Here is a 576716-nt window from a genome sequence, read left to right on the forward strand (position 1 = left end):
TGTAACAAAATATGGAGAAGCTGCTTCAACAGACATATTAGTTGTCAAATATGACAGTCCGTGTGTAGAAAAGCTATATTCCGGGGCGCCTGGGTGGCTCAGGCGGTTAAGCATCTGACTTCAGCTCAGATCCTGATCTCATGGTTCATGAGTTCAAGCCCCACATCAGGCTCTGTGCTGACAGCTCAGAGCCTGGAGCCTGCTTCAGATTCTGTCTCCGTCTCTCTCTGCCCCTTCCCCACTCATGCTCTGTCTTTTTCTCTCTCAAATATAAATAAAACATTAAAAAAAAAGAAAAGCTATATTCCAACACAAAGCAGAGGGAAAAAAACTTAAAATATAGAATGAAAATTAGATACAAGAGGAAATCTTTGGCAGGGAATACCAACTATACAACCTACATACTTGTGTCAGTAAACATATACTGGCACACAACATTTTCGTTTGTTTCCTTTCAGTACTGAAATTATTTGAAGTCTGTAATGGAATATGTATATAATAATATACTATATAATTTATGAAGTGATATTGAAATTGGTATTCTATATTTAAATAACGTCTTTCCCTTTTCCACATCTCAGCAATATATACAAATTGGAAAATCTGTTGTATCTGACTTTGAAACTACAGTAAATCCTTACTCTTGTATTATTTACTAATATGTAATTTTTGGTGATTAAGCAAGTTTACTTTGGGATTCTCCTTAGACAATGAATACTTGACAAGAAAATTTTCAGGTTTAACAAAATTTCAAACTACTTCTAAGACTTAAACTCTTTATACATTTTAAAGTTCTAAGACTTACTCTTTATACATTACTATATATATATGTATATAGTAATTACATATAGAATCCCACTTACATCTCAAGTTTAATCTGCTGTATTATATTGGTCTTTTATTTTTGATAATTAATTGCACAGAACTATAATAATTATGCCTTTTTTGTGAATTAGGTACATTTTTATGATCGAATGTGTAGAACAGAACTTTATCCCCAAATATTAAATCTTGGTTATGTTGTCATGAAGTGTCTAGGATTTTACTCTCAGTGTAAGATAACAAGTCAACTTATCTTCTAAGGTTGATTGCTCTATAAACATCCTTGGAAATCTAGTCTGTAATAAAAGCTGTTGGTGCCTCTGCTTACAAGATGTGCGAAAATACTAGATCCATGGAGGATTATCTCCCAACACAGAACTTTTATTTTTACACACTAACATTTAATCCATTTTTGAATTTAGAACATTTGGACTAGTTATTTGTATCAATCATTTATTGCTGCAGTGATATAGAGTAGCAATGATTTTAAACTTAATTTCTTAAAATATCAAGTGTTTACTACTTGGTTCTGTGTTTACAAGGCAACTGCTGCACTTTGGCCGATCTAGGCTGGCTTGGTTTCAGGCTCTTTTTGTTGGGTTAAGCACGTGCCTCTGTCTGAGTCACGGACTGAGTAACAGCAATTGCCTGGAGGATGTTTTAGAAAACAAAAACTGGCCAAATCATTGGAACGCACTTTGATCCTTTGTTCACATTATTTCTCCCTCATACTGTCATCCAAAGTAACTCACATGACCAACCCTAGAGTCCTTTGGACAGAAAACATGTCTTTCTCCAAAACAGAGGGAAAGTTGAGAGGTTATTTGTTGAATATTCCAATTAACCCCAACATTATTTAAAGTTGTTTCTCATTCTCAATGAATATGGGTTGACTTTTCATCTGCTAATTATGGCAAAAATAGAAATAAATATTCAAAGTTTTATAACACTTGTTGACAGCTTGAGTTAAGAGCCAGTCATGTTTATAAAAAGACTGGCTGATAATATTTCAGTCTCTCTGTGTTTATAAAGAAGTAATATGTTCCAAAAGCCAGTACAAATAACATGTTTATAATTACTCCACAATATCTTGAAGGGCATAATATATATGTTATCACTATCCAGAACAGAAGACAAATAATAAGAACAGAAACTAACAGTGTACATGATTTTACAGTTTTTCTATGCATGAAATTTCTTGGACTGCCCCAAAGAACAATGGAGACGGAAGAAATGAAATTGTTAGTCCTCATTTTTCTAACTAGGATATTAAGGTTTGAGAGGTAATTTACTATGGCCATACCATACAAACTTGGGCTCAAGCTCTCATCTTTAGAACTACGCTGAGTAATTCACCTTAAAAAATTTAGCAGCATGTCATTAATTAACTTTTTTCTTATATTAAAACAATATGTTCAGCTAGAAGACATTTTGTTAATCGGGTTTGTTAAGTGTAGAATTAGTATTCTTTCATAAAAAAAATCTGTAATTCAGAATATATCATAGTTTTTTATTGACCTTAAACTGATTTATTAATGTTTTAAATATGTCCAATGACTTTAGGGTGTTTTTTAACCTTAACTTAGTTTTCACTGTCACTCTTCCTTATATTTATTTATTTATTTAAAATGTGGCATTAAATATCTTTGTGAATTAAATCTAACAGAGATGCTTTCACAAAGAGAGATTGCATGAAAATCTGAACTTCAGAAAAGCCCGTGCAATTGAATTTTAAACTCTGTGATGATGTCAGTTGCCTTTAGCTTACCTTACCTTCTACAAATATCTTGGAATCCCTAAAACCCACCATGCATAAACATTTTAGACTTCAACCCTCATTTTGGTCCTACCACATCACAAATCAGTAATTTATTCTGTGTAGTTTTGTGCAATAAAGTTTCTTTTTTAATTTAATATTTATTTTTGAGAGAGAGACAGAGAGTAAGGAGATGAGGGGCAGAGAGAGAGAGAAAGGGAGACACAGATCCAAAGCAGGCTCCAGGCTCTGAGCTGTCAGCACAGATCCTGAGGCAGGGCTCGAACTCATGAACCAAGAGATCATGAACTGAGCCGAAGTCGGATGCTTAACCGATTAAGCCAACCAGGCGCCCCTGCAGTAAAGCTTTTAATGTATTCAGAATTATGAAATACAACAGAAATGTATATCTATTTATCTGTGTATATATAATTCAGATTATATTACAAAATAGCCTTTTCCCAACTAACGGGAGAAACACAACATACTTTGTCAAGTAAACTTTACTATTATCTAAATATTCATTGTGATAGATTTATGCCCTGTCCACATCCTGGTCCCCAGAATTTTTTTTTCTTTTGGTCTGCAGCTGTTGTCCAATCTTTTTTGTCCTTTGTTTTGCATTTTAAAGTGCTTCATTCAGTTTAAAGTTTCTTTCATTAAGTTTTATTAAGCTCATTAAGCGGAGAGAGTAAGTGGCAGTTGACACACGCAAAAAGAACAAGCGACACAGAAATATTTCACCAAGAGACTAAAAAACTTACTATCGTTACTGTCCATGCAATAATTCTAGGTTTTTCTATAGTGAAACTAATTAAAATCACACAAGAAGAGACTAAATAATTTACCTATTTGACTACATAATTTTTCAAAATGTTTTATTTGATCAAATTGGCCAAGCGTATTACTTGCTTCTTTTGTATATTCTTTCTTAGTTTATGTTTTAATGTTTATTATTTATTTTTGAGGGGTAGGGAGGAAGGGGCAGAGAGAGGGAGGCAGAGAATCCGAAGCAGGCTCTATGCTGTCAGCACGGAGCCTAATGCGGGGCTCAAACTCATGAGCTGCAAGATCACGACCTGAGCCAAAGTCAAGAATCAAGAATTAACCCATGGAGGCACCCAGGTGCCCCTGTTATTCTTTTTAAAAATTATATCTTGTTAGTACCAGATAGGTAACTTGAACCTGGACAACCAGAAGTGGTGTTTGCACAGTTCAGTGTCGTTTGGACACTTTGTGCCATTTGAATGGAATTCTGACTCATAGCTCGTTTCACTCATCCATTGAAGCTCATAAATACCATGTGTTCTCCTTATCGTGTCCACTTTTTTCAATATTGCCTCTGAATTCAGGAATGTTGCATTTCCTATTTTTTTCTAATTAATATTATGACATATTTCTACGAATTATGATCAGTACTAACTCCTTACTTATTTCTGGAATTTCATTTTCCTATAAAAGCTAGCCTCCTTTTGCATGTCTCAAATCTTTTTATTTCAAACAGTGGTATTTACAAATCATCTGTACAGCTTATGCTTTAATTTCAGGGGAGATAAAAGTATACAAGAGGTCAGAAAAAGACCAGATTAAATATTTTAATGACCATCTTATTCCAATAACGTGACATGGATGGATTGCTTGGCTAATTTAGATCCGGAGGACCCATTTTATTATGAGCTAGAGAATTCTGGATGTTCTCTTTTGTTTCTGGATCATCAGACTTTGAAGTGCCTCTGGGATAATGCCCTAAATCTGAGCTCAAACAGATTTGACATAACAGCAGAGTCTGGGGAAATACAATTGTTTCTGGAAAGAGCACTCCTTTGTGTGTGTCGGGGTGGGTGGCGGGGGGAATACACACGCACACACACACACACACACACACACACACACACTGTAATTGGAAAACCTTAAACTAAGTTGAGTCTTAAACTTTTGTCTTCAAAATGGTTATTACAAAACACTCAGGAGCTAGCTGATATCAAAACCAGAAGCAGAATGACATTGCTTTACTAGTTATAAATCTTTTAAAACATTGTCACAATGTGACATATATTTATCTTAACTTAAATGTTTAATAAGTTTTAGAATACATAAATTTAGAATGCAGCTTCTACCTAAATTACTGTAATTTATCTTACCTTTAAATTCTCAAAACTTTTGGAGCTTATATTAACTGTTTCAAAAAAGTAGGATACAACTTATTACCCACTCCATATCCATATGTTTTCAAAGACCTGAACTCATGAAAAAAAAAAAAAAGATTGGGATGCCTGGGCAGCACAGTCAGTTAAACCTCCACTCTTTTTTTTTTTTAATATATGAAATTTATTGTCAAATTGGTTTCCATACAACACCCAGTGCTCATCCCAAAAGGTGCCCTCCTCAATACCCATCACCCATCCTCCCCTCCCTCACACCCCCATCAACCCTCAGTTCTCAGTTTTTAAGAGTCTCGTATGCTTTGGCTCTCTTCCACTCTAACCTCTTTTTTTTTCCTTCCCCTCCCCCATGGGTTTCTGTTAAGTTTCTCAGGATCCACATAAGAGTGAAACCATATGGTATCTGTCTTTCTCTGTATGACTTATCTCACTTAGCATAACACTCTCCCGTTCCATCCACGTTGCTACAAAGGGCCATATTTCATTCTTTCTCATTGCCATGTAGTACTCCATTGTGTATATAAACCACAATTTCTTCATCCATTCATCAGTTGATGGACATTTAGGCTTTTTCCACAATTTGGCTATTGTTGAGAGTGCTGCTATAAACATTGGGGTACAAGTGCCCCTATGCATCAGTACTCCTGTATCCCTTGGGTAAATTCCTAGCAGTGCTACTGCTGGGTCATAGGGTAGGTCTATTTTTAATTTTTTGTGGAACCTCCACATAAACCTCCACTCTTGATTTCAGCTCAGGTCATGATCTCATGGTTCCTGAGACTGAGCTCCATGGGTAAGGCTCAGTGCTGGTGGAGCCTGCTTGGGATTCTTTCTCTCCCTTTCTGTCCTCCCCCCGCCCTCTCTTTCAAAATAAAAAAAAAAGCAGATTAATTTCCTTTGTTTATATCACCTACGTTTTTAAAGGAATATTATGTAGAAAACTTTTTTTCTTTTAGTGTTATTTATTTTGAGAGAAAGAGAAAGAGAGAATGAGTGGGGGAGGGCAAAAAGGAAGGGAGAGAGACAACACAAAGCAGGCTTCGAGCTGTCAACACAGAGCCTGACATAGAGCTCGATTTCACGAACCGCGAGGTCATGAACTGAGCTGAAATCAAGAGTCAGATGCTTAGCTGACTGAGGCACCCAGCAGCCCCAGAAAATTTTTAATTGGTGAATAAATGTTAAAACATAACCAAAAATATTTTCATTATGTATCTCATATAAATAAATTATTTGAATTGCAATAAAGTATAACAACAATTTAATGGTCATACCTAAATAATTTTTAAAAGAAACTAAACTGTGGCTTATGCACTGGATACATATGGTGATATGTCATATCTATCTATAGATTGTTAATAAAGAATTTCTGGGCAAGTTAGCTGAACAAACACAGGAAGTTCCACCTCACTCTCCACATATTTAGAAATGCAAGATACAATCAATAAATATACTTTTGGAAGATCTAAGGCAAGAAAGAAATTTTCTGGATATCAAAAATTAATAGCTGTACCACAGCATTGTTATCAGAAGTTACCACATTTTATCCGGTAGCAACAAAGATCAGATATACTCTTTGATGGCTATGATGGCCATCATGCAAACTGCAGTCTAGGCCACAGTTGAGCTGAGGCCAAGCATTTGAGTAAGAGCCAGAAAAGATCTATTATACCTGTAAAAGGGAACTTGAAATAGCTTTCCATACTCCTAACATTATTGCTGGATGTTAGTCTGTGGGTAGAAAAGGATTTCTCTGTGAGAGATTACAACCCCAAACTGTGTCTCAAAGAGTTGAGGGACATGAGAAAATTAATATCATCACAAGGTACAGAAGGACAAAAGAAAAATGGCAATCAAGGACAAAAAAAGAGATAATGAAGTAAAATAAAAGATGCAAGCAGTGCTTATATTTAAAATGTTCCATCAAGTTTAAAATATAAATTGATAAAAAGTAAGAAAATCAAAATATAGAATTGGCAATATAGAATTGGTGAATATTTGAATGATCAAACTAAAATAGAAAATAAAATATTTTGAAATTTGAAAAATATTGTGAAAACTTTAGGAAAGGTAGGTAACTGAAGGAGTAAAAATTTGTATAAACATCAAAATCTTTAGCTTTATTTAAACTATTATTTAATTTATATTCATTCATGTATTAATTCATTATTGGTTTATTCTTCTATACATACAATATATACAGTTATTAATAGCTGTGGCTAGCATTAATAAAATACGTGTTTCTTCTGATTTAAATGTAAAACCTTTAAAATTATGGTGTAAAATGCAATATATAATATGCTTATATTTTAATATTTTTTCCAAAACTCTTTTTTTCTTATGTTTAAATATATTAACAATATAAATGATATAATTTTATATAATGTAAGGAAAATTTCAACTTTATTTCAGGTGGACAGCTAATTATTTTTTAAAGCAAGCATAGTTTTAGGGGAGCTACTAGGTGGCTCAGTCAGTAAAGATTGGGCTCAGGTCATGATCTTACGGTCATAAGACTTAGCCCTTCGCTGAGTGTGAAGTCTGCTTAAAACTCTCTCTCTCCCACTCTCTGTTCTCCTTCACCTTCCCCCCAAAATAATAAAATAAAACAAATATAATTTTCTTACTGAATTATATAAAAAACTTTTGTTATACACTAAACTTACAAACATACTCAGAAACCTATGATTGGTAGTATAAGGAAACAAGAAAATTCAGTTAAAGGAGAATAGAGAATCTATTTTTAAGCATTACATAGAAATGAAAATAAAGAAATCAAAATGATTGAAAACTATAAAACATATATTAAAGAGTTTTTCTACAATATATAGAAACTACTTCTATCAGTTGTTAAGAAAAGACAATAATGCCAAAAGAAAAGTGAACTAATGAGATTTGACAAGGCAATTCACAAAACAAACATGGCAAAAACACATTTAAAAATGCTCTCAACATCTCCGGTTGTCAGAAACTTTCAATGTATATTAAAATTAGGAGTTTACATATACAAAAGCCAAACAATTTTAATTCTGGAGCTGTATATCAAAAAATGAATTACACCATTAGCATAATTCAAGGATGATACATATTAGATTTAGGCAAAGTTCAATTACCTCATTAACATGAATGGGACAGGTTTTTGTCCAGTAAATGGTAAATATTTTCATGTGACATTGTGTATTGAGGAGGAAATTAAGTTCTATATGGGATGATTCAATATTTGTAAAGTCAAAAGGAAACAATCCTTTATTTGTGTGTGCATGCGTGTGTGTGTACGTGTGTGTGTGTGTGTGTGTGTGTGTGAGAGAGAGAAGGGCATCACTACTTGGAGTGATAGAAGACAGAAAGGAAGGAAGTTGGCAAGGAAAACAAAAAACAGATTGCAGCAAATGTGAGAGCAAAACTAGATTAATTCTAACTGAAGATAATATCAAAATATTTTTAGGAAATACATAAACATTGAATATACACATTGGCAAGAATTACAAGTTGAAATTGATAAAAATGTTTGCTGAGATAACCAGAAACATATGATGCAGTCCTGTGAGTGTAGTCTTGGACTTTCATCATCTTACTGCAGTGTTTACAAGTAACCTATTATTTTCACTTAAAAAAGAGTCACATAATTTCTCATTCATACAGCCCATACTCAAACATCTTGTTAAATAATTATATCTATTAAATATAGCCAGAAAAGTTATCTAACAGAGTTTATTAACCTTTCAAGGTCAGCCCAATTCCAATAATTAGTCACTTTGGGAAAAAATATTCTATTGTTTTTTCATCCTGATAAAGATGTTCATTCAAGTTGTCAGCTAAGATAGATACAATAAGAAATCAATTTTAGCTGTGAAAATACAGTTTTATCTTGGCAGTGGTCTAGGATATCACTCGCTTCATTTGTAATTCTAAGATATCTACAAGATATCACTTGATATTTGAAATGCAATATATATCAAGGAAAAAATCTAGATCAGATATGACTGTATTCTAACATATAACTACTGATTGCAATGAACTGGTTTTGAACTGAGTCATTAACTAAATGATGTCATCACATTAAATTATTAAGTAGCTTCTAACTCTATACAGTTATGCTTACTTTAACATTTATGCTTTTATTGAATTCATTTTTTCAATTACAAAATAAATAATATTGTAAAATTTTTGTGTAAATTTCACTGAGTCTGAAAAATAAATTTTTATTGTATTTCTTGAAGACAATTTTTCCATGTATCTTATGTGATTAATATATTCATGACTTGTTTTCAAGTTTTTCCATTTCTAGAAATGTATTCTAAGGAAATAATTAGAAATATGAAGGAAGTTTGCCAACAAGAATTTTTACAACACGTTATATACTATAATACAAAAGGAGAAATTAATACAATGCATTTAATTGAGTATTTCATGCAGCCATTCTATAGGATGTTCTTAGGTGTGGAAATATAGAATAAACTTTTGTTCAAAAACTATGCTAGTTAAGGGGTGCCTGGGTGGCTCAGTTGATTTAAGTGTCCAACTCTTGGTATTAGCTCAGGTCTTGATCTCAAGGTCATATGTTCAAGCCTTCATTGGGCTCCACGTTTAGGTGTGGAGCCTACTTCAAAAAAAGAGGAGGGGGTGCCTGAGTGGTGCAGTTAGTTGAGTGTCCAACTCTTGGTTTTGGCTCAGGTCATAATCTCATGGTCATGGGATTGAGCCCCACATGGAGACTGCTTGAGATTCTCTCTCTCTTCCTCTGACCCTTTCCCCTACTTGTGCTCTCTCTCTCTCTCTCTCAAAAATTAAAATTAAAAAACAAAAGTTAGTTAAAACCAAATAACATGCTTTTTTAAAAAAAATTCAGTTCAAATATCCCTAAATTCAAAGCAATGAATCTAATTGGTAATTTGAAAGAAGTACAATAAATCAATAGCTACCTAAAATTAAGGAAACATGGGAGAAGTGGAGTAAAATTTGAAGTATGCTATCTGGCAGGGATAATTTTAAAAGAGTTACCCCATTAAACATTTAGCAATTGTTTCATCAAATTGAGTTTTTCAATAATACCTTCTCCATTATGCCACTATTTATTTCCATTACCTGCTTCCCAGATCATATGCTGCAAGTATTTCTACCTTCCATCTGCACTAATTTGGCCTTTATAGTGCCAACCTCTCAACACAACAAGCCTCTTTAAGTGCTTTTATGCTAGGAAATTCTGTAACTTTGCAAATTAGGCACACAGCTTCTGCAATCCACTCAAAAGCTGTTATGTGTAATTCTTGTTATTTTAATGTGAACTTTTTTTTTAAAAAAGCATAGAGACAGAGATTTTAACTTCTAAAAATTGACTTTATCCCCAAACTACACCCTCTTCTGTTTCACCAATGTCTAACATCATTATATTAGATACATGTAAGTGTGTTATTTATTGTCAGTAATCAATCCCTGCCAATTTCTGCCTCAAACTAATTCCATCCAGTTACCAGCTGAAGCAACTGATGAATGCAAACTGGTGAAAAAAAAATATATATATATATGTATATGAGACTCAGTGAGACAAAGAAAGAAGAGGAAAATCAGATGGGGAGATATTATCAACATAAAAAGAAGTAAATTCCTATTCTTGGATGTCAAGCATCTGAATATTGTAAAATTTTCTCAAGTGTGCAGCACACCAATGTAGAAAGATTGGTATGGAATTACAGAATACTAGAGACAAAATTTACAAACTGGAGAATGAGGGAGAGAATATTCTCTAGTTGCTAAACTTATGGGATCCTCACAAATCCTGCATAAACAATCATCATGACGAAAGTGAACAGTTTGTTGACACAAATTTCCTCAGAAAACATTTCAGTTTTGATTAAATGTGTGTAGCTGTAGAGATAGAATTCTTCATAAGTGACGTAAACTGACCAGACAGAAGTCATTCCTGAACACACCGGCACGAGGAGCAAAGCAGAGGATCTGCAAAACCTGTACCTGCCTACAGAACATCTGGACACAAGTCACTGGGAAGATAGGATTTAAAGTGATTAATAGAAGTACATGGCATAGTAACTGAGTTTGGGGAGGTGTGTGCGAATGTGCTTGTACATCTGTAACTCTGCTTCCCTGTTCTGAAACCAATATCATTACTGTTTGATAATATGATTTCATTAATTCTTATAAAATCATTTAGTGTTCTTTACAAACTCTCATGATGCACAACTCGTTCAGATACCGTCAAGTGCAAAGTATAACCTGAGAAGATTGAATACTTGACATCAAGGTACATTTTACAAAATATTTATTCTGCCTTATTTGTGTGTGTGTGTGTGTGTGTGTGTGTATGTGTGTGTGTGTGTGTGTGTGTGTAAAACGTCCATTTAAGCAAGGAGCATTTCTGGCATGTTTAAATAATTAATTAGTTTTGAATTATAGTTTAAGTCTTTGTCTAAGTGTGCAGGAATAAGACTACATTGGATTATTCTGACTTGTGGAAAACACCATGTGGAGTCCCTGGTTATTCTCCACTGTATTTTATATTTATTCCACGGCTGTGTCAGTGCTCTAAATACTTTGCCATCTTGTATAGTATAGTTTATCTTCACAGGACTTGAGTGCCAGCTGGTGGTCTGTTATCTTCGGACAAGACATTGATGGTAATTGCTCAACTGTCTTGCTTTGCTGATGAGGCTTTCCACCTCCGTTCTAGCTGGTGCTGCTAAACTTTAAATACTTATCTGAGTTCTTCAGTCTCATGCTTCCGAGAAGCAGGCAGGCACATAAAATTTGCTTCTCAGCTACCACTGTTCTTTCCCTAAGGGTTATTTGAAAGTAAATGTATCATTTCAAACTGATACATACCATGGGGAACAAGAAGGGTGTTGGATTAAGTTTTATCTCTGCCTCATACATTACTTAGTTCTCTCTGATTTAATATGATTAGTCCCATATTGACCTAGGGCTTCTCTGAGAAAAACGTAACCTCCAAAGTCAAGATGTGAAGGGATAGGTGCTATATTAGTTTGCTAGGATTGCCGCAGAATGGTACTATCGACTGGATGGCTTAAAAAATAGAAATTTAGTTTTTACGGTTCTAGAGGCTGGAAGTCCAAAATCAAAGTGTTAATAGGTTTAGTTTTTCTTGAGATCTCTGTTCTTAGATTCTAAGTGGCCACCCTGTCACTGTGTTCTTGTATGGTCTTTTTTCTGTGACTATGTATTACGGGTGTCTCTTCGTCTTCTTACAAAAACACTATTATATTAGATTATTGCCACGTCTTTATGATCTCATTTAATTTTATTTACATATTTAAAGACCCTATTGTCAAATACAGTCATATTGGAAATTATGGCTTACATGTGTGAAATTGAAGAGTGGTATTTAGAGGGGGGAATCTATAATGAATCCCAATGTCCTCAATTACTCAAAGCTATTTAGATATTTTAAAACTCCAGTGATGCAGCCAGTGACCTGTCTTACACATTCCTCAATGAACAGTCACTTCTGTAAGTCCTCTGGAAATTCCAAATCTCCAGGTGCCAAATTCTTTCTCCAGAATCTTCTCGCCACTCCATGCTTCAGTAAATAAACTTTTGATCCTGACTGCTTAGGGCCTCCTTGACCCTATTCCAGTTCTATGATGAACATTAGGCCTGGTTGATTAAGATTGATCATATTGTCCTTCTTCTCTGAAAAAAAAGGATTTTAACAAGAGGTTTAGATGATATATATATACTACCTCAGATGACAAAATGTTTAGAGGAATTAAAACATCAATAGAATAAGTATAAAATATGGTAGGTGATAACCAATGCTTAGTGCTATTCCAACTGCCTGTTTAAGCAAGGACGGAAAGTAAAACCCAGAATTAAGTAGTTAATTAACAAACCAGGAATACATAGGGTGGTTGAATGCATTAGAAACAAAATCTATCTGATGCTTACCAGAGACTCACTTTCTCTTTAGGAAACCATTCAGGTTGAAAGTAAAGTAATCAAGGTATTCCATATAGTAACCAAAGGAAACAGGGTGGTTATACTAATATCAGACAAAATAGACTTTAAGTGCAAGAATGTCACAGAGACCAGAGAAGGCTGTTAGATAATGAGAAATGAGACAATTCATCAAGAGGAATCAATAACAGTTATAAATAAATATGCACCCAACATTGAAACACTTAAATATATAAAGCAAATATTAACAGAACTGAAGGGAAAAGTAGACAGCAATACAATAATAGTAGGAACTTCAATATTCTATTCTCAACAATGGCTGGATCATCCGAACAGAAAATCAATCAAGAAACAGAAGACTTGAATAACACTTTGCCCAGATGGACCTCTTGGACATGTGCAGAAGATTCCATCCAACCGCAACAGACTATACATTCTTCTCAAGTGCACACAGAATATTCTCCAGAATAGATCAGATGTTAGGTCACAAAACAAGTTGTAACAAATTTTAAAAGATTGAAATCTGGGGCGCCTGGGTGGCTCAGTCGGTTGAGCGTCCGACTTCGGCTCAGGTCATGACCTCCTGGTCTGTGAGTTCAAGCCCCGTGTCTGGCTCTGTGCTGACAGCTCAGAGCCTGGAGCCTGCTTCGGATTCTGTGTCTCCCTCTCTCTCTGCCCCTCCCCTGCTCACGCTCTGTCTCTCTCTGTCTCAAAAATAAATAAAACATTAAAAAAATTTTTTTAAAAAAGGTGAAATCATATCAGGTATGATATGATTTCTGATCATAACAGGAATAAACCGGAAGTGAATAACAGGAGGAAAATTAGAGAATTCACCAATACATGAAAATTAAATAACACATTGCTAAACAACCAATGAATCAAAGAGGAAATCAAATGAAAATTAAAAAAAAAACCTTGAGACAAATAAAAATGGAAGCACAATGTACTGAAACTTGTAAGATGCTGCAAAAGCTATTCTTAGAGGGAAGTTTATAATAATAAACACATATTAAGAAAAAAAGAAGCATGTCTAGTAAACAAGCTAACTTTACACCTCAAAGAAAGAACGGGCGAAGCCCAAAATTGGCAGAAGGAAATAATAAAGATTAGAGAAGAAATTAAAAGACAAACAAACAGAAGTCTAGAGAGAATGAACAAAATTGACTAACCAGAAGAAAAAGAAAGAAAGGACTCAAATAAAATAAAGTTTTAAATAAGAAAGAAATTACAACTCATGCCACAGAAGTACAATGGATCATTAGAGACTACCATGAAAAATTGTACACCAAAACAGTGTGGACCTGCCATGAAAATAGACGTATAGACTAATGGACCAGAATAGAGAGACTAAACTCATCCACATATCTACATTCAACTGATCTTTGACAAGTGTCCTAAGAATACTCAATGGGGAAAGACAGCTTCTTCAATAAATGATGCTGCAAAAGCTGGATATCTACATCCAGAAGAATTAAATTGAACTCTTATCTCACATCATGTGCAAAAATCAACTCGAAATGGATAAAAGACAAACGTCACACCTGAAACTGTAAAACTGCTAGAAGAAAACAAAGGGAAAAGTCTTGACATTGATCTTGGCAAGGAGTTTTTGGATCAGGTAGCAAAAGCAGAAGACGCAAAAGTGAAAATAAGCAAGTGGGACTATGTCAAACTAAAAAAACTTATGCAAAATGAACACAGTGAAGACAAAACTTATGGAACATGGAAAAATATTTGCAAACCTACAGGGCTAATATCCAAAATATATAAGGAACTCAAATAATAAAAAATCAAAAAACACAAAACAAAAACAAAAACAAATAACCCAATTAAAAATATGGGAAATGAATAGATGTTTCTCAAAAGACGCACAAATCACCAACAAGTATATGAAAATATGCTCAATATCACTAATTATCAGAAAACATACATCAAGACCACAATGAGATATCACTTCAAACCTGTTGGAATGGTTACTATCAAGAAGACAAAGTTAATGTGTTGGTAGAAAAAAAAGTGTTGGTGGAAAAGGAAACCTTGGTAACACTGTTTGGCAAGAAATAAATTGGCATAGCCATTATGGAAAATGGCATGGGAATTCCTCAAAAACTAAAATTAGAACTACCATATGATCTAGCTATCCCACTTCTGGGCAGATAATCAAAAAGAAATGAAATTATTATCTTGAAAAGGTATCTACATTCCCATGTTCATTGCAGCGGTATTCACAATATCCGAAGTATGAAGACAAACTAATGTTTATCAATGGATGAAGGAATAAGAAAAAGTGGTATATACATACAGTGGACTATTATTCAGCCTTAAAAAAAAGAGAGAGAGATCCTGACATTTGCAACAACATAGATGTCATTATGCTAAGTAAATAAGCCTAACACGGAAGTGTGAATATTGCATTCCACTTCCTGTGAAATCTAAAAAAGTAGAACTCATAGAAGCAGAGTGGAATGGTGGTTGCCAGGGAATGGGACTTGGGGTAAAATGAGAGATGTCGGTCAAAGTGTAAAACATCTTAGTCATACACAATGAATCAAATCTGGAGATACAATGTACTGCATGGTAATTATTTTATAATTATAAATTATAAATAAATAAATAAATAAATAATATAAATTAATATAAATAAATAAATAATTATAATTATAAAATAATTATAAATATTTTATAATACTGTATTGATATTTCAAATTTTCTGAGAGTAGATCTTCAGTGTTCTAACCATGAAGAAAAAAAATAATTATGTGAACTGATGGATATGTTAATTACCTTAATTGTGGTAATCATTTCACAATGTATACACAGATCAAACTTCATGTTACCTCCTTAAATACATGCAAGGTCTCCGTGTCAATTATGCCTCAATAAATCTGGATAAAAAAAAAAGACAGTCCCTAAAGTCCACTCTAGCACTCCAGTTTCTCAATGAGTCAGAAAATTGACTTATTTAACACTCAGTCACTAGTACCCAGGATAACCTAACAGGTGCAGCAGAGCAATATGATTTCTAGAAATTAAAAACAACTTTAATATTCCAAAAATATTATCCCTGTTGTAAGATTCTATATGAGAGCAAACACAAATAATCCTGGGCACTAAAATGATCTATCAGTTCTTTGTCAAAATAAAATCTTGCAACCCAAAAGATTTATGCTTAGCAGCATGAACTTTTTATGGGACAAGTGCCTGGGTTATTTATCTATTTTTTCCTATTGATTTTTTTCTTTTATGAGTATTCTAAGAATTAAATATGATAATATCTGTAAAGTTGTTACAATATTGGCTGTCATGTAGTATGGACTCAATAAATATTACCTATTTTTATCTTTATTAAGATGAAAGTATGCTAATTTTAAGATTATCATGAACAATAATTATAAGAAATTATGTATCTTCAAGTATATATCCACAAACCCACCACAAATCTGTACAAATTTGAGAAAATATTAATTTATAGAAAGTAACCTTAGTCCAGAAATAGCTGTCTAGCAGGAGTTGTGCTCCCTTTTCTATTGTGTATAGTCATTTTTGGGAAGAGGCTATTCAGACAAGATCTCCAAATTCCAGTTGCCCTAAAGTTTAAATGGTATTACATGACTATTTGTCACAAAAAAAAAAAAAAGAAAAAGAAAAAAGCACACACAACACCACCACCACCACCAACAAACACATTAGTAGAAGTGATGTTACAGTGTAGTAAAGAATTTAACCTTGCTCGAAGAATGGTCTAGGCTTTGTACTTGCCTCCGGGGAGATGATCTCTAAACTCTCAGAATGCTTTGCCTTATAAAGGTTCCTTAGTATTCCTGGGTGCTTTGGGCCATAGTAGGTAGTCTAACAATGTGACTTAGGGTGGGTTCTCTGGGTTACATTGTATGAGCTTGATCTCTGGAGTTGGGAAATGGGTAGAGATCAGGTCAGTCATGTAGGCAGCGAACCAAGTCTCTGTGATAAGCCCTAATAAAAATTCTAGACACTAAGGCTTGGGTGACTACCCCGGTGACAAGATACCTCATGCATATTGTCACACTTTCTTTCTGGGAAACAGCATTGTCCATGACTCCACTGGAAGAAGACAAGAGGAAGCTACACACATACAACATGCTTGGACTCCTCCTCACAGTCTCTTCCCTTAACTGTATTTAATCTGTGCCATTTTCCTGTAATCATTGTAACTGTGAATATCAAAGCTTTCAATTAGTCATATAATTTTTTCTGTAGTGTATTATTGAAGTTGAGGCTGATCTGGGGGCCACCAAATTCTTTAGGTATTCTCAGAGATGAGAGTGGACTATTCTCTAATTTCAACACCAGCTTCTGACTTTGGAATTTAAGAAGTGCATGCACCTTCTCTAAGTTTAGAGAATGTTTGCAAACTTGACCCAAAGTATTTTGAGGCCTTGGCAGCTAATATGCTCTCAGAGCAAAAGGAGTCTGGTCAACAAACCAAGCTTGTGGGTAACTTGTAGAAATTCTGTGCACTAACCAGTAACATCCACATGGCATCGTTTCATGAGCAAAAGGTAAACTGCTATTATTTAAGTAATTGATATTATCGCCAATATTATCATAGTGTTGCCAGAACTAATATATTTCTCATCAAGTTTTAATCTTTCTTTGATTGAGGCATTTTCCTTGAAAAAATGACTTGTAAGTTTAAACAAAAAGTAAACAAGCTTATTGCAAATATATCAAATAGTGTTTGTCACTAATATGTTGAATTTTGAATCCATATTTTTTGGACTCTTTATGTTTGCAGTTCTGGTAGATGCTATTAGGAGTATTTTGAATAGCAAAATTATTTTACCAGTAATGACTATTCCCATTCAACTAAAAAGTATACCCATCTTATAACTTATTTTTTTAATATAAATATGCTTCCACATTATAATATGAATGAGCAAAAGTTACTACTTCTACATCCTCTACAATTTATTTTAAAGGAACATAATATTTTGAAATTTATTTAAAGAAACCAAAACATCTATCTAAAACTAGTTTTAGAATTTAGCCCCACTTAATTGTTTCACTATTTCAACCTGTATCAATTGCCATTTAATCTACCTTAGCTCTGTTTTCCTCTTATTCCTATTAGAATCCCCTTTGAAATTTCCTGGCCATTGAAATACAGCCCCAGGTTTCTGCAGCCAATAGTAATTCAGATGTCAATACTACAGGTTTGAAAGATCAGTTTCATTATCTTGAAAAAGGTAATTTATTTAGCTGCTTTCTAGCAATGTTGAACATTCAGTATATGTTGAAAATCTGCAAATAAAATAGCATGCTTCTCCACAATGACCCTTGAAATATTTTTTTTAACTCAACAGGGTTAAAAAGTAGCTTTTCACACCATATTTCATGCTTTTACAGGAAGTATTGGCTATTAGAAGATGACTTTTTTAAAAAAACAAAAAAACAAGAAGAATATGTTTTGATCCTATGGGTTTATGTAAAAATCAATTTAAAGTTTTCAACAGATGTCCATCTACTTGATGTTACAACATTTTGCCTGGCTTAAAAATAATAAGCAATGGGGGTGCCTGAGTGGCTCAGTCAGTTGAGTGACCAACTTTGGCCCAGGTCATGATCTTGTGGTTCATGAGTTTGAGCCCCACGTTGGGCTCTGTGCTGACAGCTCAGAGCCTGGAGCCTGCTTCCAATTCTGTGTCTCCCTCTCTCTTTGCCTCTCTCCCACTCATGCTCTGTCTCTGTCTCTCTCAAAAATAAAAAAAAACATTAAACAAATTTTTAAAAAATAATAGAAAGCAATGTGTATCAAATAAAAATGAGCAATCTACTTTCTGTGGTTCCTTTTTACAGTCAAGTTATTTAATAGGAATTTAAAAAAAAAGTAAACGTAGGAAACAGAAAACTTCTGAAGCAAGTAACAAAAATATTTTTCATTTCCACATTTTATGTGAATATGATACACAACCCTAGGTGGGAATTTGATGTTGATTTTGTGAAGACAAAATTCATATCATGCCTCTGGGAAAACATATTCAATCATTTTGTCCCAAATGGAATCCTTTTGGAAATATACTATTATGAACTTTTATTCATTAAGAAATTCTTGCACATTCTCATCTTTTACCAAATTATTGATATATATCAATCATATCAAAGTTTGACTAGGTCAAAATATGATTCAAGCCCGTCATTAATTCTTTTTGTTTCCTTGTAATTTTTCTCTGTTACACTCAGTCTGTTCATTTCAATGAGAAAGGATTTCCTTCAGAAGGTCTGAAGCTTTGCATCCACAACTAAATTAAGACTCACCTAAAATACACTTTAATCGTAACAAAACAATCCTCCCAAATGCAACCCTGCCTTTTAACAATACCAATTATGGATCAGCACTTTTGTTCTCAGGATCATTCAGGATATATCTCTATGTGTCCACTTGCTTTTAAATTATTTCCTCCACACTCCTAATTTCATTATTTTTTTCATTTCAGAATCTTGTTGTCTGTAATTAAACTGGAAATGTTTATGTTTACAGTTTCACCTCTACCAAATTCTTAGTTTCTTTTTTATTCAGAGTTTACCTTCATTCTTTCCATTGGTTCCTTATCTTAGCCTATGTACATGACCATGGGCTTTCCCGTTTACAACTGCACGATAGCAATTTTACTATGACCCCTCTCTTATATACAGGAACCATCGCATTCCTTCCTAAGGAGTACTTAAGGAGTAGATCTTCCTCCTCATACTCTGGTTTCAGTATTTTCCCAATAGGTTGAAAAATAGGGAGGCTGTGCCAGGGAAGCCAAAGACCAGGAAAAACATTAACATTGGTGCAAAGGCAAAGTAATAGTAACATGAGTTAACTTATGCTGGAAGATGTGCAGACAGTCATATATGTTTTATTCTGTGTCCTTCTCCAGTTCTTCATTTACCAGGAATGCATTTAAAAAGCATCTGCAGACTGCATTTGACACCTTTGACAACCCATGTGAAGATATCAGGAGGCCAGTGCAGATGAACCGTTAGCCTACATCACATAGCCAGACTTCTTTAAGAAGAAACTATGTTTTCTAATTTTTACCTTATTTCCCATCCCCTTTTAAAATAAGTAAGAGCATCGTTCCATCGGGTTATGCCTTGGAAATTCTCTTGCTAAGGTCATAAGCATGACAATCTTTGTTCCAGCAGCTATCCATGGCCTATGACTTTCCTGAACACCCTCTTCTTTTATTTGTTGATTTGTAGGAAGAAACCAAGTTTTCCCATTGTTTACATTATTTGTTGCCACTTGTTTTGTTTTTGTTCCCTCTGCCAGTTTCTTTTCTTGTATGTATTTGTTCAGAGTTTTATCTGAGATACATTTATGATAATGCATATTCATTGTGCAGTAGTTTGTGTCCCTTGGATAATTTCAACTAAAAGTTTTCTAGGAGTGTGAATTTCAGTGTGGCCAAACTAAACCCCTTACCCTTTTTGCCAACCTTCTCTTCCTGCCACGTTGCCTATTTTATTGATGATAATACCCCTTTTGATCAGACAGTCCGAGATAGACTGTTGGCATTAAATCTAAACTCCCAATTCCTCATGACTAATTTAAAATAAATTTCCCAATCCCATCAACTCTTATGTTTTTAACCTTTCCTCCTCTTCTTTCTTTATCTTTCTAAATCTGGTCTCTACCCTACTACCTATTCTTCTTGACTGAAAAAGACAATTCTAATTATTTTATTTCTCTGCTTAAAACTGAATCACATTTCTATGTCCAAACTAATTTCACTCCTCCTGCCCACATGGATTGCTATATATGTATAACTATGGTTATTTTCATGTGGTATTTCCCGTATTATTTATCACTCACACAACTAGAAAATTTCTGTTGAGCATTCAGGTCACAGGTCACAGGTTGGATGTTTTCTTTTCTGAGACCCTTGTTATTAAACCTCCATTTTTTTAACCTATAATACCACTGTTCATCAATTCTTTGTATCAGTGTTATAGTTTCAGTTTATATTCAATTTTTATTAGTTTTTGGGCTATTTGAGGGATAGAATTATGCTATTTCAGCCTTGTGTCACCAACTTGAATCACAGGGACTGACATATATAGACTTTAAAAACATCTTGGGTAGTGACAGCATGGTAGAATAGGTAACCCCACACCTTCCTTCCCCATGGAGACAGTGACTTAACAACAACACATGGACCAATTGACTTGTTAGAAACCCAGAGAGCAATTAAGAGTTTCCCACCTTTCAAGCAAGGGATAGTCAAGAAGATCTGCACTGAATCTAGTAGGAAAATCGGTGGCATTTACGTGCCATGCCTCTTCCTCTGACACCCTGGTACACAATCAGGAGAAAACTCCCAATTCCTGACTTCTTTCTGAGGGTAGAAAAAGAAGAATGGGACACATGTCTCATGTTCTGTGTTCAGGGGGAGGCTGCCTGAAGATTGGTTTCTGATTTGCCTCAATCTAAATGCTGACACGAATGGGCACCGGCTCGGTGGCCACTGAGTAAAGAGGACATCACTATGGCTTGGTCTAGCACCAGTGTTTGCAGAGAATTACCACACATAGACACTAGGGGAAGCTCCAGGACCATGGCTTGTTACAACACCAGCGACCCTTCAGTATAGTAGACTCACACCTGAGTAGAAAGAAACACACCTGTTCAACTAGGGGGTTATGTGCGCAAGCCCAGAGAGGATGCATTACCAGAATGGGCTTGAGAAGTCTCCAGGATTTCTAGCCAGGCTGACTGGTGACTACACACCAAAGACAATGTGAAGTCAGAGGCAGAAATTGGAGTGATGGTTGTGGGAGCTAAAATTGCAAGCAGCCACCAGAAGCAGCAAGAGACAAAGAATGGATTGTCCTCAAGAATGTCCTCAGAGAGTATGGTCTTGCTAGCACATTGATTTCAGCCCAGGAATAACAATTTCTTACTTCTGAGCTTCAGAAATGTAAGAAAATAAATTTAAATTATTTTAAGCCACTCTGTATGTGGTAATTTGTTTCAGCAGCCACAGGAAAATAATACAGTTACTAACTTCACATGGATATGAGTTGTGCTTTGAATGCAAACACACAAATAACGGAATGAATGATTGATGTTGACTGAGTTAAAAAAAATGTAGGTGGGAAAGAAAAAAGTTAAGAATTAAGGACCCAAGGGATATGGTTAGCATCTGAGAAAGTAATTTGGTTATAGTTTTAAGTATACAGTAATTTACATATGGCTGAAGGAAAATTAATTTCCAGAGTTTTTATACTATCATGTGTAAGCACTCAATTATTTTAAGTAAACACAAGTGCAACAAATGAAGTAATTGAAGTGAATGGATAATTAATGCATTTTAAAAATTAGCTAAAATTATTGTTCTGTACCTAACAACATGAGTCATTTATGATCCCTAAAGGTTATTTATTTATTTATGAATAAATTGAGAGTATGAATGAAGTTGCTAAGTTTAAATGCATATATCATATTGCAATTTTTTTAAAAAGAGATTAAAAGTATTACACTTAAGAGCATAGAGTTTGGGACTAAAAATGCCACTGTTTAAGTCTGATTTTATTATTTGCCAGTTGATTGACCTTGAGTATACTATTTTACTTTTCTGTGTCTTAGTTTATTCGAGCTGTAAACTAGTGATTTAAATAGACTTCACTGGGTTAATCTATGAACTAAATGGATTGATATTTATATAATATTTAGAACTCTACCAGGTATTTGGTACTTTAAAAATGTTTTTTAATAAATAAACAAGGTAGGGGTGCCTGAGTGGCTTGGTCGGTTAAGCGTCCGACTTTGGCTCAGGTCATGATCTCATGGTCTGTGGGTTCAAGCCCCACGTCAGGCTCTGTGCTGACCGCTCAGAGCCTGGAGCCTGTTTTGGATTCTGTGTCTCCCTCTCTCTCTGCCCCTCCCTGTTCATGCTCTGTCTCTGTCTCAGAAATAAATAAACGCTAAAAAAAAAATTAAAAATAAATAAATAAATAAACAAGGTAGACTTGAGGTACTTATCACTCTGGGCATGAGCTAAGTTTATGATCTTTAATAAGGCACAAGTGATTTTAAGAAATTTTGCCAACGTTATAATTAATCCATTCAGATTGTTATAACAAAAACACCATAGAGTCGTGGCTTAAACAACAAACATTTATATTTCACAGATGTGGAAGCTGGAAAGTCAAGACCAAGGTGCCAGAAGATTAGTGTCTTAGGAGAGTCCATGTACTGGTGCGTAAATGACTGTGTTCTACCTGTGTCCTCACATAGTAGAAGGAATGAGGGAGCTCTCTAAGGTCTCTTTTATAAAAACACTAATCCCATTCATGAGAGCTCCACCGTTATGACCCAATCACCCCAAAGGCCACACCTCCAAATACCATCACATTGGCAATTAGGTTTCAACATATAAATTTTGAAGGACACAAACTTTCAATCTATAGCAATAAAAAATTGCTAGTTTTGGAAAACCAGAACTAAAAATAGGTACTACCATGTTAATGCTTCTTATTAGGAGTAACATGTTTCAGAAATGTTAACACGGAAAACAAACATTTAAAAGAGGAAATAGGGGCACCTGGCTGGCTCAGCTGGTATAGCATGTGACTCTTGATTTCAGGGTTGTAAGTTTGAGCCCCACATTGGGTGTAGAGATTACTTAAAAATAAAATCTTTAAAAAAATAAAAGAGGAAATAGACTGATTAGGGCAGGTGTGCTTCAGGATGGTTTGGAGAACTATGGATGAATCATGATTCTGGAGCTCCCCTTTCTTTAGAACCCATATAGGCAACTTTACTTTTATTGAGACATTCTACCTTTGTAAATGGCAAGGCAATTGAAAAGCTTACAGCCTTCTTTTACATTGACCTATTTATTTTTTGGTTTTTGAGAGAGAGAGAGAGAGCATGAGTGGGGGCAGAGAGAGTGGGAGAAAGAGAATCATAAGCAGGCTCTATGCCCTGCATGGAGCCCAAAACAGGGCTGGATCTCATGACCGTGATATCATAACCTGAGTTGAAATCAAGAGTTGATTGCTTAACCAACTGAGCCGCCTAGGCACCACTACATTAATCTCTTTTGAGGACCTTTTTTTTGTAAAAAAAAAAAAAATTCAGAATACACTGGTGAATCTGTTATGTGTTGATTTTAAAGGTTCAGCTTTTTGAAAGATATCTCTAAATTTTACATATACTTTTTGGTAATCCCTGTAACGAACATGACTAAAATAAATTTTCAAGAATTTGGTTTATTATACAAAGTGAATTAATCTGATGAATCATTCTTTGTATATTCTTTTTATTCCACCAGTCATTACGGTACAATTATGGTTTTAGCAATTGCTCTATTGGCAAATTTAACTGTGGCTGTGTTACTGCAAATGCCAAAATATATCTAATTGTGCACAGAAAGTCTTGCCAGTGGAAAATGGCATTAATTTTTCAATCTCACTGAACAACTGAGTAAACCACTGTGTTTATCAGTCTTAAAAAAATGTTATATTTTCTTTAAAAAAAAAAACTTATATTACCCCAACCCATCCAGTTGATTCACAACGGCCTAGAGTAAACTATGTATTCAGTATGATTTCTGATATTAATGATAATGAGAGTAATAAAGTCAGTTGAAGTGGAAACAGTATGTAATTTTATATGTATCAACAGTTTGACATAACTGACATCAACATTAATTAATAAAATTAATGATTCATTAAATGAAATCAAATATCAAAGAAACATGTTTTTATATAGCAGGGTACAATGAACATATGCTCAACCATATTAAAAGAGTTTAGGATCACTTAAATAAATAACTTTCTACAAGTCTACCTATTCAGTTTTAATTTACATCTCAAGAAAGTAAACATAATGATAAGAAACATTCAACTATATGGGTATTGAAATAAAATAAAGGCAAATTTACAAGATGGCCTTTTGAAAATGTATGTATGGAACACTTGGCATCTGACCAAGTGCTCTAGCGAAGAGACTAAAATTTGCAATAACTTATACAAGATTTCTATTTTTATCTCACATGATAATGAGGAAATAGGTAGCTAGACCAGGGATAACGGGTAGCTGTTCCATTGTCATCTCTTTTACTTCTGCATTCATGGCTATTTCAGGCCCTGATCTAAGTTTTGTATCCCAGCAAGTGCAGAAGGAAGAAAAGTACAAGGACTATTTAACCGCATTCTTATTAAGAGGCTGCAAAGTCAGATCCCAAGGCCTCAGCAGATTCCAAAGATATCTCCTTTAGAAGGCTCCCATGCTTGGGACCAATGCACCACTGCCACCATCTTGAAATTCTTAATAATTTTTAACAAGATCCCTGCATTTTTGTTCTTCATTGAACCCTGCAAATTATGTATCTGACCCTGAGAGAATGACTCAAGTACACATTCTTTCTTTTCACCTCTTATTTGCCAGAATGTGGCTATGTGACCACAAATTATTCTAAGAAAACTAAGGAATGTAATATCTTGCTGGTAGCTAATGCCAGCTAAAACTCAGGAGTTCTAATATTAAAAGAAGAAAATAAAGAATGTTACTTATAACCAGTGTATGTAGCCACATGCCCATGTTTTCCCTTGTTTATTCCCAGAACCTAGCAATACTATAGGCACATGGTTGGTGTTTAACATGCTTTTTGTTGTTGGTAGCTCAATGAATATATGGTTCAATAACTGAGTAAATGGAGGTAAAGCAAACTAAAATCTTTCCATTTTAGGTAGATGCATGTCATCAAAGCCATTAGGAAAATGAGACCATCCCAAAGTAGTAATATTTAATGCTAAGTACACATTTCCAAAGATTAGAAAATACACAAAATCCTTGATACACAATAGGCAAAATTAGGTTAGTAGTAGTCCTGTGGAGTTCTATTTTCATAAGTATAAATCATATTTGATCAAACCATATGTTCAGAGGTACAAAAATCTCATGTTCTCTAATCGCTGAGTGTATCAAATGACTCTTGGAAAATAGTCTTAATTCAGGCATAGTTTGGTATCATAACTTCCTTTTTGTAACCACTAAGAGTAATACATTAAAAAAAAAAAAGAAAGAGTGTTAGGACAATTTCATGTGATGCTAGGTACCCAAATGATAGGCTGATGTTTGTGAAAGTGACATAAACACAAAAATTATAGCAACATCTAGTCCTCTAGTAGAGAGCAAAACAAGCTTATTGCCAAAATAATCACTATGTTTTATATGTTATTACAACAGCCTAAGATAACTGATGGTCATTTTGATTACTTGCTATCTTTGTATAAGGAATTTAGAAAAAGCTCAATCAAAAGAATAACAACAAAACAGTTTGAGGCCATAAAAGGGATGTTAAGGTTTGTATATTTGGAAAATATTCTTATAAAAACCTAAAAACATTTTTATATTTTGTACATTGTAAATTTTTTGCCATTTCTATAAAAACACATAACATTCAATTAGAGGATGCATTGGAAAGAAAAAGTAATGCATAGAGTGTGTTACTGTAGTTTAATAAAAGCTAAACAATAATTTTAAGAAGATTTAAAATGGAATGACTCAAAAAAGAGAGAAATGAATTCTTCTCTTCCATAATGTATAGTATGGGTACATAGGGTCTGCTCAGAGTATTCATTTCAGAGTAATTAGGGGCTCTGCTGCCCTTGAAACATGGTTTTCCAGGCAGCTCCATTAATGACCATTCATAGGCAGGGAGGAAAGTAAGAGTGAGTCCAGGCTAAGTTTCTTTTTTCTTTTTTTTTTTTTAATTAAAAAAATAGTTTTATTTATTATTGAGAGAAAGAGAGAGAGAGAGAGAGAGTTTAAGAAGGAGAGGGGCAGAGAGAGGGAGACACAGCTGTCAGCACACAGCTGGACTTAGGGCCAAAACTTACAGACTGTGAGATCATGACCTGAGATGAAGTAGGACACTTAACCGCTTAACCCACTGAGCCCCCCAGGCGCCCCCAGGCTAATTTAAGCAAGTGAGGTGGGAGCTGCTGATAGGATTTTCATTCACGTTTCACCAGTTGAAAATTTAGACATAATCACACTTACCTAAAAGTGAGGCAAAGAAATGCTGTCTACCTAGGAAGGTTTGTATTTAGGGAAAAGTAGATTAATTTGAGGTGATAAACAAGAATTGTAGCAACACCTCATTTAAGAATTGAGATTTCGGAGGCGCCTGGGTGGCTCAGTCGGTTAAGCAGCCGGCTTCGGCTCTGGTCATGATCTCGTGGTCCGTGAGTTTGAGCCCCGCGTCGGGCTCTGGACTGACAGCTCACAGCCTGGAGCGTGTTTCAGATTCTGTGTCTCCCTCTCTCTCTATTCCTCCCCTGCTCGTGCTCTCTCTCTGTCTCAAAAATAAATAAACGTTAAAAAAAAAAAAGAATTGAGATTTTTGTTTGAAAATTATTTATACTTAGGAAATTTTGAGCAATAGACTGAATGTCTTAATGGACTTATGTCTACACAGCTTTTACTTAGAATAGATTTAGATTTATGGAATAATGGTGAAGACAGTGTTCCCATATATTCCAACCCCAGTTTCCCCCACTATGAAGACTTTATATTAGTATGGTACTTTGCTACAATGAATAAATATTGTAACATTATTATTAACTAAAGTTTGTATTCTATTCAGATTTCCTCAATTTTTACCTAATGCCTTTTTTTCATTGCTGGTATGTAAGAAAGAACTGACAGTGTTAACTTTGTATCCTTGCTTTGTTAGTGGCTAAGGCCTAGCCACAGTAACAGCTCTGTGGCCATGAGCACATCCGAGCGCCCAGATCTTGATTACTAATGCTTTTCTCCAGTAAAAGGAAAGGGAGCTGCTTGGAGAAATGGCTAACTCTAGGACGAGGATAGGAAATATATGTGAGCTGAAAGCATCATGTAGTGATAGAGAGTAAAAAGGTGCTCAAAAAACATAAACAAAATCACCATGACACTGACAGGCCAAAGGCATGCAGAAGTCACCTTAAAGAACTTTCATAGCCAAAGCTGAGGGTAAAATAAGTAATGGCAGGTTATAAGGCAAAGTATAAAATAAATATTGATGATTCCATACTGACCTAAAGAGATGAGGGACAAGAGACTTTTCTCCCATGCAGAATTTCAGTTAGGTTTTGTAGCTCCTGTATTCTCAAGGAGGTTGAGCATAATTACCCACTCAAATGTGTGGTGAAGAAAGTAACTTCCTTTCAAAGAGTATAATAAGGAAAGGGGGAAATAGTAAGTTTACAGTGCACAACTCTTACAAACACTACTTCATCTAGATCATCAGGGCTGACATCAACACCAATAATTCAAATGGATAGTTTGTACCCTTTATATGATGTAATAAATGCCAATGCATGGCTTTTTCCCAAAAGTACAGAGCCCCAGTCTAATCATGTTAAGAACATGTACTCCACTGTTGCTGGATGGAGTATTCTATAAATGTTGATTGGAACAACTTGATTGATAGTTCTGCTCAGGTCAACTATATTTTTATTAATCTTCTGTCTGCTTGATCTATTAATTACTTGGAGAGAGATGTTGAAGTCTCAAACTATAATAGGAGATTTGTCTAGTGCTTTTAGTGCTATCAGTTGTTGCCCTATGTATTTTAATACTCTGCTCTCAGGTACATACATGCTAAAGCTGTTATGTCTTCTTGAAATTGACCACTTTTTCATTACACAATGCCCATCTTTACCTTTGATAATTTTCCTCCTTCTGAAACTTGTTTCATCAGTGATTATAGTTACTTCAGCTTTCTTTTGATTAGTGTTAGGATGGTATATCGTTTTTCATTCCTTTATTTTCAAGCTATCTGAATTTCTATATTTAAAATGGTTTCTTTTGGATAACGTCTTGTTTAATTGATTAGGACAATCTGACATTTAATTGGTGTGTTGAGACTATTCACTCTCTTATTGTTGATATACTTGTAGTTATACCTACTATGTTTCTAATCATTTTATATTAAGTGAATTCTTATTTCTGTTTTATTTTTCTGTCTGTTTCTGCCTTCTCTGGTTAATTGATAACTTTGTTATTATCTTTTATCTCCTTTCTTAACATATCAGTTATATAGTTTTAAAAAATATATGTATAGTGGTTGTTCTAAAATGAGTAATATATAGGTATATATGTATACCTATATATTATATGTACAGGTATGTATAGGTATATATGTATGTATAGGTATATATGTACAGGTATGTAGAGGTATATATGTATGTAGAGGTATATATATAGAGGTATATATGTATACCTATATATTACATATATATACATACACATATGTATATTTATATACACATATACAAATATGTGTATATATATACACATATACACACATGTATATATGTGTAAGTGTGTATATGTATGTGTATATATGTGTGTGTACATGTGTATATGTGTATATGTATATATGTGTGTGTATATATTATATAATACATATATATGTAATATATATATTATATATATTAATATATATACATATTTAACTGTCTTAATTCCAAGTTCAAACAACACTATACAACATCATGTTAATTCAGGTAACTTGTAACAGAGTATTTCCAATACCTTTCTCTGATCTCTTAAGACATTGATCTCATTTATTCACTTACATATGTGCTATAATTATCTATTAAATTGTTGCTTTTTAGAATTTAAGCAGTTATTTTTAAATCAACTAACACGAAAAATAAATTATTAACCTACATTTTTTTTTTATCAATGCTTTTCTTTCTTTACACAGATCAAATTTCTGACCAATATAATTTTCTTTCTCCCTGAAGAACTTGTTAAAAAATTTTTTTGTTAAAAAGGTCAAATTTGCTAGTAATTAGTTCTCTCATTTTTTGGGGGGGATTATAAAGGAATAGACTTTAGACATTTTAAGGAAAAATATAACTGGGCATAACATTCTGAGTTTGTCTTGTTTTTGTTTTTGTTTTCTCTCAGAACTTAAATATTTTATTCCTCTTTCTTCTTGCTGGCATGGTTTGAGACTAGAAGTTTAATTAATTCTTATTCTTCTTTGATTAAAGTTACCCCCCCCCCCCCCGTCTGCTTTCAAGATTTTATCTTTGTCTGGTTTTCTGTGACTCAAATATGACTAGTCTAGGGTTAGAATTTTTGATATTTATCCTATTTAGGATTTTTTGAGCTTCCAGAATCTGTGGTTTGTTGTCTATTGTTGGTTTTGGTGAGTTCTTTGTCATACCTGCTTCAAATATTTTGTTCAAAAGTTCCTGATTCTTCTGTTATTATGATTATCTGTATGTTACAGCTCTTGAAATTGTTCCATAGCTGCATTAGCTGGATAAGGCTGCCCTAAGAAAGTACCGCCAACTTGGTGGCTTACAGAAGAGAAATTTATTTTCTTACAATTCTGGAAGCTAAAAGTTAAGGTGACTGTAGGATTGGTTTCTTCTGTGGCCTCTCTGATTGCCTAGGAGGTAGCTGTCTTCTCCCTGTGTCCTCACAAGGTCTTCACTCTGTGTGTCTGTGTCCTAATCTCTCTCTTTTGTTTTAAGTTTATTTATTTATTTTGAGAGAGAAAGACAGAGAGTGAGAGAAGGAGGGGCAGAGAGAGAAGGAGAGAGAGAATCTCAAATAGGCTGTGCACTTTCAGTGTCAAGCCCGATGTGGGGCTCGAACTGATGAACCCTGAGATCATGACCTGAGCAGAAACCAAGGGTCCAACGCCTAACAGACTGAGCCACCTAGGCACCCTGTGTCTTAATCTCTGATACGGACATCAATTATATTGGATTAGGCCCCATACTAGTGATCCTCTGTTTTAGTTTAACCTCTTTAAAGACCCTATCTCCAAAGTCAATCACATTCTAAGGTACTGTTGATTAGGGCATCAACCTATAAACTTTGGGAGCACACAGTTCAGTTTTTGGATGTTCAGATGTGTTTTTATTTATTTTTTCATTCATTTTTTTTCTCTTTGCTTTTCAGTTTGGGACATTTCTATTAATGCATCTTCAAACCCATGGATTCTTTGATTCTTTCTTCAACTGGATACAGTCTACCAAAAAACTGATCAATTACATTTTTCATTTCTGTTAGGGTGTTTTCATTTCAACCATTCACCGTTGGTACTTTACTAGAATTTCTGTCTCTTTGCTTATATTACCAATATGTTCTTGCCTTTTGTCTACTTTCTCCAGTAGAATTTTTAACATGTTAATCATAGCTCTTTTAAATTCCCAGTTAAAAAATCCAGTATCTTTCTTTTTTTCCCTTTGGAATGCCTTGTAATTTGTTCTTGAAATGTAGACACATTGTATCGGGTAATTGGAATTGAGGTAAATGTGCCTTAGTGACAAGTGATGATGTTAGTCTGGATGGCAGTTGGGCTATTTTTAAAGCCTTCTGTACTTACAGATGCCCGGACTTTAGTTCTCTTGTTTTTGTCTCCCATGTTCAGTTGGTTCTTAGTTCTCACTCCCTCTTGGAAAGAGTCTGCTGTTTCAGCTGTGATCCACAGTTACTGTATTGGAACCCTATTGCTATCATGGTAAGGCATCAGGGCAAGAGAGAATGCATTCTATAATCTTTTGATTAAATAGTAGTCTCTTAGTGGACCTCTGCCTCTCACTGTGACCAAGTGTTTTTTCTCTAGTGGTATTCCTACCTTGTCACCCTTTTCACAAGACAAGTGGGCTAGTGAGACCAAAATAAGCAGAATGCCCTTCCATAATGTGGTATAAACTCTGGCAAAGGTTTTCTCCTGAAGAGTAATCCTTTCTTAAGGAGAAATCTCTGGGCATATTTCACAATAATTCTCTTCCTCTCGTTCTGTCAGACCTATGTAGTCATTCTTTTTGATCTTCACCATGAAAATCTATTGGTGTTCCTAAAGGTAAAATTCACAAAGGGCGTGGGTAGTGGAGAGGCTAAGAATGGCCCCCAGGAGATTGTTAATTTTGTGCCGGACCAAAATCAGCTTTCAGCAATTCATAAAATTACCATGTAGGTGTTCCCATCAGTTTATGGAGCCAGCAGCTTCTGTTCCAGAGAGGCATATCTTGGCTTTTATTCTCTGGGTTCATTTGTTTCTCCAGACTTTGAGGTTGTGGTTTGATCTGCAAATTCAAGTTCTTTAGTTCTCTAATTGGTTCAATAAGTCATTGATTTTCAGGTAGTTTAGTTTTTCTTACTGTATGAAGAGGAGTGATGACTTCCAAGCTCTTTCTATGTCACCATTGAGTCTGAAGGCCAGTTATGATGTTTTATTTTGTATATTTAACACATTATATTTTATTGTATATCATTTTGCTATTGACATATACAATTTATTAAAGAACATATTTAATTGAGAGGATATTGCGTGATTTTATTTTTAAAAAGTTTAGAAAATTCCATCGGCTTTCTGCATGAAACTAGATGTTTATTATAGTCAAGTTAAATTATATAAAGTAAACAAGATGAAAACCCAGACTAGAAAATTAAATTTCTGAATTGTGATTAATTTTGTGACTATACTTCCACTATCCCTTTCATTACAGATACAAAAGTAAAAGAGTAAAAGATCTCTTGACCCTACCTTTTTCTTATTTATTTATTTATTTATTTATTTATTTATTTATTTATTTTTAACATACTCAGGTCCTTAAGAGAAGTGATCACATTAAAAATCTTTGTACAATCGATACGTAGCACTGTCTATGACACATATAGTAAATTTTTATTTGGTAAATGAATAAGTGATTGAGTAAATACTGATAGAAATGGGATAACTTAAATATAGGAAAAAATAAATGATAAACAATAATCTGGAAAATGAATGATCAGGGCTTTGAAACTGTATATTAATCTAAATTAATTTTAAATCAATTAAATTTGAATAAGGAAGACATGTTACAATTTTTTTAAATTAAAAACAAGCACGTAATTTATAAATTTAAGTTTATGCTATTAAAATTTGTAACAATATTTCTAGAAAAAAAATCACAGATAGTACTAAGGCAAAATAGATAGTACAAACATGCATGTTTTTTTCCTCCTTATTTTCTTTTTTTAATCCAGCCCAATATTAAATAATGAATTTGGTGATTTTCCACCAAATATGTTTTATCAAAATAATTAATTATATTAGCTCTGTTGTATGAAAATCAAGGAAGTGAATTTTCTTGAGAGAGTTACTCATTTTCCAATCTTTTCTTTTTGTGTCAGGTAGCATAGATGTCTTGCTAAGGGAAGGTCATCTAAATTTATATCTGAATAACCGCTTTAATCATCACCCTTTATTACATACATATTAAAAGATGATGTATCTCAGGTAAATGATACCAAGCTCTAGCAGTGGAATCAGCCATATTTTGCTGATACAATGATGCTGATACATATTTTGCTGATACAATGATCAATGAAGACTATTTAAAGGATTGAATGATCATGTTTAAATTTAAACAAAAACATAGTAAATTGCTCATTGTGTACTGTTCACTCTTAAGTCTACTGATTTCAAATTTAGTATAATATAAGGAATGCACAAGGTTAAAATATTTATTAACGTCAATCTTTCAAGGAATTTTTGTAGAATCTTTCAATTCAGAACAACCTATCCATATCAGTTATTCATAGAACCACCAGTTATTGAACTTAAAAAAATGTGCTGGGTAATAAAGACATTGATTTCCACATTGTCAATAACTGTAAATATTAAAAAATATGAGTATGTACAGCTTTTGCTTTCTAAAAATCTACAATCTAGGGTCACCTGGGTGGCTCATTGATTGAGCATCTGACTTTGGCTCAGGTCATGATCTTGCGGTTCCTGAGTTAAAGCCCCACATCAGGCTTGGTGCTATCAGCCTGTCAGTGCAGAACCCACTTTGCATCTCCTCTCCTCCTCTCTGTCCCTCCCCAGTTTGTACTCTTTCCAAATAAATAAATATTCAAAAAAATAAAAATAAAAATCTACCATATAATAGGGATATAAAAATTAGTACAGTAAAATATCAAAAAAAAATGTGTATTTTTACCTAGTTGCAATTGGAGTATAAAAGGAAATAATCCATCTTACCAATGGAAAGAGGAAAAATAAATTCAAATATGAGATAATTTTTTTATCTGACTCATGAATGAGAATTATTATTACTTTGCTTTTTAGAAGATAATCAATGGTAAAGGGTGGAAGAATGTTGCAGACAGAAGTCAGGAGGCTGCATAAGAAAAAGCCTGGAGGCATGAAAGAACATGTCACACACACATGTATATGTAGATTCTGGTTTGACATGAAATAAATACTTTGAAAGAAGAGGATAGGGAAATAGCTAGGAGCTAGATTAAGAAAGGAATTACATGCCAAATAGAGTTAGATCCCTATCCGGTAGAGAGTTGTGTAACATTAACATTTTAAAAGATTTATAATGTAAAAGTTCATGCTGGTGACTAGACAAAAGATGGATTGGAAAAGTATCAAGAGGAATTAGAAGAAGATGAATTGTAGACTTGCATCAATACAGCAGACTCAGCAATTTGAGGGGATAAAAAGATCCTTAACAAACATTTAAAACTGACAAATTAAATAAACAATATCCAACTGTCCTTTTAAGCAGAGGTAACAAGTAAGAAAGCAAGAGAAATTGTCAAAGTCCACAAATTAAACATAAATTGAAACACAGAGGCTGCTATGAACCCTGGGATCAAGGAGGAAGTGTAGAGGTAGGATAATGAGGAGCAGTTGGTGAGCAAGTAGAGTCATGCTAATCAGTTGGTTCAGATTTTAACCATCGTACAACATAGTTAAAACCATAAAAGTATTTATTTTTTTTTATTTTTTTTAAAAGAAAATTTTTTTTAACGTTTATTTATTTTTGAGACAGAGAGAGACAGAGCATGAACGGGGGAGGGTCAGAGAGAGGGAGACACAGGATCTGAAACAGGCTCCAGGCTCTGAGCTGTCAGCACAGAGCTCGACGCGGGGCTCGAACTCACGGACCGCGAGATCATGACCTGAGCCGAAGTCGGCCGCTTAACTGACTGAGCCACCCAGGCGCCCCAACCATAAAAGTATTTAAATAAAGATAATGAAAATATTCAAACAAAATCTTATAAAATGTAGATAAGAAAAAGTTTAATCAAGGTAACAGATAGTCTCCCACCTAGAAAAAGTGAATTCATAGGTCAGGCTGCTAACGGAAAACAGCAAGAATGAGGGTCACAGGTTGGAGCTGCACTGTCAAAACAGTATCCATTGACTACTTGTGAGCCCTAGAAATGTGGCTAGACCAAAATGAGATGTAAATGTAAAATATATGTCAAGTTCCCAAGAGATGATACCAAAAAATGATACAAATATCCCACTGATAATAGTTTCTTGTCAATTACACTTGAAAGTATAGTATCTTAGATACACTAGTTTAATTAAAATATGTTAAAATTTCTGTTTCCTTCTACTTTTTTAATGTATATTTATTTACTTAGTTTGAGAGACAGAAGAAGGAACAGAGAGAGAGAGAGAGACAGAGAGAGAGAGGACACCAAGCAGGCTCCCTGGCACCAGCATAGCGCCTGACATAGGGCTCAAACTCATGAACCTTGAGATTGTGAGCTGAGCTGAAATCAAGAGTCAGAAGCGTTAATGGACTGAGCCACCCAGCTCCCCCTCTTTTCTTCTACTTTTTAAAAAATAGATGGCTATAAAAAATGTCAAATTACATGCATTCCTTGCATTTGGGACTCAACTTATCTTTCTATTGGACAGCTCTGCCCTAGGGGATGACCTTTTAGCACTAAGATCTCCCAGTTAGTAACTACATTATTTTTTGTTTATATTGTTAACTTCCTAGGACACTAGAATTTAATTTGGTTTTTGCTTTTGCTTTAAAATATAAATTTGATTAATGAATCTCCTTTTCCAAATAGAAAATCAAATGCTCCAGCCAGTATGACCACCTTCCCCTTAAAATGACAATTTTATCATAAATGCCATTTTCACACCTTCTATATTTCTTGATATTACATTTTTTTCCACCACTTATACATTCTAATGTCTTTTGATAGAAGTTCCCACTGATTGGTCTTATTTTCTTATTGATTTGTTTGTTCAAAACCATTAGTTTCTCCAAACACGTTTCAAATTTTGTGTTATGTTTATATTAATAAAACATTCCATTAAATCTTATTTAACTGGAAGTAAACTTAAACATTATTTTGGAATGAAGTTTACATCTTTTATAAGAAATTTAGTGTAATTTTCTTTCTTTCTTTTTTTTAATCAAAGATTTTGTTTACTTTTTTTAATGTTTACTTATTCTTGAGAGAGAGAAAGAGAGAGAGACAGAGAGAGAGAGAGAGAGAGAGAGAGAGAGACCGGGGTTGTGGGGGGGTGAGGGGTAGAGAGAAGAGGGAAACACAGAATCTGAATCAGGCTCCAGGCTCTGAGCTGTCAGTGCAGAGCCCAACACAGGGCTTGAAACCCAGAAATGGTGAGATCATGACCTGAGTTGAAGTCAGATGCTTAACTGACTGAGCCACCCAGGAGTCCCGCTGATAGCATTATATGTATTTCCCAGACCATCAGTTTTATTTGTATTTTTCTTGACAATATTGTAAATTTTTATTTCTTATATTTAACTAGTTAAGCTTCTGTCTTTTACATTATAGTTTCTTCTTATGCATTAAGACTTTTTCAATCTATGTTAAGAAAAATATCCAATTATATTAGAAATTAGGGTCTAATAGCTCATTTTTGCTATAAAAAATAAAAACCATTTTTGTTCCCATTACACACTCATAATTGTAGGTTTAGTTAAAAGCATTTTAAACATTTATTATTCTTATTTTCATAATATTTTATGTTAATTACCCTAGATCTCTTAAACACTAAGTATAAAATCTACATAGCTGAGAGCATATTCACTCTACGGAGGAATTTTTACTAATTTTTCCCTTACTTTCATGATTTGAAATTGGTGTATTTTTAAAGAATCTGCCCACATTACTATAAATGAACAAACAAAACTATATTTTTGATTAAAAAATCAAGAATATATGGGATGCTTTTTCAAATGCTTTGTGTAAATTATGAAGTTGATTTCAGTTTTCTGTTGTATATAGTTAATTTTTAAATGCATTACTGTTGACATTTTGAATGTCATGTTCTGTATTATGGCTACAAATCTTTTTTCTGAGCCCTTTTTTTTTCTTTCTCCTATTTGTTCGTCATTGCACTTTTGAAGATCCTTTCAGGACTTTTTTACACCCATTGTAATGTTGGTTAGAGGGAGAGGCAGGTCAGGTCACTACCTTACCTCGAAATCTTTGTATTCACTATATATACCCTCAGAACAGTGCTTTACTCATGTAAGTACTGCATAGGTATTTAATTCATCAAATAGAATATGGGATAGTTATTATGTGATAGCTATACTCCACAATCACAGAATGATATAGTACCAGTCATTAAATAGTCTGCCAGCAGAGGAGATAATTTCAAATGTGGGATGTTTGCTTCAGATTGAATTTCATTTACGTGTGCTAACTTACCACAATTGACGGCATGTCGTCAATATCAAATGATTTGATGTGGGTATACCAATTCATCAGTCACTCATGATTCATTAAAATGGGTAATGTTAAAGATAATGGAGATGTTGGTAAAAATTTCCACCTAACATAGATTTACCAATGATTGGAATATTATGGAGTGATTGAATTATGATTTCTATTTCTATGTCCAGGAAAGCCCGCAGGTAGAAATATAAATCTGATCATGTTGGTGGAGGAGAGGAAAGTGGAGTCAATAGCAGCAGAATAGTAGTGCAGTGAATGGGCATGGCAAAATAGAAGCTGTCAGATGTCAAAACTTCAGCTGATTGCACAATTATCGCCTAAGAACACCACAAGTTTACCATCTGTGACTCTGGTTTCAAATTATAAACACCATACTTATGACCAAAGGGAAAATGCAGTTTTGCTCAAGGATCATCATTCTAATTAAATGATCTAGGCACCATATCAGAATGAAATTGCTATTACAGTTTCTCTGAGCTGGATTTATTTAAATTTTTTTTTCAAGTGCATCGATTTGAGAGACCTATGTGTAGCTTTTTAAAACCTTAAGCAAAGTCTATTGCTTAAAATTAAGTTGTGTGTTCTACCAGGTTTCCAAAATTTCAACTTTCCTTTCAGTTGAATTTCTATATTTGGTAAGCTCCATTTTAGCAAATACACATAGTTTTATTTTGTTCTCAAATTGTTGTAAATGGTGAATAAATTTTAGGTCTGTTTATACAAAGGGGTCATCAATATCCTCATAAAAAAATAGGGGGATCATTCACAAAGAAGAAACATAAACTATTAGAGAGCAGTACCTGGTCCTGGTTCCTCCAAAATATTTTTTCCTATTTTGACAAGAATCACCAAAAAAAGGAGAGAGAAAATTAATTTTCTTGCATTATTTACATGCAATTAGAGAAGACCATTAGCTACTTTAGTTTATTTTGTATTTATTTTTTTCTGACACTGATCGTTTGACTATTGATGCAACTTGCTAAAACTCAATTTGACAGAAATTCCAGGGATAAGGAGGCAAGTCAAATTAAGATAGTCATCAAAATAACTATAGCACTAAGAGATGTTTCTGGAGGAAATGTATTCTCAGTAAGTTTCTGATTTTCAGAATTTCAAGTTTCAGAAAATTTATTAAATTCAATTACAGTAAAACCTTGGACTGTGAGTACCTTGTTCTGCAAGTGTTCCACAAAACGAGCATACATTTCTAATACATTTTAACTTGATAAAAGAGCAATGTCTTGCAATATGAGTAGTACCTGATGTTGAGTGCCACATGATCACAGCTGAGCCAATGGTTCTTGAAATTTGCTTTAATATACAGGCGCTTTGGATTACAAGCATGTTTCTGGAACAAATTATGCTTGCAAACCAAGGTTTTATTTTAGTCCTTAATTTAGAGACCTAAAGTAGAAATACTGAAAAAGAAATAAAATATCCCATCGTTTATTTTCATTTTATTGTTATTTTTTTCAGTTTACTTATTTATTGTGAGGGAGAAATAGCACGAGTGGGGTAGGGGCGAGAGAGAGAGAGAGAGAGAGAGAGAGAGAGAGAATTCCAAGCAGGCTCCATGCTGTCAGTGCATAGACCGATGCAGGACTTGAACTCACAAACCATTAGAACATGACCTGAGACAAGATCAAGAGTCAGATGCTCAACCTACTAAGCTACCCAGGCACCCCACCCACCTTTTAAGATATGCTTTTGCATATACACCTCCTGATATTTTGCTCTGGATAGATTTTGACAATAAAGCTATATTTATTTTTTTTTCAAATTCCTAAAGTAATAATGAGCAAAAATGTTGCATATAAGTTAATTCAGGAAAAATGAAATGTTTACAGGCTATTTCCCCATACACTGGCAAACACATTTTGTATTAAACTAGATTATATTTTCTATTGCTTACTGGACACTCTCTAATAGCTGGTAACACATGAGAAATAGAAATATAAAAATGTATGCTGATTATTTATCCCTTAACTCTGTAAAGCACTCTAGAATTTGCTTGATGTGTTTACTTATAGTGTATATGTTACCTTAGATAAAACATTCAGAGAAATGCATTCATATCACTTTTCCACCTTGAGGGGGAAAGCTGACTCAGAGATATAAAGAATTCACTGACAGTGTTACCAAGACTGTTGGAACTAAGATAATTTGATCATATCCAATGGGACTTTTGTGCCAACTCATACCAGACACAAGAGGTCCCAGGACTTAGTCTCGTTATGTACTTTCTTACCTGTGATTCTAGAATCTTCTCTCGCCTGAGCCAGCTACGTCAGAGTGAGCTGAGCCATAAGTCACATTACTGACAAATTTCCTTATGTTCCAAGGAGTGATTGCTGTTCAGAGTCCATTGGTGACCATGCATGTTGCTTGGTGGTTTCAGAGGCCAGATATCTGGGCCTCCAAGACTCTTCTGGAAAAAGTCCTAGTGGCAGTTCTTGACTTTACAGTGAATATATTTTGAAACACATTGTTTATATTTGATAAGATTGGTCATTCTGTAGATGATTGATGAGGGATGATAAATTCTTGTTTTATTTAATTGTTCAAATGTACTCTGAAAGTATGTGTTTTATAATGACTTAGACCTCAATTTTGTGATTGATTCTTATTTTGCCATAAGTCTTTGCATATAATGGGATTAAATACAGAAATAAGATGATTCATTTAAAGCTCAGTGATGCACTGGAAAGAAGATAGATTCATTGCAAAAGAGTCTATCTTGGAGTCTTGGTCTTTCAACTTCTTGGTTTGTGATCTTGAGGAATTTGACTAACAACACTGAGCCTGTTTTTTTGTTTTTTGTTTTTTTCTACCAAGAAAATGGGTATAATAATCCATAACCTAGTGGTTTTGTCAGAATCAAATGAAGAGAATGCCTGCTATGATACCAGAAATACGGCATTTATAGGTGTGTATTTTTTTTATTCAATAGCAGAAAAAATTAGGTGAAAAATGAAAGATAATCAGCTACTCAGATAACAATGGGTGGAAAAACACAAAAAACTTCCATGTTGTTCTGCCATCTTGGCTCCTTCTCAGTGGGTGGAAAAACAATGTCTTGCCTATGGTAAGTTAAATAAGCATTTGCTGTCTGAGCTGTTGTCTAAAATGCTTTGGAACCAAAAGCAAACAGCCCAAGAATCTAGAATGTCTGTGTAATGTTTGTGTCATCAGTCTTATCTTTTTAATTCATGTCATAGGTTCCTTTCTGTATGCCATGAGAAATACTCCATGAAATCAACAGGAAAGCTGGCCTGAACAGTGTTTCAATTATAAGAAATGTGTGTAGGGCACATGGGTGACTGAGTCAGTTAAGCAACCGACTTTGGCTCAGGTCATGATCTCACAGTTCATAGTTTAATTCCCTCGTTGGGCTATGTGCTGACAGCTCAGAGCCTGGAGCCTGCTTAGGATTCTGTGTATTCATCTCTCTGTGCCTCCCCCATTCGTGTTCTCACTTTCTCTCTTAAAAATAAACGAATGTTAAGAGAAAAAATTTAAAAAAAGAAATATTTATAAAATATTTAGACAAGTGCTGAGTGACAAATATCATAACCACACTACAGATACAGCTATATGTCTAACAAAAATTCAATTTAAATTACTAGAAAAAAGTACAAATTATATATCTAATATTATATCATGTGTAATATGGGAGGTCAACTTAAATTTCAAGCCAAAAATCTGAATGAAAATAGATTTTATATTGAAGGAGTTTAGTCTTCAAAATATACTGTAGTAATAGCAGTTTCTCTGAGAGAAAAACAAAATGTCTATTTACATTTGAATTACTTATTTGCTTCTTTATTTTATACCAACACATTACAACTTGTGAATTCTAGAAATGTTATTTTACTGACTTTGGTAAAGTGCTGGAATAACTAGGGTTTTCAGTACTTGAAATGAAAATGATTATTCAGAGTATGCTGATTATTGGTTATTAGAATTTAGAAAGAAAAGCAAGACCAAAGCATGTTGCTAAGGAAATAAAGGGTTTACTTTCTCCATGAGCTTCTAATCACACTGACTCTTTATGTTTGCCAGAATGTTCTCATATTTAGTTGGGAAATAGTCTATCTGTTTATTTTAATAATGATGGTGTCTCTAGGAATGATTTATAAGCACAGGTAATAAAGGTACCACTGCCATTCTGCTGTCGATCATGAAAATACAACTGAATACTAAACATTCTACCTAGTTGGGTTCTCTCTAAAGGCTATTGAAGGGGACCTTCAAATGTTAAAAAACTCTTGGTGAATTTTCCCCAGGTTCTAACAAGCTACATCAAAATAAAACTCATTTCATGGAAAAAAGGAATCCCACAGCACTTCTTTTTAATAACTGTTCAGCTACAAAATTTTATTGGTATCTTTTTATGTTTCCTCTAGAGGATGTAATGCACAAAAGCATTGCCACGGAACATATAAAATTACAAATGAAATTTATTGTAAAAAGTAGAATGTCTTCTAGACTGGTGTCAGTATTTATTTCATTCATAAACCAAAACTGCAGTATAATATATTCATTGTCAGCAAGTTCATGTGTGTAAATTGCCATCCAATGTTATTGACTGATATAAGACAGATATTGAAAAGACAATTTAAATGTACTCTTCCAAACATAAACTGTTCCACAAAAGCACTGTAAAAACTCCTTCAAGATTTTGGGTTGTGCTTGACATTTATGGTTAACTACATAATTTGGTCGTGTCATAATCCACCGTGTTTGGCAATTTGGCATTAAACGCCTGCAGAGCAGATTGGATCCTCACCACCTCACTGGTAGACAGCTTGAGTCTATGACGAAGCAAGCAAGAGAAAAGATCTAGACGACGCTGACCAGGTGGGGAGAGTTTATTTACACGGTCTCTTATCTCTAGAAGTTGCAAAAGTGCTGAGTCCTGGGATCCCTGAGTATAGGGGTAGTCCAGCTGCAAAATCAAGTCCCGAATTGCTTCAGGGTCAAAGTGCATGCTGTAACCAAACACTTGAATGTTATTGATTTTCATATAACCCAGGTTCCGGGAAGGGTCAATGAATTCCAGAGGTTCGTAGTAAATGCTCTCATTGCCATTGGGGCCGTTTGACTTGATGCGACTCCTCAGGTAGATGTGCACTGTCTCAAAAAATGTCTTCCACTTGTTCCCCAGAGTCAGCGACCAGTTGTAACACTGCAGTGGGAGGTCCAGCTTAGTCCGCTCCCAGTCTGGAAAGCTGTTTTCATTCACAGGCATAAACCAGCTCTCTGAGTGGCTGCCTCCGAAGGGATTGACGTAAACAGCCAACACTGGCTCCAGGGTGCTGTTTTTAGTTAAGCAAATCTGTAAGGAGAGACCCAAGATCATGTGGACCAGACTTGACTTGTACTTGTTGCTCTTCAAGGTGAGGAGCATCCGCTTGCGCCAGGAGGGGTCGAACCAACTATTGAGGCGCATGTCGTTGCTGATAAAAATGGCATGGACTTCTATTCGTCTGTCCGTTTTCTGCAACAGGTATTTCATCTCGAGGTCCTGCAGGTCGGTCTCGAAGCCGATGTAGTGATCGGTGGACTCGGCGACCTCCGGCTTGCAGAGCCCCTGGCTCAGCATGTAGCCGGTGTTGCAGGTGCCGCAGCGGGTGCGGTTGTCCGGGGCGCAGGTCAGGCAGGCCGAAGCGTCGCCCACCGTGCAGGGCAGGAACGCGGTGCACACCACCTGGTCGTTCGGACACGTGCACGAGTGCGTCTCTTCTGAAAAGCTGCCCAGGAGGCCGTTCTCGTTGCAGTAGAGAAAAGACTGGATGCGAGTGAGCCAGTAGGTTGAGGTTCTAGAAACACAAAACAGCACGGCTCCGTGTAAATACAAAGACATGTTCTTTGTGTACCGCAACAAAGTTAACCTTAGCTCTGAAAGCTTTATCGTTTCTTCAGGTTATTTCCAGTTACTTAACTGAGGTAAAAGAGCTATAGGGCTTATGGTTGAAAACGATACATATTTATATAACATTTATATATGTTATATATATTTATACTGTATAATTGTTTCCATTCTTCACTGCACAAGATTAGATCTAGAATAGCCCACGGGATACCTTCCAATGAGATTGCATGCCATTTCACTAGGGTACTCAGAGGCTGACTGTGAACATAATTGGGTCGGTTATTGTTTTGAAATGCTATCCAGCAACAGGAAATAAAAGTGATATTATCGTAAAATATCTACAGTAGAATTACAGCATATACATGAGGACGGCTCATTCATTCACTCTTAGCTTCATAAAGCACTGATGTGGTAGGCAGCTAAATAGAAAGTAAAATAAAAATGAAAGAAAAATAAACAACTCTAAAATGTCAATCAATGTATTTAAATCCCGGGGTGTTATCAACATTGACAGAACAAGTACCCACTGAGAGGGAAAATATTATTAAAACGTGTTTGGCTTTATTCTTACAGGCTGCTTAACAATATTGTTGAAAATATATCGTTAAAACCAACTACAAGTTGTTTTAATAAGAGTTAAGTGTGCCAGTTTGACGTGTTTGATTAGAATCATTAACATTTTTTTCTTCATGATGCAAATGTCAGATTTTGCTTTTCCCTGTTTTCCCACATTATTCAAACTCTTTTGGTGTGTTTAACATCTCAGTAAAATAACGAAGTGAAATGTGTGGCCCTGTCATCAGATAAGTCTTTGTTTTTATCATGCTGCTATCTCACGCTAGCCATATGATCAGGGAGAAGTTGAAGGGCGTCTATAACCTGTCGTTCTCTCACGTGAAGAGTGGGAATAGTCATGTCTCCCATATTGCATTCTTGGGAAAAATAGGCTCAGACGGTATGCTTGTGTTTCGAACATTGCACAGTGTATCTCTCTTTAATATTCTTATGCTTTTCTGGTGTTCGTTATTTACTACCTATGAGATTTTCAGCAAAATCTATTACACTCGATCCTTTATACCTGGATGCTGCTGCTGTTTAAAGAATTTGTTTATGGAGACGATTGGTAAAGCACAGGTATTAATCTGTGCAAATAATCAATAAAAACAATCTATTAAGATACTCAGAACAATATTTGAGCTATTTATATTACATAGTCATTTTTGGTCCCTGCCCAGCCTCCCCTTGCTGTGCAACACTTCCTTTTTTTCAGTGAGTTTTTCTTTGTTTTCCCAAATAAATTAAATGACTCCTTTCTTCCCTCTGATAACACTCACTTCTTTTTTTCATGGTACCTTTTTTTTTAATTTTAAATTTTATATTACTGGTACCTACTTGTCCGTACTCTATTTCCTCCATCAACTATAGTACCCAGCTTGCCAGAACCCTGTAGGCCTATTTATCAGTATACAGCACAGTACCAGGTAGCATTCTAGGAGATCACAGCCCGTTAACGTTTACGGAATCTTAAGTCAAATGCACAGATGAGTTAAAAGACATTTTCTTCGTAAGTGTAATTTTGAGTGAAATTTAAAGCTCTAAAAAGAACATTTAATTCAATTGTAAAGACCCAGCTAGGAAGTGGAGTTACACAACATACACTTTGACATTTCCACAATGAAATATATGAAAACCCTTTCTCTTCCACCTTTACTAAATGAAACTGTTTGCTATAGACCCAGAAGAAAAGAAGAAAAATAAATAAACCAAACCCAGCCAAAGCATAAAACATTGTCCTCTTAATTATTTCTCACACTGAAAAACACAGACAGGAAAACTGAACCTATTAAATTCCGTTTGAAGTTTCTCTAGATAATTTAAAAACAAGTTCTCAGAAAAAAAAATCTCCCAGGAGTACAATCAAGAGTTGTGAATGATGTGAGGCTCTTTGGCACTTCATGAGTCAGACATCTATATATGATGCTTCTTGTTTTCTTCCCACAGAAGAAATGTGCAAAAAGCCTCCTTTTGTGGTTTATGAAATAACTTCATTTATTTCTGTATTCAGTCTAGATACATAGAAATTATTACTAATTTTTAATATGTAGTTACTGATACATATATTTCATCAATTTTCTCTTTCACAGGCCATTAACGTCTCGCCCTATTGACTTCTCTCTATCTCTTTCTTCTCTCCCTTTTCCTTCCTCCCTCCCTCCTGTCTGTCTCTCTCTCCTTCCTTCCTTCTTTCCTTCCCTTCCTCCTCCCTTTCTCTCTCTCTCTCTGTCTTCTGTAACTCTACTTTTGTCTTTCTAATATAAAGAATATAAAATATATATCCTATCTGGATTGGAAATTATATTTTCCTCCCTGAAACCAAAGCATAAATTCCCTTAGCCAATTCACCTTTCACTGTAAGCTCTAATCATGTTTCCAAATCATAAGGACAAACAAACAAACAAAAAAACGAAATAAATGGACCTTAAGGCTAAAGACAGAGCTCACAAAACTAGGGCACTGTAGAAAGAAGCATTTGGACACTTTAGAAAAGCAATGGCTTTTTCAGCTTTCAATCTCCTCCAATCCTTTTCACATCCCCACAGATGCATTACTGAAGGAATGTGTTTCGGCTTTGCGGGTTTCAGCTTGTCATGTATGAATATTGATAACTTGGCACGCTGTCAAAGCTCCCGTACCCTGGGATGGAAGAGTTAGCATGTGGATTTTCTTCTTTTTTGCTTGTCCTTTCTCCCCTACTACCTACCTTTTGACTATTTTACTTTATTTCACAAGTAGGGAATAGATTTTTAAAGGAAAAAATAATCCTGGCCAAATCTAGGCTAAACAAGGAGCCAAAAATAAAGAGACAAGCCTACCCTGGATTTTTCACTTACCCAAAAAACCACGTAGCTTTATTTTTCCCAGCAAAGTAAAATTTAACTGCTTTTTCTTTACTTTAAACAATTTTAAATTGGAATATAAATATAAATTTATAACATAAATTTGTATTTAATATATATTTAATATAAATATAAATTTTAAATTTATTTTAAGTGAGTTTAATGGTTAAATAAATTTATAAATTAATGTAATTAGTGTAAAATAAATAAAAATGAAAAGTAGGCTGTATCGAGTATTTTTTTAAACACTGTTTAAAAAATACCTAAATGTTTAAGCAAAAGAGTACCAATTTTTTTTTTTTTAAGTCTGGTATATAGCTTTTGTTCACACAAGCTATCTGGTGTCACTAGGGTTAAGGATAGAGGTTGCAATGTCAGAAGATGGGCTACCGGCAGGCAGGTCTTTTGCTACTCTTTGTCAAGCATGTGGTGTTGTGTATGACATCTACTTAATTGCACTTCAATAAATATTTACTAATACAGGAAGTAAGAAAGGAAAGGAGAAAGGAGGAAGTAGAGTAAGGAGGGAGGGAAAGACAAATTAAAGTGAAAGAACTATGGATTATGGAAGAACAGAAGACAGAAATAGTAGAAGGCAGCATTGGGCACCTGGGTAGTTCAGTCAGTTAAGTCTCTTACTCTTGATTTCAGCTCAGGTCATGATCCCGGGGTCGTGAGATCGAGCCCCATGTAGGGCTCTGCACTGAGTGTGGAGCCTTCTTAAGATTCTGTGTCTGCTTCTCTCTCTGCCCCTCAACCCCACTCCCTTGTTCTCTTAAAAAAAAAAAATGAAGGACAACATTTAAAAAAGCCATTGACGTGTGATAACTACTATGATATATAGCATTTCAGGAAGGGGAGGAACTCCTTATCTATCAGGAACAGAGTTTGCATTTTGAAAATAATTTCTACAAAGCTTTTATGGGATAGTATTAAAAAGAGAAAACTGCCTTCCAAAATTAAGTGAAAATGTATAATTTAAGTTAAAAGCCTATAGCATGTTTATATTTGAGGAATCCCATGGCATCCTAATTTGAGAACTTTAGACAGCCATTTAACCAGTTTTCCCTGTTTGACATGTGATGTTACCTGTGATTTAAGATCTGCTCTTCTCCACAGGATACATGTTATCTGAGACTGGAAGATGGATACCTCATTCTGGGGCCAGAGTTTACCTGGTGACCTGGGACGGGTCTTAATCTTAAGCAGAAGCTCAAAAAAACACTGGTTCAAAGTTTGGTTCTGTGTGACCCTGGGGACTGCAGATAACTGTCTGAACCTTCATGCTTTAATGTGTGACTGCACTTGCCAGCCTTTGACCAGGGTGAAATGATGTAACATATATACCCCATCATCACTGTGTCACACACAGTAGCCGCTCATAATAAAACAGTATGATGAGTGAAATGCTTATATCTTTTGAATGATAGTAAGTGTGATTGATGAAACAGATTCCTGGGCCTCACTCCAGAGATACTATAAGAATTTCTAGGAACAGGGCCCGGGAATATGCAATCCCAGAGGACATTATGTACACGTAGGCTGTAAGAAAATTAACAACCCAAACATCTACAAGGGGCTCTTTAAAAAGAAGCTAGCCATCAGCATGTAAGAATATGTCCAAGGGGGCACCTGGGTGGCACAGTCAGTTGAGCGTCCAACTTCGACTCAGGTCATGATCTTGTGGTTCGTGAGTTCAAGTCCCACATTGGGCTCACTGCTGTCAGCCTGTAGGTGCAGAGCCTGCTTTGGATGCTCTGGTCCCTCTCTCTGCCCCTTCCTCACTTGCGCTCTCCCCAAAAGAGGTAAGTATTAACAAACTGTGTCCAAAAAGGTAGAGAAAAGTTAAGATTTCTGTGCAGAAGAGTCACCAGCAAATGAGTTTGAATTTACATGTATGTGGGGCTTGTGGCCACCATATACACTAAAATTTGTAAACCCTACACTAGAAAAATTTGCCATGTGCATTCACTGAAGACAAAGCAAATACTAAATCCTGCCTTAATAAATGAATTCTACTATGTCACAGTAATATTAATTATTTAGTGAATATCTCCCATGTCATGGGCCAGCTACTTTGTATTCATTGTTGAAAATTCTTCACAGTTGCTTCTAAAGGTTAACCTCATTTTAATATTTAAAAAATACTGAGGTTCGTAGTTTCAATGACTTTCTCCATTACACATCTATTAACTATTACAATGAAGACAAACTCAGAGAAGCAAATTCAAATATTATTTTTTAAATGTTGTTGAAAGTGTTCCATGGGATAGCAAGAAAAAGTGCTTAACAAATTACTTCACGGAAAGTATCTATGTTTTGCTATAGGCAGACAGCATCAAAAATAAAATAACTTTTAATTATGATATAAAGTTTAGGTTTTTGAGTCACACAACACTATATTGGCTTCAATCGCTTCTGGGGAGCCAACTATCAACTTTGAACCTTGTTTCACTTACCTCATATGTAAATTGGGAATAAAATATAGGTAGTTGTAAAAATTAAAGCACAATTTCAAAAGTACTTGAGAGTGCCTATGCACAGAATAAATGGAAAATAAATGTAAATGCTTAGTCCTATTATCGCTGTTATTACTAGTGTTATCTTTTAAAGAAATGTCACTGTATGCAGTTCCTTTAATACAAATCCTTTTTTCCTCCAGAAAACTGAAGATTTTATTTCTTCTATGACAATTCATGCCTCACATGCATATTACACTGTATGTCTGTGTTTCACCTTTATCAAAATAGACCTAGTTATTGATAACACAAGTAAGACTGTATTTAAAAGTACATGTACAGCCTCTTTGTGACAGTTTTGAAACTCTAAACCATGTGTAAAGGCAATATTGCTCAAGTTCAGGACATATATTCTGATGTATAATGGTTTGCACTGAGGTATTAGAACATATGTTGATACAAAAACAATTACCTCCTCTCACGGTTAAATCCTCTCTGAGCACTAATAATCTTATTTCAAAGGTCTCTTATTTCAACCTTCTAATCTTTTATTGCTCTCCAAATCTGTGCAATGTGGATCCAAATCTTAAAACCTAAACAATATAATTTCAGCATCTTTTTGAAGTTCAATATCAGTTTTTTGCATAGAGAATTTTGTTTTAGCCTTCATAGATTTGTGTTTCTCAGACTCTAATACCTTAAACTAAATATGAATTTGGTATTAAGCACCCACGGCTATTTAAACAATCATAAGCTGATTATTAGCTCAGTCACAGGCAGGTAATAACCAAATAATATTCTGTCACTGCCGTCTTCCATTTCTGTTGTTCTGGCCATCTCAGCCTTGGCGATGGGGCCTGGGGCTTATGTTGACGCCTCCTCCAACACATAATAGTAGTTTCACTCTTGGAAACAAGTTTGCGCCCCAAGAAAAAGAATGTCATTATAAAAAAGTCCCCAAGGAAGCATCTATATACTACGTGGGTATATCGATATATATCTAGAGACCTATGGGCACATATATACACACATTTTAATTTATTAATGTAAACTGTAGTATCTACTAATAATCTGGCTTGCAGAAGGACAACGAAGAAGTGAGTGGAACAGTTGTAGGTGTTTGCTGTATTCTAAAGAAATTATTAGCTGATAAGTAACATTCATTGAGGATTTATCAGAAATACAGTATGTAACAGGCATTATTTATTTACTCCTCATGATTCTCAATACTCACAGTAAGGATGCTTACTGCCCCAATGTGTAGATAAGGGCATGCCTTTTAAAGCTTAAATAACTTAAACCTGCCCCAAGTCCTACAGCCAGTAAGTGATAGAACTGAAAACACATCCCTGGTCTTTATTACTCCCAGTGATTTTGTTTTTGATATGACATCAAAAGCACAAGCAACAAAAGCAAAAATTAATGCATGGGACAACATCAAACTAAAAGGTTTCAGTCCAACTAATTTGTAATTCATTTGGTTGAATGGTGTACAGAGACCAATCTGCTTACTTCTTAGAGAGCGACTGAAACACTTTGTCCCCAAAGATGCTGCATCTGATACTATAGTTCAAAAACATCAATAAATATGTTTTTCTTTTACTTGTGAAATAAGATATGAAAAGAAACAGGTCAACATTCAGGGTGTGAAATGTGAAGCACATGAAAACAAACACAATTACGTTATTATAAATAAAGAGAAGATATTACCAAAAGAACCCCAATATTTTCCTCATTAGGGTTCACATTTCATTTTCTTCCAAAGATTACCAAAAATTGGAATACCTCGCTCATTAAATCACATTAGATACTAAGTTAAAAAGATTTAAAAAGTGGGGCTCCTGGGTGGCTGAGTCGGTTGAGCATCTGACTTTGGCTCAGGTCGCGATTTCGAGGTCTGTGAGTTCAAGCCCCGCATCAGGCTCTGGGCTGCCAGAGCCTGGACAGCCCAGAGCCTGGAGCCTGTTTCGGATTCTGTATATTCCTCTCTCTCTGCCCCTCCCCCACTCACGTTCTGTCTTTCTCACAGAAATAAATAAACAAATTTTTTTTAAAAAAAGGTTTAAAAAGTATTTATTATGTGCAAGTTCAGCTATTAAAAGTGGTTAGTGTAATTGATGAACATTGACACAAATGCAATTATTTCACAAAGATGGGGAAATCTAGCTTCTCCTAAGTGCACCCAAGACGTCCTGGTTTTCATCCATTATAATGTCCTTTACACTAAGTCATTATTACCAAATAATTTATGTCTGTCATTATATTACACATTCTGTGAAGAAAAATATATATTTGCTTACTTCACCATAACATGCTAAATCAATTTATGATGTCTATGCTTAAATTCCCCCATTAAAACCTTCTAAACCTTTATTGGTCTTAAAATTGTGCATTATGGATCTAAATTTGAAAATCTAAATAATATAATTTAGGAATTTAAAATAAAATGCTTATAAAGAGACCACTCCATTTCATACTTCACAGATGTGTTCATCTCTGATCCTAATACTTCAAATTTAATGTAAATTTTACATGAGTGAATAAATTAGTGAACAAGAGAGTAAGTTGAAAGAGAAAATTTAAGACTAAATTGGAAATGTCCATTGTACTTTTTTGTTAATATTTCATATGTTTTCTTGATATCCAGTAAGTGATGAACCTTTAAAAAATGTCTTATTTTTATTATATCTAGTTTTTAAATATTTATTTTTTACAGTTTATTTATTTTGAGAGAAAGAGATAGAGAGCGAGAGATGAGAGAGAGAGAGAGAGAGAGAGAGAGAGAGGGAGAGCATGAGCAGGGGAGAGGTAAAGAGAAAGGGAGATAATACCAAGCAGGCTCTACACCCAGTGGAGTCCCATAGGGGGCTCAATCCCACAACCGTGAGTTCATGATCTGAGCTGATATCAAGAGCTGAACGCTTAACTGACTGAGCCACCCAGGCACCATAATATCTTTTTTTTTTAAGTATGGTTCATGACCAATTTCTTACCAACTTAGAGAACATCAATAAAATGTTCTCTACTAACTCTACCATTTAAACGATTTAACAGATTTTAACATTTTTTTTCTAAAACTAATAGCATACTATTTACATTTAAGGCATATTTTTCAATTAAGTAAAAAAATATAATTTTCCCAAATCTGGTGTCCATCTATTCTTATACCCATGAACACAATTATGACATGAACTGTCTATGATATACCTGTGTTTGTCTGGGGAGCATCCTTCCAAGTAGAATGTCTCTGAACTTACCATTTTCTTCTCTCTAAATACAACAATCACTCTTATCTGCAATGGTGGATATCAGCTTAACCCTTTGTGCCCCAAGTAAAGCAAGAACCTGGTTTTTAGAAGCCCTGCACCTGCTCTTTTGGTCATTTTATTACATTTGTGTACTAGCAAACTACCCTTAAAATTGATCCATTTTTAATTGCATGACACCCCAATTTTTTTCATATATACTATGTGTTTTGCCTAATTTTGAATCCCTTTACGAACTGACAACACTTAACTTTCATTGTTCAGTTCAATATATCCTCCATTTAGGCTGCTCCTGTTTCCTTCCCTAAATATATGATTCGCGATTTCAACTACATTGAATTTTCTTGTTTTAGAATTGAATGTCCTTTCTCCTCTGCTTAACCAGCTCAAGATGCAAATTGGACCATTTTTACTCTAAACAGTCTCTTTTGGACAATCTAACTACAACTTAATTCTTTGAACAAATGTATCAGTTATCTATATTACTGTATTTGTAATTAAACCATGTATAAACATATATTGTGGTTTAATAGATTCTTATATCATTTCAACTGAAGTATACTATTTATGATAATATCTGTAATTTTCTACATGTCAGTTTTCTCTTTTTTTATTTTTAATGTTTATTTCTTTTTGAGAGAGTAAGTGGGAAAGGGAGAGAGAGAGAGGGAGACACAGAATCTGAAGCAGACTCCAGGCTCTGAGCTGTCGGCACAGAGGCCAATGTGGGGCTCGAGTCCACCAACCATGAGATCACGACATGAGCTGAAGTCAGACGCCTAACTGACTGAGCCACCCAGGCACCCCTACATGTTAGTTTTCTTAATTGGAATATAAGCTCCTCAGAAAAAAGAAAATGCATATTCATTGGAATTCCAGAGACCAATAAAATGCCTTCCTGACCCTTCCAAACCAAACTGCTAAATCAAGATTGGATTATGGACTTAAGTCTGTGGAAAAACTCCTCAACACAAAATGGCAAGTAATTCTGGCAATAATTATTTTTAATGCATTTATGATATGGAAAGTAAGATGCAGTAAACTTCAGAGGCTGAAACTGAAATAAAGAACAATATGAAGGAAGATGTACATTTGCCTGATCTGTATCAAAGACAAAGTCTGGTACACTTGAAAGGCAAGAAGTTGAATTAGGGATCCACTATGTTTGGAAAGACAGACACTATGGATTTAGAGTCAGATTAAAAAACAACAAAAGCAATAGCAATAAACATCTAGTGAAGGAAGAGAGACAAATGAGTGCTTGCCCTCACCTTATTGTTAATAGAAGGGAAAAATGCATAATCTCTACATTCAAAAACACAAAATAATTATTTTTTTATTTTTAAAATTTTATTTATTGTTATTATTATTACTATTATTATTTATTTTAGAGAGAGAGTGAGCAGGGGACAGGGCCTGGAGGAGAGAGAGAATCTTAAACAGGCACCATGTTCAGTGCAGAGGCCAGCATGGGCCTCTCTCCCAAGACCGTGGGATCATCACCTGAGCCGAAATCAAGAGTCTGTTGCTCAACTGACTGAGCCACCCAGGTGTCCCCTCGTACATGTATTTTCAGCTCTTTGTTTCCACTTGGCAAGAACTTAACCCTGATTATCTCGATAATAAAGGACAAGAAACTGGCAAAATCATGTTTTTATGTACCACACCAAGAAATTTGAAAATCTGAAAGCACTATAGTTATAATTTATAAGACATCAGTATTACATCTATTATTTATGCTTCTCAAATTATTGAACAACTGTGAGTAGTATAAGAATGACATTGATTCTATAATGTGAATACCAGTGCTGTACTCTAACTACAAAGCTGAAAAGGTTTCATTGAATTTATGGCAATTATAAATGTGATATTGCAGAGGATTATTTTCAGACTGCTAATTTAATTATTAATCTGTACTACAGAGACAAGATAGATATGAAGTAATTTTGAAAAAAAAAAAAAAGATTATCTCCTAACTCAGAAATTGGAACAAAAGAATGTAACTTCAGACTAAGTAATTGCATTTGCATATGTTTAATACTATTTATCTAAATAAAGAGGATGGAAACATGAGGACAAAGAAAGCTGGGGATTCAGTATAGTGATATTTAGCAATGTTTATCTAGCATTATCTGAGCATGAGGTTGCCCTGACAGAACGGTGAGTGGACTCAGACCTCTTGGTAAATTAGGATTTGTGACCTTAATGTATCTAGATATCAAAATGTAATGCCATTAGGAAAGAAAGTCAATCAACTAAATCACTTGCTCTTATTCCATGACCACTAAGAACTTTTATGATAATAATTTGGATTCCCATGTAAGTTTCTTAAAGGAACAAATCTGAATGACAAAATTATAGAAGATTTATAAGTTATATAACAGCTAGGACAGCAAATAACAATGTAGCCTTCTGGATTGTATGTTATTCTTTAAGAATTTTGTTGACTGGACTATGATCCCCAAACTGGTCATCTTTAAGGTGTTAATGTAAATAGCGATTCTGGAGCTTTATGGTTGTCAGAAAGTAGACCATTGGGGGAGGGGGTGGGAAACACCAAAAAAATCGCCTTCCAGAGTTCTGTTATCCATCAAAACTGTCTCAGAGTCACATGCTCAGGGCCGTGGCTTTATATGAACATTGCCTACTGTTGGAGATAAAATACTATACTCTGAACCATAGACATAGTTAATGATTATACCACAATCTCAGAAAAAAATGGGTGCTTATGCCCCTAAAATGTCACCTTTTATAGGAATAAGGAAATATTGTGGTTTGTGTGTGAATGTGTTAAATGTTGCAAAATTTATACAATGATGTAGGGAATAACTATTTTAAAAAGTTGGCTTACTTAGCTTGCTAATATAACAATGACCTGTGGCCCTATTTCACATAATTTGGTTCATCAGAAAGAAAAGTATGCAGGTATTACAATGGACCAAATGTTTATATGCACTCAAATTTTATATGTTGAAACCCATTTCTCAATGGATAGTATTAGGAGTTAGGAACTTTGGGAGGTAATTTGATAATGAGGATGCAGCCATCATCCATGGAATTAGTGCCCTTAGAAAAGGGATCCTAAACAGCTGTCTCACCTTGTTTCCATCATGTGAGGACACAGTGAGGAGATGGCCATCTATGAAAGAGGAAGTGACCCCACACTAGACACCAAGTCTTTCAGTGCCTTGATCTTGGTCTTCTAGCCTCCAGAACTGTTTGACATAAAAGTTCATTGTTCGAGTCACCTAGTCTATGGTAATTTTGTTATAGCAGCCCAAATTGACTAAGACAGGTATTATCTCCTAATTTTTCTACCAACTTAATATCACATTTAAGTCTGTGGAAAAGAAACATGGAGCAAATGACTGTTTAGAAAACAGAAGCAACTCAGTAAGTCTAGCCTTCCCCGGCCTCATTATTTTCCAAATGAGACTACAGAAAATGATGAATTACCTCAAATGACCATTCCACATCTATTCAGAAAACAAATAGTAGAGCAATCACTTTAATCCTTGGGTTCTCAAGCAGACTTACATTATGTAGAACATCGCTTTTTTCCTCAGCGCACAAGACGTTCCATTAACCAAAATATCATCTGATAGGGAAAAAAATGAGTCACTCTGGAGGATATCAGCAGTGACACAAATCAAATGGGTATTCAAAATGTATGGTTCTCTTACTTGCAGGGTAAACCACAACAATACAAATGGGAGCTTCTTATCAATTGGCAGAAAGATAGAGAGAAACTTATGTCACTTCAAGAGCTTAATCTGTTCTGTTGGCAGGGGGAAAAATCCACAAGTTTATTCCTTAGTGCTGCAGGTTTAGCCTTAATTTAATTTTTGAACCATAAATCCATGTTGAAATTATTTGGAAATTAGTTATTATTATTGTTTTGCTTACAAAATAATTTTAAATTACCTTAGTTTTTGTTTTCATTTATTACCATTGTCATTTATTATATTTTAGTAGTAACAAATTTATTTAGTAAATAAATAAATTTAATCTTCCAAACAATCCTTTGGAAAATAAAAGGAAAAAGACATTATAATGCAAATGCCTGCTGAAACCATGATGTAAAACAATCAGATAATTAATTCTTTTTGTGTGGTTATATATGAGACATAGAATAAGTACCTATTCTTTTTTTTTAATTTTTTTTTTACGTTTATTTTTGAGACAGAGAGAGACAGAGCATGAACGGGGGAGGGGCAGAGAGAGAGGGAGACACAGAATCGGAAGCAGGCTCCAGGCTCCGAGCCATCAGCCCAGAGCCCGACGCAGGGCTCGAACTCACGGACCTCGAGATTGTGACCTGAGCTGAAGTCGGACGCTCAACCAACTGAGCCACCCAGGCACCCCTGGAATAAGTACCTATTCTAATATAAATAGTATGACCTTACAAAATCATATGTAATTTCCAAGCCAAGGGTTAACAAAGGCCATTCCAGAGCTAGTTGGTCAGATCTACCGAAAGTGTATATACTAGAGGTCAAAACCACATTGTCTTCAGGCCTCAGAGCCACCACCATAATCACACATCCTCATGTGCATGATTAACTAATAATCACAAATACATAAAGAGCACTTACTACATGCCAAGGACTGTTTAAGCATTTTACATATAGACATTAACATTTAGCCCTTGCAACAAGTCTATGAAGTGAGTACTATCATTTTCCACAAGGAGCCTCTTAAGCAACAGCACAGATTGTCTATAAAAATGAGCAAGCCTCCACGCTCTTCACCACTCCATTATTTTATCTATGATGTGATGGACCCGATAAAAGGCATATGTGAAAAAATGTCCAGAAAGTATATTTTTCTAGATAATTATTATTTCAGTCTACCTCCTCAGGTGACAATTGTCTGAAATGTTTGGACAGTTCACATAAGCTTTGGACAAAATGTGAGCCACTAAACTGTTTCTGGATTAACAAACAGAAAGTGAGATGAAAACATAGTTCACACTGACATTTTAATACCATCATAGTGTTTATAATAATCTTAAAACCATTATTTTATAGATTATGTTAAAGCCATGTGACAGTGAAAAGGAGTCATGTTGTACAAAAGAGATTTTTTTTTTAAGTTGAAGTTTTTTTGTATTTCTTTTAACTTTATTTATTGTGTTTGTGTGTGTGTGTGTGTGTGTGTGTGTTTCCTTTTTTTTCAAGTTCATTTATTTTGAGAGAGACAGTTCCAGTGATGGAGGGACAGAGAGAGAGAGAGGGAGAAAGAGAGAATCCCATGTAGGCTCTACAGAGCCTGATGCAGGGCTTGAACTCCCAAATCATGAAATCATGACCTGAACCAAAGTCAGGCACTTAACCAACTGAGCCATCCAGGTACCCCATATATGAAGGATATTCTGAAGTAATTTGGATCAGTGTGTCTCAGAGCTATTCTATCACTAAATTGAAAAAAGGGTAGGTCCTACCTCAGCTTCTGTTTGGAAAAATAATAAATCGACTTGTAGGTCATATGTATCTTCCATGAAAGAGAAACAACACCTACGTGGATCCAGGACTAAAACCAACTTGTCTTTGATTCTGGAAGTTAAATTGTTATTATTTAAACATTTTTAGTCATGTTTCCTTATTCTTCTACCATAGGATAAGCCTATTGGAGAATGATCATGAACTGTTTTCATGGAATGTTTCACCTAGGGAAGGGGATTAGTTTTATCATAATCACATCCTTATCTAAACATAGTGGTTTATTCAAGATTTCTTCCCATTCTGAATTTTTTTTAAGGGAGGTGGTTTATTTATTTACCTTGAGAGAGAGAGAGAGAGAGAGCACAAGCACAAGTGGGGAAGGTCAGAGAGAGAGAGGGAGAAAATCCCAAGCAGACTCAGAGCTGTCAGCACAGAGCCCCACATAGGGCTTGAATTCACAAACTGTGAGATCATGACCTGAGCAGAAACCAAGAGTCGGACACGTCAAGGACTGAGCTACCCAGGCGTGCCTATTCTGTTTTCACTTATGAAGTTATCTTAATATATATCAGATGTTATAGCATCTGGTTGTGTAAGAGGCAAAGTCAAGTTGTATATTTATATATATACACTATATAAATTAAGAATGGATATTTTATTTGCTGTTAATTGCCTATGCAATATCCCATGGGTCCCTTATTTCTACAAACAGAAGCTTGATTTTGTTCAGTGTGCCAAAAATGACCTACTTTCTCAGTTTTCCTTGAGGTTAGCACTGGGCCCATGCCACAGTTCTGATACAAACAGAACTCTGAGGTGGAAGAGCCTGAGGTAGCTTCTATTTTCTGAAAGAAGTCAATAGCCATGGCTCATCACACCTGTTCTTGCTACTGATCCTGAAAATGATTCTGATGTCTGAAGCAACAAGAACCGTCCCATGGTTTGAAGACAACAGACATGCAAGAAAAGTTGCAGGGAAGACAAAAATAAAAACCAAACAAACAAAAGCATGGAAACTGGTACCATAATCAAGAACCATCAACAACAGCAACATCTACAACATCGAGTTGCAGAACCATTGCCAATAGTGATTTTCTACAGAATTCCTGTTACTGGAAAAAAAAAAAGGAAAAATCTTTCCTTTTAGGGTTCAATTCACCAAGTTTTGTGTTACTTGTAGCAGCATATTGATTACTAGTAACAAGATGAAAAGTTTCAGAGAAGCATGTAAACTTTGAAACAAAATAATTCCTTGATCTTGTTCCTGGGAAAAAAAAAAGAAAGAAAAAAAAGAAAGAAAGAAAAGGAAAGGAAAAGAGAAGAAAAAAGAGAAAAGAAAAGAAAAGAAGAAAAGAAAAGAAAAGAAAAAAGAAAAGAAAAGAAAAGGAAAGAAAAGGAAAGAAAAGGAAAGAAAAGGAAAGAAAAGGAAAGAAAAGGAAAGAAAAGAAAAGAAAAGAAAAGAAAAGAAAAGAAAAGAAAAGAAAAGAAAAAGAAACCAGTTGCACTTAGGGATGGAGGGATATCTTAGGGTGGAACAACTTTAAGTAATTTGTGTACTAACTATAACAAAGTTTTAGAAGGAAATTCAACAAAAGTGACTAATTTTTAGCAAAACTAAAATAAAACCCAAGCAAGCCAAATTCTTGGAACTTATTGGAATCAAAATATATAAAGACTGACAATCTGAAGCAGAAAATTGAATCTACTGGCTTACTGGACAAGTGATTTTATGTCACTGAAAAAAGACGGAAAACATTTAACAATCAACAAAAGTATTAACAACTTGGGAAAGAATATGGATTCTTTAGGCTTTATTGAATACACCTGAAAGATTTTCAATGCTTGTCTAAAATAAAACCTGGAGGTGGAGGTATGTAAAAAAAAAAAAAATTAAGTCAGGGGCGCCTGGGTGGCTCAGTTGGTTAAGCGTGCAACTTCGGCTCAGGTCATGATCTCACAGTTCGTGGGTTCAAGCCCCGCATCTGGCTCTGGGCTGACAGCTCAAAGCCTAGTGCCTGCTTAGGATTCTGTGTCTCCCTCTCTTTCTGCCCCTCCCCTGCCTCTCCCCCACTCAGGCTCTCTCTCTCTCTCTCTCTCTCTCTCTCTCAAAAGTAAACATTAAAAATTTTATTTTAATTCAGTCAGTGCTTTTAGCCTCAGCCATATCCCTATAATCCAATTATTTTTGAAACAATGTCAAATGAATGTTCAGAGTTTATTTTGTTTTCTTAGTTCGTGAGGATTTAGTAGAATTTCAAAAAAATAATAAGTCATTAACTGATATTATTGAAATGATTGACTATTTCTATGTATTAATATATTCTGACCCCTTTGACTGTGCCACCACATAAGCCAAGTCGAATATTCTATATATTTTGGAATGCCTTTTGTTTTGCAATGAAAGGTTTGGAGAATCCGTGTGCAGTTCTAGATTGTGAAACGAAGTAAACCAATAAATATGTACTGAATTTTTAAATCCAATGTATGCTTTCCCTTTTTCAGTGAATCAAAAGTGTGGTTTTAGTGTCTTCGATAGTAAGTATTTGGACGCTTACAAGAAATGTTTTATTTCTCACTTCAGTTTATTCCCACATATATCACTCCCGCAAGTGACCTGAAGTACAACCTCTTCCTACTCCTCCAAACTGAAAGACGCCTGTCACCATATATCAATGCCACAGTTGTTTTGGTGGGAGTTGTGCTCAGGCACTACATTCCCCCAGGAAAGAACCCAGGATTAAATTAAATCTACAACTTCCATTTCAATACTCAAGGCATGTTTTTCAGATGAAAAGAAAATAGCAGAGTATGTTTTTTTCCTAACAAGTGTTAAAAACAATTGGGTCAAATTCATCCACTCCTTCTCCTGCTCTCCTCTAAGTGCCTTTGAATACATTATTATTATCTAGAGAACAGACGGATTGAGGTGGCACTGACTGTCTCTATGAACATTTAGTTCCCAAATTCTTCTCTTCTGATTACATCGTGATTCCATTAATGCCTAGAGGTAGGATCATCACCCCTCAGATCAAAACCTTCCAATCATCTCATTTAGCATAAAAGTCCTTAGAGTGACCTCTAAGATCCTGCATAACCATGCCCCCTAGCACTTTCTAACCTCACCAGGATTTTGTTCCCACACTCTAGCTCCACATCTGCCTCACTGTGTCCTCACCCCTTCCTGAACAAAACACTCCTTTACTCCTGCCTCTGGGCATTTACATTAGCTTTTTTCTAGTCCTGGGACTCCCTTGATCATACATTTGTTTGGTTTTTTATTTCACCTCCTTCAGATGTTTAAACTTCTATTCTCTTAGCTGAGGCTTTCTGCAAATATCCTGTTTAAAAGTGTTGCCCACCCCAGTCCTCCCTATCACCCTTCTTTGCTTTATTTTTCTTGGAGCATTAATTTTCATGTTGTTTTAAATGTCTCTCTTCACCAGAATATTAGCTCCAGGGAAGTAGGAATTTTTATGTCACTTATTTACAGTTTATTCCCAGAAACACTATCTGGCTTATAGTATGCATTCAATAAATTATACTGACAGATAAATGAACTAATTCCTTAGAAAATTTATAAAGTGAGAGGCATATTTAGCAGACACAAATACGCATAGCCTGTTCAATTTGCCTATCTTCAATTTTCAGAAGGTTCTTTTAGATATAGTATCAACATTTCTCAGCAAAGTAGAAATACTTTTGCCTGAAAATTATTACCCATTTCTTTTCCTTTTGTTCCCAACTTTATGTTCTATGCTTCAACAATCAAATTTCACTCCATTTAGTTTTCTTTTGTCAAGCACAGGGGTATTTGGAATAAAAATTCCACTTGGGGAAATGTTAGAATAAAGCAAAATTGAAGAGCAAAGAGAAGGGTCATTCTTTGAATAGATTTCTCACCTATAACTTGACAAATATTTCTAGATCCTAGCTTCTTATAACATGCTCTAGATAGCATCTATCTGCCTTTCCCCTGAAGAGTCAATGGGTATTACTTCCATCCATATCAAAAATCTCTTATTTTATCATCAATATCTGAGTTTATTATTTACTGCATTTCTTAAAGAAAAGAAGAACATGGGAAAGAAGCTTAATGTTTTTACGTATTAGCAATAGAAGTCAAGGTTGAAGAATTAAATCAAATAACTTAGGATGACTTAATAGCCCCCTATGCTCAGTGTTTTCTGTACACAGGGAGATGTAGAGACATTCAGACTACGAGAAAAGCCTGCATGTCACAGTCACGGATAGCTGCAGAAAAGCAAAGGTGACAGTTTTTATTGTAGCTTTAATATTTGATTTAGTAATATTTTGCTTAATGGCTCTGATTACATATAAAACACAGTAGACAAAATTAATTTTCTGAACACGTTCTAATTCAGCTTTCTATTTGGCTTCCTTACACATTAATGGGGAAATGAGATTTGAAGTAAATGTATATGTTTCTCTGAGGAGTCTTCTGAGAAACAAAGCAACTGTATTATCCCAAACAGCTGACAGCCATTGGGGGAGTTTTTTGGTGCATCTTAACTTGCTAATCCATTCACTCTATTTCTGTTCTTTTCCTTCCATTCCACTAAGGCCAATAATCAACATTCATTGCTTCCTGTGTAGTGTAAGATCAGAGGCAAAATGAAGTTGTTCCCTAAAGCTGTGTAGTACTGCTTATACTTGGTAATTTTTATCTACATGATGCTACATTGCAATGGATTCTGGCAGCCATAACTTTCTCCTCAGAATAAACTTCATGTTGCTCCCAAAAAATACTAATTGGAGGTATCTGCCTTTCACAAATGTAGTTAAAAGCTGCCGTTAATAGCTGAAAATTGATTGAAGTAGACAACATCTGCTTTTAGAACCAAAGGCTCCAACAAATAATATGGTGTTCTGGCAAGTGGGAATACACACATTTCAGATATGCTATGGCATGTCACATACTCGAGAAAATTAGCTTTCAAAGTGGTATGTCAACATTAATTTTCATAGTTTTGTAATATCTCTAATCATAACCAATGGGGTTAGACAAAAACACCTGCTGTCTTTTCTGTTATTTGTTTGACAAATTAAATTCAAAGTAGCATGACCGCCATATAACTGGATACCCACCCTGGTGTAAGCCCATCAAACGTTCTTGCAATGTCAGCAGTTGGTGTAAACACAACATTCTAAAGGGACTAAACACAATTTCAAATGAACATATTTCCATTACCTTTCTTAATAGATTTTCTGATTCAAAAATTAAGTGAGATAAATATGAGGTCTTATTTATGGAGCAGTTACCTGAAGAGAATTAAAGGGATGACTTGAAGCTATATTTAACTATCTGCATATGAAATACTTTTGATACATTCATGTTTGCCTTTTGCTCAATGAATTTGAGAGCTTTGTGTTTCCTGAAAATTCTGTACACAAAGACAGATTTCTGGTTTCCTGTATGATTGTTAAAAAACAAACAAACAACAACAGCAACAAAAAACAGTGCTTTGGGTATAGGGGTGCCATAATCCTTACAGTTATTCTCCAACTTAAAAAATATTATTACCTCTTTAAATCAAGTCAAAGTTGGCTAAAACCGAGCAATTGCCACTACTTTGGGTATTTAAACTCCTACTCTATGCAAAATATAATGACCTTTTCAATATAATGCTTTTGCAAATTGTAGAACTAAAGGGTCTAAATGCCTTTGTAATCCAATTGCTCTATCCTAGTGCTGTTTCATTGTTATTCGGGGGTAAATTAAGAAGAAACTTCTTTTTAAAGGTTTTAAAATTGTAGTATCCACCTTTAAACTTTTTTGTTTAACACATTTCTACAAACATCTTGTGTTAGTATAAACTAAAATGTGCACATAACAATTTGATAGCTATTTAAGTTCCTACTCTGTAAATTGTTTGAAGTCCGCAAAGACATACTAACTAATCCTAAGGACACTACAATCAATTTTTTAATTAATTTTAAACAATTTTCTAGTTTGAAATTTTTTTTTAGTTTTTTTTTAATGTTTATCTTTATTTTTGAGACAGAGACAGAGCATGAGCGGGGGAAAGGCAGAGAGAGAGGGAGACACAGAATCCGAAACAGGCTCCAGGCTCCAAGCTGTCAGCACAGAGCCCGACGTGGGGCTCGAACTCCTCAACTGCGAGATCATGACCTGAGCCAAAGTCGGAGGCTCAACTGATGGAGCCACCCAGGCTCCCCAAATTTGAAATTTTTAAATGCACACCAACAGTAAGAATTCCACTCAAGTTCTAAGTATTCATTCATTACTCAGCCTCAACAACTACCAACATTTTATTTTACACATTTTATCTACCTCCTCCCATTTTATGAGGAGGGTAGGTTGGGATAGTTTAGAAGGTTTTAAGGCAAATCTTTAATTTCACTCTTAAATACTCTGTGTGCAATTCAATATGCATCTCAAAAATTAAAATGTTAGAAGAATATTAACGTACATAATCACAATTGCAGTTATCACATAACAAAAATTAACCATAATTTATTGACAGTGAGTAATGATGAAGGAACCTAAGGCAAGCTGACAGGCCGCAACCACTCCCCATCCCCAGGTGGGATGTGTGTGATACTCCTTGGGCACTCTTGGCTGCCAAAGAACAAAGGAAAGGGGAAAAATAAATGGTTAACTGATAGAGATCATAGTCCTGCAGGACCTGAGTCTCCATCTATTTATAAATATTTTAGTAAATTACAAGAAAAAGGCAATCTTATCTATAGCCTAATCTCCAGAAACCTATAGACTCCATTTCCTGGAACCCCAACATTACCTCTCCATAGTGATGTGGGAAACAAAGCCAAAAGGAAATGGAAGATAGAACTCAATTTCCTTATAACCTGCAGCCCATTGACAAATACTTGAGGCTGGCAGAGTAAAACCTGTTACTGTACTCACAGAACTCCTCCAGGCTTAACTCTAATGCTTTGCTAGAGGGGAAAACAACCTTAGCTTGACAATAGCTAGGCCTCCACTATCCTGGGAGTCTTCTTTAGCATATCCAAATCCCACTGGAAACTTCCTTTGGACTTTACCTCCCCCAACTCCTTCATATGTAACCAGTCTCTCCTCATGGTCCCAGGGCAGCTCTTCTAGCCCACCAGTCCTGTCCCCATGCTTTAATAAAATCACATTTTTGCACCGAGGAGGTCTTCAAGAATTTTTCTTGGTCATTGACTCTGGACCCCGGAAGCCCCACCAACACCCCCAAAACCTTATCAACTAATACCCAGGCTGTATTCAAATTCCTCTGAAAGTCTATATATATATAGTTAAAAGAATATATTAAAAATCAGGATTCAAAGAGATTCTATTCATTTTATTAGACAGTTACTTCCCTTAAATCTTTTCAGTCTTTCTTGGTTTCTCCCCATGCCATTGACTTTTTGAAGACATGAGATCAGTTTTGTAAAATATCCTATTTTGAATTTGAATAATAGATTTCTCAGTGTCATCTGATGGTGCCATGAAACTTGTTCTCCTATCCTTTATTAATTACCTGTATGATTAATTGGCATCAAATGTATGATTAAACTCAAGTCCATTGTGTTTTGGGGCACAGGATATAAATCTCATAAGTGATTCTGAATATTCACTATTTTTATCTTTACATTAATATTCTTCCTTCAAATCATAAATGCACACACACAAACTCACAGAAATACAACTCAGATTTCAAACCAAGCCGTGTTAGGATCTAAAAAATTTTCATTAAGAAACAGCATAATTAAACCAAACCAGGGCATTCTGTCTAACCCTAGATTTCTATTTCTTCCTGTGCAAATGAGAAATAAAATGTTATATGATAAAGTATACAACTGGAATTAGGTTAAGAAATGAGTTTGTAATAGACACAGCTTTTCACAACGGGCCTTCACAAGGGATCTAAGAGAGAAGAGAAAGATATATAACTTTATTAAGTAGCTATTTTAGTCACTTTACCTACATATTCATATAATTCTCACTACTCTGAGGTAAATGGTATTAACACTATTTTTTTTTATAGAGCAGATTACTGAGACAGTTTGAATAACTTTCCTAAGGTCATATAGATAATGAGTAAGGGGTGGGGGGATTAGGGATTTGAGCAAAGATCTTCCTACTAACTAGCGCAAACTTAGAAGTACATAGATGAGTATGAGCACAGATCATCCTCCACTTACGACGGAGTTCTGTCCTGATAAACCTCTCATAAACTGAAAATATCATAAGCCAGAAAGCATTGAACAGTACTGAACATCATAGCTTAGCCTACCCTAACTTAAGCATGCTCAGAACACTTACATTAGCCTACACTTGGGCAAAGTATCTAGAATACAATCTGTATTATAATAAAATATTGAGGGGTGCCTGGGTGGTTCAAGTCATGATCTCATAGCTCATGAATTCGAACCCCACATCAGGCTCTGTGCTGACAGTTCAGAGCCTGGAACCTGCTTTGGATTCTGTGTCTCCCTCTCTCTCTGCCCCTCCCATGCTCATGTTCTGTCTCTTAAAAATAAATCAACATTAAAAAATTATAATAAAGTGTTGAATATCTCCAGTAATTTTTTGAATCCTATACTGAAAGTGAAAAACAGAATGGTTGTATGGATACAGATTGTTTGTTCAGTGTATGGGTTGTTGAAGATCATGACCATGTGGCTGACTGGGAGCTGCCCATCATCATGAAAGTATCATACTGTATATGGCTAGTCTGGGAAAATAGAAAAAATCCACATTTTGAAGTACAATTTCGACTGAATGATTATTCCTTTCCTACCATTATGCATCATGAAGTCAAAAAATCATAAGTTGACGTGGGGGAAAAGCTTAGGAATCCCACAGGCTTACACCAATGGGTTGTTAACAAGGCATGAAGAAATACAAAGTCATAAAATGCTCACACCCGAGTTTGGGGAAATCAGATTGGCACCCCAAGAATAGGGAGGCACAAAGGTGCCAGAAATAGGGAGGTGCAAAATCACCCCCAAATAAGGAGGGGCGCAGAGCCCCAAAAAATAGAGAGAGAGAGGCAAAGTCCTGAAATAGAAACAGTGCAAAGGTGCCCAATACATAGGAATAACAAGATTAGATATTCAGGGTGAACGCACCCCCAATTTAGTACTATAGCAGAAAGTTGCTTTCATAGGAGAATAGGGCCAGTTTAGGTAAATTAGTGAATTGGACTATGGACCCCTGCGCTGCAGGCAAAGCAGCCCAGAGCTGAGATGGTTAACAAAAGAAAAGGTGCCTTGTCAACCCTGAGGTCATTTCCCCTACCTGTCTCATCCCCTAGGTTAACTAAGGTACACAGAGATGCTGCCTCATGTCCGCTGTAAACAACCTTCCTCCCAACTGCCCAGTGCCCACATTTTGTTTTGTATTAAACCAAACCCCTAACCCCAAGTATCCTTATGACCCCCTTCCCTCACGTCCACAAGTTAATGTTCACAGATTCATTGTCCCTTTGTGCACATCCATCGCCATGTCTGTAAGCCTTCTGATCCTAATAAAAACGGGGCAAGGACTCTTATTCAGGGCTCTTATCTTTTTCCCAGACATTAGCCATCTTTTGTTTTAATCCTGCATCCTCTCTTTTGCTGGCCAAAAGAGAACATTAGACTTAGAGTCTACAAGAAGTTGAACCATTATAAATCAGGAACCCTGCTGCAAATAAATTGCTTTGCTGTTTGTAATTCTTTCATTAGAAAACATATTTCCTTGGATAAGAAAGAAAGAAAGAAAGAAAGAAAGAAAGAAAGAAAGAAAGAAGAAAGAAAGAAAGAAGCTAGTAATTCAAATGAAAATTATGAGAATATAGTACCAAGACTGCTTATTATAATAGAAAGTATTTGGTTTTGTTCCCAGCTTAACTGCAAACTGCTGTTAAGTTTTCCCTAAATTTTAGCCTTAGAATAATTACTTTGGGTATAAACAAAGGTATTGATTTATTAACTGGTATTTATATTTTAATTTTGAAATAGGTAAGTATTTTTATAAGGGTTTAATTTTACCATAGTGGATAGTATGCACTGCCTACTATGTTCAGGTACTTTCCTAAACACCTTACCTTTATTAACTCATTTAGACTCAACAGGAACCCAAGATAGGGACTGATAGCTTCTCCATTTTGCAGATTTGGAAAGTGAATTACAGTGAGGAGTGAAGTAATTTTGAATATGAACACGGAAATGGCTGAGCTGGGACTTAAACAGGCAATATGATACTCTTATGCACTACTTAATACTGCATTTCCATAAAACTGGCTTCTTTTAAAAGGCACAATGAAAGGTAATGACATTTCCTTCAGATAATTAAAACCTCAATCAATTCTAAGAGACTCATTGATACATGAAAGAGGTAAGAATGTATGCCAGTACCGAGGAAGAGGCGATGGAGAGGAACGCTTTTTAACAGAGAAATAGAGAAAACCTAAATTATTCAGTTATTTGTTGATTCATGAATCACTTACTGAGCTGAGATTATTTATTTCTGGCAGGTTCATCAATTCAAAGCATCTTCCAACAGGTTATCTCAGGTCCTTTTTGGTTTGCTTATTTGTGACAAAAGCCATTGTTTCTACATTAATAATAAGAGCTAAAATCTGAATTTTAAAAACCTGTTGAAATTGTATTTGAAATAAGAAGAGAAAAACAAGATAATTGTTGTTTATACTTTTCTGATTTTCTGGTGTGTAGCTAAACAAAAACAAAAATTCAATTAGATTCATTTCCACGGTGTTCATAGGGAAAACTCTGTTATAAGATGGCTGACAGGACGGATAAGGAAATTCCAGTCCCTGCCCAAAGCCTCCCCTTCCAGGTCTTCCTACCCTGCTTGCTGCTCTTGCAAAACTACTACTAATGAGGAATGAGGAAGTAACAGCCTATAAATTGTCCCCTCAGCTTATGCTCAGGACTCAGATCTCTGGAGAATGATCTCCTCTGAGCCGAACGGTGGAAAATAAATCCCCTGCCTTCCAAGATCTCTGAGTGCTGCTTGGTTCTTCTGCCGGGTGATCCAGACCAGGTTCTGTAACAGTACCATTATCAGAATTAATATAAAAGTTTCTATCTTTTACATGTCAGTACTTCCTGATAGTCTCTAAATTTTTAAGATACTACATTAGAATAAACTTATTAAAAAAATGTCCTATTTTTTTAGACATTTATTATCCACAAAGTTCACTTATACTGAATGCAGATTTCAGTTAATTTTATCATGGGGTTTAAAATTATGTGAGGGACAGGGAAAACAGCAATGACAATATTGAATTGTAGTTTATTCTGATTGATTAAAACCTTACATATATCTTCTTATGCTATAAAATCTTCTAGATAGGGGTGCCTGCGTGCCTTGGTCGGTTAGGTGTCCGACTCTTGATTTTGGCCCAGGTCATGAACTCGCGGTGCATGGGTTTGAGACCCACGTTGGGCCCTGTGCCATCAGCAAAGGAGCCTGCCTGGGATTCTGTCTCCCTCCCTCTGTGTCCCTCCTCTGCTTGCTCTCTATGTCTCTCAAAATAAATACAAATTAAGGCCCAACGACCTGGTATGAGTAGCACTCAAGATGGAGTACTTTTATGCTGCCCGAAGACCTTGCAGCTGGGGGCCCCGCAGGTCTCACTCCTCAGTGCTGCTGTGGTGAAGACGGGTGCCAATACACGCCATCTACTAATTCTCAGCAGCTCTCTGTTTGCCTATCACTTTGCAATAAACTAATGAGTCAATTTATGACTCCATCAAATCTAGAAAGTAAACATCTCACTGCTGCATTTCCTTGACTCTTCCTTCCAATTGTCAGTTCAGTTGTTTTTATTTTATTTTAGTTTTCTACTTATTTTATCTTTGCAGGGAAAGAAGGTTGGTTAACGGCTTTCTCTGATCATTATGAAGGGTACATTTGAAAAAGCCTGAAGGCTAGTGATAAGAAGTGAATGATTCTGAATTCTAACAATAGAGAATTCTGAAAAACTCAGTTCTCCCTCATCCTTCTTCAGCATTAAAATAATGCTGCAACCTTATTTCATTGTACCTTATTTCTCTACTGCAACCTTATTTCATTGTACTCAATGCACGATGAAGTATTTAATAATAAAATCTTATCATTCCATGAAAAGAGACTAGAAAAGAATGTGTTGTATGGAATATGTGGATTAGAAAATGCAACATATCACAAAGAAAACATTTAAAAGCTTCTTCCCCTAGGACATATAAATATTGTCATTATAATTAATGTTTCTTATAATGGCAAGATTTAAATACAATTTTACAAAACTGCCTTTTATTAAGTATAGAATTTACCTAAAGCTGGTTGTATACAAAAGATAGTGCCTTTTGTTTTTTCTTTTATTTTTGAGAGAGAGAGAGAGAGAGAGAGATGCACTTATATGTGCACATGTGTGAGCTGGGGTGGGGATGGGGGAGAGGGAGGGAAAGATAGAATCATATCAGTTTCCATGCCCAGCACCGAGTCCAAGGTGGGGCTTGATCTCACAACCATGAAATCATGACCTCAGCTGAAATCAAGAGTCAGATGGTTAACAGATCGAGCCACCCAGGTGCATCAAAATATAGTGCCTTTTAAAAATAATATTTGAATTAAGTACATACAGTAGCCACAGATAATGCGTCTCTAGGTCTGTAGACCACAACTTAAGCTATAATACAGAATTAAAATTAAACTAAGGAAAATGCAGACAAAAGACCATTTTTAGTATAGTACATGTTGTCAACTAAGGTGAAAATGCCATGAAATCAAATTAAATATGGAATGAAAAATAGATCAGGCAAATTTGCAAAACTGAAAAAAAAAGCCTTGAAAGTTAACCTTCTGCTGAACCAGACACACAGTGTGCTGAGCTCGAACTGTAGTTTGCTTTGTTCATGGCAGACTGTTACTAATATAATCTCCAAGATCATACAAAATGTGTTTCATTATTTGAGGATATGAAGATAATGCAAATGGTATATTAATAGTAGAGATAAAACAAAAATGTTTAAAGTCAAAGTTGGATAAATATCAAATGCTGCTTAAAAGCAATTTGCATAGAGAAACTATTGAAATCTTTTCATATACAATTCTTAATAAAAATAATATTTCTATAAATAAATGCTAAAACTGGTATTACTTTGTTCCCCTATTTTGAAATACGTTAACTTGTACACAAAATCTGAATTAGTCTACTTACAGAAAACTTGCATAAACATAAATATGGAAGTTTAGTAAGTACTTATTAAGTTCTAATTATGTGTCTAGCATCAATTTTAGATAATAGTATGTGAGCAAAATGGGAATTAAAAAATAGTTTTTTTGTGAATTCCAAGTGCCTATTACACTAGAAATACATACAAATATATAATAAATATATAACTTAAATAAAAAGCAAAGCATAGGTTATGTTAATAAGTGTAGGAGAAGTTATAAAAATACAAGTTGTGTGAGTGAAAATAACCAAAAAGAGATGGTCCCTTAGCTGACACGTAGAGAATGAATAAAATATGGATAAGCAAAGGGAACACCAGGGTAATATTATTGAGGAGAAGCATATATTACATGAAGTAGTAAGTAGTAGAGACAACACCCATGTTTTTTCCAACTGACAGTGGGTCCTTTTTACCTTAAGTCCCATTAATCAAGTTAAATCAGCATGTCTAGTACTGAATCCTCCTATGATATTTTTTTGCAGTTGGATCCATTGTTCATCAAATTATATGGTCTTGAATTCATTCATTTGTTCACTCATATTGATACACATATATGCTCATGAGCTAGACATCGATATAGATGTTATAGCGGATTATGTCATTCCCCCCTCAAAAATCATGTCCCCCTGGACTCCAAAATGTGACTTTATTTGGAAAGAGGGTCTTCACAATTAGTTAAGCTTACAAGAGTCTCTGCTGGATTTGGGTAGGCTCTAAATCCAAATGCAGTTGACCCTTGAACAAGTGTTAGACCCTCAGTCAAAAATCCGCATACAAGTCTGATTCCTCAGAAACATAACTACTAATAGACAACTGTTGACTGGAAATCTTACCCATTATGTAAACAATCTCTTAATACTTATTTTGTATATGTATTATACACTGTATTCTTATAACAAAGTAAGCCAGAAAAAAGAAAATATTATGAAATCATAAACAAAAATAAATAAATTTACAGTACTGTACGTGTCTATTGAAAAACATCCATGTATAAGTGGACTCCCACAGTTTGAATCCATTTTTTTTCAAGGGTCAAGTGTATGAGTATCCTTATATAAGAGATGACAGAGAGACACAGGCACAGAGGAAAGAAGACCATGTACAAATGGAGGTAGCGATTGGAGTGATGTAATTCCAAGCCAAAAGTTGCCAGTAATAATTGGCAACCATCAGAAGATAGCAAGCCACAAGGAAGTATTCTTCTCCAGAGCCTGGGGGATCATGGCTTGTGAACACTTTGATTTCAGATTTCTGACCTAGAGAGTATTGAGAGAATAAATGTCCTATTTTTTTTCAGTCACCCAGATTGTGGCAATATGTTAGAGCAGCCCTAGGAAGCAAATAGACCTATAGGTATAGATAATAGATGAAAGATAGGTAGATAGATGATGATGATAGATAGATAGATAGATAGATAGATAATAGATAGATAGATAAATAGATAGATAACTATTGGGTCTGGTGCCAGTCCCTGAGATTTATAAAACGAGTCTGTGGTCATGCTCTTCCAAACTAAAAGTCTAGGAAATCACCCAATCAGTTTGGAATTCTGTTTGAACATAGTCACCATGGGCCCTGAGCTTCCAGCACATCTTTTTTGAGCATGCCAGGCTGCAAGGGTTATCTGTATCCTGACAATAAGCATTTCTGTAGCTAGTCACACAAGTAGATGACTACTACAGCCTGATGGGGACTACTTTGTAGCTGTCCCAGGGGAAGGGGGACAAGCTTGTTTACTGATTATTATCATGCTTGGTTTTTCCTCAAAAGGTGTTAGACCCTTGGTGCTACATTTCTCAGCTGTGATGAAATCTTACCACTTGTAAAGCATCCATCTGGACCCATCACATCCTTTCTGTGTGAGTTTCAGGCAAGGGGAGCTGATGCAATTGAGCTGATGTTTACTCTGCTTTACTTTGCCCTGAGTAGTAATAAAACCCTTTGTGTCTGATTCAGGAGTCTTGAGTTCTTTGCCAGTGAGAGGTAAGAGGCTAACATAGTAGCTTGCAAGTAGTATAAAACTTCAGAATCCTACACATTTCTTGAAACTTCCTCCATGTTCATTAATTTACGAAATATTATGGTTTTATCATTTTCACTGTCTCTTAGCCCTATTCATCATGCCACCAAATTTAGCAACTGGATTACTAGAAACACTTTTTAAAAATGTTTTCTAAATGAGCATCCATATCACTTAGCAGGAGAGGGGAAAACCCACAAATGCATTGAGTCCCCATTGCAAAGCTCTCAATGCAACATTCTAGGCCCTTACAATCTGACCTCATATGGTGCCTGGAATTTGTATTTACTATATATCTCTAAGCACTCTCTCTAAATATGTTCACTTCCACATCTTTGTTTAAATTATTTCCCTTATTTAGATAGCCGCATCAAGTTTCCTTAAGTCTTGCTCTTATATTAATGGACAAACATGGTAGGATCCCCAAACTGTCTTCAGCTCCCCTACCCTTTGTTGATTCTGAAGTCATTTAAAGCATCTTTGTGCTTATATAAAATGTACATCCTTATTAAGCCCCTAAGTAGTGCTAAACTTCTGAGGACTGATGACATTTAGGTTTTAATTCTCTTTTTAAAAATTTTTTAATGTTTATTTATTTTTGAGAGAGAGAGAGCACGGGTGGGAGAGGGGCAGAGAGAGAGGGAGACACAGAATTAGAAGCAGGCTCCAGGCTGTCAGCTGCCAGCACAGAGCCCGACATAGGACTTAAACTCACAAACCATGAGATCATGACCTAAGCCAAAGTCAGATGCTTAACGTACTGAGCCACCAGGCTCAGGCTCCTAGGTTTTAATTCTTGAAGGCCAGCAAAATGTGCAACATATAGAAGCTGCTCAGTAAATATTTACTTACAGTGAAAATAACAACATCATGCATAAAAATGATGCATGGATGATATTTAAAGAAATCACTCCAATTTAAACAGTTTGAACACTATTTTAGAAAGCTCATTTGTTTTTGCTATGTATTTGAGAAATAGTCTGAACCACAAAGCATTACATATAACTGTTGGTATAAAAATTAATTTGACACCATTGCATAGCTTATCAAAGGAGGCAGAGATGTACAAAATTGATGTAAGAAGAACAAAGAAAAGAGAGAGTTGTTGTCCTATGCAACTAGTGTACAATATCATTAATTCAACACTGTGCCTTTCAGGAAAGCCCAAATTAGTGTTTATATTTAACTGAAATCTTTATGTATATACATATCAGCCTTTTGAACATCATGAGAAAATATATTCCATTGAGTGTCATGAGAGTGACTAAGAAAATTAATTAGATCAGCATTCACAATGTACCATGAGTCAGAATCATGGAAATTAGAGCAGGATAGGACCTTGGAGATCACCTTGTCCAACACCTTCATTTGGCAGATGAGGAAATTGAAACTAGATTGGTAAGGATAATTTCCCAAGGTCGCACAGATAATTAGTAGCAGAACAAGGCCTTGAACATAAGTGTTCAAACTCCTAACTGGGGTCCTTTCAACTGAATAAAGGTCATGCTGTTTCAAAGCACTAAAAAATAAAATAGAATAAAAGGCTCCATCATCAAGCACATTCTCAAAAAATAAAAGTGAACAGGTAAAAAATATTCATATATAATATGTTATAGAAAGACATGTAGATATGTACATATATCTTTGCTCTTTTTAAAAAATTCTTTAAAATGCATGTTTGTTCTTCTTAAAGAATAGGTTTCACTTTTTATTTTAACAATTATTAAACATGATGGTTTTGTTGATAATGATGAAGGCATAAGCAGTGAGAATGAGGTTGCTATTCGGAATATGTAATTGATTTTCTGCACAGTTCATTTGATTAGATCTTAAGGAACCTGCTCCATTTCCAGAAATGAATCTAACACTTGAAAATTACAATCATGATGGTATAGTATGGAAGAGACCACAACTTGTTTCTTAATATTCATTCCTCCTTTCTTTGTGCAGTAATAAAATTTTTAGCTGAGGACATGGTCACTCAGCCAAAAACTACATTTCCTAAACTTTCTTGCAGCTGAAGTGACCTAAGAATAAGTTCTCGTCTCTGGGTTGTAACAGAGATGATGTATATAACTTTGGGGTTAGTCGTTCAAAGGAAAGTGGAGTGTTCGTTTTTCCATGTCTTTTTCACTTCTGCTCAAATAGAGTCACCACAGAGATAGCTGAAAGCCATCATGAACCCTGGGGGTGTGGGAGATGGCAGAGCGACAGCTGGAAGAAGGTGGCTCTCGGACGTTGTGAAGCCATGAAACCAGTCCTCAAAGTCCTACATGGTTACTTACAAAAGAGGCAAAGACACTGGTAAACTCTGTAAACTACCATTTGAGTCTTTCCTTTCATAGCAGCCTATCAGATATCCTGCTTGATACCAATGGAATTTATTTGACTGGAAGCTTCATTGACCATGTGATGTATGGAATATTTGAGAAAATTGGACTAAACAGTGGGCCTTGAAATGATTCATTGCAGAGACACATTGATATTTTTTTAAAAAAAAACTCTCATTTTATTAAATTGAATTTCTGCATTTTCCACATCTTAACCATGGGTTGACAGCACTAGCTACTATTTTACGGAGTCAGTTGCACATTCCTAGCTCTACCACAGTCCACTTCGACTGCCTCTGCCCTGTGCTTTTCTGGATATCCCGGAGGTATATCCTGTTAATGTACCTGTGCCATAAAACTTATCAACTGGTATTATAATTGTTTATTTACTTATCTGTACTTTCCATTGAAGGCAGGATACCTCAGTGTTAGATCTTTTCATCCTCAGCTTCCAGACAATGCTCCATGTCTTGCATTTGCTACATCCTTTTCTCAGAACTATATGGCCAAGCTCTCACTCCATCCTTCTTGTCTTTGTGCAAATCTTACTTTTCAGACACTCTATGGAAAATGGCACCTTCTTCCCTAGTCAATCCTTACTACATCCACCTGTTTACTCCCTTCATAGATTTCAATCTTATTATTGTCTTATGTATTTGTTTGTTGATTGTTTATTTTCTGCCTTCCCCTTGCCATCTTCAAGAATGCACATTGCATACAAGAAGAGGTGCTGAGATTCAGCAATCTCAAACATGTACACGTTTTCTACTTTAATTGGATTTACAGGACACTGAAGAAAACATTTAACAAAGAATTACTAAGGTAATCATTAAGAGGGTGGTGTGGCTCTTATACAAAGTTAAATTTAATCAGAATCAGACTTCATTTGTTTTTTTTTTTGTTTCTTTTATTTATTTTTCAGAGAGAGAGAGAGAGAGAGTATGGGAAGGGCACAGAGAGGAGGGGACAGAGGATCCGAAGCAGGTTCTGCACTGACAACAGAGAGCCCCATGCAGGCCTTGAACTCAACAAGAGAACTGTGAGATCATGACCTGAGCCCAAGTTAGACGCTCAGCAGACTGAGCCACCCAGGTGACCCAGAATTCACTTGTTTCTTAAAACTATGAATCATAAGCTCACTGAATCTTAGCACTGTACACAATACGGTGTAAAGCTACAAGTATTCATAAATCAGTAACTTAGAGTATTATGAGTCTCTTCTAATAAATTGTAATATAAATAGATACATTTTATATCTTTTTACATGAATTTATTTTTGTTCATCAATTGAAGGACTTACGATATATTTGAATAACTATTCCAAATTTTGTCCTTGAAACTGGAATAACATTAACTTTTTCTATGTTTACATGAATAAAGATTACCTAATGAAAATAAAGATTACCTAATAAATTCATTTGAAATGTTCAAGTATTTGAAAATATTTTTAGTTACTCATTCATATAAAATATAAAAGGTTGGGCTATGTAAAACATTTTATAAAATAAAAGACCAGTCTTTTTCTAAGTTATACAATCAAATGTCAGTACTGTCAACATGCATTTGACTTTCATATTGTCTTCTTTGTTTTTTACAACTCCGAGCACACAAATTCTCTAAAAGTTATATAATTTTGTTTTTGTTCCCCACACAATCATCTGACTGAACAACTAAATACTTTAGCATAGCCAGTTTGACACATAACACGGACCATCACAGCGGCCAAGTAAATTTATTTACCAATCGAGTGAGAATAAAAGTGATGTACGTCACTCCTGAAAGGAAGACCTAAAAATGAATGCGCAGTTAAGTATTGCATTTCCTGCCTCAGCAATCGTGAAAGTATGCGCCCAGGTGGGCTGCCAATCAACCTGGGTATCTGAGTAATCACAACGAACAGAGAGCCTGCTAGCTCTTTCTGTACAGGTAGAGTAAGAAACAATCTTCTGTCGTGTTACATCACTGACCTTTAGAGTTTGCAAGCTATAGAAGTATAACCTACTCACCATGTCAACATGAAGTCTCCAAGGTCAATAAGGTAGAAGAAGAGCTGGAGGGTCATTCACTGACTTTTAAATGCTGTGGTTCAGAGGTGACACACACCATTGCTCCTCTCAATCCATTAGCTATAACTAGTCTTGTGGCCTCATCTAACTATAATGGAGCTTGAAAAAGCAGATGGGAGGGAGAGTCACATGGATACTCAGTAGTCAGTAAATGTTTCTATTTCAAACCTCATACAGTCATGTAATTTTTATAATGTACTTTTTCGAACTTTGTTTCTCCCTTTACATAAATGGAGAAATAAATAACCACTTTATACCATTGTGGTAAGGATGACATATGTAAGAAATAATCATATGGTAAGTCCCCAGCAAGTATTAACTGCTTTTCTTTAAAGACTTTAGACTCTAGGTGCACTTGAGTGGCTCAGTCGGTTAAGCATCTGACTCTAGGTTTCGGCACAGGTCACGATCTCATGACCATAGTGGGTATGGACTCTGCTCTGGCAAGGCAGAGATTGCCTGGAATTATCTCTGCCTCTCTCTCTCTGACCCTTCATTGCTTGTGTTCTCTCTCTCTCTCTCAAAATCAATAAACTTAAAAAAATACTTTAGGCTATAAAATGGCTTTTAGCCATATTATTTTATAATTCAATAATTTAATTTCTTTCTACAGATATGTAGTAAGTAAGTATTATGTGTTATGTAGCTGACAATTCAATTTTATCAGCCACAGACTATTTTTTGAAGCTCCTCATTAAAAAATTAGGGGAGCCTGGGTGGCTCAATCGGTTAAGCACCTGACCCTGCCTCAGGTCATTCTCTCACAGTTCTGAGTTCAAGCCCCACATCAGGCTCTGTGCTGACACCTCAGAGCCTGGAGGCTGCTACAGATTCTGTGTCTTCCTCTCTCTCTGCCCCTCGCCTGCTCATACTCTGTCTCTTTCTCTCTCAAAAATAAATAAACATTAAAAAATTTTTAATAAAAAAATAAAAATAAATAAATATCAATGGGCAAGAATTAGTTAATAGATAAAGATAATCCTGTCTACTGATTTCATGAAACTTAAATATCAACTTGGCTCACAACTAAATATCTTACAAGAGAAATCTGCCTGATATGTGCCCAAAGGGTCACACTGAACACACATCGTCTGTTAATAAAATAGTTTTCCAGGATTAACTCTCACTTGCTATTTTCCATGGCTTACCAGTTTAGCAAATAAACACTGAAATGCCTTTACCTATGTCTGAAGAAGCAGATAATCAGGAGGAAGACTAACCCAACCAAACCACATTGTCCGACATGCGTGAGGGAGGAAGATATTGGATAAAACATGAATATGTGGCTTGTATCTGGCAAATCCTTGCTGAATCTGCTTATTTATCAAGGCTTGACTTACACTAGATCAATAAAGGCTTTTATGTCAATTCCAAATCTGCAACAGAAAGTACAAAATGCAAAAATAATTGAAAACTTTAAATTGTGTCTGGTTATCATTTCATTAGAATAAACACTTGGAAGTTCTGACCCGATTGGATAAGTAAGTCTATCATGTTTATATATGGAATTCAGAATAGAATTTTTGTTAGGACTTCTTCATTTATACATAGCTCAATTTCCTTCAAAACACTGAAAACATCAGATTCAATTTTATATGATGACCTTATTCACGCAAAACTACTCTATTATTTTGCTTTAAATGAGGATCAAGATAAGGGATAGGAGTGTTAGAAGGTTAATAACGAACATACCCTAACCCTTCATTCTCTTCATTCTTACTGACAGTTTCCTCTATATAAACCAATTCTAAAGTTTATCCAGCTCAGCCAATAATTAAAAGCAAGTATCTTTAGAAGTGAAGTGATAGTAATTTCATTGTCTAGTAGATGAAGAGTGAGCAGACAGACATATATTCAGTCATCTACATGCAAATAAGCATTGAATTATAATTTTAGTTTGTAGTGTTATATTATTTACCAGTTCTGGGGATACTTGTAATTCATGCACTAGATAATTACAGCATTATGTTCTTCAAATACCAGTAAAAAGAACAGGTGCAGTTTCTGAACACTAAGGACAATAAGCCAATCTGTGTTCTGAGCAGCATGCCTAATGTGAACAATGAGAATGCTATTGACATCATATTTTTAAACTGTAGATGACGTTAGCAAACAAAGGTTGTTTTTAGCTGCCTAGTTAGTCTTTAATTGTCTAGCATTTTCTGCCAAAAGTCACAGAAGATGTATAGAGAAATGGTTACATCAATTCCATATACTGTAATGAATAACACAGAGAAGGCTATAGTTCTAAAATCAAGATAGAAGAAGAGGTAAATAATGATGGTAAGCATGTGAATAGGAAGCCAGTCCTAATTTTAAAACAATGTGGTGCACAAAATTCCGTTCTTTAGAGTAAAATCCCTTAGGATTTATGCATCTATTTTGGAGGCATGATTTTATCTTCTGAATTTCTGAATACAGATCCGAGGGTGGTTGTGCTCACAAAGAGGAGTTGCCAAGCAAGGGGAAAGCGGGTCGGGGGAAAAGTAGATCTTCAGGAAAGAATTCTGGAAAGATGTCCAGATATAGACTCTGTTTCTGCCATAAAGCTTTTTGTCTGGTTTTAGACATGTCACTTTATCCCTCTAATTTGCCGGTTTTTCAGAGCAAATAAAGGACTTGACTGACACTCTTGTGCTATTTGACTGCACGTATGACTTTCTCCTTAAAAATAATTAAAAGGAATCTTTCTTTAGTCTTGCTGCCCTGTGTCTTATGCTATCTTTTGAGCAATCAGGTATCTAAACTGGCCAAACTCTTTGCTCTCTTTCTGGTTTGTTGGTTTCTTTTATTCAATTTATCTTTCATCAAAACATTTTTGACTCCCTTTCATGAGGTAATCAGGTAATTACTCAGATTTAGTGGTCTCAAACCTATTTAGTTGCTTTTATTTACCTTAAGCCTTAATTTAATCACCTCTTTAAAAGAAAAATGTGCTGTGAAGATCCTAAGCAAAGCAGGGAAAGAGTATGGCTGCTCATAATACTTCCCTTCAACCTAGTATTTGCTGAACACTTACAGTATATGAGCAGTTACTGGTCTAAGCGCTACATATATAATCTTATTTAATTTCCACAACAATTCTAAAAATTAGCAGGGCATTTTTGAGGTATCACCAGGAAGTGGTGAAACAGCCAGGGATTGCATTTCCCAGTCATCTCTGCATTCAGTTATGACCAAGTGACAAGTTCTTGGCAGGAAGTGGAGATTGAAGAGATAACTAAACTGATCTAGGCCCTTAAGGGGCAGGTGGTAAGTGCTTTTGCACACACTCCTGTCCTTTTTACTGGCTGGATGTCAATGTCTTGGGTAACCTTCGAAGCTACTCATTTAAAACACAAAGCCTCCATAACTCAGGATCCCTGAATGAAGCATAGTAAACAAGTTCCCACAACAATACAATCCTGCTCTCCATCCCCTACCAACATAGAACATTCTTGGTTTCTTTTAGTGAGGAAAACAAACTCCTATTTTGTTTGTTCACTATACATTGTGGGTCTATTTGTAGCCTTCTATTAGGTAGCCTGCCCTAACTGATATAGGTTATTATCTCCACTTTATAGGAAATGGAACTGAGACCAACAGAAGTTAGGTTAGTTGCCTCAGGTTGCACAGTAAAGGTGATGAATTCTCTAAGTCCAAAGTTTGCCCCCAAAAGCTGTGCAAAAACTCTCACTTACAGTGAAGTGGATACAGAATGTGTTGACTATAGCCTTCACTGGAGATTTATGAGATAAAATTTTGCGATTAGCTAGAAATGTATAATCTTCTCATTGATGATCCCTGAAATAGTTATAATAAAACAGAAGACACCATCTGTTTCAATATTGTGACCATCCAACTCAGTAAATAATATCTCTGTCAACCCCGGTGCAAAGCTAGATGCTTACATCTTTCTAATTGCTTCTGATTTCCTCATCCTTGCACAGCCTCAATTGCCAAGGTCTTTCTACTCTATTCCTTAAATGCGTCTCATATTTACCTCCTTACTCTGTGAAAATGTTTTTCAACTTTTGCCTGCATGTCCCCTGATTTTATTTCAACCTCTCTTCCTTACTTTTATACTATCACCAAAGTGAACTGTCTAACAAGTAAATCTGGTATCACCATCCCCCTGCTCAAATAATCAATGGCTCTATGTTGTGGGCTAATAAAGTTCTCCATGACGTTGCTCCTATCTACAAGTCCATTTTCACTTACCCCAATTCTTGCCCTTGAACTTTATGAGCTAGAAACTGTAAACTATAGTATATCCAGGGCATTGTTGAATTTGGATTTGTGTTTTGGTCATTTACAACTAATCTTGGAGCTGTATGAACCGTTAGTCATTTGTAATTGAGATAGTAATATGTACAACACAGTGTGATGGGATGACTAAGAAAATGCATGCAAAACGTGCAGCAAAGGTTTGAACTGTTAGTTTTGGCTAATGTGTGGAAGAAAACTGTTTGCCTATAAAGGAAGCCTTTCAAGTGCCTATATTAATTTGTGACATTCTCTAATATGAAAGTCATGAAGTACTCAGGTCTTACATGTTAAATTTGCCAGGACTTACACTCATGGATTTCCAAACACAGTTGAAGTGTTTGTGCTTCTGCACATTGCACATGATGCTCTTTCTGCATAGAACCTTCTACAGATGGGTGGTTTATCTGGCAAGTGCCTCTTTAAATCTTAACTCAAATTATAATTGTGAAACCTTTATTTTACTACATAGGCTAATTTCACCTATGTTGATTACCTTTGTATTGTGCCATTACAAATTTTGTTATTATCCTAATGTGTCACGTAGGGCCATGTTATCTCACATATTTGAATTATATTATATTGGGTGGTAGTGAAATGTACTTCAGTGGATCTGCATTGAGTTATATTTCAAGTTGTTTATTTCATATTTTGTTTTAACTAATTTAAGTCCCTTCACAGCATCAATACTATTTATCTCACTCTTCCCATTATTTAGCCAAATGTTTAGTACAAAGTAGATATTTAATGTTATTTACTGAATCAAAACCAAAAATTAAGAAATAGGTTTACAAGATATAACACTCGATTATAACTTGTGGAATTATAATGATTTTGAAATATGCCTAAAATTGCTTAACACTCTTTTCTTCAATAAGTGGAGCTTAATTCTCTTCTCCTTGAGTGAGGGTTGTTTGCATATAGCAGATAGAAAATTATGAAAGTGACTATCAGTTCTGAGAATATGTCATAAAAAGAGCCGTGTCTCCTTCTTGCTCTCTCTTGGATCACTAACTCAGGGAGAAGCAAACTGACATACCAGGAGAACACCCATTGAGAACTTTGACAAATCCACTTGTCACAGAACTGAGAACTGCTTCCAATGCACATGTCAGTGATCCAGCTTAGTAATGTATCTTCCAGGGGTGCCTGGGTGGCTCACTTGGGTGAGTGTCTGACTGCTGGCTGACTCTTGATTTCAGCTCAAGTCATGATCTCAAGGTTCCTGGGATTGAGCCCTTCATCAGGCTCGTCCCTGACAGCCCGAAGCCTGCTTGGGATTCTTTCTCCCTCTTTCTCTGCTCCACCCCACCCCCCCATTCCCACTCATGTTTGGTCTTTCTCAAAATAAATAGCTTTTTTTTAAGAAGTGGATCTTCCAGCCCAGTCAATCATTGAGATGACTGCAGCTTACCATTCAAAGTCATGTTGTTACTCTGAGTAAACAACACCCAACTAAGATACTCCCCAAATTCTGACTCACAGAAATTATAAGTATCTATTACTGTAAGATGCTAAATTTTAAAGTAATTTTTAACTAATATTTTATAGCTTATAGTAAGACTATAAACTTATTCTCCAAGAATTTGTTATTTTTTTATGTGGGGCTTTATATTATATGCAGGACAAAAATGTAATTTAAGAGTTTATTAAACACTACTAAAACAATTAATTTTAGGGTCACCTGGGTGGCCCTTGGTTGGTTGGGTGTCTAAGTTTGGCTCAGTTCATGATCTCACAGTTCATGAGCTCAAGCCCTGAGTTGGGCTATGTGCTGACAATTCAGAGCCTGGAGCCTGCTTTGTATTCTATGTCTTCCTCTGTCTCTGCCCCCACCTTCATGCTGTGTCTCTCTTTCTGTCTCTCTCTCTCTCTCCTTCTCAAAAATGAATAAACTTTAAAAAAATTAAGACATAATAATTGATTTTATAAATATTACTAAACAACTACTATGTCATGTAGAAAAATATGTATATGTGTGTGTTAGGGCTTAGCAACCCCACTCTTGAGTATACATCACAGGGGAATTTTCCCCAGATTAGAAGCAGAATATGGAGGTGCATGTTCACTGGGGCATAGTGTATGCTTGTGGGTGTTAAAGAGAATTTGGGTACAAATCAGTGAAAAACTGGAGTGAATGCAAATTATAAAATATTATGCAGCAATCAAAACCACAAAATATAAATACAGAAGAATGAATGGATTTTAAAAACATGCTTTATGGAAAAAAGTAATAAACAAAATGTATAAGACAGTGATACAAAGTAAATATTCGTACTTTAAAATCATCACTACATATTTTACAATGAGAGAGCCACATTTTAAAGACATATTTCAATCCTGGCAGAGAGGGCATCCATCAGAATGTTAGTAGGGATAAAGAACAAAGAATAGCATAATACATATATACATCAAATAAGACTGGGTCCTAGCATAAAAAGAAAATTATGACTATGATCCATATATGTGATTAACTAAAATCTCTGTACTTAGGTTCAATACAAAACAAACAAACAAACAAAAAACACCTATAATATTTCTTGTATTTTATGATTAAAACTGCAATAGTGAGAAAAGACACACAGTCCCATTGTGGGTTTAACCTGCAATAAATAAGTGGAACACTAAACAGGAGACATTAAAGAAGTATAAGTGCTATGAAAAGACTAAAAGTGTAATGTGATAGGGAATAATGTATAAGGGCTGATTTTTAAAGTGAGAGCTAAATGATTAGAATTCATTATCGTTGCAAAGCTGAGCAAAGCATATGAATTCCAGGCAGAGTGCAAATGCTTTGGCTTGGCATGAAAGGGATAACAAAGATCGGCATGGCTACAGCATCATGAGTTAGTGGAGAGTGATAAAACCGGGGCCAGCTTCAGTAGGATAATGTTAGTCATAAGAAGCAGATTTGGATTACAGCTTTAGAGTAAAATAGAAAGCAAAGAAGAAAAAAAAATTGTTTTAAGAAACAGCATCCTGGGGCGCCTGGGTGGCTCAGTCGGTTGGGCGTCCGACTTCGGCCCAGGTCATGATCTCACAGTTCGTGAGTTTGAGCCCTGCATCAGGCTCTGTGCTGATGGCTCAGAGCCTGGAACCTGCTTGGGATTCTGTGTCTCATTCTCTCTCTGCCCCTCCCCCACTCATGCTCTGTCTCTCTCTCCTTCAAAAATTAACATTAAAAATATTTAAATTAAAAAAAAAGAAGAAAAGAAACAGTATCCTGACTGCTGCATGCAGTAGGAATTTAGGAGGTGGGGACAGAAGTGGAATGAGGCAGATCAGTTAAGATGCCACAGGTACAGTATAATTTCAGGAAGTTGTGATGGTAACTCAGGCAATGGTGGAAACAGAGGGGCCAGAAAGACCTAGATAAATGGAATGTAGATATTTTGAAGTGAAACTAACAGGACTTGTTGTTAGATGGCATACACAGTATGAAGGAAAGAGAGAAAACAGGGACAATTCCTATGTGTTGTATCTGAACAACCAGGTGGATGGGGCCACTGCAGTATGAATAAGTAATGATATATAAAGATCGGTTTAAAAAAAATCTTTTGAGTATTTGATCATTTATCTTAAATGAGACCCTGAAACCTCGACAAAATTGAGAGTTAGTTGTGTGTGTGTGTGTGTGTGTGTGTGTGTGTGTGTGTGTGTATATATATATAAGAGCTTTTTCTGTTAACTTGAATAGAGTTCTTAGTAAATTTATAATAGTTAAATATCCCCCTCTCCCCTGCCAGAATTAGAATATGTAGACTTTGAAGACATGAGCTTAAATATTACAAGTCCTGTGTTCTCACCAACTCTGTCTTTTATTAGCTTTTGGATACTGGACAAGACACTTAATTTCTCTTCAACTCTGTTTCCCCAACTGACAATGGAGATAATAATAATACATAACCCATGAGAATTACACAGGCTAAGGCATGACAATAATTTTACATAGTGCTTGATGCATAGAAATCTCTCGATAATGTGCCTCTCAAAACAATATAAAAATCTAAATAAGATAATATCTCTTTCCCAAAATATATATTTTCCTGGGTGAAATTGGTATAATGTGCATGTCTGTTCCAGAAAGCATGCTAAAACTTTGATGAAAAAATTTATTGAGCCAAAAAATATTGAGCCAAATAATAAATGGTCATCACACCATTTGGAGACTACCATCTAACAGGGGAGAAAGATGCTCAAATAGCCATATAAATCATATAAAATTACACTTGTGAAAGATGTAAAAATTACAGATAGATTGAACCATGACAGCAGGGAAGGGGAGTGGGTTGAATGTGCTAAGCTTAAGGAAAAGAATGTGCAAGGACTTGGTGCTGTGCATGCATGTACAGGGAAGACTGGGGCCAATGGGTTGGGGTGCAATGGTGTGGCCAGGAGGAGGTTCCAGACACAGGAAGGGTCATAAAAACCAAGGGGGCTACATGAGGGACTTCAATTTTATCTCAGAGAAAATGAGTGGGAATGGAATTATATGATCTGATTTATAAAAGCATAGCTTATATTTTAGCTCATGCTTGTTGGGAGGGGTATTTAGTTTGCATAATGTTCACATATTAAATATATGAGTAATGATGAAATGCCAACAATTAAGATAACTTGTCTTGGAGAGATGGAGAATGAGCCTTTACAACAGGAAAATAATGCCCTGGAGGGGGCTAGGAAAAGGTCAGACCTGGGGTGTACCCCAGGTCTTCTTTATCACAAGTCTAGTGACATGGGTCACAAGCTTAAATCCACATGGAATTCCAGGAAGATTTGACTCCGGAGTAGTGAATATATATCCTTCAGTCAGCATCAGAGGTGGTTGCCAGTGCCCAGCTTGTAAGACAGTGGTCTTGATTAAAATGAGATCTTTCTAACAACAGATTGGTTTCTCTTGAACAGATCTCCACAAGGCATTGTAGCCTTTGTCATTAGAAATATCTATGGAAATTAACCCTTTAGAATTACCATGAAAGACTGTCAATTTAAACTGAGAATTGGTAATGCTACCATTGTAGAATTGTTAAATAAAACGTTGCTAATGGTATATATTTTGTTAAAAGCTCTCTATAAAGCATTTTTATGGAAATGCTTCTGGGAATGTTCTTTGTTTCAGTTATGCTCTGATACTTTTCTCATGTGTTGATAGAATTTGGAGTTCATTAGTTTTAGTACTGTGAAGATGACACTTAATTTTCAAAGTTTTTGTCATTTTTAATGTGTGGTTACACTTAATTGTGATGTGTATGTATAGTAATAGACAACAAAAACTATGTGGGGAAATTAAGGCAATATGGTAGGAGTAACCAGAGCTCCTAACTTTATATACTTTTTGTTCCATGGAGATAATGGCATGCTTATTACAAGTATGTTTGCATTTAATAAAGTGACCAATGATGTTTGCATCTGACAATTTGATTTAGATTATAAACCCAAGATAAACAAGAACTTCAATGTATTTATCTCAAATCATGATATTGATTTGAGTAGGAGTAGGAGTAGGTGTAGGCTTATAAATTATAAATAAATAATTATTTCTGCTTTAGTTTATATTCTTCATTTACCTTGAATATTTTGAGTTGTTTACAATATAAGTGAAAAGCTAGGATGGAATGCAGTATATGCCGTTATATCCATTTTGTCAAAATGTCTGTATACATCTTTCACTTTATTACCTCTACACCAATATATAAATATGTTAATAATATATATTCTTACTACATATTACTCTTACTATATTCTGTATATAGTGTATAATCTACAAACTATAGTTGGTTAAACTCAGTTGGTTGGCTCAGTTTGTTAAACGCCCAACCCTTGGTTTAGGCTCAGGTCATGATCTCACAGTCTCACAGTCTCTCACTGCCAGTGCAGAGCCTGCTGGGGATTCTCTCTCTCTCCCTCTCTCTTTGCACCTCCCATGATCACTCTCTCTCTCTCTCTCTCTCTCTCTCTGTCTCTCAAGATAAATAAATAAACTTAAAAAAATTAATATACTAATTATAATGTACTAAATAGTATACTATATACTTTATATTATAGTATATTATATAGTATATTAAATAATCTATTACTATAATATTACTATAGGAGGTACCTCTTGCAGAACAAAGTTACCATAAAATGTTCTAAAAATTAAGTCTAGAAACAAGACAGTTAAGACACACATGTAACTGTGGGTGTGCAAGTGTATAGAGAATATCTTCTATTGATTCACTTACAGAAAGAGGCACATGCACTAGGTTCTTGTCTTTTTAACAATAAAACAAATACTCTTTTATTTAGACAGAGATTCTAGCATAGTATAATCACATTAAAATAGTATTATTATCCCAGATCTCAAGAACATTATATTTCTATCATTTTTTTCCATTTTTCTTTAGCTTTTGTTTGAATTAAAAGAATGCTACACAATCTGACTTAAAGAGAGTTTTGAAAATGTTGACTTAATTAGCAACATCATCAAAGGTCCAACAAGCATTGCTTAATAAAATCACCATCTTTTGAATCTATATTCAGCCACTACAACTTGTCATCTCAGTCCCTCTCAATGAGTTCTGTTTTTTCTATTCCCATTGGAATGCACTGGTTGCAGCCTTTACCTAACACATTATGGAACACGCTTGTAACATTTCTCTGTGCCTTCATTCTTTGAATAACTTTATCATTAAAACATTTAACTCCATAAAATAATGCTTCAATATTTTTGTCATCATTGAAAATTTTAATTACCATGAGATTACAGTGTCCACATATTCACTCATTTTTCTTTATTCCATAATCTAATTCATTTTCTTTATATACATATATATTTTTCTTTCTGTTTTTTTGAGAAAGAGAGAGCATGCAAATGGGGGAGGGAGGCAGATAGTGTATGGGGAGAGAATCTTAAGCCGGCTTCATGCTCAGTGCAGAGCCCCACATGGGCTTGTTCCCACAATCCTAGAATTATAACTTGCGATGAAATCAAGAGTCAAGCACTCAATGGACTGAGCCACCTAGGCACCCCAAACTTATATATATTTCATATTATTTTCATAAGTCCTATAAATTGAGGAGAATCATTATTCTTATCTCATTATTTACTGATAAAGAAATTTAGGAACACCTGTTTGGCTCAGTTGGTTGAGTGCATGACAATCTCAGAGTGTGAGGTCGATCCTCACGTTGGGTATAGAGATTATTTAAAGCTAAAATCTTAAAAAAAATTGAGAAGAGATTTGTCGAAAGCAGTAGTATGAAGCAAATTTATGACTAGAAGAACAATGAAAGAGGTGTGTATAAAATAATCATGATCATTAATTATTGAGCACTTTCTATATATTAGGCATTAATTAGTCAGTTTAAATTAAAAAAAACTATTTAATTGAATTAACTCCAAAAAATTGAATGCATATTTATAAAAATGCCTTTTAAATGTCTAGCATATGGTAAATACTCAATAAAACTGAGCTTTTATAAATCCTCACAATATCTAGAGGAGGAGGCATTATTTTTCTCTAATTTATAGGGAAATCAACTAATTTATAGAGCAGGTGAATAATGACAGGTCCATGACTTGAATATGACTTCTTCTGAACGAAAACACTGTGTCCTTCAGACACTACTGAAGGAGGTTTGGGACAAAAGGCAAGAGGAGATAGTAAATGCTCATATCAATATGAATTTTTCTTAACAAACAATGAGGAATTATAGATAGGAAGGGAGTAAATATAATGCCACATAATCAGAGTTTTATTTTTGAAAGAAAAATGACTCTACCATGCAAAGGACATATAACAGTGATCTGAGACTGGAAGTAGGGAGATATCATGATTGGATATGTAGATATTCTATTAACTGAATTCTAGACTCAGAACCAAGGGAAAAGGAAAACCTCCAATGTGTAGACTGAGGAAGTACATATCAAAACCACAATGAGATACCACCTCATACTGGTCAGAATGGCTAAAATTAACAACTTTGGAAACAACAGATGTTGGCGAGGATGTGGAGAAAGGGAACCTTATTGCACTGTTGGCGGGAATGCAAATTGGTGCAGCCACTCTGGAAAACAGTGTGTAGGTTCCTCAAAAATTGAAACATAACTATCCTACAACCCAGCAATAGCACTACTAGGAATTTATCCAAAGGATACAAAAATGTTGATTTGAAGGGGCACATGCACCCCAATGTTTATATCAGCACTATAAATAAGTGTCAAATTAGGGAAAGAGGCCAAGTGTCCATCAACTGATAAATGGATTAAGAAGATGTGGTTTATATACATATAATGGAACATTACTTGGCAATGAAAGATAATGAACTCTTGCCATTTGCAACAACATGAATGGAACTGGAGGGTCTTATGGTAATTGAAATAAATCAGTCAGATAAAGACAGATACATATGATTTCACTCATATGTGGAATTTGAAAAACGTAACAGATGAAGATAGGGGAAGGGAAGGAAAAATAAGACAAAACAAAGAGGAAGACGAACCATAAGAGACCTTAAATACAGAGAACAAACTGAGGGTTGATGGGGGTGGGGAGGAGAAAAAAGGTGGGGAGGGTGGGTTGAATGTATGACAGGCATTAAGGTGAACACTGGGTTTCATACATAAGAGATGAATCACTGTGTTCTAATCCTACAGCCAAGACTACACTGTATGTTAACTAACTTGAGAATAATAAAAAGAAAAAGCAGGAAGAGTATCAGGGGGATATAAGATCATATACATTGAGAAGAGAGGGTTTCAAGAAAGAACAGAAGCTACCGGGTTTTAAAATAAATATTTCCAGGTTGGAAAGGAAAGACAATCTATTGCTGGTACTTAGCTGGGGTCATTATTTTAAGCTGGAGGAATAAAATGGAAAGATGGAGGGAAAACCATTTTATAATCTGTGGAAGACTGGATGATAGGTAAGGAAATGGAAACTGCTCAAAAAGAGAGGAAATAAAGGAAGTGAATGTTTATTCCATTTATTAATAAATGCACCAGGTACTATTATGTGCTACGTACGTTATATATGCAGTTTCTTTCAACCTTCACATCTTTCCTGTCCTTGTCTGATAAATGGCGCAACTTAGGTTTATAGAAATGAAGAAAATACTTGACAGTTATTGAATGGTAGAGCTTATTCAAACCCAAACTAATTTCTTTATTAGTATTCTAGGATCCCTTCTCTCAGTGTAGTCAGTTAAACATAGTAATGAGTAATGAGGTAAAGAAGAAGTTACTGCATAAATTAAGAACCAAAGTATTAAATTATTGAAATCACAGTTTGGAAGTAAAACAAGAAATGTTGGGATGCGGGGGTTAAGTCAGAAAATGATTTGATAGCCCATCCCAGAGAAGAGAATCAGAGAAAAACCCAGAAAGTGGAATGCTGGCCAGTGTTCACGCTTTGGACCCTGTGTTGAGCCCGAGTGTAGGTGGTATTCCTAGAGGACTGTGCTGGCACCCCTGTGAAGCTTGGTATCAGTACAAAGGGAGCCAGCTGCCCACTTACACACTTTGTAGGACTGTTGCAGTGTGTAGACAAAAATGTGCCTCCACAGGACTGCAGAACATCCAATTCCTCCTTTGGGTCCAGATGGTCTAAGGAGGGACAAAAACATCTGAATGACTTTAATGTAAAAAGGAGGACGATACAGGGGGCTGTATAGATTTGTCAACCAGAGCCCACGTCTGAACCACGTACATTTCAAAGGGAACAAACAGAGACAGGCAAACACGTCTGGAGTTCCACAACAAGGCCATTCTGACTGGGGTATAGAAAATCCATGTTAGGTTGAAAATCAACCCAAAGAGAGGAAGAATCCTAAAGAGAATATTTTAGAACTTAATACAATGAAAATACAGACAAGAGTTAACTGTTAGATTTAGGAAGAATAGCCCAAAGATGCTTAGATTAAATTTTTGCATTTGATACAATAGATGGCTAAATGTCAAAATATTGCATCACAAGAAAAAAATGACATCTGTTTTTCACATCTGTGGATGTGACTCTCAAAAGCATGCTATGTCTTATTTATATTTAATTTTTTAAAATTTTATTTGTTTATTTATTTATTTATTTATTTATTTATTTATTTTTATTTAGAGCATGAGTAGGGGAGGGGCAGAGGGAGAGAATGAGAGAGAGAGAGAGAGGGAGGGAGAGAGAGAGAGAGAGAGAGAGAGAGAGAGAATCCCAAGCAGGCTCCACACTGTCAACATAGAGACTGAAGCAGGGCTCAAACTCACAAGCCATGAGATCATGACCTGGGCTGAAGTCAGATGCTTCACCAACTAAGCCCACCAGGCGCCCCTCTTATTTCCATTTTAAATCTGAAGCAAATCCCATCAAATCTGATGGTAAACAGTATTAGCAGGAAAGATGAGTAGAGTAACTTGAGAAAGATAGTAAACATTTCAAGTCACTATAGGTAATGAGAAACAATGCTAATTGACTGCTGAGTGGTAGCTGGAGTCAGCTAAGCCAGGCTGCAAGAATACAGCGCATGAAATAAATCCACACAATTAAGGTTTTCTCCAGTCAATGTGTAATGTTATCTATCTCTTTTTTATACTCAATATTATATCTATTATAAATGTGTATTTAATGTTCATTATGGGAAACAAAAGGGCTGCATAATCAGTAAAACATAATTCTTGTCTCTGAGGGGTTCACATAGCAAACACAGCAAATAAATATAATAAAAATGGCATAAGTCCTAATTGAGGAAGATAGAGCATAGAAAGGCAATTCTTAACTTGTTGGAGAGAAAGGTGGTGAAGAGAAGTTTTCAGAAAGAAGGTAACATTTCAACAGAGTCTTGACAAATGTGTACAAATTCACCAAGCAAATAGGGGGAGGAAATAAGGTAAAGACACAGGAAAAGAACGTTCAAGTTGGGCTAACTTGAGTATTTTTAATTTTATTCCATGTGGCCATAAGTATTTCTCTACTTATAAAACTTTATTTCTTTTAAAAGCTGTTTTTATTTATGTTACCCTATATAAACATTTTCACTAATATTCAAAACCATATTGATTTGTACTTTAAAATTTATTTGTATTAATCTAAAATAAAGATTCTTATATACATTAAAATATACAAAATCTACTTTTGTATGTGATACTATCATCAATATTATATGCTTATTATTGGCACTGGGGTCCTCGGCCATGAAAAAGTAACTCACCTATTTGCTTAATCGTATTATTTAAAAATGTTCCAGATACAGGACTACATTTGTGCATATTATTAACTATTATGAACTATTGATCCTACTGCAGACATAGAAGTTAACTGCAGATTAACCAAGGAGTTAATTTTATTTACTAAAACCAGAAATTTTAGGGCCAGACATAACTTAGTTTTGACATTTTCTCAACATCAAAACAAACTTTAGAAAAAACATGCTGAAATTAAAGCTGAACGATGTGTTTTCAGACTTGGTGAGATGAAGTGAACCGTATTTCAAAATAACACTTAAAACATTGCGTTAGTCACTCAATTCAGGGATAACAAAATTAGCATTCCATGGATTCGTGCAGCAGAACGTACTGGTTGCCTCTTTACCCACATACTGTAAAGCTATTCATACCAGCAGCTTAAGACACTTGAGTTTGCCAAATTTCACAGGTGCCTCGTGCAGAGAATGCCCCTACAGTCTGCCACTCCTCTCTCGCAAAGAAACGTCTCTATTCACAAGAGAGAAAAACTTACAAACAGAGGGGCTATTTTTCAAAATCTTTGAAGCCAATTCAGTTTGGAACTTGAGCAGTGGTACCTCCTCTTAACAACAGGTGCAGAATGGTACACTGGCTCTCTTATGAATATTCTTGAAAGGATCCCTTCGCGTTAGCGTTTTTATTCCCTGTCTCTTTAAATGAGGCCTGCTTTTCATAGGTCTTTTAATTTAAATGCTCCAACTCTTCATACTGTACCCAGTTTATTTTACTAATAAAAAAAATACCAAATGCCAGTTGGATTGTGTCTCTTGTGAAAATTTTACCATTAAGATATTAACAAGTTTTTTATAGATTTGGTGATTTTTTACATTAAAAAATCCCATTTCTTTGTCTAGACTAAATTGCTAACACCCTTGGCTATTTTCCAGGAATTAAGAGGACTTTATGTCTGGGATTTCAATCCAAGCTCTCTTGACTGAGACTCTGGTACTTGGAGATGTTTGTTGGCCATGTAGAGAAAATTACACTAGACTAGGGCTATTTGAGACTTATCACCACCATTCACTTACAGTATACTCTTTTGAATATCATTTAATATTTTGATCTTTTTTCTTACCTGTAAAACAGAATAATAAAGACCTGTTGTATATCTCAAAGAGTTAATGGGAGGATAGGATATAAGATCAGTTATGAAAACTATGTATATAATAAAAATGTAAGAAATGAATATGAAAAAGGAAAATAATATAAAATATTTTTAAAAACCCTCTCTTCTCAGAAGAAAACATTGGAAAAAACCTTCTCAGCCTTTTGATTGGCAAAGATTGCTTATGACTCAAAAGTGTTAACTACAGAAGTAAATAATTGATAAATAAGATTTCAAAAAAAAATTTAAATCTGTTCTGTGAAGGATACCACTAAGAAAATAAAGTGGCCAGACACATGTGGGCTGACTATATTTGTAAATATCTATAGGAGAAAATATTTGTATCAAAATATACAAAGAACTACTACAATTCAATAAAAAAGATACATTTAATGAAAAATGGACAAAATATTTCAACAGATATCTCACAGAACATGACATATGAATAGTCAATAAGCATCTGAAACAATACTTAACATGATTAGTTATAGGAATAGAAAAATGCAGTAACACTCCAGTCAGAAACCAGAGAAGTGAGAATTATGTAACTAAAGCTAAGAACAGAAGTAAGAAATGTTTTAAGTTTTATGTACTTGGCTTTCAGAAAGAAATGATGAAATCCATACTACTATTCTGCTTAGGAATTCTATTTTAACATGTATCTGTTGATTTTTGTTTCCACACTAATTTTAGTGGGTTTTGTTTTTGTCCTAATAGTTTTTAACAGTTTAATAGTTTTTGAAAGGAAAATCTCTTGAAAATATTTTTATACTTAGGAAAATGTAATTTCCAAATGGAAAACTTTTAAATATGGAATTGAAGTACTCTTCAGGCAATTAATCTATGAAAATGCTCACTTTTTGTTTAAGGGATAAACTTTAATAGGTAAACAAAAAAGAAAAAAAAGAAAGAATGAATGAAGTCGAGATCCGAGAAAAAGGAAAGACTGGAAATATGCCTGAGTAACTGTTACCAAAAAAGTTTCCTTAAAGTCTGGAAATAATTTTATTCTTCTTTTTGGTAGTTTAGAATTTTGGCTTGAGAAATCTAGGTTTTTCTGAGAAAAAAAATTATAGAGGAATAGAGGCTACATACACATTTCCTAGTTTAAAATAAAGGCAATTTGCAAGAGGTTTTCAATAAAAAATTGAAAACATTTTCAAATTTGTGAAGATTTCATGGAATTATGCATCAGCATGAAATGGAGGAAGTAAAAGACTAGGAGCCCATGGGTTAGTTGGTTATATTTATAAAGATTTTGGGCTCCTGGAGCACGGTGAGAATCTCAGCCCCACATCAGACTATCTCTCTCACCCTGGGATTGATGTTGCTCCAGACCATACGTCCACTCACTTCAATTTAATTAAGCCACAACAGAGAATAAAACAGAGGGGAGGACCCACAGAACCGGATGAAAACAATGAGGTGCTTCCCAAAATCTGAAAAAAAGAGAAACTGGTTCACCAGTGGCTTACTCAAATGTAAAGTCTTTCAGCTACAGCCCAGGAGATGGGCCCCCAAACTACCTTAGCTCTGAAAGGCAACAATGTATGTGTCACAATTCCACAGGACTGTAGAAAACAGTAAAGTTGTTAATGGAGGTGCAAGCACTCACTTCACTTCTGCCCCAGGGCTCAGTGCAGAGAGAGCAGGCCAAAAATACCTACCTCTCAGGATTTCCCTGGAAGAAATAGGAGTATTTTACAGCTGCTGCCTCAGGGCCCGGCTTCTAATTTGTGTGCATCTAGGTGCTTGCTAACTGCAATCCTCACCTTCGGGAGGATATATTTGGATAATGCAAAGATGGTTCAACTACACCAATCAATCAATGTAATCCACTGCATTAACGAAACGAAGGCTCAACTTCATGTGATCATGCTAGTAGATTCAAAAGAAGCATCTGAGTGCCTGGGTGGTTCAGTCAGTTAAGCGACTGGCTCTTGATTTTGGCTCAGGTCATGATCTCACGATTCCTGAGTTCGAGCCCTACATTGGGCTCTGCACAGCAGTGCCTGCTTGGGACTCTCTCTCCTCCTCTCTCTTCTCCTCCCCCACTCATGCTCTTTCTCTAGGTCTCAAAAATGAATAAACTTAAAAAGAAAAAAACATTTGAAAATATTCAACATCCTTTCATGATAAAATTTCTCAACAGATTGGTATACAAGGAGCATACTTCAACATAATAAGGACCCATATGACAAGCTGACAGCTCGCATCACACTCAATGGTGAAAAGGTAAAAGCTTTTCTTCTAAGATCAAGAACAGAGTAAAAGTCTCCACTCTCATCCCTTTTGTTCAACATAGTACTGGAAGTCTTAACCAGAGCAATTAGGTAATAAAAACGAATAAAAAACATCCAAATTGGAAAGGAAGAAGTAATATTGTCTCTGTTTTCAAATGACATGATATTATATATTTAAAAAATATAGAGATTTCACCAAAATATTGTTAGAACTAATAAATATTCAGTACAGTTTCAGAATACAAAACAAAAATATAAAAATCTGTTATATTCTAATTATGAACTATTATTCATTCCAACAATGAACTATATACTAATAATGAACTATTAGAAAGAGATATTAAGAAAACACACACACAGTATCCTTAAAACTTTCTATCTTTCTGGTTAATTTTTCTCCAGAGCACCCATCAACTCCTAAAACAATAAAATTTACCCGTTTATTTTCTTTCTCACTTCACTAAAACAGTAACTCCAAATTTCCAGGATATATATATATATATATATATGACTATTCATATATACATAAATATATAAAAATTCTTTTTATTTTGGAGGCTCATGCACCCCCTTTACCTATAATGTCATTAAATATTTATTTGTTGAGTGAAAAAATAAATGATTACAGGTCTAAGTAACATTAATTTTTAATTTTTTCTTCTTTAATATTTAAGGCATTTAAAACTATAAATTTTACTTGGAGCCCAAAACTTTTTTATGATCTAATAGGTATTGTTATGAAGTCTTTCTTTTATTGCTTTTTCTAGAGTTAGACTTTGGATTTCTTTGATCCAAGGATTAGTACGGGTAAATTCCCAGTCAGGTAATAATGTCATTTAAAATATTGTGCTTCAAAAGTTTCACTTAAAATATTTAACCTCATTAGATTATGATAAAAAATGACCTTATAAGTCTAAATGACTTATGAGAGAGAGAGAGAGAGAGAGAGAGAGAGAGAGAGTGGGGGAGGGGCAGAGAGAGATAGACCCACAGAATCTAAAGCAGGCTTCAGGCTCTGAGCTGTCAGCACAGAGCCTGACATGACACTGGAACTCACAAACCACGACATCGACATCATGACCTGAGCCAAAGTTGGATGCTTAACAGACTGAGCCACCCAGGCTCCCCATGTAACATTGTATTAAATGAGCAACAATGGTAATGACTTCGGAGAGTTTGACAATAGTTTATGCTTAATACCTGTTACCTAATTATAATGGCTCTCGTTAGCAATTCAACCTCAGAATTATCACCCTTTGCCATAACGTGTCCCTGGTTCTGTATTAAAGAGTATTTGTGGCTTCCACTTGAGTATCTCATCTATTTGCTACTTAGGCTATTTCACTTGGACATGGTAATTTGCAAACTGATCAGCTTTGCTTTCATTTCTGTTTGTTTCCTGCAGTACATCTCTCAAAAAATCTCTCCACATTCTTCCATATGAATTGAAAAATTCTATAACTTCAGGTTGTGATATAGCTTAATTTTCTATGGTAATTTAGATTAGGTTATAAAACAAAAATCAGGTCTTAAGATCATAAACATGTAATTTCCTTTTTTTTTTTTTCCTTTACAGAGAGAGCACATGTGAGAGTGGGATATTGGCAAAGAGAGAGGGAGAGAATCCTACAGGGACTCCATGTTCAGTGCAGAGCCCGACCAGGGTTTGAGCTCACTACTGTGAGATCATGACCTGAGTCTAAATCAAAAAGCAGATGCTTAATTGACTGAGCCACCCAGGTGCCCCTCTCCTTTTGTTTTTAATATATAGATGAGGATGTGAGCATTGTGTGTGTGTGTGTGTGTGTGTGTGTGTGTGTGTGTGGTAATGATAGGGATGATATAAGTATACATATGAGTATATATATATCCCATAAATTGGCAGGGTTTCATTATATTCTTACTACTCTATGTTTAGATTTGTTTCTAGCTAAGTTTCGTACTTGTATGAAGTAATTTTGCTCCAGCTCAATAAAAGTTACTACCTCAGACTTAATCTTTTTTCTTTCCTTTGAGAAACCTTACACGAAGTCTTCCTGCTGGGTTTAATAGAACAAAGAACACCCACAACAAACTGACCTTCATTTTCTCCTGTATTCTTTTGTCACATCAATGTTCTTTTGTGCTCTTCTATTTGTTGCTGTGTGAAGTGCATCTGGATTGTGAGATAGGGGATTTTGATTGCAATTGGCATTGATTTTTGAAATTTATTCACTCGCTTTATAACTTGTAGTGGCTGTCTCAAATGAAGTGCTTCAAACGTTGCTCTTTTTTTTTTTCAGTGTTATGGATTTAAGTTGGTATATATTTTGGTAATATTTAGTTTTATTGATTCATAACTCCATTTGCCTTTAGAAAATAGTATCTTACTTTAATAATACTCAAGGAAAACCGCTCTGGGTTTTAGTCATACACTATTTTAATAGGTTGGTATATATGTTCATGTTTGTGTGTGCATGTGTGTGTATACACATACATACATATGCATGCAAGGAAAAATGTAGTGAAATAACAATAATGAGAGGATATGAAGAAGCCTATTTTCCTATTTTTTTGCCCTTAACATGAAGATTATAAAACATACATGAAGATTAAAGATTGCACACTGCCCCTACATGGCACTACCAAATTAAGAATTAGATTAAATTTATTATTAAAACAATCCAAATGAGATTTTCCCTCCTGTTTGATTGTAAAAAGGCAGTATTTTAAGATATACTTAATTTTTAGTCTTTAGTTCAACATCGAATTATTTTTTATTAGTTCTGTAATTTAAAATAGTAGTGTAGGACAAATACTATCTTCTCATGTATTGACTAGTGACAGTTTTAACATAACCAATTCCATTCACACACATTATTTTTTTAAATATAATTTATTGTCAGCATCCACACGCATTAAAGTTTCCAATATCACTTGTATTAAAACTGACATAAGAAAAGACTTTCATATAATATGAAAAAAACACTTTGAGTTATTCTCCTTTTATGTATATACTATAATACTCTTTGTGGGAAAAGAGATTTGAAATTCTATTTTACTTTAAGTTTGTCAGATCACCCCTACATCACAGTGTTTACCTCTCGTTTCGACATTTTACAGGAAGAATATTCAGGGAGAAAGATTCATGGATAACATAATAATTCTGATTTATAAGAGATTTCTGCTTTGAGATAATAAAATCACCACACCATCCCAAAAGTGGATGAAGTTCAGCTTCCTATTTATTTTGGCAAGTAAACCTGTATCCATTTCTTCCATAATATAAATGCTTAGAAGTGATCCAAATAGAAATGAGACTGATTCTCAGCCCTGATTTAAACATACTCAAAAATTGAATGTGTATCCATTCTAAGAATTTGATTGTCAATAACATTGTAGGATTTAGAAAAATATTAGCATCCTGGGATCTGTATTGATTCGTACTTTGTGATCCATATACAAACCACTGGTGGTTAATACGATATCAACAAACAATATGTTTATTCTCCTGTACTCCATAACATTTTTCTCTCTGAGATGTGACTCCACGTAATAATTAATCATCACAGCAAAGGGTGCATTTAATGCAAATCTCTACCTCATGCAGAATATTGGGATAAAAATCTCAGAACTCTTTCTTTTAAAACAGTGTTTTGGTAAATGAATTAGCATTTAATTTGTAGGACCATTTCAAGTTATACGTATATAGAGTGATGTAGTATAATCTCTAAATCTTTCTGAGAAAGTATTTAAAATGACTACTTGCCAAGAATTGGTACGTAGTACTCAGAAAACATCTGAGAAGTTGAGAAAATAAAGATCTAAAATCATTTTAAGCTCAAGGTAATTAATCAAATATTTTATGGTGATTGAGGTGACTGGATCACAACTGATGGCAATTCTAGAATCTGTAATATTTGGATTAAAAATGATAGTACAGTGTTTTCCAACTATATACTTTAAGATGTTAACAGTTTTAGGAAAAAAAAACTGTTCTGAAAAGTCCGTGTTTGAACAAATATATTTTAATTGTAGGACGTTTTAGAGTTTGGCATGCATATATGCACTGCAGATTTCCAAGTAGGGTTTCTAGTAACTATAGTCTCCAAATTTGCTTAGTCATAGCTTCTTTTAAAGTGTGTGTCTATGTATTTATTTCAAGAAACAAGCATTAACATCTCACAAGATGCAAGTTATTTAGTGAAACATAAGAAGAATCATCATCAACTCTTTAGTGAAGAGAAAATGATGACTGATAGCATAGCTGTTTAACCACTCTCTGTTGCATAAACTTAACGGTTGGTGTCAAGTAAGGAACTGATTCTGATTGTTTAACAAAGTAGTACTACTCGAAATAGTGCTGTTAAAGGGGCTTCTTAATCTTGGATATTATAGACCTTATGACTTTATTTCCAAGATTTTCCTGAGAAGACTCTTTTTCTTTCAAGCAAGTTAGCATAAGTGTTAAAAGAGTTCTCTTTCAATATAGCTGTCTACACTGTTACTGTTCAAAAACCTGATATTTTAGTCAGGAACTCCAGTGAGTTACTGGGGGAGGGGGGGATGTGTTGGGAATGACATTCTATTTTTTTTTTTTTAAGATTTATTCATTTTGAGAGAGAGCATGTGCATGCTTGTGTGCCAAGCATGGCCAGGGAAGAAAGAGAGGGAGGGAGAGAATCTTAAGTAGGCTCCAGGCTCAGCAAAGAGTCCCACGAGGGGGGACTCGAACTCACTACCATGAGATCATGACCTGAGCCAAAACAAGAGCCAGACAGACAATTAACTGACTGAACGATTCAGGAAGCCCTGGGAATGACATTCTTTACCTTTCTTAGCAGAGTGTTGTAATGCCAAGAAAATAGAGTAGGAGGTACTGAATTGACATTTTCATAATGAACAATATAAAAAAAAGAGAAAAATAAATCTTTTTCATTTGGAATATATGTTACACTCAAGCCTTGTCCTTTGTTTCTTGGCTTCATTTTCCTCACTTGAGAGAATAGACTGATTTAAAGACAGAATAATACGCCACTATAAGACTTTTACTTAAAACGTGTAATGAGCTGATGATCTGTCATTTTGCACTATTCTCACACATATACTCATGGACACATACACTTAAGTGCACAGAATTTCCAAGAGGAGCAAAGTCCCTTGATTTTATTAATGTTTTCAAAAGCAGCTATATAAAAACACTGCTTCTTTGGCTTGAATTTGGACCTCATTCTAAAGGTTGTGGCTGGTAGAGAGCATACTGTCAATAAAATGTCAAGGTGACAAGATCTTTGATTGCTTCACATCATCTTTTATACATGAGAGAGACAAAAAGGAGCAAGCACAGCACTATAATCTCACAGATTCCATTTTAATATTTTTTAACTCTACCTAAAATGGATAAGATTGGGTCCTGCTATGGCTAGCAAATAAAATTTGAAAAGCACAAATAATTTTTATACCTAAATATAACTTAGTTTTAAAATAATTATTTTCAGCTAACTTTGATCTAAATCTAACGAATTAAAAGACCACAAAATGATTTCTAAAATTTTTTTAATGTTTATTTAGTTTTTGAGAGACAGAGACAGAACATGAGCTGGGGAGGGGACAGAAAGAGAGAGGGAGACACAGAATCTGAAGCAGGCTCCAGGCTCCGAGCTGTCAGCACAGAGCAAGATGTGGGGCTCGAACTCATGAACCATGAGACCATGACCTGAGCTGAAGTTGGACGCTTAACCGACTGAGCCACCCAGGAGTCCCAAAGGCTCACAAAATGATTTTTGAGCTCAATGTCAAAGTAAGAATGTTATAGTGAAAAGATAAGGACATTTTAGAGCCATGAGAGATGAATTATAAACTACACCAAGAATTAAGTAAAAGGAAGTGGCATGAGAGAAACTAAAAATTTGTCTGCTGTGGAATTCATGTAGAAGTGGCCCTGTGCCAAGAAAGTGGGGAGCATTCTATTTTCTTCTTTCCTTGAAATCTTACATCCCTGGATTTCCTGAATCAGAATCCAATTTACTGTCTGTCATTCTATACAAGTAACAATATGTTTCTTATAGCTTATGTGTTTCTTATAGTTTATATTATTATCTTCATGACAAATTTTAACTATGAAACTCACTTGTTAATATATTAGAAACAGTTACACGTAAGAAATTGTGTTTTCTGTTTTGGGAAGTTAAAAATTATTTCAGCACTTCCCATGTGCTGAGTACTTATAATTGTTAATTGTGTCTTTTATATTTCCCCATCACACATTGAAGATATCTAAATATTAAACTCTTTAAATACACTGCTTCATTATTACTTAGCATGTGCCTGTGAGTCATCACAGAGTGGCTGAAACACACATACAAAAATAATTTTTAAGAAAGTCCTTTGTAACATAGAAATGTAAAGAAATTAATATCCTGACTTTTCCCTACAGTTTCATATAAAATTGTTCTCAGCAAAAGTCCCTTGTATTAATCATATAAGTGCCATGTTTAATTAAATCACAGATTCTACAATATTAAAGGACTTGGAGGCTATTCAGTAAGGCCCTTTTATTATTAGGACAGCAAGTTTGGCTGCAGTAGCATAAGCCAGATAATATTGGCTGAGAAAAAAGTGCAATTTTATTTCTCTCTCTAAAACAGTACAAACATAAACAATCCAGGACTTGGTAGCTTCAAAAGGATTGGGCTTTAATATCCTTAACAGTTTTCTTCATGTTATGATTTTTAGTTCCAAGCCATTGCATTTTCATTTTAGCCAGGGGGAAGAAGAGAAGGCATGTATTTCTATTGCTTTAAGGATCCAAGTCAGAAGTCTCCTGTATTCCTTCCACTTAACATATATTTTACTAGAATTATCCATCCTTGGTCACGGAAACCCAAAAGGTGCGGTGTAGCATTAGTTCATCTTTAACCAGGGGTTGTGTTAGTAAGGAAAGAGAACTAAAGGAAGAGGATAAATGATCTCCGTTGTAGTCCCACGGTTTGTCTTCCAGGTCTAGTATTAGGTCCTTATGAGGAGTTGAAACTGATCTAAGGCAGCATTCTCGGAGTTGTTCACATAGCTCTGGGTGTGGACGAGTGGCAGTGGGGAAGTGGAGGCATGATCCTATGGGCAGTATCTAAGGTGAAAACTAGTTCATAGAAATACTAAGGCATTATTTTTCCTTTGCATTGTGTTGACATTTGCATTGATGCCAAAAGCAATGGTGGATAAACTATTGCTGGAGACTTAGCTCAAAGCAAGGCAGTAGAACCAAACTGTGGTACTAGGAGGCATATATTATTTTCTGCCACATACTTGTAGAGCAAAAAGAAAGGAAGTTTCACTTAACAATATTCTTGGTGAAGCAGTATACAAAAGTTTACTGCTCTCAATTTTCAGTAGAAATCCATATGTCAGAACAAAGTGGGAATATGAATAAAGCACGTGTGTTACACAAGGAACTATAATGGTTGCCTTGAGGCAAAACACCTGTGCAATTGTTTTGGTTGCAAGCTGAGGTAAGCACTTTTTCATGGCAAACCACTTTTACTTGAAAGAATAATTGACAGACCAACTAGTTTATTCATGTTTAGATATTTGGCAGATGTGTGATCAAAACTGAAAGAAAGAAAACCTATCACTTCTAGACAAACCACTGACATATTTAATATCAATGGTAAAAGTGTAGTTTTCAGGTGAAAGTTAGAAATTTGGAAAACTTATAACTGCAAGTATGAGAGTGACAGCTTCCCAATACATAAAGATTTTTCTCAAGAATCTACTGATGGTATTAAGGAATGATTTTTTTTGTTATTTTATAATGATATGTTGTCAACATTTGGAAGATCTTCAAAACTTAGTGCATCAATATTTTCCAAACGACAGGCATTTGATTTATATGCATGGTTAAATATCCTTTTCAAAGTTCAAGATAGACAACATAACTTATTTTTTTAATGTTTACTTATTTTTGAAAGAGAGACAGAGACAGGGACAGAGTGCAAGCAGGGGAGGGGCAGACTGAGAGGGAGACACACAGGACCCAAAGCAGGCTCCAGGTTTGAGCTGTCAGCACAGAGCCCATCATGGGTCTAGAACCCATGAACCACGAGATCATGATCTGAGCCTAAGTCAGACACTTAACCAACTGAACCACCCAGGCGCCCCAAGATAGACAAAATAATTTGATGTAAGAGGTGTCAAAATGTTAATCACATGGTTTTAGATTCCACATTACATCTAAGTGTTTAAAATCTACTACTTGCTGAATTTTGGGTGCAGTATAAAAAGTAATATCCACTGTTACCTAAAAAGCCTATTATAATACTCACTTCTCCAATAAATACGTGTGAGATTACAAAACTACAATTTGCAACCAATTGTATAGAGATATAGCCCTGAGAATTCAGCTATCTTCACTTAGGCCAAATATTAAGCAAATGTGCAGAAATCACTCAAATTTAAATTTATGTATAAGATGCAGTGATCTTATTGTTCGAATTATATTAATAAATACATATTTTAACATTTCTTTTTTTAATTTTTACTATGTAAACATTTGTATGTGTATACATATATGTATATATTGGATTTATATCTTTCATACACAAAAACTCTTTGAATTTCTCCATAATTTTTAAGATTAGGGGATCCTGAGGCCAAATAGTTTGACATCTGCTGGTCAAAGTCATTACAGAAGATTTCAGCTAGAGGTTTTGCCACTAAGATAACATAAAAGCTACAATGGAAACATATAAAGCAGCAGAATGCTTTATGTACATGTCACCTGAATATCATACCTGCTGCTAGGAAGTAGAAATGCTTTGTCATTTAAGTTTGCTTTTCTTCTCTTGAGCATAAAGAGGGAATGGTGATAGGATAAAACATGTAATTCAAAGTGAAAATTGCCCTAAGAAAATAATAAAGACTTTTAATTCTGATTTTTCCCCTATTTTAAGCATTGTTAACTTGGTGCAGGGTGTTGCTTCAACCAGTTCATTGGTATACTGTGAATAATGTAATTAAAATAATAAACTTAGATAAAATGTGTTCTTACATCACTGTGGTTTATTTTTCCAAAGGTCAGTGCAAAGATGGCAAGGACCTGGGGCATTTCTCTTGACATACTAAGCTATGGATTGTCATCTCAGGAAGTAGTGTGCAACTTAATTTGACACATTTTAATTTTTGTAGTGATATGGATGGTGCTTCAATTGTCACAATTCTGTAGTCCGAAATCAACTATAAGCAGTTGACCAACTTAAGGATTTACATTACGGATTCATTAGTTAAATATTACAGAATTCATTGATTCTTTGATACTAATTATTTAAATTACATACCACGATTACCAAAGATTAGTTTAAAATTACATAGTTGAATCCCCCAAGACAACACTTGAAAACAAATTTACAAAAACTGGTCGAATTGATTGTTGCATAAGATAGCAAAATAATCAGGAAAAAATGCAAATGGTTATGAAACAGATTTTGAGATAAATACTATGCAAAACAATATAGCGAAAAGAATTAGTTGATTACATTTTAAAACAGAATTTTTTAAGTCTATTTTAAAGTAATTAAATCTTAATTTATAGATTACATAGGCTTTTAAGGATAAGCTTTTAAGCTGCTGTGTATATAGCGCCACTAAAAGGAAACTCTGAATCAGGTTATCAGCCAGGGAGTGGGAAATGAGGGTAGAGCAGCGCAAGTCTGGAATTTGAGCTCAAACAGACACAAACATGGCTGAAGGTAAGTGGAAGGAGTCTTGAGCTTTCAAATCCGTATCTCCCAAACAAGAGAGATGGTTTTCTCAACTCACCGTATAGTGTGACTTTTCAAGAACGAAATAAGGGTCATTAAAATTAAAATGATCTAGGGGCGCATGAGTAGCTCAGGCTGCTGAGCTTCCGACTTTGACTCAGGTCATGATCTCGCAGCTAGTAATTTTGAGCCTCACATCTAGCTCTGTGCTGTCAGCACGGAACCCACTTCCGATCCTCTGACTCCCCTCTCTCTGCCCATACCCTGCTTGCACACAATCTCTCCCCAAAACAAATACAAATTTAAGTAAAAAATTAAAAAAAAAAATAACAAGAAAAAAATGATCTGGATGAAATACACTTCCAACCCAGCCTTTGCTTTTTTTTGTCAGGTCATAGTACCTAAAATCCTATAATTATTCTTGCCCAAACTGATTGTAGTCTAAAAAACGCTTAAGTATAAATGCCTTTTCTAAGCATATTTAATCTGTGCTGTCAAGGAGTAAATACTGTAACGTCATATGTGAATATTTTATCTACTCAAAGTTTGTCTCTCTTCATTATTAAAGAAACAACAAAATAAATCTTTTTTGTTTGCCAAGATTGTATATTTTAATTCAAGATAAAGACTGTAATCCCTGATTGCTTTAATTGAATGCATGAAGACTACTTATAAAAATGTCCTGTAATGACTTAAAATTATTTTCATTTCTATAATTCTGCTGTTCATAAATTAGGAAGTTGCAATTTATCTTCACAGATTTCCATTTGGTTCATGTGCCAAGTAAAATGTGATTTTTTCCCCAATGTTTAATAGCTATATTTACTTTATATTGTTGCTTTTAATGTTATGTATTTATTAGTTTCTTTATTAGTTTATGTAATGCACCATTAAGACTTGGCAACAACTTATGCTTTTTCACTGCCCCATCCCTGGGGCCAATATTCTCCCAAATTGCCTTTCTCAACATTGTGCAATAATGGTGCATTGGAAGATTATCAACATACTCTAATAATACATGGGCTTTGACAAAATTAACTATCAAAACAAACAAAAAAAGCAAACATATTAATAGAACTAGACTTTGAAGGTACTTCTCTATCTCAAATAAGCTTTACAGGAAAGTAGAAGATATTTATTACCACAGGCAAATCACATCTTTATACTTCATTTTCATTGCTTTTAGGACATAATCAAAATGGATGGAGGTTTTTATTAGATATTATATTGACTAAAAAGTTCCCTCTTATAATAAGTGAAGGAAACCAACTTGAATTAGTTGATGTTATAAGAGAAAATTATTGAAAGAATAATCTGATATCTCATATACTTGAAACATGAAAAAATAAAGAGAAAAAAACCTGTTATACGTAATCCTCTAATGCATGAAAAAAAGAAGTTGATCCAATGTGGAGAGACACTATTTTGCAGAAGATAAGTAAGAGTTGTAAATTGATTCTCTAAGAGCACCAAATAAGTCTGCATTAAAAAAAAAAGATTTTGGTAAAAAGGGGTTATAATGAAGAAATGAGGGTCAATAAAGAGGAAGGGTTAAAAGAAGAAAATGGATATTCTGCAAAAGAGAAAGGGAAGTAATAAAATAGGCTGAAAGGGGCTTAAAAGAAACTAAAGGGAAAAACAAATAGGATTTAAAGGATTTTTACACATTATTCCTGTATGTCAGATATAAATGCCATTCTAATTTTCATCTGTAAAATTATAATTTCTATTTTTCTTGCATGTACTATAGAATTGTAAATACTTGGTGACACATATGGGGCAGAAAGAGTCATGTTTCAGTTAGAAAAAAAAGTTGGATAACAAAACCTTGGAAAGAGAAATGCACTGGATCTAGGGGTCAAGTGAAAATTGGATTTGAGTGGTACTTGAATGCTCTGCCCCAGATTGGGCACATGCCAGCAACACTGTCATCCACCATGGACAGAATCCCTGCACAAGAGATGGTTAGCTACACTTCTCACCCTCACATCTCAAAGTCTTACTGATAGGTAGAGACCAGCCCTGTCAACTATCATCTGATTATCTGTGTCCCCTCAAAATTCTTATGTAGGAATCGTAACCCCCACAGAAGATGATATTAGGAGGTGGGGCCTTTGGGAGGTGCTTAGGTCATGAGGATGGAGCCTTTGTGAGTGGGATTAGTATTCTTATAAACAAAACCCCAAAGAAATCCCTTGCACCTTCTACCATGTGAGCCCATAGAGGAGAGTCAGCATTTTACAGCCCTGAAGAGGGATAGGTTGGCACCTTCACTGGGACTTCTAACCTCAGAACTGTGAACTGTTTATAAGTCACTCTAGTTTGGGAATTTTGTTATAGCAGTCCTAACTAACTAATACATTGTCTCAGGTCCATTTGATAGAATGGAGGAAGGCATTCACCTGTTTATTGGCAAAACAAAACAAACAGAACATGGTATGCTTATTGTAACAGGAGATCCAATGTATATAGAGTAGGAAATATTTCACATAAAATGACAACTCACTGCCCTATGATTCTAGAAGTTGAACTAAAGTATTAGAAAACATATCACAGAGTATATATCAAATATTTATTGAGTACTTGCTGTCTGTGAATTGGAGAGATGTCTCTAGGAACTCCAGCTGATAGCCAAACAATCAGATTTCCTGTAAACTCTTCCTGAATCTCATATTACCAGAGAGTTCCAGTGGGCAGGGCAATTCTTCCCAAACAAATTAACAGCTATTTCATTTCAACATTTCAGACTTATTTTATCCTCTCTTATCCAAAGATACTGTTAAATCTTTCAAATTCATTTTCCCCAAATGTTCATTTTTGTTGTTGTTATTGTTCTCTTTAGTTCATGATCAAAGTATCATTCTGAATTGTACTAGAATTGGAGATCCGGAGTAGAGGAAGGAGAAAATAGGAAAGTTGGCCAACTTTATGAAATAATCTAATTCTGTATTTAGATACCAATTTGAAATAGCATTTGAATTGAAATCATTTTGATTTATAGGGTTTTAGACTACTCCTATAGGTGTTATATTAGTCAAATTATATATACATATGTATATACATAATGTATATAGTTAATAATCTTATATATTATGTGTATATATATTATGTCTCTATTATATATTTTTATATAGATGTATGTATATATAAGCCACTGAGTGACATAAACAAATACATGCTCTTATATTCATATATCCATATATATTCTATATTATACATTATAATATGTAATGTAGATGTATATGTAGAGAAATTATTAGTAAAATATTCAATATTACTCCATGAATACTCGGGATTCAAGATTTAATCTAGTTGTATAAGTTCTCCATATGATGAAGATTATTATAATACCCTGTATTTAGCAAAACATGTATTTATAATATAAAATATTTCAATGATATATGAATTAAAATGCTTTTAAAACACTCAATAACACTTTTAAAGACAGAGTATATGTTATATTACAGCAGAGGTTGGCAAATTTTTATTCTGTGAGGAACCAGGTAACAAATATTGTAGCATTTCAGGACTATATAACTATGTGGGAACTCTCTAGCTCTGCCATCATAGTACGAAAGTAACCATAGACAATATGTAACCACATGAGTGTGCTTCTTTATATATGGACATTAAAATGTTAATTCCATACAATTTTCATCCATCAAAAAATGCTATTGTACCTTTTTAAAGTTTATTTATTTATTTTGAGAGAGAGAGAGACCACAGACAGTATAGAAAGGGTAGAGAGAGAGGGAGAGAGAGAATCCCAACCAAGCCCTGTGCCATCAATGCAAAGCCAGATACGGGGCTCCAACTCACTAACCAACCACAAGATCCTGACCTGAGCTGAAATCAAGAGTTGAACGCTTAACCGACTGAGCCAACCAGATGCCCCTGCTATTATACTTTTATTTTTTTTTTCAATAATTTGAAATGTATGGCACAGTCTTTCCTTAGGAGCTGATATAAAAGAGGTGGAGGGCCAGTTATGGCCATGAGCTAATTTGCTAAACCCTGTTGTTGAGCATATACAGGAAGTGCATGACATAATTCTTAGATAAGAGTGACGTAGACTTGAACTTATTCTTCTCTGTGACATTAGACAAGGGATTTTATCATATCCCACCTTCCATTACTAATGAAGAAGAGATAATTTCATAAAAATGTCTTAATCTTGTTTAGTGGTTTGCTGCTGCCTGCATGTACTAGCTCAGAAGAGTCAATTGTGCATATAACAAAAATAGGCAAAAGCTATTAGTTTTTTTTATCCCCCCCCCACCTTGAGAGCTGGTGGTTAAACTTTTACCAACACACCTTAAATGTATTTCTATGTGCCCAAGACTGCTCTGTAAATAAGCTTTGACAGCACAAAATAGTGTAGTTGAGTTATTTTGTAAGAATTATTATATGTGAATACTTTTTAACAATTGCTAGAATTGTTGCCCTTCTATGAAGTGCATATATCATTGTAATCTCAACAATTTTAGAACAGCAGCAAAAGGGGACTACCTGAAGAAAGCCAGATTACCACTTCTCAATTTATTCAAGTAAGAAAGAGGATTTTAATGTCACGTTACTTCATGAGATCAACAGTGGTGTCAGTGTAAACTTGATGAGATTAATCTGAGTATCTTTTATTTCAAGGAAGAATTATACTATGTATTACAAAGAAAAATTTCAACCTACATGTCATTACACAGAAAGGGTCAATAAGTCATCTTACTAGTTGAGGTTCATTTTGTAGGTCTCATTTTATTTGTTCTTGTTTATTTTTCCACATTTTAGTGTAGCAGACCAATTTTAAGGGTGGGATGAAGTCAAGAAAAAAGCTGAGAAAAATTCCATAAAGGCAGGACAGAAAAAAAAAAATCTCAGATGAAAGTGAGTTGCAAGTATTGCTTACCTACTTCTTTCAAAAATGTTTCAAAACATACCCCACAAATATTTAACCTCTTTTTTTTTCCACTGTATCCTAACAGACGATAGTACATTGTTAGTTGTTGTCTCCTAATGTCATTTTATATTACCGTATTAAAATTGAAAAAAAAAGCAAAACAAATAAATCCTGTGTTCTTAGTAAAAGAAAAATAATAATGGGAAAAAATCCAAACTCAGTAAAATCTTTTATCTAGCAAGAAGTCTACATTTCATGTGTGTGTGTGTGTGTGTGTGTGTGTGTGTGTGTGTGTGATGAGTAATAGTCAATATAGGAATTATGCTAAATTTAAAATATAAAGTCAAGAAAGCCTCTGGTGATATTTGATTTATTTAGCTTAAAAGTTTTAGAAAATAAGAATTTATTTCCTTGGTTTATTTAATTTAGTTCCATTTATTTTCCATTAAATGTAGTTCCAAACACCTTTATTTTATTTTGCTTATTTATTCTGTACACATTCAATCTGAATTGTTTCATATTTTCATGTTTTTCTTATAAATCTTGCACTTCTATGGCATATATGTATGTTTAAATTTTATTTATTTTTGCTAGAAATTAATGAGGCTCTCAAGGTATATTTTACCCCACCATCTGCTCATTTCCAGGTTCCATTTCTCCACTTACCCTGTAAATATATCTTACCCTGTAAATATATCTGTCTACCCATTTTCCACGGTAATATATTCCATTTCCACAATTTGACATGCACTGATAATTGCCATCCCAGTTATTCAGATCTCCTCCGAGCTTAGATGTATATATCCTGTTCTAGTTGTACTTGCTTAACATCTTAATAACCAAACTCATCAATTTGCTTCCTAACCTGCCTCATCTTCTTGCATTTCTGATTTGGCTGGAGTGTAGAACCATCTATTTGAGTAGTTTGCAAATTGCACTTAACCCACCCACATAAAGCATAAAGTTCATTATAATTAAATAACAGTTGTTTTCCCTAGCCATGATTCTCTATTAGGAAATGTTCCCTGGACATATGCAGACAGATATATAAAAAAATATTCTATGCATAGAGAGAATAAGAAGCTTACAGGATGCATAAAATAACAAAACTCATAGCAGTGCTTAGAGAGAAATTTATAACTGTGAAAGCCTATACTAAAAAGATGAAAGTATTCAAATCACTAAACTAACTCTTCTCTCTACAAAACTAGAAAAAGAAAATCATGATAAACACAAAGCAAACAGAGGAAGGAAATAATAATGATTACAGTGGACAAGTCAAATAAGGAAAGGAAAATATAAAGAAGATTAAGAAAATTAAAATTTCTTTCAAAAGATCAACAAAATTGACAAACTTTTAACTGGACTGATGAAAGAGAGAGAAAATGTCGATGAAAACAATTAAAAAAATACATCTCAGAGAATGGAATGGTATATTTGTATATCATATAGCTGAAAAGAGACTGACACTCAAATATGTAACTTATGCTTAAACTCAATAATAAAAATTAAATAATTTATTTATTTATTTATTTATTTATTTATTTATTTATATAAAATTTTTTTTAACGTTTATTTATTTTTGAGACAGAGAGAGACAGAGCATGAGCAGGGGAGGGTCAGAGAGAGAGGGAGACACAGAATCTGAAATGGGCTCCAGGCTCTGAGCTGTCAGCACAGAGTCCGACGCGGGGCTCGAACTCACGGACCGTGAGATCATGACCTGAGCTGAAGTTGGCCGCTTAACTGACTGAGCCACCCAGGCGCCCCTAAAAATTAAAGAATTTAAAATAGGGAAGAATTTAAATAGAAAACTCATCAAAGAAGATACACAGTGGACAACAAACACGTGAAAAGATAACCAGTATCATTAGTCATTGGGGAAATGTAAATTAAAAAAAACAAAAATTTGGTACACCTGGGTGGCTCAGTTGGTTGAGTGTCCAACTTTGGCTCAGGTCATGATCTCACAGTTCATAGATTTGAGGCCTGTGTCAAGGTCTGTGCTGACAGTTCAAAACCTGGAGCCTGCTTCAGATTCTTTGTCTCCCTTGCTCCCTGCCCCTCCCCCACTCATACTCATGCTCTCTCTTTCTCAAAAATAAATAAACATTTAAAAAACCCACAAAAATGTACTACTTCACATCCACTAGGTTGACTATAGTCAAAAGGACAGACAATAACAAGTGGTGGTAAAGTTGTGGAATGATTAGAATGGTCACTCATGGCTGATGGAAATATAAAATGGTGCAACCAGTTTAGAAAACATTAGGCATCCCCTCAAAATGATAAATATAAAGATATCTTATGACTTGTCAACTTCACTCTTAGGTATACTGAAGAAAATTAAAAATATGTACACATTTCAAAAAATGTACACGAATACTCATAGCAGCATTATTCATAGTAGCCAAAAAGTGGAAACAACCCAAATGTCTACCAAGTAATTAATGGAAAACCAAAATGTGATATACCCATACTACTGACATGTGGTACAATATGGATGAACCTGAAAGCACTCTAAGTAAAAGAAGCCAATCACAAAAGACCACATATTGTATGATTCCATGTATATGAAATGTCAAAAATAGGCAAATTATTGGCACAAACAGCAGGTTACAAATTTCTAGTGGCAAATATCCTAGGGCTTGGTATGGAAATATGGGGAGGGACTGCTAATTGGTACTGGGTTGCTTTTTGGGACAATGAAAATATTCTCAAGTGGTAATATTTGCAGATGTTTTGAATAGCCTAAAAGCCACTGAGTTCAAAAAATGTCAATGATTTATTTTGAAATTGAACTTTAAAAAGTTTTTAAAGTTTACTTATTTATCCTGAGAGAGATAGAGACAGCTGGAATAGGGTGGGGGGGGCAGAGAGAGAGAGGGAGACAGAGAATCCCAAGAGGCTCTGCACTGCTGAGACAGAGCCTGACACAGGGCTCAGACTCATGAAACCATGAGATCATGTCCTGAGCCAGAAACAAGAGTCAGATGCTTGCTTAACTGACTGAGCCACCCAGGCACCTCTGAAATTGAACTTTTAAAAATGTATTGCCTTCCCCCCCCTTTTTTTCAGTGAAAAAAATTATATCTATTTCTCCTCATGAAGATTTAAGCTTCAAGTCAAAATTCAAGCATTATATATAAGAGACATATAAGAGATTACATAACAGAGATACTTCTACAGATGTATTTTTGTTCGATGATATTTTCCTATATTTTTCTTTAGCTTTCTATTTTGCTGTATTTGCTAAAATTTCATTTTAGAGAGAGTGTGTGTGAGCAGGAGAAAGACGCAGAGGAAGAAAGAGAGTTTCTCAGGTAGGCTTCATGCTTAGCACAGAGCCCAACGCACGGCTCTGTCCCAGTACCCTGGGATCATGACCTCAGCCAAAATCAAGAGTCAGAGGCTCAACTGACTGAGCCACCCAGGCAACCCAATTTTGCTGTATTTTTAAAATCTAATTTCACATAAATAAATATAGCTTCTCACTGCACTGATCGATTGACCACCCTGAAATAGCAAATCCAAAAACTATGCTTCTCTAAATTAGCTCAGACACAAATATTTTAAGAGTCTGTCATTTTTCATATATATTGTTACAACTTTTACAGCAATTTTCAGAGGTTGATGTAGACTGAAGTTTATTCATGCTTATTCATTTATTATGAGCAATGTTCAAAGAAAATAAACTTTAAATTCTTTTATTTGAAAATTACATATAGAGAAATTTTACTTTGTGGTACTGCTTACATCCTATGCTTCTAATATACCTGTAGGGTTTTGTGTTTTTCTGTTCACTGTAATATGGATATTAGTTGACTACCATACAAAACAGTCAGAAGATGTCTTGGTTATGATAATAAAAGAAAAGGAAAAACAAGGAAGTATCAGTATATGGGTTCCCCATTGGAATACTACTTTGGAAAACACTATTATTTTAGGACTTATCGAGAAAATATTGTTTTCAAATTATCTCTAATAATACAAATTATAACACAATTCTGTGTATATCACCACATTCACACTTAGAAAATAAATACAGTTTACTGGCCAAACAATGTCCTTAGTTGTCTATATTGCCACATATGTCTTACCTTTGTCTTGGCAAGCTGATGAGGGGTTGTTTATGGCACCTCTTGCTAAGGCTAAAGAGCTTGTGTACAATTTTCTGCGCCTTTAGGAACAGTTGCTTCATGCTGTTCTCCAGTTGTTCATAGCGGCGCTGAAAATTAGAATCCATTGTCCACAAATGCATTATGGTAGATGTGTTGAGGAAATAATTCATGGGTAGCCTTTTCATAAAGAACTTGAATTCATCTGGAAAAATATTGAAATTCAATACTTTAATAAAATAGTTATTTTCCCTTTTCTCCAAACACATTTAATATGTTAATATTAAAAACAAATACAATCTATGATTCTGTGTGTACCAAATTAATAGCAAGTTAGGATTTTTTTTTTGGTGCTTTCGAATTGTTTTATTTTTTTGTTCCCCTTAAAATAGAACTTTCATGGAAGAAGATAATTAAAATAACTTGTGCTAAAGCAAATAGTTTGGCCTGAAAGTTAAAGCTGAACTTAATTTTTCCATGTTCTCCTTAGATGGTATTTGAATGAACTTTCTCCCACAAATGGTAGTCATTAATTTAACTTTCATTTTTGGCATTAATATTAATAATTCTTTACAAGTGCTCCATTTTAAAGAAATATTTTCATTAACTCAGTAGAGAAAATATATATAATCGTTATTAAATGATTATATTAATGTTCAAAGAAAGAGAAAGCTTTTAAAATAGAAAATTTTTAAATTCAACTATGCAATCTGGTTATTCCCTTTAACTATATTTTAATGTGTCAAGGCAAAATAGTTTGAAACAAAGTGTATACAGAAGAGAAGAACATTAAAAAATTGAAGTTCTAATTTTGACTTTTGTTCTGGTGCCATTAATTATCTATCTGAAATTGTTTTTTTTTTCAAATGTCTGATTAACCAACGGTAGAAACCAAAGTTGATGCCACACTAAAATAAGGAAGCATCTAAAAGTTTATTAATTATCTAAACATAAAAGATAGTTGAGACAATAGCCAAAAGATAGAAACAACTCAACTATCCACAACTATCCATCCATAGATAACTATATATACTAATTGTGGTAGCATATATATATATATACATATATATATATATATGTATATATATATAATATACGAACAGTATTGACCCATAAAAATAAGTGAAGTTCTGATACATGTTAAAACAGGAATAAACCTGGAAAATACATAAGTGGAATAAGCCAGGCCAAAAAAAAAGGCAAAATATTGTATGATTCCACTTATATGAAATATCTAGATTAGTCAAGTTCATTGGGATAGAAAATAGATTAGAATTTACCAGGGGTGAGGGAAGAGCATATGGAACACAATGATTGTATATTAGATACAGAAATTCTGTTTGCAGTGATGTAAACTTTTTGAAATCAAGACAGTGGTGATGGTTGCACAATATTGCCAATGTAATTAATGTCACTGAAGTGTATAGATAAAATGGCAAATTTTATGTTTATATATATTTTACCTCAATAAAAATATATTTTCACAAAGGAAAGAGTATAGCCTTTCTCCCATGTCTCTTTTACTTCCAAAGTAAATATGAACAAGGACTCAAAAAACAAAAACACCCTTTTTATGGCTTTTACTATTTCTTAAAAGCATTGGTTTTGTTAAGAATTCCATGTTGCTTTCATTTCACTATAGTGTATGGCTGAGTTTTGTTCACACAAACACACCACAAAATTTGTAAAGTGTTTTCAGTGGCTTAAGAAGTATTATTTGGCAGGTGAGACAAGTGACATTATAGTCACTCTTATACCCACCAAAAAGTTATATGGTACACATTAAACCCTTCCTCTGTACCTTCATTCCCTCCTTTGAAAATCAGAACATTATGGATGATCATAATCTCATTTAACTTAAAATTCTATGATGTTATACACAATTCTTTAAAGTTCCATTTAGTTTTAAATATCCGATTCAAAAAACAGTTGTTTTCAAATGGTCAGTTGCAGTCATTTTTATTTAACTGAATTCGGACAAAGTGTGTCAATAGCAGTTTTGTGATGCAAGCAGTGTTTCTAACACACTGTTTTAAAACCTCCAAATTATCATTTTTAAACTATGCCACTCAGGCAAAAGAGAATTACACCAACACATATACATATTTAGGGCAATTACTTTATATTCATTTTATGTATTAGGGCTATTTCAATATTCAGATCCAAACTATTTCATCAATGCTGCCAAGTACTTTTTGTCAATTAACAGAAAATTACATTCATGAATATTGGAATTGTTATTTCTTCTAGAGCAAAGGAATACAGAGTACTGGCATCTTTTGGTTATTGAAGGTATAGACTTTTACTAGAAGAAGGAAAAATGATTTTTATAGCAAAAAATTATGATGAAAAATTTTTAAAGTTTATTTATTTATTTTGAGGGGGCAGGCAGAGAGAGACAGGGAGAGAGAGAGAGAATCCCAAGTAGGCTCTGCACTGTCAACACTGAGTCCCACATGGGGCTCAAGCCCATGAACCATGAGATAAAGATCTGAGCCGAAATCAAGAGTCAGATGCTTAAAAGACTGAGCCATCCAGGCACCCCTATGAAGAAGAATTTTGAGGGTATACCCATTTGATATGCTTAAAATAATTTTTTTAAAGTAATCAGGGTATAAATAAGAGATGCATTTTAAAATTCCAATTTCACAGTACCCTACATTTTGTTTGGTCCCATGTGTCTCTTTGAGAAATTCCTTCTTTTGAATAAAGGAGTTGATGCATGGAAATTGGAAAGCATTTCTTGGAATATTCACAGAGCAGATGCCACTACTTTGAAAACTAATCATTCATTTCATTGTCATCTTTTACTTGAAAACATTTGATAAGACTTTATTGTTTCATGGCTATGCATATTTTAATTATTTTCATTGTTTGTTGTAATACACTTCTGAAAGTTTCTAAATTAGTAAATTTTATTCCAGTTAAATAGTATTTTAAAATAGAATGCCTTTTGGATTATCAAAATGTATGTAACAGTGTCTGTCAGCTGAAAACTGTCACTATGTAATTTCTAAGAAACACAGTTTTAACATGGCACTTGAATAATGACTTCATTATGAAGTCATTAAGAGTCACTATTGACAGTCACTCAAAATACTTATTGGGCACCTGTTGTGCACAGAACATACAGATGTTTCAATTTATGAAAGTGAGTGTGGATAAACTTTCATCTTAATTTTTAAATGGCAAATGACACAAGGTTATTTTTGATACTAAAATAATGTCTTCAGTTTCTGAAATTCATTCTACTAGAGGTCAAGAGAATCTCCAGAAATATGCTTCTGGATATCTTTTCTTTTGTGCTTGGCAATTAGTAAAATTCATTTTTATAGAATGTGAACATGAAATTTCAGTGATACATTAGACTTATTACATGTCTAGTGATTTACAAAACTACAAAGAGACAATACAATGATTAAGGGATGTCACACAACATTTTAGCCCACAGTATGTGCCAGAAGTCATGTCGAAGATAAAGTACTTTTCAAATGGCAAGTAAACGATGACTAACCATACATTTTGTGGTGCATAAACTTAGAAAACAAATTAAGGTTATATAAAAATGACCCAGAAAAACTAAATTTAGTATCTAGATTATTAGGGAGATATAAATCTGGAAATACCTGTTAAGTATGTACCAACTAAGTAATTTTGTTCAACATGGTTTTGAGGACTATAGAGAAACAAAATAATACAACAATAATTATAATAGTAATAAACAACCTCTTGCTGGCAGGAAATTGCAGTCAATCACTGTTCTTAAGAAAACTAGGTCACATGAAGCAAAGAATAATACGAAGAGAAATGTATGGCGTTAATGAATATGTGGAGGCAAAGGGAATTAGGCTAAGTGACACTTTCCAAATAAGTTATAGAAGATTAGCTGGGCACCATGTTAACTCTCTATACTGCTAGTACTTCTCCATTAAATAATATTTTTTAAAGTATAAATGTATTTTTTAAAAAACAGTTGAACAAGATTCATTCTCCGCCCCCCTCCTCTGATAGTAACTCTAGTTAACACTTGATATTTAATCAGCTAGTTTTGAAACTAATCTGATCTCTCCCCATCCCCATCTCTCTGTCTCTCTCATTAGTTCTTACTTTGACAGGAGCTCCTTTAAGTGCTTTAAATATTAATACAATTCCTCTAATAATCCTTCATGTGAATTTTATTGGCACAGTTATGGATGTAGAATACAGATGATTTTCATCTCATAACCCTGTTAGCAAAAGTTTTTATTAACACTACTGCATTTACATATTGATCTTATGGATTTTTATATTTATACTCTATTCTCATGTTTCACAGTCATAAATATGGATATCCTGATTTGCCTTTCTGCCTATACTGATGAGCATGAAAAGCATTGACCAATATAATTATATACTTTCAAATATTCAAAATCTATGTTCAGAACTTACTGAGGATATATTTTCAAATGTGTTCTAAAGCATTCTAACATTCTAAGCATTTTCTAGAGCTTTGAGAAAATACAATTCATTTCCTCAAAAATGTAGAAAAGTAATCAGGTATTTTTCATGATTATTTAGAAGTTACTTCTTCAGTTATAAATCCATCAAAATAATCCAAAACAGAAACTCTTTCCTTTAGAAAGTAGGACTACGGTTAGGAAGGACTGAGGGAGGAAACTGTGCTTTTATGTTTTTTATGAATTCATATCAATGTGTTACTTGAGTAAAATTTAAATAACTATTGTGAATCCATATAAAAAGATAGCCAAAAAATACTATTGACTTGTCAATACACTATGTGCATGTCTTATGTGTTACACATTTAAATAAAATGATCCTATTTAGTTACTTGTTAATATAAAAGTAGAAGCCTGCTGGTTCACATTTTATGCATTGCTTTCTGAATACTTAACCTATTGAGACAATCAAAAATCTTTTCAGTAGAAATGACAATGCTATATGGATGACAATCTTAATTATTATGAAAGTATAGCAATGGTCTTACTACACTAATAAAATATTGTACAATATCTAACAAAATGTGCAAAGAACAGGGACACAGGGTATTTTAAAATGAAGGAAGCTAATAGGCAAAAAAAATTGTGTGTCAGTTGTATGTGATGAATCTATGAAACATTGTTTTTAAAAAGAAAGAACCATCATTTCTGATTTTGTGACACTACCAATTTAATGCCTTCAAACTCATCTCATGCTTATGTTTGCGAATGCAGGACTTTCTGAAGTAATACATATTAATAACAACTGACTGTAGTAACACAAATTTTCTGTAAGCAATAAGCCAATAAAACAAATAAAGTTCCTTGTACTGAATACTGTACTGTACCCTGAACACATGGCAAAATATATTGATTCTATGGCTGTATTTTTATTTATTAATTTGTTTGTTGGTTTAGTCTAAAATAGGTTGATACTTATACTAAGTACTAACTCCAAAGCTGACAGATGAACATAAAATTGTGTTCATCAATGCTCGTCAAAGTTATTGCTCAATCGGAACACCCTGGTATAAAGTTACTTTTTGTTCCTCGAGAGCCAGTTTTCTAGAAAATAGCATGGATTCTTTTATCTTCTGATATTTGCTAGCAAAGATTTGCCCAAATTAATTGCAAACCTTGACATGACAGAAATCATTGCTTTACTTGGTAACATACTCAATCCAGAAGCAATTGGGGATGTGAGTAGGAAGATAAACTGATATAAAAAAAAATTGAGAGAAAGAAAATTCATGCAATCAGTGTCCCGAATGGCAGAAAGTTACCAAGGATTGAAATGAAAATCTTACCCCTGAGGGAGTACAATGAATACATAAATACATAAATTGTGACCCACTCCATAATTCTGACTATAATTATTCAATTTTTACTTTTATAAAGATTTTTTATCCAAACATTTCATAGGGACTATTTGAATGATTTTTATTGGCTTAGAATTTTCCTAACTTTTACAGTAAATCATTGACATGACTTTGAGTGGCCACATATCATTGGAAGTCTATTCACATCATTCTATGTCATGGGTATAGAGTTTCTACTGAAATTGACAAAATACTATAATGTTGCATAAACTAAATGACAAGCTTGTTCAATAGCTTGTGAACTGGCCAATTTTATGAGGCTACAAAGTGATGAGTACACAACGGCATAAATCTAAAACTGATCCTAATCCCTAGTAGTTGTGTAGAAATAAATTATGCTTTTCCTGTTTTCCTTTTCTCTGAAAGACACAACATATTTTCATATTAAAATACTTCAGTATGGCGAGCCAATTAGTTTGCCCTTCTTTAGAGGATCCTCTTTATGAACTCCTTTTCAAACTTTTGAGAAATTACCCAAACAGAGCATAAACTACAGAACCTGAAAGATTCAGGTCTTCACTTTCCCAGTCCCCTTACAGATAGAGTGGGCGCATCATGAAAGCTATAGGAATCCAGTGTGCCCACCCAGATTTTGAATCTTAAGCCATTGATGCAATAGCAAAGAGGATGCCCAGAGCAACTCTCTCAGGCAGTAGTGGTGACAGCGGTGATGGTAGTGTCCGGAGCAATCTAGCATTTATTGCAGTTAGCGGTGATGACCTCACTAAGTAAGTCTTATGCAAGATTTTTTACTTTATCCTATGTATCCCAAAAGTATGCTTCTCCAGATTTCTTGATGATTCCATATGCTATACAATATCCTCTAATGAATTCCTTATCAGATTAGCTCAACTAGAGCCTGTTTTCCTTACTTGCAGCAAAGAATCCGGGCTAATAAAGTACTGGTATCAGAAGTGTTTTGGCAATAGCTCTCCTGGGGAATTGGGACAATATATACTTGGTGTCCTAGACTGGTTGAGACATGAAGCTTTTTCAATCTATATGGTTTTATGAGTGGAAATTTGACAACAGAAATTACCACCTGTGCTCATCTAGAATGCTGTGGAGACAGCATTTGGGACTATGTACCCACAGAACTGAACGAAGAACATGAAAAATTCAAAGACTGAGGGTGAATTGGTTACTGCAAATAGAGATGGCTTGCTTAAAGAGCTCAAATCCCTGCACTTTCTTCTCAAAGAACGGAATGAATGTTGGAGACTTTCAAAGAGTGTGCTAAAGGAATCTTTTATCTCTTGCAGCTGTAGGGCTTCAAAACAAACTTTGATCCCAAGACTGAATTTAAATTCCTGCTAGATCTGTTAAATTAAAGTTCGAAAGAATGCTGATTGGGAAGGCATGGGAACAGGGTGACTGCAAGGTAGGTATATGGAAGGACTGAAATTAACTCAGAATAATTCAAAGCATTAATCATTAATACTTGCTTCCTTGACTCCAAGAAATAGCACCTTCTTCTTTGTCTGATTAACTAATGCTGTCTTGCTTTCAGCCGTTGTAATAATCTTAATCAAAGGAATGACCTTCACTGGGAAGCCAGAGTTCATCATGCCCCACTTCCATCAGCCATTATGCCCCAGGGGAGTGTATTGAAACTAAGACTAATTTTCCAATAAGCTATCACGAATTAGCGAATTTTTATTGGAGAAAAAAAGTACATGCATTGGTGAAAGACAAAGCTAACATCTCTGCTGAATAACATGGCTGTTTTCGGTAGGGTAGGGATACCAGTTAGTGTGAAAAGCTGTGTGAAATCAGGAAAATTCTGATTTCAATGAGGATACAATTAATACTCTGATTGAAGCATAGGTATCATAGTATACATTAGGTCTAGTGTGCTACTTAGAAAGGTCTAAACAGTAGGAATTTTATAGTTTATTAATCACCTCATGGTTCCTAGGGATTTAAATACAGCACTGGTGCCCTGAAGTCCTATTTGATTTGTATAATTGAAAAAAAATTAAATCTGGAGACTAAGACCTGACTTGAGTCATCATGAGAGAGAAGAATGAGGCCCTATTGAATTCCCAGTCCTGAATCATCTCAAAGACTCGGAACTCCTGTAACAAGTTTAAGTAGGACAAATCTTTTCTGTACATTGTGAATTAATTCTTAGGGCTCCTGAATGCCAGAATATTCCAGGAATCAGTGGGCAGCCTTATAGAATTAAGATAGTAAATTGGGTTTTCCGTGAATCCCCCTCAAATTAGGTCCGGTGGGAACTTAACTCATGCCATCTTTATTTTCCCAGTCCCTGAGTAAAGAATTAGAATAGAGGAACATTGGCTCCCTAATGTATTATGAAATAAGACCTATTAAGGTAAGAAGAATACAATGAAGCTTTCCTTTCCTACCAAAAGACTAAATCCAAAGTGATATTGCTTATTTTGTTCTGTTTGACACAATTGCAGGAATTATAGATCCATTCAGTACTGAAAATTGTGAAGATAGTATTCATATTCCGTCTCCAATTAACTCATCATGTTGGCTACAGCTTAACCATAGAGCAACTCTAATTGAAATGCTATTCCAGATGTGGCAGCTTACTGGTGGAATGACTCCTGGCACTAGGGATAAATCCTCTCTTGTGGCACAAATTGTTTCCTCTATCATTGTACACAGAGAATATACCGGAAGCAGTTTTCTTTCAAATGTCAGGTACAAAAGGTAAACATTCTCATTTCTCCTTTCATTCTAGGATTCAATCATTTCACAGTCTCCGTGATATGATTTATTTCATGGGAACGTAGACCATCTCATCATGCCCCAGGACATATTTTGTTAATGACATCATACTGAAAAAACTTGGAAACCCAGGTAGCAGAGATCCTGGCTGCTGGCCCGTACCTTCGCCATGTACAAGGACCACAAATCAATCTTATGAAAACGGAAGCACTCAATGCCTGAGTGAAATTTCTAAGTCAGTGGCCCTGAGCACATTTGGATATTCTCTCCAAAAAGAGGAACAGGTAACTGCTTCTTCAACTCCCTTTACAACAAAGATATACAAATGTTGGAAGTTGTGTGAAATGAATTAACGATGAGTTCAATAAGCTGTTTTGGGGTGTCAGATGTGCCAGTTGTAGATTCTTTTGCTTCTCGACGTCCTCAAGAAATTACACTTGCTATGTGATTTAGGGACTGGGCCTGGCATAGCCTCTGAGCCGGAATCTCTAGTCCTCCTGCAGATTCCGTGAGCCGTCCAAGCCATATCTTTAAATAAATTCTTTTTCTACTGCAGTCAGATTCTATTTTTGAAAGAACGTTGACTGGTAGATACAGCTAATAAAGGCCTAAAGGTAATTACAATCTAGAGGTTAACAAAAGTATAACAAGTATTTATCAAATGTCTACGGCATGCCTATCACTGTGCTAGCTGTGTTAAAACTACAATAAGAATCATTATTGTAGCTATAACAATAGTACTTTCTTCATAGGTTTTCTGTGTAAATGAAATTAGATAATTACCATGAAAACTTAATAAAATGCCTTTTTCGTAATTAGTGATAAATGGTGGCTATTATTTTTCTTCTTACAATTTATTCAGTGTTTCTATGCATGCTGTGGTGAGCACTTACATGGATTATCTCATTTAATCCTTACAGCAGTCCTTGGGGATGGGTGCTATTATATTTTGCATTTCACTGTTGAGGAAATGTACCTTAGCAAGGTTCAACAAATTGTTTAAAATGACACAGTTATTAATTAGAGCTCAGAACAAACCAGCTCTGAAAAATGCATGATTTCTGTCTTAACAAACAGAGGTAATGAGGAAAAAGTTACTATTCTCTATATTTAAAAAGTACCTTTGTTTGGTAGACTTCACAAATGTTATTACATCCAACCTCATAACAGTGCGGTAGGACAGACCAGATTTATTGAGATGTGATGTGAAACTAATTTGAATTTTGGAATTATAGCACAGAGCCAACTATGAGAAAAGAAAATGAGGAAAATAATAGACTCAAGGAAATATAAAAAGAGTGATAATTTTATATTTCTCTGAGGGTTGCAGCAACCTTTTATTTTTCTTTGTCTTTTCCATTTGCAAAAGCCTAACACAGTACATTACATATAATATGAATTAAGTATATATTTTTTAAATGGCTTAACCAATTGACAAGATCCAGAGAGAAATGGTTGAAGCTAAACGTAAACATATACAGAATAATTCATTTGGAAAAGGAGAGTTTGAGTTTAGTCATATAAAATATGAAACTACAAGTTAGCCATGTGGGAAAACAGAATGGAAATAAGATAAATATTATAATTCTAAGCCTGAATATTACTATGGAAAAAGGGAATTCAGGTTGAAAGCAACATTATAAAATAAAAACATAGATCAATTTCTTAATTTATGGATGAGAAACTGGCAAATGATTTTCAGGTGGTGAAATTACAGTATATGTAAGTTTCAGACCATTGATAAATATTCAAAATATCTTGCAAAAATGTAATCATGGGTTAAAAGCAAAACTCAAAGTACGCATTCACGATTGATTACGGAAAATTTACATTCAGTGTCTTTTAAGTATCAAGTACTGCTCTAGGCACTTACCTCTTAATTCTACACAATCGTTATTGCTGTGCCCATTGTATGAATGTTAAAACCATGATTTAGAGATGTTAAATAAACCCCTCCAGATGTGAAGCCTTGCAAGTAATACCTAGAGAGAGACTCTGGAACCCACAGGCAATGGAGCTTATTAGAATGGATATGGTTATGGACATGCTTAGGATATGGAGGTTATTAGAAGCCACGTGCCTACTGTCAGACAGAGAAACCTGGGTGAGGGTAACTAATGGTGGTGAGAAGTGAGAGATTTTATTTCATATCCTTTCACTAGCCAGCAATATGTAAAGAATATTCACTTTCTCTTGAAGTTGGAAAAGCACATCTGACACCACCTTCCCCTGTAGACCAGTTGTCCATTTTTTTTGCAGCGGTTTCTCTTCTTTCACAACAATGAAAGTGGAGGCCAAAAAATTTAGTGCTTTCCCTATGAGCACAGGTCTACAGAAAAGGTGAATTAGTACTTAAGTAACTTTCAGCCATAACTTGCATTTTATATACTGTGTTGTCATCTTAAGTATTATTAAACATACATGAAAATGTATGATACTTATTAAAATAATCCTGATTCACATATTATTGAACTATTATAAAGTGTTTTCAAACAAGATAATTTTTAGAACTATAAAAACAAAATCACCATTTCTTTCTTTTTTATTAAGACCCCTTGAAGTTTTTCTTTGCTTGTTTGTTTTTTAATGTTTATTTATTTTTGAAATAGAGACAGGGTGCAAACGGAGGGGCAGAGACAGAGGGAGACACAGAATCCGAAGCAGGCTCCAGGTCCCAAGCTGTCACCACACAGCCCAATGCAAGGTTTGAACTCACAAGCTGTGAGATCATGTCCTGAGCCGAAGTCAGAACCTTAACTGACTGAGCCACCCAAGTGCCCCACAGAGTCACCATTTCTTAACAATGTTCATGTGGGTGACTTATAAATAAGCTACCAATAAACATATAAGATATTACGCTATTCTGATATAGTTTACGCCAAGTATATTTCCAAGTATAGGTAGGACTCTCGATGCACTATAGAGAAATTATCTGAGTCCCTGGTCATTTGATAGAATCTTAATACATTGTTTTAAAACTTTGGAAAACCAAACTTTAACAAAGAGTGAATATACCTTTCAAATACTGAAACCTCTGAGAACAACAACAAAAAAAAGCGACCAAGATTCTGCACAAAAACAACAGGTAAACTATCAAGACAAGGAGACTACTCAAGCAGCCACATAGAATGTCTCTACATACAACTAAGAAGGATGGAGAAGCCAGGCCACTATGTGGCTGTATGATATTCATTTGAAATCTGCTGTTATTTTTCTTCCTTTCTTATAAAAATCTTACACGTATACCAGTATCTGCTGGTATAAAAAATATGATGAAATGTTCAGTAAGACCTAGTCAGTGCCTGTGGTAACAAATAAATGTGTAAATGTACATTTATATGTATCTGTATGTATAAAATTAACATATATATATAATTATGTATGTAGGGATTACTGTGTATAATCTAGTAATTAAGGATGTATAGTTATCTTTAACTCCTTCCTCAAATATTTATATATTATCTTTTATGTAGAATTGAGATGTTATATTCTCTATTTTATGATGTCATGAATTGAAAGTATTTCCTGATATTTCTTAATATTTAATATTAATATTTGAAGATTTTTTAAATCTGGATTCAATTTAACCAAGTGTATTTTATATCATGCTCCTCCAATACATTTTTTCATCATAATACGTAAATTTTTCAGGACCTTAACCTTTTAAAGTAAAAACAATATGTGATTCTGCCAACTGTTCCTGCTTATTCTATTTATTCCGAAATGAAACATCTCTGACTATGGCATTTTCACATCACAATAAAGTCAATTGTTTATTATGAACTTGGAAACCATCATCACTAGACCAAAGCTGAGAGCTCTTTCCCCAAATCCCTTTCTTTGGACGGCTCCAGGTTAGAGCATGTCGGTGAGAGAAACTTGCGGGAGGCGGAAGGAGGATATGAAGTGGGAACCACTATTCTCGGAGTTTATGACCATAGACATGTGACAGAAACAGTCCGTCCGTAAATTCAGTGACATGGTGGCTTCTACAGATTTAGCAGCTTCCACAGAAATGGCAGCTTGCCCAGAAACAGCAAGTTCCAAATACCTCTCCACGGGCTCCATCGTGACAGTGGCCAGATACATGCAGCCTCGTGGACTTGTCCAAGCTGCCAAGCCTCGCTTTTCCAAGCCATTGTGGGGCTTCCAGATTAAGTGGATTTAGATATTTCCTTAATTTTCTGTTTATCCCATTAAATCCCTCCCTTTCCAAGTTCTTTCCTCATGCAAGCACAATTTCCCATTTCAAGCCCCTTGTTCCCATATGCTTTAGTGGTTTTATTTTACTCAGTTCAGGTAAAGAAAGTAGGTGAGGCACCAGTGGCTAGTTTCCTCCCCTACCCATTGTCCACTTACAGAACATTGATTTTATTGTTGACGGCAATGAACAAACATGAAACGGCTTGTAGTCTCTAGTGGATACCTAGCATTCCGGCCAGGGTCACAGAAGCAGCAATCTGCGGGGAGGCGGGGCAAGGGGGGGGCCGGTGTAGGGATTAAGTCTTGCTTTTCTAAGTATTTAGGTATTGTTCTTCTTCCTTGCAGGCCTTTCCTGCATCCTCCTGAGCAAAACGAAGATCTTAAGGTGTTGCAACTATGATAGAAAACCCAATGGCAAGGGAGAGACTTTGTTTTATGTCCTCAATTCCTCCAAGCACAAGCACTACTACCTTACTTCTGTAACACACAGATTATTGTAACTGAGGATGGACAAGGAAAAGTGTGGACTGATAGTTCCTCAACTTCTTATCTCGAGGTAAGAAAAGTTCTTGTTTCTGTGGGCTATCTCATAGGTATTTACCATATTAAATTAGATATTTATTTTTTTATTCCTGTAAAATAACAGTGATGGACACCTCACCTATAAAAAACATACTTTGAAAAATACCTATATTTTTAAGATGAAATATATTTCATAAAATATTGCCTTTATTTCATTTTTTTGCAACTTCTTTAATGTCTCACGTAAGAGAAGACATCTGATGCTCCTGTTTCTGCATTCAATTTATTGCAATATCATATACCACGAAGCTTCCAGAAATCTCCGCTATACAATCATAAGAGAATGAAAGTGTAAAAAGCAATGACATCTCAATAACATTATAACAAGAGACTTGATCTTGTGGACCTCCTGAAAGTGTCTCAGGGACCCCCAGGTGTCCTTTGAGTACACTTTGAGAACTGCTGCTCTGAAGAATAACATACATATAACCTCTTGTATTCAAAGTCTATATATTAGGTACTGAATGCATATAATATGTGACTAATATATAAAATAACTATATAGTTTTATTTGTAATAACATTAATATAATACTGATAACAACAAATGGGACCAGTTTCACAGTATGAAGCAATGTCATATTTTATGTGTTTATCAATAGAAGATGGTTATGCTATTAAATTGAAGAAAAAGGAATTTGGAATATCCATCCCCCAAGAATGTACATACAATGTGTCATTTTTCAAACAATCTAAACAATAATCAAAAATAAAAATCATATGTTAGTTTAAATTTAATAGCTGCTGCATGCTTTCAATAATTTTTTTAAGTCATAGGTTATCTTAGAATTACATGGGGCAGAAAAACAAAACTGACACAGCTATTATTTGTTTTTCCCCAAAAAAATGTACCGCAAAGTTTCAAAACTGGAGCATCATATTTATTTGATCTGGTACACTGGTAAGCTTCTATGATCATAGCACTGAAAATCACCATTACTATTCTTAGTGGAGAACTCTGAGAGCCAGTCATAAAAGATATAAATGATACCATATGGTCTGAGAGCCTGATGCTTTTGTAGAATCCTGGCATTGTGTGCAAGAAAAGTGGTCTAATAATAAAATCATGGCAATATTACTTCTTTCTCACAACAATATTTTCAATAGTAATCTAAGCAATAAAAGTAATAGCAGGTCTAACACCACTGGCAATATTAAATTGAAATAGCAAATTGCAAAGCTAGTAAAATTGTTATCAAAGGGATTGATCTACAATAAAACAAATATTTCAAGCTCCCAAATAAATGTTCAATAAAGTGATGCTTCACTATTGTGCAAACATTATGATAGCAATTTACCAAAGATATATTACTTAAAAATATCTTGCTATCTTTCATATACTGGGGCAAAACACAAAGAACAAAAATGAAAATACACTTTTTTTTATGTTCCAAATGATTATTGTTGTTCACAATACTTAATTTCAAGGAATGTTTACTTGTATTGGAACCCATGGAAACATTAGACCTTGGCCAGAAATGTTTCTTCTCTGTACAAATAAATGAAGTCAATGTAATTATTCAAGAAACGTTTAGGGACAATTCTCATATTTTCCAAACAAATTGTAGTTTTCTTTTTTCTATTGCATATTCAGGAAACATAAAAAATAGTGTATAATTTTTACTTTTTATAGGACACTAAAACATTAACAGAAATCTATTTTTGTATTTAATATCAGTATTATCTATCTATCTATCTATCTATCTATCATCTATCATGTATCTATCTTCTCTTACATATCTTGTAATTGTCAGGAGAGGCTACATTTCGCTTCAATAAAAATGTATCCCCAAAACCTACATGTTTAAAACAACAACAACACTTCTTTTTTGCTCACATTACAGGTCCACTGGATCAGCAGTGGGTTCTACTGGATCCCAGGATCACAGAGGCTCTACCTCCTTCTAAGTACATACCCTGGAACATAAGACCTTCTTGATCTTCACAGTGGAGAAAGAGAAAGTGACATGTGTTTTGTTGTGTTTACTGCCTTAGTCCATAAATTACACACTTTACTTGCCTGATCCTTTATTTGTTAAGACTTGTCACTTACACCATGTAACTATGAGAGGACCAAGAAAAATAAGGGAGCAAATGAAGTGCTGGTTGAACATTACTATCTCAGGAGTCTAGCCTGCTGATCATCAAATATCCCTCTCCTTCTACTCTACTCTTCCCAGGGAAGATGAAACAAATATCCCATCACCATATCAAGTGCAAAGGCCAAGTTATTTGAGAGATGTGGACTAATTTATTAATCAATTTCAGATATGAATTCCATTGGTCTTCAAGTCAAATAAATTAAAAAGGTGAGTTATTTATTTGCTTCTTATACATACTATAAATGCTGTAAGAGGGAGAAAGTAATGACAATAATCACTACCATTCGTGAAGAGTGTGAATAGAAGACACAAAGAAGTCACTGTTCACAACCATCCTGAGTCCCTCCATGGCACACTATGGAGTCCTTACTCTGGAAGTGGAAAGTGTTCCTTGATTAGGCCTTGGTTTAACTTTCTGGGAGGTTCTTCCTTTTATGATTCCCCTTTACCAGTAACTGAACTCACAGTTCTTTTCCAGAGATAGTTCTTAGATCTGCTACATTTTTTTACATTTGTGCCTTTCTGCCTGTCTTAGATTTAAAGGAGACTGACTGCCTTGAAGCTACCAAGATTTTAACGGAAGACCACATCCTTATTCTGATCTTTTACAGAACATGTGTCCCTTGAGCTTTCTCGTTCTTCACTTTGAAATGCTTGGACACTAGAAGCAGTTAGCTCTTTTAAGTCTGAAAGCCTGAAATTTCTGGACTTTGTCCCTTTCATGTCCCCCAAAGAGCTTATTCTTTTCATGTCCTAAAGGGAGTTCATGTGTTTCTTTAACAAATGGCCAAACACAGCCATTTGCCATCAACACGTAACATGAAGGCTTTGCTTTTTACCTCCTTTCCCTAGAGCTATAATTGCATGAGACAAGTGACCTCCCCTGTAAATAGGTACAGATGACAGCATTACCAAAAGATCACATAGGCTGACATCTTTCCTTACTATCCATCAATTTACCACTAAGCCAATATCAAATCTGTTCATTTGTTTGTTTGTGATTTATCAGGGAAGTATACCTCTCCCAAAACACAACTCCTGTGGTTGTCAGGATGGACAAGGTTATGCAGTGATGACAAACCCACGCACAATATAATGTATTCGTTACTGCCATTATTTTGGGTGTCAATGTCAAGTTATTTTTTAGAAAAAAAACCCATAATTTTAATGTATAATTCTGATAATAAGTAAAATTATCAAATAACAGAAAAACACTGACAATAAAACATTTTGGTGATAAATTCCGCAAGCCCATCTTTACAACACTAAATCCCAAGAAGTTCTAAAATTCAAATAGGAATTTATAATTAATTTGACAACCATGCTTGATATTACCTAAGTTCTTTAAGATACAAATCTTTCTTGAAAAAGGTGAGTCTACAGTTCCAGACAAGTTGGAATGTTATGTAATATAAACATTTAAAAAAATCATATTATTATTCTAAAAGCTGAGATACTATAAGTTCTGTAATATGTATTCCCCAAAGGTTTTGCATATATTACTAGGGACCTATAATTCCTAAGTCACCAAGAACAATAGGATATCATGAGGTAACTGCTGATACATAATACTTTGGCACACATTATGTTTCCCCATTTTAATTATATTTAGATTTGTAAATTTTCCCATATTCAGTATGTGTATTTTTTTTATAAATACCACTGTGTGCTGTCATTATTGTTAGTATTATAGCCATATGGATTATGAAGATATTCATTCAGAGTAATCGCATTTCATATAAGCTAGTTACAATATCAAACTTTGCGAGTATGCATTTTAATTCATTAAAATTTAACATTTTATTATTATTTATACCATCCAAGAAAAGGAGGAGAAGATATCTAAGGAATTAGGTTAAAATGTTGATGACAAAAATCTGAATACCGATTCTATATCCTTCTTGCTTGCTGATGAAGATTAATTACATCTCAGAACACCTATAATTGTTTTGCCAACACAGTGACGGAGATTGAATTTCATCTCTCTTACAGCCCCTACCTGTTACTCACATAGTGTCTATAAATGTTCGGAAAACCACTATGGAGATGAAGGAAAATGGATTTGCTAAAAAAAAAAAAAGAAAAATAAATATTAAACAAATTGGGTGAGTCAAATGACAAGACAATATCGGAGTAATGAAAAAAAGTCAAGAGAAATTGAAGAATTATAAAGGAGGTGATATATTTAAATTTTGTAAGTTTTACGTTGTACAAAATTGTTTGAAATATTTCCATGATTGAAATTTGGTTATCAGCTTTGCAGGAATAACAATATACGCCAAACTGAGCAGACATAAGTAGAATTAGATCATGCCTACCTTTCTCCTTTCTTTTATTACAATGTCAGGATAATATTTAAAATATCTCAGCAAACTCTTCCCTTCATGACTTTAATAAGTAGATTTGCCAGGTGCAGCACTAGCAGGAGGCTCATAATGTATTTAAGTTTGAAAATGAGGCAATTATATTTCAAAGTTCTGATTGGCTACATTTTAATTTTGAAACCATGAGATGAACTGATTTAGCTGGTGGCTTTCTGGAGTAACCTCCTACATTTGCACCTGTTCATTTTATTAAAACAGAAACACCTTGCCAGAGATGAGAAAAGGATATTGGTCACAGAAACCATGACAGCTTGGTCCCTTTGCTCTTACTATTGATTACATTTCTTGACAGTCACATGGGAAGTTAATTACTAGGAGGCAATTAACACCCTTGCAAAATAATAAAGAAAACATAATTATATTGAGAACTCACAGAGACTGTTTGTAATCTTAAATGTGATATTCCCAGGCCTCTGAATATCTATGGCAACCCAGGTCCTGACACTCCTTTTTGTCTACACTCCTAACCCAGTCCCTGTTCCTGACAAAAAGTGGTAATTATGAATACTCCGTTGCCTTATTTTAAATTATTAAAAAGAATCCTGAATTTTCATCACTCCAATTAAAAGTTCCCCAAGGGATTGCTCAGTGAAAACAAGAGAAAATTTGCTTTGCATACAAAATGAATCATCTTTCTGGCAAAATAGATCTACTGTCAGAAAGACTCAGGACACCTTATCTAATATTAGTTTGTGATTGTGTTAAATTAAATTGCTGCTTTCTCCACTACAGAAGGGAGCTCAATGAAGAGACTCTGGAGCAGTCTATTTAGGCTTTAGTTCCCTCACTGCCCTCCAGAAACCATATGACCTTGGGAAAAATAATTTAACATATCTGTTTCCTATTCTGTTAAGTGGAGAAATGTTGGGTTTGCAATATTCACTGTTATTACTTTTACCCTGAATGAGCACACGAGGTGTTCTGGTTCGGAGATAGATTTCTTATGAAATATCTCACTGTAAATAATGATGTGTCAGCCCCCTTCGCTCTAGTCCTTACCTCTGGAGTGACATGATGAAGGTGATAATATTTTTTTCTCCACAAGCAGCCTGACCAGGGTCCAGCATTACCAGAAAAATGACCTTTTCTGTTCACATAGAAGGAGGCAACAGTCCCTTTCCCTATCTGAAGACATCTCCTTGGAAATGAATGGGGCTGAATCTGAACTCAATACTGGTACATAAATAAAATCTCTCCAGAAATCAGACAGCCCGTATGTTTCAAATTTTACATTATTTTCTGCGAATTTTGGATCTTCATCTCCCCTTGAAATGTTCAGATGCAGGGAGAGAGTATCTGCTGTCTTCCTGGGGATTAAGCAAGAAACCCAGTGTGGGCTGTAACCACTTGGCCCTCTTGGGGAGATAGAAGTTTTATTTTCCTTTCAGATCACAGCAATTAGCTACTGAATCAGGGAGACAAATCTAATTCTTATAGTATGAGAACATGTTTTTCAGAGACTAAGAAATTTTGCAGAACAGGTAAGAAATCGAGGGAAGTTATGTTTTCTCACAAGTAATAATAGTAACATCCTAACAGGATTTATAAGGTTAAATGAGTTAGTGTGTGAAATTACTTAATAAATCACATATAATTAGCTCAAAATTACCAGAGTCTAACTCCAACTGATTCTTCAAGGACTTTAGAAGTTAAGGCATTATCTATGTTTTTTAAATATAAGGTAAACTCCATTTAACACACCATTATTTAGTGCTAAGCTCCCTTTATTTAAATTTTTTTTATTTCAAAATAAAATCTCACAGGAAGCTACAAAAATAGTACAGACAGAAACACGTGTATTTTAGATTCAGTTATCTTAATGGGTACATTTTTCTACCAATGTAGCACAATATCAACACCAGAAAACTGACACTGGTACAATGCCTGTGTATAGTTCTCTGCTATTTTATCATAAAGAGATATGTTAATTCTCACCACAATCAAGATACTGAACTATCCTCTCACTGCAAAGGTATTCTTGTTTCTTTTCTTATAGCCAAACAATCCCTCTTCCTCTGACCATCACTAACCACTGGCAAACAATAACCAATTTTGAATCTCCATAACTTTTTTCATTTTGAAAATGTTATCCACATGGAATTAGACAATATGTGATCTACTGAGGGTGTTTTTCTTTTTTTCATTCAGCATAATGCACTTGAGGTTTATCCACATTTTTGTGTATACCAATACAGTTACTAGTGCCTTGTTCTGGTGAGTAGAATTGCAAGGTATAAATACACCACAGTTTGCTTAACTATTTACCTAATGAGACGTTATGGTTGTTTACAGTTTTTGTCTAATACAAGTAAAGTAAATCATTTTCATTTCATGAAATTATCAATGATATGTGACGGATTAACTCTGCCATTTTATTTTTTTAAATTTTCTTTTTTCTTCCCTGTTGTCCTTTGTTTCCTTTTTTACTGCCTTTCTGTGCATTGCATGAACATTTCTTAGAATTTTATTTTATCTATAGTATTTCAATGCATTTCTTTGCACAAGTCTGTTTTAAATGGTTGCGATAGGCATATATCATGCACACATAACTTATTACAGTGGGCTTGTACAGAGGTTTTACCAGTTTGAAAAAAGTACAGAAACACTACTTATGCCCTTTAAATTCTTTTACTTTCCTCCTTTTAGAATATAATTGCCTTAAATATTTTCTCTGCATACATAGTGAATCACATTAGGCAGTATTACGGTTTTTCCTCTTTGGCTATCAAACATAATTTAGAAAACTTGAGAGGAAAAGGAAAGCCTATTGTTAACTGTTTTCACCTAGATGTTTACTGTTTCTGTTGTTCTTTCTTCTTCTTGCTGTTTTGATTCCTTCTTTTATTATTTTCTGTTTAGAACACTTCCTCTAGTCATCACTTCAGGGAAGCTCTATTGGTAAAATGTACCTACATTTTTCTTCATCTGAGAATGTCTTAACATTTCCTTAATTCCTGGAGGATATTTTTCATATTTATTGATTTCTGCTTAACATTTCTTTTCTACCGACACTTGAAAAATACTGTGTCACTTCCTCTGACCTCCATAATTCTTAAGAGAAGTCATTCAAACCATGTATCCCTACAAGTAAAAAGTTATTTTGCACTCTTTGCTATATATATATATATATATATATATATATATATATATATATATCCATAGTTTTCAGAAGCTTGACATGATGTGTGTTAACGTGGCTTTCTTTGTGTCCATTCTGTTTGATGTTCTTTCAAATTTTTGAACTTGTAGGTTTTGTGTCTTTGACCAACTTTAGGAAAGTTTCTGCTATAATGTCTTTGAATAATTTGTGCCCTCCCCTTCTTTCTCCTCCACTTGCAAGATTCTGATGACAAGAAAGTTAGATCTTTTGTTAGAGTACTGCAGTTCCCTGGAGCTCTGTTTGTTGTTTTATAAGTTGGTCTCTGGTGTCCAGATTTGGTAATTTACATATTTCTAGTTTCCAGTTCAGTGATTCTATTATTGAACCCATCTATTGAGTGTTTTGTTTTAGTTATTATCTTTTTCATTTCTAAAAATTCCATATGTTCTTCTCTAAAACTTTTATTTTTTGTGGAATGTATAAAATAAAACATTTATCTTTGCAAAAAGAAAAAAAGGTCTGATCTTAGCTCTAATTTTCTGGGAGGAAATATTTGTCATGCTTGATGGCAGTATCTTTCTTTTCCATGGAGCCTTGAGTTATAACAGATTGTCTCCCATGTTATTTAGGGACGGGGCTAATCACACAAGGTAATATTTAGGATGGGATCTGACCACACCAGAAAGACTAACAATGTGGTAAAGTGTTGAAGATTTGGCTCACACAGTATCAGTTGACCTGCGGACTGAGATCAGAGGCATGAGCAATCAAACAATTATGCCTACGTGATAGAGCCCCAGTAAAAACTATGGACACAGAGGGCCACCTGGGTGGCTCAGTCAGTTAAGCATCCAACTCTTGATTTGGGCTCAGGTCATGATCTCATGGTTGGTGGAATCGTGTCCCACTTTAGGCTCTGTGCTGACAGCACTGAGCCTACTTGAAATTCTCTCTCTTCCTCTCTTTCTGCCCCTCCCCCCACTTATGCACGCACTCTCTCTCTCTCTCAACAAAACAAAACTATGGACATAGAGGCTCAGCTGAATTTTCCCGGTTAGTAACAAACACACCATGCATATTGTCACAAATCAGTGACAGGAAACTAACGCATAATGACTCCATGCAGAGAGGCAAACAGAAGTTCCAAGTTTAGAAATTCCTAGGACTCTGCCCTATTCACTTTTCCCCTGGCTGACTAATCTGTATCTTTTTCTTGTAAATAAGTATAACCATGAATATAATAGTTTTCAGTGACATCTGTGAGTTTTTCCAGCGAATTATCAAAAGTGAGAATGTTTTTGGAAAACTCTCAGCCTTGCCACTGGTGTCAAAATGAGGGCAGTCTTATGAGAACTGTTACCTCTGCCTTAGCAGTTGGCCTAACTTTTCACAGGAGACTTTATATATATATATATATATATATATATATATATATATATATATATTTTTTTTTTTTTTTTCATTTGTTTTAAGCATGTTCATAAATCCTCGGTCAAACATTTTTGCGATAGTTGCTTTAAAATCTTCATCAGATAAATCTGTATCATTTTGTTGTTGCTATATGTTAATGGTCTTATTCCATTCAAGTTGAGATTTTTCTGATACTTTATATGGTAAGTAGTTTCAAATAAGATGTGAATCTTGTGGGTATAACATTAGAAACCACTGGGTCTTATTTAAATGTATTTTATCAGGTTGCTTTTGACACTGTCATGCATGGAAAAGGGCATCATTTTGTTAATGCCAAATCAGGGTAAAAACCCAAATTCCAATCTTGTCCTACACTGAACCTCCTGGAGAGAAGGACTTCTCATTACTGCTAGAAAGGGTGAAAGATCAGTTTTCACAGAGTGTCTCTGCTGATAGAGTCCTGCCAGGAAGGAATAGGTGTCTCATTACTGCTCTGCACATACTCTTCTCTGACACTGAAGGACTTGGCCTTGTTGGTCCCTTGGTTGTGACAGTCCTGACTGTCCTGTAGGTCCCCTCTGATGCCGTGAGAAAGAGGGTATTGTTACCACACAGCAGGACTTTTTATCGCTTGGTCTTTTATGACACACCCTAAAGAGGGGGTTGGAAGAAGCTCATTATAGCCTGAAGAGGTCAGAAATCTAGATCCCAAGTTAGCTTTTGTTGACAGGGGTGGGTTGGGACTTGAGATTTTTCTGGGGTGTTCGGCTTGAGTCAGGAAGTTAGTGTCCCAAAATTTTCTCTTTCTAGGTTCCCCTTTCCTGGTCCTTTGCCTAGAGAGAACAGCACTTTCTTGGAACTGCTTTTCTTTGCACACATTGTTTTGAATAGCAGGTAACATAATAAGGGCATTCAGAGACCACATTTCTGTAACTCAGCTTCACAGTAGATTTGGAACAACAATTGGTTGTAAACTAGTGAAATGACTTAATGGACTTTGAAAATAAAAAAAAAACTGTCAGTATGGAAGGAAAAGGGAGAGGTGATAATATGAAATACATTTGGGAAAACATAAAAATAATATGGAAAAGAGTAAAAGGATATTTGGGAAGAGACAAGAAGTAATGTAGGAAGCCTAAGCAGGAACTTCTGCATTTGAGTCCTGTGAGTGATAAAGCATTTCAAAGGGTGTTAGGAAGGTTTACTTGATGTTTGTACTCCCTCAAATATCTGAGTTATCAAAACTTTTTAAGACATTTGACTATAAAGACAGCTACCAACGTTATTCACTATTTTAGTGTTGCAATAGAAAAATGTGCTCCCAAAAGATATCCACATACAAAATATATCCAATCCCTGGAACTTATGTTATTTTAATTGGAAAAAACATATTTGCAAACATGATTAATTTAAGGATCCTGACATTGACCAAGATGGCTTTAATGTTCCCCTCAGCGTACTCAAACTTAGACAGGTTTCTTCCTAAATACAGGCCCTTAATATGGTCTGAAAGTTTATGTCCAATGTTGAAATTCTAACCCATAAGGTGATGGTATTAGGACTGGGGTTCCTGCTATAACAAATACCTAAAAATGAGGAAGCAGGACCTCACCAGATACCAAATGCACCGGCACCTTGATCTTAGACTTCTCAGCTTCCAGAACTGTAAGAAATAAGTTTCTGTTGTTCATAATAAGCCATACAGTTTTGATATTTTTGTTACAGCAGTCCAAATGGACTATGGCAACCCCTGACCTCTCTTTGCTTAGAGCATTTACTTTAGAAAACTTGGAATTATAAATTCTCCCTCTGACCCTTTGAAATGTAAATCTTATCCCAGCCCCTGGTTAGTTTTATGACCCAGGAATTTCTTTCTCAAGAACCTGGGAACCATCCCTTTGAAATATAATCATTAGAGAGGCACCTATTTCTCATGTTCTCTGGGAAGGTAGGAGCCTAAATATAGGCCATAATTAGCAAGCACCTATGGCCTATTAACATTAATAAACCTCCCCCAAGACTTGAATTGTTCCAATACTTTCTCACTAGCTCACCCCTGTTTAAAAATAGCCCCACCTCTGGGGCACCTGAGTGGTTCAGGTCATTCGAGCATTGGGCTCTGTGCTGGAGACTGCTTTGGATTCTGTGTTTTCCTCTCTCTCTCTCTCTCTCTCTCTCTCTCTCTGCCCCTCCCCGACTCGTGCTCTGTCTCCGTCTCTCTCTCTTTCTCGCAAAAATGAATAAACATTAAAAAAATTAAAAAAAAAATTCTCCCACCTTTTGTTAAAGGAGAATTGAGGTCCATCTCTCTCTCTCTCCTACTATAAGAGTTTTGATTAAAATCTTCCTGCCTTTTTCTAGTGTGATTTTTTTTTCCTTTGATAACATGAGATGATTCATCTGAATTCCTGACCTGGGTTCTAAACACCATCATAACATATCAAAGCAATATTATAATAGAGAGGTAGAGGCCGACCCCATATACATAAGAGGAGAATGAATGTGACCACAATGGCAGCAATTGGAGTGATGCAAGTGATCAGTCTTTAAGAAGGGCTGGTAGCAACCAGAAGCCAGAAGAGGCAAGGAAGTACTCTCCTCCAGAGTATCCAGAGCATCTGACACCCAGAACTGTGAGGGAATTAATTTCTATTGTCTTCAGCCAACAAGTCTGTGGTACTTTATTTTGGCAGCTCTAGAACATCAAGAGAGTGATCAGAAAACATTGTTATTTCAAAGTATCTTTTTAAACTTATAATTAAACTCTTGTAAAATCATTCATCACTTTGGAAACATTTTAGACTGATACCACCACTCCGATTAAGGTGATGCCATAAAAGTACTCTGTGTTTGACAACTGTATACTGTTTTCATAAGGAAAAGTAGTAGCAAGGGAAAGCAATAGTGATAGTTTGTTTTCATGGGAAATGTGAAATATTTTTTGGTTTTGTTTTTTTTTTTCCCTGAGTACTATTGTTAAAATGATATAATTGGGATAAGCCACTTAAGCACCTGTTTTTAAGGAGAATGTTGTTTAAATAGATTAATTCAGCTGGAGCCCTGGAGATACTAATGAAATTCACCAATTTAGGATAAACAGCTTCAGTATGGATTTTTGATAAGAAAACAGCTGCTCATCTAGAAGTAGTAGTAGCTAAAGTCTGAAGGCCATGAGATTTGTCTGTTTTGGAAGATATGATATGCAAAGAACAGATGGTTAGCATAAATAATTCAAAATAGCTCTCCAGTCACTTCTTTGGGTAAAAACAGTATGTTGAACTATGTTTACAAGGTTACTTGGAACTCTAGATGTACAATGTGTCTATTTCTTTTCCATGATTGGTTTCAGTTTAAAAACAAAACAAAAATTTTCATCATTTAATTGTTCCTCTTTCAAACTCATACAAACAAGGACATCACATGATCATATAAAACTATTATGTGTACATTTTATGCTCAATCACGATTAGATATACCTAGGTCTCCAGCAGAAATTTTGTTGAGACTAGAATGGTATTCACTTTTCTCACATGTAGATTCAATTACAACCTGAAACAAATATCAGTATTTATAACAATAAAAAATAAATAAATAAAACTAACTTTTGCATAGTATTTATAGTTTACATTTTCTTAATATTTCATCTAATTTTATTTTATTTTATATATAAAAATCCAAAATCATTCCATCAGTTAAAAATATATATAGTGCTAACCTCATAGTTTTATAATCTTATTGGATATTTGCATTTTCTAGTAAAGTTTTTTATATATTCCTTGTTAATTATTCTTGAAAATCCCCATTCCTCTTCTTGAAAAACAGAATTAAAACTTGAAACATTTATTTTCTTTTAATTCAAAATTTCCTATGTATTACAGGTATGAAGAATTCCTTTTCTCCTATCTCATAGAAAAATATATGCATATACCTATGCATATACCTATGCATATACCTATGTCCATCGATGGCCACAAGCCCTAAAACATGATTCATAATCCCCTTTCTCTTGGTTAATTACTTCTTCTCTCCATTGTTTCATCCCTTTTAGGTGTGAGAATAGCACTTGTGACTTTGTTAATCAAATAATGTTGACCAGCTTCTTTGTTTTCCTCAGTCCTCCACACTAAGGTTCTCTCTTTTCATAATAAAAGTTCTTGAAAAAAAAATAAATTTGTTGTGTCTACTTTTCTTTCTATTCAATTATTCTTAAGCTCATGTTCAGCTACACATCACTAATAACTCTGTATTTGGCCTCCTTTCTCAGTCCAAAACATTTCATGTCAAGTAACTATTGTAGACAGTTGCCAAGAAGATGTAAGCATGAGCTTTTTCTCTAGATCCTATGGAGGCTCTCATAACTCCTCTGGCAACTCTCCTGTATCATTCTCTAACCAAGATTTATTAGTGTTAACAGTTTCTGACTCTACAAAGCAGACCTTGACATCAGTCACTAATATATTATCCCAACCCTACCTTCCAAGTTTCAGTCATGCTTCTTAAAGAGATTCCGTTCCTTCAAGACCACTACATTTCCGCTCCCCCACCAAGAGTACCCTGTCCTCTTCTATTGGTGTGCCATCATTAGTCAGGTATGTTACCAGATGAAGCATATAAATTTAGTCTTATGTGCTATAAATCAAATAGTCAAATTGCTTGCCCAATACCAGAGAGCTATCCAACTATTGTGAGATTTAGTAACTTTCTGGATATTTCATATGAATATTGAGAGGGCCTTGGAACTATAGTATACATCTTACCCCCCAAAATATTTACAAATGTATTTGTATTCCATAGTCAACAGTAATAATAGAAGTTTCCTGAACTAAAAATTCAACAGAGAAGCATCCAACCTAGGTTGTGATATTGAGACTTGAAAAGGAAGCTATAGATAAATCTAATCAGAACCCAAATACTTCAGTTATTTTTTCTCCATGTCTCCACAATGATTGGCACATTAAATGATAGTTTTGTGTGTTTGTTTCTGTTCTGGCTATGTCTAACCTTTAGGAAAATTTTCAGGAAAAAATTATACTTTGTATTTCAGAAAGAATAACTTAATTCTAGTCAACAGTGTTTCTAGAAACATACTTGACTCATTTAAGGAGGCTGTTCTGTGAATGGAGTCTAACTAATCCCTGGGAAATTATCACGGGTGTGATTAACTCTGTAATTTCTCTTTTAAACAAATGCAAGCAGGGGTAGGCCTAAAATACATCCATTGTTAGAACAAACAGAACTTTAAATTGTATGTTTTCAAACTGGCATCTCAATGCCTCATTTTAGATCCATTTTATTCTTATTCCATTATCCCTAGGGATGCAATGGACTTGAGAATAATCCTGAAATGCTGTCTTATGCACCACAAAGTCTGAGGCCAAGGAAGAGGAGAAACAAATGCTCTACATCTGGTAAACCAGAACATTTTCCCTCAACTTCAACCCCTTTGTCTGCAGTGATTATTTCAGCATTATGCTCCTGGCCCAAAACAGAATTATAAGGCTCCAATACAGTACTTCTGGAATATTTTGGGAAAAAAAATCTTTCTTCCTCAGGCTAAGCTAGTAGGATAAAATTCAGATGATGCTGGTAGCCATCTTTGTCACAATTTGGGGGAAAACTGACCAACATGAGAGTCAAAACAAAGAAAAGAAGAGATGAGAATTAAAGTGACAGACTCCTCATAAATTCAACCCACCCTTCTTCTCAAAGCACAGTCTGCCTAAAATGAAACTCTAGCCCCATCTCTTCTGTTTTTTTTTTTCTTTTTCAAAAATTTTACTTCATTATCAATGAACCTTTTTTGTATGGAAAAAAAACTTTTATCATGTGATAAATGGATAAATTGCCTTGTTTTCTATCATTTCACCTTCTATTTTATAATTGTGTAGTCCCTGATCATGACAGGAGTTAGCCTGGCTAACTTCTCCTTATTCTTTGAGGGGTAGCTGAAGTGTTCACTTCCCCATAAGCTCTCCTCACTTCATCTCCTCAACATATCAACCTTTATATTTCTTCCTGTACAAGCACCACCCAGAGCCTACCTGAGTCTCATATATTTTGGCATCACCGGTTGAAATCTGTTTTCCCAGACAAAGTTTGAATTCTTTGAGCACACAAGCTTCATCGTTTTATCTCTTCTGCTTAATCAGTACCTATTCCTCAACAAATAGTTACTGCTTGTAAATCATGCCTACATTTTCTGAGCCTTCTTCCTTGATCCAAAACTCTGCATTTCATCTTGAGACAATTTCAGACGTGGGATGAATTTAGAATGTAACTGGAGTGGAATATACATCATACGGTTCATATATTTGTCTCTATCCAGAGAAAGCATAGGGTACAAATGGAGGACAAATGTTAGATCGCCCTCCTAGACATGTAGACTTGCAGGGAACATTTATTTATAGATGGGTCTTAGCAAATTAGACATGTCTGCTGAGACACTGATATAGTTCCTAAATCTCAAATTTTGATCAATTAATCATCTGACAATAGAAGAAATGTATTATTAACTGTGGGAGCAATTTACTCAACAAGCAGTATCACTTACAAAATGCATGAAGAGATGCACTATATTTAGGTATTATGATGGTAAACATGGCCTAAGCAGCTACAATTTTAACAATCTTCCCATGGGCTTAGTGATTTCTGAAATATGTGTTACCATACTAACTTCGTTCACTCTTCTTTGATTGTGTACCAGGATGATCTCTGCAAAATTCTACTATTCAAATTTTTGTTATCATTCTTTCTCACCTAGAGTATTATTAGAACTTCCAAGACTTTATTGCTGTTGCAAGATGAAGTTATCACTGACATATTAAAGAAATAAATAATACTTTTAGGGGCACCTGGGTGGCTCAGTGGGTTAAGTGTCCTACATAGGCCCAGTTGATAATCTCACGGCCCATGGGTTCGAGCACCACATGGGGGTCTGTACTGTCATAACAGCTCAGAACCTGGAGCCTGCTTCAGATTCTGTCTCCCTCTCCCTGTGCCTCTCCCCAGCTTGGACTGTGTCTCTCTCTCTTCCTCTCTCAAAAACTAAATAAACATTAAATAAATTTTAAAAAGAAATAAATAGTACTTTTAAATGTTGTATAATTCATTAAAGAAAAAGTGTATTTATTCAAGTATGTTTTGTATAAAAAATTTGCATAGGATTCTCCAAAAAGGAACATGGATGGGGTGAAGTTAAGATAAAAAGAGAACAAAGAACATTTTTAAAAGAAACATATTACAAATGTATTTCTCTTTTAAAAATCTATTTCTTAGAACTTCAACTAACTAGATTCCACTACAGCTTTCCACCCTCCTGGGAAGGATTTTCACATACTAGAATGTTATCATCAAAGCTGGCTTGGAATTTAAAAACACTAAGAAGTTCAAGCATTGTTTTAAAAATTGTAGAACAGATGTAGCCTCTCCTTGGAGACCTTATTGATGGTAAATACCTTGCATGTCATCTGAGAACTTCAAAATACAAGTATGCATTTTTAGCAGAAAGTAAGATATCAGGGAAGAAAAAAATTATCAAGGATGGAATCTGAGGACATGTTAGCATTTTATCTGTTGCCACTCTTTTTGGATAATTAGAAATACGTGTCAAAGTGAAGCATTGCTGAACATTTTTCACATAAATAAGACTACCAAATCATAAATAGTATAAAATAGTGTAAATGGGCGTTTATAATAAATACTGGGCTCGAAGGCATTTAAATGCAATTGATAATTACATTCTATAAAAGTAATCTCTTTTTTAAATTGAACTGTTAAAATGTTTGGGTATACAGATATCATTTAGGACTTGGTATTAATTTGAAATAAAATGTAATTAATTAACGCAAATTGATATTGAATAAAAGCTATTTGAATGTTGGCTTGATGAAAGAGACCTCATCAAGCCTTAAACTGTCAGGAAATACTCTCTAGATAAGTAAGATCCAAATTGATTTTTGTCATTTTGTGCAAAGTAAGTTATGCCTAAAATGTCTGTAAAACAAACCTTAAGAGGAGAATTAAGAAATAGATATTAAACAGGACAATGGAGAAATTTAAAGCCGCCTTACAAAGGAAAGAAAGGTAGAGTAACAAGAAATATTTAGCCTCTAAAAATAAGACACTATAGTAATAAATCGTTTCACTTCAAAAATAAAAACTAAATGGAAAAGATACTAGGATTCATTATGTGTAGCTCCAGAGGACAGAACTCGTGTGAGTGGGTGGAAATCCAGTAGATATAGATTGGTGGAGTTTAATGGGAAATAAAAATGTAATACTATCTAAAAATTGAAGTGGCTATTTTCAAAGAGCATGAGCCATCTGATCACCTTAGGAAGCTCACCCATCAATGCTCAGAGTCTTAGAGAGGAAGAATTCAATTACTGGATGGGTAGGACATACTATTTGATCTTTAATATATTTAACCACATTGAAAGATTGTGAAACTAGGAGGAGACTGCAGAGTCTGTCTGCCAAATAACCCAAAGTACCCTCAACCTCACAGCTTGCGATTTTCTTTGCATCGATTTATATAATCCACAATCTTAGGAGTTAAAGATTCATTGGGAATAGTAAGTAACCTTTCTTAAAAATGAAAAGAATTCCAATAATATTTAAGAACTGTCAGGTTTTAGACATTAAGCATGGATCGATTCAAGCTGGTTGTCTTCTTAAACACTGACATCAGCTGAATTTGATGCTGGTGCTGTCCTTCTAGGTCTCTCTTTTGCCTGCCAGGACCATGGGAAATGTTTCCTGGTTCAAATGAGAGACTGTTCTGTCAGCATGGGTCTCTGACGAGTAGGAAGAAGCAGACAGCTGACGTATAGTACACATAGAGCGCAAAGGATAAATAAATGTATGTTGTTGTAGAGGTCTGAGATTCTGAGGTCATTTGTTACCTTCCCTGTCCTTTCTGATATGAACAGGAGTTGGGTTAAAGAGTATTCTGGGCTTTATGCATTTTCAGAAGCAGACCATGTCCCTGAATGGGGAGAAGAAATGATGAAGTCAAAGTTGGGGTATTTGTTATATATGAACTTACAAACGTTATTTAAAATGTCAGGTGTATGCTAACCGAACTTCCAAATATGTTTAGGGCCAGGCTTGCAGCCAAGAAAAGGATATATCTTTTTCCTCCAATTTCCATACATTTTGCTTCATGACCCTTTGCTTCCAAACCCACAACAAAATTTAATACTACAGTGACACCATGTACCTGTATCATGAGCCTCAAGGACTTACAGGAAGAATGGAATGCTGCAATAGTATTTTTCTATAGGAAAACTTTACATTAAGACAAATTATAGATAATCACTAAGTGCAGAACCAGAGGGTAGAGAGTAGCATCAGACTAAAAATACATCCCTATATATTTGTACTTAGGTGGTTAAGTTTAACCATGGTCTAGAGCAAGATCATCCAGAGCCTAAAATAATCTTGTAAGTGTGCCATTTCAAATTAAGGCTAAATTAGGACCCATTATTTTATTCAGTGGATTCTATGTAAAAACACAGAAATCATGGAATGTTATTTTAGGTATACCAAGAATGAAGGGTAAAAGGGCAATGTAAAGTACTAAAATCAATATGGAACTATTCTCAAATTCCAGGGAAATCCTAGTGTGGTTTCTGCTAGTGGCCCTTTTATGTTAAAACAAACAAACAAGAAACAGTTAATGATTCAATGATTAATGAGAAAGCATAAAAGACAACTTTAGTCCATGATGCAATCAGAATCCAAAGAAAGTTCAAGGGTTCAGCAATGACAGAAATACTAAAACAAAGTGAAGTCCAGCATTTATTAAAAAACAAAAACAAAACCAAAAACCTATGTGCATGCGTGTGTGCATGTGTGTGTGTTAAAATCAAAGAGAGGGGATCTGATTTACAAGCAAATTATGTGAAAAACTCTTAGAAATTTTGCTTACAACCCAGCATGTGTGAAAAATATGACATAGATGTTAAAAAGTGAAAAGATTCTTAGTCTGCATAATGAAAGCAGTAATTATTTTATTTAATTTATTTATTTTACATTAATGAAACCACATTGATAGCACTGTGTTCAGTTCTGATTTCCACTGGCAAACTGAAATTATCCCAAAAGGATTACGAGAACTGTTCATGGTTTGGAAGTAAAGAGCTATCTAAGAAAGTGGGAATATTACATTTGCTAGAACAAACACACAGGATGTGATAGTTGTATGCAAACAGCTGAAGGCTGTCCTATGGAAGAGAGAGGGGACATGTGTACTACCACACAGAGGAAGGCTAATTCTCTTAGAAGTAGAGTTACACATATTTTAGCAATATCATGCTATTGTTGCAGAAAACTGAGGAATTAATAAAATTTCAAAATAGATAAGAGTAATCTTATAATTAGAGCCATTCAAACTCATACTCTTCAGCTTCGTGATACACTGAGCTCCCCATCGCTGGACATAGAAGTTAAATAATCAACACTATATTGTATGAGGCAGAGAATTTTTCATTAGGTAGAAGGTTTGACAAACTGGCCGATAAAGTACCTGTCAGGTTTAAGAGTTGAGGCTTGTCTTCATGCTTCAGTGGTGTTCGGGGAAATTTATCTTGTTATTCTATGTGTGTTATCTTGCATAGCCAGTGCGACAAATTTGGTCAACCTTCCTAAGATGATACCTGTTCAGAGTTCACACAACACAGCTACCTGACAATCTGACATAACACCACACATTTGTTTTGCTGCCAATTAAGTTCAAGATCTTTCCACTAACACTTTGTCAACTCCTTAAATGAAGCACTGACTTTTGCCAACAGAAGGGTTATTTCTACTTCACAGCTAGCTGTTAAGATCATACTAGCAAGATAACAAGAATTAAACGAGACTCTCCGTGACAGGCCATTTAGCCGTGTGGCAGATGCTATGTGCATGCTATGGGTGTCACTATAAGAGAATGGAGAAGGTTGAAGGAATTATTGGTTAAACCAAAGGATATATATATATCTGTTGCAAACAGATTTAATGCTTGTTGTGAGTAATCTGGCTATGCTGCACAAGCTTGCAATAATCAATGTATATAAAATCTTGAATTATCCTAACAGTAAAGAACAAATTGTTCTTTTTTTGCGGGGGTGGGGGGAATCAGAGATGTAGAAATACTATCATTATAGTTAGTGTTACAGCCTAGATTACCACCTTTAAAAGTAATTAGAGCCTTGCTGAAATGTAGATGGCAAATATGAACAGAGACTGAAGACACCCTGCATGGAATGCAACTCACTCGAACTAAAAATAGTATCTCTTGGCTCTAGAGCTTTCCATCATTCCATAATAAAATTAGCAGATGATGATATACGAAATTCACTGTGAGCATTTAAGTGAATTTAAGACATATGGAATTAGTTATCAATATCATATTTCATGGCAATACATGTAACACACTATGACAATGCCATTTCCTGTGCTTATCTTGTACATTGCCTGCAGGTATTCAGTTTTGATCATAAGGGGCTTATTGCAACCTCTAGCTCATAGCTTGCATTCTTGCTTTGCCACAAATTAGATGTGTTGAACAAATGACAACATGGGTTAGCCCTGGCTTTCTCATCCGTAAAGTGAAAGCAAAATACAAATATAATGTTAGTACTTTGCAGGATTATTTGTTTGTTCTATTTATTTATGTATTTATTTACTTACTTTAGAGTGAGTGAGCAAATGGGGAAGTAGTAAGGAGAGGGGGAGATGGAAAAGCATCCAAAGTTGGCTCTGGGCTGACAGCACAGAGCCTGATGCAAGGCTCAAACTGATGAACCGTGAGATCATGACCTGAGCTGAAGTCAGATACTTAACTAAGTGAGCCACCCAGATGCTCCTGTAGGATTATTTTATTTATTTATTTTTTAATTTTTTTTAACATTTATTTATTTTTGAGACTGAGAGAGAGAGAGCATGAACAGGGGAGGGTCAGAGGAAGAGGGAGACATAGAATCTGAAACAGGCTCCAGGCTCTGAGCTGTCAGCACAGAGCCTGATGCGGGGCTCGAACCCACAGACCGCGAGATCATGACCTGAGCTGAAGCCAGACGCTTAACCGACTGAGCCGCCCAGGCGCCCCTCCTGTAGGATTATTTTAAAGAATAAAGTGCATAAAGTTGAAAATGTGCCTAAAAGGTCTATATACTTTCTATTAAAACCATTCAACAATAAATTTGGAAAATATAAGAAATACTTACCATGATTTCTTATAGAGAGCAATCAAACTGAGAGTCTCACAATGTTACTTTTTAAAAGTAGATAAATAAATCTTAACACCAATCTCTATGTCTCCTTCACTTACAGTGAAATACCAAGTCTTCTCATATGTAAGTCAGCATAGGCTAAGTTTTTCCAAAATAACAAACATCACTAAAATATTGCTAGATTTCACAACAAAGATTTATTTCTTGCTTATATCCCAGATCCACTACAGGATAGCTGGAGTGAGTTATACTGTCCATTGTCCCTTCAGTGACACATGTTGTCAGAGTCTTTACCATCTGAAACACCATCCGTTGCTTTGGCGGAAGAAGCAAACCTAACAAATTGTGTCTGGCTCAGAAAGCCTTCCTCTAGAGAATTACATTATTTCCTCTTACATTTCCTTCATCAAAACAAGTCACACGGCCATATCTAACTTTAAGGGTGATGCAAAGTCAATTTTCTTATGTATCCATAAGGAAAAGAGCCCCAAATATTTGCTGAAGAGCATGAATGACAACTTTATGTTACCTATCAATTTCATTTGCCAATTTGGAAATTTTGTTATATACCTTAAATATCTTTCTTTTCTTTTCTTTTCTTCTTTTCTTTTCTTTTCTTTTCTTTTCTTTTCTTTTCTTTATTTTCTTTTCTTTGTAATGTTTATTTATTGTTGAGAGAGAGACAGAGTGCAACTAGGGGATGGGCAGAGAAAGAGGGAGATACAGAATCTAAAGCAGGTTCCAGGCTCTGAGCTGTCAGCACAGAGCCCAACGCAGGGCTCAAACCCATGAACTGTGAGATCATGAACTGAGCCAAAGTTGGACACTTAACCAACTGAGCCACCCAGGCATCCCATATCTAATTTTAAAGATCTGATGACCACATAAAAATTTTACGGGATATACCTTGACGTTATGTTAATTTCTAATGTCCTACCATTAGATTATGTGCATGAATCCAATAACCCAGGTTAAAATTCCACATATTGCTGTCTTCATTTATCAGTGAAATAAATGGCAAAGCATTTCATGTAAAAAACAACAAAATTCACTCTACATCCATATAAAGAGTTGATTCGTTTGCTTTAGCAAAATAATGAAATTCTAAAACACAAAATGGATGGATAGAATTACTTGTTAGTTTGTAATAATAAGGGAATACCATCTAGACATTAAATGTATACAATGGAATAGTTAATATAGTTATATATAGTTAATATAGAAGTACTTAGTATACAACATTAGAAGATTTTAACAAAGTCTATGTGATCATTATGAGGCAACTGTAGAAGGTATGAATGCACTGAGTGGTCAAAGCCTTTGTCCTGTTTTCCTAAAGTTTCTATTTGAAATGAATGACCATTTTTATCAAAATGATCCAAATGGTAGCATAAAGTGCACACAACCCTGAAAGGTCATCGCATATATTCTTATAAAACTGGCCATACAGTAGCAAGTAAAAATTCCCTGAACACACAGTATTATTTATTAATCACTCTTTGCCACAGTCTATGTCTATATGAGAAAAACAAACAATAAAACACTTAATGAAGTCACTACTATTTTGTTTTTATGATACTGAATCAAAGCCTTGAATGATTTGTTTTAGACTAAACCTAAAGGATGACCAAATTATGAGTTCTAATAAATACTGACTATGATAGCTTTAGAACAAACACATGTATATATTGAGAGATAATTCTTCATAACAAATAAATTCAAAGTGATGGAAAAAGCATTACATCTTTGTGTTCTGGTGCATCTATATAATCTATCATCTTATTATGAGGAGAAATACATGGCAGTTGTTCACACTCTTATTCGGATTTGAGTGATCGGAAATAAGAAAAAAATTCCTAAAATACCTGGGTAAAAGAGGTAAAGTATTTTTGTTTTTTAGAATTGTTTTTCAGAGTTACCTTTTGAAAAGATGAATAGTCTTACAATCACTGTGACATTCAAGAGGCAGTGAATGAGGTGGATCGAAATAAATTCCTGGGCAATGTCTGGCCACACATATATTTTGTTATCTCATCCATCAATCAATCAACATATATGGTGATGTATAATGTGTCTTCTAAATATAGCACACTTTACTAGTTTTTTGTGTAATGACAAAAAGAAATATGATGTTCTCTGCCCTCAAGGAATATCAAACTTTTTTACACAGTTGGGATGATGACACTGATCTAGGTATGGAAATACATCAAGCGAACTAGAACAGGTAGATTGCACTTGGCAGACAGCCTTTCAGGATCTAAATCAGGAATCATTACATAAAACACCTGCTTGGCACTCTATAGCCATCTTATTTCAGATTATGTTAAAAAATTAATTGAAGTACAGAATAAAATTTGGTAATGGCAAAGGTGATATTCATAATAGATTAAATATGATACAGCCAGGCATTGATGAATCAGAGCAGAAATGCTGACCAATCAGAACAAACAGCAGTGAAAACCAAATTGATTTTGCTGTATCAGTCTTGAAGCTGAATACTCTGTCTAATTCTCTAGGCTGTCTCTAAGTTACAGTATATCCAATAAAAGATTCTCACAATAAATTAAAACATTCCTAGATACTGTGAGAATTGCAATTGAGACCTCATGTTGTAAAAAGCTTATTTTCTTTTCCCTGCTCTTGTAGTCTAGTCACCAATCCCTTTAAAACAAATACACTATAAATATAAGCATATGATTGCCAAGAAACTTAACCCATTAGAAGGCAATATTATATGTGATAGTCAATTTTGAATAAGAATTTTATATATAGTTCCTTTAATCTAAACAAGGCAACTGAATGACGAATGAGGTAGCCAAAATTTTAAGGGATTAAATGACTTGCTAATGATCACATAGCTTGTTGCTAAAAATGTTTGTTTGTTGAACTAATGTTCAGGTATTTAGTTGGGACAAAACAATAGGTGTAGTGGACTGAATGTGCCAAAGGTCACTTAACAATATGCACATCTCCTTTCGCTGTTAATACAGAAGACTGTAGAATTTCAGATAGGAAGGGCAAAATATATATTCCCACCTAAGAGTATCAGTTAGATGCTACAGAATATGATTTTTTTAGTTGTATCTGAAAAACAACTGTGGCCGATATTTTGGGTGTTCACAAATATTCTAGATCCTCTTCTTTTCTGGGCATATGGTAAAGTGGCATTTCTCTGTTTCCTTTGAAATTAGGCCTGGCAATGGAATGTGATCATAGGTAATGTGCATTGCTGGGAATTAATATGAATTCTCAGCAATTCACATAAGAGCCAGTGATGATTTACTGCACTCTTCCCGCTGCCTCCATAAGCAAACCACTCCAGGTGGCCACATGCCCTTCAGCCTCCATCCAGGAGTGAGGACAAGGCAGTGCCAATACTCCCACTAACCTGTGTGGGCATGCTGTATAGGCGGGAAGTGACCTCTGTTTATAGCTGAGATGGTAGAGGTTTGTTGTTGTAGTGTTACCAAGCTGATCTTGACTTACACGAAAATGGGAGCAAGGAATGGAAGGGGTGGGGTGGGCTGGAGAAAGCAAAAGCCTACAGTTGTGACACTGACTTAGTTGATCAAGAATGTGTCAAGGCCACTTTACCAGAGCTGGAATGATGACAATCCAGGTTAAGCAGTGGGAAAACGGCTAGTAAAACTCTTGCCCGTGGTAACTGGGGATGAAGATCCTGTGACCAATAAGCTCCAAGTGCCAGGGAAAATGTCATAAAATAGAATGTTCGATTGCTAATGGCTGCTTCTGGTAAGGGATGACCAGGTATTGTCCTCTGTCTCAGTGACACATTGCTCCGGGCGGAGGCTGCACCGTCAGCCTAAGGCCTGGAGTGAAGAGACATACAGGAGACCCTGCAGCCCACTCACGACGCACAAGTGGTATGAGGAAAAGACAAATGGTAACGTCAAACTTCAACATGAGCTTTGGATTCTGCATTTGTATAGCATTGCCTAGCTTTTGTGTCTGAAGTACTACCTCAGACTTAGAAAAGAATTAGGGAGTTTACAAGCAGAAATAAAAGGGAATAAGTAGAGAAGCAATGAAGCAGGTAGAGTTTGAAAGTGGGAACTGCTTTTCACCTCCCAATATTAAAATGAATGACTCTGTTACAACAATCAATGTCTCATAACAAATATAACGTTTATTTATTTTTGAGACAGAGAGAGACAGAGCATGAGTGGAGGGAGGGACAGAGAGAGAGGGAGACACAGAATCAGAAGCAGGCTCCAGGTTCTGAGCTGTCAGCACAGAGCCCGACTCGGGGCTCGAACTCACGGACCGTGAGATCACGACCTGAGCCGAAGTTGGATGCTTAACCGACTGAGCCACCCAGGCACCCCTTCATAACAAATATAAAATTTAGTATCTGGCCTCACGTTTTTTTTCACAACCGCAGAATAGATTAATGTGTCTTACAGAATTTGCCCAAAAAAGGTGTAGCACTCAGCACATATTCTTAATTGGACAAGGCACAAGTAAAGAAGTCTAAGAAAATCCCATGATTCAAATGAGAGAGGTAGGAAAGGAAATAGGATGGAAAAGAAAAGAAAAGAAAAAAAACAAATATGGAAGGCATCTCTAGGAAAAACTGTGGGTGTGGCTGTTGGCCCATGGAATTGATTGAATTCAAATGGATAAAAGAGCAGCAAATTTTTACATAAGTTGTGCTGCCAAAGAACCCATGAACCAGGGTTAAAAAAAAAAAATGTGAAGTTTAAGATTTAAAATGACCTTCCAATGTTTGGGCAGAAAGCAGACTAAGAAAGTGGTTCCCCAGTCACATTTTCTGATTCTCACCTCACATGTGACTAAGGAGGAAATGGAATAGAAAGATCACATATACTTTGGAATTTGGAAACGGTCAACAAGAGAGCCACCCCCAGAGATAAAAATTGAGGACAAATCAAGGGATATTCCCAGGTCTGGGGCCCTCAATATGTCTTCGGAATAGAATTTCATCATTGGTACCAACAAGATTGTTTTGTGTTCCCTGTTTTTCCTCTTTCTAGGTGGAGGTGCTCACTGTAATTATCCTGGTTGATTCTATCTTGGTGTATGGTATGTCTGGGACACATAACTTGCTGTTTGGTTCGTGTCTCTGTAAAAAAAGAAACCACATATGGATTGGATTAAGAGGTTGCCAAGTATCACTCCTCTGAGCTCAACACAGTAATAGATGGGACTTAGGTTCTGTCTTTCATGGGGATGCGGGTTCTGCATCTGAGAAGAGGAGGAAATTGAATATCTAGTAATCAGAACAATGGAGTGTGAAATCATTACAACTTTTTATAAATATTAAGGATCTCTTTTAAGGAAAAAGATCCCTCTTTAGGTAGGCAAGGATAACTTGTTTTGACCAATGAAATTTAGCATTGGTGTTACGTATCACTTTTTGGCTAAGCTTTAAGACTTAATACACGCATCGCCTGCCATGTTATTTTCCTTCTCTGTGGTGATCACTCTTCCCCATGGGGCCTGGTCTGTCAGCCTGAGCCTTAGAACGAGGGCAGAGAGCAAAATTGCCAGCAAAGTTGCCATAGTCATGTGAGGAAGAAATAAACATTGATGTTACAATCCAAAGATATTTGGGGTTGTTGATTACTGCAGTTATTACTAGCCTGTCCTGAATGGCAGATCATCTCAAAGTCCCTACACAATGAAGGAAGTTTAACTGGTTCATGTAACTGAAACTAAAGAAAAGGTGACCTTGAAGCAGGAGTGATTTAACAGCACAACAATGTCACCAAAGAAATATATTTTTCTGTCCTGCATGGGTCAAGCAATTCCTATAGTTGCAAGATGGTGCTCTACAGGTCTTATGACTATGCTCTTCTTATCTAAGAAGAAAAATTAGTAACATTCCCTATAGCTATAGTGGAAAAAATAGGCATCTTTCATCTCCTTCAAATACTCCTGGGAAATATATTTCTGGGTCTCATTGACCCAATTTTTCACGTGTCTTAAACTGATCTATGTAGCTAAGGGAGTGGATTCTGGTGATTTGCTTGCATTAATCAGAGTGCAATTCTGGATCTCAGTATGAGCTAAGTACCATACACGGCAATACTACGAATGGGAATGGGGGCAGTTCCTCAAAGAAAATTTGAGGCTCTTTAGTGGTGAATACTAAGCAGCAAACAGTAAGGTTTCATTAAAGATTATAACATGTAAACTGGACAGTTAAAATTCAAGGGTTTTATTCAGATGCACTTATTTTCTCTGGAAAATATTGTTTTTCTGTAAAGTTATAATTAACTATCATCTGAAGGAGAAACTGCTCTGGGGAAAGAAAATTAATAATAGTCTATATTTAAAAAAACATTTGTAAATAAAGTTAACACAACTTTTATAGTCCATACAATTTCTCTTTATAACATTAGAAAGTTTATCCATTTTTCAGATGAAGTGTCAAATGGACAGTGTTCTCTAAAAGTAACACCTAAACACTTTCCATTACAAGGTGGCCTCCAGCTGTCATTCCTGGTTTATTAAACGAATATCCTTACATTTAATAGGACATGATTCTGATAGAGATTTATGTTGACAACATACAGTACACCTTAGATTTCCCACATACCAAGTGATGACACAATTTCTCCAAAGAGTAAAGATGTCATGTCAAAAAATTCTAAAAGATTTGTGCTGTATGTAAAGCCCTTTATTTTTTTAAGATTAGTTACTACTTAAAGATTAGCTATCACTTGTATCATTATATTCCATAGTTGTAGCTTAAATAATTAAGTTTCTTATTCATCCAAAGAAGAATTAAGGATAACTTAGGATATTATATGGGAAAGATGCTATATTGTTACCTAGATAGTGGTTATTTTTCTAGTAATTTTAGTAAATGATGGCATGATCCAAACCAAAATGAATTTTAAGTTTATTTATTTAGATACATCTCTAAAACTGTAAGGTCTTCCAGGTTTTTCATTAGGATAGAATTCCTGACCAAAACCTGGGTAGCAATTGGCAAAAATATTGTTTTTTTCAAATTATATAGGAGACATCAATGTTTGTTTGGTTACTGTTACTGTGTGCACATGTTTCGTTTGCTGTCTGCATCTATATCTCCCTACGCCTTTCCCTGTATCTCTATCCTAGATCCTTTCTTTCACTATAATTGCTGTTGCATATATGCCACCATTGTTTCTTATTGAACAACATTAATTTGTTTCTGAAAATATAAAGGTAGAGAATAAATACATTTATTCAAATATAGTTCTTACAACCAAAATTCTCTCAGGTTGCAAGATATGAAAAAAATACATTCTATTTTAAAATTTTCTGACACCTTTTTGGCAGGCTGTAAAAGGCATGTTTTCGAGGACTTGTATTACAAAACAAAATGAATCATATATAACCAAATATAAAAATGGCTTAACAACGTACACTAATCTGGTCAGCTGATTTAATTTTATACTTGGTGATAAGAGAAAACACACAAAACAGAAATGTATTTACAAACAAGTTATCCTGCTCCAATAGAATCTGAAATGTATTTTTTCTTCAGCTTCTATAAAAATATATTTTAGATTCGTTAATTGCTTGCATTAAAAAGTTGTCAAGTAAACTTAAATATTTGAAAATCACCTTATCATCATTCTTAATCAAAATGATATAAGTTGGTGCATTTCCTTACAATCAAAGTACTTAGAATAAAATCTATTCACTTATAGGAGCCTGTGGGTGATGAGATCATTTGAAAACCTTTTCCCAATGCAATATCTGCCTTTTTATATTTTGCTTATGTCTAAGAGGCAAAAAAAGGAAATTCTCTTTCTCAGGAAAAAACTCTTCTCAAAACTATCAAGTGTGCTCTTCCATACATTTCACTAGTTTTGAAAGGAGTCCAGTAAAAATATTTTACCTGTTGTGTGCGTAAATAAATGTGGTTTTACCAAAGATGTAGTGTACTAATAAAAAGTTTAGACTCATTCTTTATCTTTATGTTGAAATTGAAAAAAAAACACCTCAATATTATCTATCATGAATCAAAAAATTACACCAAAGTAGGGTCACTCCTCAAATTGAATTTGATTCAGCTAAATAAATACACTATATACCAATTGAAACAAAAAAAAATATTATGTTTTTTCTTTTTTTTTAATTTATTTTTTTTTCAACGTTTATTTATTTTTGGGACAGAGAGAGACAGAGCATGAACGGGGGAGGGGCAGAGAGAGAGGGAGACACAGAATCGGAAACAGGCTCCAGGCTCTGAGCCATCAGGCCAGAGCCTGACACGGGGCTCGAACTCACGGACCGCGAGATCGTGACCTGGCTGAAGTCAGAGGCTTAACCGACTGCGCCACCCAGGCGCCCCTATTATGTTTTTTCAATATTGTAAATAGTTTCAGAAATATCATCCAAACATAGATTGATTCAGTAAATCATTTTTTTTTTTTCAACATTGACACAATTGAACCAATATGGTAAGAATCTGGTTTTAACCCGAGATGGACAGTACACACAGGAGTTAAGATGAAAAAGTCTGACTTCTTTTTTTTTTTTTTTTTTGATAGTGGTGGGGTGAAAAAGTCCGACTGTAATTAGCATTAGCTTTTAGCTAGTAGTTCAGAGCCTCTGGCCATTGAATATTTCTGACTAATTTTTCACCAATTACATATTTTGGCACATAACATATAATGAGCATTAAAAATGTTTACTTTGTTCAATTATTCTGGGTATGTCCTTCTGATTATTTACATGCCAGGATTCTTGCTCTTAATTTTTAATTTGTATTAAATTATGATATAAATAGAGTAAGATGCACATATAGTAGGTGTGAACTCAGAATTTTCAAAAACGGAACATGCCATTGTAGCAGCCTCCGGAGTGAGGGATAATGACTTTTTAGCACCAAAGAAGCACCTCAGACCCTCATCTGTCACATCAGCACTTGCCTCAACAAAGGAACTGAAGCCCCCACTTGGACTAGGATAGTTGCACTTTGCTTATTTTTATACTTCATATAAATGGAATCACATAGTACGTATACTTTTGCTTTTGGTCTTTTGCTCAATTTGATACTTAGATTTATTTATATCATCCTGGGTAGATCATTTATTCACTTAGCTTCATAGAATTCCATTGTGTAAATGTGATTTTTTTACTCTTTTCCTCTTGATAGGCATTTTGATATTTTCTACTTTCAGAGTGTTGACAATAATGTCCCTTCCCCTTCTCTTTCCCTTTCCCCTGTCTCTTCCCCTCCCTCCACTTCTTTCTCTTTTTCTTCCCCTTCTTCCTTTCTTTTTTTTTAATTTTAGCCATTCTAGTAGGTAAGTAGTGCTATCATGAGTGGCTTTATGACTCTACTTTCCTTTTTTTTTTATTACTAATGCTATTGAACACTTTGTTGTGTAATTATTTTCCATCTGGAGTTCCTCTTTTTCAAGGTGTTGAAATACTTTGACCATTTCTTTATTGATTTTTTTAAACGATTAGAAAGATTTCTGTATATATTATCCATAGGAGTTCCTTGTTTGACAAATGTCTTGCAAATATGTTCTCCTTCTATATAAATTGCCTTCTCATTTTTTTAAGTTTATTTTTTTATTTTGAGGGAAAGAAATAGAGCACAATGAGGGGAGGGGCAGAGAGAGAGAGGGAGAAAGAGAATCCCAAACTTGTTCCATGCTAAGAACTCAGAGACTGATTTGGGGCTCAAACTCACAAATCACAAGATCATGACTGAGCCAAAACCAAGGGTCAAATGCTTAACCAACTGAGCTAACCAGGTGCCCCCTGCCTTCTCATTTTTAATGCTGTTTTTAATTACAGAAATTTTAAATTTCTTTTTTTTTTTTTGTATTTTACTGTCAATATTTGGGATTTTATTCACAACATTCACTAAATTTTGAACAGGTTTCTTCTTGACTACAGGCCCCTGATTTCCCTTTTTGTATGAAAATTTGCATTGGTAAATTCTTTCTGTGTCCTTTTTAAGACATAAATCCTTTATAAACCATAAAGACTTTCTCAAGGATCTGGGAGTGACCTCTTGGAAATGTAATCATCCAAAGAAAAGAAGATAGTACCTCTATTCTCCAGCCTCTGGGGGAAAGTAGAAGACAAATTTAAATAAGGGGCAATTAGCAAACACAGCTAGCTTAATCATGTTGACCAGCTTTCCTGGTCATGTTTTCTTGTACTTTACCATGAGCTAATCCCAATGTTTTAAAAATCCTCCCTCATTTTGTTTCAGAGGATTTGAGTTCAACTTCTCTTCCCTACTGTAAGTCTCTCTCCTTACTCTCATTTTTTTTTAATGTTTATTTATTTTTGAGAGAGAGAGAGAGAGAGAGAGAGAGAGGCAGATAGAGATGGAGACAGAATCCAAAGCAGGCTCCATCCAGGCTCTGAGCTGTCAGCATAGAGCCCCACACAGAATTCAAACTCACAAACTGCAAGATCATGACCTGATGCTTAACTAACTGAGCCACCCAGGCGCCCCAATTACAATAGTCTTAAATAAAGTCTAACTTGACTAGTTAACTGATGGGGTACAATTTTCATTTTGTAGTTCATATAAATTAATAATTATATTTCTGTTGGATTGACTGTTTTATTAGCATAAAATATTTTATTTCAATTAATACATCTTGTATTATAAATTAGCACTTTTAGCTAGGTTTACATTACATATTTTTTCCACCCTTTAACCTCAATTTATCTATGTCCTTAGCATGTCACTAGTAAATAACAAATAATCTTTTATTACTATTATTGTTATTATTATTGCTATGTTATTTTAACCAGTACTGTGGTCTTTTATTTAGAATATTTAATGTGATAAGAAAAATATAATATTTAATATAAATTACCATTATAGTGGGATTATATCTGACCAGTTACAATTTATTGAAAGGACAATCTAAACTTATCCCTTTATAACTGGATTATCTACTTGATACAGATGATTCTTCTTCTATTTTCTACTTTATTGTCTTTTGTGGGGGTAATAAAATATTTTTATTTGATTTCATTCTTCTAGATTTTAAGCATTTTTCCTTATTTTAGAATTATCATAGAGATTATGAATATATGTCTTTGATTTATTTCACTCTAATACAAATTACATCACTTAACACATCCTTAGCAATAGGAGCACCTTGGAATACTGAGAATATTAATTCCTTCCATTCATCACTCATTATTATACTATTGTAATATATCAAAATTCTATATACATCTATATTGTTTCCACATCACATTATAATTATTATTTTGTACAGTTGATATTCACTTGTATTCACTCTCATATATTTGCTTACTCTATTATTCCTCTTCCTCTTTGCATTTCTATGTCTTTACCCAGCATTTCTTGTCTGAACACATCTTTATTTTCAGCCTCAGTTTTGAAAAACTGTGGACTGGTAAATAATTATAAATCAATAGTTATTTTTTTTATTTTTAAAGATGTCAAAATCTTTTGTTTTTTGATGAGTCAGACCTATTATTACTCCACTGAGAGTAATGTCTTTTTTTTTCTGTAATTATATTGAAAACTATTTTCTGCCCTTTTCTCCCCAACAGTTTCTCTATGATGTGTCTATCTGTGATTTTCTTTTTATTTATCTTTCTTTGTGTTTGTGTTTGCTGTGCTTTTTTATCTATAGGTTGACTTGTATGGATTCTTAGTTAAAAACAAATTGTATCCATTATGTCTCTGCATATCGTTTATGCCATTTTACCATCTACTCCTCCTATGCCTCAGATTAAAATATATGTTAGACCTTTTATGCATGTCTCCAATATTTTGTGATTGCTTTCCTCACTGCTTCCATTTTGTCTGTTCTATTCATCTGTTTTCACATTCACTAACCTTGCCATCCATTGTGCCAAAACTCTTATTAAAAAGACTGAGCTAGGGGCGCCTTGGTGGCGCAGTCAGTTGAGCGTCCGACTTCAGCCAGGTCACGATCTTGCGGTCCATGAGTTCGAGCCCCGCGTCAGGCTCTGGACTGATGGCTCGGAGCCTGGAACCTGTTTCCGATTCTGTGTCTCCCTCTCTCTCTGCCCTTCCCCTGTTCATGCTCTGTCTCTCTCTGTCCCAAAAATAAATAAAAAACGTTGAAAAAAAAAAAAAGACTGAGCTATTGATTTCAGTTACCGTACTTTTATGTTTTAGAATATCCTTTAGTCCACCTCTGTAGATTCCAAATCTTGGTGAATGTTTCAACATCTTCATCTACACTATCATTTCTTTCCTTTACTTTTTTGAACATTTTAATAACAATTATCTGAAATCTTTTCTACTAATTTCAATATTGGAGTCATCTGACATCTATTGCCTGGTTTCTTTTCTCTTTGACATTATCTACAAGGTCTTCTGTGCTCACATATGTTGTAAATTAGGGTTTTATGTCCATCATATATCAAAAGAACTGCAGACTCTTTAGAAAATCTTTCAACCTCAAGAGGCCACCTTCTCCATATTTAACAGATGCTATGGGGTTTAATTTTTTCAGGGTCAACTCCTTAAGATCAAGATTTAAACTGCATTAGTGCTGGGCTATAATTATATAGGACTCAATCTACTTCTGGGTCTCCCCTGTTGTTAAAGTGTGGTTCTTTCAAACTTTCAATTATCCACCTTTTGAGCATTTGCTTCTTCAGGTCTGTAACACTGCAAAGATTCCATTTTATCACTGAGAGACTTTAGTTTATCTCTTCAGTCATCTGCCACAGGTAGATTCAAAATAAGACAAACATTTTTAAAGAGGAGACTGGCCATGAAATTAAAAGCCTTTAAGTCTCCAATATTCTCTCTTTGATCTACACTAAATGCAAAATATTCTTCTGGTTTCAGTGTTCTGGAAGAGCAGCATTTTCCAAGAGCTAATCCTAGGTTCTCAGCTTCTAGCTCTGACTGGAACTGATAAATGTGTCCCAGGGAAAAGCAGCTATAGAAACTGTGTCAATTCATCATTTTCTGTAGGGGTTTTCCATCCTTGCCCGTTTTATTTTCAAGCTCCTCCTTTTCGAGAGTTTTTGTCTTAAGCTCTTGAAAGTCTGTGATAAACTTCTTTCCACTTTCAGAGACTTTTGAATCATTTTATAGCATCTAACACTGTCTAAAATTCAGCAAATACCTTGTATTAAAACTGAACTTCTTTAGGTCCATCAGATCTAGAATTTTGTCACTCCGATGTCCACAACCACTGAAAGTTTTGCAGGTTTATCTTTCTTACTTCAGCCACTCTTTGAGTGGCTAAATGCACAGTCCTCAGATTCTACTCTAAATCAAGAACTGTCAAATGTTCACAGAACTAAGTAAATTAGTGAATAAAAGAAAGGAAGGAAAGAAGCAGGGAGGGAGGGAGGAAGGGAGGGAGAGACAGAAGGAGGAGGGAGGAGGGGAGAAAGAAAGGAGGGAAAGAAAAATGTGAATCGCCAGCTTATACCTCCGGTCAGAAATTTTATTTCAGTTAGTTTTGTTGCTTTTGTGACCTATTACATGCGTAAAAATATAATTTAAAAAATTATTTACCTTCCTAGCACTATCAGTGGAAGTGCTGCCTTACTTCAATATCCTACATTCTACCTGGAAACAAAATCCAAATGCTCTTTTGGTGATTTGTATTTTAATAAACTTTGCTTTAAAAAAATTTAATGTTTATTTATTTTTGAAAGACAGAGACAGATGCGAGCGGGGAGGGGCAGAGAGAGAGAGAGAGACACACAGAATCTGAAGCAGGCTCCAGGCTCTGAGCTGTCAGCACAGAGCCCAATGTGGGGCTTGAACTCATAAACTGTGAGATCATGACCTGAGCTGAAGTCAGATGCTTAACTAACTGAGCCACCCAGGTGCCCTCTATTTCAATAAATTTCCAAGGCAAAATAAAAAAGTGTAGCATTCCTGTGTGAATTCCACAAATATAGAGAGGCCCAGAGGATTCCCTGATCTAACCTATCATACACTGTACTATGAAATGGAAGTTGTTGTTGTTGTTTTTAATTTAAACCCAGGGAGACTACCGTATATTATAATTTATCTAAAAGTGCTGTATTCCATAATTATTTTTAAACATCAGATGGTATGCATGAATAAAACATTACAAATGTCTCAGGCATGGTATCTGAGTATTCTACCGGGAAAATTGGAAAGAAAAATTTGAGATTAGAAATTCATTAGGTTTATTCCTAGATAGCTTATTGGTTTTGGTGCAATTATAAATAGGATTGATTCTGTAATTTCTCTCTCTGTTGCTTCATCATTGGTGTATAGAAATGCAACAGATTTATGTACATTGGTTTTGTGTCCTGTGATCTTACTAAATTTTTTTATCAGTTCTAGCAGGTTTGTGTGTGTGTGTGTGTGTGTGTGTGTGTGTGTGTGTGTGGAATCTTTTGGACTTTTTATAGAGAGTATCATATCATCTGCAAATACTGAAAGTTTTACTTCTTCCTTGTTCATTTGGATGCCTTTTGCACTGTTGGTGGGAATGTAAACTGGTGCAGCCACTTTGAAAAATAATATGAAAATTGAAAAAATTCAATATTTTCAAAAATATTGAAAAACAATATGAGGACTTCTCAAAAAGTTAACAACAGAACTACCCTGTGAGCCAGCAAATTGCACTACTATGTATTTACCCAAAGAATAGAAAAATACTCATTCAAAGGGATACATGCACCTCAATGTTTATAGCAGCATTATCTACAAAGGCCAAATTATGTAAATGGTCCATGTGCCCATTGACTGGTGAATGGATAAAGAAGACGTTATACTCAGTCATAAAAAGTGAAATCTTGCCATTTGCAGTGACGTGGCTGCAGATGGAAATAAGTCAGTCAGAGAAAGACAAATAACATATGAGTTCACTCATATATGGAGTTTAAGAAACAAAACAAACAAAAGGGAAAAAAAAAAGAGAGAGGAAGGCAAACCAAGAAACAGAGTCTTAGCTATAAAGAGCAAATTGATGGTTACCAGAGGGAGGTAGGTGGGGGATGAATTAAACAGGTGATGGGTATTAAGGCGTGCGCTTGGGATGAGCACCCATTATTGTATGAAAGTGTTGAATCACTATACTGTACACTTGAAATTAATATTACACTGTATGTTAACTTAGTGGATTTTAAATTAAAACTTAAAAAAAGAAAAAATATATAAACTATAGAAAGAGAGATTCATAAGATTTTCCAACAATTTCAAGGGGATAAGGACCTTTGATTCTAAACATTTCTTCCTGTTTATATAAATAGAAATATTTATATTTGAAAATATTTATAATTGAAAAGTGTTACTTATTAAGCACTATTTTGATCAAAATATACCTCAAGAATTTCTAAATTCATCAATCCTTCCTACATTTATTTGCCTATCCTTTTATTTTATAATTTGGTGGTTCTATTCCACAAAAAGATGTTTTGTTGCAACCATCAATTGTATTGTTTCTTATCTGATGTTAGCTGTGGATGTCCTAGATGGTCCTAGATGGTCTTTATTTTGTTGAGAAATGTCCCTTCCATGCCTAATTTGTTAAGTTCTTTTATCATGAATGGATGTTGAATTTTGTTGTCACTTTTTAAGTATGTTTGGGTAATCCAATCACCAGAAGAATTCTAACACTCAGTCCTATAAGTCTGGCCTCTTGGAAGTTAAAACCTCTTTTGCCCATTTGAAAGTTAGACATGCCCAACACTTTTGAGTAATTACTATGCAATTATCCTCACCATAATCTAAGGATTTTAATTATTCTTTTATCTTGTATTATTATATATGCTTTTATCAACATTTTCAATTTTATGTTGAGGCATTCTTAATCTTTTATTAAAATTCAGTGCTTTATGAAATGAAAGCTATTACAGGCTATGTAATCAATAAGAAACAATATTGAAAGCACATATACACACTCATAAAAATTCAGATATAACAAAAACAAAAACCCACAAACATAAATCAAAATTGATTTAAATTTGATTAAAAAATAAAGAGTTCAATGAAGGTGCACATTCATGAAATTCATGTTAATGTAAAGAAGGTATAGGACAAACAAATGCTCTCTGTGTTTTTGCCTCACAAATGAAACCCATGCGCTATTAGAAAAGGCTAGAGATATATCAGAGAAATCAGATGACAAATTCTTATATTGAGAAAGGCAAAAGCTTTCTTTCTTAAATGACTAATACATGAGTTCAAGAGCAGGTTAGGTTCTAGTGCCCATGGTACATAGCAATACACAAAGCACGATATGTTTTCAGTAAAATACAGAATCATTGGTAATAAAAGTGATATAGATGTCTATTTGAAGCAATAATAACAGAAATTAAATAAAAGCCTTTCCAATTATATAATAGTTTCTTCCAAAAAGAAAGTAGCCGTTTCAGTATAGTATTTTTTGTTTTTTATTTCTGACCAAGTTTAAGTGTTGCATTAAAACTTATCTTACCTGATTCCTCAAAGTCACCATTGTAGGCTTTCCAGGTTTCAGTTATTCGAAGAAGATTCTCTTCCATGGCTTGAATGTCCATGGAGGGGCAGTTGCATTCTGGAAATTTGGGACCACATTGACACCAGCAATCATTGTCCTTGCAGATGAACTCTCCCTCTGAATTGCAAGCGATGTAGCTCAAAGCCGCTTGTACAAAACGCTCCTGAAGATAGTCTGGAAGGAGGACTTGCAGCCCTTAAAGAGCATAACATGCAAATAAGTTGTTTTTTGTTTTTTGACAAAGAAAAAAGGTATAACACATATTTAAAATCTTCAAAAAAGGCCAACAATTTAATATATAAGTCATGGATTTAAAACAATCATTAGAGGGGTGCTTGGGTGGCTCAGTCGGTTGAGCATCCGACTTTGGCTCAGGCCATGATCTCACCATCTGTGAGTTTGAGCCCCACATCAGGCTCTGTGCTGATGGCTCAGAGCCTGGAGGCTGCTTCCAATTCTGTGTCTCCCTCGCTCTCTGCCCCTACCCTGCTTGCGCTCTGTCTCCCTCTCTCTCAAAAAATAAACAAACATTTAAAAACAATTAAAAATAGGGGCGCCTGGGTGGCTCAGTCGGTTAAGCGACCGACTTCAGCTCAGGTCATGATCTCACAATTTGTGAGTTCGAGCCCCACGTCGGGCTCTCTGCTGACAGCTTGGAGCCTGGACCTGCTTCGGATTCTGTGTCTCCCTCTCTCTCTGCCCCTCCCCTGCTTGTGCTCTGTCTTTCTCTGTCTCAAAAATAAATAAAAACATTAAAAAAATTTTTTAAACAATCATTAGAAAATTATCTAAGCCAAAAAAAGAAAGAGAAAAAAAAAGAAAGAAAAAAGAAAGAAAATTATCTAAGCCTTCAAAATTGCAAATATTTGTAATTCTTTTCAACATGTGCTGATTCTGTGTACTGTCCAAGAATCTCAGAAATGATAGAAGTGTTTAATCCCTCAGATCACCTGATTTTTTAAAAATTTAATTGGCTCTCTGTTTCTTCATTTATGTAAAAAAATGTTTTTGAAGTTTTCATTTTATTTTTTTATTTTTAATTTTTTTCTTTATATTTTATTTATTTTTGAGACAGTGAGAGACAGAGCGAGAGTGGGGGAGGGGCAGAGAGAGATGGAGACACAGAATCCAAAACAGGTTCCAGGCTCTGTCTGACCTGTCAGACCAGACTGAGCCACCCAGGTGTCCCTAAAATGTTCATTTTAATTCCAGTTAGTTAGCATACAGTGTTATATTAGTTTCAGGTGTACAGTATAGCGATTCAACACTTCCATACATCACTCAGCGCTCACGTCAACAAGTGCACTCCTGGAGCCCCATCACCTATTTAACCCATCTCCCCCACCTCCAGTAACCATCATTTCGTTTTCTATAATTAAGAAAGAATCTATTTCTTGGTTTGTCTCTCTCTTCCTCTGCTCATTTTTTTTGTTTTTTTTTTAATTCTAAATATGAATAAAATTATATGGTATTTCTCTTCCTTTGTCTCCTTAACCTAATTGTTTAGAATATTTAGTTATTTTTACATAATGTAGGTAGAGCCTACCTTCCTATACCTTTAAAAAGAGATGCATTTATTTTCCACCACATGATTTCAAGTAGTTTTCAATATTTTCTTTTACTTTCAGACTATTAGCCCACATTTACATAGATATCACAAGACAATGGGTTGTGGCAATGGTAAAGGAGTTACAGAATGTTGATGATAATGCTTATCTCTTGTTATTAACAACGCATAACTTGTCCAACTCTGTTATTCAGGAGTGATCATTGAGACTACAAGGAAGCAGATGGACTGATTTCCATTGTTACACAGTTCATGTCCTTGCCATGTATTAAGACAGCTCTATGATATGATTCATTACTTGTCTACATGCAAGTTTAGTGAATTGATATCTCTGAGGAAAACATTAAAAAATGAAGATAAGTCTATATGATTAATATTTAGGGTTCTTTACTTGTTTAGTATTTATTATGATACTTCAAGAAAATAGTTTCAATTTCAGCCATCTTGTTACATAGGAAAATTTAATAAAAAAGGTAAATATTCAAAGTGATCAGTATATAAAAAGAAAAAGAAAAGGAAACATCTGGTCAATACCTAATTGACATTTACTACAAAATTGGATTTTACAATTATGTTTATCTCTTTATCTATCTATCTACTTATCTATCCCTGCAAGAAGAAAACTGACATTCTGTAAAAAGTTTTTTGGGGGATGGGGAAGAAGTCTAGAGACAAATCACTCAAAACCTTTTTGAGTTTTTTAAGGCTCTCCTGGGGATTTTTTTTTTTTAATGTACAGGAAAAATAGAGTAAAAACACCAAAATACTAATTAGAGGAGGTCTACTTGGCACTGAGCCATTGCTTAAGGAAGCTGAGTTCTGAGCCCAGGATGTTCTGTTAAAGGGAGCAGATGAAACAGGGCACTGGAAATTATAAGTGATAATCTAATGGAAATTCTGCAAACTGAAGTTAAGAAATAACTGATGGACTAATAGTAGGCTATAAAGAGTTAAACAGATAATAAGCAAACTGGAATATGTCATAAAAATATTGAATACAAAGTAGTAAAAAAAAGGCAAAAGAATATAAAATACAGAAGACAGTATAAAAGATATATAGGTCATGACTAAAAGGTCTAAAAATATATTTAGTGGAACCCCAGAATAAGAGGTAAGAAGGAAAAAAGCAATATTTGATGAATAAATATATTAAAAATTTTTCAAAATTGATGAGACACTAAGAAAGCTGTAATGTGCAAATATATGTTCTGGCAAGGCAAAATATATTTTCTGGCAAGACAAGCAGAAAAGTGAAAATAACCAGCTGACTAGTGCTCTTCAATGCTGTTCACCCAAAATAGCATGAAAAACTAAGGAATTCCTTGGACATTATCAAGTTGCCATCTAAAATTTTCATCACATATTAAATAAACCAAGAGTAACAATTTGTTGCATTATAAATATTTCTCTTTTGGGGCACCTGTGTGGCTCAGTACCAATTTGACCAGGTACATGATCTTCTGGTTCATGAGATCAAACCCCTCAATGGGCTCAATAGTGAGAGTACAGAGCCTGCTTGGGATTCTCTCTGCTCTGTCTGTCCCTCCCCCAGCTTGTGCTATCTCAAAAAAACACAAAAGCATTAAACAAACAAACAAATAATTCTATTTTAAAATAAAAAATATACATTGTATTTCTTTAGGTAACAATGGACGCTTGTCCTGGCTCTTTGGGATCTAATAACATATACTAGAAAAAATTTATGAGTGAGGTGTGTGTATGTGCATATGTGTTTGTTAATTCATTTCACGATCCCTACATATTTTTGTTCTAATATATATTCACTAATAAGCATCTTTCCTGACCTCAGTCATATATCACTGCTATGAAAATAAATAATTGATGATGTGTGTATATTTTACTGACAAGTAGAGATAACATAAAATTTTATGGCATAAATTATACAATACATGCTTTTCTTTTGTTTAATTTTTTAAGTTTATTTATTTATTTTGACAGCGAAAGAGAGAACACACAGGCAGACGCGGGACAGAGAGAGAGAGAGAGAGAGAGAGAGAGAGAGAAAGGGAGAGAGAGAATCCCAAGCAGGCTCTGTTCTGTTACCACAGAGCCCAGCACCAGCTCAGACTCACAAACCCTGAGATCATGACCTCAGCCAAAACCAAGAGTCAGATGCTTAACCAGGTGAGCCACCTGCACCTCAATATGTACTTTTCTAATAAAGAAAATCTTCAAGCTAAAGAATGTCAACTCTCGATGTAATCATTATAATTACTGGTAACACACAACTCAGTAGATTTAAATTTAGTACATGTATTGGTAAATAATCTTTAAAAACAAATGCTACCATCTTATTGAAAACACAGGATTTTAATGACTTGATAGGGTTTTAGTGTTCATTAGTTTATGGGTTTTTTGGCTAGAAATATATGTTAATAAAAATCGTTTTCCTGCTTTTCATCCTTATATATGTTAAGCTCTAAGAAATCTATTCCAGGGAAGTGGGCTGGCATCCAAGCCCCTGCCAATGCGAATCTGGCGGGAATGGGAGCCATCAGAACGGCCACCATGACTGTGGACAAGAGCAGCACGATGCTGCAGTACCTCGACTACAGGATAAGGTGCATCCCTCAAGACTCCCGTATCTTCATTGGCACCTTCAAGGCTTTAAACAAGCGTGTGAATCTGATCCTCTGTGACTGTAATGAGTTCAGGAAGATCATGCCAAAGAATTCAAAACAGGAAGAGAAAGAAGGAAGTCCTTGGTCTGGTGCTGCTTGGGGAGGAGAAACTGGTCTCAATGCCAGGAGAGGGACCTCTTCCCAAAGATACTGACATTGTCTGAGTGACACCTGCTGGAGCTGCCAGAGGCCCAGGGATTAGCAGAGCTGATGACAGAGGAATCCTAGGTGGTGTTCCAATGCCCCACACTCCTGCAGGACTTTCTGTGCCCGGCCGAGGGGTTGGTGGGCCAGCCCAACAGGTGATGACCCCCCCAAGGAAGAGGCATTTAGGTTGCTGCAGTTGCTGCTATAGCCAGTATTGCCGGGGTCCCAACCCAGTATCCACCTGGCTGTGGTGTCCTTCCCCACCTAAGGGCTGAGAGGAACCCCCTCCAGGCATGATGGACCCACCACCTGGCATGAGGATTCCCATGGGTCCCACAGTGAGGATCCTCATAGATGAGGAAGTCCAACGAGCATGCCCCTTTCAGGATGCAACCGCCTTCCAGGGGGATGAGATGCTTTATTTGACCTGTGGCCACAGAGATATGGATGTAGTCCACAAAGGCATGGGCCCAATTGCCCGGGGCCAAGTTACCACAGGCCTGTTTGTTTGTTATGCCTTTGTGTTCAGTCTCATGAAGTTGTCTGGTTTCCCTTTGGTGGTCTCCTCCCCCAGGAATGCGCCCACCAAGGCCCTAGACTGTTCTTGCCCTCCTCAGCTCCCTGCCTGTTTCCTGTAATGCTGTACATAGTCCTTCTATTTCCTTATGGCCTGTGAAACTAGTCTCTAATAAACTCTTAAGAATATTTAAAAAAAGAAAAAAGAAAATTTGTTCCAATATATCAATAAATAAAGAAAATAGGAAATAAAACAGTTTTATGAGGCAATATCATTAAATTTTTACTATAAGCAAAACAAAAACAAAAACAAAACAAAACAAAACAATTATAGTGACCTATCAATAAATCTCCTATTTGATAATAAACCAGTCCTCTATCAATTTTGTTGAAATAAAACATTAAGAACCAACTGATCTGGAAAAGTATTTGTTACTCAATCATATGAATCATTCACATCTCAGTTTCTGGGAATTTTACCAAAAAGTTATTACCAAGACTTAATAAATGACTTTTCATTACTCTTTTACCCTTTCACTCGGAAGTACTTTGTTTGATATGTTAAATTAACTAGGCGTTGGAAACATTGGAATGTTATTAATATATTAATATGAATATATTAATGTTAGTATATTTATTAACACTTTCTTATGAGTTACTCTTTGTCATATATTACATGTATCATCATCAATAATTTGGAGTTGCAGGTATGGCTTTTTCAAGTTTTGAAGTGTCTGTTTGTAAGCTAACCGGTGAAGCCAGATCTCGAGGACAAACAAGCAGGTAAACCTAGCTTCCTCACTGCCAGAAAACATTTGATTTCACTTTTTTTAGGTCAAAATTAATGTTCTGTGTGCATCTCTTTGACATCTCATTTCAGAATGTTCATTCTAATATAGTGAGGTCATGTAGTTTTGTTCTGAATTTGTTGCCTGATGCTTTTACCTTGAATAATTCTTATTGATGCTTTCCTTGCTCTGATGAAATTCCACTTCGAGACACCAGTGTTTCCACTTGTCAAATATAGTGACCTAAAATCTTTTATACATTTCAAAGGAATGTATCCTGGAAATGTTGATCCAGAATCAACTAATGCTTTGTTGTTGTTTTTTGTTTTTTAAGTGGAGAAGGGCTACTATTAATGGTGAGGTTGAACAAGTAAATCAACATAAATACTCGGACTCTCAATAAAGATGAAGTCTGAGAACGAACACATGGGGAGTTGAGGATTTTGATATTCATTTCCTGAAATTATCTTTGGAAAGGTCTTGGCACCACAAGGGTACACATAAAGTTGTGGCAGACAATTGAAAATAGAGGCCTGGAAAACAGAAAAGGTGAAAAATAGAGACACAGGTTTCTGCATTACTCACAGAAACGGTAAAAGGTTGAAACAATCATTATTCAAAAGGAAGCACTGCTTCACTTATTCCTGTGTGAATTGTTTTTCAAGACAGATAAGAGGTTGAAGCTTTGCTTTTATAATATAATACTCTAAAAACTAAGCACAGTGATTCACAAATAAAAAAATAATAACTCATGTTAATAAATAAATTTTAATAATAAATCAATAAACATATGTCATATAAATATTCCAAATCCTTTTCTATTAAACTTAATGCTCTGATGACAAGTTAATCCATACATTAGAAAAGAGTAAGCAGTAGAGAATTACATGTAATATCAGTAGAGTACATTTGTTTAAGTAAGAAAAAAATATTTCAATAACTTTATATCCAAAATTGATAATGAGAAATTGGATGACATTTAAAGTTTAAAATTTTAAGTACTTCCTTTTTCATTTGTATACAATTGAAAAGAGATGAGATTCATTTATTATTTAGGGTAAGTTTAAAGAACCCAAAGCTATTACATTTTTGAAAATTGAAATGTTGAGGGAAAATGTCTGAATTTCTGGAACTTTAGAGCATTCTTATGTAAAACTGAATAATGTAAATGCAGCTCTAACTTATGTAGTTAAAGAAAAAAGTAGACGAGAGAAAAGGTAGACTAGAGAAGAGTGACTGAAAATTGATCAAGTTGATCAGTCAACTTAATTTAGATAATATGTCACCACAAACAAGGCCTTTCTGAACTTCTTCAACTAGTACATGTTTAAACATGTGTATTCATAACCTTTCTTGTCGTTATTAATAAGTAATAAATAAGTACACATACCAATGACCCATTTGAGGACAGTATATATGTTACAAGTTATTTAAAAAACCTCTATTGAGTTTTCTTACAAAATATAGCAATAGAAAACATAAGGCAAATTATTACCATTATCACATAATCTATCTCTATGATGGAAGTAATGCAAATATAAATATTTTGTTAATAAATTCTCAAATAACTGTCTATCAGAGGACAAACTCAGCTCTGTGTACCATATTAGGCTATGTTTGTTTGTTTAGTTATTTACTTATTTTTAAAGTTCATTTATTGATTTTGAGAGAGGTAGAGACAGTGCAGATGGGGGAGGGGGCAGAGAGAGGGAGAGAGAGAGTCCCAAGCCATGGGGCTTGAACTCACGAAAATGTGAAATCATGACCTGAGCCGAAACACTTAGATATTATGTTATACTTAAAATGTCAACAGTTCATGCTACTCTGTGCATTGATATGGCTACAACTTTTACTAGAATCTATAAGGAAAAAGTCAAACCCAGACAAACCTATGAAAACACAGCTACATATTGAGATAAAGATTACTGTATAGAAGTAAAATATCATGATAAATTTTCAATTGCCACAGATTACCTAGTTTAAGAAGTAAAGTGAATTTTAACATTTTCTTCATCTGGTATAGAATGTTATTAGCAATTAAAAATAGGAAATTAGCATTTTATAAGAATTTTAACAGCCTAGTGCTGCATATATGGCTTGTTGAAGAAGAAGAAGAAGAAGAAGAAGAAGAAGAAGAAGAAGAAGAAGAAGAAGAAGAAGAAGAAGGAGGGGGAGGAGGAGGAAGAGGAGGAGGAAGAGGGAGGGGCTGGGGGAAGGGAAGGAGAAAGAAATCACAACTGGGTAATTGTTATCCAGACTTGTAGAGAATTAATGAAGTTTTAGCCACATACCTTGCAACTGAATCTTATTCTCAGGACTCTGAACCAGAACAGAACTGACAGAATCTAAGTTGTCATAGTTACTGCAGCCAAGAGGACCAGTCCGTGTTTCTGTTACCTGACAAACAAAAACATCAACTTTATTATATAAATCAGACTTCACCATGTTCTTTTAGCTCAATGTAGCTGTCACACACTGATATTATATGTTTGACAGTAAACATCACTGAAAGGCATAGGATCTGATACATACCAACAATACACACACCTAAGCACAGAGAAGACAAATAACTCCCTTTGTCTTCAATTCCATTCTCTTTCCTTTGGCTAGGCATAAATCTTCTGGGAAAATAATAGAAAGCCCTTTTTGGTCAAAAGCATCACTCACCTAAGGTCATTGATTTTAACCAAGATATGACAAGGCCATGCCCCTTTAGATAGAGAGCAAGTTCTGACTCGTATGAGAATTGTTTTTTGTTTGTTCATTTTTCCTCAATAAATCAGACCCATCTGTCAGGCTACTGTCTAAAAACTGATTTTATTATTTTATTCTACTTAAAAATCTATAATTTTCCCATCTTTTATGGTGCCTTCAAAGTCCAAACTCTTTTGCTTGATTTCCATCTGTCCCATTTATCCCCAACACACATTAACTTGCTTTCCAGCTGGGCATTCTTAATTCTATGCCTTTGCTTATACATCCTCCACCCCCGTCTTTCTTTTCTCCCCTTTGACTAACTTATTTTATCTCTCCTCAAGATTAAGCACATTTTCAAACATCCACACAAAATATTCCTTACTGACTTTCACTTGTATCTTTCCCATTTCTATAAAGTTGGGGTTTGCAGTGCTCAGCCATAGCACTTAATTATGGAATCACATGTTGCAGACTAATTTTTCCATGGGTCTCTTGGGATGTAGAGTATTAGGAGATGAGGAGGAGTTTAGGAAATAAAGAGAAATTAAATTTATCCTCAGGATAATTAAAAAAAACATAGTTTGAAACAGGGAAATATTGTGATGATCTTTGTATTTTTTTTTTTGATCTTTGTATTTTTAAAAAAGATACTCTCCACACAACAACCAGAACAATTTCCAAAATTAATTCACATCATCTCATTTCACCATTCACAACTCCATGATGGCTTTCCATCTTACTGAGGGTAAAACCCAGAACCCTTCCTAGAACTAAACAAATGTCATTCTATCCAGTTATCCCTGTTACCTCTCTAAACTCATCCCCTCTCCTCTTTTCCTTGTTTACTCCACTCCAACTACACTTACCCTTTGCGAACATGCTAGTTATTTTCTGACCTTGGGATTTCTGACCTGCTGTTCCTGCATCTGGAATGCTCTTCCTCAAAATATTTATAAGCTCACTGTTTCACTTCTTTCAAGTTTTTGTTCAAATGTCACTCTCTTAAGACTACTTGGACTAGCCTATTTTCAATGAATACACCTTCCCACACTTCCCTCTTTGAACATTATTTCCTTTCCTCCTTACTTTGTTCTACTTTTTCCAAAGTAGTTTTCAGCTTCTAACATGCAGTATAATTTAATCGTTTATCATGATTACCGCTGACACCTCTCATTGGAATGCAAGTTCCACAAGTGCAGGAAATACTGCCTATTTTGTTCACTATAGTATCCACATCACATACTACGTTCTTATATAAGCCCATGATGAAGTGAAAAAGAAGGGGACAGTTTGAGGGGGAAAATCATAACAAGGAAGACAGTAAGGTCGTTATTGAGATGATAAAGCCTGAATAAAGCAGTGGCAATAACATTTGTCTGAAGAAGACAGATTATATAAAACAATTGGACCTGGCAAGATTAGGAAACACTGAAAATATACACAGTGGAGGGAGGAAAAGGAAACTGAGGTTTCGAGCATAAGTGATAACATTATGATATGTTGCAAATAGGGTCCACTGTGGAGAACATGTAAGAGAATTTGGTTTTGAGCATTCTGACTTCTGAATGGAGTAACATTTTCAACCAGAAACATCCAGTAGGAGTAACAGTGCAGCTCTATTTCTTAGAAGTTATGTCAAAGATGGGATTACTAACTTGGGAGTCAAACACTTACAGGTAATAATCAAAGACAAGGGGATAGACATGTCAGCTCAGATGCACTGAGTGAAGGTATAATTTGTACCATTACAGCTCTATGATATTTTGTAACAAGTCCTTTAAAACAATGTATATTGACTATGAGTACAAAGCAATAGTTGAGAATGCAGTTTATCATGCGCAAAGCAATACTTTTTCCCTAACATCACACCAACTTTGTCTACTCCCCACCACTCTATTCCAATGGTGATACTGACCATCCCTTATTTTTTTCAGGGAAATCATATCTAATGTTGATATGTATAGCATACATGTATGAGTATGAGTGTGTATATACACATGACATTTAAATATAGATGATTAACAAAAGGGTAAAAGAAGGATTAAAGCCATCAAAGGAAATACTTAAGGTTTCATATAACTTAAATCTTCATGTTGTCCTATCATGTAGTTTAACTACTGTCCACCAACACACAGACACAAAAATAATAGAAACAAATTCCAGCATTTGTCATCGTAAGGAATTTTTAAGAAGTAAAATTGGCTGGGGCACCGAGGTCGCTCAGTTGGCTAAGCGTCCCACTCTCGGTTTTGCCTTAGGTCATGATCTCACGGTTTTGTGGGTTTGAGCCCTGCATCAGGCTGTGTGCTGACAGTGCGGAGCCTGCTTGGGATTCTCTCTCTCTCCCTCTCTGTCTGCCCCTCCCCTACTCACACTGTTTCTGTCTCTCCCAAAATAAATAAACTTAAAAAAATAAATAAATAAAAAGAAAAAAGAAATAAAATTGGCTTCAAGCACACGTTTATTGAGATAGGAGATCTTGGAATTTAGAAGGCAATCTTCTGACACTTAACTTTTGAAAGAAGATCAATGGTAGTATTCCATCTCTTTACAGACCTTCAGTTATGTTAAGTTACTGTGTTTTTGAGAATAAATTCAGGAAATTTAAATAATGGGTTCATAAATTTAGAAGTTTGAATACCTTTCTATATCTACAGATTGATTTAATCTCTTGCCTTTCACAATATACAATAATAAAAATCTAGCAGATCCTATTTATAATTTTATTATTTTTTAATTATTATTTGTGTTTGAAAGAGGAAAAGGGAGCACAAGCAGAAGAGGGGCAGAAGGAGAGGGAGAGAGGATCCCAAGCAGATTCTGTCCTGTCAGTGCCCACACAAACCTATGAACCGAGAGATCATGAACTGACCTAAAACCAAGGGTCAGAAGCTTCACTGACTGAGCCACCCAGGAGCCCCAATTCATAATTTTATTTTCTTTATTATCACTCAAAAGTGAATTCGCTAATACTTTTCTGATTTAATATAAAAGTTCACAAACTCTAGCACAGTCAAAATGCAAACCTCTTATTTTCAATGGTTTCATATTTAAGGCTCTTACATGTCTTATTAGTGTCAACATTAATAAATGCATCCATCCTTGTTTCTTTAATACTATCAAGGAAATGAAATGAAAAGAAACTAATAAAAGCCAATTTATTCTATAAGCATTTCTATAGATATATTAACTCTACCAAAAATGAATTATGTGGTGGTACCACAAATAGCTTGAACTTCTGTTCATCAGCTGATAGATGAACATCTGGTGCAGAGGTCTTCATATATAATCTAAAAATGGAAGAGTGATTAAATAGCTAAACATAACAATGAGTAAGACTAAAAAAAATGAATATCGACTGACAACAATGCAGTACTGATAGCTTTCAGTGTTTTGAGAACTGTGATATCGAATGAGAAAATATTTTTTTAAATTTATTTTATTCATCTATTGGAAGGAGGATGTTGAAAGCAAGGGAATGTAGTCCTTAGTATCCAAAAATCATGCCCTCTCTGAGGTGTTACAGTGGTTTGTGATTGTATCTGAGCACTCTGAAGAAAACTGTATGTGTTTGTGGAAGTTGAAGGACCAGTGTAGAGTAGCAAACACCGAAGAGGCGACTTTACCAGGAGTAGAAAGAAAAATCGAACATTCTGAACGCATTTAGGACAAATATGTCTTCAAAATATAACAAATGTGGTGTTTATTTCTATCATTGACTTATGTGAATTGCGTTTTATTTAAAACAATTTTTAAATGCTTATTTTTGAGAGAGAACAAGTGGGAGAGGGTCAGAGAGAAGGAGACAAAAGATCCGAAGCAAGATCTGTGCTGACAGCAGGGAGCCTGATATGGGGCTTGAACTCACAAACCACTGGATCATGACCTGAGCTGAAGTCAGAGACTCAACAAAGTGAGCCACCCAGGTGCCTCTATGCAGATTGTGTTTTAAATATATTGTTAAAAATCAGAGCGGATACAAAAGATCCTTTCAATTTTTCCTATATTGTTCCTATGTTGTTGCAAGAAACTACTGCTTACTATTTTCACAGTTGGGAGAATTTTACAGTCAAAAAGAAGAATATAGAACCTTCTTAACTCAAAGAAATTCCTTGGAAGTAATTATATTAACCAATAGTATAGAGTCACGTTAATTTAGATTAAAATAAAATGGTACAAATATTTCATTCGGAAATAAACCATCTTTATGATTTTCTATCAAATTTCTCTACAGTTTTACATAGTCTAAAGATGATATAATGCCACAGCGATGCAGTGGAGTAATAAAATCAATTCAATGAGAACTAGTTGAAGAAAAACTATCTGAAGCAAATTTTTTAAAATATTAAAACAGTGAAGAAAATGGGACAAAAGAGTAAACACACAAAAAAACATGCCACATTCCTACACGAAAGTCCATCATCTTCAAAGTCAGGCATTACATATTTAAAATATTTGCAGTCAAAATCATAATAATGTTATATATTTTGAAGAAAACAGACTTAAATGAACATGCCCAGGTCACTACTGTAGCTCCACCAACTTAAGCTATTTAAGCTTCAAGTTTCTATTGGGTGGAATGACTAAAATTTTCCTAGAGCACAGTGTGCTTGGGAAACAAAAATGAGGTGATCCATAAACAGTGCTTACCATGTGCCTGGGCCACAGTAATTAATTCAAGGTAAATGTAAAGTATATGTAAATGTTTACTATTAAAAAGCAAAGGCACAAGATGATCTCAATTCATGTGAACTTATTGAAATTATCCATACTCTACCTCTCAATCAAGGTTATTAAGATCACAATACTTTTTCTGATGTCAGTGCTGAATGTTAACTAACACCTTTCTTTGTAGTTAGAGAGCAGGGGGCTGAATTTTAAACCATCCTAAATCAAACTCACCCTTGAAAGAGACTAGGTAGAAATTTTGTACAAAATCACATCCATACACAATTAGAGCACAATATAGTAAGAATAATCCACAGACTAAGCTAGAAATATTGGTATAGGAAAAAATAGTTCAATTACATAAAATGAAAAGAACAACAGTAGCTACAAGAAAAATAGAAAAAGTTTTCTGATCTGTAGTATTGAAGACAATCAAGGAGTCTCTCAAAACAAGTATGATTATATGAGAATATCTTCATCCATGTTGAGGGAAAAAAGCAAAAGAAAATGAATATATACCTCATAAAATTATACACACACATCCATTATATACATAGCTCTGTGAATGTGATATTGCTCTAGGCTTTTTACAGAATGAAGCAAAGCATTAGTTTGTCATTTTGGCTAAACTGATTATTGTTTATCGACAATTCAATAAAATGCATGATCATATGAATAATATATCTCTTTATCGCAGATCTATAAATGCACATTTTTAAAAAAAAAGCTTGTAATGTTCCTGGAAACTTTATCTGAAATCAATAGGGGGACTTTTTTTTTATACCTCTTAAAGTATAAAACAGATAAGAATCTGTTTATTCTCCATTACAATGGCTTGTCACTTGTGAACTATTTATTGACCATATGATGAGAAAAAATATGGAATGGCAGTATCCTTTTTGTTCCAATGCGTCATTTTTAATGACAAAAATAACAAATGTTTATGTTGGAACTTCAAACAATAAAGTAACAACTGCTTTTCTCCTCTGTTCTCATTTATTTACCATCTTCCGTTTACCAGACACGAAAATCATTGAAACTAGAAGAAACGGCTGTTCAAGACCATCTTTTATTCATTGACCAAATTTTCATGAACTTCAAACTTTACAGCTTTTTTCTCCTATTTTTTCTTAGATTTCATTTGCTTCGAAATTATATTAGAGTACATTGAAGTAGTTTTTTGGATAATTTTATATCATTATTGATTGTGCATAGGAAACAATAGAATACTGATAAGTACAATATAGCTCTTTTATAAGGAGTTTTTAAAAATCCAATCCAATCCAATCCACTTTTAATATTGAAATGTTATATTTATTTTGTTTTTGTTCAAGGCCATGGTGATGACTATTCTATGATCTAAAGGATAAACACATGATAAATCAGTCTTCCACTAGGAGTACCATAACCGCCCTTAGGAGTATCATCCTTATTTCTTTTTTATTTTGTTAAGTACTCATAATTCAAAAAGCACAATTATTTCTTATGAAAAGCAATTAGACTTTTCCTAATAAACTCATCAGTGAGTAGCCATGAGAAACACTATTTCCCAAGAGTAGAAAATTATTTTAGGGAATAAATAAATTGGGAGATTTATTTATTTATTGGGAGATTAATCTTCTCAAGATATTTTAATAGCTTAATCCTTTATTTTATCACAAAGTTTTATTTATGTTTTATTATGGCAATTATAATTTTTTAATGTTTATATTTGAGACAGAGAGAGACAAAGGATGAGTGGGGGAGGGGCAGAGATAGAGGAAAACACAGAATCCTAAGCAGGTTTACACCAGGCTCTGAGCTGTCAGCAAGGAGCCTGATGCCAGGCTTGAACCCCAGAGCCATGAGATCATGACCTGAGCCGAAGTCGGACGCTCAACGAACTGAGCCACCCAGGTGCCCCTGGCAATTATAAAATTACACTCGTCTGTTCACATTATTTTCTTCACTTATTGAACTGTAAACTCCCTATTCGTAATTACACACAGTACTTCACACATGGTAGGAATTCAATGATTGTGAAATAAATTGGTGGATAAATATGTTAGTTTTAGTTCGAAATAACAAAAGAATATTTCCATTCATTTATTCAACTTTTCTGAGAACCTCTTGAAGAAAATGCAGCAGTGACAGCATACAAAAAGTTTTAGAACTATCAGGAGTCTTAGAAACCATCCAGCCTCACCATCTCATTACACAAATGAAGTATCTGGAGCCCAGAGAGGTTATGGAGCATGCTCAGTATCATATATGTGAAATTAGAGCTGGAACTGGGTCTTAAACCTCCTGACTCATCAATCAAAGACCCATTCTGAGCATCATACTGGCTTTCAAGTTCTATATCTAAGGGTTTTAAACTTTGTTTGCCTTCATCAATTTAATTCATTCTCCCTCTACCTTTCCCTCTCTCTTTAGCAATAGAGTTACAGTAAATAGAAATTTAACTGGTCTAGATTGATGTATAAGTCAGTTAGAATGGTGTAGTATCTTGGGTCATTCTCATGAATAACAAATATTGCCATGAATGTGATGGTTAATACAAATTTACCATGTGATGGTTAATACAACAATACAACTTGGCTTTTAAAAGCCAAATGAATTACCTTTTACTCTAAGTATTAATTTATTAAAGAAATATAACTTCCCACATGTTCTTATATCATGCTACATTAGACTTTTAAAGAGTAAAATACAAATGCTGATTACTTTTTATTATGTCCTAATATAGGATCTTTTATAGTTGTATATGGTTAAACCTATCAAAATAACAAAAACCTTTAGACAATACCAATATCAAATATATATATTTATATATACATAAATTTACATAAGGTATAATATATATGTTGTAACCCATTATTTATAATTAAATCATGATAGGATACTAAAACATACATAATTGTATACATGTAACTATATAAGTCTTAGATATAAGTTATAATTAAATATACAATAATTTTATCATATGATATTCATTTATGATATTATATAATTTTATGATATGTATGGCACTTGATTATAAATTGTATATAATAATTAGAAATTACATACATGCATCATTTCTGTTTACTTTCAAATGTGAATATAAAGTTTAAATGTATTTTTACCTTTTTTTTTTCTCTGCCAGTCATTAATTCTTATTTTAACCTTTTACTGAGCACTTAATATCAAACTGCAATTCAATATAGTCTGAGTTCTTTATCCTGCTGCAATATTTCTGGGGCTTAATATTTAATTAAGAAAGAATTTTCAAACATGTTGTTAATTACAAAAAGCATATGAAAATGTTCATATTGGAATAATGATATTCTAGTAGCAAGAACATCGTTTACTTTTAAAGTTACTTTGTTATTTATACTAAGTTTTGTGGGGAATTACAAATTCATATACAAAATGCTATATGTCCTCAAGTGAAAAATACATGAGTAGATCAATGTACATGAGTAGATGCAAAATTTAATTGCATTTTCACATTATAACACACATTACACTTAGTGCATTATACACAATTAATATCATGACTTAAAATATATTGACATCGTCAATGTTTCTTGAACCTGTTCTAGCTGTTCAAAAGAAGTTTAAAATAGTACATGATATATAATCAATGCTCAGATGACTCATATATTTACATAGGAAGCACAAATACGAATCAAATACAAATTGAATGTAAAGGAGCATACACCATTGTTGAATTATTTATCTATGCAAATAACTTTATGCTGAAAACTATTTCTCCTAATTTTACTCTCCATAATTTCAATAAATAACACACTTTTAAATATTAGAATCATCCATTTATAGGATTGTATTTTAAAAAGCTATCTGGACTTTATTCTACAGGAGGAGCAGTGACACTGTAAACAGGATAAAATGTATGATCATAAATAATAAGTTATGTATTTTCATAACGCATGTGCAGAATAAACAACAGAACTATGAATTGTAAAATGTAAGGAATGAGACACAATGTAGATCAAAATATAGCATGTGAAATAAACTATTGCGTTGTGAAGAGAATAATACAAAAGACAGGGTACACTTTATTTAGGGACAAAACAGAGTATGTCTTCTTGGAGAGCAATTGCTTTAGTGCAGTTTTCATTTACACCTGCCACCACGAGTCCAGGCACGGCTATAATGATTGACCTATTTTTTTCATACCCCATAAATCACCCTCCATCACAATTATACACAAACACCCACATGTAAACCTGTTGAGACAGTCCATGTATGTCCTTTGGTACACTTAAAATATAAAATTACACATGAGGCTAGAAAAAAGAAATTTTCTTAAAGTGTCTATTCAGTTTGATATGGAATAAGGTAAAGTGGACACAATTTAGTCACAGCAAGGTTGCCAAATAACATCAGGACTCCTTTGTGCTTAATCCCAGGTTACCATGGAATTTCAGTGTGTGGCACTTGATTGGTCTTAAAGAGGCCAAATCTATAAGCTCACTCCTACAGATGCTGTTTGATTTATTTTATAAATAACGCAGAGCTTAAAATCACAGCAATTGGAAGAAACTATATAGAAAAAAAAAAGTTTTCATTAGGTTCCTAACTACATATATATACACACTCGGAAAATTGACATTTTCCTAAAGCTACATTTGTGTACCTGTAACTGATCATGTTACATAAATGGGAACTTTGTACTTCATTATATGAAGTCTAAAGGAATATTGTTATTACACTGGAGTTGCCTTAGAGTTTTCTGATGGATTCAGTATTAATAATTAAAAAAAGAGAAGTTTCACTGCCACAGGGCAGCTGCAAACAACAAAGAGCTTACAACCTGGTTTGGGGCCTGGGCATGTCACCTGCGTTCTGGTGAGAGTCCTTAGGCAGGCACTGCAGTTCTTGTGGCCGGTGTGGACCTGAATGCTACTTCCCCCAGACCAAAGAAACTACATTTGAGGGAACTCAGGAGCCAGAGGTTCATTTCTGTGGCTTCACCCAAAAAATAAAAATGATCCAAGGCAGCATTCATTATATTTATTTTAAAAATGAAAGCAAACAGAAGAAGTAAAATATTTAAAAATGATTTTGTTTTCTGTTTATTCTATGGATTGCAATCTCATTGCCTTTTAGTTATTGAATTTACTTCAAATGATCACAAACTCTAAAATACAACAGCAAAAAAAAATCTATTTCTAAACCCAAGTTCAGAATACAAATATTATGGGAATCATCACATAAAACTAAGAGTGTTTTACAATCATTTTCAACAACAATGTTGTCAGCTGTCCCTTTTAAGCAAAAATACAAAATTAGGAGTTACACAAAAGGCTAAATTTAATATAACAAAGAATTGGATTCGAAAAGCCTTGGAGACAGTCATCTCTAATTGCAAAAGAACATGCACGGACTATCCCTTATGGTTTTTGTTATTCCTTTTCCAAATCTTTTCTGTATGTCTAGATCCAACCACTCCAAGATATGCCTCTATCTTTAAGTGTTCTCTCTTCTTCAGTGGAAAAAGTAGAGAAGCAGTTAGATTGAACATATCCAAGATGTTATACAGTGTCACCTAGGACTGAGCAAACGCCACTGAGTCCACAAACAAGACGTGTTGCCAGGTTGAGTGAGCAAAGAGTTACACTAAACACAGCCTCTCACTTCATTTATCCCTGTTCTATAATTTATCAGCATATTTCTAAATCTACCCATTCTGTCCATTTAGTACTTACCCAGAGTCTCAGTCAAGTAGTGAATTGTGAGCTGAGGCTCCATATAATATAAAAATTTATCAATTGAATTATCTATTTTGCTTTCCTTATCAAAGTAACTAAAAAATGTGCAGATGCAGGGGCGCCTGGATGGCTCAGTCTGTTAAGTGGCTGACTCTTGGTTTCAGCTCAGGTCATGTTCTCATGGTTTATGGGTTCTAGCCCTGCACTGGGCTCATGGCTGGCAGCGTAGAGCCAGCTTGGGATTCTCTCTCTCCCCCTTTCTCTGCCCCTCCTCCCACTCTCTCTCCCTCAAAAATAAATAAACTTAAAACAAAACGTGCAGGTACAAATTTCAAGTACTGGAGTGAAAGAACCTAACACAATATTGGGGAAAGATGGCAGCGGATTCAAGGGTACTGTCAATCCACCATGACAAGTAGTGCATACAAAGCACACCCTGGGACAATCTGTCACTAGCAAAATGCCAACCGCAAAATGCTCTGCCATACTGGGATACTAAAGCAAGGCAACTTATTAGATACAGGCTTTTTTTGTGCTTAAAAATTAATCTTGGGGCGCCTGGGTGGCTCAGTCGGTTAAACGTCCAACTTCAGCTTGGGTCATGATCTCACGGTTCATGAGTTCAAGTCCCATGTCGGGCTCTGTGCTGACAGCTTCGGGCCTGGAGTCTGCTTCAGATTCTGTATCTCCCTCTCTCTCTGCCCCTCTCCCGCTCACACTCTGTCTCTCTCAGAAATAAACATTACATTTTTTTCAATTAATCAAGCTCTTTCATTATTTTTATTTTTTATTTTCTGTTTTAATTTAGGAGCCAGTATAGGGTATTGTACCATTTTGCACAGATCCCACTATCTTATTAAAAAAAATACCTTACCAAAAATTTTTGTATCACTCCTCTAAAATTCCATATTTAATATCACTATTCTGAACTACTTATTAAAACATATCTTATTGCTTATGATTAAAAATATAAAACTTTTTATTGTAGCCTTTTGAAGTTTCAGCAGTATTCAATATTTTTGAATTCCTTAAGCATGTCAAAATCTGACTTCAGTTATCTTTTTATACTAGACAACTAATGCCTGTGCACAGACTAGCTAAACTTTCATACTGTAACTGTCATATTCTTCCATTTGTCACCCAATTAAACAAGCGCCCGAGAGAACTGATAAGCACACCATGCCAAAACTCCACAGACTCAGGAATAATTAAAAAGACAGAAGTGGATTTCTTGTGTCAACTGGTCATTACAGAAACAGTTCTGCTGTCATTTCTTTTCCTTTCTTTCTTTCTCTTTCTTTCTTTCTTTCTTTCTTTCTTTCTCTTTCCTTCCTTCTTTCTGTCTTTCTTTGTTTTTTTCTTTTCCAAAAAATAATTGGCTTTGCCCACACAAAAAATGTTCGGATAAACCCAATTTCTTTAGTAACTGGTTATCATGAAAAGTCACTAAGATTACTTTTCGTCATCTTACAAACAAAATTATATGAGAAAGAAGAATCTTATAATCAACATGAATTACATCCACATTAGTAAAGTTCTAAGAGCTGGGGTGAGGAATAAATTGAACAAATCTCTCAGTAATATTGCAATCACATTCTGTAGGGCTGCACCCCTCTGCATTATTGTTTCAAGTTGAAACACAGGCTAAAGAGTATAATTAATATAATCATTTATCATTAAAAAAATTAATGGAAACATAACAAAGGTGAAAAGGACCCAAAGCTTAGTCATTTTTAAAGCATGTATGTATCTATTTCCTGGAATAAATTTAGAAATAAAATAACACAAATTTGGGGCACCTGGGTGGCTCAGTCAGTTGGGTGTCTGACTTCCGCTCAGGTCATGATCTCCAGGTTCGTGGGCTCGAGCCCCGCGTCCGGCTCTGTGCTGACAGCTCAGAGCCTGGAGCCTGCTCCAGATTCTGTGTGTGTGTTTCTTTCTGCCCCATCCCTCCTTGCACTCTGTCTCTCTCTCAGAAATAAATAAACATTAAAAAAATTTAAAGAAATAAAATAACAAAAATCCAATGTGGACTCGCACTGCATTTTTGTCTTCCTATTCCATTACCTCTTTCCTAAATGCTAATCCTTGTTATATTATTTCTTCCCATTTATTACCTTCAGATATCAGGTTTCTTTATTTCTTTATTTATTTTTTACATTTTATTTATTTTTGATAGACAGAGCACAAATGGGGGAAGGTCAGAGAGAGAGGGAGACACAGGATTCAAAGCAGGCTCCAGGCTCTGAGCTGTCAGCCCACAGCCGGAAGTGGGGCTTGAACTCAGGAACCAAAGATCATGACCTGAGTCTAAGTCGGACACTCAACCGACTGAGCCACCCAAGTGCCGCTAGATATCAGGTTACTAAAGGGACTTCTATATCTCCATGGTGCCTCTGGGACTTCATGGAGCTTTGTTAACAGCAAGCATTTCTCAAAATGCAGTCCAAAGACCACATGCACCCATGGTTACAAAGCACCAAGTCTATTAACTTTGAATCTCAGAAGATACTTTTTAGTCATACAACCAGGTGATTCTTAGCCACAGTAAACACTAAAATCCACCTAGCTAGTAAAGAAAAATCTTAAAAGAAAAAGATAGGGGCGCCTGGGTGGCTCAGTCTGTTGAGTGACTGACTTCAGCTCAGGTCAGGATCTCACGGTTTGCGAGCTCGAGCCCTGCCTTGGGCTCTGTGCTGCCAGCTCAGAGCCTGGAACCTGCTTCGGATTCTGTGTCTCCCTCTTTCTGCCGCCCCCCTCTCATGCTCTGTCTCAGAAATAAATAAACATTAAAAAAAAAGATAATTCCTCAGTGGGTATATAATTTCGAATTCTGTTTTTTTTTCCCTTTTCCTTATGAAAGATTACAAAAGCAAGCCCCTGTTCATTCATATCTCATTCATTCAACATTGCTAGGGAAGAACTTTCAAAGGGATTTATTCTTGACGATCCAACTTGGATTCACTGTTCTTTTTTTTAAAAGTTCATATTGTAATTATTTTCTATGAAAAACTTTCAAAAGTAAAAAATAAACTAATCTGCTCCTTAATAACAATTTCCTCTTTTCTTGGTTCTATTGATATACCAATTATCTTTATAACATATTGAGTATAAAGGTATTTGCCTCTGCATTGTGGGACCTGCTAAAAATGACTGAGGTGTTATTCAGATGTATTTTACTGAGGTGTCATTTGGCCTGTTTGGTTGGTTTCCCATCCCCTTATCTCACTATAACTGCAATCTATTGATATAACTATGAATCCAACTTCCAGCCCTTTTTATCTTCCTGAAAATCTACTACTAATCTGTTACCAGTGAGGAAATCAGATAAGTAAGCTGGGTAGATTTGTTTTTGAATGGTTTCTAAGGGAAAACCTGGAAGACTCCTCTTATTAAAAAAAATAAAATAAAAATAAAAACATGGACTTTAAGATAAAACCTACAAAATCTCTTTAGATTGCTTAGGCCTCTTCTATACTTGCTTTTAAGTTTTCTGACATATTACAGTTTAAGCTATTGAAAAATGACATTAAAATTTCCAAAAGGGCTATATTTCAAGTCAGAAATATCCATATTATGCTTAACTATAATGGGACACTAGATTTTCAAGCGTAGAAAATGAAACAATTTGATTACCAAAAGGGGAATCAAATTGCAGTTATGAAATTGGTTTCTAGTTCCAGCTTTGTCCTTTGCTTATGGTGTAAATATCTTCACATATAAAAACAAAAATACCTGCATTACTTAGGGAAAAAGAGATTATATATATATATATATTATATATATATATATATTATATGTTATATATATATGTTATATATATCATATATATATAATAGATGATAAGAGATTAATATGAACAATTATATGCCAACATATTGGATAACCTAGAAAACATGGATAAAATCCTGGGAAGACACAATGTTCCAAAAGTTAACACAAATATAAAAAATCTGAATTGAGTTATTACAAGTATTGAAAGTGATTCAATAATTTAATGTGTGTGTATACACACACACACACACACACACACACACACACACAGACATGTATATGTTACTTAAACTCTGTTAAGCTCTGTTTTGATCACTATAGCTTTGTAATATAGTTTGAAATTTTGAAATCAGGGAGCTTGAAGCCTCCAGCTTTGTTTATTTTTCTTTCTCAAGATTGCTTTGGCTGTTCAGGGTCTTTTGTGGTTATATACATATTTAAAATTCTTTGCTCTAGCTCTGTGAAAAATACCATTGATATTTTAATGAGGATTGCATTAAATCTGTAGATTTCTTTGGGAAGTACAGACATTTTAACAATATTATTTCTTCCAAATTCATGAGCAAAATATATTTTATTTCATTTTTTGTGTCATCTCTCTCTCTCTCTCTTTTATTTTATTTTTTGTCAGTATCTTACAGTTTTCAGAGTACAGGACTTTTACTTTCTTGATTAAATTTATTGCTAGGTATTTTTATTTTTTTTGATGCAGTTGTAATTGGGATTATTTTATTTCTCTTTCTCATAGCTCATTATTAGCATATAAAAAGGCTACAAATTTCTCTATGTTAATTTTGTACTCTGCAACTCTACTGAATTCATTATTAGTTCTAGCAGTTTTTTGGTGAAGTCTAGCATTTTCTATATACAGTATTATGTCATCCACAAATAATAATAGTTTTATTTCCTCCTTTCCAATTTATATGCATTTTATTCCTTTTTCTTGCCTAATTGATATGTCTAGGGCTCCCACTACCATGCTGAATAAAAGTGGTGAGAGTGGGCACCCTTGTCCTATGCCTGGTCTTAGAGGAGAAACTTCCAATTTCTCATATTAAGTATGATGTTAGCTATACATTTGCCATATATAGCTTTTATTATGTTGAGGTACAAATGTAATCCCACTTGGTTGAGACTTTTTATCATAAATAGCTATTAAATTTTGTCAAATCCTTTCCCTGCATTATTGAGAAGATCATATGATTTTAATATTTAATTATTTTTGAGAGAGAGAACACAAGAGAGGGGGAGGGGAAAGAAAGAGGAGACAGTGCAGAGCCCAAGGAAGGGTTTGAACCCTGGAACTGTGACATCATGACCTGAGCTGAAGTCGAAAGCTTAACCCACTGAGCCACCCAGGTGCTTCCAAGAAGATCATATGATTTGTGTCCTCTGTTTTGTTAATGTGGGATCATGTTGATTGATTTGCAGATGCTGAGCCATCCTAACATCTCTGGAATAGCTCCCACTCAATTTGGTATATGATCCTTTCAATATATTGTTCAATTAAATTTGTTGAGGATTCTTGCATCCATGTTTGCCAGGGATAATGCCCTGTAATTTTCTTTTATTGTGCTGTCATTGTCTAGTTTTAGTATCAGAATAATACTAGCTTCAAAAACATGAGTTTGGAAATACTCATTATTCTTCAATTTGGGGAGTAATTTGAGGAGAACCAGAACTAACTCTTCTTTAAATGTTTCGTAAAATTCACCTGTGAATCTTTTGGTCCTAGATGTTAGTTTTGGGGGTGTTTTAAATTACTGAATTACTTTCAATACTTGTAATCACTCAATTCAGATTTTTTATATTTGTGTTAACTCTTGGAATGTTGTGTCTTCCCAGGATTTTATCCATGTTTTCTAGGTTATCCAATATGTGGGCATATAATTGTTCATATTAATCTCTTATCCTTTGTAACTTCTCCTTTTGAAGTAGGCCTGTATCACTATCACTATGAACTTCTATCTTAGAAATTCTTTTGTTGTTTCCCATAGGCTTTGAAAAATTGCATTTCCGTTTTCATGTATGTCAAGGTAATCTGATTTTCTCTTTGTGTTGAGAAAACTGAATGAAAAAGAATCAAAATGGACCACTACTTTACTCCATATATGAAAATAAATCCAAAAGATGTGAAAGACCTTTAATGTAAGACCTGATAAAAATCTCAGGACAAAACATCAACAGTAAGCTCTTTGACATTGGTCTTAGCAATTTTTTCAAACCCAGACAAGGGTAACAAAAGCTAAAAAAACAAATGGGATTATGTTAAACTCAAGACCTGTCACACAGTGAAGGAAACCAACAAGAAAACAAAACAAAAACAAAAGCAACTTACTAAATAGAAGATATTGGTAAGTCATACATCCAATAAGGGGTTGATATAAAAAAATATAAAGAACTTACACAACTTAATGTAAATAACAATTTAAAAATGGGCATATAAATTAAATAGACATTTTTACAAAGAAAACATACAAACAGGCAGATTAAAAGATGCTCAACATCGCTAGTAATCATGGAAATTCAAATCAAAAACCCAATAAGGTGTCATTTCAAATCTGTCAGAATGGCTATTATCAAAAATAACAGATGTTGGTGAGGATATGGAGCAATGGGAACCCTCATACACTCTGTGTGGGAGCATAAATTGATGCAACCACTACGGAGAAGAGTACTGAAGTTCCTCAAAAAAAAAAAAGTGCCATAAAATTCAGAAATTTCGCTTCTGGGTATTTATCTGAAGAAAATGAAAACAACAATTTGAAATGATATATATACTCCTGTAATTCACTATACCACTGTTTATACTAACTCAGTTATGGAAGCACCATAAATACCATCCAAGATGAATGGAATGGATAAAATAGATTCAGATATATTCAGACAGATATATACAATGGGATATTACTCAGCCATAAAAAAGAATGCAATCTTGTCATTTGTGACTGCGTGGATAAACCTGGTGGGCATTATGCTAAGTGAAATAAATCAGACACAGAAAGAAAAATACTATATCATTTCACTTTTATGTGGAATCTAAAATCATAAAACAAAACGAAAACAGAAACAGACTGATAGATACAGTAAACAAACTGTTGGTTATCATAGGTGGGAGGGGTTAGAGGGTGGGTGAAATAGGTGAAGAAGATTAAGAGGAACAAATTTCCAGTTATAAAAGAAATAAGTAATGAGAATGTAATGCATGGCATAGGAAATGTAGTCAATAAAATTGTAATAACGTTTTACGGTGACAAATGGTAACTAGACTTATCATGTGGATCCTTTTGCAATGTATAAAAATATTGAATCACTATGATTTATGTCTGAAACTAATAGCGTATTGTATGTCAATTTTGCTTCAGTAAAAATAGGTAATCCCTATACAAATATAGGTTTTTGTTTAGAAAAGGGAACAGAAGATTTCAAAGTTTAATTCTCAAATTAGTAGTTTTCATTAACAGTGTGGCAAAGTTCCTAACTATCAAAAATAATGTACTTGATCCATATTGATAGATCTGGAATGAAGAGTTTCACACAAAACCTGCATTTGATAACATATGAGTACTTAATATAAAACATTTTCTAAAAATAATAGTTTATACAGATATAGATAGATGATAGATGACAGATAGAGATAGATAGATAGAAATAATTGAGCATCCTATTGAAATTTAGATCCAATTCAGAGAATTTATTTTAAAAATTATATAAATTGAATTTAAAGTAAACAAACAAAAGTATGGGTTATACGGAAATATCTGAGTCATGTCTCATGACATAATTTTAAGACTGAAAGCCAACATAAAAATATTCAAGTTTTTCTAAAGTTTACACCTCTTTATTCATGTAGAACTAAAGTGATTAGTTTCTAGTCCTGAATATCATACACAAAAATATCGTATCAAATCTTGTTTTCCCCTATCAATATTTCTTGAACTTTAGAACTTAAATTAAAAAAAACCTGAGTTCTAGTCCTATATCTAGTCCTTCCCTTTCCTAGAAGAGATCATTCAAAATCAATTGGTCTTAACTTTCTCACATACAGAAGGAGATAATTTTAAGAAATGTCTTTTAAGGAATGTCTAAATCCCTTTCAGGAACTTGGGTGGCTCCGTCAATTAAGCATCTGACTTTGGCTCAAGTCATGATCTCATGGCTCCTGAATTTGAGCTCTGTGCTGACAGCTCAAAGCCTGGAGCCTGCTTTGGATTCTGTGTCTCCTTCTCTCTCTGCACAACCCACCCCCCCCACCCCCCCGCTCCCCCCGCCCCCCCCGCCCCCCGACCACCACCACTTTTGCTCTGTCTCTGTCTCTCAAAAATAAATAAATGTTTAAAAAAATGGTGAAGCAGAAGGAGGAGGGAGTGAATTGCCCTTTCCCCTTTTTGCTGTCTTTATTTCTTACTAGTCTATGTTTTTTGTCCTCCCACTGCTCCCCTTTACAAATCATTACTTAAAATGTAATTGTATGTATAATTTTTTGAGATAATTAATATATATGTTAATACCTTTACATTGAAAGGTACTATAATTTCTTTATTTAGAACATTGATTTTTTTAACCTCTTTTGCACATTCAAATCACCAGAGATGCTTTAAAAAAAATCACTAATTAGAAATTTTGACACCCTCAGTCTCTTGTTGGAGCTTAGGCACTGCTACTTTTAGAAAGCTATCTGGAGATTTTTATTCTTTTTAATTTTTTTAAGTTTTTATTTAAATTACTAGAGAATTTTAATATGCTGCTAGAGGTGTTGAGAACCACTAGTTTCAAAATACCCTTGATGTTATCATTAATCAACTGATTTTAATTAAATCTAATTGATTTTTTCTTTTGTTGCCTTTAGGTTTGACTAACATTGACTGCTGAAATTTATTGTGTCTTTTCAGCATGCATTGATATGATCCTGTGGGTTTTTCTTGATAAATCATTATTTAGTTTTCCAGTAAACATTTGCTGTTAAGTGTGGACTTTTGGGGTCTTAGGTTTATGGGGATATCCCTACTAGATTCCCTATCTTGGATAGTAGTTGAACTTTATCATTTGTAACCTGCACCCCATGAGACTAATCCACAAAGAGCTCAGATCCATTCAATTCAGCAAATACTATCAAGGCAGAAGCCTATCTCAGTGTCTCCTGCTCCATGGTTTCTTTTTCAACATCGCTTAAGAATTTCTTTTTTGTCAATTTCATAGAAGAATGTGTTGTTGTCAATTTCACCCACCACTTTCAGTTATTTTCAATTGTCAGTGGGAGATCTGAATTCCCTTTTGCTATATTAGAAGAAAGCTTTGACATTCTTTATCACCTTGTATTAATTTGTTCTTTCTAATAGTCACTCTATTGTTTTATTTACTTTTTTTTTTTGGTTTAAATGGGAAAATAAAATCCATTCACATTTGCCTTACACAGATATTCTTTTTTTTAATATTTATTTATTTTTATTTTGAGAGAGAGAGAGAGAGAGAGAGAGAGCTAGAATGTGTACATGAGTACAGGAGGGACAGAAACAGAGGGAGTGAGACAGTCCCAAGCAGGCTCTATGTTGTCAGCACAGAACCTGACATGAGGCTCAATCCCAGGAACTGTGAGATTATGATGTGAGTTGAGATCAAGAGTCCAATGCTCAACCGACTGAGCCACCCCAGCACCCCTACACTGATAGTCTTGATTCAAATTTTTCTTTTTTTATGTTAGTATTGTTTCTTTTTTCTTTTGCATTTTTTTCCTTTTTGTCTCATTTTTATTGACTTAGTCAAGTTTTTATTATATATTATTTTTTCCTGTCTGGTATGGAATATCCTGTTTCACCTCTGTCTTCTATTAGTGTTTAGCTTCCATTTGTCGATACTCATAATTACGATTTCTTTCTCTATTGGGGCACCTGGGTGGCTCAGTCGGTTAAGTGTCCGACGTCAGCTGTCATGATCTTGCGGTTTGTGAGTTTGAACCTTGCGTCGGGCTCGTTGCTGACAGCTCAGAGCCTGGAGTTTGCTTCCAATTCTGCGTCTCCCTCCTTCTCTGCCCATCCCCTGTTCACATTCTCTCAATAATAAATAAATGTTAAAAAAATGAAAAAAAATTCCTTCTCTGTTAAAACATGAAAAATATATTTAACCATAATACTTTATTCCAAAAAAGAAAACAAAACTTTTATTCCATAATGACCCACCCACCTATTAACATATCTTTTGAATAAACAAATGAGATGAAGAGTGTATTAGAAAGAACTGTTAACAGAGTAGATCAGAAGAAAGAGAGAATAAGCAATATGGAATATGGAAACCTAGAAATGATTCAGGTGGAAGAAGAGAACTAAGATTTTTACACAAATGAAGAAACCCTATGAGAGCTATCAGACTCCATTAGAAGAGCCAAATAAACATAATCTGTATATAAGAAGGAAAAGAAGAGAACAAGAGGCAGAGAAGTTATTTAAAGAAATAATAGTTGATAATTCACAAATCTTGGGAAAGAACTAGACATACAAGTTAATCCATCACCTTACTACTTTAATGTAAAGACACCCTCTCCAAGACATGAAGCTGTCAAATCTCAATGATAAAGAAAGAATCTTAAAGGCAATCAGGCAAAAAATAAAGTACCTAAAAAAGAAATCCCCATCATCAGAAACTCTGCTGGCCAAGGAGAAAGTAACATGACATATTCAGTGTAATGAAAGATTAAAAACTGTCAACAAAGAATTCTCTATCCAGCAAAGTCACCCTTCATACTCAAGGAGGGATAAAAATTACCCCAAACAAAAGCTGAGGGAGTTCACCACCACTAGGCCAGCCTTATAAGAAATGTTGAAAGGAGCTCTTCTATCTGAAATGAAGAGACAAAAACACACAAAACCTTGAGTAAGAGGATAAGCAGAATCAGAAAACTATAACTCTTTTAGAATAAGGTGTTAAACACTTACTTACTGCACATAGGTTAAAAGAAAACGTGTTAAAATAACTGTAACTGGGACACCTGGGTGGCTCAGTCGGTTGAGCGTCCAACTTCAGCTCAGGTCATGCCCCACATCGGGCTCTGTGCTGACAGCTCAGGGCCTGGAGCCTGCTTCGGATTCTATGTCTCTCTCTCTCTCTCTGCCCCTCCCCCCCTCATGCTCTGTCTCTCTCTTTCTGTCAAAAATAAATAAACATTAAAAAATTTTTAAAAATAAAATAAAATAACTGTAACTATCACATTTTTGTAACAGACTAAGCATAAAAAAAGATAACTAATGACAACAAAAATAGAGAAGAGGAGGAAAATGATGAGACTTTCATGGGCAAATGAAGATAAATTTCTATCATCAACTGAAAGAAGACTATTTTATCTATGAAATGTTTTATACAAACCTCATGGAAACCACATGAGGTTTGGAGCAAATACATAAAGCATTTTTAAAAAGCGGAGAGAATGAACAAATCAAGAGAGAAATCCACCAACTTTAAGAGGTACTAACACTAGGAAAAAAAAATGGAGACACAAAACAACTAGAAAAAAAAGATAAAATGGCAGCAATAAGTTTCCATATGTCAACAATCACCTTAAATATAAATGGATTGAACACATCAATTAAAAAGCGAAGAGTAATAAGAGACAATTATATGCTGGTTTCAGAAGACTCATCTCAGCTCTAAAGAATAACATAGGCTCAAAGTGAAGGGGTGGAAGAAGATACTTCAAGCAAAGAAAGCAGGTATAGTCATATTTTTATCAGACAAAGTAGACTTCAAGCCAAAAATAGTTGCAAGAAACAAAGGTGATTATATAATGAAAAGAGGTCAATACATCATGAAGATATAACAATTATAACTATATGCAATCCCAAAATTAGAGCACCAAAATATATCAAGCAAATATTAATAGATCCTAAAAGAGAAAGACAACAACAATAATAATAGGAGCTTCAGTATCCCATTATCAGTAATGGATAGATCATCCGCAAAGAAAATTATCATATCAACATTGGAATTGAGCCGCAAATGGACCTCACAGGCATATATACAACATTCCATCCACTGGCAGCAAAATATACATTCTTCTCAAGTGCACATGAAATATTCTGCGGGATAGGTCATATGATAGACCGTAAAACAAATCTTAGCAAATGTAAGAAGATTAAAATCATACCAACTACCTTCTCTGCCAGTAATGGCATAAAATTAGAAAACAACAAGAGGAAAGTAAGTAGTTCTTCAAATATGTGGAAAGTAAACAACACATTTCTAAACAACTAATGGGCCAAAAAAAGAACAAGTAAATAAGAAAATATCTTGAAATAAATGAAAATGAAAATAAAACATATCAAATTTTGTGGGATAATGAAAAAATAACTCTGAAAGTTTACAGAAACAAATGCATATATTAATAAATTAGAAAGACTTCAAATAAACACCTTAAAGAACTAGAAAAAATTAAACCCAAAAATAGAGGCATAAACTAACAAAAATCAGGGCAGAAATAAACAAAATAGAGATCAAACAACAGAAAGGATCAACAAAACTAAAAGGGTTCTTTGAAAATATAAACAAAATTGACAACCTTCTAGCTAGATTAAGAAGAAAGAGAGAGGATTCAAATACATAAAATTAGAAGTGAAGAAAACAGGGGCACCTGGGTGGCTTAGTCAGTTAATCGTCCAACTTTGGCCCAGGTCATGATCTCACAGTTGTGAGTTCAGGGCCCCTCATCGGGCCCTGTGCTGACAGCTCAGATCCTGGAGCCTGCTTCAGATTCTGTGTCTCCCTCTCTCCGCCTCTCTCCACTCACGATCTATCTCTCTGTGTCTCTCAAAAATAAATAAATGTTAAAAAAATTTAAAAAAAAGAAATGAAGAAAACATTACAAGTAATACTACAGAGATGTCAGATAATTACAAGAGATTATGATGAACAAGTATATGACAACAAATTATATACCTAGAAGAATTGGATACATTTCCAGAAATACACAACCTACCAAGACTGAGTCAGAAAAAAATAAAAAAATTTGAACAGATGAATAACAAGAGATTGCATCAGTAGTCAAAATTTCCTAACAAAGAAAATTTCAGGAACAGAGAACTTCACTGGTGAATTATACCAAACATCTTATGGAATTAATATCAATTCTCCTCAAACTCATCCAAAATATCGACAAAGAGGGTCCACTCCCAAACTCAATCTACGAAGCCAGCATTACCTTGATACACAAGCCAGACAAGAATATCACAAGAAAAACAACAACAACAGCAACAAACCTATAGACTAACACATCTCATAAATATAGATGCAAACATTCTCAACAAAATATTAGCCAACCAACTTCAAGAACACATTAAAAGAATCATACCCCATGACCAAGTGGGATTTATCTCTGGCATGCAAAGATAGTTTAACATACACTAATCAATAAATGTAATTCACCACATCAATAAAATAATATCAGATCATCATATCAATAGACATACACCAAAAAGCATCTGACAAAATGCAATATCCTTTCATGATAAAAACCTTTAGTAGTTATATATAAAAGGAAGATAACTCAACATAACAAAAGCCATGTACAATAAACCCATTGCTAACATACTCAATGGAGAAAAATTGAACAGATTTGCTCTGAGATCAGGTAGAAGATAAGGGTTGCCCACTGTTGTCAGTCCTACTCAATATAGTATTGAAAGTGCTACCTAGGGCAATTAAGCAAGTGAAAGAAATAAAAGGTATCCAAATCAGGAAGGCAGAAATAAAATTTTTACTATTTGCTGACAATAAGGTCTTATATAGAGAAAATCCCCCCAAAATGATCAGAAACCTGTTGGAATTAATCAATGATTTCAGTGAAGAGACAGGTTACAAGATCAAATCAACTTACAGAAATCAGTGATATACCTTTACACTAATAATGAAACATTGGAAAACAAAATTAAAAGAAAACTATCCCACTCACAATAGCATCAAAAGCATTGAAATACTTAGAAATGAATGTATCCAAGGAAGTGAAATATCTATACAATGGAAACTATAAAACCTTGCTGAAAGAAATTGAAGATGTCACAAATACATAGAAAGACATCCTGTGTTCATGTATTGAATAAATATTGTTAAAATGGACATTTTACCCAAAGCCATCTACGGATTCAATGGAATAGCCATCAAAATACCAAAACATTCTTCACAGAAATAGAAGAAACAATTCTTAAAATCTGTGTGGAACCATAAAAGACCTGGAATAGCCAAAGCAATCCTGAAGAAAGATCAAAGTTGAAGGTATCACACTTCCTCATTTCAAAAATAGTATGGTGCTGCACAAAACCACACACTAGACCAATGAAACAAAATGGAGAGCACAGAAACACATGAAGAACAATGAAAATGGACCCCTATCTCACATCACTCACAAATATTAACTCCAAATGGATCAAACAATGTACAAACTTATAGAAGAAAATATAGGGAAGAAATTCATTGATATTGGTCTCGGCAATAATTTTTTGAAACGCCAAAAGCACAAAAGAAAAAAAATCAACAAGCGGTATTACATGAAACTCAAAAGCTCCTGCACAGCAAAAGAAACAATCAACAAAATGCAACAGGGAGATGATTTTTGTAAGCCGAACATTGGGTAAAGTGTCAATATCCCAAATATATAAAGAACAAACAAAACTTAATAACAAAACTAAAAACATTTTGATTAAAAAATGAGCGTAAGAACTAAACAGAGGATTTTCCCAAAAGGACATTAAAATGACCAACAGGCACATAAAAAGATGCTCAATGTCACTAATCATCAGGGAAATGCAAATCAAAACTACAATAAGATACCACTTCACTCCTGTTAGAATGGCTATTATCAAAAATAAAAGAGACACAGGTGCTGGCAAGGATGGGGTGAAAAGTATTTTAACACCATTGGTGCAAATGTAAATTCGTCCAACCACTGTGGAAAACAATATGGAGTTTCCTCAAAAAAATAAAACATTGATCTACCATATGATCCAATAATTCCTCTTCTACATACATACCCAAAGGAAATGAAAACAGGATTTCAGGGAGATACACGCACACTCATATTTATTGTAGCATTATACACAATAGTCAAGATATGGAAACAATGTAAGTGCCCCCAGTAGATGAATGGATAAAAAATATGTGGTGTATATACACAATGGAATGCTTTTCAGCCACAAGAAAGGAAGATATTCTGCCATTTGCAACAAGATAGATGGAACTTGAACACTTTATGCTAAATGAGATAAAACATACAGAGAAAGACCAGTACTATATGATATCGCTTATATGTGGAATCCAAAAATGTCAAACGTTAAAAGAAAACCACAGAAAGTAAAATGGTAGTTAGTGGGGTACTGGGGTGCAGCACAAGATTGATGGTGCTTAAGGATACAAGTTTGTATCCACACTACTAGATGAGTAGTAAGTAAGCCATAGAGATCTAATGCACAGAATAATTTAGTCAATAATACTGTACTATAATAATGTAATATGGTAAATATTGTTTCAACGGCAATCATATTACGATATATAAGTGTATCAAAGTAGCATGCTGTATACCTTAAAGTTAGAAATTGTAACATGTGAAATTTATCAAATTAAAAAAAAAACTACGAAAAGCCAAATGCATGGGTAAAGAATTGAGAAAAATAATTCAATTTATGTCTTTCTAACTTTGGTAAACAATGCTTGTCACAAATCAGTCACAAAGCTCTTCAGACACACTGAAATTCTCTACTTTATTTAGTTTTTGTTTTTGTTCTTGTTTAAATCATGCGTCACTCTCACATTTCAAAGCGTTTGCCTTCTGTCTGGACTTTCCCTTCCATGTTACTACCCTGCTATTTATCTTTCAAAACCCTGATTAGATATTTCTGAGCATTCTTACCAGCTCCCTCAGGTAGGAATCGATGAGTGTCCTTGAAGCAAATTTATTTTTGCCATATTGCCTTTCTCTGTTTAGATATCTGCCTCACTAGATTAAATATCTCAAGGCTAAAACTCATGTCATTTCTTTTTTATATAGGCCTAATATCTGGCAGTGCTGAGACATCACAGGTACTAAATAAACATTTACTAAATAAGCAAGTTAATTGGGCAATTTGTAAACTTTCAGGCAACCTTACTCTAATGTAGGACACTAATCATTGTATTAGATCCAGAAATTATAGCTTCATATATTATGTATACATTTTGCTTTAAATTCCAATTTTATAAATTCAACTGAGTAATTAAATGCTTTGACTAACACTATGAAAAAAAATTTCACCTAACGATTAGTTGATGAAAACTAGCAACTGATTTTCGTCAAAATGTGCAGCAATAAAAGTGATTTTTTTTAATTTAGTAAAAAATGTATATATCAAGTTTTAAAAAAAGAATTATTTTTAAATTTTTATCTCCTTTCTAGGTCATAATTTTCACTGGGCATGATTCCATTTTAGATGAGATTTTTCAAACTTTAACTTGGACCAAAGGTGAACTTGCTTGAGAGTTTGAACTAAATTGCTTCAGCCATTCTTGAGTTATGTGAAGGTGAGAGTACATTTTTCATGCACCTAACTAAAATAGGCTCCAACCTTTTCTACTTACGTAAGTCACAAATGACTAATGCTATATATTTTAAACTTGACAGTATTATTACATTTCTCAAAGAAACCTCTAAATTTGAAAGAAAATATCTAATCATTTTTAAGATGACAAAAATTTTCCATTTATGATCCAAAAACTGCTAATAGAGGACTGTAGTTTAAAAGTAAAGAAAATACAATTAAGGTCAGCTCAGATTTCTATCTAGATTAGATAGAAAAAAGGATCTAGGACAAATATCAAATTAGTGTAGCATTTCAGGGCAGAAATGTTAGGAAGCTAATGCACTTTAAAGTGCACTTTAAAATGTAAAAGTAATTTAACCTCAACCTTTTACAATCCAGCTGGAGACAGAAGCAGCAATCTGAAATATAAATTCTATGTCCAGCACATCCTCTAGTGAGTTTCGATCACTTAAACTTTTAGCTCCTCTTTAAGCAGTGTGATGGGGAAAATGTCCATTATCAAGAAGAATAAAATAAATTTGGTATTACATATCACAAATAGCTTTTTAAACCTACCTAAGTCTTAATTAATTACTTGGGCTAAAGTGTTCCAATGTTAAGATGAAGGAATAATATATTGACTGTTTAAAATGTTGAAAAGGGAATATGCAGTATATTTTTAGAACTTTACATTTATATCGATGTCATCTTTTTGGATTTATTTAGACTCCAGCTTACTGAGATGGTTTTGGATCTCTATTCACTTCCTTTGCAGTATCCACCAACTGGTAATCCTGTCTTTTCTGTCAGTGTATGCAAGTCAGTGATTAAATGGGTGAATAGGGAAGACATAGGCATTGCATCATTCAATTCTAGAGGCTATTACCTGTGGAGTGTTATATGTAACAGGAAATAAGAACCTCTCCAAGTGTTAAGCAACTTTGTAGTATGGTTCAAGAGAGTATTGCAGAGGGCTTATCTGGAATTGGCATGCAGCCTTCTTTGGAAAATAATAAAATGATTTGGGGCGCCTGGGTGTCTTGGTCGGTTAAGCGTCCGACTTCGGCTCAGGTCATGATCTCACGGTCCGTGAGTTCGAGCCCCGCGTCGGGCTCTGTGCTGACAGCTCAGAGCCTGGAGCCTGTTTCAGATTCTGTGTCTCCCTCTCTCTCTGCCCCTCCCCTGTTCATGCTCTGTCTCTCTCTGTCTCAAAAATAAATAAATGTTAAAAAAAAATTAAAAAAAAGAAAATAATAAAATGAAATCAGGGAGAGTAACTAGAAAGCTTTACAATGGGAAGTGCCTGATTTAGGCTCCTCTCAGGAATGGAAAAGAAGGAATGGGAACGAGAGACATCTGCAGAACCCATTCATTGATAGGTAGAGAGAATAAATGGAGAGAATGGCATACAGACAGCTTATCTGTAACCATTTAGAATTTGATGAAAATGTGATAAACAGAAGAAAGTATTTTAGGTTATTGAAAACATAAGAAAGAAACAGATTGGAGGAGGAGAATGGGAGTGCATCTTTAGGAGTTGTCAACAAAGTCTGGCATTTAGTAAAACATGAAATACACAAAACAGATTTTTTTGACATTTCTTATATCCTGATAGTTCTATTAATAAAAGCTTATTTCAAAGGCACAATTGTTTATTAACAAAGTCCTTCCTATATTGAATTAAACTGAGAGTAACTGGTATATAGGTCATTTAGGTCCTCATACCATACTTCATGCCATACACTTTTCTACAAAACTGCAAATATTTGTCAGCAAAATGTTTATTTTGCAGATAAACTTTCTTAAAATTTTGCTTGTTTTCTCAGCCAGTCAAAAAGTGCTATTATTTAAGAGAGGAGAATCAAGCTTTCTCCTGTCTCTTTAGTCATGAAAAACAAGTCCTTTGTTAAAAAGATAAAGGGCAAGTCAAGGACATTTAGACCCAATAATCCCATTATCCCTAATTCATGGTAACAATATGGGCAAAATTGAATCTGACCACTCATAAAAATAAAGATTTTTAAGTTTGGGATTCCTGAATTATTTTTATTCCCTGTAATTTGAAAAGGAGAATTTTGCTGTGTTCTAAAATCTCTTTCCCCAATAGTCTTCCAGTCATTACGGGAAATACATAAATTCACCAGGGCATAGCCTCCATCTCAGGTTCAATGAGTTTTCATAAATTCCAATAAATGGATTATTATACTGCAGGTTAGTTCTAATAAGTAATCTGCCCTTTTCTACCCTTTGATTTGGTCCTTTCTTTAATAACCAACTTCATTTTGGGGCACCTGGGTGGAGCAGTTGGTTGAGCAGAGGAATCTTGATTTCAGCTCAGGTCATGATCTCATGTTCTTGAGAACAAGCCACATGTCAGGCTTCAAGTTCAGTGGAGCCTGCTTAAGATTCTCTCTCTCTCCCCTCTCTCCCTCTGCGTTTCTCCCTCGCTCTTACTTTCTCTAAAAAAAAAATTTTTTTTGAAATAATAAAAAATAACCAACTTTTTGGTAAAGGGTAAAGAGATTCTGGCTTATTTTTCCTCTTTTCAAATTATTTTTTCTTTCTGTATGAGAGCTTGTTTCTGAGCCCTTTGTTGATCTGTTTCATAAGCATAATTAATAAAGTTAACATTTATATAGTACTTAATATATGCGGGCAATGTTCTAAGCACCTTAAATATAATAACTTTTTTCATGACAGCCATATAACATAAGTTCTATTATTATCTCCTTTTTACAGATGATTAAAATGATAGAGCAGATAACTACCTGGAGCAAAATCACACAATCAATAAATGGGGACCCCAGCCTACAGGCATGTGACTCCAGAATCAGAACTTGTCACTGCTCTGCTCTCCCGGCTCTTTTAGACATTATGTGACATGCTGATATGTACAAATATGTAGAGAAAGGGAAACGAAAAGATATTTTTCACTAAAGTTTTTAATCCCACCTCCAGAAATGCAATAGAAGAAATTGAGAAAAACACACAGTCTCACAAGGGCTGGTTATCATCTGTTGACAGGTAGATAAATCAATTTCAGAACAATAAGGGAGAGGTAGGATGCAAAATTATTTTTTTCTGTCATTTAAATCGATATGATATTTAACGATATCTTTTTAAAAATTATGAAGATTGAAAAGATCAGTGGTTGCTGGTGTCTGTGGGGAGCAGGAGAGAAGGAATGAATAGACAAAGCACACATAATTTTTAGGGCAGTGAAAATATTCTGTATGATACCATAATAATGGATATATATATATCGTTATACATTTTTAAATATTTTTGTGTTCATTTATATTTGAGAGAGAGAGACAGGGAGAGACAGAGCATGAGTCAGGGAGGGGCAGAGAGAGAGGGAGACACAGAATCTGAAGCAGGCTCCAGGCTCTGAGCTGTCAGCACAGAGCCCGACGTGGAGCTTGAACCCACGAACCAGGAGATCATGACCTGAGCCCAAGTTGGACGCTTAGCTGACTGAGCCACCCCAGGTGCCCCCATATCATTATACATTTATCCAAACCCATAGGATTTATAACACCAAGAGCAACCTATAATGTAAACTATGGGCTTTGGTCATTATGATGTGTCAATGTCCATTCATCCACTGTATCAGAAGTACCACTCTGGTGGGGGATGTTACTAATGGGAGAGGCTATGCATGTGTGATTGCAGGCAGTATATGAGAAATCTCTGATCTTCCCCTTAATTTTATTGTAAACCTAAAACTCCTCTAAAAACACAAACTCTTAAAAAAAAACAACGCTGAAGAGCTCATGAACCATGCTCATACTTTCCAAAAAACTAACAGTTCCTTATTTTACTTTCCAGAGCTATTCTCAAAAGTGGGAAAAATAATCCCGTGTGTCTTGCATTCAGACATGAATGATTAATAAAAAGATAATTAACACAAAGAATTGGATTCTTATTCACCCAATAAATGAAAAAACACAACTCTCTCCCTAAAGAAGAGCTGTCAGATTTACTGTGAAACAGATTCAACAGATAGTCAATCTGTACACAGTTTAAGAAGACAGTTTTTCCTTTCTGAGCACCTTTATTCCTGGCAGCTGGGATTTCACAAATTCAACAAAATACACTCAATAAATATTTGTCAAGTGTCACCGTGTACAATCCTGCATGTGCTCCAAGCTTAGGGCGGCAGGCAGTTCAAAGATGAGGAGTTTCTGCCAAAGAGTTTTACAGTTAGTTACACTGATGAGATTTCCTAGCTGAGCTGTGCTGTGATCGTGACGATTTGGAGAGCAGGAAGAGGAATACATAGAATTATTACAAAAGGGCAGTTGTGTGCTCTTATTAAAAATAAGCACTTCCAAAAGAGGGTTTTGAGTTTTCTTTCTGCTTATTAGAAAAGCTGTTACTCTGCTACTGAGAGGCAGGAGAAATATGAGGATTTGAAAGATAAAGGACTACTGGGGATTCCTGTGAAACTTTTCAAAGCTGTCTCAGCATCCGTGCTATAGTTGCCACCACTCACCTAATTTTAGCTACGTGAAACTCTGGGGTTGCTGCAGTTTCTGATTGCTACAACATCATCAATTCTGCTCATGCTGAGTTGGGTTCATTTAATTCCAATTAGCATTTATTGAGCTCCTATCTTGTACTGAGCTCTGGGTGGAGAGATCAGAAGATAAACAAGCTACTCTGGGAATATAATAAGGGCTCAATAACTATATGTTAAATACTTATAGATAACACTTTTTGGCATTTTCACATGCTAGGCATTGTTTGAAAAGCTTTTCAGTTTAACTCATTCAATCATCACTATTCTGCACAATCCCTATTCTAGCGATGGTGAACCTAAGTAGGGGAGAAGTTGAGTGTTTTAATTTGTCCAGGTGTCATGACTAATGATCAGCTGGGATCTGTACTCAGGTATTTTGATTCTAGAATTTACATGTTAAGTATTCAAATTAAGGAGTAAGTGAGTTGATTAATGAATGGATGCATACATGCTTTAAATGATTATGTGAAAGATACTGAGTAAGGAGACCTTTGGAACATGAGTTAAATGGAAACATTTTAAGATAGTATGGGAGAAAACTCCAGTAAGAAAGAAAAACATAAGCAGTGAATTTGGTTCGTTAACCCTAAGTATTTACTAACAGAAATCTTGGTGGGTCATGAGAGAAAGAAACTGACAAACCAACGAAAATAATTCCTGATCAGGTTTCTTGCATACTTTTCAAGGCTAATAGGTTCCTGAAGAGATCTGCAACTCCATACATTTTAGTCTTTTTAAAAATATTTTTATGTTTATTTATTTTTGAGAGAGAGAGAGAGAGAGGGAGAATGAGCAGGGAAGGGGCAGACAGAGAGGGAGACACAGGATCTGAATCAGGCTCCAGGCTCTGAGCTGTCAGCACAGAGCCTGACACGGGGCTCGAACTCACAAACCGTGAGATCACGAAGCTGAAGTCAGAAGCTTAACTGACTGAGCCACCCAGGCACCCCCATTTTTGTCTTAAATTGAGGGTTGTCAAAATAAAAAAAAAAACTTCTGATGGTTGGTTAGTTCCATTCTTCCACACATTATAATCTCACTGACTTCACCCTCCCATTTGGACTTCATCATTATTTCTACCCTGATGCTTGGCATTTACTCCTCTGTAACTGTAACAAACAGGGTGTGCAATTCTGTTAAATTACAGTTGTGTTATAATTTAGAAAACATCCTACCCATTTTCTGCTTTTTCTACATATTATGAATAAAACTGAAATTTCAATTAACATTCAATTAACATTTACATAGTATAAACTGCCATTTTTTTCTAACGGCTAACAAAAGACATCTTCTGCATTCACAATGGGCATATTTTATAAAGGCATTGATACTTTTTTTGTTGTTCTATCTTTCCTTTCTTCTTTCTTACTTTCCTAAAGGTTGCCTTGCTAATGTTGTTGGAAAGTTATTAAGGTGATGAATGCTATCCAAGTCCCCTCCTCTGTGGTGGCCCATATATCTAGAATATATGTTTTGTACCTGACTTTTAGCATATCTCTTTCATAGGAATTGTATAAATATAAATAGATTTAAAAAGCAGCAGCATACAGTAGGAGACTATATTTTTTTAATTATCTAGAATTTTTCCAGGAATCTATTTCTTTCCCAATCCATGTCTTAAATTCTGTCACTTTTATACTACTGGAAGTCAGAACAGTATCAAATGTTGAGGTTTGATCATAAGAGGGAAAGAGAAGATCTTGAAAGAGTCTGTTTTTATATGTTATAAAATAAAGGACTTAAAATATTTCCTTTTATAACTTATTGCTAAGCTATTAGAATTTTTCACTAGTTCTTGTAATAATTATCAAATAATTTCATATTGGTTATTAATTGCAAAATTTGTAAATATTAAAGATGTTTAGATTATGGAGGAACAGTACCTAGAGTTGCCACATATATTATTTAAAATGCCTACTTGCCAACAAAAAATTGTGAGGCATTCATAGAAACAAGAAACTATGACCCATATCCTGGAAAAGAAGCAAGAATACAAATTACTTGTGAGAGAAACCAGATGTCAGATTTGACAGAAAAAGGCTTTAAAATAGCCATTATAAGTCTTACAGAACTAAAAGAAAGAATGACAAAAGAAGTAATAGAAAGGCAATGTCACATCAAACAGACAATATGAATTTTAAAAATGGAAATTATATTGGGGCACCTGGGTGGCTCAGTCGGTTAAGTGTCCAACTTCGACTCAGGTCATAATCTCACAGCTCATGAGTCCGAGCCCTCCATCGGGCTCTGTGTTGACAGCTCAGAGCCTAGACCCTGCTTTGAATTCTGTGTCTCCATCTCTCTCTACCCCTCCCTGCTCGTGCTCTCTTTCTTTCTCAAAAATAAATAAACATTAAAAAAATGGAAATTATAACACAACCAATTGGAAATTCTGAAGTTAAAAAGTACAATAACTAAAATAAGAAAAAAAATACTGGAGGGGCTCAATTATAGATTTAAATTGGCAAAAGTAAGAAATAGCGAACCTGAAGATAAATCAAGAAAAATTATGCAAGCTAAGAAAAAGAGAATAAAAAAAAAGCCTCAGAGAAATGTGGGACACTTCAAGTGTATCAAGATTTACATTCTGGGAATACCAGAAAGAGAGGAGAGAAAAAAGCAGGAAAAAACAAAAGTCCATAGAAGTAATGACAATAACGTCTCAAGTTTATTGAAAACAACCTACAGATCCAGGAAGATCAACAAACTCTAATGGACACAGAGATCCATAAGTTGACACATAATAATAAAAAGGCTGAAAACAAAAGACAAGGAGAAATCTATAGTTGTAAATGCTTAAATAAGAAAGAGAACACTGAAAAATAAATAACTAAACCTAAATGAGGCAGAAGGAAAGAAATAATAAATATTTGAGTGAAGATTAATGAAATAGAGATTTTTTTTAAAAAACAATGAAGAATATCAAGGAAATCAAAAGCTGGTTCTTTGAAAAAAACAACAAAATTGACAAACATTTAGTTGGATTGACAAAGATAAAAAGAGAGAAGAATCTGGAATCAAAAATAAACAAGAGGAAATTATTATTAACGTTATAGAAATAAAAAGGATTATAAAGGATCGCTATGAGCAAATGTGCATCAATTTAGATAATTTAGAGGAAATAGAAATATTCTTAGAAAAACACAAACTACCAAAGCTGATCAAGAAGAAACAGACAATCTGAATAAACCTACAAGTGCACAAAATAAAGTAGTAATAAAAAACTACCCACAAGAAAAACCCAGGCCCAGATGACTCCACCACTGAATTCTACCAAAAATTTAAAGAATAAATAACCAATTTTTCAAAAACTCTTCCACAATAGTAGAAGAGAAAGGAACACTTTTCAACTCCATTTATAAGGCCAGTATTAGCCTGATACCAAAACCAAAGATATCACGAGAAAACTATAGACTCATATCTCTGATAAATATGGGTGTAAGGATCCTCAACGAAATACTAGCAAATCAAACCCAGGATTAAAAAGAAATGCACATCATGACAAGTGGAATCTATTCTAACAATGCAAGGTTAATTTAATACATGAAAAATCATTTAACTTAATGTATAGTATCAGTAGAATAAAAAAATAAAAACATGCTTATCTCAATAAACACCGGAAAAGCACTTAACACAACACATTTTCATTATAAAAACACTTATGAAATGGAATTGAAAGGAACTTTTTTCATATGTCAAGAACATCTACGAAAAACTCACTGCTAATATACTTAATGTTGAAAAAAAAGGATGCTTTCTTGTTGAAATCAAGAGCAACATAAAGATGTTTCTCTCACTACCTCTATCCATCATTATAAGAGAGGTCTTAGTTAGGGTGACTAGGCAAGAAAAAGAAATAAAAATCATATCAATTGGGTAGGAAGAGTAAAAGTATCTCTATTTGCAGATGACATGATCTTATGCATAAAAAAATCATAAAATCCACTAGCAAGTGAACTAATAAACAAATTCAGCCAAGTTTCAGGATACAAAATCAATTAAAAACTCCACATTTGCTATACATTTGCTGCAATGGTTAATTTTATCACTGATATGTGGGGTACATAGATATTTGCCTGAACCTTATTTCTGGGTTTATCTGTGAGGGTGTTTCCAGATAAGATTAGCATCTGAGTGAGTAGACTTGGTAGAAAAGATTACTCTGCCCAATGTAGGTGTGCATCACTCAATTCATTATGGGCTTGAATAGGAAAAACAAAAAGTGAACCAATGAACAAATGAACGAAAAAACGAACAAACAAATGAACGGAAGGAAGGAAGGAAGGAAGGAAGGAAGGAAGGAAGGAAGGAAGGAAGGAAGCAGAGAAAGGAAGAATTTGCTCTCTGCTTGACTGCTGAGATGGGATATACATCTTTTCCTGCACTCAGACTAGAACTTACATCATCAACTTCCTTGCTTCCTTTGCACTCAGACTGGGGCTTATGTCACTGGCTCCCTGGTTCTCAGGCCTTTGGGTTTTTACTGGAAGTGTTACATAGCAACTAGATATGAGCAGTGGAAGGAAAACCAGAGGAATGCCCCTGTGGCAACAAAATGGGCCAGCATCCTCACTGAAGGATGTCATAGCATACAGGGACTCTCCCTAAGGAGACACATGCATAGTCCAGAGAGAAGACGTTCTCATCTTGATGGATAACTAGTTATACATTCATTAACATAAATTAGCATTGTGGTTATAGCCCCCCCACCCCCATGGGGAAAGGCTGCCATGATGGTTCCAGCACAAACCTTGTACTGTCAAAAGCTTCCCCTTGCAGTTTGTGGGATGAGTCCCCCAGATGACTAGAAGCAGCCCTCATTAGAAACCACCCTCTCCATGAAGCAAGACCCTGCCCACCTAAAAGGAAAGATCCTTGTAGCCTCAGAGCAGTTGCCACCTCTGAGTCCGCCCTCTCCCACCTTTAGAGCATACTGCTGTTTAATAAAATTGTCTTCTGCTTTCACTTTGGACACCAATCTCTACTTCTTTAATACATTGGTGCCAAGAGCAGAGACACAAACACTTTTCATGCTGACAGAACCAAAGCACCAGAGATCAAATAGTAAGACAGTCTCCATACTGCACCAATTCCTTATAATAAACCTATTTCTCTCCCCCATCCTCCCCCCACCTCTCTCTCTAAAATCTCTTATTGGTTCTGCTTCTCTGGAGAACCCAGACTAATTCACCTGCTATGAACAATCCCAAAATTAAATTAGAAAAAAATTCCATTCATGGTAGAATCAAAAGAAAAAAAATCTTAGGAATAGATATAACAGACATTCAAAAATTGTATGTTGAAAATTACAAAATGTTGAAATATGTTAAAGGTCCAAAGAAATGAAAAATCATACCCATGTACATATACATAGACTGGAAGACTTAACATTGGTAACATGGTAATAGTCCCCACACTGATCTACAGAGTCAAAGAAATCCCTATCAGGATCCCACATTTCTGTTTTGTAGAAATTGATAATCCTAATTTAATATTCATATGGAATTATAAAGGACCCAAAAGAAGAAATCAATTCCAAAGAAGAACTAAGTAGGGGCACTCATGCTTCCTTATATCAAAAATTACCACAAAGCAATAGTAATCAGCACATTGTGGTATTGACACAAGGGCAAACATTAAGATTAATGAAATGGAATTGAGAGTCCTTGAATAAATTCACACATGTATAGTCAACTAATTTTTGACATGGATGCCGAAAACATTCAGTGGGGAAAAGGTAGTATTGTCAAACAATGATGCTGGAACCACTGGAAAACCACATGCAAAAAATAAAGAAGTTTTGGACTCTGACCTCAGAAAACAGGAGTAAATTTTTTTAATGTTATTTATTTTGAGAGAGGGAGAGAGAAGGAGTGGGGGTGAGGCAGAGACAGAGAGGGAGAGAGGAAGAATCCCAAGCAGACTCCACGCTGTCTGTGCAGAGCCTGATGAGAGACTTGATCTCATGAATCTTGAGATCATGACCTGAGCCGAATGCTTATGCTTAACTGACTGAGCCACCCAGGGGCTGCAAACAGGAGTAAATTTTAAGACCTTGGATTTGGCAAAGGATTTTTAGATATATTATCAAAAGCTCAAGCAACAAGAGAAAACAAAATAGATAAATTGGGTGTCATCAAAATTAAAAACTTTTGTTCTACATCAGAAAAGTGAAAATGCCACCCACAGAAAGGGAGAAAACATTTGCAAATTACATTTCTAATAAGGGAATTCTATATAGAATACACAGAGAACTCTTACAACTCAATGATAAAAAAAGAGACAAAATCCCAATTAAGAAATGAGCAAAGGATCTAAAAAGACATTTCTATAAGGAAAATATACAAGTGACCAGCAGACATATGAAAAATGCTCAGTGATGTCATAAGAGAAGTGCAAAGCAAAACCACAATGAGATACTATTTCATACCCACTAGCATGTCTGGAATCAAAAAATCAGATTATAACAATTTGTGGCAAGGTTCATAGAGAAATCAGAGTCCTCAGATGTTTTGGTGGGAGTGTAAAATTGTGAAGCAGTTTTGGAAACAGTATGAAAGTTCCTAAATTAACTGAGTCATTTCATGGCCCAACAATTATACTTCTAGGTATATATCCAAAAGAAATGAAAACATATGTCTACACAAAAACCTACACACAAATGTTGATAGCAGTATTATCCATAAAGGCCCAAACAACTCAAATACTCATCAACAGATCAGTGAATAAACCATGTGTTATATCCATACAATGGAATATTTTTCATCCATAAAAATGGAAAAGTGCTGATTCTTGCAACCATTTTGATGAACCTCAAAAAACATTATGACATGTGAAAGAAAGCAGTCACAAAAGCCCACAAATTATATGGTACTATTCATATGAGGACCCCAAATAGGGATGTCTATAAAGACAGAAAATAGAATAGTGTTTACTAGACAGAACTGGGTACAGGTGGGTAGGGCAGAGGGGGATTGTAGCTAAATGGTCTTGGGGTTTTTTTTGTAAGGTGATGAAAAATTTTTAAATTTCCCTGTGGTGATGATTGTACATATATGTAAACATACTAAAAACACTGAATTGGATAATTTAAATGTGTATGTTATATGCTATATAAATTATATCTCAATAAGGTTTTTAAAATGAGCATTACATTACATAAGACCACACCACCTAGTACTTTAACATAGCTAGATCTTTTTAGTGTAATGCACTAAATTGGGGAGAGGCTCAAGGAAGAGTTATAGCCTCCATTTGTTGAATGTTATGGTATTTCTAAAATCACTCACTTCCTGCTTTAAAAATAAAAATACGTAAGAAATAAAATCAAAGTTCTCTTTGTGCAATCCACAAAATATTTGAACTAAATATTGCAAAGGTTTTTTTTATCCTCTTATACTTATTTTTTATACTTATTTTTAAAATGCATTTTAATTTTTGGAGGAATATTCATATGTGCACATTGATGTTTATTTCAATATTCTAGGGCAGTTTGAATTTTGTAGATCAGATCACTTTGATTGGTTGCAGGGAAACGAAAATCTGGGAGAGTATTAGTTAACATTTCAGAACTCTCTTAATAAATACTGCCAAACACACACACACACACACACACACACACACACACACACACATACAGAATGCAGTTAACACAAGGGATAAGGAGTGAAAGGAGCTCAAACAAATGCATCCTCCAGGTGGTTTTTAGATCTGTCTTTAGTTTTTCTGCCGATAGCTTCCAGAATGACCAGGCTATGCAAGAATGGTGGGAAGCCATAATGGGTTCAGTGAAATGGAAGAATCCTTTCCTGGTGGTATTACTTGACATTTGCTCCTTCTATAGTCCTTTGGAAACTGTAAGTTGAATTTATACGTGGGAAGAAATAGAGTTCAAGAGTTTATTGATTTAAAGTATTGCTTGTGAGAGTCTTTGTTCCAGACCATTGTTTCTAATAAACCAGTTCTGAGTTCTACTAGAAAGACATGACCCCTGACACAACACTATTGAGTTTTGCTTCCAATCTCTAAAAAAAGGTTAAATGACAAACAAAGATTTGCATAAAGTTAGTGATCTGATATTGATAGCTATATTGAAACAAAACAAAACAAAGCAAAATCAAAGCAGCCTTGTTTTCCTGGTTGATGGCAGGGTGATTATGATCAACATTTATTATATTTTTTAAAATGTCATCTAATTGCTTTTCATGGAGGAGATAATGCACTAGGTAATAAAATAGATTTATTTAGATGACAATATAATAATAAGGAAAGTGGTAATGTTATATACGGAGGATTACTTTGAGAACTTTGAGGCACTGGTTATATTCAATCTAAGGAAGATGTCCTAGAAGTTTTTGGAGGAGAAAGCATATTTTACTTCGCCTAATATTTCCTTGACAAGGTTTTGTTAGGGTTACCTGATGCCCTCTCATAGCCCATCTCCCTCCCACATTCAATATCTTCCGTCAGAGAGAAAAGAACATTTGATTAGTGCTATCTAAGGATGGGACTGTGCATTCTCAACTCTGCTCTTTCTGAAATATCACTCGGGTAGATCCATTAGAGAAGCTATAATTCTGTCTGTTTTTTTACAGGTTGTGCTGTTGGGGGCAGGTGCTGCCTTGAGGGGGAGTGTTAGTTATTTAAGTTTAATTGGAGAAGAATTGTTTGGAAGCCTATTGTGACTGCTTCTTTTACATGATGACTTGAAATATATAAGGCTTATAATTTAACTTCAAGCTTAGTGATTTCTACAAGTACTTCTTAATTGGTTCTAAAGTTTCTAAGGAGGAAAAAAGGTATAACACTGGAGCCCATGCACTTCACCAGGAAGTAATGCTAGAAAGGTAACACAGTATATAATAGAAATTTGAAGTGTCTTAGTATCTCCAGGAAGTCTCTATGGCCTTACATGAGAAAAGAGGCTAAAGTAATACAGTATAGCATTTTGAACAAATATATATACTTATCATGGAGAGAGGGAAATAGGAATAAAACAGCAGATGCTACAAGGAAGGACTTTCAATTCTATTTAGGATGTAGGAAATCAAAAGAGACCATCATTCTTACCCTGACAGTGAAAGTAAATCAGATAAACTCAAATTAAAAGTTTTTGTTTAACTATAAGAGAGCAGTGGATGCTGTAAATGAACTGAAATCTAGGAAATGATTAGCTCTTTCTGGGAAGAAAGGGGCACAAGGCTGCTCTCATCAGCAGATAAAACAGAGAGGGAAGAGGATAAATCTGTAATTGATAAGACAAAGAGAGACTGGAAAAAAAAGTTTAATGGCTGTGTTTGTGATATGATAAATTAAAATACCAGAAAGCCCCAAAATGAGTGTCCCCCGAACCTGGCCATGAGACTTCACTGAGTAGTGCATAGGTGGCCTGATGTAAAGTAGCAGAGCTGAGAGAAATACTGTCTGAAGCATACAGGCTTTCCCCAAGGATAAGCTGTGGCAACCCAAAGTTTGAGCATAGTAACAGAACTGAGAGAAACCCTCCAAGGTTCTTTTGACTTTCACCAAGTATCGGGCACAAAATGTAAAGATCTGGTAAAGATGCCTATGAGGCATTCCAGCCTTTAACCAAGTACCAGACATTGAACTTAAAAAAATTTTTTTAATGTTTATTTACAATTGAGAGACAGAGAGAGACAGAGCATGAGCATAGGAGAGGCAGAGAGAGAGAGAGAGAGGAAGACACAGAATCTGAAGCAGGGTCCAGGCTCTGAACTGTTAGCACAGAGCCTGATGCAGAGCTCAAACTCACTGCGAGATCATGACCTAAGCCAAAGTCAGACGCTTAACCAACTGAGCCACCCAGGTGCCCCCAGACATTGAACTTTTAAATGCTAGGGACAAAACAATAAGAAGGAAAATAATCTTCCAGTATACAGAAAGACAAGACAAGACTAGAAAGCAAAAATAATTCTGCAGGATCCAAGAGATTGGTAGTTAAATCTTAAAGCAAAAAGAGATTTCCCATGATTCAGAAAGCTGATAGTTGGGTTGAAAAGAATGTGGTTATCTGAATCTCAATCTTGGCCAGATCCTAAACCCTTCTAAATGTAAAGAATTGATGCTGCCTTCAGACTATTTTAATCCAGATGTCAGTAGATTGAGTTAAATTTTCAAGAAAGCACAGGTCTACCCCAATTCTAAATTAGTTTGACTCAGCCACACATAATGGAAGCCTAACATAGAAAGGGTATACTTATTTTCATAGGAAATAACATTTACTTTGATGTCTTCTGTATTGTTCTGTTTTTTTTTTTACACACAATGGTAAATAACAATAATATGTGTATGAAAAGGCAAGAAATGTAAATCCAATGGGAGAGATAGGAAATAGTCAATGGAAGATGACTCAGATATGAATGAGAGGTTGAAATCACCAGATTTCAAGGACTATGATAATGACTCTGCTAAAATAACTAGTGGAAAAGTTAGACCCAGTATACAAAAACAAATAGGGGATTTCAGAAAAGAAAAACTAAAAACATACACAAATATAAATGGTAGATATGAAAAATACTACAGCACAAATAAAAATTTTGGTTGGCTTTACATTAGGCTGAGCAAATAAGAAAAAACATGAATAAACTCAAGACAAGTCATTTGAATTTAATCAAACTGAAAAGCAAAGAGAGAGAGAAATAATAACATGAAACAGTACAAGATTGTAAGGACAATATCAAACAGTCTAGCATCAGAGTCCCAGAGGAGAATTCCCAGAAGGATAAATAGGAAAAAACACACCAAAGCATATTATAGTCAATCTTTTGAAAGTCCAAAAGAAAATGTAAACTTTAAAATCTGCCAGACCCGGTGAAGCATTGAATTCAAGATAAAATTTACAATTATGATAGCTAACCTCTCACCAGGAAAAAATGGAAGTCAGAAGACAATAGTAAGATCAAGAATGACAGACAGACAAAGAGAAAGGACAGTTTGAGGGATGGATATATGCATATGAGTATACACACATGTATTGTGTGCATGTGTGTGTATTTAAAGTAGAATAATGAAAATATTAAAATAAGCAATAATTAGGTTTTAAGTAATTTTTTTGTGGTTTTCAGTACACAGGAGTCAAATCTTTTATAAATTTTAATTTCAACTACTGATTGTCTATTGCCAGTAAGTAGAAATACACTCGGTTTAATAAATTAATCATGTATCCTATAACTGGTAAACTCCCTTTTTATTTCTTGTACCTTTCAAAAAGATTTCATTAGACTTTCTACAGGCACTCATGTCTTCTGTGAATAAAGAAAGTTTAATTTTTTTGGAAATCTGAATGCTTGATTTCTTTTTATTGCTTGATTGTATCGGCTGGAACCCATAATAAAATATTTATTACTGTCACTTTGGTAGTATTACTAGCAGAATATTAGTATTATTCTACTACAATAAAAGTAGTGATAGCAGAAATCCTTGTCTTGTTCCCAAACTTAAGGAGAAAGCATTTACTTTTTCACCATTCAGTATCATCTGAGCTACATAAAGGTTTTTCAAATATGCTTTTTTATTAAGTTGAGGAAATTCCTTTCTCTTTCCAGTTTTCTAAGAGTTTTTTTTTAAATCAGAATCTTATGTCAGATATTTTCTAAAGATTTTTCTGTATTTCTTGAGAAGATTCTACCTATCATATGTCTATCTATCATCTATCGATCTATCTATCTATCTACCTATCTATCATCTGTCATCTATCTATCTATCATCTATCATCCCTATATTTACCTTGTTGATATGATAAATTACATTGGTTGATTTTTTAATGTTATGCACCTTGAACTTCTAGGATAAATTCAAAGTAGTCATGATGTGGAATACCTTTGATATGTTGTTGTGTTCAAATTGCTTACATTTTAAAAATACTTACCTCTATATCAATAAGAGATATTGGTAGTTTTATTTCCTTATAATATATTTGTCTGGTTTTGATATCAGAGTAATGTTGAATTTAAAGAATTGTTTGGTCATTTTTTAACCCTCTTGAATATTCTGGATGTGTAGGATGTGTATATTGTTATTATTTCTTCTTAAAATGTTTGCTAGAATTCGATAGTGAAAACACTTGGCCCTAATAAGTTTAGGACCATGCGGATTGTTGATTTTCAAGTGAGCTTTACAAATTGGTGTCTTCCAAGGAATATTTTCACTAGTTTTCAAATTTATAATCACAAAGCTGTTCGTGATATATCCTTGTTAAATTTATGTCTGTGTCATTTACAGTGATATGTGGTTATCTCTTTCATTCCTGATATTGGTAATTTGTATATTCAGTATTCTGTTTCTTGATAATTCTGGCTAAATGTTAATCAGTTTTATTAATACACTTAAAAAACAGCTTTTGGTTTCATTTTATTCTCTATTGTTTTTCTGTTTTCTATTTTAATGATTTCTATTTTAATTGTTTTTTCCACTCTTTTGATTACTTTAGGTTTCATTGCTCATCTTTATCTTTAGTTTCTGAAGGAGGAATCTTTGGTCATTATTTTATCACTTTGTTCCTAATAAAAATATTGTTTCTGGCAAATATCCCCCTAAGTACTGCTTTACCGATATTTGATTGATTTTGATACGTTGTATTTTCATCATTTTATTAAGTTCAAAATAATTCCTAATACCAATTTTTTACCTATTTATTTTAAAGTTTATATATTTATTTTGAGAGGGGCGAGGGGCAGAGAGAAGGAGACAGAAAAATCCCAAGCGGGCTCCGTTGATAGCACGGAGGCCCATGCAGGGCTTGATCCCAGGAACTGAGAGACAATGACCTGAACCGAAATCAAAAGTCAAACACTTAACCTCCTGAGCCACCCAGGAGCCCCTCATACCCTTTTTGATTTCTTCCCTGAGTCATGGGTTATATATAAAATTTGTTACTTGTTTTTAAATATTTAAGGATTTTCTAGATGACTGCCTAGTATTAATATACACTTTGCAAGGCTTGATAGATAATATTGTTTAAATCTTCTACAGACCCTGTTCTGTCAAGGATTGAGAGAAGGCTGTTAAAATCTCTGACTGTAATTATGGATTTCTTCATTACTTTTTTCTCTCCTATAAATTTTTGTTTCATGTATTTTGAAGCTATGCTACTAGGTTCATAAATGTTTACAATTATAAATTCCTCTGGATTATTGACTAATTTATCATTATGAAACTACCTTTTCTTTGGTAATGCTCTTTTCTGAAACACATTTTTCTTATATTAAAATAGTCACGCCAGTGTTCACATCATTTTACTTTTAACTTATTTTAAAATTTCAAGTGATTTTCTTGTAGGTAACATGAAGTTGGTTATTCCTTTTTTTTATCTGATGTGATGATCTGTGCCTTTTAATAGGAGAATTGAAGTTATTATGTTTTATGCAATTATTGATAGAGTTAAAGTCTGTCTACTTGATATTTGTTTTCTATTTTTCCCATCTGTTCTTTTTAACCTTTCCTTATTTTCCTGACTTCTTTTGGACTAATTTTAAAATAATTCTATATGTCATTTTTTCTCATATCAGCTCTATTTTGTGATTTTAGTGGTTGCTTTAAGATTCAGAGTATACATTCTTATCAACTACCTTCAAATTATATTATACCATTTCACTGATAACACAAGACCTTACAAGTATATTCTTCCATTTCTCCTTTTTGATCTTTGTGATGCTGCTGGCATACTATTTTTCTATACATACCATAAACTTCACAATATATTAATTGTGATTTTGTTAAAGAATAATAAAAGATAGAATTACCCATATTGGTGCCCCTGCTACTTTTCTTCATTCCTTTGTGTAGATCCATATTTCGAACTGGCATCATCTTCCTTCCTGACCGAAAGATTTCCTACATCATTTCTTCAGTTCAGGTCTGTTGGTGAAATTCCTAAAGATTTCATACATCTGCAAATACATTTTCCTTTGTTTGGAAACATTTTTTCTAAAAAAATCAACTCTAAGTTGGCAGGATTTTTTTTAATACTTTAATGATCTCACCTCCACTGGCTTGTCACTTGCCTTGTTTCCAAGAAGTTTGTTGTCATCCTTTTGCGCTGTTCCTCTGTACCCGATGCATTCTGATTTCTTCCTGATGTCCCTACCTCATTAACTTACATCTAAGCACTTACAGTGTTAGTAAGCTTTATATATGAGTAGAGATGCCTTTATCTGTGCAAGGACTCCTGGATAACTAATGAAAATTAAGATATTCCCTTTAAAATTGGTTCTGCACCATTTGATTATGAAGTGAGTCGTCATTTTCTCGAGGTTTCTAACGTTTGATATTTCTTGAGTTTCTTGGATCTGTGGGATTTAAATCCTGATTGAGTTTGGAAATTGGCCATTAACTCTTCAAATATATATATATGTGTATATATATATATATATGTGTGTGTATATATATATATATATATATATATATATATAATTTTAATATTGTCTAAGGCAATTTCTAAGGTATCCCCCATGACACCTTTGTCAGGGTATGTACATTCTTCTGTAATCCTTTCCCGCTGAGTATATGTGGGGACTGTGACTTGTTTCTGAACACAGAACACTGTGATATTTTATAATGACTCTCTTCCTTGCTGAACTTGAGGAAACAAATTAAGTTGTTGTGAGCTGCCATATAGTACAGGTTACTTGGCAAATAATTGAATGTCACCTCCCACCAAGAGCCAACAATAAACTGAAACCCTCTCACTGGCAAGGAACTGAATGGTGCCAACATCCATATAAGCTTGGAAACAAATGCTCCCCAAGTTGAGAGTCAGGTGAAAAACTAGCTCAGGTGAACACCTTGATTGGAGAAACTAGCTAATCCATACCTCTCCTCCCCCCAAATTGAAAAGATGATAATGTGTTTTATTTTAAGCCTCTAAATTTTATCATGATAATATTGTTACAGAGCAATAGAAATCTAATACATGCTCCCTTCACCCTTTCTTCCTTTGAGACTCTAATTACCCATATTTATGACCAGATGAAACTGTCCCACAGCTCACTGTTCATTGTTTTTTCACATTCTTTTTTCTCTCTCTCTTTCATTTTCGAGAGTTACTATACTCACAATCTATGTCTCAATTTCACTAATTTTAGCTTGTGCATTTTTGCAGGTGTTTTATCTTTTGTATTTTTTAGGTCAAAGATTAAATTCATCATCTCAGTAAGTTCCATTTGGGTCTTTTTTTATATCTTCATGTCTCTATTTTATTTTAGGAAATACGTAATGCAGTTATAATACATATTTTAATGTTCTTATCTGCTAATTCTAATGTCTGTGTTCATTGAGAGTCAGTTTTATTTGTCTGAATGTCCTCTTCATTATTGTTTGTGTTTTCCTGCTTCTTCATTGCCTGGAACTTTTGACTGAATAACATTATGAATCTTCCTTTGTTGCATTTTAGGCTTATTGTTTATATTCTTATAAATACTTCTTTAAAATTTTTAATGTTTATTTTTTAGAGAGAGAGCGCAAGAGTTGGGGTGGGGGGGCAGACAAAGAGAGAGAATCCAAAGCAGCTCCCCACTGACAACACAACACCAGATGCAGGGCTTAAACCCATGAACTGTGAGATCATGACCGTAGCCAAAGTCAGGCACTCAACCCAATGAGTGCCCCAGGCTCCCCTATTCCTATAAATATTCTTGAGCTTTGTTCTGGAAAGCAGTTCTTGAAAACAATTTGTTTATTTTGGGTCTTGTTATTATAATTTGTTAGTTGAGTCCAGAGAAGAGCTCCATCTAGGTAAAATTACAGATATATTTCATTTGATTGTGCTTCATTTTATTGCACCTCACAGATGTCACAGTTTTTACAAATTGAAGGTTTGTGGAACTCTTGGTGAGCAAGAGTATTGGATGCCATTTTTCCAATAGCATTTGCTCACTGTATCTCTGTGCCACAGTCTGGTAATTCTCACAATATTTCAAACATTTTATTATTATTGTATTTGTTGTAATGATTTGTGATCTGTGATCTTTGATGTTACTATTTTAATTGTTTTGGGGGGATCATGAACTGCACTCATATAAGGCAATAAACTTAATCACTAAATGTGTGTGTTTTGACTCTTCTACAACTGGCCATTTCCCTGTCTCTCCTTCTCCTCATGCCTCCTTATTTCTTGAAACACAACATTGAAATTAGGCCAATTAATAACTCTGCAATGGCCTCCAAGCCTTTAAGTAAAAGGAAGAGTTGCACATCTCTCACTTTAAAATCAAAAGCTAGAAACGATTAAGCTTAGTGACAAAGGTATGCCAAAAGCCAAGCTAACCTGAAATCTAGGCCTCTTCTACCTAACAGCTAAGTTGGGAATGCAAAGGAAAAGTTCTAGAAGGAAATTAAAAGTGCTACTCCAATAAACACCTAAATGTGAAAAAAGCAAAACAGCCCAGTGCTGATAGAAAAAGAAAGTTTGAGATCAGGTCATGATCTCACAGGTTCATGCATTTGAGTCCTGCGTCAAGCTCTGCACTGACAGTGCAGAGCCTGCTTGGGATTCTCCGTCTCTCTCTTCTTTGCCCCTACCCCACTCACACTCTCTCTCTCTCTCTCTCTCTCTCAAAATAAATAAACTTAAAAAAAAAAAAACACGCCTTTGTATAATAAGCACAAGGTAAAGTAGCAAGTGCTGATTTAGATCCTGCAGCAGTTATCCCTAAGATCTAACTAAGATAATTAATGATTTAGTTTTGCTACACTAAATATAAGATATTCAATGTAGATGAAATAGCCTTGTATGAGAAGAAGATGTCATCTAGGACTTTCACAGCTAGAAAGGCAAAGTCAATGCATGGCTTCATAAGATAGCTGACCCTCTTATTAGGGGCTGAAGCAGCTGGTGACTTGAAGTTGAAGCCAGTGCTCATTTACCATTCAGAATGTTCTAGGGATCTTAAAAACTGTGGCAAATTAACTGCCTATGCTCCAAATATGGAACAACAGAGCTTGTAAGACACTACATTTGTTTGCAACATGGTTTACTGAATATTTTAAACTATTTCCCTACTGCTCAGAAAAAAAAATCCCTTCAAAATATTATTGCAGGATCAAAGAGTAACTTTGACTTTCAAGTCTTATTATTTAAGAAATACATTTCAGAGGCTATGGTTGCCATAGGTAGTGATTCCTCTGATGGATGTGGACAAAGTAAATTGAAGACATCTGGAAAGGACTCACCATTCTGAATGCCATTAAGAACATTTGTGATTAATGGGAAGGGATCAAAATATCGATGCTAACAGGAATTTTGAAGAAGTTGATTCTGACCCTCATAGGTGACTTTTTTTGTTTTGGGGTTTTTGTTTGTTTGGTTTTAGTTTTGATTTGGGTTTGGGTTTTGTGTTGTTATGTGGAAAGATGAATCCAGTCCCTGTTTTTCCATCTTGGTTAGAAGCAGGGATATTTATATATATATATATATATATAACTGTATATATATATATATATATATATATATATATATATATAACTGTGTATATATATATATAACTGTATATATAACTGTATATATATATATATATATAACTGTATATATATATATATGGGATATGTATGTATATGTATTTCCATCTTGGGATGTATTTCCATATGTTTTTTCATCTTGGTTAGAAGCAGGGATATATATATATGTATATATATATATATATATACATAATTGTATATATATGGGATATGTATGTATATGTATATATATACATATATATGTATACATAAATATATATGTGTATATATATATATACATATATATGTATACATACATATATATGTATAGTGTTTTAAGACATACAGTGGGAGAAAGTCAGAGAGAGAGGGAGGGAGAGGAGAATCCCAAGCAGTCTCCATGCTCAGCACAGAACCTGACATGGGGCTTGATCCCATGACCCTGGGATCATGACCTGATCCAAAATCAAAAGCCACCCATGCACCCCTACTTAGATATTTTTAATTTTACTTAATATTAAATACATTTCTTGATAATATTTTTCAGGCTTTTTCACTTTAAATATTTTTTGTAAATGGAAGAGATAATTTAGTCAGCATTCTGAGATAGCACAGAAAATATAATTATAAATAGTTCATGACAAGAATGTAAATACAAAGCAGGTCTTGACTGGAGACAATATGACAATTGAGATGTTATAAGGAGCAGAAAACAAATCAATATTATAGACTTAGGACTATAGATTCTGTCACAAGAAACAACAGCTAACACTAGGACCACAGCTGAAAAAGTGCAGTAGAATGAAACAGATGCAGAAAAATATCACAAATAGAAGTTTAAAATTTTTTTTCAGATTTGTATAATTATGATTTAGAATACAGAATTACTGAATCATATATTGTACACCTGAAACCAATATAACACTGCATGTTAATGATACTGGAATTAAATTTTAAAAAATAAAAAGAATTTAACCTAAACAGTAAAGTTTAATTTTATTTTTCTAATTTACCATTTGGTAGCTACCATATATAAGCTATTTTGATTAAAAATGGAACAAAAATAAAAACATATTCTGCTTTTGCTCTCTAGAAAATTAGGACTTTTGTCAAAATAGAGAAAGCTCAGCGCAAGGAAATGAATGCCTACAACAAAAAGTGGAAAATTATTATCAAGAATATGAACGTCGACAGGTGCCTGCATGGCTCAGTGGGTTAAGCATCCAACTCTTTACCTTGGCTCAGGTCATGTCTCATGGTTTGTGAGATCCAGCCCTTCATCAGGCTCTGCGCTTATGGCTCAGAGCTTGCTTGGGATTCTCCCTCTCTGTCTCTCTATGCCCCTCCCCCACTCTCTCTCAAAATAAATAAATAAACATTAAAATGTATGAAGGTTCTAAAAAATATATGAATTTTCTAAATATTTAAAAATATTAACCTTAATTATTCTGAGATTGTTTTTTATAAATTTAATCATGATACTATATTTATATGTTAATCTTCTGGAATAACATATTATTTCTTTAGGATAAAAAATATTGTGGGCAAGGAAATATGTATACACAAGGAAATGTAGATACACTTTTTCTCAATTTGAAAAAAATTGTCAAATTTGTTAAATGTACTTGCATTGTACCCAGATGCTTAAATTTGTGTGTAAGTTAAAACATTCTTTTAAAATCCCAAAAGAGTTTGTTAAGAGAATCCTTTCTGAAAATGAACCTAATATATGAAATTAATCCTCCAATTATTAAGAATGGCTTTCAGGTAAATTTTGTTGTCTTGTGTCTTCTTTAAGCTTTTTTGAACATATAAAAGTAACATTTAAAAATTAATTGTGAGGTTTTACTGATTTTTATCTCACAAAGAAAATAATTTACATATCAGAAAAGCTTCTTGGACAAGTATTATCAGGCCTAATATTATAAATAGCTTTTCAAATTTTAATTTAATGGATTTTTATAATTACAGAAATGTAGATACAAAGTTCTGGAGCCTGTTCTCAAAATCACCTGCATCACTCTTAAATAAGCCAAGCGGCACTAAGACATCATTTGTGGATGCAATTTTTAATTGGCATATTAACCTTTAAGGTAACTTTAACATATTATTTGTGTTTCTTCCTAAATTTTTTAGGAAAAATTTCTAAACACTATAATTTTAAAAATCTATCTGATGGGACTCCTGGATGGTTCAGTCTGTTGAGTGTCTGATCTTGATTTCAGCTCAGGTCATGATCCGATGGTCAGGGGATCAACCCCCATGCTGCACTTCAAGATGAGTGTGAGACCTGCTTGAAATTCCCTCTCTCTCTCTCTGTGTCTCCCTCTGCCCCTCTTCCCCACTGACACTTTCTTGTGCTCTCTAAAATAAAATAAAGTAAAATAAAATAAAATAAAATAAAATAATAAAATCTGTTTTTTTTCTCTGTACAAGAAAAATGCCAGAAATACCAGACATTAATCAGTACTTATTTTGAGAAATTAATAATAATTTAGTTCTTTTAAGATTTTTAAGTCCTTAGGGGTGCTTGGATGGCTCAGTTGGTTAAGCGTCTGACTTTGGCTCAGGTCATGATCTCGCGGTTTGTGAGTTCGAGCCCTGCATCAGGCTCTGCTGACAGCTCAGGGCCTAGAGCCTGCTTTGGATTCTGTGTCTCCCTCTCTCTCTGCCCCTCCCCTGCTCATGCTGTCTCGCTCTGTCTCAAAAATAAATAAAACATTAAAAAAAATTAAAAAAGTTTTAAGTCTTTAATAAAAAATTTAATCTTACCGTGTGTAAACTGATTTTTAAAATTTAGGCTACTGGGATGGCTGGGTGGCTCAGTGGGTTAAGGTTCCGACTCTGGATTTCGACTCAGGTCACCATCTCACATTTTGTGAGATCCAGCCCCGCATAGCCTCTGTGATGACACCACAGAGCCTACTTGGGATTCTCTCTCTCCCTCTCTCTCTGCTCCTCCCCTGCTCATGTTCTCCTCTCTCTCTCTCTCTCTCTCTCAAAAATAAACTTTAAAAAATCCTTAAAAATAAAATAAAATAATTAAAATTTAGAGTACTAAGGAAGTTTTGGAAAATGCACACACCACATCAGGTAATAGATTAAAGTTTCCCAATATATATTTTCATTGTCAGTAACATAATATTAAATTTATTATACTATTTCATAATAATTCTAAAGAACATGTCGGTGTGATCTTTTAGATAAATTGAGTCAATTGAATTGGGTCTTCTGAAAATAATGGCCAAGTCTAGAAATTGTATTTGACATGTTACTGCATTAAAAACAATATGGAAAATAATACTTTATATAAATGCTGTTAATTGGAACAATATGGCAGTTAATTAAGCTACATAGGTGTTTGAGCCTCTTTTATTTCCAGATGTGTTAATGAACTGCAGCCTACATTTATATTCATAATTGTAAGAGATTAAAAACAACATCATTCTATCCCATTTCCTAGAAATTGGCTCATAGTTAACACTATTTGTCCAGCTTTTTTGTGTTTCTGCAAGAATTAACATGATAAAAGCAGGCACAGTTTTCCAGATTTAATTATATTTTTGCCGTTATCTGATAATGATCTTACTTGATGTTATTTTTTAACAATACTCTGTTTCCTAAATTCTGTAAATCAATGAACAACTTCATACATTTTTTTCAAGAAATTAAACACCTATTACATGGCACTTCAAACACAAGACACTTGGCCTTATCAAAGAAATTGTGGATCTCACTATGCTTAGTTGAAAATTTTAAATATATAAACAGAGCATTAAACCTTTAGGGATTTAGTAAAGGAGCTCAGCTCTTGATCCAAATATACTACAAAAGCCCTTGGCATTGAACTAAGTATTCAAGTGTGAAGAATTCCAGTAGTTGAATGCCTTTAGATTCCCCTTACACCTCCCACCTCATCCCCAACCCCAGTCCTTTTTATTGTGTTAACTTACATCTAAGCAATTATAATCTTATAATTGAGGAGGGACACCTTTCATCTGTGTAGGGACACACTTGATAACTAATGAAAATAAAGGATACTCTTTCCAGAAAAATGCACAGGAACACACAATTGTGCATGTGAGACAGGAACCTGTAGACCACCTCAAGAGCTTACCCCTAGAGCTTTCACAGTAACCCAGACAGCAGCTGACCCAGCACCAGAAAATCACCAGTCACTTAAAATTACTACTGCCTCGGAAGAGAACTCCATCCAGACCTAATTAAATCCTGCAAAGTCTGATAGTCTACCTTTTTCCCATTTCCAACTACCTCACCCTTGCACTCCCCATGTAATTCTGTGATTATATATTCTTAGCCATGCTGTTGCCATTGGCACATACCTCATTTCCTTTTTTCCCTCAGTTATAGCACAAAATATGTTTACTTCTCTTTACTATCCATCCCTGTATCATTCCAATATTGTTCTCTGCTTCCTCTCCCTGATCTAAAGCCCCACTTCTCCTTTCCATCATTACACTTTAAATATGTCCATTTTGTGCCCTGGAGGGCTCTCCCATGGTTAGTGGATAATGAGCATTCCAGCATTCCCTGTAGCTCTAAAGGTGAGGCTGTTCACTCCCACATTCCGGGTTACTCCTTCCTCTTCCTCAGAGCTTCTCTGAGGTGACTTATTTAAAAAAGTCACTTCTTTAAGGGCGCCCTAGTGGCTCACTCAGTTAAGTGACCAACTCTTGATTTCGGTTTAGGTCATGATCTCACAAACCTGTGAGATCGAACCTTTCTTTGGGCTCTGTGCTGACAGCATGGAGGTTGTTTGGGATTCCCCCTCTCCCTCTCTCTGCCTGTCTCTCTCTCAAAATAGATAAATAAACTTAAAAATAGTCACTTCTCTAAAGCTCTTTTCTACCACACAGCTAGATTATGAGTTTCATGAAGACTTCCCATTCCCAGTTGTATCACAGAACGGAAAAACAATGCCTGTGTGCAATACTTACACCATTAAAACATGTTGATTTTTGTGATACAGACTCTGCTTGCTTGTGGGAGAACAGAAGTACACACAAATATCCATAAGTTTTTTTTTCTTTTTTTTCCCCCAATCCCTAGCACCCTGAACTGCTCCACATGCAGACGGAGTATACACCCCTTTATCAGGCCTGGGGCAGCTGGGCCCCCCAGACCTGTGGAGCTGGGGCCAAGTACCAACCACCTGCACAGGCTCCAGTAAGGAGGAGGCCCACCCCCCGTAAACTACCCTGAAGTGGCAGCTACAGACTGACAACAGTCAGCTCCCATTTGGACTTGTTGCCTGTTGGGATCCAGGGCTTCTCCAACAGCTAGGAGTCCCTGGTGTCTCACTAAATGAAATTCCAGCCAACCAGCAAGTCCCTGTCCTATGATGGCAGGCCAGTATCCTCCAGCTCTGTCTTCGTGGGGGGATACGCACATCTGGGTAGTTTACTACTCGGAGATAAGCAGATGCCTTTTGTCCCCAAGATCCTATTCCTGTGACCAGGCCTCTCTAGACCCACGTCCTGGTCCGAGTCCCTAGTGACCCTCCATTAGGTTTTGACACAAAATGTGAATGAATATTTCTTGCTGAATAAAGTATAAAACTCTATTGCAAAATTCTACTTGGTGCTGAGAAAAAAAATCAATAGCCATATAATAAACATACTTACAATAACGATGTCTTCTATTAGAAAATACGCTTTAAGTTACTGTTTATATCATTGAAATTGATTTCTGAGAAAGTCTCTGTCTCCTCAGAAACCTCTAGCTAAATATTTCTAACAGTATCCTATCTTACGGTATTTTTAAATTAACTAAAATATCTGTATTCATGTTGGCTACATTTTTATCTAGACAGCATAAATACTATTTATATACTTGATTATCCAACATAAGTCCTACAGTCAGACGTAGACTAATTATAATTGTGTAATTTACATCTACAGAATTCTTTTAACCAACTTCATCTATTAGCGATCTTGAAGACAGGTAGTATTATTTATGCAGCCTATATGATAAAGATATTTCTATATCACATTTTATTCTCTCCTGTATATCTTGAACAATATATACATGGTGCAAATTTTCCATAGCATTCCCAAAATACTGAAGTACTAGTTTTTCAATTAACTTACAAAACAAATTCACACATTAATTTTAAAATCATAAAGCAACAAAATGATATATTTAATGACAGATTTTTACATTAATTACGAAATGTTACAGCTGAAACACTAAGAAATGCTCTTTGTATTTTATTTTGCTCTTGTAAACTTAGTCTAGGATGACCTTATCACATTGCAATGGGTTGTTTGTCTTGAAGTGGCCATTGAACAAACACAACAACATGCTGATTTAAAATTGCCAGAGAAATGTGTCAAAAAATCTAATGTTTTTGAAGTCACCATCTGTCTGCCTGTCTGTATCTCTCTCCCTCTGTCTCTCTCTTTTTTAATTAAAGGGACCTCTTGGGGTGCTTGGGTGACTCAGTCGGTTAAGTGTCCAACTTCAGCTCAGGTCATGATCTTATGTTTCGTGAGTTTGGGCCCTATGTCAGGCTTTGTGCTGACAGCTAGAGCCTGGAGCCCGCTTCGGATTCTGTATCTTCCTCTCTCTCTGCCCCTCCCCCGCTCATGCTCTGACTCTGTCTCTCTCAAAAATAAACATTAATTTATAAATAAGTAAGTAAGTAAGTAAGTAAATAAATAAAATTAAAGGGGCCTTATTCTCACTTTCTCTCAGTTTTGATAAAGTCATCCGTAGTATAGTCAGAGGCAAAAAAATTCTAGTGAATTCAAGGAATTTACACAATAATTCTAGATTGTGCTATGTCTTGACTTCTAGGAACTTCTATCCAAATACTTTTACTTCTTAATTGTATTTTTAAAATATTGGGGGGGAATATTCCTTAAACCAAGCTGCTTGATGACTTTTGTGTCACTGACACAAAATGTTCTCAGAATGTTTTTAACTACGTACTATAAAATATGAATATTTGCAAAATAAATTAATATTATTTTAAAAAATTTCATCCACATACACATTGTAAGGGAGTCTGTGTATCCAGTGCATTTCAATTAACATTAGGGTATGAAAAACCTCGACCCAATTATCAAGTCAAAAAATTACACTGAGATAAACACCATTTCATTGAAATACGTTTCCAAACTTATGACAAATGAAAATGTTAAACTGTTTTTTATAATGTAATTTTTTACATCAGTGAGACATGCAAAGATAAAAAGATGCATTTTAGACCTAGGAATAATAATGGTATGATATCATTTTAGGGTAAAGTCAGTCATACCTTTATGGCAGTGGATGCAATTTGAATGTGGTGAAGTCTCCGAAGGGTGCTGTCCCTGTCAATGAAATAGGAAGCGGCTAGTTGATGTAGCGTCTCCAGAGTGACCAAAGAGCTATTGGTGCTGGAATCACTTCCTTCAGATCTTTTGCTCAACTTCCGCTTGTCCACAAAAATTGTGAGTGACTCCTCTCCTGCATTAATAATATTTAAAATTATTCAATTTTCCACTTAAAATCAATTTTTCATTTATCTGCAGGTGAGGAAGTGTAGATTACAGACATAATGAAACAAAAGACTGATAAGTAACAAAAGGGCAAGTTTTACTTTTGTGTCGCTCACCTGGTACCTAGAAAGGTACTTGAGGTATTGAAGGCTGTAAATACTGACCAGTAATGGTGAAAAACTAGCTTTCATGGGACGATTTCTCTGGATTTTTTTGACTTTCATATAGTTTAGCTTACCTAAAACCCCTGTGGCACAAAAGCAAATTAAGAATGGAAAATATGTAATATGAACTTAAGTGTGGTGCATGATACAAAGTTGTATTTACTCAGAAATCTTTACTGTAGATCAGCATGACTAATGGAAACATGAGCAAGCATATTAGTAAACACTAGCCATTTTTTAAAGGTTTTAATATTTTAGTAATCTTTATACCCAACGTGGGGCTCAAATTTACAATATCAAGATCAAGAGTCACATGCTCCACTAACTGAGACAGACAGGTGCCCTTAGCCGTGTTTAAAGTGCAGAGAGGGGCGCCTGGGTGGCGCAGTCGGTTAAGCATCCGACTTTAGCCAGGTCACGATCTCGCCGTCCGTGAGTTCGAGCCCCGTGTCAGGCTCTGGGCTGATGGCTCAGAGCCTGGAGCCTGTTTCCGATTCTGTGTCTCCCTCTCTCTCTGCCCCTCACCCGTTCATGCTCTGTCTCTCACTGTCCCAAAAAATAAATAAATGTTGAAAAAAAATTTAAAAAAAAAATAAAGTGCAGAGAAAACATGCACAGTAATACTTTGGATTGCACGTAACTTGTTATGTGTCACGCAAGATGAGCAAACATTTCTATCATTTTTAACTTGATAAATGAGTGATGTCTTGGAATACAAGGAGTAAGTGATGCCAAACATCACATGATCACAATGGGGCCAATGGTTCTGCGCTCTCTCTCTCTCTCTCTCTTTCTCGTTTGCTCACTGAGGGATTGTGGGTGATAGTCTCCCATACTCGGATGATATTCAGTCTCAGGCCATGGTGTTTGGCAGAAATCAGTGATTTTTCAGAACGTTAGAAGGTGCCCACAACAGGCACTAGTGTATTTTTTGTCCCTTCAAAGCACCTATGGATAGTCCTTTGCTTTTCCAGAAAAGAGTAAGCTTAGGAATGCTTTGCTTCATTCTAGGTCAGGCTGCCTGCAGATATAGACCCTTTCCTCTGTCTTCTGCCCTTTTGCCAGCTGCATTAAATACAGTATATGTCAAGAGTTTATTAATATTGTACTGTAGTCAACATCTGTTGGTGATAGTGAAAGTTGTCCTACACAATAATCCTCCTCTCTCTTGTCTCCCTCACACTACCCACGAAGGTTTTCAAAAGTAAGTTCAAGTTAGTTTGTTTATTTATCTTTATAAATAAATTTCTTTATATTTCTTTACTTTGTATTTTCTGTATTATTTTGTATTATGCTACAATATTATAATCATTTTATATGAATTTTTGGGGTTGTGGGATGAATCATCTGTTTTCCATTATTTCTTATGGGGAAATTCACTTTGATCTACAAGTGCTTTGATTTAAAATCATGTTTCCAGAATGAATTATGGTTGCAAATGAAGGTTTTACTATATACAAATATAGTTATGTAAATATATGTATTAAATTCAGAGGTTCCTGACATGTGGCATTATATACAAATACTATGTGTTAATAAGCTCTATGGAAATCACTAACCTCAATGGAAGATTTAAGTAGTGCCAATGGATTTTCAATGGTGAAATTTAAGGTATAATATAATTAAGTTGCAATTTTCAATGTTCAAATGTTTATAAGAATATCAATGTTATTTAAGCTTAACTTTAAGAACTTGCTATCTACAGATTTCCATATTCTTGGATATTCATCTAACACACAATTGTCAGAATTGATGCTTACTCTTATTCTTTCAGTAACCCACTGTTTAGGGGGCATTATGCCAGCTTAGAAAGTGACAACCCAGTTTTAGAAAATACCAAATAAATAAAATAATATTAATTTTAAAATGACACATCCTCGGAGACTATTCAATCCTAAGTAACAGCTTATATTTATCCACAAGAGATCAGGTCAACTGATATCAGAAATAAAGTATTAACAGTGTTATTTCTGAAAGGTCACATTCTCAGTTTGTATTTGGATCCTCACAGGCAGCGTAGAAATAAGCAGCCTAACTACAGCAGCTGAAAAAAAAAACCTCTCAAAAATATGAATGAGTAGGTCCAATTATGAACAGCATTAGGTCATGTGCATGATAAATGGCTTTCAGGTGAGAACATCTGGAGGAGAAAAGTGAATATATATGTAAATTACTAAACAAGCAAATAAAAAGTCCCCACTGACTACTTACCCCCAGAAAAAGAGGATTAACTAGTGTGGAAATTTGAGTGAATGTATCTCAGAAAGACCAGTGAATCGTAGAAAAACAAAAAAATCACCTATGTGCCAAGTTTGGGAGAGAATACCAAAACAAATAACATCCTGTACATGGATGTAGAAAAAACAGTTCTGTGGTAGTCTGAGAACTCATAATGAGGGTGTATCACAGATGCAAGTGCTATGGTCTGAATGTTTGTTCCCCTCAGAATGTATATGTGAAATCTTAGCCCCCAAAGATGAAAGGATTAAGAGGTGGTGCTTTGGGGAGGTGTTTTTAGATCAGAGCCCACATCAATGGAATTAGTGCCTTTATAAAAGAAGTTCCAAGAGAGCTCCCTTGCTCCTTCCGCCGCATGAAAATACAAGACTATGCAATACTGAAAAGGGCTCTAACCTAACCATGATGGTGCTTTGACCTTGGACTTCCAGATTCCAGAAGAGTGAGCAATAAATTTCTGCTGTTTTTAAGCCACCCAGTCTGTGGTGTTTTATTGCAGCCCAAATAGACTAATACAGCAAGAGGCAGGTCTTACGAAGTAAGGTTAAAAACAAAATGACAGAGATCTTGGTAAATGTAAATTAAAAGAAAACAAAGTTAACAATATTGATATCAGATATTGTAGAATTCGGACCAAATATTAATAAGTGAGAAAAAGAAAAACACTGCATAGTGAGTACTAAAGACTGAAACTTGTCAAGTTGTTTTAATGACAACAATTTTAATAAAGCAGAAAATACCTGAGATATAGGTTAAAATAGTACAAGAAATGCAAATTCAAAATATATTGATATAGCACTTTGCAATTACGGAATTTGCCCAAATCCGAAAGTTTGACAACTTTGCCAAAGATGTTGGCAAACTGGAAGGAAACATGCCCTCTGATATATTGCTGATGGTAAATGCAAAATGATGTAACCAGAGAGAAATCTGGCAATAGTTAGCAATGATTGACTCAGCAGTTCTACTTTTAAAATCTATCCCAAAAAACATTGATTAAGATATGCAAAAAGCTTCCTACTGTGGCTTTTTTGAAATATTTGTAGCAACCCAGAGACCTCATCAGTAAGAATAAACTATGTTGCATCTACAAAGTAGAATACACTGCAGCCACAAGAAAGAAGTGAGAGGGGCGCCTGGGTGACTCAGTTGCTTCAGCCTCTGACTTGATTTGGGCTCCATTCATGATCTCCCGGTTTGTGGGTTGTCTGGCATTGGGCTCTGCACTGACAGTGTGGGAGCCTGCTTGGGATTCTCTGTCTCCCTCTTTCTCTGCTCCTTCCCTGTACACATGCTGTCTGTCTCTCATTCTCTCTCTGTCTCAAAAATAAATAGACATTAAAAACAGAAAAGAAAAAAAGTGAAAATGACTTAAAACATTTATTCACATAAGTAAGTTTTATGAGTTTAATATTATGACTAAAACAAAATTGTGGATGATTCGGCAGTTCTCAAGTGATTTTATTTAGAAAGTACACCGAAATATCCAAGTTTAGCCTCCTTGCATTTACAGTGTTTTCTACAGATTCCTGTAGATGGAAAGAAGCGTAACTATCTATTCTTTGAAATAATATCTAATTTTTCTTCAATTCAGTGATACATTAAATTTAAAATGTTGGTTCAATTGATTTATTAGAAATTAGTTTTGCCCTCTGGAGATTCAAGAAAGCCTTTTAAATACGTAAGGAGAGTCATCCTCACGGTCTCTTTTTGTATAGTAGTGACTTTTCTTATTACTGGAGCTGTCCAACATGAATTGAAAAAGTATACATCATTGAGCAGAGGAGATAATTAGACCACTAGAATGGACTCTTTCACTGAATTATGAGGTACTGGAAGGAAAAAAAATATAGAATTAATTGTTATAGTTTCAATGTAACTATGCCAACTGCTAGTGCCAAACAGATTTGAATTTTAATACTGGCTTATATTTAGTAACTGAATGACCTTGAATTGTATAACTTGACTCAATTTCCTCTCATGGAACTTGAGTATAGTATTCCTTCTACTAAGAGGAGCTATAGGCATGAAACAGATAACATCCATAAAAGGTTTAGAATACGACTAGACTGCAGTAAGAATTTGAAAGTTGTTGGCAAGGTATTATTCTCTTTTATTCACCCAATTTCTTAAACTTAAAATAAAATAACTCATTCCATATCTGCACATTTCTAGTAATTTTAGCTGCATTGTCATATTTGTGATGGACAGAAGCCTCTATTTCTACTTCTTTTACATATCCATGAACCCTGGTCCTACAATCTGTATCCACACATAGAAAGTAAATATCTCTCAAAATAGTCCTTTAAATACTGTATCCCTCTATATGTCTTCACTCTTCTGATGAAAACTCCTTAGAAGGAATTTTATTAATTCCTTCGTAGGCCCTCAGTTGAGTCATATCTCATGCAAAAAGAGAGGAGTAGCATAAACTTATTTTAAAAGCAAATTAAAATACTTGATTTAAAAATATTTTGCAGACAGGTGCCTGGGTGGCTCTGTTGGTTAGGTGTCCAACTGTTGATTTCAGCTCAGGTCATGATCCCGTGGTTTGCGGGTTCCAGCCCAGTGTCAGGTTCCTGACAGCTCAGAGTCTGCTTGGGATTCTCTCTCTCTCCCTCTCTCTCTGCCCCTCCCTTGCTTGCACACACACTCTCTCTCTCCCTCTCTCTCAAAATAAATAAATAAACTTAAAAAAAAAGAATATTTTGCAGATGTTAGAGTGCCTCATGATAATTTAGAAAATGACACGTAACAAAAACTAAGGATTACTATTTCAGAGTGGTCCTACATTACAATATGAATGATAACAAATCCTAATATAAGTTCAAGCAATCAAAGATGTGCATAGAAAAACGATGGCCCATAATCATCATCATGAGTAACAGTAGTTTCCATTCTTTATCTACTGGAGATTAAAAGAAAATATTTCCTTTGTTTTCCAAAGTGTCTACATTTGCTTGTAAGGTACAGGTCAATGTGTTTTCCTCCTTCTATCCTGAGAGTAAATATATATTATAGTGCACAGAGACAATCAAAGGAAAAATATTGTAAATATTAATATACTTTTATTACTAGTTTTAGTTCAATCTTTGTTGTTATTAATTTGAAGGAATTATGATATAATATGAGAAAGGAAAACATGAGTTTTGGAGTCAGCTGTATAGGAAGGTAAATCCTGACAGCCCACAGGCCCCTAACTTGATGACTATGGGTCTTTGGTAAAGTTATACATGCCCTTAGCCTTCCCATTTCTAAAAGACAGGCAATAGCTTACTCTCACCTGTTTGAAAAGACTAAGCAATATAATTCCTCCATAGACCCTGGCAGAACACATCTAAGGTGTATAATAAATGTTGGTTTCCTCTATTTTCTTTCTTTCTTTTTTTTTTTTGCTTAGGGCCTAACAGCAAGTGAGAAGGTTTTAAATTTTTATAAGTTAGCATTTCATAGATATTGTATTTCACCACAGGAACCTGGACTTAGTCAAAACTGGTTTCTACTGGATCTTATAATCAAGATATATGGGATTATTAGAGATAGCAGTTGGTTATTCTTTCTAACAATTGGATAAAGGGAATCCATTCAGAAGCTGCCCATAGTTCTTGTCTACAGTTGAACATTAATCCACGCATGCAGAAGCTTTCCCTGCAGTGAAGCATGAGAGGCAGTTTAAATTACCCTAATTGTTCTCTCATGAATACCTTGTTTTAAACCCTTAGTTAACAACAGACAACATTGCGATGTAAGCTGGGTAGTTTATGCTAAATTTCAAGTGTTATAAATCATGGATTGTTAAATATCTAAGATATTTTAACAAAGCTACTCAATCTACATTGAAAATAGGCCTATTTCTTTCCTCTAAGAGATCTGGTCTTTTTAGGTTATATATAACTACCATGTTTTGAGGATGTTTATGGTCTTCATGTTCTTTGAAACTTTCACAGTCAGTCTTAAGGAAGAATGCATTTTGGATTTTAATTGTAACTTTTTTCTTAAGTGTTTGATTATAAAAGTTCATCCAAATTCTACATAAATAACACAATATTCAGATTTGAAAAGTGAGATATTATTCAATCAACTAAAATTTGTGTTCGTATGCCATTTTTATTCATATTTTTTTAAGCCAGCTGTAGCTCATAAGCATGACATGAGTACCAAAGGGCATCCACACATTTTGTAAAAACTAAATGTGATTCTGAAAATGATTCAACATTCTGAGTTTGTTAGAAAGTGAAAAGGATTAATGACTGTGGATATAAAAAGATGTGATCATTTCACACAGAAATCATGCAGCTGTGTCTTTTACAACTAAAATACTGTGGTCATTTATGGACATTAAGAGCACATATTGAAAAATGCTTTTAGGGAGAATGCAAAACAGAAGACAATAAAACAATAACAAAAAACAACCATGACCTTAATGTCATCCTATGATTGGCTTGTAAGAGGTGATGAGGTACATTTGATATGCAATGGACCTCACAATAATGTATTTTTCTGTCCTGATTTTCAAATCATCTATGTTATGTCCATGAAGAAGAGAAATTTTAAAGAACTTTTGCCCTATTATATTTTCCTTGGATTTTCTCAATCTGCATTCTCATATATATATATATATATATATATATATATATATGGTTACTGAGGATAAAGGTAATGCTTTCAAAAAGTCAGAACAAGTCAGAAAACAATGGATAATAGAATGAATAAAAGCATCCTAAGGATAAATAAATAATGATGATGCAGTCGATTGCATTATCTTTGTAATTATTTTCTGCACTATCATGGATGCAAACACGCATACATAGATCAATGGTCCATTGTAAAGAAGAACTATAAACAGTTCATGGGTGATTCCCTTTAAACTGGAATTGGAAAGGATAACACTCTGGTCAGTAGAATACATAAGAGCCAGTAGGTCATGATATAGTACAAGTTTTTGAGAAGCATTGCAAAGTTACACAAACTCTTTAGCTTTTTGTATTTGCCAGGAGGACAGCGTGTTCCAAAGAGAACTTTCTTCACCTTGATTCTTGGAATGAGGAGACAACCAGAGCAGAATCATGGAGGATCCACAATCAAAGCATATTAGGGAGACACAGCTATTATAGTTAAAGTCCACTGAGGGTTGTTCGTTTGTTTATTTTGTGTTTTATTTCTTTAATATGATGACAATAACTCTTATATGTTGACTGTATTTTATGTTATCATTGTTCCGCTTTTGGATTAGTGTACCAACCTATAACATATAACATTCTGTTCAGACAAACACATACACACACACGCACACACACACACTTTAAACTTATGGCAGATGTCTTCCTGGTCATTCAATTTCCTTACACTGGAAGATCTGATTGTAAATGTCTGTTTTGCTTTTTGTCAGGTTTACTTATAAGGAACTGCTATAAAAATCTTTCTCTTAGGAATAATCAGTGCAAACACAGCTTAATGTAATTGTAGGTTTTACTTTTGATGTAACATTTTAACTGAAAAACATTATCCTACTTTTTGGTAGTGAGAGATTACATTATTTCTTGTGCTAAAATATGATAATATTTTGCTCACTACCAATGAGCATTCTTTCTTAGTTTAACATGTTAAAAGGTAAACATCCTGATGATATCTTTCTACTAATGTAGTGTTCTTGAAAAAAAAAAAAACAGTGGTTCGGAAACAAATAGATATTAAAAAAACATCAATCTGAGAAAACTAGGCTTCTGACAAGAAGCAGAGCCAAATATATAAAAGAAGTAAAAACAGACTTGTTGGCTTAACACCAATTGGCATCTGCAAGATATTACAGAAAGGAAATAACTGGTCTTATAGAGCCTCAACAAAGAAACATAATGTGTTTTGCAAAACACTCCAAATGAGAGCAACTGACTTTATGATTATTAACAGTTATCCCCCACAACATCTGAGAAAATTCTAAGCAAAATTACCCAGATCATTATATTCTCTATAGAACAATGACATGAAAGAATAACTAGAAATAAATAGTTCCCATGTCAGATGAAACTGAATCGACCCTGAGTGAAATGCAATGAAGTCCCCTCTATGTTGGAGTTGTTTACAAACTATGTTATAATGAACATTTTTGTTACATATATAGTTATAGACTCCTGTTATTATTTTGGTAACATTAATTTTCAGAAGTGAGACTTCTGGAAGAGTTAAGAACACTCTAAATTTATATAGATACTCTAAACAGTGCTGTTCAAACTTAATGTGCATATAAATCACCCACAGATCTTGTTAACATGTAGATTCTGATTCATTAATCTGAGATGGAATCTGAGACTCTGCAGTTCAAACAAACTCCAAGGTGGTGCTGGCTGTTGAACCATGAACCACACTTGAGTAATGAGGCTCTAAACCACAGTAAACTTATTACCAGTTTAAACGTCTGTATTTATTAGTCACCTGTGTGTTCCTTTAAGGAAGGTCTTGGGTCTTTGCATTGTTCTAGGTAACTCAGTACGTGTTTGTCAAACAGTGGACATTTGTCTACCTTACCAAAGTGCTATGAAGAGGAAAAAAACAAACAATATAATTTATAAAATTCCAAAACTTAACATTTATCTTTTGACTTAGTTGCCAGTAAGGTCATTATTAAGATCAATCGGCATAGCAATTTTAATCCCATTTTCTTTTGTGTTATATATATGATTATTTATATAAATGGCTTCAAAGCATTTCAATAGATAACTGTCTTATAAACCAATAAAACTTAATTAACAATATTGCTTTAATTTTCACTTTTAAAACATTTAATTTATCAGAGAAATATTAGAGATACAAGGTGAAAGAGAGAGATGAGAGACTGAGACAGAGAGGAATGGATGTAACTAATCTTAAGTAGCATGAGTATATACTTATTTCTAAAAAACAGTATGGCAGGTTTTTTTTAAATATTTTTTTTTCCTTTTCAATACCATTAGCTTAATGATTCCCTGGGATACAAGTTTCAGAAAAGATTGCTTTTCCTTTCAGTTTTTTTCTTAAAGCAGACTATGCATTCTAATAGAGGAAATAGTTCCATGCATTTTCAGTGAGTCTTTTTGTTCAAGAAATAAATTACATATATTTTTTTATCAGATTTGCTCCTTTAATTATGTTATACTTAAACTAAAATAAAATAATTTATATTTCCTAAGATGAGGCCAAATGGAAATGAGAAACACAGTCACTAATCAATTTTGAAAGAGGGTTGTATATGATGTAGAGTTAAAACTATCTGTGGACACTTTATATAGAATGTAATTTACATAGAGAAGAGTGAGAATTGAGTATTTCTGAAATTAAACAAGGATATTTGGAATCTTACCCTCATAAGGATGCAAGGAAATTTTTAAAAATTGAATTGCTGTTCTACCTACAGTGTATGTTACTGCCTGACTCTACTCTGTTCTTCTTGAAAGAAATACACATGCAAGCAACATATGGTAACACTTTTCAAGCTAGAGCTTTGCAACCATAACAACTTATATACTAAGTGGTTATTGAGGTAGTATTCATTATTATAAATTTTTTAACATTTATTTATTTTTGAGAGATGGAGAGAGACAGAGCATGAGTGGGGGAGGGGCAGAGAGAGAGGGAGACACAGAATCCGAAGCAGGCTCCAGGATCCGAGCTGTCAGCACAGAGCCCGACACGTGGCTCAAACTCACGAACTGTAAGATCATGACCTGGGCCGAAGTCGGATGCTTAACCAACTGAGCCACCAAGGAGCCCCAGTAGTATTCATTATAATGAATAACTATGCTAGTAAGTTAATGCTACTGTGGACATTCAATGATGTGTTTTTCCATTGTAATAGCAAAGCAAATATTTTCTTTACATAAAAAAAATTACATATCTGATAAAATGCTTAAGTTGAATAATGGGGTAATGACAAGATATGTTCTCATAAGAAGCACTTGCAGGAAAAAAATTAATAAAAACCACACACATTAAAATAATATAACTATTTCCACTAAAAATTTAATCATGGCTTTTAAAACTCTGTGCATTCAAAGCCAGTAGTCAAACAGGACTTGATTTCATGTTACTGAGAGTGAAAAATATTTTCCAAAGTTGCAAATGAACAAATCTTAATAGATTATCTAGTTGCTTCTAGAATGAATTTCAGTTTGAGTTTTTAAAACTATCTCTATCAAGTAAAGAGTACTTTTCCCTGCACTCCTCTTCCTGGGAAGGTATTTTTCCCAAACAATCCTCATTGTCCCTGCATTCCTGATTCTGCTAGAAGACGTGCAGTGAGTGAGTTAACAGAGAGGCTGGTGTAGGAAAGCAACTTATGTGAGTAACCCCACCTCTTCCTCTTTCTCTACAGGTTGTGCTTGTCAGGAGAGAGCACACGCTTTGTTCTCCTCTTCAGTGTGTTAGGCTTTAGAGAGCCTGGGTTGATAGGGAACCACACATATGCTCTTGAGACTATATGTGGCTCAGGGCTGTAACAATGACTCTTACACAAGTCTGCATAATACTGGAGATGGGGATCAGGTCCCATTTAAAATTACTATAGGGGTACAAGGGTGGCTCAGTAGGTTGAGTGTCAGACTCTTGATTTTCACTCAGGTCATGATCTCACAGTTCATGGGATCAAGCCCCACATGGGGCTCTGCACTGACAGCACAGAAGCTGCTTGGGATTCTCTCTCTCCCTCTCTCTCTGTCCCTCTCCCACTAGTGCACTTGTGTGCGCTCTCTCTCTCTCTCTCTCTCTAATAAATAAACATTAAAAAATAAAATTACTATAAACATTTTGTTACAAAGTTTTATAAAATTTTAAGTGCAATTTTTGGGCTCCATCTTGCATAGTCTTTTGTCTTTTTCATTTGGTGCAGAACCTAGGTTTGTTGCCTCATAGTGGGCACCCTCCCTCTCCTGTCAACCCAGTAGGTTTAAGATCTTTTTCTTTTTTTTCCTATTCTCATTTGTTGTTGTTCTATATTCAGTATACAGATGCACTTTTATTTCAGTGTTTGTCATATATTGTATTATAATGAAATATATTATAAAAGCAGTCATGAAATATATTCCATAGCTAGAAATCAATATATCCCAGTAGTGCAATCTTTTTCAAGATTGATTCTTCAAATTGAGTAGCTTAGTTTAGATATTTAACCAGTGATGGAGTTTAGATACCATTATCCAAATAGAAGCAAGCTGAATTACTTTATTGATAAATAGTCTGGAAGCTATAAGATGAAATAAATGTGGAAAATGATATAGATTGAAGAAGGTTTTTTTATAATTTATTTTTCCCTATAGGGAGATAATTCAATCACTGGCTTTATCTATCATAAAATATCCCATTAAAGGCTTCAAATATGCTATCCAAAGTTTTATGTCTAAGTCAATAATATGATGTACTAAATAACTCAGGGAAAAAAGACATTTTTCATTTATTTGTTTTTCATCACCGTAGTACTGACAGTGAATATTTTATACTCAACTCATTTTCAAAATGTTTAAATTTAGTTGAAGATCTAGTTACTTAAGAAGCAAAAACAACTGTCTTTTCATTTAAAATGTTTACTTATATACATAACATCCTCAGTGTGCTATTATTAGGGTTGTTACTTAGTTAAGAGAGAGAATTAGCTCCAATTAAACACCACAAATCTCATTTTTTAATGGAAAAACACAATTTCATGTTCAACTAGGTAAAACATGTAAAACTAAACTACACTTACAGCAACAAAAAAGGCTTAGTGTAATTACAACAGCAATATTTAAAAAATCGTCTGAAATCAAGCTGGTGTACTTGTTAATTGTAAATAGTTTATATCCTTAAGCTACGTAAATAATTTCATGCATTTTAGCTAAATTATTAACATCATCCAGCAGAGATTCCTGAAAGAAAACATAAGTAATATTTACAGGAAAAAAAAGAAAATTCCAATAGAAAATATAAGGGACACTAAATCTAAGTAATAGTCAGAGGTTAGAAGGCTAGTGAGTATGGCAATTCTATTTCTTCCCCTTCTTCACCCCCAGCCCCACCTTACTCCACTCTGCCTTTAAGAAAATGCTTGAATAAGACTTAAATAACTAAAGAAAAGCAATTTTAAGGACTATATTATCATCATTGAATAATCAACCTGAAGAAAAGATTTAATCCCACAAAGGATTTTTGAACCATGTTCATAAAAACAAAGAAAAACATACACAACAAAAATCAATCTGAAGGCCCAAATGTGGCATTCACAATGCCAAAGCAATGAAAACAATTAAAAAGTCACCTTTTTAATTTCTGTCTCTGCCTTTCCCCTGTTACTTTCTTCTTTTCTTATTTGGAGAATATATTTTATATTCTGAAATTCTTCTCCACAATGAAGCCTGATAGGAGTATAAGACTACTGAACTTAAAAAAAAAAAATTAACGTTTAAGTATTATTGAGAGATATAGAACATGAGCATGGGAGGGGCAGAGAGAGGGGGAGACACATAATCTGAAGCAGGCTCCAGGCTCTGAGCTGTTAGCACAGAGCCTGAAATGGGGCTGTAACTCACAAACCATGAGATATGACCTGAGCTGATGCCGGATGTTTAACTGACTGAGCCACCCAGGTGCTCCCAAACCACTGAACTTTTTAAAGGAAGTTAGACAGGGTGACAGGATGGCTCAGTCAGTTAAGCGTCCAACTCTTGATCATGGCTCAGGTCATAACCTCATGGTTTGTGAGTTAGAGCCCCACATGGGGTTCTGCATTGACAGTCTAGAGCCTGCTTGGGACTCTCTCTCTCTCTCCACCTTTCTCTCTGTCCTTTCGCCATTCATGCTCTCTGTCTCTCTCTCAAAGTAAGTAAACTTAAAAAAATAAAAATAAATAAAATAAGTTAGAGTAATGATTTTCACTTTTACTTCAGATTTTATTGTATTAATAATCATTGACCTCACTAACCTATATAGGTGCAGCTTTCACAGAATAAGTTTTTATACTTATTGGGATATTTTATAATTATTTCTATCTGCACTGCTGTAATAACAATAACATGAGTGCATTGCATGTTTACATCATACCATATATTGTGCCAAGAGTATTTTCCTACATAGACATTAATCTTCCCATGACCCTACGACATAGATATTACTCTCCCACTTTCTCCTAAAAACAACCTAAAATCAGAGAAGTTACTTAGCATTTTTTAACAATTTCACAATTCAAAAAAGATGGGGGAGTTAATTTTCAATACCAGCTTTGTCTGATCTCTTCATAGTATTATTTAGTGTATTGATTTATGGAGGACAGAGATAATGAGTTTTCATGGCTGACCTTTCTTGTCTCCCTGAACCATCTACATCTTGCACCTGTAATTCCTTAAGGCCACCTGACACTTATATTTCCTCAATGTGCCCAGGAATTTCCTTTACCAACTTTTCCATGCCTTGCTCACCTGCTCTTGCTTGCATCCTGATTCTCTCCAATTCTGAATCTTTGTTTAACCGACTGTTTTGGTTCTTTGTGTTTGTTTTTCATTCATCTTTCTTCTTGAATTAGATCTTGGTTACTCTCTGTGTGTATCATATTTTTCACATCTATTTGGTGAACTTGAAAACCACAGCCTCTAAGCAAAGTGCAATCTCACATATTAATTTAACAAATATTTCATAAGTAGAAAGGGGGAGGGGCAAAGTTGGTGGAGAAGCATGGAAATTTTCTGTTTCTTTCATTCTTGAAATGCAGCTATGTCAACATCAAACCATTTTGCACACCCAGAAAATTGATCTGAGCACCGATCAACAATCTGCATAACTTAAGGCACATAACTTGGCAGGTATGTGGCACAGAGAGGTACAATGGGGAAGAAAGAAGCTGCAGGGGCGTGGAGAGTTGTTTTTGTTTGCAGAGACAGGACAGAGATGGAGCAGGGGAGAGTACAAGAAAAGCACTTTCCTCAAAAGCAGCTGGAGCAAAAGAGTGGAAACATTCTCAGGAACTGAACAAGCAAGGGAGAAAGGAGAAGTTTTGTTGCCTTTAGGACTCTATAAACAGGGGAGCGCAGAGTTGGAAACTCCGCAGCTGGATACCTGGTGGTGCTCTGGTAGGAAGAACAAATCCCCAGGAGCAGACAGCAAGGTCCAAGGGGTCCTCAGGCCACACGGGGAAAGTTGGTTCCCCGGCCAGGAAGACATTTGGTAGAGGCCGTGCAGTGTACACACAGGAAAAGGTCCCAGCGGACCCCAGATTACAGCCACACTTGCTGGTGGAACAAAGATGCTAAGGTATGAAGAAGCCTGGCACCAGATGTGTGTTGTGATTTACCATAGTCCTTGAACCGCTGCTGCTACATGATCGTGTGAAATTTTTCTGGGACATTGGGCTTCTACAGTGGTGCAGTCGCATGACTGTTCTCAGGGTGGCCGACAACTGGCCCCGACTCCACAAGACCCTTCTCCAGAAGGTAGGAGTAGGTTCAAGCTATAGGACCTTCAGAAGTGAAGGGTTTGGAAACACAGCCCCATCTCAGATAAAATTTGGGAGGTAGGTACCACTTGGCAGGCTGACAGCTTGGTCCCAGGCAATGGAGATGCAGGTAGCGGATGGAAGCTCGAGACAAAGGAGAGGTGCTTGATTGCCATTTGGTGAGAGCACAGAGATTTGATGCTAGAGACTGGGAAGATGGAGGATGTCATTTTCACCTCCCCTGCCCATGCGCATAAGCACATAAGCATGCCACACCAATCCACCCCAGTATGCTAAGCAGTAATACCTAGTGGAGTATACAGTCATTAAACCAAGTCTTGTCCACCTACATCAAACATGCCCTAGAGGCACCACAAGTTTCCCCCCCCGCTTAGTGCTTAGTGTACATACTATAAGTACGTACTTCATAGTTTGATTTCTAGGGGAAACTGCATGTAATTTTGTTAGGATTTCATTCTGTCCGATGGTCCATCTAATTTTATTTTTCTTATTCTTGGATACAAAAAGAGACTTTTTTTCTGTTTTTATAAAAAAGAGTTTATTTTTCTACTATATTTTACTACTTTTTGTAAATTGTTTAGTCTATTTTACTTTATTCATTTCATTTTATTCTATTTTATTGTATGACTTTTTTTAAATCTTTAAACATATCTTACTTTTTTTTCATTTTTTTTTCTTTTCTTTTATTTCCCTTTCTTCTCTCTTCTATCAAGCTTCTTTCAACAACAAGAAGAAAACACACCTTGGATCTAGCTTTCTTTATTTGATTTTGTGTGTGTTCTTTTTAATTTTTTTTAATTTTATTTTTAATTCTATGAACTCTTTTCTTTCTCCAAAATGATGAAATGAAGGAATTCACCCCAAAAGAATGAACAGGAAGAAATGACAGCCAGGGACTTAATCAACACAGATATAAACAAGATATCTGAAACAGAATTTAGAGTCACAATAATAAGAATACTATCTGGGGGTGGAAAAAATCATAGAATCCCTCTCTGTAGAGATAAAAGTAAAATCTAGTCAGGATGAAGTTAAAAATGCAATAACTGGGGCGCCTGGGTGGCGCAGTCGGTTAAGTGTCCGACTTCAGCCAGGTCACGATCTCGCGGTCCGTGAGTTCGAGCCCCGCGTCAGGCTCTGGGCTGATGGCTCAGAGCCTGGAGCCTGTTTCCGATTCTGTGTCTCCTTCTCTCTCTTCTCCTCCCCCGTTCATGCTCTGTCTCTCTCTGTCCCAAAAATAAAATAAACGTTGAAAAAAAAATAAAAAAAAATGCAATAACTGAGATGGAATCTCAAATAGATGCCACAGAAGCAAGGGTAAATGAAGCAGAGCAGCGAATCAGTGATAGAGAAGACAAACTTATGGCAAATAATGAAGCAGAAAAAAAGAGGGAAACTAAGGCAAAAGAGCACGATTTAAGAATTAGAGAAACTCAGTGACTCATTAAAAAGGAACACCATCCGAATCAAAGGGGCCCCAGAAGAGGAAAAGAGGGTAAAAAGAGTGGAAGGTTTATGTGAGCAAATCATAGTGGAAGACTTTCCTAACCTGGGCAAAGACACAGACATCAAAATCCAGGAAGCACAGAGAACTCCCATTAGATTCAACAAAAACTGATCATCAACAAGGCATATCATAGTCAAATTCACAAAATATACAGACAAGGAAAGAATTATGAAAGCAGCAAGGAAATAAATAAGGCCTTAACCTATAAGGGAAGACACATCAGTTTCATAGCAGACCTATCCACAGAAGCTTAACATGTCAAAAAAGAGTGGCAGGATGTAGTCAATGTGCTGAGTTGGAAAAAATTTGCAGCCAAGAATTCTTTATCTAGCAAAGCTGTCATTCAAAATAGAAGAAATAAAGAATTTACCAGACAAACAAAAACTACAAGCATTTGTGACTTCTAAACCAGTTTTGCAAGAAATTTTAAGGGGACTCTCTGAGGGGAGAAAATATAAAATAAAACAAAAAAGACCAAAAGCAACAAAGACTAGAAAGGACCAGAGAACACCACCAGAAACTTCAACTCTACAGGCAACACAATGGCAATAAGTTAATACCTTTCATTATCCACTCTTAATGTCAAAGGACTAAATGCTCCAATCAAAAGACATAGGGTAACAAAATGGATGAGAAAACAAGTTCCATCTATATGCTGTTTACAAGATACTCATTTTAGAGCTAAAGATACCAGCAGATTGAAAGTTAGGGGATGGAGAACCATCTATCATACTAATGGTTGCCAAGGAAAGCTGGAGAAAGCCATAGTCATATCAGACAATCTAGATTTTAAAATAAAGACTGTAATAAGAGACGAAGAAGGGCATTGTATCATAATTAAGGAGTCTATCCACCAAGAAGGTCTAACAATTGTAACCATTTATGCCGCAAATGTGATGGATCCAAATATATCAATCAGTTAATCACAAACATAAAGAAACTCATTGACAATAATACCACAATGATGGGGGACTTCAACACCCCACTTGCAGCAATGTAAGCAGGAAATCAACAAGGAAATAATGGCTCTGAATGATTCACTGGACTGGATGGGCTTAACGGATATATCCAGAACATTTCATCCTAAAGCAGCAGATCTTCTTGAGTGCACATGGAACATTCTCCAGAATAGAGCACATACTGGGACACAAATCAGCCCTCAACAAGTACAAAAAGATCGAGATCATACCTTGCATATTTTCACACCACAACACTATGAAAGTCAAAATCAACCACAAGAAAAAATTTGGAAAGACAACAGATACTTGGAGACTAAATAACATCCTAGTAGAGAATGAATGGGTTAACCAAGAAGTTAAGGAGGAAATTAAAAAGTACATGGAAGCCAATGAAAATGATAACACCACAGTCCAAAGCCAAAATCTCTGGGATGCAACAAAGACGGTCATAGGAGGGATTTATATAACAATTCAGGCCTTCCTAAAGAAGGAAGAAAGGTCTCAGGTACACAACATTAATGTTACACCTTAAAGAGCTGGAAAAAGAACAGCAAATAAAACCCCAAACCACAAGAAGATTGGAAAAAAAAAAAAAGATTAGAGTGGAAATCAATGCTATGGAAAACAAAAACAAAAACAAAAACAAAAACAAAACAAAACAAAACAAACAAATAAAAGCAGTAGAAAAGATCAATGAAACCAGGAGCTGGTTCTCTGAAAGAATTAACAAAATTGATAAACCCCCTAGCCAGTTTGATACCCCAAAAAGGGAAGGACCCAAATAAATAAAATCAAGGATGAAAGAGGAGAGATCATAACCAACACTGCAGAAATAAAACAAAAATAAGAGAATATTAGGAGCAATTATATGCCTATAAATTGGGCAATCTGGAAGATCTGGACAGATTCCTAGAAACATATAAACTACCAAAACTGAAACAAGAAGAAATAGAAAATTTGATCAGACCCATAACCAATAAAGAAAATGAATTAGTAACCAAAAACCTCCCAGAGGCACCTGAGTGGCTCAGTTGGTTAAGCTTCCAACTTCAGTTAGCAGTCTGTGAGTTCAAGCCCCGCATTGGGGTCTTTGCTGACACCTCAGCACCTGGAGCCTACTTCAGATTCTGTGTCTCCCTCTCTCTCTGCCCCTACCCTGCTTGTGCTCTATCTCTCTCTGTCTCTCAAAAATGAATAAATATAAGAAAAAAATCCCAAAAAACAAGAGTCCAGGGCCGGGTGGCTTTCCAGAGGGATTCTACCAAATGTTTAAAGAAGAGTTAACACCTATTCTCTTGAAGCTGTTCCAAAAAATATAAATGGAATTAAAACTTCTAAACTCTTTCTATGAAGCTAGCATTACCTTGATTCCAAAACCAGACAGAGAACCCCCCACTAAAAAGGAGAAGTATGGACTAACTTCCCTGATGAACATGCATGCGAAAATTCTCAACAAGATACTAGCCAACTTGTTCCAAGAATGCATTAAAATAATTATTCACCATGATCAAGTGGGATTCATTCCTGGCTGCAGGGCTGGTTTGATATCTACAAATCAATCAATGTGATACATCACATTAATAAAAGAAAGGGCAAGAATCACATCATACTCTCAATAGATGTAGAGAAAGCATTTGACAAAATATAGCATCCTTTCTTGATAAAAACCCTCAAGAAAGTAGGGATAGAAGGATCATACCTCAAGATCATAACAGCCATGTAGGAGAGACCCATTGCTAATATCATCCTCCATGCGGTAAAACTGAGAGCTTTCCCACTAAGGTCAGGAACATGACAAGGATGTCCACTTTCACCACTGGTATTCAACATAGTATTGGAAGTCCTAGACTTAGAAATCAGATAACAGAAAGGAATGAAAGCATCCAAATCAGCCAGGAGGAAGTTAAATTTTCACTCTTCACAGACCACATGATACTCTATATGGAAAACCCAAAAGATTCCACCAAAAAACTGCCAGGACTGATCCATGAATTCAGCAAAGTAATAGGATACAAAATCAATGCACAGAAATCAGTTGCATTTCTATGCACCAAGAATGAAGCAACAGAAAGAGAAATCAAGGAATGGATCCCATTTACAATTGCACCAAAACCATAAAATACTTAGGAATAAACCTAACCAAAGAGGTGAAATTTTTATACACTGAAAACTATAGAAAGCTTATGAAAGAAACTGAAGAAGACACAAAGAAATGAAAAAATATTCCATGCTCATGGATTGGAAGAACAAATATTGCTAAAACATCATTACTATACAAAGTGATCTACAAATTTATGCAATCCTTATCAAAATAACACCAGCATTCTTCACAGAGCTAGAATAAACAATCCTAAAACTTGTATGGAACCAGAAAAGACCCTGAATAGCCAAAGCAGTCCTAGAAAAGAAAAACAAAGCTGGAGGTATCACAGTCTCAGACTTTAGCCTGTATTACATAGCTGTAGTCATCAAGACAGTGTGGTACTGGCACAAAAACACTTAGATCGATGGAATAGAATAGAGAACCCAGAAATGAACCCACAAACGTATGGCCAACTAATCTTTAACAAAGCAGGAAAGAATATCCAATGGAATAAAGGCAGTCTCTTCAGCAAATGATGTTGAGAAAACTGGACAGTGACATGCAGAAGAATGAACCTGGACCATTTTCTTATACAGTACACAAAAATAAACTCAAAGTGGATGAAAGACCTAAATGTAAGATAGGAAGCCATCAAAATCCTAGAGGAGAAAGCAGGCAAAACCCTCTTGACCTCGGCCAAAGCAATTTCTTACTCAACACGTCTCCAGAAGCAAGAGAATAAAAAGCAATAATGAACTATTATTGGGACCTCATCAAGATAAAAAGCTTCTGCACAGTGATGGAAACAATCAGCAAAACTAAAAGGCAACCAACAGAATGGGAGAAGATATTTGCAAATGACATATCAAATAAAGGGTCAGTATCCAAAATCTATAAAGAACTTACCAAACTCAACACCCAAAAAACAAATAATCCAATGAAGAAATGGGCAAAAGATACGAACAGACACTTTTCAAAAGAAACATCCAAATGGCTAACAGACACATGAAAAAAATGCTGAACATCACTATCAGGGAAGTACAAATAAAAATTACAATGAGATACCACCTCACACCAGTCAGAATGGCTAACTTTAACAACCCAGGCAACAACATATGCTGGTGATGATGCAGAGAAAGGGGGACTCTTTTGCACTGCTGGTGGGAATGCAAGCTGGTGCAGCCACTCTGGAAGACAGTACAGAGGCTCCTCAAAAAATTAAAGGTAGAACTACCCAATGACCCAGCAATTGCACTACTAGGCATTTATCCAAAGGTTACAGGGATGCTATTTCAAAGGGATGAATGCACCCCAATGTTTATAGCAGCACTACCAACAAAAAACAAAATATGGAAAGAGCCCAAGTGTCTATCAACAGATGAATGGATAAAGAAGATGTGGTATATACATACAATGGAGTATTCCTCGGTAATCAAAAAGAATGAAATCTTGCCTTTTGCAACAATGTGGATGGAACTAGAGGGTATTACACTAAGCAAGATTTCTCAGAGAAAGACAAATGTCACATTGATTTCACTCATATGTGGAATTTAAAATACAAAACAGATGAACATAGGGAAAGGGAAGCAAACATAATATAAAAACAAGGAGGGAGACAAAACAACAATAACAAAAAAGACTCATAAATAGAACAAACTGAGGGTTATTGGAGGGGTTGTGGGTTGGGGGATCGCTAAACGGGCAAGGGCCACTGAGGAAGACACTTGTAGGGATGAGCACTGGGTGTTATATGTAGCAGATGAATCACTGGATTCTATTTCTGAAATCATTATTGTACTATATACTAACTAACTTGGATGTAAATTAAAAAATAAAAATAAATAATAAAAAAATACTTTAAAAAATTAGGATCCAGGGACACCTGGCTGTCTCAGTCAGTAGAGCACATGACTGTTGATCTCAGGGGTTGTGAGTTCGAGCTCCATGTTGGGGGTAGAGATTATTTAAGAAAATAAAAATAAAAATCAGGATCCAAATAAAACAAACAAACAAAAAAACCAAAATATTTCATGAGGATATATTGTGTGCTTCTAACTATGAGAGTAAATTGATGACAAATATAAGCAAGTCCCTTTTTTTCAAGGAAATACGCAGAAATTACAGATAATAAATAAGGAAACTAATGAATAAAATATCTCACATAAAAATAAATACTATAAAAAAGGCGCCTGAGTGACTCAGTAGGTTAAGCATCCAAGTCTTGATTTTGGCTCAGGTCATGATCTCATAGTTTGTTTGAGATTCTCTTTCCCTCTCTCTCTCTCTGTCCCTCTTACACTTGTGCTCTCTCTCAAAATAAATACTAAAACATGAAAAAATAAAATAAATACAATTAAGAATACAAAGTAAGATCATAAAATAGTAGAGACTATTGGTGGACAACTGGGCACTGTTCCTGGAGGTATGGACAGGAAAGCCCTCTCGGGAAAGTAACATTTAAGCAGAAATATTGACCAGAAACACTTGAAGGTCATTCTCACTGAAAAATACAGCATGATGAGGAAAGAGCAAAGTTGAGGTCTGTGATGAAAGTCAGTGCCACATCACTCATGTAGTGCATTATAAGCCATAGCAAGACATTTGGATTTTAAGTGGCTAGTTATAGGCTTTAATTGACACAGGGAATTATTTGACCTGATTCAAGTTTTATAAGGATCTGTGTGGAGTATGACCTTAGGTGTATTCTGGGAGAAACATGATGACTTGGTCTAGGGATGTTCAAGTAAAAGTCAGAAAGGTTTGACATGGGATATATTTGGGGGGGAAATACTGGCACGACTTACTGACAGACTGGACTGGCAGGTAAAGGAAAGAAATGACTCATTTTCTAAGATAGGAAAACTGAAGAACTTAAGTGGCCTTTCACACCACCTCCCCATTGGTGGGAATCAGTTTGCCCGTATTTAGTAAACTTACTGGGGAACTGACAAGGAAGCAGGAAATCACTGTTTCCATGGCTTTCCTACCCAATAATATTCAGTGCTCTTCATTATAGGAAAAAGTAACATCTATTTCTAAATAAAATGGCTGGACATTATTTAAAGTCCTGCAAGAAATGAAATACATGGAATTCTGGGATACTTTTAAGTTTTAGGAAAATTGTATTTTCCCTATTACATGTTACCTCCCCAAATATCCTTTCAGTGTATTCAAAATGCTGAATTATACATCACTATGATAAATAAACATATTTAATGATGTTAAAACCACTGTTTTCTTAATTTTTAAACATTTATAAATTGAAGAGGTGACTTTATTAATCCCTACTTTTACATTGTACATCATAATTGACATTTATTGATCAGTCTTTTCATATCATATATCCACCACAATCCAAATACTAAAATAGTGCTACAAATATAATTTTAGATCTTTAAGGTTTACTCCAGGGAAATTTTCCTGCTCTCTGCAACCTGAAGTGATGACTTCCACTTGTGACTGGGCTGTTTGTTATTCATTTTTTAAATAAAATTTGTCACATCACCTTGCATTTTAAAGTGTAATAACTAAGACTATATTTAATGCATGTTATTATATTGTAGGCTGCCTTCAGGTAAGAACTAGGTAATAACCATCTGCCTCACCATTGGGAACACCATAAAAGGCATTTAGTAATAACTCAGTAAACATATTGAACAAATTAGTGAATGAATTCTAGAATTATTCAAAGTGCAGCTATCTGAATTAATCAGCACATATTTACTTGGTTTATACAGTTTTATACACAAGCATACATAGGCGCAAATATTTCAAAGAGTCGTACCTCCCAGAGTAGCAGACAGCAAGAAATGTGTCCCATATTTCTTGATAAGGTTTTCTGTGATTTGCTGCAGGGTAGGTCGGCGTCCCAAAAGTCTTATGTTGCGGAAGAATTCAGGAGCAAGAGGCAGAGGAGAGCCAAGGAAATTTCTCCTCTCGACTGCAAGGTTATTTACTTTCCAGCGGCCAAACTCCCTGAAAAGCAAATTTATTTTTATTCATAAATACACAATCTACCTGAATGTTTTCATTTGAAAAGTTCACTTGGTAGTTTAGCTGGGGTCACCACATTACAATGAGTCTCGCCTGTAATAATATGTCATGTGCTATGAGTAGGAGAAGCAACATTTATAATTTATGTAACTCGAGTGAATATTCTGAAAACCAAATCACATAAAGGAAAAATAAGTCACGTAAAAGAAACAGCTTTCCCTGATTCGTTTTTTCCCAAGGAAAGACGTACTCATAAAAATGATTTCATTACGCATAGAATATGAATGTAGAGCCATTAAAAAACACTAAGGTAATATTTTATTATTTTTGAGGGAAATTGAAAAAAGAGAATGAATTTATTTTCATAACTCTAATGATTCCTTTCTTTATTCACTTTAGCATGGGACCCTGTAAAACACTTCGAGAATATTATGGCGCTGTGGAAGAATTTTAAAAGCATAACCAAAAGAGAAATATTTTTACAATAATTATTGTTTACAACCTATTTTGAAACCTAAATTCAACTTGATTAGCAATTTCTCTAGATGCAAATGACATCTAGAGGTGGATTTGGCCAAATTAGGGAAATGGAAAATATGGTTATAAATGATTTATACATTTAAACAAAGATTTATACATTTATATTGAGTTAAAATCAAACTAATAACACTTCAGAAAAGAACTATGGTGAACTGCATCTCCTGATAACTGTACAGAATTATTCTGAGTTGGTCTGATAAAAATCTCAAATACCTTCCACAGGAAAGAATTCCTTCAACCAGGCTTAATACTACTAGGCGTGTTGTTTAACTCAATTACTATTTGGCAAATAAAATATTAAGTAATATTGTTTAAAGATGTCCTATATTTATTTATATTTTTCCCCACAAAATGCCTGTAGTGCACCAACAAACAGTGCATGATAAGGATACATCAGTAAAGCAGACCAATACTGTCCATGTCCAAATGGAATTCACATTCTAGAGAAAGTTTGAAAAATAAATAAAACTGGGTCACCTGGGTAGCTCAGTTGGTTAAGGGTCCAACCCTTGATTTAGGCTCAGGTCATCAGCTCATAATTTGTGAGTTCAAGCCCTACATTGGGTTCCTCACTGACAGTGTGGAGCCTGCCTGGGATTCTCTCTGTCTCCCTCTCTCTCCTCACCCCTGCTGCTCCTTCTCTAGCTCTCAAAATAAATAAATGTTAAATAAATAAATAAATAAATAAATAAATAAATAAATAAATAATAAATAAAAGACATTAAATTAAATTTTAAACACATGTTAGAGGACTGTAAGTGCTGAGAGCTACCAGAGACAGCCTGCTGTGATGAGCCATCTGGCTGTGGGCAGTGAGGCCCTATTTTGTTTTAAGTGACCAGGATGGCAACTTTTGGAGAGGTGATATTTAATATTTAGGCAGTCTCTGAGGGGAGAAAAAAAAAGGTTGCTAGAGGCGGGGAAGCGGGGAAGAGATTTACACAGAATAAAGAAGAGTAAATACTTGCAGAACAAAGAGGCATCTCTCTGACAGAGTCTCTAACTATGAATATTTTGCTTGTGTGACACACATTTGTCAGCCCAACAATCCACCCAGTCTTTTGGAGATTAATTAGAAGATAAGATTCACTAAGGAATCTAGGGAAGACTCGGCCTTAGAGTAAGTCAATTTAGTGTTTCTTTCCTTCAGAAACTCTTGCTGTCTCCTCTATAAATCAGCTGATCTAAACAGTTTTGTTCTACCAGTGGTTCTCAAATTTCAGCACCTAGTAGAGTCACATAGAAACTCTACCCCAGAATTTTCTGATCCATTAGGACTGAAGTGGGATCCAGAGTTTGCATTAACAAACAACACTAAAGCCGCTACATTGAAGAAAACTATTAGGTAATTTAGTATATTGTCTCCAAAATTTTGTCAGTGTTCTGTTTTCAGTAAATACAGGATTTTTAGTGACACTATGCTGGATTTATTAGTTAATGTTTCTTCAGAAGAGAGTAAGAATGTCTTTTTTTCCCAAAACCTGGGTTGATATTAACAATTTTATGTCTTTTCTTTTTATAAAAAATTACCTAAATTGTACCTGTGTATTATACATACACATATGTATATATAATATTATATATGATACATATATAATATTATATCATATATAATATTATATATGTATCATATATAATATTATATATGTATCATATATAATATTATATATGTATCATATATGATGTATCATATATGATGTATCATATATAATATTATATATGTATTATATATGTATCATATGTAATATTATATATGTATCATATATATTATATATGTTACATATATAAGTGTATATTCAAAATGGTGAAGAAGAGCATTTAAAATAAAATATTTAAGTTTTGGGGCAACTGGTGGTTCAATCGGTTAAACATCTGACTCTTGATTTCAGCTCAGGTCATGATCTCAGGGTTCCTGAAATCAAGTCCCCATTGGGCTCTGCACTAATAGTGGGGACCCTGCTTGAGATTTTCTCTCTTCCTCTCTCTCTCTGCCCTCCCCACTGATTACCTCTCTCTCTCTCTCTCTCTAAATATATAAATAAATTTAAAAAAATTAAAAATAAAATATTTACATTTAATATTTTGTGATATATCTCAAACTATATAATCATATAATACTTCTAAGAAGTAATTTATTAAACCAAGATGTAAATAATAGTTGTTCAGTTCCAAACTTTATAGACTTACCCTTGAACATTTATTTTTTTTTTTTATTTGCTGAAAAAACGTTACGATCTTGTCAAGAGAGTGACATGAACCTAGAATTTTGGCATATCTTTTTCAATGGTTTAAAGTGATAAATTTATAAACTCATATGCATGCATTCATAGACTAATATCTGAGCTGCTAAGTGAATTAATTGGACTTTGAATAACTAAGAAGATTGATTCAATTGTGGTATTTTACATACCATATACACTCTTTTTAAATCATTGAGTATTTCGGGCTAGATGACTATGCGTAAATACATATTTGAAGAGCACAATTCTAGTCTTTCTTATCTTTAGCAGCTAATGAATATTCAAATCAAATCCCATGATCTATTCTGACTTGATTTACTACTTTCTCCTGTTTCTTCCTATTAAATTTGACCCAAAAACCCCAAATAAAAAAAGTAAATAAATAAATAAATAAATAAATAAATAAAACATGAAAGATCTAAAACAAACATGTCATTTCCTGAAATCAATTTCTAGCACCAAATAAAAAAAAGCATTAATTGTTCACTATTGTTATTATTACCAGAAATCTTGCTAGGCTTATAGATGAAAAACTGTTACCTTAAAGGCTCAAAGATTATATTATTAAGCAAGATAAAATGGACATGAATATTCTAACATTTCAGATGGACAAAACACTTTGCCATCCCTTCTGATTATTCTGTCACACTACAACCAAAAGTAAAGGACAGACTCTTTGAAGATATCACCCAATGAAGACTAATACTAACACAAATTAAACAACCCACTAACTAATTAAATTAATTAATTAAAAAAAAAACATTATTGTTAGTAATTACAGCAAATTCTTATCTCAAGAGCTCCATCTAAAACTTTTTTTCTACTTTTTCTTTTATATTTTATATACAGATGAAGTAATACATTATACTTTCATTATGTATATCCAAAAGTGTAATTGTGTGTGTGTGTAAAAAACACAAATATTGATTTGAGCCATGAGATCTCTCATTTCCACTCTCCATATTATCCGTTTGTATTGTAATGACACACGATCACTTTTACAATCTCTACAAATTTTTTGTGAAAACTCAGATGGAAAGTACTGAAATAATCCTGAGAAGTGCTGATAAGTAAAGGAAGTTCTCTCTGGACAGTGAAGTACCACACTGTGAGTAGTGAACGCTAGATATGAATACAAATACTCAGTGTCTCTTCATCCTGGGCACAGGATAGGATTGCAGTTACTGGTGTCCTTTAAAATCAGTGTGGCCATGTGACTTGCTTTCACTGACAAAGTGTGCCCTGTATGGTTATGCTGGCCCATCAGCCAGGGGCCCTAATGAACAATGATGATTCAAATCCCCATCCCCCAACCCCAGCCTTGCAGCTCGTTGGGATGAACAAGTGCATGAATTAAAAAGAAATTTTGTCATGAAAAGCTATCAAGATTATGGGGTTATTAGTTGGTTCGTTTTCTTGCTTTCTAGTAATATAATCTAGTACATAATAAGTAATGCAGAGTGTTTTGACTTTGGGGTAACTTGAGAAGGCAATAAGGAAGTAATGGTTGTATATAAATTGGAAACTCATGGGTGCAGGTTTTTTCATCCTGAAGATACAATTCACCTCAGTTGCAACTAGACTATGCATTCATTAAATTTTGGAAAAACAAAGCAATGGAATGCTGAATTGATAACGTGCTGTCGGGTATGATTTTCATAATGAGAACATTTTACCTAAAGGATCCAAGGATTCCATCCAGATTCATTATGTTTGTATTAAATAAGAACATTGTGGCATCTAAGTGAATGCTCCATTCTACCTGAAGCCTTCACAGTACATAAATATCTTCTCATCATAACCTTTGGAAGCCTTTAAATAAAAGAGGCACAATCATTAGAGTTTAATGTAACTCAGCCCTTTTAGAAGCAGCACTATTTTGTGGAACACACAAATGGGCTATAAACAGTTCAGCCAGAACATTACTTTGAAAATGCTTTTGTTGGCTCTAAGAAGCCTCTATTAGTTGATTAGAGTTGTATGTTTGCCTGCTAAAAAGTCTGACTTGCAGGCATCTATTATTATGTATGTCTATGTAATGTTTACTTTTCTACATTTATTATAATTTTATCTGTGCCCATCTCATGTGAAAAGGTTGGAAAACAAGAATGACATCAACGCATTCCATTTAAATAATGATTACATCATTGCCATATTGCCATTGACCTTTCTTATTAGTATTTAAATTCTATGTGAATACATTAAAGTACTCAGTGTATTTAAAATATATTAACTACCGTAATTTCTTTCAAATTACACATGTATATCCAGTTCCTGAAAAATATAGACTCTGTCACTGTTCAGTACCAAAGGAAGAGCAGCATTAAAGAAATTGACCAAATCAGATGACGCAGTTGCTGAAAAAATCCTTAACTGCTAATGTACACTAAATAAAGTTGTTTATGCCTTAAAAGTCTATCATTATATCACTTGTCACAATACTACATTTGTTGGCTTATAAGTTTAATTCCATCAATCTTAATTAAATTTGCATACACAACAGAATAGTCAAACAAAATATATTTCCCAAACACTAATATCCAGCAAACAAATTCACCATAAGAATCGTAAATTGACTTGCTGATCTTCAGTAGCAATAACCTTATTACATCTGTAAAATCATACTGGTCTTTAAAAATGCCACTAACAATCAATACTAGTTCCTCATACTTTTATTATGTGTAACTGTTACATATAGAAAAGGTTATTTGGATGTTCTTTCCTTAAAGCTTTCACATCCCACAGATGACGTTGTTTTCCATTTGGCCAGTAAAAGGGAAATGTTCTAACAGCCCGGATGACTAGCTCTGAAGCTAGTGTTTTTAAAGCAGCTGAATGCTAAACAGTTGGCAGGAGAGTGATTCCACTTTCTTTTGCCCTCCTGCCCCTTGATATAAAACTTTTAAAAAAAATTAACAGTAGTGGAGTTTTTTTTTTTAATATTTATTTGTTTTTGACAGAGAGAGACAGAGCATATGCAGGGTAGGGGCAGAGAGAGAGGGAGACACAGAATTCAAAGCAGGCTCCAGGCTCTGAGCTGCGAGCTGTCAGCCCAGAGCCTGACACAGGGCTTAAACTCACAGACTGCAAGATCATGACCTGAGCCTAAGTCAGATGCTCAACTGACTGAGCCACCCAGGCACCCCAGTAGTGGAGTTTTTAAAGCTTGAGAGATACTTTTGGGTGAGGCTAGGAATTTGGTACGAGTCTAGGCAAATAAAATACTGAAATAAAAAACCCTATGAAAAATAGGACTTATGTAAAATGTGTACATGCAGAATTTTTGAGAAGCACCATTAAGGACTGTAGTATTTTGCAAGAACTGCCAACACATAGTAGATTAAAGAAGACAAATTACCATGATTGCAACAAAATATCGTCCCCAGTCCAGAAAGCAACAAGAATTGTAGCTGTAGCCTCTTTATATCATTGAATTACATAAAGTGGAGGTGGGGGTTACTGAGAATCTTTTAAAGAATGATTTGTGGCTAGTAATGTATATTTCTAATTATTAAAAAAATGTTAAATTTTCAGAGCTATGAAATGACTTAAAATTAATTTTACCTTACCTAGCTTTAAGTTACTTTCTGTAATTTAATAAAGTTCTATCCAAATTTTAAGAGACACCACATAATTCAATTACTGTAGTCAATTTCATTATTCCAAAAGGAAACTTATTTAATAGAAATATAAGGGTACTACATGTTTGTGCCTACACAGATATATACATAATAGAGAAATTTGTTATTTACATCTAAATTAAGCCACTCCTTTGAAGAGATGTTAGCCAAAGTATTGATGTAAAATATATACACATATGCTGTCAATGAATGATCTCTAAGTTGAAGAGAAGGAATTAAGTAACAGGCAAAAGCTTTTCTTTCTAAATTTTGGAACTACAATTTAACTTCTGTTACAACTTAACAAAATTTTCCATCAATCACATTGATATAATATACTGATTTGGTAATTATTAAACAATGTAGATAAGCCAAGAGAGAGATACAATTGAGATAAAATAAAATACTCTGAATCTCTCTGAAAAAAATAAACAAATATGAATGTCCCTTTTTTTATATTTATAATTCAAAGGGTATTTATGTTGGTTAATTAGTAAAAATATCTGCATTTCGCACAATAATTTGAGTACTTTAGGGAGGCAATATTAGTTTTCAAAAACAAAAAATGGAAGTCAGAAAGCTAAAGTTTCAAGTCCCACCAGCATCAATTCAGTTCATAGAATTCAAAGCCCTGTGAATTTTGGCAAGTTCTTAAAACCTCACTGATGTCATTTCATTTAGGAACGTATGTCTAATAGTACTAACTCTGTAGAGATTTAAAGAAGAAAATGTGTAACACTTTTTAAATTTTTTTTTTAATTTTATCTAAAACCAAGTTAGTGAACATGTAGTGTAATAATGATTTCAGGAGTAGAATGTAGTCATTCATCACTTACATATAATACCCAGTGCTCATGCCAACATGAACACCCATTTAGCCCATCCCCCTGTTCAACACACCTCCAGCAGCCCTCAGTTTGTTCTCTGTATTTATGAGTCTCTTATGATTTGCCTCCCTCTCTCTTTAAAATGGTGCAGGGGACACTGTTTATCTCTTAGCAAATTTTGGACATGTATGCTTGTGGAGTCGTGATTTTTTGTTCCAAGATGTTAATTCTTTAAATATATATAAACATTGGTCAAGGTAATAAGCCTTAGTAGAATTAAAGAGTAAAATTAACAAAATAATTTATAAATAAAACCATACTCCAAGTATCTACAAATGGTTCTTCTTTGTCCGGGAACAGACTAATAAGTTAAATGCTCAGGAAGAAGGTTATTGCCAAAAGAATAGCTATTTGCTAATGAAAATTAATCTGCTTGGTGATAATGTCTTTGAACACTTAAGTAATAGCTTCATTAAAATTTCTTGATGGTCATCCTTTTTCTACCTTAAATATTGGAGCAAACACTCATAAATCATGATTTATGACAAGTAACTAACCAATTAAATATTTGAACTTGAAATAAACTATAAATTCATATGTTGCTTCATTTTGAGTAACTTAAGTTTAAAACATAAGATGAAGTGTTATTCTCTTTTAGAGTAATTACAATTTTTAGAGACAGTGAATATAAAGTTAATTTTGAATGAAATCTTTCCATATAAAAATTAGTTTTAAATAGTAACTCAATTTAATAGAATATTTATTTTTCTTTAAATAAGTTTTAAAATGTATTTTAAAAAACTCTTCTTATAATATTATGTTTTTCCCACATAATTAAGGGAAATAAACTTGCTATTAATTTTATGTCTTTTGCATCAAAATGTGGAAGAGAGACCAGATATGATCTTTTATGAAAAACTTTCAGGAAAAAAAAAACGTATACTCTTAAATTTACAAAGTATAAATGATTATTCCTCAAATTATAACCTTTCAGCCTGATTCAGGCTTGAGTTGTCAAAATATCATTTTACACACAAAAAGCTTGTGAAACATAAACTGGTATTGTCACCTTTCTCTAGACATTACCCTCAGAATTTATGGATTACAATGTGAAATTTAGTATTTAACAGGCACTTGCTCTTCCTGTCTTCTATGCTTGGAATTTATGTAAAATAAAGGTATTAAATATCACCCACTATATACAAACTTCAAAGACACCAATATCACATGGAGAAACTGTAGTCTTACCACACCAAGCCAGTCCCCAAATAATTGTTACATATACTCATAACTGAGTGTTCTTTTCCTTCCTAGTACTTAATAATTTGTGTGGTTGCTTGATTAGTATCTGCCTCTTCCATTATACAATAGGCTCAACACAGACATGTATTATGCTTTCTTTTTATGGCCATATATCCTTTTTTTTTTTTTTGAGTTTATTGATTTATTTATTTTGAGAGGGACAGACAGCATGTGTGGGGAAGGGGCAGAGAGAGAGGGAGAGAGAGAGAAAATCCAAAGCAAACTCCGAGATGCCAGTGCAGAGCCCAACGTGGGGCTCAAACTCACGAAACTGGGAAATCATGACGGGAGCTGAAGTGGATGCTTAACCACTGAGTCACCCAGGCGACCCATACATTCACCTTTTTGCATGTGCATGTCTAGTTATTCCAGCACCATCTGTTGGAAACACTATTTTTTGCTTTATTGTATTGCTTTTGCTTCTTTGTCTCTGCTTGGGTTTCAACATCCCTAGACCACCCTCTTCTCTACAACTTTCAAAGTCTTCTTAGGTTTGTTTTATGTGTAATAACCAGGTTTTTAGTTGTACTTAGTAGGAGAAATCAAGAAACGTACATTTAATTTATTTCCTTGGAAGTACAAGTTGCTCTAACCATGCTAATATTTTAAAATTAGTTTCATTTACTTAATAATGGATAGCAAATATGTAATTGCATTTGGAAGCGCAAAACACTGCTAAGAGGTTAATAATCCCACTAAATTATTAGAAGGAGTTACTAAAGTTAATACAGGTGACTTGAAAAACATTGAGTCAAAAATCCTTTCTACCAATTTCATATATCTTTCTGAAGATATGTAGAAAAAATAAAGAGAAAATTATATATGACATTGAAAATTCTTTTAGAGCTTTTGGAAAGTATAAAAGAGGTTGGTGAAGAAATAAAGTCAGGTGGAGAAACCATCCTTTTGTAATTACATAGGAAATTTAATTTAGTGAAAGTATAATTAGGGTAATCTTGAAGGAGATTTCTGTGTTCATTTAAGGGTAGGATTTTTGTAAGTATTTATTGAAAGGCCATGTGACTATAGAAAATGCTATTTGTCCAGATTAAAAATGGAGCACAAAACCAAGCACTTTCCAATAAAATCTGTATTTACTTACATATAATATAGGCATAGATATATTGATATTGAACTCCATCTTTCTCCATTACACTTAGAGAAATGATTTGTAAATCTATACATTTTCCTGTAAATATATTTCTGTATTGAAAGTGTTTTTGGTGATATACGTGTATAAGCAGAAGTGTTTTTTTTTTTTTTATGGCGAAAAGTTGTGGCAGAGATTGTCAAACTTGCTTTATAAAAGAAACAAATATCACATTGTAAGTTTAAAAAATGAAGTCTGTGACAAAAACACAAACCGAAACCAATTACAACAGCAACATCAAAATTGTGTATATATTATGACATGGCTTAGTTACTTACTCCTCACATTTTAACTATTCTTCATGTGTCTCATAGATTAGACTTGCTCCTGTTGGTTGCTCAGGCCATAAATATGAAAAATAGGCAAGAATCACAGGGCCATAGTGTTCCTCTAAATAAGAATATTTTTTAATAGTTATATGTTGTGTGTCTTCAAATATAACACAAATATTTTCTCAGAATGCAGAGGATATTTAGCTCCTATCTGCTGAATATTATTGTGCTTAATAAAACACAAAATTTATGATGACCATAAAATATATTTGAATGTATAGACTTAGAACCGTGTTCTTTACTGAATCAACTTGAAATACCTACAAATTTAAATTTTAACTTTTAAAATTAATAAATTAAAAACACTTAAAATCAAAATGGTGTGGGAAAATTCCGAGGCCTTATTGTTTCGTGGAGGCCATAATGATAACTATTAATTAGATAACATTTTAATTTTCCAAGTTTGAGCATTAGCAGCAAATGGAAATCATATTTTTGTTAAATTTAATAGGAAGATCATGGCAAGGAGATCCCCAAAGAATAATTAAAAATAAATTGTGTAGAAACATTAACATTTTGGTGTCTCTGTAAACATAAGTTAAGTGGTATAATGATCATTCTGATGATAATTTAACTACAATATTTAAAGGAAAGAAATATTTCAGATGGGATTAGGGTAGCTGTTAAGTTGAAGGTGACCATGCTTTTTATAAAGCTGATACATTCTAATTAGAAGGCTACAACTGAGTAACACAGATAAAATAGTCAATAAATGTTGAGAAGGGAGAGATAAGAAAATATAAGGTAAGTGTCATGAAATCAGGCTACAATGCTATGGAATTGCTATACTGATGACACTGAAACGAAATGAGCTTTTACGACCCAAAGTCAGCCATTTATTTCATTTATTTGGGTTAGACTAAGATGGCAATTAAGCAAGTATTCTAGCAAGTGGTCTTTACTCATTCTGGTTTGAGCTTGAATAACTATTTTATAAATTAGGTATCAGGACTTTTCTGAAAGAACTCGGTCAATTAAAAGTTAGTAAAGCCAGAAGTCCAGATGGCATTGAATCCACGCAACTAAAATTAACTACCCTGGATTTGGCTCATTCTCATTATTCAATTATTCATGTGATATACATGAAAATCTGGCAAATTGGAAAATTGCCGGTAATTTGCCCCGTCAATGGAAGATGACTCATTTCTCCTAATTACAGACGTAGACACAATAAGTATCTTCTCTTTTCCCTTAGGTATTTTAAAAGGGACTGACTCTATAAAAAATTATCAATCAAAAGAAAATCACGGGTAATTTATTTTTCTCCACAAGTTAGTAACTCAAGTAACCATTCATAACAAAAGTTACAAGCAGTCATCTTATAAAGAAGTAACAGTCTGTATTAAATAAACTTCTCAATAAACTTAAAAAATATTTATTAAAGTTCTAAAAATAAAAACTTGCAAAGAAGAATTATATATTCATATGTTTTTGCACTAAATTGTTTTATGCCCTTGAATACATTACTTATCACTTAGATTTTTAATTTTTTACACTGCAAAATTAAGTGCATGGGCTTTCAAAATTCAAGTGTCTTTTTTCTAGATTTCTGATTTCCCACTTGAAATGTATGTAATTATGTAGAGGAAAATGTTCACACTTAAACTTCTCAAGATTAAGCATATCTCTAAACAGCTAGTATGTGATTCACATTATTTTACATTGACCTACATTAATTCTTCTATATCTATACCTATGCCATTGTATCATATGTATATACTTTAGTGATAAAATGTCGCTCATTTGCTTGTTTCTTTTTCTTAGCTTGTTTTTTTTTTTGGCAATAATCTGCTGATAATATGTGAAAGCAAAAATAACTACAATCAACCATAACTTGTTTATCTATTTCCTCTGTGAAGAATCACAATCACCCTGTAAGGCATGTATAATTATTTTCACTACTTTATAAATGATGGAAATAAGACAAAGTCAAGTTGAAGCACTTGTCCTATCTGAAACAGTTTATAAGCCAGCATTACCCAGTAGAAATATTTTGTGAGCCACAAATGCTATTGATGGCATCTGAGCAGGAGGCTGACATAATCATTGAGAAGTGAAAAGAAGGCTGAGGTGTTGGGGCCGGAAGGGAGTATCTGAATTTACATAAGCCATTCTGGAGGCCACTGGAACACTCTGGTTCTGAGAAAAGTCCAGTCAACAATCAGAATGACAAGAATGAAAAGAAAATAAGGAATTTGATAAAAAACAAAAAGATACAATTTTGGCACTTATTAGTAATATTAACATAGTGAAAAACAATATTACCTCTTAAAGGTAATAAAATTCTTTTTGGATTAAAGCCACAGATGGGAAGGGGGCAACTGGGAGGCTTGGTCAGTTAAGTGACCGACTCTTAACTTCAGTTCAGATCTTGATCAGGTTATGATCTCACTATTCCTGAAATCAAGCCCCACATTGGGCTATGCAACAGCATGGATTGGGATTCTCTTCTTTTCTCTCTGCCCCTGCCCCACTTGTGTGCATGCTCTCTCTCTCTCTCTCAAAATAAATAAATAAACATTAAAAACAAAAAGGCAAAGTTGAGGATGGAGGAAGGTATATTATTTTAGAAAAAATGGTCATGACCTTGGTCTAATGGAACAAGTTTGCAGCACAGCAAATTGGTGAATTGTTTTTATTTTTTGTGCTAGAGCTCACTTATTTTGGCACAGATAATCAACATTCATAGTACGACAGTTACGGTTATAGGTAGACACAAGAATGAGACAAAGGAACCAGGTCAGGTTAAATGGTTTTTCTAAATGTTGCATTTCAAAGACAGATGGGGTAATTCCTATTCATAAAATTTGTTTAAAAAAATTAGGCTATTTAAATAGCAGATAATATTATAAAATAATATATTACCTTTATATTTATGATTGTTCAAATTTTATAAGCTTACTTAAGAGTAAAAATTACAGTTGACAGTACTAATTTCCTAAACCATAAATCATTTTCATAGAAATTGTATGGTATTGAGGAGCATGGATTCTTTGAATCCTAGAGTGTCTATTGAGTACAGATCACTCTGTGTTTTATATAGCACATTTTTTCATTTTACAGACTTGGAAACCAATCCCTGATTAAGCTAGGTTAAATGACATTTTGAGGTTGCTAAACTCAAAGAGTAATAGTTAAGAATAAGAATTAATAATTAAAACCTAATTTTGTATTAAAAGTTTTAGTTTCTTATTTGTTTAGTCACACTTTGATGAACTGAACTTTCTATTAAAAGCATCTTACAGGAGTGCTGATTCATAGGGGCACATTACCCCAAAGTTTACAGCAGTGCTTTCAACAATAGCCAAATTATGGAAAGAGCCTAAATGTCCATCAACTGATGCATGGATAAAGAAGATGTGGTTTATATATATAATGGAAAACTACTTGGCAATGAGAAAGAATGAAATCATGCCATTAGTAGCAACTTGGCTGGAATTGGAGGATATTATGCTAAGTGAAATAAGTCAGTCAGAGAAAGACAGATATCATATGTTTTCACTCACATGTGGAACTTGAGAAACTTAACAGAAGACCATAGGGGAAGGGAAGGGGGAAAAATAGTTACAAACAGAGAGGGAGGGAAGCAAATCATAAGAGACTCTTAAATGAAGAGAACACACTGAGGGTTGATGGGGGACGCAGGGGAGAGGGGATAATGGGTGATGGGTATTGAGGAGGGCACTTGTTGGGATGAGCACTGGCTGCTGTATGTAAGTGATGAATCATGGGAATCTACCCCCAAAACCAAGAACGTATTGTACACACTGTATGTTTGCCAATTTGGCAATAAATTACATTAAAAAAGTAAAATATAAATAAAAAGAAATAAAAGCATCTTTAAATAGTCCCTAAAAGTGAGAATAATACTATTAGTAAAATCTAGGAGGAGAAATATGAGTTATTTCAAAGAAAATGTTTTTCAGATAGTATAAATTTTACTCATCAATAATGCTAAGCATAGCTCACTCCTAAAGATGAAAAAAAAAAAAACCCTCAGTATTTGGAAATAGCTTCCCTCCTTCTCCTTGCATCTGTGCTTTGAAATAGTAACAAAAAGAAAATTAAAAATAATGAACAAAGTTTCCATTTGTGGTAGGAGGGTAGATTGTCTCTAACTTGAATATAATTAAATATGCTAGATTAAAATATTTTAAAATGTGTTGAACTAGCAAGAAAATTATGATTGTTCAAGAGCAAAAATCTGAAAAAGCAAAAACATAGGAATGTATGAAAACAGAAATAAGGAAGTATTTAGAACTTGACAATGCTGTGCATTAGCAACTGTTAGATATAGTTAAGTAGTTATAAGGATGAAAATTATCTCAAATTCTTACATTGGAAATTCAAAAAATAATGAAAATTAGATATACACTTGTAAGCAAAATAAGTAAGTAAATAATTAACAAATCAAAAGCAAGAAAGAGGAAAGGGGACAAAATAGAGAAGAAAGCAATAACATAGAAAAATACAATCAATAATGACAACAATCAGTTCTTTGACATAGGCAACAAATGTAAAAATAGCTAAACTGAACTACACCAAAATGCAAGATTTTGTCTGTCAAAGGACACGATCATCAGAGTGAAAAAACAATTTATAAAATGGGAGACAATTATCATGTATCTAATAAGTAGTTAATATCCAGCATAATAAAGAACTCCCGTATATCAACATTAAAATGGGCAAGGGAATTGAACAGACATTCATCCTTGGAAGGTATACAAATGGCCAACAAACATATAAAAAGGTATCTATCATCACTAATGAAGTCAAAACTACAGGGGCGCCTGGGTGGCGCAATCGGTTAAGCGTCCGACTTCAGCCAGGTCACGATCTCGCGGTCCGTGAGTTCGAGCCCCGCGTCAGGCTCTGGGCTGATGGCTCAGAGCCTGGAGCCTGTTTCCGATTCTGTGTCTCCCTCTCTCTCTGGCCCTCCCCCGTTCATGCCCTGTCTCTCTCTGTCCCAAAAATAAATAAACGTTGAAAAAAAAATTAAAAAAAAAAAAAACTAAAGTCAAAACTACAATGAAATATCATCTCATCTCCATGGTGATGCCACAAGGTGGTGGCTTCTCAGAAAATTGAAACTAGAATCACAACATGATACAGCAATTCTACTTTTGGGTATGCACACAAAAGAATTAAAAGCACGATCTGAAAGAAATACACGTACACTCAGGTTTACAGCAACATTAGTCACAATAGCTAAAACGTGGAACTAACCCAACTGCCCATAGACAGATGACTGGAAAGCAAAATGTGGCATAAACATACAATGGAACATTAATTAGCCTTAAAATGGAAGGAAATTCTAAAACATGCTACAACATGAATAAATGTTGACATTATGCGAGGTGCAATAAGCCAGTCATACACACACACACACACACACACACTATATCATTCTTATTTGAGATCCCTAAAGTAGTGAAATTCATAGAGATAGAAAACAAAATGGTATTTCCTAGGGGCTGAGGAGAGGGGGCAATGGAAATTTATTGTTTAATGCATACAAAGTTTCAGTTTTACAAGGTGATGGATGATGGAGATGGATGGTGGTGATGGATACACAAAAATACGAATGTATTTAATTTAATACCACTGAACTGTACATTTAAAAAGGGTCAAGAAGGTAAATTTTATGTTATGTATATTTTACAACTATTTTATGTATTTTTAATTTTATTTTTTAAAGGTTTATTTATTTTGAGAAAGAGAACACAAATGGGGAAGGGCAGAGAGAGAAAGGTGGATGGAAGATAGGAAGCGGGCTCTGTGCTGATAGCAGTGAGCTCCATGAGGGGCTCAAACTCAGGAGCCCTGAGATCATGACCTGAGTTAAAATTTAATGCTCAACCGACTGAGCTACCCAGGTTCCCCTACAACTATTTTAAAAAATCATTTTTTTAAAGTATGGTCCAGATGCATATCTTCAGAGAAGTGTTATCAATTTTTCTTAGAGTTACAACAAAAAATAATTTGGGAAGAACGTTTCAAATGACTGGTATGGCTGGTATTAAACTCACTGTTTAAGGTTTTTATTGTACAAATCTTATTCTAATAAGATAATATAAATGGGGTAAGAAAATTTTGTTGCTTAAAATGAGATCTTGTTGCTAATGAATCATTTGAAGGATATCTATTTTCATTTTCCAGTTTTTAAATAATTCTTAGATTACTTCTTTTTTTTTAACTTTATTCATTTTTAAGAGACAGGGAGAGAGAGGGCTGAAGCAGGCTCCAGGCTCTGACATGTCAGTGCAGACCTTGATGTGGGGCTCGAACCTATGAACCATAAGATCATGACCTGAGCCAAAATCAGACACTTAACTGACTGAGCCACCCCAGTTCCCATTAGATTACTTCTATACAAGTAACAGGATTTTTTATTCTCTTTATAATCTGTTAACCTGAAAATATGACTGTTAGTTAATCCAACTTATGTATATGAAATTTAAATCTCAAAACAAATATTTAGAATGAAAATGAGATACACATCCTAAATTAATCTAATGCATTTTATTTTAATGTTCTAGTATAGTGATTGTGAAACTTTACCCAGTTTTATGGAAGTCCTTCCAGGGTTTGCAGCTAGAAAGACATTGAGTACTCAATGGAACCAATCTCTAGTTGTCTGTATATTCCCTCTTATTTGTTGCTTTTGTTTTTAGTATTTTGGGACCGGGACTCACCTTTTTTGTTTGTTTCTTTTTAAGAAAACTGCTGTTCTGACTGAACTGGTTCTCTATTTAAATTAACACCGAGAAAAAGTCCATAATGAAAAAGGTTATAAGGAAGAGGATGATATAATGAATGCAAAGCATTTGCAGTTGGTTGTACAGGAAATTTTTTATTGTCTTTTGACTTTTGGAGCACTGACAAAAACTCCGATAGTTCATATTCATGTTTATAAAGCATACAGGCTGAGAACATTAATTTGCGATCAATATAGTAATTCAAGGGCTAGTCAACCAAAATGAATTTAAAACACATTATGTGTTTTCAGTGCTAATATATTTTTATATGACTAAAAATACTTATAATATCATTCTGACATGCTTTATCAACCAAAATTCTTTTTTGGAAGAAACATGATAGCATATGTAAACTGCCTAGCACAGAGCCTGGCATTTAATTATATACTAATGAGCTCCTCTAAATGCCGAAATTATCTGTTACAGAAAATTTAAAGCAATATCATAAGCTTGTTCTATGTAATCATTACAACTTTCTCCCTTTGTTACTGTTTCTTCAGCCTTCTTTCCATCCCAAGCCTCTCTAACTTATTAATTGTATAATCATGGAACAACCTTCTGTGAAAATATATAAAGCCTCTACCTTCTCCCCCAAGATTCCTCATTGCTCATCTTCTCTCAAAATTAACATTACTTACCCTATACTTTTTCCCTCTCCAGTCATTCAAAATGCACAACGTGAGAATACATTAAGTTAATAGATTAACTTATTTTGCACTACCAAATGGCAATTTAAGTTTGAACACAAACAACATAATTGAAGTCAATAAACACTAAATAAATGCTGGCTAATGTATATTAATTCCTTAACCTTGGTGGAGTATTCCATATTCTATAGCAGAGATAGGGAACTTACCATTCTTCATTTCCCTGACATCTTTTTATTCACCTAGTAATTGTTTTCAAGACCAGAGCCTGATCTAAAACCCTTATATCTTTACTTCAAAACCCAAACTTTTTTTTAAGTATATATTTCCTTTAATACATTTGCATTCACAACATGGCATAGAAGTTGGTCATCCCACCTTAGCTTTTGGTGACAGATTTTTACTTCTAGCATAGGGTTTCCATTTTATACAAGCAAATAAGAAAATATCATTTTGAATGGGTTGATTATTACCTCAACCAGAGCTAGAGGCATCAGATAATAGCATCTGTACCAGCAATGTAGTATCTTTTAAAATCACCTCTACTTATTTGAATGTAGTCTTTTCTGAAAGATTCCACACATTCTAATATTTACCCATGGACACAACCAGGCATTTCCTTTTATCCTGTACTTTCTTTCTTCTTGGTTCTAGGCTGGAAACAGAATCCTAGTGAGTTTCCACAAACTAAAATCAGTGAGTGCCAAGTCTCACATATCATGAATCTTTTTGGTTTGTAAAGGTGGGACATTTATTTTAATCTTGATTATTAGGGAAAGTTTCATGGAAGACATAGCATTTAAACTTTGTGTTGAAAAGTGACAAGAATTTTCATATGTGAGAAATGTGTGAAAAGCATTCAAGGCTAAGAGAAAGACCTGAGAACAGACTTGTGTAGATGAAAGTGCAATGAATGTTGATGGAGCAGAGAGTAATCCTAGATGACAAAGATCACTGTTAGGAGGTACGTAATTAAATTGGAAAACAAACAAACAAACAAACAAGCAATTGTGTCAGGAAAGTGTAATGATTAAGAGTTTGAGGTTTGGAACCAAAAAGAATAGGAATGAAATAAAAATAATAGTGATTTGTTTGAGGATTCAAAGAGTAATGGTAATAAGATCATCACAGATCTAGAAAATGGTATTAACAAAATGCTACAATTAATTTCACTCTTATTCTGAATAGATAAACACTGCTTTACCGTGTAAGAAGTTTAAATCATATAGTTACAAAAAAAGGAAAGGAAACAAAAACCTACCTTGTGTGAAAAAGAAATTGATTTGATCTATTAGGCAAAATAGAATTAGAAAAAGCTGGTGACACGGAATACATAGGTAAAGAACTAGAAGAAGAGCTAGAGATATAGAGATGATGGAACTAAAGACATGGAAGAAAAACAAAAGAAATGTAAAGTCTACTTCCACAGATCCAAACGAGTTTATAAAGATTGAACACAGCAAAACATAAAAATGGTGCCAGTGTATTGAAAGCTCATACGCCTTGAGGCGTGTTCATCATATTTCTTGATATGTACAGAGCATGTGGTCTCGTAACTAGACAGAATGTTTAAAATCAAGATTGTCCAGAAAAATCAAGGATATATGTCAAGTATGTCTAAGGCCACTTCATAGATGAAAACACTTACTAATGAAAACATTTTTGTGTTTAAGTTACTCACCACATTTGAAGTGGTGCCAATACTTAATAGACAATTATGATCTTTTATAAATTGTGTTATTGCAAATTTGAATACAATAGTCCACAAAATTCCTACATAGTTGAAAATGAGCTATAATATAGAGATAGTGTGAAAGGAAACATATATGTATTTCAAAGAGCTAAAATAAGTCTTGAAATGGCATAAAAACAAACATGAAAATAAGTCAAAATATAGAATTTGTAGTAATACATTTATATGTTCTCCACAGGTATTTGGGAAAACAAATGTTTCTCAGTGATATCCCAAATGCATCTAATCCACCATAGAGTCTTGAATAGAGCAGCCTTTCCTAGGTGTTCAAAATAACTTCGCTGTGGATCCAGTTATAAGTTGCCATTATGTCTCCAAATAGGAAATGAAAAGGACTTAAGGTGTTTTTAATATGCTCAGCCTTTCTTCTGCAAAGATTTTTCCAGAAGTAACTGAGAGCTTTCAAATGTGAGAGGTACAAAGGTTTTGAAAAGCAGAGCAAGATAAAATTTCTTAAATTAAAACTCTGAAATACTGATCTCCAATCTTAAATTAAATCTCATTTTGCATCATCAGATAACAAAAGATAGCTAAGGATATGGGTGATATTTTGCGGGAAATGTCATAGTGTATGTGAAGGATTATTTCTTTATAGTCTCTAACATTTAATTGGAAATCTTTGCCAACTTGCAGATACAATAACCTATTCTGGGAATATACGGTTTATGGGCTTGAGCAAGATTGGCATTCTATTCAATTTGAATTAAAACATTCATTTCAAATTCACCAATATATTATTGTAGTAATTACCATTGTTATCAACCACAAACTTTGTGTTGCATAAGGGTTTTTAATTTACAAATTATTTTAATGCATATATTGTCAGGTCAAGATGGGGGACACAGATTACAAGTAATTTACAACAATTTTAAAAAAATTTACAAATATAATTGGTTGGACCTACTTGAGTGCTGTGTAATTAAATTGTTAGATAAATTGGTTGTCTAGTTAATTAAGTACAGAAGATTGGTACTTCCAGAACGTTTTGTGTGTTTTTTTTCTTTTCTTTCTTTCTTTTTTTCTTTTTTTTTTTTTGAGTGTTCCTCAAGAGAAGCTGTTGAGATGCTTTATAAATCAAAGCAACAAAATTTGGTAGTGTCTTACCCTAATTCATTTATATCAAGTCAATAGGTAAGATGGAAGTAAATGTAAGAGGTAGGGGCACCTGGATGGTTGAGTTGGTTAAGCATCTGACTCTTGATTTTGGCTCAGGTCATGATCCCACGGGTTGATAAGATGGAGGCCTGCCTAGGGCTCCGTGCACAGTGTGGAGTTTCTCTTTCTCTGCCCCTCCCCCACTTATGCGCACTCTCTCTCTCTCTCTCTCTCTCTCTCTCTCTCTCTGTTAAAGTAAAAAAAATTATCGATATTGATATCGATATCAATATAGATATAGATAAAGTAAGAGGTAGTATAGGTGAATCAGGTGCATGAAACAAAAGCAGGTCAGAGTTGGGGACTGGTGAGGAGGGCAATGTGAGAGTGGTAACTGTGGTAAAACAGGATGCACAAAAACAACAGGAATTTAACAACAATAATTTAAGTAGGGAAGGCTCTCTATGTAGAGAGAACTACAAAGAAAAGCTCTACTAACTATGTGATACTGTGGTAGAGTCCCCTCCCTAAGGAATATGGTGAGAAAAGACCTCAAGATAAGGGAAGGCAACCTTGGTACATTACATCCGTCATGACTCTGTAACATGAGATCACCCAATCAGACTGTATGTCTATACATTACCCATATATGGGAGGCAAAGAAGTTGAAGATGCATAAAAGACTAAGCCATGTGGCGTTCAGGGCTCAATTTTTCAGTACGAATCCAACTGAGCCAGTACTGGCACAAATAAAGTTGCTTCCTGGAAAGAAAACCTCGGTGTCAGGACTCTCTGTGTGAGAATCCTGCTACAACATATATTTTCATATTAACCACATATAAAGTATTTCTATATGGTTTGACATGTGTAACTTTTTTGTTCTTATAATAACATCCTCCATAGTGTAATTGAGACATAAATATGTTCCAGGCACTCTGATAAGTTCTATGTTTTATTTTATTCTCATAACAACCTTTGAGGTAAAGTGAACTCTTCCTATATGACAAATGAGAAAACTGAGATATGTAGAATAAATACCACAGACCCACACAAAGAAAGGCAGGATTCTAGTCTACATTCAACTGACCTTGATGGCCTCTTAATGTTTGAGTTTCATTCTCCTGTTATGTTGGTACTCTGTAAGCTTAATGTATAAAATACTTTTCAACTCATAGTATCAAATTCAGAAAAACTATAGCTAAGTACTTGAATGTCTTGGCTGACCTTTCCTCTGTCACATGCAATTTTATGAAATAAAGTATAGCTGAAAGAGATGTTAAGAGCCACCAAGCCGGCTTACAGATCTTGTATTTTTCACTTCAATTATCTAATTTAGTTTCGACCGATAATGGATGACTTATATAAAGAGAGCACTGTGGTAGACATTTTGATATTTAAAAAAAAGTATTTTAAACCTTGATTTTATCTTGGACTGAACTGTACTAAAAACTGTATTTTTAATGGAGAATAAAATAGCTTGGAAATGCACACACACAAAATATGTTGTAGAAATGTAGAGAATGGTATAATTATTGGTAACTGAGGAAGTTAAATCTTAAAGTGGGTAATATCTCAGTGGGTTAAAAGATTAACATTTCAGTAAATAAAAAAATGAGAAAAGAGAATTCTGTGGAGGAGCCAGTAGACTCTGAAAACCTCATTGTACTGGATTTCTCACCTGCTGGATGGGAATAAAAATCTCAGGGATGGAATCTCCTGAGTAAAGATCAAAGTTGGAAATGGATATAAAGCTCATGTAATATTTGAAATAATGTAGACATTTTACTGCTATTAATATTATTGTTGTAACACAGCATACAATAGGCATTATGCCATGAGTATTTGAACATACTTGGAAAATACATTTTATAATGATATTTAATAATATATCACTTTGTAAAGAATAATTGAATATAGTATGGCTTAGGCATAGAGTATAATTAAATTCACTAGAAAAAAAAGAATGACTATTAGATATAATCTGAGACACTTTTAGAAAGAGAAATTTAGGCCAGATTAAAAAAAAAAGATCTTTTTTTAATTGTTTTAACGTTGTATTTATTTTTGAGACAGAGAGAGACAGAGCATGAACGGGGAAGGGGCAGAGAGAGAGAGAGACACACACACAGAATCAGAAGCAGGCTCCAGGCTCTGAGCCATCAGCCCAGAGACCGACGCAGGGCTCGAACTCAAGGACCACAAGATCGTGACCTGAGCTCAAGTCGGACGCTCAACCGACTGAGCCACCCAGGCGCCCCGAAAAAAAAAAGATCTTAATAAAATGCTATAGAATTTGAAATTTATTCCTGGACTCATTGTTAGGACTAGGTTTTTGAGAATTGAGAAAGTATAAAGAACAATCTGTGATCTAATAATACTTCATTTTCTATTTACATAGATAGGCTTGTCAATTAACAACATGACTTTATGTGTTTTAGCTCATGTTATTATTGGATAATGTTGGAGGTAAGACACATAATATTTCGAATAATTTTTAGATAAGGATTTGGTGACTTGATAAATTAACCGGTTTCCATATCATTAGTTTGTTGGTGGTAGAGCTAGGATTTAACTCAACACTCTAACCTTAAATCTTGGCTCTCTGCACAGGGTATCCATTCATTCATTTAGTTTATTTCTTCAGAAATTCCTGTGTGTATGAGAATTACAGTAGTGACTAATACACAGCCAGCCCCTTCCATCATGCAGTTTTGCATGCTAGAAATAGACGTAGATAAATATTTAGGCTTTGGACTATAGTATATCGTGTAATAAATGATATTTAGCCTTTAAAAGTAGAAGTATTGTTGGAAACACAAGTGAAAATCAATAATCTAGAATGGAGAGGGAATAAGAGAAGGTTCCTTGGAGAAACATATACTGGATTAGGCACATTACTCCCACCTCCTTCCAAATGTCTACATTCGACTCCCCTGAACCTGTGAATTACCCTAAGTTCTGTGGAAAAGGGAAAATACAATTGCTAATCATCTGATTTTATGATGGAATGATTATCCACATTAAGCAGGTGGGCCCATTATCATCAAAAATATCATTAAAAGTAAAGGAGAGAGAATCAAAAGAGAATCAGATGATAGCTTAAGAAAGACTTGGCCTGACCATGCTGGTTTGAAGATGGAGGAATATGGCTGGAAACCAACAGATGCTGGTCACCTTTAGAAGCTGGAATAGTGGAGTGAAAATTAATTTTCTTCTAGAGCTTCCAACAGTAATGCAGTGTTACTGACATCTTGATTTTAGTATGAGATTCATGTTGGACTTCTGGCTCCCGGAACTAAAAAGTAATAAATTTGTATTATGTTAAGCCACCAAGTTTGTGGTAATTTGTTACAGCAGCAATAGAAAACTAATACAAATTCCTAAATTGAGACCTATGTACTAAGGATCTTGCATTTTTATGATAAGTCAAACTAGCTCACTATGACGTGCACATAAAAACATGTGGACACCTGAGAAGTTGGAGAAGACAGAAGTGTGTAAGGGTGCCATGTGGAAGGAACTTTTATCACCCAAAGCTTTATCTTTCCCCTGGTACTATGACCCATAACCTGCTTGTAGGCTAAGAGGTCCAGCACCTTGTCTGAAGGCCGAGAATGATATGAGGGAAAAACTAGAAGCCACATTTACACTCGATTCCAATCTGAGGAAAGAACAAGGCACATATAAGGGAATACAAATCTTGGAGGACATTGAAAAAGAGAATTTCAAGATTTTTTCTTGTACAACCTATCTCTTCAATTAAGCATACAATCATTTCAGCCCTTTTAAAACAACTTTTTTTTTAACTTCAAAAATATTATTCAAAATGGAGAAAAATTGTTAGCAGTAGAACAGAATGCATGTGCAAGATCCAGAGCTGAGAGTATGTTAATTATTGTTTTTAATAACATTATTAAAATGAATTATATATAAGTGGAAAAATATGGTGTAAAAATGCAATGGATAAAACCAAAAGGCGAGGGGCACTTCCTGGAGGGACCAGTTAAATACGGGCAATATAATGGACTTCATCTCAGTCACAAGAAAAAGACATTTAAAAGTTATAAGCAGAGGACTGAAAAAAATTCATTTAAGAAAGTAAAACTAGCATAAGATGAAGATATAGGAAGTAGGAGTACAAGGGGAATCTATGACTAAAGGAATTATTAAATTAATCATTTACTACAAAGAAAGTTGCTAAAGACTGATGATCTTTCCAATTTTTTTTTCTTGTGGCTGACTTCCAGTTTCATAGCATTGTGGTCAGAAAAGGTACATAGTGTAATTTTAATTGTTTTGTATTTGTTGAGGCCTGATTTGTGAACTAATATGTGATTTTTCTGGAGAATGTCCCATCATGTGCACTTTTAAAGAATGTGCATTATGCTTTTTTAGGATGGAATGTTCTGAATGTACCGGTTAAGTCCATTTGGTCCTCTGTGTCATTTAAAGCTATTATTTCCCTGTTTATTTTCTATTTAGGTGATCTGTCCATTGATGTAAATGGCTGTTAAACTCCCCTACTATTATTGTGCTATTGTTAATTAGTTATTTATGTTTGTTATTAATTGTTTTATATATTTAGGTGATCCCATGTTGGGTGCATACATATTTAAAATTCATATATCTTCTTATTGGATTGTAAAGCTAACCAAAGAGGTGAAAGACCTGTACTCTGAAAACTCTAAAACACAGATGAAAGAAATGGAAGATGACACAAAGAAATGAAAAGACATCCCATGCTTATGGATTGGAAGAACAACCATTGTTAAAAGGTCTATACTACCCAAAGCAATCTACACATTTAATGCAACTGCTGTCAAAATGCCAACCCCATTTTTTACAGAGCTAGAACAAACAATCCTAAAATTCATATGGAACCTCCAAAGATCCTGAATAGACAAAGCAACCTTGACAAAGAAGAGCAAAGCTGGAGGCATAACAGTTATGCACTACAAGTGATATTACAAGCTGTAGTGATCAAAACAGTGTGGTACTGGCACAAAAATAGACATATAGATCAATGGCACAGAATAGAACACCCAAGAATGAATCTACAACTATATGGTCAACTAATCTTTGACAAAGCAGGAAAGAACAACCAGTGGAAAAAAGACAGTCTCTTCAACAAGTGGTGGTGAGAAAACTGGACAGCAACATGCAGAAGAATGAAACTGGGCCACTACCTCACACCATACACAAAAAACAAACTCAAAATGATTGAAGGCCTAAATGTGAGACCTGAAGCCATAAAAGTCCTAGAGGAGAACACAGGCAGTAAATTATTTGACATCGGCTAAAGCAAATTCTTTCTAGATATGTCTCCAGAGGCAAGAGAAAGAAAAGCAAAAATAAACTATTGGGACTTCATCAAGATAATAATCTCTAAAAAGCAAAGGAAGCAATAGAGGAAAAAAAAAAGGCAACCTATGCAACAGAAGAAAATATTTGCAAATGACATATCTAATAAAGAGTTATATCCAAAAAATATAAAGACTTTATCAAACTCAAAAGCCAAAAAACACATAATCCAATTTAAAAAATGGGCAAAAGACATGGATAGACATTTTTCCAAAGAGGACATACAGATAGTCAACAGGCACATGAAAAGATGCTCAACATCACACATCATCGGGGAAAAACAAATTAAAACCACAGTGAGATACCACCTCACACTTATCAGAATGGCTAAATTTAACACCACAGGGAACAATAGATTTTGGCAAAAATTAGGAGAAAGAGGAACACTCCTCCACTGTTGGTGGGAATGCAAACTGGTGCAGTTACTCTGGAAAACACTCTGAAAAACGTTTGGAGATTCCTCCAAAAGTTAAAAATAGAACTATCTTATGATGCAGCAATTGTACTACTAGATATTTACCCAAAGGATACACACACACACAAAAAAAACCCACTGATTCCAAGGGATACATGCACCCCAATGTTTATGGCAGTATTATCAAAAATGGCCAAATTATGTAAACAGCCCAAATGTCCATTGACTGACGGATGATGAAGAAGATGTGGTATATACATACAATGGAATATTACTCAGTAATCAAAAAAAAAATGAAATCTGGTCATTTACAACAACATGGATGGAGCTAGAGAGTAGTATACTGAACAAAATAAGTCACTCAGAGAAAGACAAATAACATATGATTTCACTAATATGTTGAATTTAAGAAACAAAACAAACAAGCAAAGGGAAAAGAGAGAGACAAACCAAGAAACAGGTTCTTAACTATAGAGAACAAACTAATGGTTATCAGAGAGGAAGTGGGTAGGGGATGGGTTAAATAGGTGATAGTGAATAAGGAGGGCACTCCCTAAAATTAAAAAAAATTCAAAAAAAATTAAAAAAAAGAAACTGGAAGTCACTCAACATGAAAATATAGAGGAACTAAAAAACAAGTATGCCATCTGTGTAGTCCATATGGATATTTAAAATAGCCCTGGATGTTAGAGCAAGTTTTGGCTGATGAAGAATGTATAGACCCCAGTGTTAGGGTCTTCAGTCAATGTCATGAAATTACTTTTAGTTCAATAGATTATAGTGGTAAGAAGAGGGCAGAGAATAGAATGCTCTGATGGTTTAAGCTTTAAAACAGCAGATGATTTTATCCAAGGGCAGAGGAGAAATTGACAGTTAGGAAGTAATAATATGATAGTAGTATAGGGGAGCAAGTTTAAGGTAAGGAAGGGTATGTGAGAATAAGCTTCTTCTTGATTGGCCTGCAGGGGAAATAGCTTCAGTGGAGTGGTAGTTCATTTATAACACCAGGGGGTAAAGATGATTGAGAGGAGAAGCTTACAATGTGGGTTATTTATTTACTATGAAATCAGATGTTCCAGAGGCATGGGGGAAATGACAGGTAGGGAGGAGATTAAAGGGAATTTGCTTTAGGAAAGAGCGCACTAACATCTGAGAGAACAGCAGAAAACAAATAATGAGTAGCTTATGTGGTAACACTGGGGTACAATGGTTCTAGTGACAATATGAAGAGTGAATACAAAGTCTAGAAGGAGAAGAAAGGAAAACCTGCCAAACCCTATTTTAATAGACTAAAAAATAGGTAAGTAAAAGTCACAGAAAAAATTTTTAAAAAAAGCATTAAGAGAATCATTAAATATTCAAATTTATAAGATATAGCAACTACACCCTAAAGGTAAGAAAGGGAAACGAGAAAATTCTGATGTTGCTATTCTAAAAAAAAAATAGGACAATGATGGTACCAATGTAGAAATACATACAATAAGGAGTGAGTTTTGGAATACAAAGTATTCACTTTTTTCATATACTAAGCCTAAGCTACTAATGGACATCCCAGAGGAGGTACCTACAAAATAAGCTATATTTTGTACTGGAGTTCAGAGGAAATAATCAGGGATTATGTAGATTCTTCAAAATAATCAACACAGAACTATAGTTATAGCTATGTGAACTATATGATTGCCTACAGGGAAAGAAGTTTAAGGAGAAAAATATGACTAAGAACAAAACACAGAGAGAAGGAATGAGAATAATATAGCTAAGTTTTATAGAATTCAAATTTTCTTTAAAGCAAAGATACCAAGAGATATCATACAAGGTATCTAGAAACTGGAGAATTTGGATTCCAAAAAAATATGGTGGTTGATCTTGATAATTTTTCCTATACCTCACTCAGTTCTGGGAGTAGTGGATAGGAGAGGTAGATAGAAAAAAGTTTTTGTAAGTTTGACCATCTGAGAAGAAGCTCAGTCTACATTCTTTAAATATGGTCCAGGAAAAATGGCAAGGACCAGGAATCCCTTTACTCCCAGATCTTCAAGGTAACAAAATAATAGTCTGTATCATATGTTAAACCAGACAAGCCTAAAATTGCTCCGCAGGGATCGGAATGTTTCCTATTCATGATAGAACAGCATGAATGTGACTGTGTAAGAAGACAAGACCTGAACACAAGTGAATGGCTTTCTCATGCCTGAGAAAAAGAAATATTGTACAGTGTACTCTCTCCACTAAGTCAGGTGGTGGTACAGACATCTCAGTGGATGCCAACATAAATAAATGATGATCCTGACAAGCAGAGATAGTCCTTCCCACCAGCTGTCACCAGGTGCCATGTTAATCTTTCCAATAGTCCCATGTCAAAGAATGGAAGTAGGAACCTGCACTGATCGCACCGATTGAGATTAAATTTCTGCCATCCAAGCTAAGTGGAAACACATATTAAAATGCGAATCTTCTCATAAAAATAAAGTTACATTTCTCATAATGCTGTAAATGTGTGATTGTTAGCTATCACCATCAATCACCATCATCATCACCGTCATCATCCCCGTGCCCTGAGTGCACACGCTTGTTAATTTTCAAACAGTAATGAATTGCTTCACATTAATCATTTCATTTAATCTGTTCAGTTCCTGTAAAGAATAGGTGATGTGACTCACATCTGTTTTACATATACCAAGATCGGAAGAATTGAGTAACTTGACCAAATCATACTTTGATGATCCAAGATCTTAACTAGGAATATAGTAATTCAAAACATTAATAATTTCTTGTTTAAAATGTTAATTAGTTCTAGATGTCCAGATCAGCTACCAACTGAAGTACACAGATAGTCTTCCGTATGGTAATTAAATCCTTTTTATATATCTGACCTGCTCAGTGAGAATTTAATAAGGAGCAAAAGTAAGGAGAAAAGCTATTTTCTGCCACAAATTTTACCTTAAGTTGGATTTTTTTGGGGGTTGTTTTGAATGATCATTTTTTTTTCTGTTAAACGTAACTGGATACATATTAGAAGGAATATTAGGTCCTTTTTTTTTCCAGTCTCAAAGAATATTGGTTATCAAATGATGGCTTAATTTTAAAACATAGTTGACATAGTGCTCAAATGGGAGCAATGGAGATGCTAAGAACTATAACATTTACAAAAGGAAAAAAAAAAAAAACTCCATCGCAAATCTTCTCTTGAGGAATGAAGTATGTTGTAGTAGTTTAATTTTTTTTTATCTGATGAGATTTACCCAACTGAATGAATAAAATAATAATCCATGATTTAATATTTAACAGATAACAAAATTGTTTGTACTTCAGAGACATGCTTCAAGGAATATGGAAAGTTTACACAAGAATTTTTTTCTCATCTGCATTAAGACTGGTTATTCAACTACTCAGCGTGGCAGAATATTATAACTCATGTCACTGAGATTATACAAGAAAGCAAGGCAAACATGGCAAGCACGACAGAATCATGAGACAGCTGCATAATTACCACAAATGAAAAGCCTTCACTTACACATAAGAAACTGTAAGAAAAAAATCCCTTTGCAATTTAACAGCGTAAGTGCATCAAAGTGCTGAGTGATAAGTTCTTATCCCTTTTGAAAGAAATATCTACACTTACACAACTTGAATCCTACATAGATACTTAGATGAGATGATAGATGATAGATAGATAGATAAAAAAAAATGTGTTGTTAAAGAAAGATAAACTAGTTGAAGAGCACGCTTCTAGTATTAGAAGATAGGAGCTTTCTTTTTATTTTTTAGTATATATTTTTAAGTTTATTTATTTTGAGAAAGAGAGAGAGAGCACGAACGGGCGAGAGGCAGAGTGAGAGAGAGAATCCCGAGCAGGCTCCACACTGCCGGCACAGAGCCTGGCGCGAGGCTCAATCCCATGACCCTGAGATCATGACCTGAGATGAAGTCAAGAGTCAGACTTAATTGACTGAGCCACCCACAGGCGCCCCAAAAGATAGGAACTTTCAACAAACATTAAATAAATACAAATGACTACTTCACGGCCATTTACTGGGTAAGAGCAATTCAAATTATTTTGAACATGTTTCACAGGGTAAAAAGTGGAAGGAATATGTGGAAGACATTGCTAAATCTAGTTAAACCATGTTTTTCATTATAATACAAGCTTCTCATTTGGTTTGGTAAGCAGCAAGGAGGAAAGATCATGTTCTAACATCTTGGTTATAGAATTTGTGTGATGTCCCAAAACTAGGAGGCAAGGAGAAAGATGACTTAAAAAGAGGGGTTAAATATGAATAGAGTGAAAAGTGACATGGCATTTTCCCAAATTATGTTCTATTATAATTTTTGGAGATTGACACCACATTTATCTGTCTCTAACACATAATGAAGCTATATTCTAAAGCCAGTAACTTCACCACAAGCCACTTAACACAAACTTTTTTTTCCTCTAGGAAATTCTTGAATGTTATCACTAATAAATGAGAAGTTATTTGAGGGGAAAAATCTAGTTTTGATTAATCACTGCAAATTAATCATATTTCACAATATGATAACAGATATTGCTTTGAAACATTTGCCAGTGTTTGATAAGGATTTTTCTTGATTTGCCTGTTTTTTTCTGGGGGGGGAGGTTTAAATTGTTTCACCAATAACGTTTATTGCTACTAAATATCAAATATTTCTATAAATATAATTTTTAATATTTTAAAGAATAGGTATCAATATTTATATAAATAGCTATACAAAAATACTTTGTAACCCCAAAGCAATTATTATCTTGATGATATTATCTGTCATAAGTTTAGTGAAATAAATTACTTCTAACTAATTGGAGCTAGGAGAGGATGAAGGAAGCAGAAAAAAAGTAGCAATATTGATGGCTTTTTAATAATTGCAGTCTCTTGTAATCATTAGGTTTCCTAGAGGGAATAAAATTCAGAAATATGTGGAGCTCAATAAACAAAAATCTGATAACAAACTTTTTTTAGAGGATGAAAACAAAAGGTTATTATATCATTAATTTGTGGATTTTTTTCCAATGTGTGTGTGTTTTAGAATAAAATGATTAAAATAAAATAAAAGGCATCTCGGTAGAACAAATACAAGAAAATCACAAGTATCTAGCATTGATGTATGAAGGACTGATACTCGAGAAAAGTTTAAGTAAAATGTTAAAGGGAACAAAAATAAATTTTAAAGTTATGTTTCGAGTATTAAAGGAATTGACTTTAATTCTTGAATTAAACTCAGAAAAGTTCTTGACTTGCTTACAACTTCCCTAACAAAATATTTTTTTTCTGGTTTAAGCAGGAATGAATTTCACCAAAGTAAAATTGTGGTAAGCAAGGGTTTAGCTTCCGGCACATCTGGAATATTACTGGCTCCACTAAACAAGTTTACTGACAGAATGATCAGAACCATGTCGGCAAACATTGTAAAATAACGAAGCACAGCAAAGGTACCAGAAAGTCTTAAGAAACAACTTACCCTGACTTCCAAAGAAGAGGAAGTGGTAGCAGGAAGATACTGAAACTTTACACTGAAGAATTTGATATCAACCCTTGCAAATTTGTAAGTCAGAATTGTGAATTAATGGCTTAGGTGTAAAAAAAGGAGCATTTACCGGGAACTGACAGGAAGCCTAGGCTACTTAAGAAAGTTATTCCGAGTTGCTTGATAATACTCAAATAATTAGGCATTTATGTATTCAGAAGCCAGTTATATAACATGACTTTGAACCGGTAGACTCAGAGATTAGTTCTTGTGTTGATCTGACATTTTTTTTTAAATTTAACATTCTAACATATAAAAATATTTTTTATCATTTCTGCATACACACAAAAATTATTACTTAGGACTTGTCATTTCCATTTATTCAGAAATATCCAGTTTATACAACTAAAATGAATCCTATTACTCAAAAGTTTTAAAAAGAAAAATAAAAACTAAACTATTTTATAAAACTCAACCCTCTGAGAGTTCCCTGAAGGTCAAAGAACTCATTAAAAATAATGAGTTCCTCTTAATTGAATGATGTATAATCCCATGGACTTTTCTTACCTATTCATTATAACCACTTGAAAACATCTTAATTTAACTATAAAAGCTTACTTCATCTAAATTTTATAAACTAAAGTTCGTTTGTTAGGATAATAGTTTATTGAGGACTCTTCATTATGCTTTTAAGATGTCTGATTATTATGTAGCGTATGGTAGAGTCTATTAAGTACACACACACACAACTGCTTTCTGTTTCTCCTGGGCACATGCATAGCCTATCTGGTAGTCAGAAGTGGCTATGTGACTGATTTCTACCATCAGCTAAAAGCAGACATGGTGTGTGGCCCCTCTGAGAGCTTGGCCTGTGACCATCTACCATCTGAACTTCCAAATGATCTTTTCCTCTTCCAGCTAGCTGAAATGGAGTTGACCCCCAGGTCTACAATGGAAGTCCCATATTGAAGGTAGCCAATTACTCAGCAGTTCAATCACATGTATGAAAAATAAACCCTATTTATATTTGAATCCTGGGTTTTGGTATCTATTTGTTGCAGCAGTGAGCTTGCAAAGCTAATACACAAAGTTTAACGATGTTACTAAACTCTTTCTATCTTGCAGGCAGGTTGAGAGCTTAAATTCTCATAATTCTAAGAAAAATCCTTTTGTTATCAGTACGTCATTAGTATTTTCTTGTTGTGGTTGTAGTCATTAATTCTGTCTATTCTTGTTTTTGATAATAATTTTCTTTTAGTCATCACTATGTTTTTTTTTATAATTGGTTTGGTTAACTCAACTATTTATAATAACATTTATGTCAACCCTGTTTTGAACTATAATTTACCAATAAACTAGATTTTAAAATATATACACATTTCTGTTCACATGTTACATATTAATAATATAAACACCTATGTCAAAGAAGAAATAAATGAATGTGTATATGTGTGTGTATGTGTGTGTGTCTTTCTGTGAAATCCCCAAATTTGTTTGTGTGTATAATGCCATCTCTTCTTCATCTCCAGTTATTTTACTGCTGGAAGTGGGAGTAAGTATGGTAGATGCATGCCAAAGGGCAAATTGCCCCAACTCTAAAGGGTCCATCATCAAATCAAAGAACTCCCAGTTGGCTCAACTGGTATATTGCATGGTAACGAAATATGACTTATTCTTATTGCATAAGGACCACCGCTAATGTCCATTCGACCACATCCCCCAGTATGCCCCAGCTGTTGATTTAAATTTACCTATTTTCCGTTGCCAGTGTGCTCTCACCAATGGGAAGAGTGGCCGAGTTTGGACTTGTAGCTACGAGCAGTCTGGGATGTCTTCTGGCATAATGTCACCAGGAAGACAGTCCTTCTGGAAAAAATACACCCTTCTGTGTGTTTTGCCATTTTTACATCTTTCATGTTTCCTTTTTGGAAAACTCTGGCAGCAAATAAAGTCATATATCTATATACAACAAGACAAGGGATGTGTTCACTGTGATTTACTCCACTATGATTTCTCTAATGGAAGTTCATAAAAATGAACCGGATAATCCTTTACTAAAGTATTTCTCTGAATAAAGACAGAAAAGGAACATGATAGAATATATGCTTCTTGATTTAATGAAACATTTAAATAAGGCTACAATCAATTTGGGTATGTTTTCTTAGTGAGAGATTCTCCAGTGACTTACTCTACTTTTCTTTTATATTTATCTGTGTAAAACCATCTTAAAAACAGCTTCATTTTATACCATTTTTGCACATAAAACTGTTTAAAATTTTTGTATGTAAAGATGAAAAATCATGTTTTTATCCTTAAGCAACTTTTAAGTACAGGCAGTGATAATTATAATATCAAGTATTATCAAATAATAGCTGTAACCAGAAGGTTATATCCAAATTTTTTTGGTAATTATTATAAGCCTGTGTTAATTGATTAGCATAACGTTTAATTGTTATAACAGCTAAAGTAACTTTTCCCTATAATTTAATAGATAAGGAAACAAAAGTACAAAAAAATTAAAAACTATCTCTAAGTACACAGCTTTAATTTTTAATTTTTTTTGCTTTTTCTTAATGTTTATTTTTGAGAGAGAGAGAAAGTGTACACGAGCATGAGTGTGGGAGAGAGAGTTGGGGGAGTGGCAGAGAGAGAGGAAGACAGAGGATCTGAAGCAGGCTCTTTGCTGTCAGTGCAAAGCCCGACGTGGGTCTTGAATCCACGAACTCTGAGACATGACCTACGCCAAAGTCAGATGCTTGACTTAGCCACCCAGGCACCCCTCGGTACTCAGCTTTTAAGTGGTGAACCTAGGATTCAATGAAACATAATTTTTTTGAAGCTTTTTTTTCTGAAGTAAACACGTAGGCAGTATAGGTACACTGATGACATTTGCTAATGGTCCTAAGCTTAATGGAGCAGCTATGCAATGGGTGGCCAAATCTTAACTTATTAAAATGTCAAATGAGTGAAGAATAAAGAAATAAAGATAAAATAAAGTTAAGTAGAATAACTGCAGCGTATGCACATTTTAAGAAATACAGTTGAACCTAATACTTCTTGCTAATGATCAAATTATGACATCACATTGTAAAGGCATTTTTTAAACTATTTTTACCATTCTGTTTATGAAATGCTTGCAGGATTAAAATTGAATTTAAAGTGATATCTTACAAATTATTTTCTAAAATAGGAATTATCTTAACAACATTCACAGCAATTGATCATCAATGTCTACTTAAGCATTTCCTGGGAAAAAGAGGTCAATTCCTCATAACAGAGCCCAATCTATAGTGTGTGATCTTTCTGAAATCTATCCCACTTCTTTCGAACTTCAACTCATTGATTCCAGTTCTGTCCTCTGAAGAACACATAATTAATTTACTTACTGATTCTTCTTGGCAGCCTTCAAATATTTATAGGTTTCCATAATGACCCCAATGGGTTTCTTATTTCCAGAAAAAAACCTCTTAGTTTAGATGCATAGTATCACAATTAACACAATATTATGAAGGAAAATCCTTCTTTTCCTCCTACCCACCCCCTGACACACACAAACGCACACAAGGACATATAAGTCTTCAGTTAAACAAATAATAAGAATGGAAATTAGAAAATATAAAAAGTTGAAAATCCTAGATACTTACAATTGTAAGGTCACTTTACAAATGAAGTGGACTAGCCAATAAGTAACTTGATTTTGTGCTTGGGTTTCACTTTTTCCTTGATTTTTCTTGTTTTCTAAGGCCCTTCCCAAGCTGTTTTCAAGAGTAAACTCTTCTCACTTAAGCATATGGTCAAAAATAATAATTATTGTTTTTTTTTAATTTCCTCTATCACAATTGAGAGAAAAATCTGGATCTTTTCAAGTCTTTTCTATAAGAAATGCTATTGTGAAAATTTCTGTTTCCTTCATAGTTGGCAGGTTTTATTGTATTTTATTCATTGTATTATATATTTTATTATATATAAGTATTGTGCACATATACACATGTATTGTATACGTGTATTGTATATATGATTTTTGGGAGAGGAATAGAGCTAGGATGTATTTGCTCTTATTTATTAGAATTACATGACTTTTCTGCTCTTGAATATGATGAGATTCTACCCACTACACATGTTATATAAAGGAAAATGCTCTGAAAATTGACCATGGCCCTTTCTATATTTTATGTTTGAGCAAAACTGATCTCTACACTGCATTTTATTTAGGTGGTGATTTTTCTGGATCTTTAAATGACAGATAATTAGGTCTCCTAAAGCATCTCTAAAATGGGGACTATAAAATAATAAAATATAAAATTGCTATGACAATTTAATAATGTTACATGCTTGTACTATTAATCCTTAAATATGAACTGACATTTGATTTTATTTGGGCATGCCCAGACAGGAAATTTCTTAAGGTTAGTAGTATGTGAAAAAGAAGAAATAGCAGTCTCTGTAGAAAAAGAGAAACATCAGAAACAAAAAAGAAATAATCTCTTGGAAGAGACTTCCTATGTTGGGTGTGGCCAATGGGCTTGATGAATTTTTATTTTTTATATACAGCTTAAAGATACATCCTCTTTTACAGTCTAATTCTTCCATATTATCTCTTTTGATTTCTGTAAGTCTCCAATAAAATTTAGTTAACCATAATTATCCTTTTAGTTAAAGCAGGGAGGGAAAGCAGGGAGAATTAAGTGAAAGATTTGGGCAGAAAGATCTACATCAAGATCTGGTCATGATAAAATAGCTAGAAGAGAATGCAAGAGCAGAAATTAATAGAATGAGCTAAACATCCACAACAATACCACAAAACATTCCCCAGGCATACATTTTTTTAACGTTTCTTTTCTTTTTTTTTTTTTTAAGAGAGAGAGAGAGAGAGAGAGAGAGAGAGAGAGGATTGAGCTGGGGAGAGGCAGAGAGAAAGGGAAAGAGAAAATCCCAAGCAGCCTCCACACTGTCAGCACAGACCCCAATGTGGGACTTGATTCCACAGATAGTGAAATGAAGACCTGAACAAAAATCAAAAGTCAGACACTTAACTTACTGAGCCACACAGGCGCCCCCCTCCCCAGGCAAATCTTAAGATATTTATTTCATCATTCACATAAAAGATGAACTCTAAAGTTACATTGTTTGACTATTTCCCTCAAAGGATGAGTAATTCCAGAAGAAGAGGATTTTGCATCCCAAAGTTACAAATGATAGGATACTATATAAACAATTTATCATACACTAAATAATAATGATAATAATAATAATAAAATTAAAAATTACCTAATTTGATAGTTTTTAATAACATATAGATGTTTAAAATAAATGTTTATATTATTGAATGGGTTAAGCCTCAGATTGTTAATAAAGAGATTTTATGTTGACCAACTATTTCATATGAGATGATATAGATATGTTTCTTGTGTTTAAAGCTTGTATGAAATCTTAGTCCTAAATACTTTGGTATTTCAAAGAACATGTGATTCAGTTACACATTATTATAAATCTTAATTAAAATTACCAAATGTTTTCAAAGTAAAATCAAGATATTTTCAGGAAAATAATTTCGACAGGTGAAAATATAACTATCTATTGGATATCTTCATTACATATGAAATTTAAAAGTTCTTGTGAAGTCTGTGCCCTAAACTCGTCTAGTTCCTCTGTATCATGTATTGAAACAATTAAAAGCTTTTTGCCCTATGATATTTCAGTAGGCACTCTCTAGGAGCAGTGAGAGCTGAAACCTTTTATTTCTCTCAGATGTGATATCTGATATCCAGTAAGTAACAAAACTACTTGGTGATCCCCAGGGGTACAAGACCTACATGATAACATAGTGGGACTATCATTGTGGGAAGTTGGGCATTTTACAACCTGGCTGTGAGATATATATTAAGGCAAGTGGTTTAATTTCTGTATCCCCAAATTATAATTATATGGTAACCATTAAGATTCTGTCAAGCTATTATATTTACTGATTCCATAATTACTTTCCTTTGTTCTTTGAATTGAAAGGTCCACAACTCCAATAGTACACAATTGCATAATAGTTCTTCTGAACATTATACTTGTAGTTGTAGCCATAGGCTTTCTGGTTGGTCCAACTAAGTCATACTTATCATTCTTTAGATGGATAAGGAGGGGCTCCAAAGAAGAATTCCACATCTACCTTCCTCGAGCAATAAAGTTAGAATGGTTACCTTGTTTTTGTTTACTTATTTTTAATAAAGTATGTTATGGGTGGAATACTTGCATGGTTTCTGGAAGAAAGCCATATGGATCTACATTAACAGCAAGGAAATTAGAATATCATAAGAGAAAACCCAAAGCACAGGTATAAAAATGACTATTCTCCAATCAAGAAAATATAAATCACTTTGTAAATCAAGCCATGCATATTTAATGAGATTTTTAGTTCAAGACAAATATTACTGTGTATGTTATTCACAAAGGAAGCCTACTTTTTAGGAAAAAGTGTTCCCAAATGTGAACATAAATTAAATCTGGTGCAGACAAAATCACACATAAAAAGCCCTAACAAAATATGCTTTTTCTAAAGCATATCACAGTGAATAATAAATAACATTCTAATAAACTGAAAGTAATTCACATAGTCACCTTTCTTTCCCTTTCTCCCCCTCTCTTTCTCACTCTTTCTTTCATTTCTCATAAATGATTTTACCTAGAAAAATATCCACAAAGAGCACAATGGATATTTGATGAAATAGCTTAAGAATTCCATGAATGTCAGCAAAAAACATGAGTTACATGTAATATTAAATTACACTAATAATAACATAAGGCATCTTACAAGGAGAGAAAAATTTAAGTCTCTGTGGACTATATGTCTAATATAGAAGACCGTATGCCTTTGTGGTAGAGTTCTAAATATTCAAAAAAAGTCAGGGCACGTTGGTGGTTCAGTGGGTTAACCATCCGACTTCAGCTCAGGTCATGATCTCACAGCTTGTGGGCTTAAGCCCTGCATCGGGCTCTGTGCTGACAGCTCAGAGCCTGGAGCCTGCTTCAGATTCTGTGTCTCCCTCTCTTTCTGCCCCTTCCCCCTCAAGCTCTCTCTCTCTCTCACTCAAAAATAAACATTAAAAAAAAAGAAAAAAAAAAGATTCCCTCTGCTCCCCACTCTTGCCCAAGAAAAAGGAATTAAAATAAACTGAATAATATCCTCCAATTTCCTATGCCTGTCAACTTGTTAGCTTTGTTAACTTCTGTTTATTCACTTGAATTTGGGCGTAGACTTGAACTCTATCAAAGGCCATACTTAAACTTTCTTTTTTTTAAATTTTGTGTTTTTATTTTATTTTTTTTCAACGTTTATTTATTTTTGGGACAGAGAGAGACAGAGCATGAACGGGGGAGGGGCAGAGAGAGAGGGAGACACAGAATCGGAAACAGGCTCCAGGCTATGAGCCATCAGCCCAGAGCCTGACGCGGGGCTCGAACCCACGGACCGCGAGATCGTGACCTGGCTGAAGTCGGACGCTTAACCGACTGCGCCACCCAGGCGCCCCTAAATTTTGTGTTTTTAACTATGACGGTCTCTACTTCTGGTGAAGTAGTGAAATAGTGAAATAGTGAAATAGTTTCTGCCATATGAAAAAGCTTTTTTTTGGTCTAGTTTTGCCTTCATTTCTTCAGGTCTGCATTGATAGTTTCAAGTAGAATCACTCTGTTTTGTATAATAAATGCTTGGTCCAAGAATTCAAACTTGATATGATGTCCAGGAACAGTATTATAAATTTCAGTGCCACATATCAGTGATTTCAGCAATTGAAGCAGCATCCAAGGTGCCGATACAAACATTGAAATGCAACAGAGACAACTTTTCTTCTTTTTCTGTGGTGTCTGGGGCGAGTAGGAAACTAGAAAGAATAAAATGTCTAAGGCTAGCTCTAGAGGAAATGTGTTTTGTTTCGTTTTCAAAGCAGTTAAAGATTAGTAGAGAAAATTAGGAGTTTATACCTTAGACATTGAGAGGAATACAAATTTTGTGCATGTTGACGGCATGATTGAAGAAGCAAACTTTAAGAATAGGGAGAGCTCAGGCTTATTTATCCTTTCAGCTTTCAAAGTCCAGGACAGAAAACACTGTACTTATACCAGAATTGCTACTGGTTGTGATCTTATGCACGTATATCCTACTAACATATCTTCAGGCCCAGAATATGTGGAGAAAACAAAAGATCCACATCAAGACATGGGATATTTAATTGAAATAAACTGAACACATTTTAAACACATACTTGTTTTTATCTATCAGCTTATGGTACGTTTGCAGTAGTGGTGTTTTTTCCTGGTGGGTTGTGCCTTGCTTACCAAGAACTCTGAGGAAGTGATGACAGTTCATCAATTTTGTAATACAAGGTAATGTAATTTTAGACTTAGGAATGGTTAGTAAGGAGCTTTTAACTAAGAAGAATGGAATTGAGTGGTGCCTCCATTTCACAAAGGGCTAAAACATAGTGAGCAATATATTCTTGCCTATAGAGAAGAATAGTTTCGTGCATAGTTGCAAGGTCTGATCATTGACTAAAGTAAGCAAATGATTTGTGTAAGCAAGTATACATTAGGAGGCCATCTTAATTTCTTCCTGTATATTTTCATTTTATGGAGCAGAGTATGGCTGATCGTGAATGAAAAGGAAAAGGAAGATTTTTCTTCAGCTTTCAGTGCAGAGCCTAGGCAGCACATCTATAATCTTGAAAGAATGCTCAGCAACAAACCAATTTACCTCACCTTCCTTAGGATAGTGGCCTTTCAAAAGCTTCACAAAACTGGTTAATCTGCTTTGTCCCTGTTGCTCTTAAAGCTTCACAGGACCCTTTGTGAAGCAGCAGCTGTACGGCAGATAGCCCCATAGAGTCATTAAACTTGAGAATATCTTTGGGGAAAAAAAAAACTGTAATCTTGGATTGAAAAAAAAAATCAAAATCAAATTCTTCCCTCTGTGTCTGGTAGAAACCCTGATAACACTGAGGACTCCCACACGTCTTTTAATAATATTTGTACAAGTTGCACCAAATCACAACTCAATTCATTGTGCCAGTGACGTGTGAGAAAATAAGAAGATAGCTCAGGAATCCACTCTCAAATGTAAAGGAAGGTCAGGCAAAGCAGTGGATAATGTTAGAGTAAATGAAAATCTGTGAGGAGTGGCTCGTCATTTTCCATTCAAACGGCAACAATGATGGAAATGTTTCTTGTGTAATGATTTCATTCAGAGTGGGTCATCGTCTGTTAGATATCTGTATTGATCCTGTCTTAATGGCCTGTCTGCTAACCTCCTCCCCATACTTTCAAAAAATATGAAAATTATCCAAACCCTTTGTCTAATAATATAGTTCAGTTAAGCATTTGTTCTATGAGCCCGTGGGTATACTTTGAGCTCTTCATTTTTGATCTTCCAAAGTGAATATTTTTACTTAGCTGAGGTGTATTTTAGATCAATACTTATAGACACTCTCTTGGTATTTTTTGTGAACTGTAATTTAAGACAGCAAAAGACATTAGATTATTCTTCTGTGGAAAGACATATCTTTCAAACTAGACTTCTTTGTTTATTGGTCCAATTATTAAATGGGTGCCTTATGACAAAAACATAGGGAAATTTGCCTGGCTAGACTTCCTAGCTGTTACTGAGTAGTGAGAGAGAGAGATAGAGAGAGAGAGAGAGAGAGAAGTTAAAATGGCTATTTTATAATCACATTTAAAGTGACTCATTCTATTATTTTATACATTGATTCTGTAAAATGTGGGGGAATAAAAGGTAAATAAAATCCTTAGATAAGGAAAGCTCTCAATACAATCTATTTTGAGAGTCCTGACTGACCTCTGAGTTAAGTTATATTCTCACAGCAGACAGGGAGAGGATTTATTAACTTGAAAGCAATAAAGGATTGGAAAAGTGGAGGACACTCCCCAAGGGACATTTGTCAAACCACGAGTGAGGCTTTAGGGACTCTTTTTCTGTGCTGTCTGCCCAAAAACCAAGGTTCTCTTTTCCATAATCAAGTATTTAAGGATTATGCCCCAAAACACAGTCTTTGAAGGCATTACTTTTTTGCTTTAGCTCAACGATATTGCTTTTTGCTCTGCCTGTATACTGATGAGTTATCTGTCCATGGATTTATTACAGGTCCTTAGAACTCAATGGGAATGAACCTAAAAGCTCTGAGAGATGAACGACCTTTATAACATATAAGATTGACCAGTCAAGGCTAAGTATTTCTGACACATTCCAAAACTAGAAGTCTATTTACTTGAGATTCAGTGGTTATACTGGCTAACATAATGCAAGCTTTTATTCCCTTTCCATATATTGGATATCAGAATAAAATCTTTCTATAGATGAGATGACAGATTCTCAACGTGGAAATGTGGAATGCAGGGCGGATGCTGTTATCAATGCCAGGTACATGATCCTCAGCTCATCCCCTACACCTATTCTCTAAGAGAAGGCTAAGAGTAAACTGGTTCTGAATTTGAGACTCCAAGGGAGTAGGTGCAGATAATATATGCTTCTGATACTTATTTGTTAGTTCAAAAACATTTTTGAATGTGTAGCTCTGAAAATCTATCAGTTACTAGGAAAAATGAAAACCTTGGTCTCATGCAGTTTACACTCTGTTGAGTAGAACTCACATTCATGTTATTAGGGACACAAGGGAAACATTAATATTTTTATCTGTTTGAGATGATGCTGGCTCCAGCAGTACAAGGTACAATCTGTGATCCAGGTATCTGAAACTTAGGAAACCAATTGCCATTATAGTCCTTGGGGAAGCAGTCAGCCACTGGTTAGTCATCATTGTTCTTCACTTTGGTTAATTGAACAAATATGCCATCCTTTTTCATATTAACTCGTGGAGGACACTTGCATAACCCAATACAGATAACTTACACATGAACTAAAAGTTAGTAGGAGAGACAACACATCCTTTTTAAGATTTTGATTAGAGCAAAATCTCCAACTGCCTTTATTACACGTGATCTTCTATGATGTTTACTATCCTTTATGTAACCACCATGTTTCCTTTGTAAGAGCTCTTTAAAATGTATTGTTCTTTCAGTGTGTGTTCCCTGGTACAAGGTATTCCAAAATACAATGTCATCTTTAATGTGTAATTAATGCCACCCAGTTCATAAACATATAACAAATAACATATAACACATAACAAAATATATAACATATATATAACACATAGTACATGTTATATATAACATATAACATAATATACATAACACATATATAACATATAACAAAATATATAACATATATAACAAAATAACTCTGAAGTCAACAACAACAAAATAATCAAAGAATAAAGAACATGCATATATTCATAGAAGGGAATATCACTCTAGATTTCAAAGGTGTGACTTTTGACCTCATCTCACAAAATAACATTATTTTGAGATGGTGATGGAGATGAGAAAAAGACACGACATAGAAAAGGTACAGAGTTGGAAACAAACAAACATGCAGGTACATACATAAATACACAGACACAAAGTACACATGGATACAAACACATGAATGTGGGCCACTGTCACAAAGTAACATTAACATTTCCATTCTTTTGCACTGTATTAATTTGCTATTTCTACTATAACAAATGACCACAAACTTGGAGGCTTAAAATCATATAAATTTATTTCCTTTAACTTTTGCCAGTCAGAAATCTAAAATTGGCTTCACTGAGCTAAAAGCAAGGTGTTGGCAGGTTTGCTTTCTTTCCGGAAGCCAGACTGGAGGATCCACTTCTGGTCTTTTGTAGTTCCTAGAGGCAGCCCATGTTTTTTTGGCTTGTCACCCCATTCTCACATCTTCAACGTCAGCAAGGTTGGACCAAGTCCTTTCAAATCTGCCATTTCTCTAGCCCTTCATCATCTGCTCTATCTTTTGCTCTATCAGTTGTTCCTTACATCCCAAGGGTATTAAACCTTGAGCCATCTGCTCCCATTCAAAGGGTATTGAAACATATCCTTTGAGTAAAATGTTTGTATTCCAGGTAGACACTTTCTCCCTTCTCTTCCTGACAGGTTTTGTTTTTGGTTTTTACATTCCAAAAGATTTGTTTATATTAGGGAATCAAGGTTTCTCTCCTCTCAGGAGAGACTAGCCCCTGGAAAACATGTAGCCTCTATATATTTCTAGATACATAATTTTGGGATCCTTCTCCTGCAGTACAGACTCTTCTATATGCATCTGATGTCTCCCTCATGGTGTCATCCAGGGGGTTCAGGTAAGGGAAATAAATCAATATGGTTATTCCTATAAGTAATAATAACTCTGATGTCCAGAAACCATATTTCTGTTCAGGGAAAAAATGAATTAATATAGATAGAAAAATCTTATAAAGAATGTCCAGGATGACAAATAGTTGTATTTGGCTGGTACATAGACTATAGAAGTCTAATAGGGGCTAGAAAAAAAAATGATGTCAGGATCAAGTGACGAAAGGATTTGAATACAAGTTTAAAACCTGTGGGCTTTATTCAGTATGAATTGGAGAGCCATTGCACATCTTTGATTAGACCTGTCCTCTTTAATTGTATTTTCAGAAAAAGAAAACCTATCATCAGTCAAAGGATGGATTACGTTAAGATGAACAGGTAGGAGTCAGCCAGGGACTAACTGAATTAAGAGAAGAAACTGGTAGGTGCATGAAGAATGACCAGGGTTAGATTTCAGGACCGGGGGGGGGGGGCACCTGGGTGGCTCAGTGGGTTGAGCATCCGACTTTGGCTTAGGTCATGATCCCATGGTTTGTGAGTTCGAGTCCTTCACCAGGCTTTCTGCTGTCAGGTCTTCTGCTTGCCCACTTCAGATCTTCTGGCTCCCTCTCTCCCTGCCCCTCCCCTGAGTTTGCTCTCCTCTCTCTCTCTCTCTCTCTCTCTCTCTCTCTCTCTCAAAAATAAACACTAAAAATTTATTTAATTAAAAAAAGACCTCAGAACCAGAGAAATCATAAGAAATAAATATTTTGACAGAAAAATAACGTAGCTTGTATTTGGAGAGGTAAATATTTACGTGTTTGTGGCAAATAGAGATAGAAAGAAGTTAGACATTTAAAGCAATGATTTGTGAGTAGATAATGACAAAGATAAAAGCAAAAACTCTGCACAGTCACATGACAGCAAAATGTTTTCCTAAACCAGAAAAAAACTGATTTTGAATATTAATTCTGCTACGTACTGTGGCATCTTAGGAAATTCAGTTAAACACTCCAAGCCTCAGTTTCCTTATCTGAAATATGGGAAAATAATATGTAGTTTGCATAGTTATTTTAAAGGCAAAACGGTATACAAGTATGACAGTAAGTATGTAAATAAAGTGATTATTTGAATGCCTGGTATGTAGTGTTTGTTCAATAAGGGATTTTACTTCCTTTGGTATCACTACAATGGGAAGAGGGAGGAAGAGGAGGAAGAGGAGAAGAAGGAGAAGAATCACAATAATTATCATCAGCATCATCATCATTATTATTATTACATATGTTAGTCAGTTTGTTTAAGGTGATACAAGTAGGGAAACTGATGAAGTTGCCAAGGGACAGAGTTTCTACTACCAGTCAATAAACTGCTTTTATATGTGTCCTTTAATTTCCCTTATGCAATCAAAGGATAACAATGAAATTATTTGCACTCAAAAATCAAATGGGAAGAGTGATACTCAAATATCAAATAAGATCAGATTTTCCCCTTGTGATAAATAAGCATAAGCTTCTTCCCCTAAACTTGTTAATAAGTCCGTATGGCTTGGTAGACTGTGTCCCAAGCATTTACTGCAGTAATTTAATCATAATATCAGAACAAAGCACAATGTAGCATGATATACCATATCATGAGTAGATTTTGTACTCATGAGCAAATATACAGGTAATAAATATCACTAGAGAACTATCCACTGAATATGTAGTAAAACACACTATGTTCAACAAGAGCAAATGTGGTGCCCTTCAATCTGAATTGTGAAAACATCTTCAGCCATCACTGAATAAAAAGAGCTCTTTTTGAGAATAAAAGTAGAGAGTAACTACTGTATTTGAGAAGTTTCTGCTAGGCATTGTGTCAATTGCTTATGTGCATTAATTTGTTTCTCTTATGAGTTTACTTTAATATTGCCAAATTTGAGCTGAGTAAACTGAGATGTAAAGGAGATGAGTAAAGTTCTCTGAGGTCACAAAGTGGAAAGGTGCTAAGATTAATATTCAGGTGACTTGACACTAAAAAGGTAACACTTCAACTACTATGGCTAAATTAAGCACCAACAGTACCAAAATCTTTGAGTGCAAATATAAGCAGCAAATATTTGACTGTCTATTATGGCTACGGTCTGAATATTTGTGTCTTCCCTAAAAATTATATGTTGAAACTTAATGTGTAACATGTGGATCATGGGAGGTGGGAACTCTGGGAGATGATTAAGATGAGGCTATGCCTTCATGAATGAGATCAATGTCCTGAAAAGACAAGGTCAGACAAACCTCTCATTCCTTCTGCAAAGTGACATAAAATGAGAAGGCCACAACCCACAAAAGGGCCCTCACCTGACCATTCTGTCATCCTTATTTCAGACTTCCAGCCTCCAAGACTATTAGAAATAAATTTATGTTGTTTATAAGCCACACATTTTGTAGTATTTTATTGAAGAAAAACAAAGACAACTACTATTTTAAGTTCATGATTTTTACTCAGGTTTTTTTTTTTACTTATTAATAAAAAATAAAATTCAGCAATCATAATCTTTGCCATTTACCCAAAGAGTTGAAAATGTGTTTCTCCACAAAAATCTGACCACAGATATTTATAGCAGCTTTATTCATAATTGTCAAAATCTGGAAAGCAACCAAAATGTCCTTTTAGTAGATGAATGGATAAGTAAATAGAAGTGCTTCCAGACAATGGGATATTATTCAATCCTTAAAAAATGAGCTATCAAGCCATGAAAAGACATGGAGAGAAACCTTAAGTGCATATCACCAAGTAAAAGAAGCCAACTGAAAAGGCTACATATTGTATGATTCCAAGTATATGGCATTCTGGAACAAGCAAAACTATGGGGACAATAAAACGATCAGTGTTTGCCAAGTGTGGGGGTGGGAAGAGATGAAGAGGCAAAACACAGAAGATTTTAGGACAGTGAAAATATTCTGTATGATACTATACATTTACTCAAACCCATAGAATAGACAACACTAAGTGAACCCTAAGGCAAACTATAGATTTTAGATTACGATTCACCAATGTAGATTCACCGTTGGTAAAAAAACGTACCATTCTGATAAGTGATGTTGATGATGGTGGAGGCTATGCATGTGTGGAGGCAGAGGGCATATTGAAATCTCTGTACTCCCCCCCACCCCCAATTTTGTTGTAAACCATTCTAAAAAACATCTTTTTGGCTCAGGTCATGATCTTATGGCCATGGGATGAAGCCCCACATTGGGTTCCACACTGTGTGTGGAGCCTGCTTAAGATTCTCCCTCTCTCTCCCCGTCTGCCCTTCTCCCCTACTCATTCTCTCTCTCTCTCTCTCTCTCTCTCTCTCTCTGTCAAATTAAAAATTAATTAATTAATTTTTAAAAATAAAATCTTAAAAAGTGAATACCATCTTCATGACATTCTTAGAGAACACTTTTCCTGATAATCCTGGTTTTCCTCTCCATCTTAAAAAATTTTCTAAGAAATCAGACCACAAAAGAAAGAATGTGTATGATATCAAGTGTTCGGTGATCAATCATATGTAACACTTTTAGCTATGAAGTAGTTTAAAAGTTTAACATAATAAATAATCTAGCTTTAAAATGATAGTAGTAAGTATAGTATTAAATTATTACTAGTCATAGGATAAAGTTCAAATATTTCAACTACTTAACATTATGTTAACCTATGCACCATCAGTGACCTTCTGAGAGTAGCAATTCAAGAGAGTACTATGACAAGAAGTTAAGGATATACTAACTTAAGGCAGAAATAGTGAGCACTGTGAGAGTTACATAATTGGCTTTAATATAATTGTATTGAATATACATTACATACATAGTAATAAAAATTGTCACAAATGACTAATGATTTTTTAAATCATGGTATGAATTTAGATCACTTTATTAAGTCCATTAACCCACACAGTATTTTCATCATGATCTTGGCTCATTTATATGAACATTCCATGCCAGATTCACTTTGAAAGTTGTAAACATTTGGACTCACATCTGGAAAGGTCCCCAAGAAGTCCACTTGTTTCTCACCACTCACACACCAGTTGTGCATTTTAATCATTCCAGAAAAAACACTTAGATTTTCTCTGGAGAAGGGATTCGAGAATTCCAAATCCAGAATATTTAAATATTAAAAATTCTAAAAGTGTCAATTCATCCATAAAATAAGGCAAGAATTCACAGCTCACAAAGGGAATAAACCAGGAACTGGAGTCAGAAAGACATATAGAGGAAACCTTAAATTATTTCCTCTCTCCTCCTTTATTTCCTTTCAGTCTTTTAATTAACTTTTGTTTGGAAATATGATATTATTAATTAAGTTATATGTATGTATGTATGTGTGTATATATATATATAAATATATATATAGCTATATATAGCTATAGCTTTTTATAAAAGCTCTCTATAGCTTTTATAGCTATATATATATATATATATATATATATATATACACATATCCTTTTCATTTATACCGTAATGTTGCTTAATATAGAAAATGTTAATTTAGAATTAGAAAATATGAAAAAATTTATGCAAAATTTGCAAGTCAAATTGTTTAGAAGATTATTGATAAAACTATGTAGCTTAATTTGGAAAATTTGTCATGAAAGGAATTAAATTACCAAATCAAGCACAGAATATTCATTTGCTCTCAGAAAAACAATAATTTTAAAATAAGTGCAACTCTTTTTTATCATTTGTCCCCTCAAAGCAGTAAATAGTAAAAGGATAATTTATTAGTTTAAATTAAGTAACTATTTCTTTGAAACGTTCATTGGAAATCATTTCCAAATACCTTCTCATTCTAAAATTAATTATAAGTATGTAAATGTGCATCTTCTCTGTGGAAATGACCAACTCACCAATAGCAGAAATAGCCAGTTTGCTTTAAAGAATGTTCATATTGAGGGGCGCCTGGGTGGCGCAGTCGGTTAAGCGTCCGACTTCAGCCAAGTCACGATCTCGCGGTCCGTGAGTTCGAGCCCCGCGTCAGGCTCTGGGCTGATGGCTCGGAGCCTGGAGCCTGTTTCCGATTCTGTGTCTCCCTCTCTCTCTCTGCCCCTCCCCCGTTCATGCTCTGTCTCTCTCCCTCCCCCGGTCATGCTCTGTCTCTCTCTGTCCCAAAAATAAAAAAAAAATAAAAAAAAACGTTGAAAAAAAAAAAGAATGTTCATATTGAAATAAATGTAATAATTATGACTTGCATAAGAGAAAGATTAGATAAAATGGAAACTAATAACATTTCAGAGTATCAGACACTAGAACCACAAAAGAGCTACGAAAATGTGGCATTCTTAGCAGGTCTATCCTCTTAACATGCTTTCAAAAGCAGGAACAGAAATTCATGCTTTGGTAGGAATAACCATCAATTGTACTGAAATTATTAAGCATAAAGTAATTTCTGTATAGGCCCCTAAGGGAATATCCTGCAAAAATCAAAAAAGCAGTATTTCAATAGAGGTAGGAGAATATTGCCAAAATATATAATAAGAAAATGTGCATATTGATTCATATGTATACTACAACTACTGTAGGAAAACACTAAGAGCACCTCAAAGCCATGGCTATAGAGTGCTAATTTCATTCTTGTCAGGGGCTCTGTTAAGACTTAGGTGATTATATGCAACAATTCCTGAAACATTTTTTTTTTCTTTTTAGATAACAAGGCATTCGTTTTCATCGTTGACTTATTTTTATTATCCTCCATGATCCCCAAATAACTTCTCACTGAAAGCCTTTGGTCACAGGCATTCCTATGCTTATTCATAGCCCAAGACTACTCATTACTTGTCAATAGCTATCTAATAACTGGTGGGCGTGAATCTGAAAATTCTAGTCAGTATCTCTTAATCTGGGCTTTCTTTATAGGTTTTTTCTCTTCCTAGAAGATCCCTTTTAATTGTTCCCCCACATTCTACCTGACAAACTCCACTTCAGTGTTGAGAACTCAGTGTGGAATTCGTGCTCCTTAGTAGCAATCTCTGAAATGTCAAAGACTACTTATTTCTCTTTGATTAGCTTAAAACTAACACAGTGCAAACTGTGTTAGAACTTATCATAGTGTTTATAAAACAGGCTATTGTCCTGGATCTTCTCCCAAAGAAAGTAAACAGTTTGAAGATTAAAACCTTATGTGCTTGTTGTTCTATTTACAATGACAAGCATACAGAGAGCTCTCAATAAATAAATGTGATTCATTAAATAAATTTTACAATCAATCATTAATGAGAATGGTAAATAAAGGGCAGGAAAACATTTGTATCCAACAGCATCAATTACCACACACAAAGTCAGTAACAATTATCATCATAACAGGTATCATTTCAGTGTTTGCCTTGTGTCAAAACTCCATAGACACTACAGTGTCTACCAAAATTAGAATTAATCAAAATTATTATTTTATATCTGAAAAGATGGAGGCTTTAAGGGGCAAAGTAATTTACCCAGGCTCTGGATCTTGCTGCCTGACTCCACCTTTCACTTACTATGCTACACTTCTTTGGTTTCCTATGTATTTCCATTTTGTTTATTTATTTAAAAGTAATGATTGAGTACCCATTATGAATTACCTGCAAACATGGGAAGGGAAAATAAACACAAGAGGGTTGAGAGATGGCATAACAGTGGAAACAGAGGCCAACACTGAAAGCATCATATCATAACTTTAAGGTGACTAAAATTAATGTTATTTTCAGAAAAGTAAGGAATTATATACCACAAATTATTTTCCCAACTTGTTTGATCCTCCCCTATTATGGGTTTCCATAATTCACGTACTTGTTAGAAATCCATACTTTCTTCCGACTCCTTCAGAAAATTCTAATAAAGCCAAGATTTAAATTTGGTATTTTGAAAGGCATGGAATTTAATATTAAAAAATATATACTAAAGTAGGCTCCTCTTTACTGCATTAGCAGATATTTCAGTTAAAATCAATTTCCAAAAAAAGTGCACTTTGCATTTAGGCAATTTAAACCTTGTGCTTTATACAATTTTAAGCTGTTGCTGTGTGTGTGTGTGTGTGTGTGTGTGTGTGTGTGTGTGTGTGTGTTTCTAACCTCAAAATCGATGCCTCCCACCGACTTCTTAATGAGGAAATCAAAGAAAATCAACAAAATAGCTAAAACTATATTATGAAATGCCTTAATATAAGACTGGTCAGTAACTTTCCATTAATGATAAGAATAAAACATGTTCTTATCTATATCTCCTACTAGTCTCTAAATTTCAGGAAAGAACATTTCTTATAAATCATTTCTGCTTCCCACGTCTTAGCACATAATAAGAATTCAATACGTATTTGCTTAAAAGAAAATACCTATTTTCCCCCGATTTTGCAATTTCCAGAAACAGGCACAAAGAAGAGTGAATTTCTCATTCTACTAGAGAGTGCTAGAATATCTCCCCCGACCTGGTAACTTTAGGATTATCGAAGGCTTGTGTTCCTGACACCTTAAAATGACCACTAGATGACTGAAGTAGCACATGTTTAATTTCTTTTCTTTTGCTTAGAGTTTTTGCAGCTACCAATGCAGGAACTACAGAAATGAGAAAATGTTCTTTTTATCTTTTATACTATGTGGCCAAGTAGCTACATCACAAAGAAAGTAAAGAATGAAGTCATGAATGGAAGGTTTTCTATAGAAAATAGAATGCAATCCTAAGTAGGATGATGAGTTAAAACATTAACATTTTAATAAAGAAAATAGAATGAACCAAATTGGAGATTTAACTTGGGAAGCTTATCCAAAATATTGCTGCCACTGTGTTTTTTATAAAAACTTCAATAAAATTCAAATAGATATGACAAGATTATATACAACACAGAAATAAAACATAAGTAACCATTCAGAAAGACTGAACTTACGGAGGAAAGAAATGGACCTAGAATTTAAAAAGTGGAAGAAAACTCAGGATTTTTACTTTGAATCAAGATATTATTGCCTTGTTCCTTTTTGACATCATACCTTATAAATGTTTTGGTCATATGCTTCTAGCTCTATAAATTGAGTAGAGTGCTCGCTCTATATGACTTCGGTCAATAAATTCTATTCAGTCAACCTCAAAACATGTTGCTAGGACCTAAGAAACCTGGAAAGACATCCCCAAATAATCAGTGCTATGGTCCGAATCCTTTACATGAAATAAATAAAAACCACACAATCCTTAAGTCCAGCCTATCTGTGTCAGTGACTATATGTTCAAAATTATCCTGACACATTTGGAATGGTTGTATAAGGAATCCTGGGAACTGACTTCCTAATTTATCCACAGATTATTGCTTTATTGGCAGCACATCCCTTATTGTTCTGTATTTTTATAACGTAAATGACCCTGCCAAATACTAAGCATTTGTGTATATCTCCTGAAGGGTCTACTATTTTGACTTGTACACACAAATTATCAGATTGTAGGTCTACATGTAGCTTCTGCCTTCAAATGCATGTGTATTCAAGAATAGTAGACACACCCTTTTGGGGTTAATTTTTGCCTTATCTATCACAGTTACTTGGGATGAACCATGCTTCATTCAGGCTTTGTCTTCATTTACTTCCTACATGGGAAGAAAATAAGCACTTATTTCACAATATATTGCACCTTCTCTTTCAAGAGGTACCACATTATATATTATATATATATATTTTTTTCTCTTATAAGGCACATTAAACAAATAATGAGGAACTTAGAGGTTCAGCCCATCAGGTGTAATAGCTGGGCTTCGGTAGGTACAATTTTTCCATGAAATGGCATGCTGATAGACCAATGCAAGCATACTCAAAAATTCATCACCTTAAACTCTCCACTAAGAGATGGGTATTTCAACAACTGATTCCAGAAAATGATTCCCATCCTAGTCTAGGTTTTGAGCTGATTAAAATTCCTCCATTATAATAAAAAGTGAATGAAAGTACTATTTTCCCCTTATTAATTTCATAAGCTACTTAATTTTACCGGTTTTTAGATTCCTTGTAGGAAGAATAGTTGTTGGAGATTATAAATGGGAGTAAAAGTACAATGTGGGTCAACAAGGAAGTACGAAGAGGAAACAGGAGAATTTAAAAAAGGATAATTTTCTGGAATGTCTTAAAGTAAATAACTCGAAATTCATATGGTAGATAGATAGCTCCAGAAAGAGAGTTAGTTAGGTTTAAGAATATAAATATTTATCTGCCTTGGTTAGTGTCATTTAGAAAAAAATATCAGAGGTTCTTGGGCAATCTAGGCCCAGGGAAACTAAGGTCCATGTCTTATTAGGTTCATTATCATTAGAATGTATGACAGGATGGTTCTGAAGAATATTAACACTGTTTTGGGGCCTTGTATTCTTATGCCACAGAAGCATGTGAAACCTTTCTTCCATACATCAGGAATGATATTCTTAATTTGAAATGTAAGGACTTCATGTTTTAGAAACATGTATATTCCTGTCTTCATAAAGGTACAACAGGGAAAGAAAAGGCCCATCCTTAGATATACTTCACCTGAAATTGACTTTTCCTATATATTAAGATCATTGTGGAAAACAAAAGGGTGTCCTCTTCATGTGTGGCCAGCAGAAAACCTAAAGAAGGTTGATCTTGTAGCTCTTGATCTGCTACGACTTAGCCTAAAGATACAATAAGGTCAGACAGTCTATTAGAGGTGGGGAGGGAAAGGAAAATACAAGGAAAAGTGGAGGGCAGAACTAATAGTAGAATTTTTCTTGGAAACCATAAGGTTTCCAGACTAAATGGGATGCGGAAAAATAATAGAGCCATATTCTTAATCAGGAGCACTATGTTCATCAGACATTCAAGCTTACAGGGTCATTGCAACACAAGGCCAAAGAAGACAAGGAGATAATGTAAAATTAGTTTTATTCAATACCTTACAAACCTCCTTAGATATGGAATCACTGTTATATTTTGGTGGCAAAATGTCCAGCAAAGACTCCTGTTTCTTGCTTTAAGTTACTGGTGGATTAAATATTTGTGGGCTTCCAGAAAGGCTCCTAAAAAGGACAAACTGTTGGCAAAGCCCCTTTTGTCCTCCTCACTTCCATCTTCCTGATACCTGAAATAATGTCACAGCAGCCAGCACGCTGGTAGCACAACGGACAATAAGATGACCTTGAGAGCTGGACACCAGGCACCAGAATGGTAGAGGCAAAAGACAAAAGGAGTGAAGTCACTAATGACCATGTACACCCCTGGACTGCTAGCTTTCCAAACAGGGAGAAGAATAAACTTGCAGTTTTTCCAACCACTGTGAAGTTAGGCTTTATTTGCTTCTTTGTTCTTAATGTAGCTCCGTCTAATCTAAATGAATTACTAGTTTCTCTTCACAGTTTAGAAGACATGGCAATATCTAAACCCATGCTTGCAAGTGATGTAGTCGGCAGGTTCCTGATGACCACCGGCTGGCCACATAAAGGATTGCTCTAGCCAAAATTAATCAAGTTTCAGGCCTGTTGCTTTTGGCATTTCCATTGGGACTATAGCTACAAAGTAAGCAAACAATGCCACTTAGAGAATAAAAATTTTGCTCATTTTTAGATTGAGAGAGAGAAAGATAGAGCATGCTAACATTTTAGGTTTCCATTATTCATATTTCAGATATTCAGTCCAAGCCAATGGACACACCAGGCACAGCGATTTATATTGGAAACTTTGCCAATATATGTCAAAACATTATGACAGTTATTTTGCTTAACATTTGAAAATAGTTATAATTTCTGCAATACTTTATTTTACCAATGGATATTATCAATAATTTATGAATGTTTATGGAGTCATAAAAATAAAATTTTAGCAAAGTATATTGGGAAGAGTAGTACCTTTATAATATAAAGGTACATTTTGGCATTTGCAAAATATACACATATTGTACAATACTAAAATATACTACCTGGCTGGGAAAAAATGCAATTTCAAAGAAAAATATACTTTTTTCCTTGTTGAATACAGCACTGTATTTCTAGGCTCTTCAACCTATAAAGCATATATTTCAAAAAAAATAGAAATGAGGTTTATATTAATTTCTGGCTATTTGTGGGCTAGCATAAATTCATACAACTTGGTTGAAGAATTTTAGAAAGGATCAGCAATTTCTCATAACAAAAATACCATCTAAAACACGCACTTTTTGTACAGATCCAATCCAATTTTTACCAGTTTTCAAATAAATATATCAGTGTCAATGAATTATTTGGTAAAAAAAATTAAACAATTATCTTTAATATATTAATATGGTTGAAATTCTCTTGGAACCATGGTTTGAATTCACCTTGAACAAACTAGATGTAAAGGTTTCTGACAATGGTAGATTTTTCATAGGAAAAATCCTTTCTTTTGACACGTTAAACATAAATCATTACTCCTCAGTAATCATCCAATGGAATATGGTCAATAATGAAAACCATTGCACTTTGTTCCAAGTTTCAGGGGTAATTTATCAGACTGATAATTGAAAAAGTGAAAAAAAATTATATAGAAAAAAATGTATCCCCTATGGAAAACACAAAAGTTTGGATGGTTAGAACACTTATAATATGGCTCATGCATCATTTGGCTAAAGAAAATTTGATTTAGACCTTCAAAAATATAGTCTAACACCATTCTCAGGATTCAGGAAATTTAATATGTTTGGGTGATCCTATTCCATTGGGAGAAGCTTAGGAATTTATAATTTATTTCATTCTTGTTTTTATGGGCGGGGAGGACGTCAAAAGTGGAAGAGTGAATACTAGAAGTCAGTTGTTGCTAAATAGTCTGCCATGAAAGGAATAGTATTACATAAGGTGATGTTTTCTGTTAAAATATCCACAATGTACCTACTGAGAAAACAATGATTGATCTAAGTGTTAGATATAAGAATGGCTAAACGTAGGGCACCTGGGTGTCTCAACTTGATTTTGATTTTGGCTCAGGTCATGATCTCATGGTGGTCAAATTGAGCCCCACATTGGGCTCCATGCTGTGCATGGAGCCTGCCCCCTACCTCACCTATGTGCTCTCTCTCTCTCTCTCAAGAAAAAAAAAGGCTAAACTCAATGATTTAAAAAATATAGAGACTGAAGCTTTTACTAAAACAAAACAAAAACAAAAACAAAAACAAAAACAAAAACAAAACCCACTAAAAACAAAAAGCAAAACCTCATTATACCTGCCTTTCTACTAGTGCAAGAAAGGTGGTACAGAATTTTTTTTAAATTCCAAAATATCTTTTTTTTGCAAGATCTCAATACTTCTTCTTTTTAATGTTTATTTATTTTTGACAGAGAGAGAGAGGGCGAGTGCTAGCAGAGGAGGTGCAGAGAGAGAGAGAGGGAGACACAGAATCTGAAGCAGGCTCCAGGTTCTGAGCTAAGCTGGAACCCAGGAACAGTGAAATCCTGACCTGAGACAAAGTCGGCACCCAACCGACTAGCCACCCAGGCACTCCGGGATCTCAATGCTTCTTAATCTAATTTATATTCTTTGCCCTATTTAACAAACCATTCTATCATGCTTTATTCTGAAGCATTTCTACACCACCTTCTAGCACCCCAATAAAACCGATTCTTTTATGACATTCATGCTAAGATATAAATATTACAACAATTTTCTCTGAAGGGCAATTGCACTGTGACAAATATGCTAATCTCCTTTTCTTTCTCCCTTCTCACTTTCTGTCTTTTTCAATTTAAAACTACAAGTTAGGGGTGCATGGGTGGCTCAGTCAGTTAAGCGTTGGACTCTTGATTTGGGCTCAGGTCATGACCTCACGATTTTGTGAGTGAGTTTGAGCCCTGCATCAGGCTTTTTTGCTGACAGCGCAGAGCCTGCTTGTGATTCTCTCTCTCTCTCTCTCTCTCTCTCTGCTCCTCCCTGCTCACACTGTCTCTGTCAGTATCAAAAAATAAATAAATAAACTTAAAAAAAAAGAACAGGTTGCTTTAAAAACCAAAACAAAGTAAAAACTAGAAAAGCTAGAACTCTCTGTTCAGAGCATTTTCTAGGGCATCCAAACTACACAGCAGACAATATGTGTGGCTGTTACTCAGGAAATAGGCATTTTCTTGGCTGTCCATGAAAAAGTAAACCGAAATAAAAATCTTCATTTGTCAAACATTTTAACTAAAATAATATATGCAGGCTCTCAACAGAGCACAGGTTTCGTTTTAAATCTATTCCACATTTTACACATCGCTGGGCTTCTTAAATAACAAGATACATGGCTTATCAGGCTAGGAAAGAAGTACAAGGACATAAGAATAAAACTGCCAATAATTAGTAATACAAAATGCACAAAATGAAGAGTCAAAAGGTTACCATCATTTAGTATTCTTCAGCATGATGTAAAATGTGGCCTGTAATAATATTATAAGCCAAAAATTCATCATGCATGCCACGCTGATTAGTGGCTTAGTAAGACAATGGATTTTGAAAGTGAGATGATACTGGAAGTGTGTCGGCAACATCAATTCACATTAAATCATACAATTTAGTTTGATTAAAATTTGACTGTAGCTGGTACATAAAATGATCATGGTGACTTATCAAAATTAAACTCTTACTGTCATCAGCTGTAACTGAAACACGAATACTACAAAAATAATTCAAATGAAATTGGTTATCGCAAGTGTTTTGTTTTTATTTGATGCTATGTACTTATATGTAGGTGCATTGCTGCCTGTCATTACATTTCTTTCTCTTTAAAAAAGAAAGTGTGTTGCATATAACCAATCACCCTATCCAGAAACCTCAACATGTTTCATCCTTCTTCCATGTCCCGCCATGTCTAATTTGTCACGACATCCTCTGTATTACCACCCATAGGACTGTCTCTGAAGTGCGTCCCTATTTATTCATCTCGCCTGTAGCTACCTTAGTTCAATGAGGTCAAGTGTCTTCATTTGAACATCCTCTAATCTTGCAAGTGAGAAAGAGGGAGGATCTCAAGCAGGCTCCGTGCTGTCAGCGCAGAGTCCATATGGGGCTCAAACTCATGAGACCAGAAGATAATCATCTGAACTGAAATTAAGAGTCAGACCCTGGACCTACTGAGCCACCCAGGTGCCTCAGTTGTGTTTTCTAAAACATAAATCTGACCATATTATTCCCTCTCTTGGAATCCTTCAATGGCTCCTCACTGCCTTCACAACAAATCCAAATCTCTTAACAGGCAAGTCACTTACAGACTTGGTCATGACCTATTGATCAGTCTTTTTTTTTTAATATGAAATTTATTGTCAAATCGGTTTCCATACAACACCCAGTGCTCATCCCAAAAGGTGCCCTCCTCAATACCCATCACCCACTTTCCCCTCCCTCCCACTCCCCATCAACCCTCAGTTTGTTCTCAGTTTTTAAGAGTCTCTTATGGTTTGGCTCCCTCCCTCTCTAACTTTCTTTTTCCTTCCCCTCCCCCATGGTCTTCTGTTAAGTTTCTCAGGATCCACGTAAGAGTGAAAACATATGGTATCTGTTTTCTCTGTATGACTTATGTCTCTATCCACAGGTCCACTCCTCTCACCAGAAGCCCAGGTGCTCTGTGACCCCCTGCTCCCACTTTGGCTAAGCTGCACTACTACTCTCTCATAGTAAACTTTGTATGTTACAGTTTTCTATTTATTTGTTCCCCCTAATGTGCTCTTAAAGGTGTGATTCTCCACTGAGGATGATTTTGCCCCCAGAAGACATTTAGCAATAGGTAATGTTTGATTATTACACCTGGAAGTGTAGTGGTACTGGCTTTACAGGTAGAGTCCAAGAGCACCACTAATATCCTACAATGCACAAGACAGTCCCTACGCAAAAGAATTATTCAGCCCAAAATGTCATGGTGAGGAAGTTGAAAATCCCGTTTCAAGGCAAGAATGACATCTTTTATGTTGAAATTGTAAGCATCTAACAGAGGCCCTGACTCTTAAAAGACCTTTTATAAAACACACTAAACGAAGGTACATACAGATATAGTCTTTGAACTATGAAAATTAAATACTAAGATGAGCTGTTTGGATAAGGCTTTAAAAATTAATTTTCCATAGTTTATCCCTTCTTCTGTTCCTAAGCTCATATATCCTTTGCTTGGATATCCTGCTACCCCTCACACATTTCTAATATTCCACCAAATATTTTTTTTGTTCTACCTTAAAATATATCTCAAATAAGCCCATTTCTGTTTCCACTGCAACCATCTTCCTAGGTCAAAGCCACTTCCCATTCTGAGTGGTCTTCTAAGGGTCCTCTTCCATTTAGGTACCCTTTCATCTGTTTGTATACAGAAGCCAGAGATCATTTAGGGAAACTAAACTTGATCATGTTACTCCTCTGCTTAAAATTTGGCAGTTTTTCCCATTTAATTTAAGATAGTAATTTTTAAAGCTCTAATATGATATTCAAGACCCTATGTATTCTGTTCTATGTTTAGTTCTGCCTCATCTAATTCAGCTACTTACTAGTTACCCTAGTCTTTCTAATTTCTTCAGATTTTGTGAACATGCAATTAGAATTCCCACCATGTTCAGGCATCCCTGAAATCATAAATAATTATCTAATAGTCTTTATATTCTCCAGTCATTATTATGGAAATGTAAAATATTTACTGAATAAAAAGAAAATATTAAGTTTAATATTTCCAAGGACTGTAACCTATAGTAAATATTCAGAGTGGAGAGCACCAGTGAATAGTACCCAGCAGCATTTGAGTAACATAACATTCGGATCTCCTAGTAAGGTTAAAAGCCATGCACAGAATCACTTGCAAAATTGCCAAATTAAGGATTTATTTTGCTCCGGACACTTGACATTTCTTGGCACACTCAAAGGATTTGTATATAGTGTGTACATAAACTTCTAAACACATATTTTATTTGTGAGAACAACTCACCTTTAGCTGTATACAAACCCCAAACACACAGTATATTGTGGCAACACCTACAACCAAGACTGACACACAATGGATTGTGACCACTTCTTTTCTGCTTGTAACTGTCCTGGTTCCCCAAACGGTTGGCTTTAACCTTCCTCTATGTACTTTGGCATTTCCTGTTCATGCATAGAAGTTTGTCTTATTTTTCTGATTTCCCAGCTGATTGTTCTCAGGACCAAGAATCAGAAAAACATATCAACTTCTTAAGAAATACCAGGAAGAAATTTCCATATTGGAACACTAAGCCACACAGTTATTCTTCGTGAAATTCATGGCCATCAAGTTGTTCCCACAATCCAGAATTTTCATATCTGCTCCCGCTGCCTGGGATGCCTTTTCCTACAATCTTTATAGGATTCCCTTGAATCATTTTCAAGTCATAGAGGGAATGTCCTGCCATTCTAAGCCACGTCCCCAATCATAATCAAGTCTGTCTGTCTGTCTGTCTGTCTCTCTCTTTCCACCTATCTTCCTAGGTGTGTTGCTTCAAAATATAAAGGTAGTATATATTATATTTACTTCTGTGTTCACCTTTTCAATATCTGTTTAGTAGGTAATAGTCATTTGACACATTAGCCAGCAAGAATGATCCCCATTAAAGCTTTGATTTCCATAAACAAAAATTTGTTCCACTCTTTTCTCTAAACCATTTGGAATTTTAACTGAAATTATGTGTACTCTGTGAGGGACACACACCATGATTATTATGTTCAATTCTATCTTTTGGTTTAATCAGAGTCCCTGAAACTTGACAGGCATTGTGTAAGTATTCTTTACATGAATGAATGGTGAATGCCTTCCCATTGTCTTTTGTAATCTACCTTTAACAAAAATAGAAAATCTAATATTGTCTTTTGCTGCCTACAGCCTGATTAAAAGTTCAGGGCTTATCAGACTTTTTAAATAACAGGTCTTCCCTTCAGGCTCTGTGGGTAGTCATTAAAAATGATACCAAGTATCAGCAGCAGATACCACGTATATTAATTTCCTATTGCCATTGTAACAGATTACCAGAAATTTAGGCTTAAAATAATACAAATGTATCCTCTCAGAATTCTTGAGGTCAAAAGTCTGAAATGAGTCAGCATGGCTGCATTCCTTCTGGAGTCATTGTGGACAATCTTTTAAATTCCTTGCCTTCTCCAGCCTTCAGAGGCTGACTGCATCCCTTGGCTCATGGCCTTTTCCTCCATCTTCAAAGCCAGGAGTGTAACATCTGAAAATCTCTCTTCCTCTCTTACCTCTAATACTATGGTCACATCTTGTCCTCCGATTCTCACTTGCCTACCTTTCTCATGCAATTAGATGGGGCCTATGCAGATAATCCAAGAAAATCTCTCCATCATAAGGTCCTTAACTGGATCACATCTATAATGTCACTCTTGGCATGTAAGGTAACATTGTCAGGTTTAGGGGATTAGGACATAAACACCTGTGGTGAGTCAACACACCAAATAATCCAGTTCTCCCATTCGAATGGAAAGTAATCACTCATTCATTTGTTCGCTCATTTAATAAACATGCAGTTTACTCCAGGACCTGCGCTAAACAAGATTTGCTCAGAGCATTAGAAAGGGAAAGATGACAAGTTACATAACTAGGTTAGTAGTTACTTATGGAGAATGACAGAGTGAGAAATGTTTTCATGGAGCAATGGGAGGGGCTTTGGGAATCATCAGCACTACTTCTTCTAATAGTGTTGATAAAAACTCTCCCTCAGGATGTCTGGGTGGTTCAGTTGGTTAAGCATCCAACTTCAGCTCAGGTCATGATCTCAAGATTTGTGAGTTGGAGCCCCACATTGGGCTCTCTGATCTCATCACATGACGTGCTTCAGATCTCCTGTCTCCCTCTCTTTCTGCCCCTCCCCTGCTCATTCATTCTGTCTCTCTCTGTCTCTCAAAACTAAACATTAAAAAAAGACTCCCTCAATTCCTTCTCCCTCCCTTTTTTTTTTGGCCACCAAATCATAATTTATTTTAATGCCCAAGCTTCTATTTTATATCCATATGGTTAGTTCTGATAATTAAAATAACTATCAATTTGCAGCACAATTGGCTGCAAAAAAGAATCCTGTGAATCTTTTTAAAGATATTTTGAAACTGACCTCATTGAGTCAACTACTTTACCTAGATTTTAATTTGACTGATGATTATGGTTATAAAGGTTTTATTTTTAATTAATTGGTATTTTTAACATAATTTCCACAAGTACTTTGATTGCAGTATCATTTCACTAACATTTCTTTTTAACCTTCTATGCTTAAATAGAGATTTTTGAGTCTTTTTAGTTTACCATTTCCACACTTAGACACTGAATGTACAGCCTTGAGGTATCTGTACTCAATGTAGTATCTTTTAAGAATATCAGAATGCAAAAAAAACTTGATGTTTAGTAAAGAATTTAACCTTGACCAAAAAGAATTCTAGCCTTTGCCCTTGGCTCCTGAGAGGTGATCGCTGTCTGCCTGTACTAGCCAGACATTAACAAGGTGACTTAGAGTGAGGAGTGGCCACATCAAAAAACACTAACGATGTGGTTTAGTGTCAAGGCTTTGGGTCACAAGGTATCAGTACACACGGAGGCTGGGAACCACCACATGAGCAATCAGTCAATCATGTCTACATAATGGGGCACCAGTAAAATCTCTGAACATCAGTGCTCCTGTGAGTTTGGCAATTCCCTGAATTGTGTGCATATTGTCACACATGGAAGCTAGGAAACAGCATGACCCAATTCCACAGGGAGAAAACGATGGAAACTCCACAGGTGGTAGTTCCTCTGATTCTACCCTATGCAGTTCTGCCTTTGACTGATTTTAATCTGTATTTTTCTCCGTAAGTAAACATAAAGTGAGTAGAGTTTTCAGTGATTTTCTTGGGATCTTTAACTGAATCAAACTTGACAGTAGATTTGGAGCCTCCGGACTTGCAACTGGTGTCAGAAGCGAGGGTGATCTTGTAAAGGACCATGATCCTTCTGACTATGGTGTTGACTGAAGTCTTCACACTCCCTGACATTGTGTGGATGACATGCAGATTTCCTTGAGTTAAGATATTAATATTAAGATATTAAGATATTAATAAGGCTTTTATCGAAAAGATAGGAAACTTCAAGCCATAAAGCATTAAATTAAAAAAAAAAACGGTGGTAATAAGATTGTCAAGTTGTTGATTCTTTCCACAATGTAAGGGGAAACTAAATAAAAAAAAATACGCTTGATCTTACTATTCAAACTCTTTTCAATGACACTCTGTTCTTTTAACAAATGTGAAATAATCAGTAATACTTTTTCAAGCCTTAGTGTTGTCCTTCAAAGTTCTGTGTGACATTCTAATTAAACCAATAAAATTTCCTGTAATCAGGGCAACTTTATAAGTATTGCCCAAACCAGAATACTTCTGATATCGAATAGGAATTCTATTAATAATTTCTACTAGTAAAACAGGCATAAAACAGGACCATCGGAACAAAGGGTGATGTATGGTCACTGTACCCCCATCATAGAAGGGAGGCAGATTTGCCTCAGAAACCATATTTAGACAAAGTCAAAACAAAACAAGACTCAGGGATATCATGAGTAGATTTTGTAAAGCATATCTAACACTGACCTTTAAAATTTGAAAATGAGTTACATATGGATCCTTTCATTGCTTCTGGATTATGCAAACTGCTTTTTAAAAAATATGAATTTCTCAAAGACTCTTATTTTTGCATGTAACAAGACTGTTACCCACACGATAATCTTCAATGAGGAAGTGTCAAAAGGCTAGGAGACTAATTTTTTTTCCAGGTTCCATCATTGCCTTGGTGGGAAACATGTGACTTGGGTTTGTCTATTCCCAGCTGTGTTTTTCATGTTTTCAAAAACAACCAGGCAGTGTGTCAAGCACTGCAGTTATAAAGAAAAATAATCTGTGGTTTAGTCAGGGAACTTGCAATCTAGAGAAAGAGACAGGGAAGTAAACAAATCATTATAATTTAATGTGGCAAATGTTATATATCTACACAATATTAAAGAAGCATAAAGAATAGCATAACTAACTCTGGTAGTGCTGTCAGGGAAAGTGCCACCCAAGACTTGAAATGAAATTTTTCAGTAGGTGGGAAGAGATGAAGAATATTTTAAGGAAGGAAAATGTGTGAAAATCTTTCAAAGTATAAGGGAAAAACCTTGTTCAGAGAATAATGAGCAACTACATTTGACTAAAGCGTGGATGCCATGGTGAAGGGAGGAGGGAGAGGGCTATCTAAAGACACTGAGGCCAGCCTTTAGGAGGCTGGGTTTAAATAAGCCATCAAAGATTTTGAAGTCAAGAGATAACATTATCCAAGGGGTAATTAATGAAATAACTCTTACATAGTTGCAAAACCAGTGAGATGTTGAGGTACATACTAATATACCTCATATACCTGCAAAACAGAATGGATATGTGAACTAGGAAAAGGTAAGACCAGATTTGCAAAATGCTCACAGATAGAGTCAACAGGACTCTGGAGATTTCTGCTTGTGCACGTTATGTACAAGGATGCTACATGTCAAGGTTGCCACTCACAAACTAGACACTGTAGAATTTTTACATTTGTTATTTTATGACATGTGGTGGTAAAATATTTAGTTTTAATAAAAGCATTAACAAAACTGTGATAATATTCTACAAAATGAAAGCCAAGAGTCCTGAGTATTAGGCGACATTTTCTACTACTTGCATAGGTGCCTTTTGACCCTAACTAAATGTAAAATTTATGGCAGAAGGGGATGTCAACAATGGATTCCCATTTCTGGTTTGTAAGGCAGAGCAGATAAGCTCTTAATAGATCAAATCAAGAGGAAGGTAAATAAGATGAGTCCTAATTTGAATATTCAGTTTGATATGCCCTTGGGTTGCATTCAGTGCTGTCTGATAGTTAGAAATAAAAGGCTAGAATTTAGGAAAGAGGAGGGTTTTGGAAACATAAGTTATGTTAAGCAACAATATCAGTCATATGAGGGAATAAGGCAAGGAATTCTTTGGAAATTAAGAGAGATGAATCCGAGGACACAACCTTTAAAATGTTCAGTGACCAATATTCAAAGGAAAGGAAGATAAGAAAGGAAATGAAAAGGAGAGGTCCTAATCAGGTAGCAAGTAACATATTCTATAAAATGTGCTGTGAAAGAAGACAAAGCAATGGATAGTTTCATGAAGAAGGAGTGATCAACATTATTAACAGTGCAGAAGATCATTTAAATATGTCAAAAGCCAAAATGACATGTTGCCTTAAGAAATTAAGTCAACTTTGGGGCACCTGCATGGCTCAGTTGGTTGAGCATAGACTTCGGCTCAGATCATGATCTCACGACTTGTGAGCTCAAGCCCTGCATAGGGCTCTGTGCTGACAGCTCAGAGCCTGGAGACTGCTTCGGACTCTCTGTCTCCCTCTCCCTCTACTCCTCCCCTGCTCATGCTCTGTCTCAAAAATAAACATTAAAACATGTAAAAAAAATAAACCAACTTTAACCTTAATGAAGGCCATATCATGAGAGAGACAAAAGCAAAAACAAGTCTGCAGTGAGTTGAGTGAGTGGAAAGGCAGGAAGAATAAAGAACTCTTTCTTCTCTTTCAGTAAATCTGATGGTGAAGAACTGTCAGCATCCAAGAAAGACATCTGTTGCTAATTTCTTAAAGGTAATCAACAGTTATGTTTACTTATTCAACATTTACCAAATACTTAATAACAACCACTAAATGCTGAGCACTCTTCCACTTGAGGAGAGAACCAAAGCACACAACTTGCTTTAATGGAGTGTAATACAGTGTAATCATTGTAGGGTTAAAAATAGGAACTAATTAAAACCACATTGAAATTATCATACAGTAAAAATATGATAGGGAAAGTTTACCAAATAAGATCAAAATGGACAGAAGAGTTTGTTGTGGGGAGGAGCAAAAAAATTCTTCTCTAAGATAGCCAGAAGGAATTAGTAGAGGTAGAATACAGGTAAACTAAGAACAAACTTTGAAAAAAACAAAAAGGTAAAACTCAAACAAAGAGTAGGAGTGATTGCAGATTTTGGTCAAAGGATACAAACTTTCAGTTATAGGATGAATAAGGTTGGAAGATCTAATGGATAACATGGTAATTATAGTTGGTAACATTGTATTGCCTCACTAAAATTTGCTAGAATTTACCTGTTCTCACCACTGACCCCCAAATAAGTGCACATAAACCAAAAAAGAATAAGCTTTGGAGAAGAGAGTATATGTCTTCCTTACTAACTATTTTTTAAGTTTAGTTATTTATTTTGAGAAAGAAAGAAAGATAAAGAGCATGAACAGACAAGGGGCAGAGAGAGAAAGAGAGAATCCCAAGCAGGCTCCGCACTGTCAGTGCAGAGCCCAACACTGGGCTCAAACTCAGGAACTATGAGGTCATGACCTGAGCCAAAATCAAGAGTCCATGCCTCAACCAAGTGAGACACCCAGGCATCCCTTTCTTACTCACTATTTTAAACTTACTTTCTAGGGGCGCCTGGATGGCTCAGTTGGTTAAACATCAGACTTTTGATTTTGGCTCAGATTATGATCTCAGAGTCCGTGAGATCAAGCCCCGTGTTGGGCTTTGCACTGACACTGTGGAGCCTGCTTGGGATTCTGTCTCTCTGCCCCTACCCTGCTCTTTCTCTCTCAAAATAAAAATAAACATTTAAAAAATACATGAAAAAAACAAAGTTACTTTCTAACATGAAAGTGAATAGTAAATATTCAACAAATACTTTTAAATAGACAAATGAATATTTACGCCTGATAGTTTTATTTTGATCTCAAAATGAAGCAAGATGCTATGCCTTATTTGTTTAGCTTATAAAATTACTATTGTTTAGTAAATACAAACATGATCACACACACACAATGAACTTTGGGGAAAATATAAGTCACATACAATCACTTATTATTTTTGTTCTTCATGCAGGTCCTGCTGAAATAATTTAAGAAATTATTCTTCTTGTCAGAAGATAGTGGTTTAAATAAATCCAGGGGGTCCACAGCAAGAAAATAACTAGCTTCTTTAGTTAGGAAAAAGGAAAAACATACAGACAATATAATACACAACTCAATGACTGACAATTTCAGTACTGTAATGGTTCATTCTGACTAACTGAACTGTTTCTCTAGCTACTTCTGACCATTAGAACTGTAGGCTTTTAAAGGATTGTTCACCTGCAGATATACTTAGAGGTGTATCAGAATACCTTTGGGTTTTAGAGGATCTGTATAAACCATGAGTAAGGAAAGCATCCAAATAATTCTTAAAAAAGCAATACATTTAGCCCATTTAATAAAACTGGAATAATATTATATAACCACATCAGGTAAAGAAATATTTTAAAATGCGAAAAGTGTCAGGGTGCCTAGGTGGCTCAATGTTAAGTGTCTGACTTGATTTTGGCTCAGGTCATGATCTCATGGTTGAGATCAAGCCTCAAGTTGGGCTCCATGCTGACTGTGGAGCTTGCTTGGGATTCTCTCTCTCCCTCTCTCTGCCCCTCCCCAATCTCTCTCTCAAAATAAATAAAGAACATTTCAAAAATGAGAAAAGTTCCTGTACTTAGACGAAACACAGGGAATAGTTAAATTCCCTCCATTTCCAAAGGTGAATTTATTTTTACAATTACATTGATAGCTTTAATTTTACTTCAAAATGTATGTAACATATTTGACATTTAATATTACACAATAATATATGGTATGTGTACTTTGTAGTAAAAATATTTTCACATTTTATATCTCTCCTGCTTTGCTTAAGCCAATCCACTCAAAGCAATAAACATTTTTCAGTGTTTACTGTCTTTAAACAATCTTGTTGGGTTCCAGGGACATAATGATGAATAATGCACAGCCCTTTTCCTCAAGGGTCATACAGTATATGTGAAGGGGTCAGTGAATTCGATAAGAAAACTAATAATATAATAAAAATATTGTCTCTTCAAATCAATTTTTTACTTAACATTCCAGCATAATTATTATCTGATGCTATTATTTTCCACAATATCATTTAATGAATACATTATTTACTGTTGCTAATATATAATTAGCATGACTAATCCCCTACCATGGAATCTTCATGTCTTTCTATTTGGGATTTAGGCTACAATGTTGTAATTAAAAGAAAGATATTTATCCCAGTATTTGTGTATCTCTCCGGACCTCTGGAACCAGAGCAGGTTAAGGAATATTGAGCTTATTTTGTGTACTAATTCGTTAATGAAGTGGTATTGTCAAAGTTAAAGTTGAAGAATTAAATTATTTAGAAGGGTATAAAGTAATATTACAGCATAGAAAGTAGTTACTAATTGAATAACAGAGGTCAAAACAAAAGACATCAAATATGATGAGTTTGACCCTGCAAGACTAGTTCAGTTCAGTTAAAAGTATTATTGAAAGGGTACTAGACATTTGTATTACAAAGAGGAAGAAGTCACCATCCCTCCCTGTTGTGGAGTGAATATATCCCCCCCAAATTCATATATTGAAGCCCTAACATCTCATGTGACTGCATTTGGATACAGGTCCTTTATAAAAGTAATTAGGGTTAGAAGAGATCAGAGGATTGGTTCCCTTATGATGGGATTAGTGCCCTTGTAAGATGAGGCATCAGAGAGCTCTCTTTCTCCCTCTCTCCCTCCCTCTCCCTCTCTCTCTCTCTCTTTCTCTTTCTCTTTCTCTCTCCCTTTGCTCACATATAAAAGGTCATGTGAAAACACAGCAAGATGGAGGCAACCTACCAGCTAGGAAGAGAGATCTCATTAGAAATTTACCATGTTGGCATCTTGACTTTGAACTTCCAGTTTCCAGAATATTGAAAATATAAATGTCTATTGTTCAAGCTACTGTCTATGGTATTTTTTTATGGTGGGATCAGCTGACTAATAACCTACCCTTGGGAAGCAAACTAATAAACAGTCTTAATAAGACTCATGCTAGGAGACGTGCACGCATAGTATACTATAAAAGCAAATCAGAAGAAAACTTAGCTAATCCTGTGAATTCAGGGAAAGCAGTTATTCTGTAAAATATTATGGCTAAGTAAAATCTCAAATGATGAATATAAATCAACCAGGAGCAAAAGTTAGGAAGGAATGTTTCATCAGAAGAAATAGCATGAGCAGGAATATGAATATTTGCAGCAAATCCACACTTGTTGGTTCTTGTGATAGGGCAGAATTCTAAATCAGCCTGTTTAAGATTTCCACTTTATTATCTTGGTTCCAGAAAGAAATTCAAATCTTCATGAGATGTCACTGCTATGATTAGGTTATTAATCAATTGACTTTGATTTCATCTGGGCATACCTGACCTAACCAGAAAAGCCCTTGGCAGGATCTGGGGCCTTCCTGAAGAAAGAGAGATTGAAGTATGAGAAGGCCTGTGGAGGAGGTCACAGGGAAGGGAACTTAGAGGAGCCTGAAAGAGCTCAGAGCAGTTTCTGGCCAAGAGCCAGCAAGAGAATGGAGACCTCAGTCCTACCAGTGCAAGAACCTGAATACTGCCAACAACCCAGTGAGCTTGAAAGAGGACACTAGCTGGCAGAAAAATGCATAGCCCAACCAATACCTTGATTTCAATCTTTTGATAAGTTGAGCAGAAGACCCAGATTCCAGACCCATGGAAAGTCAGTCTCTGTTGTTTTAAGTGACCAACTCTGGCCACTTGTTAATTAGCAGTAGAAGCTACTACATTAGTAGAGACCACAAAACATGAAACTAAAAGAAGCAGGATACAGTACAGGTAGGTAGGATTTCATGAATCTTCTGAAGCCTTTTAAGGAACTTGGCCTTCATTATGTGGATTATGGAGACATCTCTGAATGATTACAAGCAGGGGCATGGGGGGTCAGATTTCATTTGTGCAAGGTTGCTCTGGCCAGAGCTTGGAGGAGAGGTATGTGGGAGTTACTGCTGACCACATACAAGGCTGCCACACTCACTGGGCAAACAGGTGAGGAGAGCCTGAGGAGAGTGGAAATAGAATTGAGCGAAGCAAAATTCATTAAACAAAATTAACAGGAGAAATGACAGGCATGAGTATTATGTGGATGTCAAGGATAAAGGGACAAAAAATTGTCTAGAATGATTCCAAGATTTCTATCATGTACGTCCAGGTGAACCGTGGGCTACAATCTTTAATGGAAACACAGGAGGAAGTACAGATTTGACTTGGTGGATGGGAGAAAATGATTAATTAAATTTTAAAATATGGTATTTGGGGTGTCTATAGAAGAAAATGTGAAGAAGAAATGATGTCCCGAATCTGTTGTTCCTTTTTGCGTGAAGAGTAATTCATAACCTTCTTCTTGGAAGAAATTAACATTTCTGATAAAATGTTCGAGCAATTTCAAGATACACTTTTAATGGTATTCACACTGATTCTGGGAAATGAATCCCCCTCCCACTTAGTTGTCAATCAAAGAGTCTAATGATCCAAGATTTTTTTTTTTCTGTTTTAATTTTGCATGGGTATTCTATGACTCTTTTTTTCCCTTTAGATGTGTGTCAAAAGCATAAATCTGAACTGGCCTGTTTCAGGAATCAGCCCTTGCATCAAATTTCAAATAATACTTTCATATATGGTCCTATCCAGATATTCTGAAATTTTTATTCTAGATAATGAATCTGTCAGGTAAGGAGTAAGTTATATCGGTCTCCATACTGTGGAAAAGATCAGACTATGAGATAGGGAGAGTGGAACCCAGGAAGGAGACAGAAATGTGACAATCAAAAAGCTGAGATCCAGAAAAACAGAAGCGGCTTGTTGTGTGAAAACATGGACTAAAATGTAACTATTATATGTTGTGACAGTTATGATGGTAAAGAATAACATTTATTAAATATATCATATTTATATAATAATTATAATTTCAATAATTTTTGAAAAACTGCCTTTGTAAATATCTTTTATAGAAAAGCTTAAAACCTAGAATGGGGCTTCCAATCCAACCAAATTTTTAAAAAATAGATTGAAAGAAGAGAGAAGGGAATGATTGAGTTATAAGACTATCTAAAAATTAATTTGCCTGTGTATAGAATCTCCCAAAAAAGAACTGGCTGATGGCTCTGTGGGCTGATAACACTTGAATTTAACCCAGAATCGGTTTGGCCAAAAGTACTTCTACTTCAGCTGAAAATAAAGGTGACGTGGGAGAGTGAGTGGTTTCCTTCACCAAAATCAAAGCTGTGTTGTGAGGCATCAAATCACCAGGAGATCCTGATCACAAAGTCAAATTACTTTGGATTTGACTGGTTATCAACTTTAGTGAATATGAGTATGTTAAAAAAAAATCTCACACAAACCAGACTCCTGCCTGACTCCTGAGAATGAAGTAGCAGTGGAATGTGAGGCCGTCCCATCCCATAAAATGAGAGATGACCACTTGGAGAGAAATGTTGGTAATTGGTTGGTTATGTTTGTGCTCCTCCATCCACCTCTTCATTTACATGTCCATTCATGTATGTGTAATGTGCTTACCTTCTCTGCCTTTACTCTCCCAGATGTTGAGGATACATGGTGAACTATCCAGATAGCATTCTTGTCCTCATGAAGCTTACATTTTATCAGGGGACATGGATATTAAACAAATATTATAAAATTAATATTTCTAGTACGGTAGCATACATGCTACAAAGAAGACAATAAGAGAGAAAGAGAGGGAGGAAATTATCCAGGTAGGTAGATGATAGATGATAGATAGATAGATACACCCTGTCAAATTTTGGGAGATGAAGGAAAGCTTCTTTGAAGAAATTTGGGTTGACCTATGAAGAACAGAAGTAAGTAACTAGGAAAAAGGGGGATAAAATGCTTTCCAATGAAAGAAGCATGAAGGGTCATGGCCAGTGTATCTCGCCAATCTTACACATTAAAATAGCTTGTTCAAAGAATCTGCCCGTGTGATGGGAAAAGACTAGATAAAATAATTTGACATTTTGTTACATGGTACTTTGTCCCATGTCAACATTCTCATCTACAAGAATATTTGCATCATTGATAATAGAAAATATACTTATTTTTAAGATTTTACTTTTATGTAATCTCTACGCCCAATGTGGGGCTTGAATCTACAACCCTGAGATCAAGAGTCACGTGCTTCCCTAACTGTGCCAATCGGGCAACCCAAGAAATATACATTAAGTGTTGAATATATGGAGATTGAAATATATTTTTATGTTGTTGCAATGGGGACTCCAGGGTCATAGTTCAGTGTCAGAGGGTAATAGAGTTGTCATAGAATTAATAATAACATCTTATTATCATGACAGAAATAGCTTTTATCAACTATACAACAGACCATCTTGGAAAATAAGTCTAATTAATGCTCAGGTTTTAATTTTTTAAAACCATAATTAATATAAAGTTTTAAAGATGATCACAGAAATATTTCAAAAAACAATGTTAAATTTTTAAATTATCAAAGTTTTCCAAATTAATATTAAATGTATATTCTGAGTGTCTGAAAAAAACACGCCCCCAAGAAAGACAACTTTTTCTAAAATGCTTTAGTTTGCATAGATTTGTGTAAAGTACGTGCTTGTGATTTTGAAAGGCATTTCACACCTCTGTAGCTAGCCTCCTTGAAAAAAGTTTAGTCCAAGACAAGTTTTACATGAATTATGAGTGTACTGACTAGAATACTTGAAAAATTTTCAGATCTAAATTTTGTTGTAATGCTTCATATTACTAAATATATTATGGTTTTATGACAGTCTTTGAATTAACAATTGAGACACTAATCATCACTAAAAAGGATCCTGAGCAAGTATACATTTAGACCTTTGTGAATAATCTGATATATTAACTATTTTTAACTCTCCCTGGAATTTATCGCCAAAGATCCCTCTGCTTACTTCATTTCTACTATTATGCTTCTCACCTTGTCAATACACATGATATTCCTTTGACCATCTGGGTGAAGAGATTGAACAGAATAAGGGGGACAGAAAGGAAGATACTGCAAGAATGATTCCAAGCTGCTCCCATCGCTTTAACATTTTCATAATAGTGTAACTATTAAATCCACACACACACACATATACACACTTGCGTAAGGTGAGTCTTACAAACCACTAGTTAATCTAATCAAGAAACATGTATAAAATATATATATATATACATATATATATATATATATATACATATATATATATATATGTATATATACATAACCATCAAGATGCCTGGGTGGCTTCATCAGTTAAACATCCAGCTCTTGGTTTCAGCTCAGGTCATGATCTCTTGGTTCATGGATTCGAATCCCACATCAGGCTCTGCACTGAGAGTGTGGAGCCTGCTTGGGATTCTCTCTCCCTCTCTCTGCCCCTCCCCTGATCATGCTCTTTCTCTCAAAATAAATAAACACTTTTTTAAAAAAAGATGGACATAATCATAGATACAGATTCTTTTTCTTTATTATAAAAGACCACTTAACACAACTCTGTAGCTGTAAATTTAAAAGCCGAAATAAAACGGATAATTTTCTAGAAAAATCTAATTTACCAAAACAAACTCAAGAGAGTTATATAATTCTAAACAAACCATAAGGAAAGCAGAATATTTGGGGGTGACAGGGAACAAGTCTGAAAATATACACGACAGTGGATTCAGGGGAAAATATTATCAAATATGGATCTATGTTTATGCTTTTATAAAGCTTTTGCAAAGCAAATTTGTGTTAAAAATAACTGGGCTTGTGAAGAAATGGGTCACAGGATACTGGGGCAGTGAGAAAGCTGGCATAGCAGAGGCAGGGCGGGCTCTGGCTGGAGAGGCCTCTGTTCCTGGCACAGAGCTGGACCAGCCACTGACCAGGACAGCTGCACTGACCTTAAGAATCACAGTTGAGTGTGGGGGAGCGGGGGATTGAATGTCAAGGCCCAAGACCTGAAGGCTTCCAAAGGGTTAGGTGCCACTCAAGCATCACCGCCTTGGAATAATGGCTGTGTGTGCCTGGTTCCCCCTGTCAGGGATCTGCAGCAACTTATTTTTTTTTTTTCAATGTTTATTTTTGAGAGAGAGAGAGAGAACGCGCTGGGGAGGAGCAGGGAGAGAGGGGAACAGAGAATCTGAAGCAGGTTCTGAAGCAGGTTCTGCACTGACAGCAGAGAGCCTGATGTGGGGCTAGAAACCATGAACCGTGAGATCATGACCTGACCCGAAACCAAGAGTCAAGCACTTAACTGACTTGAGCCACCCAGGTGCCCTGAGGGTTCTGCAGCAACTCAATTTGCAGCCCCTCACTTCCTCCAAACCCCACCAAAGGGTTAAAATGCCACAGACGGGAGACTTGGCCACCGCTCCAGTCGCTGCTGGTTCTTTACCGGTCTGTGAGCAGGCATGCTGGAAGAGCAGCCTGGACTGACAAAAGCACGTGTCTGAGGCACAGAGGGGAGAGGTGAAGGACCGAAGCCCTAGGGGGCTGAGAGAGGACACTCTGAAAGTCTAGACCCAAAAGACATTCAGACATCACTGAATTTGAAAGGATGAAAAGAGTCCGACACCATTCAGCCTGATGTCTTGCACTCTGCCCACACTCCTGCGGCCTCTGTGACCAAATTCAAGGGAGTGCCATTTTCAGTGCGGGCCATGCCGCTGCATTGTGCAAGAGCTTCTCTGTCAGCACGTCCTGCCTCACCTCCCCAAGGTGTTCACCGACTGGAATTGCACACGTCAGCTGGCCGTTTACACACAGAAGGGGTAGCTCTGTGATGTTCAAGTCACAGACCATATACAGTTCAGGAAGGGTTCAAGCTGTCACAAGATCAAGACCTGTACCAGCTGGAAGGCAAACAGGAAAGTGCCTCTGGAACAAGAGGTGAATGCAGGCATCTCTGTTCACGTAACTTCCCTTCAGCTGTTGTTATTTAGTGTTGTATAGCCTAAATCTGCAAAAAGAGGTTGTGTACGAACTAACGTGACTCCTGCATTTTACTGTCATAATCCCCCTGTTTCCTAATTGTTTATTAGGTAATTTCAGTTTCTAAAACATGAATTACCTCAAAACAGAATGTTGTAAAGAGCAGATCATTCTACATACTATTTAAACTACTCCAGAGAATATATTACCATTCAAATACTTTTTATGAAACAAGTGTAAATCATTAGGAAAAAAAAAACAATTGCAGAAAGATTGTACAAATACTTCACAGACCAATCTCTGTCTTATATCAATTAAAAATGTAAGTAACATACTAGAAAAGAAGTTCCAAGACCTCATTTAAATAGTATTTTATTAGTAGTAACAGAAACATTCTACGAAGTCCAGAGAGATCATGGAATATTAAGAAGTTTATTAATATAAGTCACAATATTAATATATCTGAGAAGAAAATTCAAGTGATCTCCTTCTTGGTCACTGAAAAGAAATTTGTCAAAACTCAATACTAATTAATGGTCAAAAAAACACTGAATAAAATAGAAATTGATGGGTAATTCCTTAACATAACTTATAAATGGCATTATACATTTATAATCCTTATTATTTGATAGTTCTGTGTCTGCAATTTCACCATCTGGCTAAATTTATTCATAACCCTGAAATTAATACTTGGGGCTTTTTCACCATCATTCCAAGACATGCACACACACAGAGCAGTGAAAAGTTTGGTCGTCAAGTGTGCACTTCCCCTCTGAGGTCCAGCAAGGTGCTGCTTCTCTCTGACTTCTCCTTTCTGCTCTCCCACAGAGATGACCACAGGATGGGGACAGCAGGGGGCAGCACAGTGTAGTACAAGACACTCTGGCTCTCCGGCCAGTTATGCAGAGTTAAGTCTGGTACTGTCAGTGGGATGGTCATTTAACACTTCTAAACCCTATTTTCTCTTTTGCAAAATAAAGCAAATATAATCTACCAGGATGCATTGTTTTAGGAATTAAGATCATACGTGAGATATGTCTCTATCTACACACACACACACAAATACATACATATACACATATTACCCCTGGGAGCAATGGTTCAATATTTGTTAATTCAGGGTTTGTGGTGACTTCATAGACTATAATTAGACCAGGAAGAATGAAAATCGAGTGTGTGTGTGTATGGGTGAGTATGATACACACATACATAAAATACATTTATAATACTTGAAATACATATGTATGTGCATATACATACACCTATATAAATTTTATATATCTGTGTGTGTATTATATATGTGTGAAAAGTAAGCATCATATACACGGGCTAATACTGAAGGCCTTATTGCTAAGTCAAGAAGATGAAAGTACTATAATCACCTTTCTGTGTAACACAGTACTAGATGTCCTCACCCATGTGACTGGTCAAAAGAGAGAAATTAGAAGTATAAACACTGAAAAGGAGCACTAAAAATACCAATATTTGCAGATGATATGATTTAAACTCAGCAATTCCACTAAGCTTAAGTGAAAAACTTCTACAAATAAAATAATTCAGTTCAGTGGTAGGATGTGAAATTCAAATACAGAAATCAATAGCCTTCATGTATATGCATAATGCCCGATTGAAGATATAAGGAAAAAGATCTTACTTATATTTTAAACAAAAAAAAATCAAAATCTGAGAAAAAACACAAAGTATGAGAAAAATCTACCTGAGAAAAAATTTTGAGCATTCTTTTTTTAAATGTTTATTTATTTATTTTGAGAGAGAGAGAGAGAGAGAGCATGAGTGAGCAGGGGAGGAGCAGAGAGAGAGGAATAGAGAGAATCTCAAGTAGGTTCTGTGCTATTAGCACAGACCCTGACATAGGGCTTGATCTCACCAACCATGAGATCATGACCTGAACCAAAAGCAAGAGTTGGACTCAACTGACTGAGCCACCCAGGTGCTCCAAATTTTGAACATTCTTAATCACCAACATAAAATGAAATAAATGGAAATATATACCATAGAAAGACAACCTCATAAAGGTGTCATGGATAGACTACATGGAAAAACAAATAAGCATAAATGTCCAAGAAACCTTTAAAAAGAAGAAGGACAAGGGCTGTAGCAGTGACAAGTTAGGCTTATTAAAAAACAAAATAAAAAGAAAAATTAACTTAATGACTTCCAGATAAACAGACCAACGAAATAATGTTTCAGAAATAGACCCACATACATACAGAAATTTACTATAACCTAGAGATAGCATTTCAAATAAACCAAGTGGTATTAGAATTTTAAATCAACAGTGTGATAAACTGGGTTGTTATTTAAAAAATAATGGGGTTCAATTGATATTTCATTACACACTAAAATAAATCCAAAGGATTTAAAGATACATACATTCACACATGAGATATATATATATGTATATATATAGATATATATACATATATCTATATATATCCAACAAAAACATAGAAGATATGTTTATTTACTTATGAATATGGAGTGGAAAATGTCGTTTTAACTTTACGTTAAAATCGAAAATTCATAAAATAAAATATTTATTTCTACTTTATATTACTAGGAATGTGTGCTTCACCACACTGTCACTCCCCAAATCATGGTAACCAAAGGCAAAAGGCATAACAACTGAACAAAATTAGAATTCACAATACATATAAAAAAGCTAACATACCTAATTTAGTAAAAAAAAAAAAAAAAAAAAAAAGAACAACTCTATGTATCAATAAAAAAAGTTTAATTCAATGGGAAATGGGCAAAACATATAAATAGGCAATTATATATATTGAGTAATAAGTTAATCACTCATATAACTGTAATCCAAAGAAACAGACTTTCTTGCTAAGCTAATTATATTTGTTCATATACATGTTTGGAAAATGCACTCCTCTCTCCTTCTCTTTTTATTTAAAAAAATAAAGTATTTTTTTAAAAGATGCCTTCTGAAATATTTCATACCTGAAAACATTGCCATTTTGAGACCATAGAAGTAAATAAATATGTTAGGATTTTTTTCCATTTTATATAAGGAGAATTTTATGGGGCGCCTGGGTGGCTCAGTCGGTTAAGTGTCCGACTTCGGCTCAGGTCATGATCTCACGGTCCGTGAGTTCAAGCCCCGCATTGGGCTCTGTGCTGACCGCTCAGAGCCTGGAGCCTGTTTCGGATTCTGTGTCTCCCTCTCTCTCTGACCCTCCCCCGTTCATGCTCTGTCTCTCTCTGTCTCAAAAATAAATAAACGTTATATAATGAGAATTTTTAATTCCCCTCATGGCTTTCTTAGTTTTAAGTAAAATGTCCTCATAATAAAAACAAGAATATCCTCAGACATGATGTTTTTCATAGATTTTTCTGGTAACAAAGATATCTTTGTAATTTAACCAAAAACACACTCTTCTGATGACTGTGGGCATCTTTAAGTACTAAGGAAGTCAAAAGTTCCAAGCCACAAAGTATAGCTACAATTTTTTTTTGTTTCATTTTCATAACAATCTAAATAGTCAAAGCTATCATAGCCCCACTGTATCTATGAAGAAGCAGAGGATTACAAATCTTGTCCCTGCAGTGTTAAATATGCATAATACTTTATGAACATGATTTCTCTTCATACAGTAGCAGCTCACTGAGAAACAAAACCTATACTGGCAAAGTAACTGTTTACCTTTGGGTGTTCTGTGGCTTTTTCATCCAGTAATTGTTTTGATGAAACGAAATATAGAAATAGCATCGAATGTAGAAAGTTCAGAATACTCAAAGAAATAAACATTTAATAATTTCCATGTTAAATCTGTGAATTTTATTCAGAATTTGAAGCAGGCATAACTAAATTAGAGCTGTATAATGAAACCATGTTATCATCTATCTGCTTATCTATTTATAACCTGTTTTCATAAATATCTCTCTGTGATTCAGAGTAAGCATTTCAAATGTGTTGAAATTGTGTTATAAGCTTTATTTTCTTATTCTCATAACAATACAAGTAGTTAAAAATATCTTATCCCCATGAAACAGATGATTACAAATATTCATTAATCTGTTTTGAGGTAGAATACAAATAAGAAATCTGACATCAGAGCATAATTTCTTAAACACCAGACCATATTGTCTGCCCAAAAATACTGTCATGAATATTCATTTATAACAAATGTATTTTGTTGAACTTCTGACATAAACAAACGCATCTAACTTGCTTGAATGCTAATTGATTTAAGTACGTTACATTAGAAAAATAATTTTCTCTATTTAAAGGCTGCTGTTGATATTTCTTTTCCTATTTAAACTCATTTTCTCTTTCTTAGCCATGAAAAAGGAAGAAAGGCAGAGACCAACACACAGGCAGGATTTAGGTTAATGCTGTAGAATTTTCTGCCATCGTCAATTTGTTCTATATCTCCATTGTCTGATATGGTAGACACTAGCCACAAGGAGAGAAAGGGTGAAAGTGTCAAAGGGTATAAACTTCCAGTTATAAGATGAATAAGTTCTGAGGATACAGTGTACAGCATGGTGACTATAGTTAACTATGCTTTATTGTATACTTGAAAGTTACTAAGAGAATAGATCTTAAATATTCTCATTATACACACACACACACACACAGACTATGTGAGGTGGTGAATGTGTTCCACCTCACATACATACATCAAATCATTAAGCTACAAACAAACATACACAACGATATTCATCAACCAAATCTCAGTAAAGCTAGAAGAAAATGTTAAATTTTTGTTATAAATGAAAAAAGTGATTAACACAAGTAAAGAACTAGAATATTATTTTTATTTAATTTTAATTAATTATAATTTACAATAGCTACATGTGACCAATAGGTGATGTGTTGGACAGTGCACCTGTAATGTCTTTGCCAAACCACCACCCTGTAATGATAGAAGTCCTGTCATCCTACATCCAAACACATCCCTAATCTGCTTTTTTTCCCCCATCTGTTAAGCCACCATAGCAACAAACATTATAATTTCTTTCTAATTAGAAAACCTGCTTTTACTCCTGGCAGTCCCTTCTCCAGATAGCAATAAAAGTAAGTATTTAAAAAACTCAAATTAACATAACATAATAGGCAATGGTGAAAGATTGTAGGCTTTTTCCCTAAGATTGGAAACAAGACCAGGATGCCTGCATTCACCACTTCCATTGAACATGGTACCGGAAGTTCTAGCCAGAACACTAATGCTTGGAAAAAGAAATAAATGGCATTCAAAATAGAAAGGAAGAAGTAAAACTATCTCCATTGTAGATGAAATGATCTTATATAGGAAAAAACCTAATGAGGGCATACACACACACACACACACACACACAGTTAAAGGTGATAAATTCAGCAAAGTACAAGACTCAGAATCAACACACAAAAATCAGTTGTATTTCTATACACTGAAAATGAACAATGCAAAAATAGTATTAAGAAAACAATTTCATTTATAATAGAATCAAAAAATAACAAAATAGTCAGAATTTCATTTAGCTGAGGAGACATAAGACTTGTACACTGAAAAGTGCAAAACATTACTGAAAGAAATTAGAGAAGACCTAAATAACGGAAATACATCTCATGTTTATGGAATAGAAGACTTACTATTGTTAAGATGCCAATACTATCCACTGCAATAGACAGATTGAATGCATACCTATCAAATTCCTAACAGTATATATTCAGAAATGTAAAAATCCAACCTAAAATTCATATGCTGTCTCTATGGAGTTGAATAGTCAAAACTATCTTTTTTTAAAATTGTTTTTAATGTTTATTTATTATTGAGACACGGAGACAGAGCACAAGCATGGGAGGGGCAGAAAGAGAAGGAGACACAGAATCTGAAGCAGCCTCCAGGCTCTGAGCTGTCAGCAGAGAGCCCAATGCGGGGCTCGAACCCACAGACAGTGAGATCATGACCTGAGCCGATGTCGGACACTCAACCAATTGAGCCACCCAGGTGCCCCTCAAAACAATCTTAAAGAAAGAATAAGGAAGTTGAAAGTATTTTACTTCCTGATTTAAAAATGTATTATAAAGCTATAATATCTAAAATAGTATGGTACTAGCATGAGATATTCAAGTAGACCAATGGAATACAATTGAGAGCCTAGAAATAAACTCTCACCAACTATGGTCAATTGATTTTGTATAAGGTTTCAAGGACCATTAAATAGGGAAAGAACATTATTTTCAACAAATAATCCTGGGAAAATTTTATATACACATGCAAAAGAGTAGGATTTTACCTTTACCATATACCAGATACAGAAATTAACTCAAAATGTATCAAAGATGTAAATTTTAAAACACTATGAAACTCTTAGAAGAATACTTAGGGGCAAATCTGCATGACCTTGGATTTGGCAGTAGTTTCTTAAATATGATGCCAAAGTACGGGAAAAACAACAATGACAAATAGGTACTGTACTTCATTAAAATTAAAAACATCAAAGGACACAATAAAGACAGTGAAAACTCAAACTACAAAGTGGGAAAATATTATTTACAAATTGTATTTCTGAAAAAGTTTAATATGCAAAAAATATTAAAAATTCTTACAACTCGACAACAACAACAACAACAACAAAAACACATACAATTCAATTTTAAAAATGAGCCAAGGACATGAATCGACATTTCTCCAGAGATGATGCACAAATGGCCAATAAGCACATGAAAGATACTCAACAGCATTGCTCATTTGGGAAATGCAAATCATAAACACAATTCAATACTACTTCATGCTTGCTAGAATGGTTCTAATTAGAAAAAAAAGGAAGGAAGGAAGCAGAGTGAGAAAGAGAGAGAGAGAGAGAAACAAGCAAGTGCTGGCAAACATGGAAAAATCGGAATTCTTGTACATTGCAGGTGGGGATGTGAAATGAGGCAGCTGCTATGGAAAGAGGTTTGACAGTTTCTCAAAACTGTATACATAGAACTACCAAATGACCCAGCAATTCAACTCCTAGGTATATACCTAAAAGAACTGGAAACAGGGACTCAAGCAGATGACTGTATACCAGTGTTTATTACAGCATTACTCAACCAGTCAAAAGGTGGGAACAACTCAAGTGACCATCAATAGATGAACAGATGAACAAAATATATATTCATAAAGTGAATATTATCTAGCCAAAAAAAGCAATTAGATTCTATTATATGCTACAACATGGGTCAATTTAAAAACGTTATGTTAAAAAATAAATAAATAATAAATAAATAAATAAATAAATAAATAAATAAACAAACAAACAAAAACACTATGTTGAGTGGTGCCTGGGTGGCTCAGTCAGTTGAGCACCTGACTCTTGATTTTGGCTCAGGTCATGATCCCAGGGTTATGGGATTGAGCTCCATGTTGGACTCCATGCTGAGTGTAAAGGTGCTTAAGATTCTCTCTCTCTCCCTCTGCCCCATTCCCCACTCCCACTTTCTCTCTGAAATAAATAAGTAAATAATAAAAACATTATGTTAAGCGAAATAAGCCACACACACACACACACACACACACACACACACAAAGTGTGTGATGCATATAAAAATATTTATATGAAATATCTAAAATAAACAAATTCACAGATACAGGAAATATATTAGAGTTTGCCAGGATCTGGGACAATGGTGGAATTGGAAGTTATTCCTTACTGGGTACAGAGTTTCTGTGTGGGTTGATAAAATTTTTCAAAACTATAGCAATAGTAATGGTTGTACAGCATTGTGAATCTAATTAACGCCACTGAATTTTATGCTTAACATTGTTAAAATGGCAATGTTTGTTATGCATGTATCTATTTTAGCATAATTATAAAAAGAGTAAAATAACAAAACCTCGGGGCGCCTGGGTGGCGCAGTCGGTTAAGCGTCCGACTTCAGCCAGGTCACGATCTCGCGGTCAGTGAGTTCGAGCCCCGCGTCAGGCTCTGGGCTGATGGCTCGGAGCCTGGAGCCTGTTTCTGATTCTGTGTCTCCCTCTCTCTCTCTGCCCCTCCCCTGTTCATGCTCTGTCTCTCTCTGTCCCAAAAATAAATAAACGCTCAAAAAAAAAAAAAGAAAATTAAAAAAAAATAACAAAACTTCAAACTACATTTTTATATTTTTTTAAAAAATTATTTATTTATTTTGAGAGAGACAGAGATAGCACAAGTGGGGGAGGGGCAGAGAGAGAGAGGAAGACAGAGAATCCCACGCAGGGTCTGCACTGTCAGCTTAGAGCCGGATGTGGGGCTCGAACTCCTGAAACCGTGAGATCATGACCTGAGCTGAAACCAAGATTCAGACACTTAACCGACTGAGGTACCCAGGCACCCCACATTAAAAAAAAACTCTCAAATCATATCATTCTGTCATCAGAAAATCCCCCAAATAGATGCTCATTATTTAAAAAATAAAATCCAAATTTCCTTACCTAGGCTTTCAAGCCCTTGTGTATTTTGGCTCCTGTCTACTTCTCCAACCTCATGCCATTAAATGTTCCTATATCTGTTTCTTGAACATGTAAAGCTTATTTCCACTTTAAGACCTTTATACCAGCTTGTTTGTCTACAACAAGCACATGTTGGCTTCTCTATAAATTTAATTTTATTGCAGTTGAGAAGGTAATTGCATAGTGTCCTACTTAAAACCATGAATTCCCTAGCTGGATTACTAAAGTTTAAATCCAAACCTCACCACATACTACCTACATGACTTGTAAGTTACTATGTCTCAAATTGCTCACATGTAGAATGAAAATAATAATAAAACCTACCTTTATGAAATTGTATAACGTATGTTTTGGGTATAACATTAATTACTAGAAGTCCTTAGACTAAAGTCTGGCTCATGGTAAATGTTACTAAGTGTGTTCCATTTATTATTGTTGTTATTATTATTATTATTATTATTATTACTCAAGAGTTATCATACCTTCTTCCTCCTACCTCTTGCTCCTTTTTTTTTTTACCAAAAGAAGACAGTTGATGTACTTATCAAGCAGTGACCTTCTCAATGGATGAAGGTCTTATACCCAATTTTGCACTAAATCATACATAAGAATTCCCTTCCTGCTTGACAGTTTTTGGTCTAGAAGTAAAGATATGATCCAGTTCTAGCCAAGGAGTCTTAATAAAATGTCTCCTTGCATCTCACCAGGAAAGACTTACATCTCTAGTAGGAAAGAAAGAAAGAAGAAAGAAAGAAAGAAAGAAAGAAAGAAAGAAAGAAAGAAAGAAAAGAAAGAAAGGAGTATAGAAAAGAAGTTACAAGAAAAAAGGCTGTATACATGGTTCTGTTCTTTCCGCCTTGAAAAGAATTGTGTGAAGACATGATTCTGGACCTACAGAAGCTCTCTTGCAACACCAGACTGTTTGGAGGAAATTCTCCACGGTGTTTCTATTCCTACTGTGACAGCTTTTTTTTTGGATTATCTTTCCAAGAAAATTTGCATGGAAAACAGTTTTGAAACTTGGAAATAGTATTTCCCTTGAACAAGAGAACATTTGTTTTCTGACTAGGATAATTAAGACAATACCCTCCTCTGGTACAAAGGTGTGGGCATGTTTGCCAGCAGCCTACTTCTAAGATTTGGGATTTCCTACCTTGGGGTTACTCATCCATGAAACAACCTGAGTGTGTATGTAGCGTCCATAGGAGCTGCTGCAGAGTAGCTCTGAGGGGCTTGCAGGACAAACAGAATCAATGTAAACATGAAATTCTTGCCACCTCCTATGCTAAGATCCCTAAAGTCTTCTCTGTTTGTCTCTGACTCAGAAGTTCAAAGTCTTCTGCCAGTATCTCTGAAGCTGTAGCAAGATAACTACAGTTAACCCTTGAACAATGCGGGGAGATAGGGGTCCTGACCTCCATGCAGTCAAAAATCCATGTATAACTTTTGACTCTCCCCAAATTTAACTACTAATAGCCTACTGTTGACCAAAAGTCTTACTGATAACATAAACAGTCAATTAACCCATACTTTCTATGTTACATGTATTATATACTGTATTCTTACAATCAAGTAAGCTAGAGAAAAGAATGTTACTTCAAAAATTGTAAGGAAAATACATTCACAGTAATGTACTATATATATATATATATATATATAGTATATATATAGTATATAGTATACTATATATACTATATATAGTATAGTATAGTATACTTTACTATAGTATATACTATACTATAGTATAGTATATAGTATATAGTATATATATATATATTTTTTTTAAATCTCTATTTTTGACAGACAGAGAGAGAGACAGAGAGAAAGAGACAGAGCATGAGCAGGGGAGGGGCAGAGAGAGAGGGAGACAGAGAATCTGAAGCAGGCTCCAGGCTCCTAGCTGTCAGCACAGAGCCCGATGCGGGGCTGGAACTCACAGACGCGAGATCATGACCTGAGCCGAAGTCAGCTGCTCAACCGACTGAGCCACCCAGGCGCCCCAGTAATGTACTATATTTGTTGAAAAAAAAATCCTGTATAAGTGGAGCCACACAGTTTAAACCCACCTTGTTCCAAGGTCAGCTGTACTTATTCTGCAAGTAGGGTGAAGTTTCAAACCCTTCACAGTTCCTGACAAACACAAGTTTAAACACAAAAGCCAGCTTGCTGAAAACAGTAGAGTAAGAGATAGGAACTGCTTAACCGAGCCACAGTACCAACCTCTGAGTATCTACCCCTAGACTTATTACAGGATTAAAACACACATGCCCAAATAGAATACTGTTATTCAAATATTCAGCTGATGAACACATTGTATCTAAAAATATGAAAATTTTTCATGAAATTCACTCATTTTCATGGTGAAAGCAACATTGTCATTTGCTGATTTGAGTATCAAGAAAAAAAAAAAAAAGACTGGAATACCTATTCGAAAAGATGCTCTTTTACTTACCCTTCCCATACTCCCCGTAAAATTTATTATAGCACAAGTTCAACTCTTGCCACTGTTCTTGGCAATGGGAATATAGCTGTACCAAACTCAGATTGAGACATTTCTTTTGTGGAATTTACCTTCTGGTGAGAGATGCATTGTAAAGACAATAAATCAGTAGAGAAATGCCATAGCAAAATAAGCAGCTTGAGAGTAGTGTTGTGAAGAAAAAAACATGCACAATCATTTTGAAATAAAAAGGAACCAGAGAATCCAGTTTGAATGCAGCAGCCAAGAAATGCTTTTCTGAGGAAGTGGCATTGCAGGGCTGACTTGAAAGGTGAGAACAAAGTGGCCATGACGAAGGCCAAGGAGACATATTCCAGAGGAGATAAATAGTGCGAAGGCTTGGGAAGAGTGCTTGGAGACAAGATAGCTAGACAACAGTGAGAAGGTAAAGAATTCTGTAAGAAAAGATCAGAAGGATGGAGACAGCAGGTTCATGAAGAAATCTGTGGGTTATGGGAAGGGATTTGGAATTTGTTCCAAGAACAAAAGAACAAATATCACTGAATATTTTTTATTCAAAGGATTGACGTAATCTAATTTACACTGCTGAGGAATCACCCTGGCTACTATGAGTGAATTCACTGAGCCCTGCCAGATGCTTGTAAGAATTGTTCAGATCAAACATTATAGTATCTTCGGCTAAAGGTGAAATATGGAATGCAACAAGTGGATGGATTGGAGATTAAAGGTGTTAATGGATTGAATACGGTTAATGAGGGAAAAGGGGGTATTAGGAATAATCCATGGAGTTTTCATTTGACCAAGTAGCTGAGTGATGGTGAGGAAATAGGAGGAGGCTGAATTTTTGAAGGAATATCAAGAGCTCCATTTTCAAAATATTAATTTTGAGATAGCCTTTTAATAGCCACAATAAGATGTCAAAAAGCAGACAGGTATTAGAATCAGGATGGATTTCTGCAGAGAGATCTGGACTAAAGAAACAAATGCTATATATCTACATCAGTAAATGCTTGTATTTAACACTATGGGTATTAAATGGTGGGACTGAATGAGACTCCTTAGAAAGATATTTCAGTTTCAGAGGAAAAGATGTACTAGGACAGAAATTTGAGGCAAGAAAACATTTAGACAAGAAGCATTAGACCAGTTATGGTCAATTAAAACATCTCCAATTCAAACTGAATTAAGAAGGAATCTTATCAAGTAGCAAATACTTAAATTAGAGCTAAACTGCACTTCTCAGGGTATGGATTCACCACTTCAATGATGTTGCAGTCTTCAAAGATAGTTGTTAGAGTTTACCTTCTTTACAGATAATAGATTATCAGAGAGAAAAAACAACTTGCACATGGTGGCATAATTAATTAATAGAGAAGCCAGGCATTAAAGTCTAAGCTCATTTCCAGCACACCACTCTATCTGTCATAAAAAAACATATTTAATCTTCTTCATTATGATATTCCAACCCCATGAAGTTAGGTTGATAAGTCCACTTATCCCCATTTTCTTATCAATGAAAAATATGAGCCTCAAAAATCTTTGATAATTTGTTCAAGGCCACCCTGAAAATTAGCGCTCATGGCTACAGTTCAAGTGTCAACTCTTACAAAAATGCTCTCTTCCCCATACCTCAGGATGTCAGGTTTCCTGTCTAGTCTTGGTCCCATTATAAAAAGAATCTTTACATTTCTTCATTTACCTGCTTTCTTAAATTTATCACTTGAAAATCTCCCACTATGTTAGTCCTAGTTCCTCATTTTGGCAATACATTGCTTCCTTGACATTTTCCTCCACCAAAAACGCACGGGCGATATGGATAAGGTTCTCAGTATCTGTGGAAGCACAGGCTTTAGCTCCTTACAGTCATGTGCTGAGCCAGCCTTGAGCTTCAGGAGCAATACCCACATTAATCTTGATATGTGATATGACTAATTTACTTCTTTAAAGGGAAAAAAAAGTGAAGGAAATATAATCATGCATTTGTATTTCTTATCTCTATTTTTAGACCTTGATATCTCTAATTTTACAAGATCTTTAAAATTTTAATTGATAACATACATATATCCCAATGACCTTGAGTTTTATTTTAGCCATCTTTTCTTTTACTCTAAATCATATAAAAATATTCATAAGCTTCTACCAGATATTCATTAATTATCAAATAATAATAATGTAAATGAATGGTAGTGAATAGCATATTTCTCATTAAATCTACCAGCTAATTCTCATTCATGCTCCAACCCAAGTTCATTCACCACACACTGATATCTTATTGGTCTTAGGCATATGGATCAGTACTTATTTTCAAGACTATTTCAATATTCTTTGCCTTTTCATAAAGATAATTTGTGGAAATTAACTTCCTCAGATTTTATATGGTAATTTCCTTGTTAAAAAGTTTTATATTAAGCTTAACTCCTCTGGGTAAAGCTTATGATGTGTAAATTTGAAAGGAGAAAGACACAAATAATGAGAAATAGTAGAAAATTATATGTGCACATACAGAAAATGGATGTACGTATTGCTTAAGGCCATTTATAACTTGCAGAGAACATGTGACTCTTTTGTTTTAAAATGTAATATTATTTTCTACTTTGGGAAACCTAAAAATTTTCATTAACATGAACCTTTCAGTTCCATTTCACCTTATCATTGACATGAAATATAAAACTGAAAAACAAAAAAAAAAACAAAAAAAAAACAAAAAAAATCCCAAGATGCATGTACATACTTCTAAAGAATCTTGAGGTTTTTTTTTTTTATCCTCTCAACTTTTCCTAATTACTTCATACTTAGAAATCCTGTCACATCTTTCCTTGTCTACACAAGTGGGATTTACATTCTCCCTCCTAATACACCATCACAAATGAAAACATTGTTTTTGGTTCCAACTGCATATTCAATAGTTGCTGAGAAAATTAGAGATGTGTACTCAATGAGTCTTAAAAAACTCATACTTCAACTTAGTTGTGTAACAAGTGGGGAAAAAAAAAACAAACTATAAGTTCTGTATAAAATCACACTGAGCCGAGAATGAATTTATTCAAAGAGGGGAGTCAGGCTCTAATTCTTTAATCTTCCTGAGAAAAGGACAGTCTACCTTTGGCAAATACTGAAGTAAAGTACATATTTATTAAACTCTTTGTCCCTTCAGAACAGGCCATTCAAAGGTGTCCTTCATCTGACAATTCAGATGTCCTTCTAACGAATTTCACCTGCTCCCAGATCTTAAAAATTCCCTTTCATTTAATATTTGCTTTCATAAAATTACCAGCCACTTAATTGACCAAAGCACAGTCCTAATAGGTTTGTGTTGGTTGTGAGATCCAAATAAACGTGCCTAGTTTGGACCGTGAGGTTCAAGCCATGTGAATGAGTTACCCAACCCAATCTGGAAAGGGCAAATGCTGCAGTCATTTCAATTCACTGCAGTCTTGTAGACCCAGCCTCATTCTAAATTTCCTCAAGTGCTTTCATCACGTGGGGTTGGCAAATTGACAACTCAGAATAGATACAGTATTGATTTGTGTCTTCTCAGTGGTGCAGGTGGAACAGGGATATGAAAGGAGGCCCTTGAAATTAGTATATTGGCACTCATCCATTCCTGGATGTATTTTTTTCTTCTCTATTCATCTCAGAAAAATATCTAACTGGGTGTTTTGTATGAAGTCATTCACAAAGCAATTCCCTAGTTTTTTAACATTTTTAGTGAGCCATTAGATTCAGGAGAACTTAAATTTCATGTTTTTGTATTAAAATGACAATAAAACCTGACTTCTGATTTATTGAAGACATTATTTGTCACCTTTAGGTTGCAATGACACAGCATTTGGTAATTATGAGCACATATAAAAGGAGGAAGCATCACGATTAAGTCCCAACGTTGTATTTCCCTTGTAAAAGCACAGTAGTCAGTGTAAATATCTCCCACTTAACAAAATCTATTGTCTGAGTTCTAGATATTTGGTCCTACTCCCTAAAAATTTCCAGAAAATAATGAATTGTAAATCAATTATATAAGATTTGTGTCCATTAGTACTTTTAGAATGTATTTTATAGTATTCGAGAGTAAATCATCTTTTGTTGGCGAGCGAAATAAAGGATGAATCGTGAAATTTAAATCATAAGCCCTTGGAATAAGTCCTAGTCATTTTACAATCTATTTAACCTAGAAAAGTTACTCAGCACTTCCATGTTTTATTTTTCTTGACCCATAGAGTAAGAATAAGAACACTTACTTGAGATTATGTGACTCATTAATATTTGTGAAAAATATTTAAGTTATTAAATATTAAACAAATATTAATTATGTTCATTCTAATAGGCAAGTGTTTTCACATGCTCTCAGATTATACAGACACATAAAGTAATAGATGCTATGGATTATTAAGGGATTATTATGAGCTCGTTGTTGTTAGTAGCACTTTACATGTAGTAACTCATTCAATCATTACAATAAGCTCATTTTCTAAAGTATGGTTACGATTTGTGGAGTAAAAAGTAAACATTTAAAATAGCAAATGTTAAATATTTGTGCATTGCAAATGGCAAGATTTCATTATTTTTTATGGCTGAGTAATATCCCTCCGTGTGTGTGTGTGTGTGTGTGTGTGTGTGTGTGTGTGTGTGTGTAAGTACATCACATCTTTATCCATTCACATGAAATCTTGCCATTTGCAATGACAGGGATGGAGCTAGAGTATTATACTTAGTGAATTAAGTCAGGAGAAAAACAAGTATCATATGATTTCACTCATATGTGGAATTTAAGAAACAAAATCAATAAGCAGAGAGAACGAGAGACAGAGAGAGAGACACCAAGAAGCATATTCTTGACTCGGAAGAACAAACTGATGATTACCAGAGGGCGGACAGGTGGAGGGATGGGTTAAACAAGAGATGGGGATTGAGGAGTTCACTTGTGATGAGCACTGGGTGATGTATGGAAGTGTCCAATCACTATATTATACACCCAAAACTAGTAGTACAGTGTATGCTAACTGGAATTTATATTAATACTTAAAAACATTTGATGAAAACATTTGATAGACAATGTTCAGAGAGAAGTTTATGACAAGGAGGAAGTGCAATGTAAATCATCTAATCTGTATCATTGGGAAACATCAATATGAATATTTTTGCCTTATTTGATAAATATACAATGCCCAGATAATGAAAAACATTTGTCTATAGCTGCCTCTTTCCATATGTGGGGGAAAAAAGATAATTTGAGTTAAATCGAAGTTTATAAGCAAGTACATTTCCTTTAGGTTAATAGTAGAATGTTAGTTTGAAGACAATGTCTAACCTGCTTCTACCCTTAAACTGATACATTGTGCATCAATACTGGTCTGTCAGCCTCTAACATTGTGGTAAATTAAACTCTCCATTCTTATGTAATCAATCATAGAAGTTTTCTTGTGAAGGGGCCCAGGATCATTGGTATCTTTAACCAGTTTTAGGAATATAGGAGTCACGAACTCTCGTTTAACAGAAGTAGCCATTTCAACACTAAGAGAGTCACCTCATTAGTATGTGAAAAGGTGCAATATCATATCATTCCACATTATGTTAGTGATGGAAAACTTCTGGACCTGAATGCTTTTTGCACAACTTTACCATTACTTTCATTTTTTGAACTTTTATTTTTGAGCATTTTATAAGTATAAAGTCATGTATACGTAGCCATCACAGTCGAATCTTTAAAAAAAAATAACTATTTCTCATAAAACTTAAAGTTGTATATAAAATAAAAAGAAAAAACCCTTCATTTTTTGCAAAAGTAAATCCTAGGACATAAACGAGTTACAGATCTCTTCTAAGAAAATCAAATTGTAAATGTCATTTCTTTAAGTAATGAAAAATGAAAACTCTGATCTATATCAATGTAATTAAATGTGTTTTGTAATGGCAAAATTTTAATGGGCTCTGGAAAGAAATTTCACATGTATATCAAGATGGAATAAACCATAAATAGGGTGCCTGGGTGGCTCAGTCAGTTAAGTGTCTGACTCTTGGTTTCAGCTCAGGTCATGAACTCACAGTTTTGTGGGTTCAAGCCCCACATTGGGACCTGTGCAGGCAGCATGGGACCATCTTGGGATTCTCTCTCCGCAACCCCCCCCGCCCCTTTCCTGCTCATGCTCTATCAAAATAAATAAACATACAAAAAAAACTACAAATATTTTCTGTGCCACATGTTTTAGTTTCAGAGGCATATCTATAGGCAACCTATAGAAATAATGGGATCATTTGCACAAATCTAAGGGTAAACATACTAGCTCTTAGTTGCCTGACAGCATTCTAAGCTTTTTCTGACACTCTTTTACTTTACCCATACGCCAACTCTGGGAAGCTTATACTGTTAACTATATCACTTAAACATAAGCAACCTGAAGCTTAGAGAATCTAAGTAATTCACTTATCAGATCACTATCCCATGGAGCACCCTGCATTAAAGTTTAGGCTTAATGATTTCAAACTACTATATCATAGTGACTATAATTTTATAATGGATATTATCAGCTTTGTTTAAAATATTAAAAAAAATATTTAGAAGCAAAGTTAAGTGACAAGAGGTTGATAAAATAATAACCCATCCTTCAAGTATAAACAATGTAACTTAATTCTTACAATTATTTAATATTATATGTTTATATAATATAATTATATAAACTTAACTGTTGCTATGGGTCCATTCTCTTTGGCATGGGAATGTTTTCAGGGTATGTTTTTAAGTAAAGACAAAAAAGTCAAGTTTCAAAAGTATTTATGGGGCACCCGGGTGGTTCAGTGGGTAAATGTCCAACTCTTGATTTCAGCTCAGGTCATGACCTCACAGTTTGTGAGATGAAGCCCCACATCAGGCTCTGCGCTGAGCATGGGACCAGCTTAGGATTCTCTCTCTCTCCCCCTCTCTCTCTGCCCCTCCCCTCTCTCTCTCAAAATAAATAAACATTAAAAAAAAATAAAAGCATATATGTAATAATCAAGTTTTTTATTGTCTATATAAACATATATACTAAAAAATGTACAAAAATACAGCTGAAAATATTCATAGTAACTTTATCTGATGATGAGATTACTTGTGGTTTTAATTTTACACTGATCTCCTCAGACTGATTTGCAAGGAGGGAACAGAGCCTGCCAGAAAAGTGCAGGAGCTCTGGAGTCAGATGCCTGGAATAATATATCAACTCCATTTTCTGAATGATTATGACTAGTTGAAGAATTACTATATTCACTCCTTTAAGCCTCAGCTTCCTTTTCTGTACAATGGAGATGTTAATAGTATCTAGTTTAGAGTTTCACTAAGGATTAAATGACTGACAATCTAAGTAAGGAGCTTATAATTTATATCAGCCCATAATTGCTACATATTTGTTAACTGTGTTAATAGAGGAGAGTGATTTTATTATGTCTTTATTCTCTAATTATACCCTAATAAACATTATTATTCTTTTAGAGTGAGAAAAAAGTCGGAACTAATCATTTTGATTTTATAAATGCTTTGCAAATACCAGCATCACCAACAACAAACATCATCCCTTACCATGAAGAATCAGTGGTATTCTCTGCAGACATTTCTAATAGATAGCTACAGACTTCATCTCTTCTGATATTGATGAATTGCAGAAGGCAATTAAAGTATGCTTATCAGGTTGGGACAACACATCTAGTTTAAAACTGTAACTATTTTATTTCATTGTTGAATCAAGAATGAGAATAAATTGGAAAGGCAAAATCAGCTGGAACCAAATGATGACATTAGTAAGTATAAATGTAAATTTCTGGGTATAATTTCTAAAAATCAGTAGTAAAAGTTAAAGGAGGGAGGAACCTTGGCTTGAAATCAGTTCATATGTCAAGGATCTGGGGATTTTCAGTTAATCAAAGCAAATAATGTGACAAGCTAACAGAAGCTAATTTAATCCCAGGCAGCATTAATAGAGTTATAGTGTGCTTATCATGGGAATTGATAAGCTCACTCTATTCTGCACTATCAAAATGAATTTGGAACACTGTTTAATTTTGGATACTGAAATTTAAGAAGGGCAATGGAATCAAGAGACCATCAAAAAAGATTCAAGATGAGGACGAGTCTGTAATTGAAGCTGTATGAGAATTCTTGAGGAAACTATAATGTGTAGAGTGAGTTAGAGTTGCAGGACACTATACTCTCCTTAATATCCTACTTTACTGGCTACTTTTTTTTTTTATCTCTTTCATTAGTCTCATTTGTTTGCTTGTCCTCATCTCACGATCTCTAAGCAATGGAACGTTTCAATGCTTAGTCTTGACTTTTTTTTTTCTGTTGAGATTAACCTCTTTTATGATTTCATCCAGCTTCACAGCTTTAAATGCCATCTTTACAATGACTCACAAGTTTGTATCCGGTCTCTTTGGTGAACTTTATGTTGCAATACTTAACTATCTTCTGGACATCTTTGCTTGAAAATATAATAAATTTTAAACTCAATAAATTCAAAATCAATTTCTCCCCCAAAACATAATTATTCTAAATAATAATTCCTCTTCTTCTAAATGAATGGCATCTTCATCACTGCTGTTGCTTAAATAAAGTATCTATTGTCATCTTTGGCAATTCAGTCCTTTTCACTTCACCTCCAATTCATCAGCATCTTCAGGAGTATGCATGAGGTAGCCACTTCTCACCATCTCCAAGACTACAACCTTGGTACAAGTCACCTTCTTCTCTCATATGGATGAATACAACAGACTGGCATCCTTGCTTTGGCCTTTGAACAGCTGAGTCGCTTCCCAACACAATGGTCCAAGTAGTACTTTAAATTAAAAAGGGTCGTCTGGATGGCTTAGTTGGTTAAGTCACCAACTCTCTCTCTTTTTTAATTGCATTTTGAAAGCTTATAAGCAATTGACACTTTTTTAAAAATTTTTTAATGTTTATTTATTTCAGAGAGAAAGAGAGAGAGAGAGAGAGACAGAGTGTGAGCAAGGGAGGGTCAGAGAGCGGGAGACACAGAATCCGAAGCAAGATCCAGGCTCTGAGCTGTCAGCACAGAGCTGATGCAGGGCTCAAACTCATGAACTGAGTCCAAATAAGACACTTAACCACCGAGCCACCCAGGCACCCCTTAAGTGATCAACTCTTGATCTCAGTTCAGGTCCTGATCTTAATGGGAGTTCGAGCCTATGTTGGGCTCTGTACTGACAGTGCTGACCCTGCTTGGGATTATATCTATTCCCTCTATCTCTGCCCCTCCCCTGCTTGCTCATACATGTGCTTTCTTGCATACTCTCTCTCAAAGTAAATAAATAAACTTTAAAAAAATACATTAAAAAATAAAATAAAGTATGCTTTCACATATATGAATTTTCATTAATTATATGCATATATATTTATTTGTATAATTGTATGTACATATGTATATACAATGTATAATAACAGCTGACCAATTAGTAAAAATAAACCATTCCCAAAATAATAAATTCTCCTTTGTCATTAATGTGTAAATACAGGTTGAATAAACATATCTTAACATAAATCATAAAAGAATTATTTCTCTAAATCACCATTATAAATGAATAGCAAAATATCTTCCCTTTATGAAATTCTAGTATTTCAGATTATGTAGTAAGTTACTATATACTTCAGTGTCCATGGAGGGTGGAGAAAGTCACTCTATCTGTTAGTCAACAATATTTTCTGAGTTCCTGCAATATTCCAGGCACTATAGGGTTATCAGGTTGATTTATGTTCCCTAAAAATATGGGTCTAAGTCCTAATCACCAGTACATGTAAATGTGACCTTATGTGGAAACAGAGTCTTTGTAAATCAGGTCATACTGGATAGTATCAGTCCAATGATTGGTATCCTCATAAGAAGAGAGAAATGTAGAGACAAAGATATACAGGGAAAATGCCATGTGATGACAAAGGTTGAGATGCACCTACGAAGCAAGACACATCAAGAATTGTCAGCAACCACAAGAAGCTGTGAAGAGATTAGTAAACATCTTCCTCTCAGTCCTTTGGAGAGCATGGCCTACTGACTCTTTGGTTTTGGACTTCTAGTCTCCAGAACTGTAAGTCAATAAATGTCTATCATTTTATGCCACCCAGTTTGTGATTACTTGTTACAGTAGCCCTAGGAAACTAAATGACTAGCTATCGGCAATAGAGTGGTAACAAGTCATAATCACTATGCTTACAGTCTAATGGCAAAGTCCATCAAAGATGAAAAATCGCAATCATGCAACTGTGCTATGAATATATACAGAATGTTATAAGCTTATATGCCCAGGAGATGGTAGGAAAGATTTTCCTGAAGTAAAGGTTCTATGGAGGCTTTAGCTTATTTATTGAATTTAGGAAGGTACTAGCACAGTAGTTGATGCTTAATGAATGCTTGAACAAATAATGAATGAATGTGTTAATGTATAAAGTAGAAATAAGGCAAAGCGGGCCTAGAAGAATATTCGAGACTAAAAGAACATTGTGTACCAGGCAAAATTACTTTTTGCACAAAATAAAGAGAAAAATATGATAACACGTAATATTGTAATAAGTATTTCATTATATTTTTATATGCTATACGTTTGTATGAGTAGCCAAGTTTGACATCCTTATACACAATACAATCCTCACCTTAAAAAAGCAAAAGTGAATTTAAAACTGCTTGTAGTGATCACTTCCTATTTTCCATTCCCTTTATTCCCCCATGTTTTCTTCCCAATAAAATCCTAATTTTTTTAAGTTTATTTATTTATTTTAAGAGAGTGAGGCAGAGGGCCAATGAGAGAGAGAGAATTCCAAGCAGGCTCTGCACTGTCAGCATGGAGCCCAACACAGGGCTTGAGCTCACGAACCATGAGATCATGACCTGAACCCAAACCAAGACCCTCAACTAAATGAGCCACCCAGGCTCCTCCACAATTCTAATTTTGATCAAATATCCAATTGTATATCATATGGCTCATAAATGTACAAATATATAAATTTTCCTACTCCCAAGAATAGATTTTGATAAACAGACACCATTATATTGCTTTACAAATAACTGGCTTAAGAATGAAGGTTTAAGTGGTCAACATGTCAAAATGACTATTATCAAGAGAAACAACGTAAGACTTAATTTGACCCAATCATATTGATGTGAAGGACTCTATTTTATGAATTGGAAGAGATATTTTCCTCTCTTTTGGGAAAAAATATCGTGAGCTTGAATCATATCATTTGGCACTTTTGATCATTTGTTTTTCTCTGAAGCATTAATAAGGCTTCAGTAAATGGAAAAAAGGTATAACTGAAATGGTCAACTGACCATTGATTTTCAGAACATGGGAATTCCTGGCGAAGTTGGTAAGATTGCTCAATGGTGTGAGTGTGTTAAGTCAAACCCTAACTGGGATGGACGCAGGGAAAATGGAAGCAATATTGGCAATAAAATGTATATAAATTGCTTTTGATGACTTTTACTGTTCAAAAGTGCAGAGAAATGGGCAGTCATGGGTCAATAGAGTCATTTGTTGTTTTTGTTGTTAATTGATATAGAGGTGATAACAGTTTGTTTAAACACTGATGAAAATGTTCCTGTAGAAATGAGAAAGACTTCTTGAATGAGCTTTTGGAAGGAAGGGGATATGGATTATTCATTTCTAAAACTTCACACAGCCTCACAGTAGTGTCTCAAAATAGATACCTAGTAAACTATATGTTGTATTCCATTTGCTGGTATATAATTGCTACTCCATACTTGGTATGATTAGCATTTGAATTTGAATTAGAAAAAGCATGTATATTATGTTGACAGATCTAGGATAGCAACTTGTTATCATGATAAATAGCTAGTCTTCGATTAGCCATTAGAAAACAAACAACAATTATATATTATATAGAACAATAGATTTTAAAATAGCTCTATTTAAATAGAAACTTGAAAAGAGTAAATTGACTTTAAAAAAAATCTTATAGGTTTCTTAGAGAGTATAAGAAATAGAAATGTTCTTTTTAGACACTTTCTTCCAGGAACTAAGGCTTCCTGTGGTGATTCACAGGTAGGATATGATTGAGCTGTAACCACACTATAAATTAAATTTAATCTACTGATGCTAACATCAGAAGAGGGTTTGCCAAATTCTTAGGGTCAATGATAGAGACCAAAACATGCCTGCCTTCATCACCTTAAGGATTAAAGACAGTTAACTTTATCACTTTACACTCCATACTTGAAGTAGGACAGACACTACTAATTAATTTTCAGAATCTGTCCTCTTCAGTTTTACAATATTTCACTAGATGGTAATGTGTGCATCACCCTAATCTTCAATGCATTGCCATTTTACTTGGTTAGCACAGCAGATGGTATGAAGTTAAAAATGGAATAAGAGATTAGCTTGGTCAAACACCCTAAACTTTGTAATTAAAAAGAATCTTCTGGAGATTAGTTTCAAACATGTTTTGGTGCCAGATGATTAATACTCCTCTTACAGTGGCTTTAAAATTATATTGTCATCTGCACACTTTCATAATATAAACATGAGATTAAAGTAATAAAACTCAACAAATATTGCCAAACTGGACAATCCTAATAATTGCAATGGTACAGATGATGATGATGATGATGATGATGATGATGATGATGTTGTCTAAAATGTTCAGTCCCCTTACTAAAGACCAGGAACTAAGTTGTATACGCGGAATTTATGTTACTTCTCACAACCAATCTGTGAAGTAGATACTATTATAATTCCCGATTTACTGATGGAGAAAAGCTGAGATTAAAAAAGGTGGGGTAACTTGATTAAGTTTACGCAGCTCCCAAGTGGTATAATTGGAATTCTCAGATTGCCTCTCTTGCCTATAATGCATTATATTGCTACAGTGCAGGTAAGGGCAGCACATGTTTACAATGATTTCCCTGAAAAGCTCACTTTTGTTCCTTCCCAATATAAACGTTTCTTGAAAGAAAAGTAAGATAACCCCAATTTGTAATACCTTACATTCACTTTGTGCTTCACACTTTTGATATTTTGTTAGTCACAGTAAGAATGAAAAACTTAACTCCATCTCCAATAAATCCAAACCTATACCCAGTTGCACTGCTATTCTATATTGGGTATAGATATATAGACTATATCTATATATAGATACACACACACACACACACACACACACACACACACACACATATATATATATATATATATATATATAGAGAGAGAGAGAGAGAGAGAGAGAGAGAGAGACTGGGTATATTGTAGGAAAAGAAATCTCATTTCTCAAAGCAAAAAGGAAAAAAAAGGAAAGAACAGAATTTGGGGATCAGGAAAACAAAGTAATTAGAACTTCTTTGACCTAAGTTTTATGACTTTTAAATTGTTTGCGTTGTCTTGGAAATGCTGTTAATGTAACAAAATGCTTGTGTTACATTTAATTATTTTGAGTTTCTTACTATAGTTTTGTTATACATTGTTTGTAGTTATGAGCAGGCTGAGATCACAAGATTAGAAATGGAATATATCTAAATAAAGGACTATCAGTGTGAATAGTATTTAGCCAAGGATCTAAGTAGACTTTTCAATAGCTGAAACTTCTTTAATTATATTATTAGGGTAATATTGTATTTAGTACATGATTCTAATTTTATTTTATTTATAATATTTACTCAAACATTAACTGGGAGACTCTAAAACATTTTATATGCATTAAATAGGTTAAACACATTCATATGTATGCATATATGTGTATTTACATGTATATTCATATATAGTACAGTGTGTGTCAAAGGACCAGTAAATGTGATTAAGACTGCTACAGAGTTCTCTTAAAATCAAGGTAGGGATAGGCATTATTGATACCAACTTAAGCTATTGACTGATTGATTGATAATGGCCTTCTGACTTTGGTGCAATTCTAAGAAGGATACAAGTGTGAGACCAGGTTTGATGGGAAAGAGAGCCCTCCCTGGGGAGAAAGGGAACCACAGTAGCACGTATGAATAAGCATGAAATTTTTATTCTTTTAGCAACTTCAGAATAAAACCTTGCTAATACATCAATACACTTTTCATCAAATACGCAAACAGTATATGATAGAAAATATATATCGGGGGTGCCCGATATATAAGCATCTGACTCTTGATTCTGGCTCAGGTCTTAATCTCAAGATTCATGAGTTTGAGCCCCACATTGGGCTCTGTACGGACAGCTTGGGATTCTGTCTCCCTCTTTCTACCCCTCCTCTGCTTGCTCTCTCTCTTTCAAAATAAATAAAAATAAACTTAAAAAAAAAAAGAAGGTATGTATGAAGTTCATTTCTTCAATTCATATAAGGACAATGCATGGAAAGCTGCAGGCTCTTAATACATACATATATTTTTTTTAAATAAAGCAAGACATTAAGAAAACCTAAGACATATAAAATCACATCCTTCTGTATTCCCTCCTAATTATCTAGTAAAATCATGTACTTAAAGGAGGAATTCAAAATATACTTTAGATTAATTTTCTTATATATAGCTCACATCTCAGAACTATTAAATCTAAAAGCATGTTGAAAAACCTTGAGTGCATGTATTACTCTGAAAATGGTTGCTAGAATTTGCATTTGATTATGCTAAAATGAATGTTATGGCTAGTTTTGTGCACTCACTGCAGAATTTCAGTTTTAAGAAGTATTTTAATGTTTCCACATGCCCTAAAGCTAAGCCAAGGGAATAGGGAATAAGTAGAGAAAATACATTTAAGTATTTTATTTTAAAATTTCCCTCTGCATTAAAATTACTATTTTGCCTGAGAATATACTAAGTAGCCAGTGTTTTATTCTTTAACTCAAGCTTAATCCATACAAAATATTTAACATCAATTCTGTTGTATTTTGAATCTCTTATCATTTAGGTAAGTGAAGTATTGTAGGTAAATTGCTCATCATAATTTAGTGCTTGATTCAAAGAAACAAATTAAGCCAGGATACATGCACATGATTTTAAAAAGTGCCAATCCTTTCACTTCTATAACATTTTATAATAGTTTAAAATATTTCCCTCTCTCTTTACTTATGATTATTTAGTCTCATTATTATGGAGTATTTAATGAGCCCTCAGAACAAAATATAATTTCCTTTTTTAATAAAAATGGGTTTTTTAAACAGAGTAGCACAATTAAAATGTCATTATTTCCTGTAACACTGATTCAGCTGACAATAGGTTCCTTGTACTCTTTTTCAAATGACTAATTCTCTTTTCTATAGAGAATATGCATGTGCATATGCCAAAAAAAGCAAAATCTCTAAATTCATATTATTGCAAACTATGCTGGTTTCTTTAATCAGGATATTTCAAATAGTAATCTGAGGGGATTTATTCTCTTAAATTAGGTAGTTAAAGTATCATAGGTCTCTTACTATAGACAGAGATATTAAAACTAAAACATAGCAAAGAAAATTAAGAAACATATTTTAATTAAAAGTAAGAAGAAACTGTACTTTGTTATCCGTTATTTCTTTTTTCAAATATTATATTCTGTGTTCACTATAATATATAAGGTTTGATATAAACTATGTTTATTTAAATATTTATTTTATACCAAGATTCACATACTTGGACAATATATTCTATGGACATACATCTAAGTTAGAGTTAAATGATAGGATAATAGACAGCCCAGCCATGAAAAGTCTTTCTCCTTTTGGAAAGGGGAAGATACCTGAAAGAATGCAGAATTACACCATTTCAAAGAGATGTCTTTGCAGTATGTTTAGAATGTGTTACTTTTAAAGCAGAGATTTAGTAAAACCACTGAAGAAATCTTGTACATAGTGATCTTAGTGGACAAGATCTCATAAAATCAAAGCATATTGTGATGTTTATAGTATTCTTATCTATCAATGGCTTAGAAGCATTTATTTATTTTTCCTATCATTTTGCCAGAAATTGCTATGTGCTACCATGAGTAAAAATTAATCAAAAATTATATTTTGATTTCCTTCTCTAAATACATGGTTTTTTCAGGTTATCACTGAGAATAAGAGGAGGTGTGGCCTCATCTATGTGTAAATTTTTCTAAATCCAGTTGCTTAATAGAAGGAAAAACGTTCTGAGAGTCTTCTATTGGTCATATGGGTTGAAAATAGCAGTTTCATAAGCAAGGCTAAGAGAAGGAAAAAATAATTTCAACAGAGAAAATAAACCTTCCATTTAATGATGCTTTTTACACAATCTAATTCTCTATTAAAACTATTAAATACTTTATCCAGTTTTTCTGATATATTTCAATTAAATACACCATAGTTTTTATCCCAATGCTTAGTCATTGCACCCAGTAAGCATTGAAAAAATATGTCAAATTAACACTTAAGAATTATATATTATTTGTAACATATAATTGAGTTATATATGATATAATATATAGTCCTTTTCCGTATTTAAACATTCCCCTATAGGTATATCTCCTAATTCTGTAGGCATAAAGCTTTCACATTTCTCTTTTCTTTAGCCCCCTTCAAAACAAAGGGGATGTGTGACCTTTAATAACCATGTGGTGTTAGAGGATACATGGAGGTTCAATATGCAGTAGCTGCTGTGTTTGCTCCTATGAACTAATACTCAGTTGGTCTTAGGACTTTTCCTTGTAGAACATGGTCCTTACCTCTTACCTTTGGACTCAAAGCTGAGATCTACTTTGGATTTTTCATTTGATTCTGATCTTCTGCCACTCCACTTCTCACCCTTCTGCAGCCCCTTAACAGGGCAAGTGTTATTTGTGGTCCCTTGCAAACCACTTGCAAGCCATGGGGAACCAAGAATGGTGCCCAGGTTCATCCCTCTAGCCATGTTCTACTATCACCAAGACACCCATGTCATTTTGGAATTGTTCTTTGACAGGCTTCCAGCCTTCCCCAATAAGCAGTGAAGGATGTCACTATGCCTGCTGTTCTTTAACATTCCAGAATTTCTAACTCTCTCCTTCCCCACTTCCCCATACATTTGGACTCAGGCATTGGACTTATCTACCTCACCCTTATTTACTGCCACCTTGTGGGCTGGAAACAATGAGTTTGCCATGTTTTACTTCCTTCATGCCATATCCTAATTCTCTCCACACTGAAAATATAGTGAAACTATCTAATCTAATTATGATCTAAATTTTGTATTCCCTGAGTCAGCAAGTTTGGAACCCAACTGAATATCTGGAGTTTGAACACAAAGGTTGAATTTTAGGCTTTCATTAATTATCTAGGTGTGTAATTTAGTTATCTGAATTTAATTATTAAAATTCTCCCCACAATTTACTAAGAAAATTACCTCATGAAAAGGAAGAGGTAAATACTATTTTAATATTGAATATTACTACACCAAAAATAATTTATTATATTTTCTCAATCATTTTTTATGCATGAGATGATTTTTACAACCTTTTACCAAAAAAGAAAATTAATATATGAGTCTGTCAAATTTTGCCTAAATGACACTATAGTATGGGATTAATATCCTGTTCAGTGCAGATTATATTTTTTAAAGTAAATTTACTTGGAACACATGTTAAAATAAGTATTTTTTAAGCCACAAAAACAAATTTTGATTTGATTTTGAAAGATTCCTATCAAACTACAGTTTTTAAAATATCACATAAATTCAAAGAACCCAAAAGTCATGTATTTTTTTTCTTTGTGAAAAATTTTGGAGGATAGACAAGTTTTCCTTTAATTAATGCTCCACTTAAGTTCACATTAATATTAGTTCATGTCTTGAGCACAGAGAGGCTGTGCAATTTTCTTTAGAGATCAAGAGTGTGAAGGATCATATGTATGTTTATAAAGGAGAGAAAGCATTAGCTTTAAAACCCTCACTGACCATCCATATATTATTAACAGAAAGTAGACAGTTGATTTACATAGAGTCTACTTTGAACATTTAAATGAATAGGTGTGGTGACTCAAAAATATGGGTGGCGGAAAAGATAACCTAATTTCACAAGGGGGTTACTTCTTACACATGACTACCTCTTGTACGAAGTATGATGTTGGAAAAAAATAATGAATGCACCTTGTATAAATCTGGATCAAGTGAATCTAAAAAGTCTAGTTTCTAGCCTATTTTTGTATTGAATATGATCCATGAAACACTCTATGCTAGACAGTCTGCAGATTGATGCAGTACTTTGTGCTAAAAATGAGACAAAATCCATGAAGTATATTTCTCTACAAGTTTTACCCTTTGAACACCTGCACCAGAATCCCCTGTAGTACTTACTAAAAATCCACATTCTTAGGTTGTAGACAAGGCCTACAAAAAACAGACTCCTCAAGGCTGAGGAATCTGCACTAAAACAAACACAAGCAATTTTTAGATAAACCAGAATTTGAGAATGTCTTTTCTTATATAAACCTTTGTATGTGAGAGAATTAAGTTAGTAGTTGTTTCATTCATTGCTTGAGTTAAGGATTTAACTCTTTTGGTTTAAAATCTCATTTCTGAGATAGAAACAGGGAGAGAGAGAGTGAGAGAGAGAGAGAGAGATCCAATTTATGTTAGCAAGGAGGCTAACTAAGCAACATAATTTTAGTTAAAAGAACATTTTTCTATTAATCGTCTGAAATATAGTTAAGTACAAATGGAAAAATAGTTCACAATTATTGGACACCTACCAAATGTTAAGCACAGTGTTTTATACTTACATTGTATTCTAATTTTATAGCATTTATGAGGTAGATATTATTAACATTGCAATAACTGGTGAGGAAATTACGATGAGCACAAAATAGGATGTTGTCTCCTTCTCCCTAGTATACCTCTGCTGCCAAGTCCTCCACCATTGTCACTTAGCAAAAAATTTACCTACTTTAAAACTAAACTCTTTCAAGAAGACTTCATCATCCACCTCTTTCCAGTCAGATATGTCTCTTATAAAGAGTAGTCGTGGCCATGAAAACATGCTAAATGTCACCAATCATCAGAAAAATGCAAATCAAAACCACAATAAGAGATCATCATCATTTTATCCAAATGGATAAAATCAAAAAGACATGAAGTATCAAGTGTTTCCAGGATATGGAGAAAAAGGAATCTTTGTGCACCACTGGTGATAACATAAATTGGTACAGCCACTGTTGAAAACAGTTCGAAGTTTTCTCAAAAAAATTAAAAACAAAAATACATTTGACCCAGCAATTCCACCACTGGATATTTACTCCCAAAAAACAAAAACAGTAATTCAAAAAGATATATGCACACCTATGTTTACTGCAGCATTGTTTACAACAGCAAAGATATACAAGCATTCCAAATTCTCAATGATAGATAAATGGAAAAAGAGGATATGATATATATATTATTACACGGCCATAAAAAAGGAGATCTTGACAACTGCAACAACATGGATGGACTGAGAGTATATAATGCTAAGTGAAGTAAGTTGGACCGAGAAAACAAATATCATATGGCTTCACTCATATATGGAACCTGATAAAACAAATAAATAAATAAACAAAAAGCAGAATCAGATCTATAAATACAGAGAACATACTGGTGTTTGCCAGAGGGAAGGGGAGTGAGGGGATGGGCAAAATGAGTGAAGGGGAGTGTGAGATACAGGCTTCCAGTTATGGAATGAATAAGTCAAAGAAATGAAAGGCACAGCATAGGGAATACAGTCAATGATATTATAATAGTGTTGTATGGTGGCAGAGAGTAGCTATATTTGTGGTGAGCACAGCATAGCATATAGAGAAGATGGATCACTACGTTGTACACCTGAAACAAATGGAACATTGTGTATCAACAACTATATTCAAATTTGAGAAGTTTAAAAACTAAAAATAATAATAAAATAAAAAGTAATCATATGTCATCACTGGGCAGGTTTCGGTGTTAATGTCTGTTTTTACATCTGTTTCTTCTAGAGATTAAAATTTTTTGTGGACAGGAATTTGTCCTAATTTATATGTCTTGTGAAAATAGCAGAAGGAACACTTCAGCTACAAGCTAAATTCTGAAACACTCTTAAGACATGCTAGATACATGTGAATTAAGATGACTAATTTTATGGCTTTCAGCTCAGAAGAGGCAAAGGGGTGAATGTCTTTGGTCTTCCTGAATCCAGGTTCATCTGACACCAGTTGCATCCACCATGCCACCTAAGTTCAACCCCAGTGAAATCAAAGTTGTATACTTGAGGTGCACTGTGGGTGAGTCAGTGCCTTTTCTGCCCTGGCCCCAAAGACTGGCCTTCTGGGTCTGTCTACAAAAAAAGATGGTGATGGCATTGCGAAGACAACTGGTGATTGGAAGGGTCCGAGAATTACTTTGAAACTGACCATTCAGACATTAAGCACAGTGGACATATCACTTTTGATGAGATTTTCAACATTGCCTGACAGATGCAGCACCGATCTTTAGCCAGAGAACTCTCTGGAACCAAAAAAGAGATCCTGGGGACTGCCCAATCTGTGGGCTACAATGTTGATGGCCACCACTCTCATGATATCATAGATGACATCAATAATGGTGCAGGGGAATGCCCAGCTAGTTAAGAACTACAAAGAAAAATACTTCAATATTGACAACGAAAAAAAAAATAATTGACTTAATATATTAAATATTAAATATATTTAATTAAAAACACACAGTTGCCTGAACAACAAATATCTATTCTTCCAAAGAAACAACAACAAAACAAACAAATAAACAAACAACAACAACAAAAACCCAGTAGTGCCTGTAGGAAGGAAAGATAGCAATACTTCCAAAAATTCTGTGTGCGTGTGTGTGTGTGTGTGTGTGTGTGTGTGTGTTCTGAGTTACAAAAGTCCCTGACTAAAAATAGAAATCTTCTCAAGGGAGCTAATTTGTGATCCCATGTGTCTCTTCATCAGGTTACAATGGCTTCCAGCTAAAAATGAAAGTGACACTACTTGGGCATGAAATTGAGGTATAGCTTTATAAAGTACAATAAATAGTTCTCATTTAAAATTTCCCAGGGGTTTCACAGATAGAAAAATTTAAATAGGTATATTGTGCTCTTCTGTTCATTACTAGTCTACTGGTATATATAGGTACAAGTGGAACAGAAAAAGAAGCATATATCACATAGTATTTCCCTATGTTGAGTACGATGTACAAACACAAACAGAGACTGTTTCTACTTAGAAAGATGATTCTTAAAGATTCTCTGACTGTAAAAACCTCCTCTCCTGGACTGTCTATCTAATCAGATGTTCACTCTACTAGATTCTTTGGGATCAAGAACAAGTCACAATTAGGGTCATTCACTTTTAAAACTGCTAAAGCATGTCTGGCTCACCTATATTCAGCTGTTCCCTATCTTAAAGATGAATATACTGAGCCTCAAATTTATTTAAGTGGAGAGCATAAATACATACATCCTGATGATAGTGGTCTGATCACTTACAATCTATTGCTCCTTATATCAAACACTACTAGTCTAATTTCTTTTTTACACTATGTCTATTTCTATTTCTATATTTCTATTTCTATTTCATTATCACATAAAAAACATTTGTGGATTTCCCAGAAGGGTCAACATCTAAATCCTAAATGGTCAAGATGTAAGATACCACAGGTGAAGACATTTCAAATCCATGTAAGTATTTGACTAAAATATCTGGTGTGACATAGAAGAAAACTAAAAAATATTTTGTCTATTTGAATTTGTAACACATCTCCATTTATCAGGCATTAGAGATTCATAGAATATCATATCTGAAAAGGATAACAGAGATTATCACAGATTTTAAATAATGACAATTCATGTAGATTAAATTAGAAGTATAAATGTCATATAATTTAATTTTGAAAGATCACAAGACAATCTCGAATACTAACACTCAATCTTGAAACCTGTTAGCACTAGTTTATGAATTCAGAAATTTTCAGGATACAAAATCAATATACAAAATCCCATTGTATTTCTATATACTAATAACGAACTATTAGAGAAATTAAGAAAGCAACCTCATTTATAATTGCATCAAAAAGAATAAGATGTCTAAGAATAAATTTAACCAAGGAGGTCAAAGACCTTCACACTGAAAACTACGACATTAAGGAAAGAAATTGAAAAAGCTACAGATAAGTGCAAAGATAACCCATGTTCATGAACTGGGAAGAATTAATATTGTTAAAATGTTCATGCTACCCAAAGCAATTTACAGATTGAACTAAACTCTGTCAAAATTCCAACATCATTTCTCATAAGACTAGAATAAACAATCCTAAAATTTGTATGGAAACACAAAACACCTTGAATTGCCAATGCAATCTTAAGAACAGGGGCTCCTGGGTGGTGCAGTCAGTTACGCATCTGACTCTTGATCAGCTCAGGTCATGATCTCACCATTCATGAGATTGAGCCCCATATGGGGCTAACAGTATAGAGCGTGCTTGGGATTTTCTCTCTCCTTCTCTCTCTGCTTTTTCTCTCTCTCTCTTCTCTCTCTCTCTCTCTCTCTCTCTCTCTCAAAATAAATAAATAAACATTAAAAAAATAAAGAAGAAAAAAACTAGAGTTATCACAATCCTTGATTTCAAACTATATTACAAAACTATAGTAACCAACACCATACAAAATTGGCATAAAAACAGAAACATAATCAATGGAACAGAATGGAGAGCTCATAAATAAACCCATTCACATATGGTCAATTAATTTATGACAAAGGACCAACAATAAAGAAAGGACAGTTTCTTCAACAAATGGAGTTGGAAAATCTGGAAAGTTACATGCAAAAGAATGAAACCAAACACTACCTTACACCATACACAAAAATTAGCTCACAATTGAATAAAGACTTGAATGTAAAACCTAAACCATAGAACTCATAAGAAAAAAAATAGTAGTAAGTTCCTTGCTTTCAGCCTTGGCAATGGTTGAGTTTGACACCAAAAGCAAAGATAACAAAAGGAAAAATAAGCAGGTGGTATATATCAATCTAAAAAGTTTCTGCATAGCAAAGGAAACCATCAACCAAATAAAAAGACAACTGACTGAATCAGAGAAAACTTTTGCAAATCATATATCTGATAATAGACTAATTTCCAAAATATATGAAGAATTCATACAATTCAATAGCAACAAACAAAAATCAAATGATCAATAAATTAATAAATGGTCAGAGGATCTTGGGACACCTGAGTGGATCAGTCTGTTTAGTGTTCAGCTTTGGCTCAGGTCATGAATTTATGGTTTATGAGTTCAAGCCCCACATTGGGCTCACTGCTATCAGCACAGATCTCACCTGGGATCCTCTGTCCCCCTCTGTCTCTGCCTCTCCCCCACTTATACACACTCTCTCTCAAAATTAAATAAAACTTATAAAAATAAATAATAAGAAATGGACATAGGATCTAAATAGACATTTCCTCAAAGAAGATATATAGATAGCCAATAAGCACATGACAAGTTTCTCAACAGCATTGACCATCAGAAAAACACAAATCAAAACCACAATGAGATATCACTTTGCACCTGTTAAGAATGGTTATTATAAAAAAGAAATAACAATTGTTGGTGCAGATGTGGAGAAAAGGTAACATTTGTGCACTATTGGTGGAAATGTAAATTGGTGCAACCACTGTGGAAAACAGTACGGAGATTCCTCAAAACAGTAAAAATGGAACCACCACATGATCCAGCAATTTCACCTCCAAGTTTTATCTGAAGAAAACGAAAACATTAATTCAAAAAGGTATATGTACCTTCATGTTCATTATAGCATTATTTACATATAGCCACGGCATGGAAACAGCCTAAGCATTTACCAATGGATGAATGGATAAATTAATATAATATAATATAATATAATATATATATATATACACACACATAATAATGATATATATATATATACATATATATACATATAATGATGTATTATTTGGCGATAGAAAATAATGAAATCTTGATATTTGTTTTTGTTTTTAATTTTTCAACATTTATTTATTTTTGAGAGAGAGAGGCAGAGTGTGAGTGGGAGAGGAGCAGACAGAGAGGGAGACCCAGAATCCAAAGCAGGTCCCTAGCTCTGAGCTATCAGCACAGAACCTGACTTGAGGGTTGAACTCATGAACCACAAGATTATGACCTGAGCCAAAGTTGGATGCTTAACTGACTGAGCCACCTAGATGCCCCAACATTTGTGGGTTTTTTTTTAATGTTTATTTATTTATTTTGAGAGAAAAAGAGCACACATGAGTGGGAAGGGGCAGAAGGAGAGAGGGAGAGAGAGAATCCCAAGCCAACTCCACACTCAACGTGAAGCCCAACATGGAGCTCAAACTCAGGACTGTGAGATCATGATCTGAGCCAAAATCAAGAGTGGGACACTTAACCCACGGAGCCACCCAGGTGCCCTGAAGTCTTGCCATTTGTGACAACATGAATGGACCTCAAGGGCATTACATTAAGTTAAATACATCAGAGAGAGAAAGACAAATACACTTATATGTGGAATCTAAAAAAAAACAAAAACAAAAACAAAAACAAAAAACAAAACTGAGCTCCTCAGTACAAAGGATAAATTAGTGGTTGCCATAGGTGGGGGTGGAGAAGGGCATAGGCAAATTAGGCATAAGTGGTCAAAAGCTATAACACTTCTAGTTATAAAATAACTCCTGAAGATGTAATGCATTAACTACAGTTAATAATACTGTCTTATATATCTGGAGTCCAATCTTAAATATTCTGATCATATGAAAAAACAATTTATAGCTATGTAGTGATAGATGTTGACTAGACTTACTATGGTGACCATTTTGCAATATACACAAATAGAGAATCATTATGCTCTAAGCCTGAAACTAATTTGTTAGAGTATATGTTGATTGTACTTCATTTTGTTTTAAGAGGAGTATAAATAAATCATATGACTTAATTTTGAAAGAACACAGAACAACCTCAAAATGTTTTAGGTTTTTGTGGAGCCTGGGTCACTCAGTTGGTTAAGCCTCTGACTCTTGATTTCAGCTCAGGTCATGATCCCAGAGTTGTGGGATAGAGTCCCACGTTGGGCTCCGCACTGAGCGTGGAGCCTTTCTCTCTCCCTCTGCCCCTCCCTCCCACTTGTGTTCTCTCTGTCTCTGTCTCTGTCTCAAAATAAATAACATTTTAAAAAAATTAAAAATGCTTTAGGTTTTCAGGGAGCCTGGGTGGCTCAGTTGGTTGAGCCTCTGACTTCGGCTCAAGGTCAAGATCTCATGGTTCATAGGTTCCAGCCCCGCTTCGGGCTCTGTGCTGACAGCTAGGAGCCTGGAGCTTACTTCTGATTCTGTGTCTCCCTCTCTCTCTGCCCGCCCCCACCCCTCCTCATGCTCTCTCTCTCTGTCTCTCAAAAATAAACAAATGTAAAAAAAATTTTTTTAAATGCTTTAGGTTTTCAAAAATGGCTGAGAGGCAAAATCAATTCTACTGACTAGCTAATGTAAAGAAAAATAATGTTACTGGATATTGTGCATTAAATAACTGTAAAAAAGAAAGTTTAATTTAGTAAAAACTCTATTTTTTAATGTTTAGTTTTGAGAGAGAGAGAGAGAGAGAGACAGGGGGGAGGGGCAGAAAGAGAGGGAGACACAGAAGCAGGGTCCAGGTTCTGAGCTGTCAGCACAGAGCCCCACTTGGGGCTTGAACTCAAGAACCATGATATCATGATCTGAGCCGAAGTCAGAGGCTTGACCGACTGAGCCACCCAAGTGCCCCAAAACTCTGTATTTTAAGAATAATACATGTAGTCAAAGATTTATTTTACCAACTACTTAGATGTGATTGGTCACATCTGATTTCTGCCATTTTTTATGGATCGGTTTGTGTATAAACACATCTTGGTCAGTATGTGAAAACAGTAGTAGTGTTTGCTAGAGGTGACCAACCAGTGCCATCCACTTCCTTCTACCATCATAACAGAACACTTGCTTTGTTACGTTGTCTATCCCATTCAGTGCAGCCCCTGTGACGCAGAAAAGCAAACCTTACCCATAACTCCATAAATAAACCCTGATTAGTATGGGCTGGTCAAGGGAATCACAACCCCCTTATCAGTAATATTAGTGCAAGGACACTGGCATAAGTCAAGCAGATCCTATAATTCCCTGGCAACTTTTATTTTCTCAGAGTTTGGTGCCTGACTTATGGTGGTCCAGTCAGTTCTAACAAAAGACCTTATATTCCATGATTCAGGGGAAGCCTTCTCTCTCTTTTGTTGAAGGTGAACAAGGAAGCTTTCTGCCTCAGTTGCTTCCTGCAGTCATATTATAGCCCTGAGGGAAGCCTACCTCACAACAAATCCAACATGTTTTGGTATAGCACCGAATGGAGAAATACAAGGGAAATATAAACAAACTAATTGAGGGCTCAGTTATGTCTTGGAGTGTACCAAAGTTCAGACTGTCTAACGTGTCTTTTTGTTTAAGCCAGAGGTGTTTTAGTGTGCCCCATGGCTAGCAAGATAAGCCTCGGGTGAGAAATTGATTAAGATGTGCATCCTGGGTCCCATCCCAGACCAACTGGATCAGGAACTTAAGAGTGTTGTCTATGGATATGTGAGGGCTGTACAAGATATCAATGCCATTTTCAAATGCATCAAAGGTTAAGAGGTATTAATGTGAATATGAACCACTTTTGAGTCAATATTTCTATTAATCATAGTCATATGTACTCTAATAAAAAAAACCAATCGTTTCTATCAAATGTGCCATTTATACATATGTAGTCACCAAAATAATGCTCTATTTTAAAAATATTTTTAGTAAATTTTCATTAATTTTAATGGAACTTATTTAAAAAACCATAATTTAAAATTATACTATACATCTATATTTTCAATCTGTAAATATTACTTTCATTCAATGAACAAAAGGAAGGTCCAGGCGTATTTCACCAAATTATAGTAGGTAAGAAAAATATATTGATATCTGCTTCTGGTACCTAACACGGAGTTCCTAAATCCCTTGAAATATCCTGAGTCATAGGAGTCCTGGGAGCATTTTTTTTTTTTTTTGTAATAAAGTGACTAGGTATACGTGTGGAAGAGGATTGGTCACCAGAAAAATCAAGTCCTTGTTAGAAGCTTGGAATTTTTAGTCCCACTTTTACCCTCTGGGAAGGGCAGAGGGGCTGGTGATTGAGTTAATAGTTGATCAAGCCTATGTGATGAAGCCTCCATAAAAATCCATAAACTATGAGGTTCGGAGAGCTTCTGGTTTGGGGAACATATCCATATGTGGGGAAGATGGCACATCCTGACTCACCAAATACAGAAGCTCCTGGGCTTGGAATCCTTTTGGACCTTCCCTTGTTCTGGCTGTTCGTCTGTATCTTTTACCATATCCTCTATAATAATCTGGAAAAGCATAAGTGAGTATTTTCTGAAGTTCTGAGAACCACTACAGCAGTGTATCCAACCTGAGAAGAGAATCATGGGAACCCTTAATATTTAGCCAAGTTGACACAAGTGTGGGTAACTGAGGGATCCACTACTTGTGACTGGCATGTAAAATAAGAGACAGTCTTATGGAACTGAGCCCTTAACCTATGGGGTCTGTACTAACTTGGTTGTTAGGACTGTAGGACCCCAGATGGTGTCTGGAGAAATGGGAAATTGGTTGGTATGAGGAAAAAAAAACCTACATATTTACTGGTAGAAGTGTTGTCGTGTGAATAAAAAGAAACCATAGTATCCTTATAGTAGACATGTTTTTTCCTTACCAGTCTATCATGAAAAAATCTAAATAGTAGTTAATAGTAAAAATACATTTTCATAATCACTAGAATATCAATCTTGAGAATAAATCCACATGAAACATTCTTAAATGGATGCTGATGTCATGTGTGCAAGTATGTATATTTGTATGTATGGTATATATTTTTTTTCTCTAAAGAGACTTAAAGAAATTGAAGTAATATATTTTTACATTAAAAAAAATTACATGGTTGATTATGGTTTCATTTGTGAAATTATAGGCAATTTTAAAAATTGTAGAAATATATGCAATAAATATATTCATATGCTCCTCAGCTGAAAGACTTTTAAACACATGAACATTCAAATGTTAATGTTCTGTAATAGCTCCTTCTTATTATAAATTAAAATTAGTTACATTATCTTTATACTTAATAGCAACTATCAATTTTAGAAATCCAATTTACTTTAAAACATCCTTTCAGACTCTATGCTAAAATTTCTTTGAAGGTGTCTCCAGAGAAGGAGGCTTTGCCATTAAAACCATCCAGTCTATTCACAGAACAGATGAAAGAGTCCTAGGTTCACATACTGATGCTGGACATACTAGAAAATCAGAATCAAGCTTTACACGCATCAGAACACAGAGTTTAATGTTCAAGCTTGACCAGTCTATAAAACAGGCCAAATGAAAAATTTTGAAGTCTCAAAAAAAAAAAAAAAAAAAGAAAAAGAAAAGAAAAGAAAAAAAAGCACCCTAGTCACAGTGATCTGGTCAACTTTTCTGCCATGACTTTATAGGTGCGCTTACTTTGAATTGTTTTAAAATATTAGATTTCTCTTTATTATCAAAACATTTTTCCTACTGTCCTGAAAACATAATGTTCTGAATCAATAAATTATACATGCAAATTATCTGAAAATTGTTCAATACTGAATTAGCCTCGCAAGTGTGAACCTGAAGAAACAAAGTAAACAGCCTATAATCTAACTTGATGTAAGTCAAATTACAGTATTCTGGCTCCATGGGAAATATTTATTAAATTGGTACTCAGTTAACCCATTAAGTTCTGCTGGGTGAATCACTTGAATTCTTTTTTTTTTTTAATGTTTATTTGAGAGAGAGAGAGAGAGAGAGAGAGAGAGAGAGAGAGAGACCAAATGTGAGCAAGAAGGAGTGGGGGGCAGAGAGAAAGGGAGACACAGAATCTGAAGCAGGCTTTAGGGGCTGACACAGGGCTGGAACTCATGAACCACAAGATCATGGCCTGAGCCAAAGTCGGATATTTAACCAACTGAGAACCCAGGCACCCTGAATCACTTGAATTCTTAAGGCAAGTCTGCATAGCACCCCCATTTGGTTCTAAGTTTCTAACAGGGTGAAAACAGAATGAGTGCAATTAAAATGCCTGCCAAAATCATATGTGGAAAGAAGAGAAATCAACATCACCATCAAATAAGCAGGGATGAGCCCATTGTCTTCACTGCCTAACACAGAACAAATACATGTACATGAGTACATGAATAATTTAATAATTGCAGGAGGAATTAATCAATATATCAGTGGATCACAGTATGAATAAGGAATGCACTCTCTAAGGGAAATTATGAACTAAAGGGTGATTCTGTAGATAAATTGAAAAGTATTGAGGTTCTTCCATGTTTTGGAGCTCTTTCTTTAAATTCTCTTGGTATTTAATACTAATTCTCTTTAATGTAATCCTTCTCATCACTAAATATACTGATTTTGAATCATTATCCCCATCCCCATAGGTAATTGCATAATATCTCCACACCCAAGTGAAAATCGAAGAGGGAAGTTTTTGGCTCAGAAAGCAATGTGTATTTTAAGCAGAACTTCGTAAGGGAATGTGTGAAATATATCTGAAGTCATTTGTACTCTACAATGTGCCAGATAACATATCTACCTTATCTCATTTAATCCTCAAGAAAAACTCCAGGCGATAGTGATAATCACTCCATGTAACTACAAACAACCAAATCTGAGCAGAAGAAAAAGTAAAATTATACTTGAACCCTGCCTGTGAACACCATAGTCCATGCTCTTTAAATCAAATTACTGGTTATACTGCAGTTTTGTTTCCTATGGTTTTGTTATTTGCAAGTTATCATTCTAATAAAACAAACTTCAGTCCTTCGCAAACCAAAATTAATAGCAGTAGCTATTGTGTAGCCAGGAGCACAATCTGACACCTTTGAAAGGTTATTACAGAAAGAAGGAAAATGAATCCACTGAAGAAATCCATGGCCCAGGGCTGAAATTTAATAAAAGTTTATATTGTACTTCTAGAATAATTTTGTTTGATGGGCAAATGGAACCATGCTAAAAACATGTGGTCACTTTTTCTTAATAAACTTATAGAGGCTCACAACTTCATAAAACACATTTATTAACGTATTTACTTCCTTCACTTGGAGAAGAATGGCAATTACTAAAAATGTTCTCATATTTGCATAGCAACCAAGACAGAAGTAATTAACCAATGGATAAAAACTATCTTTAGTAAAAAAACAATTAATGATAATAGTACCTTAAATTTATAAAGCACTTTATAGTTTTCAAGCCTCTTTCATACACATTATGTCATTTAGCCCTTCAAGAGCTTGGTGAGATTTCCAGGGAAGATCAATTATTAACCCAGTTTTATGGGTGAGCAAAGTAAGGCTCAGAAAGATTAAGTGTCTTACCTAATAATACACATAGTTTTATGGTGGCATTTATATATTATTATTAAAGTCAAATGTCTTTCTGGATTTTGGGGGGTCCTCTCTTTTAACAGCAATGGTTTTACTATCTGGGATGGAGTTTTACAGTTTCCCAGTTTTCAAGACGGTTTAATCTAAAAATTATAACTGAATAGTTTCCATGAAAAAAATAACCATAACATCCCATAAACATGACTTTTAAAAATCCTGCAGTAATATTAGGTTAGTATATTTCTAATACAGAAAACCAAGAACATAAACAAATGAACCAAAAAGGAAGCAATTGTTCTTCAGCTTATTGAAATAAAAAGGGCATCCATGCCCTGCATCAACAGTTCCTGAATTTTAGGATTAACACTACCACATTCTTAGTTTGTAGTAATAAAAAATATTTTCCAAGAATCATCGGCATGTCACATTCTTTCTTAGCATGAATAACGATGAGCAGTTTTGAGCTCTATGATGCTGCAAGATCACAGAGAATGCAGCTTGGAGGCTTACCATAGAAATTAGTGCAGTGTCACATTAGCAAGCAAGACACAGAGAAACAAAATTCAAACTGAAGGAAACGCATTGCCAGATATAATTCTCTGAAATAAAGCAAAAACATGCAACAATATTGTTTTAGTTTTCAGTTTAAGGTTTCTGAATTCCAAAGGTGGATTTGGGGATTTCATTTGCAATCATCCTTTACCATGCTAGATTTGCTGCTGTCACTGTATCAGATGGACAAAAGAGTAGCAAAATTAATCCAAATATATTCAGGTAATAGGACTGAAGACTAATCAGCCAGATCGATGTGTCTTTTTCATCGTTTTACTTAGGTGATGCAGCGTGCCTAGGAACATTCAACGAATACCTGATGATTTGGGCTGTTGAGGCAGCAGGATTTTGCCCATTCCTTCATTTGCATATTTTAAATTTGACTTCCAAGTTGTCTTAAGTACTGTGAAACTGTTAGCTGCTAATACTACAACAGCTGCAGAAGTAAAACTGTAGACATGGCTATAGGGCACTGATATTAAACTCAGCTCTACCACTAAATCTTTATGTTCCCAGTTCTTAGGCACAACTGCTGTACTGGCTGCTTTCTTTCATCTTTCTGAGAAATCAGCAAGAATAATATAAGATGCTTCAGAGTAGTCACCTATCCATCATTATCCTTTAATATGTTATGGACCATGCTTTATAAGCTTAACACAAATCACATTATCCTACTATTTCTGCTAGACCTGTATTTTCACACCACTACAAGAATAAGAACTATCTGGATGAATCTCCTGACAGATCAGATTTTAATCTCAAGTGATATAAAATACAATGTATTTTAGTTTGGCTTTTTCCTCTCTTATTTTGCAATAATTCAATACAGCTTTGAGATGAACTGAGATACATGCTGCCGGGCTGTCATATACATCCAGTTAATTTATAATAGGCAAGCATCGTATATGCTGAAAACAGTTTGTCATCATGAGCCAAGAGTTTCCTCGAAAAACCTTTAGGATCTCCTGTCTAATTTCCTCCAGAAAAAAAAAAAAAAGTGCCCCATGAAAACTCTACCAAATCTAAATAAAACAAAACCAAAAACTAATAAAGTTTAAATGAAAATGATAAAACAGTTTCACTCACTAATTAATTTAGTTACTTTTATAGCTAATTCACTTTAATTAAAGCCTTGAAAGTGAAGGAAGATCAGTACAAACTCAAAGGTTTCACATGAATATTATCGAGGCTTTCTTTGGTCAAATTAGATGCCAGATTACAGCCAATCTTAAAATATTTCAGTCTAAGGTACTAGCCATGTTCCTTGAACTGAAACTCTTTGATCATTACAGGACAAGTTTTGTAGCAGCAGCAAATCAATTTATTGAGTAAAAAAATTATACATTGTTTGAATTTTGTCAGCAACTCTGAGGGCCACACCCACAAAAGATGGGTGTTCTTGCAATTAAAAATCAACACAGTTCTGGTTTACCACCTTACATAATAGATTATCAAATCCACCTATGTTATATGGCAATCTAAAATATTTGAATCCCTCTACACTCAAGAAATGGTATTGGCATGTATAGTTCTCTCCATAAAGTATAAACTTAAAGGCATTGCTGTTACCCAATTCTTTGGTAAACCCTGGCGGAAAGGAGTGATGTTCGAGAAAAGATTTATGCATCATACAGTTTATACATTCAATGCATTAAAACTCTAATTTATATCAAGTTTAATATCTGGAAATGAGAACATACATCATTAATATAAAAAATTAATAATTTATCTTTTTAACCAAACAAGTACTGTTTTAAATGTTATGCTTTTCATGTTTATTCAGAGAAAATGCTGTGTATGATATAGTTCCAACCCCCTCAAAAAATGTCTGTTCTTTTCTATGTTTATGTATTTTTTCACATTTTTGTGATTTCTTTTTATTTTTTCTATTTTTTATAAAATCTTCTTTTAATTATATCAGATAAAACTTATTTAAAAAAATTGTTCTCCACCTTATCTTGCATCAACATTTTATTGTAGGTGTTTTAATTGCTTAACCTATAAAACTAGAGAGCTGAACTATACCCAAGGGTCATTTCCATTCTAAAAAGCTCTGATTTAAAGATCTGAAATTACCAATTAATAGAAAAGATTGATCTTACTGATGAATTCAAAGCACAAAGGTCAGTGAAGTTTATTTACTAGTACTTTTTTATTTTCTTTTTAAAAACCATATATGTAACGTCTTTTCTATCAATTATACTAGATCATCAATTCTCAAGTGAGTGATTCAGCCCCTCCCCCTGCCACGAGGCTATTTATCACAGTCTGCAGAAATTTTGGTTGTCAAAACAGCAGGGAGTTTAAGCTGTCAACTTCCAAGTGTTAAACGTATGGGTTAGAATGGTACAATATTGCTGCTGAAGACGGCCTTGAGAAAATAGTCAAATTAAATCAATGGTTCTGGAGAGTGGGAGGATCTCACCCCCAAGGTACATTTGGCAGTGTCTAAAGAAAGTTTTGGTCATATGACTTGGCTTAGGAGTTGCTAATGGCCTTGGAGGTAAAAGCCCACAATGGCATTAAACATCTGAAAACGAACAGAATGGCCACTCACAATAAAGAATTACCTAGCCCAAAATATCAACAGTGAAGTTCTGAGGCTGAGAAACCCTGTGCTAGATGGAAAAGGTCTCTCTGTCCTTAGTTTGCTCTCTATTTAGATAAATATAAATATCTCCATAAAAAGCACCATAACTATAAACACAACCTATTTTAGAAGAAAGCAAAACACTCCATTTTTTATTTAATATATCTTCATCTCTTTCTAAATTGTAGTCTAATATTTTAGCTCCTTTTATCTTAACCTACTAGCGAAAGATGTTTTGCATATCTTATACAATGAAAAAAACTAAAACCTAAAGGATTTTTTTTTAGAAAGTGAAACTGATATTCTGTTTTACAAACTGATAATTCTTTGGCAGAAGTTTCAAGTAATTTCCCTTTAACTAAGCATCTTCTAAAGAAAATTGATGTGAATGTCTCACTTTGGAAGATAGAAACGGAGAATTACACTGAATATTATTCATGCGACACACACTTAGTGAGCACTCTTTGCATGCCAGGATGATGTGAAGGAGTAGACCATATGAAAAACTGAAGAAATTAAAATTGAAATGCCAAAAAGCCTAGGATTTGGGTATGGAGAATAACGAGTGAGAGAGAATGATAGAAAACTAATCCAGAGAGGTAGGCAGGAGTAAAAATGACATGAGGCATGGAAGGTCATGTAATGGAAGCCATTAGTATATTTTAAGCAGTAAAATGCCAAGAATTGCTCCCTTCCCCTCTGATTTATTCCCTTCTCTTCTTTATTCCTGCTTCCTCCTTTCGTTTTTCTTCTTTCATTTTTCCTTTCAGATTTCTCTGGCTCTTAAGAAGAAAATAGACTGAGGAAGTGAGAAATGGTAATGACTTGGACTAAGTTAGTAGTGTTAGAAATGGGAAAAAAAAATGGTTGAGTGCCGGATACAGTAGTAAGGTGAAACTCATAAGATCTTCTAGTGGATCAGATATGAGGGTCAAGAGAGTACGCCTCCAAAATTTTGGAACAAGTAAATAAATAGTATTGATTGTCACTAAGGTAAGAGACTGAAGAATAAGTTTTGTTTGAGCAATTTTTGTCATTTGCTTGCTTGTTTTGGTGGGGGAAAAATCAAGCATTCTATTTTGAGCATGTCAAGTTGAGGGTGTCATATAAATACAGATATAAGACAATATTTGAGAATTATGGAAAAGTTAGAGGTTGAGTTATAAATATGTTGCCATCAGCACATAGGAGGGCATAGGTAGTATTTAAATTGTACAAAACCACCTGTAGAGAATATAAAAACTTGAAAGAGAAAAAGAAACAGGGTAGCACACAGCATTTGAAGACTCAGTGGTCAGGAAGATGATAAGGGATCAGAAAAGGAGAACGGGACCAACAGCCAGTTTTAGAAAAGGAACCAATAGATAACGTTGTCCTTAAAGCAGGTGAAGCAATGTTTCAAGAACGAAGATCTGAAAAGAGTCTAATGCTGTTTGGAGGTAAAGTGAGGGGAGCACAGAGAATCAGCCATTGGATATAGTGAGAGAAAAATTTCCAGTTTTAACAAAAATTATTTCCCTGAAGTGCCTTAGGCAAAAGTCTGATTGGGAGTGGATAAAAAAATAGAGATTTTTGGAAATACGGTCTATTGAACAAGTATCTATTTTTTTTTCCATACTGAAGTTTTGCTAAAAGGACATTAAGAATTTTTTAAAGGTATAAATTTACAAGGTGGAAGACCAATTACAGAGGGTACAATAATAGCAATCAGATCTTAAAACACATTTAAGCATCTGGAAAGCAAATGAATTGAAAACCAGTTTAGAAGTGCGAAGAAACTAAAACCTAATTGCTTGAAGGGATAAATGTAGAAAAAGCAAATCAGTTTGCTCACAGAGTCACCCAATATGTGACAAATGGAGCTGGGAAAGGCATATGGACACAAGTCTGTTTATACCTCCGACTCTTTCTACCATTAGCCCCAAGCCACTACCTACCTACCTTGTGCCTTGCATATTCCCCTCATGTCTATATCCTCTCTAGGAAATCTGGGACTGACTAGGATAAAAGAGCACTGAAAAAGTTCCTGAGTTTATAACACCTGGCACAGCAAAATTCATGAAAAAACAGTAAACACAGACCAAGAAAAAGTTAACAAGGATTAGGGAAGATAAGGGATGGGATGAGGTTTGTTTATCATATAACTGGGTAACATAACACCTAAAAATGTGACAGATTTTAGTTGTCACACTAAATATAGATGGTTATTTCTATAATCTTGTGGTAAAGGAAATGAAAAAATCATATACTATAAATAAAAATACAATTAAACAACAAACTAGGAGAATATACTTTTGGGATATATATAACCAAAAGAGGGTTAATATCCCTTTTATAAGTGCTTTGCAATTAAGTTAAAGGAAGTTAAATAGTTTCATAGTAAAATGAGCAAAGAATGTACATAAGTAATTTACATAAGAACTATATTCACCTTTAGTAATAAAAAATTTAAATTAAATTTAAATTTAACAAAATTTAGCACAGAAGCCAACAGGGGCCTGGATCCCATGAACTGCGAGATCAAACCTGAGTCCAAAATCAAGAATCAGATGCTTAACCGACTAACCCACCCAGGTGACCCCAATTAACAAAATGCAAAAGATTAATTCTATCCACTATTGAATGTGTAGTAATAATTTTTGAAGGGCTTTCTGATGTATTTTCACATTTTCATGTTCAAATCTTTTGATAAGCCAATGTTCAGATATTTTGAGTGAGCAAAAAGAAAGATGTGGAGAGATGTGTTTGATTGTTTTGTTGTTGTTTCATTAATTCAAAAATCAATGAAACTTAAATGCCTATCCTGGGGAATTGATAAAATTAAGTACCATGTGTACACATGCAATCCTAATCTCTAGAACCTGTAAATGTTTCCGTACAAGGAAAAGTGTCTTTGCACATATGATTAAGGATCTTGACGTGGACAGACTTTGCTAGATTCTCCAGGTGGGCTACAAATTCAATTACAAGTGTCCAAATAAGAGAGAAGCAGGCAGCAGAGGAGAAGGCAGTGTTACCAGCAAAGCTGAGATTAGGGTAATGTGGCTACCAACCGAGCCATCAGAAGCTGGAAGAAGCAAGGAGCAGATTCTCCTCTAAAGTCCACAGAGGTAGCACAACTCTGCCCACATTTTAATTTGGGTCTAGTGATACTGAATTTTAGAGATCTGGTCCCCAGTACTGTGATAGACTAAATGTCTATTGTTTGAAGCCATCAAGATTATGGTAATATGCTACAGCAGTCACAGAAAATTAATTCACTACTGTAATGGTAAAACTCATATTTTTCCTTCCTGAGCGGGGAAAACCCCCCAGTTATTCCCTACTTTGTGTTTCTCTCCTGTGGGTCTCCTTTACTATTCACATAAAACCCTTCATTTTTGACACTTCTGGTCATCAAGTATTCAGAGGTTTTTCCCCACACCAACAACTGATTGTAGGACACCAACAGGGTGTCCAGGAATTTAACTTAATTCTGACATTATCTACCCAGAGATAGCATGGATTCTACAGGTTCAGGGCTCAGTCCTGCAGGACTCCACCCAACCCCCACTTCAGCTGTCAGTTGAAAACTCAGGTTGTTTCCTGTGCTTCTGACCAACGAGTTACAGATCTGAGGTTCCAAAAACCCCTTCTTGCATTCAATTAATTTGCTAGTTCAGGAAAACACTTACTTATAGTTTATTAAAGGATATAAAGAGTACAGATGAATATCTGGACGGAAGAGATGTATAAGGCAACCTATGAGGGAAGGGGCTGGGAGCCTCTATGCCCTCTCTGGGTGTGCCACTCTCTCAACACGCCTATTTGCAAACTGATACAGAAGTTCTCTATATTTTGGGGCCTTCATGCAGGCTTACTAACATGGGCGTGATCAATTATTAACTTCATTTTCAGTTGCCTTTCCCTTTCTAAAAAAGGGGGTTGAGGACTAAAAATTCCAAGCTTCTAACCATGCTTGGTCTTCCATGGTAAACATTTCCCATCCCAGGGTCGGTCATCTCATTAGAACAAAAGATGCTCTGAGTGCTCCCTATCCCTTTGGAAGTTACAAGGGTTCTAGGAGCACTGTGTCAGGAACCAGGGACAGAGACCTAGATAATATTTTCTGTGACCTCAAACTATGTTCACTGACAAGAAAAAAGTACCTAGGTTATATTGTTAATTGAGAAAGGCACTTTGTAAATAATGCATATCCCAAACTGCATGCATAAATGCCTGAAAAAATATATTAACAGGAATTATAAACGAATACTGAGAATATTGGTAGTTTATAATTTAAAACATTTTTAACCTTTACAATGACACTATTATTTTTTCAGGTAAAAATAATGTTATTTTCACTTTAAAGTCAAAATTAATAACACTTGCTTATCTGTCTGAGCACAAAACATCCCTATATCTAATCAAAAAGGCTGAAGTGTAGAGTCCAAGTATCTGTACCCATGGGTATTGAGTCCAATGAAATGGCATGTCTACCTGAATTAGTTTTCTTATTTATGTAATTAATAATGTTTTGAGGCTGAATTAATCTGTTTCTCCTTTTCTGTGTATCGTTTAGGAATCATATTTGGCTGCTAATGTCAGAGGCCTTCGATCAGTTCAACATTTCATAGGTTTTTTTTTCTCCCATATAAAATTAAACTGAAGATTGGGATATTAAAGGCTGGTGTAGCAGTGCTAGAAGTCACCAGGTATCTTCTGTCTTTTTATTCCGCCATTCTTAGTGCATGGTTTTCCTCCCAGAGGCATTAGGGCATCATATGGTAGCTGCTGGACCAACATTATAGGAGAATGAAAAGGGGTAAAGAGGAAGACACAGCTGAACCTCTGTTCTTTTAGGAGGTATGATTTCTAATATCCACTTATATCTAATTGACTATCCCAATTTGCCGTGAGGCAGCAAATCATAGTCTTATAGATGAGCACAATGTTTTTAAGGCAGAAGGAAGAATGGATATTGGTTTGACAACTGGCAGTGTCTTCCATACCCATGGCACTAACAACCAAAGATATCACTGAGGGGCACGTGGGTAGTTCAGACAGTACAGCATCTGACTCTTGGTTTTGGCTCAGGTCATGATGTCACAGGTTCGTGGGATGGAGCCCCACGATGGGCTCTGTGCTGACAGTGCAGAGCCTGCTTGGGATTCTCTCTGTCCCCCCCTCTATCTGCCCCTCCTTCGTGCATGCTCTCTCTCTCTGTATCTCAATCTCTCTCTCTCTCTCAAAAAAAATAAAAAATAAACTACAACAAAATAACCACAAAAAATAAAAAGATAAAAATGTCACTGAGAAGCATTAAAATCAAGATCCAAGAGGCTTCACTGATGTGACATTTATTGCCAACCATCTCTTTAGGAAGAAAAATTAGACAATAAGACTGTTTCATGTTGAGACTAAAGAGAGACTCTGCCACTTTCTCTTTCTTGCCCACTTAAACTATAAATAGACTAATTTCCTATTTTACATTCTTGATTCAAAACTATTCAGTTTGTTTAAGTTATATAGGCAAGTTAGAGATTATTAAATATGAATTTAAAATGTTTAATTCCAAATTCATCTTTACTTTGTGATACTATAGGGAAGCTGCCTGCCAAGGACCCTGAATCCTTTTGCAGCAACTTGCTGAGCAGTTCTTTTCTAATACAACATCGGCTGAAATGTAAGTTTGTTCATTAAATAAATCTACTTCATGAAGTGCCTGCCTACCTAAATTACTACCAAATGAGATACGAAACCAGAACAGTCTCTAAATAAAGAGACCACACATTCAAGAAAAATGACAATGAACGGATAACTTTTGTGTGACTGAAAGCTATCAATTTTCAAGTCCTCAATTTGTAAATTACATAAATTAATGGTTAGTATTTAATTGCTCCAATTCTAGTGACTCATGATAGCCAAATGAAGCAAAGTGAAAAAAGACAAATCCCAAATGAATACTAAACAACCCACCAGTGAACATTTTTCACCTAAATAAAATTCTCACTTTTTTACATGAAAAGATTACTCAACAGGTGAATATGAGCACAATATAAAGGAATCTAAATATAATTTGATTCAGTATTAAAAAAGATCTTCAGACAATGTTCTCTTTCATACACATCATCTATGTTTATTGTACACATTTTATTCTACTGTGTCTCAGTCACATTCAATGTATTCCTAAAGTTAAACCCAATTTTGGTCCCTGTTGAATGTCTTTTAAATTGATTTCTACATAACACAATATAAAAGTGTAATTAAACAATGAGCAACTCAATACACAAATTCATTAGCTCGTCTAAAGAACTATGAACCTCTTCAAAAATTTATCCCTATATATGTGTGTTTGTTTATATTATCTCCACATCTATGGTAGGTGAATATTTAGATACATATATATCAAGCTAAGACATAGTTCTTAGCTCTGCTATAAATATGTACAAATTTCTTTCTCTGTATTTTTAACTTGCTCAGTTTTCAATCTCTTACCTAATTAATAAGCACCCACTGGATGCTAATACTGCTTATATACCCCTAGCCACCTCTTGCTCAGGAGTACCATGAGAGAAGGAATTTTGATTTATTCCAGGCATGACTGCTGCTCCTCTAAGAGTACCTGGCACATTGTGTGTGCTTAGGAAATAACCTGGACCCAACAGCATCTGTTCTTCTATCTCTCGCTTATTCCACTTAACATAACATTCTATGAGTTTATCCATGTTGTTACATATGGAGGGATTTTAAAAGCCTAAGATCCATTAGGGAAAGCCCCACTTCCTTCTAGAAGAGGGGGTCTCACTTCTGCATGACTGCACTTACATGAGGTATCTAAAAGAGTCAAATCCATAGAAACAGAGAGCAGAAAGTTGAAGGACAGTGGTTGACAGGTAATGGTGGGGGATGGGAAGTTCTTGTTCCCTGGGGATAAAGTTTCAGTCATGCAAGATGATTAAGTTCTAGAGATCGCTGCACAGTCTTGTACCTAGAGTTAGTAATACTGTATTGTACACGTAAACATCTAAGAGGGTAGATCTCATCTTAAATATTCTTACCACAGCAAAAGCTATTGAGGTTAGAGACTAATTCTTGCTCGATGAGTGACTATTAAAAAAACAAACATATCAAAAAACAAAAACAAAAGTGAACAAATAAAAACGAAATAATCTGGAGTTCATTTCAATTAAATTTCAAAACCAGAAGTAGAACATAGACCTACATGAGCATAATATTTGAAAGACTTTTGTACTGGTGCATATGTCTACCAATGCTTATAACAGCCCGCAGCTTATTAGAAGTCTCTCATATGAATTTGAGGAAAGTAATAATGATGCAAAGATTAACTCCGCACTAAATATACTCCAGTCTCTGTACGTACTTTACAGTCTTTTCCCATGTAATCTACACATTGTTATTATAATCCATCATTTACCAACAAGGAATTTAGAGAATATAGACCTGTTTTGTCCAAGATTTTACTGCTATTGACATACAGTTTTATTACACAACTGGAGTATTTAGCCTTGGGTTTACAACTAGAACTTGTGAACATGGATAACCTCAGTAAGCAGAGACACCCCCAGGGTTTTCTTCCATATCAAAACCATATAGATTACCTTTTTCTCTAGATTCATATCTGTCGCTAAATCAGGAAACTATATGTATGAGATTAAGCACAAAGTAAGATTAGTTTTATCATGCTCCCCAGTTTTCCTATTGCAAAAAAAATTTACACTTCAGAATTGTGTAAACTGCCCCTACATTCTAGTGAACAAAAACAGTTTTCTGAGATACAGTGAAATATCAATTAAAATGGAATCACAAACTAAGGTAAGTAAAACTCACTTAACAGTTTTGTTTTGTTTTGTTTTTAATATTAGATATACCTATTTATTGACTTAAGGAGGGCACTTGTGATGAGCCCTGGGTGTTATATGTAAGTGATGAATCACGAAATACTGCTCTTGAAACCGATATTCCACTATAAGTTACCTAATTAGAATTTAATAAAAACTTCTGGGGCGCCTGGGTGACTCAGATAAGCATCCGACATCGGCTCAGGTCATGATCTCATGGTTCGTGGATTCGAGCCTTGCATCGGGCTCAGTGCTGACAGGTCAGAGCCTGGAGCCTGCTTCCGATTCTGTGTCTCCCTCTCTCTCTGCCCCTCACCCACTCACACTCTGTCTCTCTCTCTCAAAAATAAATAAATAAACATTAAAAAAAATTTAAACTGAAATAACAAATGTATATACAATTTACTATAAAATGAATTTACAAAACAAGACTATATCATTAGATTTCATTCTCAAAAAAATCAAGTATAGGATTACACATTTTGTGAATTTTTTTTTTCCTGAGCATATATTAAAGTCTTTGGTAGAACTCTTCTTATACTCTAAGTATATCTGATCAACATAATATGCCTGTTGTCTATTAACATTCATTTAAAAGCCCTATTCAGCAACACACAGGTATTTCAGTATGAATGCTACTCATTACTGATATTTCTGTTGTTGATGTAGTAATACTATCTAGCAGTTCATCTACCAAAAAATTGAAATATTTTTAATATTACCACATTTTGCCTTTCTTATAGCATAAGTTTGGGGTATTTGTTTGTTTCAGTTTTTTTAAGTGCTATGTAACTGACCTTTCTCTAAAGTTAAAACAGAAGGATTTGAGTAGCAAACAATAAAAAAAATACAAAATATTCAAAAACATAACTTATAAATACAAAATTTATTTCAATATGAGATATAAGAACCTTATATTCCTAGACAATAGAAAAGAATATGCCATATTTGATGACATGGTGATGATGCGAGGGGTGAGGGGGAGAAATATTGAGAAGTATGGATGGGCCATTCTTTATAACAATTGTCACAAAAAAAAATTGTCTCCTCTTAGAAAACAAGATTATAGCTATCATTCAACTTGGTTCTGACCCATTAACAAAACAACCAGATAAAATAAAAAGCATAAAACCAGAAGTTTCCTCTCTGAATCTAGAGAATTATTAAGTGTACCAGTTTTAGAATAAAACGGAATTGTAATCGGTCCCATCATCAAGCATCTAGTTCTTAGGTTAAGCATACCTAATCCTTAAATGATATCAGCACAGTGACTCACCATATTAGTTCCCATTACTCTTGACCTCCCAAAGCCTTCAACACTATTGATCTCATTCTAGCTAAAAGTCTTAGTGGTATGGTTTCTCCTTTCTTCCTAACTAAAGAATTCCTTATTCTTCATCCCTACTATGCGCATTGCAGGCATCCTTACAGAGATTCTCATCATCTTGTGATTCAACTATAATTTACCTCCTTTCAAGATATCACCATTTAATGTCTCCTTGAATTTCAGTCCTCCCTGTACAGAGCAAAGTCCTAAAACATCATATAGCCTATATCAAAGCCTTCAAAGTATTTAACTCTCCCCCAATGCTCACTGCTTATGGACTCAGTGTGTGTGTGTGTGTGTGTGTGTGTGTGTGTGTGTGTGTGTGTATGTGTGTGTGTGTTGGTGGATGGTGTGTATTATTACTATTATTATAATTATTATCACTATTTTATATTAAGTTTATTTATTATTTTGAGACAGAGAGAGAAATAGAGAGAACAGAGGAGGGACAGAAGGAGAAAAAAATCCCAAGTAGGGTCTGCACTGATAGCACAGAGCCTGAGGTAGGGCTTGAACCCACAAACCATGAGATCATGACCTGAACTGAAACCAGGAGTCAGATGCTTAACCGACTGAGCCACCCAGGGGCCCCTGTGTGTAATATTATTAATTAGATTGCCAATTTCTTGAAGCAAGGCTTGAATAGGAGCTGCAATAAATAATTCTTCTCAATAATGAAAATTTTAAATGTAAAATTACACATCTTTTAAATATCATAGCTATTTACCAGGAGGGAGGGAATCTAAAGAAAACCTGACTGATGAAGATAAAAGAGAAATAGATTACAAAAGTTTTTTTTCATGCTCTGATTCACACTTATTTTCTCATTCTTTTCTAAAATTGAAATGTCACTCAGCATCATGTTGCATCTGTGACCCTGTATAACGCACAGATTTTCTACCCTATTTGTTTATAATTCTCCTTTCTGTATATTTTTGCAATTTATTTTTCTTTATTATGTGAATTTTTATTTTCTTTCTTATTGCAGATTTATCTGAACGCATGTTAAATATTCTACTGTGATCTTTATGATAAAAACAACAGCAAAATGCAGTATTTGCAGTATTTGTCCTTCTATTGATTTCACATAGCATAATGTCCTCCGGGTCCATCCATGTTGTCACAGATGGCAGACTTTTCTTTTATAAGGCTGAATAATAGTCCATTTTATATATATATATATATATATATATATATATATATATATGTGTGTGTGTGTGTGTATGTGTATATATATATATATATATATATATATATATAATGTATAATACATATACACCACATATTCTTCATTCATCTGCTGATGAACATTTGGGTTGTTTCCATATCTTGAGTACTGTGAACAATGTTACAATAAACATGGAAGTAAGGATATCACTTTGAGATCTTGATTTCATTTCCTTTGGTATATAACCAAAAGTGGGACTGCTGGATCTAACATCAGTTCTATTTTTAATTATTTTTTTGAGGAATCTTCATACTGTTTCCAATAGCTGCTGCATCATTTTACATTTCTACCAACAGAGTACAAGGCTTTCATTTTCTCCTCATCCTCAATAACTCTTGTTATTATTATTATTCAATGGGTCATCCTAACAGGTACGAAGTAACATCTCATTGTAGTTCTGAATTGCATTTCCCTGATAATTAATGATGGTGAATGTCTTTTCATATAACTCTTTGAATAAAACTACCCAATATTAAATCTTTGAAAATTAAATCCTTTTAGATATACCCCATCCTACAATTAAATAGGTTTCTGCTTTTTTACACAAAAGTCTGCAAAACAGAAAAACAATATAGCAAGAAACTGAGTTCTTATTGGTTTTAATGGGTCAGAACCAAGAATGCTATCTATATCTCTGTCTGGAATAAGTTTGAGAGGTGTTGTGGAAGGTATGGAAGGAATAACCCCCAAAGTCTAATTGAGTAGACACTGTCAAGAATAGTGACTTATTGTGAGCCCTGTAAGGTTCTCATCTGCCTTCCACCTGCCTGCCTCGTCTTTTGCTGCTTTAACTTGTGAGTCTCAAACCTAATACAAGGCCAGCCTATTTATGATCCTCTACATCCAATTCACAACCTGACTATGATTAAAAAACAAATGGCACCCTCAACTTACTCATTATATTGCTGACAAACCTAAGTAATGCCTGATGGGTCCCCATTGAAACTGTGCCTGTAAGAGTTTACTTTTTCTAAAAAAAAATAAGTCATATGATTTTTTTTGCCATATAAATTACCCTTTCTAAAGTGTTTGTGCCCCTGATATTAAAGAACGTTTATGGAAAATTAAAATAATTCTCTTTTTCCATATGAGCACCCACTTGAAAGCCAGAGGCTGTTTAGCTTTACTAAGAGAGAAAGCAAATCTTAAAATCAATATTCATTCCTTAGTTAAACTTCAAATATTAAAAAAATCTAATTACATGAGTTCCTTTATGATCAAAAGTGAAAATGGAAAACTGAGTGTTTTGACAGCATTATATTTAGAAATGTAAAATGAATCTCAGAACTCTGAAACCAGTTTTCGAGAACAAAAAGTCAGTCACTGCATGCTCACCAATTTCTTATTGAATTAACAGAGTTAACAAAACTAAATCCCGTATGTTTTTTGTCATTCTTTTTGTTCTACAAGGACACAATGCAAAATCTATATGAATTTTAAGTTTAAATCATTGGTCACCCTTACAAAAAATTCTGTTCAGTAATATTTATAATTGCGTTTGAAGACAATACATGTATTTATCCCATGAGTATTGTATCTAAACTTGTTTTAAAAGTATTTTATTACAATGAACGGATACTTAAAATAAAACTATACATAGAAGTATTTTATGTCAGTTTTGGTAACTGATGCCAAGTGAACAAATATGGCAAACCCTACTCCCTCCCTTAGTTTTTCATATGCTCTTTGTATGGCTCCTAGTCTTAAAGATTATACGTGTACATACATTTACACACACCCACACACCCACACACCCACCCACCCACACACACACACACACTTATACATATTTCAGGTTCCTAAGAAAGTATAAAGAGAACAATGGTGATGAGAAACAGAAAGTTAATGTAAGATACTGACAGACAGACCTTTGCCAACTATAAGAAAAAAATTCCCTACTTAGAAAAAAAAAATTCCAGGTCAATATGCAAATGTCATTTGAAAGCATTCTGTTTTTTGAAATAAGCTGTTTCTTTTAAGAGGTTTCACAAATATCAGCTGTGTTGGTATAATATGTTTGCAAGCAAACCAGATTTGGGGACCAAAGTAGATTTCTTTAAAAAAATCTATATATGAATCTTAAATATGATTCCATGAGCACACAGATGGTTTTGCAGGTGGTAATGTCTTAACAACTGAAGCTCTTCAAGAAGGAGCATGTGTTAGTGTCTTGAAGTAACAATGGACACACACAACTGCTCTAATTCTCCAGTCCATTGAGTTGACATCTTCTGTCAATCATTTGGCCACCATTATGTCTCCATTGCACAACATGTCACAGTCACTCAACAGTCCTAGTGTTACCTTCCTTGAATCTACATCCCGAAGAGATGTATAGGACACGTGTGGAAAAAGTTAGAGATTACCAGACCTAGTAAGGATGTAAAACCTGATTCCATCCCCCACAAAAAAGCAAAGCTTTGATAGTAAATGCAGTTAGATCAGACTTCCCACTTTCATCACAAGAGGAAATCGAACTTTTAACAATCATTCTGTTGTAACCCAATTAGGCAAATTGACTGATTCTTTTATCTCTAAAAAGTGTCACGTTTTGTAGACACAAGCCGAAATTTCAGCACTAGACTATTTATAATTAACAGATGAATTGTTCACAAAACTTTAGTCAAGTGTTAGGTTTTGATAAATTTCTGTTTAGAAAAATGACTTTAGTCCTCTGATTTTAGAAAATGTCATCAAACCATCATCCTTGACAAAATTCTTATTATTCTTTAAAAGTGAAACATCGCAAATCCTGTCACTTATTCAGGCAACATCAGTTATCTCATTCAAAGATCCAACAAAGACAGCTGAGATTTTACAGATTTCCAAGTCTGAATGAGGATGTTAGCAAAAGACGGGGCTTCCAGTGCGATTTTGGCCCTTCCACCATCTAAAGGTTTCTATTTTAGTTATCAGAAAGAGGTCAGAACAAGCTTGTTCATTGAAACCTCTGGAGTGAAGAGGTGTTACTTTCCTGCCCTTGTGACTTTAGCAAATATAATAGTTGCATGACTCTCACTTAGTATGAAAGAATGACACAAATATCATCTTGGTATTAGCTGTTGCACTGACAAGTGCACAAACCTTTAACCTAACACTAATTGTAATTAGAAATAAAATTATTCATACTGTAATCCAATAAATTGCTAATCGGTAGACTTTTCATATGCATTCCCGACACTTGTCCTTTTTTTAAATCACACGTCTTATATTGTGTACCAGATGCAATTAAAATGTTGTAATGACTAGCCTATTCATGAAAAATAGTAGAAGGTACTTAAACAAGATCTTTTTTCTTACAACTATTTGAAGTTGTATAGGCTATTAGGGAAACTCTGCCTTTCAGCAGATTCCTTAGTCCATCTATGACCCATGAACTAATGAAGATGTAATCTTTAAAAAAATGATACTGAAGATGAATCTCTACATTATTTTATTCAATTTTATGTAGAAATGTATCACTATATATAAGTTGGATGAAAGGAGATTCTCCAACCATGATAAAGCATGGTCACAAAATATATTTTATGAAAAGTGATTCCCTATGATACAAATCTTAGCTCCATTTCTTGAAATTTGTAACATATGTGATTATGCACATAAATATCATTTTCTTCTGTTTAGACTCCACACAATATAAAGGGAATATAATAATGATTAGGATTTCATGAGACCTGAAATCACTCTACCCATAATTTGTAATCTATGTAAATTTTTATCTCTAACGTTTCTAGTATTCCTAGCTGATCCTCACATAAAATCTTCTCCATCCCTTTTATGATTATCATAGTCTTTTCTGCACCAAGTGATGTTTTCATCCATTGTGCCTATCACAATTCCATACATTCTTTTCATAATTTTTAAAATATGGCTAATTTTTTAAATTTTAGTTTCAAAATTCTTATGCTAAATCATTAGAATTTTAATGTTTTCCTGACGTTGTTCCTATAAAAATGATGGGTCGTAATCAGTGGAAAACAATCTACGGTGACACAGTTAGGTGAAGAGATTTCTGAGCAGGACCTACATTTAGAATAAACATAAGACTCGAGTCAAGCCTAGCTGGATGGGCTGTGTGAGAAACACACTTGAATAAATAACATAGACAAAAAATATGTAGGCATTGGAGATAAGGTTATATTTGACTTTTGATACTTTTATATTTTTACTTTTACTATGTGTTGCTGGATTAATAAAAGTATTTTGTAGGAAGTTCACTATGGGATTTATATGAAGAATGGATTGGAGGTATGATATAAAACTACTTTGATTTCTATATGACCTTTTGATGAGTTTTTTTTTCCCTAGTCATCCACTTAGTTTTCAAACCCTGCGTCCAACACACAAATACCTATCCACCTTCTCTACTTTATTTTTTCTTTACAGTAACAATCACCACACAACATAATATGTATATACCCATTCATTTGTTTACTATACACCCTCAATTACAGCATAGGTTCCATAATGTAAGACATTTTTGGTTTTGGTTTTTTTCCCACAGTGGTAATCCCAGAAAGCAGAATTTTCTGTAGCAAATAGCAAAACACAATTAATAGTAGTCAAATAACAAGAAGCATGGATTAATGACTGATTTAAGACAGAAATACTCAAATGCTTCATTATAAAAGAATTTGTAATAACGATATCTCAAATGTGATCTAAATAAATGTATAATTATATTTAAGAAAGTCAAATTTATAATAAGAGGGACTTTTAACTCTTTGAAGGGTATATGTATTTATGTGTAGGAGCCATAAAACTACATATTTACATTGAGCTAACCTGAACTCTGAGCAGAAAGACATTCCATTTTAAATAACTGTAAATGAGAAAATAGATTTTTGGGTTTATATGCTGTTTTTTTCCTTCTGTTGAGTAATAATGCCTGCTAATACTATTGGAACTTACAAAAAGATTAATACACATGAAAATTAGCTCACATTACCCCACAGATTAAAATAAACGACTCCTAGAATTTTGGCACATGCATTCAGGCTTTTAAAAATAATCTTGAAAATATAGTTGTAATCCAACAGCATTAACAATGTTATTATATTTATTTTTCCTTTGTCTATATTATATGTATATAACATTATATATCATTAATATTTCAGAAGTCATTAAAAACTCAGCATTTCTATTTAATTATATTCTTTATATTGCCTCAAAAATATTGTGCTTTCTTTTGAAACTTGGTAAGTTCCAAAGTTTTCAAAGTTTCTTCAAGTTATTCATTCAGCCAAAGTTGTGGAAAATATTTTTGGAAGTCTTACTATATGTCAGACACTCTGCTGTGGTGGTAAAACTGAACAAAAACCACATTGGGCCTTTCACACAGACAGTAAGTTTTCATATGAAATGGGGTAGATGTTAAATATTATGCAATGAAAGAACAGATTACAATTATTTCTATGAAGGATGGAGATAGATCCATGACACTATAACTGGAGAACAATATTAAGTGTCCTTGTAAATATAGATTTTATAATAAATGTAAAGGAAGAAGTTTCCAATACACATATACAATTATTTATAGCTATCTATATATTTTATTATTTGCTATTTAAGAACTTAAAGTATGGATATGTGGTTATGTGAACATCAGCATTTTAAGACCGTCAATATATGTATTAAAATATTATTAGATCTGGTAATGTTAGGAATAGTGGTAATTTATGGTGAACATCATGAAAATACTTCTAACACATGAGTGTTATAAAAGAAAATTGTGCTTGAACAAGCATTTTCTTAATGTGTAATCTAGTTGTTGTTTTGCACACATATCTATTCTCTTGTCAAAGATCATACTTTTGAGAATGTTCACATACAATTTCTGCATAATAATATGATTCTAAGACATTTTTCAAAATGTGCACATTTTTATCATTTCTTCAAGTATATCACCTCAGAAACAATTTGTTCTTCATTTAAATCACAGAGTATACACGCTACTGAATTTAGGGAAAACATATATTGCTTATGACAGCATTTATCTTAATAGTTGTAAGATTTTATGTCCTTGCTTATATGATTTAATAACATGTGAAGACTTTAACAAGTGTGTGTGTAGGGGTGTGTGTGTGTGTGTGTGTGTGTGTGTGTGTGTGTGTGTGTAAATATGGGGACACATAATTTCTGAATACATGCCTGATAAAGTTAATTCATATACGGGAACCCACAAATTGGAGGCCACCCCAGTGGCCTGGCTCATGTCCCATGTCTCAGATCTAATTGTAAGTCAGTCTGCATTTGCGGGAAACACTTCACTGTTAAGGAAACGGAACCCCAATCACAATCCTCCAACTCAGCCTTAGCTGAGCTTAGTTTTAGTCTTATAGGGAAATTGCAACCTCCTAGCAAATCATGTCCTCTTTGTTTCACATTTCTAATATTCTGTAAGATTAGCTCTTGCCCAAAATCCCTAGGGAAGAGTTCTCCACTGCTTGTGAGGTGCTGTATTCCCCCAATCCATGGATTATCCCCTCTAGGATAAAGGACATCAAACTCATTACTATATTATTTAGGCTTTGTCATTTGACACGACTAACTTGTTTCCTTGTTTTAGTTTATGTGTTCAAATTGATACAGATAATTTTCAATTTTCATAATTGGAGAAAAAAATCTAAATATTTAGTTTTCTAGGGTGCCTGGGAGGGCTCAGTCAGTTGAGCATCTGATGCTTGGTTTTGGCTCAGGTCATGATCTCAAGGTTCCTGGGTATGAGCCCCACATCTGGCTCACACTGGTAGTACAAATCCTGCGTTGGACTCTCTCTCTCCTCTTTCTGCCCTTCAACCCACCTCTTAAAATGAATAAATCTAAAAAAAAACTTTAAAATAAAATCTTTATATATTTAGTTTTCTCATTTATTCATTATTATCTTGATTTTCAAGTTTGATCCACATAAAGTATGGAAGAAAGTAAAATCTCTTAAGAGGTTAATAACAAATATGACTAAATTTTTATCATACTTTTTTAAATATTTATTTTTTTGAGAGAGTTAACAAGCAGAGGAGGGGCAGAGAGAGAGGGGGGAAGAGGATCTGAAACCGGTTCTGTGCTGACAGCAGAGAGCTCGATGTGGGTCTTGATCGCATGAACCTTGAGATCATGACCTGAGCTGAAGTTGGACACTCAACCAACTGAGCCACCCAGGTACCTGATTTTTTGTTTTTGTTTTTTAATATCTGCTTTGGCATGTTAAATATCGCATAATTACTTGCAGTAATAGAGAACATTCAGTTCTTTAATAGTGAAAATAATGTAATATTACCACATAATAGATGTATCTAATTTGCTTAAATGTAATTCAATATGGAATTCCATTAGGAGGTGTGATATTGTGATTAATAATAAGAAATATATGTTTGGTCTTTGTCCCTGTTTTGGAACTTCCGAAGGGAAAAAGGTGTCTTTTGTAAAGTTAATGAGATGACTTGGAAAGCTCCCAGGTAACCAAAAGATGGGAACCCAACAACATGTCAGTTCCACCCTCCTCTGTTCCAGCTCCAGGGAGAGAGGAAGGGCTAGAGATAGATCAATGGCCAATGCTTTAATGCTTAGCTCTGAACCTTCATAAAAACCCATAAGGATGAGGATCAGAGATCTTCCATGTGAATATGTGGAAATACGGGGAGAGTGATTACTTCAGAAAGAACAGAAAACCTCTGTACACTTAGTCCGCACCTTGCTCTATGAATCTCTCTCAACTGGCTGTTCCTGAGTTATAACCTTTGCAATAAACCAGTAACCTAGTAAGTAAAATGTTTCTCTGAATTCTGTGAGCTGCTCTAGCAAATTACTCAAACCCAAGGAGCCACTCTAGCAAATTATTCAAAATGAAGGAGGTCCCCTTGGGAACCTCCAACCTATAGCCAGTTGGTAAGAAGCATAGATGACAGCCTGGAATTGTGACTGGTGCCTGAAGCAGGCAGTCTTGTAGGACTGATTTAACCTTTGGAATATGACACTATTTCCAGGTAGACAGTGTCAGAACTGAGTTGAATTACAGGACACCCAGATGGCTTCTGAGAACTGCTTGGTGGGTGCTGGGGAAACCGACTCTCCCACCCACACCTGTCAGAATTGGTTCTAGAACCATTCAGAAGGCAAACGACAGAGTCATTCAAGCAAGAAAAAAAAAAGAAAAAAAATTAAAGGATAAAAAATTTAATCATTTTTAAAAGTTGTTTCTAAAACTTTAGCAAACATTTATATATCATTTATGTGCATAAAGTCCCTGATTAATTCAAAATTCAACACAGTTGTAATTAAACTGAATTTTCAAGCACACAGAATTAAATGAGGTTCAAGAGAAAATGTAATATCACTACAATTATAAGCATCAAGCCTGGGTCCAAAGTCACAAAGTTTTTAAGAAGGGACAATTAGTTAGAAGGCTTATTACTCTAATGCTTGCAAACAAGAGTTGTATTCTCTCTCTCTCTCTCTTTTTTAAAGAAAAAGTCATAAATGTCTGAGAACTTTTCATAGACATATAGTCTAATAGACAGTGTTACTCCTACTCACTTGTTCTGACTCCTTATACATATTATTTAACTTCACTAAGCTGCAACTTTCTCATCTCAAAAATTTACTAGTTACAGTTCATGAAAGAGTCAAATGTGATGAGTGTGTGGTGTTAGCATAATGTCCACAAAGCCAAAGTCTCTGTTACCACTTTCACTACTCATAAGTTTTTTCCATGAATATTTATTACATTATTTTCTTTTTCTTTGTTATTTTTAAACCACTTTACCCTTTATCTTTTTCTAGCTACTCGATGAATTGTCCATTTATCACTCATCTGTAGAAACTGTTCCTTTCCTGCCCATGTTTCCCAAGGAGGCCTTACATCTCATCAGATGATTGTTCTCTGCCACTTAATAGCTATATGGCCTGGGGTGAATTTCTTAAATTTTTACATCTCAGCTTTCTTATCTGTAAAGAGAAATCATAATGTGATATTTAACTCACAGTGTACTTTGAGGGATATATAAGAAACTGTATGAAGCATTTAGACCTATGTCTGTAACCCTTAACTGTGACCAATGTGATAATAAATGAATGTGTGTCCTTGCTCTTTTTAAATCTGGTTGACAAGTCATTTTCAGGATACAGGTAGGTAACATATTTTGAATATATTAAATAATCTAGAACTGTAGAAATCATATTACTCAGATTTGCTGTGAACCTCAGAAAAGACACCAGAAAATTATATTCTATATTATTAAATTATTTAAACCTTCAAAAATCATAAAAGTAACTGTCAGTGAAAAATGACACATGCTGTAGGGGAAGTCAGCATGAGAAATGACACATTCAGGACATACGCTGCAAATTCACTACGAACATTCTCTGATGTGATGGGTAACTCCAAACATACTGATAACCAGAGCAGCGATAGGATTTCTAGAATTTATAAGCGAATTATTCCTCCCATAAATACCACATTTTCTAAGCCTAATTTCCTAAAATAAGAGCTAAAGTCCAGATTTTGGGGTAGTGGAATGGGAGGAAGGAGTGAATTTAAAATCTTGAATCTCATTCACAAACTAAAGCGGACGCTGAGTATTTTTAGTGTTAAGCATTTATTTTAAGTTTTTGATTTTTGGCTAAATCAAAATAGCTTTTCTATATTAAAAAATCTTTTGACATATCATATCATTTGTAAAAGATACTAACTTTCACAGAAAAAAACTAAAATGCTAGGGTATTATTATCCTGTTTCAACATCTTATTTTGTCTATTGAAAGCAGTCTTTGAACTATTAGGGTTTCTTAATCTGATATTTGGAGGGTGCCAATTTTCATTTGTAGCTCAGGCAGGCAGCAAGCTTCCACTGATCCTTCTCTTTTGAGGGGAAGGGAGAAGTTTCTAGACCCTCATCCCTTTCATACTGCCGTTATAGATGAGCAGTGCCTTATGCTTAGGTTAGCTCCAGCTTCCTGTAAGGAGACAGAGTTTCTGAGGCAAGTATTCCCCTCCCTGGGGTGTCATTACAGCACCGACTCTAGTCATTAATGGTTAAATTTGTTCCACAACCTAGTATGGGGGGTTCCCTTTTCATTGAGGAAAGCTGAACCTCTACGTCCCTTTCATGGCTATATGTTTCAATTCATGGACAACAACTGCAAAAAATTATCTCACATTTCTGTGCTTTAGGAGTACAGCAGAGCCTTTTTTTTTTCAATATATGAAATTTATTGTCAAGTTGGTTTCCATACAACACCCAGTGCTCATCCCAAAAGGTGCCCTCTTCAATACCCATCACCCACCCTCTCCTCCCTCCCACCCCCCATCAACCCTCAGTTTGTTCTCAGTTTTTAACAGTCCACAGCGGAGCCTTTTGAAGGCAGCCCAAGCCACTACATTGACTTGAATTCCGTCTGTTTATTTAGCATAAAATTGGAGAGAATATTGACCAAATATTGTAGATATTTAGAATATACTCATATCATAGTGTAAAATTTTTCCTCCATCTATATCATGAATTGACAGCAGGCAGATTACTCTTACCGTATGAAAAATTATTGCATCTTTGTCTATTTGGCAAATTGACAAGAAAAATATTGCCAATCCTTTTAAGTTTTACTTCTACTTTATACTATATTTATGCATCCAAATATACCATAATTTAAAACATTTTTAAAATTAAATCATTGCAAAAGAGTGAAATATTGCCTTTTGATATTTTCCCATTTACAAATGAATTTGTCAAACTTTTGACTTCACACATTTCTCTCAACAATTCCACCCCCAAACACAGCATATGTACATACACTTCCTATCACTGGTGCTAGACAGAAGGATTTTATCTTTGATTATTGTTATGGCAGCTTTTATCTTTCTCTCACAGGGAGTTTATAATTTTATATCACCAAAACCTAATTTTGAACAATGTGAGGTAAATTTATGTTAACCTAGTTTCAGTGTTGCTCCCAATCTGTTCTTTTATAGGCTTTGCATCCTGAATATTAAATTACTTTCCATTTCTTCGTTGGTGAGAGTTCCATAAATACGCAGGGTTGCTTTTTTTAAGTAGGTATATGTGCAATCTATTTTGGGATTTGTTCCAGCTTATTAAAAATTTTAAAAGAGAGTTCTTCTGCTTCTTTCCATGAAAGAACTTGTGTGTATATAAATTCTTCAGTCTTAACCTTTATTCTAAATTTTGCTTTCTTCCATTCTATTCTAAATTTTACTTTACTATTTTCTGAATGTGTTGTTACACAGCCAAAGGATATGTTATACACAGCATAACATATATTGGTAGTTACTACCTTACGGTCCCTCAAAATTGTAAGTATTGCCCCTTCCCAGTCTTTTCATACCCATTCAGAAACATTCCAGTCTCCCCAAAATAAAAAAACTAAAAACAAACAAAAAAAAAATCCTCTGATATTGGCAGAGAGGAATTTTAAAATGAGAAGCAGAGTCTTTGCATGAAGGAGTACAGTCAGGGAGAGTAAGGGAATTAATATTGTTATATTATTACAGGTGTTATAGTCAAGTCCTTCATCATTTTGAGTTAGTTTTTGTGTATGGTGTGGCTTTTTTTTTTCATGTGGCTGTCCAGTTTTCCCAGCACCATTTATCAAAGAGACTGTCTTATGAATAGGCACTTCTCCAAAGAAGACATCCAGATGGCCAACCGACACATGAAAAAATGCTCAACATCACTCATCATCAGGGAAACACAAATCAAAACCACAATAAGATACCATCTTACACCTGTCACAATGGCTAACATAAACAACTCAGACAACAACAGATGTTGGCGAGGATAAGGAGAAAGAGGATCTCTTCTTTTGCACTGTTGGTGGGAATGCAAACTGGTGTAGCTACTCTGGAAAACAGTGTGGAGGTTCCTCAAAAGAGTAAAAATAGAACTACCCAGCAATTGCACTACTAGGAATTTATCCACGGGATACAGGTGGGCTGTTTTGAAGGGACACATGCACCTCCATGTTTATAGCAGCACTACCAACAATAGCCAAAGTATGGAAAGAGCCCAAATGTCCATCGATGGATGAATGGATAAAGAAAATGTGATATATATATATATATATATATATATATATATATATATACACATATATGTATATGTATATATATATATATATATACACATATATGTATATATATATATATATATATATATATACATATATATACACACATACACACAATAGAGTATTACTGGGCAATCAAAAAGAAGGAAATCTTGCCATTTGCAACTATGTGGATGGAACTGGAGGGTATTATGCTAAATGAAATTAGTCAGTCAGAGAAAGACAAAAATCATATGACTTCATTCATATGAGGACTTTAAGAGACAAAACAGATGAAAATAAAGGAAGGGAAACAAAAATAATATAAAAACAGGGAGGGGGACAAAACAGAAAAGATTCATAAATATGAAGAATGAACTGAGGGTTACAGAAGAGGTTGTGGAAGGGGGGATGGGCTAAATGGGTAAGGGGCGCTAAGGAATCTACTCCTGAAATTATTGTTGCACTACATGCTAACTAATTTGGATGTAAAAAAATAAAAAATAAAATTAAAAAAAAAGCAACAACAAAGAGACTGTCTTTTCCCCACTGTCCTAAGTATCCACTGACGGATGAATGAACAAAGAAGACGTGATATGCTATTCAGCAATAAAAAGGAATAAACTCTTGCCATTTGCACCAACATGGATAGAACTTAAGAACATTATACTAAATGAAATAATTCAGACAGAGAAAGACAAATACCATATTATCTCACTTATATGTGGAATCTAAGAAACAAACCAAACAAGCTCTTACAGAGAACACATTGGTGTTTGTACAGTGGGGGAATGGGGCAAAATGGGTTCAGGGGATAAAAAGGTACTAACTTCCAGTTGTAAAATAAATTAGGGACGCCTGGGTGGTTCAGTAGATTAAGCGTCCAACTTCAGCTTAAATCATGATCTCATGGTTCATGGGTTTGAGCTCTGCATCGGGCTCTGTGCTAGCATCTCGGAGCCTGGAGCCTGTTTCTAATTCTGTGTCTCCCTCTCTCTGCCCTCTCCTACTCGTGCTCGCTCTCACTCTCTCACACCCTCTCTCTAAAAAATAAATAAACATTAAAAAATGTTAAATAAAAAATCATAGGGACATAATGTACAGTATGTTGACTACAGTTACTAGTATGATATTGCATATTTGACAGTTGCTAAGACGGTAGATCTTAAAAGTTCTTATCACAAGAAAAAAAAGGATAAAAATTTTTAAGGCAATGAATAGAAATGATTGTTAACTAAACTTATTAAATCATTTGGCAATGTATACATATGCTGAATTGTTATGTTTCATACTTGAAACTAATATGCCTCAATAAAAAAAGAAACATAGTTGACCCTTGAACATGGAAATTAGGGGAACCAACCCCCCCATATCCATGTAAAACTTTTGACTTCCCAAAAATGTAACTACTAAATAGTCTGTTGTTGACCAAAAGCCTTACCAATAACATAGAGTCAATTAACACATATTTTGTATGCTGTATGTATTATATACCACATTTTTACAGTCCAGTACACTAGAAAAAAAGATGTTATGAAAATCACAAGAGGAAACTCATTTATAGAACTATGCTGTATTCATTTAAAAAAAATGTATGTATAAGTAGGCCCACACAGTTCAGAGCTATATTGTTCAAGAGCCAACTATGTATTTATTATAGGGGCTTTACATATTCATACATTCTTTTAATTCAGGTTGTTAAGGCACCATACGATGTCTGAGTGAAGCATTCCAACTCCACACCATTAAGGAATCGCTGATAAAAACTTTAGTCCAGAAACGCTGCCCAACAGATTACCTTCTTGTTGTACATATGAGAAAGGAAAATGGTGACAGCAAGTCTGGTAGAAATATCTGTAAGCATTGAGTCTTTTTAGAACTCAAAGATTAGGTCATATTACAATACAGGAGCTCTAAAAAATGCCACAGATAGGGGTGCCTGGATGGCTCAGTCAGTTAAGCGCTTGTCTCTTGATTTTGGCTCAGGTCATGATCTCACGGTTCATCAGACTGAGCCCTGCACCAGGCTCAGCCTGTTTGGGGTTCTCTCTCACCCTCCTCTCTCTGCCCTTACCGTGCTCTCTCTCAAACTAAAGTTTAGAAATATATAAATAGATTAACTAATTAATTAATTAAAAATGCCACAAATAAAGAAGCTAAATCTAGAAGTTTCAGGTATGTTATCTATAGGAAGTCATCTGTTGAAAAGATGTCCCTTTCCAACATCAGAAGGAAATGCCAGTACTGTGCCAATAATATGCAAAGAAGCATCTAAAATGACAGTGTCTCTTTAAAAGAGCACATCTGGAGGTGAGGAAGTCAGAGAGAGATATGATTACAGGAAATACAGATATGATTACAGGAAAGATGGATGAGATATGGAAGGACATCAAAAAACCTAGAATTACAATAAGAAAATAAAAATCAGATAAGAACCAAACCCAGAGAGAGCTGACACTTCAAATAGCTGTAGCAAGAAAGGAGGAAAATATCAAGAAAAGAATGCTAGAATGGAAAGAAAAAGAAAAAAGATGTTTAAAATAGTAAAAAGCAAGGTGACAGTTCGAAGGACCAAAACAAATATGAAACCTATGAATAGAGGTCCTATAGAGCAATTTACACACATGGAAAATGATAAAAAATTAGGATGGAAAAAAATTCTTAATGAGTTGAAAATAGGTTTATGCTTGTAGACAGAGACGAGGTAACAATTTCAAGGTAACACCAACCACTTAAAAACTTAACAGACAGCTGTTGGCAAATACATAGCTACTGTCTCAAAATAAGCATGGCCAAACTCCTAAACACAAAAGGACAATTCTTTCACATCTGCAATCAATCTTCAGCAACTAATTTATTTCAACAATGGAGAAAACAGAGAGTGTGCTAGACAAAGAAAGTGAGTGCCAAATTACTTATTTCAAAGAAATTTGGATTTTTAACTTGCAAATAACAACAATTCCTTCTATTATAAGTCACTATCAACATACTTAACAAGGCAATACGAAAAAGGCTAACATTTCACTCATTGCCCTAGGAATATAAACTGTAAGCCAAATAAAAGAAAATGGATCCTATGAAAAGAGGCTTAGGCACTGTGTAATGTTACACAACAGCTAAGTTGGCAAAACCTTTGCTTGACCTTAAAGAACTATACTTGTTAGAATTATTTCCAAATCAATAACCATTAGACCCAAACAATGTTGATTTGTGCCTTTCTGAAAGGTAAATGGCTCAAACCAGAATCATTGCAATAAAATCTTCCTCTCTAACAGTATTCATTTCAAGAGGAAGCCAATAAATCTGACTTTCATGAAAAGCCAATAAATAATGAAAAGCCCAGCATTTTATTTTTAATCAGCAAAAATTTAAATGCATTGGCATACACAACGTCAGTATTGCAAAAAAGTTTCACAATTATATATTGATATGTATAATACATAGCTTCAAAAGTGAAGAAGCAAGCATTTTTTCAATATTGTAATATAACCTGAGGATTGTAAAAGTTTATACGTATCTTTTAGGTTGGAAATATGTAGTAGAAATATTTACCTAAATCCAGAGGATAATTTTCAGGATCATCTCTGAGGGAAGAAATAAAATATTCCCAGTCTCACCGTAACACCCTCCAGCCCCCTCATAAAATGAAAATAATAAAACATAAGTGTATGGCGACATTAAATGTCTCATATAATGTGTATGATTATATATGGTATAATTTCTGACATTCTACCTTCTTATACCTTATAGGAGAGCACAGAACCTAATTAAATTGGATGCATTTTTAAAATATCACACCTATAAAGAATGTACTAACAGAATTATTTATATTATAATGTTTAGGAAAAATTAAGATTAAGAATATATAACCTCAATTGTAAATTATGCTTAGAAAAAATACTAGAAGGAAAAAATGTGGTTGTCTCTGGTTGTAGGCTTATGGAATTATTGTACTTTAGATATTTATACCAATCCCTGTCCAGAAAATTAAATCATTCTGTTTTCTTCATAATTTTCCTTAGTTCACAATTATCTATATAATATCAATTAATTTATTAATCAAAAATAGAAAACTGTGCTATAAGAAATATAATGTTGAATTCTGGATTAACATTATGTTGTAAGAAAATTACTTAACTTTCTCTTATAACTTTTGTTTCTAAATTAAACTAAAAACTTTTACTTCTAAATAAAAGTTATTTCAGGAATTAGTATGAAAATTGAAAAAGATAATGAATATAAAATATCCTGTATACCATCTGGAACCTAAGAGGACACTCTATATAAATATTGAATTTTCTGCCATTTAGATATCTAATATTTACATTTGGTCTATGTATGTGTTTACTCTTCCATCTTTAAAATGTTATATTCTTGGGGCGCCTGGGTGGCTCAGTCGGTTAAGCGTCCGACTTCAGCTGAAGTCATGATCTCACGGTAAGTGAGTTCGAGCCCCGCGTCGGGCTCTGTGCTGACAGCTCAGAGCCTGGAGCCTGTTTCCGATTCTGTGTCTCCCTCTCTCTCTGCCCCTCCCCTGTTCATGCTCTGTCTCTCTCTGTCTCAAAAATAAATAAACGTTAAAAAAAAAACTTAAAAAAAATAAAATGTTATATTCTTAAAATCAAATATTTTTAGTTTGTTTATTCCGTAACATAAAAATTTTGTATGAGTTTTGAAGACACTTCTATACCTCTCATCTACATGTGTAGGAAGGAAGACATACTTGTAAATAGTGTTAGCCAAAGGAATATTGTATTTTTTCTGTCTAGGCAGTATGCTTTTGTTTTTTAACTTTATATGGGCATAAGTAAAAACAAGCAATTACATCCTCTTATAAAAAAGAAGTTATCCTAAATTTCAAGTTATTTAAAATACTGTCCGTATTTGTAGGTACCCACTTAGAATTAATGTAGAATAAAAAAAATAAGAGCCATTGAATCATTACATGTACAAATGAGAAATAAATCATGTAGGCAAACTCAATTTGGAAGCTTTCTTTTGACAAGAATCACTGTCTATGAAGGACATAAAATACTTTAATTTATATCACATTTATACAATAATTTTAATTATTTTTAAATAGGATATCTGACCTCTAGAAATATAAAGTAAAAATTGTTTTGTTTGAAGCCACTAAGTTTGTGGTAACTTGTTACAGCACCAATAAAAAACCAATATGTCTACTGATACTAAAATATATTATGAACATAAATTTTTGTGGCTTTAATTTGGGAAAAGGATGGCTTCTAGTTCCATCTCTTCCTCTCCATTAATACCTCACAACCAAAATATATACTCATAATTTATACTAAAAAAGAAAAAAAAAAGCTTTGCTCAAATTTGTCTCACTCTCTTTTCTTCTTGACCCTCCAGAGCGTTTGTAAATGTTGTCTGAAATCTCTGCCTTCTTTCCATTCATTAAAAGCAAACAAACAAAAAAAAACCCAAAACAAAAAACAAACAACAAACCAACAAACAACAACAACCACCAAAAATACAGCACCTGGGTGGCTCAGTTAGGTTAAGAGTCCAACTTTGGTTCAGGTCATGATCTCATGGGTTCTTCAGTTTGAGCCCCTCGTCGGGCTCTGTGCTGACAGCTCAGAGTCTGGAGCCTGCTTTGGATTCTGTGTCTCTCTCTTTCTCTGCCTCTGCCCCACACATGCTTTGTCTCTCTCTCTCTCTCTCTAAAATATAAATAAACATTAAAAAAAATCTTTACTGAGGTATAGCTGATATAGTAATGGACATATCCAAACACAACCCAGCGTTTGTTGTGGGTTTTTGTTTTTTGTTTTTTGTTTTTTGATGTTGCTTATTCTGTTTGTTTTTGTTTCTGTTTTTTTGTGTATGTGTGTGCTAAGAACACTTAACATGAAAACTACCCTCTTAACAAATTTTGAAGTGTACATTGTTGCACTAATGTTAACTATAGGCACTATGTTGTACAGATCTCTAGAACTTACTCATCTTGCATAACCAAAACCTTATGCACGTTGATTAACAACTCCCCATTCCTCCCATCCTCCAGCCGCTGACAATCACTATGGTATTCTCTCTATGAGTTTGACTATTTTAGATAGCTCATAAAAGTGAAATCATGCAGTATATGTCCCTCTGTAATTGACTTAATGTAGCATAATGTCCTCCACGTTGTTCCAAATGGTAAAATTTTATACTTCTTTTTTAAAAAATGTTTATTTATTTTGAGAGAGAGAGAGCATGAGTCAGGAATAAACAGAGGGAGAGGGGGAGAATCTTAAGCAGGATCCATGCCCAGTGTGGAGCCTGACGTGGGGCTCAACGTGGGGCTTGATCTCAAGACTGTGAGATCATGACCTGAGCTGAAATCAAGAGTCAGTCATTTAACTGTCTGAGCCACACAGGCGCCCAAGATTTCCATCTTGTTTAAGGCTGAATAGTACTCCATTGTGTGTACATAGCACTTTTTTTTTTTATATCCATTCGTCTGTCAACATACACTTGAGTTATTTCCCTATCCTGGTTATTATAAACAGTGCTGGAATGAACAAGGAAGTGCAGACATGGTGTTCTTTTTTGCATAATATATTATTGGATTTTAACTTTGGAATAGTTAACAGAAGGGTTTTGAAATCAGTTTGCTGTTAAAGATTTAATCAGAGTGATAACATAATCAGAACTGTAACTAAGAAACACTCATACCATATCTAATATGATAGCCTCCAAAAATAGAAGCACTCATTAAAGAGATGACAGAGGGATAAGGCAAGAAGCTCTAAGAGTTATCAGAGAAACGGGAGGAAAGCCAAGTGCCTACAACTATAGACTAAGTAGAAATGAGTTTAGACCTTGAGGTGTGGTCAGGAGGAACATATGATAGGTTGACAAGATGCCAATAATAATCATAATTACAGAAACATGACTTACTTTATGTCAGGCACTACACTAAGTGTTTTCTGGACATGCATTATTTAGCTGAACCCTCAAATAAAACCTGTAAGGTAAATACTATCATTACCTGCATTTTACAGATGATGATACAGATAATTAGAGTTTAAGCGACTTGTTCAAGGTTACAAGTTATTGAATTGACAAGACCATAATTCAAACCTAGGCCATGCTTTTTAATTATTATTCTATTTAGTTACTCCCATACTGCCACTAAATTGAGAAGAGTTCCCAGGATCTGGTAATTAAAAGATCACTCTTTCTGAATTAAAGCCAATAGATTTTGTGAAGAGCAAAAGGATAAAATACCAAATCTATTCTCCTCTCTAGACTTTTTAGTTAAAATACTTCTCTTCATAATTTTTATGTTGGATAGAATTTTTAGAAACATTTCAGTTTCATACTGTCACCTTTACTTCTTTAAACATGAAAGTTAAGTAAAGATAAGGAAGAGTCAAAAGTCATGAATGAACGGTTTTCGGGAAAACAGATGATAAGATTTGTAAGCTTACTCATAATAAAGACAAACAAGTTTAAAAACCTAAGTATCATTTTAACCTATAAGGCCACTGGAAGCAGTATCAAATTTCACATGTGTGTAACTTTTCATCGAATAATGCCACGTATAGGCATTTTCTCTACAGATATATTAATGCATGTGAACAAAGACATATGTGCAAGGATATATTTCATGTCAGTACAGATTGTAAATAATCTGAATATCAACAGCAGAGGATGGGTTTCACAAATGTGTTTCTCACATGTAGTGGGAATAATTTAACCAGCAGAAAAAATATGGTAGGTTTATACATACTAAAATTGTATCCGTCTGTAATAAAAAAATGAGAATTAGTGCACAGAGGTTCAAAAGTAGGATGGAGACTTTTCACCATATTTTCTCTTGTGCTGTTTGAATTTGTACTGTGTTTATTTATTATTGTATATATGTTTAATTGTAACAATTTATCTGAAGAACTTGTAAGCAATTTTAATTATGTCTAACTGTTTTTTAAAGGGCAATGTTAGTAATGTGCATTTGCATATCTTAAATATATATTTAAGAAACAATACAACAAAATTTTTGACACAAAATTCTAGAAATCTTTTATGTCAATATGTACTTTCTTATTGTCTGGAAGTTTTAGGCACATTTCTAATAAAATCTGACTTCACTGTAGCCTGATTTCTTCTATTTTTCTTTATAATGATGTCTGCATTGATCACCAAATTTAAATGTTTACTTTAAATTTGACTTTTATCAGAGGTTAGGTGAATCATAGAAAGAAAAGATTTTCAAACACCTCCAGTCAGTTTTGCTTTTTTGTTTCTCTTCCAAGTTTTTATTTAAATTCCAGTTAGATAATACAGAGTACAATATTAGTTTAACGTGCAGGATTTGTGATTCATCACTTACATACAACACCCAGTGCTCGTCACAAGTGCCCACCTTAATACCTATCACCCATTTAACCTATCCCTCTGCCCACCTCCTTTCCAGCAACCCTCAGTTTGTTCTCTATAGTTAAGAGCCCCTTTTATAGTATGACTCTCTTTCCCCCCACCTATGGTCATCTATTTTGTTTCTTCAATTCCACATATGAGTGGAATCATTATTAGTCACTTTGCCAGCAGTCTTATTTAAGAGTGAGGGAGAGATATTAATGCTATGACCTAAACTGAAAATGATGGCAGAAACCTAAGTACCATTATTGCCCATTATGGTTATTATTTACTCTTATAAACAAGGCAGAATCCCAGCCACCAGAATCTGAATATGTGTAGTTCAAGTTGAACTGGAAAAAGAGGGGTAAAGGCTCAGTCCTACAATGTAGGGCTATAGTCATAGATATACATATATGTACATATGTATATGTACATATATATGTGTGTGAATATACATACATATATATTCACACACATATGTATTTTTTATTGGGCTAAGATTCATAAAAGGGGGGACTATGCCTACTACAGATGATAAAGGTCAAAGGGTCTCAATTTTGGGGAAAGGAGAAAAGCAGATATAAGAAATAAGTCAGAATATCATAGCTAAATTATACATCTAAAATATATTTTAATTTTGTATATGAGTTTCTCTTATCTAGAATTTGCAACTTCAACCATTTAAGGGAATTTCCAATTCTCAATGACATTTAAAGATCATCAGATACACAACAATGATGGCATAGCACATTTTCTTCTTAGTGTGGAATGCTGAAGTATTGACAAAAAGCCATAATTTAGCTTTATGAAGCAAGGAATTCAATTGTTGTGGTTTTCGCTGTTGGAGCCAATCTATAAAATGAAACAATTCAATCCCACTGTATAATTTATAAGAAATCAAATTAATGGTGCTGTAAACTAGTCAAATATGTTTATCCTGTTCAAATGATAATTGTACAAGACTTTTTTTCTCAGAAAACTTATTCCTGAGTCATATGTCTGAGAGAACTACAGGATAATGAATGGGGTAGGTAATTATTAGAAGGTCTCAGGAAATAGAAAATTTATGACATTATATAGGTATGTAGGTCCCTTTAGCTAAAATGTTAGTTTAAGCAGCCATGTCTAAAAGTGCAATATGCTTCTGAATTCTATTAACATTATTAAGTTTAAATTAAAATATATCTGGAATTTTATTAAAAATTTTGTTTAAATAATACATTTAGTGTGGCTATTACTTATTTTATTTTATTTTATTTTATTTTATTTTATTTTATTTTATTTTATTTTATTTTATTGTTTATTTATTTTTGAGAGATAGAGAGAAAGAGCAGGAGGGACAGAGAGAGAATCCCAAGCAGGTTTTGCACTGTCAGTGCAGAGCCTCATGCAGGGTTCGATATCACCAACCATGAGATCACGACCTGAGCCAAACACATGAGTTGGACACTTACCCAACTGAGCCACCCAGGCGCCTCTAACTAATTCATTTTAAATACATTTGATATTCTACGTGTAAAGGTTGCACTCAAATATTTATATACAAGTTTAAGAGATTATTTCAGTTACGTATAAATAATTATATTCATAAATAATTTAGCTGAAAAAGATGAGGCTTTCATTTTCCATGAAAAAAAATCTCATGGGAAAATGGATGCATTCATACTCATACGTTTTACACATAAACCACAGTTTCTTTCAGTAATTTCCTACTGCATAACTATTTGTTTTTCTGTCAGATTATGCAAATTACATTAATATTAATCCACAACATAATTCATTTTCTTCCAAAATATCTTTCGAAAGTTTACCTGCATTGCTGAAAAAAATTGAAAAAATAATAATAATTTGCACATGAACTCATGAGCCCTAATGGGCACTAAAAATGGGTATTTTTAGTATAAAATAAGAACTAAATAATGGTATTAAGAGGAAAGTACTAAAGGTAATAGCAGAACACAGTGACAAATTATGTTCATTCATACACAAGTGTACATACAAATGGGAAGAGTGATGTACTGGAAATAATCAAAACTACAAATCACAAATATATAAATCCCAGCAGTTTCCTATAAAACCTGACCTTTCTATCCACATCTTACTACTGCTCTCATTCACATGCAAGTCAAATTATGCCCTACTTAACATGGCTTTGATACCTAAAGTCCAGAAGTCACGTGTCTTAAACACAATATTAAAGTCATGGAATTGTACTGAAATTGGAAACAGTGGAATATCCAGCTTTGCTCTGGTATACTTGTACCAATCCTTGGGTGAACAATTCCAGACCTAAAGACCTTAAAATTTATATAGCTAACAATCTTCCCTGAAAGGACAATAATCCTGTGATCTTCTTAGATAAAAATTACCATGACTGTATCAGATAAACTTATTCAAATTAAATCATCCTACCTAAAAACAAAAACAAAAACAAACAAAAAAAGATCCAGATTTGCTTCTGAACATATTTGAATTATAAATGGCAAATATGTGACACATAATGGTGCTTAATAATTCATTTAAAAACTATGTTCTTAAAATTGTGTTTTCAAATAAAATTATTTGAATAATTAACCTCCTGCAATACACCAAAAAAGTCAATACAGAAAAATATGTTTGTTTGAAAATCATATCAAGAAAACAGTAGCATGGGGGCGCCTGGGTGGCGCAGTCGGTTAAGCGTCCGACTTCAGCCAGGTCACGATCTCTCGATCCGTGAGTTCGAGCCCCGCGTCAGGCTCTGGGCTGATGGCTCAGAGCCTGGAGCCTGTTTCCAATTCTGTGTCTCCCTCTCTCTCTGCCCCTCCCCCGTTCATGCTCTGTCTCTCTCTGTCCCAAAAATAAATAAACGTTGAAAAAAAAAATTTAAAAAAAAAAAAAAAAAGAAAAGAAAACAGTAGCATGACAGCTGCATCAATTGTCCATGGCTGAAAATAAGCATTTGCCTTGGTGTGAACTACAGACACTCAGTGCCATCTGGTACAAGCTTTTTTTTGTACTGTGATTGTGTTTATTGAGCGAATATTATGTGCGAGACCTGGTGCTACACGCTAGAGCCATGGTAATAAATAAAACATTATGTTTACTCTCAGGAAGCTGATATTCTCAGGTAATTGTCAGGCAATCAAGTAATTACAACATAAGATATGTAAATGTTACCATGTCCACCCATTTAATGAAGACAAATTTCACCTAATTGAGAACTGACTAAAGCATTTGGTAATAATCAGTATTGTTTAAAGTGGCTATTTGTTTTTATAGAGTTTTTCATATTATTAAATTTTTATTAAAAAAAATTAAGTGACCTCATTAAGTTTCCTCACCAAAATGCCAAGATGGCACATTATATGTCAAAATACCTGGGCTCTATTCCTTTGTCTCCCAAATAGATACAAATTATTTAATCTTTCTGAACTTTCTTTTGGCCATCTCCAATAAAACCATAGACTTCTGAGAAGGTACCATCTCTATGCAGTTTACTACCTCTATTAACATCCACATCAGCATAACTTTATAATTCCAGAAAATTCTTATTTAGGAAAATAAATTTCAAATAAGTTTATTGCTCACTCCAGAATCTTCCTGATAGGCTTATATACTCTTCAAAACAAAGCAAACAATAGATTTTCACCAATATTGTTTCAACCCCTGGTCTCCAAATCCATCCTTTCCTGCATTCAGTCATCTAAAACTGTTACATCCAGGGTTCTTATCCAATCCTAATCAAGCCTCACACTACCCACATTGATGGACCCATATAAACAAAACTAAAATCTCAGAACTGTTCTAACTTTACCTTCTCCTCTCTGAGACACTATTTTGTATCTGTTGTGGAAATGGTGGCAGTGATAATAAATCATCTTTGTCTTATCAACAGATTATTTTGATAATACTTTGGGAAGCCAGAATTCAACAATGTTATTATTTAGGTAATTTTTAGAATTATATTTTAAAATGTTTAATGACCTATTGGTATACAATTTAGCTGTTTAAAATTATGTGGAAATATAACTAACTCATTTAATTTTACATTTATAGAATTGTAGACAATAAAATATATTCAGGATAAATGAATATTTTAAAGACGAATGTTCCACAGGATTTTGTTATAAATTTTTCCTTGAAAGATATGTAGTGGAACTACAAAAGTAATGCTGAAATAAATATTAATACAGAGGTTATTTTGCAAAATCCTGTCCTTCATTCTTCAAGATTTCACCATAAAATCAAAAATGTAAAGGGATGAGTTTACAAATCAGTAATCCCTAAGATCTCTTCCAAGTGCAAGAGTTATTGCAGAATTACTCTTTGTTCATTGTATATTATTAAACACAGCTTTTAAATGTTTTCACAAAAAGTTATAAAAGTAACTAGAATATTGTGGTTTTGTTATAAAACAATGTTCAACAGAACCCTAAATATTATTTTTAAAGCATATACCAGATGACCTTATCAACAGTACTGTCTCCCACGCTTGCTCTCTCTCTCTTCCTCTAACTTATCACCCTTATCTGTATGCAAACTATGCTAAAATCAAGACCACACAAATCTGTATTATTCTGTATTAATAAGATTTTCAGAATTACCTTTTCAGAAAGACATACTTTCTGACTTTGGGGAAACTTACATTTTACCAATGGAACTCCATTGTTAGATTAAACTGGTAACCTATGTTGAGGATGAGGGCTTTTTTTTAAAGAATTTTTTTAAGTTTATTTACTGAGAGAGAGAGACAGTGAGAGAGAGCGAGAGAGAGAGCAGGCACAAGCGGGGGAGAGGCAGAGAGAGAGGGAGAGAGAATCTCAGCACAGAGCCTTCAAGCCTAGAACTCACAAATCCTGAGATGATGACCTGAGTTGAAATCGAGTCAGACACTTAACCGGCTGAGCCCCAGGTGCCCTGAGGTTGAGGGCCTTTTACATGAAATCTCATAAGCACCTTAAGATTTAAAGACAGTGGAATGATTTTCACAAAGGTTTTACATTTTGAAAATAGTGGTATATACTACATCCAATTTCATAAGTGATTTGTGAATAGCAATTTTATTTGAACTGTGGCCTAGGTCAAAGATCTATTGCAAAGGAGGGCACTGGGGCACCTGGGTGGCTCAGTCAGTTGAGCATCTGACTCTTGATTTCAGCTCAGATCTTGATCTCAGGGTCATGAGATAAAGCCCCTCATTGGGCTCCAAGTTGAGCATGGAGCCTAAAAAAAAAAAAAAAAAAAAAAAAAAAAAAAAGCAGAGAACTAACCAAGGAAGAGAAACTGTTTTCTCCTAAGATGTCCTAACTATGAGGTGTTTTCAGCTATCAAAGAGTGTAATAACAGAAGCAAAGGAGCAAAGGACAGGTTAATGCCAGCCCTGTTCTGGGACTTCCTTCTTTCTCTTCATAGGATCCACCAATCTCAGATTCCAGGACCAACTCCACTGGTTATTTTGAGGTTTGCCCTCTGCTTGCCTATGGCAGAGTAAAATTGACCAGATCTTTTCTGATTTGATATCACTCCTTCTACCTATTCTGGTTTTTTTCCTCCAAATTTTTGTTTAAATTCCAATTAGTTAATATGCAGTATAATGGTTTCAGGTGTAGGATTTAGTGATTCATCACTTACATACAACACCCAGTGCTCATCACAAGTGCCCTCCTTAGTACCCGTGATCTATTTAACCCTTGCCCACCTCCCTCCCAAAGCCCTCAATTTTTTCTCTATAGTTAGGAGTCTCTTTTACAGTTTGACTCTCTTCCCCTGACTCTGTTAATCTGTTTTGCTTCTTAAATTCCACATATGAGTAAAATCATATGATATTTGTCTTTCTCTGATTGATTTATTCTGCTTAGCATGATACTCCATCCATCCAGTCTGTTTAAAGGTATTATTTTCAGAACTATGTGTATGTGTGGGAGATGGGACAGAAGGGGAAGGGAATGCAAGTGAATATATTTCTTCCCTTTTGGCTCTGAAATAATTCAGGGCAACAGACATAGTCAAAGTGACTTACTCTATATTCTACCCTCCACTATTCCTATGGGGGAAAAATATATTGCTCCTAAGTAGGTATAACGCTCACATGAATATATAATAAAGAAAAAATGAAGAGTATTTCAACTGAAATTGAATATGAACTGAATACATTAACATAAAGTGTTTCTTATATAATGCTAGTACCCTAATGTGGTTTGAGTTTCCCTTTTTAATTTATTTTGAAGTTTAAAGTCACACAAGCATAGCATAAGACTCTCATATTTAATGAAATAAGGCAGGTGTTAGAAACCAGATCAAGGGTGATGTCCAGCATGGTGACTAGAGTCAATAGTGCTGTATTGCATGTATGGAGGTTCTGAGAGGATGGGTCTTGAGAGTTTTCTTCACAAGAAAATAAAATTTTGTGACTGTATGGTGACAGACGTTGACTGGATTTACCGTGGTGATCATTTTGCAATGTATACAAATACTGAACTATTTTGTTGTATACCTAAAACTAATACAATGCTATATATCATTAGACTTTATTTTTTTTTTAAAAAGACTTATTCCAATCCAGGAAAAATACCAGTCCATTATTATTTTTTATAATAAAGCCTGTATTTGTGTGTGTGTGTGTGTGTGTGTGTGTGTGTGTGTGTGTTGAATAAGTTAATGGTAGACAGATGTTGAACTGTGTGATGATCTATTTTAGGAGTATTACTAAGGCCAAGAAACAGAAGGCAGATAACTTGATAAACCTGATACCTAAAGCATAAAGTTCAACAGTGAACAGTACTAGGGAAAAGACTAAAGTATGAGCATGATGCCAGAAATAGAGGTAGAGAATCTCAGTCTTTACAAGATATAATATTAATGTCATATTATATTGACAATGATCCTGTTTCCTCTAACAAGGCAACTGGAGTCCATAAATAAGGGCAAAAACAAGATGCAAGATGTTAAGTTCCTGTGACAGGGACAGATTTTTTTATTGTCCTTTTGAATTTTTTTCCATTGGTGAAACGAAAGAATACTCACAATACTTTAGTTTTATTTTTTTTTCAGAAAAATACTTTGAATAACTGCTTTAATCTAAAATGTACTAATACAACATTCAAGAATCTTGCTAGACGACATTTATTCAGGCAGATATCAAACATCATATTTTTGAAAGCTACAAATTATATAAAATGCATTAGGTGAACTTAAAGTTTGAAAATAGGACACAATTATTTGGAAATTTTATAGAGTAAAAAAATCTATTCATATGACTTACTAAAATCAAATTATCATGGCTGGGTCAATAGTGGATTTTTTTTATTCACATATCTTACATTACTTAAGTTTCTTTCTTTCTTTCTTTCTTTCTTTCTTTCTTTCTTTCTTTCTTTCTTTCATTTTATTTTAGACAGAGAGGGAGAGTGGGGGAGAAGATCAAAGTGGGAGAGAGAAAGAGAGAAAGAGAGAGAGAGAGAGAGAGAGAGAGAGAGAGAGACTCGTAAGCAGGCTCCATGTTTGGAATAAAGCCCTACGTGGGGCTCCATCTCACGACCCTGGGATCATGACCTGAGCTGAAATCAAGAATCGGATGTTCAACTGACTAAGCCACCCAGATGCCCCCTCATTGTCTTTGAGAAGCAACTAAGATTGCTTATCTTGAAAAATTACACTTAAATTTTAGAAATTATTTTCTAGAAAAATCTGAGATCTTTATATTCAAACATGGTACTCACTAAGTAAAGTTCTTTAAATCACAAATCTATATTCAAAACAAATTCAAACATTAATCCTAAAGAAAAAATATGCAACCAGTTCCATGGCATATTTGTACATTGACATTTAATTTCTATATGCAGTGATAATATCCTAAACAATTATTAGCATTATAAAATAGCTTCTGTCAGAAAAATGACAAGCGAGAGCTTTGCCTCAACTGAACCGCAAAGTGAGAAAGAAACTTAAAGATTGTCTTGTGATTACCATTTGTTAAATGAGGATTCAGAAGCACAGAGTGGTAATATATAATTTTACAGGTTTACACAAAAAGTAAATGATAGGTACAGGCCTGAAACTTTAGGTCTATAATGCCAGTTCATTTTTTGTTTATCCTACCATGAGTTGCCTTTGCCTGGGTGGCTTAGTCGGTTAAGCGTCTAACTTCAGCTCAGGTCATGATCTCACAGTTTGTGAGTTCGAGCCCTGCATCAGGCTCCGTGCTGAAATCATGAAGGCTGATGAGCCTCATTTGATCATGAGCTTCATTTGGATTCTGTGTCTCCGTCTTTCTCTGCCCCTCTCCCACTTGTGCTGTCTCTCTCTCTCTCTCATAAATAAATCAACTTAAAAAATTTTGTAAATATGTGAAAAATAAGTAATTTAACTTCTTAAGTTAAAGATCAACTAAAAAATATTAAAATTAAAAACTTTTCAATAAAGCATAAGAATCACAAGGTCACAACCCAAACAAAAATTTTGAATATAATTTCAACATTTAAAATGAAAAAGGAGGGGCACCTGGTGGCTCAGTTGGTTGAGCCTCCAACTCTTGATTTTGGCTCAGGTCATGATCCCAGTGTTGTGGAATCGAGCCTCGTGTTCAGTTTCACACTGAGAATGGAACTTGCTTGAGATTCTCTCTCTCTCTATCTCTCTCACCGCTCCCCACCCTCTGCTCATGCTCTCTCTCTCTCTCTAAAATAAAAAGTTAGTTTATTAATTTAAATAATTTAAGTGTCCAAGATTGATTTTTTTTATATGTTAAGGTAAGAATAGAAAAATGTATTGAATCTCCTTAGATGGGATTGTTAACCTGATAGATCAAGAAATCAGTTGGTATTCTGGGCAATTTCTGAGGGTTACCAGGAAATGTGTTGAAGAGAATTGGGGTTTACTTGATAACTGGTGTGAGCCAGACTCCTTACAGATGAGCCTGGGACCAGGGGTCTCTGGCACCGGGGGAACACAAGTATTTCTAATCACAAAATGATGCTGCTGCTTCCATATAACTCCTAAGATCCCTGGAGACAGGTCTTTCTCTGGGAAGAGTGGTCTCAACAGCAAGTGTCTGCAGCCTGATTCCCCTGTTCTCTGAGCCACTCCTGACACTGAGCACGTCCCAGCCCATCCTCTCCTTGGCCCTCCATTTGGACCTGCACATATTCCCCATCACACACCTGGAGAACAAAACACACCTTGTGGGATCCAACTGTGCTGTTTGCATTTAACATGTTCAAAAATGTTATCCAAATGCAAAAGCTAGAGAAAAGGTTAGAGATTAATACAGATCCACAATGCTCTATCTGAAGCATCTGAATTCAGAAATTCTCAGATTTTAGAGAAAAAATAAGGTAGACATTGTGCATGTTTTGTATATCTTCAGTGGATAAAGGCATCAACCCATATCCCTGCAATGCAACGTATGAATATTTGCATCAAGCACAAAAATAAAAACTGTAAGTAGTCTCACATTTGCCCAGGTCAGGGACGGTTTTCAAGTCATGTGTACTAAAAGAAAATGACTCATTTTCAGAGCTTTGAGGTTTTGAAGTTGTTGATAAAGGCCTTCGAACATTTACAAAGAGTTGAAATGTATCTAGTTGTGTGAGGGTTTCTCATGATGTGACTGAGCGATCTATTTTTACTCTTACTCAGCTAAAATTATCAGCAATGCAAATGAATATATAGGATACATTCTTTTCAAATGTACAGATTTGAAATAAAACAAGGTATCAGATTATAATGTTGAAAAACAGAAAATTTTTTACAGATATGTCAAATGGTTAAAAGTGCTTTTGTATTACATTATAGGAGATAGGAACACACATATCAAACAATGGCATATAAAAAGCATGCAATAGAACCAAAATATTTGAGTAGATGGATTTTAAGGGCATTTTTTTATCATTAGAATCTTTACTTGTATGTTAAAAAATATCACTTCTGAAAATATAATTCAAAAAAATCTTTTTGTTTTTTATAACAAGGAAAATGTGTAACTGTGTGTAATTTTCATGTGTGATGAATTTAGTGATGACTGAAAAATCACACTTCATATAATAGTTAATCTTTTAAGGATACATTTTGTGAGGAAATACTTTATACTATACAGTTCAATGAGGTATGTCTCTTTAAATATAATTTTCTATTATGTTTTGCACTTGATAGTACTACATGCCTTTAAGATAAGATAGCACACCAGGCTGCGGCAAAACAGAGCCTTCGCTAATTTCAGGCTGACAGAAGAGATAGTTTAATTAGTTAGCTGCTAATATCTATTTAAGTGAGCAGCCTGGGAAATGTCTGCTAGAAAAAAGGACATGTAAATGCATGGTAAGGCCATTCTCTTTGCTTCTCTTCACTTGTGTCAAAAAAGAAGAGAACAGGTAGCCTGCACATCCATGGAAAGAGGAGGAAATTACTTTAAAAAAGGGAAGGCTGACACAAAAATAATTCTATGTCTGCAGTGTGTGTGTGTGTGTGTGTGTGTGTGTGTGTGTGTATGTAATGTATATACAGTTGACCCTTGAACAATGGGGGATGGTTAGGGGCACTGATTCCCTGCAGAGTTGAAAATCTGTGTGTAACTTTTGACTTCTCCGAAACTTAACTACTAATAAATAGCCTACTCTTGGCTGGAAGCCTTACTGATAACATAAACAGGTGATTAACAAAGCATTTTGTATGTTATATGTATTATATACTGTATTGTTAAATAAAGTAAGATAAAGAAAAGAAAGTGTTATTAAGAAACTCAAAAGAGAAATTACATTTATAGTACTTTACTGTATTTATTGGAAAAATTATTCACATAAGGGGACCTGCACATTTCAAATCCATGTTATTCACAGTTCAACTGTACTTTCAAATATTGTGGAATCTTCTGTTTCTACCAAGAAAACATTCAGATAATTTTTAACAATTCTTTAATAGTAACTGAAGAGCATAAAAATTTCTTTTTTAACTCAAGGCTATTAGCTTTTATACTTAAATATACTTAATAAATAGTATGCTTTTTATATTGCCTTTGTTTATTGGAATATGTAGAGAAATAGATGAAAGGGAGATTGAGAATATATGGGAAGGGGACCTGAACAGGCAGTTTTCCAAAGAAGACATACAGATGGCCAAGAGATACATGAAAAATTGTTCAGCATCACTAATCATTGCAGAAATGCAGATCAAAACCACAATGAGCTACCATCACCTCATACCAATCAGAATGGCTAGTATCAACAAGAAAACAAACGTAAGTGTTGGTGAGGATACGGAAAAAGGAAACCCGCATGCACTGTTGGTAGGAATGTAAATTGATGCAATCACTGTGGAAAACAGTATGGAAGTTCCTCAAAAACTTAAAAATAGAACTACCATATGACCCAGTAATTCCACTTCTGGGTATTTATACAAAGAAAATGAAAACACAAATTCAAAAAGATATGTACACCCCTATGTTTATTGCAGATTATTTACAATAGCCAAGATATGGAGCAACCTAAGTGTCTATCAAAAGATGAACGGATACAGATGTATACATATACAATGGAATATTAGCCATAAAAATGAAATCTTGCCATTTGTGACAACTTGGATGGACCTAGAGGGCATTATTCTAAGTAAAATAAGTCCAACAGAAAAAAGCAAATACCACATGATTTCATTTATATGTGGAGTCTAAAAAACGAAACCAGAAATAGACTCATAAATACAGAGAACAAACTGGCGGTTTGTTTTCCAGAGGGAAAGGGCAATGGGGAGATGGGTGTAATAGGTGAAGGGGATTAAGAGGTACAAACTTCCAGTTATAATACAAATACATCATGGGGATAAAAAGTACAACATAGAAAATATAGTTAATAATATTGTAATAACTCTGTATGGTGACAGTTGGTAACTACATTTATTGTGGTATTTCATAAAATATAGACTTGTAGAATATTTTGCATACATGAAACGAATACAATATTGTATGTCAACTATACTCCAATAAAAAGTATATATGTGAATATTCTTTGTGTAATTTTTTCTACCAAATTTGTCGAATATCTACATATTATCATATGCCACTTGAGTCTGAGAGGCAAATTTCATGGTTAAATACTACTAATTAATTGATGGTAAGCCTCTTCTCTAAGCTGAATGAATTTTATTGGATAATTCTTACATTCTAAAACAAATTATGGAATTATGAGCCTAATTGAAAATAATGGGAAAATAAGGAATTTGTAGGAAAGTAATCTCAAAAAATTTAAAATGTGCTACTTCTATAAAAGAATGGTTTAATTATATATATTAATTACATGAAACCTATTACAAACTATAAGTACTCAGGACAAATTTCAGCTTTTTAGAAAGTACAATTTGAAGGTACAGGTCTAATCTTTTACCATGATTCACATTACATGTTTATTAAAGTAAAAGAGATGATATCCTAATCTTAATCATTTGACTTATATTTCAAAAGTTGGCTTTTTTTAATATTTCAATTTAATGGCAATTACGGTAATTATTTTGTGTTAAGACAAGAAAAGGCATAATAAATGTTATTTAGGACCTTTTCTTACTTATAATAAAAAATGCAATGCAAATGACTTTTTAAAATAAGAGTCCATTTAAATAGGTGCAATACAAATACAGTCAAGAAAAAAGACAAGGAAATCCTTGTAAAAGTATTATTACTCATTTTTTCCCCTCAATTTTTAAACAGTGCATTTTTTGAATAGGGCTTGGTAAAAAAAAAAATACATATTAACAATTCAAAAGTCCCAGAATAGCGACACCAAAAGAAAACAACACTGACAATTTTGGCAATTTTGTTTGGAAGAAGATCACAGAGATGATGACAGTAAAGAATTAGAGTGTTTGGTAAGGTGGAACTGGAGAGGGCAAAATAATCAAATAAATTATTTGTTTGAATGACAAAAAAATCATAAGTGTTATTTCCTCTTCTGTAAATAATAGTGTAAACTGGCAGTCCTGTTCATTTTCTTGTTTTAATAGTTACAAACATGAATGCACTATTAGACTAAAATTTTTACTTACAAATTACAGAAATTATGATGAAGCATGTCTTTTACTTATAATCATGAGATTGTATACAATCTCCATTGAAAACGGGCTTTTCTGAAAATCCATTATAATTCCTAAACCCTTGAATTAATATTTCTATTTTATTCCTTACTAAAAGTTTCCAGATGTCAGCTAAAGTACACAAAGTATGAATTCATATGTGTATTCAATTGTGAATTAGACTTTACTAATAAAATTGTTAATTTATTATATGGTTTACTCTTAAAATTAGAGATATAACTAAATAGAGTTGTTGAATAAATATCAATTATCAAATAATTTATGGCATTTATGTATAAAATCACTATCTAGAATACTCTCCCTAATTTATCACTGTACTGTAAAGTGTACCAGACAAATGGAATGATTTGTAGAAAGTCAACCAATTGGGAAAAATAGCTTCCTTCCACTATAGCCTCTTCAAAAGAACATAAAGAAATAGAAAATAATTGGAGTGGTGGGTAGAGGGGAAATTATTACAAAATTGATGTTTAAGTTTGCATAAACACAGAATTATATGAAATATTTTTAGATATTATGTTTCTAGAAGTGTTTATAAGTGATTTTTGCAAAATACAGAATAATACAGATAGAATAATTAACCACAGTTGATTTTTTATTTAATGCTTATCTATTTGTTCTGATATTTTTCTGCTCACTTTTGGGATTACAGGCACTGAATTTTATAATTCAAAGAATCTTTAGAGGTCTAGTGCACTCTTAATTTTACAAAAATGCTACTGAGATGTGAGAAATTAATTTATAAATTTGTGGTAGCACAGTTGGTTAGTGGCAAAGACAGAAAACAATTCATGTCTCCTTACTCACAGTCAAGAGGGGATCTTTTCAATGGCATGAGCATTGGCTTTGAAATCAGGCAGCCCCAAATGTAAAGCTGATGCCTTTAATGGGAGAGCAGCTGGCTTGCTCAAGGAATATAAAGATGGATAGAAATATAGAAAGAGAATAATAAGAGGTGCCTGGGTGGCTCAGTTAAGCATCTGACTCCTGATTTCAGCTCAGGTCATGATCTCACCGTTCATGAGTTCGAGCCCCATGTTGGGCTCTGTGCTGACGTTGCGGAGCCTGTTTGGGTCTCTCTCTCTCTCGCCTTCTCTCTCTCTGTCCCTCCCTACTTGCTCTCTCACTCTTTCAAAATAAATAAATAGATATAACAATAATAATGTAGAAATAAAGTAGCAAGATGGAGAATTCCTACCTTCAAGGCATTCACAGTTCAGGGAGTCAACATGTGATTTTAGTGCAATGGCATAAGTGCAATGAAAGAGATATTTGGGAATACTAGGAGTCAACAAAAGGACAATAGCTTTATGTTCTTGTTTGTTAATCTGTAGAATAGGAATTCTTATATTAGGGTTGTTTGGGGATTAAATAAAGTCACATGTGAAAGTACAATCACATAATGAAAATAAAATATTTAGTTCCATCTCTTTCTTTTTCCTTGTCTACACTTTATGTTCCATAAACCAGTGTTGACCCATTTTATAGTTCTCTGTGACATAAAGTTGTTTTATCATAATTATTTTGAAAATAGGTGTGAAGACTCAGAGAGTACACTCTTTTTTAAAACTTTTTTAAACTTTTATTTAAATAATCCTAATTAATACTAATAATTTCACTGTTAATTATTTGGAAGTTGTTTTTCAAGTATGTCTCATCTTAATATTTTAAATGATATTAAGTATCTTGCTGATCACAGATTTACACATACTTATTATAGAAAATATAAGAAAAATGTACAAAACTTTCCAAGGAGAGATAAAGCAAACATTGATATACATTTACTTGTAGTCTTTATGCTCTGCATGTTTGTATTTTTAAAAAGTAAAATCATAGAGAAGTCATTTGAGCTCCATTTTCTGTTTTTGAGTTTTTGAGTTTGTTTGTTTTAATGCTTCCAGTTTTATTTAAATTCTAGTTTACATATAGTGTAATACTAGTTTCAAACATAGAATTAGTGATTCATTACTTACATCGATTCCCAGTGCTCATTACAAATGGCCTCCTTAATACCCAACACCCATTTTTAGCCCATCTCCCTGCCTGCCTCCCCTCCAGCAATCCTCTTGTTTGTTTTATTTAACTTGGCATTTTTAAAAGTATGAAATAATTTCTCATAGTATTAAATATATTTTAAAATAAAATCATATTTAACACCATTAAATCTCAATTTTCAATTTGATGAGCAAATAGTTGAATTAAGATCTTAAATTAATATAGAAAGTAACTAGTTTTAAGGCTATATGGTAAGATTTCAAAAGCTCTAAAATGTAGGGATACATTGTGCTGAAAACTTTTGTGTGGACTAAAATAAATATATACACACATATACATAAACTTATAAATTAAATATTATAAATTCCCCATGTATATGTTTAAGAAGTATATTACATGTTTAGCATATACAATTTTATTGTGATACAATTATGCTAAATTCAATACTCAAGTTACCTGCTTTTTCCTACTCCTACACTGCTTTTTTTGGTGTGATCTATTTCATCCATCAATAAGAACGGTAGATTAAAATTTCATGACAGCTGTTTTTTTTAACTCCCTTTAGAAGATCTAGTATAATATACCTTTCATTAGATAGTATTATATGAATAATAAGATAATTAATTGATCATCTTTTTACCTTTTGTGACCTTTTATGTTAGGTATAATTTTGTTTTGGGTAACTTTGCTATGAGTACCATATTCAAATAAATGTTTTAATCAAAATACAATAATTATGCTTAGACCTTGAAATATATACATTCATTACATTAACCTTATGTTTGGTGTTTCTTCAGTCTCCTTGTCTTAAGTTACTTTACTATCTTCTTTTTTGACATTTTATATGTTTGTTTTTGTATGTAGCAATAGATTTTAATATAAATATACTTTTTGTATTCACTAGTTGTTACCCTTAAGGTTTGCAATAACACTTAAACTTATTCTTTCAAGTTTCTACTTTCAGAATTTAAATAAATATAAATTTTTATTCTTAAAATAGTTTTTAAGATTTCACTCAGTCTATAACAAGACGTTTCTTCTAGGTATTTATTTCTATCAAATGAACTTATCAACACAGGTATTTAATCACTGCTTGTCATGTTAAACATTATATCCTCCAAGAATTATACTTTAACACTTCCATACAATTTCATAAGCATGCTTGCAATTTTTACACTTACTGTGTGTAATGGTTTTTAATGTAGATTTTATTCTTATTGCTGCATTTATTTGCATTATTACCCAATTATTATACATTATTTTACCCAATTCTCTTTTCAGATCATATTTTCCTTACTGTCTCTTCTGTTTGGTAGACTTCACAGTTTCTTACAACCTACTGAGAAGACAAGGTGTACATGTTTGTAATGCCTGTATATGTGTGTATTGAGGAGGATCACAGAGGCCATCTCTTCTATTGAGTTTTTTTTTTAAGTTTATTTATTTGAGCTGGAGAGAGAATGCAAGCAAGAGAGGGGCACAGAGAGAAGGAGAGAGAGAGAGAGAGAGAGAGAGAGAGAGAGAGAGAGAGAGAGAATCCCAAACAGGCTCCACACTGTCAGCACAGAGCCTGACTTGGAGCTTGATCTCATGAAACATGAGATCAAGACCTGAGCCAAAATCAAGAGATGGACCCTTAACTGACTGAGCCACCCAGGCACCCTGACACAACACTTTTTTAATTCCACTATTATATAATTAATTCATGTTTAGCTAGAGCATTTTAGATTTTAAGTAACAGAATTGTGAAATCATGACCTGAGCCAAAATTCAAGAGTCAGAGCTGAGCCAACTGAGACACTCAGGTGCCCCTCTCCCACTGAGTTTTTATGGTAATTTTTTTAATCTTTTTTTTTTATTTGTTCCTTGCCTCTTTCTGTAAGCATGCTTTACATGGTCTGTGAGCCCCTACAATGTGATAGGCACTCTGTCATATACTGCAAACCCAAAGGTGCTATTACTGTCTTATTTTATTTACATGATGTGGAATGGAGAGCTCTATCAATACACAGATTTTGCTAAGAGACAGTGTTTGAGTCACTTTTTTTCCCCACATGCTCTTTAGTTTGCTGAAGATGTGTAGAGGTTTGGGCTTAACTGTCAGTGTGTGGCTATCTTCATCAAATGCAGTAGTTACCCTGACGTTAATTTCTCTGACAGGGTGAACAAAAAAACGTCCATGACAAACTCTATTGATTATATTCTTTTCTTATTCCTAATTTCCTTCTGAGAGTCCTTGTCATTGATACAACATCATCAAAGTCAGTAATCACTTCCCCTCATAGAGTTACCAGATAGAACAGATAAAATACATGACAAGCAATCAAATTATAGTTTAAATAAACAATTTTTTTTTAGTGTACGTATGCCCCACATATTATATGGGTCCTACTCAACTGGCAACTCTCTACCTATAGTATTATTCTTAGGAACTACCATCTCCAAGCATGGTAAGAAAGAGAGAAATCATGTAAGGGTTGAATCACTAAATTCTACACCTAAAACTAATACTACATTGTATGTTAACTAACTGGAATTTAAATAAAAACTTGAAAAAAATAAAGAGAGAAATCAATTATGTGTCCTTGGTTATATCACAAAACAGAGTCTTGCAGTTGAGAGAGGGCTGCATAGTTTTACCTTGGTGCCAACTCCGGGCTTCTGAGTAGGTAGTGATAATGATGTAGTTCCCAACTGTATTTAAGGTATCACCTTTGTCAAGACTATTTGGCTTAATCTATCTTAAGCATTTAAGTATGTTTGCTAATCACTTATTCTTATGACTATTGAAATGCCTTTCATAGTCTGATACAATGTGTATCAATCTCAAATCCTGTGTTCGTATGAGTTTTAATTCTCCTCCAAAATCCACACCCTTTCATAGATTCATAGTATTTTAGTAGGAAATTTAAAGTGATTGTGTAGGAATTGCTGTTTGGATAGGAGAGATTTTAAGCCCAAACCCCCTTAGTTTCTATTTAAAAAATGTATGCATCCTTAAATAAAGAAGCTCTTTATGATAAATGTTATCTTTACCATTTCATATTACTTATGACACCATTAATAAATACCTGTCCAATCTGTATTCCTGATGAAGAATACTTTTATCAGTTACATATAATACGTGGAAACCTTCTGTAAACTTAGAGGCCTAAAACAAGACTTTGTTGTTGCTGTTAATGATTCTGTGAATGAATAAACAATATTGGCTGAGCCCAGCTAGAAGGTTCTCCTGGTATGCCTAGGGTCACTCATATGATGGCTATCAGGTCCAGAGAGCAGCAACAGCTGCTCCATGTGTCCTCAGCTCTTCTACTGGTCTAGACTGAACGTCTCCACAGAGCAGTTGCAGGTAAGATTCAGGGCAAGCCCAGTGCACCAGCACTTCATAAGATACTGCCTGCATCATATTTGTTGATGTCCCATTCACTGAGGCAATGTGGCTGCCCAAGTCAGGGATGGAGGTAATACATAAGGTTGTTGAGATGGGGAGGCCTGATATATTGGGAACCTTAAATGCAACAGTATAACACAATTTTGTTAGGCCTCTGGCAACAGAGAATGTATATTAGATAGAAGGATATATTTACTGAGCAAAACTAATACACACGAACACAAAGACAAGAGTGGTGCAATGGAGTTGGGTTTTGAACAGCAGAAAGATTTAGTCATCTATGGGGGCTTTTGGTTTTTTTTAATTGTGGTAAAATAGTCATTAATTTGAATTAGAAATATAAGTTCTTTTAATGTTTGTTGTTTATAGACATATTATTTAAAATATCTATATGTTGGCTTTTTGAAATTTATGTAATAATCCCATCAATGAAAGGCTATAGTAAAACTCACATATAAAAATTATGGAAGGTTTTTGTAAACAAAAATCAACAAGAAAAATTTTATTTTTGCATATTAATGCATGTATAGATACTAAACTATAATGGAGCATATATTGCTCATATCATTAAACATTTCTATAGAATTTATAAGAGCTTAATAAGCTTTAATAGTAAATATTGAATTTGGGGGTAATTCAAAGGGAAGAATTAATCTACTTAATTTGAAGACTTCAATCTTTCAATTCAAAGCTGACACAATACTACTATTAAAATTTTTTATATTGTGAAATATAAAATGCTATATTAAAAGTCTAAAATCTTTCTTTCTTTCTTTCTTTCTTTCTTTCTTTCTTTCTTTCTTTCTTTCTTCTTTCCATTTTTATTATTTATTTATTTTTGAGAGAGACAGACAGGGTGCAAGCAGGAGAGGGGCAGAGAAAGGGAGACACAGAATCCAAAACTGGCTCCAGGATTTGAGCTGTCAGCACAGAGCCGGATGTGGGGCTTGAACTCACAAACCATGAGATCATGACCTGAGCCAAAGTCAGACACTTAACTGACTCAGTCACCCAGGCACCCCTAAAACAAATATTTAGAATCTAAAGAACACCAGTGCAACAACCATCCACTTTAAGGAATTGAATGTTGTCATTACCTTAAAAATCCTTCATATTCTGCCCTAAAAATCCCATCCTTCTTACATCCTCATAGAAATAACTGTTATATTGATTTTTGTTTTAGTAATTTCCTTGCTTTTCTTTAAGTTTGCCCACTATCTTCAGGTGTGCATCTCCAAACAATACAATTTAGTTTTGTGAATTTCATATAACAGAATCATACTGTGTGCAAATTTTTCCTGTGTTAGTTTCTTTCACTTAATATTCTGTTTTGGAGATTCATCCATGCTGCTACCAGTGGCCAGATTCCTGTTAATGTGTGTGTGTGTGTGTGTGTGTGTGTGTGTGTGTGTGTACTTATGTGTATATATATATATATATGTCAATATACCTGAATTGATCAAAATTTGTTGATGTGCAATGTTTAATGCCTGGTGAAGAAACCCTTACAAACCCCAACATCATGAAAGTATTTTCCTCTGTTTTCTTCTAAAAAGTTAACATTTTTGCCTTTCCTATATAGATCTTTATTCCATTTAAAGTGGATTTGTATATATCAGAAGAGGAAGGAATGTGATTTCTGCTTACCTCATATGGATACGCAAATTGCACACCATTTACTCAAAAGCTCACCTTTTCCCATATACAATTTCATATACCCCATCATATACAAAATGTCCATACATTTGTTTATTTTCTAGACTATCTTCTCCTTTGCACACCATTTTTTAAGTATATTTTTTTCAGAGAATGTGACCACCAAGACCAATAAGGCACAACATTTAACATTTATTTCAATTGTTTCCTATTCTCATTCAAATTTTGTTTTGAAAAACTGCTTTGAGGAAGTAAACTAAGTTGTGGTAATACGCCATATCTTTGTATTATCTTGGAAGATTTTAAGAAAAGCAACATTATTTTCCTTAATGTTAACCTGCACATATGCTTAAACAAAGAATGGTAGAAGCTTGGTAAAGCAAAAAAAGGATTTTATAGGTTTTTGTTTTGTATCACCATATCTGAAGATCTACATATGCGAAATGTCTCTTTTATGGAAATAAAATTCACCTTCCTATGACCATAGAACTTATAGCTGTGATTCAAGATAATTCTAAGTTTGAGTTGCTAAAAGTGAATCCCTTGTCTTGAACTCTTATAATTTATTAAAAGAATAAAAGGGGCACCTGGGTGGCTCAGTCGATTAAGCGTTGCACTCTTGATTTCAGCCCAGGTCATGATCTGGTGGGGAGATTGAGCCCTGTGTAAGGCTCCGTACTGGGTGTGGAGCCTGCTTAAGATCCTCTCTCTCCCTTTCTCTCTCTGCCCTTCCCCCACTCATGTTTGCTCTTTCGCAAAATATATAAACATTAAAAAAAATTATCTCTCTTCTTCCTCTCCCCCATCCCACTTGCACTTTCACTCTCTTGAGAAAAAAAGAAACAAAGAAAGAAAGAAAGAAAGAAAGAAAGAAAGAAAGAAAGAATCTCCAGGACTGAAAGAAATTATGCATTTGCTGGTGGCTTACTGCTTATGGGCGTTTCTAGAGCATAGTAACCAATCACAAGGCTCCAACTGATTAAGGCATCAAGTGTGCTCCTAGTCTATGCCTTGTAGCGCACAAAATTTCTCCAAGCATAATCCTTTTTCTAAAACTGAGGATACTTAAAATGCCTATGCTTAGGTTCTATTATCAATCTTCAACTAAGAGGGAAAGATGGCTAAACACCCAACTATTAATGTTAACCAGATAAGTTAAGTGTTAGCAAGTTAATTCTATATCCTCCAATTCAACGATCTACTGATAAAATGACCATTTTTAATTGATTGTGTTATTCCAGAGCAAAAATCTAAAATTTCTTTATCATACACTTTAATTTAAAAATACAAATATGGGCCTCATTAACTGACAAAAATGTATTTTGTCAACAAAATCATGGCCCTTTTTTCTTCTTTAAGCCTTGACTGTGATCTTAGTAATGTTTAATGGTTATGATCTTGCTGTTTTATTTTTGAGGTGAAAAGAAAAGTATGTTGCTGGAGAAAGATATAAAATGAAGATAACTGAAAAAGATCTGACCTAATTCTTTTCATAGGTTAATATGTTTTACATTTAGAACTAATACCTTGCAGAAACTATATCAGTGCAATACCCTGCATGAAGGAGCTTATGACAGTAATAATAAACATAGTAAAATTTGGCTGATCATTCTTTGAAATTGGTCTTTTTAGAATGATTAATCTAGTGCTTAATATAAGAAATGTTAATTTTCCGCGTATGTGCCTTAAATTCTGTATTTCAAGACAAATATTTATAAAAGACAAAGTCTCTAATAATTAGCCTTTAAGACAAATACTTTTTAAAGTAAAAACAACAATAACAAAAAGTCATTCTAATCCTTCCATTTGAGATTCTCTAATATCTCAAAAACAAGCTTAACTTCACAAGGAACAGTGCAGATCCATTACATTAGATGCACAGGTGGATAGAATTATCTGAAATTTAGATAAATACTAATTGGATAAATGAAATATCTCACTGTTCCAAAACAAAAGGAATCCTTATAAATATATTACACTGTTCATTACATATCAACCATCAACGAATATCATTAGACAAGGTTTCAAAGGTAACATAAGAAGTTATAGCCTTGTCTGGGCTGGGGGAAAGGGACACTGTATTCCACTGTTTATAAATAAACCATTCCCATACATGTTTATTCAAGCCACACAGATAAAGACATAGGAAGGATGAGGAGCATAGGGCTAAAGGAGGTCTTTAAGAATACAGTTCCATGAAGATAAAAGGGTATATATGAACCTTGCAAACACATCCCAAGGCACTGTTTTTCATTACCTTTCACTGTGGTGATCCAAATAGTGTCTCTTTCATTGAACTTAGAACCTCTAAAGACATGTCAGGCCATGTTTCCAACTCACAGCTGATAGACCAATAAGCTGAGCCAAATAATCACACACTAGTCAACACCTCAGACCTCCCAATACAGATGCCAATAGATCATGAAGACATGCTCTGGGTTAGTTGGTTTGACAGACTGTTAAAAATCCTCGTGCGGAATGCTGAAATATTAGACATTCTTACAATCTTAAGTTCAAGTAGCTTCACACAATTTGTAAAGGAAATCTGGCTAAACCAACAAACACATGTAAAAAGAATAAAGCTGGAATTTTATTATATTGACTGTTTCCTGCTGCATTTCAGAAAGAAAATCTTTAATACTTATCATGTCATTTTTTTAAAATAGAATAAGTCTTTTTGCAGACTTGTGAATGTGCCCTGGCTGCCTGGACTAAGGGATTTCTTATTAAACAAAAGCATGTGCACGCACGTGCATCCAAACACAGGGAACAGTGTGATTTCATGAAACTTGTTCAGTACCTTCAGTCTGTTCTGTAAATATGCATTACTGATAGGATTTATAAATTTCTCCCAATGATGTATAATAGACTACATACAGACCAGAAGCACAGTGCCCTCTGGTGCACATACAACATAAAATAAAATATTTATATAATAGTATCTACATAGAATCAGACACAAAAATACAATATTAAATTTTGCTTCTGCATAAATGCTAAACCAGCTGCTGGGAATTGTAAATTTCAATCATGAAGAAACAAACCAAACTGATAACCTTACATAAAACATTCTTTATGGCAAAGATCAATACAATCTAATCCATTCAGGCAATCATTTGTACACTCCTCTACTTAATGGATTCACTGGTTTGGGGGGAAGCAGGCAGTGTGTTGGATTTAATATATGACTCCTTTTGTGTAACTTATTTATATTCAAATATATAACAAGGGTAAAAGAAAAGGCCATATATCTCCATCCCTTCCTTTTTCTTGGCCTTTGCTATCATGTCACATTTATCTGCTACTTCTTTTTAGCCCATTGCCATTTTCTCCAGCTTCTTAATGTACAATTACCTTTAAGGGAAAAAAGGATCAGGAGACTCAACTTCTCAGCAACTAGAAGATACCATTTCTACTTAAGCTAAAAAAGGTAACATAGCATGGTATGAGGTAGAAAGGAATCTCAAGAAAATTCACTTAAAAATTTGGCTATTTAAAATGATAAACTCAGCTTCAAAGTTAATTGAAATTTATATATATTGGAATATACAATATATATGTATTGCATGTACAAGAAATACTTTTAAATAACCAGAAAACAGTACTATTGTGAATAGTAAATAATAACCCTTCTGAGAATTACCCTTTCCCATCTGAAACTTTCCCTTAGAGAAACTTAGTCATACACAACCTTCAAGGAAGATATCTCTGTAATTGCTTTCCCTTTGCTTCATACCTGTATATCTTGTATCTTGTGCTAAATCCCTGCCGGCTTCTGTCCACAAAATCTGTGTATTCCTGTGAGCGATGGAAGGGTCCCTTATCAGAGAGGAGCCAGTCGAAGGGGCTTGTGGCATGCTGATCCGAAACAGCAGCAACCGCTAAAACCCAGCAATGAAGACTCAAGGCTATCCACTCCCATAGAGCCATCAGAGAGAACAATTCAGCACCAGCTCTGCTCCGCCATATCATGCTTCCACTGGGGATTTAGAGCCTTCATTCTCTTAGCTTTCCCTCAACACCTAGACAAAATACACAGGCAATTAGTTAGCCCCTAGAAGATTCTGTTCTAGCAATTAAGGTGCTGAGGTGGCAAATTCTTTTGTTTTTTTTAAGCTAATATCATTGTTTGAAATAGATGATAGCAGAAGTAAATAATAAGTAAAACAAAATGATTTCTTTTTTCTTTTCCGAAGCTGTGTGCCCTGCAGACTTTGTGTCCTTTTGCATTTGTTGGAAAATCAGTCACTGAGTCATAACAAACTTGGTCATGACAGTGTCATACAGCCACGATCAGAAGTTTTGACGAATACTTCTTTTCTGCTTAAGTGTTTATAACAATGGTCACTTTCAAGGGAAATGTTGATATGTTTAATTATTCCATACGTTATGTTATAAATTTTAATGTTAGGTGTATTTTATTGTTTATTTTAGTTGTTTTAGAATAATCTTTAAGAAATGGATCAAAGATATTCAGGTAGTTATTTTCATAATATAGAGACTAAATGGAATAAAATCGTGCACTTAAGAATACATAAATAAATTACTGTGTTTATATATATATATATATATATATGTCTATCATCTATCTATTTCTATATATAGATGGATGGATGTACAGGGGTGATGGATGGAAGGGGAGGTGTGTGTGTTTTCTCAGACTTTTTTTCCCATTATTCTATTATGGACAAACTTCTCTCATTATTTAAGCAGAATTATAATGAAACTAGTTCTAGGACCTTAAAAACATGTAAATGTGCATCTGTGTCTTATTCTTCAGATAAACAGGCATATCTGCAAAATTCATATACACACAGAAACAGACAAATGCAGATTATACGTAAACTATGAAATCACATACATTAATATTAGAAGCATTCAAAAATAAAGTACCCAGAGGTGCAATCCTGGTATGGGAGAGTATAGAGGACTTCACACAGAGCAGTGAATGCAATGTCTATATGTTACACAAAATATTCTACAAATATTTGAATTCAATTGTACTTTCCAACCTTCACCAATCTTTTCCAATATCATTATTTATGCCACCTAGAACTATGCAATATATAAATCTGACTAATGAAAACATTTTGATTGCGAGAGTTTTTAGTCAGGAAAATCTCTTTAGAAAGTGATCAAAATGCACAGTATTAAATAAAATATTTTAATTATAATAGTTACCATATTTCTCTGGTGTTTGGATAGGGTGATTGATATTTTTAATTTGCTTTATAGTTATGACTCTACAATTCACAATTTAATCATACACTATTTATACGTGAAAGGTATAGAACAATAATTTTACAACTATAAAGTATCTCAAACAGTGATGCAATATGACTGACCTAGGTCATCAGATTCTCAGTCATACACACTATACAATTAGAAAGACAATGTCCACATACTATACGAGTTGCCCCAATGATGTGAGTTCTCCGCTGTCATTATTAAACAATGCCCTCTTTTGTAAACAACATAGGAAATCTGATAAGTAAAGACATTTTAAAAAGTATTTTTCACAATGAAGAATAATATCATATAATAGACAGATTTTGGAATATAAGATGAGAGTTTCTAGATCGCCATCAATTACTTGTATAAATGTAACACTGTCAAATGATTCAATACATAACTTTTAATTATATTGTTTCTTCTGTAAGAACTATACCACTTTTCTTAAAATTAATACATTTCATTTATATTCATAAACTGAGGATTCTTACTATGTGTAATGGTATAGTATAATCCCATTATTACTAATAAATATTTATCTTTGTTAATACATATTTTTTTAAAATTTTATTTATTTTAAGAAATCTCTACACCCAACATAGGGCTCGAACTCACGACCCCAGAATCAAAAGTCACACGTTCTTTCTATTGAACCAGCCAGGCGCCCCAGTTAAACCCGTATTTTCATTCTGTTGATCTAATACATTTAAATAAGAAACATTTAATCATCACTACACTACAAAAAAGTCATATTTTCTTACATAAAGACCTAGAATAGTGCCTAGGAAGTTGGGAGGAGCTTAGGAGTGCTTCAAGGTACATTTAATACTAATATGAAACTGTGTAATCATATACCATAAAATTAAGCCAACTCTTTATGTTCCAGCACATGAGTTTGTAAGAAAGTGGTATAGGAGAGCACCCGGGTGGCTCAGTTAAGCAGTCGACTCTTGATTTTGGCTCAGGTCATGATCTCATGGTTTGTGGAACTGAGCCCCATGTCAGGCTTTGCACTGACAGCGTGGAGCCTGCTTGGGATTCTCTCTCTCCCCTTCTATCTCTGCCCCTCCCCTGTGCAGAAGTATGTGCTCTCTAAACAAACAAGCAAACAAACAAACAAACTTAAAAAAGAAAGTAGCATATAATTGACCTGGCATTTAAGGTCTCTAAAATTCTATAGTTCTCCAATATTTAATTAGCCAGAACCACTGTTTTTATTCTTTTCTTTACCAAGTGTGTTGAAGATGTTTCATGGTTGTGATATTTCATAATCTTAACACAGAGAAAAATGGAAAGATTCTCTTAAATTGTGTGTAGGAGAACTACCTAAAAATGTTAGTATTATGTTTTAATTATTTCTGTTTCTTCTACTTCTCTAATTTGGGTACATGCTCCCACTTCTGTTTGAAAGTGAGTTTTTCTGAAAGAAAGTTCATTAGCACTGGGATAATGAGAGAATCAATCCCGTCCAAATTTATATTAATTTGGGGAATCTCTTGAAATCATAATTATAAGGTCTTTTTAAAGAGATGAACAATAACCAAACTATGATATCCAACATTTCCACTGAAGTCACCTTTGAGAAATCACCTTTAAGAGTTAAAAAGCAGAGAGAAAAGTAGTGTCAGAATACATTAAGGCAAGGTGTATGCTTCCAAAGATTCTTAGGACAAGTGGCCATTAGACTCAATGTTCACTTAAAAAAAATACTTCGTTCACCTAGTTTGTCATAAAAGCAGGTAAATGCACATTTGTAAATTTTAAATTATTACCAAATGGCCTGCATTGGTTCCTTTATTTGATTCGGATTAATAACCATATTTGTCCTTGTGTGAGAGATGCCTTTATGATATAGAGTGCCAATTTCAAAAGTATTGGGTAGGGTTCTCTTGAAGTTACTTGGAAGTTACTACTGAAGTAAACAGCTGTATTTATAGGTGTTACTAAGGAAGGGAAAACATGAGGTCCAATGAAAGAAAGAATTACTAAACTGAGAAGGGAATTTGCCAATGTCACCCTCTGGATTGTGAAGAAATGACAAAATTATCTTGAATTTACTATTTCTAACTAAGTATCTAAGAGGCCAACTAAGGAAATGACAATGTCAATGCACAGCATGTTCTGAAACATGTGAGGGTGTATTTTATGAAGAACAAAAAACAACAAAACATTAAAAACAAGGCAAAAAAACATGAGTTCATATTTAGAAAGTGATATTCAAATAAAAATCGCACTGATCAAGTTTTTTATTTTCAAAAATTAAGAGGAAGCAGTAAATATTGAAGTATATTGTTTAAAAAATAGATATTTAGTACATGGCCTTCTGTCATAATCAATTCTCACAAAATAAAATTCAGTGGGAGCATTACCAAATGACACAAGTTTATTACTTGCAAATACCCAAAAAGTCTATGCAGAAGAAGCACACCAAAGGATGTTACATATATAGTAATAAACACTAAAGCATGTGTAATAAATACATAAATGATAAGAGAATATGTAACATAATATATATAGTATGTATTCTAGTATATAATAAGTATTCCCCATCATTAGCTCTTCTTAATCCTATTGCAGGATGGCAATGCATTATTTTTATCCAAAATAATGACATATCATATTATTTGAAATTCATAAAATATTGGAATGTATGAAATATTTCCTATAATATTAAAAATGAATTTCCAGTATAGCTGAAATTACAGAGATAGAAAGTAGATTATGAATTACTGACTTAGACTTAATATCCTTTAGACTGAAGGGTCGTGTCATAGAGGTTCATCTTTTAGAGCACATTATCTCATTATTTAATGTCTAGTTGAATGCTGAATATTAACTATTACTATGTGTTAAACTATTAATATTGCATACTATATAATTGCTTCTTTTAAGTTTGCATTTGAACTGATTTTTCGCTAACATGTTCAAAATAGTTTCTCAGGGAATAAAACCCATTTACAATTTTGCATATGCAAAGAAGCTTCAGAAAATAATTGTGTCAAAGAGATTCCTTTTTTTTTTTATTTTGAAAATTGAAAACACACAGAAAGTTGAGAGGCTAGTAAAATAAAAACATATATCATTCAGTCACATCTACCAATTGTTTACATTTTACCACATATTCTACACACTCTCTCTCTCTTTCTTAATCCCTTATACATGTTTTTTTGTATGAAACAAGGATCCAAGGAAAACTGATTTGCTCCAGGTCATGCACCCATTTTCCAAATTCCTCATCTTCAGCAACTGCTACATTGCTCTATAAAATAGCTCCTTAACAGTCATAATCACTAATATTGGAATTTATAAATATAAAAAGTTAAGTCTTCAAAATAAAGTCTCTAATTCCCAAATGATTATATTTATTAAAAAACCACATTCTTCCTTAATAATTTAATGGAATACATTCTACCAAAGCATAAATATTAGAATCATTTTATTATTATAAAATAAATATATTTGTATATAATACTCCTAGAATCTATAAATATATATAGCATATTATCACATTACCATAGATCATATAATATATGGTGTTTTATTATATATTGAACAAACATTAGCTCTGAAGTAAATATATACTAAACACTGTATAAGTAAATAAATAATGGAAGAGTTAACATATTTTTAACTGTAAATTTTCAATAGTCTTTCTAAATAGCAATTATTTATATTCCTTTTTGGTAGAATTACTAACAAAGAAATCACACAATAAAAAAAGTAAATATTACTTATCATCTACAATGTGCAAAATACCCTCATATATTTTGGTATGAAGCTGGATCACAGGTATCACTAAAAATGCTGCTTTGGTCTTCAGAAACTTACAATCAAATGAGGAAAGCTTTATGTAAGGAAGGACACATGGCCTGTAGGGTAGTCTCTGTTAGAAACCATACCTCTGTCAACTAAAAATCAACATTTTCCATTTTTTTCTCCTTCTGGTTTCTTTATCTCATAAACGATACTTCCATATTATCAAATCTTTAACCCCAAATCTTACTTTCCTCTACCTTCTCACTCATTGCACATATCCAATCAATTCCCAAGTTCTTCCCAAGAATCAAATCTATCACTTTCATTCCACATGCACTTGACTTGAGTGGGTCATTCTGTACCCCCAATGCTACCACCATAGCTTCTATTCTGGGTCGCTCCAATAGCTTCATAACTGGTCTTCCTAATACCCATGTGGCTCTCTCCAATTTGTTCTTTATACTACAGAGTTATCTTGATATAAAGTTAAGTTTGAACCTACAACTCTTTTACCCCCACTTATGATTTTGTGTCATTTACCCTCTGGATAACATCCAAACTTTTCAAGATAATTTTTAAAATGATCTTTCCTTACTTAACTCTTCCTCTGCATATTTTCTCCCTATATATAACACTACAGTTATCAATCAAACATCAACCATGCTGCAAGCATAATTTTATTCCTCAAATTCATCTCCCTTTCTCCCTTTCTTCAGCATCTTTGCATATGCAGTTTATTCTACCTGACCTATTATTTCTACTTGAATCCCTTCACCTGCCCAATCCTTACCTATATTTGAATTTCAGATTATACTGTCATTTCTCCATGAAGCTATCTGTGATCCTTTGAGATTGTTTGGCCTTCATGATCCCATCACTTCATCTATATAGCACATTTATATTGTATATTTATACATATATTTTGTCTGTTTGGCTACATATCTCCCCTGACTTCAATCAGACTTAGTTTTAGGGGACAATAATTGTTCTTATTTTAATGACAACTAGGTACAGTTAACAAAGTACCTGAAACAAAGTTTCTTAATAAGAATTGGTTAAGTGAATGAATAAATAGTGAGTAAGTAAGTAGTAAAATGAGGTGTAATTAATGTGATATGGATGACAAGATTAAGAAAACTCATTCTACATGGAAAGAAGAAAGCTTTACAAAGGAGTTTGCATTTGAGCTACACAGGATGACCATAGTTTTATATTTGAGAAAGGAGGGAAAAGGAGTCCTGACATAATGGTTTAGATGTCCAAATCACAAACGTAAATGACACACTCAAGTAGTATCAAAGCAAAGCATTCTTAATATTCAAAAATTGTTAAGAGCAAGGATATAAAACTATCATTAATTATTAGCTTTAAGTATAATTATAAGGGAATATAATGATCATGCATATAATTGTGGAAAACTTAGGATCCTGTCATTTATATTTTGTTATTCATAGTTTCTAAAGATAGGTCAAATGAACACAAGGTCAAATGTAAAGTCAAACATAAGATCTCTTTTCATTATTAAGCATAATGTATGTTATACTGTGTTGTCACTCTGGAATTTAATAACAGAAACAGCAGTTGAATAGCTTGCTCCTCCCCATTTGAAAGGTCATATACTAGGGATAACTTTAACTCAAATCCTTCCAAAGTTTATTGGGGGGAAAATAGACAGTGATGATGAAAATGACATTATTTTCTTCCCAATAAATTACCTTTATCAAGCTCTTTTGATATGCCAACAATTTGCCAATATTTCTGTATTTCACCTCATAGCAACACAATGCAGTATATATTAATATCACCATTAGCTTGTTTAGATGACTGAGATTCAAGGTGAATAAACATGCAACAGAGCAAGGACTGAATGGCATTAGTCTTGAACCCATATTGAAAACCATGCTCTCCCTATGATACCACACTACAACCTAATCGGAACTGATTGCAGATTGAAATTTATTTATTAGGAATTTTGTTACCACTTAATAAAATGCTTTTGAACAAAATAAAAATTTTAAATGGAAAATATAAATAATGGAAATAGAAAATGAAATAAAAGTTAAATGTGATTCAGTTTAATATCTTTAAAAACAGGTACCATAAACTAAAAAATTACAAAACTACTTTTTTTCAGATTATGTGTGCTATTTATTGGGTTAAAAAGTATAATCATGGTCAGAGTGATTTAATTTTCCTATTTGCTCTTCATAGAAATTGCAAGATTAATCCAGTAGGTTTAATGACTCCATATTATTATAAATTGCTTTATAATAAAATGAAAAAAAAAGAGTTGGTGTCTCAAAATGGAGACATAATAAAATTACGACATGATTTTAATATTTTCTGAAATGCAATAATGGATTTTTAACCAAGGTAAGTTTTCTTATGTTGTCAAAAATGCCAGATAATTACATGAATACTAGGATCATCTTTCACAAGTATTATTTTAAGGAATAATAGTGTGAAAAGTCAAGACTACAACTAAAAATATATATTTTAAAGTATTATTTGGCAGGATAGATTATGAGTTATGAGGAAAATCATTTCAAAGGCATTGCTTTTCTAAAATGGCAAACTCAAGTATTACATTTGGTGAACATATTCAAAGATATGGATAATACAACACATCATCTTCCTATTTGCATATACATATACACTTTTCACCTTTGAATATTCATGACCTATATATGGTATATGGTCAAATAAATAAAAGAATAAGAGTTCCATTATTCAATGATTTACATCATTACTTTAGTAACGATGTATTAATTTACGGCTTTAGTTAAATGCCAGTTATGTTCTATAATTTTTTACCTCAAATGACCTTAAATTCTTCTTCCTTATCTACACATTGTTTATATAAAGGTAATGAATTTTTAAGTAGCCTAATGGAGTAGAATTTGGCTTTTATTCTATAAAGATGTCAAGAAATTCATCAAGATATAAAATCTTGCATACATCACATAATGCGTGCCTTTTTCCACACAAGTAGGCAAAATTTTGCCACTCTCTCTCTTTCCTGCACTCCACCAGGAGTATAGAGAAATAGTTGCTCTGCCTTTGTGCACCTGTTGAAGTAAATAGTAGCATGTAGAAATGGGGGAAAAAGTCATTCTGACTTTCAGCCATGCAGTTTGTCACTGGGTATATCTGGAAATTATAATGAAAGGTTTTTTTTTTCTTTTCTTTATGCACTAATAATTCTTTCAATATCTCTCAAAAAGTAAAACAAATATGTAAAAAGCCAAAAAGTTGTGATAATCCCCAAAGCAAAAAAATATCATATAACTCTAGGCATCACAGACACCTAAGGTTATCCAATCAGCGACTTAAAAAAAAAAATGGAATGTGTTCTTTATGTGAAATAGCAATTCCTTTGAATTTTAAAAATGAATGGGGATGCCTGGGTAGCTCAGTTGGTTACGCACCTGACTCCTAATTTTGGCTCAGGTCATGACCTCACAGTTCCTTGAGTTCAAGCCCTGCATCGGGTTCTTTGTTGACAGTGTGGAGCCTGTTTGGGATTCTCTCTCTTTCCCTCTCTGTCTACCCCTTCCCCACTTGTGCACGTTTTATCTCTCTCAAAATAAATGAACTTTAAGAAAAATCTAAAAACAGGGGCGTCTGAATGGCCTAATCAGTTAAGCATCCAACTTGACTTAGGTCATTATCTTGCATCTTGTGGGTTTGAGCCCCATGTTGGGCTCAGTGCTAACAACTCAGAGCCTGAAGCCTGCTTTTGATTCTGCGTCTCCCTCTCTCTCTCTGCCCCTCCTGTGCTCATGCTCTCTCTCTCTCTCTCAAAAATAAATAAACATTTAATTTTTTTTTAAAAAAAGAAAAATCTAAAAACATTTTTCCTGGTGGGTTAATAACTCTTTTAAATCCTTTCAAATATGTTGTTTTTAAAATTATTAAAATAACTACAGACTAGATGGATTTCCATTCATAAATCTTCTAAAATTTCACAATATGCCACTATTATCCTTTTTACCACCTTTGTTCATATGAAGTTTGTGAAGGTCTTGCTGGCAGAGATTATGTTTTAGTAATCCCTGTGGCCCTTAAAGCTTAACAAACTGTCATGTACATGGCAAATTTCTGGAACATGCACCGAATGCCATTTTTTTCTTTTGTTTGTAGGCTATTTCATTATGTCTGCTTAAACCAGAAAGAGATTGTCATTATATTAATCTGTTAGTAATCCTTTATTTTTATATTTTTTCACTTTATTTTTTTAAATAATTGAGCTTTCTCATTTTAAATCATGTTGTATAGGTTAAGACTAGCCTGAGAAGTGAATCTTTCCAGTGATTTAAGTCTGATAAACCTACATTCCAGAGGGTCCTTCTCATTATTTATTTTAGCTGATCAGGCAATACAGTGCCTCTGAATTACAGCTTTAAGTGTTTTCCATCCTAATGAGGGTTAGCATTCCTCTGAGGAGTATATACTGCAGAGGGAACTAATCTCCTGCTTGATCCTGTCAATACAATCTTGTCCTACCAATAAAGAAGAAGTTAAATGCTACTACCTAATGGTAGAGCTGATTAGAAAAAATGAAGAGAAGGGGAGTTCCGTTCCTTAAATCTGTCCAGCACGTAGGGGACATAATTCTTAAAAGCCCAAAGTTCAAGAGTCATTTGGCTTATTTTTTATATTTTAAATGTGAAGTATCTTGGTGTTTCAACATAACTGATTACATAACAGCACATCTTGGTGAAATTCAGATTGTATTTCTTTTTAGTTCATAAGGAAAGAGTGGTAAAAGAATAAAGAATAAATTTCAGATGCAAGATGTTTAGAATAGTATATTTAAATTGCAAAATCTAATGTTAAAGTATGAGAAATGCTTTTGAAAATTGATTATAAGTATTTTTGATTACCAAAACAATAAAAGAGGAGACAGCTTAAAACAAAGATATTTTTTCCAGAGGAGTCTGGGTGACTCAATCAGTTAAGCATCTGACTCTTGGTTTCAGCTCAGGTCAAGAACTCACTGTTTGTGAGTTCGAGCCCCATGTCAGGCTCTGTGCTGACAGCTTGGAGCCTGGAGCCTGCTTCAGATTCTGGGTCTCCCTCTCTCTCTGCCCCTCCCCCATATATCTTCTCTCTCTCTCTCTCTCTCTCTCTCTCTCAAAAATAAAATAGACATTATAATAAATAAACAACAATTTTTAAAAAATAAAATAAAGATTTTTTTTTTCCAAAGAAGACATACAGATGACCAACATACACATGAAAAGATGTTCAGTATGACTAACCGTCAGGGAAATACAAATCAATCCCACAATGAGATATATTACCTTATACTTGTCAGAATAAGTAGAATCAAGAAGACTAGAAAGAAGACAGGGCCAGAATATAGAAAACAAGGAACCCTCATGCACTGTTGATGAGACTGCAAATCGCAGTCACTGTGGAAAACAGTATAAAAGCTCCTCAAACAATTAAAAATAGAAATACCATATGATCTAATAATGCCATTACAGGTTATTTACCCAAAGAAAAGAAAAGCACTAATTTGAAAAGATATACGCACCCCTATGTCTGCAGCAGCACTATTTACAATAGCTTTGAGTGTCCACGCACAGATGAATAGATGAAGAAGACGTGGTATATATACACAATGGAATATTACTCAGTCATAAAAGAGAATGAGATATTCCCATTTATGACAACATGGATGGATCTAAAGGGTGTTATGCTAAGTGAAATAAGTCAGACTGAGAAAAACAAATATTATTTCATTTACATATGGAACCTAAAAAACAAAGCAAAACATTCAGACAAAAAAGCAGAAACAGATCCACAAAGACCGAAAACAAACTGACGGTTGGGGTGGGGGAAAAGGTGATTGAAAGGGAGTGGGAGATACAGGCTTCCAACTATGGAGTGAATAAGTCACAAGGATGAAAAGTACAACCTAGGGGATATGGTCAATACTAAAATTAACTAATTAATTAATTAATTAAAAATAAAGATTAAAATAATCTACATGTACATACAGAAATGGAATGGAAATCATGGTTACAGACATCTGTATTTAGTATAGTCACTATAACCAGGAAAAAAATTCTGTTGTTTCTGGCACAGTCTGGTAATAAAGCACCCTGGATAAAACAATTCTGGTCAGTAAAAGACTTTTGTCACATAAAGGCAAATTTAAAGAGAATTTCAGGAAATAATTTTTAAAAAAGGACTATGTGTAAGTACTATGCAATACAAAGACAATAAACATTTTTCCCTCACCTCTATGGAAAATGACCTCAGTCACAGTTTTGTGACTGAGTCACAGTTTTGAAAGGCTTTAGAAATATTAAAATAAAATTTTTAATAATGATCCTGGGTAAAAACAAAGTATAATACTAACTTAGACTTTCAACAAAAGCATTTATACTTATTCGAAGAGTAAGACATAATGCTGGGTTGAAGTGTAGAAACGCTGGAGTTTGGAACCAAATGAACAATGAATCCATTGTTCTATAATAGGACCAAAACTTGTCTTGGAGTTAACCAGTGCTACAAGGTAAAGTAGGCTATTTAATTAGAAATTATTATATGAAGAAACATAAATAGGAGTGTATCTTCTGAAGTCATACACAAAGTAAACATTACATTCAAGGAACTTAAAAACTTTTTTTTTTAAGTTTTTATTTATTTCGAGACACAGAGCGTGTGCATGCATGCGCGCACACACACGTGCCTGCACATGGGCGAGGGGCAGAGAGAAAGGCAGAGAGACAATCCCAAGCAGGCTCCATACTGTCAGTGAGAAGCCCGGTGCAGGGCTCAAACTCCTGAACCATGAAATCGTGACCTGAGCCAAAATCAAGAGTCGGATGCTTAACCAACTGAGCCGCACAAGTATCCTACATTTAAGGAATTTTCAAAGAAAGTCCAATAAAATTGTTAAAGTTTTTAAAAAGGTTCTGATTATTAAGCCAAAGGAAATTCTTTTTTAATTTCAAAATAATAATCTTCAGCTTCTTTTTATTCCTGTGTAAGGAAATGAAAATGTTGAAGTGTTTTTAACCTAGAAGCGTATGGTTAGAAATATTGCCAGTGGAGTCCTAAACTTGTCTTCTAGTCTTGGTTACAGATACCACTAAATTCACAGGATAATTCTTGTAATTATTCAATAATTCCTGTAATAATATAATACTTACTGCAATTGCAGTGCAAGCAACACCAGGCAGGGATTGGTATCTGTTTTTATTCACTAATGCATCTGTAGCACTAACAAAATAACATGGCGTGGAGAAAGCCCTCAGTACACACATGATGGAATAAGAAAATTAAATTTGCGAATTCTTATAATGTTAATCGTTTTTCGTTAATTCTAGTCACTAAAAAACAAAAGCATAACACATTGGAAATGTTTCCATTTAAAAAAAAGCTAACATTTAAAAACAAAACAAAACAAACCGTGATAAAACATCAACTAAGTCATCACTCTGAGAATTGTTATGGTTTTACCTTCGGAACTGTCCTGGTTCCTTCATTTGCCTTTAATAATTATCCTCAGAACTCTGAATGGAAAATACATTCTTTATTGACCTATCTCTATCCTGAGAAATATGACATCCCTCTTCTTTTCTCAAAGAGAATGGTATTTATAATATCAAAATTGGACATGTGTGAAAAAAAATAGTGGCCAAGCATTAAATTTGCCTTTGTTCATTAATTAAAACAAAGTGTACTACACAGAGCAAAAATAAAAATTGTAAACAACTTATGAACGACTGTTATATCTTTTCATTATTATATTCCCAAGGTTCACTCCATTGCACACCACTGATCATACATCCAATAAATTTTTAATTGTTTTGTTTATTTTTTGAGAGAGTAGGAGAGAGAGAGCATGTTGAGGATGGACAGAGAGAGAGAGAGAAACCCCAACCAGGCTTCATGCTGTCAGCACAGAGCCCGACATGGGGCTTGAACCCATGAACTGTGAGATCATGACCTGAGCTGAAATCAAGAGAAAACGCTCAACCAGCTGACCATCCATGTGCCCCCAATAAATAATTTTTTAAAAAAACAAAATAACAATAAAAAGAGGTGATCTACAATAAGCAAACCAATCCAACATCAAGTAGTTAATTTTTTAATCTACTGTTCTCCGTGCCTTCTGAACTACCATCTAAGAAAGCACGTCAGGGGCGCCTGGGTGGCTGTCGATTGAGCATACGACTTTGGCTCAGGTCATGATCTCACGGTTGGGGGGTTCGAGCATTGCGTCTTGCTCAGAGCCTGAAGCCTGCTTCCGATTCTGTGTCTCCTTCGCTCTCTGCCCCTCCCCCGCTCACGCTTTGTCTCACTGTTTCTCAAAAATAAATAAATGTAAAAAAAAATTAAAAACATGTTTATTTAAGAAAGCACGTCAGGACTCTCCATGTTTCTAATCAAAGAATGCACATCTTACCTCATGGCCAGAAATGCTGGAATGGCCAATATTTTCACGTGGTAGCTAGCCATATATTGCCTGGTTGGTAATATATTCCAGCTTGTCTAATTAAGCTTTTTTCTAACAATATGTTTTATTTTCCCCCAACATACAATTTTGAAAACATCAGACATTTTCAAGGACCATTCTTATCACTATGTTACTTTAACTCTTCAAACTTAGAAAGTTATAAGGAACATAAGATATTAATTTCAAAAGAAAAGCAAAGTAAATCTATTTGAAAAAAATAATTTATATTCTTGAAGAGAATTTTTATATTAAAAAACAGCAAGATTTTGAAGGATATTATAAGAAAGCATAAATAAGACATTACTATGTCTAATGTATAGAAACTATTGAGTATTAGCTATACCCAGCACATTATGTACACACTGGTCGTATTTTTTTAAATCATGTTGTCTGAACCTGTCAAGAATTACCTTCTAAACAATAATCATAGGAATCAATGTTATGGGAATTATCTGAGAATGAAATTTGGTAATAAATAATTTTTTTTTAAGTTCATTTCTTTTGAGAGAGAGAGAGTCAGCAGGGGAGGGGCAGAGAGAGAGAGAGGGAGAGAGAGAGAATCCCGAAAAGACTCCTCAGTGTCAGTGCAGAGCCCCACGCAGGCCTCGGACTCACGAACCATGAGATCATGACTGAGCTGAAGTCAAGAGTTGGACACTTAACTGACTGAGCCACCCAGGTGCCCCAGTAATAAATAAATTTTCATGAACAGTTAGCAACTGGTTAGTTTCAAATCCTGAGTCAATAAATTTTCATCTTCAGTTTAGACCTCTAGAAATCTATATCAAAAATATAGTAAAGCATGCTAAATTTTTGTCACTTTTGTCATGAAAGAATCAGGTGAAGCTAGATAAAACTTGTTTGTCTTACGGACTCAATATTATTGATAAGAAAGAAATATTTTTGCTAGTTAATCACAGCCATTTATATGAAGTTGCTGATTCTTACTCTAAATCAAAATTGATTTTCTTAAATAGCAGAAGTCAGGGATAGGTTTTAAAAGTAATAATGACATAAGTGATCTTTCTTATTCATTCTGGCCTATTTTTGCATGATTGTAAAATGTCTTCATTTCATGGATGGATGAAAGACACAAATGAAAACGTGCTAGAGTTCTGAGAGGAAACGCGGATCCTCAGTTATTTTTCCTCATGGTTTTGTCACTAGTCAAACATAATCAGTGTTATGCTTTTAACCAAAATATAAAGATAGCTACATATTTAAAATGTCAATAATCTGTCCTGATCTAAAAGTTCTCAAAAAAAGGAGTGATACATTGCAAAAATCTGTGTGTTGGAGAAAAAGAAGTTTATAAATCCATAAGCTATATCTCCACTCAAAGGTGAGAAAGATACTTAAAGCAAGTCCTTTAGTCAAAAAAGAAGTTTTAAATTTAAATTTAAGATATGTAGAGTGACCCTTAAGAAATTTCTCAGGAGTCCCGTTTTTCTTAACTATGGATTTTCTTTCGACTCACAGAGAAGACTGGATTCACTTCTCTTAGTTCACAATGTAAAAATGAAAACACTGTTTTTGGGTAATTGTTAAAATTTTTGACATGTACAAAAGAGTAAATTTTACACATTGGAAAACACACGCCCCATAATAATTGCTTTTTTTTTTTTACTTAAAATTAAGAAGTTGTTTAAAAACTCCATTTGGACAGAAATTAGTAAAATGGAACAAAAATATATACTTTCTAGTTGTTACTGCTGTTGATTGGTAATTGGCAGATCATTTTCATTCTCTGGAAACTTTTTGTCTTCCACATTATTCCCTAGTGTAATTTCCAAAATACTACTTATCACATTGATAAAATATATTGTAACTTTGTTTTTGTATATTAGTGACAGGTCAGAATGAATAATCAAAAATTCAATTACTTGCAAACCTGAGTCATTCAATTTAAATGTTTTGTGTAAGTTAGACTTGGTCTATATATTGATATCTTTGGTATAAGAAAATGTTGAGAAAACCATGAGTTAATTATCTAAAGAGATCACTTTATACAACTTTGATGTAAGATTTATTTAACCTTTAATGATGTTCTTCTAAAAATTTCAATTGTGTTTATTATTATTTAACAGTTGTTTACTTCTGAAAAAGACTGTTCTATCATCTCTTTATATACATTTAAAGGGCTGATTTTTCAAACCATCAGAAATGTTACCATACTAAAGACATGAAAAACACTTAAATGTATTATCTACACCAGGACTTCCTGATTGAATTAATTTTGTTCTAGATTTACTTTAGCTACAACAGAAGAAGCTTCTGCACACAGTATTAAGTTGCATATCTGAAAGCAGTTAAAATATACTTGTATCTTTAAAGGATGTGCCTATCAAAGATATTACAAATTACAAAAAACACATTATATACAACACATGGGATTCAGTAATATGATACTTGATTAAACCCAATCTTGATTTTTTAAATGTAATTTTTGGTTTGATTTAATCACCTTTTCCAAACTACCTTGTATTTGTGGACATCATCTGGCATGTTTTAAAGAAAATGTTTTTCAGTTGTGAGAATGAGTGTTTAATGAATCTATAAAGTAGCAGTGTGCTTATATTCTGGCCACTATTTGACATTGAAAATCTAGCTTCCTCAATTCTGCTCTTCCCAAGGCAAGATTGTTTTTTAATAGTGCAATATTCTAGAGATAGCTTTTAAAATTAACAAAATGCAAGACTCCAGAAAAGTTAATAAAAAACAGCTCAATCCTGATGAGGTTGGCTGATATTCACAGAAATCAGGAAGAATAAGTCTATCTATAAGTATTCTTTCACATAACTCTATAATGGAATTTAAATGAAACACACCATTATGAGACAATAATTCTTTTAGAGCAGAGAACTACAATACATTTGAATGTAATGTTAACATATTTATTAATTTAATCAATAAATGCGTATTTTATAGATTTAATTTGCTGGAACTATATCATGGAAACTTCTTTATTAGCTATAAAAGGGAATTTGTTATGCTTTGGGTGCTTTCAAAGGCATCTATATCTGAGTAAATTAGGGTTTAGGCATTAAAACAAGCACTCTCAAAATACTAATTTTAAATAAAAATAGGTCACACTGAGGGAAAATACACTTTCAACTGTAAATTTAATAAAAATTAAAATTGTGTGAGTATAAATTATGTTTAAGAAATAATAATGAATATGGAAGAGTAAGAATCTATAAGACTTCTTACATTTTTAGGTTGCATGTCATTTTTCCATATCTGAATTTATACTTTCTTGGTTAAAAATAATCATTTTAAAAATCAACACAAACCACTTATTTCATGAAAAATACCTGGCAATCCAGTCAACTCTTTAAAAAAATATATTTGTTTTATCTTTCAATCTTAGGGGAAAATAAATTGTTAGAGAATCATAATTGGGTTTATTTCAATTACGGAACGTCAACTAGTTATTCATGATTTGTTACTCTGAATACAAAATTGAGAAATATCCCAAAACTGTATGCAGGAATACTTCATGTCATATATTAAGTATAGAAAAGTGGATTCATAGCTTTAGATATCATTAGCTATGGATACTTTGTAACTGGATAGGTTTGCACATGAGTAAGTGGATACCAATATTCTTAATAACTCATCAAATATGCCTTGAAATGACAGTAATGAAAGCTTTAAAATGTTATTGATGACAGTATTTGATGACCAGTATAAAATTGTTAGAGTGGCTATTTGATATCAGTTTAAAGAAGAAGAAGAAGAAGAAGAAGAAGAAGAAGAAGAAGAAGAAGAAAGAAAAAGAACTTCCAGATACATTTTCAGGAAAGATCATTAGTGCTCATGATGAAAGTTCATCTTTAGAGATTCTTTTCCTCTTTTCTAGAATAGAATAAACATGATTATACTATTCCCTTCTTTTAATAATCACGATCATCCATTAACAGTCAATAATATTCAAACACAAATTATTTTTTCTTTTGTTCTCCTTTAGAACTTATAAATTGTAAACATTAAAATCATAAAACCATATAGCAGCAAATGGAGAAACTGCTCAATTACACACCTAAATGTCTAAATGAAAATATCCACATAGTTGCTAAATTAAAACAGCAACAATGCCAGATGTCTCCTAATTAATTCTGGTAAGCTGAATATTAGTTTATAAACAATGTTCGAAATTTAAAGTCTGACATTTTTTGAGTTACTCCATTTTTAAAGTTGCTACATGAGAACAGTTGACCTTATTTTCAATTAAACTGACAGGAATCATCAGGTTAATAACAAAAATTTGCTAAGAAATCAGACGTTCCTTTCACTAACTGACACTGAAAAGTTAAAGAAGAATAACTACTTTTGTAAATGTGACTATTGTCCCAGAAATACATTAAAGCCAAGGTAAATATAATGTAATTAAGAATTAGTGTGCCTGAAGGAATGCATTCTTCAACTTCTGTTTTGTTTTTCATCTACACAATATCAAAACAAAAAGAAAACATTATTTAAATTCATTAGACCCCGTGACACCATATACCGAGAATATTTGATACTATCATTAAAAAAAAAAGTTGTCAACATCATTACTTCTTCATGGAAGGAGAACTGTATCCAAAAAGGCCAAAAAAAAAAAAATTAAATGTAAATGCTATCTTTTTCAAAATATATTTCGTTTTCAGAACATGTTTGTCTATTTAAAGCATCTTCATCTCTTATGTCATTTATCTATAACAAGACTATAGATATTATTTTCCCCCATTTGAGAGTTGAGGAAAATAAATGAAGAGTGGTCAAGAAATTTCACTAGGATCATATTACTGAGGTAGAGCTAGAATTGACATTGAGGAAGGAATCCTAAACCCATCTCACTCTACGTATCACAATAACCCACTGCTAGGAAATTAAGAGAAAAATATTAAGACTCTTAGGAGCTTACGTCATTAATCAGAAGTCATAATCATAATATCCAAATACCTTTGTGGTATTTTTTCATGAAAGATGAATTTATGCTCAACTTGCCACATTGGTGTTACATTTCTGTTTGTGTCTGAACTTCAAACTAATACCCAATTTTCTAGATTGCTAAAATTGCAGACACTTATTCCAGTCAGTAACTGCTCATTTTAAAAAGAATATGGAAAAAAAAATCAAAATAGCAGGAAATATAGGAAACTGAAGCATAGGTTGATAACAAAGTATCAAAGTTTTGAAGTCCTACAAGTTAAGTTCTTTGCACTTGTGGAGGGAAACACACAAAGACACTATTCTGAAAATAAATTCTATTTTTATTTAAAGAACATACAAATCTAGTAATAAGGTTAATTTTATATATGCATGTGTGTATATATAATCCATACAAGTGCACCGTGCGCGCACACACACACACACACACACACATTCTTTTAGAATCCCAAAGGTTTCTTCCTATTTAGATTTGATTTAGTTACCTATATATACCAATCATTTTGCATGAAGAACATCAAGATGTACTGTATTTTATTTAAAAATCTACATTTCCACTGTAATGTTGAGTTTAAGAAAATATCTTGTGAGAGGCTAGAATAACACATTATCTGATTAAATGATAAATGAAATCAATCATATAGGTATTGTGCATATTTCACTTCAAAAACATTATTAAAGCAATGTATACTTAAATAAATACTTTCTCCACCCACCCAAAAGTGGGCGTATACACACACACACACACACACACACACACACACACACACACTGAACATGTTCACTACAATAAAATTCTAGAGGGTAAAATGCAAAAGAACTGAGGAATTGGGAAGAATTGAAGAATTGGAATTCATTGACAAATTACTTTCTCCAGTGGAGTAAAAACTACCTCTTGTATCAAACTCCCTTTTAAGAAAAGCACTATAACTTTGCAATTTTATGACCCAAAGTTGCAATTATCCTTCTTATATCTTCAAGATGTTATCAGTGAGCCTTACAAGCAGAAAAATTATTGATCAGAAATCCACATCAATAAATGTAAGTACTAAAATTATTTCCAGGGAAAATCTTAAAGAATACAATTTCTTAAAGAAGAGAAAGTGTTAGAAATAAGTAGGATAGTTTTAGAATTGGGTTTCACTAATTTTTTGCTTCATTATGTGGGGACTCCAGACTCCTTCAACATGTAAGCAAAACATTACAAAACATTATCAATACTAACAAAACTTCACACATTCAAAACATGTGTTGTCATTTTAATTAAGTATTTTGTTAAATTTAATAGTAGAAGAAATCTATTAGCTGCTAAAATTATACATCTACAAAACTTAAAATTTTAAAAAAAGCTTTATTTATGAGAGATTAACTATAATTTTCTAAATTTGCTTATTTTTCAGTTTGCAACTAGTTTTCCAAGCCCAAAGATTTCTATACTGGGGTTATATGAAACATTGCCTTAGGGCAAGCTCCTTTCTTAACCTATTTGAAAGCCCAACCAACCCCCACCCCAATATTTTTTTTTGAAAGTGAGAAAATAATAGGACTATAACCCATTAAACATTTCTCTCAAATAGTCAGAATTAAATTGCTAGTTCAAGATGCCCTTAATAATCTCCAATTGTCCTTATATTAAGGTCTGTGACCTTAACAAGAAGCACAATTTCAAGGCATTTCTTCAACTACTATTTTACATACTTCATCAGGGTAATGCATCCCTCCCTCCAACTCTGTACCCTCCCCATTTCTTCCTTTGACCTCTGCCCAGTTTATGATTTTTGTAGCATTGTTACACATTTCAATGAATGCAAGTTAAACATTTAAATTGATTTAAACGGCTCACGAATATGAATACCAAGAAGTTATGCATCATAGGAGAACCATCTGAAAATACATGTATCCCATCTCTTGAGGCAGAAAAAAAGATTATCACAGGATTGGTCAAATGCAGGTTACATGGTTGTCAATAAAATATAGACCTTCAGTCCTTACCTGCTTAACTGCATGATGACAAATCTAAACAGCATGCAAAAAAAGTCTCAAAATTCTGAATCCTCTGTCTTCGAGGCTGCTGTGACAGTGTTATACCCTGATGCTTTCTTCTTTGCTTACATACATTTGACTGGCTAGAATATCTGTAAGCAATAGTGGGGTTATTTTGCAACCCCAGTCACCTCTTCCTCTTTTCAAGCCTCTGGTTGGCATCTCACACAGCTCTAAACGGGCTTCTTATCTTCAGAGGCAGAGCCTCCCCAGCCTTTTCCAGACCGATCCCCATTAGAAGGAGGTCCCTGCTCTAAAGGGTTGATCACGTTCTCGACCTGGTGCAGAGTAAAACGCTCTCTGGTTCAACTCCTGGGGACTAGGAGAACAGCCATCAGAGACTTAAACTCTCTGCCACTGCCTGGCTGCAGAACCAGCAGTAACCAGCGGCCAAGAAGCACCACCCCCTCCAGGACAGCGGAGGGGAGCGCGCCCAGTCCCAGATCCTCCTACCTCCCGCCCCACCTCCAGAAAGGGGGAAACAAAAAATAAAAGCCCAACTGTAAAGTGGGTCTAATATAAGCCACACGGCTCCCAACCCCACTCTTTGCTTTAACTTCAACCTTATATCACAAGCTCCATCTCCAAGTTGAAATTCAACTCTCTCTCCTCCCCCCGTCCCCCCCCCCCCCCCAGATTCCTGCGAGTTGGTGAAGGCAGACAGGGAATGACGGTCAATGATACTTTAACACGGAGCCTGAGAAGTCAGTTAGCAAGTGTGAGTCCGACTAAGCAGGGGGATGAAGAGGGCGATTAGGGTTTTACAAAGCGGGCATGCTGAAGAGCCGTCATTTATTAGTCTTAGATATAGCTCATTAAAAAACATAAATAAATAAATAAATAAATAAATGCAAATGCAGAAGGGCGTTGATAAGAGAGTCTAGAGCTCCCAAGTCTGTCCTCTCACGCAGAAAAGAGGTTTTGCTCAAGTTTGGCCTGAGGCAGGTTGGAAACGGAGCGTTGGGCACGGACGCAGCCCCCCGGCGCGCCCCGCGCTCCAGGGCTGCGGTTGCCCACACCGAGCACTGCGCGCCGCAGGGGCTGAGTGCGGAGCCTGCGCTGGCCGGGCAGAGTGCGGGACACAGTCCCTCCCCGCGCCGCCATCCCCACACCCAGCGCCGAGCCTAGGGCCAGCCAGGCCACCGGGCACCTTGTCGTCCGCGCTCTCCGCGCCCAGGTGGCCTAGGCGTTGCCAGGAGCTGCGGAGAAGCCTCCAGGCACAGTCGCCTGTTGATAGCCCTCTGGTTAAAGCGTCCTTGGCGGTGGCAGAGCCTTTCAAGCGTAAATGTCCCCTTTCCCAAGCCTGAGTTTCAGGCTAGAATATAGCAAAACGCACTTACCTCAACAACGTACGTCTGTGCTTCACTGGAGTAGACTAGGTTAGGAAGAAAAGATCTGACTGCACTGAAAGTTGCGTTTTTTGGTTTTGTTTTTAGGTGTTTTGGGCTTTTCCCCCCCCCCCAACCCCCCTCCTGCACCCTTGCGCAATAGCAACAGTCCTCCAAAGAGGATATTTGAATGGGTGAATTATGCGAAGCCCTCGTTTCTTCAAGTAAAGTCAGGGCTGCTGATGGCACTTGTCAGACAGGACGACCAGACTGGGAAGGAGACCAGGTAGAAACTAGTGACGGGTGAGGGGCGCCAAGTGGTGTGGACCACAGTCTCAGCCCTGCTCTGATGGGCTGCTGGTGGAAGCCAAGGGGGGAAAGCCCTTGAATCCTGAGACTGGGGGATGGGGTGACGCTGCAGCTGGAGTACTTTTATGTCTGGAAGCTAAAAGGGCTTTTGAATTAAAAAAAGCATTACTTAGGTCGTCGCGTCAGCCATCAATGAGGGCAGGAACAGTTCTTTACGAGAAATTAAAAAACAAAAAACAGAGACAGAGAGAGCGAGAAAGGGGGGAAAAAGAGAGATAAAAGGAAAATGAAGAACGAAAAGACGTAAGGGAAGTAAGAAAAGCTTAAACAATAGGTTCTCACCTCCATCCATCCCAGTAAAGAGAAATATTGTAGAATCCAGGAACTTGTTCTTAAGGGAGGCTGGGCGGAGGAGAGGGGGTCACAGAGAAAACCCTCAAACCTTAGTATGCACTAGAGATAACTAACACACGCAGGCTTGGCATTTAATTAATACACTGTCTTTGTCAATATGTGAAGTAAAAGCTAAGATTTAAATGTTCCTCAACATACCTATACTTAAAGGGGAAGTGATAATCATAACTGTCAGTTAAGCCCATAAAAAATGTTCATAAAAGCCAAAAACACTGCCATATTAACATACTTATTAAAAACTGAGTCTGGGGGCTGAACAAGTGTGAAGAGTGAGGTAATTAAATTTTTCATATGAAGTCTGCCCCTGAATTTCAATTTATTAGAACGAAGATAATCAGTGCTTCCTTCCGATGGCTTTCTTCCTCTGAAATGAGTACTGTGTGTCCAATTAGCTGTTCACTAGCTAAATTCATAAAATCAGAAATATACTAAATATGATGCCTGTATTGAAATACAATGCCCAAAATAATATGTTCATGTGTGATTTGGGATACTGTGAGAAAAAAAAAAATGGTGCACTTAAAACTCCCACTCTTCTTCTTACCATAGAGTGGCTATTAGCACTTAGTGTCCGGCTAAACCCATAAAAATACACTTAACAAAAGTCCTCCTTCAGTCATGTAATTGCTTGCAATGAACAAATGCTGACCTGAACAACCTTCTGAAGATCAGAGACTAGTGAACTTTCTCAGACCCTGAAATTTTCTTGAAGGTTTCTTTTAAGCTTACTCTTAGATAAACATATAAAATTTGACCTTTCAAATGGCACAAGAATGTGTGCCAAGAAGCATTAATGGGAGGGGGGAGGGGTGGTTAATGTTTCCTATAACCTGTAATATAAATGAGGACAGAAATAAATAATGTAAAAGCTGATGGGATAATTCATCACATGGGTTGTATCTTGGTAGCACAATTGCAACTAATATACTAATCAATTAACAGTCACATAGATGTTTGAGTTCTGAAAGTAACAAAAATATTTTTTTAATGAGATATTGTCTCAACACAGCTCATTAAAAATAACACTAGCAATAAGTTTCTAATAAAATGTAAGGAGAATAACTTACCAGAGGACATTTCAGGAAGCAAGATGACTGTGAGAAAAAGATATCCAGGATTCAAACAGATATTCCATGATCTTCCAAATTAAGGTAGTGATGAGCTGCAGGGTGGTGGAACTTTGAAAAAATCAGCAGTTCCTGGTGGCATGTAACCAACTAAAAACCAGTTACACAGAAAGCCACGGAACCCCCAAGGAAAAGAAGCAACATGCGAAAGAGGTGCCTTTTATTTTGGGGGGTGGGGGGCTTATTTGTGAAGATCCTTGGGCAGACAAAGTGAAAATTTACTGACTGTAACATGCCCATACAGTGGGGAGAAATAGAAGCGGTGTAACCCCAGAGAACAGGAGGTGAGATACAGATAAATCTGCAAAGAGAAGTAAAAGGATGTGCTGAAGACAAGAGATAAAGAGAGAACTAGTGAGCAGGGCTGTAGTCATCCTGATAGATTCAGCAGCAGGAATGATTTAGGCTGCTGGGAAGGATCCAATGAGAATTCAAGAGGGCACTGCTTCGGAAATCCTGCTCTGATCTTCCCACTCTCAGTTCTTTAAGAGTTACCTGCGTTGGGCACATTATTATTAGGATTAATAGTTTTCCATCAGTGTATTTCACTAGGATTTCCCTTGAACTCTCTCACTCGCGGCAACTGAGGGAGGCGTAGTAAGGAATCCCAGCACACACCCCCCCCCCCCAAATAAGCCCCTGTGGTCACTTTAGGACGACCAAATCATCAGACGTTTGCACTGGGGCGGGGGGGGGGGGGTGGTAATCGAGGGGCTGAAGATGCGGAGGAGGCCGAGTGGCCGGGCGCTCTCGGGGGCGCTGTGCCGGAGGCTCGGGCGCGGGGGCCTGGAGCGGTTGTTAGCAGCTGCAGCGGCGGCAGCGGGAGCCCTCCCGGGTCCTGTTTTCTCGGAGAATTCTGCAGCCCACGACTCAAGGCAATTCGGTTCCACCCGAAACCTCAGCTCCAAATGCCTTGTTTTAGAAGCTGGGGCTTTGGAGGTTCTGAGGACCGTTCCTGGGGAGGCGGGTGACAGTCTGTGAGGTTCTCGCGGCCCCTCTGGTTCCTGCACAGTTACCGAGGGAGAGAGTGCTAGAAATGGCTTTGCTGCCGAATGCATTATCTTGCCATTTTCGTATCCCGATACAGCACGCACGATCGCCTGATCGATCGGGTAAGATTAGCTTTGTTCCTTCTCTCTTTTCCTCTCCACGGTCCCATCCCTTCTACAAGCCCAAACCCCAACCCAAATCGCAGTCTCTCGTGTCTCTCTCTCCCTCTCTCTCTCTCTCTCTCTCTCTCCCTCTCTTTCAAGTGAGGAACTTCCCTTTCCTCTTTGAAACCTACTTCCCCAGGGGATTGCTTGTGTGACTAGGGGCTGGTAACTCTCTTCGTAGATGATTTATATTTTGGCTGTGAAATGATTCCCCCCTCGCCACCCTCGGTCCCCTCCTTAGGGAAGGTCCCTCCCTCCCCATGGGTTCCCTGTCTGAGCTTGGATCTGGATGAAGAGCGCTGTGGGAGTCTTTTGCCCTCTGCTCTACCTTCCTCTGGACCCTGAAGCTTAAGCATTATCCGCCTCTCTCTCTTTTTTTCAGAAATAGGAGGGAAAGGTAGAGTGGAAATTGATTTCTTGCAGAGACTCAGGCGCCGAATGATAGAGGGAATAAACATTTGCCCTGGATAAAAAATGTTCTTGGTAAGTAATCTTATTTTCTGCGGTTGAAAAGGAAACACATTGCTTCTCACTGGCCCATCCCCCACTCCATTCATTTATTTGCTCTCTGTATGTAAATCACGAGCTGGGTCAGTGGAAATTTTCTTTTCCCTCTTCCTAGGAGAATAGCAGCGTGTAAGGGTGAATTTGAACTAGGGGGCTTTTAAGGAGGCAACATGAATGCTTTAAGGCGCTTCAGTTCTTATATTCCAAACCTACACACAGGTAAAGCTGATTCCGCTTGCTTGTTAGAAGAGTATTTAAATATCTCCTTTATTTCTTACTAACACTTTTCTTTCTCAAAATGAAGAAGACGGGTACTGTAGTAGCTCCGTGTCCATGGTTTTCGTATATTTTGGCCATGTTCTAAAATATGATATTCTTTCCACTCCAGAAATAAGAATGTGTATTCAGCTGAAGCTTAATAAGTAAGCTTTAAGCTAAAGGTAACTTAAAGCTCTCATACCCCTTACTAACCTGTACATCTTTGTTCCAACTCTTGTACCAGATACAAATTATTAGCATCCAAGATAGCTATTTGCATGTTGTGGTGATAGCTATAAATTCAGAAAGCCCTCTGGTTTTCATGAGTCTATAGCACCCCCAGCCTGCATTTGCTCATTATGAGAAGAGTGTAGAAGAGGGAGGAAGCCAAACACCTCTTGATTGTGCTTACATCACATGTCACTAAGTGTGCAGAATAATCCACCTTGCAAATTGTGTGAACTTGGTTTATCAAGCGTAAGCTGACTAGTGTGGATGTGAAAAACTAAAGGAGACTTGCTCTAAGAGAAATTATTGCCATTTTAAGTTACAGATATTTTACTGGTACAATATCGGTATTATTTTTTCTCCATTGTTGTCATACCTTACACTGTACACCCCTTATTCCCAAATTTTAATGATAAAGAATGAGCTATTCCTGATACAAATAGGATGGTTTTAATTTCATCTAAAGTATCTGACATTAAAATTCCATTGATAAGAATAGACTTTATTTCAAGTCATCAATTTTCTAGAAATCTCTACTAGGAAATCCCAGAAGAGAGATAGCTAAGTGTCATATGACAACATAAAGGCAAACTGTGCATGTGCACAAGTATCTGTAGTCGTTATTACTATCAAAATTGTCCAGGGAAAAAATTTCATGTGTGTGTATAACTTTTCTTTTCTTTCTGTTCTTAGGCTGTGTTCCAGCCCTAATAAGGACCTAGAGCAGAAGTTTTTCTTCAGTGATCTAATTTTACCCAAAAGCTCATTTCTGTGTTATGTCTCTGTTTTACGCAGGCTGACAAATGTTGGTAGGGGGATGGATACCCCAAATTAAATTTGTTACAAACTCAACCTTAACAGTTGTGATGTATTAGACAGCATATTTTTCGTGTAAGATTTAATATGCTGCTAAACTTACTTACCTAAATTGTGATTCAAAGAAATACAATTGTTTTTTGAGGACCCAACTTAAGTTAGAAAGTATAATATTAAAATTTTTATTTTATATGTAAAATAAATGCAAGATTGATGTTCTTTTAAATATTTGGAGAATAAAAAGTACAGGATTAAAAAATATTAATTCTGTGACCCATGTTTCCTTAACTTTAACATAGTTAATAGCACTTAAAGTTTATTAAACTAGCTAAGTCTTTGAGCATTATACTAAATCATATGATTAAGTGTGATGAACCTCAAAATAGAGCCATAGGCTTTTACATCTGTTAGCTAGCTTTTACCTGGTTTGTACTTAGATCTGTCTCAAAAGTTATACATTATAAGTTTATACTCAGCATGTCTTTTCCTGGATCATCTCAATGCACATCTACAATGGGTATCTAAGCACATTTTATATTACTGGTAATGTTTTTATCTGCTATCCTGGCTCCTTCTTTTTAGTGGTATAGGTACCACGTGATATATTTGTTAACTATTAATCCACAAAAATGTCTAATCTAAAAGCAATATTCAAGGTATATTGTATTGGGGAAATTGTGAGTCAGTTTGCTTTGTCAATAAAAATGTCAATATGCTTCATTTTGTTTTAACCTTAAATCAAAATTATAACAAAAATGTAGAAGATAAGTAAATTCAAACTGTTCCTTGCATATGAAAGGGTCATATCACACGCAGGTATGCATATATAATTTCCCTCATTAGAATATTTAAATTTCTTTAGTCTCTGTTGTATGTTTATCTTGGTTTTAGATCTTTCTCTTTGAAAGTGCTTAAAGTTTCTTAAATACCTAAGTGTGCAGGCATCTGCTTGCCTTACTCCATAAAATGAATGTGCTGCTAAATAAACTGAGCCAATATATTTGAATCTCAAAAAAAGTACAACAGTGTTCCCCACTTATCCACAGGGGATAGATACATTCTAAGACTCTCAGCAGATGCCTAAAACCATGGATGGTAGAGAACCCTAAATACACTATGTTTTTTCCTCCACATACACACCTATGATAAAGTTGAATTTATGTATTAGGCACAGTAAGAGTTGAACAATAATAAAATAGAACAATTACAAAAATATGGTGTAATAAAAGTTATGTGAACGTGTGTCTCTCACGTATCGTATTGTGATGTGTGTATGGTACTATACTCATCTTTTTTCTTCTTGTGATGATGTGAGATGATAAAATGCCTAGGTGGTGAGATGAAGTAGGGTGAATGACATAGGCACTGTGACATAGCGCTAGGCTACTGTTGACCCTCTGACTACTTGTCAGAAGTTTCCGGAAACTGAAGCTGCGGGCAGGTAACTGAAACCAGGGAGAGTGAAACCAGAGATAAGAGGGGACCACTGTATGTTGGAACTTGAAGGAACTTTAATGGCCATTGAGTCTAACTCCTTCATTATGACGAAGAAATTGAGAACCAGAGAGGTTAAGTGATTCGTGTAATCATTCACTAACCGGTAATCCAAGGAACTTTAAATGTAGTTTTCCTAACTTCTTAGGTAGTATTCATTGTAAATCCATTAAACTGTAACACTAGCTGTTAAAGCAGCTATTGTTTAAGATTGGGATAAGGAATAGATGAAAGAGAAGGTAGTACAAAGGTGAATAAATTGCGTCCTTATTGGAGTTTATTTTGTTGACAACTAATACTCTCCATTGTAGAAATTTTTTATTTCCCTATCATGGTTTATATTCCCTAGTTCCCCCCACCCTCGCGCCACCCCATCCCTGCCCTCAGTGGTTGGGGAACATTTCTTGGTGTAATTTTACTTTCTCAGAAAAGATTCTCAGTGTTTTTGTACTTCACTAGGTTGTTCCCTAGACTATTACCAACCACCCCCTACACAACCTTAACGTGTAGATAATTCCAACACCCGCAATAGCACATTCCATCATGTCACCTGCAGTTCTACTTTTAAATTTCCCTACCGATATAAAAAATAGAAGTGCATCGAGAAGAAAGCCATCATCTCAAAATAAGAAGGTTAATTAAACTTATATCTGAAACACACACATACACACAGACACACACATGTACAATAAGAAATAAATGCAGAGACTAAGACAATACATTGTGATGGAAACATTATTATGCAAAAATAAATCCATGTTCCATTAACAAAGAGCTTTTTTTTTTTCAACGTTTATTTATTTTTGGCACAGAGAGAGACAGAGCATGAACGGGGGAGGGACAGAGAGAGAGGGAGACACAGAATCGGAAACAGGCTCCAGGCTCTGAGCCATCAGCCCAGAGCCTGACGCGGGGCTCGAATTCACGGACCGCGAGATCATGACCTGGCTGAAGTCGGACGCTTAACCGACTGCACCACCCAGGCGCCCCGACAAAGAGCTTTCTTAATATGGGAAAAGTTATAAAACTTCAGTGGTTTAGGAATATTCAGTTTTCTGGAGTGACTGAAGCCATTCTTCTTCATTCCTTCATAGACATCAATATTTGAGTAACATGCAAGTTACTTTTTTTGGAAATAACAAACCTAAAAGACAAATATCAACAACGAAATCCATTGACAGTTATCATTATTCAAAGGGATTATTGTTCTTAGATTAAATAAGAATAAAAGCAAATGTGAACATATTTTTAAATGTATACAATGTGCTCTTATTCACACTAATCTGAAATATTGCAAAAGATGGAATACATATGAGAAAGAATATATATTGGTTATTTTACATTTTAAAGATCAAAAAAATTCTACTCTTATTTAAAACCTACCTGTTGTTGAATAAAAATTTCTAATTGTTAAAGAGAAATGTAAGTAGATTCATAGAATATTTTGAAGAACCTAGTATAGACCTACCTCTTCAAATAGGTTATCTCAATATCTGCTGTGCAAGTTGGTTACAAGCACTTCATATACGCAATGACAGTCTCAAAGAGCTTCATTAATTTGTCCAAAGTCACAAACTAAGTAGAAGATTCAGAATTAGAAATCAGGTTTTATCACTCCGAAGTCTAGGTGGATTCCCGTTGCACTTTTCTATCACATATAAATTACTGGGATACTAGAAGCATTCTGGAAGCATTTGTTAAATAGCATCTGTATTGCTGTATGTGTTTTTGTGTGACTAATAATGTCTTCACAGACATGTAATAGAATTCAGAGCCTAACCTATTTCAGAAAAAATCTGCCTACTATCAGTTTCATGAAGGAGAAACCATGACCGTGTTTTCATATTTATGCTCACCCCTCTTGCTTTGAATCTGCACCAGTTAGTACAAGACCTTACATAGAGAAGGAACTCAATAACTGTTTATTTAATGGATGAAATTAAGTACTAAACTTAACATTCCATCTTTAATATTCCTACAAGGACTTACTGTATTTAATTTTTATCCAACATTTAGAAATGTTATTACTAAGTGGCAGCATTTTTCAAAATATTTTCAGAATATTTGACATATATTTGGCCTTAGTAAACTATTTTTAAAATGATGACCCCTTCCTATTGCATGAGACTTTGTATTTTTATAAATACCTTATTATCCATCACACTAATTTATCCTTTCACCATGCTGTAAATTAAAGCATTTCATTTATTTGAGAATAAGGGAAATAAAGTATGAAGAAATTAAAGCACTATTATTGATTACTAAAAGAAACAATTGAGCTGTTTTTATCCACCATATTATATTTCCTAACTTGTTGGAAATAAGATATGTGTTAGTAAATTCTTCAACTGTCAACTTTTGCAAGTAAAATATATTTATAGAAGAGAGAAAAGTTTCTAATATTATGAGCTGAATCATAAAACGATCAGTTTATATAACATTTTGCTAATCAGACTTCTTAGAATTAAGATATTTGATATTCACAAAAATGATTGTTTCTAAATTATTTATAGTTCCAAAATCTATTCATGAGTACAATGACCAAAATATGTTCATTGGCGTAGTGGTCATATGGATTAATGCATTATCAACTGACATGAATAAACGTCACTATTTTAAAAGTTTTTTTAATGTTTACTCTTGAGAGAGAGAGCCCACACAGGCATGAGTGGGGGAGGGGCAGAGAGAGAGGAAGACTCAGAATCTGAAGCAGGCTCCAGGCTCTGAGCTGCCAGCACAGAGCCAACGTGGGGCTCAAACTCAAGAACTACAAGACTACTTCGCGACCTAAGCTGAAGTTGGATGTTTAACCGACTGAGCCACCCAGGTGCCCCAAACTTGCACAATTTTTGAAGTAACTTATAAAAGTAACAATTTTGAAAACATTCAAGATATGATAAGATACAGCTTCCTTACAATCCTTCCTTGTATCTGAATTTCAATGATTATTTGGTCTGGTAGAAAGAATAAAATTTCCCAAAACATCCACATTCTAATTCCCAGGATGTGTGACTGTGTTACCTTGCGTAATTTAAGGAGTTTTGTAAATTTCACAAGGGTAAGGACCTTGAAATATAGAGAGCAGCCTAGACGAGCTGTGTCTTCCTTATATAATCACAAACATCCTTATAAGAGAAAGGCAAAAGGATGGAGTCAGAAAAAGACATGTGATGACAGAAACAGATGGAAGGAGGAGGGACCATTAGCCAAGGAATGCAGTTGAGACACCCTCTAGAAGCTGAAAAAGGACAGGAAACAGATGATACCCTAGAGCTTTCAGAAGAAATTAAGCCCTGCTAATTCATTTTAGACTTCTGACCTACAAAATCGTTGAGTTAATAATTTGTGTTTTTTTTAAGACACTATACGTTTGTGGTAATTTGTAACAGCAGCAACAGGAAACTAATAAAGCCAGTCATGCAAAGAGTTCAAAAATAAGTAGTATGTTCTCTCCTCTCTAGGAATTTTAAGATTTTACAGCAAATTCTTGCTTCATGGGCATTCCATTCCTCCAGATATTGAACAAACCACTGTCTTTCATCAGGTTGAAACTTGATTTCCTCAAAAAGCAGGGTGATTCATCCAACATGGTTACATAGAGCATGAATAGAAACCAGGGTGGGGACAACTAGACAATAGCTCTAGTCTCCAGAAATAAACTAAAAATTTAAGAATTTATAATAGTATATGGCTTTACTCATTTACTACATACTGCTAGCATAGAGTCTTACACATATTAGCAGCCAATGCATGATGATTTGGTTGTAACAAATATTGATGCAGGTAAGAAAGTAAATAATAATCATTACATTTGAAGAATATATGAAAATTAGACGGTATGAAGAAAAGATACTAAGCATAATATAATAGTAAGTGCAGAAGCCAGTGAAAATTAGCAAAATATTAACAGAAATGTGAGATCAAAATGAGACCACAACAGAGTGACTGACAGGATGTAGGAGGATTTTTATTTTCATGGAAAGATAGATATGAAGCAATTTGATCATTTTCTCCTTGTATTTTATACAGTATTGCAATCAGGGAAAGAACCTGAACATTTACCTAATTAGGATGCATCATTAATTTTACTGTCTCATGAACTCCTAAGGCCTTTCACCCCTTATAGAAATAAAAGAAACTGAGCTACTTGATTGCCAATTCTCTTGGTGTCTCTAAATCTCTGTAATGCGTGTACTTCCTATTCTAAAGAAATACATACCTTGTAGGAGGAAGAAAAACAATCCTTCACATTGATCATGGAGTTTTGCCTCTGAGGAGAAAATATGAATTTACAGACAAAAGCAATTTTAAAAGACTATATAAAATGAATTCATTTCATATTTATGGAAGGAGACCAAGCCTAAAAGTCAATTCAACAAGTATTTATTGAGCATTTATTCAACAATCATTTATTGATAGTATTATATATAAGAAGCAAGGTTCTAAATGCTATAAGGACATAAAAATAAATAAGTTACAGTCTTTATGTCCTAGTAGGTGGATAAGGAGAGTATACTGATAAATATAAAGGTACTTTTGACTCTATCCCACATTCTATTCACATCATCAATCATCCTTTTATTAGAAAGAAAAACAAATTTATTGTCATCTGTGGGCCAAGTACATCTTAGGATACTATGCTGAATAAGATAAGCAAAATCATGGACATCAAGCATCTTACAAATACTGACGGAATCATAACAGCAACACAAAAGAAAACAATAAACTGACATTTGAATAATTGCTGGTGTCTTTAGGCATAAGATCTCTTCAGCAATAAGTATATCATGCTTCACTTATTTACATTACTTACTAGCTTCTGAAAGCATGTAACTGTTTTTACCTATTGCCTACATTTGTTGGCAGGAGGAGTTTGCTTAGTGTTTAAGGGGTGACAGTTTCAGCAGAGTGAATTTTTTTGTCAGTATAAGTTTAAAATTAACAACTCCAATGCTGTTAATTCAACCACACTTTTAATTTTGTCTAATGCACAGTTTAGTGGAGTCAGCAGAATGGGTGCAACAATCTGACACACGGCAATTCAAGGATCCAGACGCCTCTTATCCCATGACCTATTGTTTCACTAAGTCCTCTGATATTGTCTATTCATTTGGTAAATGTGGGAAAGACCAAATGTTGAGGGAGAATTACTTAGGAGATTTTATGGGCCAGATCCACAAGTGGTCCATATCCTTTCCATTCACATTCCATTGACCAGAACACATTCTTATGACCGCATCTAACCAAAAAAGAAGCTGTGAAATGAAATAAAATTTCATGTCTAGAAAGAAGAAAAGAATATGAATAGTAATCTGCTGGACTGATATTCTCAAACATTGATTGTACTTTCAGTCCAGGACAGAGACTTTAACTTTGTTGTTATGATCGTGTCAGTATTAGAAGAAGGAATTTGATAGGTAATGCATTGCTTGGTAATAGAAGGAAATCTAGTCCTTGCCAGCATCTAGAATGGGCTCTGCAAATGGTTGATACATAATAAATTTTTGTTAATGAATCAATACCTATGGCTTTGGATTTTCCTATACAATATCCCTATACCCAAAATTGGCACTCAGTTTTATATCCACAGATCTTAAAAGTTTTTGCAAAAATAAACTCAAAATAAACCTCAGACCTAAGTATAATATGCAAAACTATAAAGCTCCTAGAAGTTACTAGGAAGAAATCCACATGAGCTTGAGTTTGGTAATTACTTTTTATTTTATTTAATTTTTATCTTTTTAATTTTTTTAATGTTATGTATTTTAGAGAGACAGAGAGAGCATGAGTGGCGAGGGGCAGAAAGAGATGGAGACACAGAATCTGAAGCAGGCTCCAGGCTCCCAGCTGTCGGCACAGAGCCCGACACGGGGCTCGAACTCACAGACCGTGAGATCATGACCTGTGCTGAAGTCGCACGCTTAACCAACTGAGCCAGCCAGGTGCCCCAGGAAATCACTTTTTAGATACCTTTTGGTCTGCCAAAGATACCATTAAGAGAATGAAAAAGCCACAGACTGGGAGAAAATACTTGCAAAACACATATCTAATAAAATATTGTTATCCAAAATATACAAAGAACTCTTAAAGTGCTACAATAAGAAAAAATTTAAAAATGGATGGGAGATCCGAACAGAGACCTCACCAAAGAAGATATAAGATGGCAAATAAGCATACAAAGATGCTCAATATCATGCGTCATTAGGGAAGTACATATTAACAACAAAATACCACTGCACACATACTACAAATGGTTAAAATTAAAAAAAAATTAAAAAGCTGACAATACCCAATTGTCAGAGGATGCAGAGTAATATTAACTCTCATTCACTGCTGGTAGTAATGCAAAATGGTACAGCCATTTTGGAAGAATATTTGGCAGTTACTTGCAAAAGTAAGCATAGTCTTATATGATTCATCAACTGTACTTCTTATTTACCAAAATGAGTTAAAAATGTATGGCAACAGAGGAGTGCCTGGGTGGCTCAGTCGGTTAAGCATCTGACTTGATTTTGGCCCAGGTCATGATCTCACGGTTCATGGGTTCCAGCCCCAGGTCAGGTGTCAGGCTCTGTGCTGACAGTGTGAAACTTGCTTGGGATTCTCATTTTCTCCCTCTCTCTTTGCCCCTCCCTGCTCTCTCTCTCTGTCTCAAAAATAAAATAAGTAAGCTTAAAAAAATGTATACCTAGAGAAATACCTGTAGCTTTATTCTTACTTGCCCCAACTGAAAGCAACAAAGTTATCTTTCAAAAGGTAGATGGATAAACAAACGGTTGTGCATACATGCCACATCATATTATTAATTGATTTAAATAGTGTACTAACACAAAAAAGACATACAACTTAGTGAAAGAAGGCAATCTGAAAGTCTATCCACTGTATGATTTGAACTATATGACATTCTGGAAAAGATAAAGTTATAAAGAGACTAAAAAGATTAGTGTTTGATCAGTGGTTGTGTTTTGTTGGTGGGAATGAAAAAAAAATAGGATGAATAGATGGAACACAGGGGATGTCTAACTTAATGGTCAATTCTTGGTCTGAATCTTCTTTGACTAATCAACAGCATTTTTCACATTACTCCTCCTTGGAAAGGTTTCTATATTTGCTTCCAGCACAGAACAGTAATTGATCTTCTTTCTACGTCTCTGGTCGCTGCCTCTCAGTTAGTTTCCCTAGTTTATTCCCTAGTTTATTCCCTAGTTTATGAACTTGTGAAGTGGAAATTCACTAAGGGACAGTCCTTGAACTTCTTTATATCTACACTCAATCTCCTGGAGAACTCATTCATTTCCACGGCACGCAATATCATCTGTCTACTGATTACTCCCAAATTTATATTTTCAGGGTAATTCCTTGTAGACTTTCCAGAGGCTATAGACATTACTATTTAATAATTTATCTAGGAAGTATAATAACCATTCTAATTTTAACATGATCAAAATTCATCTGCTGTACTCCAGCACCTCTCAAACCCGTTCCACCTACATTCTTCCTCAACTTAATGATAAGCTATCCTTGAATATAGTCAGGAAAAAAACTAAAGGAATCTTTAACTCTTCTCTTTCTCTCAGAGCTCAGACATGCATAATCAACAAATCATCTTGACCCTACCTTCAAAATAAATCCAGCTTCTGACTACTCATCCCTTTTATTGCTAACATTCTAAGCTAAGCCACCATAATTTCTAACCTGATTTACTGCAACAGTATCTTCTTTACTCTGCTCTGACTTTTTTTTTTCTGTATTTAACACAGCAGATATTATAATCCTGTTAAAATAAAAGTTCTCATGCAAGTTCTGTGCTAAAAAATTTTGCAATGGTTTCCTATTTATCTAGAACAAACACCAAAATCATTGCATGTCTCCCAAGATCCTAAAACTTGTAATCCTTCTTTTATCCCCTAGTCTATTACTACCATATCTGTAGTCACTGTCCTCCAGCCACATTGACCTCTTTGAAGAAAATTTTCAGTCGTGTTCCTTCTTAAGTCATCGTATTGAGAGGAATTTCCTTTTTATACTTACGTGATCTTAATCCCAGACTTCACTGCGTCTGAAAGCAGCTGTCCAGAATGATCTCCCTCTGGAAAACTTGGATATTCTCCATCACACACACAGTCCCTGAGAAACAAAGTGATACTATTTCAGATTCCTTTTCTTTCTAAAATGCTACATGTAAGCTTTACTATACCTTGGACAGCACCCACTGCACGTTGTCTTCCAAAATTTTAGGAGAAGAAAGGAGCAGAAATCTCTGTCTTTGAGATTTCTAATTATTTCTGTTAATACTCATCTTTCATCTGGCTCTCCCTTTCCTCTCCTTCTCCACCTTGGCCAAAAGAACTTTTGTTAACTTTATAAATAAAATTACCCTTTATCTAGTGCTCTAAATATCAGAGTAAAAATTCTCTAGATTAAAATTTTTATACTAGAGTAAAAAAAATTTTGCTATGAGTCCAATGGCATCCCATTTTCACAGGGAGGTTTATAAAAATCATTATATTTAATGTTTACCTCTTGCAAACAGAAAATACCTTGGTTTTATACCATAAAGCCAGTTGAGACTGAAAACAAAAACTAAACACCCAACACTTTAATTAACATTGTTTTTTCCTTGCCGGGGAAAAGGGGTCAGGAATAGCAAACAACTCCTAAATAGAAATATACAAATATTGCCCCATTGTATTAGACCAAGAGTGAACTTATGCAAAACCTTTATGAGAAAGAGAAACATGGAGTGATGAGTTTGAGTCCATCTACATGTAATAGTGAGTTTTTCTTTCATCGTAAATATTTTTTTCTTGGTCTTCTCTATGATACTTTCCAGTATGCTATCTAATGAATGTGTCATAACAGTGCTGAATATTTGACTCAGGACAGTTTCCACCTTCAAAATCTGGATGCCTCCACTCCCACTCTTTTCAGAATATTAATTCAACCAAGCATCTGTTTCTTTATTACTTTAAAAATTGAATCTCAAATTGGGTCTGAATTTTCGGACCTAGGTCACACACCTGTACTGCGCTATAAAAAAAGGCAAAAAGGAAGGGAAGTTTGAAGCTGAAATTCTCCTAAAAATGTGTCGGTTAAATGCAAAGAAGCCACAGTTCATTGCAAATATCCACCAATTTGTATATAGTTTCTATAGTTAAAAGGTGATGACCTTCATAAGTTAGTAAGGGGACAATAAGGCAAAATAATGACTATCAAAAATTAAATTCTAGTTGCAGGATTATTGTAAATATCTTATAGAGTCATAGGATATTTTTGATTGATTAAAATTATCATGCAAATACATTTAAAAGAAGTTTGAAATGTAATCATCTTATGTTGTCTTTCTCATACAAATTTTGTTTTTTCAGCAGCTTCCTTTTAATACTCAAACCCTATATTCAGTTCAGAAAAAATCCACAAACATTGTCCAATCTAACTATTCCTTTTTGATGAATTCTAATTGAATTCTAGGAAGAATTGTAATTGAACTAATGTAACATTTCACGTTGTTACCTATACTATTGGCCAACACATTAATACATATAATTAAACATTTGAGATTAATTACAGGAAAATTATTTTTAATCTAGGATGTAAAAGGGAATAATTATTCAAAATTCTAAAGTAAGACAATTTTCCTAAAAATTATTAACTTCAATGTACATTAATAATATTTCATGAACTATATTTGAAATCAATTTGTACATATGTGCTATAGTCTCCTAAGTTAATTTTCTTTTTTTTAAGTTTGTTTGTTTATTTATTTATTTATTTATTTATTTATTTATTTTTGAGAGACAGAAAGAGACAGAGCACAAGTGGGGGAGGGGCAGAGAGAGAGGGAGACACAGAATCCGAAGCAGGCTCCAGGCTCTGAGCTGTCAGCACAGAGCCCGACACGGGGCTCGAACTCACAACTGTGAAATCATTACCTGAGCTGAAGTTGGACGGCTAACCAACTGAGCCACCCAGGCGTCCCAAATTTTAGAGAGAGAAGAAGAGAGAGAGAGAGTGGAGGAAGAGGCAGATAGAGAGGAAGAGTGAATCCTAAGCAGGGTCCCAGCTGTTAGTGCCGAGTCCTAGGAGGGGCTCCTGAGATCATGAGCAGAAATCGAGTCAACTGCTTAGCCAACTGAGCCACCCAGGCACCCCTCCTAAATTAATTTTCTATCCTGTCCTGTCTCAACTGATGATATTCCTTAGGGCCAAGACAAAAAGTATTTTAATGTAAGTCTTGTTTACATAGATAATATTAAAGGCCCTAAAGACTTCTTAGTTAAATAAAAGAGTACATATAGTCAACTTTTTTCTAGATTTAATTATTTTTTGCTTAATGACATAGAAAGAAAAGCAATATATTAGCTAAAATAAAGAGAGGACATTGAGAGAGGACATTGAGAATGAAAGGTAGAAGCTTTGGTCACAGATAATATGATATGTGTATATTTCTGGTAAAAAATTATTTTAGGAATTATTGCTAAATTTTTTTGATAAGTTCTTAATTTGTTTTGACAGGCCCATTAAACATCTCATTCGCTTCTAGAAAATAATGCAGTATTTGCTGTTAATCTTGAGTAATAGTAGATTTTTGAAAGTCACCATTGTCTTAAATGAATATAAGAAAAATGTATAACTTCTCAAAGGGCAATTATATTTTTGCAAATAAATATGTATATAATATAAAATAATGTAAACTCAATATATTCATCATGATGCATTTCCCACACATGGATATTAGCAGGTTTTAAAACATTTTAATGATTTCACTATTAACATATATAAAAAGTTCTTATTAAATATTCTCAGTAATAAATTCTGCCTAATATATAAATAGGTGGTTTACCTATAATAATATATACAATTCATTATTGTATTAGAATTCAGAAATTATATTTATTTATGTATAGGTAAATATGACTTGTTTTGTTTAATACAGGTCATTTTTATTCTATGGATTCATAGAGAATTCTTCAAACATTATCATGGTATTATAACTACTGATCTTTGTAGCTCTCCATCATTCAGTCAAAGTTGGAAAATGCGAGTCTTCTCATCTTTTCCTAAAACTGCAGGGAGTACAAAATCAGTAGAAGGTAGACAGTGCTTTAGTCTTCTCAGGCTCCGTTAAAAAACACCATAGCCTGGGATGCTTAAACAACAGGAATTTTTTTCTCACAGTTCTGGAAACTGGGAAGTCCAAGATCAAGGTGTCAGCATGTTGGGTTTCTCCTGAGAGCTCTCTTCCTTGCCTGTAGAAATGGCTGCCTTCTCACTGTGTTCTCATATTTTGGAAAGAAAGCTTTGGTTTCTTCCTCTTTTTAGAAGGGCACCAGTTCTATTGTATCAGGACATCATCTTCATGACATCATTAGCCTAGACTACCTCTTTAAAGACCTATGTCCAAAGCAGTCACATGGAGGGAAGGGGTTGTTAGGGCTTCGATACCTGAATTGGTGGTGGGGGGGAGGGATCCAATTCAGTCCATAGTAGATAGACTGTGCTAAAAAATAATAATTTGCCTCAATACTAATTCATCTTTAAAGTCACAGTCTTTGATTATTTTTAACCATCAGTCTGGCCCAGCAATATTCACCACTTTCTTTCTGCCTTACTAGAGGTGAAAATGCTCACTTGCAGAGTATCATTAAAAGAAAGGACTCCTGAGATAAACTGCTTGTTATACATAATTCCTTATTATACTCCAGCATGGAAGCAATCACGGAAGGGTACGCTCAGGTTATTAAGTCAATCAAACAAATACACAAGGATGTATAGGGACAAAAATTAAGGATTGTCACACTGAAATCTTTCTGAGACATGTTTGGCCATATAAGAATAATTATATAGATGAACTTCTACATGGAAGCATTTTCATTTTCTCAACTGTATTCTCTCCTTAAGAAATTCTTAAATCCATTACATAGTCAGTATAATGCCTGGACTGGCCTGGACATTTGTCACAATGTTGCTTGCTCATTGTCTGAAACCCATTGTTATGAGTGAAGGACTCTGCACTGAATGAGACCAGTTGGGCTGCAGAGAAGCTACAGAGATGCACATTTCCAGCACAGGCATATGTTCTAGGTTGGATAATCAGGTGCACATGCCTAGCAATTTGAGTCTCCAACTAGGAAGACAAATCATCACAAACGTTAAAGGGCTCATTTTCACGTTAGCAGCAGGCACAACAGCAGCTTCTCGTTTGCAGTCCCAGTAGCAACAGCGGTGCTTGCAATATCCAATATCCTGTGGCACAAAGGGGTAGGAGGTGTGTGAGATGGGGGTATCAGTGTTCTCACCAGATGGGCTCGGGGATTTTTTGCTTGGATTTAGCCACCTTGCATTCTTTGCTCTTAATTGTTTTCTGAGCCTGGTTCTGTGGTCATATTAGAAAACCCTTGTCTAATAAAAATCCTTCCAATAAACACACACATCTGCTTAAATGATCCACAGTTGTTTCTATCGCCTATTTATGGGAAACCTATTTGCTATTAAATGGAACATGTGTACTACCATTCCAGACTTCTCTGCCTGGCTTCTGATTGATGTGTATAACTGACCATAAAATATCTCCTATTAGAAGAATGTCACAAGGCATTCCAAATCAATAAACTCAAAACTGATCTCACCATCTTTTTCCTTAAACCCTATTCTTTTCCCACTCTTCCCAATTTCAGTGAACTGTACCACCATCCAACTGTGTAAGTCATTCTTGAATTACTTTCTTACACTTCCATATTCAATCATCAGCAAGTACATGCAACACTGTAAACAACTCTGTTCTGATCAACTATTTTTGACTGTACTACCACAACCTTTACCCAAGATATCATTATGTCTCATCTGAACTACTGAAAACACCTCCTAACCGCATCTAATCTGAATTCTCTATAACATAGTCAGAGATATATTGTCGAAACTCATATAACTGTGTCGTTCTCCAAATTATGATTCTTTGCCCTTAAAATGCTCTTAGGATCAATTCGCAGTTCACCAGTTTGGACTATAAGCCACATGACCTGGCCCCAACCAAATTCTCCTGCTGCAGAGTGTACAAAACTCTTCTTTATCTTCTTTGAGCAAAACACTACTTTTATTTCATTTTCTTCTGTCATGCCCCCACATGCTTTAGGTCCTTTATGCTTGCTTTTGTTTACCCAGAATAAGATGCCTTTTCATCTATACTTGCTTGATTTCTACTCAACGGTCATATCACAAATTAGGTGTCATTCTCTGGTGAGCCTTTGACAACTTTGACTAAGCAAAATCCCTACCGTAGGCCTAAACAACATTTGTAGCTATATAGGCATGTTGCAGATAGCAATCACTAATTATTGTATAAGAAAATGAATTAGGTTTTCAACTCCATGTAAATCTATAATTGAGTTAACTTCCATTAGGTTATGACATTCTAACAGTAGACCAGTGTACCCATGGTAAAGTGTGATATCATCAAATAATCTTGTCAGCTTCTTTCCTTATTTTTTATGAAGATAGTTTGTTGTGAAATGAGAATTAAATGCCTTACAAATATCTATAAATATTGAGAAGAAAAGGAATAGCAAGACACAATACAATATTCCTGTATTGGCAATTCTAAGTGACCAAAGTAATCTAAAACAAAACAAAACAAAGCTCTTATTTTCTCAAAGAACATAACACAGCTTATTCCTAAATTTGACTATGGAGCTGACTGTACCACAAATGAGAGCAAATGGACAAGTGCACAAATGCCCAGACTGTTGAAAGTGTGATCATTGGGAAAACACACAGGGTTAGCAGTGGTAGCAGGTGTACAGGTCCCTGATATTCTAGTACATATCCAGAAATCTAGCAAGGCACAACATCACACTCCAGGAAAGGGATGCTGATCCTTGGGCCACAGGATCTCTTACACTGAATGAGTGATAAAGTACCCCCTCTTGAATTTTTTTTGAATGCTTATTTATTTTTGAAGGAGAGAAAGACAGAGCATGAGCAAGAGAGGAGCACAGAGAAAGGGAGACCCAGAACCTGAAGGAGGGTGCAGGCTCTGAGCTGTGAGCACAGAACCCATCTTGGGGCTCAAACTCACAAACCATGAGATCATGACCTGAGCCAAAGTAGGACGCTTAACCAACTGAGCCACCCAGGCGCCCCTAAAGTACCCCCTCTTAATTAGATCAGGGTCAAGACACAATAGCAACATAACAGCAGAATTTTGGCCCCAGTCTTACCCTGCCAGTCCAATATTTGTGCACGGAAAAGCACAAACCTTTCACTGGCAGGATCAAGTCTTGTTCTTGACCAAAAGCAATTGCATAACCACTTTACTGTGACAGCTTTCTATGGGGCTCTGCCTGAGCCAGTTTCTTTTCTGGTAGGTCAGCTTCTAGGAGATAAGTTTTGGTCAAGTAAACATTAACCTCTTACTGAACTAATTAAAATGATGAAGTTTGAAGTAACTCTAATTACTAATTCCTTAAATATTTTCAATATTATTTATAGTGTTAATAGACCTGATACAGTAATATGTTCACTCAGTCTCCTTATATTTCCTTCTCCATCATCCTCATAGATTCCTGTATTTCCTTTCCTGTTAATATATATCCTTTGTAAAAGATCTGAGGTAAGATACAGTTTAAATTCCTCACCAATCTGTTTTACAAAGGGACTTTTCCTTTATTCATTTTCTTTAGAATCAGGCATTTTGAATATATAAATTATGTGTCTTCACATCTGCCCTGGGGATAGGAAGATTGCGTTACCATTTGTTTAAAGAAATATGCATATTCCCCTTCAGGTTTCTGAAAACATATAATGCTGTAAACTTTAAAAGCAAATTCATACTCTAGTTTTAGGTATTTATATATCATATACATTTATTCAGTAACGTATTATTTACATTTTTCTCCCAAGTATTATATAATACTTAAAGGCATAAATCTCAAATTTTGGTGCATAATATTACATACCATTAAATTACAAGTAGAAAATACCATAAAAAATTAAAATTCTCAATTGTACATGATCAAATTTGGAGGTAATCTTAAAGATTTCTGTCTATGGTTTTAAATTTTGACTTCAAATTTTCAATTACTATTATTACTCTTCAAATTTTTTATTAGAAAATGCTGTCATTTTAAATTGAGAAGGAAGCAAAATTAAAATAATTTTTCTAAAGATTCTGAGTGAATTATCTTTAAAAAAAGGTTTTAGGTGAGAAAACATGAAAATGTGAAATCCAAATGATTTATCAAAATCATTTAATGATCAAGAATAATGTAATTTATAATACAAAAAGGAAAGCTACAAAAGTTATATAAACTGAAAATTCTATGTTATATATATATATATATATATATATATATATATATATAATCAAGTGTAACTACATAAAACACTGTATTAAATATGTTATTATATACGTTTATATCATTTTGAGAATTACATTTCATAATTATATAAAATTAATAGCATGCTTCATTATAGGTTGAACAATATACAAATATATAAAAATGAAAAAGTTAGAGACCATATGTGTGATGATTAAAATCTGAATAAACATTACCTTGATAACTGTTCAATTAGACATTAAAAATGAATACAGAAGTTGCTTCTAATAAAGATATTATTCATATTAATTTTATGGATATCAGGATTTTTGCATGTAAAATTAATATTGCTTTATCTTCTCAATATCTCAATATGATGCTGACATATTGGACAAGCACTAGTGGGAAAAAAAGGGAGTTTTGGAAGTGCAGCTATAAGACATAGAGTCAAAATCTGCAGAGGTATTTTGTGATACAATTTATAGAAGAGTGATAATAATGCCTGGAACTTTGTGTATTTTATTATTGACCTTGATAAATGATGCACTTCAAAAACAATTCCTGCATAGTTCAAAGGAAGGAGTGGCAAATACTCCTTGAGTTGGAGAGAAATAGGGTATGTGGAAGCTCTCGAATACCCAAGAAGGAGGAAAAAGCCCAAACCCTAGAATAAGAAAATCATTAAAGTAAATAAAACAGGCAGTGAGAGATAGGGTTAAACAAGACCACCTGACTCTGGCCCTAATTCCTGGGCACCTAACTCCTACTCAAGGAGGAAAACCTGCTCTATATAAGGAGAAAGCCGAGAACAGAGGCTTTGTTTCCTTCCTTCCATCCTTCACTTCTTCCTTCATTTCTTTGTGCCCTCCCTCTCTCATCCCCCATTCCTCTTTTTATTTTTCTTTCTTTATTTCCATTCTTTTTCTTTCTTTTATATATATATATATATATATATATATTTTTTTTTTTTTTCAATTTAGACTCAGAAAAGAGGATGGCTTTCAAAACACATTATCACTAGCATTTCAGTACATCAGAACAAAATTGATGATCAGGTATGGTTCCCAAGACAGAAGGTGCCCCAGCGTTCCAACATGACATTTGCAGTGACAGATTACATAGCTATTAAAGCCAATTAGTGAATGCATCAGATGGTTCAGTGTGATGGGGAAAAGAACACATAGACTACAGGGCTGAATGACCAGGTAAAGAATTGATTAAGAGTCACAGGAAGTCTTCAGGGAGAAATAGCCTGTCATTCCTTGCTCATGAATCCTGACTGCGGAAGAACCAGTACCAAATATTGGAAACCAATCCAGAGCATATGAAGCCTTCTGGGGAACTTGGCCTCAAACCTTCAAGTTACTGCCACCTAACCGGTGCTATAATTGAGTCTTCAAAAGGCCATTCTAGCAAACCATCTGCTTAAAAATGCTAGAGAACATGGTAAGACCATTGAATTCCATGAACCTCAATGTATTTGCTGTGAAATTAGTTACTTGATGAGAAGCAATGCTATGTGGAATACCATGATGGTAGGTAAGGAATTCTGTAAGTCCTTAGATGATATTTTTGGAAGAAATATTGGTGCAAGGAAGGCAAATCTATATCCAGACTGTCTACTTGAATAAGGTCAAAATACTTCCCTTCTAATGTGGAAGCAGTCCAATGTAATCAACATGCTACCAGGTAGCTGGCTGATCAACCTGGGAAATGGTGCCATATGTGAAACTCAGTGCTGATGTCTCTTGCTTGTATATGGGACATTCAGTCACAGCCATTGTCAGGTTGACTTTGGTGAGTGGAAGTCCATGTTGCTGAGCTGCCAACATGGCCACTTCTTATGTGAGCCAACCGGGCAATTGCATGGGGTGCTGGGGAAAGAGGTTGCCTCGTAACCACAAAACAGGTCATCATTCTGTCACTTTGTTAAAATCCTCCCTTGTTGAGATCAGCCATTGATGAACATTCACACAGCACACAAATAACTTCACATTTTTTGCCCATTCAGAGGCATCTATACAAAAACTCTTCTCCAAGTTTCCTTGTCACCAATTTTCGAATTATGTTTTTCCATGTCCCTAACCATCCAGCCAAACCATTGGCTAAAACCCATGAATTGGCATGTAATTGCACATCTGATCCTCTCTCCTTCCAAAAATAAAAAGGATATTATTTGGCAATAAAATGAATGGCAGAATCAATGAAAACATAATGCTGTGTGAAGTGGGGCCCACCACAAAAGATGCATACTATGTGATTCCATTTTCATGAAATACCTAGAATTGGCAAATTCATAGAGATGCAAAGTAGATTGGTGTTCACCTGACGTTTGATGGAAGAGGGGAGTAAGTGTGCCTACTAATGGGCATTAAGTTTTCTTTTTGGAATGAGGAAACATTTTTTAAATTAGTGATGTTTGTACAACTCTAAGTGTACTTAAAATGCTGAATTATAGGTCACGTAGGTGGCTTAGTCATTAAACATCTGACTTTGGCTCAGGTCATGATCTCATGGTTTTTGAGTTTGAGTCCCACATCGGGTGAGCACCAGAACCCTGCTTTGAGTGAGACTGCTGCTCTCTCTCTCTCTTTGCCCCTTGTTCACTTGCACCCTCTCTCTCTCTCTCAAAAACAAACAAATAAATAAACAAAACACTGAATTGTACACTTTTAAAGGATTAATGGTATGGATTTAATTAATGAGTTAAATAAATTCAATAAAACAATTGTAGTTTTTTAAATTTTTAATGTTTTTTTAGAGAGAGAGGGAAAATTTCGGAAGGATAGAGAGACAGGGGACACAGAATCTGAAGCAGGCTCCAGGCTCTGAGATGTCAGTAAAGAGCCAGACATGGGGCTTGAACCCGTGAACCACAAGATCATGAACTGAGCAGAAGCCTGATGGGACCCTCAACCAACTGAGCCACCCAGGCACGCCTGTATGTATTTTTTTTAATGGAAAAGCATGGAAAAGGAAAATAACATCCCCCATGATTTTTCTTTACAGGTGTGTAGTGTGGGGCAGAGAGACGAGAAAGTGGTGTTGTGAAGGATAAGAAAAATATTGGTGAAACTTAGCTTCTATCCCATTTCCTCCTTGGCTTTTCTATGGTGAGTCAATTATCTTGAATTTTCAATCTCAACTTTGTTAAGGTCATGAGCATTGCAAAGTGAAGTTTCTTCCACAACTCCCTAGCTGTGGGACACTGGGCATGTTTCTTGGATCTTTTAGTTTCTGTTTCATCATATGTAAAATGAAACAATACCATGTACTCAGGGCTGTTATGGGGAGTAAAGAAGATTGTATTCTTAATGGTTCAGAAAAAAAATACTTCAATGTTCTAGGTGAGTCAGCTATGACTTATAATGATTTCTTTGTAAATTGAATAATACATTTTTTGTAGCATGAAAAATCATTCCTAGTTTTTATCCATTTTGGAAACTCATATTTTTATTGAGTTCAATATGTATATCTGCATAGAATCTTTTTTTCTAAGTTTATTTATTTTGAGAGAGAGACAGAGAGAGAGTGAGAAGGGGAGGCACAGAGAGAGGGAGAGACAGAACTCCCAGCAGGCTCTGTGCTGTCAGTACAGAGCCTAACATGGGGCTTGAACCCACAAACTGCATGAGATCATGACCTGAGATGAGATCAGGAGTCCCATGCTTAATAGACTGAGCCACCCAGGTGCCCGTGCAAAGAATCTTGTTACCAGACTTTCTGGTCTGGTTATCCTGTTCTGAGTTTGTTTGTTTGTTTATCTTTGACAGCGAGAGAGCGAGCCTGAGTGGTGGAGGGGCAGAGAGACGGGGGACACCGGATCTGAATCTGGCTCTGTGCTGACAGCAGTGAGCCCACAAGGGGATCGAACTCATGAATTGTGAGATCATAACCTGAACCCAAGTCTGACGCTAAGCCAACTGAGCCACTCAGGCGCCTCTCTGAGTTCTTCTTGAACTGTTGCTTTGCCCACTAAATCGTTAAGGGTTTAATTTTTATTATAATTTGACAATTTAAACAGCCATCTGTTTTGGTAACACTACAATTCTGGAATATTAATCTTACAAATATAATAAATACAGAATAAAAACAGAGACTTAAAATTTACTTTTTCTGAAAGGTAATTAAATGTGAATTGTCAGTTTAGAATAATAGGAAATACCTTTTTATTCTGTGTACCTAAAACCTAGAATAGTGTCTTGCATGTGACACAGCACAGAATTAACTTGTTGAATCAATGCATTTGACTTCTCGAATTAATGCATTTGACTCTTTTTACATTTTGTGTTTTTTTTCCTTCTTTCTCATACCTTAAAGATTTAAAAACGTTTAACCTAATATTTTATCATGCTTATTTTATGTAACACTATATCAAGGGTGTCTTCTCATATTTTGAAATATTCTTTGTAATAATTAGTTTCTTATGGCAGCATAACATTTCATTGGATTATTATTTTTTTTATTTTTTTTAAGGTTTATTTACTTTTGAGAGAGAGGGAGACACAGAGTGTAAGTGGGGGAGGGTCAGAGAGAGAGGGAGGTGCAGAATCTGAAGCAGACTCCAGGCTCTGAGTTGACAGCACTGAGCCTGATGTGGGGCTTGAACCCACAAAACACGAGATCATGACCTGAGCTGAAGTCGGACGCTCAACTGACTGAGCCACCCAGGCACCCCTCTATATCTGTCTTTAAACGAATACAAAGCTGTCTTGATTTCTATAGCTTCATATTAATCTGTTGTTAAATTTATCCCCAAATATTTTATGATTTTGATGCCACTTTAAACAGCTCACTTCTACATACATTAAGACTTTTATAAATTCTTCTCAGACTAGGTCACCCAATGACATGCATTGTTTTTACCTTTAATTTCTCTGTTTCTAATGGTACCCATTTTACTGTTGATGTTCCTTTCTCATTCACTAAAATCTGAGATCTTTGAGAATATGGAACAGTGCCTACTCACTGTTGTATGGGTAGGAGAGCAAGAAGATGGTATTGGTTATGAATAAATGAATGAATGGATGACTTAGAAATATTATTCTTTGGGAAGTACAAGGGGACTTACAGTTCATGTAAGTCTAAAAGCTATTAAGAACAATTGCAATTATGAGAAATACCAAAATTTGTTTGGCAGACAAATATGGAACACCCATTAATATGACTTCAGGATGTTGAATGATTCTAACATAAATTGTTTCTCTATTTCATATAAATGTGAAATGATACTTGACATTTATTTGATCTATACATCTATGAAATTTTTTTTGGAACAAAAAGGTTTCTATAGATATTTCAGAGTTTAAACAATTTTCTGTTATTTCAAACTATAGGGTTCTACATCTGAAAAGTTTTCTATAAAGCTATTTAGAATCACAGTATTTTTAAAAGATATACTTGTGGAGTACCTGGGTGGCTCAGTTGGTTATGCATCTGAATCTTGATCTTGGCTCAGGTCATGACCTCAAGGTTCATGAGATGGAGGCCTGCATCAAGTTCTGCACTGACAGCATGGAGCCTGCTTAGGATTCTCTCTCTCCTTTCTGCCCCTCCTCTGCTCACACACGCACTTGTTCTCTCTCAGAATAAATAAACTTTAAAAAAATGCTTATACACAGTGGAATACTACTTGGCAATGAGAAAGAATAAAATATGGCCTTTTGTAGCAATGTGTATGGAACTGGAGAGTGTTATACTAAGTGAAGTAAGTCATACAGAGAAAGACAGATACCATATGTTTTCACTCTTATGTGGATCCTGAGAAACTTAACAGAAACCCATGGGGGAGGGGAAGGAAAAAAGAAAAAGAGAGGGAGGGAGTCAAACCATAAGAGACTCTTAAAACCTGAGAATAAACTGAGGGTTGATGGGGGTTGAGAGGGAGGGGAGGATAGGTGGTGGGCATTGAGGAGGGCACCTGTTGGGATAAGCACTGGGTGTTGTATGGAAACCAATCTGACAATAAATTTCATATTTAAAAATGCTTAAAAGATATACTCGTGATTTATTATTACTTTTACTCTATCTTTTAAAAAAATCTTAATTATTAATTGTATTTTTAAAATCTGGTGCCAATTTCACTCTTCAAAACTGAGTTGAAGATTCAGATTAATTTCATATAATGTTATCTGAGATGCATATAATGTTATCTGCGGTTATTGACCTTGATATTTTTTATTACAATCATAACAATTGTTCTGTTGTAGACTTTAATATATTTTCCACTTATTTTTTCAAACTATAGGAAGCTCAACTCCAAAACACATTTGAAATATTTTTTTTCCTTCCAACCATGCCTCTTGATATTTTTTTCTTTTTCTTTCTTCCTTTTTTTTCTTGCTATATATTTCATAAAATATATTCTGATGCTTGCGCATGTAACAAAATGTGACTTACTGATTGCCAACCCCAGTGTTTTCTGTCAGTCTTGATTTTTCTCAATTTACCAGTGGCCTTGCACACAGTCAATCACAATGTTCTTATCATTTGACTTCATGGGGTAGCAGTGATTTCTCATCTTGCATTTTATCTTTCCAATCATCCTTTTGGCCTGTGTAGCAAAGACACTTCCTAAGATTCCTAATGTGCCACTTAGAGTATATAATTAATGATGAGGTTTGGTTGAAGCACCATGGGGGCACCTCACTGTCTGCTGTGTTCCTGAACTCCCAGTCTATACAGGGCTATAATAGTAATAGATGCACAGGGAGCATTATATAGAGAAAGAATGTGTCGTTTAATCATAATGTGTTTCTTCATAAATATTCCATGTTCAGAATTCTGGATTTTTGTTGCTGAAGCAGACAGTGGTTTTGATTGCAGATAGAAACTTTTTACATTTTAAAAAAAGGAAAGACTAGACTTTCCTTCAATAGGCAAAGCTTTTAGAATAAATATATGTCAGATATTAATAAATTTGATATAATTAGTACATTGATCTTATGTATGACAAAGTAATGCTTTATTATGCACTTAGAATGGGTGTAAAACAAGTTTCCACAGAGGGACTCAAAGCATGCTTGACCAGAAAAAAAGACAATTGTAAGATGGCGTATATTTCCTTTTTAAATAAAATATACCATATACATACATAAGTGCACACACCTATTTGCAGGATGGCCTTTCAACTAAAATATGCTGAGTAAGCCAACATCAGTAGTTCAGTTCATTCATCCAGTTTCTTGAGGTTTGCTGAGACAATTCATATCTATTAAGTGATTCAAATGTTACAATAGACATAATTTTGAAACCAACCAATGAAATAATTAAAGGCCTTGAGATATTAGGATTTATCAGAGTTACAAAGTCAATAAAGAATGAAATAGGATGATATTGAAATTTCCTCTTTTCTGTTTGCTAACTTTCCCTATCAATTCAATCAGTAATCCTAAGGCATTGAGTTTATTGACCTCTACGGTAGAGCTCATTTTTAAAAATTATAGTTGAAGAATTTAATATGTGAGAATTATTTTGGAACCACAGCATTTATGAAGTGGAATGAGCAGATTATAGGCATGAGAAGAACCAGGTTTGAAAAACAGTTTCTCCATTTACCAGTTGTATGACCTAGTCCTAAACAGTGAACTGTATGTGCTCCAGAATTAAGAGATGAGCAGTAGATAAAATAATAATTCATATATATAACAGATCTTTGTAAGGATTATGTGTATTTAATTGTAAGAGTTCTTTGGAGTATTATGATAGAACAGGAAGTGTAAGGAATTATCCCACTCCACAACAACCAGACCTCAATTGGACATCATTTTCAAGTCATAATGAAGGTAACATAGGTCTCTAAGGACTACCCTACAAACAAACAAATGAACAAGTAAACAAACATGAACTATGCCCTGGGGGGTCTGAGTCAGACCTTTGTGATCAAGGGGTAGTTTCCTGTGGCTGGAAGCAAAAGCAGGTGCAAGCTGGGAATGGTGCATAAATCCCTGGGCCTGAGAAACTAGGAAAAGGAGACTTAGGTGGTGGGGAGTCAGAGCAGCAGAGGGTCAAAGTAAAGGTGAACATTTTGGAACTGCAGGAATCCAAAGGCACTGTTCTTCCTTGAGACATGGAGCACTGCTAGAAGATTTTAAAGTTTGGAACACTAATGTGGAGAATCTGAGCTTGAAATTCCCATCTGAGTCCTATAACGGCTCTTAGTTTTGAGCACATTCTGGCTATTAGAAATAGCTGAAGCAAAGCCGTTCTGGAGGGAAGAACCATGCAGACCCAGAATAAGCTTTATATATAAACACAATTCTTGTCTGTGTGCACTAGTGGACATCCACAAAAATATTCAGAGTAACACTATTTGCAATAGCAAAACCTTTAAAAGCTTTTTGCCAGAACTGAAAAATAAGCAGTGGGAAACTATATGGTGAAAATGGACCCCATTTACATTCAGCAAGATGGCTGGATTTCACTAAGGTAATATTGCACGTAGCAAATGATTTCTTTCCACAAAGGAAGAGTAGGTAATTCAGACTAATGCTTCCACAGAAAACAGCTAGAAAAGCTGAGTAAAAAGTAATAATCATCTACTGAGGACATCTGAGAGCAAAACAAAGCAGTGTAAATTACAGGGACAACAGCTACAAAAACGGGGGAAAAATACAACTAGAGCTGTGAGTCTAGCATTTGGGGTCTCTTTTTCTGTAACAGCATCTGCCAATTCTGGAAATTTGGGAGGCTGAGAAAATGAGAAATTACCTGGGGATTTTATAGCTTTTAAATTTAGGGGAAATAAAACATGGGGTCTAGAGCTTTCCAAAAAAGGAGAGGGAAAGAGAGAGATTAAGTGAGAGAGAAGCACGGACACAAAGAGACACAGAGAGACATAGAGAGAATCTGGTTAAACTCCTAAACTAGAGACACATGGTCACTCACGACATATGAACATATGCCAACTTAGAAATTTATAGCTACTTGAAAGTACCCTTCAAGTATAAATTAAATGAATGTTTGATCAGCAGACACTCTGAAGTGTCTCTTACAGGCAGAAAAAAAAAATGACAACAGATTCAAGTTTGAAAATGAAGATAGAAATGAAAAAGAATGTAAAATATAAATATGTAGATGAACCTGAGTACATGGGTATATAAAACAAAAAATATGATATCTTATTTTGAATATGTGTGTACATGTATAATAAAGCAATAAGAAGATATAAACTGTGAGGGGAATGAGTAGTTAATACATTCTAAGGCATTTGCATTGGCCAAGGAGAAGTAAAATGTCAACTTTTGGTAAATCAAGTATGTATATTGTAATTTCTAGGATAACCACTGAGGAGTGGAAGAATGACAGCTGTCATAAATTTTTCTAAAAAGTAGGAAATGAATAAATAATCAAAATAAGGCAATCTCAAATATAAACTGCTTATAAGAAACATAAGTGATATATACAGCTTCAAAAAGGTGGAAAATAGAGGTGCCTGGGTGGCTCAGTCAGTTAAGCGTCCGACTTCGGCTCAGGTCATGATCTCGCCGTCCGTGAGTTCGAGTCCCGCGTCGGGCTCTGTGCTGACAGCTCAGAGCCTGAAGCCCATTTCAGATTCTGTGTCTCCCTCTCTCTGACCCTCCCCCGTTCATGCTCTGTCTCTCTCTGTCTCAAAAATAAATAAACTTTAAAAAAAAGGTGGAAAATAAAATAATGAAAAAAGATACACTGTACAATATATGAGCCAAAATAAAGCTAGTATAACTATGTTAATATCAAACAAAACAGAATTTAAATTAATATAAAAACTGAAATGTTACTAAAAAGTAAGAGGACAATTTACAGAGATATAATTTAACAGTAGTATATAAAAATTATATATTTATATGCTTGATACAATGAATGAAGATAAATGATGAGGAATTGTTAAAATTATTTCAACAACATAAGGTAATAGATAAGTAAATGTTTAAAAAATGGAATTTCCAAAATATCAAATATGAGGAAATAACTATAGTGCTTAATTATAAACTAAAAGTCCTCATTTAAGACATTGATTCACATAGTACATTGTTATAATATTTAAGCCTTTAGTCATATACCTTATAAATTATTCATGAAAATGCAGAAAAAAACCAAAACTCATAAGAACATTATCTATATTGATAACTATCATCATATGTAATAGATACAGATTATCAATATTTATAGAGTAGGTAACTGGAGAGAATTAAAAACACAATACTTACACAGAATTATCTCTCTGTATCTATCTAGATCTGTAGTTATTTGGTTACCTCTCAAGTAGCTAGCATAATGTCAAATAGAGTTTGTTACATTTTTTATTTTGTATTTAAAAAATCTTTTATTTTTTTATTAAAAAATTAATGTTTTATTTATTTTTGAGAAAGAGAGAGAAACAGTGCGAGTGCCAGTGGGGGAGGGACACAGAGAGAGGGAGACACAGAACCCCAAGCAGGCTCCAGGCTCTGAGTTGTCAGCAGAGTCTGATGCGGGGCCAGCCATGAGATCATGACCTGAGCTGAAGTCACTTGCTTACCTGACTGAGCCGCCGAGTCGCCCCTAAAAAATCTTTTAAAAAAACAAACTAGCACTTGTCAGAGATAACAAATGTCAACTTTGCAACTTAAAAGTATTTTGGCATTTCATTTGTAAATTATTCAAAATATGTAATAAAAATAAAAATGTGGAATAAATTAAAATAATTCTACAATATAAAACATATGTTAATTTTTGCATATTACCTTGGTATTTTTTTCAAAACAGCAAACACCACCATTTACCATCATGATACCTTTTGATATATCTTCCACCTTGATATTATTTTATAAAATAGTGTTTCCGTATGTTATTAGTAATTACTTTTTAACATATTTTGTTCATTTGATATATATTTACTTACTAAACATTTTAATTATTATCACATATTTGAATATATTTGTAAGTGATTTAAAAATACATATTTTATATGTACTGTTAATTCTGGTAACCTTTTTTCTAAGGAAAATCCATAGGGATGGGATTATTGGGTTATAGACTAAGTATAAATATAATTGCTATTATTGTATAACTTTCCATAAAATTTAATATATTCTTTCATTTTTTTAAATTTTTTAACGTTTATTTTTGAGAGAGAGAGAGAGAGAGAGAGACAGAGTGTGAGCAGGGGAGGGGCAGAGACAGAGGCAGACACAGAATCGGAAGCTGACCACAGAGCCTGATGTGGGGCTTGAGCTCACAAGAGGTGAGGTCATGACCAGAGCTGAAGTCTGACGCTTAATCAACTGAGCCACTCAGGCGGCCCTATATTCTTTCATAGTAAGTGAACTGAAACTCGATCTAACAACAATAAGCAGCTACTGAATACTTCATGTATAGAATGAGAGAAAAACATCCTGGGATAAGAAAGAAAGAAAACATACAGTTACCTACTTGAAAAATTTATAATTTACTTAGTGGGCTAGAATATTACAGTTTAAAGAAAGAACAACTTTTCTGTTTTGCTTACATGCTAAGAAGTCCATGACAATTTCTATTATGTACTTGCTATTAAATTAGTAGTAAACTTTAAAATTTGTATATGTTTCTTGGAATATATATGTTTTGACATTGTGGATATTTTTTAACTCTTCATTTTGCCTTCATCTGTTAGTAATTTAAGACATATGACAATTATAAACATATGACAATTAAACAGGAGTTTTTGGTATATCTGGGTTCCTGAAAACCCTGTTGTGCAAAAATCATACACTAAAAATAATAGGACTATGAGAATAATAAAGTTACTTCCAATCACTCAAAACCTGAGTACCTTATAATCAGAGACTTAAAAACAATAATAATTCCAATATAGGTATTATTATAGTTAAATCTCCTCTGGAATTTGCACCTGAAATGACAATCTTTTGTACATTTAAATCATGAAAATTGTGTTTCCCATGAGGATTCCAGAAGACATTTTTTTTTTTCAAATAGGGAGAAACTTCATCAAAGTTAATGAATACATTCCACGAGTAGCCATGTTTGTTAATCATTATTTTAAAATAAAGGGCAATATGCACTTAAGCTTGTCCTCTATATGTGAACAATCCTAAAATAACTTACTATTATTGGAGGGTTTAGCAGTTCAAAGATTATCAGCTATCCACTGATTCACCAAAGAAAGGTGCTTCTGTGGGATGTTCAGTGTTTTTAACAATTGCTGCAAAACATTAATGTGCTGGGGAAAATTGCATGTTTACAAGCATGTTCTTACTAATATCATTCTCTTATTTACCCAACATAGATAAGATAATTCATATAAAAAACAAGTATGTTACAGAACAGAATGCATAACAACCATTCCTTTTCTATGGTAGAACTTTATCAAAATTTGTTTTCTATTGTATACTTTTCAAGTTCCCTTTTATTTGGAAATTAAGAGCTAATAAACCCTCTTTATTTTTAATCATTTAAATCTCATGTATATTTTCGTATTTAATGATAAAAATTAATGTTTGCATGTATTATATCATATAATTTTATTGTTCACTTTTTAAACCTTATAATTAATAAGGACCTTATACTTAATACCTTCATTCCACATGTGTATAGCTGCATAAAGTTCTCTAGCTCATTTTCCATTGTTTTCCATTATGTGGAATAATCAATTTTGATATGTAGATTTGATTTACCCTTTAATGACTATATAAGTGGTTTCCTTCCATATTTGTGAAATAAAACTTTGTATTTTATTAAACAAACTATTTTATTAAAAATCTAATATTTGGTAAGTACCTAATTAAAATATTTTAGTAAATCAGCATGCACAGTTGATTTCAAATCAGTAATAGATCATTTATTTTTTTTTAATTTGTAAATAACATTCCAATATTTAAGATGTAATGATATTGTTAGATGAAGTAGATAATAGATGCATGGTACCTGCTCTAAATTCTTACATAATCACATAATTTTGCACATTTTGCAAGAGCAGAATGTTAGTTTTTAGATTATAAAATGAACCCAACTCTGAACTAAATCACAAAGATGCCTTCTGGTCTCTCTTTTTTATTAATTCCTAGCACTTCACTTTGCTTTTTTATTTTTTTTCTTCCACTGTTATCCAGTTTCCTTTCCATTGTATTATAAGTGAAATAAGACAAAATTCAGATGGATGATGCTTAGAAACCAATAGTTTTATTTAATCAGAATAATAGGAACCTTAATAATACAGTGATGTTGAGAGAATTCAAACTATTTCAGACTGCTATATAATCAAGTTTCTATGAACAAAGCTCAGAATTAAAGGAGAATTCTAGGGAAAAATCTTTTCAACCTGCATTTGTCTCTTCATCTCTAATTTTGAGGATTGGATTTAATATTAGGATTGTTAATTGCTGGTCTTTGAAACACCTATTAAAAATTTTAAATTAAAATTGTAAATATGCCAAAATAGTGTTTTGCAAAAGGAAATTTTTCAATCTATTTATTCAGTAATCATGTACTGAATTTTTATTTTATGGCAGTAGTGTAAGGAAAGGAAATTAAAAAAAGAATACAGATGTAAACTGCAAAAATCCTGACATTCTGGGGTAGATAAAGAAGAGAATCTTAGAAAAGGACTAAGGGAGAGATACCAATTTTTCAGACCAGCAGTATCTCAGAAACTAAAAAAAAAAAAAAAAAAAAAAAAGAAAAGAAAGAAAAGAAAGAAAGAAAAGCAGGGTCACAAGGAGGAAGTTGTCAAAATTATTGAAGATCCCATGAACATCAGTTAAATATAGCTTGAAAAGTTTCTGTCCATTACATCTGTCCCTACCTAGAGAAGGTAGGGATGACCTTCTGTAGAGGAATTAATTGCATGTTAGTATAGATGTCAGACTGCTACTGTGTTAAAAGTGAATGTGTAAAATGAATGCATATAAAATCTGATGAAATTGCATAAGGCCTGTTGTCCTGCTAATAATGTTGCACCAATGTGAATTTTCTGGGTATGTAAGATAATGCTTTTGCAAGAAGCTGTGTGAAGAGCATATAGGAATATGTGTACTATTTTTGCAACTTCTTGTGAGTCTATAAGTATTTCAAAATAAAAAGTGTAAAAAAAAAAAGAATATCCAGTGCAAATTTGAACCCAACACTTTGATTCTATGTCTCAGTGGAAATAGAAAAAATAAACAATTTTGAATTATATTTAATAGTTTGTTTTTCATAGTATTTTGGATGTAGAAATTCTGTAACTATCCGGGCAGTATTGTAACATTAAGGTAATGAGTAAATATATTGACGTTGTTGGGAGCCAGAACCCTCCACTATACAAGAAGAGATTATAAAGTATGGAATGAAAAAGGCAAAGGTGGCTTCTGTGGTGTTAGCTTACAATTAGAAATACCAGTCTAGGGGCCCCTGGTGGCCCTGGGTGGCTCAGTTGACTGAAGGTCCAACTCTTGATTTTGGCTACTTCATAATCCCAGCATCATGGGATAGAGCCCTGCCTTGGCTCCACGCTGAACGTGGAGCCTGCTTGGTATTCTCTCTCTCTGCTCTCTCTTTCTCTCTCTAAAATAAAAATAAAAAAAGGAAAAAATGTAAAAAAGAAATATCACTATAAATTCATGATTTCAATAAGTATCAACATATTATCGATACATAGTTCAATGTATAGCTTACTCATACAGTTAATATATGTATATGGTATATGAAAGAAGGAAGATAAAAATATGTAATGGGGTAAGGCATGGAAGATTCCTGATTTTATAATTTGTAAAAGACTGGATGTGTTCAATACTAATGGGAATAATTGTTCCAAGCCTCTTTCACTGGGCAAAACCAAGAATAAAAAGGTCAATTTTGTCCCATTTATGCCAATTACAAATACAGAGTGTGTGATCATGAAAAAGTTGTTTAAACATGTTCAGGGGTGTGTGTGTGTGTGTGTGTGTGTGTGTGTGTGTCAGTGTGTGTGCGTGTATGTGTGTGTGTCTGTGTTAGAAAAGAGTAAGAGCACATGGTAAAGTAAATGTGGTAGAATATTAACGACTGATAAATCTGAGTGATGGATTCATGAATGTTCTTAGTAATACACTTGTCACTCTTCTTGAAGTTTGGAATTATTACAAAATTAACATTAAGAAAGACCAAGCTTGGGTGGCTCAGTCAGTTAAATATCTGACTTCAGCTCAGGTCATGATCTCATAGGTTTGCGAGTTTGAGCTCTGAGTCAAGCTCTGTGCTGACAGCTCAGAGCCTGGAGCCTGTGTCTCCAGGATTCTCTCTTGGATTCTGTGTCTCCCTCGCTCTCTGCCCTTCTCCTGTTTGCATTCTGTCTCTCTCTCTCTCTCTCTCAAAACTAAATAAACATTAAAAAATTAAAAAAAAAGAAAGACCAAATATCAGATAATAAGTAGATATGGTAAGTAAATAAACTAATAATTTTTAAGAACTTATTTTTTAAAGAAAGAAGAGAAAAAAAGAATAATTACAGAAGTTAAATTACATGATAATTAAATAAAAATGGGAATGATCACTTTAAAACAGTAACACTCCATCGTCTTTGAATATTCACTATCTGTCACGTCATGGATTTTCAAAATGCACTTTATGTATTTTTCATTCATTTAATCCATACAAAGTCTTGTGGTGGTAGGTTGTTTCCCAGCGTTACAGAGGAGGAAACTGAGGCATTGGAACTCTTATTTGCCTAACCAAAGTAACTAGGTGATAGTCGGAAAACTGGTTCAAGTAGAGGCAGTACAATTCAGAGACAGTGAGATCAACCATTGTAGTTGGTGAGGTAAACACTTTCATATAGTGATGTGACATCAAGAACCCAGTGTGTAACAAGGGGTGAAGTCACAAAGGCTAGTCCCCTAGTATAGGAAGAGATTGTGTTTCAAATTACATGTGGAGAGGCTGGCCTCAAGTAGCCTAAAGATTACTTCTCCCATGGTGTCTGGGATTTACTGTGGCGGTTGAACAGGGTGATAAAGATAGTTATTGAAATAATTTGTGTAAAATCTATCGATAAATTTAGATGAAATCATATTACATATCTACTTGAAAAGTCATATTATTGTTGGTGAAGACTAGAAATTTTAGCCTACTTAATGAGCATGGACCTTTCTAGGCAGCTGGCTGCTCTTTGTGTTTACTATAATAATTTCTTGAGCTGAAACGTGCACCTAACATAATATTATTGTCTGACTGGAAGTATGGTAAAGAAAATATGGCATTTCATTGTCTTCAAAGTGACAGTAGAAATAGTTTGATACAGGAAGAAAAATACAGATATATAGATTATCTAATTCAATTAGTTATACATATTTTGATTAGTTGCTGAGAAGCAGCGCTATTAATTCTTTTAAAAGAATACCACGAGATCATAATGGTATGTGCTCATATTGTATGCTTGTGAGAAAATCAGATAATTTGTTTATATTAAAATATATGTATATAAATGTAAATGTGTATAATAGAGAATATGTGCCATCATTAACAACGCTCAGAACAAATTAAAATTATTTCCACCAAGTGCTGATTTCCAGACCTACCAATATTGTGACATACATTTGATTATTATTATGGCTCCTTATTCTGTTTTCCTGCACATTTCCAAGCCAGGTTCAGATAAACACTTGGGATTATTTTTGTTGTTGTTGTTTTTTGTTTTGTGAGCCACTTATGTAAGAACACAATCATGACATCTCTCTGCTTGAATTCTTTTAACCATTCATTCACTTTACCTATAGAGTTTTAGAGAGAGTCCTTAAACACGCTCACAATATTTTTGATCTACACTCTCCTTCACAGCATAGTACCTTATTACATTCAGTCAGTACCAATACTGATTGTATTTGCCTCCTGTGTTTTAGATACTTTCTAATGTAGAATATATCTACTGCACATATAATACTGCAGCAACTGCTAATAGCATCCCTCCCTGTGTTGTGTGATATGTGAGGCCTTGAAAATTTTACAAAAAATGTGGGCCCTAGAATTTTTATACAGTTTTCAATGGTGCGTAAAGAATGGATACGTGGAACACCTTGAGAAAATATAGTAGTGTGGACCAAGAACCAACAGAGAGAAGTCTAGTGCAGATTAAAAGGAGGTAAGGGGTGTGTTGAGAGAAGCTTTAGTGTGAAGCCATGGCAGGTGAATGAGGGGTGCATAGACCACTGTGTTAATGGTGGGTAGCCAAGAGGACGCACCCTGTATCCACGCGGTTTGAGAGGTCAGAAGATTGAAAGAGGAAAATCTCAAAGAAAAAACTAGTCTTTGAGGGTGGAGGGAATTCTCCACAGGTTGCAGATCATTCAGATATGAACTTCATAATTGCTACCTATTTCGAGTTTTCAAATTACAAGTCTGAATTCAATCTATTCTCAATTGCATAGTGCTTGTTTTTGAACAGAACTGCTTAGTTTGTGAGTTCCTAAATCTTTGTTTCCTTCTTTTCCCATCTGATTTTCAGGGATGGCTCCCTTGTATCACTGTGATAGGACATAAAGTTTAGTTTATGCTATATTTTAAAGTGGACAGCTTCCTGTCACTACAGGAATAAATTAAAGTTCTTACACTGGTGTTTGGGACCCAAACGGGCCTCAACTACCACTGCCCTCCAAAAAGGAAAGACAAATTCAGGGTCAAATACCACATGAATACACTTATAAGTGAAACACATGCACATATTTTGGTATAAAATACAGTATTTGTAGCTCAATTTCAACAAATATATTCTAAGCAACATTTTTCAGTTTACAATATAACTTTCATGTCATTAATGGCTATTAAAATTTGGACTGTGGTCACTGTGCGTGGCCCAGTTGCAGCAGCAATACCTGGGCAAGTTGTGAAAACATATCTTGACTGTTTTTATGCCCTTTTTTTGACATGTGACAGAGACAGAGAATTCTTAGAATTCACAGATTCCAGCCCACACACCCCTTTTGACTTTGCGTCCTTGGAGGAGAGCTATTGCCTTCTAGACTTTGGCATTTATGCTTCTAGCTATGCTTCCTGCCACTGTTTAGAGGAACAAACTCCCCCAGATGCTGAATGTGATGATAGTATGTGAGAGTGTCAGCTGATGAGGTTTTCTGGAAATTTACCTGTCCAAAACAAGAGAACTTCATTGTTTCTCAGCATATTCCCCAAGCCATTTAAATAGAGAACTGTAAGAATCCTTGCTTACCAAACCAAACCAAACAAAACAAAAACAAAAATAAAAACAAACAAAAAACAAAAATAGAAGAGAAACACAATACATAAAAACAAACTCTGTTTCCTCTGCTGTCTGTAATATGGTGAATATTGGAACAGATGAACAGGTACAGACACTTGATTCAGATTACAGGTTCAAACATGCATTCTCAAATTGTGGACTGGTCTGTCTAAATTTAGTGGCTTTGCTGTCCTCCATTCTGCTTTGATAATCTGCATGATTGACTGGCTAAGGATCATTCAAAAAAACTGAACTAGTAATTTTGGTCACTCGTAGTTTGAAAGCTTCAGAAATAATGAGAGTGTGAAGCAATGTTTAAAAAAATATGTATATATAACACAAATTGTGAGCTATTATGATAAGCTAGTTCCCATGCTGTTTCTAAGTGGTTAGTTTTTTATTCCTCTGGGAAAAATAAGTGAAAATAACCCAATGTTATTTTCCTTACTCATAAATCTTAGGGTTATTTTGATACTTAAGAAATTGGAGAATAAATAAATGGATTATTGCAAATGTCATAGCAGTACTTCTGTGCCTGGCAGGGGCTTAAGCTTTCCAGTAATACATTTGATAGTAGCACACAACTAGGGAGATCACAGGAAATTTGAAGTACAAGTGAGTGTAGATTAATATAAGTATATCTTTATTGGGATAAAATATAACCATCAGATTATATTTTATACAACAGGGAGATGGGAAATGATGACGGCTGTGAACTGTATAACACAGAGCAGAACAAAATACACAAAAGTAAGGAACCTATGGAAATATGGTAAACACTTCTAAACATGAATCCTACCCTCTCTGGTGCTTTTCTTTCTTTCTTTTTAAGTTCTGAAATAGGGCTACTTTACCATATCTAGTTCTAATTGACCTTTCCTCCAAATTCCTTACCAATTTTGTAAATGTTTCTCTTCTATAAGAATTTTGGTGGAATTGTAAATTTCTTTTAAGTTTATTTATTTTGAGACAGATGAGACAGTGTGAGTGGAGGGGTAGAGAGAGAGAGAGAGAGAGAGAGAGAGAGAGAGAGAGAGAATCTCAAGCAGGTTCTGCACTGCCAGTGCAGAGTCAATTTGGGGCCCAAATCCATGAAACTGCGAGATCATTACCTGAGGCGAAACCAAGAATCCTATGCTCAACCAATTGTGTTACCCAGGTGCCCCAAGAATTTTGGTGGAATTGTAAAACAAAGGTTTTGCAATTGGAAACTCAGGTGCTTAAAAAAAAAATCGAAATTTATTTGGCACAACAGTTTTTAACTTATTTATATTTAAAAAATGAATTAAAGAAATAGATTTAGCTGCTAGTACAACTTCTTTAGTAAATAAAATATTCTTAGGAAAAAATCTAACTTTGTTTTTTTAATAAATGAATTCACTTTACACTTTATACATCTGATTCTGTCTGTCTAATGCACAGCGACTCGATGACTTATTTCTAAAGTTGTATAATTTTCAGTTATTTCTCAGTCATATCAAGTTATGACTTCAATCATATCCAGTAGTATTTTTATTTTATACTGTAAGCCCTTCTGAATTTCATGCTCACCATCTACTGGCTTGTGGAAGTACAGCCATATTGGGGGGAGGAGACTATAGAAGACTCGTTACTGGTTTTACTTGATGTAATATTAATAGCATTTGAGATATTCTCAGTTTCATCTGATCCCTGGGCATTTTCCTGTCTTCACTGAAATATTCTAGGATGTAGCCTTGCTTCCTTGAAACTCAGCTCGATAGTTCACACTGCATCTTTCGTTCTGTGGACACCTGTCCTAGTTGCAAATATTGCTACAGGTCCCTCAGTTCTTATCTGTTAACATTATATGTTAGACAGTATGCAGTAGACTGTTCTCTTGCATTTTTCTTTGACCAAGAGTTGTTGGTGGATACTTACTCTGCCCCTTGCTAAATTAATTCACAAGGAAGCTGACTGAGGTGGCTCTAATGCTTGAGTGTCTATGTAAGCAAACAAAAATCCAAGCTTGTAAATACCTCAAGTTTACAAAATCATGATGCTATGGACAACCAATCATAAACAGCCAACTAGACTTTAAGCTATAGCCAATTAATAATGTCTTTTCTTTACTTCCACACCTTCTCTTTATTAGTCTTTCCCCGAGTTCTTGTGGGCCAGAGCATTCCTAATCACTCCTAGTTTGGCACTGACTGATTCTAACTGATTTTTGCTCCAATAAACTCTTAAAAATGTGCCTCATTTTATATTTTGAAACCCTAAAGCCCCCTTATAAGACTTATTCTAAGTATGTCTGTAATTCTTTATCTCATTTTGTTTGTCACAGTGGCTACTCCTTCCTATCAAGACGTGGAAACTATTTCCATAACCCCCAGATCTTGGCTGGCTTCGTGACTTGCTGTGGTGAGTAGGATGTGCTAGAAGTGAAGGTGTATTGGTTCTTGCCTAGGTTTGGGAAAGTTTTCCGTGCTTACCTTTTTGTTTTGTTTTGTTTTCAGATCCTGAGAAAGACCACATGAATGATTCCAGGTGAGTCTGCTGGAGGATAAGGCATCACATGGCCCATCCATCCTAGCCAAGTGGCAGCCTAGACCAGACTGACTGCTGCCAATTTCAAAGCCTGAGAGGGAGTCCAGTCATATCAGTGGAGCCCTGTTCTCATATCACAGCTGCCTTCAGCTGCAAAAGTAAACGTGGTCAAGACCAGAAGAAACACCCAGCCAGCCTGTAGTCTTGTGAGCAATGACAAATGCTCACGGCCTTGAGTCACTGAGTTTGGGAGTGGTTTGATATGTAAGAATAGTTAACTGATAAAGCCTCCCTTATAGCTCTCACCTCTGTTGCCCTAATGCCACTGTGTCACAAAGAACACCTGTAAACTTGCTGACTATCAGACATGAGAACCTGTGAGCACAAATCTATTTCCACAGGAATGGCCAAACCTATCTGTGGGCTTTACTGCTGTCTCCATCTTTTCCAAATTCCTATTTATGAGCTGCGGTGGTTCAGAAAATTCAAATGATATGTATCAAGGTCTGGGAATAACACCTTCATTACAGACACTGACAATATACATTTTTTTAACGTTGATTTATTTTTGAGACAGAGTGTGAGTGGGGAAGAGGCAGAGAGAGAAGGAGAAACAGAATCTGAAGCAGGCTCCAGGCTCTGAGTTGTAAGCACAGAGCCCAACTCGGGGCTCAAACCCACAATCTGTGAGATCATGACCTGAGCTGAAGTTGGACCCTTAACCGACTGAGTCACCCAGGCACCCCAGACAGACAGTGACAATATAAAACTAGTTAGCCTAGAAGGCCAATCAACTAGAAACAGAACCAATTGTCTTGATTCCTAATTTGTTAAACTGGAACTTATTATTAACATACTCAATAAAAGGATGTTCTTACTCTTATTGGCTCTTTGCCTCTTCCTCCCTCCCATTTTTGTTGGCATATTTTATTTGTAAAAGTCCTCCCTCATCAGCTGTTATTCTGAGTTTAGAACCATTTTTAGTCTCACCTTTAACCTTATTCTGAACAAAGCTTACTTAAGTTCCCTTATTTTCTCATACTTGTACAACACACAAAAAAATTGGCTAGCATTATTTAATATCCACCAAACTATCTTAAAATGACTTTTTAAAAAAATCTTTATTTATTTTTGAGAGAGAGAGACACACACAGAGTGTGAGCGGGGCAGGAGCAGAGAGAGACAGGGAGACCCAGAATCTGAAGCAGGCTCCAGGCTCTGAGCTGTCAGCACAGAGCCTGACATGGGGCTTGAACCCATGAACTGTGAGATCATGACCTGAGCCGAAATTGGACACTTAACCAACTGAGCCACCCAGGCATCCCTCAACCATACTTTCTTAAGGTCAGCCTTGTCAGCCTTTCTGCTGCACACACTGGATCCTTTTTCCATGGGAAACAAGACTGGAGGTCAAGTAACCACCATCCCTTTAAGCAACCAACCAAGGGAAAAAAACTGGCTTTTCAATTTCAATTAGATGTAAAATGTTTCCTTAATCTCCTTGTTTTGACTAAGTATGGCATTCTTTTCAGGATACTGCTTTCTGGTCTTTGCAAATATTAACTGATTTTGTTTTTTCTTAACAACTTTATATAAACTCCAGGGTTAGGAGATATGGTACATATTCTCCTTTGGGAGTAAACACACTTTTTGAGTCTCATATAGCCAGAGCAGAGACTTGTCTACCTTTCTCTGACATTACAGTGATTGCTCCCCTGGATCATCCTCTAAAGACACTGGTATCTGACTCTATCTTTCCCTCTAATAAAAGATCAGCTATCAATCCTGGAAAGTGACTTCATAATGACATAAATGGCCTACTCAAAACCCCAGGCTCAGTTTCCAGTTCTTCCCAAATTCAGTGACTTATCTCACCACTTTTCTCAGTGTAATTGTCAGGGTTCTCCAGAGAAACAGAGATAATAGGGAATATATTAGAAAACCAATTCCAGAAACCCCAGAACTAAACTTCAAAACTTTTTCTTAAAATTCCCATCTTCTAAAAAACATTCTCAATACCTAAATATTATTAGTCAGGATTCCCCAGAGAAACAAATCAATACCTTATAATCCCACGATTATGGAAGCTAAGAAATCACATGATATGTCACCTGCAAACTGGAGACCCAAGAAAACCAGTGGTATATTTTGATGTCCTGAGGGCCAAGAGTTCTTACCACAGAAGATCAGTGCTCAAGCTTATCCAGTTAGGTAGAAAGAAGGGGAACTGTCTCTTCCTATATTTTTTTGTTCTATTCAGGCCATCAGTGGGTTGGATTATGCCCACCCACCATCAGAAGGGCCATCTACTTAATCCAGTTAATCAATTCAATGCTAATCTCTTCAGGAAACACCTTCCTAGACAAACCTAGAAATGTTTAATGAGATATCTGGGCATTCCTTGGCCCAGTCAATTTGAAACATAAAATTAACCATCATAATTTCACCATTTGTCAATTTGGCACTCATAAGCACCTCCTTAAATTATACTTAATCTCAAAGTAGACAAACTAACAAGATCGTAACATGATAGCTATCCTGTGTACAACAGAAAACACACTCACTCTTTCTCCAGAAAAGGAGGTAAAGTCCTTATGATGTCAGCAGGCCAGGTCCAAGGACCTAGAGACAATCCCACAGGACTAGCCAAGAGAGTCCTTGGCTTCATGAAGGATGAAAATCACATAAGCCAGCATGAGGTGAAAGAAGAGTTTTTTTGAAGATACATACAGAAAGATATATAAAGAGATACAAATAGAGTGTCTGGGAGACTCCAAAAGGAAAAAAGCATGAATCTTATCTTTGCTTGGGGTCTGGGATTTTTATTGGCAATTGTGGTCTGGTGCACCTGTCCTCTTAGGCATCCAGGAACTGATCTAAACAAGGACAGGGGCCAGATGTCCATCTTAAGTCATCATTCCCTGAAGTCAAGGGGTCTTGGTGTCAAAGTGGTTGGAGTCAGTGGTCTTGGAGCATATTTATGAGGACCCCACCGTGTCACTCCTTACATGTTATCTATTGTGCTGTAAGACTTCAAAGATATTATCTCTTTGTCCCTTACAAGGAGTACTATGCTATATGTAGACATATGTAGAATGGGGATGGTGTGCTGCTTCTAGCAAGAGTAGAAGGCTGAAAAGGAACAAAGAAAAAAAAATAACTTTTTTTATGTGGTCCCTCCATTTTTCCTGTCTCACTTGAGTGTTTTTTTCTTTGTTAACCCATGAGTTAAATACTGTTAGATAAAATTAACAGTACTTAAAAACTTTGATATAAAACCAACCTATCTTATGTTACATAGAAAAGGAACAAGAAACAAAAGAAAACAAAGACATTTACATGCAAAAACCATCTATCTATCTATCTATCTATCTATCTATCTGTCATCTATCTACCTATATCATCTATTTATCAGCCTTACTGTTGCACAGTTGACCCTTGAATTACATGGGTTTATATGTCCACTTATAGGTTTTTTTTTTTTGATGAATACAGTACTGTAAATGTATTTTCTTTCCCTTAATGATTTTCTTAACATTTTATTTTCTCCAGCTTACCTTATGTGAAAATACAATATGTAATACACATAACATACAAAATATATGTTAATCAGTTTATGTTATTGTCAAGTCTTCTGGTCATCAGTAGATTATTAGTAGTTAAGTTTTGGGAAAGTCAAAAATTATATACTATTTTTGATTGTGGGGGAAGTCAGCACCCTTAACCCCTGCATTGTTCAAGGGTCAACTATATTATGTTTATTCTACTATTATCCCTCCTCCTTAGTATCCATTTCCATACATGTTCTCCAGATTTTTGTTGGTGTAATTATAATACTCAAAATAGTTCTTTTGGGGTGCAACACACCTCCTATGGGCCATATGTTGCATCTCACTTTTAGGGGGCTGCATCTCACTTTTAGGGGGCTGGGGTTTTGGAGTTGATGGGGTGTTGGGGTGTTGGTGGGGTTTGGAGACAACTGCCAAGAAAGAAACTTGAAGATATCTTTGGTGCAAAAAGGTGATTTTATTAAAGCAGAGGGACAGAACCCGTGGGCAGAAAGAGCTGCACTGGGGTTGTGAAGGGTGACTGGTTACATAACATTGAGGGAGACACAGTCAAGAGGAAGTTTCTTAAAGGGATTTCTATATGCTAAAGGAGACTAACAGATTACTGGAGGCTTGGCTATTGTTAAACTAAGGTTGTTTTACCCTCTAGCAAAGCATTATCATTAGTACAGTAGGGAGTTTCTGGAGATTAGGCTATTGATAAGATTGTGCTTTCTTGTAATTTACTAAGATTTGTAAACTGATGGAGACTCAAGTCCTGCAAGACTGTGACCTCTATCATTTAACCAATGTTTTTATTTCCCTTTCCTTTGTCCTTGGGCAGCCAATGCCTGAGGAATATTACACATATCTCACCTGGGGTGGGAAGCCGGTGTTATTAGCTTGTGTTTTGCGCTCAGCTTATGCTCCCTCATCACTGGAACTAGAATCTAGCTGTAGGTCAGAAGCAAAGAGTCAGGTGTGGGTGGTGCTAAGGAGAGTCAGCATTATGTCACAAAGCAACTGCCTCAGTGGAAGCCCTTATGGTTCCCTGCAAAAAAGCAGAATATATGGTTAATCTTATTATATGGAGGTGAAAAGGCTTATGCTACTATGGATGGAAAGGTCTGATACCCCTGGAGTTTTAGAAGCTCCTTCCATTGGGTGTGGAGAGACCTCTCCTACTAGCAAAAAGAAAAAGAAAAAGAAAAAAACCAGCTTATTATACTTTAGGATCTCCATATTTCTAGATGCATCAGAATCTCTCCAAACATTCCCATTTCAAAATGTAGGTCCCATTCTTTCCCAATCAACATCCTCATTTTAACAGCAAATACCTTGTGAGGCTGGAAGTTCAACAAGCTTTGTAGTTCAGTCAGTCACAGGAGAAGGAGACTCTGGGTTGATTTTCAGCAATCTCGTCTTTGCATCTTCAAAAGATAAGGGTCTATTTCAGGGATGTATATAAGCCTTCAGGTAATTTACACAGAGCCTGAGCTGGGACTTTAAATCCCTGAGTTCTTGCTTTTCATTCTTTACTTTGTCCAGCAATACTGGATGCAAGCAGCCAATCTTATTATATTTTTTAGTTTTCTGGAAATGTTCCAAAGTATCATATATACTGTCACCTACCTCCTCTCTTCTTACAAGTGGTTGATTCGAAGTAATAATGCACATACTTGCATATCTCTATTGCCAGCTCACATCACAGACACTGTGGACCGTCAGTGCTCTCTCTGCTAGTGTAAATAAAGTCATTTGTGTCTGGGGTGCCTGGGTGGCAGAGTCGGTTAAGCTTCTGACTCTTGGTTTCGGCTCAGGTCAGGATCTCATGGTGTGTGAGTTCAAACCCTGCACTGAGCTACGTGCTGACAGTGTGGACCCTGCCTGGGGTTGTCTCCCTCTGTCTCTCTGTCTCTCTGTCTCTCTCTCTCTCTGCCCCTCCCCTGCTCTCTGTCTCTCAAAATAGATAAACTTCAAAAATAAGTAAGTAAGTAAATAAAGTCATTTCTCTTTAAATCTAATCAAATTGGAGAGCTAATTCCAGAAAACCCAGAACTAATTTGGAAAACTCATCTTTAAAATTCTGTTCCTCTAGACCTACACTTAATACTAAAATCTATATTAGGTGTTCTCCAGAGAACAGAACCAATAATATATATTTATATATACATACTTGTATATGAATATATATGATTTATTATAATGTGTTGGCTCATGGAGTTATGAAGGCTAAGCCCCATGGTCTGCCATCTGCAAGCCAGAGATCCAGGAATACCAGTGGTATAGTTTAAAGTCCTGAGAGCCAAAGAGAAGATGGCATGGATTCCAGTCAGTCTGAAGGCCTGAGGGCCAGGAGTGCTTTTGTCAGGAGACCAATTTTCCAGTTCATGTAGTCCAACAGAGAGGATTCAATCTTCCTTTTTATTGTTGTTCTCTTCAGGCCCTCAGTGGATTAGATGATGTCCATGCACCTCGGGAAGGCCATTTGCTTTACTCAGTTCACCAATTCAATTGTTAATCTCTTCCAGAAACGCCCTCATATACACACCCCAAAATAATGTTTGACCAGATATCTGGGCATCCCTTGGCCCAGTCAAGTTGACACATAAAATTAACCATCACATTCAGTCATTCACATCCATGACCACACTATCTGAAGTCTCCTGTTTACTGACATACTTTTGAAAAGTGGTTTGTACTTACTGTCTCTACTTCCTCACCTATAATTCATTATTTCATCCTTTTTTTTCCCTTGCCTTTGCCACAAGCAACCTATGTTCCCTTTCCTTCCTCTCTTCAAAACTGAATGTTCACTGCCAAAATTGCCAATTATGTTTTGTTTAAAAGTCTGTTTATAGATGATGTGACTGTCCTTTTCTGGACCATTAGACACTGTTAACCACTACCTATTTCCTCAAATTACTTTCCTTTCTTGCATATTTGTGGCACCTAATTTTACAAGATTTTCATGGTCATTGTTTCCCATCCTCTTTTACTGGTTTTTTCTACTATTCTTTTTCCTTAAATGTTGATGTTTTCCACACTCCTTTATCCCGAGCATATTCTAAGTGAATGTCTAATAGATTTTTTATAGCCTAGCACCACTTTCTAAACAGTCTGCTTTAAATAGAATCTCCCCAAGGTTTTGTAGTGCTGTAACCTCATTTAGTGAAAATAATAAAATATAGCTGTACAGCTTTTTAAAATCTATAAGAGTCTATTACAACAATCTCCTAAATAACATGTCCTATTTAGTTTATAAGTGTTTACAATGTACATGCTAATAGTGATATCCAAATATTTTATAATCTTATGTCCTAGTCACTTTCACTTTCCATTATAGAAATTTAACAATCAATATACATTAAAACTTTCAATTAACATAAAAATAGATGTGAATTCTTGCATCCTACTTTATATGCCATTACAGACCTAGACCTTATTAACAATACTTCTTTGTAAATAATAGGTTGTATATTTATTTACTGTATACTGTCAAAGTAAAATATATAATATCCTAAATGGATTAATAGTAGTTTTATAGACTGTACTAAACAAATTTGATAGTATGACAGCACATGAGAAGAAATGGTATTTGCTGATGAGAAAATATTCCTTTAACAGATATACATGTTACCATGTACTCACAAATTTAGTGTAACTTTATGTACTTCTGGGTTGTTTGTGTGTGTTTTTAAATTCAATGTATAAAAACGTTGTTATGAGTTGATAGAAACATGTTATTATTGAAGATAGAAACAATATCTGTCTTTTTTTAAAGTTTTTATTTAAATCCCAGTTACTTAACATACAATGTAATATCAGTTTCAGGTGTACAATTTAGTGACTCAACACTTCCATACATCACCCTTTGTTCATCACAAGTGCCCTCCTTAATCCCCATCACCCATTTAATCCGTGCCCCTACCATATTCTCTCTAGTAACCCCCAGTTTGTTCTCTACAGTCAAGAATGTGTTTCTTGGTTTGCTTCTCTCTCTTTTTTCTCTTTGCTCCTTTGTTTTGTTTCTTAAATTCCACATATGAGTGAAATCATATGGTATTTGTGTATCTCTGACTGACTTATTTATGTCTTTTCTTCCATAAGATTTTTAATTGTAAACCTTGGAAACTCAAATAGAAAGTATAAAATAAGATTATAAATTTTATATTCATTTAAAATGAATATTGATGCTCTGAAAATGGATGCTATATTAAGAACAATGGCAGAAATGTGTTTTTAACCGACATAAAATTGTATTAAATCTTTGTCATTTTAGGAAAAAAATTTCAAAGTATCTTCAATCTGGATTTATTTTTGACATAACAATTTTACTTTAAGCTGATGTAAGTGTATTATAAGTTTGAACCTATGCTCTTGTGGAAGATGGGAGACTACTGAATATTGTCTATATCATTATTTTTGCAGTTTGTGTACTATTCTTTCCAAAATTTGTGCAGTTTCTTGTTACTAAAGTGGACTCTGAAATTATCTAAAGCCAACACCTAAGAAACGATGCCTGGGATAGAATTAAGATAGTATATATATTTGAATAAACATAAGAATGAATGAGAGAGATTTTGGGGGGACATCATTATCATTGTTAATGAAGACAGAATTCCTGTCTATATTAAAGTTTGAAAATCTTACCTAAAATATCTAAAGAGTAATATGATAAATAGACACATTGTTTTATTAAATAATAGCTTTAAGATTCACAGATTTCCTTGTAAATCTTTTGAAATATTCTGATTATGTTTCTGTAGGCATTATGTTAAAGCAATATTTGTTAGATTAAATGAATTAATCACTGGAGAAATAATTTAAGTCATTGAGATCTGAATAACATTCTAGGGAGATGGTATTAAATTGGATGAAATATACTAAAAGAACTTCTTGTTATTTTGTGAGACAATTTCAAAGGAAACTATTTTAGGATTCGCCTGCTAAGATTGGAAGCTATTTTCAGTGGCTTGATTTGAAATGTTGATTGCTAGCCAACTAATAGATTAAGTCCTTTAGGAACACAGATGAGTCAGTAGTGCAGTAATAAGCATAATAATACTTAGCACTTTTAATCTTCAAAACATTTTATAAACATTATCTAATTAATCCTTATATCAATCCCATGAGACAGATGAATATCATTCTCATTTTACTGATGGGTAGAGCAAATAATACTATGTGCAAATGCCAAGTCACAGAGTAAAAAATGTTAGAATGATCTCTTAGACTTCTCAACTATTTGCAAATGTGAATTTCTAAACATGTTTGAGTTTTAGAGATTAAGTATATGAATCCTAGAAAGCGGTACACTGTAATTAGCATTATGTAAATACTTGAAAGTGCAAATCTAATTGTTTATCTTTTAATTGTAAAAGTCATTTACTCTTTCAAATTACAGCCAAGATTCTGAATTAATAGTCTTTTTTAGTAGTTTGTGCTTTACTATATTTCTTGTTCAACTATCATTATGGTTGATAGTATTTACACTTTTTTCAAACTCATCCTTTTTCTTTGATTATTTTAAAGTTGGAAAGGTAATACAATCTCTCTGTAACAAGTGACACTACCAGTGAAATTTTCTATCCCAAACCCACCATCCCCATGGACCTATGGCAGCAGTACTGGTAGCCTGGTTGGTATGGGTCTTTCTAGTCCTTTCTCCTGGCTCCTACAAATCTGCATACCTGGAGAGATTTCATTTATTTTCTTGTACATGTTTACATAGAAATAATAACATGTTTAATACTTTGCTTTGTCACTTGGGTTTTTTCACTCACTAACTGTAAGCCACATCTTGCCATTCCTTTGATGAAAATCCTCCAAGGGTTTACATTTAAAGTCCCTCCAAATCCTACAAGGTCCACAGGTGCCTCTCTCTGTCTTCTCTCATCTCAGTTCTCACATCTGTCTCAGCTGCAGGGTCTGCTCCCATCACATTGTCCTCCTTGGAAATCATTTGGCTTGTTGACACTTCTGGGCCTTCGATTTTTATATTTACAGCTCTCTGTATGAAGGACTCACCCTCGGGTGTGTATCTGACTTTTTTTTTGCAACCTAAATTATGGTGATGATGCATTTGGCCTATAGAAAAACAAAGAAGCATACTTCTTTCTTGGCAAAAGCAGGAATAATTTGAACTTTTACTGAAGGAGAGATGTTTAAACACAGTAAATGTTCACATTATGAGTGAAGAAACATTTCATTTGCTAATCTCGGTTTTGATAAAGTTGGTGGAATCCTTTAAGGTTAATTTCTTCTCTTCTCGGTGGGTTGTTATGAGTGGCCAGAGTCCAGCATCTCAGGGCTTCAGCCCCAACCTCATTTCCTTACTGCTTGAAGAGGCTCTTTTGGACTACTACCTCTTCTAAAAATAAAAGCAAAACAGATCTCTCTTCTCTCCCCTACCCCTTGTACCCTTACTGTGACCATTCCTCATCTTAGCATTTATCAAAACCTTATAGATAATATTTGTTGATTTATTATTTTTAACCAGAATTCTTTTAATATCAACCGATTAATGAGTGTAGATATTTTGGGAAACTTTACATTTCTTTGGCTCCTAAGAAATTGGAGATTCGTTTCATATATGTATGGTCAATAAGTTTTTTATCTATAATTTTTTAATATCCTTTGTCAAAGTTTCAAAATGTTTTCATTTTAGTTTTAAAACGTTTGTTGTGGGGCGCCTGGGTGGCTCAGTCGGTTGAGTGTCCGACTTCGGCTCAGGTCATGATCTCACAGTCTGTGAGTTCAAGCCCCGCATTGGGCTCTGTGCTGATGGCTCAGAGCCTGGAGCCTGCTTCCGATTCTGTGTCTCCCTCTCTCTCTGCCCCTTCCCTGCTCATGCTCTGTCTTTCTCTGTCTCAAAAATAAATAAAAACATTAAAAAAAAATAAAACATTTGTTGTGTAAATATTAGCTCTTTATCTGAGTTGGATTTTTCTCTTTTTTTGTCACAAAAACTTTTAATTTGCAATATGGCAAAATACACCTGTTTTGTTGTTGTTGAATATAAGATCAGAAGGTATTTTTTACCCCCATAGTGTACATGTAATCTCCTATCTGGTAAACTTTTAAAATTAATACCTTGGGTCATTTGGTGTGTATTTAAAATTGAATTGTGACATAGAAGTTTGCCTTTATTTTCCTCTTCATTGACACTCAGCAATACCATTGCATTTCTCAACTCAAACATCTTTTTATTTCACTTACATAAATTCCACCCTTCTCACACACTTACATATACTGATACATATATTCTTAGATTATTACTAATATGTTTTATATCTATAACAAAACAATATAATGATGATTCGACTACAGTGGTTTATACAGATGGTGCTAGTCTCTTTTCATTCATTTATGGGCTGTTCTTGGGTATTAAATTGTCTATATTGTTAAATGAAAAGAGAAGTTTGGGGGTATGAGTTTAGGTGTATTAAATAATCTTTATCATTTTCTTTCTTTTTTTCTTTTTTTAATCCCTGGTGACTTAGCTTGAGTCCTCTATATAACAGAGCATGAAAAAAAGAAAGAATGGATATTTTATTTAGAAGGTGCAAGTATACGGTACTAACAGTGGGAAGAAAAGAATAGGAGTAAGGAAGGGTGAGATGCAATGGGGAAGTGATGCATCACACACCATGTTAGCTACTGATCTGAAACAAGCCTAAGAAAAACTGAACAGAATACTCCAGAAGATTTTACTGGACACTTAAGGACTTCTAGCAAAGAACATCTTAGAGAAACTCTTTCTTGGTGCAACCCAAAAAAGGGGAATAAGGTTTACTCCACAAATTTATTCCACCGTCTTCTCTGGTTGTCTTACCAGCCTCGTCAATAGGCATTTGGGATTGTAGACTCTCATGTCCTGCAGTGTGGAGCTGCCTCCACCTGTTCAGTGGCAGCTGAGTCATAAACTCTAGTTGCACAACTGGTTGGCCCAGCTATGAATGGGTGGTAAAGGAGAAGAGCCTGATCCTCCCACCCCAAGTGGTGCATTTTACTCTTTTAAGAGTAGCTACAACACAGTGACAAAAAGTTATATTCAGTCTTTTTTTTTTTGAGTATACTTGACGTACAATGTTACATTAGTTTCATGTGTACAACATAGTGATTCAACTTTCCTAAATGTTTGCTATTCAGAATCTTTTCTTTTAATGTTTTTATTTATTTTTGAAGGAGAGAGAGAGACAGAGTGTGAGTGGGGGGAGGAGTAGAGAGAGAAGGAGACACCGAATCTGAAGCAGCCTCCAGGCTCTGAGCTTTTGGCACAAAGCCCGACATGGGGCTTGAACTCATAAGCTGTGAGATCATGACCTGAGCTGAAGTCGGAGGCTTAACCGGCTGAGTCACCCACGTGTCCTTCTATTCAGAATCTTTCAAAGCATCTTTTGAATTTATTTATTTTGAGAGAGAGCATGAGCAGGGGAGAAGCAAAGAGACAGAGAAGGAGAATCCTAAACAGGCTCTACACTCAGCATGGAGCCAGACCTCAGGCTCAATCCCACAACTGTGAGATCATGACCTGACCTGAAATCAAGCATCTGATGCTTAACCAATCAGGCCACTCAGGCGCTCCGCTATTTGGAATCTTTTAAAATAGATGTTTAGTTTCCATCTTAAGTTTCTTTCTCTGCACTGGTCTCTAAGTTTCGTATCCCTTATCGTCAAAACACATTTTTACTAAGAAACTATTCATTTCCTCAGCACTTCACACATTTGATCCCATCAATTGGTAAGCAGTATATTCTTAGACTCATTTGTCTCTTTATTTATATCATATATCTTATTTCTCATTCCCATTCTTATCTTTTGATTCCTCTGTTTTTAATATAATAAGAATATTTTCTATTTTGTGGTTCTTTTAAAAAATAATCAGCTTTTGCATTATTTAACTTTAATTTTTGTTTGTTTTTTCAATTAGTAATGTTAACTTTTATTCTTAACATTTAGTTTTTTTGTTTTTATATTGACATTATACATTATACGTGAGAATAATTCAAATATAGTCTTATTTGAAGAAAGTGACCTATGTAGAACAATATCTTAACATTCTTTTTCTAATAAGTTTAAAAATGTTGAGTTATCAATCTGAAATAACGTCATAACCACCTGAAGAATGACTACAGATGATTACATTAACAGTAAAAATTAAATTTACTTCCAGACATTGGAGAAATTTCAGTGAAAGATTTGTGTTCATTTTGAAAGTTAGGATATTACTAATGTAATAAGTATGTATTAAAATGCCTAATTATCTTAGTGTTTCAAAGAAAAATAATAGGTAGACATTTTCTAGAATTTTAAATCACCAATTTATCACTGTTTCTGGTAACTGTTCCCTAAACTGTCTTTACTATAATAATTTTCTAATAATATTGATTCAAATGTGACATTATAACAATGGAGGTGAACACAGAATTTATACTATTCATGGTCTACTTATTTTAAAAGATTAAATATATTTTTAAATTAGATTCCTATATTGCACTTCTGTGAAGGATTTTGTTCACCCACAGACTCTTCTGTATGTGATGTTTATATCAACTGAGCTCTGGGACTTTATATGAGTTTCCTCAGTGATTTTAACACAAATTCATTCTTTTATCCTACATATCTTTTATATAGTACATCTGCAGTGATAAGTGTTGCCATTATTGTACTTTCTCTAGCCAATGTGTTTGACTCTTCCTGTTATTTCAGACGTGGACTAGAATGACTATATCTTTGACTCATCTATCATCACAAACCTCAAACTCGAAGTACTCTGATTAAAATCTATTGACTTCAGGGCACCTGGATGGCTCAGTCGGTTAAGCTTCCGACTTCAACTCAGGTCACGACCTCGCGGTCCGTGAGTGCGAGCCCCCCGTCGGGCTCTGGGCTGATGGCTCAGAGCATGGAGCTTGCTTCCGATTCTGTGTCTCTCTCTCTCTCTGCCCCTGCCCCGTTCATGCTCTGTCTCTCTCTGTCCCAAAAATAAATAAAACGTTTAAAAAAAAATCTATTCACTTCTACCTCTCTCATCACTCAGTCTTGCAGGCTTTTGCATAATTAGTGTTTTCTTGACTTTTCCCCATTCTCCATATCTATTATAAGTCTACACAATCATTTCTATGCTAATATTCAACTCTATTGTCATTTTTTTCTGTTTCAAATCTGTGATGCTGAATTTTGTGAGGAAAGTGAATAAAATTATGCCTCACTGTACATTGAACTTTAGCCTCAACTTGATGGTTATTGATAAACTTTCATTTCATGCTTTCTATGTCATCTTCCGACCCATCTTTCAGTGGCTTCTTCTCCCTTTTATCATAATACTCAAACCTTCAATTTCATAATTCCTATCCAAAGTTTCTGGCTCATTGTATAAGACTAAGACCTTGGACAGCAATTTTTCCAAAATTGTATTCCTATGTCTTAAAAATATTATTGTTCTATTATCTGTTTTATTTTTGGACCTACATTTTGATCAAGAAAAAAAATGATTCTTTTTTTTCTTAAGTTTTTTCTTTCTCTTTTCATTTGAAACACTTCTCCCTTTCCTACATACTCACTTTAGCAATTATGTGCCTTTCACTTGCATTTTAGTTGTCTCTGATAGCTACTTTCTAGTCAAAACACTTATTAGAATGGCTATCACCAAAATGACAAGAGTAAATAAGTGTTGGCAAGGATGTAGAGAAAAGAGAACTCTTGTGCACTGTTGGACATGTAAATTGGTTCAGCCACTATGGAAAACAGGATGAAGTTTCCTTAAAAAATTTAAAGTAAAACTATCATGTGATCCAGTAATTTCACTTCTGGGTATATATCTGAAGGAAATAAAGGAAGGGTCTAGAAGAAATATCTGCACTCCCATGTTCATTACAGTATTATTTACAGTAACAAATATGTAAACAACCTAAGAGCTCAACAGAAGAATGGAAAGAGCTCAACAGATGAATGGATTAAGAAAATATGGTAAACATAGACGACGGAATATTTTTCAGCCACGAAGGGAAGGAAATTCTGCCATTTATGGCAACATGTATGAACCTTGAGGGCATTATACTAAGTAAAATAAATCAGACAAAGTCTTATGATCTCAGTTATATGTGGATCTAAAAAAAACCCAAAATCACAGAAACAGAGAACAGATTGGTGGTTCCCAATGGGAGGTGGGGAAGGGGAGAATAGGGGAAAATGGTTGAAGTTGGCCAAAAAGTACAAAATTTCAGTTATAAGATAAACAAGTTCTAGGAATGTTATGTGCAGCATGGTGGCTATAACAATATTGCACTATATATTTGAAAGCTGCTAAGACAGTAGATCTTACAAGTTCTGATCACAAGAAAGAAGAAGTAAAATGTGAGGTAATGGCTGTTATATAATCTTATTGTGGTAATCATTTATATATATATAAAATCATAATGTTATGCACCTTAGGTTAATACAATATTAGGTGTCCATCATGTATCAATAAAATTGGAAAATATTTTGCTCCAGGTCTCTCAAACAAACAAAAAAAAAAACCTGCCAATAACCTCCATAATTCTTTAAGCTGGTTTTATATTTCTCTTTTACTACAAACTACAACACTGTAATTACAACACTGATATTACACTGATATTACAACACTGTAATTACCTTAGTTTCTCTTAAAATTTTTGATTCTGTTCAGTCTATATCCCTTGTTCTTAAAAACAGTAACATTTTCAGGGGTAAAGGAGGCTCTATTAGTAACTTTACACTTAACGTTCATTCTTTAATGCTGTTTGTCTTTTATCATTTATACTGGTCTCTCTTTCTCCTACTATGTTTTAAATAAAGCATGGCTGTACTCATCCTTTTTTCTCTTTGGGGGGAAATATCACTGATTAACTTTCTAAATATCTCTTTAATCCTTCTATTTGGAGAGGTTTTTCAGATTACTTCAGAGCTAGAAATCTGGATGATGATTAAGTTTCTGTCACTTGGATGCACTTATATAACCCTTCAAAGACAGGTGAGGGGTAGGGATTTTTTTTACATAATTTATATTTCTCTTTCCATTTTTTGCTTTTGTTATTTCTTTTTTCTTTATTTTTCTCCCTTCCTACATTTATAAGCAAAACATCCTTTTGCTTATAGACATAGAATGAGATAGATAGACATAGAATGACTATCAGTGGTGTCATTTCAATGTCAATCCTTCAGCTCATTGGATGTTGAGTGGCAGTTGTGTGGTGACATGAGGGTAGAAACATCTTTTAATGTCTGAAATGCAGGTGTGATTTTGCATTAACACATCTAGTGTTGTCTTCTGATGCTGTAGCTCTCCTTTCAATAGTTCTGTGTTTTTCTGCCAATTCTGAAGATTCATCCTAGAACCTGTTTCTTCAGACATTATGACAGGTTTTTAAATACTTATTCCTTATTTTAATGCTTATTTATTTTTGAGAGACAGACAGTATGAGTGGGGGAGGTGCAGAGAGAGAGGAGGAGAGAGGATCTGAAGCTGGCTCTGTGCTGACAACAGAGAGCCCAATGCAGGGCTCAAACTCATGAACTGTGAGACCATGACCTGAGCTGAAGTCAGATACTCAACCCACTGAGCCATTCAGGCATGCCAATACATATCATTTTTTATTACTTATTACTTATTACATTATATTACTCTTTTACCTACTTGAAAGTGACTTCATTTACTATCAAGAGTTTGATTTTTGTCTCTTTAGTAAATGACTCAAAAATCTACATATTTCACATCATCAGTATATTGGAAATGGAAATTGGTTGAAGGGTTGATTTCACAAGCTACTGTTTCTGGCACTTTAGACAAAAATCAAGTATTACTTTGAGTTTAGAGCTTCTCAACATTAAAAATAAGTTGTGATACTCATCTCACATGGCTGCTTGAGAATAAATGAGATTATGTATATGGCAGCATCTAGAATTGTTACTGATATATTATTTGTTCAATAATTTTAAATGTATTTTCCCTTACTTTATTTTTCTTCTCTTTTTTTTTGGAAAGAATTCTGTGTTTTTTTTCCTACACAACATTGCAACCTGTGTTAATATTCATAGTTGTTATCAATTTGTTCTGTAGTTTGTTAATTAGACTGCTCCTGGAAGTATCATTTGAATGAAAGATTGTGTAAGAACACCTAAGTTGTAAGAAATTGTTATTATTTTTGGTAAAAGTATCATTTAGCAAGAAATTTTTAATTTTTTAAAAATTTAAGACATTTATTTTCCATTTTTTTAATTTAAATTCTAGTTATTTAACATATAGTATAAATTTATTTCAGGAGTAGAATTTAGTAATTCATCACTTACGTATAACACCAGGACTCATCATAAAAAGTGTCCTGATTAATACCCATCATCCATTTAGCCCATCTGCCACCCACCTCCATCCATCAAGCCTCAGTTTGTTTTCTATACTTGAGAGTCTCTTCTGTTTTCTCCCCTTCATATATGTTCATCTGTTTTGTTTCCTAAATTCCATATAAATGAAATCATATGGTATTTATCTCTCTCTGACTGACTTATTTTGCTTAGCATAATACACTAGTTCTATCCACGTATTGCAAATGGCAAGATTTCATTCTTTTTGATGCCTGAGCAACATTCTGTTGTATATACATACCATATTTCTTTATCTATTCATCGGTCCATGGACACGTGGGCTCTTTCCATAATTTGGCCATTGTTGGTAATGCTGTTATAAGCATCAGGGTGCATGGACCCCTTCAAATCAGCATTTTTATATCCTTTGGGTAAATACTTAGTAGTGCAACTGCCAGATCATAGGGTGGTTCTATCTTTAGCTTTTTAAGGAACCTCCACAGTTTTCCAGAGTGACTGCATTTGCATTCCCAAGAATAGTTTAAGAGGGTTCCCCTTTCTCTGTATCCTTGCCAACATCTGTTGCTTCTTGTGTTTTGAATTTTAGCCATTCTGACAGGTGAGAGGTGGTATCTCATTGTGGTTTTGCTTTGTATTTCTGATGATGAGTGATGTTGAGCATCTTTTCATGTGCCTGTTGGCCATCTGTATGTATTTCTTTGGAAAAATGTCTATTCATGTCTTCTCATTTTTAATTGGATTATTTGTTTTTTGGGTGTTGATATTTCTAAATTCTTTATATATTTTGGATACTAACACTTTGTCAGATATGTCATTTGCAAATATTTTATTTCTCTGGGCCCTTTCTCTCTCTCAATCTCTCTCTCTCTCTCTCTCTTTTGGAAGTCTGGATAGGGGTTTAACAATTTTATTAATTCTTTAAACAAAACAGTTCTTAGTTTTGTTGATCTGTTCTACTGGCTTTTTGGTTTCTATACCATTTATTTCTGCTCTAATCTTTAATATTTTCCTTCTTTTGCTGGTTCTAGGCATTATTTGCTGTTCCTTTTCTAGCTCTTTTAGGTATAAGGTTAGGTTGTGTATTTAAGACTTTTCTTCCTTCTTGAGGTAGACCTGTATTGCAATATATTTCCCTTTTAGGACTTCCTTTGCTGCATCTCAAAGGTTTTTAACCATTGTGTTTTCATTTTCATTTGTTTCCATGTGTTTTTTAATTTATTATTTAATTTTCATGTTAACCAATTCATTCTTTAGTAAGATGTTTTTTTAATCTCCATGTATTTGATGGCTTTCCAAATTTTTCTTGTGGTTGGCTTCAAGTTTCATAGCATGGTCTGAAAAATATGCATGGTATGATATTGACATTTTTGTATTTGTTGAGGGCTGATTTGTGACCCATATAAGATCTGTTCTGAAGAATGTTCCATGTGCTCTCCATAAGAATGTGTTCCACTGATTTTAGATGAAATATTCTGAATATATCTATTAAGTTCATCCGGTCCAGTGTGTCATTCAAAGTCATTTGTTTCCTTCCTGATTTTCTGTTTAGATGATCTGTCCATTGTTGTAAGTGGGGTATTAAAATCCCCTAATATTATTGTATTATTATCAATGAGTTTCTTTATGTTTGTTATTAATTGATTTACATATTTGGGTGTTTCAATTTGGGTGCATGAATATTTACAATTTTTAGATCTTGATAGATAGACCCCTCAATCATGATATACTGCTCTTTTTTCATCTCTTGTTATAGCCTTTGCTTTAAAATCTAGTTTGTGACATATAAGTGTGGTTTTGCTGGCATTTTTTTTTTGGTGTCCATAAGCATGATTGATGATTTTCCATCCCCTTAGTTTCAATGTACAGATGTCTCTATGTCTAGAATGAGTCTTTTGTAGGCAGCATAGAGATGGATTTTTTTAAATCCATTCTGACACTTCTATGTATTTTGATTGAAGCATTTAGTTCATTTACATTCAGAGTTATTATTGATTGATATGAATTTAGTGCCATTGTGTTACCTGTAAAGTTAGTATTTCTTGTGATGTTCTCTCTTCCTCTTAGTGTTTGTTGCTTTTGGTCTTTTTTCCCCAAAGAGTCCCCTTTAATATTTCCTGCAGGGCTGGTTTAGTAGTCACAAACTCCTTTAGTTTTTGTTTGTCTGAGAAACTCTTTATCTATCCTTCTATTAGGAATGACAGCCTTTCTGGATAAAGTATACTTGGCTGCAGACATTTTCCCACCCAGCACATTGGATATATCCTGCCATTCCCTTTTGGTCTACCAAGTTTCTATAGACAGATGTGCTGTGATCCTCACCTGTCTTCCTTTGTAGGTAAGGACTGTATTCCCTTGGTGCTTTCAGGGTTCTTTCCTTGTCTATGTATTTTGTGAATTTGACTCTGATATGTCTTGGTGATGGCTAGCTTTTGTTGAATTTAATGTGAGTTCTCTGTGCTTCTTGGATTTCGATGTCTGTTTTGTTCCCCAGATTAGGTAAATTTTCAGCTACAATTTGCTCAAATAAAACTTCTGCCCCTTTTTCCTTCTCTTCTTCTTCTGGGATGCCTATGGTACAAATGTTATTACACTTTAAAGAGCTGCTGATTTCCCTAAATCTACATTCATGATCCAATACCTTTGTTTCCCTCTTTTTTTTTCAGTTTCCATGTTTTCCATAGTTTTATCTTTTGTATCACTGATTCTTTCCTCTTCTTCATCCACCTTCATTGTCATTGTATGCATTTGGTCTTGCATCTAGGTTACAGAATTTTTTATTTTGGCCTAACAATTTTTAGTTCTTTTTTCTCTGTAGGAAAGAATTCTCTAGATTCTTCCATGCTTTTCTCAAGCGCAGCTAGTACCCTTATGATTTTTTTTTCAGGAAACAATGATTTATTTTGTTAAGGAGGAGGACATTAAATTCTAAAACTTGTTGATATGTATAAGCACATTTGTTAATAAAACAATGTAATTTTTACAACATATCTAATCACAAACACTGACATCCAACTACTTCCAAATGTGTAGTATAAGTTAGAGTTGTTTTATTCATACTAATGATAATGGAAGTGACATGTGCATACAATGAGTTTGTGGTTGAAGGCCCAGCTAATTAGGATCTGTGCCCTGTGGTTTTTGTTGTTTATTGTGATTAAACCCCACAGAATAGAGTCTGTCCCCATGTGTTTGTTTTATGAAGAAAAATGATAATGTGATATTGAATTAATGATCCAGTTTGTCAAACTGGGAGACTATTGGCCTAACACCTTCCTAAAGTATAGCTGCCAACATGTTTAGTTTGGTTCCCTATGATTATTGTTTTATTTATTTTATTTTTTTTAAACGTTTATTTATTTTTGACAGAGAGAGAGAGACAGAGCATGAGCGGGGGAGGAGCAGAGAGAGAGGGCGACACAGAATTGGAAGCAGGCTCCAGGCTCTGAGCTGTCAGCACAGAGCCCGAGGCAGGGCTTGAACTTACAGACCGCGAGATCATGACCTTAGCCAAAGTCGGATGCTCAACTGACTGAGCCACCCAGGCACCCCCTATGATTATAGTTTTAAATTCTGGTTCAGACATCTTACTTTCATCTGTATTATTAAATCCCTAATTGTGACTTCTTCCTTTTTTTCCCCCCCTTTTGGAGTGAGTTCCTCCACAAAATTGCCATTTTGTGAAGGTCAATGTTTTTTTGTATGTGTGTGATTGTTGGGAAAGCCTGAGTATTCCTATTCCTGAGAGTAATGGCCCTATTAAGAAGAGGCCTAAAAAATAATAAAAGGAAGCTAGATCCTATTTCCTCTGGAGCTGAAGCTTTGCAGCACTCTATTATCAGTCGATGTGGTGCATGCAAGGGGTCTGTGCTGGTCTTCTGGGATCTGGGGGTGGAGCCTGCTGTGCTGATTCTCAGACTGACTTGCCCTATTAGAGATGCACCTGCCTGGTGCAGGCGATAGAGCTTAGTGAAGGACTCTGGCCTCCACTGGGCGCATTGTTTTGCTCACTGAAGTTGGTCAGTTCTGATGACGTGGGCAGAGGGGGAGGGGCAGGGAAATGGCATAGCTCAGTTCTCTCCTTCCAGGAGTAGGGAGTTCACATACATTCACTTTCCAGGAAGCCCTTACAGAAGAGCAAATAATCACCTCTTTTGTGTCACTAGCTTCTGCCAGATCCCTGTCTTTACACTGACTGTGTCTAAGCTGCCTGCATGCCAGACAACACAGTACTTCTGTTTTTTTTTCAGGCACAGGGCTGGGTTTTAAAGCTCCAAACTACAAATTTTAGGGATCTGTGCAATGAGGACCTGCTCTGATCTTCTGGGGGAGGGTCTAACCATGCTTTTGCCATTTCCTGGTTTGTTCCAAACAACATCACAGTGGTTCATATTTCATGGTAAAGCGCTACAGAAATGAAGCCTGCACCAAAGTTTGCTGCCCTCAGCTAGTGTCTTTGTTCCTACGCTAGGGAACAGGGTAGCACGTTGGCACTTCAGGGTTTTTTTGTTTTGTTTTGTTTTTTGTCCTCGGAGAAGCCATTCTGCCACTCTGAATTGCACTACAAGATCTGTTTCCTGCCATGCAACCCAGAAGATCCTCAGAGCACACTGCCTGCCCCCAGGTCTCCACCCTCCTTCCCTCAGGAGCACCACTAAGCACTACTCTGGAGATGGTGCAGGCTTCCAAAACTTCCGACTTTGCACTCTGCTGATCATAATAACTTGTGGTAGTCAGCCCTTCTCCTTTTCCCAGTCAGTGGTGCTGGGGAAGACATTCTCTTATGTAATCCCCTGCACATCTTTCATTCTGTCTCCTTCTTTCTCTCATACTCCTCTGTCCATGATCAGGACTAACCTTCACAGTGCAGTTCTTTTCTCCCCCAGATCAACTCTCTGCAACTCCTGTCTTCCATGACACGGCCATTGTTTCTACCTCTAGCTGTGCAGTTTTACTCTCTCAGTCCTCACATCGATTTCTTGGGCGTTCAAAATGATTTGATGTTTAGTAGTGTTCAAAGGATGAGGCAACTTTAAGGTCCCCCTACATCTCTGCCATCCTAACTCACCTTGCTTACTTTCTCTTTTACAATTTTCCCCACACTTCTAATCTTTCATTGTGTATATATTAATTGACATCTAGGAGCTATTCTAGATAAATAGTATCTAAAATAGAAGCAACATTTAATAAGCCTGATTTTCTCAACTTTTTCTGCAATGAAGATCTTTAATGTTATTCTCCCTATATTTAATGCCACCCTATGAGCTTATTCATATTTTCATAAGTTTCTACCTTGCCCAATCCATGATAAATTCCTATTAAGTATAGTATCAAAATGTTTCTAACATATATGTTTCTTTCCACGACTGCAGTTATTCCAATTGAATGCATTATTTTTCTAGAAAATTTTGAATACGTTTTTACTTGCTTTTGTGTTCTATCCACTCCTTGCTTCCTACCACTGCAACTGTCTATTGTGTAAATTCGTGTGGATGAGAGGAGATGAAGACATCAAAATATCAAAGTATTGTACTAGTGGTGCCATTGTTCTTCTGAAGAACTTTGAATTGCTTTCTGTGTTGTATATACATTTCATCCTACCTCCCTCTATCCTAAGTTCTGGCTACATTGGACTCATGGTATTTGTTGACATTTCCCTCCATTTGACAATTGCCCACACTCTTTCTCCCTGCAATTCCATTACCTCCAACTGCTTTCTTCACCTGACAAAAATATTTTTTCGGTTTCTTCCGTGAAAAGGTATAGACATTTTCAACTTATTTCTTAAAGGACAATGTTAACCCTCTTGCAAGATTAGAAAGTTAGGTCTTTTTTATAAATCTCATTGACATATGAATCTGCCTATTTGTTTCTTAACTCAGGACAGGTGTTTTACTTATACTATTTTATATCTTGGTGTCTTTAACTGAGTGAACAATCAGAAAATATTTGGTAAGGTGTTGCTTCTATTCCAGTTTTTGGGATTATTCATATTATTAAAATATAAGATATTATAATATAGGTCTCTAATAAATAAGTAGAAAAAACATAAATAAGAAAAGTCCCTCCACACTGTATTAATGGTATTTGCACACCTAAGGCATTGTGGGAGCTCTGTAAATATCAAAGCTATTACATTCTGTTCTGTGGGACTGAAACTTATTTCACGGGTTTCAATTTTAATCCCCTTTATGGTATTTAAATAACTTTGTTGTGATAGTGTAAGAGTCTCTAGAACAAGTAATTTCATTTTCAATTAGAGACATTTATTGAAAAATACATTATGTATGTATTTTTAAGAAATGGAAATAAATAGGAAAGAAAGGCCAAAAAAAAAAGAATTTCCACCTCTTGATGACAATAATTTATACAGTCTGTTCAGTTTAATAATTGTTTTTAATTGATTTATGTCTTGTAGTCTATTTGGCAACTTAAAGATAAGAGCCAGATATTTCTCTTCTGTTTAGAAGTTGTACAGACTATGATTTATTATTATTATTTTTTTAAATATTTATTGTTTTTTTTTTTTTTGAGAGAGAGAGAGAGGGAGAGAGAGAGCAGAGCAGGGGCAGAGAGAGAGGGAGACGCAGAATCCAAGGCAGGCTCCAGGCTCTGAGCTGTAAGCACAGAGCCCATCGTGGGGCTCGAACTCATGGACCATGAGGACAGGACCTGAGCTGAAGTTGGATGCTTAACAGACCAAGCCACCCATATGCCTCTCTACTTTAATATTTAAAATATGATTTTCTAAACTGTAGTCTGATTTTAGTTCTTGATATTAGACATGGAAAATAGGAAATATATTTCAACTCCAATGTGCGCATGGGGATGTGGGTGTGGGTATGTGTATATAAGTGTGTGTGTGTTGGGTAGAAGTAAGGGACAACTTTGAAGTAAGAGAACTTTGAAATTTGACTTATTTTTCTCTTAGAGTCTAATATTTAATTTATTTGGAGAATTTTGTTGAAGTTTATGTAAAAATTCTATTATGTGTCATATAAAAGCAATCTTTAGATGTGTTCTATCTTGACCGTCAGGGGAAAAAAAAATATCTTAATGTTTCTAAAAAGTTTTAATTAAATAAACCTGGAATCTAAATAGAGTTTTGAGTAACAAATAATATCACTGCAGTGTTGGAAACATTAGTTAATTTATCTTACTCTCTGATACATCAATCCCCATCATTATTACATGAACACATTGTTTTATAGTTATTTTAGTGGTTCTACTTTTTAAAAATATCATATGCTACCTATTGAGTTATTTGATGTAAAAAATCATAAGTTTACATGTAAATAAATTACTGAAAACTCATTGAGATTTATATTTCTCTCTAGCAGAAAGAGCTAACGAAATCTTTAAATATATATGTCTAATTTTTGAACTTTGTCTTATAAATTTTTTATTCTGGATTTTTTTTCCTTTAAGCATCTAATCTCCAGAGCCTATCTTCTGTTAAATTATATATTTGAGTCAATTCCATACAACTGTGGTAAAGCCACAAACACCTCAATTTCAGTGTGTTCCTGACTAGACTACACATAGTAAAAATGAAGACATATTTTGATTTCTGATCATCTTAGACTTGGTAATACATACCAATCTAAATCTTTATTTCCCTAATACTTGTTTATAATTTTTGCCATGTGCTATGGATTTAACAGAGGAGAATTTCATGATAATGAAATTCTGAGTGAGGGAATAAGAAGACAGAAAAGAGAGTTAAGTTAGAATTCAGATTAAAAAGGTCTTGTGGAAACACTAGTTAATTCAGAACTTCAACAACAACATCACACAGTCAATAACCTAATATGAAGAAGTTGAATTTCTTGCAGTGATCTTAGGGATATGAGATAGAAATGAGTCAAGCTGCATTCAAATTTGTAAGGCAAACACATCACTATAATCCCTTTCTACATGATTATAATCCCTTTCTTATACAGACTATACAGATTTTGTTCCAAAAAAGGATTTAGAGCTGCACCTGAATAAAAACTAATTTTGGTGATCTTCTTTTTACAAAGATCATTATTATATGAGAACAGATGTTTTTCAAGAATTCTATGAAAGTGTGAGAATACAAAATCATTGTTCCTCAAATATTAAACACGATGGTCTTCAGCAATAAATGTTCATGAGAGGAGGGTGCCAGGAAGATGTTTAAGGAGAAATGATCCAGCTCCAAATGTTAAAGAAAACTCTTTTCTGTCATGACTACATACAGAGAATAGTTTTATTCAAAAAGAGATTTACAACTGCTCTACACTGATAAGCAGAAAGCAAACTAAAAGTAGTAGAGAGGAGTTTAAAAGAGGGGGGAAAGCAGAGACTTGGAATGTTCTAGTTAGTTAAAGAACTATAATGTGGTATAACTATAATGTGGTATGACATTGCAATCTATAAGCAGGCAGGAAACACTTGGTGTATTACAGTGGGAGAAAAAAGACTTGCATGAAACAGACTCTGTACTCAAAGACAATACTTGAAGAAATTAGATAAGCAGAGATCCAAGACTCTCTATAATTAAGTAATGAAGTTATCTGAAGTGAGAAGCAGACACCGAGCATGTGAATACAGGCAAAGCCAGGTTTACAGGAAAAGGTGAAATTTATCTGAGAACTCTACACCATGCCCTTGAAGTCCCTGGTTTTGGGTGATCCACAGACTCTAGGTGAGGTTGGATTGAAGTTTAGGCAACATCCAGTACATATAAATCATATAAGTGATTATCAATGTCTGCTTCTTTAAATTTATCAACAAACAAACTCAGAGAAGCAGATGACTGTGCATGTGATATACAAAGGAGTGCTCCCAGGAAAAACTGGTGAGGTTGTAGGGAAAGCTGGGCAAGAAAGGAGAGAAAGCCACACAAATGTTTGATTTCCAGCCAAATCTCCTTCTCTTGCAGAGGAATTCTAAACTGTAAGGGAGTCATTTATAAAAGACTGCCTCAGGGTAGCTAAAATTCCTAGGCGCTTTGTAAACCAAGAACAGGGCTCTGAAAATATGCAGTTATTAGCCATTGGAAGCAAAAGCACACAAAAACTGAGGAGGAAGTGCCCCAAAATGTAAAGGGGATTGGAAAGGATCTGGGTGGAGTACTAGCATTGTCCTTTGAAATACTTTACAGCCGTTCGTGTGGCTGATAGTAATACTTTTCCATATTATGCTGAATTCTGTAGTTGAGAATAGAAATGAAGAAAAGGTTTTTTTGTGTGTAGTGGAGTTAGTAATTTTCAGGAAATTCTATCGTCTTCGTTACATAGTTCCAAGAGATTGTTGATTACATATAGAAACTTATCTTCAGAGAAGGGTAATACAGGTAAGGATCTTTCCATAATAATCGGGCTTAACAAGGCATGTTATCTGCCTAAATACAGTAGAAGCCATACTATGTAAATTAGTTAGAGATTGATTACTAAAATTTGGATGACCTTTACTTTAGAGTCTATAGGAATTGGAAGCAAAATGGTTATTGCTGTTCTGTTTGTGTCTAATTATAATTAAGGAGTGTAACCTTAGTTTGTACTTCCTTTCACCTTTTGCATGTAGAGACAACCCAGGGGTGAGCAGCAGCAGTAAAACATCACTGTCTAACAGCTATTTATTAGAGAAGATCTTGAAAAACAGGATCTTTCTTTGGTGAGGAATAAGCAGGGACAATGGTGCTAGATGGCAGTGGTGGGTAGATATTTATAGGTTTCAGGTTTCAAAGAAACTACAATTTACTAAGACTCTTGGCCTCTTAGAAAGTTCCAGTTAATTGATAGTGTTTCCTTGATATAAAGTTAGTGTAACCCCATCACTTTGAAGAAGAGAATAGATGTTTGGAAACCATAAATATTGGTCTCTGAAACTCATCAGACTCGTTCCAAAGTTCATTTTTTTTTTTTTCAGGGAAAAAGAATGAAAGCCCACGAAATTGCAATTTGAAAAATATGAGGAATCTGTTATATATCAATGTATTCTTAGTGTAGGTATTAATCGAAGACATAATTAACATTTTTTTAACTGAGCGAGACAATCTAGTTCAGTATTAGATATTGAGGTGGTAGGTCGTTATTAGAAATTGTTACAAAAATTGGATGTTTTCTCTGTCCTCAAGCAACTTATGGCCCATTTTGAAACACAAAACTAATATACTTTAAACAATGTGAAAATAGTTTGGTTCAGCATAAATTAAATGCAAAATTGTGTCTTGTAACTGCAGGAGTTAGAAAAGGACACAGTACACATTTTGCTTTTTAAAGAAATTTCTGGGGCAATACAAAGCACTGATTGTATAGTTAACAATTCAAAAGCATTTTAAGCCTGTCTCTGTGAAATGGTTTATTTAGAGATAATTTCTTTGGAAATTATCTTAACAATTAAAATATACCAATGATTTGTCACTACCACAGCAAGTGAGCAACAAAAGAGAAGCAATTAAATAAGGATGAAATTGGCAGGGACAATAGGCAACATTAAATAATGGTTTGTGTAATTGGGAGAAAAATAAAGCACTAATGAAAAAAATTATAAGAAGATAAAGAATTATAAATCTCTATGCCAAGCAAGGCACCCTTTCCACAGTCCCAAGAGGCAACATACAAAATCAGGATGTCTCCTCAGCACAATAAAATAGTATCTCACGAAATTATGTAGCACTTGGCAATAAAAAGTTCTAGAAACTGAGGAGTCTAACCATAGCAAAAGATCAAGATTAGACTTACAAAGAAGCAAAGAATCAAGGTGTATGGAGGCATCCAAGTCAGAGGCTTTGCTAGCCACTGTGGTAAAAGAGTACCAAACAGTACAAGTAACCCCAAGATGTGGTCAAAAGAGTTATGGTGCCAGCCTAAAGGTAAAATAGAGCCCTATCTTGTCTGGGAGGTGAAGGATGCTAAATGCTGGAAAGGAAAAAACATCGGCCAATGTTTCTCAGAGTGAAGTAGACACGTGGTTTTGTATAGAACAATTGAATACCCCAAGACATTTTATTTATTTATTTATTTATTTATTTATTTATTTTTATTTAAAGTGCACAAGTCAGGAAGGGTCAGAGAGAGGGGGAGAGAGAAAATGCCAAGCAGGCTCTGCACTGACAGCATCAGTTGAATGCTTAGCCAACTGAGCCCCCCAGATGTCCCTACCCCAAGATATTTTAGATTTATTGTTGTAAAAATTAAATCCATCAAATCATTTCTTTACTTTCTCATTTTATCCTCCCTATTCATGTATGTTGCCATAAATATTCTCAATAAAATAATATGTGGAAAATAGTTCAACAATAAACACAATCACATACTCATCATCTTAAGAGTTAGGAAAATATTGGTGCACCTGGGTGGCTCAGTCATTAAGTGTCAGACTTTGGCTCAGGTCATGATCTCATGGTTCATGTATATATACATACTACATAAATTATATATTATGTGTGTACCCCACACTCTGACAATGCCAGAGAAGTCTATACCATAGAGAAAATTCTGTATATGTGTAGCACTACCAGAAAATTCATAGCCACTGGTTTATAATATCAAAATACTGAAAAAGTCCATATGTCCATCAATAACAGAATTGACAAATAAATGTGGAATATTAGAAAATGGAATGCTATACAGCATAAATGCACTGTACAAATGCATATGTAGGCATTAATACATCCCACAATCATAATTCTCTGAAGTAGTAGGTGACAAAGACAAAATATATAAGGTAATGAAAATAATTAAATTGAAATCATGATTTCTAGAAAAATTATACATATATATGTATATTAAAATATGTATTACATATGATAATATGTAATACATGTATACATATGATAATATGTAATATATATGTTGATATACATATATATGTATATATCACAATGGAAAAGAAAAGTGAAATAATAAAGCGAAAATCCAAAACTAATGGTAGTTCTATCTTAGGAAAAGAAAAGGAAACAATGAATATATCAGTGACTTTCAATTTATTTTTTTATTTTTTTTTTAATTTTTTTCAACGTTTATTTATTTTTTTTTGGGACAGAGAGAGGCAGAGCATGAACGGGGGAGGGGCAGAGAGAGAGGGAGACACAGAATCGGAAACAGGCGCCAGGCTCTGAGCCATCAGCCCAGAGCCTGACGCGGGGCTCGAACTCACGGACCGCGAGATCGTGACCTGGCTGAAGTCGGACGCTTAACCGACTGCGCCACTTAGGCGCCCCGACTTTCAATTTATTAATGTATTGATATTATCCTCTTTTTATTTTTCAAAAAAATTTTTAACGTTTATTTACTTCTGAGAGACCAAGAAACAGACTGCCATTGGGGGAAGGGCAGAGAGAGAGGGAGACACAGAATCTGAAGCAGGCTCCAGGCTCTGAGCTTTCAGCACAGAGCCCAACGGGGGGACTCAAACCCATGAACTGTGAGATCATGACCTGAGCCGAAATCTGCCGCTTAAGCAACTGAGCTACCCAGGTGCCCCTGTTTTATTTATTTATTTTTTATGGTATTCTTTTCTTAGAAAAACAAATGTATTTCTACTGTACTCTATAAGTCTGTTCTTTCTTGTATGTAGTTTTCCAGAAGTTTTTGAGAAGTCTTTGCCTACCTCAAGGTCCTATAGATATTTCTATAGATATTTTAATAAGTTATATAATGTTGCCTTTCACATTTGAGTATTTTATTATCTAAAATTGATATATAATTTTTGTGAGGAAGTTATCTACAATAAATTTGTTTATAGGAATATCTAATAGTCCCAGAACCATTTATTTTAAAAATCTTTCCCATCTCTAGAGATTTGCCTGCCTCCACTCTCAAGTCTTGACACATACATAGGTCTTATTCTGTGTGGTCTATTGTATTTCTAAGACTATCCCTCTGCTTTGAAATTCCTCTTTCTTAATTACTATTTTTAACACTTCTGACAGTTTACTCTTAATTGTAAGTGATTGCTTAAGAATTATTCCTACCATTTTATATTGTCTTTTATTTTCTCCCAGAAGGGGCGTAATAATAAATAGGTGATCTAGTTGGATATTTGGACCCAGTTAACAGGGTTTTTTCACCACTTGGGCATGACCTGACATTTTTGTCTAAGGTAATTCATAAAAAGATGCTTCTATTTTTTTTTTCTAATGAGTTTCTAGATCCTTGTTCTTGAGTTGCTGTTATTTGCAGCTGTTATATCTATGCTAACATAAACTAAAATATATATATATTTCTTGCAAATTACTTCGGAAAATTCCTGAAAATCCATTTCCGTAGGGAAAAGATAACTTTTAAAACATTCATGGTTAATCTTCATCAATACACAGCAATCTAGGATGTGATTTTTAAAAAGAAAACACATATGAATATGTATCTAAATTAAGAGTCAGTGACTTCACTGGGTATCGTATGGAAGTGTTGAATCACTATATTGTACACTAGAAACTAACATTACAGTGTTTGTTAACTAACTGGAATTTTAAATAAAACAAAAAAAACCAGTGACTGAATTCCTCATGCATTGGGTTCTCTCAGGGGTATATTGGGGACATGCAATATGCTCTCCTGGTTCTACATTTTGTGAGTATTTCTCTGCCTTACATGTGTGTTCTCCTTCTTTTTGTCCTGCTGGATATTATAGCTTGCTTGAATTCTAGCCCATCAGGAATCACAGTTATATTCTTCTTTCCATTAAAACTGTTTAAAAAGGCTCTTTTTGGGGCGCCTGGGTGGCTCAGTCGGTTAAGCATCCGACTTCGGCTCAGGTCGTGATCTCGCAGTCCATGAGTTCGAGCCCCACGTCGGGCTCTGTGCTGACAGCTCAGAGCCTGGAGCCTGTTTCAGATTCTATGTCTCCCTCTCTCTGACCCTCCCCCGTTCATGCTGTCTCTCTCTGTCTCAAAAATAAATAAACGTTAAAAAAAAAGCATAAAAGGCTCTTCTTCCTTCACTTGAGCAAAGCTGTAGCCTCTGAGTTACCTCTGTTCAACATCTTCCAATTAAATGTAACCTCCTTTGTCGTGATTCTCCCAAATATGGTAACTTAAAAAAGAATCTTTGATTTAGGGACTTTGTTTTGCCACTTACTGGGAACTTGGCAGCTCATGTTTAGTCTGATTCTCCTCTTTGAATATCCTATCATTTCCTTGGGGTTTCTGTTTATACAGCACTTGATGTAACACATTGTGAGTAAATTCGATCACTAATATTCATATTTTCCCTATTGAAGTTTTAGGATTATTTTTCATGACCAAAACAGATAATTATGCATAATATATAATGTATAGCTACATCAATTTATAATTTATTCTGCAACAGTTTTTCACTTTCAGAAAGAAATAATTTCTTTGAATTATACATATTTAATAACAATTATTTAATTAGAACTGTAGCATGTAATTGTGCCATATTCAAATACTTAGGGTTAACATAATTTTGATTAGAAGTGTGATATATGTAAATATTCAATTCATAGATAACACACCATTTATTTGATATATATCAGAGTTAAGAGCTATTTAGATATATTTATAAACTGCTACTTTGGTAGCTGTTTTTTTTCAGTTTGTGAGGTCAAAAGGAAAGAACCTATAGATAATTGATTAACCAATTCAATAGTTTTACAAAGTCTCCACAGAGACTTTTAATAAAGTTTCAAGGAGAAACAAAATAGTTGTATTTGGTTTTAGTCTTATGGCCTTTTTACCCTGTAATAGTCAACCTAAAACAGTGACAAAAGCAGCCAGTTCTGAATAGCTTTCATTACTGGTGGTATGAAGAGGTCGGTGACTTTCTTCTGGAAAAGTTGTCTAAAACTGGACAAAGTTTAAAAAACAATCATTTTGTGGCATTGCACATTGACCGATTTTCAAGGCAAACAACAAATTGAGAAACATTTTTATCATAAAAATAATGTTAAGTTTTGGAGAAGAATGATGCTGAGTCTGGGACCATTCCTCTCTCTCTTTCTAGCTCTTTTCTAAGACTGCTTTCTTTCCAGCATGAGGATGGCCATGAAAATAAGCAGCTTTCCTGTCAGATGGAAGCAAGCCACATTTGGACTAGGTATGGGAAGTCCACAGCTTTGCCAGCTAAAAGTGGTAGGGTCATTTTGAAAAGGATGAAGTAAACCTAGGGACTTGCTAACTGAAGTTTACAGTCCTAGTTTATGGCCATCAATGGATTAGACAGAACATTTAAAGGAAGATCCTAGAAAGGAGACAGCTATGTAGAGACTGAGCAAAGCTCTCCATACATTCCTGGCAGATGGGTGTCCATGAGCAGATGAGACCCTAAGTAAGATGATGAAGAATGAAAGCCAAGGAAACATCAAGAGGTGGGTGCAATTTGGAGGGTCTTGCTAGCTCACAAACTGATTAGTGACAGTAGAAGTCTTCTGTGCTTAAGATGTTTAATTGCAATCCCTGTCCAAAACATTGGCTGACTAATTAGCTATGAAGATAGCAACTTTTAGATAGATAGGCTAAAAAATAATCACAATAGGTTTAAAAAAAAATCTATGTAGTTAAGTAAATACGTGAACACAATGGTAGGAACAGTTTCTAGTTTAAGTTCAGGCAAGTTACTTTAAAAAAAAAAAAGCAACCTTTAGAAAAAAATATTTTCAAAAATCCAGAATTGCTTAAGTATGTTATCTAAAATACTCAAATTTTTAACTAAAACTTACTAAACATGGAAAGAAATAGCATAGTGTGAGCCATGTTTCACGACAAAAAGTTCAAAAGAAACTGATCATGAGGGGTTTTGGGTGTTTGATTTAGCAAACAAAGACTTTAAAGCAGTTATTACAAATATGATCATAGAGTAAATAAACTATGTTAACAATGAGTCAACATATAGGCAGACTCAGCAGAAAATACAAACTGTAAAAAAAGAATTAAATTGAATTCTGCAGATCAAAAATACAGTAATTTAAATGAAAATTAATCAGCTATACTTAACCACAGATCTAAAATGACAAAAGAAAGGATCAATGAGCCTGAAATTAGTGGAAAATGTCCAATCCAAAGAAGAGAGGAAAAAAAAGTTTAAAGAATGCTGAAAAGACCGTGGCAGACCTATGGAATCAATCAAGCATTCCAATGTAAATTTAATTTAAGTACCAGAAAAAGAAGAAACATTAAAAATGAAAGAAAATTGCTTGATGAAATAATAGCTTAAAACTTCTGAAATTTGATGTAACACATTAATCTACTGATGCAATGAGCTCAGAAACCATGAAAAGAATCACACCAAGGCATATAATAGTCAAACAGCTGAAAGCCAAAAACAAAGAGAAATCAGCAGAAGACTATAAATCCTAATGTACAGAGAATAACAATGTGATTAAAAACAGCTGGCTTCTCAGAGAAAAGAAGGCAATGGAATAACATATTTGAAATTCTGAAAGGAAAAAAAAAAGGTCTATCAACCAGCAACTCTAACCAATTGCATCAGAATGCAGTTTTCTTATCAAGTGCATATGGTACGTTCTCCAGGATAAACCAAATGTAAATTATGAAACATATCTTATTGTATTTCAAATTATTAAAATTATGCAAAGTATGTTTTTCCATCTCAATAGGTTTAAATCAGAAGTCAGCAGCAGAAAGAACTCTGGAAAATTTCCAAGTATGTGGAAATTAAATAATGCAATCCTAAATAACCTAGTGGTAGTCACAAAGGAAATCAGAAAACATTTTAAATTGAATGAAAATGAAAAATAAAAATGTATTGATGTATACGGAATATGAGCAAAATAGCGCTTAGAGGAAGATTTGCAACTTTTGGCACCTACATTTAAAAGAAGATCCAAATTACCAACTTAAGCTTCTTTCATATGAATCTAGAAAATAAAGAGGAGATCAAATCCATCACAAATAGAAAGGAGTTGGGGGGAATGTCAGAGGAAACATTAGTGAGTTAAAATAGAAAATAGAAAAACATCAATAAAACCAATATTAGTTATTTGAAAAGATGAACAAAATTGATAAATAATTAGACAGCCAGGAAAAGAAAGAGACATAGAGAGAGGAGAGAGATGGAGAATAAGAGAAAGAGTGAGAGAGAGAGAGAGAGAGAGAGACAAACCCAAATTACCAAAATCAAGAATAAAAAAGAGTTCATCAATACAGATTCTGGGCCATTTAAAAGATTAAATGGTACTACTATAAATAACTTTATACCAACAAATATAATGAAGTAGACAAATTCCTAGAAACACACAAAGTATCCACATACATTTACCAGATAAATGAAAGTCTTCTTAAACACATATGACAAAAAGAAGTTGATTTAGTCTAGAAAAAATTTCCCACAAAGAAATTTCCAGGCCTAAGAATTCTATATAAACACACATAATGGATGAGGAGGAGGAAATACATCCTTACACATCCCCTAAGGCTTATGTTACCCTCTTAACCAAAATACAACCTTACACATCTCATAAGGCTTATGTTACCCTCTTGACCAAACAGATAAAGACATAACAAGAGAAGGAAAGTCCAACCAGCATATCTCAGGACGTGAATGAAAAATACCTTTAATTAAATATTAGAATTTTAGCAAAATATAAAAATTATCACGTATCATGAACAAATGGTGTTTTTTCCAGGAATGCAAAGTTGTTTTGATATTCAAAACCCCATAAGACACCATAGAAAAAGAATAAAAGACAAAACCCATAAGAACTCAATAGAGGTACAAAAAGCATTTGATAATACTTAACATCCATTCATGATTTAAAAAATATATTAACAACCTAGGAATAGAAGGGACTTTCATTAACCTAGTAGAGAACATCTATGAAAAAGACACAGCCAATATCATACTTAATGGTGAAAGTGGGAAGCCTTTCTTGTTAGACTGGGAAAAGAGTAAGGATGTTCGCTCTTGTCGGTTCTAATTCCCTTGGGTAGAGGATGACGAGGCATCTTTTTGGAGTGACGGGAATGATCTAAATCTGGATTGTGGTGATGGCTGCACAACTGTATAAATAAATGCATTATAGCTCACTGAAATGGAAAGTTAAGTGAAATCTGTGGAATATAAAATTTGCCAGAACCAAATTATTTTAAAGAGTAAGGTAATTAGTATGAACATAAATAAAAAATTCTCTGAAACAAACAAATGGCTGAAAGAAAATAGAAATAAGAATACTAAAGATTTTCCAAATGTGACTTTGAAACTGTTGAAACAAACAAAACAAAGCTGTAGTGTTACATTCAGATCAAGTTGAAAACATGTCTATATATTGAAAAAATATAGTGAAGAGATTAACTTTTTAAGTGTTTTAAATTACTGTATTTATTCTGAAAAAGAGACAGAGACAGAGACAGAGAGAGATAGAGAGCATGAGAGCAATGGAGAGGAACAGGGAGAGGGAGAGAGAGTATCCCAAGCAGGCTCTGTGCTGTCAATGCACAGCCCAACGTGGGGCTTGATCTCATGAAACCCTGTGGGGATTCTTATGAACCTTGCGATCATGACCTGAGCTGAAATCAAGAGTCTGATGCTTGACAGACAGACCCAGGCATCCCTAGTTGAGAGATTATTTTTAAATTGCCACAATAAAACTTTCAAAGTGCTAAGATAAACACTTTATTTTAAACTTATTCCAAGGTCTGAAGCACAGTATGAGGTCAATAAATAATTTTGATTGAATCAATGAAGAAAAATAATTTACTACTTCTATTTGTCTCTAGTGATTTAATTTAGACTTGTATCTAAATTGTTATTATATATTTTCATGCATTTGTTGGAAATATGAGGCTACTTTGAATACAACAGTAGTATCAGCATTAATCATAGATTAAAGTGTAAATATATTTTATTTGCTGTTATGTTTTCATTACGTCTGAAGTGGATTAATAAATAAAAACCAATTAATTGCTTCACTTGCTTCCATGAAATGTGTTCTCCAGAAAACCACTAGGGTTGTGAATAAGAACTATTTAATTTAAATATTTTGCATTGTGTAATATTTATTGCAATTGTATAAGAAATGTTATATTATTTTAAACATTTTATTTATAACTGTAGATATCCCTCACAATGATTCAATTGAAAATTATATTAGAAAAATATATTCAAATTGGGTTTTGGTGAAAAAGAACTTCCCTTAAGTTGGACAACATTCACATTATCTACATACATAAAACCATGTTATACTTTGGTCAATTCAAATAAACACATAAAACCCAGATCATACTTACCTTTTGTTTCCAAAGAGCATTGGATTTTTTTTTTACTAATACACTTTCAATATAAACACTATATGAAAATTAAAAAAACATACTATATGAAAAGATATTCTTTCTCACCATGTTCTTGTAAAGATTTTATATTCATCAATTTGAGATATGCTCTTTGTGTCTTAACCTCAAAATTTATAGTAAACATGATTAACCATTTTGTCTTTGACATTGTTCAGGAAAATGGGCTTTGATTCAACTGCCTCTTGGCTAAGCCTCCAGACTCTGGAGCTCAAACCGATCAAACTACTGATTCTAGGATACAGATTGTGACACTTCATTCTTCTCACTCTCTGTAAGAGAGTGTATATTTTTAAAACATTTTTACTGACTTTAAAAAATGAGTATAATCTAATACATAATGATAATAAAGAGCACATTTGTCTTGTTTCATGACAATGAAATGAGTTTTCAATAAAGAAATTCTTAAAAATTTAGTATGTCCATGAATTTGGAGTATAGAAAACATGCCTGATAAAATTTCATGTTAGCAATTATAATTCTGAAATTATAGTTAAAGATCACTTCTTAGGTCTCTCACAGGTTGTAAGTCTCCTGGCCTATATTTGTTTTAAATTCTTGCTTGTCTGGGTTTATATTTGTTTTGTTACATTTATTTGTGTGATTTATCATAGCAATTCCATGAATATTACAATTACCAATATCTATTGCTTTTCTGGAGAATATTGACTTTCAAGGGAAAAATATTTGGTTCTGTTATAAATAAACTACTTAAAGACAATCTTATAGCTTTCTTTTAATGTTGAAGAATATTTCAAGCTCTCTTTAAGTTCTGTGAAATACATGAAGCCTGGGATCTTTAACACTAGTGCTAATCTCTTCCTTATTATTTCACTACTCTTATATTCCCTAAGAATCTCTGAGAAACTCAAAATTTAACATGCACATTCCACACTAATATAATGATTATATAGTTATAAAATTTTAAGCTAAAAATAAAACTCGTTTGAGAAGGTAAACATTTTAAGCATGTGTTGCCAAACTCCTATTTGAACAATATGAATACTTTTTTTTAAGTGGTTGTATCAATTTATTTATTTTTTAATTTAATTTTTTGTTTTTTAAAATATACATCCAAATTAGTTAGCACCTAGTGAAACAATGATTTCAGGAGTAGATAGATTCCTTAGTGCCCCTTACCCATTTAGCCCATCCCCCCTCCCACACACAACCCCTCCAGTAACCTTCAGTTTGTTTTCCATATTTATGAGTCTCTTCTGTTTTGTCCCCCTCCCAGTTTTTATACTATTTTTGTTTCCCTTCTCTTATGTTCATCTGTTTTGTTTCTTAAAGTCCTCATATGAGTGAAGTCATATGATTTTTGTCTTTCTCTGACTTACTAATTTCACTTAGCACCACCCTGAACGCAACCGATCTCATCTGATCTCAGAAGCTAAGCAGGGTTAGTACTTGGATGGGAGACAGAGTACTTTTAACATAGATACTTGGTATCCCATGGACACTGACTTTAATACAGGAAGACTAACTGCTATGTGGCTCAGACTTACCCAAAGTACAAGGAAAGTTTTTTGCTATATAAATTTATTTTGAATGTTTCTCGGAAAAAAAAAAATAAATGCATACTGTCAGTAAATACAACAGCAACATTATTTCAAATATTTGTTCCATTGAAGTCGTTCAGCCTATGGATTCAACATGGATTGAAGTCTTTGTAATTTTACTGGTTAAACAAATATAAATTTCATAGACTCTCTGTAAAAATACTTCCTTAAATTCACTTTCTGATCTTCACTGTGGCTTATTTTTATTCACTGGTGAAGGGCAGCTTAGCCTTATAGCACCTGTCAGTATTGCGGGTGATATGTTTCTCCCAGTACATTCTGATAGCAGTGCGTGGAACAGCTGGTAGGTGATATTGGTGCATTGTAATGCCAGTCATCCTTTTGCCCAGGAACCTACTAAATCTTTTTTATAACACACTTCATCATTCGCACCCACAGGCCTGATATCTAAAGTCGGTTGCACCAAAATGGTATAGTTCAGCTTTTCAAACAGGCTTTATCCCAAGAACTAATAATGTATGTTCAGTGGAAGATGGCTGGGTAATAAAATATGTTGGCATTCCTATTATTTATTTGGATGTTACATTTGTTTTCAATGATTTCACATATATAATACATTTATGCACAATCTATAGTGTGTGTGTGTGTGTGGATGTAGGTGTATGAATGAAAGGTATGGTGGGGAAATAAAAATTTTGAGTCAAATTGCCAAGTATTTACATCTATTTACATGTACCTTACTACATTTATAGTAAATATAAAACATTTGGAAGTTACATTCATAGAGAAATTTGGGAGTACGTAATGCAAACCATCAAATTAAATTTCATGAAACTCAAAATATTCTAATAAGGTTATTTGATTTAAAGTAGGGAAAAAAGTTTATAGAAGTTACTTATGAGCAAATAAAATGTGGAATATAGGAAAGGAAAGAGGGAATAAAGTCCAAAATCTTTCTCTTGGCTTATATATCCCTACACGATATGTCTTCTCTCTAATTTTCTGATGGCAGCTCTTGCTACTCTCTCCTTTATTTACGAGTCTCTAATTACCCTGGCCTCCTAATTCCTAAACATGTAAGATTGTCTTACCTTATAGCTCTTGGGATCATTGTTTACTCTTTCCAAAAGATTCTTTCTTTAGATCTTTGTAAAGTCATTGCTTCACTTGACATTACTGGGCATTTTAAAAATATTTAGAAGTTAAGTTTCCTCTTTCTCTCTCTCCTTCTCTCCAGATAAATAGTCTAAATCCAAAAGTCTTGTTGGAGGCAGACCGGTACAATCTCCACTAAAGAAGCTAAGATGGCCAGATACTTGCTTTCCTAGCTAAGTTTTCAGCTTAATTACTGTCACACGATATAGGAAGGCCAACGAAATGCCATGAAAAATTCAAATGTTGGTCCCAAAGGCTAATTTCTACAACAATTCCAAAATTTCTGCAGTTTAATAAAGGCAATTTTTTAATCCATACAAAATCCAATCAGTATGTAGCCTTTTCCATGGTTGTTCCTGTCCCAAGCTTCCTTCACCTTGTAGCTACACTACTCATGATTTGAAATCCTTTTGAATTAAAAGTATAGGCGAAATATCTGTGGAAATGATGCATACTCCCTTTGTGCATATTCCCTTAGCCAGAACTCAGTGGCATGGCTTGGTCAGTATAAAGAAAGCTGATAAATATCCTTATGTGCAGAAGAAAAGGAGGGAGAATGTTTAGTGAGCAAATATAATATTTATACACATATTTAGAGAAGAGTTGGGACTTGGTCATTTATCAAAATTTAATTGTGTACAATATTGTACAGTACAATTTCATTTCTACAAATATGTCTTCTAGAAATATAGTGACACTCTATTCTATCACAATAAATAGTTTCCAGAAATGTCAATGGCAAGGAGTGGCCTAATTGTGTGGTTAATGAAATGACCACAATAAACATGTCCAGCAAGCTGACCAATAGTTCCAGTGATGGAGCTACCTAATCCAAATCCATCTGAGTCACAGCTTTGATTTGACATGTGCCACCTGGTAGTAAGCGTCAATTCTGGCTTAAATATTGATGAAGAAATTTCTGAGAATTGTGCGTGGCTACGATTTCCAAACAGTGGCAGTATGTATAGGTATATCCCTAGCAACTAACACACATTTTGTAAGTCCATTCCTGGCAAAATATTTAGACCAGAGAATACTGGGAGGGTAGCCCAGTTCAAGAATGAAAAAGAGTTGGGATCCATTTTCCAACTCCATTATATCCAAAGTCACATTGTTCAGTGTAGCCTGTTACAATGTTTTTGGTCTACTCAAGGATGTATGCAATACTGTTTGTACAATACATTTATTGTATTGATTGTAATAAATGGAAACAATGTGTTTTGCCCCCAATAATGCTAACATACAAGGTGTTATTTATATATCATAAAATAAAATAGCTAAAAATAGATACTGACTTTAAGAAGATGTCAACAGTTTATGATTAATGGAAAAGAGCTAATTGAATGCCATGGTATTTGAAATGATATTTTGGGGGAAAATATGTGTAGAAATATTTACAGTGTTTTGTAGTTTTTCCTTGTTGTTACTATGGAATGATGTTGATTTTTTATTATAAACATCCTTATTTTTTCCCTCACTATATATTCATTTTTGTTACATTCATGTGCTTAATGATTTTTTTAACAATAACTTTTTTTAAAGGTTTATTTATTTTTGAGAGAGACAGAGTGAGCCGGGGAGGAGGAGAGAGATGGGGGGGACAGAGGAACCAAAGTGGGCTCTGTGCTGTCAGCAGGGAGCCCAATGTGGGGCTTGAAATCACAAACTATCGGATCTTGACCTGAGCCAAAGTCAGATGCTCAACCGACTGAACCTCTGCCCCTAAACAATAACTTTTAATTTATTGTGATATTATTTCTGTCTCCCATTATACTTTTTTGCATTCATTATAATCATTCTCAAAGTAGGAAAAAGAGCATAAAGCAAAAATTTAGATGAAAAAAAGCTGTATTTTTGTTTGTTTAATTTCAAAAGCCTAGGCAACTTTGACTATGGAAAGAAATCTAGTTAAAAAAAAATCTAATAGAATATATAAAGAGAAACATAAAAACTTTTCATTCCCCACACCCAACTCCTCCAAATCATAAACAGATCATAAAGAGAAGTTCGTGGTAACACTGATACGTATCTCTGTGTCTGCCTGATACTTGAACTCTTAAACACCCCAGGAAAACACAGCAAGATGCTCAGAAAGATGTTGAAATCTGACAGCAGAGGAGACCTAAGATCAGCTGTCTATGGAAGCAGCAAGATCCTGAGGGGTAGCTGTGTGGGGCATTTAGACGGACAATGCCTAATGTAGCGCTGTGCAATGGAGATACAACACGAACCACAATGGAAAAGTTTAAAGTTTAGTGGCCACACTTTGTAAAAAGAAATGAGGAACATTAATTTTAACAACATATTTTATTGAACCCAATATAACCAAATATAATCATTGAAGCAAGCAGTCTAAAAATTATTAATAAAATCTTTTACCTTTTTTTCTTTTCATTTAAGTCTTCAAAATCTGGTATGTATTTTACACTTGCAGCACAGCTAAAATCCAACTGGGTACATTTAAAGTGCTCCACAGACATCAGTGGTGAATGCCTTCTGTACTGAACAGGACAGTGTTAGGTCTCAGGGTTTAGCTGTGGCCCCACATGGTGCAGGAAGACAGAGTGGCTCCCATGCATCCAGTGTTATCATCAGATCGAAGGACTAAAAACAGCAGACCAGTCGGGAATAAGAACAGGAAGGTGCAGTGGATGTGTCTTACTGGAATTTTGTCACAGTGTTACCCCAAGAACCTGGACTGAAACCAGAAAAGGCAAGGTCTTACGAGTCCTGTAGACTAGTTTGCAATAGACATGATATGGTTGTGGACAAACAATACAAGTTATGATTCATGGACTAAGATTTATAAATATACAATTAATTAAACAAAGAAGAAAATCTAAAGGTATAACACAAACTATTAAGTGAGTAGGGTGGACCAGGAAGAGAAGACATTTGCCTTTTACTTTTGCTTCATGCTGTATAAATGTAAACATCTAAGGGAAAGTTGTGGGGAATGAATCATTTTACTTTATGTTCCGGAAAAAAAAAATTTGTTTTAGTGTTTCTGGCTGATAACAACTGATATAATTCTATTTTTTTTGTTTAGAATTTGACCTGAAAACTTTAGGAATAGTATTGTTAAGTAGAAATTTTATTTAGTTAACATAGTTTTAAAAGCAATCCCTATATTTTTTTACATTCTTCTATCAGTATTTGAGTATAAGCAGAATATCAAATGTACAGATACCTGTTATTTTATTGAGAATCATTTTTATTTTTTCATTTAAATTTTTAAAATTTTTCAATAACTAGTAAAATGATACAGTGTGTATGTGTATAACTTAGATATTTGTCAGTTTTTTGAGTTGCTGATTTTTTTAAGTTTACTTGTTTATTTTGAGAGAGAGAGAGCCCACATACAACTGGGGGGAGGGGCAGATAGAGAGGGAGACAGAAAATCCCAAGCAGGCTCCATGCTGTCAGTACATAGCCCCACTCAGGGCTCAATCTCACAAACCCATGAGATCATGACCTGAACCAAAATCGAGTTGGGTGCTTAACCGACTGAGCCACCCAGGCACTCCAAATTATTGATCTTAATTAAAATTAATTTTAATTTTAATTTAATTCTGGGGCACCTGGGTGGCTCAGTCGATTAGGTGTGGGACTCTTGATATCGGCTCAGGTCATGATCTCACAGTTCATGAGTTTGAGCCCCAAGTCAGGCTCCACACTGTCAGTGCGGAGCCTGCTTGGAGTTCTCTCTCTCTCTCTCTCTCTCTCTCTCTCTCTGTCTCTCTCTCCGTACCCTACTCACATGTGCCCGCTTTCTCTCTCTCTCTCAAAATAAATCAGTAAAACTTAAAAAAAAAAAAAGATAATCGTTTGGCCAGACTTCAAGTTACCTCTCAATATACTAAAATTGGAGCTATTCAAATTATTACCTAATTAAGATTCAATATTTATATTTCCAACTCTCATGTAAAAAGTTCTGGTTATAGTAGAATCATGTAGAAGATATCCACCTCCAACATCCAAATAAAAAAGTAGGTCACTATTTATTCTTTTAATAAATCAAATAACTCAGAATGTAAATTTATTTTGTATCCTCATATGAATAAAAAAAATTGGTCTGACTGTTCACTTATAGTTATTTGCTTATTTGTTTATACCAAAGTCAAAGTTGTATAGTTATTTTGTTCTATAGTTACAATATAGAATATTTTTTCCTATGCAGACAAATAAATGCAAAACTGTAACAAGATTGGGAATTATCAGATAAACCCATAAAATGATCTTGTCTATGGGGACAGTATTATAACATCTAGCCATATGTAGCTATTTAAATTTAAATGCGGTACATTTAAATTTAAAAATTCAGGTCCTCAGTTACACCATTCAAATATCAAGTGCTTAGTAGCCACATGTGGGTAGTGGTTCCATATTAAACACCACATATATGAAACGTTTCCATTTTTGCTGATAATTTTATTGGATACCACTGATAGATCTTTAATCTAATGCATTAAATAGTGTTCATCATTTTTCTGGGAAAATATTAATCCATCAATAAAGGACTAGAAATCATGCATAATTTATTTTCATGGATAACACTCAAGTATGGTATCTCATGAAACCCATAAATATAATATAAAATACAGTTTATACTAGTTAATTGGTAGAAACAATGGAAGGGAATTTCTGTTTCCCCAGTATTGCTCTAGGTGTGTAAATCTTGTTCTAGGAATATTGCAAGCTTTTATTGTTTTAGTATATTGCTATGCCATTCGTCTTACAAAGGTGAGGCTTTATTATTTCTGGGGGCATTTTTCTAGAATAGTTGAGTAGTTACATGCAAAAAAATGCATTTGAGAGGAAGGCAGTTAAGGCTATAAATCAATGGGATAAGATATTTTATCATCATTTAAACAGTGAACAGATCAATAGATAAGAAACATTATGGAATAAAGTTGATACTAACTACCAAGGGTTAAAATGAAAACTGGGAAGTGAAGGATCACCACAGAGCTAGATATAAATAGACATAGGTATAGATAAGATATGGATATAGACAGTAACATATATATAGATATAGACGTAACTGTAGATATATAGATACAGATGTTATAGTTTGTTTGTTTTCTTGTTATGTCATGTAGAATGGTCCAGAAAGCCTTGGAAGTTTTTTTCCATGACTCAATCAGAACCTGTCTTTTTGTAAGTCAAATTACTTACATTCTTGGTATTCTAATCTGTTGAAAAGATTTTGGAAACTCGCATCTGGTGCAGTTGTACCAAGGGTCTAAAAGTCTGGACTTGGATCATATTTGAGCAAGACTTCCAATCCTGAAGTTTACCAAAGTCAAAGTGAAAATATGCTGTCCTCACACCCATAGATGCTGCTGTGTCCACACATGGAAATAGTCCTTCTAATGTGAAAACTTACAGATTTCGTGTGCCTTATTTTACAAAGGAAATTCATTTTTAGAAATATATACTTAGAAATTAGATGATTTATTTTCCTTGTAACTTTATTTGTATGCAACTATTATCTGATTAGACACAAATTCTACAAGAAAAGAATTAAATATGTAAATTGAAGTAGGGTATCTTTGATGATATCTTAGAAATATAAAGTAATTTCCTTTATCCCACACAAGCCATTTCTATTATTTGCTCATATTAATTAGACTTAATAGCATCTTTCCCATTTCTAACAACCCTAAACATCTGAAGAAACCAATGTGCTCTACTTAATGTGCTTTGTCTCTTAAAGTCATATTATTCTTTGAATCATCAGTTACTTCAAAATAAAGCCAATGACAAATTTACCTCAGAAAGTTGCTAATACTTACGATCACTTTGAACAATTTAATAGGTCTATAGAAATTGTGCATAATTATGGAAGTTTAGAGAGAAGTACTTATTTAAGAATAGCTAATTATGGAAACAAATGTTTATACCTTAAATAGCCATTAAATTTGTTTCACTACTGTCTTATTTTCCCTAAAAGTTTAATTATTAAATGCATCATTTTGTTTAATATTGACTAATGGATGGGATTTAACAGAATTCTTTCCACAGCAATGCTATAATTTTTATTTACTGATTTCCCTTTTCCAATTTTCTAATTAAGTTCCAATCTAATGTTACCTCTGGTAAAAACAGAGAAAAATAATTGTTTCAGTGGGAATAACAATTGTCAAAGGGCATTTACTAAGTTTCTTGAATTTTCTCTAATAGTTTTTAAAAGGGCAACATCACACTGAAATACTTAATACATAATTGGCCTTGTGCTGTTTTAACTTTACAATGGAATTGAATTCTCCAATGATACCACAGCATAGGGATTATGATTCCCTTTTACAAATGAAGAAAATGAGTTAAAGATATTAAATGACATTCCTCAGTTGATGATGATGATGACGTGTGACTTCAATATCTGTATTCCTTTTGCTCTACCAAAGGACAACATGTAGGAAACTATCTGAAATGGTCAGCTCTAAATTCCAAATATAAAGATGTGCTGGTTGAAAATGGTGAAACTTACTGAAGCACCTAGGATCCTGCTTTCCTGTCATTTTCACTACAAGAATTCAAAAATAAAAATAGAGGAGATTAAATACACATGTTCCATCCCTCCAGGTCTTAATGTTAAATTATGGCATTTTTTATTTACCAGTTAATTAAATAGCATTGTGTCTTAAAATCCCAAAATTATATACAATCATGGTTCTGTAAAATGAGACTGAATGGTAATTTTGAACACTGTCAAAGAATAATTGTACCTGACAAGTGAAACAGGCCTGGAGTGTTTTACTCAAGACTATTATAGTAGGGGGGGGGAGATTGCACTCAACTCCCAGGAAACAAAATGTGGGAGAGTTTTAATGTATGGGTGAACCAGTAGAAAAGTACAAGAGGACTTTAGTAGCAGGTTGGTCAGTGTGATTAAGCATTCTGTGCTTAATTGTCCCCTCTAGAAGTTAGGTTCCCACCCACCCACAGTGACTGAGACATAAGGGAGATGTCCTATGTGGTTATATTTCAAAGGGACAGCTCCCAGGTTTTTAAAGAAAGATATATTCTTGGATTATAAAACTGGCAAAAGGCAGAGAAAATTTACATCTCAAAGAGACAGACCAAGACCTTACAATAGAAAATTTTCAGAAGTAAATGTTCTAAGAAAAGGGAAGTCAGGGGCCTAGAGTCTGGAAGAAGCCTGTTTAAAGTTCAGGCTGTGAGAAATGTTAAGACAGTCTTGGTTAATAATGGATATCCACTGTTGCAGTCTTTCTCTCCCTTTTTAACTTTTTATTTTGAAATAAGTTTAGATTCCCCTGGCAAAATTTGCATGACTAGTGCAGAGAGTTCCCAGAGCCTTTTTTTCCAACTCCTCTTACTAGTATTAATGCAATACTTTTCACTATGTTACACATTCTAATTTCACCAGTTGTCCCATCAACATCTTTTTTTGGTCTAAGATCCCATTTAGTTGTCATATCTCCTTACCTTCCTTCACTCTGTGACAATTTGTCAGTCTTTGTGTGTCTTTGATGACCTTCAGACTTTTGAAAACCAGTAATTAGTTGGGTTTTTTTTTTGTTTTTTGTGGGGCTTTTTTTGGCAAACTGTCTCTCAGTTTGGGATTTGTCTCTAATGTTTTCAGATGATTAGATTGAGTTTGTGCAATTTGCTCAAGGTTGTCACTGAAATTATGTTGTTCCCCTTCTCCGTTCATTGTACCAGGGTGTACATGATGTCAGTATCTCTTATTAATGGTGTTGGCACTTTAATCACCCACCTGACTAAGGTGGCGGCTGCCAGGTTTCTTCACTGTACTTTGTTTTTTCCTTTTATAAAACATTAGAATCTTTTGAGAATATATACTTGGGGACTATGCAAGCATTCTTTTTCTCATCATGTTTTGCCCACTAATTTTAGCATCTATTGCCTTTAATAATTGTTACTATTTATTAATAGTGATTTTCATTTCCCATTATTCCTCCTCTATCTATAAATTAGAATTCTATAAGGAAGAATGTTCCTCTTCCCTCAATACCTTCTGTTTTTCTTTACTCATTTATCTATGTAAGATGGACTTGTGGGCACTTTTTTTATTCTATGGATTAGAACCCAATAACATCCTTACTTATTTTGTTGTTTATACTGCTACATTCTTCAGTGGACATTCCACTGTGGGAGGCTTAGATTTAAGGGGGTTGGGAGGAATACAGGAAACTGTCTACCCTATGTTCACCCTGTATTAACTGAATGTCTTTAGTGCTCTAACAAAGGTATAAGGTTACTTCTGATGTAACAATACAGACTTAGGCACTCCATTACTGGCAAGTATCTCTCCCATCTTCAGCAAGTGGCTTTGGCTTGTGGGTCCATGAGAGCTTTTCTCCCCACCTCATCTCTCCACCAGAAGAAAGAAAACACCAGAAAAATGATGTCAAATTGTTTTCAGGACAATTTGCTCTAAAATCTCATCAGCTGGAACTGGTAATATAGCTACATCTCTCTGCAGTAATTGATAAAATTAGTCTAATCAGGAAATGTAACTCTAGCATATGTAGAACTAAAACTCTATCATAATGCAAGAAAGAAAGTTGTCCTGATATCACAGGACAACTGATTGTCTTCTATAATTGACATGAAGCACAATAATGAAGTTCACCATTATACCATTATTCTGGATAGAAATTCTTTGTAATTTTATTTGGTATAGTATCTTAATGGATACATCAAGGGATATGTCAATCACATACTTATTGTCTGATTGCAACTGCATGAAAGATTTCAAGTAGAACTGTCCAGCTGAGCCCTTCCCAAATTCCATATTCATAGAAACTATGAGACACGATAAAATGATTGCTGTTTTAAGGTAAATTTTGTGGTAGTATTCAAACTGTATCTTCTAACTGAAGTCTCCACCGGTTCACATGTAACAGTGCAACTTGTCTGACTCCCTACCCTCCTTGTTCTCCTCACCTTGCTTACATTTCAAACACGAGGTAATATGCCATATGTTTTACATGTTTTCTTCATGTTTCTTGTTTATCTCCATTAAAACATAAACTCCTTTCTGATGTAAGCAAAGATTTTTGGCCAATCTGTTTACTTCTGTTGTCTGAATGCCTGGAAGTATATCTGGAGCTTGGGGACCACTGAATAAGGATTTGTGGAATGAATAGCAAAGTGGTGAGTAAGAGAGATGTGGAGAAGGAAGAAAAATAGGTTCATGTAGATAGTCTAAATGAATAATAATCACAATGTTAAAGAATACATGGCATAGATGGCCATACATCCATGTGTCTAACAAGGCTTCACTTGGTTCCTCTGAGCCCATCCAAAGCTAGTCACCTACTTAGAGATTTGACGTAAGTTTGTTTTCTTCATTGCTCAAGAGATCAAGGAAGTTCTTGATACATTAACTTATCCTTTCTGTGAGAACTAAAATAAAACAGAATAAGAAGCTACCTCATGGTAGTTAATGGAGAAATGATATTGAAATTGATTTGCTTTCCTAGTCTCAAAATGGTGTTATAATTGTGGTTTTTATTCTTGCTTTTTTCCCCAAAACATATGGGCATAATGTTTGGCTTGGTATGTAATTAAAAAAAATTTCCTTTAGTTTGATTAATCCAGCAGGAAAAAATGGTGGTGAATTTTCCCATACCTAACACAAGTCTAGTTACTGCTAGAGATCGAGGCTCTCCAAGGTTTTAGTGTGTCTCAGGACACTTCTTTATTCATGAAAAGGGAAGACTACATTGGTCTCATAGTGCATCTGTATTTTTATTATTTATCTGACACTTGCCAAAGGAATCATTTTTTTTCCAAAAATACATGATCTCCTTTTAAATTGTTGTAAAACAATTTTACCTTTGTATCAGTAGGAAATGCCTAGTATTTTCTTAAATGCTGTACACTGCCCAGAAGAATTATAGTATAAGATAACTGCCAAAAGGAAGCTGTTAAAAAAATGTCACACATAAATTTTTTATTTTCTCCTATCATACCCTCACTTTTCTCCTCTGTGCCTCATTGAATTATAAATGTTGAAAGGATTTTGGAAATTATTATTTTACATATAAGAGAAATTAAGTCCAAAAGTATATAAGTATGCTTTTGCTCTATCTTTAACACAATAAATAAATAAATGAATTTACTGGTATTAGTAGCTCTTTTTCCCAGGCTACCAATATCATGTGTATATAGTGTAAATTCAAATACGATCACATCTGAAATCCATGTAATTTTTCGACAATTTTAAAGATTTGTAACTTTATGGGTCTATATTTGATTTGTTTATTTAGAAACATTTTGTCGGTGCACCTGGGTGGCTCAGTTGGTTAAGTGTTCAACTTTGGCCCCAGTCATGATTTCACTGTTCATGGGTTCAAGCCCTGTGTTGGGCTCTGTGCTGACAGCTCAGAGCCTGGAACCCGCTTCAGATCCTGTTTCCCTAGCTCTGTGCCCCTCCCTTGCTTGCGCTCTGTCTCTCTGTCTCTCAAAAAATGAATAAATGTTTTTAAAAAATAAATAAACATAAAACAGTTTAAAAACATTTTGTCTATTACTCTATACCATAGGTGACGCTCCTGCCAAAACTGAATACATTCCAATTCCTATGTAAATGTGATCTGTTTCCCAGATGATCATGAGTGACCACGTGGGTATTATAGACCAATAACAAACCGCATTGCTTGGAATTTAAAGGCACTTGTGAAACACCTTTAGTGTTAAATCACTGTTGTTACTTAAACTTATAATTCTTTATACAAATCTATTTGGAACACTTTTACAGGTCTGTAGTTGATTTGTCCAATCTGTTTCTATTTTTCGTGTGTGTGTGCATGTTTAAAAACAACTGTCAAATAAAAGAGTTAAATTTTTTATTCAGGCAGATATTATTGAATTTGGGATATTAAGATTTTGTGTAAAAATGTTTTGTGTAAAAACATTTACTGTGAAAATAATCCAAAGCCTTTTAACTGCTAAATAGAAATAAGAAAAAGGTTACATTTTTATTTTACCTATCTCATTCTAATATAAAAATATAGACTTTCCTTAAAATATTCTCATACCACTTTCTACATATAATACAAAGGGTCAGTTTTGCACTCAAGAACCAGGATTAGGTTTTAAACACAAAGAAAAGCTTCTCACAGAAGAGATATTACTTATTTATGGGAAAACCTATTTTGCAAATGTTAAAAATTGGCTATTTTTTTTCCCTATAAGAGATCTGGAATGAATTTGTATTTGTGGTCTTAAATTTGAAATGACTGTGTTTTTATTCCAAAATTATGATTATTTTCTTTAATGTAATCATCTAAGAAGTTTGTTCTCTGGGCTTTGAGAAACATTTACAAGTAAGATGCTATGGAATTGAAGTACATTGTGAGTTTAGGTAGTATGGTGTATGAAAATGAGTGTTAAACTGGGGTTGAATTCATGACCTTTTATGATTATTCAGTTTCTCCCCAATAATCTGTACTTTCCCTTTAGAATATGTACAGTAAGATGATGCTATACTAATTATATTTTCATATCTTACCAGTGTAAAAGAAATATGAAATACATCCCCTTAAAGTTATTTACTGAATACTTTGATGTATATATTAGTTTCCCATTGTTGCTATTACAAATTACCACAGATTTGGTGACTTAAAATGTAAACTTATTATCTTCTAGGGAGGTCAGAGGCCTGAAAAGAGTTTCACTGGGCTAAAATCAGAGGGTTTGCTGATGGTATTTCCTTCTGGAATCCATTTTCTTGCCTTTTCCAGCTGTTGGGATTCTTTTATTTCTAGCCACCTTCCATTTTTCGAAAACAGTGATGGTAAGGGGAGTGTTTCCAAAGGGTGGTGGAATCTTACATCACAATGCATCACTCTGAGACCATCTTCTGCTCTGTCTTCCATATGTAAAGAATCTTATGATTGCATTGGACCCCCATAGATAATCCAGGATGATTTCCCTATTTTCAAGTTAACTGTTAGCAACTTAATTTCATCTGCTATTTTAGTTTCTTTTACTATGTAATGTAACAATTTCACAGGTTCCAGTCATCAGGATGTGGCCACATCCTGTGCCACATTATTTTGCCTAACATATTTTAATCAAAGTAATTTGCTGAAGATCACTTTCATAAGGAATCGTTGCTGTTAAATTATTTTACAAACATTCTGATTTAAGGGATTATAATACAATGAAATTCATATTTTTATAACCCCCCTCCATGGTCTCAGATTCCTTTCTCAGAACATCTTATTTGCTGGCATATATAAAATGTAGTACCACTCCATTACATTATATTATATTACAAGAGGGAACTTAGGTGGAGTTTAGCTTATGTATATGTTCAAATTACTTGCTAAAACAGCGAATAACTAAAATGTTCACTTTATAGTATATATAATTAACTTTCGATTATTTGAAAACAGTGTAAGAATTGAACAAAATTGCTATAATTAATTTTACACGTTTACATGCATATTTTCATTTCTGGTGAATATTCAGTAGAGCTTGATGCTGCATTACTGCCTACTTTTCCTTCTATAGTATTTCCTACAAGTCAGCAAGCAATCAATCTATTCTTTCAAATTAATGTTACTTCTAGCAAGAGACAAAATCAAACAATGGCCAAGTTCCAGGAATCTGATTTCCTGTTTTTATATACCATATTGAAATTTATTTACAACTCTAGCATGCTGATGGCAGTAAATCTGCTCATTTGGAAAGAAAATAATGGGTGCTGTGTAAATACAAACACTTATGGGAAAGTATTATGTGAATGCAATTTCTGCTCTGACCTTCAAGGTAAAATATTAACGGACATGTTTTTCTAATAATGTCGCTCATTGGGAAAGTAATTAGAATAAAATTCTAAGTCTGTCAAATGTTTATAGTTGTTTGAGGGTAATGTTAATCCGAGTTCTCAATGTGCTAATTTCATACTGCTGTTTACACAATACGGAAGATTAAAGGCAAGTATTGTTCTTTTGATTATACTTCACACGTATCACAAAAATCATCTGATTACTTGCTTCAGAGACACGCTGTTGCCTGAATGTCCTGCTTTGTGAATATTTTCATGACTTACTATTTAATTCAGCTTGTTAGCTTTATTTTCTTAAGAACAAAATGGATAAGCCATGACACATATTATTTTTAAAATTATGAAGAAGAAGGTGTAAGGATTGCAATGTTTGAACTTTAAAATTTACTTTCTAAAAATGATTTTGTTTTCTATTTATATCAGACTTTATTCTATAGGAGATTTAAGAAATTTGCCAGAACGAACAAACAAATAAATGTGCAAAATTAAACTCAAAAAATTAGAGGATATTTTTATTATTTTATTATGATTTTATTAGTAGTATATGGTATATAGCATTAATAATAATAAAGGAAAGATGGCAAAAATATTTAAGTTCAAAAGACACAGGTAAACCCAATAATCAATGAATCTGTCCTGAAAAAAATAAAATAATTTTCACAAAAATGTAAGTGCATAGATATCCAATGCACCATCATTTAACTGGTTAATTAAAAAAAAGGAAGAAAGACAAAAGAAAGAAAGAAAGAAAGAAAGAAAGAAAGAGAAAGAAAGAAGGAAAAAGAAAAAAGAGGAAGGAAGGAAGAAAAGAAGAAAAAGAAAGAAAAAATACGATTTGCAGGTTTTTAAACGGCCATTATTGTAAACAACTTTCTTCCCTCCATTTTGGTCCTCCTACAATTCATATGACACACAATAGGCACTACACACAAAAATGTAATGACTTAAAAATATATAAATCAGATAATTTCTACACTAGTGATTTTGATTTTCCATTGAATTTAGCATAAACTTAAGTCTTACAACACTGTTTACAAAGTTCTTCAAGTGAGGGCTCTGATCTACCTTTCTAGTACTTCTCTTACTACCATCACTACAATCATTTTTACTCTGGGAAAAATTTCTTCTAACTCAGGCATTTTGTACTTTTTGTTCTGTTTCTTCCTTTCTCTAATTTCTTTGCTGATTTTATCTTTTTTACATATCTGAACTCATATATTTATGTCCTGTAAAGGCCTTCCCTAATCATCTTTCCTGATCTAGTTATTTTTTCTCTTTACCCTGTATCAGATAAATCTTATTTCTTAACACCATCCACTCTTAAACTATATTTTCCATTTCTTTACATGCTTTTTTTAATGTTTATTTATTTTTGAAAGAGAGAGACAGCGAGAGCAAGCAGGGGAGGGGCAGAGAGAGAGGGAGACACAGAATCTGAAGCAGGCTCCAGGCTCCAGCTGTCAGCACAGAGCCAGATGTGGGGCTTGAACCCACAAACCCCTAGATCATGACCGGAGCGGAAGTCTGACGTGCCTAACGACTGAGCCACTCAGGCTCCCCATTTCTTCACCTGCTTAATATGTTTCATCCCTTGGAATGTTAGTGTTATGATAAAACAGAAGGGATCTATATTTGCACCTGTGTCTCCAATGCCTCTTTGATGTCAGTATAATGGTATGGAATCCCATAAATAACTGTTGAAAATATAATAGAAATTTATAGCTTATAATGGTGAAATCTTAAAGCAGCCCATAAATCATTATGTGCAGTTAAAGATACTTGTACAGTTGATATTTGAACAACATGGGTTTGAACTGCGTGGGTCCACTTATAAGTGAATTTTTTCCCCTAAGTACAGTACTATAAATGTATTTTATCTTCCTTATAATATTTTAATAACATTTCCTTTTCTCTAGCTTTATTGTAAGAACACAGTAAGTAATATATATAATATAGAAAATATGTGTTAATCAATTTTTTATGTTATCAGTAAGGCTTCCAGTCAACAATTGGCAATCAGTAGTTAAGTTTTGGGACAGATGGAAGTTATACAATAGAATTTTAACTGTGAGAGGGTTGATGCTTCAAACCCCCATATTAGGGGTCGCTGTATTTGAGGATCTTTAAGATGTAATATCAAGTAAAAAAAAAAGAAAAAAAGTCTAACTCAATAACTAATACTCATTCAATCAGCAAATTTTATCAAGCACCCACTAAGGACTGGTGCAATTAATTTAGTTCCAGGCACTGCAGATTATGAAAAGGAAAAAAAAAATGTACACACATGCAAACAAACAAAAATACTACTTATCTTCTTTTATGGAATAAAATTAATTTATGTGACAAATATAAATAGTAGTTCAATATAAGTAAATATATTTATATTACTCATGTGTGAGTCTATGAAACGTGTATGTCTATGTGTTCTATGAAATAAGTAAAATGACATGCTCAATCTTGTTGCAGTTGTAACACTCTAACGTCTTCTATTTTCTTTTCTTTTTTAAATTATTTAAAATTTTTTTTTAATGTTTGTTTATTTTTGATAGAGAGAGAGAGAGAGAGAGAGTGTGTGTGTGTGTGTGTGTGTGTGTGTGTGTGTGCATGAGTGGGGGAGGGGCTGAGAGAGAGGGAGACACAGAATCCCAAGCAGGCTCCAGGCTCGGAGCTGTCAGCACAGAGCCTGACATGGGGCTTGAACTCACAGACCGCGAGATAATGACCTGAGTCAAAGTCAGACGCTCAACTGACTGAGGTACTCAGGCACCCCTTTTTTAAAAATTATTTATTATTTATTTATTTGAGAGAAAGAACATGAGCTAGGGAGGGGGAGAGGGAGAAGGAGAGAGAGAATCCCAAGCAGGCTCTACACTGTCAGTGTGGATCCCCGCAAGGGTTTGATCCCATGAATCATGAGATCATGACCTGAGCCGAAATCAAGAGTTAGACGCTCAACCAAGTAAACCAACCAGGTGCCCCTTTCTGCTTTATTTGCATTTGAGTTAGCAATATTTTCTTCCTTTCCTTGTTAATATTCTTATTATTTAAAATATTAAGTATTTAATTTTGAAAATCATAATACAGTTTGGATTGAAAAACTTAAAGAAATTTATTTCAAATTAATTTTTAAAAAGGTGTAACAACTATAAGCATACTAGGATGAGTATGAGAACCATTTTATGTAAAATAAATATAAAATATTCCCTAATAGAAGTAATAAAATGGCACTAAATATGAATTTATCAATTATTACCCTGGATGTAAATGGATTAAATGCTCCAATCAAAAGACATTCGGTGTCATAATGGATAAAAAAAACAAAACAAAACACGAACCATCCATATGCTGCCTACATGAGAACTATTTTAGACCTAGAGACACCTGCAAATTGAAAGTGAGGGAGTACAGAAACATTTATCATACAAATGGATGTCAAAAGAATGTCAGAGCAGCAATACTTAAATAGGATCAATTAGACTTTTTTGTTCTTGTATTTTTTTATCTTTCTTTGGTGTCAGTGTAGTACTGGCCTCATGGAATGATTTTGAATTTGTTTCCTCAATTCCATTATTTGTAAGATTTTGACAAAGATTGCCATTAATTATATGTTTTTTGAATGTTTGATAAAATTCACCAATGCAATCATGTGGTCTTGGGCTTTTCTGTACTGGGAGATCTTTGATTCCCAAATCAACTTTCATTCTGGTTATATCTCTGTCTAACTTCCAGTCTAGTCTAGTCCTATTTCTTAGATTCAGAATTTATGATTCAATCCAGGTAACTCGAGTGCTTTTAGAAATAACTATGTGTTTTTTTCTAAATTATCTGATTTGTTAGTATATACATTTTTATAATAATCTGTTATCACACTATGTATTTCTGTTGTATTATTTTCTCTTTCATTTCTCATTTTTGTTTTTGAGACTTCTCTCTTTTTTTTCTTAGTTAACCAATTTTGTTTATTTTGATGGTGGGGGACTGGTCATTACTTTCAGTATTATGTTATTGTTTATTCTGGTCTCTATTTTATATATTTTTGATTTTTCTTTGTTATTTCATTCCTCTACTAAATTTCAGCTAAGTTTTTTTCTCTTTTTCTAATTCTTTGTGGTGTAGTGTTGTTTATTTGAACTTTTTTTTATAGCATAAATTTTACTCTAATATGTCCTTTTGCTGTATCTCATGGGTTTTGCAATATTGTGTTTTCTTTTTCTTTTGTTTTGAGACATATTTTGATTTTCTTATTTGGCCCATTGCTTGTGCAGTAGTGTATTGTTTCATTTCATATTAAAAATTTAACATTTACATTGTAGATTCCAGCGTTGTTTTATTGTTGGTCTTTAGTTTTGTACCATTGTGGTTGGAAAATATACTTGGTATGATTTCAGTCTTCTTAAGTTTCCAATATTTGTTATGTCCCTTTTAATGTGATATAACCAGGGAACTCTTCTGTATGTACTTGAAGAAAGTGTGTATTCTATTTCCTTGGATGGAATGTTTTATATATATATATATATATATATATATATATATATACACATATATATGTGTCTTTTAGACATATATATATATACATATATATATATGTGTCTTTTAGACATATATATATATACATATATATATGTGTCTTTTAGACATATATATATATGTCTTTTAGAGCCATGTATTCTAAAATATGCTTCAAGTAAAAATGTTCTTGATGAAAAAAGTTAACTTTAACTAAGGGTACTCATTTAAAATAAAGCATATCAAAATAAAGTTAACTTTAACTAAGGGTACTCATTTAAAATAAAGCATATCAAAATAAAGTTAACTTTAACTAAGGGTACTCATTTAAAATAAAGTGAAGGTGGGGGGGATGGGTGCAATAGGTGGAAAGGATTAAGAATATATTTATCATGATGAGCACTGGGTAATGTATAGAATTGCTGAATAACTATATTGTACACCTGAAACTAATATAACACTGTATGTTATATACACTGGAATTAAAATACAAAGCTTAATAAAAATAATAAATTTAAAAAGTGCTGTAATGATGGAGACACCTTGAAAATGTAAAATTTATCCTAATTATATGCAAAATACTTATTAGGAACTAAAAAGATCATTTTACTTATAAGATGTGAAAACAAAGCAAAGTAACATTAACAAATTGAATCTTTGGGAACACCATACATTGTATAGATCACAGTTAGTACTATTGCTTCTTTGGAATAATATTTTGAAAAAGGATATTGGGTGAACCCAAAAAACAAGTTATCCAGTTTAAAAAAATGTACAGAAGACATGAATAGATAATTTACCAAAGAAGACATACAGCTGGATAACAGACACATGAAAAGCTGTTCAACATAACTCATCATCAGGGAAATACAAATCAAAACTATAATGAGATATCACCTCACACCAGTAAGAATGGCTAAAATTAACAACACGGGTAACAAAAAATGTTAGAGAAGATGTGGAAAAAGGGGAACCCTCTTGTATTATTGGTAGGAATGCAAACAGGTACTGCCACTCTGGGAAACAGTATGGAAGTTCCTCAAAAAGTTAAAAATAGAACTACCCTATGATCCAGCAATTGCACTACTAGGTAAATTTACCCAAAGAATCAAAAACACTGATTTGAAAAGATACATGCACCCGATGTTTATAGCAGCATTATAAACAATAGCCAAATTATGAAAAGAAGCCAAGGAGATGTGGTATATATATATATATAATGAAATATTACTCAGCCCTCAAAAAGAATGAAATCTTGCCATTTGCAATGATGCAGATGGAGCTAGAGAGTATAATGCTAAGCAAAATAAATCAGTCAGAGGAGGACAAATACCATATGATTTCGCTCATGTGTGGAATTTAAGAAACAAAGTAGATGAATATATGATTTAAAAAAAAAAGTGAAACAGGCAAATCAGGAAACATACTCTTAGCTATAGAGAACATACCAAGGGTTACTGGAGGGGAGGTGGGCAGGAAGATGGTTTAAATGGGTGACGGGTTAAAGAGGGCATGAGTAGTGATGAGCACTGGGTGTTGTATGTAAGTGATAAATCACTAAATTCTACACCTGAGAGTAATGCTAACCATTACTGTATGCTAACCAACCAGAATTTAAATAAAAACTTGAAAAAAGAAAAAAAAAGCCTACAAAAAAAAGTGGGTGGCTTTTCAGTCTGAATGACACAATGAGAGAAAGCAAACCACTTTTAAAACATAGACTAAGCTAGAATTAGGGGAAGAGTTAGGGAATGCACTGCAGGATAAAATGAATCACCATTTATAAAAAGGAAATTCATATTTAAAGGGGTTTTGCATTTCAAGTACTACTCTCCGATATATTTTTGGTCCAGCAAGCAACATTCCAATATATAGTTGTTTATGTGCCATGAGTACAGGTTATAAAAAACTTGGATGTGAGTGAAAACCATCGATAAATACAGTAAAATTTATAAGACTCAGTTTGATGCAGAAGAAAAGGCATAGGTCCTGTGGTTTGGAGACTAGCTCTACAATTTTAAATAAAATGGATCTATCAAAGATATGCAGGGTGTCAATGCTTGTGGGACATGCAGCTTGGCAAAATCCGGATGTAAAAAAGTTAAATTGAAAATATCTCTGAGATTTCAGGTCCCCCATTCAATTTTGTCATTGAATTTGTCATTCAATTTTGTCCCACATTCAATATAATTTGTCAATTACATTTCAAACTTAGAAGATATCCAGAGGAACCTACATTTAAAGGAATCATCATACACAATAATGAATTGAATAACTTAAAGATACCTAAGAAGTGAGATGGTCAACAATTTGTTCAACAAACATATTAGGAGCAAATAATAGATAGATGATAGATTAGATAGATAGATAGATAGATGAATAGATGATAGATGATAGACAGCCTATAGATATGCTTAAAAGATAATTTTATTGATACTCTAAAAATGCTTTGGATGACTGTCATATGGAGTCAACAGTTTAGTGAGTAGGATTAGTTCCTTCAGTGTCTTCCCCCCACCCCCCCACCCCCATTTCAAGCATAGGAAAATATTCTCTCAAAAGCTTGGGATATGGTTTCCCTTTTCTTGCATGTTACAGGCTTATGTTAGCATTTTTCTTCCATAGATAAGAATTCATTGAACTGACTATATTGAAATAGTTTTGCTCATATTCGATATGAAAGGGAGAACTCTTGCAAACCTTGGGAATTTCCAAATTCTTTTGGTGTCTTTAACAGTCTCTCACAATGGTTAGGTCTTTAGATGGCTCAACCTTTGTGGAAGCAATTTGCTATAATCTTCCTTATACTGTTGCATAATGCTTTTCCCTACTTATCTCGGAAATATTCTATGAGCAAGAAATAAGATACTTTTTTGTTAAAAAGTTTTAATACTCTAAGTCTAACCTATAAATGTGAGGCATATGCCCAACATTGCAAAAGTGAGAATTTTATCAGCAAAACAATAGTTTACCATATCTATTATTGAAGCATTTCAATATTGGAAAGACCATGTCTTAAATATGCTGCCATACCCAGGAAAAATATTAGTATTCCAGAGTTTGTTAAAGACTGGTTATTAATAACCAAAGTCATATGAACCATTTTGATTCTACAAATCAATTCATAGTGAATGCTGAGCTACATATTTCTAAAACGCTTTGCAGTTTAGAAAATGCATTGTTATATGTTATTTTATTCAAATCACACAAAAATTGTATGGAGTGTATAAGCTAATATAAATAAAACTGTTACTAATAATAACTATTACATTATTCTTGTCATAATCCTCAATTTATCTTAATTTCGCAGATAAAAATTACCAAAATATGTTAACTTAATTAGCCATATTATTAGGTTAATAAGCAAAGGTAGAAACATAATATTATTGTTCAAAAATCTATACTTTCACCATATAATATACCTTTATTTTAACTACATTAAAAAAACTCTCAAGATATATTATTTAAATAATACAAATCTAATGATAAGTTTAGTTGGGGTCTATTATTTGAAATATGTATATAAAACAATCTTACCTTTATTTTAAGTCTATCAGTGACCAGTCAATTGGTCATTCAGTATAACTACCACAAACTAAGATATAAAATTTAAAAATATAGGCACTGAAATAAAATGAGGAAAAAATCCTGTGACTTTAACAGCCATTAAATTTTCAAAAATACAGCTTCAAGCAGTTTTTTTTCCCCATCCTTGAAAGAAACATTAGATGAAAACACATTATAGAAAATGCTCTTTTCTGCATATAGGTGTGTGTGTATGTGTGTGTTTGTGTGTGTTTCATTTTGAGCTTCTCTCTAAGTCTATAATAAATAAACAAGACGTAGATTAGAAAATTAAAATTTAAACACTTACTGAAAAAGAGTTTTATCTCTAAGAAAACATGCTGCTGTTTAAGTATATATTGAATATATACTTACAAGGAAATCATCTCTGGGAATTTACTTCAGTGTTCCATTAGGATGTTTAATTTGACTTTAATAAAAATTTGAGTTAGATTAAACTTCGAAGAATATTTAATATATTGACTATGCTTATGTGCCATAGAAACAACATATAATAGAATCATTATTAAATTAATTTTGAAAAAGTCATCATAAGCATTTAACTCAAGCCATTAAAGATGAGAAAAATGATGAAAAGTAATATTTCAGAATTGGTAGAAGATTCTAAATAATGTCCTTTGTTATCTATAGACATATAAATTGTTCTTAATTCAAAATACATAACCTCATATATTTCAAAATATGAGAGATCTCATAGTTGTTGTGTTTTACCAAAATGTGCTATACTACTGCAAGTATTTTTGTTCTGTCTAAATTCTGTTAATTTTGTATTCATTTATACTGTGGTGATGTACTGGAATCGGAGTTTATAATGATATAGTACTGCCTTTTAAAAGGTGATTGTCTCTGTTTCTTATTGCTTGAAAAGAAAACATTTAATCAAGTCGGTAGTGGTGAAATATTTCTGTTTCACATCAAAAAATGACTTAAAAATATTAACTTTGAATTTGGACATTTACTCAGTTTTATTTTCTGTTGTGATATGTTTTTGATTTGACAATTTGCAAATTCACCTGAGATGGAGAATAATTGATAATAACACAACTATTTTTAATGTACTGATATTAAAATAAATGTTATTCACATCATGGAAAATTTCAAACAATTGTAGTATAAACTCATGGGCATATATTTAAAGATATTATATATATTTAGAAGATGGATATGAAACTATTAAATATTATGTTTACCCAATTACTATCAATGATTGTCTACAAGTAATGAGGTTATGTTCATTATTATATATAATACTATTCTTTGTACACTATTGTATACTATCCTTTTCTGTATGTATACACTGTTCGTTTCTATAATTTCCAAAATGGTTATGTATTTCTTCTATGCTTGAAAACATACTTTTCTTTTCGTTTAAGTTACATAAAATTAGTAACCAAAGAACAATTGTCTTCCATTACTCATGGTCTTTAAACAGCATATTGGCCTTTTTTATTCCTTATAGCAACTTTGTGAGGAATTTAAGATATAACCTATAATTTAGAACATCCTGCTACTATCAAAATCTAACCTTCTTTTCTTTGGAGGGCAAAATGTTTCCTCTTTTACTTGTTAAAAATATACTTCTTCAGTATGGAGGACAAGTAGTGCTCTCCCTGTGCAATAGTTCTGGAAATAAATATAACCTCCTTTAAAGGACACAAACAAACTGATTGGTGAGTTTCCTCTGGACAACTTTAGGCATTAGTTTACTCCAAATTGGAATGTCTTATATTTTATTATGCTTACCATTTTCTTCCGCTTTTCATTTATCCCATATTTCAGTAGTCAACAAGGGACAAGATAACTTCCCTTTCCTCTTGGAAACCCACCTAGGGGTGGGTAGGAGGGGTAGGGCACAGAGGCAAGTGTGACAATGAACAAATAGATACATAAAGCAATGTGACAGCAGACAATAACAAATCCCCAGGAGGAAAATTCGGCATAAACGGATACAGCATGAGTGTTCTTATAGAAAAAACATCAAGAGAGGCCTCCCAGGGATAACACTTGAGCAGAGGCCTGGATGTGATGAGGTTGCAAGTTCTGTAACATCTGTTGGAGGAGTGCCCCTCCCCAAGACACGGGTATGCTGGCCACATTACAGCGACAGAAAGGAGGCTGGTGTTGCTGAGACAAAAGGTGACAGCAGTAGGATCTGAGATCAGACAGGTGAGCAGGATTAGGCAGGGTCATATGGGGCCTGGGAGGTCATGACTGGTAATTTCCATTATATTCCCAATGAGAAGAGAAGCCATTAAAAGATTTTCAGGATGGGATGAAATAGTTAAACTTAGAGAACAAATTGGTGGGTAAGGAAGAACAGAGCAAGGAAATCAGTAGAGAAGCTTTTGTTGAAGTCTAGGTGGAAACTGATAGAGGCCAGGTTTCATAGAAGTATTGCAGTAGGTATGGTGAAAAATAGTCAGAATTGAGACAGATAGGATTATCTGTTGATGGATTAGATGTTGAGAAAGGTATGAGTCAGTGAGGTTTCCAAGTGTGGGGTTTGACCAACTAGGTGAGCAATACCATCAGCTTCAGAGATATGAAATACGAGGGAAGAAGTAGACCAGTGGAGTCAATCAATGCCAAGGGCATAAGATATCTAGTAGGAATGGAAATCAAATATCCATTTGAATGTATACTCCCAGATTTAAGGACAGAAGACTGAGTTGGATAAATTAACTGACTGAGTCATGTGGGTGAACTTTAAAAACGTGAAGCGGAGGTTTACCAACATTTTGTTGTCTTTATTTTTCTTTATAACATTTTGCCATTAGTATGTTATACATTTATTCAGCTTTTGTTTGTCTTAGTAGAATGTCAACTCCATACTTACATATTTTGCATCTATTGTCTCACCAGAGCTTACAAAGTGCTTGACACACACTAGGTGTTCTAATCAATTGATGTGGAACATACACCAGTTAATCATAGTGAGGTCAGTGATTAACTTAACAATGCTTTGCAAACATAGCTAAATTACAGCGTGTTCATACCACACATTTAATAAAACATTCTTATTAGAACAACATTTGTTATCTCATTTATAGACTTTGGGATGACTGAAATTGATCTTTTAATATCATAGGAATAGATTTAGCAAACAAAAAAACAAATTTTGCTTTATGATGATAAGAAACAGAGAAAATTTAGATTCACATATAATGATGCTTAATGTATAAATATTTGGTAACCTTTCTTATGTATCTAAACAGTTTGATTTTAATTCAGGGTTTTGCATTCTTAAATGCACTTTTATACTGGAAAGTTTCTTTCTACTGAAGCTTATAGCTCCTCTTCTGAATTTACTTTTAATCAAAGCTCTATTGAAAACAGTTAATGGGGTGCCTGGATCACTCAGTTGGTTAAGTGTCCCCACTCTTGGTTTCAGCTCAGGTCATGATCTCAGGGTTCCTAACAGCACGCTGACAGCACGGAATGTCCTTGGGGTTCTCTCTCTCTCCCTCTGCCCCACTTGCACACATGCTCTCTCTCTCTCTCTCAAAATAAACTTACAAAATAGTTAATAGTTTGTTATAATATTTTTATACCAACTATTATTATAAGTCATGTGCATGTTCTGACGCAAAAAAAAAATGTTGTCATCAAGAAAACAACAAAAAAGCCCCATAAGATGGTATATCCATTTCATGATATATTATTATCACTAAATTATCTTTCTCTTTCCTCCTACTAGGAAATTACATACCATGTAATCAACAAATTTCCCATGATTAAATTGCACTTTCCATAGAAAGTAAGCCGTTTTAATTTAAAAAAAATAATGTTTATTTATTTTTCAGAGACAGAGAGAGTGAGTAGGGGAGGAGCAGAGAGAGAGGGAGACAGAGAGTCTGAAGCAGGCTCCAGGCTCTGAGCTGTCAGCACAGAGCCTGACACGGGACTCAAACTCACAAATCACGAGGTCATGACCTGAGCTGAAGTTGAACACTTAACCGACTGAGCCATCCAGGTGCCCCGTAAGCCTTATCAATTAATCTTCCAATCATTATCATTATAAAGTCTGCTAGAAGCAGCAGGCTTCTATCGATATTAAAGTAAAACTTTTTTACTTCTCGATAATTGTTTCAGAAAAGAGAGTTATAAAAACTGACATGAAAGGGCAAAATGCATGATATATCAATTACGACTCTCTTGTTAAACTTTCTGATGAATCTATTGCTTTACTGGCATCTATGTCACAATTTAGTTTTGTCACAATTGTATTTTTAAAAAATATGACTGCAATAAGAATATGTTTTACCTTTATTTAGTTGTATGTAGGGTAATCCATGAGCCAAGTTAAATGATTTATTAAAGTTGCTGTTGTGTCTGTTCACTCTGGGTTGAGCTTAATTACATTATTTCCAGCCTTCATAGGAATGTTTTGAACTTTTCTACTTTGCAAAAATGTTACCTTTTTTGTTGGAGTAAGAATCTAACAGGGTGATTTCAGTTTTAAACAGTGACAAATGTACCTCCATTTTTACATTTTCTCTACATCGCCTATAGTGCATAAGCAGAAAAAGGAATAAAATTGATGATTACTTTACTAGGGCACATCAATACAGTGCATTTCAGAAGGAATTTAAATGTGTGGACTCATTTCAAAACTTGTACTTATTGAAGTCGTGAAGAGGTGCAAATTTGAAGCATCTGAAGAAAAATATATTTGTTTGAGTCTCTGTTTCCTTTAGAGGAAGCAATCCTTTTTGGAAGTAAAGTTAAAAAGTGGTCAGGACTGTGTTCAGTCTATTTCCTTGTGTGACTATTTCAGTTAAAGTAACAAATCATTTCAAAATCTAATATGATACTTGATAAGCATCTTGAAACATTTCACTTTTGCCACCAAGCTATATTGCACACTCATGTCTAATTTCTTGTCCATTTGGAACTATATGCCATAATTTTTCTTCCTTAAATAGCTGTATTTCCCACGATGCCTTGTATTACATATCATATATTTTAGAATCAACCAGAAGTTTTACATTGCTTATGTAAACTTGTTGGTAAACTTGTTGGTATTGGAAATTCCTACCAACAGCCATCTTTGAGCATAGGTTTGTAAACCCATAAAGTCCTTTCCCCAAGGTCACATATAAGACATTGTACAGCACATTAAAATGCTCCTCTTTAACATTTTCATTACAATGTATTTAAAATTCAAAAATCATATTTTTCCTAATTCTTCCTAAATTCCTCAGTTCAATGAAAATATTCGTAATCTTGGAATTACAAATATATTCAGCCTAGGCTATTTATAGAGTTACTAACTTGATTAAATTGCATTTTTTTTAATTGTTAAACTGTATGAAAGGACTGGATCAGTGTTAAAAAAAATCCTGCCATTTATATGTGTAGGACACATAATATTCAGTCTTCCGTTTCTTGTAATAAAGGCAAAGTTCTTTTTTTTTAATTTGGGGGAGATTAAGTAAACTCCATGCCACAAGCGGGGCTCAAAATCATGACCTTGAGATCAAGAGTTGCATGCCTTACTAACTGAGCCAGGCAGGCACCCCAACAAAGTTCTTTAGTTGTAATCTCTTTCTCAGCCACTCATTGATCCCAGAAAAAACACTCTTAGAGATGAAGAATGTCTCTCTTACCCTATGATGTTTTTTGATCCCCCTGGAACCAGTTACGATCTTATACAGATCAATAGTATAATTTTTGTGGTAATAAAGTTCATTATAATTAAATACGGATCAAGTGCTCTCTCTATAGAAGAATAGCTGCCCATTTGCAATCTAATTAGCCACATTTTCCTTAAGTTCACTTACATGTATTTACTAAATACATTATTACCCGTGATGTATATCTTTTGGATAGAAAGTGGTAAAGTCACTTTTTATGGGTAAATGGTAAAGAAAAAAATTTCTTGTCTATTCTGACGAGTCTTCCCTTGTGGCACTCACTTCCTGTGAGTGCCCACTTCTCTGTTTGACTGCCAGTCACCTGAAGACCTTCATTACAGAATTCTCATGACTTGGTACATGTATCATGCATTATAGTCCATAAAGTAATCACCACAACATACTGTGCAATGACCACTCTTTTGTCATCCGTGTGGAAAACAAGGCAGTTCCAGAGCGAATGATGGACAGAGAAGTTATCACTCTTGTTTCCCTCCCTTACTGTTTTAACTGTTACCAAAACAGAATTTCTGGAAAATGCCTTTGTATTTTACATTCTGTTTGGAAATGGGGGAGGCTTGCTCTTTGTGTCACTAATTTACTTTAAATGTTAAAATTTCAATATTGTTAAATTCATTACCTTTTAAGATTTATATAAGGAATCAGGCATTAAGATACAAGGAGGAAAAGATAACTTTATTTTTTTCTCAATACGGTCAGTAAACATTCCCTCGTCATCTGAATGTATCATGTACTGTTTAAGATCACTGTGTTTATCAGATAATTCATATGACTTGGTGGTGGAGGTAAAAGGAAGAGACAAATACGACTCTGATGTTTGAAATGTACTGATAAAATGTTGACAAGATTGAGGAAAACAGCTTGCTTGAGGAAGGGAGACAAAGAAACTGTGTTTAGTTTTGAGGTTTATTTTAGAATGGCAGAAAGACATATATTTGGTAATGGACCATAAGTAAATAATCAGTAGTAGTTATATGTATTTGGGACTCATCACAATAACATGATGTAATTACTAACATTTATTGAGTATATTTCATATTCCAAACACCATTCACATCTCTTTACCTCCATTATTTACTTCAATGTTCACCAAAATCCTGGGGGATAGCTATTATCAATATGTCAATATTCCAGTTGTAATAACTGAGACACAAATTGTGCCAGTTCCCCAAATCCTTACAGCTAATATGTGTTAGACTGGAATTTGAACTCAGAAAGTCCAACTCCTGAGCTCATAATCCTACTTAAACCTCCCCATAAACTCTTTTTATTGAGAAAAAATTGTTTTAAAAATTCTATTCTTCATAGTTGAAATTTTCTGTAATAAACTACTGGGAGAGTTGTTTTCATAAATGTCTTAAGTGTTTAACTTTTTGAAAATTCTTTTTAAAAACTAATAATTATATGGCAGAAAAAGATCTGGATTGCAAAGTGTTTTAGAATGCTGCCTTCATATATTTGGTTTGAATTTTAAAAGAAAGATATTCAGGTTGCTTGTTGCCATAGGGATCTTTACCGTGGGTGATGAAACCTATCTGGTGTTCTTGGCCAATATGGCCATGGGATACTGAAAGCACTTCACAATGTATCACTGTTAATAAAATGTCATGTTCTGAGATTCTTTGATAATGTTGAGAAGACTCTGAATACTAAAATAGGCAATCAGTTCAAGAGAAATGTATTCATTTCTAATATTTAACTCATTTATACATTGTGCCAGCCAACAAATTAGTAATAAAAAATGAACTTCATTTTAAATGGCAATCAACTTGATTTTAAATTCACGAGGAGATAGATCATTTCATTTATGTACATATATAATCAGAGTTTACTTCTACAAACACATTTGAGAGTACATAAAGATTATTTAATGAGTAGTCAGAAATAAAAATGGATATTAAAATCATATGCAAAAATGATGTAAAAAAAGTTTAAGTTGAAAAATGAGACTAAAATAAATGAAATTTGAATAAAATAGTTAACTATATAAAATCTGAAACTCAGGAGCAAAAATTAAAACATGTCCAACAGAAATTGTGAGAAACAAAAACAATTTCCCTTGGGGAAAGATTTGAAAAATAGATTCATATGAAAAGAAGCAAAGAAAAAAGGCTTAACTGTTATTTTTATATTCAAAACACTTAAATTGCTTTTTCAATAATTTTAGTTAATTCAAAATTATACATTTCTTTCCTTTTCTTTTGTGGGAACATACCCCGTCTATCAGTTAATCTAAACATCCAGCCTGATCTAATCTCATGGATGATTTTGGTAATCTTTTCAGGAAGTAGTAATACATGTACTTTAATGTTATATAGGAATATAAAAGCAAGAATGAGGTAAAATAGAACTATTTTTTTCATATAGTTCCCACAAATTACTTCTTAAATTATAATTATGATCTTGATTAGATTCATATTGAATTATTCACAGTTATCTGTAATCACAAACTTTAGTCTTTCTAACAATGATGATAGTGCTTATATTTTTATGGAAAATGAACTGGATCTAAAAATATCTTCAAACTTATTTTGTAATGAAAAAGTATAGATTACCTATGTGGTGAAATTCATTATGATAAAAAGCAACAATGTATAATGTTTCAGAGCTTAGAAAATATCTTTGTTGTTTCAGTAAAGAATAAAAGCTGATTTAGCAATATCATTTGGGATTTTCTGTAAAAATAACTAAAAAGCATTATTGATGCAAAATTGTTTTTTAAAACTACTATTTTCCCACAAATAATGGGATCAGATCTTTAAAAATGACTATACCTAAAATCACCAGTGTTCCAAAAAATATCAACATAAAATGACTCTAAACTATTTTGACATACTATGTGTTCTTGAATATACATAATCAAACTCATAAAATACTAATGCATGAATAGATATTCAAATTCCCATGTTCTGAATATTTCATAGATCCATATATAAAATTCCCATATTTATGAATAGAATGTGATATAATTTTTACAATTTTAAATGCAATTGATTAAATGGCCATATGTTTTAAAATTAACATTGTTCATACTGCTAAAACTATATGCCAATAATTAGTCAATCTCTATAATTAATATCTTATTAAGTTTTTGAAAGTCTTTGAATTTTGGGTCTGGATTGGACAGTATGGGCCATCTGTTAATAAAGCACACATAGAACAGACACATTTAGGGGCGCCTGGGTGGCTCAGTCCATTAAGTGTATGACTTCCGCTCAGGTCATGATCTCACGTTTTGTGAGTTCGAGCCCCATGTCTGGCTCTGTGCTGACATCTCAGACCCTGGAGCATGCTTCAGATTTTCTGTTTCCCTCTCTCTCTGCCCCTCCCCTGCTCGTGCTCGCTCTTTCTCTCAAAAATAAATAAAAAACATTTAAAAATTTTAATAAAAGAACAGACATTTGAAAAACATATGATATTTTAAGAGAGGAAAGATAAGCTTACTGAAATTAAAAATTCAATGGACAAAATGTCACACCAAGAGCAGCTTTAGGAAACAGGACAGTTAAGTACATGAGCTATCATATCCTGGATGGGATCCTAACACAGAAAAAGAGTGTTAGATAAAACCTAAGGAGATAAGAGTATAACAATGGGCTTTATAATTTATCAAAATTGATTCATTTGAGACAGATGTGCCTCACTAATGTAAAAGTTAATGATAGGGAAATATATAGAAACTGTGCTATTTTTGCAACTTTTCTGTAAATTGAAAGCTATTCAAGAAAATGTATTTAAAAATGTCTTCTAAATAATAAAAATAAACTCAATGACAAGTGAAATAGAAGAATTACATAGTACCTAACTGAAAGATAATTAGTTAAAACCTAGCTAATGGGGTGCCTCGGTGGCTCAGTTGGTTAAGCTTTGGACTTCGGCTCAGGTCATGATCTCACGGCTCGTGGGTTCAAGCCCTGCATTGGGCTCTGTGCTGAGCCTGCTCAGAGCCTGGAGCCTGCTTCAGATTCTGTGTCTCTTTTTCTCTCTGCCCCTCCCCCACTTGTGCTCTGTCTCTCCCTCTCTCTCTCTCAAAAATAAATAAACATTAAAAAATTCTTAAAAATAATAAAATGTAACTATAACAACAGATCTAAAGACAGATTTGAGGGATTTATAGCAGGTAAAGATGAAAAAATTGAAAATATAAAATTGGGGAATACAAGACAATCTTATTGTGAATTAATTTAGTTTTCAACTAAAAATCATGATTTAAGCAAACTTTAATACTTTCTCAATGCTTTTGAATAGGCATATAAGGATATAAAGTGAAAAATAAAATGATTGTCTTCTACAAGCTCGCTTCTGAAAAATTATGGACCTGGAATAGAAATTAGAAAATATTTAATAAAATAATAAGTATTTGTATGATAGAGTTAAACTAAAGCATTTAAAAAACATACTTGAAAATGTCCTTTTGATCTAATGCCCTTAGTACATATTAGAGCTAGATCTTTTTGTAGAGATTGCTCATTTTTTTAAAAGATATGTTGTCTTTGTCTCATAATTTATTCTAGAAAATGATCCTAATGACTTGGTTAACTTAATACAATTCATTTTCAGACATAAATAATTTATAACTATTTCACTGACTGGATAGAGTTCATTAAATTCTATTGATCCTGTGGTATAGTTGTATATGAAATGATTAATACATGAAGTCAATTATCAGTTATTAAACAAAGACCACTGTCATACATGTATTTCATAATTAAGAGACTATTCTAGTACATGATGTGGGTTTAAGTAATGAGAATAACCAGGTAATTGAGAGCAAGCTATTATTAGAAGCCGTCCAGGTAACAGAAAGTTCATCATTCAATGAATGATTGTTTCCAACTATAGTCTTATTTCTATTTTGCTTCCACCTTTTCTCAAGCTGATCTAACTTTGTGCTACATAATTTGAAAGAATGCTGGCTTTGAAATTAGTTTGATAAAGCACTGGAAGAAAGAGAAATAAAAACCCTGTAATTATTTCTCCAAACAGAAACTATTAACATGGTCATGTAGAGTACCTAATATATGATGCTCTCCACTGAAAATTTTTTTCTTGTTTTCATATCGATTACAGTTATATGGATGTATGCTTGCAGAGCAGAGAAGGATGAGTTTGAAGAAGCATTTCCTATTATGAGAAGGAATGTGTTATTTATTATTATGAGGAAAATGTGATCAAATAAAGCATTGCTAATAAATTGTCTCATATTCTAAAACAATATCATTGTGCTGCTCTTTCTATTATTTCCACATTCTAACTCTAAATAACTTGATGTAAAGCTGAAATCTTATATTTATTTTTGCATCCTCATAACTTAAGAAAAAGTGCCTTTCACAAAGTAAGCAATCAGTAACAATTTGAATAAAAGATGAAAACAGCAAAGGGAAGAATGAACAAATCAACAAATCAACAAAGGACATGTAAATTATATTTTTTGGCTTAAATGAATACATTGTAATAGGTTTAGATACATAGAACAATTTATACCACAAAGTAATTTTCTTTCAAAATAGCCTGAATATGAGAAAAATCAAGATTTCAAACCTGAAATAGCAATAACATCATTCATAGCTAACATTTATTGAATGCTTGCTATGTTCCAGTTACTCTTCTAAAGGCCATGCACAATTAGATTTATTTCTAGATATAAATCTATGCATTAAGTGATAATTTAATTTAGACTTACGCTATTATTAAATTTTGTAGATTCTTCATACGCACATCTAGGTTTGTGTGTACCTCTTTCACTTCCAGGAAAGTTCACTTATTCTACCAATAATATGTCACTATAGTCTTTTAACACTCTATAGCTATCCCTTAATTATTTTAGTGAATATTGTGAAGATATTAAATAGAAAGAACAGCTACCATCCGCCATCTAACGTAAATAAACACTTAACTTTTTATTATTTTTTAAATGTTTATTTACTTTTGAGAGAGAGAGGGAGACAGAGCGTGAGCAGGGGAGGAGCCCAGATGGAGACCTAGAATCTAAAGCAGGGTCCAGGCTCTGAGCTGTCAGCACAGAGCCTGTGTTGGGCGGTGGGAATTCATGGACCGTGAGACCATGACCTGACCTGAAGTCGGACACTTACCTGAATAAGCCACCCAGGCACCCCTGCATTTATCTTAAACTTAAAGACTGGGCATAAGAAATGTTTTGGTTTAGATATAAAGATACCAGTAAGCTCCTTTCTTATATTTCTTCTTTCCTTTTTCCCTTCCTCCCTCTCTCCCTCCCTCCCTTCCTCCTACCCCCTTTTTTTCTCTCCCCCTTTCTTTCTCTCTTTATCTCTCTCTTTCTTTCTCTCTTTCTTTCTATACTTAAGTGAAAACAAAATATGCATTTCAGAGTTTTTTCTACTTAAAAGACTTTCTAAATAGTCTTGCATTTATTGAAACATTTGTATGTTTGACTTGAAATCATTCAGAGCAATTTATTTTATTTTGTGGACATTTCTTTCAGTTTAGCAGTATGTTTGGGCTTTGCTCAGTACATTACTCTCCCAAGCTCTTCTTTGCGAAAGCGATAGAATTGATTAACTGTCTATTGTAGAAGATGTGTGTTAAAAGTGTCTTGTGGTTATATATCCTTGGTTCAGTTCATGAAGGGTAAAGGTAGTTTTAGCCTGTGTTCTAGAAATTTTCTTTGTGGAATATTGTTTCATCTTTTCTCCACTTGCATTGAAAAAGAAAGCATATGTCATACTAGTGTTCACTGTTCAGAAAGTAAATCTATAGTGTTGTAAAAGTACAAAGAAAATGTTATGAGTTTGTACTGGACAGAATGATCTTTCTGTATTTTAAATACTGTATTTTCTGGCATTGCTTATTTTCTTTCCCAGGTAAGATAAAATCGTTTAGCTGATGAAAAAGAAGCAATCCCCCATATCTCATAAAATGACTTAGTGGAATAATGCTAGGGGGGATGGAGATGGCGTGTGTGTGTGTGTGTGTGTGTGTGTGTGTGTGAGTGCATTTGCGTGTGTGTTTGTATAATGGATGGGAGCTGAGAGAGACACTCTTAAGAATGCTAGGACTGACATTAACTAAGTTAATTTTTTATGTAATTGAACTATATGAATGGAAGAGATAAAATTAAAATGGACTGGCATTAACTAAGTTAATTCAGAAACTATCTACAACTGTTATGTATGTGTGTATGCATGTACGTATGTATATATCTACATCTATATCAGCATGTGCATCTATGTATACATCATTTCTGCATCTCTATATATCTATCACTCAATTAATTTATCTACCTATCACCATAACTTTTATATTGAAAAATCCACTGTAAATTTTCTTAACCATTCACATTATAATTAGACCAAGACATTTAGTTTTTCTGGAAGAGCCTAAAATAATTGCATGTCCAAATAAATTAAATTTAACCAGAGCAGAACTCAAAATGCTTGGTTTTGTTCTGTAATTATCAAATATCTACACATGTTGACAATCCTGTGTTTTAATACTTTAGTGTTTTGATTATTTAATGTACTCAATGAGTCTGTTAATCCATCAAAATGGCATTTGTTGAGCTTGATGAAGTAATGTATCACTCTCTTCTGCTTATCCTTTGTCCCTTAGGCAAATTGTCTTTCACTATGGCTTTGAGTACATTAAAGATTGTTTTAAATATTACCCTGGCAATAAAAGAAAGAAAGAAATAGAAACACTGGGTATAGCATGGGTCTTTCAGTCTCCTTCAGCATTTGTTGGTCTTTGATCTTATTCAGCTTTTGTGGAATTAGACTACTTCATAGAAATAGAAGCTTTAGATTATAAAAACCAATATCCACACAGGTTGCTAAATTTAATTTGCTTTAGCTAGTGTGTTTTATGACATTTCAGAACAGAAGCTGTCTCAACATGAATTATCATCATTTATAAATAATAACCAACAAAATGATTAACATATATTAGGCTGGACAATCTCAAGCAGCCACGATGGGCAGATATGTCAGGCATATTTTCTAGTGACAGTGAATACACATGGAGAGGCCTATATCTGCTTTATACATCTTGTATATCTTTTTAAAATATGTCTCTTTTTAGATGTCGCCTCTAACATCTACATTTTGTTTCTGAATTTTCAACTTGATCTATGATAACATTATAGAGAAGGTGCAGCTCTTGATTTCAGTCACAATTCTCTGATGTCTTCCTCCTTTATCGCATAAATTCCTGGGGTGAGAGGAGGCCTTACAAGGTCAATCACCTTACTACCTCTTCCTCAGAGAGACCTTATTTAAACTTTCATCGGAAGTTGGTTTTACATCACCTTTAAGGTTAATATCGAGGGTTTGTTCCACATTCTCTTAAAGCAAACTACGATAGCAACTGATAATCCTTATGTTCAGAAAGTTGTTCTGAGCTCAAGAAGAACATATGTCAATTTGAAAGAGAACTAATAGTTGACATTGCTGTATGAAGTGAGTTTGGTTTCCATTATTGCTAAATTCCACTCCAACACAAGCCTACTAATTTATCAAATTCTGTTCAATCTATTTCACAAATCTGTTTCGTGTTATTTCATAGGTTTTGCCCTTGTAATGATTATTTTTAAATATTTCTATAATTATAAAGTAATTATTTATTAAAATGCATTTCTTTTGTTTTAATATTAACTTTCTAGTTATTCACTCTTTGTTTTCTTATCATAACATACCTATTTCTTCCACTAAGGAAAGTTTTGTTAAAGTACAAGGTGATTCAAATATCGATTTTTCAAAGTAGGAATTTAAATGTATACAATTAAAATACGATGTTCCTGTGGCACGTTGTAGGAGCTTTAAAACAATTGTAGATTACACTGCACATAAACACACCCTCTCACTCCTTCCACACAAATCACAACCTATTGTGAGTTTCCTTACCCCTAGTAACCGCATTAGCTGTTTTACTTGTCCTTTTGTTTTTCTAATGCTCCTTTCACTATTATATGACATTCTGTTCCTTTCTTTTAATCAGGAGCTAGATAATGAAGAATCCCAAATTACTTTCCCAGTGGAAATGGACTTGCATTTCTTTGCACTTTTCTGACTACTTTAGGTTTTTATATTTTACTCCCTCTAAAAACTAAATTTAAAAGAAGCTTTAGTTAGGGGTGCCTGGGTGGCTAATTCGGTTAAGCATTGACTCTTGATCTCAGCTCAGGTCTTGATCTCAAGGTTGTGAGTTCAAGCCCCATGTTGGGCTCCACACTGGGTGTGAAGCCTACTTAAAAAAATAAATGAAATTAAAACAATTTTATTTTTTAAAGAGGCTTTAGTTAGACACTTCACATGCTCAAGGGATAAATTAACTATGAATCTAATGAAGCTTGATCTTTAAGCCTCTTAATTTTCAAGGTTCCTTTCCAAGATCCTGAGAAAAGCCCTAACAAGATGTTCATACAGTCATATGTTTGTATAAATTTCCACTTTGAATTTCCTTACATCACAATTTCATTCCTGTTGGGTGACATTAAACTGGCTTCGAGAATTTAAGGAAAGCTGTCAGTAGATCACTGAGTTTACATTTAATTTGATTGAGTGAGGGGCATAGATTTATGAATGTATGTGTTTCTCAGTCATATATATATATATATATATATATATATATATATATATATATAACATAGCATTTTTGTTTGTTTTTTCTTTACATATGTAGTTAAATTGATCTACTCTACTTCTGGGAATATTTCAATTGCCCATGATTTGTTTCCTATTATTGCATAATAACAATAGAAGTGCTTTCATTTTAGGAAGAGATAGAGGTAGGGATAGAGAGAGAGCGACAGAGACAGAGAAAGAGATTGAGAGAAACACAAAGAACAATAAAAAACAAACCACACATCTGTTTTTTTTTTTTTTATTTTGATAGAAATCATGGTGGCCTTAAGAATGTGCCTCTCAGACCACCGGCTGCAGGGAGCACAGCCGGTTGAAGGGCTCAGCAATTGCATTTTGAAACCATCCCAGCATTAGATGAGAGGCCTCCCTCCCCCCAGACTGCTCCCTGACAATGACAGTGTGGCAGGGCTGTTAAGGCAAGTCCTGGAAGGGGTGCAGAACTCCTCTGACGGAGAACTTAAGCTGTTGCCTGCTTGACTGCCCTGGGAAACTTTTCTTGGAATTACAATGCAGTCTAAAATTCTTCTATCCACTTTCCTTTCTTCTGGTTTCCCTCCCTCACTTGTGATGAGACTTGCATCATTGTTGAATACTGACTGTGTCGCCATTTTTTCTCACAGGCATTTTCATAATAATTTCTTAGACATTTATTCTGTTTTGGAATCTGCTTCTCAAAGCACCTGGATTAACGCAAGAATTATATAAAATACTATTTAGGAGAGAAATATATATATATATATATATATATATATATATATATATATATTGGTTTGAGGGGACAAATCCAAAGCAGTACTACAAAAGTATTAGGATGTCTAAAACAACTTCTTCTATTAAAAATACATTTTAGAGAGTTTTACAGAATTTATTTCCAAGATATAGACTGATCATGTGATATATTTAGGGGATTTATGCCCAAATTGTATGTATGTATACGGCTATAGTATAAAGGCAAGTCAGACATTTAGTTAATAAAATTATGTTGCTTTATTGAATTTTTTGATTGTGGTGTTTACTAGCTTTTACAATTTTGCAATAGTTATACTTTTTCTGATTCTGTGAAATACTATTGTATCTAATTTTATTCCTAGATACGAGTTCTTTTTCTTAAAAAGGATCCCCCAGATTATGAAATCTTCAGATGCCGCAGAATGTCCATCCCATCCACCTCTAAATCAGGAGGGGGTAAAGAAGGAGGAAACCAGGTGAAGTTAATGATTGGGTTAACCAATCATTGCCACCACCCCAAATTAAACATATGGGTCTCTGCTCCATTTTGAGGAAGAATAGAAGGAAAGGGAAAATAATACTTCCTGCTATTGTTTCTAATTTTGTTTAGTGGCGACTATCAAGAGATTGTTTTTGTTGGAGCTCATTTCCACCTATTTTGTCATGGAATTTTTTTTTTACTTTAGTACTAACGATGCAGTATTAGAGTTTAATTTTTTGTTCATATATGCTCTTCTTTTTAAGCATCTTATATTTTATGTATAGATTTAAGATAATTATAAATTATAATAATCCTTTCCTGAGTAAAGTGCTATGTGACATTAAAAAGTTAACATTTTCCATACACATGCAATGGTTTCCTTAACACAATATTTGATGAAATTATTTGATTACTTCTGTCTACATTTTGAAATGCTTCCAGTCCTGTAGTTTGATTTTCTTCTTTTCTTTTTTTCAACTTTTCTACATCAAGTCTCTATTTTCTTTTTTCCCTATATTTATTTTTATACAGTTCTGCCTCTATTGTCCTTTCTGTCATATATGTTACTTTTTCTTCATTATTGAAGCAAATATTTATCATCTGGATCTATTTCTTGTGAACTCAAGAATTTTAAAGTCAAATCTACAAGCAGCATTTTATGCTAAATGCCCGTTTTTAATCTTCCTATTCCAGTCTGGGAAATTTGTATTATACCCTCTCCTCCTAACTACCTACCTGATTGCTTTCTTAATGTCACCACAATATGCCTATTCATATGTACATGAGCTGGTTGGATAATTATTTTCTAATATTTATGCCTATTTTTATCTGTCTTCTTATATCTTTACCAGATACAGAAAATGTGATTCACGTTTTTGGCCTGTTGCTAACATTTTCCTTTATTTCCGGTGCTAGCTAAAGATACCAGCCTTTTCATGGAAAAGGTTTCAGTTTTCTTGATGAACCTCTAACCTGAATGGCAGAGAAAAGCAGTGTTTTCAACCTGACAACACTGAGAAGAAATATGTAAAAAAAAGAGAGACAATAAAAGGCTGACAGCTGATATTGGTCAAATTGAACAGTTGCTCACAAGAACTGAATTCTGCCAAATTAGACACTTTTTTTTGTTCCCGAAGCAGATCTTAAATAGTAATGTTTTACAAACATCATCTAAAAATTCCCTTGCTGTTTTTACTTTTCCCTGGAAAGAAACAAGTCTGGAAAAGTAAATATGAACTTATATTTTGCAAAGAGAGGGAGAAAAACTGACTTGCAGCCTATTGAGTTCCTTTGAAATTACCTTCCCTCTTTATCAGTGCCTTGCAATTGTCACCATATAAAACATCATAAAATGAACTACTGCTCCCTTAAAACTTAGTGTCATGTAAGTTAGTATTGTTAATATGAACAACTAAATGTATTTTTAATAAGGTCATTTATACATAATGTTATACAAGATTCTACATGCAAACCATAGAAGTACAGTTTATAAAAAACGGGACTTTATGTTCTTCAGAGATAGGAAAAAATAGAAAATAAACTCTTGGACTTATAACTAAATACGTCATTTTTTGGTGCCAAGATAAATGGTATTTTTTCATTGAATGCTAATTATTTGTTGCCAATGTATAGGCATACAATTGATTTTGTATGTTGACTGCACAGTGTAATTCTCTTAAATTCATTTATTAATTGTAGGAAACTTTTTGTAGATTCTCTAGGATTTCCTACATTAACAATTATGCCATCTATGAACAGAGACACTTTTCTTTATACATTTTCATTACATAAGTTCTTTTTTTTTTTGTTTTTGGTCTTATTGCAGTGGGTAGGACTTCCAGTACTATGCTGAAGAGAAGTAATCAAAATGGACATCTTTGCCTTGTCCCTAGTTTATGGGGAGAGCATGCAGTTTTTTTGTGTTGATATGATGTTAGCAGTAGGTTTTAGGTAGCTGTTGTTAATCAAGTTAAGAAAGTTTTCTTGTAGTCCTACTTTCCTAAGAGGTTTTTTTTTTAATGAATAAATGTCAAATTTTGTCAAATGCTTATACTATATCTATTGAGATAATTATATTCCTTATTTTTTAGTTTGTTAAAATTTTGAATTACATTAATTTCAAATATTGAATCAGCATTGTATTTTGGGTATGAACCCTGCCTGGACATATATTCTCATCTTCATACATTATAGGATTTGGATTGCTAATATTTTATTGAGGATTTTTACGTCTATGTTCATAAGAGATATTGGTCATTCATTTTCTTTTCTGCTAATATATATGTCTGATTTTTGTATTAGAGTAATACTGGCCTCATAAATGAATTGGAAAACAGTTTACCCTTGTCTATGTTGGGAAGAGATTGTATTTAATTGGCATTACTTCTTCCTTAAATATTTGGTAGAATTATTAAATAAAATCATATGGGAGTGGAATTTTTTAATAGGTTTTAATTAAGAATTCAGTTTTGTTGGCGTATCTGGATGGCTCTGTCGGTTAAGCATCTTATCTTGACTTCAGCTCAGGTCATGATCTCATGGTTCACAAGATCAAGCCCCGCTTGGGGCTCTCTACCAACAGCACAGACTCTGCTTGGAATTCTCTCTCTCCCTCTCTCCCTGAAAATAAATAAACAAGCTTAAAAGAAAAAAAAGAACATTTAAGAATTCAATTTTGTTAATGATATAGGACTATTGATGCTATCTAGTTTACTTATCAGTCAATTTGGCTTTCACTAAAGTTTTCTACTATTTTTCTGTTCTCTCTTTTTTTTTCTAATCTTTATTATTCACTTTTTATTGTTTGCTTTAGGTTTGGTTTGAATATCATTTTGTAGTTCTATAGGGTGTAAGCTTAAATTATTAATTGGGTATTTTCTTCCTCTTATTTAACAACACAAATTTCCCTCTAAGACTGATTTGTTTACAACCAACAAATTTTGATATGTTGTATTTTCATTTTGATTGAGTTATAATGTATTAAATAACCTTCTGATTTATCATTTGACCTATGGCTTATTTAGAATTGCTTTAATTTCCAAATATTTGTAGTTTCTGAGATAACTTTATGTCATTGATTGTTTAGCTTAATTCCACTACAATCTGAAAACCATAATATATAGAATAGATAGTATAGAATTGTATTGAATAGGGTAGTATAAATTCTATTAAAATTATTGAGTTGTTTAATCACCCAGAATATGGTGTCTCTTGCTAAGGGTTCTATGTGCATCTGATAGAAATTATACTCTGTTGTTATTGAGTGAAGTATTTTACAAATGTCAATTAGTTCTAGTTGACTAATACTATTTTTAGGTCTTTTCTGCCCTTGCTATTTTCCTTTTACTTGTACTATCAAGTGGTGAGAGAAAAGTGTTGAAGTCTTCAAATAGTTTTGTGGATTTGTCTGTTTCTCTGCTTAGCACCATCAGGTTTTTTCCATATAATTTGAAGTGCTGTTGCTAAATGCATACATATTTAAATTTTTTTATGTTTTCTGGAAGCAGTGGCTCTCTTTACTATTATGCAGTGTTCCTCTCTACCCCTGATAATATTCTTTCTTCTGAAATCTTTTTGTATATTAATTTAGCTACTCTTTTTTTGGCTAGTATTTACATATTATATGTGTCCATATATTTCCTGTAACCTATCAAAATCCTTGTGTTTCAGGTCAATTTCTGATACACAGGCATATTGTGGAGATTTGTTTTTTAATCCAATGTCATAACGTCTGCGTTTTAACTAATGTTTTTAGACCATTGATATTTAATGTGATTAAGATTGGAGTAAAATCTAATATTTTTCTATTATCAATTTTTATCTGTATTTCCCTTCCTTTATGACTGTTTAAAATGTTCAGTAAACATTTTTTAAATGAATATATTTTATCTCTTCTATCAATTCATTTTTTGTGCAACTTAAAAATAAACTTTTTGTGGTTTCTTTCAGGTTTAAATTATCCATCTTTATATATTTTTTTAATTTTTTTAATGTTTATTTATTTTTGAGACAGAGAGAGACAGAGTGCAAGTGGGGGAGGGGCAGAGAGAGAGGGAGACACAGAATCTGAAACAGGCTCCACGCTCTGCACTGTCAGCACAGAGCCCGACGTGGGGCTCGAACCCATGAACGTGAGATCATGACCTGAGCCGAAGTTGGACGCTCAAGCAACTGAGCCACCCCGGCGCCCCTATATATATTTTTTTAATGTTTATTTATTTTGAGAGAAAGAGAGAGAGATACAGTGTGAGCTGGGGAAGGGCAGAGAGAGAGGGAGGCAGAGAATCCCAAGCAGACTCCATGCTGTCAGCACAGAGCCCAATGTGGAGCTCAAACCCGTGAACCATAAGATCATGACCCGAGCTGGAATCAAGAATTGGATGCTTAACGGAGCCATCCAGTCTCAACTGAGACTCATCTCAATTCCATCTCACATCTCTTGTGATATTGTTCTTACTGTTTTACTTTCACTTATAGTGTAAAATCAAAATATATTGCTATTTTTTGTAGCTCAGATATTCTGTTATTTTTAAAACAATTCAAAACAAGAAAAATGCTATTTTACATGCAATTATTCTAATTCAACAGCTCTTTACTTCTTTGTAAATATTCAATTTTCAGTATAATAACTCATATAGTTCTGGTCAAAGAACTTCTATAGCATTTATGGCAATGAATTCCCATGGGTTTTGTTTTATCAGAAAGTTCTTATTTATAAATTATTTTTTAAAGTTATTTTCACTCGATAAAGTATATTTTGACATTTTTCTTTGTTTTTAGTTGTTCTTGTTTTTAATTTTTTTCTTTTAGTATTTCGAGTCTCAATCCATTATATTTTTGCTTGCATATTTTTGAAGGAGAAACTTGATTACTAGTTTTGTTTTTGTTTCTGTTGTTCCTCTTTCTTCTTGGCTGCTTTCATAATTTTTTTTTTGTTTCTTGTTTTTTTGTTTTCAGTACCTTGAACTACTACTTCATAGGGGTGTGTGTGTGTGTGTGTGTGCGTGTGTGTATTCATGCATGTTTATTTTTTGTGGTCTTTTTTGTGAGTTTCTCAGATCTATGTTTTGGTGTCTGTCACCAATTGTAGAATATTTCAGAACTTTATTTCTTCTGCTCATTCTTTCTCTCTTCTCATTTAGTAATTACAACAACACATGTGCTAGAATGTCTGGTATTATTCTGCTGCTCTCATATGTTCTGTTCCTGTAGGGAGTTTAGGCCAACCACTACAGAGTTAGAAGGAATAGAGAGTATCCTCTTTTCTGAAATGAATTTTAAGTTTAGGGGGTTTCCCAAGCCATTCTCAGGTTCAAAAATTTTCTGGAACAAATTACAGAACTCACTAAAAGCTATTATACTCACAGGTACAATGTATTACAGGGAAAGAATACAGATTAAAATCAGCTAAGGAAAGAAGAAAACAGGACAGAGTCTGGGAAATACCATATATGGAGTTTCTATTGTCCTCTCCCCATCAGTTGGGAAGAGTTACTTTCCTGGCATCAGAATACTGCCAAACAGGTAAGCTTTCTGAGGATCAGTGTTCAAAATTTTTATTGGGGCTCCATTACATAAGCATGATTGGTCAGTTGATTGTCCTCATGGTCAATCCTCATCTCCAGATCACTGATACCATGGGATCTATAGGCCTTAGGCAAACAAAGAGGCTATTATCTGGTAGAACACTTCAAGAGCCTAGATACTACCTCTCTGAAGTTAAGGGCAAATACCAGACTGCATTTAGGGCAAAGTTAAGGTTAAATTCTTTTTTTTTTTGAATTCTTTACTATACAATTTGATTTTGTTCTTCTTGTTTTCTTTCATTATTTTCTTCTTTTGTTCTTTCTTTTTGTTTTGTTTGTTTGCTTTGTTGTTGTTTTCTTTTTCTTTTTTCTTTTTTTGTTTGTTTCCATCTGAGTATTTATATCAAATTCTTTTCAGGTTCACTATTTTTTTCTGTTTTGTCAAGTCCACTGATGTGTCCAAGAGGTATTCTTCAATTCTGTTTTGTGTTTTTCATTAGCATTTCTCTTTAATTGTTTTGTATACATGCCAATATCTGTCAAGTTTGCTCATCTAATCTTGAATGTTATCAGCCTCTCCAGTAGACCCTTTAGCATGTTCACTGTAGCTATTTTGTGTCACCTGTAAGTTCCAACACTTGTGTCTTATCCAAGTCTGGTCCTCTATTTATTTTTAACATCTTTTTTTTCTATGTCTCGTAATTATTTTCTGAGTGCCACACATTTTATGGAAACAATAGACAGTAGATGTTGAAGTGGATAATGTTTATGCAAAGACATATTATCCCTTTCGTTCTGCTATGACTTTAGTGGAACGGTTTCAGTTAAAAGTTAAACTAGTTTGGGGACTAAATGTTGCTTCACTGTAACACATCGTCCAAATTCTTAAAAGGCTACCTTCTGTTTAGAGTGGATGTTTCATTTACCTCAGCAACTTTTTGATTCTGAATTTTAGTTCTTCCTTTTGTGCTGTACCTTTGTTCCCTTTTGTTCTTGTCTCACTACCAGAAGTTTTGCTTTAAGTTGTTGTATGAATTTGACTAATTGGCCTGAGAAGTTAGTATTGGAGGCATGTGGTTTCCTGGGTTTTTTTTTCCTAATTAATCTTTAGTTTTAAGCATGTACTCTATCCCTGTGTCTTGAGGGTGCAGGCATTTCAGTTCCTCTGCCCCTCTCCTACCTTTGCTTACAGTCTGCTTAATATTGTCTTTCTCCCAAGAGAAAAAAAATCTTTCATTTCTTGACCTGCACATGGTTTCTGCTGTTGTCCTCCAGTTCTACATCATGATAAGCACTTCATAGAACACTTCCCAACCTTGTCTGTGAATACCCAGTGTGGATTGAGGAAAAACAGCATGCAAGAGCCTAGAGACTCCCCCAATTCTGCCCTTCCTCCCAGTGCTTATCACTATTCTTCCAGCTAGGACGTGGTTATCACCAATGAGTCAACTATTTTAGTTGTACAGTTCCTATTGGTATTCAGTTGTCTCTATTGGAGATGAGCATGTTGCTTGCTCAGTTACCTCAGCTGTCTGAATGGTTTGATAAAAAGTAATACATCTGAGGACATGATATTATACATGGAAAATCCGATAGACTCCACCAGAAGTCTGCTAGAACTGATACATGAATTTAGCGAAGTTGCAGGATACAAAATCAATGTACAGATATCAGTTGCATTCTTATACACTAATAATGAAGCAACAGAAAGACAAATCAAGAAACTGATCCCATTCACAATTGCACCAAGAAGCATAAAATACCTAGGAACAAATCTAACCAAAGATGTAAAAGATCTGTATGCTGAAAACTATAGAAAGCTTATGAAGGAAATTGAAGAAGATATAATGGCATGGAAAAACATTCCGTGCTCATGGATTGGAAGAATAAATATTGTCAAAATGTCAATACTACCCAAAGCTATCTACACATTCAATGCAATCCCAATCAAAATTGCACCAGCATTCTTCTCGAAACTAGAACAAGGAATCCTAAAATTCATATGGAACCACAAAAGGCCCCGAATAGCCAAAGTAATTTTGAAGACGACCAAAGCAGGAGGCGTCACAATCCCAGACTTTAGCCTCTACTACAAAGCTGTAATCATCAAGACAGCATAGTATTGGCACAAAAACAGACACATAGACCAATGGAATAGAATAGAAACCCCAGAACTAGACCCACAAACCTATGGCCAACTAATCTTTGACAAAGCAGGAAAGAATATCCAATGGAAAAAAGACAGTCTCTTTAACAAATGGTGCTGGGAGAACTGGACAGCAACATGCAGAAGATTGAAACCAGACCACTTTCTCACACCATTCACAAAAATAAACTCAAAATGGATAAAGGACCTGAATGTGAGACAGGAAACCATCAAAACCCTAGAGGAGAAAGCAGGAAAAGACCTCTCTGACCTCAGCCGTAGCACTTTCTTACTTGACACATCCCCAAAGGCAAGGGAATTAAAAGAAAAAATGAACTACTGGGACCTTATGAAGATAAAAAGCTTCTGCACAGCAAAGGAAACAACCAACAAAACTAAAAGGCAACCAACGGAATGGGAAAAGATATTTGCAAATGACATATCGGACAAAGGGCTAGTATCCAAAATCTATAAAGAGCTCACCAAACTCCACACCCAAAAAACAAATAACCCAGTGAAGAAATGGGCAGAAAATATGAATAGACACTTTTCTAAAGAAGACATCCAGATGGCCAACAGGCACATGAAAAGATGCTCAACGTCGCTCCTCATCAGGGAAATACAAATCAAAACCACACTCAGATATCACCTCACGCCAGTCAGGGTGGTCCAAATGAACAATTCAGGAGACTATAGATGCTGGAGAGGATGTGGAGAAACGGGAACCCTCTTGCACTGTTGGTGGGAATGCAAATTGATGCAGCCACTCTGGAAAACAGTGTGGAGGTTCCTCAAAAAATTAAAAATAGACCTACCCTATGACCCAGCAATAGCACTGCTAGGAATTTACCCAAGGGATACAGGAGTACTGATGCATAGGGGCACTTGTACCCCAATGTTTATAGCAGCACTCTCAACAATAGCCAAATTATGGAAAGAGCCTAAATGTCCATCAACTGATGAATGGATAAAGAAATTGTGGTTTATATACACAATGGAGTAGTACGTGGCAATGAGAAAGAATGAAATATGGCCCTTTGTAGCAACATGGATGGAACTGGAGAGTGTGATGCTAAGTGAAATAAGCCATACAGAGAAAGACAGATACCATATGTTTTCACTCTTATGTGGATCCTGAGAAACTTAACAGAAACCCATGGGGGAGGGGAAGGAAAAAAAAAAAGAAGTTAGAGTGGAAGAGAGCCAAAGCATAAGAGACTGTTAAAAACTGAGAACAAACTGAGGGTTAATGGGGGGTGGGAGGGAGGGGAGGGTGGGTGATGGGTATTGAGGAGGGCACCTTTTGGGATGAGCACTGGGTGTTGTATGGAAACCAATATGACAATAAACTTCATATATTGAAAAAAAAAGTAATACATCCGAGGAGTTCCTGAGTGGCTCAGCAGGTTAAGTGTCCAGGTTAACTTCAGCTCAGGTCATGATCTCATGGTTTGTAGGTTTGAGATCCTCATTGGGCTCTGTGCTGATAGCTCAGAGCCCGCAGACTGCTTTGGATTCTGTGTCTCCCTCTCTCTCTGGCCCTCTCCTACTTGTGCTCTGTCTCTGTCTGTCTCTGTCTCTCCCTCTCAAAATAATAAAGATTTTTTAAAACATTTAAAAAATTAGTACATTTGAAATTAATAGTGGCTCATTTTCATTGTAAGTGAAGGCAACATTTCTAGCTCTTTCTCTCCTGGAGTAGAAGGCAGAGCAGCCAATAATCTTT

At 34.5% G+C, this 576716-nt stretch overlaps 1 protein-coding gene, 1 long non-coding RNA gene and 2 pseudogenes across 4 annotated transcripts; 3 read left to right on the top strand and 1 right to left on the bottom strand.

The window, feature by feature from the left end:
• Window positions 1–39016: 39016 nt before the first annotated feature.
• BRINP3 (BMP/retinoic acid inducible neural specific 3) lies at window positions 39017–451325 on the bottom strand. 3 transcript variants are annotated; one of them, XM_027074960.2, is made up of 8 exons: window positions 448859–450179; window positions 426810–427095; window positions 252984–253174; window positions 229581–229771; window positions 173246–173351; window positions 165253–165489; window positions 114271–114493; window positions 39017–43008 (listed from the first exon to the last, which is right to left on the bottom strand). In XM_027074960.2, the coding sequence occupies exons 2-8, from the start codon at window positions 427043–427045 to the stop codon at window positions 41892–41894; spliced, it is 2301 nt and encodes a 766-aa protein (XP_026930761.1). In that variant the 5' UTR covers window positions 427046–427095; window positions 448859–450179; the 3' UTR covers window positions 39017–41891. The 3 variants fall into 3 exon arrangements, with proteins under 3 accessions (XP_026930761.1, XP_026930759.1, XP_026930760.1); XM_027074958.2 differs by lacking the exon at window positions 448859–450179 and adding an exon at window positions 450637–451325 and having other exon boundaries at window positions 39018–43008; XM_027074959.2 differs by lacking the exon at window positions 448859–450179 and adding an exon at window positions 447468–447993 and having other exon boundaries at window positions 39018–43008.
• On the top strand, window positions 169325–170247 carry LOC106979303 (small nuclear ribonucleoprotein-associated protein B-like; annotated as a pseudogene).
• On the top strand, window positions 358475–359610 carry LOC113603924 (60S ribosomal protein L12-like; annotated as a pseudogene).
• Window positions 451326–486317: 34992 nt separating the features above from the next.
• LOC128313037 (uncharacterized) lies at window positions 486318–491416 on the top strand. Its single transcript, XR_008293150.1, has 4 exons — window positions 486318–486387; window positions 489319–489380; window positions 490936–491012; window positions 491108–491416. It is a non-coding gene; the product is annotated as an uncharacterized LOC128313037 (long non-coding RNA).
• Window positions 491417–576716: the final 85300 nt, after the last annotated feature.

Source organism: Acinonyx jubatus, chromosome E4 (assembly GCF_027475565.1).
Source record: "Acinonyx jubatus isolate Ajub_Pintada_27869175 chromosome E4, VMU_Ajub_asm_v1.0, whole genome shotgun sequence".
Taxonomy (NCBI): domain Eukaryota; kingdom Metazoa; phylum Chordata; class Mammalia; order Carnivora; family Felidae; genus Acinonyx; species Acinonyx jubatus.

Coding starts and splice junctions, on each gene's coding strand:
- BRINP3 (XM_027074960.2), bottom strand. CDS start 427,045: ATGATATGGCGGAGCAGAGCTGGTGCTGAATTGTTCTCTCTGATGGCT. Junction 229,772..252,983: donor GCTGTCTGCTACTCTGGGAG/GTACGACTCTTT, acceptor TTATTAATGCAG/GAGAGGAGTCACTCACAATT. Junction 173,352..229,580: donor TTGCATCCACTGCCATAAAG/GTATGACTGACT, acceptor TTTGTTTGTCAG/GTAACAGAAACACGGACTGG.